Source organism: Plectrocnemia conspersa, unplaced genomic scaffold, assembly GCF_051122295.1.
Source record: "Plectrocnemia conspersa isolate PC_06_02 unplaced genomic scaffold, ASM5112229v1 ptg000012l, whole genome shotgun sequence".
Classification (NCBI taxonomy): domain Eukaryota; kingdom Metazoa; phylum Arthropoda; class Insecta; order Trichoptera; family Polycentropodidae; genus Plectrocnemia; species Plectrocnemia conspersa.
Window position 1 is genome coordinate 29,662,200 of NW_028277176.1, and position 537,300 is coordinate 30,199,499.

Here is a 537,300-nt window from a genome sequence, read left to right on the forward strand (position 1 = left end):
AAATTTCTGACAGAATCTTTGTATATTTTATTTTTTCTTTCACATAAAGTTTTTATAAGAAAAAGATATCAGAGAAGGGGGACACCTTTGAGAATGGCATTCTTTGAGCCCGGATGGGAATTCGACGCCCGAGAGGGTAGAAATAAATGATTAGAGGGGCACTTTCAGCAGAGTAAAGGGTGATTCCCCTTTCGGGCGTAATAAAATTTGTAATAATAATAACACAGCCACCCACGCCGGGATGCGCGGATGACCGCGTCTGGCGAGGATACATGCTGTGAAGAATGTTTACCCATTCTCTGACCGCTGTCAATCACTCTTAACCTCATTAGAGGTCTGACGAGGGGCACGGCGGGCGGCTAAAACGTCACCACTGACACCGACAGCTTCCACGGCCATACGTGCTATGCTCAAAGACATGTTGCGCTATGTGAAGCCAGGATTGGTACAATAGTGGTCAGGAGTGGAACATTTAGCTCCACAAACTAAATGTATAGTTAAATGAAGCCTATGCTATAATATTATTATTTATATAATATAAAATTATTTAATCTGATGAAGTAATATTTACTAGTCGATATGCTTGACCGTTTATGTGCCAAAGTAACTTTGTGTAGTACGTCACCTCAACGCCACATAATATATAGGCTATATGGGATTAAAAAAATTTTTTTTTAGTTTGTCGCAGCGCATAAGTTTTTTTTATCAGATTTAGAAATAGACTGTTTAATTTTAAATATTTTTCAGAACGTATTAAATGTAAAAATTAAAGTCGATGAAACCAATTTCTCGATTATGTCAGTTGCAGCTCGTTCATTTTCATTGTTTATTGACAAGATACTGGTTGAAGAAAGAGCTACTAATTATTCGTTATTTAAGTTTCTCAAATTCATGTTTTTGATTCTCTGCTTTTATATATTAATTTAAAATTTAAAGCTTTTTCAATGTAATTTCTGTGCAATATGAATTTTGTGTGCATCTTTAATTTATTGTATATGTATACAAACATTTAAAATCAATACCTTTTAATAAAATTGTGTAATTCAGCAATTATAAGACGCAATTAAAAATATATAAATTCTAAAATAAGTTTGAAAAGTAAAAAAATGAAATGAGCAAATATTAATAAATAATATTCAAGATAAATTATTTTAGTGAAAGGTTTGGTTACGAAATTAATTAAATTGTGGCAATTACACTTTCTAAAAATTCCATTCATTATCAATTAAGCCGCGTTTTGCACAAAGGAAAAGTGGCAGTTATGAAGAAAAAATATCCATAAAACAAAGTCTACCAACCCCCTTCGCTCTTCTTATCTTTCTCATTTTTTCCGCCCACCTAGTCTGGCGCCCAGGGCGGACTCGTTAAACTTGTCCGACACTGGTCACGATCTGCTCTTTTTATCGCTAATACACGATCCTCTCAAATATTTACTTTGAAAACTAAAACCAGCACGAAAGTTGCAAGATTTTATCATATACAAAAGCGTGGAGTAGCGAACGATGGAAAATGGATATTATTTTTCTAAGCCAGTGTTTTTCAAACCTTTTACTTTAAGATGCTTTCAATCTATACAAATTGTCATTAAACATTTCAACATATTTTTTGTATAAAAAAATAATTTTACTGTTTATTATATTATATTATAAATACATTTACAAACATACGTTTGGATAACACATATATGAGCGAGTTTTCTCTTATATAAATATTCCAATGCACTATAATAAAAATATTAGTAAATAAAAATTAAGAGAAAACATTTTTATATTTTGGATAAAAAAGAAACATGCAGATTACAACGATAAATCTTTACGAAATTCGCACATATTATTATGTCTGGAATTTCCATCACGAGTAACTCACATTTGCAGAGCTAAATAATATAGTACTAGTTTACAATAATATTATTTTTGTATAGAATTAACAAATACAAGATTCTATATTATTGTTGTTGGCAACATTTTATTTTTATTTTTAAGAGGGCAAAATTCAAGTGCTCTCCTGATTAACGATTCATTATCTTCTTATACACCTGTCAGAGTACCTTAATTATCCATGCCAAGCTATTGTGATGTGTTGACACATTTTTCTCTGGTTCAATTACTAAATAAATAAACAAACAAATATAAAAATGGAAAATGTGTCGGACGGCAAAACCCCGGTCGGCCGTGATACCAGCTTGACAGATAAATTGAATAAGTCTATTGAGACTGTCACTGATCGGACCCGTTGTCGGCTCGAAACGATGACATGTCCAGAGCTTCTCAAATGATTTACAGACATTTTTATTATTAGTGTTTTTTTATTTGTTTTCGGGCGCACAGTCGCTCTTTACAACGCTCTACGCCCGCGCACTATTTTATAGTAGGATTGTGAATTATTATCACAGCTATGTTGTGTTTTCAATTCAGTGACAGTACCGACAGTGAGAGATTCGATTCAACATAAAATTTATATGGCTATGTAGGATATTTTTATTATATAGTAAACAGCGGTTTTACAGTTACTGTTTATACATGTATAATACAGTGAATGTGAAATTTTTCAGTGAAATTATATTTTTACAATTTTAGTGACACTGTATTGTTATACGTTCGTTCAAAACATGTTGGTTATAACAGGTGATGTGTATATCATTTTAATTCACACGTCAATAAAACTGTATTGTCCATGTATTGGTTTGGAAAAATAGAAGCACATCTTTTATCTGAAATGAACACAATTTTGATAATTAGTTGACTTGAATAATTCAGATTGTATTATTTATTTTACGCAAATGGACTTTTCACATCTGTCACATTGCAGTTGAGAGCAGTATATAATTTCACAAGCACCTTTCAGTTAAATACCATTTTTGCTAGTACCGATGAAATTATTTTTTATTACCAGTGAAAATATATTTTCAAAAATTTTGTTTTATTAAAAAATAAATTTTATTATATTTTTTAAAAATAATTTATACGTTATGACTAAAAACTTATTCTTAACCCTTTAAACGCCAGTGACTAATTAGTGAGGCATCTGTTTTTTCTTTTCACGCGTCAGTATCTCTTACTAAAAATAAATATCAAATACTTGCTTTACTGATAAATGACGCTAGAACAAAAATCTTTACGAATTAAAAAAATGTCAATTATTTGATTTAAAAAATATTCGACAAATGACTCACCGGTGAGTCACTAGCGTTTAAGTGGTTAACACAGATATTGTGTATATTTCAGTTGAGTTCATTACCCAGTCTGATCCACAAACTTGTTTTAAAATGACGACAATTCGTTATTTTGTTAAAAAATTAAAAAACTTAAAAAAAAATTTGTAATAAAAATTAAAAAAATATTTTTTTTAACATTGTTTGTCATTTATGTGAATTTTTGAGGACACGATAACAGCGGTAGTTTTAATTACATTGACATAAATCTTGTTCTAAAAGTATAATTTCATAATATCAGCTTTAACCACCATCTTCATTTAAAATGGCGGTGATTAAAAAATAATATAAATCGAAACTTAGTAAATTATATATGTTGAAACATAGTTAAATATTTTAGATGAGTATTCAGCCTTATTTGCTATCTTGTTTTATAATGACAATAATTTTAAAAAGTAATGAGGTGAAAAATGTTTAAAAAAGAAAATTTGTATGCTTTATTTTTTTACATTTTTTTGGTATTTTTGTGGGCTTTTGAGGACACAGTGCTGTAGTTTTAAGCATAATAAAATAAAACTTATACATAATAATAATTATATTAAAATAAAAGCTAAAAAAAAAAAAATGTTTTTTGATGTTTCTGTGTTTTTTTTTGTGGACACTGTAACTGCCGTAGTTTCAATCATATTGACATATATTTTAAATATCAGCCTAATATGACATCTTTTTCAAAATTCCACTGATTAAAAAATATATATAAATCGTAATTTAAGTGACGATGGAAAAAATAAAAAAAATACATTTTATGATTAATAATATTAAATTAAATAGTTTTTGAGAACACGATAACTTCAGTAGTTAAAATTATATTTCCATAAAACTTTTATGCTAAGTAGTTAGTTTTATTAGCCATCTTGTTTTATATTTGCATCAATTTAAAAAAAACTTTTTGAAAGAAAAAGTAATGAATTCAAAAATGTTTTATTTTTTTTACATTTTTTTGATATTTTTGTGGGTTTTTGAGGATACTTTGCTGTAGTTTTAAACATACTAAAATAAAACTTATATACAATAATAACCATATTAAAATAAAACTTAAATAATTTTTTTTTTAATTTGTTGGTTTTTAAGGACACGATAACTACCGTAGTTTGAATCATATTTAAATAAAACTTATTCTAAAAATATGTCATATTTATATCTTGGATAAGTTTATTAACTCACTCAACTCACAATGTCTCAAAATGGCGGCTATTTTAAAATATTAAAAAATTAGCAACTCCGTTACAAAAAATATTAAAGTGAATTCAAAAGCGTTTTATAATATAAATTTTTGTCAGTAGTTTGGAAAGTTACGAAATTTGAAGAAACGATAACTGCCATAGTTTTAATTATATCGACGTTAAATAATTATTAAAATAGATCTTCTTAATATTTTAATATATGATACAATTTAAAATAATAAAAAAAAAAAATGATATACAGAACTCTTTTATAACCTAGTTCTTGCAGGACAGCTTATTTTGTTAGCACCAATATCATCATTCTGATTGATCGCTATAAATGCTAGGGTATTCTACACATTTACACATTAGAAAATAGCAGACCCTCGAGTGAATAGTCATATTAAAACCCCCAAGTGCCAAACGTAAACAATGACCACCAGAGACTTTCAAACCATAAACAATAATCACACTAACCAAAACTTCTAAAACGTACAATTTACACAATATATTGTAATCTTAGAAACGCGCGTCGAAACATTTACATTGTTTTACTCAACATAAATTTAAGACAATCAGATATTATTTATGTAGAATTCATGTTTAAATAAAATAATTTTTAATTACTATTTATTAGGAGAGCAGCAATTCAATTTTTTCCTCCAAAAGGAGACAAACATTTATGATAATTAAATGGGTGGTGTTTATGATATTTTTAGAAGCATATTTTTAAAAGCATTAAATAAAATTATACGGATTTTTTCCATAAGTCTATTTATAATATTAAAAACATACGTGTATATATTCATATATGTGATTTTGTTGATCAAATGTTTTCTCCACTGAACTGACAATGAATACATAAAAAAACAAGTATAAATTATTTTGGTCGCAAAGGGGGAATCTACGCAATAAACGCGAATTTTACGGTCAAAACTTATTTACACAGCCTCCCACAGCGGCTCTCAAACTTCAGCCGAGATTTACACGCAGTTCGAAAAGTGACGTTGAAACGTTACTTATGCCGAAAAATGTACACGGTCGTAAATTAAGCTCGTAAATGGCAATAATGCGCAAAATTGCGGTTTTCAAATTTATTGCCACCGCCCAAAATCTCTCCGAGTGCTGGCATTGTTTCAGCGGGCAAAACATTCTGCCGCCTGGCACATTCCCCAACTTTGTACATACACATTACTTATTTGTATGATTTAAATCACGGGCTGTTTTGACTTTTAAACACATAAACACTTAATTAAAAGCAAACTTGCTCTTATTCGGGAGCAACTGCTTTGGGATTTGCAGTGTATTCATCAAACCATGATATCTCAACGGACATTTCCGGATGATGTAATAAAAAAATGCATATACAAAATTTTCATTATAGTTTGTATTAACTAGATTTTAATGATTGTAACGATAGTGATACAGAAAATTAATTATCATAATTTGAAGATGTTGATAACGAAAACAGATCTGATTTTTAAATATAAAAGTCACAGATGTGCGTATCTAAAAATAATTGTGTTATAAAAATAAAATGTGTTTTTAACCCATTCCACGCCATGTTATGATGAGCTTGTAAAACGCATGTATTTGACGAAACCAGAGGAAAATAATTCTAGAAAATAGTCCTTTTAAACATAGATGAGATAATTACAAGATCTACTTTTTAAAAAGTGTAATGCTTCCTCTACACTCTCTGGAAGTTACCGAACCAAAGGTCTACCGAATATGGTCGAGGTCGCCGAGACATTAGAGCGGGCAGACCCGAGCTCGACCGAAGTAGCCCCGAATTAACACATTATATTTTCCGTCCTTGCCCAACCATGGCCTACTTCCAGAGAGTGTGGAGGAAGCATAATGTCTAATTAAAACTAATGTAGTTATTGTGGGAAAAACCGTGTCATTCCATATAATAAAAATATAATCTGCGATAACAAAATTAACTCTCTAGTGTAATTTGTATTAGAAAAACAGTGTTATTATTCTTAATTTTTTAAAGGGCATTTATAATTTTAAATAGTTTCCACTATAATATTGATACTTTGCGCTATAAATGTAATGCACTATAAAAAGGACCATTTAAAGAATAAATATATTAAATATATTTTATAAAATACATGTAAATCAAAAAATATAATGTGACCTAAAACGAAAAATATGTGCATTAAAATAAATAAACTGTGCATTACCGTTGGTGTAGTTTTCTAATGAAAGTTCTAAAACTAATTTTGGTTGTTGAACTTTCGTTAGATTCATTCGTTTAGGTTGGTTTTAGATTTAAACAGCAAATAGACGAATTAAATGCTGATTATTTTGCTTTAATTATTAATTATTTTAATAAAAATATATTTATTTAATACTCATTTTTTAATATTTTAATGCACAAATCTTTCGTTTTAGTGCATTTTTTATTAAACATAGAAATATTTATTTAATGCTTATTTTGTATTATTGTAATGCACAAACAAATCGTTTTAAAAAACAAAGAACATTTTTCGTTACATCTCAAAGACGATGAAATAGTCGCCGCGCTACGGGACAAGAGACCGAAATTGAGTTTCGCGTGGAAAAGGTTAATTAAAAATGTGTATATTCATGAATATATTAATATTAATTACAATATTATTGTAAAATTTCTTTTTACAAAAAAATATTTCTTATGCTACCTATCGAATCAATATTATAATTTCACAAATTTACTATATAAACGTATAAATTTGCCTTATTTAATAATAAAACTATTCTATATAAACGGTAGGCACTTATATTAATTTGCAGTCCTAAATTTACCCAAGTAACGCAGAGTCCTTGTAGTTAGTATAATATAAAACCCCATTAGCCAGTTGTTGAATATCGTTCTGGGCGATACTTTGTCGAAATTAATACCAACTTCAAAATTGAGAAGCGTGTGCTATAGTATACATATATATATGTAAATGTGTCGTGTGTGTAATGGTAATGTGGCGTGTCGAATTACGGAAACATTGATTCGAATTTGTCATCGAAACAAAGGGAATCGAGGGCATATCGATCAGTTGTCGTCTTTAATAAGCGCTCGCTCGGTCGTCCGAATTAATAATGACCAAGCGCAGGGTCCAAAATCGAAATTAAAACAAGCGCCCTTTTGCCAGAATTAAACTTTATTAATTAACTCCCTCTCAACGGACTCTCCTCTTTTTGAGGGTGTTCGTTTCTTTGCTGAAAAAGCTTTTCACCGCGACCTACATACATGTTTTGTGGTCAACGTACTGGAGTTTCTCTTAAATTAGTGAATATGTATGTTGTATTGTAATAATATTTTTTTTTTAAAATAAACTTGAGAATTTCTCAAGAATAATGCCAAATTAAGAATTATTATTTCTCGAGACATTTGATTATAACCGAGAATTTTCATTGTACCTTTTTTGATTGAACACTAAATTTATACGAATATTTTAAAATGTTTTATAAAAGCTGCATTTCTTATACTGTTGCATAAGAAAGGATGAGTCCGTGCCAGATGTTAGAAAATATAAATCAATAGAAGTGGGAAGCATTTGAATCGCAAAAAAAATATTCTAAGCGGCCATGTCTTGAACTACATTATTAATCACATAAGAATAAGCCGCTTAGCGTGGGAATCAGCAGATTGAAAAATGCATGGGAGCTTTTCACAGAATAACACCATAAAATTTGAATGTCAGCGAGCCTTAATTTGTTTTTTTTTATAAATTTGATATTATTATATAATAGTATGTTACATTAAATGTGTATTACCAATTAAATTATATTTTCAGTGCAATCATATTCAAATACTTTTTCACCGGTAGATATATATTTTTACTAGCTAAAATATAACTGAACTGCTTTAAAATGTCATTTGCTCTTCACAAAACGTCCAGTTTTTGGCCAAACCCAACTTGAAGCTCTATAACTAGCTATAGCTTTGTAGCTGTACGTTCATCTTCAAGTGGTGGTATCAGTGGCGTAGCTAGGGTATGTGCCGCCCGGGACAATCCTTAAAATTGCCGCCCCCCCCCATACATTTTTTTGCAGGGTCATAAAATCACCATTTCTTAAAATAATAAATTGATTATTGTTAAGCTCTTGGTATTCGTATATTTACATAAATTTTAGTTTATTCAGGGTTAAGAACCACACTAGACGATTCCATCGCGAATATCCCGCCCCCAAGCAAGTGCCGCCCGGGGCGGCCCGCCCCCTCCGCCCCCCCATAGCTACGCCACTGGGTGGTATTTAACTAACAATAATTGAAAACGCTACTTGTTAAATCCTATACGTCACCAGCGAATATGGTTATATAAAAATATGACACATTACCAAAAGATTCAATTGCTTAAAATACTTGAACTGGGCTAGTTAATAAAATTATATTTATACTAGTAAAAATATAACTTCACTGGAAAATACACATTCACTGCAACAGTTTCGAAATGTACAATTACTGTTTAAACCCAAATCAAACCCAATTTGTCCTTAAAGTTTTTTAACATTCATTAGGACTTTTATGGACATTTTAAAGCATATTATTTCACTAGTGCCTATCAATTAAATTATACTTTCGCTAGTAAATATATATATCTGCAGGTGAAAATATATTCGAATATGATTTTACTAAAACAGTGAAATTAAATTAAATGTCATATATTCATAAACTTTGCTCTACTATATTTGTTGATTAAGAAATTATTAAGAGTCATACGTAAATTATCGATCTTTCTGTTTAATTAAATTCACAATTTCTAGCCCTGTTTATGATAGCAAACAATATTAATTTGAACGGGTGTATAGCGCCCCGATGGCGAACTTATCTGCGAGGGTTGAAATGCAACTGAAAGTGATCGTTCGGAGTGAGCTTGAGCGTAGTAGCCCTCTACGTTGTAGAGGGTCCAAAACCGCAGAGAAAGGCATAATCGACTTACGCTGACCGAGACCCTTTTATCGCGGATACTAAAGTGGCAATAGAATAAAAAATAAGGTAGGTATATTACATACAGTATAAATTCTATTACACACTATAAATGTTAAATTGCCTATTATAAAATAGGCGATTAACTTAGTAGTTTTGAGACTATTCAATTATGAAAGGGGGAATAGGAAGTCGTATTTAAAAAGTTTCTTACAAACTACATAACTCAAGTTGAGTTGTTTTTCAATTAAGGTAATTAATTTTAAAGTTAAAGGGAAATAATTGAAATATAATCCGCATGAAAGGAAGCGCGCAAAATACATAATATTATAAAGCAATGGTTTCCAGACATTTTGTCCTGTGCCATATTAATATTAATAAACTATATTTATGAACGTAATTAATATAATATAATATATTACATTTTTTACTTTTCTAAATAAGAAAATGCATTAAACTTTTCCACGCAGCGCTTAATTAGATTACATTACAAATAAAATCTATTTTTTTACTGTTTAAAAATGACAAAGTTATGATCTATATCTCTTTTGATTGTATTATAAACAGTATGATACAAATCCGGTGTATATAATAGCGCATTAAAAACATATGAATATAGACTCACACACGCACACGTATTCATAAATGTGCAGGTTATAACGTCTTATTAATATTATAATTATGTGTTTTTAAATCATACGAATACAATTGATGGTATATGTCTAAATTATTTCCTGCGCCTGATACTTTTATATATTTAAAAAATAATACATTGCACTATAAATACTTCAGCGTGCGGTCTACATTTAAATATGTTAACAATTGCAATTCAAACCAAAACCTAACCTAAACATATAATTCAAATTTTAAAAAAAAGCATCCAGCACGTGCGGTCTATTTTGATAAGGGTTTGATTTAACAGGAAATTATTTTAAAAGATATGTGCATTAAAATAAATACTTTGTTCCATAAAATGAATGCATTATAATAATAGAAAATAAGCATTAAATAAATATTTCTTTGTTCAATAAAAAATATTAGATTGAACAACTTTTTATTTGTAATGTGCACTAAAATTAATGATTTGTGCATTCAAATATTAAAAAAATCATATATCATGATGGTGTTGCTGACCAAATATTTTTTAAATATATATTTTTTTTATCCAGGACGATCTGGAAGTTAACACATGTTCTATTTAGGTATATATTTTAAAGTGGTTCTATACTGCTGAGAATTACAGATCTATTTGTTTACATACATTACAATAAATAAGCAATCTTTTTTAATCCATGAACTTTTCGGTCGTAAATTTATCTATACACATTACGTATTCATACTTCTACTACCGTAATTGTCCATTTGTTTTGATTGTATGTTACATTGACTACCTGAATACACGTTTGACTTTTTTGTCCAAGCAGCCGGACTAATCCACGTCGGACGCTGGAAGTCACGCAAGGAAAACATTTACAATAACAATTTGATATTTTTTGCTGCCCCGAAACTCGGCTCACACACAGATAGCTCGAGGAGATACGCTTCTGGTTTCCAACTTTCGCTGGGCTTGGAATTTTTGCTAAAGCATGCCGCGTTCTCGGAAAAGTTTGAGCGAAAAAATGTGTTTTTATGAACTGGCACGAGTGCTTCTCGGCGTTTGAAAGTTGAGTGTTTCTCGTGTCTGTTTGACGTGTCAAGGGGCGGTTCTCCCTCGTTCGCCTGTCACTGATAACAGATATCGGATGTGTGGGTATGGGAAAAAGGGCAAGACAAGCTCGAGGCGTACAACGTGTTGCTTCGTGGTACTCCTCAGGTTGTTTAGTGTTTCTCGTCAAAAGGCGGTTTCTGAGGGCGTTGCTGTGATATTATTTTGATCGGACGATTGCTCGGTGGGAGTGCAGGATCACCCCTCCATCACCGACTCAAAGGTTGCACGTTCACTTGTGCTGGTACCTAAAGCAGTGCCAGGATGTCGTCAACCATTGAATGACAATTTTATTATAAAATTTAGATTTCCTTGAGGCATTTATCCATTACCTTACTGACTCATATATATCAGTTTTAGTTGACGGTTTAAACTCGTTTGAAAACCTCAAGGTATGTTAACACATTACGGTCCGTTCACGCGTTTTTGTGTAATAGCGAAACTTTGCGGTCAGTTCATAATAATTAATATAAATTAGCTAATATTCATTTATAAGTTTCGTATTATATTTTTTGCTAAATATCCATACTACAGGCGGCCCTCGACTTTCGAACGTTCGACTTTCGCATAATTCGCTATTTCGCACATTTAAAAAAAAAACATATTTTTTTAATTTAATTTTTTTTTTTAAAAATGTTCTGATAGCGGTGAATCTTTTGATTCAATCGGACGTTTGTATGATACAAACAGGTCTACGATATGTTCAATTTTGCAAAATAAAAATATAATTAAAGAATACGTTCAAAATTGTGGAAAATAAAGGTATATTTCCACAATCTTTTATGATATGTTTCCAAAAAAATATGGATGAAATGGAAAATCTTTGTCATCGTATATCGGTGACCAACATCAAAAAGATGTCCCTCTTAGAATTTCAATTATTCAAGCAAAAGCTCTTAGTTTGCACAAAGATTGGAAGGATAGATTAAAAAAATATTTTAACACGGTTTTTCAAGCAAGTAACTGTTGGTTTTACAATTTTAAAATGAGGTATTCTTTTCATAATATTAAATTTACTGGAGAATCGGCTGATGCGGATAAAGATGCTGCAAAAGAATTTATTTCATAATTATCCAAAATTATTAAAGATGTAGAATATTCCTCTAGCCAAATATTTAATGTAAATGAGACAGGTTTATTTTGGAAAACTCTTTAACAATGAAAAATATGAATGAAGCCTTCACGCACCTTGACAATTTTTTAAATATTATGGAAGATTGTGATCCCAATGGAGAACGCATATCTCAAGTGCGTGGGGCGATCAATAAAAACATGGCATGTTATAAAATACTACATGAAGGAAATAAAAAGAATAGTGGAAAACAGTTAACTTTCGATAACTTTTCAAAGGAATCACCCGCAAACCGAAACGTGTCTTTTAAACGCTTAAACATCTTATATTTACTTGATAAATAAATATTTTAAAATACACACAATTTCAATTTTTTTTACTTCCCTTGACTTTCGTACATTCAACATTCGCACACATTTTCAGAAACCAATTATGTGCGAAAGTCGAGGGCCGCCTGTAAATATTTCTCTACAGTTTTTGTATGTTTGTACACGGGCGTACGCTTGGCAATGCTCTTGTTCTAGCATACCATTTAATATATTTTTAAAATGTTTTTATTAATAAAACCGATTTAGAGATTAGTTAAACCCTTCCGGGCAGTGGCGTAGCTATGGGGGGACGGAGAGGGTATGCCGCCCCGGGCGGCACTTGCTTGGGGGCGCTATATTCGCGATGGGATCGTCTAGTGTGGTTCTTAACCCTGAATTCACTTAAACATATATAAATCCGCGAATAACAAGAGCTTAATAATAACCAATTTATTATTTTAGGAAATGCTGATTTTATGACCCTGCAAAAAAAGTATGGGGGGGGGGGCAATTTTAAGGATCGCCCTGGGCGGCACATACCCTAGCTACGCCACTGCTTCCGGGCAACGATATTTGGTGCTTCCAAGAAGTCCGTTAAAATTACAGCAGTGATAAGCGGGGTATCGAAACGGTGAAATGATTAAAATTCAAGATAATACATGATAAAATTCAAGATATGTAATTTTCGTAAATTTGAACTCCAGGTCAGTATATAATAATTGGCAAAAAATACCCGGAACCAAACCGGGTACCCGGTTCTTTACCGAAATAACAGAGAACCGGGTAATAATTTTGGGCGGGTATTTGGATCCCCTACTTTTAGTGCACTTTCGAGGAGATATTTGAGCACAGATCGTATCTTGAGTTTTAGTAAGATTTTGGGACTGTTGATGGTTTCTGTTTATTGAGTGTCCGCTCGGATACGCAATATAGTTTGTTGACGACGATATAAAAAAAATCTTTTCTATGAAAATTACGGCACAAATTAATATGTTTTATCGACGCGGGTAGTAACGACAAAAACTACTAAACTATGTTTTTTGTGATTTTCAAATGAACACACATTTTGCTTGAAAACAGATTGAAAATGTAGGAACTGCAAGTGAAGCTGTTAACAGAGTTAACTCTTTCTTATGAAATAGTTCTATCAATATAAAAAAAATAATAAAATGCCTTTACCTATTATTGAACAAGACTTTAGAAATGTAATTAAGTTATTTTATGGTGTAAATCCTCCGTTGAAACATGACAGGGTTTAGTGCAATGCTTTACAATGAGGTAAACACAATCAACAACTATTAAGTAATTATTGAGACATCAGAATGGAATCAAATCTGTGAATCTATTTTATTATAACAACTTATATCTGTTAGACACAATAGAAATTGAAAAACACTAAGGTAGATATGAGATTCGAGCTCAGGTCTTTTATATATTAGTCACTGACTGGCTGTGAATTTTTTTTAATTGATTTTCAAAGATTTGCTTAAAAATATCACTATATAATGAAACTAATTTCGTGTTTGCATATAATAAAAAAAAAATGTATCTAATCCGAACTTGCTGAGTAATTTTAACAACTTATTACAGTCATATATTATATCACTAGAGAATAAGTATAAAAATAAGTTACAATGATTGAGCGATTTTTGAATAATATAAAAACTGTGTTCAAATCGTTCCGATTAAATAGCGATTTATGTCAATTATGTGTTGACATCTCGATATTTATTTCAATATAATATCGTAGAACATAAATTATGTAAGTTTGGAAAGAATCTACAGGGAGTATTTTATGTAAATTCCAAAAGCTGATTTATTAACAATTGATAAATTGTGATCTTTGTTGAATTTTAATTAATTCCACCGCTAATTCTCATATCGCCGGTTTCGTCCCCCTTTCATTTTTGTGTATGAACTTCCCTACGGTAATGTTTCGGAGCAGGATTTGTAGTACATACTGGCACAGTAGCCCGGGGTGAAGAACCACTGTCAGGGGTTTGCAACTTTTCGCAAAAAATAATTTTATGTTAATGGTAAAAATATTTGAATTTTACATTAAATACAAGAAATACATTTTTTATATTTTTTAACATTTGATATATATATAGCTTTATATTGCATTGCATATTATATAAAATTCCAATTGTTTGACCATATCCTCAAGCGATTCTAGAACACGGACGACATTCGCATCGGAAAACTTTCACTGTGCCTTTGCGTCAATATTTTATCCTGCATACATTGTACAAGTACAAAGAGCTTTAATGTAAAACGAATTCAAATCCAGATGAAAGTTCTACCATTGCCAAAACATAATGAGCTAATTGGCACCACCCAAGAGAGTGTTTCTACTGAAAAAAATGCAGTCGACTAAAAATAGTAACCTTGACACACATCGAGAAAGATTTATAATGCGATTTTTAAGATTTATGTGTGCTTCATATAGTGTGATAAATTTAACCACAAAACATTCAAGTTTTCGCAATGAATCATTGTTATGAGAAAGTAAAATATATCATTTTTGAGATGATATTATACACAAACTATATACATAACTACTGCCAGTAATCGTTGTTATCTTATTAACCTTTGATATATCCAGATAACATATTTTTTTAGCGAGTGTACGGAAAATATAATATTTGCATTATGCTAAAGCGTATTTACTCAAGTAGTCGCTCTTTATGAAGCGTGAATATAACGATGTATATTATGTCTACGTGTATCTATAAAAAATATTTATTATTTAATGTGTATTAGGATATCTGTCTATTGACATTTGACAGAGCTCAAAGGCTCAAGTGAGTAAATATGTAGCTAGTTGTAGCAGGCAAACATTTGTATTATTTATTTACAAAAGTCCTTTGATTGATATATTTGTAGTTTATTATTAATCACAGAAATATGAGACATAAAAATGGTCGGAATGGATCGTCAAAGAAAGCTGTTACATTATAAATTCCAAATAACTCAAAGCAATATGTTAGTTCATTTGAATAACAATGATTAAAACTGGGTTTAGAGCACCACTATAAAATGCCGAAAATAAACTACAGTGAAGCTATAAAAACCTTTATACTGTTATTATAATAGTTTGTAAATCGCAAACATATGTAATGTTGCGGACAATAGAATTCACACCTCGTGAGCCCTGCTCCTGATCGTTTAATCGCTCTCGCGTGGGATAAAAAATCATTTTATTTAGAAGCTGATTTGGGAAATATATTAAAGAAGAAGTGCTTCCATAGCTTATTAACATATTAAAACCTCCACAGATACTGATATTTTATCAATATCAATAGTCCTAAAAAAACTGACAAATACTTATTTATTTTAATGCATACATATAATAAATATACATTAATTACAATAAATTATAAGTATCAAATAGGAAGTATGGTAACATATATTGACTCCAAGGCAAGAACATGTTAATTGACATAAACGTAATTTTTAACTGTATTTTTCTGATGTGTAATATGATAAAAATATATAGTTTTCTAGTGAAAATGATTATTGGATTCCATATAAAAGTACAGTTATGATATTGACTTTCTGATTATTTAGCTTTAATCCATTTTTAAGAAATTTGTGTGTTCATTAGAAAGATCACACGAAACTTGGACGCAATATCGATAAAAATATCGTTTAACATGTTCTTATTTTGAGGTTTGAGGATAATAGATTTTGATGCTAGGAATTGAACAACTTTAAGATGAAAGCTCGCAAAGTAATCCACACGAGGTAAACTTTTCAATGTTCTTTTTGTGGTTTCTGCATAAAAATCATTATATGTTTATGCTTTTCAACTTGAGAATTTTATTCTTTCCCTCTTTTAAAGACATTTGATTTGGATTGTAATATAAAAATTAAATTAAAATCATATTGAATAATATAATAAAATGAACATATAATATAAAAACAGTAAGAAAATTTCTTCAAAAAATATACAAATTCTTGACCAATTCTTTAAAATTTGTTATGAACATTTAAAAAATATACTGAATATAAAAAATCTACTATGTATATATATACATTCATTCTATATGAGCTGAAGTAGCTCATTATTTTTGTATATAATAGCTCGATTTAAATTAATTATCCCAATATTCACCCGTGAGATAATGAAAATCGAAGAAAACTTTATCTGTAATGATCGATTAGAATTAAAATTATATAATAATCAATAATTCTGATCTTCCAGACACGATTAAGATTGAAAATCATTTTTTTTTGTAATGGGAGTTTTATCAGGGTTTTAATGAAAAAAAACCAGCTTTGGATAAACTGTGCTAGATTTATGGTTCAGACTCTATAATTGACTCGGTCCATATATGATTTGGTCCATAAGTATCTGAAAAAGTTAATTAAGGTGTCAATTAAGCGACGAAAAGAACACTAAATAGAACACATCCACAAAAGATTATACTAAAGGAGTTAAAAATTATAAGCTGCTAAAATATACAGTTGAATCAGGTAACACAATTCAAAGTGGAAAAATGCCATTTCCGTCTAATGAAAGAGGTTTAATTTTTCACCACTTATAATAAAGATTTTATTGGAATTACTCGAATTTATCTGAAAATTGTCCGTTAGTTTCGGAATTCAAGACTTATTGACAAATACTTTAAAGTCAGAATTTATGGAAATGTTAATACCAATATGCGGCTGATTTCAAGTTTCAACTTGAATATTTTTCTGCATAATGAATCATTCTTTGATGAAAATTAAAAATATGTTTTTTTTTTATTGGTATAATAGAACATATTTAGTTAAAGCTGAAGCTGTGTTTAGTGTATGATGAAACCATTGCTTATCAACCGAGCTTTCAAGCCACATTAAAGGTTGTGAATATAAACAATATTTTGACACATTGGAGAGCTCTTGGACGACTACATAAAAGTTTATTAAATGGTTTGGTAGCTGTTTTATCATATAAGTAGAAAGTTACACAATGAAAAAATCTACTGTATTGTATTAAATCATGTTTTCATAATATTTTGACGAAAACGAAGATGGGTCTATCACAATATAATACCTAAATACATATTTGCCTCATAGAAAGATTACTTTACTAAATAAAAACACGAGTGAATCGCCATTTCAGAACACACAAGAATTTGAAGAGCGACTAAGTTCACAATAGCTACGATAACTTTTTAAAACCATTAGCTTTAATTACCGTAACAAAAACTACTAATGTACTTAAAAACACGCGGCAAACAATACTTATTAATTCACGCAATAAGTAGCATCGACATTCAGAATTCGGCCACAATACTTTCGCATATAAAGGATTACACGGAAAACATACTTTTGCTTTATTAGTTTAAATAAACCACATTCATCAAAGCTTTGTTCTATAAATCGTAATATGGCACTCATATCACATCAACTAATCGCAATAAACCAGAGACCAGAGAGACTTTTACATATTTCAGTATAATTTATATTTGTGCAATGAATCTGTACATATGTATATGTACAGATTGAAACAGATCTTCCGACGTCTAACCGGCTAAATAAGACACACCACTCAAATTTGTAATGTTTCTATAGAACGTGCTTGTTCTTTACTTCCGTTCAATCCATCTACACATTTTAACATTTTATTATATGGCCTAAAATATTCATTAAATTGAAGTATATCGAATTAAATATGAGATCTGAATAACAATGATATATTGAGTAATTATTTTACGATGAAGAATTAATTAAATATAATTTAATAAACATAGAGTGTAGTCCCAAAATCGAATAATCAATTTTACTGCTACAAATATCAACGAATTAATTCAATAAATATAAATATTGACCTCAATAGATTTCAAAATTCAAAAAAAATTATATGCTATATAAATAAATTCATAAAATTAAATATCTCTTGGTTACAGATTTTATAACAAGTCGTTGTTATGGTATTCCAAATAAGAAAAATAACGAATATTTTTTACAAATTTCTTATAATAATTATAGTGATTTTGAAGTAACTTACCGTGGAAAGTGTTCAACCCCTGGTGCTAACCGATATTCGAATTTGTTTCGTTTGACGACCCCTGGATTGCGCGAGTGTGCGCCACTCATACCGTCGAATCCAGAAGTGCATTTCGGCAGCAGGCGACCGCCAGTACTCGTTCGGCCGTCGACGGGTGAACGTCGCCGATTTTCGCTCTGTTTCGCGTCCGCGACACGACGCGAAGCCTTTGCGCCATCTTCGCAGCCTCCGGACAGTTAACGTACGAAAACTTTCGTTCCAAAACAGTATAAAAACAAACTTTCCAGTGTTTTGTGCAGTGTTTTCACAGCGGAGGCAAACGTCAGACAGGTAAACGTCAAAACATTGCAATTATTTGGCCGTAACTCCGGTAAATTTGACCATCTCTCGGCGAAAAAATAATATTTAAATTTCCGATCCATATACTTACCGTATATTTTGTAAGATTTGAACGAGCGCCATCGAGCGTATTGCGGCATGACGTTTATTCGAACGAGGGATGGTCGAATTTTGACGTCTTATAACTTTTTCTCATACTAAAATATTCGCATATCGCTTGAAAATTAAAACTAACAGATTTATATTTAGTAACTAGTGAAGTTAGATTTTATCATAATATTATATATTTGAGCTTGAAACATATTTATAATATGTTTTATTTAGTACTGTATTTATAGTGAAACCTATACTGGTTATACTAACGTTTTATTGTTTATATATGTATATTATATACATAAAAAACGCTGCGTAGCTAGAATAAGCGTGAATTTTTATTTATGTATCAAGAATAAGTTTTTTAGCAAAAGTAAGGCTTACACCGTTTCTGAACAGTAGCTATTTTCTCTCATATATCTTGTTTCGTGTTAATACACAACTACCCTTTCTTTATATTTGTTGCGCAACATTCGAACAAACTGTCCCCTTTCGCCTCTTGGCGCTAATTATCGAGTCTTGCGCAATTTGTACAGCGCTGATTTATGCGAAATAAATAACGCGCGATTCGCAATGTAAATTCGCGAAAGCTAATAAATTAAGCTCCGCGAACGAGCGTAGCTTTTTTCCCCGTGAAATTAAGCAATTACCGTAGCGCGACGATTCGACGTCTCCACTTTTTTTAGCTCCTTCCTTCCGCTCCTCCCCTTGTTAGCGCTTCCGTCTGACGCGTTTAATTGTCGCCTAATTCCGGACGGTGTATAAATATTTTAATTCGGTCAAATATTTGCGCGGTTATAATATAGCAGTCTTGCGTATTTGTCCGCGGTTTTCCATACTCGTACGATAATTTTTCATCCTTTCCGTTTCCCTTTATCTTTTTGAGCGTGCGGTAATCCCGGCAAGAAATGGAACATGAAAAAAATCTAGACGGAGCCATATGGGGCCGAATACATACGCAGGCTGCTCAAAAAGTTCGCAAACTTTTAAAATAACGCAATTTTACTAAAAGTTTTATTTACGAGTATATCTGCATGTTTGCAATTTTCGAGATGTTTCTTTTTCACATTAATTATTGCGTCAAAATCATTACAATGTCTATACTAGATAGTATATATAAACATAGATTGGAAATGACATAGAAAACAGTATATTTATAAAAGAGGATTATATGTGTTTCAAGAGGAAAAAGCAGAAATTATTTGTTTTAAGTATATATTTATATATAAATAAAAGTTCGCTAACTTTTCGAGCTAACCACATATATGTATTTTTATAACGTTTATTATAAAATTATACAATTCTCTATCCCCCGATTTATGTAATAGTCGGAATTCGCATGAAAAGCTCTCGTATGAATTTTCAAATAGTCTGCGCCCACAGTTGGAATTCTTATTCTTAGAGTATCGTCACTTGTCACTAGCTGATAGGCGATTTACATTGTAAAGTATAGTTTGTTTTAATATTGGATTATTTTCAATTATTATATTTGCACAACTTGTGTTATAGATCAGAACTATAATGGATATTCGGTGAGTACTACCAGAAAAATCTGAGTTCGAAATTCATATGAATCCTGGTGTTTTTCAATTTCTGGAAGATCAATATTAGTGTCAATATATAAATATAATTCAGGCCGATCATTACAGATTAGGTTTTCTTAAATTTACATATTTTCACGTGTTGGTGAATAAATAAAATAAAATCGAGCTAGAATCTGCATGGTGATATCAGTTGATTGTAGTGTAGACTGTAATAATAGATTATAATTAATGATTTCAGTCTAGTAGTTGTTGATTGTGTTGACCCTGTCGCAGTGTACGAGGCTTAAGCCTGTCGTGTTGCAAGATTTACAATAAATAATAAAAATTGAGTGATTGTTTTCCACACACAATAAAAATGTCAAATTAAAGCATTGATTTTTAATGAATATATAAAAAATTATAGTGTGTCTAATTCAAGTTATGTACTCTATATTTATCGGATCATATTTCATTTTATTATAGGCAGATGTATAACAGTATATAGCAAAAAATATCGAAATGTATACATAATTGTAATATTTCATGACATAATAAATTGAATTTACGACGTATCGTATCCAAATACGTATGTTCATTCAAGATTTTTTTTATATGCAAATCAGTCATTGAAACGTATAAGGCGAGCGATATTTGCATATCAAACATTCCCGGATGGTCAATAGGCACATGGTTCAGATTATTATTGTCAATCAAATTTATTTATTTATTCAATGAAAAATTACGGTTACATAAAACATTAATATTTGTAGTTTTAATTATTTTTTTTATTAAAATTAAAAAATACATAAATAAAATTATAAAATTAAAATTACAAGTAAGATTCATAGTTATTATTTTGGTAATTTTTATTTAGTAATTTATTATGCAGTGGAGCATTTAAAAGTATGTTGTATAAGTTATGAATATATTTTTAACAATGATTTGCATTTATAAACTTTTTTTTAAGAACAAACACAAAAAACAGCTCCAAAATAAATTGATAAATTACAGCTTAGTCTTGTTTATTAGTTAATATTATGTCATCGTCTTCGTCGCAGTGGGTACGCTCGCTACCGAGCGTTTCCACTGCGACGGCGACAGCGCCGACACGATTTTATTGCTTTTGACGTGATTTTTTGTCTTCTGAGAAGTGATACTTGTTTTTGCGCTCTCATATTGACAAAAATTCGGTTTGAATATACTTTGACATACATTCTTTTATCAGAAGTGGTTTGAATATACGTTGATAAGCACTCTTATAGCTATGGAGCAATATGCGAGATGTAACGTATGTCTGTATTTCTTCTTCCGCTCATTTTCCCCATGAGAGGCGAGTTTTAAAACTATAATTAGTTTTATAAATTTCATTAGGTTAGGTTTTGGTTTGAACAGAAAATGAACGTTTCGCAACTGTCAAATTAAGTTTCATAGTCATTTTATAGCAGGATGTAATTTCACTAGCACCTATTAGTTGAATTATATTTTCGCTAATAAAAAAATACATATCTACTAATGAAAATGTATTTGGACTTCACTAGTGAAAATATAACTGTAACATTTACACGTCACATGTAAATAAATAATGATTAGTTATTACTTCATATGGAAAAATTGAAATCATATAATTTTACTAGTGCCTGTCATATAAATTATATTTTCACTGGTAAAAATATATATCTGCCGGAGAAAATATATTCCGATATGATTTCACTGAAACTACATATTTTAACAAATATTTTCGGGATAGATTCGAGACTATTTTTATTAGATTTTATTTGAGGGATAACTCAATAATTTCTGGTTTAGAATCAAGAACGTCATTTTTTCTCTTTTTGGGGGGAAAGTTCGCCAGCTAGTGGTCGTTTTTTAATATTTTGATTTCATTAAGATTCATAGTATTTCATTAAATAAGATGCATTTTTCTGTCGAAAATGTTTTTGCTCATATAAAGACAATAAATTATGATATTTTATTTCTCGCTCTATAATAACAGTCTCTTTTTATTATCTAAATGGTCACTTAAATTTAATGAATAAACGATTAAAAAATAAATATTAAATCTACGCATGTATTATGCAAATACCCGCTGCGAATTTCATAAAAGAAATACCAGATTTTCCATATATGCAACATAATTACCCGCGATAAATATCGTCTCGAAATCGACCGAGCTAATTTCAATTTCGCCGACAAATCATCAATGAGTCTGTGTGTACAAAAAAAGCAGTACGTGTCTGAATCGAAACTGGTTTTCGCATCGTTTGTGCACATCTCGTTATCTCCGTGCATTGGTACGTCGGGTACACTGGGTACATAGATCACACAATCGATGGACGAAATTGCACACGGTCGTCGTCATCATGATTTATGCTTTGTTATCATTCATTCCCGGCTGTCATTGTGCAGATCACAACATTGTCCCACTTGCTGAGGATGATGGATGTTCCCCGTGTTTGGATCCCGCAAGAATGCGTCTCGTCGTAACCCTTTCGCGAACAATTTGAAGACTTTGAAAAATCGACGTAGTGGAGAGAAGACAAAAAGGGGAGTCGGACGAAAGAAAAGGGAAGAACCGAGACAGCTTCGATCAATTATGTAGCCTTTAATTAATTTTTGCACGGTTTTTGCGACAAAATTCCCCTCTCCTGTTTGAAGACTTTTTTGTTTGTGTGCTAATGCCAATGACTCGTTTGACGCTTCGGGACGGCGTGAAAAGTCAACTTTATCGAAGGTGTCGATCGGAATGTTATAAGCTTCTTATGTGTGTATAGTATATGTACTTACATAAATATTAAATTATATACATATGTAGAATAATAATAATCCAATCGAACATCTCGTGAAAGTTCACTGCATTGATTGTAACGGTTATAGTCAATACAATTTAATGCACCATAAATACAATTTAAAACATTTAACGATTTACTAAAGTGATTAAAAAATAAATCTCAAAGTCTAATTGTCTGCGTAGAGCTAAATTAATGTTTTAAACTAATAAATTTTAACTTAATTTTATTAAAATGTCAACGTGAATATGACAGAAGAAGGATTTATAATTTTTTGCATATATTGTCTATTTTTAAAAAACTATTTTGTACTAATGAAAATTTAATGCGGTGGCTGACAAACGATTTTTTTATATATCATACAAGTAATTTTCAGTATATCGTACGTAACCTTTGCAGTCAGTTGCAGACCCCGGATCAAATCGCATTAGTTCTTAGCTCCACCTCCAAATTATTTCCTTTATTGAAAGCTGGTTTTAAAGACCAATGCTGGGCGACTGTCCAATAATTACAAAGAATAGTTCAAACAATGCTTATTCGATTAAAGACAAATAATTTGACAAATTTCCGTGCTTATCATGAAAATTAACGGTAATTGATGGATTTCGAAAGTCTTCGTGATTATTGTTCAATTTTTTGGTTTTGTAAGCTAAACCATTTTTATTAATAAAAATAAACTGCTGATTTGCTAGGCTGCGCAGTGAAATTTTTGTTCGGATCAAACAGTTCGTGGGCTACTGGATATTCTTTCACCTAATTTTTTTGATTAAAAAGCAAATCATCTATTAAAAAAAAGTTAATATAATAAATCATTAATTAGTACTTAATTTTCTATATATGTCGTATTACCTTTAAAAAAATTGCCGTGCATTTTTTTCTAGCAATACTAAGCGTCGGTTTCGACAACCTCGTTTATGTATTGTCTGGCGATGACTGTGTTAACAATAAATTTACAGAAATTTTCGGGTATTACAAACTATTTTCTGGCTGCTAGATATCATCGTTTCTAATTTGTTTGACTAAATTAATAAGTAAACAATATTTTTTAGGTAAACCAACTAAATAAAATAGGCATCGACATTAATTTTTTTGCTAGAATTTGTGCTAGACCATTTTCTTTATTTTTAATAAAATTGTCACTATAAATTAGGTTGTTTAAATAAAATTATAAATTAGGAATCAGAGCTCGTAGCGAAAATTTTATAGATTTTTTTGAAAATTGCCTGTTGTACATTAGGCAGTGTTGGTATATAGTATATATATATACATTTAGTACAATACTTATTTTTTAATAAAACCGTACGTATTTTTTCTGATAGGTGTTTTTGTTTATATTTACTGTTGCATTCCGTTCTACTCCCTCCCCTCCCCCTTCCCCTCTTATCTGGCGTCTATTCTTTCGCGACTCAAGTACACCACTGACTGAAAATAGATTGCATATTTTTAAGAGTAACTCTATTTTGCGAAACACAAGTTGAAGCACAGATATTTATTATTTATTTATTTTATTAATTTATTTAGCTTAATAGCTAATCTTTACATCTAACAAATTTAGTAAACATATATAAAAATATATAAAAAATACGTAACAGAAAGAAAAAATAAAAATATACAATAATAAAGACTTAATATTATAATTTATTTCTATATGTACAAAGGTGTTTTTTTATTCCATTTATGAAACCCGTTATATTTTTGCTGTTTCGGATTTCTCTTGGAAGACTATTATATAAATCAAAACCTCCGTACATAATTCCCCTAGCCGTACTCGTTTTCTTATACTTAATTATCTTTAAATTTTCTCTATTTCTAGTATTATATTTATGTACATCTTTATTTCTTATTAAATATTTATTAAAATATTTTGGTAACATATTATTTTCTAACTTATATATAAATACTAAAACATTCATACTCAATATTTCTTGAACATTCAACCATTCTAATCTATCAATCATACTTTTACAATTAGTTAATCTATTTTTATTTAAGATTACTCTCATTGCCCTATTTTGTAATTTTTGCAACATTTGTTTATCTAATTTATTTAACATATTTAATAGTGTTGCACAATAATTAAAATGGGGCAATATTATACTATTGTAAATTATTTTTTTTTGTATTTATACTTAATATATTTCTTAATCTAGATAATAAACCTATTTTTCTACCAATTTTTTTTAATATGTAATTACAATGTTCTTTAAAATTTAATTTTGTATCAACAATTACTCCTAAATATTTTATATTATCCACTATTTCTATACTAGAGTTATTTATTACTATTTTGGTACTATTATCTAACACATTTTTATAATTAATAAACATACATTTAGTTTTATTCTCATTTAATTTAAGTACATTATTCTTTAACCATATTTCTAATATACTTAATTCATTATTTAAATTATTTACAATTTCTTTAATGTTATCACCTATGCAATACATTAATGTGTCATCCGCAAATAGATGAATTTTACATTTTTTCACGTTATTAACTATATCATTAATATACAAAACAAATAACAATGGTCCCAATTTAGACCCTTGTGGTACTCCATAAGACACTAATTTCTCTTCAGAATATACATTATTAATTTTAACTTTTTGTTTTCTTTTATGTAAGTAATTATTAAATCATCTTAAAACTATATCACTTATACCTATACTCTCCAATTTCTTTAACATTATTTTTCTGTCTATTGTTTCGAAGGCTCTCTTGAAATCCAAGAAAACTGCTCCAATGATTTTGTTTGTATCCTTAGCCAACAGCCAATCATTTATCACTACTTGTAATGCAGTTTCAGTGGAATGCTTTTCTCTGAATCCCGATTGTTGTTCACATATTATGTTTTGAGAAGTAATAAATTCCTTTAATTGTTTGATTACTACTTCTTCTATTATTTTTTCTATACACGGTAGCATGTTGATTGGTCTCATTTCTTCAACTTTTTTACTATAAATAAATACTTGAATTTAAATAATGTAAAATGCGGAACTTTTATACTTTTTAGATATTTTTGTTGAAACACAATTTTTCTGAAAAGTATTTTTATTTATTTGATGGGTTTCATAGCGTTCTTCCTCCCTCTCATCAGGCGTCTCTCTACTCTGACTCAAAAGGTTAAACCTATTTTGATTGCAAATTATCGGAGAACATTTTAAATAATTTGCGAAAAAGTGGAATAAAAACAGTTTTAATCTTATGTTGAATGTAGCTAAATGTTACTCTTCACTATTTTCTCTTTTACTGTACAAACTCTGAATGGCACAACAATAGTCTACTGTCATTGCTTTACGTACTTTAAAAACTTTACGCACACTTCTATATGACAGTCGAATGGGATGCAAATCGCTCAAAAGGATCGCCGCTTACTATCCACATAATCTCAGTACCGACTGTTACTGCTCTAAACGTACATTTATTGTTATTATCACTGCGAATACATAAATACATAATACCATAGTATAAACACAACTTTCCGTCCTACCCAATATTATAGTGAGCGAAGTAGTTAGAAAATCCCATTATAAGTTATTCAAAACCAGTGATTACATGATATATGAAGCGTGAGCTACATCAGGCGCAAATTTGCACTACATTATACACTATACATACATATTTATTATACGTCCGTTCGCAATTTGCCACGCATATTAATAACAATTACTTAGCGCCCGTATATAAATTAAATTAGCCAAACTCGTTTCGTGGCCTAGGCGTACCCCGAAGGCCTTGCTGGGATTTTCTACGGGGAGAACGAGTGGTGACCCGACCTAGATATGCACTAACTCTTCCGAATGTTGAGTGTTTGTTTTATGCATATATGCAAATTTAATATGATAATCGACGGTGTTGCCAGCGTTTGACAGATTCGCGAATTCGGAAATTCGCGCGGGTGGCCGGCGCTTAAAAATATATTTATTCGATACGTTATGACGCGTCGTTAAGTAAACGTTTTATATGGGGGGATATGCGTTTTATTGATTGTGATGATTTTTTTTATTGAGGTTTATATTTTCTATATAGCCGTACGACGATGAGTTGAAATGCAAATAATGAACGAGAGTGGGATCAAATATTTACTCTCCCTCTTTTGCAAATATTCGTTATCAACAACTCGCATGAAATAGTATAACTCATTTTAGCGCAAACATTTATTTGTAGGTTTGAATTTCATGTAAATCTAGTATATATTTAATTCCATAAATTTCATTAGAGCTCATAACAATCCCAAGTCAACTACGCGCCGCGGGCGAAGAGAGCCACAGAGGGACGTTGAGGAATCCGTTCCTGGACGAGCCAAAGGCCGTTAGCCGCGGGGGGTTTACAGGGGATCTGCTCGAGTACAGGGACTTTGAGGAATGCGTATTTTTTGACGACTGCGAGGAGAGCCATAGAGGGACGTCGATAAATCCGCCCTCAGCCGCAGTTTAGACTAGAGTTCTCAATGATTCATAGTTTTCAATTATATGAAATATTCGAATATATTTGTAATTTTTTCTCATTTTTTACCGATATTAATTTATTTAAACAACGAGTGTAAAAAATCAATTAATTGCCTGTAAAATATTATTAAAATATAAAATATTTATTTTAATAATTCGGCGTAAATTTAATAATTATAAATAAATTAAATACGATAGAACTATTGAACAGGTTAAAATAAAGCTTTGCGTCTTAAAATAACAAAAAACGTAACACGAATTTTTCAAAAATTTGCGATGCACACCTGTTTTTGAGATAAGCGTTAAACAATAATAAAACATGGGCCTTTCAAATAGTTTGTTTTATACAACTTTTTCTGTCATAGTAGATAAACATAATATTCACAAAAGGTATTTTTATTATTATTGCGAAGAAGCTTCTCATTATCTCGCATTTCGAAATAAAATAAAGGCGCATAAATTACTATGGATTTTATTCGAAACAGTCTAAACAAATATTTTATAAATATCCGATCAATTATTCGAATATTAATATAGTTAAAAATCTGACTAATAATTAAAAAAATTGTTACCGAGCGTTTCCACTGCGATGGCGCCGACAAGATTTTATTGCCTTTGACGTGAATTTTTGCCTTCTGAGAAGTGATAATTGTTTTTGCGCTCTCCTATTGACCAAAATTCGGTCTGAATATACGTTCATCAGCTCTCTTATAGATAGATATGATATTTTTAAAACATACAGACGAACTATGGAGCAATATGTTAGATGCGATGTCTGTCTGTACTTATTCTCCCGCTTATTTTCCCATGAGAAATGAGTTGGTTTAGTTTGTATTTTGGACTTGACCTGATAAAAGTTCTGAAAATATAATTAATTTTAAATCTTTCATTAGGTTAGGTTTAGGTTTGAACAGCAAATGAACGTTTCGCAACTGTCAAATTGAGTTTCATAGACATTTTAGTGCAGCATATTAGCGCCTATCAGTAAAATTATATTTTCGTTAGTAAAAATATATCTATCTACTTGTGAAAATGTATTTGAAATTTTCTAGTGATAATATAACTTCACCAAAAATACACATTCACTGTAACATTTATACATCGGATGTAAATAAATAATGAAAAGTATGTAATTGTGTAAATAATGTAAATGTAAAATCATATAATTTTATTAGAACCTGCCAGATAATATATATTTTCACTGGTAAAAATATATATGTATATATTGGGGAAAATAGATTCCGATATAATTTTACTGAAATTACATATTTTAAAAATTATTTTTGGGACATATTTGAGACGGTTTTTTTTACATTTTATTTTAGTAATAACCAAATGAAACTGAATGTATTATTTATTTTGCTGCGTTAAACTAGTTGTTGAATTAACGATAATACAATCTATAAAAACATTAAATTTATGTGATTGATTTTTCGGTATTTTTTTAATTTTTCATTAAAATATATTCCTTTCTGAAAATTCAGATCGAATAACTAACTTGACAACTACTAATTTACATACGTTAAATATTTTCTCACATGTCTAATATTTTTTAAACGTTCAAAAAGCAATAAAGTCAACAATAATTTGCAAAAAAATTTAATATTTTTTTTAGAATAATAATGTTTATTGTGAAAGTACTACCGAGAAACTGGATACTTTTGAAGGCAATGTTCCGCTCCTTTTATTTCTTGTATGTATAAAAAAGGCTTTAGGAACTTTTACCTATAGCTGTAGTTTAGTTCAGATTCATAATTTGAGGACAATTTTTACTTTTTTTATGAATATATTTTTGCTCTGATTTTTTTGAATCAAGCCCCGGGAATATGTACTCTCCCCTCCCCACCCCTCTCGGCAGGCCTGCCTACACATAATGTTTGTTAGTGGTAATCCACGTAACGGGTAGAATCAACATTTTAGAATCTGCTATAATAATAAAAAAATATTTCGACTTTATTTTTCCTTGAATAGAGATCAAAGTGTCTTTTTGTGTTTTTGTACATAAAATGACATTTTATTATTTTTGCCTGACAAATAATAAATTATTTATTAAATTAATTCAACCCTCATTTGCTGTTATAATCCGAGATTTTAAGGTACGATTCAATTTATTTATAAATATTTTATTGATACAATAAATAAATAAATAAAATTTAAGATTATACATCTATTAAAATATCACGGTTGGTTCTTGGTGGTGTTTCCGTTACAGCTTTAATTGTAAACAAAATTATTACTCAAGATCACACAGCTTACAAACAGACGCTTAATTTTAACGCTCGAGTTTCACGGGAGTATAGGCGGGATTAAGAATTAAACTTTTTAACGGGTACACAACGTACATACGTATAACGGTAGCAAATTCAGCCGCCGCTCGACGTTGAAAATAGCTTTTAATAGCTAGATTAAGCAGTATGCTGAGAAGATATAGGCTATTCGCATCCCTCGGAAGCTAGTGAAGTAGGCAGATAAGTCTACTTAAAGGATTAAGGTCTAAATTGAATTTTTAATCAACGCCAATGGGCCAGGGACTGACACACTCGACCGGTTTTTCTCTACAGTTCTATGGTGATGAATTGTGAACGTTCTTTATTTGTAGTTGTAAAAAAAGTTATACATACATAGACTGCTTAAAAAGTTCCAGAACCTTAAATATTGTATTTAATTATATGAATATTTACAAATATGTAGTATTTTTTTTTCATTTATGAATTTAGTTTTTTGTATGTATTTTTCATGAGATTGATTAAAATTTGTTTTTAATTATTCTGGATTGCGGTACTATGACCGGATTTTTTTTAGTAGATTTTTAGTTATGCCCCTATTAATTTAATAGTTTGATTAGTGAGTCTAAACTCCAACATTCTGGTTCAAATTTGATGAAATGTTTATTTAACGTATGTTTATTTAAAGATATCTTCGCCTCACTTGGCTTTTAAAAATCTTTCCTAAAACTAAAATAAAATGCTTTAAAACACCAGGAAAAATCACTTAATGCTTAAAAAAATGGGATAGTAAATAAGTTGTGAGTTCAAAAAATATACGATAAAAGTTCAGGATCTTTTTCGACAGCTCGTGCATTCTAAAAAAGAATAAAGTTTGTCAAGTGGCGCTGGCAAAATGAAGACGCAGAAGGGAAATGGAACAAGAAAAAAATTCCAGCGGGGTCAAGAGGATAACCCGCACCTTCGTTTTGTATTTCTGTTGGGGTTTAAAAAAGGTACGAGTGCGGTATGAATATAAAAGCTTTGTGAATGGACGTGTAGACATTTTAAATATCGCGACGCGGTTGTTAACATGGAGGTCGGTGCAGTTTGTCGTTGAAAAAGAGTTGGGGTTGGCGAAGAATGCGGTTGTGATCGATGAAAAAATGCCGGTGATGCTGTCCGATCTAATGATCAAACTGTTATGCGAATATAAATCTGTAGAGATCTAGTCAAGATATAGGATTAATGGCTTCCTCGGCTGAACGGTAGCCGCTGATAAATATTTAACCCTTGATGATGGAAGTTTTTCTTATACATATAAACACATGTGTATAGTATTTTAATTACATTATAATTTGATTGCCTTTGCATTGATTGATTAAGTATGTTTCGTATTAACTATATTCCAAAATAACTTAATTTACGTCTCATAACTTTAAAACTCCAAATCTCTGCGAAATTGAAAATGTTAAAAAACATTTTCAAGCGAGATTCGATTTTGGAAAAATTAAAAATATCACAAAAATATTTTTTTTAAGAAAGTCTAATCAAAAATAAAAATTCACAGAGCGTATTTAGAAATAGATAAATACTTAATCTTGACAAAAATTAATGTCTTGTTTTGGCTCTACGTATTTGGCTGAATCCACATTTTCCGATATGATCATTATAAAATCTGAATTGCTTAATTCTTTGAGTGATGAACATCTGGACCAATGTTTCTCTCTCTCAACGTATAATTCCTACTTTGAAAATATTGCCAAATCTGGGCTGTGTTAACGATCTCATTAATAATATTTTAAATTACGATTTCTCTCTACTGAAATGCTTGATAAACATTCTATACTTGTTATTAAATATTATTATTGCCCTTCTGATGATTTTTTTTTAAAAATAATTAGATCACAACTACAAAAAATTTTAGCTGCCCTGTTCTATTAACGTTTCTCGACTACGTATGATTTTATATATTTTTTTTTATATATAAGAATAGCGCAAATATCTTAAATAGGAGAGAGTAACGCATAAAATAACATACTAAGTTATTCAGGCGAAAGAAATCGACCAGTCAATCGCATTTGATTGACTGGTTAAACATCTCTGAATTAAATTAAATTAAGGCATTACATATCCACACAAATTGATTAAATGAAACCAGCAGATACCTAATTTAATTTAACAATAAAGTGCTTTTGCTTAAATTGAATAAAAAATGTTTTTTTTTTGGGAGGTATTATTATTTAATTTGGATTTATCACAAATGATTGAGAAACCAATAGATTATCATATTTTTTCATCAAAATCTATTAAAAAATATCGAAACTTAATTTAATACTAAACGAAATATTTGTATGAGTAAAATATCCATATTAATATTTTTATTTATATTAATTATAGTGTATATAAAAATGTACATATAGTTTTTTTGTACAAGCTACAAAAAATAGCAACTTGGGATTTGGTGAGGGTACTGTTAGTCAGATAAATTTTGTACTGGCGATATTAACATTGAAATTGAGCTTAATTATTCTGGCATTGACAGCAGATTTCAATTTTTCTCTTGCAACTATTTCACGATATCTGAATGCCATAGGAAAGTTGCAAAAGAATAGACGAAATGAAAAAAAGGATGTTTCAAAATTCATTCTTCATTAGCTCTCAAAAAATAGGGAATTATTCTTGAATAAGAAATGGATTCTATATGATAACCTAAAATTACATGTATTTATCGATCGTCTCCTAAGTCAGACAAGACACCTGAATTATATTGTAGGGATATTTAAGCCATGCATAAAAAATTAAACATAAAACATAAGTTTTCGATAAACAGACTTGGAGCGATATTGTTCCATGATAAAGCAGTACCTCATACTTCACTAATTACTATTGCAAAATTAAATTAATTAAGATTTATAATATTACCACGACCATTCTCCTATAGATTAACACATTTTTGAACATATAGATTATTTTTTTATAAATACGAAATTCAAATATAAAAGTTTTTTACGATTTTATAATCTCTAAAAATTTAGGCTTTTCCGTGTCTGATCCGTTCGTTTTGAGTACGGACAGCGGATAGACTAATCTGTGTCTTTTCTCACCACACACGATCGGATTTGTCCGCCAGGCATCCGCGATGGCCAAATCCGTCTGATGAATCCGCGCCTTTTGACTAGCTATTGATCAGTGGTATTTTAAATAAATTATTTGACACAATTTAACTGACCTATTTAGTAAAATTATATTCATACTATTGAAAATGTAAATTAGTTATGTAACAGTTGCAAAACGTCCACTTGCTGTTCAAACCCAAACCCAAACTTAATATTTATTGTACCATATAGGTAAAAAATTTGGCTTAAAAATATATTTTTTTATAAAAAAAATATTTTCAACCCATGAATAAGCGAGTTTTTTATACGGGAAAATATGCTAGCGATTAATTGTTGGCGGTGAATTGCGGATGATAAATTTTCATCTGTAAGGTCTAAGCCACAGCAGCTGATTCAAATTATTGTTTATAAAATGTTACTGATTTCCAGAATTTTAGAATAGTGGTTAATACTTGTAGGTAGGGATTCCAATCCCGGGCCAAAATTTTGATCCCGGGATTTCGGTATTGCAATTAGTCGATCCCGGGATCCCGGGACCAGTCCCGGGATAATTTTCATGTTATTTTATCGATAAAAATAATTTAAAATGAATAATACAATATATTTTTACATCTGTTTTTTATAACGTACAATGTATAAAGTACGTATAATTTTAGTCTTGGACTTAAAATAGAAAATAATATAATAAAAATAAAAAAGGAAAGGTCTTATATATTTATTTGAGAAGAAAAAAATGAACTTTTGACAATGTATGTACATAGGTATGTACATTCATAGACACAACTAATTGAAAACATTATTTTGAATAAAACTCAGGAAGTAACATCAAAGCATCAAGTGTTTTATCATTTAGCCTTGATCTGATTTTGGTTCCTAAGCAGCCTGCTGCTGAAAAAGCACGTTCAGACTCACAGCTTCAAAGATTCACAGATGACACGTGCAACTCGCGCAAGTTTTTACACGAAATATAACGATGTTGTCGATAATAATTAGATTGTGCTTGATAAATCAACCAATCCGAAAAATTCGGGATCATGTTTTATAATCCCGGGACTCATCGGGTATTGAAATTCGTTCGGGATCCCGGGATCCCGAATCCCGGGATCCCGGGATTGGAATCCCTACTTGTAGGTATTCATTATGTCTGATTGACTTACCAAGTTGGTACAAATTTACTCCTTTTTAATGCATTGGGCTTATGCATGTAAAATTTATGAATAATAAAATTGTAGTTAAACTATATATAATAGTTAAAATATATAGCGTTTTTATGTATCTCACTAAAAAGCAGCAGCTTCATATGAAACAAATACATAATATTTATAAATGTTTATTAAAATATATTAAAATAAAATATATTTATATCTAAATATTTTTTTTAAATATTTAATATCATAACATACAATATTATTATTTTAAAGTAAGTTGAACGAATTGTAAACTGTATTTTTTTATTGAGTTACTACATATTAATTTTTTTTAAGATACATTTTTATTTTATTTAATTTTTAATATATTTTCCTCAACTCAATTATGCACAATTTCTGTATTTTAAAAAGACTTCATAAGTTTAATTATCATTTAGTATTAAAAAAACATTTGTACCACGAAATATTTTTATATTTAGTCGACTAAAATTTCATGTTTAATGTTACATAAAAGTGGTTCAAATGAAAGAACAACATTGTAGAAAATTGTTTTTTTTAGCCCTCTTCGTTTTACGTTCGTGAATTCAACATTTTAAAACTCGACATAAAGATAATACTAACTGAGTATGTTTATCAAGTCTCAATGTAAACGTTTTAATTTAATATTGCACGTTAACGTCCATACTTTTACTGCCTTTTAACTTTTTGTAGTTAAATTTGCGCTCTCGCCTCGAAATTGACACTTCATTCACTCCTTAACGATCATTTAACGGCCGTGTAGTCTAAGACGATGTAGAAGTATATAATATTTTTATGAATGAACGTTGGCATTTCAGACACGTATAAATAGAAATACTATTATGAACAGATTACCGTATAATTTATTGCCGTTTGATGACCACTGTCTGTTGAAATACAAGTTTTTTCGTAATTTTACGTTAGTTTAAAACCCGCAGCGATCGCCTCATTCGATTATGAATTATTACCTTGTTTTGTGCATGTTAAATTTATTCTTCCAAGAAATATATTTTGTGTCCAGTTAATATATATACTAAGTAATATTACACCAAAGAGTCAATCTCAAACTTTCATCTTCTCTTTGTGAAATCGTAATCTCCTGTGCAATTCTACAGCGCTGTTGCTAATCGGAAATATAACGGTTCTTCTCTGTGCATGATTAGATACAGCAATCCACCCATACACTCTCTAACAATATTTCATAGAAACGTACACTCTAATATGAATATCATGGTTTAAGAAAAGAAAATTACTTTTGAACCGTTACTGTGTGATGTGTATCGATAGGTATGCTCTTTGTATTTGTTCATATTATTTACGATCAGTAAACATGATTGAGAACAATGTATGCGGGTTTTTTATAACTCTAGTATTTACAATTTACTCTATTTAAAGTAACGCGTATCCGTTATATTTATTATGTTGTATTCTTAATGTGCCATCATTATCATACTAATATTTATATGAACTAATACTAATTATATTTTTAGATAATTTAAAACACCTTAATTATTAATTAATTAATATAATAAACATTTAAGTCAGTCGCGAGTAAAATAATAAATTGTCATATTTTATTTTAATAAATACATAACACTTACCTAATATAATCAGCTCAATAGATCAGTGGTATAAGTCGGTGATTAATACCTAAAAGACATGGGTACGAATCACATATGGACCCTAATATGTCTGGGAGATTGGAATAATGATTATTATATAATTATAATTCTGATCGATTAACACGGATTAGGTTTTACTAGATTTTACTTTTCTTCCGGATGAATATCGTAGGTCGTGTAGAGTCACATATATTAATTATAAGGTGTAATAAACCTTTATAATTAATACAATATATGATTTTTTTTATTTTCGGTTCATCTAAAAAGCTGGTTTATATAAATTTCACTAATGTTTTTTACAACATTAATTTTGAAAAATATAATTTAATTTGCTAATCCAAACTGATAATACTGACAATGCGAGATAAGGGGTGACTCATAGATTGAAATAATATAATGAAGGGTTGAGGGGGGGGGGTGAAAGTTTTATAATTTTATTGGCTAATCTAAATTGATATTTTTGACTATGAGATATAAAAGGTGACTTATATATTGAATTATTACGCTTTATTTAAAGCAAATATGTATGTGTAATAATAATTAAATAAAAATGCATTTAATTGTAAATAAATATATACATACTTTTTATTTTATAAAATAAATCATATTCAAGTAAGTAATACTTTTGCTTATTTTTTGATTAATTTACTTTCAAGAATAATACTATTTAAATTAAAAAATAATATTCATAGAAATACATGTTAGTATTATATTTAACCATATTATTATAATTGTAATAATTACATATATACAAGTATCAGATTATTAATAAAAAAATTGAGACTAGGTTCATTTATTTTAATTAAACTATATTTTTCAGGGGTATTAATTGTAAAATACTTATTTTATATTCATTAGAGATGGCAATATTTATATTTAGTTATGATTAGTAATATGTTGTAAATTCATAAGTAAAAATATACATGTTAAAAATTAATATATGTATTTAGATACTTATTATTTTCTTATTTAACAAACATTGATATAGTATATAATAAATAATATTAAATTCTAAATTGTCGACGTTAAAAAAAGTATATTTACTTATTATTTGAAAGTTTCTTTATCAATATTTATGAGTAAAAAAATGATGGCGGAATTTGGGTTACATCCCTATAATTTACCCCTCAAGTCACGTATGTACAATCGATATGATATTCATCACTCCTTTTTATATTTTGCTAATTTTATTTTATTTACATATGATTTATATGTGAATATTATTAAAACTCTTATTATCACTATGAAAGGGTACAGATGAATAAAATATGTTTTTATTAAAGCTATACTGTTTAATTATGTATATAAAAGTGTTAAAAATTAAAACTTACAGAAAATATTATATTTTTACAGTAAAATATATAAAAATTCTGTCCGAGAAAGTTAATCGTGCTAAAAGAATATTTTTGAGCTTTTAATGGAGTCAACTTACAATAAAAATCATTTTGAAACAAGGTGTCGGATTAGATTGGTTAAAAAATGGCATAAATAATAAAAATAAAACTGGTTAAAATATGGCATAAATTATTTTTTTACTGGAATTACGATTTTTTGTAATATCCGTTATTTTTAAAAATATGGCAGATTAGAATGGCAAACGAACTTAGCCGAAATATTTACTTATGGGTATTCTTAAGAAAAATATACTGTCGATATGATTAAAACTGTGGCAGCTATTGCATCTCGTTGTCTCATGGTGGGGGTAATTCAGTCGACTTGGCCAGCTTCGAGCGCTTCCGAACATTGTCGGCAAACGGACCGAAGTTAAAGGAACCGAAGTTGGAGCTGTTCTTTCGAGCGCGAGCGGTGAGATACTTCCCCTTTCGCTCTCTCGCGTGTTAAGTATCGACAGTGAGAGGGATTATGATATGGTCTTTCGCAAACTGAGATAGAACGAGTGACTCGGTTCAATTTCAGACTCAACAGACTCTTACTGACATCTTTGAATATTTCAGGGCACCAAAAGGGATTAATTCTATTTTTGATAGTATATTTTTCTAACAGATATCGTTATTATATTTTTTTTCGTATAAAATTAAATAATTAAAAATAATTAGTGGTACTTGATTTTGTTAAAAAAAATCGTTTCGAATATCCTCATGTATTTTCCTAGATCGGTTTATATAAATGTTACACCATAACGAATTCTTATTTAGAATCGATGGCGACAAATTCTAGGATAGTCACAGATGTGGTGTTCGTATTCTGAAGTATCATTTTTATGCCTTATGACATTTTGCAAAAGCCGACAAAGATTTTGCGTAAATTGAATATTTACAACCGAAAAGTTTTCACTGATATTGTATTGGTGAGTGCCCACACAAACTTTTATAATTATCAGTAGCGTAATTTTAATAATATGACAATTTAAAAATTGCGATTATATGGCACATTTTTCGATCGCGCGCAAATATGCGGGCTGTGCGTGACAGAAGCCGCCGTCCGGACGGCATATGAAATTTGCGACAGTGTGGTCGCTTACTCGAAGTCATAGGTCTTGGCCGACTTCAGTTGTAACTTCGGTTCGGACAACTTCCAGAGAGTGTAATGCAGGCATAATATTTTATTAAAGTTACGAATATTTTAAAAATACAGATTGAATAATGAATACATTATCATACATATTTGTTTTATTTTATAAAGATGCATTAAAAAAAATAATAATTGAATACTAAGTGTATCAATCTTTAGTACAATTTTAATTATACTTGCTGCCAAAAAGACTCGAAAATATACATATAACTATAATATATCATTTAAGACAATTTTTGTATTGCTTTAAAAGAAAAAAATATTACTTAGCATTGATAAATCTACAGCTGCACAATAATAACTCTGAAATATTAGTAATTTCTGCAATTTCGGCAATTATTATTTTTTTCCATTATTTTGTTTGTTAAATTATGTTAAAAATATAATGTTTGTTAAAAAATATTATCTGCCATTGAAAAAAGTCCACAGCTGCACAATAATCATTTTGAAATATGAGTAATTTCTGGAATTTCGGCAATTATTTTTTTCCCATTATTTTGTTTGTTTTGTGTGTTTATTAATTGTTATGTTAATGGCTGTTAAAAACAACATAGAGATGATTAAATAAATTTTATAAATAAATATTATTATTTAGTCAAGCAGCTCAAGAATGTCTCTTTAGTAGTTATCGTTATTTAAATAGCACAGATTATTTTCATTACCGAACTGAAAATAAAACCCAGTAAAATTGTATTTATTGCGTTATTAAGGTGTTAAATATTTTAGCTGAATTAATGAGCAGAAAATTCCATAGCATAGAGTTTATGAGGAGAGCAATATTAATTAAACGTGCAAATGAGATGAAAATATCGTATAGCTGAACAACAGACTATATTCCAGGAATTATGTACATGTTTTAAAATGTTTTCTTGGGATATGTATATAAAAAAAGACTAACGGGAAATTTGGTAGATTCGAACCCTTTTTTTCCGAAGCTAATCTACGGGAACACGGTACTTTGAATAGCAGCGGCTCCATCGATCGTCAATCGACAAAGACCGGACCGGAAGTGGTTCGCAAACCGCGGCTTTTCCCCCCCTGGTGCGCGTCCGCTAATATATTTCAGATTTCCCCGAAGATCCGTAATCCTGGGCGCCCTTTTGGGTTCGCCGCCTTTGTCAGCGGATTATTTGTTGATTTTTCAGCAAACGGCCTACATAAATTATATATCCGAATGATGAAATGGATTTTTTTATACTAAAAAAAATGTATGCATACGTAAAAAGATCGATTAGGGATACGTAACGTTCGCTTTGATATGCTAAATAATACGCTATTTCGTCGAAAGTTTTCCCATGAATACAAAGTAATACATAGTTTTAATTTTTTTTCTATCAAGTAGTGATATTTTCTGTTTGATTATTTTTTTCTCATGAAGATTACGTTGATGTGAACGACCTGTCAATAATAACATAATACCGGTTTCGATTGATAAGCTCAGATCTATTATGTGGGCTTATCTGGTATTCTTTGAAATGGCAGCTGGTCTCGTATAATATAATACAAAGATCGTTTTGCAGTTTAGTCACAATATTTGCGTAAGAGTTGTTTGCATTTCATGCCACATGCACAGGACCGTACAAAAACTTTTTTATGTTAAATAAATAACATTATCAAAAAAATGTATAATTATAAAAAAAACCCAAATCATTGCACATTAGTTAATTAATAGTAATAAGTTTATATATATATATATTTAAAATCTTCTGAAGCCACCAAATAAATTAATTTGATGGTTTTTATGCATTGCTTTTAGGCGCACACTTTGAAGGTGAATTAATGAATGGTTTCCAAATTAATACTTATATTTATTAGACTTTCATATAACAGCGCAAAAATATTACGTGTGTTTACCTTTAATAAACAACACACGGTACTTTATCTATAAAGTGTATAAATTAGCGGTAAATCTTAATCTATAAAAAATAATTTGAACAGCAATTTTACTTTTTGTATGTTTAACTTGCCGGATTAGCAAATAAAATAGTTAAGTCAAAATTAAAAATCAGTTAAGCATTTAACAGTTAACATTTCAGTTAAGCAAAAATAAATTTAGCATACCATAATTGTTTTTCGTATTACAAAGAAAATGCGTTGAATATTAACACTTTGTATAGAAAGTCTAATAATATTTTTTATTGATATCGTAATTTGTTCTTCAACTAAATTTTTTTAAATATTTTTAATTTTCATGATTTTACATAGACATAGTAAATTAATTAAAAAATATTGTTTTGTTAAATATGTTATTTCAGTGAAATCATATCAGAATACATTTTCACCAGTAAATTTATATTTTTTCCAGTGAAAATATAATTTATCTGGCAGTTGCTAGTAAAATAATATGATTTTAAATTTGCCTTACGTAGTAATATATACATTTACATATTTATTTATATGCTATGTATAAACATTACAGTAAATGTGTATTTTTCAGTAAAAAGTTATTTTCATTAGTTAAGTTCAAATACAGTTTCACTAGTAGCTATATATTTCTAATAGCGAAAATATAATTTAACTTATGGGCGCTAGTGAAATTATGTGCTACTTTATAATACATATGAAACTGAATTTGATAGTTGCGAAACGTCCATCTTCTGTTCAAACCCATACCTTTAGTATTAGAACTTCATTAGGTCAAGTCCAAAGTATTTCTCTCAGGGGCAAATAAGCGGGAAAAAAGCACAATACAGATGTCGCATCTCGCATATTGCCTTATAAGTCGTCTGCACTTGTTTTAAAAATATGCTAGCTATCCTTACCGATATTATTACGAGCTTTTAATATGAGGGTATTGGTTAAAGTATATTCAAATCGAATTTTTGTCAATAAGAGGGCGCAATTATCACTTCTCAGAAGTCAAAAATTCATGTCAAAAGCAATAAAAGCGTGTCAGCGCCGTCGCAGTGAGAACACTCGGTAACGATCGCTCAGATCTTAAATACGGCTTTAATAAATTGAATCACTTAAAAGGGCGTCCTTTGATGATTATTTTTTTAAACAAATTATTATTTTAAAACAAGTTTACGAATTATTTACAAATTATTTTTTACTGATTATTAAATATTATTGTACTAGTCTTACTTTTCAGTAAACCAAGTATTTTATATTTATTAAAAAAAAAAGATACAGACGCGTGAAGAAAAATAACTGGTGACTCACTAAAATGTCGCAGACGTTTAAAAGGTTAATCTGAATATTATTGTATTTTACGTCATTTTTTCTATGCATACCTCTTGCAACTCACTGTTGTAAAAGCTAGAAAAGGACATACGATTGAAAATTATTGGAAAAGGAAACTAATGCTGTCATTTGACTCACAGTCGTACCTCCAATACAACTATCATAATAGTTGTGTGTATATTTTTACCCGTGGGCGCTTTTTGCATTCTATTTATTTTAACGGATTAAAGCTTTCAACAGCCAATTAACGCGTCTGAATCCGGCCCTGTTGTCGCCACTCGGGCGTGTTTATCGTCGCGTCGGACGAATGCATGTTTGCAAATATTGAGCCACGTCCGACCTTTGAAAACTAGGTATCGCAACGTACGTGATCTTGTCTCGTTGACCCGACAACTTTTGACCCTCGTCATCCCCCGTTCATTAACGGCTACCCCAGTTAAATTGGAACGAGTCGGTTAAGTAAGACCCGAGTCACTCGAGCCGGCTCGGTCATTCGATCACGTGTACGGATTTTTATTGTTCGTTAATTGGCCCCGGTTACTGTTTCGAAACCTGTCCGTCCTGTGGGAGAGAGAGACCCACCGCCAAGTGTTTCGATGAAACTCTACACCCAACGACCAACTAACCGTTTGGTTTCGACGTAAACTTTTCTAAAATGCACATAATTTTAATCGTTTCGACACCAGACTTGGTGTACCTTACACCGTGGGACGACATTCTTTACATGCGCATCTTCTTTCCTGCAGCTTCTTCTGTATTAGAGTAGAAAATTTAATAATACATGTAACTATTTTATGCAAATGTTTAATAGCTAAATAGCAAAAAACTAAATTAAATAATTAATTTCCCACTGAAAAAATTTTTTTTTAAATAAAATTACTTAGTCCGAAATTGAATTTATTTAAATAACAATTATACACAAATTAAGGCACTGCAGTAGTATTTTTATTGAAAGTATATAGAGTTTAGATGTTTGTTATTAAAACATGCGAGTGAACGGTGGACGATGCACCGGCGGCCGTTGTATTCCCGTCGGGATCCATCAAAATGTGCTGTCCTTTGCCGTCGTCGCGTCTGTGTTACTACTTTGACTAACAAATAGCTACTCATAGAACGATCTTGACTACTTGTAAATTACAAATAATCATTGATTATTTTTAGTTTGCTAAAATCTTTCGTCGTACGAAAGTTTTACTTCATGTTTTGACTAAACTAATAAAAAATGGTTATGCCTGCACTACACTTTCTGGAGTTGTCCGAACCAAAATTACAACTGAAGTCAGCCGAGACCTACGACTTCGAGTAAGCGACCACACAGTCGCAAATTTCATATGCCGTCCGGACGGCGGCTTCTGTCACGCACAGCTGGCATATTTGCGAGCGATCGAAAAATGTGCCAAATAATTGAAATTTTTAGATTGTCATATTATTCAAATTACGCTACTGATAATTATACACGTTTGTGTGGACACTCACCAATACAATATCAGTGAAAACTTTTCGGTCGTAAATATTCAATTTACGCAAAATATTTGTCGGCTTTTGCAAAATGCCATAAGGCATAAAAATGATACTTCAGAATACGAACACCACATCTGTGACTATCCTAGAATTTGTCGCCATCGATTCTTAATTAGAATTCGTTATGGTGTGACATTTATATAAACCGATCTAGAAAAATACATAAGGATATTCGAAACGATTTTTTTAACAAAATCAAGTACCACTAATTATTTTTTAATTATTTAATTTTATATGAAAAAAGTATAATAACCATATCTGTTAGAAGAATATACTATCAAAAATATAATTAATCCCTTATGGTGCCCTAAAATATTCAAAGATGTCAGTAAGAGTCTGTTGAAGTACTCGATAGGCATTGGTATTATAACTTGACCACGTGACCACGATGCAGCGCTTGACATGCGTGTTGACCATAGGACGCCTACGCTAGTTACTCGTTCTATCTCAGTTTGCGAAACACCATATCATTATCTCTCTCACTTCAATTAACACGAAAGAGAGCGAAAGGGGAAGTATCTCACCGCTCGCGCTAGAAAGAGCAGCTCCGACTTTGGATCCTTTGACTCCGGTCCTTTTGCCGACAATGTTCGGAAGCGCTCTAGCAGTTTACCTCCCGTTCTCGGTAACCTCGGACAACTTCCGAGAGATTTTAGAGCGGACAGAAGCGAACTCGACCGAAGTAACCCACTATATTCTCCGACCTTGGTCAACCTTGGCCAAATTCCAGAGAGTGTAGTGCAGGTATTACACTAGTATTTTTTGGGAATTAATGTCAAGTAAAACGTACGTTGTCAAAACTGCCAGTGGTTTTATGATAGCCAATGTTTTTATGTGCTGAAATATTTATGTTGTCTTTGATATAGTTACGGTAATATTTTAAAGCTTCGTATATCACAATAAAAATTACGTTACAAGGTGGAAATAATTGATCTAGAAATTCATTGTTACTTCAATAAATAGATTTTCCGATTTATATTTAATGCTGATTAAAGTTTTTTTTTTGATAGTAAACGAATGTATCTAGATAATTAAACTAAATGTTATTTTAATCAAAATAATGTATTACATATGTATGTAAATTAGCTTATATAATATAATAAAAATGAACTATCATATTATGGAAAAATAAAATATAAAACGTCACTTTGTGCGTGAGCGATATATTTCCAAAGAAAATCTGTTTTTAACGGGATTCGAATCCTAACTGTTATGCTAAAAATTTAACCGTGGGGTCGGGTCATGCGACATTATAAACCCATAAATTCGTTTTATCGCCATGAATGTTGTCCCTACATAAAAACCCATCGCGCACGCGCAAATGTAGTGTCGTCGCGAATAAATTTTGTCGTCATTGTTGTCAGTCCAGAATTTATATTTTCCATAGAAAGTTTCCTGAAATTTTCTTCCATAAACACCGTCTAACGGCGCGCATCTTGTTAACACGCTCCGCGAAGTTATTCTTAACTAGCGGCACACGTGCCGAAATCACTAATATTTTTAACTTTGGTTCACGCACGTAGGTATGCATACAGATTCTATGAAATTTAACACCTCTAACTTCTGTGTTATCATAATAAATAAATAGAAACCTACGCGCGAACATATCATAATAAAACGTACTCTTTAAAAAAAATACCGGTTGAATTATGTAAGTGAGATCCATTGATATTTAGGCAAGTTAATAAATCAATTAAATAACTTGTTAATCATTACCGACAATCACCGCTTGCTTGGATATTTGAACGATTAAACTTAACTAGACTTTTAGATTGGAATGTATTTTTTTTGTGTTTTAATGTGTTTCGATTATCAAATTTTAGAATGACGTATAGTCTAGGACTCATTTATTCAATAGATAATTAGCTATTTTAAACTACTTCTTTAGCTAAATTAAATGCTGGATGACCATGTGCAGCACTATATGAATTGTGTTTCATTAAATTAGTTTATAACTATATTTATCTAATCAGACCACCCGCGCTGGTGCTCAGATTAAAAAGGAAAAATGTTAAAAGCGAAGACAGGTCAGTCGACTGACACTGTATGTGTTGTGCAATTCGATATCAGCTAATGTCATGTCGGTTTTGAGAGCTTTCCGATATCGCAAACTTCCTCTCTCTCCCTGGGTGTCTTCCGTATTAAGACATCAAGTCTGAAATTAAATCGGCGACTTTACGACCGCAGTATAACTGGTCAAAATGGAGTCGGCGCATTAAACTTTTACCCGAGTGCTACACTACTACTTTATCGCGATGTCCAAGAGGCGAATTTCCATTGTTCGAAACGCCGATTCGCGAGTCTGTCCGTGTGGGTGTCCCGGAGAAGAGATATTATATGTTACCGTCAATGTCTGTAATACTGGTGTTCTTTACAATCTCAGTTAAATAATTAACCACTCCCAATATGATTGAATCAATCACAGACTTGATTTGGTCAGTCAGTCTAATTTTCATATCGTAATTTTCACGGTTGTTATTTGGGTTCCAACTTCCTACTCCTCGTGGTTCTCATCATGAGGTGAGTAGCTGGTCCAGATTAAATGGTTGAATGAGAGTGGCTGATTTTTTCGGTCGAGTTGGACTGTTTATTCCAAGCTGGAAGCGAAGTGGTAGTTCTGAATGAAGCGTTGTAAGTAAATTTCTTTCAAAAGTGTATAAAAGTGATTTAGTATATCAATGTTTTTACATACATACCATTGAGTCAATAAGGGAAGCTCAATGTCCCTTCCGGTTCTCGATTATCTTGACCAATATTAATAGTTTTGGGGCGTAATCAGACTCTTTGTTACTAACTTTTTGGGATATTTGAAAAATTTTGCGACTTTTTACACCAGTTAGATGCCATAAAAAATATATTAAAAATTTATTGTACAAAAAAGTCTGAGAGTCTATACTGTGGTCGTCTATGATTGCATCATTCTAAGTAGGTACCGTGATCGTTGTTGACAGACTGATCACACCTATTTAAATCAATCCATTTAGTTTAAGCTACTTAAAGATAGCATCGTATGGGCAACCGTCCGATAATACCAATAATACTCGATCTAAGGACAAGAGATCTGCCGATTTTTAATGGTTATTATTAAACTAAAATACTGCATTGTAAAATTTTTCACAATCTAATTCACCATTATCAGTAAAAAAATGCTACGTGTAATCCGGCTTCAGTATAATGTAGATACTTTGAAACTGTAAAGGCATACTTGCTTCATTCTAATATTTTTTTAAATTTTATTACGAATATTTGAACAATTATTTGAATATTCATATAGTTGAAAATTAGGCGAAAAATTTGATAAACCCTTTGAGCGGTATTGCCGTACATGTACGGCGGTCGAACTTCTACTGTTTTGAGGTACCCCAGATAGTTAAATATTTACATATATAAATGAAGAAGTAATAAATAAAAAACATTGTATAATATTTTTTATAATTTTATTTAACGTAAATGATTTTTATAAATAATAACACCAATAAATTAGTACCAGAGTGCGAAATAAATGAATATAATAAAAAATATTTTATATTAATTTCATAAAAAATATAGAGAGCCTCTGAATTGATAAAAAAATTTATAAATAATATGTAAAATACATAAATGAAATTTAATAATAGAAAAGTATTTAAATAAATTATTAAACATACTAATACAAAAAAATGATAAATGAAATCAAAGCAATTAAACGTTAGGAATTACTGATTTTTTTTTCTATAATTTACTATAAATGCAATATAAAATAATAATAAATAAATAACAATAAAAATAATTATAATTATAATATAAAACCCTTTTTGAAGCAAACGCTATTTACAATCCACATACGTTGAGTGATTATTAAAAAATATGATTATTATTATTATTTAAAAAAAATAGTATTTGCCCTAATTATAAAAAAAAGTTGTGATTTTCAATGAGTTATCAATAAATATAGCTATAATATAATATTAAAAGTACAAAAGATTAAGTTGAAAATGATTTTAAACCAATGTGACTCGTAATACAAATATTTTATTAAGAGATACTGTTTTATTATTATTCTAATGTTTTAAAATAATATGTGTGTATAAAAAATATATTGAAATTACCAAAGGAGATAAAAATATATAAATCGATTCCATAAATAAGTATTGAAGCATCATAGTTATTTTCCTGGAAAATATATAAATATAAGTAATTATTTATAAATATTTCAAGGAAGCTTTACGATCAAGAGGCATAAAATTGGAACTATGTATATTATTAAATACGGCTCTTCTTGAATTTTATTTCGATGGAAATATCGTAAAAATAAGAAGTAAACATGGCAGACAACCCATGATTTTATTCCTAGAAATATATACTTAAATGAACGGCTTCACTGCTGTTGTTAATACTGCTATGAATATTTTAATATTTAATATATCAAGCTTATACTATAAAAAATATTATTTAATACATGCATATATTTTACTTTTATAAAATAGTATTTCTTATGTAAAAATAAGTATTGGATTCCTTGAAATTATGTTTAACCCAAATATCATATGACTATTAACCGATTTCAATAAAACTTTGAGTGGTTTTCATTTCATCTTAATTCTGAAAAGCATTTTCTTAATTTTAAAATTAAAAAATATTATTGCTATTATTTTTAATTCATTTTAAATATGTTCGCTTCGATGGTCGAAAATTTACATTGCATCTGAATTTTTCTTTAAAAATCGCTATAGAAAAGCTCGGAATTCCATAGTATAGCTGGATTATACCAATCGCCGGTAACAGATATACCTCTCCACGTTGTAGTTGTAAGAGACGTCTGCGAGGGAATAAATCAAACTTCAATACCATAACAGAAGTCGTCGCCGGGTTTATTTTCGTATCGTTATGTATTCCGCGCGAATTCGACGCCGTGGACCGTAATTGATACGGCGAACGGGAAAAATATATATGCATTCGAATATTTATAAAGAGCAGACGCTTTATACCTAAGCCTAAAACCACCCAAAATCGTGGAGGTTTTATGCGCGAAAACATCCAACCATAAAGATATGGATAGTTTGTTCCTCAAATCTGTCGCTGATTTTATGTGCCGGCGAAAATTATTTATGGCGTCCTTTTTCAATGAAGCTTTTTTTCGAATATCGCATAGGAAGGTCTCGAAAAATTCTCGATTGATATATGGCCGCTTTATACGTCGTGCTCTGTGATGTTGAAAATGATTTATAAAAAATGCTCGCGCTGCTGCCGAGAAAATAAAATCGCCAAACACATAAAAGAGGACTTTCACATCGAAACACCACTGACAAATATGCAATTTGTACGTTTGCATTAGTCGACTCCTGCGCTCGCCTGTAGTTGATTTTTGTCATTCCGCAAGTGTCTTGTCATCCGGAAATGTTGAATTTCTGACGCGGAGAAATAGAAGTTTGCCTGGATAGTCTCATTTCTTTGGTAGAATATGCAAGACTGATTTCAAGAATCGTGCTATTTTTTTTATAGTGAAAAAGAATTTTAGTAAATTTGTAAGTTCAATTTTTTAAGCGGTAATATATTTTAAACTAGCAGATATTTAGTTAAAATTTACTAAGACGAATATTAATTATTTACAATTAAACTTACAAATATACCAAGAGTGTTAAGAATGCTTTTATAAATTAAACATGCGTTGTTTGTCAACAGCAAAGGAATTCGACCCATCGATTTTTTTTGCAGTAGAAAAACCCAAATTTAATTTAAAAATGTCGCATTATTCACGCAAACATTTTTTTATGATTGAAACACCACTTTCAATACGAACCACACTATCGATTCGAGTTAAACCGATAAGTTACGAACGAAGAACGTGCCACCCTACAAGTAAAGTATTCTGTATGTTGAGCGGATATATTCTTAGTCAATTTTTCAAACACTCTAAAAATATTATACAATATATATTTACATCTAAAATATTTAACTATATTTTTACGACTGATTAAAATAAGCTTGTACACATTTAACTCATTTAAAGCGCAACATTAAAAAAGTAAAACAAGTATTTTATACAAATTGCTTCAAAAATATGCTTTAATTAAATGATCGTAATAGTAACATTTTTCTGTTAAAGTCAATTTTATCCTACAAGTATGTATTATAATATTTTTTTTAGACTATATCAAAAATTATATATTCAATGTTTATAGAAAAATGCGCAATCTTTATTTTTAAATTAAACATAAGATTTAGAGACAATTAATTTGATTATTTAATTTGTAGTACATATGATTTTGCGTTAAATATACATATACGTATAAAAACAGTGGTTCTCGATTTTTCTTTTATAAATAATTAATTAAATCGTATGAATTAATTTACTTCAACATATTTATGGATATAAAAGATGTATATTTTTATGAAAAAAAATATTTCTGCTATAAATATGTCTGCTAAAAATATGCTATATTCATTAGTCAATTTAAAATGCGAAGTTTAAAAACATAAAGTTATCATTTCATTTGTTCATCGCTCTTTATAAACCGTTATTATAAATAAATTAATTTCGTTTCATCTGTTTTTCAGTAAAAAAATATTTAACGAATTGTTTATACGTAATTTTTAAACTGTGTTGTTTTGTGTTGTGATTAGTGATGTTTTTGGCGAAAATACAATCAAGTATGTATATAATTATAGTAAAGTTGTTTTAAAACACGATCCTTAAATTTAAAAATAAAATTGTTTGTCCCTAATCCCAATTTAAAGTTTTTAAATAAAAAAAAGATCGCGATCCCTTAGTAAATTCTAAGAAATATTCTAGATAATGTTATGCAATTAAGGCGAACATTTTTGCCATGCCAAACTACTTCCATGATAATAATTAGGTATAAATCAGGTTGAAATTAGTGTTTTTGAACGATACGGTGATGCTAGCGATCGTGCCTTTCTATATCTTACAAAGTTATTAACAGTTTTGTTTTCACTTCGAAGTCACTTAGAAGATTAGGTTAAACTGTAGGGTATTATGATTTTTAGCTGGACCAGGTTTGTCGTGTAGAAAGCGGCTGTTTCTTTGGTCTTCTTTCTGTCTGTTTTGGTCGCTATTTTGCGTGGCTCTGCTTGGTGTGAAGATTTTATCCGTAAGTGTTAATTTTCTCTATGCGTTTTTCGAGATAGGTGCTTTTGCTGATGCGACGATTTGGGGGTGAAGATATATTTATTAAAATAACGTTTTTGCGTAACCTTTGTTTAAAGCAGCGGTCGCTAACCTTTCGGACCTCACAGACCACTAAACTCAAAATTTTGTATCATGATAAATATGAAATTGTAACTGTGTTTGCACTCAAGACATTTAAAAAAAATAATTGATATCATTAATGATACAATGACCCTATTTTGATTATAAATCATTACAAATATATTCTAAAACATTTTATATTGTAGTGTTATTTTCGTTTATAATCGAATTTGTGCAACGATTTGAATCTATGTGTCAGGGATGTTTTTTTAATGATACTACAACATTAAAGACGACTAGGATCTAGTCGTCTGTAATGTTGGTTAAAATCTTGATTCAGGATTTATGCGAAGAGAGAAGCGGCTGCTTTCTCGATCTCATCTGTTGATGATCAGCGGCTTTCATAAGTTTGAGTCTATACGAACCCTCATGTGTCCAAATTGAATAGTTTAAGTTATTAATGTGTTGTCGAAAGCACGTCTCTTGTTGATTTAAGCACTGCGTATTTAATTTAATACACATTTTGCTTTTAAACTTTTTGCTCCTACTATCAATTATGTTGAGCTAGGAGTGTATATATTATAGATTAGCTTGTTCTCTTATTTTACTTTTATGCGATGGAGTTTAAAAATGTTTCAAACGACCGTTAAATATTTTAAACAAGTGTAAGATATGGCACTATTTGTTGTATTATTATGTAACACTTGCAGACTATTGTGATGCTTTTAGTATATTCCGCCTATTGTCACGTACGATCCGCACTGATCAGCGAAAAAAATATAATTCGATTTATTCCGCTTTTAACGCGTCAGAAAATCTGTTTTTATAATCGATGCGTCTATTTGAATAGATTGTTTTTAAAACTGCCATGCTTTAGATTTGCTGATGTTTAATGATGGACTTGGTGGATCCCATAATTTTATCAATAAAAGAGATTTTGGAATCTTAAATTATTTTGTAGCTGAAAGAATAATTTCACTTATTAATTGCATCTCTAACACTAGATATAGGTCTATACTTTCAATGAATATATTAGAGACCAGTCGCAGTGTTGTTAGCTCCTGCTAAATTATTTGAAATAATTATTCAAAAATATCTCTATAATCACTTTCGGCAAGTTTTGTTAGACCAACAGCACTGGTTTCGTCCTGCCCGTTCCACTGCTACTAACCTTCTGTCGTTCAAAAGGCGACAACTTCTCTCGATGCGGGATTTCAAGTAGATGTCGTGTATACAGATTTAGAGAAAGCCTTTGACAAAATTTGTTATAGGTTATTATTAAAAAAATTGTCGAATTGCTCGGATAATTTAACTCGGTTATTTAAGCAATCGTAGACAGTTTGTAACCTATGGTGGACGATTGTCAAAAGAATATTTTACCCCTTCGGGGGTTCCTCAAGGATCCAATCTGGGACCTCTGTTTTTTGTGTTATTTATTAATGACATAAATACAGCAATTAAAATTTCAAGTTTTCTTCTGTACATAGATGATTTAAAATGATATAAATGCATTCGATCTGTTGTGGACTCCTTCTCTCTACAAAGTGATTTAGACTCTCTATGGAGATGGGCTTCCGTTAACCGTCTGCCCTTTAGTGTCGGAAAGTGCCATACTGTGTCATTTTTTCGATCCCATTCGCCATCAGCTTATTTCTACCATCTCGGTGGTAACATTTTGACTAGAGAAACTTCCACTAAAGATCTCAGAATCACTTTCGAGAGCAAATGGAGGTTCTCTCTACACATACACGACGTCCGTGATAAATCTTCCAAGATGCTCGGCTTTGTTATGAGTAATGCCTTTCACTTTGACGATCCGTCAGTTATTACACTTTAGTTCGTAGCATTCTTGAATCGGGATTTATAATTTGGAATCCCCGAATAGCCAAATATTCCCTTTTAGTGGAAAAAATTCAAAAAAGGTATTTAAGATACCTTTACAAAAGGACATTTGGCTATTATCCGTACATATATCCCAGCGCCTTTCTTTTAGGAGCGTTGAGATACGATTCGCTGAGCTCTCGCAGAAAGTTGTATGTCGCTAAGCATTTTTTCAAATTACTAAAAGGTGCTGTCGACAATCCAGCTATTCTCGAGGAATTCCAGTTTTGGGTTCCAGAACATTTTCGAGAATCACGATCGCGTCCTTTTTTGATGTCCGTTAGGGCTAGGATGTCCGCACTTGCCGACTCGCCAATAGTTGTGGCCATCCGGCTCCTTAATACGCTGGCATTACATATTGACCTGTTTAATGCTAGCTACAAGGAGCTGATCTAGTTTGTATAATTTAATTTTGATATTTTATTATTTTTAAGTATTGTTCTATTTATGTATATATATGTTTTTTTGTTTTGTAAATTTAAAATTTGTTTTCGACCATCGTGGCGCATTGGGGTAACCTTTTAGGCCACGATGGTCTTAATTTAATCTAAAATAAATAAGACAAAAATTAAGAAAAATATATCGTGCGGTCTATCGGTGGTCCAGGGACCACTGGTTTAAAGCGTTTGCGTAACAGTCACAATTTTAAAATCACGGAAGACTGACTATCAGCACTTATCAATATGATATAGCATTCCTTTGTACTTATAAAGAAACCGAACGGCCTTTGTTTATGGTACGGTTGAAACATGCATTTCCCTAATGCGTTAAAATCTCCGATCGTCACGTACGTCAGCGCAGTAAACCTGTAATAAACGCTGTGAAAATTATCGTATTTTCTATTTAATAATATGATCTCTTATATAGTGTTAAACATATTGACATAACAAATGTTTGATATTTTATCTATAATACTGTACATTTCGTTTTGTGTGTTTTTATGACGTGTGCCCTTTTCAAAGATGTTTCACATAAAATAATGACACAATTCCGTATATTTGCGATCCCGCTCTTCCGCAAACACATTTTTTCGTTATTTACGACTTTATCACGTCGGGGCCTCGTCCATTGTCTCGGTTTATGCGCTCGATCGAAACCCTTTCACTCGCCGATGCGTAATCACACTTTTTCACACCGCCGAGCTTTACGACCTCGTCGACCGGATCGACATCGACATAGCCAGGTTTTTCGCACGGGCGAGGTCGAATGGCAATGCATCCCCATTGTTGCGGCCGTAAACCGTTTCCACGACGAACGCCTGCTATTGATATACGGTTATAAGCGAATAACCATAAAACCATAGAAAATTGAGCTCGCGCCCGCGCCGGCGTTTTTATTGCCATTATGCACATTGCTAAAGTCGTTATTGCTAAATATATATGTATGATATAAACTTGGAGAGAGATGGATTGCAGAAAACTTTTACTAGTGTGTATGATACTTCCTCTTCGGTTCTATTGCGCGATAATAGTAGGTGTAACATTCGTTCATCTGGACTATTGTAATATTTATATCAGCAACTCCTCACTAATATGGCTAACAATTATATATTATATAATATATATGCATGTACTGATTGTGAGAAATCATTACCATCATTAAAAAAAGTTTTTTTATCTTGCGTGACAACCCAAAATTTATCGAGTATAAAATTAGCTACTTGTTGAATATATGTAACGTTGAAAAATTAACTCTTAGAGAAACAAAAAAATAATTAGGTAGGGTCGCTTATATTTATTTCAGAATAAATTATCCTTTATAACGTTTCAAGAGAGGGCCTACCCTATAGCACCAACAACACGCGCTAAAACTGCTCATTTATATAAGAGTAAAAAAGTAATTGTTACTCGTGAGTTATCGCTTTCTTCTAGGCGAGTACTTAAAAACAAATACAGCCGAGCGTTAAATTACAATATTAATTGTTTATTAAAAACCTTCCTGCGTTGTTTTTTCCCACGTTTTAACACACCCCACACACTACATTGTTGAGCTTTTAGCTTTGCGAAAAGCACTCAAACGAGCCCCCGGTAATATAATTCCAGGAGGTCCACTCTCACGTTGAAATATTCTCAATTAATGTGGCCCGAAAGCCGCCGGGGGTCCGTGAAACTTTTGGGGCCGAAAAGAGGTTCTTAACACTCGGATAGTTTAGATTTCACGGCATTGTTCCCGCGAAAGCTCTCGCAAGTTTGTAATGCCTGATACACATTTTAATCTGCGGTAATGTCTATGTATACACATGTGTTGTTCGAAAATGTAAGTGGTTTGATTAGCAATAATCTACTCTAGTAACCCATTTTGGATCTCTTCTTAAAGTTTGATCACGAGCGTTTATGTAATGTACTGATATAATTCAAGTATCCGTTGTTCTCTTAACCTTTACCGGAGAAAAACTTTTTTCAATTTATTTAATCGCAAAAATAAAGCTTCTTACATATTTTTTATGTATAATTTATTTAGGGTATATCCTGTACCCGTTCCATATGTTTGGATTACTACTTAAAAACTACACAAGAATGCGATGAGAAAATAAATAATGTTTCGCTCTATCCCTGTAAATAGTATGTAAACTATATTTGCGTTAACACAGTCAGTTCGAGTGCTATGAATTTCATCATTATTCATAATTGAGAAAGTTGTATCTTATTGTGCAAAATATAATTATATTCAATATTATTATATTTTTTTTACTCCATTATCATTCATATTTCATATTGAAAGTCTTAGCACACCTTGAGTATCCCGATGTTTCAAATCTAAAATGTTATTTTTACAGACATATTTTATATACCTTAAAAAACATTTAAATAAATTACATGGAACTTATAGATTAAGTTCCTGAAGGAAGTATATTCTTAATGAAAATGTTTTGGATACCATTGAAAAAGGTGAAAGTTCTCGATTTGGGTAATGCGGTAATTCGGGGCGGAAACAGACTATTTGTTATTGTCTAATAAATATACGAAATCGTTGGTATAACGCTGAATAGAGAAACTTTTTTGTAAGAAAGTTTAAAATGGATGGTCACAACACAATCTTTGTAAAAAGTTCAAAACGATTTTTTCAAAAACGTTTTATGATATTTTTTAAATTAATTTTAAATGTACCATTGTGCTACTTATGAGGCAAAATACATTTATATTAATAACATTTATTTTTTAAATTTTATTTTTAGAACAGATACTAGTGATTTTCGTCACTATTTTTCTATTTTTTTAGACATGATCCAATATGTTACAATATGTATTTTCAATTCAAATTATAAGATATATTTTTACTAATATTATATTTTAATACGTTTTAAATTCTAAATATATTTACACTGATAGATATACATTTATACTAGCGAAATATAATTTAACTAATAGGCACTAGTAAAATTATATGCTGTTCTAAAATGTATTTTAAACCCAATTTGACAGTTGTGAAACGTCCATATGTTGTTCAAACCAATGAAAGTTCTAAATCTTATTATAGTTTTTAAAGTAAATGTGTTTTATTTTGAGTGAAGCTATATGTATATTCACTAGTGCAGGGTTTCCCAAACTTTTTCAGCGACGGAACACCTGGCAAATCCGAAAATTTTGGTGGAACACTTAGCTAAAATGTTTGCCTTCTCTTGACATCATAAACCTCAATTAAGTTTAACCGTCGCTCGTCTTTCATTATGAAGTAGAATATGTTAATTTTTTTATAATTACTCCAAATTTTTGTGAAATATCTATTTAGGCTCCGCGGAACACCTATTTTGGATCCGCGGAACACCAGTGTTCCGCGGAACATAGTTTGGGAAACCATGCACTAGTGTAAACAATTTAAATGAAAGCATATCTGAATACATTTTCACCGGTAGATATATATTTCTACTAGTTTATATATAATTTTACTGGTGAAATAAATAGGTTTGGATGTTGGTTTGGGTGTCACCCTTAAACTAAGTGGCGTTTACAACTGTCAGTTAAAGTCTATTATTGTCGTCAATTTTTAAACGTTTCACGCTTGTCAAATGACATTTTTAGAGCAACATATAATTTTACTAGCACATATCAGATAAATTATATTTTTACTAGTGGAAATTTATAATTTTGAAATTTACTGGTGAAAATGTGTACCGATATGATTTCACTGATGTGTCAGTGAAAATATATTTTATATCTTTAGCGAAGTATGAAATCTCAAGTAAAATTATCTTATTTTTTGGAACTGTCAAAGTATCTTTACCCTCCAAATACCTTTCGAGTTTCTATCAAGAGAGATTTTTTATTCATTCTCTTTAGTTCAGTACTTATTTTTACACTTTTTTTTACTGGTATTTATTTTTAGGAGTAACTTTACATTTCAAAAAAATCATGTGCAGACAAAAGTGTAATCTTAATACTAAGTTTATCAAAAGGTATTGAGAATAATTAACTTAATTAATACAGTTTGAAAGACGATTGCTTACAGTTAATTTATACTGCTATTCGCTTAAAACGGGTATCTATAATACGTTTGACGGCACTCCGCCACGACATCTTGCAGATTGTCACAGTTTCGCTGATCTAATATTTATTGTTTAAAAAATATAAAATAATTTTAAATGTTCTTTTGAAACACAACGTAGTATAAAGTTTGATACATTGTCATGCCGACGCTTACTATAATACAACACCAAGATCAGATTATCCTCGAATAAATGGCCGCACCCAAAAGGAGCGCGTAAAAGTAGATGCGCCCAAGATAAACCCTTAATATTCCGGCGTGTTGTAACATGATCCTTGTGTCATACGCGCTGAACGGTAATTAACAACCCCGACGATGGGACACATGACTTTGGCCGTCACCCAAGAGCCGGTCATTCGTATCGTTTTATTTCATATCAAAGCCCCCGGTAGTATTCCCTAATCAAACATCGGCCGCCGGGTAACCATAGGAACGCGGGGACCTAAGATTTCATACAAAAGGGGCTGATCCCCTTTATTACGTGATTGAATTTATGTGTTCATTGCCGAATTTACGAACGCGGGAGGTATTCGTTCTCTTTCCGAAGCGAGAGAAGCGAGATGAGATCTGTTGTAGAAGTCGGCGGCCATTAAAAACTAGTTATGTATGTAGATATACAGAGGTGCGACCTTCCGTGGAACGACCTCACGGATTCGGTGTTAGAAAGCTACTTACGATCTGGATTCCTCCGTTGTTGCCGATCATGTGTACGAAAGTACACAAGTTTAACAAAGTTCCGGGCTTTGTCAGTGTATTTTACGTGTTAATGTGTTTCGGTGCTTCCAACAGCAGGATGTTGAGAATTCTTAGTATCAATCAATACTCGAGAAGATGAGTAGGCATCTCTGGATGTGTAAGGATTTTAAAACACTTGGCCCACACGCACGAATATAATAGAAATAGCTTTTGTGAGGCAGTGCTCATGTTCATATGAAAGAAGATGATTGTATGTGATATTTTAGATTTATGGGTGTATTTAGTTGAATGAAAGTAACATAATATATTTTCGACGTTGTAATCGGAAAAGTAATGTTGATATTGTGTGTATGATAATATTTTCTGAGATGAATTTTAGTATTTGTGAAGAAATATAATGAGATTGCTAAGATTTATGTTATTTGAAAGTTGATAGATATGTTAAAACATCAACGGAGGTACAATTTATTGTGTATGTTACAGTGAATGTGTATTAAGTAAAATCATAATTTTCACTGGTAGTTATATATTTATACTAGTGAAAAATATCATTTATCTGACAGGTGCTGCTCGATAATGTATATGTAAAAAAATGTACGTTAGTGGTGTTTTTCAACTGAGGTTGTGACTTGTTTCAAAAATAGTTATAGGGCGACTGATATTGCACAGTGAAATTATAAATTAATTGTTTGATACATTTTAACCGGCCTAGTTAGTGTAATTATTATTATACTATTGAAAATATAACTTTACTCTAACAATTGCGGAACGTCCTTTTGTTGTTGAGATCCAAACCTAATATTTTATTTATTGAAATAAAATTGTAGTAATAATAAAAAATATATATATTGCTAATTCAGTAATATGTAAAATACCATTTTTCAAAACTCGCTTCGTAATACATATTTTTTAATTTCTTCTCATGATTCACTATGTTATAAAATAAGGTTTTTATTAAGAAAGGATTAAAAAACGTTGGCAAAAGTAGCATATTTTAAGGTCGGAGTGGCGGAAGCCGTAAGGGGACCCAGAAAATTTATCGCCTGCAATTCACCGCCAGCAATTTACTGCGGTTCAATTGCCCGCATAAACAATTTATAGCGTACAAATGATCGCAAGCATATTTTATCACTAAGCAATAAATATATTTTATATAGATTTATTGGTCATTTAAATTGAAAATAAAGTGCTATTTTTAATAATATTGACCACTTAAATGGCCTATTTATTAAAATTATATTCTAACTATTAAAAATATAATTTCACTGTAATAGTTGCTAAACGTCCATTTGCTGTTCAAATTTAAACCTCACCTAATGAAAGTTCTAAAACTAACTATAGTTTTTCAACTTTTATTACATTTATACGCTTAGGTTAGGTTTGGGTTTGAAATGTAAGTGAACGTTTCGCAACTGTTAAATTGAGTTTTATACACATTTTAAAGCTGCATATAATTTCAATTGCGCCTCAGTTAAAATATGTTTCAACTAGTAGAAATGTGTATCTACCGGTGAAAATGTATTCGTATATGATTTCACTGAATTGTTTAATAAAATTATATTTATGTAAAATACACATTCACTTTAAAATTTTAGAACTTTCATTAGACGTTTCGCAACTGCCTAATTGAGTTTCATATACATTCTAGAGCAACATATAGTTGCAATAGCGCCTATAAATGAACTTATTTTTTCGCAAAACTTTTATAAAAATGTATTCGGTTATGATTTCACTGAAACAGTTAGTGAAATTATATTTATATTACTATTTATATATAACTTAATATGTTACAACATATTTACTGAATTACTAAGTTAATTAAAAACTGTTTGCCAAAATCCAGTTTATCGAATTTTGCTACTTTATCGAGAATTGCTGGATAATACGTTATCATTGAATAAAGAACCGAATACATTTTTGATGGGTTTTGGGTTATTTGCTTCGATAACATTTTTTCCATACATACATTTTTTATTATGTATTACGTCGATATTTAGATTGTAATCCTTAAAGGTTATAAGCTGCTAAAATATTGTGATATTTTTTATAAAAGTATACAGCTTAGGATTATTTTACCATTAAATTGAGAAAAATATTTATTTGGCTGTGAAATGCAAATATTCTGATATTTTTACAAGTGTATGTACTACTAGTAAGTACTCAAAATTTTGCAAGATATGCAAATGTTATACAAAAAAATATTTTGAAATTTAATTCTGCGTCACGCAGTCGTTTATAAATTAAGTTTTTTAAGTTTGTACCCCTGAGAAATGAGGGAAGGCTCTTTCAATCCACGATCATCTTGACCAGAACTGGACTCTTTGTTGTTTTCTAATACAAATATTAGTTGACAAGTGGATGTATATTTATGTAATAGTAGATTCGTGGGTAAAATTTATCTACGTTGCATTCTATTAAATGTATAATTTAAGGATATACGTTTTTAACTGTTATTGTCCGCTCAGATACGCAATATTGTTTGTTTACGCCGACGAAAAAAATTCGTTTCTTAGAGAATCCAAGAAACACATCAATTAGTTTTATGAGGCCCATTTAGCGAGTCTTTTGCGACTAGTTTGTCATATTTGATATATTATAATCAGATGTGTTTTATTCTATTTTGATTTAATTGATTGTATCAATCATACTTCTACAACTAGTAGATATATTTTTATTGCACTATTTTGAATTTTAGTAACATCGTTTTATCTAATTGATTAAGCATTTATATTATTTTTGCACAATAATTGAAGTGGGGCAAGATTTTTTTTATCTACAATTACTAAATATTTTATATTATCAACTATTTCTATAATATAGTTATCTATAACTATTTTTATATTATTATCTAACATATCTTTATAATTTATAAAGATATGTTAGATAAGTATATTATTATAAGTGAGCCAAAGCATCGAAAATTTTATAGTTTTTTTATATGAAAATAACTTTTTTTCAATTAAATTATTAAAGTTATGTTACATTAAACCGTGCGTTTTTGTTGGTACTACTTAATTTTTTGGCTGACGAATGATTAAGGATAGCAATCAGACACAGTTGTTTATAGAAGTATGGTTATAATATTAACATAGCTATTAAATGTTGTGAATGTGATCGGCGCGTGAGGTGCCGCCAGCCGTTGTTTTCCCGTAGTGATCAACCAAAGAAATACGTCGCTTTCGTCGCCGTCATTTCAGTGTTGCCTAGCTTATGGACAAATAAATCGGCTTTCAGAGTTTTTAAATGAATAACTATATGTTTCTTTAGGAACATATTTATAAATAATTTTCGCTCTCTTAAGTAGTTAGTAAATAACTGCATCAATGCCTAATTTGCACATTTATTTTATTGCAAAGCATATTATTTTTAATTGGAAAGTAATTATATAATAATATATTTTAACTACGAAACATATCGATGACTTAAAAGTGTAAATATGGGTGAAATAGACTTACCAATGTCATCTTGTACCTTTAATCGAAAAAAAATGCTATCTCTAAAATCTGTAATTAAACACAAACTTGAGATATTGATTTATTTTCAAGTTGTCTATTTAGATTTTTGTTTCTCCTGTAAAGTAGTCAAATATGGAGTCATCGATATGTTGAATTCCTTTGTCGTAGATATTGCATTTATAACCCATTAGCTGAATAAAGTGTAGAGATCCATTAGCGCAGCTTAACTGGTAATATAAATTAAAATTTCTCTTTATGCTTGTCCTGAATTTTTTTTTTGACCAATATTTAAGAAAATTTTTAAGTAATAATAAAAATATCATGTTAGCTTATTTGGATTTTAAGTGCGCCACTTTATTTATAGTTATCGGATATATAAAAAAAATACAGATTGCTGGAAAGGTTTTTGGGTAATCTGAGTGTCTAAAATGTCTAACGATCCAATTTCATTCGTAAAAAATCTAGGTAAACACGTGAATATCCCCAACGTGTATACTTTATCTACTTTATGTGTAGCTATGGATGTTTTTTTCTTACGAAAACTTTACGCACGCCCCTCCCGAAGATGGATGAAGTGTTCCGGGAAGATCCACGCCCGCCCAAGTCCAATAAATAAAATCGTCGATGAGCTCGCGTGTTTTAAGTAGATTAGAAAGCCACCTTCGATCCGAAAACCTTTTTTCCACCACCGACAGGGTAGAGGATCCGTTCACGTTCAATGCGAGATGACACACTTTCCTACGTTATTGCTTTCGGGAAACATCCCAAAAACGCATTCCGCCGCGTCAGCCCGAATGCGACGTCGGTTATCTGTTTTTACAAATGAAACAGTCGGCTGTCAGTAACCCAAGATGGAGACAAAGCGTCAAATTCCTGACCACCCACCCCACGCCGGGAGATAAAAGTGACACGTTTATGCCATAACATATTTATGCTATGTGTATAAAATTCGATTTTTTGTTCTCTGCGTCAATATTGACAACGTTAACGTTCACGTCGTGTAATAAATGATACGGAAATTATCGACGTGCTCTTTCCACTGTCAATTTACGTCATTTGGATGATATTTTTCATATATAATAATACGAATAAATGGCTATGTACGTAAATAAATTTCATTCGTGCGAAATGGATTTCCGGTTCAATCCCCAATAGGGTCCGATTTGTGTAACTTTTTTTATGTTTTTTAATTTGCATCATTGTAATGTATTTAAATGTGATAAAATCGGAATTTATCTGTAGTTTAATACAGTAGTTTTTGCTTTCAAGTTGTTTTAACTTCACATTACATGGCAAAAATCAAGAATAAAAAAACTATAAATAACTCTTTGATGATCTTATACCATTGTGGTATTTTCAAATTTTTGGCATACCTGGAATGCATTTATAACGCGAGAAAAGAATCTATGTGAAATTTTGTCTTTGTTTGCCGGCATGCCAAACATACACAAAGTAAATAGCTGCGCGAAACCTTCTTAATATTAGAATTTTAATAATTTATTACAAAGCTATGCTTTGTAAACAATGTACTGTGTGATGTTTTGTAATAATAAATAATGTCAAAGTGACACCTGAATGTCAAATGAATCATAAAGGAATAACGTACATGACTACAAATTAGCAATCTGAAAACCATACGTTACGTTACCTTCAAATTAGATACCACAAAATGTGTTTTTTAAATAAGAATAATGAACGAATGGTTGATAATTATTAATTTTACTGATACTTGGTTAGTCTCATACTTTGCTTGTCTACATAATATTATTAAATAAAACATTTTGATATCTTTAACTAATCAAGTCAGACCTATATAACCAGTGATTAATTCCTAAAAAATCTGGATTCGAATCTTAAATGAATCCTGTTGATTTTTAATTTATATTGTGTCATTAAAAATCAGAATTATTAATTATTATATAAATTATAATTCCGATCTAAATCACTAATTAATAAGTAGTTGTTGACTGCGTTTACTTCGTTGTAACGCACTGAGCTCACGCCTGTCATATTATAATGGAATATTTTTTAAATATTATACGACGCCGTATTTATTAATTAAAATGATTTTAGATTGCAGTTTTTAATTTATTAAATAAAACAACGTCTAAAATATTTTTCCCGTTGTAGCGTATTGGGCTAACGTTTGTCATTCTGCTATTTATAGTCATTTTAATGCCATGTTTTATGAATGAATATATTTTCCATAAAATACAGCATTCAAAGTCTCTTTAAAAAGACTGAAATTTTCAGTGTGCTGAACCAAAATAGTTTGAATTAAACTGTTTAACTGGTCTGTTTTTATCCTGCTTCTAAGGATTGTATCGGTCGATTCGGCGTAGCTCCGCTTAATATTTCGTTTCCATGTCGAAAACGAAGTGATAGTTTTGTGGTCAAGTATGTATTTTAGCTGATATAATTTTGAGCAATGGGAGACCTCGGTCCTTCAGGACGAAAACATACTATTTTTGTCTAATATATATTTTATTATACGCTTTTACATGAATTCAGGAATACTGGGATATTTGGCACCGATCCTTGTTTTTGTTAAAGTAAGGTCCAACAGTTTGATAATATTATTGAGACCAATAATGAACTTTGCCGACGAAGCCCTTAGTAAATTTGAGTATTAAAAACTAATTTTGACGAATCAATTATGAGTGATACCGAAAAAACACTATTTTAAATAATTCTTTATATCGCATTGCGCAATGTTTAATTAAAATATATATTTATTATGATTATTATCATCATCAATCTTTGAGACTCAGACAATATTAAATACATTTAATATATGTCAACAAGGTAAAAAATCTAGAACACAAATAAATATGTTTTATTAGACCCTTTTAGCAAGTATTTTGCGATTGATTTCGTCGCAACGATTATGGGTGATCCCTAGAAATTTTCGTAGTTGTTTAGATGAACGCATTATAAATGATAAACTAAAACACAAAGCGAAAAATTATTGATGATTTTTCTTTTGCTCGTAAACCGAGATTCTAACTTCTAATATTTAAATAGGAATTTTATAGTTTTTCTTTAAAAACAGCATATTCTTATAGTAGTAAATTAATTGCAGTGAAAAAATTATACATTTAGGGTACTACTGTTTTTAAAAAAAGTAGTTTAATGTATATTTGAGAGCATATTTTAAATAAAATAGTTTCCACAGTCATAACTATATAATAATCCAACACATGACTTAACACCATTAAAATAAATACAACTTTATATTTTAACTAAAAATAATATTTGGTACATTGTTATTACAAATGATTTAATGTAATTGAATTATTTATTTGCTTTATGATTATTAGAGCATAAACTTCGATATAATTCAATCGGCATATGTATGTTATTTGGATCAGGAGAAATCGCGAGCTACGAAAAAGGGGAAATGTTATTGATTTGAGTAATTTTTTTACTGATTTTTTTGTTGGTTAATTTACCATCAATGTGCATGCTAATGAAGGAATATGTTCCTTCATAAGTATTTTGAATTACGTTGAAATATTTTATTTATTACTGGGAACTAAACTGCTAATTACATTCCATACAAAGATTGAATATTATGATTTTTAAACTTAGAAACAAGTATTCAAATAACGTTTAACAATTATAAATAATTAAAAATTCCGAAATAGCATAGTCCACAAGGTTCTGGACTTATATTACAGAGGCGGTGGGTTCGAGTTTTGCAGTAGACTCGAATTTTTATTTATTGAAATATATGTCATCGATTCCCAGATTTTCAGTCTAGTGTTTCAATAAATTACTTACAGGTATTTTTGTGTGCTGACTGATTTACCCTGTTGTAATGCATTGGGGTCACGCATGTCATGTTACAACTAAAAATAAACAAATAAATTAAATCAGGTTGATAAATTATTTATTTCTTGTAAGTCGTATATTGAGATATTAAAGTGCTTTTTCTATGCTTTAAGCAAAATCTTTGCTATTAAATTGCCTATTGATGTTACTCACAATGTGCTAAATGCCTCTAGAAACTGTCCTCACGGCTTCAACAATCATACACGACTTTATTAGTTCGCCATCGGTAAATAAATAAGCTACTTGTGAACTGTCTTTAATTACAGCCTTATTTTATTTCCGTATAAAAATACGTTTTTATTAAAAAAAAACAGTTTTTAACCTTTCTGCAAGTTGTGAATATCGTGTCGAGTGATTAGTTTGTTATTGAAGACGTATATAGTATTTTTTTAATACAGTCTTAATTTTATCGCATAATAAATTTAATTCGATAAGAAAATAATTTACACTTATACATACTCTGCTTCTGGCTTTGACATCGAATATACGAATATTTATTATAATAAAATATCGCAAAAAAACGCTGTCGAATTATAACTGCGCAACGTCCACTGTGCAATGCGAAGCAATAGGAGCACCACATACGGTCTTATCTCGCAACTCCTCAACTCGATGGCTAGCCGTTCCGTTATAGCGCATATATTGATTTTTTTAAGGATTTAAAATGTATTATTAGCTCATGGGACGGATTAAAATAGGCAGCGGCCCGGATTAAAACTTATAACTTCTATAGTAAAATACGCTCTAGTGCGCGATGCTAGTGAGATATGTTTTGAATGCGAGAGTTAATAACGAGCAACCGAACAACGGTTTATGTGTCATGGAAGGAAAAGGCACCCCTTCAAATATTTATCCAACATCTGTGCGTTGCTAATTATTTCAATCCGAGATTATCCGAGGATTACTCTTAATATAAATATAGCAGAGATTCTCAACGCGTGAATTTGCTTTATTGCCGATGACCTAGAAATACCAAATGCATCTTCGTTTTAATTAAACGAATAGTCTCGATGACTAATAGGAAATTCCACTTGAAGAATTTAATTTTTTAATTGATTAATTGTAGAGATGACGTGTGTTGAACGTGCTAATAATAAAAGCAATATATAGTCTGGCATTTAAAAGTAACCCGAAAGAAATTATCTTATTTTTGCCACCGACTTTCTTCCTTGATTGTTTTTCTTGAGTTTCTTAATATTCCCTTCGTCTGTAATTCGTTAACATCGCTTAAGTTACAATTGGGGATGATTGAGGGAAGTTTTGGGGGAAACTGTGCGATGGGGAAGTTAAATGATAATGATTGTACGATTAAGTGTATGATTGATTGATGAAGTATCTCGACAAATATTTTTATTGAGACTCAACAAAACTATCATTAATCTTCAATATTAGTTCACTGATCGAGAGAATTTATAAGTTGTTTTAGTTGAATTTATAAGGCAACATTTTAAAGCAATACTCACGTGTATCGTTTTGCACGTGTAGATATATTTATTACCGACCAGGGGCGAATTGGCTATCCGATACCGGCCTAGACTATTTTTAAAGTTCCTGTACGTACAATATTAATTTTATAAAGATCAATGGTTCATTGCTTAATGTAATGTTAGTATTGTTACGTAATACGTGAATATATTTATTTATAGTGCTTCTGCGACAATTAGATTAGTGTTTATAGAATATGTATCAGAATGGATACATGACAAATACGTTCAAACATTACGTTCTTTACTTTCCTAGCTGTCGATTATATTCACCAAAGTTAATTTCCAATCTGAGACGCGATCTGTAATCTCCTCGTAATATTATTCGTTTAATCACGTCCCGTAAACTAAGAGGCTGTTTGTCTCGAATCCGAAATCAATTACGTTAAACGGGTTCCGGAATTATTTCAATCAACTTAAACGCCGCCTAGGAAAAACCATAAAGCACTCCCCTTCGTTTATTTTGCGTGCGCCATTATTTCCACGGACCAAATCTGGGGATTTATCGGACGCCATTGCATCCGCGAATATTTTATTGCCAGCACTTAAATTCGCATTAGGTATATTTTGCCGCTTTACGACTCTCGCTAAAAATTAACTCCGCAAATAATATTTCGATTCCGGCATCACAACTCAGACAGGTACTTGGGGAGTTGGTTCTTCTCGGGAACTAAATTTCCGAAAGCTGTGTATGATTTGCGATCCGGTGCCCCGAGGCGATTCTCCGATCAAAGTTTGGCCTTTCGTGCTCGATCGTCTGTGCATAGCGTGTATAATGGAGCATTTGAAGAGTACGTGTTGGAGAATTATCATGTTAGTGCTTGTTGTAGTACAATAGGAATTTTGTACGCGTATTGATTTCGCGGAATCGGAGACGGGAAGTTTTAACTACAAGACGGAGGCTCTGCCTAAATAATAGATAGAGGTGTGCAATTTTAACCACGTGACAACGAAACGCGGTTAACTTTAACCTGCGCGTTGAAATTGAAAACGGCAATAATGTATCACGCTCGACGCCTTTGTGAAATGTAATAAACAACGATATGTTTTAACATGTATGTATGTATATATGAGAAGTATGTTATGGTATAGATAAATTCATATTATGGACTTGTATACATATGGGGCATTTAAACATGTCTTATAATATATTTTAGATGTGAAACTTAGGTCTCTGTATAAACTCTTTGTGTAAGATACTGTCATTTTATTAATACGTTTAAGTTTCAATTTCATTTCAATATAAGTTAGCCAAACTTTAATAACGAAAGCTCTCGCTGGATGGATAGAAAAGAAACTATTGAAATATTATATGACGAGTTAAAATGTAATAGTATTTTTAGTTTATGTTTAAATTTAAATAAATATATATTTTTTAATATTATTGAACATTTAGAAAACATTGTTGAATTTCTTATAAATAATAATTGCCAATGAATTTTCAGATTACATATGAATAGTACGCATTTTTTTAGTTATTTACTATCAACAATAATTCACAATTTTCAATATTTTATGTGAAAATTAAAAAATCTGGTTATCTCTAATTTTATTTTTTTAATAATTTGAGAGTAGAGTACGCTCGGGATAAGGATGCCGGTTTGTTATTGTGTGCGTGTACTTGTATATGAGAGGGAGAAGCGATGTAGCGTGTACTTCGTTGTCTCGCTTTCTCTTTTAAGGACAGTCGCTGATTCGTCAACGCTGGTATTCGTCATTAAAGTGCAGTGTGGCACAGAAGTTCGATCTTCTCTAGTGATTTATTTTAAATAATTTTGTGTTGATATTGGTTTAACCCAGATATGCCCACTGTCCCATGCGTAGGTCACTAAACTTGTGCCACTGTTTTTTATTTATAAATGAAATTTTAAGAGAACAAAATTTCTTGGGCATATCTGGGTTAATTGATATCAAGGCTTCAAATATGCACTGTAAGTTATTCGTTCTCTTACCCGTGGATTAAAATATTTTAATTATTTTTCCATTAATCCGTACATTGTTGGTTTTTTTACACTATTCTCTGTAAGGCTTAAAAAACTTATTATTCTTATTGTTGCGCCAAGGATAATTTTTTAATTTATTCAATGGATTCTAATGATTTAATAGAGTCGTCGAGCCATTAAACAATCTGCGAATAATTTCTTTCCCCATTTTATATCTTTTTGCTTTTGAAGAATAGCTAAAGACTTCATTATTTTTTTGACTAGTGAAAGATTTTGAATTTTGCAAATATTTAATTAATGACATCAATGTCTGGTTTCTTCGATTATATAATATATTTTTAATTGTCCGTTGAAATTTCCAACTTAGCTCAGATGTATGTATGTTAAATAAGCATATATTATCTTTTAAAATAAAAAAATTAAATATTCTGAGCGAAATTGTTTTGAGCCACACAGTTCACGTACACAATAACAAACCGGAATCCTTATCCCGAGCGTACTCTACATAATAATCTTACCTTAAAATTTAAATTCAATAAAATGACTTTTGATTTTTAAACTATTTATATAATTGCAAAAATTTAAAAATTAAATAAATCATATTCATATATACACATAAAAAATGTATAATATTTTTTTTAAGACTTTTTAATAAATAATTACAGTTATTACAAATATCATTATTAAACGTAAGCCTTTTCTAAAAAATTGTGATTAAATATTATTGTAAACTAGTAAAGAATGAAGGATAGGTTATACCTCTAAATTAAAAACTATTTAGAACTTAAAAATAGTAATAAATGCTAATTTAATTATATTACGTCCTCATTAAAATGTCGTTTAAATTCTAGATAGTAAAAATATTATTAGTAAGTCTATGATTTTATAGTTAAATATTATTTTTAATTTTTTTTTCTAAAATTGACAAACATAATAAACTATTTAGATTAAAATATGTTATTATATAATATTATAATTTTACATATTTAAAAAAGCCTATTAATAAATAGTCAATATGAATTTTCTCTATTACAGTTTTATATAATTCTTTTAAAAGAAATAAATATATTTTTTTACAAATATATTTTTAGGGAGGGGGGGGGGGTAGCCCTAGGAATGGTTGACGATTACGGCGTGACGTTTTTCGCGATTAAGGTGAAGGTGGCTGTAGATAATGCTCTGGGATCTTGTGGCTGCGTGCGGGGAGTGTCAGGTGTGATATTCAAATCTGTCGGTGAGGGGCTCTCTGGTTGTCTGCGTCGCTGGCTCTGCTGTTTCTGTACCTCCATCTCTTGTGGTGCCGTGGACCGTGTCTTGTCTCGTGCCTCAGCCGTCTCGTATCTCAGACCGTCTGCCTTTTCCTCGTCGGAGTCCGGGCTTATATCATTTAGCTGGCCAATCGCGATTGTGCATCGATCTCCTAACCAATCGCTGCAGTGGCTTCTTAGAATTCGAGAAATCGGATGTATGTTCAAAAGTGAATATTTTGCTTGGTGAAATACTACTGGCCAGACTTTCGAATTCTTCGGAAAAGGTTTGCATTGTGGTGATTGATTGCGTCTTTACCGTTTTTTCACAAAAAAATTCTCTTAACGACACGTGTTGTGTGTGGTCAAAAGAAATCCCTCTTGTGCCATGATGTTTGTCTCATTGTTAATAAATGAACGTTTTTGGTCACGGTCATTAACAGTGAGACAATCACCCTTTTAAATGTGTCTATATGTGTGGTCGCCACATATTTTAAATGAAAACAGTAAGAAGATAAAATATATGTATCAAATTTTGACACAATACTATGAAAATTGTCTTTAATGAATCCATTCAAGGTTGCTCTCTGCTTATGTCCTGATTTAGCGAAAGTAATAATTATTAACTAAATAAAAGTATTTCTATGAAAATTCATTTGACATATAAAACTGTTTTATAGTCCAGCATCTCCGGCAATTCTTCCGTAAAATAGGCGCGATCCAAAATTTGTGCTCAAAACCATAGATTTCGATAACGTAAATATTGTAAATTTTATAGTAATGTAACAAATAAAAAGAGAACTAACAACAAATTCAATTTTTACGACTTAATCTTCAGATACAAACGTATGTTATCTAAACAAAACTTAAGAGACGAACCGTTTGAGAAGTTTAACGATCTGTACCTAGGTGATTACTACTGTGACAACTGTAAATCCCTAGAGAAACTGGAACGCCAAATACTCGCCATTTGATCTGAGACTGTAATATATGTAAATCACCCGAGTCGAGTACATTAACTAACTTACTTAAATTTTATACGTATTTATAATTATTTTATTGTCGAATGATAGATAATAATCAAATATTACATCGTATTAATATTTATTAAAAAAATAGTTAGTAATGTTTTTTGATCCGTTTATTTATATTACACGAGAAGGTGTCATTTTGAACCTATGGCGATCCCTCACACGTACACGATTGTTTACCAAATTTATTTATCAAACGCAAAACGAGCGGACTGATGCATCAAAGGACGCCATCCGCGTATTAAATGGTACCCCATTCGTTTCGCCCCACCCCGTTTATTCAACTCACCTCACCAGACTCGCCCAGGGTTGCCAGATATGAAAGGCTACAAAATGAAATAAAAAAACGCGATACACTTTCTTGAAACGATGATGACTCTGCGAAATTTATTCGTACCCTAATTGTCCGATTCCCTTTCGGCGAATGAAAACGTCGCCGCAAAAATTTCGCCCACTGGCAACACTCTGGGATTTTTCGCCCACTAATTGGTTTATTTGCGGTCGGATCCCCCCTTTTATTATTTTTTTGCCCCGGCTCGCGCCCCTCAAAGAGCGACCCCCTCTCATCGGCGACAATATATCACATTTCTTTTCTTACCTGCTGCCAAATTATGGCATCGTATACCTTCTTCTCTTTTTTTCTCACACGCAATAAAAGCCGAGATTCACAAACGCGCGTATGATGTGTACATTTGGAGGCTGATCAGAAAGTTACTGAAAATAATATATAATATATATATATTACATTTCGGTTAAAGTTTAAGTGCAATGTGGCTCTCAAGAAAAATTTGAAAGAATGTTGAGTTGAAGTACCAGGAGAAAAAATCCCTGGGAGTCGATAAGCCAGAGAATAATTTAAATATAAGTCCGATAACTTTTGGAACATACCATATATCTATGCTTCAGATTAAACATAATGCGATACACATGCGGGTAATGGGACGTGAGCGCGTAAATGCATTACGCGCCTAATATGTTTGCATTCCTCTGCGTGCTATTCCATTTTCGGTTTGTTCGCAAATATTATATTATATATTTTTTTTAGCCTCCAGGTACATATACAAGCGCGTTACTAGATAACGACGTTATGTAGATTCTTTATAATGCGGAAATATGCGATTTTTAATGCGCTTCTCGGCGTTTTTTCATACATCTGCATGGAGGTTGAAAAAAGTTGGACGAATTTGTGTCAGTGGCGTTTGACGATAACGAAATTAGGGTTGTAAATTGGAATAGAGTATAAAAGTATTTTTTATTTTGTCTTTCAATTTTTTAGGGAAGTTGATATAAGTGGCAATAAAATTTAGTCATAAATTTTTACTTTTTTTATATTATGGTATCTCAAAATTATGTATATTTAAAGAAAATTAGAAATCAACAATTTTTTTGTGACAAAGATAAGATAATAATTGCTATTTTTAAGTATTTTATTAATCAAAAAATATTAGTAACGAAGACTCTTCAATAAAATTGGTAGAGTACGCTCGGGATAAGGATGCCGGTTTTTTATTGTGTGCGTGTACATGTATATGAGAGGGAGAAGCGATGTAGCGTGTACTTCGTTGTCTCGCTTTCTCTTTTAAGGACAGTCGCTGATTCGTCAACGCTGGTATTCGTCATTAAAGTGCAGTGTGGCACAGAAGTTCGATCTTCTCTAGTGATTTATTTTAAATAATTTTGTGTTGATATTGGTTTAAAACCCAGATATGCCCACTGTACCATGAGTAGGTCACTAAACTCGTGCCACTGTTTTTTTATTTATAAATGAAATTTTAAGAGAACAAAATTTCTTGGGCATATCTGGGTTAATTGATATCAAGGCTTCAAATATACACTGTAAGTTATTCGTTCTCTTACCCGTGGATTAAAATATTTTAATTATTTTTCCAGTAATCCGTACGTTGTTGCTTTTTTACACTATTCTCTGTAAGGCTTAAAAAAGTTATTATTCTTATCGTTGCGCCAATGATAATTTTTTAATTTATTCAATGGATGATTTAATAGAGTCGTCGAGCCATTAAACAATCTGCGAATAATTTCTTTCCCCATTTTATATCTTTTTGCTTTTGAAGAATAGCTAAAGACTTCATTATTTTTTTGACTAGTGAAAGATTTTGAATTTTGAAAATATTTAATTAATGACATCAATGTCTGGTTTCTTCGTTTATATAATATATTTTTAATTGTCCGTTGAAATTTCCAACTTAGCTCAGATGTATGTATGTTAAATAAACATATATTTTCTTTTAAAATAAAAAAATTAAATATTCTGAGCGAAATTGTTTTGAGCCACACAGTTCACGCACACAATAACAAACCGGAATCCTTACCCCGAGCGTACTCTACGGTAGCAAAAAATATGTTTGTCTAGCAGTTTTTATTATTAAAAAAAAATCATTCATAATTTATTAGTAAAACCTCAGCTTCAATATCATTTAATATATTTTACGAATTTGATAAAATAATATATTTTTACAGTTATATTAGCAAACAACAACCATCACTTCCATATTTTTTTAAATAGTTTGAGATTCAGATTTCTGTATAATATATTTTTAATTACTATGTTTAGCTTCCATTATCTTATTCGAATTTATGTTCATGTATAATTATAATTATAAAATAATTTTAAACTATGTGGTAGCGCTCTACTCTTGCCAAAGAATTTCGGTAGCGTTTTCAAAGTACATAGAGCTCCTACAAAGTAACGCAACGCGAGCGAATAAGTAAAAAAACCGAGTGAGATGTTTTTGACCCTTAGCTGGAACAATCTCTGGAATCTGGGCCCTACTTTGCATAGTTTTATCCCGGCTTTCGAGAGCGCCTCGGGAGAGTCGGAGCCAAACGACCCCTTAGCTCTTTTCGCAACCCTGATAATAATGATCAATATAATCTGTCAAAAGCACATGTGTTCGAGTAGAGGGCGCTCGTCTTGTGCAACGGCGCATTTAGGGCCAACACCTGGCGGTGTTATTTACATTAAGGCAAAGGGGCTAATTTGAATCTATCAAATCGTAAATCAGACCCGAAATCGCTCGCCGTCGCAACCTTACGAACAAATTGATTTTTAACGACGATAACCATAAGTAATTCGAAATTTGTTTTTTTTTTCAGGTTAGTGACTATGAAAAATATGAAAAATTCAACCGATGAACTTCTTAAGTAAGGTAGGATTTAGAATATTTTTATTTTCTATGTTTAAGAATAATGACATAATAGCATACCCATTTAAAAATCAACATATTAATAGTAGTTAGTTGATATTTAAAATCAATATATTATTAGTCATTCTATAATTTGTATAACAAAGCTTTTATTTAAGTTTGTTTAATTCCTATATTTATTATATTATTTAGGCTTAGCAAACTAACTGATATTTTATGCGTACTTGTATTATATTGTTTATTATAGTACGAAAATAGTTTAAATAGGATTCAACTAACCTAATTTAACGTCAAGTCTTTACAATTTATTGCCCAGCACCACCGAGGCCATAAATACGTTTTATTTTTTAATTAAAAACATCATAATGTCATTGTAAATACCCGTGCGATGTTTCAGATTTTGTAACAGGTGCCCTCGAGGGCTCTAAATCTGCCGTTTCGCCCACGAACGACCGTCGCAAATATTCTTTCGTTATTATTATTTATATTGCGGTCGTATCTCCCAAAAATGTATTGTATAATACACAAACGGGGCATTGTTACATCGGAGTTTATCAAAGGGTTGACGCGAAGCGAAGACGTCCTCGAAAAAGTTTCTGTTGAAAACTCTGAGTAATTTATTTCGTTGTGTGGGCGTATGTGTTTATTGCCATAATCGACAATGGGAACGACAATTTCGTGTATGGTTACATTGTAATAGTACTACACACAATGTGGGAGAATGCAACTGGCCATTTATCTGTGAGTGGCATCGTCTACTCTCGGACAGTTTCGAAAATGTTAATTTTGCGCTGTTTTCGATGTGTGGTTTTGATGTAGGTTTGGCTTGACTCGAGCTTATACAATGTGTTTTATTTAAATAGTAACTTCGTAGTAAGTATATTTAGTTTATTGTTCCAGTATTTCATTGGCAATATTTCTAATTTAAATAGGGTGTTATTCCATATCAGGGGTCGGCAAATTGTTTGTAAAGAGCTAGGAAAGAAATTTAATTGATTTTTACTGTTGTTCATTGTAGTTTCAAGTTTTATTCGCTGATTAAAGTCATTCAGTATTTTCGTTGAGAAAAAATTCAATGAGCTCCTTGAGTTCAAAAAATCTCAATAAAACATTACCATGACTGAGCCATCGAATTGCTGTATGGTACAGAAAGTTTTTATTTATGATAAAAAAAAGTCACTGAACTGGCGACGGTTAAATTCACCGCTGACTGGTTCAATAACACATGATAGATTGAGATATTTCCCTCAAAACATCTGCGGGTGAATCATCAGAGGCTTTGAACGCCTTACGTTTCTAAGAGCGTCATATTTTTCCCCGTTTTGCGCATATTCAGATTGAATTGTATATTTTTAACGTTATCTCAACTTCATTAAAAATATTTTCGTCTCTAGTTGTTCCATGCAGACATTTCATAACTTGTCATATCATACAAAGCATTGCCTCCTTAATCTACATATACATAAATCCTTATTTTTTGTGAATTATTTTATTAAATACATTAAAGAGGCATGAAAAATATTATTTTTGTATTTTAAAATAATGTAGTGTATTTTAAAATAAAATGGTATAGTCTATGATGTACAAAAGATCCCGTTGAAAAAAATCGAAAATGGCTTTAAAAAACAAGCGATAAAGTTATTGTAATGTGCACTAGGTCTGAGGAGGTTAACCTTTTGTATGCCACGGACGGCGTACGAAGCTCTATCGAGACACGACCGTATTGCATACAAAGCTCTCGCAAAAACTCACTTTGAAATAATATTACAAAACTTTAAGTATATAGAGCAATCTATGTAGAAACGTTTAAAATTATTACCATCGAATGGCTAAATTATGTGCTAACTTTTCAACGTCCCCAGGACTGTCATAAGCAACTTGTGCCTTTGTAATTTTTATTAAAAATGGCTGGCATTTCAGTTGTATATAACGCTAAGGCACATACATAGTTAAATAAACAGCAGTATGTAACGCCAGTGGTTTCTAAAATATATGCTGCGGCACCGCTATTACAAGATTTTAATTTCAAGTATATAATTTCTATTTTCACTGCAATATTGTGCAAACCAGTTACTCATTTAGTAACTAACTGTTTGTATATGCCTTTAAAATGGTAACTTTCTCTTACTATCTTTACCTAACCCTTAATAAATTATGCATAATATTCGTTATTATGTGTTGCAAGTGCACTTGTTATAATTTGACTAGACATGAATTTAAAAAAAACGTCAAGAGTCAAACATTTTTGGAAACTGTTAGATAAAGTCGAACAAAGTCTTTTGAAGTTTTTAAATTGGCTGTTGATGTTACTCACAATGTGCTCAATACTTTTAAAAACTGTTCCACCGAAATAAGGCTGCAACAATCATACACGATTTTAATAATTCCCCACCGGTAAATGGCTTATTTTATTAGTTAATAAATTAACTGATGCATATTATTTTCGCAAAAAAATGCGTTGTGATGAAAAATTCTGGTTTAAACTTTTGCACTTTTCTGGTCGTTCTGAATACCGTGTTGAATGCTTAGTCTGGTAATAAATACGTAATTGTATTATTTTAGTACTGTAAGCATAAAACATAATGTTTTATCATCTAATTCGATAAAAAATATTTTTATAAACACAACATTCAAAGTTCATTAGCATATTATTTTCTGGTTTTGTCAATGACAATACGAATATCCACAGATAATAAAATAATAACGAAATTGCGTAATGTCACAGTGGAATGCGAAGCAATAGGAGCACCACATACGGTCATATCTCTCAACTCCCAAACTCTAGATATTTTTTTTGAAATTTTCAAGAGTTTGACAGTGTAAATTTATAGGTCGCGAACCGGATTAAAATAGGCAGCGAGCCGGATTCGGCCCGCGGGCCAGCGTTTGTTTGGGTGCTTTCGGCTCTCTAAATTTTCAATACAGTATAGTATTTAAAGATATCATATATAATATCCATAATTTGCCATTAGCCCTTTTTATACATTAAATATGTAATAGCTTCCACGCTTTACATGTCTATAGACCATTGTCACAACAATTAATCGAGATGCGTTTATTTATTTTATATTTTTTTAAATATTTTTCTTATAAACATAATATAAAATAATGTTATTTTTAAAAGTATTTTTTTAATGAAATAAAATCATGTAGTAAAATATTAACCATAATGCTGAAATATGCATATATTTATAACTTATTATTAATCAAATTATTTTATCAATAAAAAATAGCTTCAATATAATGTAATTTATTTTACATAGGTATATAGTAATTTTAATTTGTTAGAATATTATCTTTTTACAGTCATTCATTAATATATTTTTGTAGTTTTGTTTGACAATGAATGAATGCATTATTTACAAAAATCTTCATTTTTAGAAGTTGTAGGGTCGTTAAAGGCTTTTCTGAGATCACTTAAATTACTGACTGGTGTTCCGAAAAATTAAGTCTAAATGTTTAAAAATGTAGTAATCTTAATAATATAGACTCTCCTCTATATTATAGAGGATAAGCAATATTTAGTGAATCATGAAGCTTCTCGCATTATTACTGAGCAATATCTTTCCAAGTATGTTTACCAACATCGGTTGTTTTAATTTCTCTATGATATATTCTTTGCTGTCTAACCATTGTCTTGATATTTTCTTGTTATCGTAAAGAATTTATTTATTATATGCGTTTATTCACTTTGAAAATGGCTTCTTATTGTTTATTAGAACTAATAAAGAACGGACTTCAAAACGTTTCTGTTTTTGTCTTTTGTGACACTCAAATAATAAATGCAAATATTCTATTAAATTAAAAAGACATAAGCTGCATAATTTACGTCATAATTTTATTACCATACTCCATTTTATTCCCAATGCAATAAAACGAAGCAATAGCGGTTATTTTTATTTATTTTCCCCAGACTTAAAAGCTCTTAAAAAGCTCCGCCGTGCAACGAGCGAATTAGTTTTCAAAAAGTAGAATTGAAAAATGAGATAGCGTCCGGAGAATTTGTCGTCGAACTTTGTCGATGATTGAAAAAACTTTTCATCCCCCATCCGTCCCCTATCGTGCCTGAGTTTAAGAAGAGCAGTAGCGGCGACCCTAAGGTCAAAAATTGCCGAGACTCCGTGACAAATGGCCTGCGGGATTAATCGGAGGGGGCGACGACAGAGTGACCCCGAGAATACGAAATGTCATTATTTGCGCTACGCCCCATTTAGTCGGCACTGACATTCAGATTTAACCCTTTGTGTCCGGCATGGCGGGGCACCGGATGAGCCGGAGGGAGGTTATAATTTTAACCCTTTGCGCGCGCCACCAATCAAACGCCATTGTTTGATCGCCGGTCGACCACCTGCCGCCGTTAATCGAATTTCAAATCAGGAAACCGTGTGGCCCGTTGCTCAGATTTGATAATCCAGCGTGTTGATTTTATAAATCACATCGACCGGTTTGTGCTTTTCGAAAGTACGTACACACGTTCGATATATTGTGTGTGTGTCTCTTCATACACGCATACATGCGTTTGCTTTTACAATTTTCGAAAGTACACGCGAATGAGAGAGGCGCACCACGTCTAAAAAGAAACCAGGTTCTGAAAAAATATTCCTATTTTTAAAACATGTTGAATAATTGTAGAAATACGTAGGTATGAATAAATACTATTTTAAACTAGTTCATAAATATTAGTATTTGTATTAATAAACCCTTTCTAAGTAAACTCCCGGGTGGTTCTTTATAAGCAAGACCATTGTGTTCACTTTCCGATAACAACAAAAGAATATGTGTGACTTGTATGCTTTTGTTGGCATGTGGCAATCCCTTTTTTGTCCTTGCTTTGTATCACATTTTTTCAAAGAACTTTCAATTGCTTTAATCAGCCAATATGTTAGTTGATTAAATGAGGATAAATTATCACATAATGTTGTATTTTATTATTAAATTTAATATTTATAAACTTACTCATTTAATACAGTTTTACTAAGACAAGTATTTATTATTTTTTATATATAATTATATAATATTTTTATCTAAATACTTGTTAGGACAAATATAGTTGAACTCGCCACCATTTGGTTTAAAGATTAAACATTTACGATTGTAGTTAACTTTATAAACTGCAGTTTTATTCTGACTGCTTTAAACTAGTTGATATGGTAGATTATTGGCCAAATTTCTACGTAAAAATTGTATGATAGAATTCAAATGTCGTCTTTTACGATTTCAATATTTTTTTATACATATGTATATGATAATATCTATAAGCTAAAGTAGCTTAGGATCTGATTTTTTATATATGTACGTCGTGGAATTAATAAATTAATTATCACGATATTTATTCGTGAGATAAGGAAAATGTAGGAAAACCTGAGCAATCGAAATTATTATTATTTAATAATCACTAATTCTAATCTTCCAGACACGATAGAAATTTCGACGATTCTGCTCTCTATGTTACAAACATAAAATTATTTATCACTTTTCCATAAATAATCATGTTTTCAACTCATTTTTACTGTGACATAATATTTAATTTTAACATTTAACATCAAGAATGGTATAATTTTGTCAGTCATAAAAAGTGCTTTAAAAAAAATAAGTAAGCACAATTAAAATTTTTATACAGTCGAATGTTTAGTTTAGCTACTTCTGCTTTAGCTGCTTCTCCCATATAATGCACCAGCTCACACCACATTACACGCGAAGGACTTTTGCATAGTCACAATATATTTTCACACTTAACAGATTACTTCTTTCTTATGAGGCTTTAAAACCACTTGATAAACTACAACACATATTGGTGAATCATAGTTATTTTAAAGTATAAGGATTAAGTGGATTTATATAACAGTAAAAGTGTTTTTTTCCCCAGTAAAATTTTATTTTCATTACTATAAATATAATTTAATTTACTCGATAGACGCTAGTCAAATTATATTTTGCTCCACGATGTCTATGTTTTTTTTTTAAATTGATAGTTTATTAGTTAAACCAGTCTTATGTTTATAAAAAAAACTGTTACTTATTAATCTAGATATTATAAATCTCGATTCTGAATATAATAAAATTATAGTATGTTCTCAATAAAATTAATATTTTAAATAATTATTCTATCTATCTAGTTAATACATAAAAACAAAGAATGACTCACTTCCGCCCTTATTTTCTTAATTATTTCGTAAAGTGTACCGTGTATTTTCACAAGCAAAACGTCTACGACCTTTGGACGACCTTTTCGTTTCCACTTTACATTTTTAATTAACTCGTGAAAAACGGTATTTTCTCGCCCGGCTATTCTCCATAATATAACATATTGTGTCAAGGCTTAATGTAAAATATATATTTTTCAACATTTAAGCTTGGGAATAAATATATCTATCTTTAAGTATACAAGATAACGACAGACAAGGCAAACACGAGTTATTTGAATTATTTTACGAGTTATTTATTCATGAAGATGAAACATCAGGTTAGGGTAGAAAACGTCACGATTGTACGGTCCGATGCTTATTTACCTGGAATTCTTCTTATGTCCTTGTTTATCGGCGTTTAGGGTTTCTACTGATAGATCTCTAAGATCCGATCGCAGGTGAGGCTCACTTTTTACGAGCCATAAACAAATAGCCGCAATTTGTATACAGAATCGCCTCGGGCGAAGTACTGGGTGTTAACTATTGCCGTTTTTTATCATAGAACAAGCCGGATGAAGCAATTCTTGACCGATTACAATTTTTTTATATGCATGCTTTTTACTGTGGAATAAATCAACGTAAATGAAATTAATAAAAAATATACGATCGGACCTATGAACTTATGGGGCTTTGAAAGGTTTTAATTCGAAAAATATATATTTTTACTATTAACGATCCCATAAACATTTAATATATGTGACGTCCATTTTCATGGCATATAATATATGTATTATATATCTATATTACATTTTTAATATGGCCTTATTAACAGAATGGAATTCTAGTTAACAAAAAAAAACACAAAAGCTTCACCCTGTTCCTTTCATCGGCCTAAAAAATTCAGGTTTTTTTAGAATGCCCCTAATATTTTTTATTCCCTCGCCTTATCGTGTAAATCAAGACCCCAAAATTTTGGGTCATATATACATTTGTTAGAGACAGTTCTAAAAATTAATTTAATACCAAAAAAAAACTGGCAAAAATGTCTAATGATATCAGATTGACAAATTGCTATTGCAACGTTCAAGCCTTTGTATATTAATTACTGCCATAAAAATTCTTGTAAAAATCGTTCAATGAATTTATATCACGCGATATATGAAAATACACTACTGTAAAATAAAATTGCGAAACGAATTAATTATCTAGATTTAGATAACATTTTTGTGGATTGTAGAAAAGAGATTCTTACTGCGATAGAGTTAGTTCGAATTATGGCAAATTTGTATTTTTTTTAAAAAACACGATTCTTCGAATCGATTGCGATGTAGTTTTAAACGTATAGTTGAGTTATTACACAGATTGTGTAATCGTATTTCAAATGCAAAGTGCCGCAAAACAATTACCTGTGGCCTAAGGGTAAATTACTGTCATCGATAAGACGGAGGTATTCGATCGCAAATTAATCTGAGCATTTAACCGCAATTATACCCAACGATTTAGTTCCGATAGAAATGATTATATAAAATGTTTTTGTGCTATTATTCTCAACTCAACACAAAAAAAAATCTCGTTCCTTTTTTATCTACCTTCGAGTCGATTGTGACTATGCATTAATATCTGTGTATAAATTAACTCACCCGTGTCTATTATTTTTTTTCAACCCTAACATTGTTTATTTAGTAAATGAGCAGATGACCAGTATAAAAATGAGTTTCATTACAGATGATTATGCAGTAGCACGCACAATAAAAAAATATTTTATAAATAGATCAATAGCCAATGAAATCTTCATTGTTTTTATTGCAAATGCGCTGTAAATTTATTATTGAATCGTTTGAAGTGAGTTGAAAAGGAACCAGAAATAGTGAATAGTTCAAAGCATTGAACGCTCGTGCACGGTTACTTTCGGAACGTAACCAGTTTATACAAGCAGTAAAACTACTCTACATAATTCAATCGAATACTTAAACTCTCGGACTTTTCTTGGCTCAATTATTTATTTAAATCACATTCGATGCATCAGGATTGTAATAAATTAACTTTAGCTATCAATTTATTATTTTGTATCAAGTTTATTTGTATTATATTATATTAACCTAATTCCTCAGATGCTCTCAGATCACTATGTATTATTTAAACAATACTTGTTTTGAGAATTAAGTAAGTTATATAAATTCATTGCTTAAAACACTATTGAGTTTATAAGCACTTTTACGAGTGTTACAAGTAACAGGTACCTACATGTTTAAGTACAAGTTAACGAGTACCTACTACAACCACAAGTAACAAGTTTATTATAGTAGGTTTAATTATGCACCTTTGTATTAGATTAACTTGAAAATAAAGATAATTTACAACTGATTGTTAGGATTTTAATATGCGGTTGCGCTAAAATAATTTACCAATTAATAATTAAAAATGTATGTTTAGTTTGTTGTTAAAATATCTAATAAAATACATATGTATACGTGTCGATAGTTACCCGTTTGTAAAACATTATGTTAAGTTAACAATACAGGTACGAAAATATTATATATATACTATATAAGTAACGCATAAATTTAGTCATGAATCTTTTTGTTCATATCTACATGTATGTATGTAGGGTTTCTTTTTGAGAATTATTTCTCTAGAAAAATGCCAAATTAAAAATTCTCTTTCTCGATTTTCATAAAGCCTTTTTTGTTGAAAATTAAATTTGTACTAATATTTTTAAATGTTTTACCAAATTGTGTTTTACAAAAAAGGGTGGGTCAGTGCCAGATGTTTGAAAATATGTATGCTTCATTGAAACTTTTAATAGAGGAATTATGTAAAAAATATTTTTTTTAAATATAATTGCATGTGTACGTTATTGTGGTAATACTGCGTTATATGATCAACGTAGGAAACGGCTGATTTCTCGAGTTTCTGAGAGTTGTCTCGGTCGATACTTAGCGTAGCTCCGCTTGATGCGAGTCTGAAGCGAAGTGATGTTTCTATATAAAGTTCGTGCTTAAGACTAGATATTTATTTGAAGTTAGGAAAAGTACATGTATATTTAAAAAAAACGTTTTATGGAGCTAAGTATCTATTTTAGTGCACATACCTCTTAAAATAATTTCCTTTTAAATTGTACCCATAAAATGACAAAATGTATTCTAGTATATGTGCTTTTTCATCTCAAGTGATAAATTGTGCATCAAAATATATTTTTTCACGAGTTTATTTAGCAATGCGGTTTTCGTTTACGTCGTTTAATGGTCACTATCTTTAAGCAATGATTGTCTATTGGTACTAAAATTTAGATAACCTTTTAAAAATTATGTGAGTTAAGCTATTCGTTGCTTTAACGAGTATTTCATTTATTCTGGAGTGCCTCAAGGATTTAATTTGCGCTCTCTGCTCTTTAATAATGCCATATGTACATACGCTGATTTAGAGCTCAGAATATTTATTATATTCTAACGATCTAATGCGTGCACTACACTCTCTGGAAGTTTGCCAAGGTTGGCCAATGACGGAGAATATAGTGGGTTACTTCAGGATTACATCAGGATTACTTCGGTCGAGTTCGGTTCTGTCCGCTCTAAAATCTCTCGGAAGTTGTCCGAGGATACCGAGAACGGGAGGTAAAGTGGGGGTAATTCAGTCGACTTGGCCAGTTTCGAGCGCTTCCGAACATTGTCGGCAGAAGGACCGGAGTCAAAGGATCTAAAGTCGGAACTGCTCTTTCGAGCGCGAGCTTTCGCTCTCTCGCGTGTTAGTGACGAGAGTGAGAGAGATAATGATATGGTGTTTCGCAAACTGAGATAGAATGAGTAACTTGCTTCAATTTCAGTATGCGCGTAGGCGTCCTATGGTTAACACGCATGTCGAGCGCTGCATCGTGCTCACTTGGTCAAGATATAATACCATATGCTTATCGGAGACTTCAACAGACTCTTACTGGCATCTTTGAATATTTTAGGGCACCATAAAGGATTAATTATATTTTTGATAGTATATTGTTCTAACATATATCGTTATTATATTTTTTTCATATAAAATTAAATGGTACTTAATTTTATTAAAAAAATTCGTTTCGAATATCCTAATTTATTTTCTTAGATTGGTTAATATAAATGTCACACCATAACGAATTCTTATTTAGAATCGATAGCGACAAATTCCAGGATAGTCACTGATGTGATCTTCGTATTCTGAAGTATCATTTTTATGCCTTATGTCATTTTGCAAAAGCCGACAAAGATTTTGCGTAAATTGAATATTTACGACCGAAAAGTTTTCACTGATATTGTATTGGTGAGTGCCCACACAAACTTTTATAATTATTAGCAGCGTAATTTTAATAATATGACAATTTGAAAATTGCGATCATTTGGCACATTTTTCGATCGCGCGCAAATATGCCGGCTGTACGTGACAGAAGCCGCCGTCCGGAAAGCATGGGAAATTTGCGACAGTGTGGTCGCTTACTCGAAGTCGTAGGTCTCAGCCGACTTCAGTTGTAACTTCGGTTCGGACAACTTCCAGAGAGTGTAGTACAGGCATAGGAGTGTTGTTGAATATTTAAACAAATGCGAATTTGGCGTCCTTACAAAAATACCTACAATTACTGTGAAGATTGTCATTCAAACACTTAATACCTTTTAGCTAGGTTTCTGAATAATTAGTAGTTTTTAACTATTCATAGATGAAGTATTCGTATATTTGAATATATTTGTATTTTTTCGATTTATACTGTTATTTTTTTTAAATTAACGCAAAAAAAATAACAAATTGCCTGTAAAATATTATTAAATTAAAAAATAATCTTTGCTTCATAGTAATTATTTTAACTGTAGTATATCAAAAGCCATCTTACTTCTTAACGAACATGTCAGACATAATGATGTTTTCGGTGATCGATATAAGGAGCTGGAACAGTTCTCATTGTGAATAAGTGTATTATAGTTCATAGATATACATGTATGCAAGCCTTTTATTCCTTACACTTGAATTACACGATCTCTTTGCACTAATAGTCGAATAGATCCGACCTTATATTCAATGACGGCCTATGAATTCCTTCAGGTCCGCACCGCTAGAGATATCGTCACGTGTTGCACGCGCGAATATGTTATTCATGCAATTGTACATTATTGGTCGTTATGGCGACCGCAATCCCGTTATACTCTTTTCGGTCGATTATATCACATTATCGGGTGGTCGTCGATCTTTCGTTGTGCGTGAGCTCATAAATCATAACATGTACATATGCATATCTCAGGTGTAATGCGCTCTACACGAGTAAACAGGACCCTGTTGAGCCGCCGGGAGTCGAACCTGCGACCTTCCGTGTCTCTCTCTCTCGCCCACACACTGCGTTCGATCCGTACCGGTTGCCGCAGAAGAAGAAACATTGTGTGATATTCGAGACGAGGTACCACATCGGTGGCTTGCGAGCCGAGATAGAAATCGGGGTCGTTATTTAAATAAAAAAATACAGATTGAAATCTGAGAAAGGCCTGTAATTTGCAGCGGGCGATGGACATAATGACTAAAGTTTTGCGATTTATTTGCGATTTTGGAGCTCTTTGAATGTGCCGCAGGTGGTTGAGGATAATATTTTTACCTCTCGTTTGATATTATATTTTTTATTTATTTGCTTCGGGATCATTTGAATAAAGAAAACCTTAGCTAATATAAAAATACTTTATGATTAATTGATGCATGAAAATAAAAATGAAATCAGTAGAAAGATATGTTTTTTTTTTAATTCTTTGAAATTCGAGTTTTCTGTCAATTTTTAATATTGCTATTATTATTGCGCTTAAAACATATCTAGAAAACCTACAAGTTAAATATTAAAAATTACTTGATCGTTTCGATTAAATTAATAGATTTGCTAAAAGCTTATAAAAATAATACGCTATCTAATTTTTCTTGTCCGCGTTATACAAAAGATCGTATATTTGACCAAAAGTCCATTAAGCGAATGGTAAGTGCCAAACACAAAGGAATATCTCTGACACATGTACCGAATCTTTGGACACACATTGCATAGAATTGCATCATTGTAGTTTTAATCATATTAACACAAAGCTTATTCTAAAAATAGTTCTTTTAAATTTTTCGGCTGATTTGGTTAGTCAAGCTGAGCCGATTTATTGTTTTAAAAATAAAATTTCATATAAAATATTTTTAGAAAAACTGTAAAAATATTTTTTAGAAAATTGTGTATAAAAAAAATATTCCGTTTAAGCTTGTTAGGCAACATAATCTTGCTTTAAAATAGCGCCAATTAAAAAAATAAGAAATCATAATTATGTATAAAAAAATTAGAAAAAAATATTTTTTTGTATAATATATAATTATAACTCCTTTTAATTAAATCTTAGAGTAAATAGTTAAAAGGTTAAAGACGTTCTATGATTGAATTTTTTTTACACACATACACCTAGTATATACAGAAATCTAGCGGATTTTTTTTACTTTTTATGTCGCAATTAGTAATACTATTTTTGACTTTGATCACATACTTAAAATATAACCTTTATATTTTAGACAAATATAATTATGTCATTAAAAACACAAATATGGGCCTCTTAATTATTAGTACTTTTACACGATTTTTTGTGTAAATATTAAGTTGTTTGATATATTTATAAAGCCTAGATATGCAAAGAATTTTATTATAAAAAATATATACCTTTGTTGATATAGACAAGTTAAAAAGTTTAACGAAAAAGTAACAATTTAACGTTTATGAGCTTTATCGTAAAAGTTTTTTTATTTAAAAAATTAATCCTTTGAAACTACAGTTAAGTTGAAATATTTTTAACTCTAAATTAAACTCGTTATTACTACTTGGGTGACTATCGATTTTCATTACAAACGAATTTTATTACATTTTTTATTTGCAATACATTCCACAATGTCTCGTATTTTTTTTTAATTTTATCTAAATATGAATTCTTATTGTATTTTATAGGTATTATACATAACCAACGACTTAAAAAATAAACACCGAGTAAAAAACAACTTTAATGCTTGCGCTCAATACAATAAATTCCAAGCTCGAATCGAATCACCTTCTGCGCTCAACTTTATGTAATGTATTCTGGCAAAATTATTATAAGCCTCTTTTTTGAATTTTTTCTTGATATACAAAAGAATATAAAGTTTGATGCGTTCATAAAATTTTATTAAGCCCAGCAAGCTTAATAATCGGACATAAAATAAAAACTCGCGCTTTTCGAAAGTACACGGTATACTTTTTACTTAAATTTTAATTAGTCTTATAATTGCTCGATCCAATTTATTCTTGCAATCGAACCAAACATAGAAGTGTAACAGATGCATCCGCACAAGCAGTCGGGCTTAATTAAATTATTTCATAACAGTCTTTTCGTCGCCGATTTCGTCACTAAAAAAAGTCTTTATCAACGTGTCGGGATGTTAATGATATTGTCGATCGACCATATTGAACCCGACGTGTGGGCCGAATGTTTCATGACTCAATTCATTTATTGTCCATCACGATTTTATCTATAATCTGGTCTATTGTAACACGGTCCTTTTGTACAACCCATATTTTGGACCTTGTTGAAGCATCACTTAATGGCGGAGGGCTCTGAGATGCGCCTACGTATCGATTTCTTTTCCTTATTTTTTCTCGTATAATACCTCTCCCTCTTCCTCACAATTTAGAACTAAAAGGTTCGATGTAAACTTAAACTATCGACCCGTTATGTAAATACGGCCGAGCTCAATCGACAGCTCTCAAAAGTATGCATGTGTGTTTTGGATAACTTAATCCCCTTTGCTTTATCTTGGCACTAAAAACGGACCTCTGGTTAAGTAAATGCATCTGGTTTGAATCCGAATATATACACAAACATATATACACGTATATGCGAGTGTAATGGTTACCTACGAAATAAATAACATTGGCGTTTCCTTCAGAAGCTTCAGGGGAAAGGATATTCATTTCATGCTACAGTGGAATTGTAAAAACCCGCACTCTACAACAACCTTTGAGATAAGTAGTAGAAATCAAATGCTTGGATAAATTCTAACGTAGACCTCTTCTGCCACGACATAATATACAGGGTGTTGAGAAATCATCAATGTTTTTCATGTATCACCAAGATATGAAGTTAATCACAATTGAATTTAGAAACGGTTTATATTTTTTTTATATCTGTCTACATACATATACATATATTTAAATAATTGATTATAGATTTAATGTTCATATATTAACATAACATAATAAATTCAGCAGATTTGAAACAGTTTGTTTTCATAAAATACAACAATATTGCACCACTTTTTAATTATAAATAAATTATATTTATAATGAGTATTAAATATGAAAAACTCATGGTTAATGTAGTTTATTTTTTAATACTCTTTGTCTAAATATAAAATACATTTAGTTGTCCGAACGACACCTAGAATAGACTACATTTGAACATTTAATTTTTTTAAGCAGTAATGTTTTGTATATAATTGAATACAAATTAACTTATTGCTTCTACTATTTGTGTAAATATATATGTGAAATTATTCTATGCATTTCCTATAAATTTTAATACATATGAGGCTGTTTTTTATGATATATAAAATAAGCCTATTATTAAATTACTAAATGATTATTAAGTTACTCGCTACCTCACAACTTTTTATTTATTACCATTTTATTTGTGAATTTTATGCATTTTAAGAAATCTGAAATCGTACATTTTTTAATATCATTATAATAATTATTGATTTTGATAATTATTTGAGAATATGCAGATTTATTTTGTTATTGTATGTTTTTAACTATCAGACAATATTTATTCGTGATATGGTTGAAAATTAATTAAATAATAATGTGTTAAATAATAACAGAAAAAAATGTTTAAATTTTATTTAATTTAAAATCATATGCTGTACGAAACACGATGCCTGACATTGATTTGTGCATGTTTCAATAATAATTACTAAAAATCTGCAACACAGTAATGGTTTGGCTTAACCGTTATTAAAAACATTAAAACAAATTTAGTTTAACTAAACACGTTTTATAACATCCATGAATTGCAGAGCCTTACAGACTTTTGAAAGCATTAAATTACCATCAATTACCACGAAAAATGTAACCCTTTTTTAACGCTTTAAAAACCGACTAAATAAAATACTCAATCTCGCATCAAATTAACTTTGCTTTATAATTATTAATTTGCTACCTTTGAATTTAATCTTATTATTAAGACGATTGCTTCTCAATTTGCCTTTTTTCCCATTTGTCAAATCGTCCCTATTCACTCATTTAGCTGTAAATTTAAATGAACATGTTTTGGCAAAATGTGACATGTTTTTCAAGCTACCAAAATAATTATAAATATATATTTGCCATCTGAAGCTTTAGTTATATTATTTCTTAATGCGTAAATTAACTAACCGCAAAATTTCCTTATCACGTAAAAACGAGTGAACGGACTGTAATGTATTATTAGCATTTATAATTTATCATATGCGTTATTTATTTACAAAACCCGTAGAAATAGATTATTAAAGTCTTCTGGACATGTTGATAAATAGATCAGTGCCTTTTAGTGCTGAAATTTTAATTGATTAGCTCTCATTTTATAAACTTAGTAAGTGAAGAAGTTAGCCAATTTTAAATAAACACAATTAGCCGCGCAGTGGTTTTTAATTATTTTTTCTATAAATTTTTCTCCTACGCTTGATTGGTAAAATCTAATATTTAATTTTGCTACTTTGACAAGAATCTGTTGAAATTAAGAAAGAATCAGAAACATTTTTAATAGTTATTTTTTCACTTTGTGAGAAAAATCTTATGTTTTGAAAATTTCCATAGAGCATTTTTTCGTTCAAATTAAATTTATATGAATATTTTTAAACGCTTGTGCAACCGCTGCATTGTGTTTATACCGCTGCATAAAAAGGGTGGGTCCGTGCCAGATGTTTTAAAATATGCATGCTTTCTTGCAAGCTTTTAATAGAGCTTGGCAGTATTTGTATGACAATTATTTATAATTATCTCATCTAAGAACTACGTTAACCATTTGGAGTCCTTTTTCCACACGTGTTGGATATCTGTTGTTTTACTGGCAGTTCTTATGTCCATATCGTCTGGACAGATATGAAATAATCATTCCGCGTGGCAATCGGCAGATTGCAAAAATGTATGGGGGCTTTCCACAAAGTTGCGCATTAAATTTGCGTGTCAACGAACTTTGATCTTGTTAGAAATATGCATCATATAAAGTAGCAACAATTGTTTTTGTTGTGGCACTAAATTTCTTCGAAACTCGACGCTTTGTAATCAATCAAGTAGATCTATTTTGATCCATTATAACAAATCATTATCCTATTGAAGTTTTTCGTTCATAAATAATATAATATAATTCTCAAACAAAAATTAAGAAGTGAAAATGAGGATAATTGCAGTTTTAACATAGAATTTTTAAACGCTTGACTTTTTATAACAATTGTACAATTTTCAAGAAGTGTGAATTAAATTTATATTAATATATTAATATTATGAATTAAATATTTGATTCATGATGTAATTATTTATAAAAATATATTAATATTATGAATTAAATATTTGCAAAATCCAGAATCTAAAAATAATGTCTTTTTTAGTTTTTCTTCCATAGTAAAAATGTGTGAGATGTGTTAAACAATCTTTGGCGATTTAATGACTCTAGGGATTGTATTGACCTTTTCAAGTACATATAATCATGTAGTTCAATGAAGAAATCTAACATTTATCATTAATTCAACAATACGGGAAATAAATTATGTAGAATAATGTAAAATAAATAAATAAATAATATTTGAATCGACTGGAAAGAGAACAAACAACTTACAGTACTTGTTTGATGTCTTTTTGTCGATTAAGTCAACTTCGACACAAAATGAAAAAAACTTTTCCACGGCCAAAAAGAAATGATGTACAATTCCATTTTAGATGGTATGTGCTTTTTAAAAAATGTTCCTACTTATAATGTTGAATAAATGATAAATGTTTTACATCTTCAGCGTTTTCACTATAAACATTTCTTAACTCTTGATGAACAGCCAAGTCACGTTAGCTGCTAATCAACACTTTAGTTATGTAATCAATTGATTAAGGATATTGTTAATGTTAATTTTTCATATTTTATGATATGTTTATATTCCTTTAAAGTATTTTAATTCTACAGATGAACCTATATGTTGTAGATATTAAATAAAAATATGTTTTTATTGGGTAATATTCTTATTAATTTTTCATACAAAATTCATATTCCATACAAAGATTATAATTATTGTCTTGTATAAAATGTGCATGTATATGTGTACGTTTATTCATGTAACACTCAAACAGATTTATCCCCGCTCATAAAGTTAAAATTAAAACGCTATTAATCTCGACTAGATTTTCCCATTTAGAGGGCGCCGGATTTACTTTTTCGAGCCCTGATAATTTCGCTTCGGCATCGGACTGGAAATGTGCGACCCTTTCGTAAAATATTCCCTCTGCGTTCTATTTAACTCCAAGACCATAATCTCTTCCCTTTCGATATTTGCGCGAAAGTACGAACCTACCTATCTACGCGTAAATCGTAAACTCTCGCCATGTGTATATAATCTCATTGAATCATTTACAAATTAGCTCGTTCGCAATTAACATGTGCTAATTGAGATTTGGGCGTAAGTATTTTCAGCGACATATTAAACGATTTATATTTTATTTCGCTAATTACTGTTGTGTGCGTATTTAAAAGCATGAACGCAGAATTGTATATACCACGAAATTCTTGAACTGCTATTATAGATGATTTATCCTGCAAATGGGTTCATTACGAATGTAATTTACGAAAACGATTGTAAAAATGGTAAATTTATGCGTTGGTGTGTTCGTAGTTTCGTATTGTGACAAAATTGTGACTATTCACATGTAAATGTGATTACTACTTACGAATATGTATAGAATTTATTTTTTATGATAAGTGTCTACGCTTATAATATAATTTACACATATTATTGCAATAAAAAAATCTTGTTATGTTTTTTTTATACAATACTAATCTTTATATAAACATTTTAATATTATTTTGTATTGAGGTCAAAACTTACTTTCTATGGTTGAAAGGCGTCTTGTTTTAACATAAGCTGTTAACTTACTACTCACTACTTCACTAGAAGCAATTGCTTTCACTCCGATCGTCATATTTAATCTAGCCAAGCAATCATCTTGAATCGCCAAGAATTTAAGTAATTTATTAATTAAATTTGCATGGCCTGTATTAATTTATATACATTTGTGATTTGAACCTAAAAATAAATGTGTGTATCAAGTATTAGTAGCGCATCAATTCTACCCCTAATCAATAAAAACTTTTTCTATTTCCTCGATTATGTATAATCCGGAGCGCTGCAAATTAAAAATTACTTTTCACTCCCGAGAGTTTATCATATAAAGTGGAGAAGTCTCTTCCACTTCAATCGTCTAATTTGGTCAAACCAATCACATTGAATCGCCAAGAATTTAACACGATTTTCAAAACGTTTTAAAGTAGTATATCGCATACATTTGTACGACCCCGAACTAATTTGTTTACTATTATATTAAAATAAACTCAAACCTAGATCTGCTGAATGTCTTGAAGACTATACTTTTATACCATTTAAATCAGCACTATCCAACTAGCGGTCCGCGAACCAAATCATGTTTTCAAACTGTCACCTCATTTTTGTTAGTTTATCCAGGCATTTTTAAGCTCTCGTCAGCATCCGTAAACGAACAAAAATATCTGAAAAGACCTTTTTTAATAACAACAGCGAAAGACTTTTTGGCCCTTAAAATGACCCGCGGACTAAGAACAGTTGGACAGCGCTTATTTAAATAATTCAGCATCTCCTTATAGTCTTATGTCAGTATTATTCACTTTAATTTACTACATATGTGATAATGTTTGAGTAGTGAGTTAAATAATACACATTTATTAATTTGTTGATATACACCTAGAAGTGAGTTAATTTTACGTATTTTTTCCATAATTATTTCTGTTGTTATTTATTGCTTAATATTTTATATTGCATTTTTAGTAAATTAAAGAAAAAAAATCAACGATTAAATTTATTTTACAACTTTTTGTATTAGTGTTTTTTAATAATTTATTTAATCACTTTTTATTTTACATATTTTTAATATAATATTCGGATTTTGTGGATTTTTTATATTAATTTAGAGGCTCTCAACATTTTTTATATAATATTTTTTCTTAGACTTATTTATTTCACATACTGAAATTGAACCGAGTTACTCATTCTATCTCAGTTTGCGAAAAACCATATCATTATCTCTTTCACTCTCGTATCTCACCGCTCGCGCTCGAAAGAGCAGCTCCGACTTCGGTTCCTTTGACTTCGGTCCGTTTGCCGATAATGTTCGGAAGCGCTCGACGCTGACCAATTCGACTGAATTATCCCCACTTTACCTCCTGTTCTCGGTAACCTCGGACAACTTTAGAGCGGGCAGAACCGAACTCGACCGAAGTAACCCACTATATACTCCGTACTTCCAGAGAGTGTAGTGCAAGCATTAGATTCACTTATTTCGTACTCTTTATTATACCGATATTATTTTCTATAAAACTCATTTACATTAAATCAATTTTTTTTTATAAATATAATGTAATATATTTTTTATTTTATCAGTTATATATGAAAAATATAGAACTATCTGGGGTACCGCAAAACAGTAAAAAATCGATCGCCGTACATGTACGGCGATGCCGCTCAAAGGGTTAAAGAAGATGTATACAACTTAAATAATGTATTAAAGTAATAGAAATGTTTAAAAAATAGTGTACTTAAACTAAATGTATGTTTAATAATATCTATAGAAATAGTTAATAATATAAAATATTCAGAAAAAGTTTTTTTTATGTTCTATTTATATTTATAATATATTTAATATGTATGTTTTTAGTGTATACACAACTACTTACCTATATTAGCTAAATAATTTATTAAATAAATAATAATGATATTGTTTATATTGTAGGGGTGAAACAATGGCATTAAAATTATCAAAGCGATAATAGTTTGATTTGCAAAATATTATTGATTTTAAAAATCCAGGATTACACAATAGTGTTTTTTTTAATCATTTAAAAAACTCAGCTTTAATGACCTCGCATAGAAGATATAAAATAGGTCGCCCTATGTCGTTCCACGCCTTCAAAATGTAAATTTTCACAAAGGGTTGGACTTAGTTGTGGAGTTAAATCTTAAAGCAATTGGCTCTTAATGTTACTGATCTCCCATTAGCCTTAGTGTTATTAAAGGACTATTATTATAACATATGACACATCACCGATCACTCGATATACTCGCCAAATATTCATCATCAATCGTCCATACTCGCTCGACGAAGAATACAACTTCTCTTTGCAAACGTTTACATTATGAGTCGATTTTTTAAACGTGTTAATCCTAATCAGAAGCTTTAAACTTGTTGGCGTAATTGGTGTAGAGTTTACGTGCTTATAAATAATTTCCATCTACACGTATACTTTGTTCATTCTCGAAGTAGATGATATGAACTAATATAAGTTCACATAAGTACGTATTGCTTTTAATTCAGTTTTATCTAAATCACAAATCTAGCGGCACACGACAATGCCCTATTTTCATACACCTCCCAATTTCGGTCCTTCGGCTTTCTTAATCCCGCGAAATACTACCCCCGGGCGTTTCGTTCGTCCCAAGATCGTTCGCTTCGATAGTCCTAATCCCGTGAATTTTTATCCTCGCTCCTTCTCCTTCTCGGCTCAAATTGACGTCATTCCCATACGCGGCGAGGAAGCCGTTCGTCGGGTACATTCACCGTATTTAAATTATCTAATTGCGTCGACCTTTCACCTGAAGATCCCCGTCGAACCTCTACGGTAGACACATGTACGCGCATTCCGAGCACACACATGGCCGTCAGCGTATCTTCCCACATGGCTTCGAAACTTCTTACCAGTTTATCTCCGTGAGTATAGGCTACATGTCCAGAAAGACTTCATTAATTCCCGACCAAGGTCGGTACATTTTTTTACACGGAAACCAGCTGCTCTTAATCCCCCTCGAGCTTTTATCTCTCGCACGCTGAGAGCATCCGAGTGCCGGGATTAATCCACACGAGGAGCGATTCAAACTCTGCGATTCATAAGCAAACATTTGCACAAAAGTTTGGGGCACTGCGGTACATTGTGTTTGATTCGAAAAGTTTGCCGTTTCCAAAGCTTTACAGCGGTACAGTCCGTTTTTGTCCCGAAACTAAATTATATTCAAGCGTCGTTAGGCTTGACCTTACTGATGTCCCAATCTTTATACATCATACATACGTAATTAAATTATTATATATATTTTATCATCAACTAATAAATTATGTAAATAGATTCATCAATTTATTGAATATAATAGAAAACGTTTGACTGACAAAGGTTAAAACGCTCATTGGTGCGATGTAACAGTGAATGAACGAACGACGATGGACCACTTATGAGCTGCAAAGGAAATGGTCTCGAGTACCTTATAATCAGTTTAGTTCATCTTATAACTTTTTATTATTATCTTGTTAAGTATTTCTGGCACTACTGCCGCGCTAGTGCTTTCTTAACGATGTAAACTGACACACACATTTATTCGTTGAATAGCAATTTTGTTCTCGTGTTTCTCTTACTCATGCATTTTGTATTTATGACTAATATAGTATATATTTTGAGCTTAGTTATATACATATGTATATCAAACTCAGTTTTTATCTTGAATTCATTAGTTTTGACACATTTTTTCTCCTAAACCTATATAATAATTAATAAAATATTTTATATCATCACGGCAAGTGTATTGAACAGCTGGATGACTCGTGCAATAAGAGCGTTCTCAAGCGCTGTCGTCCTGGCCGCAACGTTCAATAAAATGGGACGCGATCGCGACTCTTTAGGGCACTCAGCACTTCAGAATAAAGGAATAGTAGAGAACCCTTCAAAATATTTTTAATCATTTATGTCAATTACTCACATTGATGCATGGCTGACAATCAATAATCTGAGTTTAAGCATCTGCATCACATAGGGATAATTTAAAATGCGAGTGATTGAGTTTGAAAAATTACTCCAATTTAAGATAAAAACCATTATAAAAATTCCGTCGGTCAAAAACCGTATTTAAAAAAAGTATTTTATTTCAAAATTATTTTATTATTTAATTAATTATTTTGGAATTAATGGTTGAATAATTACTTTTTAAAACTCTTTTTATATATAAAAAGTAATTTTGATAAGAAAAACAAAATTATTTTTTTGTAAATATCGAAATTTCTGTCGGTTGATATATCGACCATTGACCACTTAGGGTCATATTTTAAGAATATTATTTAATAAATGAACAAATAGTGGCACAAAAATAGCATTTATTGTTTGAAATATATTACATACAAACATATAAAAATAATTCCTTGAGATTGTTGTAATGTTCGAATTTGATTTTTAATTTTATCGTTTTTTGACCAATAGCGACAACTTAATTTCATATGGTCGATATATCAACCAAAGAGCTTCCTCGACGACGTATTTTGATGCTACAGATGATTTTATTATGGATAGGTATTGAATTATAGACCGTAATGTCGTCGGTCGATATATCGACCGATTTCGGTCTTAAAGGGTTTTAAAGAACATTTTTGCTCTCATGGATTTTTTTCAATGCAGTTACAAATTTTTAAATTTTATACATACCATTGTAAAAAATGTATTTTAATTTATATTTTGAAACGTTTTTTTAATATTAATATTATCAGCTTCTGGGATTTAAATATTTTTTTTTTTAGCTAAACTTTGTAAATATTTAGTTCAAGGACATTCCTGAATTAGTATATAAATTGTGTTGTATCCGTGCAGTACTTTAAGCTCAAATTGCAAGAGCTTATTCATTTTATTCATTTATTTTCAGTTAAAAATCCAGCCTTATGATTGTTTATAAATTGTTGTGTCGTATAAGTCTTCAAGTCGTCTCAAAGATCGAGTTAAACTCTTGGCGATTTAAGCTGTCTGTTTGACGACTGAAGTAGAAGAAAATCTGAACTTTCGTATATTTTCAATTCGGAAATGAAGTAAAAAGTTTATGTTTTCACTAGCACGAGAGACGAATGGTATAAGTCGCTGACTATTGACTTGAAAGATCTGGGTTCAAATCCCATATGTACTTTAGTGTTTTTATATAATTATAATTACAGATTATGTATATTTAAATTTTCCTAATTTCACGGATGAATATTGTGGTAAATAATTTAATCGAGGTCGTACATATTAGGTATTGAAAATTTTCTAAAAATGAGCTACTTTTCCTCATTGAGAATATCTTTAGCGGAAGTTGAAGTGGAGTATCTGTTATTATAATAAATTATAGTTAGATCATGCATAGTAATAATGGTTTATAATTAATATAATTACATGTTGCTGATATTAACACTTATTCCAGTCCAGTGTTATAGTGGTTGATTGTGTTTACCATGTGAAAATATCTGTCATGTTTCAATGGAAGATTAGTAGACTTATCGGCTTCCAATTATACTACAGTAGATTAGAAACATCGTCTTTTTAAGGAATAAATCGCGCGGTGCTTTTAAAACAGTTAATTGCTACGATTAAATTGATCCGTCTATTCGGATACGCAATATCGTTTGTCTACGACAATAAAAAAAGCATGTTAAGTATTAAAATAGAATGATACAATAAATGCGATAAGTACTGTTTACCATTGAATGATTTGACTAATAAACAGAAATGGCATTATTTTACATCACGGTAATCTGAACTAAATGTGATTTTAAACATATCGAAATACAGATTGACCATTAATAGAAAGTTTTAAAACATCCATAATATTCTATATTATTATTTAAAAACATCTTTGAATCGACTTCTTATAATAGTTATTATTATAATTACTTACATGTTTTTTAGTTTATTAAGTTAGGTCAGTACATATTTAGTTTTATTGTCTTGGTGTATAGGATTTCTATAATAATTGTAAGGTTTCCGTATGACTCTCGTAATTCATAAAATATGTATAATGCTCATGCAAAATGTTTGACATTAACATCAAGTTGTGCATTTAAAAGTAGCCGGAAATTAAAAATAATTAAAAAATCATGGCATATGCGAGTAAAAGGCAATTTTTATTAGACGTTCATAAGAAAATGATGTTTTTTTAACATTCTACACGGCTTTTATGTGCTTTATGGCGCTATAAACCACGATAGGACACAAAACTGTTTTAATTTTTCAAAAATCGAGTTGTAGTCTAAATTTATGACTGCAATTAAAACCGCATATGAATTCTCTCGGCGTGATTCTGAGCATAAAATATTTTCTCATACGCGATATTATTTAGATATAAATAAACGCTTCTCGGAACGGAATCTTCTTCAGACGCTCCGGGAAACGTCTCTACATAAACATACGTACATTGGCAAAAAATAATACAAAGTAATAAAACTCTTTGCGATTTTCCGAGCAATAATTACGGGAGAAACGAAGGGCGCAAAAGCGCTCTCTTTTGACTCATTAATTGTTAATTGCCCGGAGGGGAATGAAAAAAAAAACGTTGATTGGCGAACCGCAATTACAGCCTGTCAAATTAGTGGGACCGGTTAAGTTATAAAAGTTAATGGGCCGCGAAAACTCTGTGGCCTCTTAAAGAAACCGAGTTCATATATGAGCCGGGAAAACGGATCGTTTAATCTTACGGCGCGTTAAAAAAGGCCGGTTTCATTACGCGAAAAATGGAAGAATTGTGCGTGGCAATAAATAATGTTACACTTATATTTCATATTAAGTATCATTACTTTGGCGTTGTGTGTTAGACATAATTATTTTTTGGTAAACAACTTCGGTTAATAGGTTACAGCGTTCGAAAAGAAATACTGTATTAAATAAATATTAAGCAATATTTATTAAGATGTTTATGAATTATATATTATGAATGAGAGTGACAAGGGCTCAGTAAAAACATGAACATAATTTATGAATAGCAACACACTTTCAATAAATTGTGACTTAATGCTTTTAAAAATATTTGGGGGTGACACAAAAAGTCAAAATAATTTAAATAATTTAAAAATTACTTCCTTTTAACGTTTGTATAATAGCTACATTAAACATATTTTTTTTAATATAGTAATCGATTCAAACTGCCATATAATTTAATTATACATTGGCTAACTATATTTTCCTCCTTTCTTCGACAGGCAAAATTTTTATCAATCTTTTTTTTTTGTAAATTACTATATATTTATATTTTGAAGATGTGAAATTCTTATACTGAATTTCATGTTTATCAACATTATTGGAGCAGAGTATCATATATACATATGTATCTACTTAAAAGAGGAGTTGGCCAAATGATGCTTTAAATGAAATATAAATTATATTTATAAGGGTATTTTTTATTTATTAAAAAATATTTTTCATAATGAAACTGCCCCTTAAATGTACAACAATATTAACTAATATATATATATATGTACGTTGTTTCAAATATCACAATTCAATAATTTACGATTGAGCAAAAAACATTGCGTTAAAACGGAGATTAAAAACGGAAATTCCCTCGTTCATTTTTGATTTACACAAAACCAATTTTCACCTTTCTCCATATTATGCGACATAAAGTATAATTTCATTATAAACAGGGGTATTATTTTTATCGGCCAATTGAAACCCTCAAATCTGAAAAGCTTAGGGTGAAAATTGAACCAGAGGCTCTAACTTTTTCGCTAAAAAATATATTGTACGGGTGGCGGAAGATAAAATTACTGATTTTATATATTATTAATGAATAAAAACTCATTTTATATACTGAATAATAATATGTATTCCATGCTTCACAGTATGTACAAAAAAATGCCAAGAGCGCCAAGGACACTCGAGTGTCCTTGACGCTCGCAAATTGTCTTGTTTTTCGCGTAGTAGCTTATTCGTATAAACTTTTGTAGATTGTATAAGGGAAAATAAGCATGGGAAAGCTACATCATGTGTTCCTTTTTTTGTATAGGATTTTTTTTAATCTGTCCATGTGTCCTTGAACATAATAATAATAATGAAAAATTTCGTAGGAAATAAAAAATAAAATAAGTAAAATTTATTTCTGAAATCATCTTTTAATATTTAAAAAAATATACTAATTTTGTTATTAGGTGCAGTTTATATGGTTAATTTTAGTTAATTGTCTTTGTGGATTATTAACAACGTTATGCTTATTTACTAAGTTTCATCACTTATTTTGTTACAAATAAGTTTAAAATTGATTTTCAATATCTTAAAAGAGTACACTAATTTTAAAATAAAGTGCAGATTAAACTAGTAAGTTTTAAGAATAATTAAGACAGGTTTTTGTATTTTATTAAATAATAAAAAAAATGCTTTTTTACTAAGCCAAAAAAATTGTATAAGTGAGTAATCATTTATTAAAAAATATTGTAAGAAAAGTACAGCTATATAATATCAAGAGTTCATTATTAATATTATTTTCCCCTAAAGTAAATATTCTATAGCTTATTATGATAATTATAATGTTAAATCTGTTAATTCTATAGCCGATTTAGCAATTAAAGGGTTAAACTTGTGTCTTTCCACTAGTAAGGAAAATATTAACATTATCGTTTTCATAACTTGAGATTTTATATTTAATAATTGAGTAAAACACTTAAATATCACTCAAATCTAAAATGCATTTTATTATTGATGACTTTTTGTATTTACAGTGGTTAAATCTATAAAATAAAAAATATTTGTGTTTAAGAAAGATTTGGAGAAACGGGTCTGCTTGAAACAGTTCTTGACCATTTTCTGGTCATAGATATTTAAAATAAGTTAGAGATTTATGAATGTTTATAAAAATATCGACATATGGTGATGGGATGTAGTTAATAAAAAAGGACTCGAATTTATTAGACACATATCGATTTAAGTCATATTTAGCTAAATACACTACAGTAATTTAGAGTATAACGTGTTTTTTTTATGAAATTGAAATAACGAATGGCAATGTGTTTTAGAAAAAATAATACTTAATGGTAAACTTTAATAAACAGAAAGCTGTATAATAAAGTTCATTTCAAGGCCATTTCAAGTTCAAACTCTATTGTAATATTTACGGCTACCATTAAAAGAAGCATAGCACAAAAGGTTAAAAAAACACAAAAAGGCATAACATGAATAGTTTAAGCACAATAGATCATTATTTATGATTATTAAAGGTTATATTTTCCGTGCAATGATTAAATATTTATTCACTCATTGTTTCTGTAAGATTAAAATATATTGACTACATGCATATACATATTTGCTACAAATATTTAATAACCATTTTTATGTACAATATATAATTGTAGTATAATATAGTAAAATCAGTTGATTCTCAAAACATTTTCTTTGAAAATATATTCAATATATTTTTGATTATAAATTTAAAGCCGTGACACAAGCGTATATGTATATATCGAAACAGGTCTGCCGAAAGGAAAGGGGCAAATACCCGGGTCCCATTCTCTTTGAGGAGCCCAACTCTGAAAAAAGAATATATTTATTAGAAACGGTCCTCAAATAATGAATCTGAACTAAACTACAGTTGTTTGAGATTACCTATATACTGATTTATTTCAGGTATAAGTTTCCTTAGCTCTTTTTATATATGTATATATTATACAATAAATAAAAGGAGAGGAAGCCTTCAAAAGCACCCAGTTTCTAGGTAGTACTTTCACAATAAACATTATTATTCACAGGGTCAGATTGTAGTGTTTCGCTGCTTCGTTTGTGTTAAATTTTTTCGCAAATGAATGTTGACTTTATTGCTTTTTGAACGTTTAGACATGAGAGAATATATTCAACGCAATGGGAACTGTCGGTAACGAGCATTCCCACTGTGACGGCGACGGCACGATTTTATTGCTTTTGACGTGGATTTTTTACTTCTGAGAAGGGATAATTGCTTTTTGCGCTCACCTATTGGGCAAAATTCGGTTTATATATTCCTTATTTAATTTTTAATATTATTATAAAAGTTGTAATGTGAACGCCATATTGCTGAACGTTGCCACTGCGACAGTGACTGCACGATTTTATTGCTTTTGACGTAGATATTTGACTTCTGAGAAAGGATAGTTTTTTGCGCTCTCCTATTAGGTGAAATTCAATTTATATGTTTTTCATTTAATATGTAGTGTGATAGCCAGATTACCGAACGTTCCCAATGTGACGGCACGATTTTATTGCTTTTGATGTAGATTTTTGACTTCTGAAAAGGGGTTATTGTTTTTTGCGCTCTCCTATTAGGCAAAATTCGGTTTAAATGTACTTTATTCGATTCTCACTCGTAATATTGTTATAAAAAGTCTTATGCCTGAACTACACTCTCTGGAACTTGGCTAAGGTTGGCCAAGGACGGAGAATATAGTGGGTTACTTCGGTCGAGTTCGGTTCTGCCCGCTCTAAAATCTTTCGGAAGTTGTCCGAGGTTACCGAGAACGGGAAGTAAAGTGGGGGTAATTCAGTCGACTTGGCCAGCTTCGAGCGCTTCCGAACAGTGTCGGCAAACAAACCGAAGTCAAAAGAACTGAAGTCGGAGCTGTTCTTTCGAGCGCGAGCGGTGAGATACTTCTCCTTTCGCTCTCTCGCGTGCTAAGTTACGACAGTGAGAGAGATATTGATATTGTTTTTCGCAAACTGAGATAGAACGAGTAACTCGGTTCAATTTCAGTATGCGCGTAGGCGTCCTATGGTCAACACGCATGTCGAGCGCTGCATCGTGGTCAAGTTATAATACCACATGCTTATCAGAGACTTCAAAAGACTCTTACTGACATCTTTGAATATTTAAGGGCACCAAAAGGGATAGTGGTACTTGATTTTGTTAAAAAAAATCGTTTCGAATATCCTTATGTATTTTCCTAGATCGGTTTATATAAATGTCATACCATAACGAATTTTTATTTAGAATAAATGGCGAAAAATTCTGGGATAGTCACAGATGTAATGTTCATATTCTTAAGTATAATTTTTATGCCTTATGACATTTTGCAAAAGCCGACAAAGATTTTGCGTAAATTAAATATTTACGACCGAAAAGTTTTCACTGATATTGTATTGGTGAGTGCCCACGCAAACTTTTATAATTATTAGTAGCGTAATTTTAATAATATGACTATTTAAAAATTGCGATTATTTGGCAAATTTTTCGATCGCGCGCAAATATGCCGGCTGTACGTGACAGAAGCCGCCATCCGGACGTCATATGAAATTTGCGAGAGTGTGATCGCTCACTCGAAGTCGTAGGTTTCGGCTGACTTCAGTTGTAACTTCGTTTCGGACAACTTCCAGAGAGTTTAGTACAGGCATTAATAATCGAGTGTTTTCATCGCGATGAAACGATTTTATTGCTAGAAATTCGCTATATGGCAACACTGAGCAGCAAAAAAACACGACTAATTAGAAGTAAATATTTTTAATAATTTTTAATGCCTAATTAAAATATTTCGCATAAAATATGATTTTAGAAAATATGTCATAACAGTGGCTAATTTTATATTTATTTGTGGCATAGAAAGGTTTAACTCGTACCTATTATTATTTATTCAAGAAATTATATTATGATGATGAATTAAAAAATTATATTTTTGTCTCGAGGCCTGGAATCATTGTTTTTACAGGTCCTTGATTCGCTCTCGGCGGCCCTGTTTGTAAATAGTATTTTTATCTTTGTGATAAAAATCTTGTTCTTGTGTAACATATAATTACAATATGTAATTACTTCCGATCCATTACTTCAGTTTAAGTTTTCTTATCCTTTCATAATCTCTCTGATTATTATCAAGGTGATTAATCATAAGTCGCGCTAGGTCACTATGTTATGTACATTTACACAGTATATGTATGCGATTAGTACTACAGGACTATAAAAATGCAAATCGTTAAATAAAATACTAATTGACTGTTTTTGATTAATAATATTTTGGGGCGATAAAAATTGGCGAACGTCGTTGTTTCGTTTCTATTCCCTGCAAAAGACAGCTTAATTAATTTTCCGATCCGATTCGCGCCGCAATCGTAAATAACGCCAACGCGTTAAACACAGGGCCGCATTCAAGTCGATTTAGTTATTTATTTTATTGCAAATTTTTCGCAAATGCCTGTTTAATATTTCGACCGCAGACCGCACCATGGTGCATCGCGGCATGGTGCATGCAGTACAGTGTCGCAATGCGTTGCGGAAATTCGATTTTGTCCAACAATTTGTAGGCTCGCTTCACGCACATACAACACACACGGGCGGCCATCAAAAGGGAGTCACTTTTTCGCTCTCCCTTTTCACCGGAAGCGATTTCGCCGCGTTTCCGTCCGCCATTTGCATATCTGCTAATTTAGTGACAATTATGCAAATAAATCGGCTTATCTCGCACGAGATCTGCAACCGGCGAAAAATTGCCGGCGACGCCCGCCGGGTGCTAATTTCTACTGGAAAAAAAACACGAGCGTCCCTGTTATAATATTTTTCTACCCTGGCATTGTACTGTGTGCATCGAGAAAATTTATACACATTTTTATAAATTAAATATAGATATATTTCATATAGATTTGTCTGACGAATCGTATTGGTATTATGGATTCTGTGTCGAGACATCCTGAGATTTTTCGCTGTCTCTAGTCCCGGGAATTTCAAAACATAAACCCAAAAATCAAAGCATTTAATGTTTTAAATAAAATCTGCAAAGTCGAAAACACACAAATAAAGATAAAGATTTGAACAAGCGGACAGTTTTAGATTACTCTCAGGAAATGTTTTCAACGCTGAAAGCTAAAATACAAGATAGATAAACATGCGCCTCATTGGTTTAATTTATTTGTTATAAAACCCCAATTATATTATTAATAAAAACTATTTTCCAGTTGGTTTCCAAAAAATTATGTATAAAATATAATAATAAGCAGATGTGTTTGCAAAACATTTTACTAATCTTAAAATCTCACTGATTTTTGAAATGGAAGTTCACGCTAAAAAAATATCAATCACTATGATCTAATTACTGGAAACCCTATTATGTTTTTTACAATATCTTACAACGATATACTTTTCATTCCGATGGAATTTGTCTAAAATAATTCTCAAGTTGATACACAATATAATCTATTAGTTTTCCAACAATATTATATAGTCTTGAGTGAATTGATACTGAAACCATTACTTGATCCATTAATTTTCTTTTCGGCAGAAATATTGAGCAAGACACGGCTGAGCAAGCTCACGGAATTTTTGATGAAAAAATAACAGCATTACTGCATTTTTTGATGTTAAAATATCAAGAAGAGACAATGATACTAAATTAGCTCAAAATTTTAACCTTCACAAGGGAAATTTAACACGCATAGAATTTCTAAGCGAATTATCTATTACATTTATAGATATTTTTAAAATCTTAAATAAAGAGCTAGCTAAATTTTTCATTAGATATATTTACAAGTATAATTAGCATCAAACTGCTTTGCACATATTTGCATGTATAAAATAAATCCATTTAAATAAAAACTTGTTCCTGGTTAAGAATTGCATTATTAAATAGTCTTCGGATTATAATATTAATAAAACATTTTAATTTTATATTTGGAGCACTCTGTATTGTGATTTATAATCATAGTAAATTTGCTTTATATGCGTATATATCAGTATATAAAGTTTTTGACAACGTTTCGCAAATTTGTCTGCAAAGAAAAAAAATATACGCTGGTAAATAATTACGGTGCGCAGGGCTGCAACTACCGCCGGAGGAGGAGGGTGTTTTTTGGGGAATACGACACAATTTAAATTTTACGCTTCCGGTCCCGAAACGTGTATATCCGGCGCTGAACGAACCCTTAAAATATTCATGAAATCGTGAAATATTAACAACAATATAAATGCAACACGCAATTTTCAATTTAGAACTGGGGCGACAATGTAATGTGACGTCTTATTCCCAAAGCGGGGGGGAACATTATTGAATAATAATGGATTTTAATTTTGTACCAATTTAAAATGTTCTTCGAAATATATGTATATATCTTATTCTGTTTATAATATATTGTATCTTACTTTCGACTTACATATTTTAAAGTATAAGCATTGGTATAGGAAATATATTTTTATCTAGGTTTTGATTGTTGTTCATTTAACCCTTAACCATTGATTTATATATTTTTTAACGCGCAATATAGAGACATTGGCAGTGGCCGAAAATAGAATACCAACTTTTAACTATGTGAAATGGTTAAAAGTTTGAAATTCTAGTTCGACCCATATGTTAGATGGGTGTTAGTTTTTTGTCCTCTTTCACAGGCAAAACTTTCGAATTCCCATACATATATTTTCTTATTTATAATTCGCACACTGTTTCCTAATAAAAAAATCGACTTATTTTAGGTATTTAAAAAAATCTAATCCCTAAAGAATCTTCTTATTTTTGGCGTTAATGTTTTCCACAAATCTTTAATTCATGATATTCAACTGTTATTTACTTTATTTTATCTTGCTAAAAATGTTTCTGATTTTTTAAAAATACAGTTTAAAATGTTGTTCCTAAAAAAATCATATTTTTCTATTAAATCGTTAGCGCCGGGAAACGCAAATATGCGTTATTCGTTGTTCTAGCTGCTTTTAAATATTATTGACTGTTTTGAAAAAATGTTTTAAATAAAATGATTATACGTTTAAACTATATTACATGCAATAATATTCGTTAAGGTGCACTTATTACATTTAACTATTATCTTTGACTGTTATTCATAATGTTTTATCTTGTTAACGATTGTTTCTGATTTATTGAAAGTACAGTTTGAAATGTATTTTGCCGAAAAATACAAAATAAAAGATCGTCATATTAATTATATTAATATTTTGCTAATAACTCGTTAGCGCCGGGAAACGCATATATGCGTTATGTTGTTCTGAATTGCCTCTAAATGCGACTATTATAATATATTTATAATTGAATGACTGTGTTTTAAAAAAATATTTTTAATAAAATAGTTCTAACGTTTAAAAACAATCATATATTGCATGGAATTTAAAAACATAAAAACTATGTTTCGCGTATTACTGCGTTAATGTGTCATTAATCCAGAAGCGCTTTATGTATTATCTAAATTCATGTAGAATCAATATCGGGCATCGGGTTTCGTACATTTTTAAATATTATTATTATATTTATTTTTTGTTTTTCATTAGCATTTACATTCACAAGTAATAATCTAAGAAACTTTGTTTGTATTGCTATCTTATTAAAATCAGAAATATTGCTAAGAAACAGATTTTTTTTATTTATTTAAATTAAATTAAGACCATATTGTTTCACGATACATATAGTATTATTACAAAAAATATAATATAAGTAAGATTAAAAATAATATACAAAAATAATGCATAGAAAGAAAAAAAAATATATAATATAATTAAATGATACGAACCGGACCAGCTACTTGTAGCTGACATTCAGTAGATCAATGTGTAATATCAGCGTATTAACCGTTTATGTGCCAAAGTAAAAAATATATGTCAAGTGTTAAATACTTGTCAAGGGCTTTTATAACCTAAAAGAAGCTTCTGGTTGCTATTTCCGGTCATTTAAAAACCATTCAGGGCATTTAAAATTTGAATTGCTAGGTTTGTCATAACAAACAATTCTTGAATTATTTTTTTAATATAATATTATTTTGTAGCGAAAGTAAGAGTTTTTGTGAGAGCCCCGTGTGTGGCTCTAAGCAGTATGGTCGCGAAGCGTCAGAGTCCCGTATGTGGCCCGTGGCATAGAATGGTTTAGGAATCGGATCTTGATTCTCGAAGACGTTCTGGAACAAAAACTGGAATTCTTCAAGAATAGTATGATTGTTGACAGCACTCTTTAATGGTTTAAAGAAATGCTTATATATATACAACTTTCTGAGAGAACTTAGTGAATCGTATCCCAACACTCCTACAAAAAGGCTCTGGTATATATTAACGGGTAATAACCAAATATATTCTTATAAAAATAGCTCGAGAATCTTTTATAAACAAATCGAGCATCTTGGAAGATTTATTGTAGACGTCGTTTATGTGTAGAGAAACCCTTTACTTGCTCTTGTGAGGGGCCTATTTACTTATTTTATTATAACCAAAACTAGGTGGCATTATGGTAACACTGACGTCATGGTGGCGGACTGCAGCGGGATTTGACGACCGGTGGCCTTGGCGGTCGATCACTAAATCGTCATTTATATCGTCCATTTAACATGTAATCCATATCATTTATTCAATAAACTCATACTGCTCCGGCCCAATTTCAATCTCAAAAGTAATTTCGAGATCCTTAATGGAAGTTTATCTAGCCACTTTTCGAAACTAAAAGCAATACGGTTGACCTAAGCCTATTTCCATAGAGAATCTAAATCGTTCTGTGTAGTGAAGGAGTATAACTACTTTGGCATTCGTTGCGTGCACCACTGCCGTTACCAGTCCAACCCTATGGGCGGGCACACAGCTGGATGAGCAGGACCCAACTCGCGTAGTACTGCATATTTTATGGAGTTTCATTAGTATTTCTCCCGAACGTGGGATCGGTCTTTAGTGCTCTCGTTGGCTGACCTGCATTGCTTTGCAATTGCGTGCATTTGCGCATCATCCTTGTAACAGCACCACCCCCCTTTTATAGAGGGGTGTATATGCTGCCAAGGGGCTGAGCCCTTTGGCCTTGCTTGCGTTACTCTGCTATGCTTTGTGCATTACATTCTAGTTTGTTTAGAATTTAACAATACATTCACCCACAAAAAATGATATAACGCGATCGGATTTTTGTAACGGAACGTTTAATGATTTACAGTTTATATACGAGCCATAAATCTATCGATTTCGAATAATTTAAATATTTACAGCCTGTTAATAAACATTTTCAAGTATATGTGCAATAAAACCGCTCGCACGGCGCACTCAAAACTAGCCTTTTTATTATTAAATCAAAATTGTAATTTAGCGCTCATTCTAGTTTATGACTGCGTTTATAGCACGGCTATTCAATTAGTTAGTTGCTTTTACGATTAGTTATATTGTATATTAAATTATTAGCTTTACGATTTTGTTAGATAGATGCTATTGAGTACGTAAAAGTTTCAATCGATCGTTTCGGTCGCTTTCGGAATATATTGGTTACATTTCGACGCAAATCGACGTTGATCGAACCGACACTATATCTTTTGTGAGAAGACTACGCTTGCCCCATTGCTTTCGTAATGCCCCCATAGAAAACCCGCGAGCGTCCCAAGGAGTGAAGTCATCCATTCCACTAACCCTGTTAGCGGCGGCGCACGTTTGACAATCCGGTGATGTAGTACAGCGCGGCCCGTATTTACTGGTGCTTCTGTCCTCTCCGGACTGGCTTTGTCCGTAATCCTTAATTATGATTCCGGACACGCACGGCGTGGCCGGTTGATCCCCTTTTTGTGTCGCAGGACACCCATGAATTAATGTATAGAATTTTGCATTTCAAATAAATCGAGAGAAGAAATCCTCGTCGGTCTGTTTTGGGGCACGTACGGACCCCACATTCGAATCATTGAGCATTACATCCGTCCAGTGAGGACGATCGATTCGCAATTTCTGGATGCACTGTATCTATATATATACTAGAAGGACGTGCTTAGAGCGGGATATGGCAGATTCGCGATAATGCCTGACCTGCGGTTACAACCGAGGTGGTCTGACCGGTACCCTACAGTGTCACTAAATAACTCAAAGGATGGCGCGGCATCTCAGCGAGAGCACTGTATGACTGTGTGTAAAAAATCAAATCGGTAATAGAAAAACTTAATCTCTTACCAAAACATAAATAAACATTCTACAACAGTTAGAAAAACATATCATTGATAGACTTTCAATACCGGTATTACCGAAAAAATCGCAATCAATACCGGTAGTGACAATATTATTATTATTTAAATTAATTAGTAATAAAAAAACGAAAAAAAATTCGAGTATCGCTCGCTATTTTTAATATTATTTTTTTTTATAATAAGCTTGTTTATTATTATTATAAATAATAATAAACAAGCTGGTCATTATATTGATTTAAATTGCTGACATTTATGAGCAATTGTCAATCTGACTATTAAACAATAAAAAGCGTTTAAACAAACCTTCCTTACATTCAGGTACTTCTAAAAATACTTGATACGCTGATCATTTATTGTGTTAAATATGAGTACCAATAAAAATCTGTGTACAAAATATATTTTTGTCCCATTTATTTCTTCACTTTCATTCAATCGAAAAAAATGCGGGTGCTAAATATTTATTCTGTTTCAACAATAAGTCTAGGAAAACATAATTTTTGACAAAATATCGTTTTTCATTGACCGCTTTTGAATGCCTTATAAGTTTTTATACCGGGCTCCAATTTATTTCATTAAAATATATCCCTATTTATTTCTAAGAATTTGTAGAAAATTGTAGATCTGTTTGTTAAATAGTTTTTTTCTGAAAATGGTTGATTATTGTGATATTTATGTGATTAAGATGTGATTTGTTTATTTATTTTAATTTTAATTATTTCACATTTAATATCTAATTTAGGATATCTAAGTATAGCCCGTCCAAGATGTTAGCGCTCATCATCCTTGTGTTGGAAACAAGGGTGCGTGTACGCATGCATGCATACATACATAGTTTTCCGCGAATTTGCTTACACCGATAGGAGAACGTTACAAATACTAAATCAGGGCTGTTTTAAGGGTAGGGTGACCATACGTTGGAAATTGAATTAAAAATTATAATGTATTATATTTTTATTATAAATTATTGTCATGTTGTGGTATTTTGTAATCAATAAAACAATTCCTGTAATATTCTATTGGTATTTAAAAAAATATTATATTGAACAGATATTCAACCTGGAGAGTGATACCAAAACTGCTCTCATGTTTTTGAGTTAAATATGTATATAAATAAAAAAAGAAGTAAGAAAGTGATATTTTACACTTTCCTCAACAAATTAAATTAAAAAAGTAAAAATTAATTGCACTAGTAATTTCACATGGTCACCCTATTATATTCTCTCACCAATACTATGACGATGAGCGTTCATATCTTGGACGGACTGTACTATGTATTATCGAATGATTCATGTCTACCTAGTAAACTTTAATGGGATACTTAATATATTTTTGTACAATAATTTTATGTTAATTATTTAATTGAAGTCTTAAGTGAGAGACATCCTACATGTTGTTTTTTCCTTCTTAAAGTGCCTAGTCGCTGGGAGAAAGGAAAAATAAGGTATTATATATATATTATAAGAATTGCTCATTGTCTAAATAGACAGATTGCCTTTTTATAATAAAAATGTATCTTATCCATTAAGAAGAAAAATTATCAATTGTGATCTTATTGCTCGCGTTCTGTGTGGCAACTATTTATTTATTTTTTCCTCAGAAAAAAGATAGAAATCAATACATTTTTTGGCTTGGGCCCCTTACAATACCAAATTGAATAAAGGAGGTTTTACGATGCGGCTCGAGTCTTAACCGCCGTAACAAAAAGAACATCCAGCCATCATGCAGACAGTGGTCGTCAATCACTCGATCGAAACGACAATAGCGCATCATCCGAGCGTAATTCGAAACTGGTATTAAGTCCACAAAAAAGCAAACACCGGGAGAAAAACACACATTTTTGCTTTCATTGTTCCTTATTGACTTATCAGGGCCGCCATTGGCGCGAAAGAAAGCTCACGCAGCCGTGAGTCCATTTATTGTATCTGAAGGTCCAATAACGTGAAAAGGACGTGCATTACGCCCCGATTAACGAACGGTGTTCAATGGCCAAAAACAATGAGCGCCGAAGAAATGATTTATGCCCCGCGAATTGTTTTTCTCTCCCCGTCTGTCCATTATGCGAGATAACGGCGACAATGCCACGCACTTAAAATTCCTCCAGTCCATAAATCATGCCGGGGGTTCTCTTTATTGCATTTCGTGTTTTGAGACGAAAATTTTCATTTTTGCGGCCTGTCCGAGCTTCTTAGCGAAGCGAAGGGGAGGTGAAGGAAAACAGAGACGGTTGTTGTGGCACTACTGAATAATAATAACCAGGGGCGATAACATTTATAGGGCATTGGAATATAGTGAGATTAGCGTGAGACTTCTTAGTATCGTGTCCTGGAAAAACAATGATTCAGGCCACATGACAAATCTTGAATAAATAATAATAATCTATGCTATAAATAAATATAAAAATTAGCCACCGTTGCGACATATTTTCTACAAAATTTATATTTTCTACTAAAAAATATCTACATGATAATTAGTCGTGTTTTCTTTGCTGCTCAGTGTTGCCATATAGTGAATTTCCAGTCAAGGTCAAAAGCAATAAAATCGTGCCATCACAGTGAAAACTCTCGATTATCAAGCATTTATATTAAGACTTTTTAAAACAATATTACGAGTGGGAATCGTATAAAGCACATCTAAACCAAATTTTGCACAATAGGAGAGCGCAAAAAACAATTATCTCTTCTCAGAAGTCAAAAATTCACGTCAAAAGCAATAAAATCGTGCCGTCGCCGTCGCAATGGGAACGCTCGTTACCGAGCGTTCCCACTGCGACGGCGCCAACACGATTTTATTGCTATTGACGTGAATTTTTGCCTTCTGAGAAGTGATAATTGTTTTTTGCACTCTCCTATTGACCAAAATTCGGTTTGAAAATTCTTTGATCAACCCTTTATGTGCCCTATTTTACCCTATTTTAAATACATATCGATAAATGATATTATCATGTACATAATTAAATATTTTTTTCATTAAAAAAATTAAAGTTAATATTCCAATTATTATCAATTGGAATAATATGTCTGAAATCATATTGTAATTTTATTTATATTAATATTAACATATCCGTTAAAATACATTTACAAAGGAGTTTAAAAAGCATATACTCTTCTAAGTGCTTTGCTAAGGTGCGTCTAGATCAGTGCTCTTCAACCTTTTTACATCCGCGGCCTGGCGAAAATAGGAAAAATATTTCGCGGGCCGGCGTCAACCCAAAATAAAAATCAATGTAAATAAAATTCTATCAAAAGATAGAATTTTATTTAAATACTATAAAATTACATTTTTTGTATTAGTGCGACATCTACTGCTGCTTTTTTGCAAATAAATTTGATATACATTATTGCAGCGTTGTTTCTGAAAGACGAAGCGCTGAACTAACACCCAAGGGGACCAAAGAGACCGAAGTTGGAGCTGCTCTTTCGAGCGTGAGCAGTGAGATACTTCCCCTTTCGCTCTCTTGCGTGTTAAGTGACGAGAGTGAGAGAGATAATGATATGGTGTTTCGCAAACTGAGATAGAACGAGTAACTCGGTTCAATTTCAGTATGCGCGTAGGCGTCCTATGGTTAACACGCATGTCGAGCGCTGCATCGTGCTCACGTGGTCAAGTTATAATACCACATGGTTATCGGGGACTTCAACAGACTCTTACTGACATCTTTGAATATGTTAGGGCAGCAAAAGGGATTAATTATATTTTTGATAGTATATTCTTCTAACAAATATTGTTATTATATTTTTTTCATATAAAATTAAATAATTAAAAAATAATTAGTGGTACTTGATTTTGTTAAAAAAAATCGTTTCGAATATCTTTATTTATTTTCCTAGATCGGTTTATATAAATGTCACACCATAACGATTTACTATTTAGAATCGATGGCGACAAATTCTAGGATAGTCACAGATGTGGTGTTCGTATTCTGAAGTATCATTTTTATGTTTTATGGCATTTTGCAAAAGCCGACAAAGATTTTGCGTAAATTGAATATTTACGACCGAAAAGTTTTCACTGATATTGTATTAGTGAGTACCCATACAAACTTTTATAATTATCAGTAGCGTTATTTTTTATAATATGACAATTAAAAATTGCGATTATTTGGCACATTTTTCGATCGCGCGCAAATATGACGGCTATGCGTGACAGAAGCCGCCGTCCGGAAAGCATGTGAAACTTGCGACTCAGCCGTTTCAGTTGTATCTTCGGTTCGGACAACTTCCAGAGAGTGTAGTGCAGGCGTAACATTCGGTTTCTGGCGATTCCCCGAATCAGGTGAATCGCCAGAAACTTTGAATTAATTTCTTGTCCGCGGACCACCAGGTTGAAGAACACTGGTCTATATTATTATTTAAAAATTCTAGCACTTCACCATATGGAGTCTTTTTAATGTGTATTCTTGATTGACCGATTTAAAAAATTCTTACAAAAATCAGTCTTTATAAACGCCCTTACTGAAAAGATCGATTCATATTTTCCTTCTTATAAACGAAACACGTTTCATAAATTGTTTTCGCTCCTTGTGTGTGGGCTATCGTGCCATTCATAGTTCATTATGTAGCGATTCGCCAATGTTTTTCTACACCACGCGCGGCCATAAAATTTGTTATTATGCCATCTGTGAACCCGCAGGAGCCGAGGAAAAAAGTATTACGAATATGGGGCCACAGCTCGGGCTGGGAAGTTTCAGCTTTGCGGCTTTTTTGCCCCTTCGTCGCTCCAGGGCCGGCCGATATTATTATTCGCCCCCTTTCTTAAAGAAGAAAAAAACTATAGCGAATTCGCACGATATCCGGAAGTAGCAATTTTGGCTGATGGAAGGGTTAACGAGGAAAAGTAAACGAAGGTGCATTGGTATTTTAAATGTATGGTTTTATCCTAGAAACTATTTTAATTGTATGGGATCGGGGTGAACGGCCAGTCTAGTGATAAGGGTTAGTCGTTTAATTCCTATGGGAGTGTTGCAAAGTTGCTACTACTTACTACCGAGCCGAAACATGGGTTTGTTAGTATTACTTTAAATGTCCATGCTTAGAATATGCCACTTCTTTTACATATGATCTTATATGGCTTGAAAGGTTTCATCTTCGCAATCCATTTATGTATAATTTATGTAAAACGATTTTGTATTGTAAATACGGGCAAATTTGGTTGATATTCTTGTCTGATTTCGCCAGAAGAACTTAATGTGAATTTTATTTTTATTTATATATGTACATATTTACAACAAATATTATATTGATAGTTGAATATATTTATTACCAATAGAAAATATAATTTATTCTGAATAAATCAAAAGTAATAATATATCTCGATTTCTCTTTAAGTTTTCATGTCACACAACAACTAATATGTTAATAATTTAAAGCTCAAAATTTTGCTCACTATTGATATTTGTAGAAGCATAAAAAAATAATAAATAAAATGTCTAGATTGGGATGGAACAACAGAACTACCATAAATATATGATGTACATATGTATACAAATTAAATTAGAATTTGAGATGAAAAACTCTTTTGTGTTATACTATATTGCTAATAAAAGTAATAGTTTCTAAAAACATAGGAAGCTATTCCATAGACCTTATTTCACATAATATATTTTTTCATTAACATATTTATAAAAATAAATCTTCATTTGCAATATGATGTTATTCATAATCAACTTTTTGTATCATTAAAAAAGAGGCGAAGTTTATTATGGAGTTTTACAATTATTTTAAACTCTTTATTTTATATTATATTAAATATTATTTTATTTATATGTTTATTATTAATAATCAAACTTCATTTTCAACATACTTTTCTCAATACTTTACAACTAGGTAAACACAATCAACAGTCTGTAAATTAGTGGCATATATTTTTGAATAATTAAAAACTATTATTATAGCTTGACCGTTAATGTGCAAAAGTAATACGTTACTTCAATGGCTCCGATTTTTAAAATTAAAAATAGGTGTCAATTGTCAAGTGCCTTTATAAGCTAAAATAAGTATTTGGGTGCAGTCATTTGAGGCATTTAAGTGCTATAATTTTAACAAAAAGTAGTATCCGTATTAGTTTTTTGTTTGTTAAAGTAAGGTCCAACGGTTTTTAGTGCACTTGTTTGAAAATTGTTTTTTTAATGAACGTATACTTGTGTTTGTTTTGCCGATGAAAAACGTAGCAATTGCAGCATAAAAAAAACTTTTCTTGTAAAAAAATGCGTTGTCAGGACCATTTATAGTCGTTGTGTCGTAAATTAGTGGTTAAAGATAAGCTTAAAAGTTCGAGAAACTGAAATCTTTAGTTTTATGATCATTTAAGTGAATCTTTAATCATTAATTTACGAAGCAATGCTTATATTTTTTACAATTTTTTTTTTCGTATCGAAATTGATACGTTATTTTTGTTTTAAGAATCTGAGTTTTTCGTCGGCAAAACAAATAGCGCAGATGTTCATTAAAAAACAGTAGTGTATTATGAACAATTTTCAAACAAATGCACTAAAACCGTTAGACCTTACTTTAGAAAATATTATTGCCAAAATCAAAATTTTATTTTTTACATTTTTTTGTCATTATAAGTATATTTTGATATGTATTTTTTTGTTAATGTGTATTTGGTATATTATTATTTATTTTATTCAATATTTTTCTAGTATTATTTTTTTTTAATTTATTAATTTCTCACAAAATAGCTTGTTTGAATTTTTAACATATACATAATCCTTTTGTTATGCTCGATTATATATTTTAGCAATGACGTAAGAATTTTTATAGAATCATTGTAAAAAAAAAACTAAAATGTTACTGTGAATGAAATATTAGCAAAATTAAAATAAAACGGTCAGTTAAAAATGAGCAAAAAATTTGCTTTTTATTAACAGTTAATCAAATTACAGCTATTAAGTCATCATAATGACAATATCAAAAAAATTTTATTTCGTACATTTTTGTATTAAAAAGATATTTAAATTCACTAATGCATATTATCGTACTCTCTTAAAATACCAACATTTTAATGTGCTTTAAATCGGAAAGAAAATTTTAGCGTCATATCGCAAGTCCGTTTTCCACAAACGCATTGATATGCCGTTGTTTTTATGTACGTATGTTTGTATTTAAATTTGTTTTATTATTGTAGAAATGAATTATGGTTGTAACTAGTTACCAAATATTCGTTTATTTCAACTATTCGTAATCAAATAGTTGTAGATAATATATTTGCTTATTTAATATATATTCTTCAAATTATGAAGATTATGGTAACATGAAAAGAGTTAGGACTATTTATTATGTTTTATTTTAAAAGTTAGGCGTTAATGTTTTAAACTTTAAATCAAACTTTAAATCAGCCAAGTTTTATTTTAATGGTGTCGTTAGCCATAATGCGACATGTTAATCACCTATCAATCCAAAAAACGGATTACTAAAACAAAAAAGGAGAAGGCGCAGAATCTTGGGATATTGAGCTAATAAAAACAAGTTTTATTTAAATAATTCGTTAATTAATTAAAAGCTCAAAATAAAAACCACAATAAATTACTTGTTACATATTTGAAATTAAATATTATTGGTATTGATTTATAGATAAACAATTCAATACCAACGATTGAGAAAGTACACAGCTACACAATATCAACTTAGAAATATGAGTATTTTCTGGAATTTCGGCATCACAATGTTTTTTTCTTCAGTATGTTGTTTGTTGGTTGTTATTGCAATAACTGTTATAAATAACATCAAAATGTTGGCACAATTAGGCTGTAGTTTGGCAAAAGGAAAAATATTTAAATATTCAAATACTTAAGAAAAAATACACTACTGTGTTTTTAGTTTAAGTCCGACTAATTAAAAATGTACCATGACCAGTAAAAAGCCGTAGTGCATTATAAAAGAGCTGATGACTCTATGAAATATTATATTATTTACTTTATATATTTCCGAAACGTTCGCTTCATAGAGGTCAAGCCGACGTAGTAGTGATTGTTAAAAATAACACTTTTTCCCAGATAGAAAGCAATTTAGCGTCTGACAGTTCTGTTTTCCAAAGCGGATTGCTCGTCAAAATCGACAACACAACCAAAGGCTTTACGTAACCGACTCGTGAGCCTTGGATTAACACCGAACTGCTCATTTAGACAGAAAAGTATGATTTTCACGTCGGAGCTAACCGATTCAGGGACGCCGAAAGATTTATTATTATTTTTTAACGCTTTGCTCTCCCAAGTAAGAACACGCTGTGCGATCGTTAAGTTCCTAGATTAATATTTAACAAAATAAATTCAACGAATGCAAAAAGGGTTGATCGTTCTAAATATTTGGGTTGACGCTGCAGTTAAAATTGGGGTGTGCACCCGGATATAAAGTCGCCAAATTGCTTAGAAGCCGGTTTCAGAAAATGAGAGAAGTTTTATGCAACTGCGAATTGCCCATAAAAACACGATGGCGAGTTGCAAAGTGTGTTTTTATATGGTGTCGAAGCGTGTGTATTAAATTCGCCAGATACGTTGAAGATTGTTTCTTTATTGAAAAGTTACACAGTCATTTTAGTACATCGTGAATCATGAGAGGAAATTGTGAAGTATGTAATACAAAGAGAGTTGTTATTTAGAGAGCTTATATATTTTTTTAATTATGTAATTCAATTTTATTCTTCAAAGTTGCTAGAGGCTTTTATAATATGACTCTGATTATTAAATTTTCAATTTAAATAAAAATAAGCCTTGATGTTTATAAAGGTGATAATGTGTAGAGAAATTTTCGGGTGAGGCAAAATTTATAATCTTAATTTGTTTAATTTTGCAACTGTATTTAAAGTCAGTTTCGCGGTTGATTTTCTATGCATGACTTAAACATTTCTACAATATGATTCCGATGTAATAATCTCGCTCGGTCTTAAAATTGTTCGATAAATAATTCTCTCAGAATACCACCATACTGTATCATCATAATTTAGAAACTTTTTTGATATTTAACCATTGTCCTGATCACTTTTGGCTATCGTAGAGCAAGGCCCGCTGCCTATTTTAATACGCCCGAGCTGGAAATAGATTTTATATAATATTATTATATGGTAAAACAGAACAGCGAGAAATAACTGTATGTGGTGTTCCTATTGCTTTACCTTTCACTGTGTCGTTATAATTTTAAAGCATCTTGCCAGTACCCGTGAAACGCTTCTTGCAATATTTTGTTCCCATTTTATTACCCGTGAATATTCGTCTCGTCATTGTCAATACCAGAAAGAAAAAGTGGAGTGAAGTGTAAATATTTTCTTAGCAAATTATGTGACAAAAGTATTATTTTTATTGTACGATAACACTGTGTCTATACTAAAGTAATTTCCAAACTAAGCACTAGAAAATTAATTAGTCAAAAATAGATTTTTATTGTCACAACGCATTTTTTACCAAAAATAAAAAAAAAATACAGTTTGTGAGTAGCTCATATAATAACTAATAAAATAAAGCTGTTTGTCAATGGTGAATTAATAATGTCGCGTATGTTTGTTGTAGTCTCATACAGTCGATAGATGTGTTGAGCACATTGTGAGTAACATCAATAGCCAATTCAATAGCAAATATAAGGTGTCCACTATGGCCGAAATTCGCAGAATTCTTTTGTTAAACGAAATAAAATGTTAGAAAGGCCCACCCTTTATTGTGGATTAACGCTTAGCTCAAAGACAGGTATGCGTCGCAAATTTTTGTGAAGTTCGTGCTTCGTTTTTGTATTTTTTGTAGCTTAAAACACAAAGATTTTATTTTAATCAGTTCAATAATTCGATCTCGATTAATTTATTTTTAGTTATTTAATTTATATGCAAATCTACAAAAAACGATTTTTATGTGTAAATAAAATTTGTTCTAAACATTTAAAGCTACTATATATACAATAAATTAGAGAAAATCTTTCATTAATTTTGCTAAGTTAATTTAAGAACAGCTGATCTTAATTCTATTGATTTTGAAAAGCTGAAATAACATACCTGATAAAAGAGTATGTAAAATATGAAATTAAGCATTTTTCTTTTGACGTCCTCACTGACCAGTAATTCGCACAGAATTGTGTTATTCATATTTTATTTCAAAAAAACGAATATAAAATAAATTAACGATTATTTAAAATAAATATTATTTATTATATTTTATTTTTAAAATAATAATTTAGTTTTCCACTAATTGGTTAAATACATTAATATCGGTAAAAACTGAGAAAAAAATTACGCGTAAATATTTGAATATACGAATAGTTGAAAATTATAAATAGTCGAGAACCTTACATTTAAGTATGCTGCGAGTGTCGAAACAGTTGTCTGTGGCTAAACAGTAGTATTTGCTTAAATCCTTGTTTATCAACAGGAGATGAGGATCTTTCAAGGTCGTTTTTCAGTTCTCTGACAAACAGCACCTCCGCCAAATCCATAAATGATATTTCTTATGGCCTGCGCCGCATTATGTTTTAGTTTTAAATCGTACATAAAAATTACATACATTTTTTGACGACATTATAATTCAATAACATAACAAATCTTTATGGAAATAGGGAAAACAAAAAAATAAAAAAAAACACAACGCTTCTCAATTTTATTTACAATTTATTCACGCACGGCCCATTTTCAACCGAGTAAAAATGGTCAGATGATATAAAATATCCTAATATAATAACAGTATTTTTTTTAATCGACTCATTGCCCTCTGTGCCATTTTTATGTAGATTGTTTATTACTTTAGAATGACTAATTGCGAGTGTATACTTCAACCAAAAAACGTCTAATTAAATTCTATGTATATATTATACTTATGTATATAAACTTAGTGTAGCTATAAAATTGAGTACTTGCTTTACAATTTAAATATTCTGAGAAGGTTTACAATTTATTCAATCAGCACTAACTAACATTCAGTGCATTAACCGATTAAATTAACCAATAATTCTCTCTCGCAGGCGAGTAGGCACTAGAGCTGTAAAATAGTCCCATTGGCATCGGAAAAACGTCTGGCGCAAATCCTTTGAAAATTTCCGATCGTGTCCTATTCCGTTCGCAATTTGCCGAGTGTGATCGTTTAATGGTCGTCCATCTGCGGGGCGTGAGCTCGAACAAAACACGAAGCGTGAAATACAAATAAAAAATACTACATAAAAGACTTCTCAGCGCTCTAATCCTCGCGCCGCATTCACAGTTAACGCTTTTGACTGGGAGCCCTTTTTACTACAGTGTATCTACACATAGGAAACGCTCAATTGGTATTATGAGGACCTTTTTTTCCTCGTTCAATGTAATAAATACCGTATACGTATAATACAAATTTAATAGGATTATGACGATCCTGATTTATTTGTGCGGCACAATGCGTGACCCCGAGTGTGGTTTTAATCCTGACGCGTTGCTAAAGTTGTTATGATATTATTATATAGATATTAATTCGGAACGAGGATTTCGTACAGAATTTACTACTAATTGCCGCGCTGCGTGGGGTATAATGAGAAATTGTTGTGTATCGGTCCTTAGAAAAATATATATCGCGCGTGTGTGTAATGGTTTATTTCGTGCGAGAACGTCTAGAGTCGTACGCAGAAATAATATATCAAGCTATCGTATCGTGTCGGTGACTTATGCTTTTTTTATACAATAATCGCGGCGAAGAACACAGAGTCAATAATAAATCGTTTATTATTTCATACACCACAATAAAATAATAATAATAAATAAAAACATACAATATTCTATCGAAATGTCAATTTATTTTTAGTATTAGCTAGTCCTGAAATCAACGCCGTTTTTTCTTAATAAAACAAAATATAATTTTCTTCTGAAGATATAACATTTTCCCACTTCTCTGTCATTTTTTTAATTCCATTAGCTTTGATGCAAAATATTCCGGTAAAACTGAAAGAAAGACAATTTTTTGATGAAAACAGTCTGGCCATTCTATCACATTCCCAACAATTAATATTATGTTTATATAAACTTTTCACCAATTGGCGTCCACAATTATCTGTTCTACACTACTCAATCACTAATAATAAATGAGTTCCGGTAATGATAACTGAACTAATTTAAAGTGCTTAGATTGAGGAGCCTGCTGCTCGATGTTGACGTGCTGTTTTTTTATGGACAAGTGATTAATTTGTCGCAATCGAATAACTTGGTAAAAAATCTGCAATCGTATATTTTGTAACCCATTTTCTTAATATTACAATAATATGTCTACACGTGCATCAATACATATAATATATAATAAAATACATAGTTATCAACGGCCAAAAAACGACTGAATGTTGAAAACTTTCATTTAAAAAAAACGAAATTCATTTCGGGATTACATTTATTATTTTTATTGCTTTATTTTAAATGACATGCAATTTATAAAAAAAAAGTATTATTAAGCCGGCATATCTTAAGATCTGAATTATTATTTGTATATTAAGAATTTATTTTTTGTAGTACGTCCGTTTTTTCTATTGAATATCGTTCTAATAGTCGTAATGACGGCAAGCCATTTATGCCTGCACTAGACTTTCTGGAAGTTGCCCGAACCAAAGTTACAATTGAAGTCGGCCGAGACCTACGACGAGTAAGCGACTACACTGCCACAAATTTCAAATGCCGTCCGGACGGCGGCTGTGAATGACGTCCGGACAGCGTGGCGGCTTCTGTCACGTACAGCTGGCATATTTGCGTGCGATCGAAAAATGTGCCAAATAATCGTCATTTTATTAAGTTTGTGTGGGCAATCACCAATACAATATCAGTGAAAACTTTTCGGTCGTAAATATTCAATTTACGCAAAATCTTTGTCGGCTTTTTCAAAATTCCATAAGGCATAAAAATGATACTACATAATACGAACACCACATCTGTGACTATCATTTGTCGCCATTGATTCTAAATAAGAATTCGTTATGGTGTGACATTTATATAAACCGGTCTAGGAAAATACATATTCGAAACGATTTTTTTTAACAAAATCAAGTACCAATAATTATTTTTTAATTATTTCATTTTATATGAAAAAAAAATATAATAACGATATCTGCTAGAAGAATGTACTAGCAAAAATTTAATTAATCTCTTTTGGTGCCTTAAGGTATTCAAAGATGTTGAAGTCCCTGATAAGCATGTGGTATTATAACTTGAACACGTGACCACGATGCAGCGCTCGACATGCGTGTTAACCATAGGACGCATACGTGCATACTGAAATTGAACCGAGTTACTCGTTCTAACTCAGTTTACGGAACACCATATCATTATCTCTCTCAATCTCGTCACTTAACACGCGAGAGACTAAAAGGGGAATTACCTCACCGCTCGCGCTCTAAAGAGCAGCTCCGACTTCGGTTCCTTTGACTTCGGTCCGTTTGCCGACAATGTTTGGAAACACTCGAAGCTAGCCAAGTCGACTGAATTACCCCCACCTTACCTCGGACAACTTCCGAGACACTTTAGAGCGGGCAGAATGAACTGTACCGAAGTAACCCACTATATTCTCCATCCTTGGCCAACCTTAGCCAATTTCCAGAGAGTGTAGTGCAGTCATTAGAGCGAAGTTCCAAAATGTGTATATTAAATTTAAGCTTGGAGTCCAGTCGTAAGCTTAAGTAGCTTAGTTGTTTTTTATTCTACGTTAACATTGGAGAGGCGATGGTAAAGTTTGTCTACGTTTCATGAATATTATTGATTCTGTTTTATTTTAGTTAAGAAAAAACTTTCATATAACACACTAAAAAAATTATTAAAATTAGTAATTGTTGTATTTTATTATTAATATTTTACTTAGTATTGTATCTCTTAAAAAATCAACGGAAAAGTTTCTCAATATTCGCTACTCTCAAATATTCAAATAGAAAATATTCGTTTGTAGAATCAAAAAATGCATTGCTCTAAGCAGTTTTTAGATAATTTCTCTAAAAAATTCAAAATGTTTGTTTTATTTTTTTGTTAAAAATTAGATTTATACGAATATTTTTAAATGGTTTTTAACTACTTTAATTTTTAAAACGAATAGTGATTTAAATCCGCTAAATTTACAGTTGCATTCAGAGCAGGTAGTGAAAAAAGGTACAGGGATATTCGATTAAATATTATTTGACAATATATGTTTTATGACCGATTTTAGGTTAACATTTGAACGATTAGAAAACATTAGCTATTCAATAATAAAAATAAAATTGAAGACCAATAACTTAAAAGTGATTATATTATTAGGAATTTGTTCGCCAGCTAAATGAGGCAAGAGTCAATGTTTGCATTTTAATGCTTTATGTGCTATAATCATATAATAAGATGTTGTTAAACCGATGAAAATATGAAAGTGATTATTAATTGAATATGCATTAAATATTATAGTCAGAATTACAATATTTTTTTTATATAATAATTTGAAATGATTTATAAAATTACCTGATTAAACACTATACTTATATAAATATATTTATAAACAGACATAAAATGTATTTAAATATGTATAGTGTTTAATTAGGTAATGTATTTATTTATGGTTTACGAATACACATTTATATTAATTTTTACTTGAAATTGTGAACCATTTGGTATTATAATTTTAATAAATATTTGTATCTGAAAAGCCGGCAGATGTTTTACCAAATAATTACTCAAAAACAATATGTACATAGTACTACTAAATGAGTGATAAAAAGTTCCGATTAATCCAATGAAGAATTACTAAAACAATATTGTGTTATGCGAATATATATTATTTCGATTAGGCATGTATAGTTTTCGATTAAAGTGAAAATTATCAATTATTAACGTCGATGAAGGTCGAGAGTGTGTGCAAACAAGAAACAATGTTCTATTAACAATCTAAAAGATCAACATCAGTTTAAAGTTTCGTTGTTACGGAATTAATTATCTTCAAATATTAATTAATTCCGCAATACTACTGCTATGTTCGCAGTTGTATTATTCTCGTTTAACGACTGCATCCATTCAATTTGTGCGAATAATTGCACTAGTACTTAGCACCGGCGTTTGCACTAATCATACGCCGTATTCATAAACTCGGAACTTTAAAGCTTTCTAATTAATGTGCCAAAATCAGCTTTGGATCATGCACAATGCGGGGGAGCTTTCTGTGAACGCGGCCTTGTTTATTTCCACAAATCGGCCGTTCTCAAATAATATAACACAACACTTTTTATAATTAACCGAGCCGGTAATTTGTTTTTAGTGTTTAGAAAAGGCGGCTTTAAATTTGTGACGTGTCATGTTCGGTGTGGGTTCAAATCCCGCCTCGGCAATATTTTCATGTTGCATGTTTTAGTGTCGTTATTTAATTTTATATATACAGACCCCGACAAGCCGAGACATTTATCATATTTTATATCAAATTCTTGCTTTGTAACACAATCCCGGCCTTTCAATGCGCATTCCTTTGCGATAAAACGCATGTTAATTATGGACATTAACGCCCATCAAAAATCCTAATTAGGTCCTGAGGACGCTCATTAGGGCGTATGTTTGGATTAAACGTCTCAATTTATTATTTAAAACTTACCTATGAGTCATAGAAGGGCGATGATAATATGCATATTTTAAACGAGTAAGAACCCTTCAGTCACAGTTAAAATTACAAATCACCCCCTTGGTGTATAATACGTATATAAAATTCATGAGATCAAGAGCATTTCTATATCTCAATTTAATCAAGTTTTATATTATTTTAACTATGATAACTTTTAATTATAATTAGATGTCATTTGCATCGAATATGATTCAATATTATTATAAGTATATGCTGATGTACATCAAAATATCAAAGGTACAAGAAAATAATATTTAAAAAAGGAGTAAAAGTATATTGCGGCATATTAATTATCTGTTCCGTATTATTACGTCACGTAGTCTTTAAAAACTCTTGGGGTTTTGGTGACTGCTTAGCTTATAACCTTTTCTCTGTGTTTTAAGAGTCGTAGCTCCATTTTGTGAAAGTTTCACGTAATCCTCGTTTATTCCAAGTCGAAAGAGAAGTGGTGGTTTTATACCAAGTTGAGAATAAAATAAATATATATTTAATATTGTACATATGTTTACAATTAGATTTTATTTTAAGAAAATCGGTTAATGCGAGCTTTGTGGTAAATACCTATGGTTATATTAGAGTTATGCATCGCACTGCTTAGTATTTGCCACCGACCATTTAGCTTTGATCATGTACTATTTAAAGTGATTTTTAATTAATTAATATTAACCGACATTTTATTTCAATTGTATTTTATATTCATTGCGTTTCTTTTTACTGATATTAACCTTTTAACTTTTGATGAAAATAAATAAATTGATTAAATATATACGACTAAAAGTTTTGTTACTATTTATCAATGTTTAATGTAAGATTTTTACATCATTTTTATTTTATAGTATTCCATGTTAATATGAATATTGTGATAAATTTAATTATAAAATAATAATATTATATGTTATTATTTTTTATAGCTGATCTTTAAATAAATTAGTTTCATCCTTTCTCATCACATGGAAATGTTTTTTTTTCTAAAAGAAGTGCATTGTTAAGAATACCGATTTTTTGACTCAATAATCTATTGCTCAAAATGTTTTTTTTGCTGATAATAAAATATTTTAATGACAATTTGAATAAACAATATATAAAATAAGTGTTCTATAAAACGAATTAAACTGTTGGACAGATTAGATGTCAAAACAACGATTTTTAATACCATACATAAATGCACGAAAAATGTATTTTATTGAACAAATTATTTATTTTAATGCACATATTTCACAAAATATTACCCTGTTAAATCGCACCTAAATATTTTACAATAATAAGGATAAAAAAAAAATTCCTATACACATATTTTTATCCTTAAACTGTTTTCTAAATAAATATTTACCAATAAATAGATTCTGATCACTAATAACTCACCATATTAACATAAAAATATAGCAATATTGTTTTTTATATAACATTATTCAAAATATTAAAAAGTCCGACCGGTAAAAGCCGCAATAATTAGGTAGATTTATGTAAAAAAGTGTTTTATTTTATTATTAATAAAATTTTAACAAGGCTTAATTTTTTATTTTTTAAAAGCCGCCATTGCCTAATTAACTTAAACAAGATTTAAGCATTACCTAATATCACAATAATATTACTTAATATAATATTATATAATAATAAGTCAGTTCAAGAGCTATCCTTTTCATAATTATTCATAATTGAGAAAGAGGTGGTTTGCGTTTACACCCCTACTATTGTCTCTAAAGCACACGATATGGATATACGTTCGATATACTTATCAATACTCCGATTCATTGATAAATATAAAAAATATAGTAATGATTTTAATTTCTATAAATTTGTTCAAAATGTAAACAGGAGTAATGATAGGTGTATCGAACATTATCGTGTGCTTTAAAGCTAATAGTAGGGGCGTAAACCCAAACTCTTTCTCAATTATGAATAATGATGAAATGGATAGTTCTCAAACTGACTGTGTTAACGCAAATATGGTATAGACTGGTCTATCGTGTTGGTTTCATATCGATATGATTTAAACTTTGACAGTTTTCGTGCATTTAAAAAACGTTTAATCCCTCATAAATGAAAAAATTTAAGTCCGATGTGTAAATGTGTATTTTTTGGTAAAGCTATATTTTTACTAATAAATAACAAATACATTTTCAGGAATAATTATTTCTACTATAAATTTTAACTGATGGGCGCTAATATGATGCTCTAAAATATCTATGAAACTCAATTTGATAGTTGCGAAACATCCATTTGCTGTTCAAACCCAAACCTAACCTAATGAGTGTTCTAAAATTAATTATAGTTTTAAAACTTTTATAAGGTCTAGTCCAAAATACAAACTAAGCCAACACAACTCTCAGGGTAAATAACCGGAAGAATAAGTACAGACAGACAACACATCTCACATTTTGCTCCATAGTTTGTCTGCATTTCGATTTTACACTATGTTTTAAAAATATATTAGCTATCCTTACTGATATTACTATGTACTTTTAATATAAGAGGACTGATCAAAGTGTATTCAAACCGAATTTTGGTCAATAGGAGAGCGCAAAAACAATTATCACTTTTCAGAAGGCAAAAATTCACGTCAAAAGCAATAAAATCGTGTCGGCGTCGTCGCAGTGGGAACGCTCGGTAACGAGCGTTCCCACTGCGACGGCGACGGCACGATTTTATTGCTTTTGACGTGGATTTTTGACTTCTGAGAAGGGATAATTGTTTTTTGCGCTCTCCTATTGGTCAAAATTTGGTTTATATGTTCCTCGTTTAATTTTTATTATTATAGAAGTTGTAGTGTGAACGTCATATTACCGAACGTTCCTACTGCGACGGCACGATTTTATTGCTTTTGGTGTTGATTTTTGACTTTTCAGAAGGGATGATTGTTTTTTTGCGCTCTCCTTTTGGTCAAAATTCGGCTTAGATGTACTTCATAAAATTAATATTGTTCTAGAAAGTCTTAATATAAATGCTTAATAATCGAGCGTTTTCACCGCAATGACACGATTTTATTGCTTATGATCTGGACTGGAAATTCACTATATGGCAACACTGAGCAGCAATGAAAACACGACTTATTATCACGTAAATGTTATAAGTAGATATTTTTAATGTCTAATTAAAATATTTCGCTGCTAATTTTTATATTTATTTGTAGCATATGTAGTATTATTATTTATTCTAAAAATGAAATTACGATGTTTTTTGTCATGAGGCCCGGAATTATGGTTTTCTTAGAGCCCGGGTTTGCTCTCAGCGACCCAGCATAGTATATGTTACAATGAATTTATACTTCCACTGACATTTCAGTGAAATCATATTTAAATACATTTTCATCGGTAAATATAATTTTAGTGAAACATCCATTTGCGTAGCTTCACATTTTTTTTTATTATTTTTTTCGAACCAATGCATGAACAATAAAATTTTATTGTTGTGCTTTAAAATTAAAATTATATATAGAACACCACCACCCCGATGAATTTCCTTTCAAAAATAGTTGTAGGACAACACATCACATAACCTAACCTAAGCAAATTAATCAAACACAACTTTCATGTGACCTAATGAAAGTTTTAAAATTAACTATTGTTTTTGAACTTTCATTAAAGTTAGGTTTTGTTAAATCGTTTAGGTTAAACTTGTGTTTGAACAACAAATGTACGTTTCCCAACGTGAATTAATACAGTTTCGCTGATTGACCAGTGAAATTATAAATCAATTGTTTTGATACATTTTACTGACCAGTTAGTGAAATTATAGTTTTACTAGAAAAAATATAATTTCACTGAAAAATGCAGATTCTTCTCAATATACAATATATAAAACGTTGATTTATTCACATAACCCTATTGGTAGTATTTGATTTTAGATAAAAATGTTTAAATCTAAAATACTTAATTTACATATTGAACGTTTATTATTAATATAAAATAAAGCTTTATATATATTACACTTATTTTAGGCAATTTAAAAAAAATCAAGAAATGTTTTGAAAGCTTTTTGATAAATTGTTTAATAAAGAACTAAATATTTAATTTTTTTTACCTAATTCACATTTCTACAGTGAAAGCAAAATAAGTAAGATATTTTATTAATCTGCTGGTAAAAAATATTTTCATATTGGTTACTTCTAAAAAAATTTGCGCTTCACGTCCATATTTTTTTTATATGACATGCTATATTAGTACAACCGTATCACATGATAATTCGTTACTACTAAATTGTCACTAAATAATAGAACGTGTGTATGTTGACATGCATCTAAAATAACATATTTTAAATATTTTTTTATTTCATCATACTTATCGCAAAAAGTATATCATTTTGCGACTTTCAATTACCCTCAATATTCTTCTGCAAAAATGGTCCAATCTGTTTAGAATTCGTTACATAAGCTTCTCGCATATGACGAGAGGCAATAAGACAAACTTGAATAAGGATCGTATCTGCGGCCAGAATTTGAATGCGTGCACATGAACCGGCCCTAAAAAGGCATCCTTGGAAGTACTAAATTTTCATAAAGCGCGGCTGTATATATTTTATCGAGGTCGTCGCCCAGCGCGCATCGAGGGTAGGAAATAAAGAAGATGATGATGATGATAACGGGACGAGAATATAAATTTTTCACCCATAAATTCCTTTATCGTTTCGCTGTGTGCAATGCCTCGACGCGTGGAAATTTGCCAATGCCCAAAAGGGACGCATCGAAAGGAAGCGCATGCGAAAGAGCGTATCGTATGATTAATGGCGAGTCGAAATTGCACACTTCGGTTTAGTTCTGTACGTATCCGAAACGAGTGGATTTATTGGCCTCGATGGAGGTGTACCGGGATAAAAGTTGATCGTTTCGGAGGTGAAACGTTGTAAAGTGGCGGTTGTTGCTTCGAAATGAAATTGTCGATAATGCGGCGTTTAAAGAAATACGCTCGCACGATATAGTGAAAAGATTAAAATGATATAGGATAGGACATGGAGCAGAATGTGGCGGATATGAGAAAGGGTGAAAGGATCTCTCGATTGGTATGAATGAGCCCACTGATGCGAATCGCTGCGCGATAAAAGCCTTGGGAGAGCATACTGGAATCCTATTTTTTTTTCTTTCACTTCGATTCGTGATAAACATACCTACGTATACATAGAGACGTTAAAAATATAAATAATATTCAATGAATATTGACATATATTGCTTTTTAACATAACAATTTAAGAATCGCATGCAGAATATTATAAATACCACATATTTAAGTTATGTATTGATGGATTAAAAAGTTATTCATTTTTTTATTATTAAATTATGTATCAAAATAAAAATGTGGTACACTATGATAAAAAAGTATATTTTTTGTAAACTATAATATACAATAACCTATCTAAAAATATAGGATAAGTCGATTCATTGTATGTAAACTTACTTTACATAAATTTTATTTGTGTATTAATTAATTTTAAATCACAAGTCAAATTAATTATTTTTTAATCATTACTCCAAATATTGAGATCGAGTTAAATTCACAGTAAAATCTGCTGTTTTTCTCGGACTTTGTACGTTCGCCGAGGTCGATTTGGCGTAACTTCGCTTAGTGCAACTTTGACTGAACTCCCGTTATTCCAAGTAGAAAGTGAAGTGGTAGTTTTGTAGCCGAATTTCGGCGTTCTGTCTTTTATATACCCTCGAAAATACAAACGTCCTTTCAAATCCTTGATCCTCTAACTATTATCAATAAATCTGGGAGGAACTAGACTCTTTCTTATTGTCTAATACATATCTTATCGCACGCTTTGGATAGTGTAATAGCCGACTATATATTCATAATCGGTTCAATTGGCGATAAATTTCACGGCTTATATTCAATGCTTTATAACTGGTAATGGACCGTTAATATACGTCCGCTCCGTGTTTGTTTGTTATTTATATGTGGTATTTTGGTTTGATGCAATACTCATTCTTAATTACATTTTTATCATTGATAGCGTATCTTATTTTAACTAATTTAAAATTAGCTTTTGTAATTTACACTATACTTAATTTAATGAACCATTAAAATGTCTACAAAATATTTGCTTAGTATATTTTTTTAAATAATATTTAACGCAGGTTTTTTTTTGCTAGCATATGTAAATACTTTCCCATGTAATTTTTTATTATGTTTGACGTAAAAAGTGTTAAGCGTGTTTATACGTAGAATCCTGTGCTGACTGTTTATTGAGTTTTTTTAAAAATATACCTACTCATGACGCGACTTGAAAATACTCCATAGTAATATCACCAGGAGACACGGCTATGAGCAATCTTGTTTTAAAATGGCGGCTGTTAAAAAAATAAAAAATCGCAACTTAGAGAAAATAGTACATAATTTAAAAAAAATAATTCTTTGAATCTTATTTTGATCTGCCTTATTTTTGTCTCAAAATAACAGTTATTCAAAACTTAAAAAATTTTTTTTTTAATTTAAAGCTACAATAACTGCCGTAGTTTTACTCATATCAACATGAAACTTGTTCTAAAGATTGCTCTTGTAACTTGCCTAAGTTTGTTTGTGAATCTAATCCGCTATCTTGTTTCAAAATAGCGGCTATTCAGAATTAAAAAATCATTAATATAAAAAAATATTAATGAAGTAAAAACGTTTAAAAATAGAATATAAAATAAATTTTTGATCTGCCGTATTTTTTATATTAAAAATCATCAATATAAAAAAAATATTAATGAAGTAAAAACATTTAAAAATAGAATATAAAATATATTATAAAATATATTCTAAAAATAGGTAGTTATTTTAATTTAATTTTGATCTACTGTATTATTCTCAAAATAGCAATTATTCAAAATACAAAAAATGTAACTTTGTTAAAAAATATTCAAAATAAAAATTTAATTTTTTTTTAAATTTAAGTGTGTATTTTTTGGTAAAGTTACATTTTTACTAGTAAAGTCCAAATACATTTTCACTAGTAGATATATATTTTTGTACTAGAGAAAATATAATTTATCTGATGGGCGCTAATATGCTGCTCTAAAATGTCTATAAAGCTCAATTTGCTAGTTGCGAAACGTCCATTTGCTGTTTAAACCCAAACCTAACTTAATGAAGTTCAAAATACAAATTAAGCCAACTTATTTTCCTGGGTAAATAAGTGGAAGAATAAGTACAGACACATCGCATCTCACATATTGCTCCATAGTTTGTCTGCATTTCGATATTACACTATGTTTTAAAAATATTATAGCTATCATGCACTTCTAATATAAGAGGGCTGATCAAAGTGTATTCAAACCGAATTTTTATCAATAGGGGAGCGCAAAAAACAATTATCACTTCTCAGAAGGCAAAAATTCACGTCAAAAGCAATAAAATCGTGTCGGCGCCGTCGCAGTGGGAACGCTCGTTACCGAGCGTTCCCACTGCGACGGTGACGGCATAATTTTATTGCTTTTTACGTGAATTTTTGCCTTCTGAGAAGAGATATTGTTTTTTGCGCTCTCCTATTGGGCAAAATTTGGTTTAGCTGTGCTTTATTCGATTCTCACTCGTAATATTGTTATAAAAAGTCTTAATATAGTCGCTTGACCTGAACTGGAAATTCACTATATGGCAACACTGAGCAGTAAAGAAAATACGACTAATTATCAAGAAAATATTATAAGTATTTTTAATGTCTAATTAAAATATTACGCATAAAATATGATTTCAGAAAATATGTCACAGCGGTGGCTATTTTTATATTTATTTGTAGCATGGTTAACTCGTACCTATAATATTTTTTTAAGACGATGTTAAATATATAAAATGCCATTTTTATTATGAGGCCCAAAATCATTGTTTTCTCAGGGCCTGGGTTCACTCTCAGCGGCCCTGATGACATGTATTGAATTAAGCTATTAATTTCAGTATAGTGTCATACTAAATATTTAGTAGTTATTGATTGTGTTTACATGGTTGCAATGCATTGCAACCATGTAAACACAATCTTATTATTATGTTTTAGCGGAAAATTTACAATTATTAAATAAATAATTTATAAAAATCAGTATGTAGAATTATGGTAAATAATTGTATAACTTTATAATGGACTCGTACCTATTCCTATTTATTGAAGAAATTATATTACGATGTTAAAAAATACATAAAATGACATTTTTGTCATGAGGCCCGGAATCATTGTTTTCACATGGTCCGGTTTCGCTCTCGGCGGCCCTGTATGCTATAAGCATCATTTTGAGCTTATTATTTTTTTAGTTATGTAAAAGATAATTTTAAATGTTTGTAAAATATATGTATATAATAAATATGGTAATAATAAGAGCAATTATAAAAATAAACAATGAAAAAAAGCTAATGATAATTACAGATTGATTCGTACAAATAATCTTCCCACTTAATTTTAGTTACATTTTGCCAGATTAAATGCATCCGTAGCAGAAAAACTATACAATCACAAAAATAATCGTATAACGATTATCAATATCAAGAATAATATACAGTCTGATAAAATACATTTCTGAGTTAGAATGAATTTCTTTGGCTTTGAATGAAAGTCGTGCTATTAACTTGCTGTTTTCTTAAGAGAAAGGGATTCTAGTTTTAATGTTAATAAATGTATTTTACACCTCTAATTATTGCCAGATATAAATAACTGAATACTATTTGAATTTGAATATATAATTTAATAAAGATTGTTTTAATATTAAATTTGAAAAAAAACAAATGCATAGATTTAACGGACTACAAATTGATAGTGAGGTTTGCTAACTGAAATCAACGTGTAATTTTATTTCTGTGGCAAAAAAGTATTGTGTTATATTTTTGACGTACTCAAAAGATTAATTCATATTTTTCTTCAAGTCGTTTATATTTTTAAGACTTATCTACTCGATTTTCTGTATAAATATCGTTTTTTTCTTTCTTTTCAGATCGTAATAGTGAGTGATGTCAGACGACATGGACTGTCGTTGAGTAGCAGCAGTGATTCTGTCTAGATACCCTTGACAGCGTGAAAGTGTTACTTCCGGAAGGGTGGTCCTCCTAAAATGGGGGTCCACGTCCGGCTACTGACCCTGCTGCTCCTGTTGAGCCTCTCCTTGGAGCCGGTCAGGTCGAACAGCCAACAGGACAAGTGCCCCAGGGCGTGCTCTTGCACCGGCCTGACGGCGGATTGCTCCCACAAGGGTCTTCAGAAGGTCCCTTCGTACCTGCCGTCCGACGTGGATAGAATGTAAGTTCCTTTGCTCATTTTAAATCATTTCAACACTGCTCGTGGAATGATGGATCGATCCGTAAATCATGCGGTGTTAATTAATCGACGATGATTTATCGGCGCCGTGTTATGTGCGCTAAACGGCGGAACAACTAGTCGGTCGTGTTTTATCACGCTCTTTTTTAATGTGTAATTTATATGCTTTGAAGTTGTGGGTCAAGTTATTAGATTTAATATAAATAACTCATTATTTAAATTAACATTCGTGTCGGAAACCTAAAGATTTCGCTTTGAGCTTGCTTACAGAATCAAATTTTTTCATTTAAAATTAAGCTATTAATAAAAATACAGGTCTGAAATAAACGTGTTTCCAGTATTATTTTTTTGCACAAATAAACTCGATTTACATGTAAAATTTGTCATACGTATATGGCACATGATAATTATTGTTGCTCTGATATCGACAAAAAAAAGTAAAAGATTTTTTCTACCTGCCAAGTCAACACATAAAAGTGATGATTTTGAACAAAATTAAAATTGATTTAATGTATCATTTTAATACTATTTAAAATTCCGAATCATTGCACTGAAAAAACTTATTTCCATTATCAAATTTAGTGTTTTTTGTGGTTTATTAACTCCACTTATGTTTGTTATATAATCACATAAAATACGCATATGTAAATACAATATTTTTACAGCTACGGTTTCAAAGGAAATTTATTGATTTTAAGACAGATTTAAATTTATAGAATATAACTAAAATCCTGTTTCAATAATACTATGCCTATTTTCAGCAACTTTGCTGTTTGATCGACAATTTTCAATAATGGGAATCAGCCAGAATAAAACAGAGTTAAATATATTCATGAAACGTAGACAAACTTTGCCACCGCCTCTCCAAAGTGAAACAGGGCAGTAGCGTAAAATGGAAATTTACCGTTAAATACCTGAGCTTTAATCTTAAATTTAACAATACATTTTAGAAATTTGCTTTAAACTTCTTAAGGGCTTGCTGTCATTGGGGCTCTTTGACCGATATTTAATAAAAAACGCGTACTACAAAAAATAAAATATACAAATAATTATTCAGAGATGTTTTAACATATGAGTCACACAAACAATACTATTTTTTCTAAATTTTGAGTCATCTCAATATTAAAAAAATATATATAATAATAGCACCTTTTATATTATATATTTTTTATTTGTTTATATACATAATTCCATATCTGTAAAAATCAACTCATTTTACGGTAGGAATTTAATACATATAAAGAATGGAATAGCGTAGCCTGCAACGTCTCAGAGTAGTAACTCTAAGGTTGCGGGCTCGAGCCCCGGCAGCGGAACTCGAATTTTCATTGATAAAAATGCACTATTATTAAAAAAATTTTTGAATAAGTGTATCTTTACGATCAAATAGACTTTTCATAAATGGCGCAAATTATTTATTTATTATTTGTAAATTTCCGTTGCAATAAATATAAGTAAGTAGTGACTATACTGAAATTAGTGACATTTATATCATGTACGACCCAACTCGATTTTATTTTTAATTATTCATCACGATATTCATTTGTGAGATTAGGTAAATCTAGGAAAACTTAACCTATGATAATCGTTTTGAAATAAAATTCTATGATAATCAATAAATAGTTTAGATCTCCCAGATACGATTGAAATGGAAAATTATTAGAAAATAAATTAAAAGAGGATTCAAATCCAGGTCTTTCGGGTATTAGTCACTGATAAAATTTGTCTGTGTAACATCATTTCTAGAGTGCATATAATCAGTTAAGTAAACTATAGTTTTCTACGTATACATATCCTGGGGGCCCGGTCAATTTACCGTAAGACTCGTTTTTTTGTAAAAAAAAATAATTAAAAATTTTTTTTTAATGCAAATTAAGTTTTTGAACACTTTTTGCATACGACATTTTACAGTAGGATTTCATTTTGCAAAGTTATGACACTTTTAATTTTTACATTGGCCGCTATTTTGTAAAAAGAAATTATACATTTTTTTCATACAAAACGTATAGGGGTGCTCAGTAGTTCTATACGATACTAAAAATTTAATTTTTAATCTTTAAAACCAAGCAGTTTGAGCGTTAACGCTTCTGAAAGTCTCAAAATGGCTCGTATGTGGTCCGATCGAACTGATACATCGCTTGTTTTGAAGCAAAAAACTATTTTTTTTATATTTTATTTAGATAAAGTTTAGGCTTTTAAACGTTTCATATTTAGCGATCTTTTCGTTTAAATTTAAACCTAGTGAGTTATGAGTGTTAAAGTTTTTATACTTGTCGCAATTTTTCAAAAAATTGACACATTGGATTTTGTTAGCGAACATATACGGGGTGCTCAAGTATTCTATACTGTCACCAAAATTCAACTTTAAATATTTATAAATAAGCTCACACTGACCTTAACTATATTGCAAGTCTTATAAGCGTATGTATGGTGGGTCGATCGACATACGTATACATATAATGCATTTAAATGTTAACTATACTAAAACATAAAGTAATAACAATAGTTTTAAAATTCATTCTTCATGGGCCTAGATTCATACGAAAATTTCCCACATTAATTTTACACAAATAAAGCGGGTTTTTGCAATTAAATTTTCCTAATATTAGCATAAATCAAGCGTAATGTATGTATCTAATCATAGTTGTAAATATATTTGTTTAGATACCATTGACTGGTAATGGAAAAAAATATGAAAAATTAAGAAAGATTGAGATTATTCCTAAACAATCATCTCCGGCGCTTAGTAATTGATTAATTTGCCTGTCTGTAGCTGATAACCGACGGTTAGGTACCCCTGATCCCGCAACAATACAGTGTTTTCCCAATTAATAGTACGCAATAAAATAAGGATCCCGCCCCCGCGCAACACGAAATTTCTTCACTGAAATCGTCGAACGCACAGTTAATTAGTTCTGGGTTAATACAACCCGACCCTTGTCATATCAATCACTAACCAATTATACTTTTCGCCGCTATTTACAAAGTTGTCCCTACGCCCACGGCTCGCCTTTGAATCGTGCGCGAGCTCACTCACCGTACATAGGTATCTATCGTTGTTATTTAATCTTCTTTTCATTGAAAAGCGAAGAGGCGTTTTCCCGGTTCCGAAATCAAAGATCGACTAATCGAAACTTTGTTATTTCTCTTTTTTATCTCCGGACACTACAATAGAGATAGCGGTCGGTGTTAATTAGTAATAAACCGTGATCGTGAATGGAACCTTTTAGATTCGAATTATCGCTTTGGGATTTTTATAGCGCCCTTTCCGAGATAATTGATGAGCGTTGGGTAAGTAGTGTTTCGGTTCTAGTATTAATATTTGGTCGATCGATCAATCTTGGTATTATTTTAGTGAGATGTGTATCGTTTAAGATGTTTCAAATGCGCAGTCATTATTCATATTCAAAGTGAAGGCTCTTAAAGAATTCAGATGTACATACACATTAAATCGAACCGTGACATACAAATTGCAAAAGTGTCGATAATTTGTGTTTAAAATATAAAAATATTTGTAGAAAATGTAATATGCAAAATATTATTTTGCTGATCTAAAAAAATATATTTGTATAAGCTTAAGTTCATCTATAGGTTATATTACGTAGATACTGCATTTCAGATAAATGTAGGTAATCTAATTACAATTATTAATACAGCTTAAGTCTCCGTTTATCTTTTTAAAAGACGTGGGTTCAAATCCCCCATGAACGTGCGATATTTTTTAGTCCACATCACGTCTAGACATCAAAACCAGTCACTATTATTACTACAATGACGGTCGATCTTCATAGATTAGGTTTTCTTTATAGTGTTTGTTTTCAGTTTCTTGGCTTAAATCCATTAACCTGGATATCAAATTATATTGTATTGTAATACTATTTTTTTTTAAATAAAACAGTGAGTAAAAAATATTTTCTACATTTTTTTCCTTTCATGTATCATTTCAATTAAAGGATTTGGATGAGACTTAATTCTTTCGCCATAATTTTTTTTTATATTTAAAAGTGGTTCATTTGGTCCCTGTGTAGATTTAAATTGCAGATAAACCAAGAATCTCTAATCACCATTCGTAGTGAGATTTTTTTCTGGGTTTATAGTGATTTGGCATAAGTTCTGTCTTTCTTTTAATATGTAGTCCCAGACGGTAGATTCATATGAAATCAGGATCAAATAAATTATTTATAAAGGAGCAGTTTGTTTATTATATTTAATTTATTTTTTTCTATTTAATAAAACGTATAACTGCGAACGAATTGCTTTGATTTTATATTGTCTATGTTGATTTTCCAATCGATAGTATCATATATTTTAATCTTAGGATGTCTGTGTGTGGTATATGCATTTTTTTATTATTTTTGCTGTTATAAACTTTTCTCAGATATTTTAATCTGTGTTTACTGTGACAATCAATTTGTCAAACTTTTTTTAAATGGTAGATAGTTTACTTTATCTTATGGATAAATATCAACAAAAATTTAATTTATTATTATTAGCAAAGAAAACTATATTGATTTTCATTCCTTAGTACGCTTACTTATTTTTACGTAACTTTCTTAATTGCATTGAATCGATTCCTGGGTTAGAATCACATATAAACCCTAGTTTTGTCTGTGAGATTTAAATTAGTGATTATTATAACGGTGATAGCTTTTCCCAGATTTTCCTGATCTTACAAATGAATATCGTGATGGTTAGCTAAAATAAAACATAGTGACATATATTGATTTAAAGCTGTAGTAATATTTTATAGGTAATATAATTACTACTTGTATGTGTTGATTGTAAGGTTTAAAATAAATAAATTTATTTGATAAATATAATCTAGTACCAAAAACAGTATTACATTTAACATGTAACTAACTTTATCACATATTTTTTTATAAAGCGATTAAAAATACATTTTTAATGTATGAGCCGTTCTTTTTGAAAAGTATGTAAGTACATTTATTTATACTTTATGATATTTAAGGGTTTACGTTTAAATCAACCTAAAAATATTGGCTAACATTATTCAATTCGAATAATGGTTTTAAAATTTATTATGCAGTAATAATTATTACAAATGTGAATAAAAACAAACAATTATTTAGCTACAAATGGACTTATACCACTTACAATAATAACAAATTGTGAAAAATATAAACAATAGCAATTTTAAATTATTATTTAAATTAAAGCCTTTTCTGAAATGTATTATTTAACGTAAACATAATAATTTAATTCCAGTTATATTATAATGAATTTATAAATGAACAAGCATAAAAAGTAAATTAATTTGTTAAGATAAATAACAGTATCAAAATTATTTATATTTTTACCTTGTTTCTTCTTCACTAGCATAGTGAATTAAGGTGAATAGGATGTATGTAAGACAGTAAACTTAGATATTTATATATTTCTCTCTTGTTATAAGTTTTGAAGTTGTGTACAGTGGTAACAGTAATTTTGCTTAAAATTTTGGGCTTTCGTTGTTTTCTAAATAAATCAAGAACCTTAATTTTCGCATTTTCTTCCATAGAGATTTTTTAGAATTTTTCCAGCATATTTTCATTCAGCTTATGCATAATTTATCTGTAATTTCCTAGTAGAATAACTCATCAATTATGATTTATTCCACTTATATAAATATGGTATATTATGCACTATTATCTGTGAGATTATAAATATAAAAAAAGTATATTATTATCTGACTCATTTTTTGGACTTATACCACTTTAAAAAAAACGGCTCATATAGTATTTTTTTAAATGAACTCATGTTTTGTAATCCGCAAGTAATAGCATTAAACTAAGCTAGTTTTTATTACATTGTGGAAATCCTGTTTCTCAACGTCTGTGAATTTCTTTAATATATCATACATATAAATAAAGTTATGACCTTTTCGCTTAGACCAGATTACTCTGATCTATCTAACTTTCAAAGTAATATAATTTGTGTTGACTTTATTATTCTTTTTATAAAATATAAAGTTATTCATACCAAATACATTAAGCTCTCGTGGCCTTGCCTGCATCTCGTATAATCCAGTCGTTTTCAAAGATAGGATTGAAATAAATATTTCTGCCTTCGTAGTTGACGTAAAATGAAAAGCGACTGCTTCTTCGATCTAGTCTCGGTTGATGCTCGGCGTAACGCCGCTTGGTGCGAACTAGGTATTATCTGATAGAAGTTACAGATGGTCTGAAGTCTGATGTACGTTATTTATGCACTCGATTTTGGGGGGTTGAAACAATTTTTTATTGTATGTCACCTTTCTTATAAGAAAGCGTCATGGGTAACGATCTTAGTTCGAATTTTAGAGATTCGACATTTGTAATCCCGGTAGCAAAGTCCATTCGAGTAGGTATTTAAATAATGTGTTGGCGTAACGAATACACTTGTTTGGTACGTCGTATTACGCTCATAGCTGGTCTTTTCTCATGTTCAGCTGAGAATGCTGCTATTTTACGTATTTAGAAATGTTGAAAACTTAAACAATGAACGCAAGTTGAAGGCTCTCTTAAATTTCTAAAGTAAAATATATTAAAATTTTGAAATGCATTGCTTATTAGTCCTAATCAGCGTGAATCTTTTATCTAAAAAAATTCACGCTGTGCAATCTAACCTTAATTTTGTTCTAATTAAGACGTCAGTTTCTAAAAATTCTGTGCTGCTAAATTCTTCCAGTATTAAAACACGGGTCTGAACTAATTGCAATATAAATTTTATAGTTTCCACTATAAATATAAAAATTTGAGTTATAAAAACAGGTTTCACGTGCAGCGTGCGGTTCATCAACGTTATTTCATATTTTTCCAATAGTAATGTAGAGGAATTTGCTTAAATTTTTTTATAAAAATCTTGAATATTTTTATAAAAATATATTTAATGATCTAAATATTAAAAATCGACCACAGACTAGCCAATTTTTGCTCCCCTCCCCCCTAGAAAAAGCTGAAAAATGACACCACACGCTACGCGGTCAGTTTATTTTAAGTCTCACATTTATAATGCAAAGTATTAAATTTATAAGTGGAAAGTATTCAAGTGTAAAGTAATCAAATTTATAGTGCAATTATATATTTCCCTTAAAATATAGAAATTACAAGTTTGTTATTATATAGTCCTATATATAATCAATGTTATGACTATTTCGTTTAGATCAAATAGTATAGATCTGCCTGTTGCAAAATTTTATGATTTGATTTTATGGTGCCAAGCGTGAAAAAAGTTACTTTAATCCATAATCTCCAACAGCTGCGATTTGTCATGTCCAGGGTAAACCAAATAAGACAAATGCGCCACGAAATGTATATATAACCCTGTATTGCAGAATTATTTTTTTGTAAGACTTTATTTACATAAATAGTCTAGGTATTTATGTTAAAATAATGTGCATTATTTATTACTTTAAAATGTCAGATTTTAAAGACTTATTGTGTTTCATTTTAATGATGTTTCTAGTCCAATTAACACTTCTTTGCAATATGTTACCGTGTTAACATATTTAATGTATGATATACTTTTCCTTTTGATCCATATTGTACAACTTATGTTTTATTACGTTAATAATTTGAAAAATATGTAAAAATCACAAGCCTTTCTTTCTTTGCCAGCATTCAACTTATAAATTATGACGATTAATTCCGTAGCCTTGGAGGCAAAATATTCCATTTTCGCACGAGTGAACAACGCTGAGTCGTTTTAATTACATTCATTTACTTAAGAAGGACACTGTACGAAGCTCCTAATATTATTTATAATATTTCACTGTTTCGCATCACAATATTTAATTACTTAAATTCCGACTTCAGCCTCCGTGGGAGTTTTAATTTCCTATAAAATCTCCGAACCAATCCTTTACCAACAATATATATACTCATTATTGCGCAATCCAAGAACGGTTTCCGAGAAACCTAGCTTTAGAAGCGATTACAAATCCCACATCGGTACCTACACGTGTAATCATTACTTATCAAATGTATGTATAATACATGTATGTGTGTGTATCGAACGAGCCATCCCTGCCGCACTAATCTCGAATAGCTCCTTCGATATTCCTCAGTCTTTGGGGATTGTACCCTTTCCCAAAGTCCCACCGCTGGCGTTACACCCCATAAATTACCCGAAATGAGATAAGAATTCACTTCCATTAGGACATCAATGGAATCGCCGTCGTTATGTGTATTGTTGTACAATAATACAAATCGTCGCACAGGTACGATTTTTGACATTCTCCGCCAGCGATCGATAACCTTTGTTCGCCAGGAGGGCTTGAAAACTTGGCGACACTGTTATGACATTCGCTGTGTTGATGGCATTCCTAAGTCTGTCTTTGAAAATACATTACCCTAGTATCTGCACCGCAATAGTTTCTGAGAGTCGTTTTGACAAATGACCACTGCAAAATCTGGATGTAGGATTATTGAGATGCGCTCAACGGAAAAGTGCTTCTCAAACTTTTACATATATATCGTACAATTTTGATCGTGGTCGTATATTTTTACATAGCAAAGCAATATCAGGTATACTAGCTTACTTCAAAGTTTATTTTAGAATATCAGTAATAATGAAAATTCTGATTCGCATAGGTACATATAATTTCGCAAAAGAGTAGATAGCTTATCACTTATTTCAGATATATAATTGATTTCATGATGATGAACATTTATTTCCTCTCAAGATCAGTCCCGTGATCCAGAATCAGTAAAATCCCGGAATCGCAATTTTTCTCGCGACTCATTTCAATACGTTTTGGTTTGTCAATCTCATTTTTTCTTACACATTTTTTTAATAATATACGATATATTGAAAATTATACCGTTCCTGTATTTTTACTAAAAATACTATTATACAAAATATTCGAGTAGTCCCAAAACCATCTGACAGTTGTAAAAGCAAAGTCATATAATTCTGTTGTATATAATATAGCATTTAAATAATCTCAGGTGTCGGTGTTTAATATATGTACATCAAATAATTATTATTTACTCCATCAAATAACCTTTGATTACATTTTATATAATTATAGGTAGTAATTGTGTTTCTAATGTATTTTTTGTAAAAGAATCTTCCACTTATTCAGCATCACTTAACGTTTCCGTCCACGACTAGCCACTTTAAAATTATATTGTTCCTCTCTTAGAAATCTGTCAGGAGTAGAATATTGACCTTATGTAACTTTTCTATACCATGTCTTCTTTATTGTTTTTGTCGAAGCAGTGTTTTCTAATACTATTTATGATATATTTTAACTTGTTGAACTACATTAATACATCGGTTTATATTTCTAATTCTGAGATGTGGCATTGAGAATATTAAGATCGAAGTCAAAAAATGCATTCGATATAAAGATAGGTATTAAAATCTTTTAGTATATTTATATAAAATTGAGTTGATAGAGTGCAATATTTTGCTCTTATTTTACAACCCTTTAAATATAAATTCTGTGCTACTTTAGGAATAATATATTAAGACTTTTTATAACAATATTACGAGTGAGAATTGAATAAAGCACATTTAAACCAAATTTGCCCAATAGAAGAGCGCAAAAAACAATTATTCCTTCTCAGAAGTCAAAAAGCAATAAAATCGCAACGGCGCCGACACGATTTTATTGCTTTTGACGTGAATTTTTGTCTTCTGAGAAGTGATAATTGTTTTTGCGCTCTCCTATTGACCAAAATTCGGTTTGAATATACTTTGATCAGCCCTCTTATATTAGAAGTCCATAATAATAATTTATATTCTGGACGTCTCTTTGTTCTTTTCGACTCTGAGTTTTAAAAAATCGTATTTCCTCTTTCTGTGTCCATCTCGAAAATTGCTTTTAGGATTTGTCGATGCGTATTATGTCCAATCAACTCCTTCAACTCGTGGTTTATCGTCGGGCCGTATATTTTACGCAGTGCCCTTCGTTCTCGGTGCTTCTTTATTACCCTATGTCAGTGTCAATGTCTCACCTGTATACGTCACGACCGGTTTTACAATCGATGTATATATTTCACTTTTATTTCTCCTACTAGCTTTCGTAGCGTGCTACCAGTTATATCGTATCCTTCAACACTTGATCATAGACGATGTCTTTTAATTGAATTATATTATCTTCTAACATATAAATAGTGGTTATATTGCGACAAGAAAATCATTCACCCCTCAAGTCAATTCATGTTACATTGCGCGATTATCCTTATGACTTATTCACTGTCATGAGAAAAACAAGATGAATTAGGATTTGACGTGAAATGGCAAATCGATAGTCATCAATGGAATTCTGAGAAAGTTTGCCTTTGAATGCTTTCTATATATAGATTATCAATGAATAGTTTAGCAATTTAATATACATGTTTGATAAGTCGCCACAGATGGGATACATACGCTGTCTCGATTATGTTATTCTTCTGTTATGCAAACAACTAACTTTTGCAGCATCCCTCGCAAAGGCTATCAACGCGACTAGCTTTGCGGGGCGGTATATAACAATACGTTTTTTTATACCCCCGCCGGGACATGGCTGATCATCCCTCCGAGGACAGGACACATAGTGGACGCGCTGTGAGAGTGTTTTCGTGTTTCTTTCTCTACCGTCCGCCAATAAATACCCATTTGGCCAAACACTTTCACTTTGTTTTGGTTAAGACCTAATCAGCGGCCGCGGGACGTGTAACAATTTATTTGCGGGACGCCCGCAAACCTGCACTTAACCATTAACCCCTGGCAGCCGAGTCATCAATTTTCATATGTAATTTCTCAAAAGAAAAACCGATTGCGTGTCGCCTCGGGGTCGAATCCACAATGGACGGGGATGAAAAATCGGCGGCCTCTCTCACAATGAGCACGCGCTCGGCGTGACAGTAAAGTTATAGGATGATATTTATATGTATCCGTTTTATGCGAGCTAAGTGCTCGCGGAAAAAATATGTGGAGCGATATTCTCGACGCAGACAATAAAACATTCCGGCCGAAACGACTTTATACCGGACGAGTTTGCGCACTTCTTTTTAATCAATCGAAAAGCATTCGTTTCTTAGTTAATTGTTGGCGAGAATGTCGATATAAATATTTTTTTATTTAAATATAGTATTTTAATACATAATAAATCAATTATACAATATATTTAATTAAAGGGCTCCAATATTTTTTGTGACTAAAATATAGAACGCCATATAAAATATACGATTTGCTATTAATGCGAATATTAATAACAAAATATAAATTTGGCATAACATTACTTCACTTTTAATTTGACTAGAATACAAGGCATTCCTGGTAAACATAATTGTATTGACTACTTTTTATGTGTGCTCTGATTCAATTTACAGAGCTTTAAAAACTATTTTTATGTTACAACAGTTGAAATACGGCCGTATTTTGTATGTATATAATGATTATATATTATTATATAGATAGAGTTTAACTCTTGACGCTTCAAAGTGACCACTTGACTAGACCAGATCTAACGATCGAAGTGGAAAAGACGGCTTAAGCTTTGTTCACATACACACAAATTTGGGTGCTGTCTTATGTATTAAATTTCGGCATCATTTTAATTGATACGTTCATGGGAAATATAAGAAAATCACAAATTATAAGTTTATATATAATAATAACATATTACAATATTTTAGCAGCTTAAGATGTGCTTGTGTCTGGAGTTTAAACAATGTAAATTCAATTCCTACTACTATATTTCTAGTCTTTTTTGCGTTATCTGTGTCGTTCTCAATAGCTCCCATTTTATAATTAATTTCACGTGTTAATAAATAAATCGCTAGTCTATTGTCTGATATTATTTTTAACCAGGCGCTTAAACGCCGTTTCTTCACCTGATTTCTTCACGCGTTTATTTCTAAGTTTAGGTTTTATAAGCTATTTTTAAATTACAGCAGTTAAAAAACTGCCGTATTATTTGGGTAACATGATATAGATTAAGTTAAACTATTGACGCTTCAAGTTGACCACTTGGCTAGATCAGATCTGACGATCGACGTGGAAAAGATTGCTTTTATATGTACTTGTCCGTGTCGATTCGCTTAAATACACACGAGTTTGGGGTCTCTCTTGTGTATTCCAATTAAGGCGTCGTTTTGACTTATACGTACACATAAAACACCAATGAATGGATTTAAAACAAAACTTAAACATATGTTTTTATCTAATAATACCTTTAAAATACTTTGCGTCTGGAGTTGCATAAATCTAGCAACAATGGATTTTTTTTTATTTTTTTCCTCAACTGTTTTTAGTCATTTTTTGATGTTATTTATGTCATTTACAATAGTAGATAGATATATTGTCCGAAATTATTTTTAACCAGAAGCTAAAATGCCGTTTTTTTTTGCATATGTATAGGATTTTGTATGTAATTTAATTTAAAACGTAGATTTGGATTATTTAAATTAATTATTGCTAACTATTTTGTATATTCATAGTATTAACCAATTAATTACTTATATATAAAAACCACTAATTTCACATTTGTCGGTGTCTCTCACTAACGTGAGGTACCGCAGCTAGTGAGTGTACAAATACCGAACCCTTAGTTTTTTACGTGTATCGACAATATTAAACAATGCAATTAGCAGAGTAACAATTTTTACGTATAGTGTTACACTTAATCTTAGTTTTTACGTCTTAAAATAATTGATATAACTTTTTGGTATAATTTAAAGTTGGATAAATAGCTACATTATTTGCTGTAAATATATATACTATACATACATTAGTGCATGTTTTTTAAAAATGCAGCAATATATAATATATTATAAACACGCGTCATAATTAGAGTTTCTGAATATCTGTTTTTTTAACTATTACAATATCAAATAGTAAACCGTGAAATATTGTAATATGTTATGAAAAGTCGAAAAAAATAGTTTGATTTGAATAATAAAAAGTTTAATTTTTTTAATGATAGGCGCAAAATTAAACATTATTTGTATTGATTTATAATAGAAATAAATAAATCAATACCATCCATTAAGAAAGTCCACAGCTGCAAAAAATTAACTCGAAAATATTAGTAATTTATGAAATTTCGGCAATTGCACAATGTTTTTATTATTATTTTGTTATTTAGTGATTGTTTATTTTGATAATTGCTGTTATAAATAACATAAAGATAAGGGCTGTATATAATGCAGCGGTACATCAGAAAGGAAAAATTACTATTTATCTTGTAATACACAACTGCTTTTAAAACTCTAATATTTTAAGAATATATGGACAAATATTCGAATGACAAATATTTAAAAACGGACGAATATATTGTGTCTTTAGTCACAATCGTTAATTACAATATCGGGCTACTTTTAAGTGTATCTAAAAATTATAAATATTTTAAAATGATGAAAAAACTTGGACATTTATTGATCGGTTGAACAGAAAATTTTATTCGATGGTCTGTTTTTATGTTATTTTTAAATTAAATCGTAATATATCTACATATTGATGAACGATACTTTCTGCTACTAGACTTATATCATAGAAATATCATAGTTCCTTAACAATTTTTATTACATATGTTAATACAATAAACGCATACTTCTTTCAATAGTATGTATAAAATAAAAAATAAATTAGTTTTTGTATAGTCACTAAAGCATTTTAATAACTGTAAAATGACCATACATTAGTCCATTACTGCTTAATTTTATAAAATATTACAATTATTCGAACGGTTCATAAATATATTGTCTATATATTCAATGGGTAATAAATATAAAAAAATTGCGATTTTTTAAAGTATTTTTTATTAATCTTTTAAATGTTTGTAAATATTAATAAATACAAAATTGAATTAACCTAATTACCTTATGTTTTGATAAAAACAAGATACTGGTTATATATTTTTATAAATTATATTCTGATAAAAATACAATACTGGTTATTTAATATAAAACACGATATTTAAAAATTCTTTGATCAAGCAAATAAGTAGTACTTCTAATTACGCGCTCATTAATTCGCGCTTCGCGTAACTCACAACTAAATATGTTTGTTTATTGCTCTTTTATTAGACAAATTCATGCTTTATGAGTATTTTTAATGTTTATCGTATGATAATGATACAAGTAATTAATACAGTATTTTATTAATACGCGTATTGTAAATTAAATATATGTTTATTTGTGCAATGACTCATTTAAAATAGTACATATTACGTTGGATTCTGTATTCATTACACGTAAGTGTAGAAACACGTCTTCAAATAGCACTTGTAATTACAGCCTTCAATTCTAGTGCAATAATATTCGCATCACGAAAAGTACACAAACTAATCAATTAGAGAATTGGCAGAGTTTATTTATCGGCGTTTGGCCGAACATCGTCCAGATGCGGCCCTGGATAAACAAACATTGAAACGGCGCAAATCCGTCGAAGGTTTCCAATTTATCAAAAACGCCAATGCACGATAAAATCTTGGGCAATAATAATTAATAACAAAACGAAATCTGAAAGGTTTTCTCGTTATTTTTTTTCTCTTTTACAAAAAAAATAATACAAAGGTGATTAATTAGCGCTCGGCTAAAGAACGCCCGCAAAGACGTTAAACAAATATTTTATTTAAATAATGTGACATCAACAGTCCGCGTACTTTATAGACGACGCTAGGATAATTTATACAAAGTCGGCGATCGTTACGCGGCGATAAGTCAGATTACGGTTTGATAATGTCATCGCACACAACAAATAGCTTTTGTGTTTTGCATTCAACATTTTTCAATTTCCCACAAAACGGCGGTCAATGTGGTTTTTTTTTCGACGCAGCGTATTTTTTTATTAATAATAAATCATGCGGCGAAAGGTTCGAGCTTTCGACGTGTGCTTTTCCCCAGAAAGCTTTTAATGACATCAATAATTAACGAAATACCGCGACTATTTTATCAAATAATATATTGTAGCTATCAAATGTCAGGATAGTTATTAAATTAATTAAATTTATGTGCGCAAAGATCCGCTTATAATATTCCTTATGTAAGCGAAACATTATATCTACAGAACCATAATCATATTTTATATATGTATATGACATTGGTAAATAAGTAAATGCTTTATGCGGTAGGGTAAATAAACATATACAATGTTGTAATAAAATATCCAGTATCTTGGTCGTCGGCCAATTACTCATTTACAAGGTTTATATGCTTATTGTCAGTAACACGATTCTTGTTTTATTGACCAAATATAAATATTAAAGCTTTTATTAAAATGTAAACGTATCGTAAGTTAAAAATATATAATACACCCATTTTTGATGTATACATATTTTTTTTAGTATTATATATATCCAGTTTATTTGCATCATTTGCTATAAATCTGTGTTTATTTTATATTATCAGTAATGATAAAAATACTATTTCGCTTACGAATTCTCTCTCTTTTTAATTGCCGAATTTTTTGCCATGAAAACTTTTTTTAATAAATTTCACCTCAAGGGATTTATCTGATCTGATATAAATTATTTTTTATTAAGCTATCCATGCAATATATATTAATAACATTGCAATAATTTAATAAACGTTGATATTCAACTGTACTTGCTTGATCACATATTTGTTTGAAAATCGAGAATGATTCATCGACATTCTTACTACGCAACAAAAACAGATTTTTATTGCTTTTGACGTCAAATTTTTACTACTGAGAAGTAATAATAGCGCTCTCATATTAGAAAACACGACTTTATTTCTTCATTTTTTTTAAATCTAATAGACCGTAAATGTCACACAGATACTATAAATATTGTATTTTAATTAGTGTTGCTTATCAAAAATTATTTTTCATGAATTTCTCAAAAAAGGCTAAGCCATGTTGCCTTTAAAAAAAATTGTACCAATATTTTTAACGTTTTACAACTAATGCATAAGAAAGGGTGGATCCGTGCCAGATGTTTGAAAATGTGCATGCTTTCTTTAAAGCTGTTATTGGAGGTCAGAAATATTTTAATGCTAAAAAATTGTCTACGATTCTTTCAACTACTCTAACCGGTATAATCTTTGCTTTAGTTTTGCTTTAGCCATTCCGTGTGGGAATCGGCAGATTCCAAAAATGTATGATAGAGAGGTACGACAATAAATTTTCCTGTTGGCCAACTTGAATCTCGGTTTTTAGTTTTTAATAATTCGCACAGAATTGTGCTTTGCATATTTTAAAATATGTATTAATTATTATCTGTAAAACTGTGAAAAAATTACGAATATATTCGAATACTTCATCCATTTTTTATTAAATATTCGAATAGTTGTAAACTACGAATAATCGAGGCGTAGTGGTGTCTAGTATAATATGTTGTATCCCCACCACGTACTATGGAGGGGGGCGCCAACACGATTTTATTGCTTTTGACGTGAATTTTTTACTTCTGAGAAAAGATAATTGTTTTTGCACTCTCCTATTGACCAAAATTCGGTTTAAATACTATTTTTTAAAAAATCGTTTTGATCAAATTGGTAGCAGCAATAATGCAGTCATGAAATTAAATAAATAATATACGATTTTATTATAATATATACGTTATAAAAATCTAAAAATAACATTGTAATTTATAATTAAAATCTGACAATTTTATACTGTTACGCTTTATTACATTGAGCTTTTATTAAAATCAACTGTTCGAGGACCGGATTTTTTTTGGAACTGGTATTGCATATATGAAGTATTTTTTTTATAAACGGTATGTAGTATTATTGTCAATTTTGAAACTAAACGCCTCGCTTATCGTAGAAGCACATCGTGGGCGTTTTCACACATTTCAAACATTAATAAATTTCCCGATTATCATACTTTAATGTATTCATAGAACGTACATTGTAGTACCTACAAAGTGGCACTGAATAAATTAATAAAACACGGACCGGACGAGGCCCTTCATCAAATTGGGCCCTTATTAAGAACACTCAGAACGAATTCGTATATATCCGGCGTCGCTTTAAGAATAGGACGAGTAAATATACGAACATATCCCGATGCGTTCGTCTCGAGCGTATTAATATTTTGACTGAGATTTGAGTCATATCCGAAAGCGCCGCTAGCAATTATTCTGCTTGAATTATTAATATCAAACTTGTTTGCTAAAATATATTGTATGTGTGTATATCTATCTACATACAAAATATATATTGTACGAAGTTAAATGTAAACAAGATAAATAATGTTTTATGTAATATGTAAAAGTTGTAAAGCTAAACGACTTTTAATATACATATTTACATGTGTATAAAAGAGTTTGAGTATTTTATTTGCAAATGTTTAATTATCAACGTATTATATATTCTGATTTGCGGATGTAATCGCGAAATACAGATAGAGCAATATTTGGATATTTGTTAAATTGTATAACCGAAAAGAACTATGATAATAGTGTATTGTCCCGAATCGCGGAATCTATTGGACCAATAAAATCGAATTTTATTTATTTAAGTTTTCGATATGCAATTCAAATATTTACTACAACATAATATTTGTTGTATCCTAGTGCATTTAGATACAATTCATTGCATTCTCAGCGTAGCACCTACTCAATGAAGTCCTTTTAAAGTTTCTAAAGGAAGTATCGACAAACCGTCAATGATCGGTAAATTTTGTCGGCAGACCTTAGAGTGCCCTACAGAGTCGCGATCGCATTCTTTATTTTTACCCGTTAAGGCCTTGATGTCAGGGCTTGAAAACGCTCCTCTCCACAAGCCATCCAGCTCCTTGAGGAGCTTTTTAAACTGTTCATTTCATTATATGCTATAAATGTGTTTGTATAAAGGCCATCATGACGCATTAAGATAACCTTTCTTTTTTATAAAAAAATCTGTCATTTATGATTGCGGACACGAAAATTCTAAATACTATTTTTTCCCTTAAGAAAAAAATTTATATACCTAATTAAAGTATATAACATACTTCAACTTTATAAGATTAAATATAATATGTATAGCTAATTGAGCACACAATAAAATTGCGGATGCAAAAATTTCGGTCAACTAATTGCGAATATGAAAATTCCGCAAACTAAATTTGTCTAAAAAGAACAAATATTTATATTTATTAATGCACCAATTTTATAAATACATACATATTTTTTTCTTACTGCACAAATATGGATATGTTTTATAAATGTGTCTACTTTCTCAGTTTTTTAATATTTTTCATTAAATTTATTATATAGTTACCGGTGTTTGAATTATAGCCAGAATGAAAATTAAGCTAACGAAAACTGCGGATGCAAAAATTACGGACAGTGAACAATAATTATTTGGGATACGAAATTTTTTTTTAATTTAAATAAGAACAAATATTTATAGTGAATTAATTCATTAATTTAATAATATACATATTTTATTCAACTTTAAATAAAATTTCTATCTGTACTATTTTTTTCTTATTTCACAATTGTAAAAATGTTTTATAAATGTGTCTACTTTCTCAGTTTTTTTTATATTTTTTATTAAATTATTATATATTTTACGGTGAAATGAAAATTAAATAATGCAAAAATTCCAGACAGCGATCAATGATAATTGCGGTCACAAATGTTTCTATATAAATATAAATATTTATAGTTATTTAATGCACAAATTTTAAACTAACATACATATTTTATTTAACTTTAAATGAAAAAAGTGTGTGTACAGTTTTTTTTATTACACAAATGTGGAGGTATTTCCAATTTATCTAACTACCTAGTTTTTTAATATATTTTCTTATTAAATTCAATTAACAGGTAATCCACGCGATTAATAGGTAGTCCTGACGATTAATAGGTAGTTCAGATTAATTATGTTATATTTTTTATTATTGCACAAATGTTCAATTTTATTCAAAAATTGTTAAATTTTTCTTATTTTTTTAATATCTTTTTATTTGGTTCATTATATATTTTAACAGTGACCAGATTATTGCGTAAACAAAAATTTCGAAGACAAAAACCACGAACCCAAAAATTCCGTACAGCGAAAATTGCGAACAGCAAAAATTCCGTATATATGCAAAAAAAATTACATAAAGAACAAATTTTAATATATATATATATATATATATATATATATATGTGTATAAACAGGTGTTTTCAACTCAGTTATGTATCAAAATGAAAGACTATATGTCTCTGTTTCTGCTGTTTCTGACAATCAAAATACCTGATACTTTAGCTAACATTAAATATTTTTTATATTATATTTCTGTGCTTTTTATTTATTTTTATCTTATCGTTAATATATATGTTTCAGATTTTTAAAATATTTATATTTTTAATAAACAAATTATTCTCATAATGTGCGGAATTTAAATTAATAAGTTTAACGTATAGAATTTTCATGTACGCAATCATCTTTATTTTCGCTACCCGGAATTTTCAAGTTCGCAGTAATTATGTTCGCAATTTTCCAGTTCCATAATAATCACTAAAATATGTTAACACCTATACACACAATTCCTCTTTTTGTGCTCATATGTATATAAACTATATATTTGTTAATAATTTATTCCAGATGATAGGTATTTTTTTGTAAATATAAATTAAATAACAATATAAATATTTCTATGTACATATTTACTTGCACTAAAAATATATGTTATATTAAAATATTTTCTAATTTTTCAGATATTTATTTATTTATTTATTTAATACTGTTTAAAAAACACTGACTTGTTCATAAGAAAGCAGCAGATTTGTCAATAATTAATCAAATCAATTCACAAATATTGACTGCGTTTTACTAGTAATAAATGTAGTAGTATCGAAAAAAATTTATTGTTAGCCATCTTGTTCATTATTATATAGTATTAGTCGGTGAGTTTTGTGTTTTTTCACTTTTTCGTGTCTAGAAAATCAAAATTAGTAATTATTATATAATTATAATTCCGATTGATCATTATTACAGATTAAGTTTTCTTAGATTTTCCCAATCTTACAGATGAATTATTCAAATACCAGCGATAGACGAGTGGTATAATTCACTGAATATTGACCTGAAAGACCTGGACTCAAATCTCATATGGACCTTGGTGTTTTTAAACTTCTATTGTATTTGGGATATAGAAGTTGGAATATCTGATCATTATATAATTATAATTCTGATCGATCATGTTTACCTAATCTCACGGATAAATATCGTGATGATGAAATTAAAATCAAGCTAGGTCGTGTGTAACGCATTGGGCTTACGCCTGTCATCTTGCAAATGTATATTTATAATAACAACAACAAAAAATCGATTTTTCATATGTCGTTTGTTAATCGTAAAACTTGGTTGAATTTATTTACTAACCTTTTGATTGCCGAGTTTTTTTATGTTTTTTGTTATATAATATCATAATAAAAAATATATAAAAAATTGATTTACCTCTGAAGCAAATGCCTTATATAAAAAGTATCTGATTTATAATTAAACGATTACGTTAGATCCAAAAAGTCCATATATCGAATTTTGGCAATCAATGGGTTAATTTGTAAATATAACATACTATCTGATTTTATTATGATATATAATACTGATATTGAATTATGTATATCATAAGTAATAAATATATAAAAAACAATTTGATGATGATGTTTCTAAATCTCAGATAAAAATTCATTTGTGTCCTAATCTGTGGAATAAAAAATTGCTTTTACCGATATATAATTGCGAGGCGTATTGTTATTTGTCTCCATTGTGTTTTTTCTACCACTCTCTCTAACGATTGCTTTTTTTAGCATTCCTCGCGTTAACGACTATGCAAGCGCCACGAAAAAATGTTGCTGACCCCTGCATCGCTTGTAATCTTTTGTTCGGCACACACGGGAGCTGTAAAACACCGGTGGCATTCCTCGTTGCGGAAAATACCTGAAACCTCCTCGTGCACTCCCGGAATTGTTTCAACGCCCTTGTGTTGTTTGCGAATATTTCGAATGCCGTCTGAAATTTATTTTATATTTTTATCTGTCGTGTGTCGTTTAAAATTCGCATTGTTCGCTGATGATTTATTAAATACATGCATTATAATCGGCAGCAATATGCTACCCTTACGTGTTGGACGCTGCGAGATAATGAACTGTCTTAAAATGCATTAAATTACACCCCCGTGTGATACATTGTTAGTTAGGGTGGACAATTGACAAGGGATTTGGGTGTGACGTTCGAGAGGATAATGTCTTCTTTTACGTACAAACTGGAAGCAATTAGATAATTCACGTATCATAAATGACCTAAGATACATATATTTATACATTCAATTGTAATATGACTGATACAACTCATTATTTTTAAGTAACTCTGTTATAATTTATATATTATTTTCAACGCAGAGCCTTTTTTTATATTTAGTATATATAGCTTTTATTTTTTCGTTTAATTTATATTATTTATACTGAATGATTTTTAGATAATCTTGAATATTTCTTGATTGTATTCCTCGTCTAGACTACTTTGCGGCGTACTTATCGGAAAAGTACTCTGAGCTCAAAGATTGGATTCTCGGCATTCTGTCCTTTATTCGTCAACGCCACCTCCAACCCTTGTTATGTTTGAGAGAGTTTGAACAGGAATCGTGTTTATATAGAAACTTGAATTAGTTCCATGCCTACCGATAGTGCTTTTACACAAACACGCCTATTTTTATCCCTAGAAAAAAACAAAAAATAATTAATCATCTCACAAATGGCGCTCTTTGGGAAAGGTGGCGAGTTCAATAAGGGGAAAATCGCACGGGGGCGTCGGAAATCTGAATTAGCCGAAAAGAAACTTAATCATTTAAACAAAAAATAATTTTATTGATTTATGAACGAGGGGTGAGAGTACGAAGTGCTTCCAAAGGGCGCGAAATATCCCTTGCCACTTATACGCTAATTTCGCTCAGAGTTTCATTATTTTTATTAAAGAGAATAAAACCGCGGCGGTGAGATATAAATTGTACAATTTATGTGATTTGATATCGGCAGCTCGAGGACGGTTCATTAAGATGCAAATTCGATGATTTATATTCAACGACTGACAAATGGAAGAAAAACTCGAATGAAACCAGATCGAATATGAGTTGTATTTTTAAGATTCTTTTCCCCGAGAGATCAATCTACGGAATTAATGCAAAAAATGAAGTATTATTCGAGATTGTATATCTTTTATTTTTGTGTCACAAAGACTTTAATGATTTATTCAAAGTATTTCAATGTTTCAATATTATATGAAACATTAAAGTCAACGGCTTCATAAAGAAGTAGCTAATATTTTTTTAATGATGATTTAGGTCGTTCGCGTAATGTTTTTTTTATTTATTATCAACAAAAGGACCTATTCAATGTCGGATTTATTTCAGTAATGGCTTCGAAGGCAATATTCCCTTTCATTCTATTTTTACGATGGTACTAAATAAATTCCTTACATTTTTCCCTTCATTTGTAGATTTATATCTAGGTATAGTATTTATTCATAATATAATTCATGCATACATTACACTTTGATTGTATTATATTAACACTTAACGGCTCATAGACACGACATATTTTTTTGTTTATTTAAATGTACAGGAAATTAAGCTATTTCTAAATATTATGATTTAATAATTCAATTAAAATGTAGATCGTTTTAAAGACTAAAATTAGGATAGTATAATTATATACATGATTTTTCCCACAAAAACTTCATTCAAAATTTGTTCATTTTTCGCTTAATTATTTGATTTAAAATAACACTTACTTTACTTTAAATCTTTAAGCAATATAAAAAATGTAATGATAGTAATGATAATGTGTCGTAAAATAGAAAAGGCGAATAAAAAAAGAGTTAGCTCATGGCGACTCAAAGATGATGGCTTAAGTGGACCAAATCTAACACTTGAAGCGTAAAGACAGCTTTGATGTTGTCGCCCTGAATGCTTAGCGCCATATTGTGTCTGTGGAAATTTGGCCCGTTCTCTAAAAGTAGCTGGATTGTGTCGCGATCCATGTTATATATTGTCGGTTTAAATATAAAAATATAAAAAAAATCCCGTTTTAGTTATTTTTTGTTTCCTTGGCTAATCGTATGTATTTAGGGCGGTAATTTAAATCTTTGAGTATTTACTTTACGAATATTTGCGTATGTTTCGCTTTTTAAATCTTATACTTTGTAAGCGTAATTCTAATGAGTTACAACAGAGCAATTCAATCAATAACCACGAGTACGTATAAATAAACCAGACTGAAATCAAATTCTGGGAATCGGTAACATATATTATATTAATTTTAGTTCACACTTTGCATCTGGGTCTAGATTATTAATCCAACACCTCATATTACATTATTACACTTAACAATATAGATTTAATACAAATATAATTTTTGTCCGCTTCTGCGGAACTTCTGCGGTTAGTGATAGTCTCAAAAAATTGCATTGTGTCGATATTTAGCATTTTATCATGTGTCAGACTAACAATATTTTTTTGTTTTAAAGGCGTGAATTGCTCCTAATATGATAATTTAGCGTCATATCGTAACTCTATTATCCTTAAAATTGATTTCTGGTTGTAAGATCAAACGTACATATAAAAAATATATCTTTAGAAACAATGTTTTGACAGTTAATTATGGCTAAACAATACACGTATTCATTTAATTTTATCCTTTTAATAGTTAGTAATAGTATCAACAAGACACATTTTTCGATATATTACATTTTAAAACGTGTTAGAGCAACAATAAATAGCAATTTTAAAAGCATAATTGTGCCGAATAGGATAATTGAGCGTCATATCGCTTGTCCATTATCCTCTAAATTAATTTCTAGCTCTAACGCATCTTTATAAAAAATATTTTGACGCTTCATTGTGACGCGTAGTACAATTTATTATGATAGTCACAAGGTGAATAAAGCTTTCTTATTTCTCATGTATGTAAAATATTTTAAATTATTTTTAATTTAATTTATATGATTGAATATTGTAGATAAATTTATTTAAAGTTAACTTTTGGATCTGTATTTAAATTAGATTTTTTTATGAATAAAAGTGTTATTCAAATGCATGGCTTTAGATTTGTAGTGATGTATATAGTGTAGTATTTTTAATTATTTTGATTATTATTTACACTATTCACAAATTGCGAGTTCCCTGGAAAATTAGGTATTGTTATTCTAAGAATCATTTCAGAAGAACTTTTTCAAGTTGAGATTTAAGAACTAATTCGAATAAATGCTATGATTATGTTAATTGAATTATTATGTTTTTCAATAAAGTAAAAAATCATGTAATATATTAAATCGCTACTAAAATATTTTTCTCAATAGCTTCTATAAAAAATAGTAGTAATAGTCAATTGGCTTTATATTGATTTGTAAACCATATTTTATTTTAAAATGTTTGATTTAAATAATATAAATTTTAGCAGTTTTTCATTGTAAATTTGGACATTTTTTTGGAATTTTTAGGTTGCAGTTCTTGTTTCCGCAATAATCACGATTTTTTTAGCAATACTCTCCGAACAGTATTTTTAATTCGTCTCTTGTACAATAAAACTCTGGCCGTTTGTTCAGTAAAGAATGCTTCAAATAAATTCTAACATATTCAATTGAATAAAAAATCATCTTTGGAATATTCGCTATCTGCTATTCTCGCTGTGCGGAATTTTTGGGTCCGCAGTTTTTGTTTTGGCAATATTAACCGAACCGTATTTTTTCAATTCTTCTCTTGTAAAATTTTGCCGGTTTTTCATTGAAAATGCTTTTAAGTAAATTTGGACATGTTCAATAGATAAAAAATATCTATGTTTAGAATTTTAGCTATGCGGAATTTTTGGATCGCTTTTCTTGTTTCCGCAATCATCACTAAATCGTATTTTTTAATTTTTTTTAAGAAAACTTTTATATTTCTAGCGGTTTTTCTTTAAAGAATGCTTTTTAGTAAATTCGAGCATGTTCATGGGTTAAAAAAACATCTATATTCGCAATTTTCGGGTTCGTGATTTTTTCGCAATACTCTCCGAACGGTATTTTTAATTCATCTCTTGTAAAACTCTGGTCGTTTGTTCAGTAAAGAGTGCTTCAAATAAATTGGAACGTATTCATAGATTAAAAAATCATTTTCAGAATTTTCGATCTGCTATTCTCGCTGCACGGAATTTTCAAGTCTGCAGTTTTTATTTTGACAATAATCCCTGAACCATATTTTTTCAATTTCTTTCTTGTAAGATTTTGGCGATTTTTTATTAAAGAAAGCTTTTAAGTAAATTTGGACATATTGAATAGATAAAAATATCTATCTTTAGAATTTTAGTTGTGCGGAATTTTTGGGTCCGTGGTATTTTTGTTTCCGCAATAATCACCGAACCGTCTTTTTTTTAATACCTAATATTAAAAATACCTTTAATATAATTCAGATATATTCAATAGATGAAAAGGTAATAATTTGCGGGTCTTAACTTATATTTTAATAACATTTCAGCGAGTGATTAACTATTTTGATTTTAGTATTTAAAACTGTTTTTTAAATGATTTTTGAACCCAGTACTAAAACACAATTGACCATTGTACTTCTTCACCCTAATGGGAAAAGTTCTAGATTTTTATCTATTGTTATAATTTGTATTAAATGTGTAATATCAACACCATTTAACCCTTGTGCTACGTGCTAAATCCATTTCTCAATCGACCCAACGTCAAAACAGACACTATCTGCGAAACGTCGATGTTAATGGCGCGATGCGTCTTCAAAGTACAAGAAAGTAATTAATTCCCGTCACTTTTGACAAGTGTGTGTTTGTTTTTGTGTCCGTTTCGGACGGGCCAATGATACTTAATTAGCAGCGATGATTGATGGACTGGTTAGTGGCTAATCGCAAGATAAGTATCGAGGAAGTTTGCGAATGAATGGAAGTAAAAAAAAATGGAATCCGACAAAAACTAACCTTCGACGCCGCTATGCAAATAATCCAGATCGTGAGATAGGAAAAAATCCGATTGTCCGCTGCAAGGTATGTGGTAATGCAGAACAATGCTTTCGGAAATGCAAAGGATGCGGCCTTTGTGGATAGCATGCAAATTTTTAGCTTTTTTGCGGTCGACGAAAAAGTTTATATTATGCAACGACAATACTGCGTTTGTCTGTTAGAATCTCATGTAAAAAATAATATTATATTTAAAAAAATTAGACATATACATATACAGTTCGTCTCTCTTACTCGTCGGAGTCAAATTACAGAAAGATTAATAAGGATTTTGAAGTTTCGTGAAGTTTATTTTGGAAAACGCTGAATAAATGAAGCATTTGAAAGGATTTTCGGCTTATCGAAGTTCAAAGGTTCGAATGGCGCACTTAGATAGACATTTTATTATATTCCTTGTTCTAAGGATTGTTTGAATTGTGCTTTGGGTGTTGTGTGGCATTATTTGATTAAGGGACATCTGTTTTATTAACTTTACTTTTTTAAGAAAGATATTCATTGACACGATGTGTTTTGCTGAATTATTATCATCTGATTTATATGCTTCGCTCGTGATATTTCTATATATTATATTATACAATTTATCATGTTTCAGAAATGAACCGCGCTTTATTGAGTTGTAATAATAAAAAAATCAATTTAAGCATTGTAGTTAAAGCTCGTGTTAGAGAATCGCTCGTGTAATTTATTTATCAAAAAAAATGTTTATGATACGGCGTAGAATTTCTGTCACAAAATCGATACAGCCGCATTATGCAAGGAATAACTCACGCGCTTTACATTTTTCCACCAAAAATATGTTTAACAAGCATCAACAAAGAAGATATAATTTCGCGTCATGAAATTTTAATGGAGTTTTGTCCAAAAATTCCCACCACGTACACGTTTTTGCAGCAGGCGGCGGGTTAAACATTCAAGATTCAAAACAGCTACGTGTCTTTTGTGCGAATTTTGGCAAGGGTCTTATTACGTCGGATCGGAACGTAAAAAAAACTAACTAACGAAAAAAGAAAAGAAATTCTCTTAGACCTAATCCAATACGGTCGAAACGTGTAAACGACACGAGCGATATTTCCGATTAATTTTGCCGCATCGTGTACTAGTACTATGATATTATCCTATGGGGTCATCTATCATTGTCTGTCGCCGACAGACCGTTGGAAATTTTCAATATGAAATTTTTCAATATGGACGATGAAAGGACACATCGTTTGGGTCTTCGGTCATGTTTCGAGCCAATTTTGGGCACAAAAGACATTGAATCGTTTCCCAAAAATGACAATTTGAGATATTAATAATAATTTTCATATTCAGAGGTATGACGATTATGTATTTTTTATTACGCGCGTATTGACGTTTATGTCTTTTCTATACACGTTGTAATATATTTCGTCCCTCGCGTATATTACGATGTACCGATATAATAATAAAATGATACATTATACGCGAAGCTAATATTGTTTCGATACTGAAATTGAATTATGTATTTTATTAAAATTGGTATGCTACACGGAATATTGGCTTGTTGTATTATAGGAGCAGATGTTCTAAGACGACGTTCATTTTGGAACGTTATTGTATTTATATTGTGTAGTAATAAATAAATTAATAAAATGTGTAATGTACTTACATAAATAAACATATAATGTAGCGATTTTTAACAAGTACTACTAATACATATTTTTCTCATCTTAATTAGATAACAAAAAATAATGAAATACTCAGATAGACAAATCCAGCGTTTTTAACATTAAAAATGCGATTAATATTTAATTTATGAGTATGAGACACATTCTAATTCCAATAAAATGCAGATCTCATAGTCATCTTTGCTGTTTATTTATTTTAGGAATTTATTTAGCTAATAAAATAATATATAATATTACATAAACATAAAAAAATACTTAAATCGTATAATTTATTTCGTTTCTTTAGACCATTGAGGTAACCTGCTACATTTTTATTTTTGACAGATTGTCCTAGAAATATTCTCCATACAATATTCCCCTGTATTCTTATATCTACCAATTTTTAAATTATCTCTTTTTCTAGTATTAAATCTATGTAGAACTTTATTTTGTATTAAATACTTACAAAGATACTCTGCTAACATTTTGTTTTCTAGTTTATAAATAAATACTAAAAAATTCATTTTAAATATTTTTTGTAACACATTGAATACCGGGCATTATTCCTAAAAATAGAGCCGTGCGGCGGGGATTATTTACGAAAATTAAGATATAAACTTATTTTTTTTAAAACATCATAACTTTTTAATTAGTCAACGTTTTAACGTCAAATTTTAAAAACAGATTCATGATGATCGTTTTTTGTATTCGCAATGATAAAATCAGTAAACATCAATCTGTGGATCGCGTACCAATAAAATAAAATATAATTTTTTGTTTAGAATAACCAATATATATATATATATATATATATATATATATATATATATATATATATATATATATATATATATATATATATATATATATATATTAAATAAAACCAATTAAGATGATAATAAAATGATGATTAAATACTGTTGTTTCTAATACAAAACTAAAAATATCTAATTTTGTGACGATCAATTCCAAATTTTTAACACTTGACGGTCAAGTTACGCGGCGATATTTGCACGACACCCAACCGTCCAATTTTGAACAAACGTAACGTTTGCCTTTGGATAAAAGCAATATTTTATTACTTATGTATTATTATTTTATATTTCTGTTATAAGTTATGTATTATTATTTTACATTGTATATTTAGTATATTTAAAAAATATCAGTGATTCTAAACATTTAATTGCGTTAATATTATATATTTACCACTTTTAGTATTTTTATCACATGGTACGCAATGTGTTAAAATAATGAAAAACGCACACTTACTGTATACTTTGCATCCAATAAAGATGCACACCACCACCAATGTGCTTGGATAGTTACACAAATTAATTAAAGTCCTAATTTTCGCAAATAATCCCCGCCGCACGGCTCCATTTTTAGGAATAATACCCGGTATTCAATGTGTTGGCAATTGAAAACATGTTTTTTTTTTTTTTATAAAAGTTTATTTCTTAAATAGACATAGGTATAATAACATACAGATATATTAAATGCACAATACTGGTTCATAACCATTTACATTGTTTACAATTGTTGAAAACATGTTGAGAACAGCTTATTTACTTTGAACAGATCGGAATCATTTCAGGTTTAAATATTATAATATTATAAAACATCACATTAGGGATTGATGAATCTGCGTTTAAATACCCACGATACATCAAATACCGATTTATTAGAAACTTAAAATGTACATACATATATAACAGAAAATAATAATAAATAAAAAAATATTATATTTTATATTATAAAATTTTGAATTTGATTAACTGTAATTTATTTCATAGAAAATAGTATCCAAAAAATTGAGGAGTACGAAATAAATAAACATAACAAAAATATATTGTAAACCTAACAAAATATAATAATGCAAAAAAGTTGTAAAATAAGTTAGCGCAATTAAACTTTGAGAATCACTGATTATTTTGTTATAATGCTTCGGGTTAATAATATGTACTTAGATATTAGGTCTGGCTCAACATTTCGTTTTTTTTAATGCGGTTACCTTTGAATATTTTGTTTTTTTTTGTAATTTTCTAGATAAGAATTTCAAGAAACATATCTCTAAAAAATTACCATCTTTACCTGAATCAAACCGATATGTGGGGTTTTTTGGTGACTTTTTTATAACGCTGCGCTTAGCCTAACGGAAACGTTACATTTGTTCGAAATTGGACGGTTGGGTGTCTTACGAATATCGCCGCGTAAATCGACCGTTAAGTGTTAAAAATTAATTAAATACATTTATATATTATTGATACGTGATTTTCAATTTGGTGTTGACTGATATAACTATTTCTAATAAATAATATGTGAGATAATTTCATAGAAAAAAATTGTATATTTATATGTAAACATACATCTTGAAACTAATTTTTTTTACCCGAGTTTTGAGCCTCTGGAATTTAGGATTTTTACTTTTTTGAACTATTTTTAGTTAATGTGATATTAGTAACATCTGTAAGTAAATCCCTAAATAAATACGTTACAGTAAATACGCAGTTTACGTGGGTTTTTTCCGTATGAAGTTAAAATGACGAAACGCACAAATTTGTGCACACGGTACGCAATGTGCGCAACTAAACCTAATTTTATTTAAAACTACTCTCATTGCCATATTTTGTAATTTTTGCAACATTGTTTTGCATATATAATATTGTTGCACTATAATTGAAGTAAGGCAACATAATACTATTGTAGATTATTTATTTTGTATTTATACTTAACATATTTCTCATCCTTGATAAAATACCGATTTTTCTACTATTTTTTTTTGATCCTGTAATTACGTTAATTCGTTATTAAACGTATCTACAACTTGTTTATCATTATCACCTATGCAATAAATTAAAGTGTAGTCTACAATCAATTGTATTTTACATTTTTCTGTATTATTTATTATATCATTAATATTTATTAAAATAAACAATTGTGTCCCCTGTGGTACACATTATTTTTTTTTTAAATAAGCATAACTTATTTTAACTTTTTCCTTCTCCTTTTTAAATATTTAACACACTATTTTACTTAAACCTATAATCTATAATGTATTTAACTCTATACTTCTGTCTATAGCGTTAAAAGCTCTCTTGAAATCCAGGAAAACTGCTCCACTGATTTTGTTCATATCCTTGACCAACATTTATCGCAGTCTCTATGCAATGTTTTTTTCTTAATCCGATTGTTGTTCACAGAAAATATTTTGTGCAATAATAAAATTGTTTAATTACTACTTCTTCCATTATCTTTTCCATAGTAACGTGTTAATTGGTCTCATTTCTTATATCACAGCGCCTTTCTTTTAGGAGCGTTGAGATACGATTCGCTGAGTTCTCGCATAAAGTTGTATGTCGCTAAGCATTTCTTCAAATGACTGAAAGCTTCTGTCGACAATCTAGCTATTCTCGAGGAATTCCAGTTTTGGGTTCCAGAACGTCTTCGAGAATCACGATCGCATCCTCTTTTGGTAGCCGTTGGAGCTAGGGCGTCCGCACTTGCCGACTCGCCTATGGTTGTGGCCATCCGGCTCATTATTACGCTGTATCCTCATTAATAATATGAGGAGCTGTTCTAGTTCGTATAATTTAATTTTGATATTTTATTATTTTTTTGTGTATTATTTTAATTATGTACATATATATTGTTTTTCGTGACCAAAACAAAGAAATATTCATTCAATGCACCGGAGAATCCTTGCGTGCTATTTATTGGGGAATTCTTTAGTTCTAGTCGTAACGAGAGTCTTTGTGTGCGATCGCACTATTGAATTTTTTTATCATTATTGATCACTTTTGGTCAGAGTAATTACGCGAGTTTCAAGAATAATAAAGATCCTATCTGTGTGGTCCGCCGCATATTCAACAAAAATATGTGATACTAATGAGACAGTCACGCAACTTTATCATATTGAATTGAACTATTTCAATTATTTTTAACACCCAAATTACATGAAATATTAACGAGGCAATATTGTAACTCATATTTTATAGTAATTCCCGTATTCTATCCGCTTTACTTAAGTTAATTTGTTTGGCGCCCCTTATTAACCCTTTTAGGGCGCGTCATTCATATGTAGTAAATCTTCAATGATGAAAAGGGCAATTTAACGCCGCGTTGATAATCGCCCATTAAGATTTAGGTTGATTAGTTAACCCTTTAATTGTACCTATTTGAAGAACACTTTCATCAATATTGATACTCTATTTTCGTAGTGGAAAAGCGCAATTCGTACGAAATGGCCGTAAGCTAATAAATAAAATGAAATCCGCATCTGAGAAAAATAGAATTAGGTCCGTGTTTTTCGCTATTGTTTTTATTTTTGCCCTCGATACGAATCGTCACAATTAAATAAAGGACGTCGATAAGGCTTAGCCGGCCGGAGTGGCCATTAGTATATATCATTACGGTCGATTTGTCGAGCCGAGATTCCCGGCCAGGGGTTGCCCATCGATCATGCGTGGGGCTCGCGTGCCGGCGGGGGTCCGCGACGCTCTTCCTCTAATTGAAAACGGCCTCTGTGTGGAAAATGCGCGGACGGCAATTAGCCGCCGGTCTCACGCGATTCCACCGAGTCGGAAAAAAGGTGGAAAAAAATAAATAAACAACCGATGACAATGACACGAACGACCGGAACGAATTGTCGTCCATTAAACTCCGTCGATATCCGACGCTCGACCGCCCGCTGTGTTGCTATTTTTACCTTTCGTTTTTTTTTTGGTGTATTTAAATTATTTCCCCTCGTTTTTTTTACGGCGGTAATTACTATCGAAATGGTAAAATTACAAAGTAATTAAAGCGGCTCCGAAAACACTCACTGTTATCACCGCACGCAAAGGGTTAACAGCCGCGCGCGGTCGTTCGCAATCTAATCGAAGTGTCCACGTTTTTAGAATTTTTTTAGAGAGGTAACTCCACATAAAATTTAAGTGTAAGTCTTTATAAATCGAGTAAAAACTTGGTCATTGCATTTCGTGTAAAAGCTTCTTAACTCAACTGCATATTCCGAAAGAAAACTTGCAAGAACCTCGCTTTATTATCTAATTACAATAAATATTCTGTTTCTGATCATTTAAATGTATAAAAAATTTATTTTATATTTAAGAGGTTTACATTAGTCACATTTAAGTATGGTTTTTCCTTACATAACGCACCCTTGCACTAACCATTCAGCTTTTCAACGAGCTTACCAAAAATTTTGGTGATGTGGGATGGTGCTCATGTATTAGATGTGTAATATGTTTTTTTAATATTATTATTATTTATATAATGGTCATAATGCCGCATTGGGAAAACCTGTCAAGTCATGATGCTCAAATTTGTAATAAAAAATAAAATAGGCATTGTGACAATATTAGACTGAAACTGTCTGTGAATTAGTGACATCATAAAAAATAAATAATATATTATTATTCAGCTTGAAGTTTCGCATTTCTTTATGGCAAACATATTTTTATAATGTCATTATAAAAAAAATATTTTTAAATTGGCCCAATTATATATTTATTGTTATATCTGTAGAATATTTTTTTAATAAATTACAGTTGTGAGAAATTATCGATTTTCATAATTGTACACTTATTTATTCGCGAGATTATGTTACAAAAGTATTTAAGTTTTCTTATTAACCACATTTATATTTGATTCAAGTACCACAATATATTATATTGAGTGAATAAATTTACTTGATTACATTTTTTTAACGAAAAAATCTTATTTTTAAATACAATTCTGATATAAATCTTTAATTAATGTGTATATTATGAAAATAAATACGTCTCGCATTTAAGAAAGTATGCTTTAATATTTAATATTTATTTAATAGTACCTAATTAAAATTTTATTTACATTTTAAATGCTATTCACTTTATGTTTATTGAGTTTATATAATTACATTTGTCAAAATTACTTCAAAATCAGTCAATGAATTTCATGCTCCATTTATATATTATTACTTATAGTACATATACGACGATAGTTTGACTTCGCCGTTGTCTCAAGCGTTCATCTAAATATTCTAATATAACTCGAGCACAATCCGTACAACGATCTCGATTCTATCTAGCCGAAACGTTTCCCCACCAATGACTCAATCTCGACCCTCGCTCGTTTCAGTGGAAACGCGTCTTTTACAGTTCATGTAACTACCTTTGTTGGATTTGTTTCTCCCTTATTGCACCGTCACCGCCCCTCGGCTCCACCCCCCACAGAAGATCGAATCTCCAAGAGTCATTTCCGAGATTCGCCTAGCGATTGAAAACTCCTGTCTAATTTGTGAACAAGGTACCGCAGATTGCACCTGTCTGTCGGCTCGTTCCGGAGCATAGCTCTGTTAACGAGCTATGATGACTTGACAAAAAAATACAAGGTCCATGTTTTGACCTCCGATTGTTCTGTTTCCAATTTGCTTATTTTATTCCGACATTGAATGCATGTTTACAAAATGCTTTTGTTTTATGCATCTGAACAATACAGTTTTTATAAAAAGTAATTTACTGCCAAGGATTTGTCGATTTTTATATAGCATCTGACAATTCATTTGACAAACCAAAAGTTGCCATATGCATTACTCAACCATTTAGATGTATAAGGTTTTTTGATATATAGTTATATTCTAAAAATATAATTGATAGCATACTATATTCAATTCTAATTCCAATAACTGCCATAAACAAGCTAAAAGTTGACAAACAAGCAGTCGTATACATAGGAAAAAATAACATTTTTTATTTGCCGAAATTCCAGAATATTACGCATATTTTCAAGTTGATATTAATATGCAGCTTTGGACTAATTTTTAAAATTATGCAAGAAATTTAATTTAATTTAAAATTTTAAAATTTTGACAGCAGGAATAATTACATAATATTTCATACTGATTTTAAGTTTGAAACACTTAATTTTCTGTTATTTTTAACAGCCATGAGCGTAACAACTAATAGCCGATATAAAAAAAAAACACTTTATATTTGCCGAAATTCCAAAAGTTACCCATATTTTCGAATTGATGTTATGCAACTGTGAACATTCTCTAAGATTGATAATATATTTTTATTTATTTTTAAATCAATACGAATAATTTTTAATTTAAGTCTGTACCAAGTAATTTGGTATGTTAAAATATTTTTAAGTATATTAAGTCGTAGTCTTTGCCAGCAGGAATAATTAAAATTAAATTTAAAGTTTGAAACACTTTATGCCCTATTATTAAGCCATGGACATAACAACCATTTGTCTACAAACAAAATAAGTTAATTAAAAACACTTTGTAATTGCTGAAATTACAGAAATTACCCATATTTTCAAGTTGATATTGTACAGATGTGGCTTTCATATAGAATCTTTCAAATTAAAACGAATAGTGTTAAAAATAAATTTAATTTTTACGTTATTTTTTTTTTTAACATACCGTGCTGTTTTTGTAGCAAACCATTTTTGAAAAAAGCCCACTTCAACAGCAATTTAATAAGTTATTTTGCCAGTACATATACTTTATACTAATTTATAGTTTTTTATTATTTTTTTAAATAAATATATATATTTATGTATCTAGTCTTAATACATTTTTTATGAACATAGAAATTATTGTTTCTTTATATTTCATATTTTTATATTCTATTTTTGAAAAGTCGAAAATAACTAATATTTGGAGTATATTTTTGATAAACAAGTCCTTTCAAGAAAATGTATTATTAGACCAGTGGCCGCATTAATGTTCAACTTTTATTAAAACCAGTGGTATATCTTCGGGATGACTCGGGATGAACGAAACTATTATAGTCCCTTCCTGAATGTCATAGAGAATACGAACAAAAATACTAGTCTATACGCAAGGCAATTCCAGATGTCGTGATTTTTCCCGTGTTTTTGTTTGTCACCTCACATTTGCTCGATTGTTACTTTCTACTTTGTAAATATTAGAAAGTAACCCATTATTATGGCCAAGACTGTATATAGTTTCTTTATACTGTGCTATTTTGCCTAAATTTATAACGCTCCATCTAGCACACGAATGGAGACACAGCTCAAAACGTAAGTCATTTTTTTTTCGCAAAATTAGGATTAAACTTTTTTTTTTGAGGTTAACTTAAAATTTAAGCGAGTTAAAAGTTGAAACTTTGTAAATTATTATTTTTTCGATAGTACTTTAACCAGGCTTCCATATTAAAAAAAAAATTGCAATGTTGCAAAAATCACCATTCGGTTTTTCTGGTCACACCTTTAAATATTTATAGTTAATAATATTTTATAGCGTTATTTTTCAGGCTTTTTTTTCTGCGAACGCCAAATTTTGTTATATTGAAACGAAAATTGCAAAATTTTTAAATTAAGTTTTGTTGCCAATTGTTTAATCTTGCAGAATTCGATAATAATATAAATTGAGTTTAAAGTGCAATTTTATATATTTCTATGAATCGTTTCTTCACTTTGATACAAAAAGAGACAAGCAAACTATTGATTAACAGCCAGATCATAGCTTACTTTCGTACGAATCTGGCTAACTTCTTTTCAAAATAGCTTATATAATTGTATGCAAATATTTATTTTCAAATGGTGATTGTCTATTGATCTAAAAAAATATTATCTTGATATTAATTAGTCTGATTTGATGTAGGACACCAAATATAAGTATTCAAAGTTAAATTCAACCACAAATTTTATTTTTTTTAAATTATTTATGGTAAAAAAATCTAAGCAAAAATACTAATTTAACGTTCTGGTATAAATAGTGATTTCAGTCACACAAACTATTCAATTTATCGTCCAATCGAGTCCAACCATTTTTTGCCAAAACATAGATGACACATATCGATACACCTGAGCGCAATCGAAGCCTTCAGAAAAAATCTCTATCGTGAACAAAATGAACATTAAAAAGCTTTTAGCGAGAACGCTGCGAAAGTCATACGGCGTGACTTTCATAAAACACAACTCGTAAAATAAAAGGGCGATAATAAAAGTTTCCACGCCGAAAATTCTGACGTTACGCGTATAGGTTTCAATAGGAGAATCGGTGCAGAGGTGACACATACAGGTAGTAGATACACACATATATACAGGTATATTCCTCCTATATATTTTATTATATAAAACATTTATTGAAATGTTACGTGACATAAATTTAGTGTGTCGTTTTCGAATACGCCGAATTTATTTGCGCGAAGGGGTCGTTCGTGCATTATCCTGCGTGAATTGTTTTTTAAACGATTGTTTATGTATTCCATGTATTTTTATATAAATATACTGGTTTCCATAAAATTTTTCATTTAAATTACCATTTTGAGCAGTTAATAGGAATTATTATAGATGCGTTCGTTGAATGCGATATTCACAATAGTTGCGTTATGAACAAGTACTTCATTCAACAATCGATAAAATTTTAAAATCACTGTATAATTTACACCAACGCTTCATTCATTATTTGTAAATGTGTAATATAATAAAATACTAAATAAAGAAGGCGCATTTAAAAGTCGCCCGATATTGTAATTAACGCAAATTTTAATTTGCAATTCAAATTGAAGCCAGCGCGACGCTCTACATCTAAATTGTTTTGCAATTTCAGTGTTAATAAATATGATTTATGTATAGAGCGTTATCAATGGCAACAGGTGGCGCATTTTAGAGTAGCCCGAATATATATATGGTGTCCTCCAGCCGGCCTCCACTGATTTATGATGGCAACTGATTGTTATCAATAAATTGAAAATTTCCAAAACAGTTTTAAAAGTATAAGTTAAACTTTCAGAGGCTTTAACTTTTTCAGAAACGCTCCCTTAAATTCATACTGATATAATAATTTTTTTTATTTATTTAAACATTTTTTCTTTGAAAACAATCAAAAGATTATAAGAAAAGCCTCATAGATTAATTTCCGTAAAAAAGTTATTAGTCTGCTTCTTTTTCATGTGTTTAAGCAGATTTGTTTTTTTCTTAAGGCTGTTTTATTAATTATTATTGTACCTTAGTTTAATAATAATCGATGAAACGATCAACATTATATAATATTATCATTTTATTACAGCTGTTATTAATCTAATTGTATTAAAATTATTGTATCAGCTAATTGAAACTAATATATTTTTAATTCAATATATCGCAGTGTCGTTTAGAAGTGCTCAGATTTTCGTCTTAATTTTATTTATAATACAATGGATTCTCAAGGTTTTTTTATCTTTCATATCTTTTAATTGCTCCCTTTGTAAACCGACAAGCTTTTTATTCCTTCTATTAACCCATCTTTTTTTACTGCATTTATAAGAGAAACCGTAGCCATGTATTTATAATAATATCATATGGTATTAATATTATTCCAAAAATAACATATTCAAATTTTTTTAATTTCCATGAATATGTGACCCTAATTTGAGATTCTTGTATTATGAATAATATTCGCAAATATACATATATATATAAACAAGAAAATCAATAACCGATATTATACAAACATTACATTGTAAAATTTATTTACCTTAAGCATATTATCCTCCTTCAAAGTAAAAATCCTTACATCACAAAATGTAAAGCACAACGATGACATTGTATCTGTGTAATTAAATTTTGGATGTAAATTACATTTCTCATATTATAAACGTATATTATACTAGCTTTATTACTCGGCTTCGCCCGGAATAGATTCTTAATATTTATAAATTATAATTAATTGTATTCATCATGTTATTATAAATTGATTACAATACTTGGCTATGAATAACAATTCTAGTCTCATGTCTTCACGTATTGCAGTACATGTAATCAAACATCAGCACGTCACTGATCAACTCAATTTTAACTTTTAACTTTGTCCGCAATAGATTTACTTATTCTGTTTTATTTCATTGTACATATTGCATTGTCGTATTGTAGTACCACGTAATCGGTCGTCAGTACGTCGCTGTTCATGTACAAATGAGGAGTTCAAAAAGAGGAGTTCTTGTGACAGACAGACCCATGTATTTTCTGTTTTATAAAATATATAATACATTGAGAATATTAAAAATAAACTCAACAAATAAATGTTTTGAGTTGAGCGTTTTTAAATCCAACTTAATTCACAGGTCTAAAACAGTATCAAATTATATTTTAATATACAGTATTACTCTTTATTTTTTTAAATCTAAAATAGTTTATTACATGAGATTTAGATTTATTTTATTAGTGTATGACTTATTGTTTGTATCGTACACTAAAGACAGATTTTTTTAGTGATTGAAATATGAGGGAAAATGCCACTTTGTTGTATTCGCCTTAATATTCTTGATGCCTCATATACGATATATTGTTTTATAGTGCAAATAAACCCCTATTTGAACTTTTTCTAATATGTCTTTTATGAGTAATATATGTTTTTTATTGTACATCTATATAATTAAATAAAAAACTTGGTTATATTTATTTTAATATTAATAATGATTCTGTAATAATCAAATCATGAAAATTGGTTTGCGAATATAAAATCGACTAATTTAAAAATCGGCGTTTTCACCAAAAAACGCTAAAAAATTTCCATCAAAAAAATACGTGTTTGGCCAATTTTATGCTACGTAGAGCAATTTAATTTACTATTTCTAATAGAATAAATTTTTGGCAAAAAATATTGAAAATTTTTTATTTGGCTAATTTAATAAAAGAAACGTAAGGGGTTTCGCATAAAAACTTAGTTATTAGAATTCATAATGTCATCTATATCTACAATATCAAATTACTCAGTAAGCTAGTACATTATTGCAGTGCAAAATCTAAGCGTTGCTTGCTTGTAATTATTGTCTCCTTTTTGGATTGGTGGCGTAAAAATGCTAAATATTAGTAGTAATAATTCGTAGTGAAAAGCCATTTTAATCAGAGAAAAAAATAAGAAAATCTTGACATTCGATTGAACTTGACGTGCTTTTTTTGGTTTTGGCTCTTCGAGACGCTTCTATCGATACACTTGGAACTTTGCTTCAATGTCATAACCATGCTCTAAAGCTTAAAAATATAGAAACGATTTTGAAATCTTGATACGGCAATTATCCAGCTTTTTTTTACAAAGATGTTATTGCTGAAAATTTATCTGATTTGAAACTTTTTTTTCTGCTACTCATTGAATATCTAAAACGTTAATTAAATATTATTTTAATGAACCGAATAAGCTACCATTTTCTTTGTTAATCTACGTAATTGCAATTAAACAATTACTAAGTATAATTTTCTTAATTTTTTAGTTGTTATTTATTTACCGCAACTCATACGAGTTTTTTTAGAATTCGTGTGATACCACTGTACATATTATCTAAAAACTAAAAAATACTTTGCAAATCGTCGTCGGCTCAAACAGTCTTCCGAGAAAATCTCGATTCGTCTCGAAACAAATTAAGTTAACTCTCTCGGCGGCGGAAGGAAACATCATAGCTATAACTCAAAAGCTCGTCCTGAGAAATTTTCGTGCTTTCATTTTTATCATATTACACGAGGACCGTATAACGTCTCAAAATACACACCGGACTCCCCCCAGCACCGCCTTACTTAACCCAAATTTCCAAATTACGCAAATAAAACCAAGCGCCCAACTTTTCCCCGCTTCTTTTACGACTCCTTTCAAATCCCAATTCTTTCCCACCACCGTCCCCAAAAACCTTCTCTTCATCTCTTCATCATATATCTTTAATTCGGCGTGATTGTATTTAATCGCGGGATTAAATCCGCGAAATGCACACACACGCAATGCGTATATAGAGAGTACCGTAATTTCATTACAGTCTCCCTATCCGAAATTGACTCTTTTTAGAAAAAAACTCGAGATATTCTTTCATCCGGGGATACTTGTGCGTATTTGGCCAGATTGCCTTTCGCCTGGACCTGGGAGCGTAGCGTTTGAAGTGCCCTCCGTTCAGGGGTCGTCAACCGGACCGTGACTATGGCGGGATCAAGTGGACTCGGAGTGATATAATGCGTACATAGGATAAGGACAGTATCAGCAACACGAACTCTATGTGTCGGGTTGCCTGACAAAAAATAAATTATATTATGTTTATATGTATTGAATATCCGCTGCCTTTTTGGCGCAGTACACAAATCTGTCACTATATTATATACACAAATCACAAATGTGGTTGTAAACATTGCATATGTATTAGAAACTGCAGAATTCCCAAAGGTAATTAATTACATACAGCAAACTATTGAGCTCGAGCAAATTATATATTTTCCTTCGGCTGTTTTATCTTTCAGTAAGCATGTTTATTTTTTCTCCGTATTTTCTAAATAAACGAGAAAGTCAAGAGAGGAAGAGAGCAAGGTCTAGAAAATTTAGTTAGTACTTGATTTAATTATTTTGAGACATCATCGCTACACGTGTTTGCGATTAAGTAGCTTTTCTTCTCGAGAAAAATAAAAATAACACTGTAAGTTGAATGAAACAACAGTTAAAAAGTTCTTTATATCCCTTATGAAATATGAAAGATATCTCTTTATTCAGGAGAAATTTCTGATACAAAAAACTGATATTTGATAAGTATTCATAAAAAAATAATATGTGACGTATATCAGTACCTTATAAATCGTAACCTTTTAGCATAAATGCGTATTTAAACAAAATCCTACTCCTTTAGCTAATATATTATAGGAATTTTCTGTGTAGCCTTTCTATTATAGTGGATTCCAAGTTATCGATTTATTGTATTATATATATTATTGAAATATCTTGTATTTCATTCTACAAACTAAGGATTTTTATTATAAAAATTGTCTATATCTTGAATTTAGTTTCCCTCCATGAAATTCCCCACATGGAATTAATGAAATTCAGTATAAAATTAAATTATACCGAATCTCAGTATAATAATTCAGTATTTACTTTTGAGAGAAATGAAATAATAGTCAAAAGCATAATTGAAACATTTATAAGGCGGTCGCAAAAAATCAGTGCCGATCCAGACCGCGCACCTATTGGCCGCTACTATTTTTTCTTGTATTCTAATCTTTAAATACTACATAGTGAAGAAATAAAGAATTAATAATATTTGTTTTTATATTGTGCATCAAATAAATTTGACTGCATTTTTATTATTTTATATGCGATAAATTTATATGATCAATAATCTGTACATAGTGACTCGCATATCTATAAAAATAAAATACAACACGAACTCGCACTATTACTCCCTTATATACCTAATAAATACGACCCCAATTTTCCACAGCGGACATATAAAATTTTATTCAACACCCGCAAACTATATCGCATTGGCCATTTTTTCCGAGAGTTATCACATCACACACGCATCGCTCACTTCACATTCGCGTTAATATTTTATCGCAGTTTTGATTACCCCATTTGTACTAGTACCTAGTGGCATTGTTGTTAGTTAGTCGCGTGTACTGCACGCATCGACCCGGTATCGACGGCGACCGGTTTTGTAAATAATTAACGATTTCGCGTCTGTCTGGATAATGCGCCAATTACATCCGAAATGTCGATAGCTTCGCCCTTTGACGTTAAAAATCGAATCAATTATTTACGGCCGTGTTGTGTAGGTACATACCGGATATGGGTTGTACGTTAGTGTACGGTTTCAGGTTTTAATCACGGCCGGAAAAAGTCTGCATGCGATGTGTGTTTCGGGGGTGGATTTCGGTTTCCGGCGAAGGCTAGGGAGTTAGTCGCAATTAAGGGATGGATATTTTTGGATAACGTGGAATTTTTAACTTTTAAATGTCGGGCAGCACGTTCGATTCGCCGAAATGGATCAGTGTGCTACTGGTTAGCGCGTCGCTCATGTTTTCGTAGTTGCCGGCGACTCGCTAATTGCGGTGACCGAGAGTGTAAATCATACGAGTGTTTATTCATATATATAATCATTTAATATTAATGATTAAAATGCACTAAAGACATTGTTTACCAACTGAATATGGCTTTGAGATGACACGCTATGACGTGTGTACATCTCATAATATTGTTTGAGTGTAGACTTAAAGATTGTTCTCTGGATTGCGGTCAGTCCTATTTTATTTATATACAAATATTAGCAGCGTAAAACCACTAGATGTTATTCATATTTTTTTTTTTACATAGTATCGCTTTATCACTGATGCGCGTAACCGTCCTCTATCTTTTCCTTTATACGTTTAACGATATCCTTTTACCTCTATAGAGATCATGGCTTACAATTCAGATATTTCAGTATTGAGGAAAAGAAAAATATGATCGCCGATGATTTATTTACTAAAAACCATGAAACGTCAGTTGCCATATTTAATTCCATTGTCATTTTATCCGTCAAATACATATGATTTTTTCAATATTTACTTAACTATTGATCCAATTACAATGAAATAGGATCAATAGTTAATGAAGAAATGTAATATTGAAAATTAATACAATAGCTATATTTCAATATCAGCAATTTGAAATATTTTGGATCTTATGTCTTATAATAAATAAAAATTAAATTAAATCTAAGTATTGTACAATTATATAAATAACTAAATATAAAAATAATTAAGAGTAAATTAATATCTATAGACTCTAAAAATAGTTTCTTATAAATAATTTAATGTGAATTTTATTTTTAATTAATTTGCTCTTAATTATTTTTATATTTAGTTATTTAGATAATTGTACTTAGATTTAATTTAATTTTTATTTATTATAATATATATTTACATTTTTTTTTCTTTACAGTATCTAAAAACGTTTGCTCTATCATATATTTATTTATTTATAAATTTGCGAAAATTATTTATTTACTTCTGTTTATATACATATTAATTATTTAAACACCTATTTTTTAATTACTTAAATGAAATGTAATATTTTATATTTAAAATTAATGCAACGTATTAAAATATTATATAGGATAAAAAAGAGCCAACCATGCGCAGAATATACAACAATATTTTTTGTTCTAAAGAATTCGACAGTTAAGACAAAAAATTAAGGCGATGATAAAAATAATTAATCGGTAGGCGATGAACTTACTGGTAAAGAAACTGCGGCGATTAAACTTATTTAATCGCTCCATTTTAAATTTCATTGAAATTATATCAATAGTTACGGAAATATAAAAAAAAATGTTATTCATATATATGACGAATAAAATAACAATAAAAAAATTAAATACGTTAACTTACGTTTCATGGTTTTTAATAAATCATAAGCGATCGATAATTGTAGAATCGGTGAATTTTCCATTCGACAAATTTACCGATCGGTGAACTTAAAAAATAATCAAATCATTCAATTTGTCTCATAATATCATTGATTAAATTCAACTATTTCATAGTGGAATACAACTACGGTTTTTTTATTTTATATATCCCCAAAGGTTTTTATTTACAAACGTTATAATATTAAAAAAGAATAACAAGTTATTTATTAAAACAATCTTCCTTACCTTTAGGTACTTTTAAAAATACTTTATACGTTGATCCTTTATTGTGTTTTTTTTTATATTAATAAAATCAATAAGACGACTGTGTGCAAAAAATCTTTTTGTCTTATTTATTTTTTCAATATATTGTCGATTTTATTGCTTTTGACGTGACGCGTTTTTGCCCTCTCCTATTGACCAAAATTCGGTTTGAATATACTTTGATCTGCCCTCTTATATTAGAAATACATAGTAATATCGGTAAGGAAGGCTATCATATTTTTAAAACATAGTGTAATATCGAAATGCAGACAAACTATAGAGGAATATGTGAGATTTAATGTCTGTCTGTACTCATTCTTCTGCTTATTTTCCCCTGAGAGACGAGTTGGCTTATTTGTATTTTAGACTTGACCTAAAAAAAGTTCCAAAACTATAATTAGTTTTAGAAATTCATTAGGTTAGGTTTGGGTTTGAACAGAAAATGGACGTTTGCAGCTGTTAAATTGAACTTCATAAACATTTTAGAGCAGCATATCAGTTTAATTATATTTTTGCAAGTAGAAATATATATCGACTGGTGAAAATATATTTAGACTTTACTAGTAAAAATATAACTTTACTAAAACATACACATTAACTGTAACATTTATACATCGGATGTAAATAAATAATGATAAGTATGTAAATATATATGTATATATTACTACATATTATATATAAAAGTTGAAATCATATAATTGTACTAAAACCTGCCAGATAATTTATATTTTCACTCGTAAAAATATATATCTACTAGTAAAAATGTATTTCGATACATATTTTAAAATATATTTTCGGGATAGATTCGAGATTGTTTTTCTAGATTTTCTTTTAGGAATAACCACATGAAACTAAGTGTATTATTTATTTATTTTGCTACATTAAATCCAGTTGTCAAATTGCCGATAATACAATCTATAAATACATTAAATTTATATAATTCAGCTGGTGCTGCTGTTTATTTTTCATTATTTCTCTGCTTCTTCCTTAGGTAGTCGATCTGAATTTTCCGATCGAATACCTAAATTTACTGCTACTAATTTACATACGTTGAATATTTCCACTCATGTCTAATATTTTTTAAACGTTCAAAAACCAATAAAGTCAACAATAATTTGCAAACAAAAAACACAAACGGAGCCACGTCAAAAAACTACAATCTGTCCCTTTGAAGAAGAATATTTACTGTGAAAGTACTACCTAGAATGTGGGTGCTTTTGAAGGCAATGTTCCGCTCCTTTTATTTTTTGCAAAATATGTATAAAGAGGGCTTAAGGAATTCATACCTGAAATACATCTATATATAGGTACATCTTAAACAACTGTAGTTTAGTTCATATTCATTATATTCTTGTGTCTGGCCCCGGAAATTTGTCTCCTCTCTCCCCCCCCCCTCTCGGCAGCCTTGAGCACCACTAGCCAATTTATTCCAATAAAATATATTCCTATATTACTCATAATTTTTTGTCAGTTGCAATTATCCAAAATAACCTTATGAGAAAAAATTGCGTACAAAATTGTAAATATGTTCAAAATGCGACATATTTTTTTCTAAAATCAGATTATTGCTATTTAGTGTTTAGGATGTGATTTATTTTTATATTTTTATTTTAATTATTCCACATTTAATATTTATTTTACTTATTTATTTTTACGTATGCTAAAAGCTATAAGTTAAAAGTAGAATACTAATATTATTTTAATATGTTATCTTATGTCGAGAACACTACTTTGGTTAATTATTTACAATAAGCATAATTTTATTATTCGCTTCTGCTTTCAAGCAATATGGGCATCGTCATTTTTGTAGTTCTAAGCCGTGGAGGTATGTTTTCAATAAATAAAATATACGGATTTGAAAAAAAAAATAGAATGTATTTTTTACCAGTATATTTTTTTCTAAGATCAGTAATATTCAAGGTCGATTTTTGCCACAATACCGGTAATGCAAACACTAATCACGACAAAGCACGCTTTCACGCAGCAATTATCACACAATAATAACATTAAAATTTCTCCCATATCCCCCCTATTTATCAGATATCCCTCATCTCTTTAGGTCCATTTAGTCTAAGAGATAGACGATCACTAAAACTAGTAATGCTTTGTGAGGCCAATGGACTTTTGTATGCTAGAATATTTTGCGATTTAAAATCGAAGTTCAAATTTAAAATTTTACATCCCCCAGTTTTAGAATTCTCTGTTCTACATTTACAAAGGCATTCCCTGTTGGCCAGAAATTATCAATTATATCGGAATTTTCAAAAAGCACTGAGTGAATTTTTCATACTAAATAATTGGCAACAATCAAATCGTTCTGCTAATGTATTATTCTGTTTTGTAGATCTGTAATCTCCAAAACCCAATAAGCTTAATACAAACTACCGTCAAACAATTGTTAATTTATTAATTTATTACATGTAGTATATCATTCACGACCTAGCGGTTTCATCGTCTGATCCGTAAAGTTTACAAAACGTACCTCGAGTTTGTTTTATCTGATCCCTTTCCCTTTTGGGCGTCGGTAAAATGTTTCCAACCCCCTCGGAAACGCGTAATCAGATATTCGTCTCCGACCTGTCTAACGTAAGCCCTATAACGTGTTTCTTTTTATATCTGCATGATAATCGAAACACGCTATTACATTAGATTCGTATGTAATTAGTATTATACAATCAATAAGAATGCTCGACGCCCACTACACCCCTACTGGAAATGGCTCATCAATCGGATGTTGTGAATCACCCGCATGCTGTTCTTTAACAATCGAACAATGTAACACATCCATTGTTGTGCACGTGAAGGGTCACCGATCTCGATCGCATTGTTTCACTCGATTAAGTTTTATAATTCGAGAGAATGGAGAGACACGACGTAATCCCGATTGATAATGCCCCCCTTGATTATGTAGGTATACCCTTGCCAGCGAAAGGACCTCTAATAAATATTAATACCTCGCCCATTGTGGCTCTCTCGATTGGGTCGATTGTTTTTTGAGCACGCTTGATAAATAATATTAGGTTGCATGGACAATAGCATCAAGGTTGTTAAGAAAAGTGTACCATATGAACGTTATAATCATGTCCTAAGGCTTTTATAACACTTGAGTTATAATATTAATGCTGTGCTTATGTAAGATGTGAAAGGAATAGTATTTTTATGAGCTTTAAATATTCTATATTTTACGTAGTCGGCCTAAATTTAGATAGTGGGGCTTATCTTCTCTTCAAACATCTTTCTCTCAAATGTTATTCATTCTGCTTTATATACTTTTTGTCAATGTGTCATTTATTAGCTTTGGATATTGTTCTATTTATCTTGATTATTTTTTCTGTTGGAACTGATGATGATGCGCCGCTGGTCCTATGTATTAAAAATCTTTCATCGATATGGGCTTTAGTTAAACTTATTCGGAAAGTCTAATACATTTTTTTTTGCTTTTTCAAGATTGTTGGCTACAATTTCATTTCTCGATCCTCTGAATAATGCCGATGATTCAGGGCAGGATCAGACTTTTTTTTCTAATATAGATCTTATCATAATTGTGCTTAAATTTAAAGCTTGTGTTTTTTTATTAAAGTAAGGCCTAACGGTTTTAGTGTACTTATTTAAAATACTAATAAATACCATTATTGGACGTCTGCACTGATACGTATAGTTTGGATTTAGCATTTGAGAACCACTGGATGAAGCAAAAAAAAAAATTTCTTTGCTATTAAATTGCCTATTGATGTTACCCACAATGTGCTTAACATATCCTTTGACTTTTAATGAATGGACATTGTTTTTTTATTAGCAATTATTAATAAAAAAAAAATGCCAATACTGGTAATACCGGTATTGACTGTTTTTTCTCTCGATAATACTATTATTGAAAATCCCAATATTATTTCAATTCCTATTTTTAACTAATGTTTTGACAATTACATATTTATATTAGGTTCTGATAAAGTGCTATTTAAAAAAAAAACATATTTATAAGGAAATTTAATAGCATATTAAACTTTTTACTTCGGTGAGTTATAACACAGCTAATGGGGGTCAAAATCAATATATGGCTTAGTTAGATGTGTACAAAAATACACTTCAATTCGTTTTTTTTATGTAGTACAAACATTCATTCAATATTAAATAATTATAACTATTAAAGTAAATTAAAATCAGAGCATAATATTAAATATATATAAAACAGCTTAATATTTGTAGCATATAATCAAAAGCAATTCTTGTAAAATATAGCATATGGCTATGTAATTGTTTACACTTGATAAATTTAAGTATAACAAAATAAGTTAGAAAAACTGACTACAACGGTTACATGATTTCAATTCCATATAATTATTTTTTTTAAATATACTTTTTATTAACACACAATAAAAAACAACGATATTTTATTGGATACAATTAATGGTACAAATAAAACAATGTGCAATTCTTATATTTTTGGTAACGATATAGAAAAGAAAAGCATCAAAAATATTATTTTAAATCTCGTACAATTAAAATATAATGAAACACTAAGGGTGAAGCAAAATGTAGCGATGGCTTACCAAATATATTACAAAACAATTTATAAATAATAAATATGTTAAAAATAATTTATTGAAGCAACTTGACTATAAGACAAGATCATTTGTGTATGTTTAGAAAATATCTTGTTTACATACCGAATAGTAAAAAAAGTGTGTGGGAATTTTTACTTCACTAAGCAGGCATTCCGAAAGATGAAATCTGGAGACAAAAAATGCGTGTTTTTTGTTGTTCTTGTGGTTATAGACCAGGTATACACAGAATAATCGCCATCTATCTATGCGTAGTACCTGCCTGTTTAGGTTTCGTGCTTCATTAGGACGTGTGTTTCTGGTCCAGTTGGCAAAGTAGAAATTTCCGAGAAAAGTTTTGTTACCTGTTGGCGTACTTTCGAAGACGGCGTGTTGTTTATGGGGGAGGAGGCGTCGAAATGGGTGCGGTTAATCGCTGTGGGTTGTTATATGATGGCGGTGCCGAAATGGGGTCGTTACTACCCAAACTAGAGTGGGTTGTATTTGCTGATTAAATAAATATAGTGAAAGTATTTTCTTTTCTTTAAATTTTACTATATTTTAGTCAAAATTTAATAAACGCGTGGGGTTCTATCATTATTATACATTACACGGAGCGCACCGGAACGCCGTTACGGAAGCTGTTTCTTAAAATGAGCCAATATGGTTAGGCTTTCCGGAGCTTCTGTGCCTATGTCATGCATGAGTGTATGTGATATTATATTATAAAACTACAAGTATATAACATTAATATATACATTAAAATCTAATTTCAATTAGAAAACTTTTAGATCATTCAAATATACTGCATTGCAATTTTGGGATAATTCGATCTATATAATATATTGAAATAAATTATTTTTCCTTTGACGAAATACTAGTGGTCTTAAACTTAGAAACGCTAGATGTTATCTAATGAATTTTGAGGTTGTTTCAATGCCACCTTTATATGTCAATATATTTTTTCTTAACCTTTAGAAGTCCAAAGGCATTTATGTCACTCCCAATATATTTTCTATTTTATGAAGCCATTTTAAATGACCTAATGCTAAAATTTCTAGTGTTTTATTTCATTAGTTACTCAGAAATACATTTCATTTAAAAAATTCAGTAATACCTAACCATTTTAATTAAAAAATTTAAATTACTAAAATTTGTCGTAAAATCTGTTAATCTATCGATGGATTTTGGAAACAATTTTTTGACTAATCTGTACCAGCCGCTCAAAACCTAGACGTGTAAATTATTATCCATGTTTCTCATGGTTTTTATATTTAGGTACACTGTATTTAGACAATATATTATGAGAGCATTAAATTCCGAATCGTAAATATTTTATTTTAAAAATAGTCCTTCAGATGTACGATAGATTTTTGCAATACATTATTCATGCTGAAGGTCCGAACTTCAGTTTCCGACCGTTTTTTAAAAAAAAAAAAATTAAAGATATTTTCGGATTTTATGTAGTTCATTAATTATGAAAAATAATATCAATTAAATGGCTGCCTCTAGATCTTTTAAAGCAGCTGATTATTTTTATGTATTTTTTTCGTACATTTCGGGCGGTATCTCAGCTATAACTTAATGAATGTTGGGTTTTAGGTGCTCCAATGGCGTTAAATCGCATGTTACTACCGGCCAGTTGCCCCCCCCCCCCCCTTGAATTTGACTAGAAAAATGCGTGTCAATTAATGAAATACTATGAATCTTAATCAAATCGAAATATTAAAAAAAACGACCACTGATTGGCCAACTTTTGCCCTCCCCCCCCCCGCTTCCCTGAAAAATCTAAAATAAGTGCCTGATTCCAAACCAAAAATTCTCGGGTTATCCCTAAAAATATCTATCCCGTAAATATTTTTTAAATACGTCATTTCAGTGAAATTACATCGTAATACATTTTCACTGGTGGATATATATTTTTATCCGCCATGTGCTAGTAAAATTATATGATATGTAGTAGTATACACATTTACTCACTTACGATGTATAAATAATTAATATATTTAGTGTTTAATATATCAAAGTAATAAAAATACGACAAGAAATTCCGTGCGATTAAAAATAAGTTGAGAACTATTGGAATGCGTGAATTACAATGGTGAACAATTAACTAAATACTATTTACAAAAATAGAGCTAAACATTCGTTCTTTTGTCATTATATTCTTAGGGTTTTATTTTTCAGGTAGTGGTCCCAACATCTGGAATAGATACAGGATATACTCTAAATAAATGATACTTTTTGTGATTAAATAAATTAGACCGCAGTGGATCTAATAAGAAAAAAGTTTTCGTTAGGTAAAGGTTAAGATTGTATGTAAAATATATTAATGGCTACTATATTGCACTAGCAAGAGAATTGCATACAGTTTTTAAAAATCTCATAAAATCATAATATAAAATCTTGTCAACAATGTTTCACCATTATTTAATTATAATTTAAATATAAATATTAAATTAATTTTTTTCAGAGCTTTTCTTATCGTCCAGTGAAAACTTAGACCGAAATAACTGTATTTAGTACCGAGGTTTCTCAACTTTATTACTCGCTTTATCTTCACCTTATCGACCCCTCGTTTTTTAAAGTTATTACTTTCGTAGGTTACGTTGCTAAAGCCATATTAAAAAAAAATGTGAAACATCGTACATGATTCAACAATCACAAATGTCGCCATTGCGTATATCATACATTAAGCTTTTTTGGCTACGCATTTGCAAACCCTTGAAAAAACGCACTCGCGTCGCAAATACAATAATGGTTGTAAAACACTGCTCGTGTCGAATGCATTTTCATGTTTTTACGACGACTAAAGAGCATAATTACATTCGAATGGCACATAATCGGATACACCGTTGATTGCCTCCCATTTTTTCCAATAGCACCACTTTTTTCCACACTGAGCTTTCGTGCCGCTCGTTCGCGATAATCATTGGCGCAACGTTGTTTTTTTATTTCTATTTTCTGTTTTTTTTTTATATCCCGCTATCAATGCGTAATAACGGACCCTGCTAGATGTCGTAATAAAATAATCAATATGATGAAAGTAGCGATATTAAAACTGGCAATGATTTAGAACAGTTGTCTTCAACCTTCTACGGCTTTTTAGCTTCGCGTTTTAATAAATGCGCATATTTTTATTTGTTTCAATAAAAAGCATATTTAACCATTTAGCTACCAAGCGATTATTATTAAAATGAAGATGTATTATATAATAAAATATTTAATTTAACCCTACAACATAATAAAAATATATCTGATTCATCCTTCAATAATGGCATCAGATCCAACATTTCTTACTAAAATTTCAAATGCTGACACATCAGATTTCAACAACCAAAACGTTAATTATATAGTCCCTCTCTCTAGAACGGCTATCAAAGCTAATCAATGTATATTTTATGTTTTCTTGTAATACGTCCTAATATTTATTTATATATGCAATCAATAAATAAAATACAAAGAAAATATTTGAAGGTCTGTAATGCTGATCATTTTTAGTCATTTAGAGTACGCTCGGCATGTATATGAGAGGGAGAAGCGATGTAGCGCGTACTTCATTGTCTCGCTTTCTCTTTTAAGGACAGTCGCTGATTCGTCAACGCTGGTATTCGTCATTAAAGTGCAGTGTGGCCCAGAAGTTCGATCTTCTCTAGTGATTTATTTTAAATAATTTTGTGTTGATATTGCTTTAACCCAGATATACCCAGTGTCCCATGGGTAGGTCACTAAACTCGTGCCACTATTTTTTATTTATAAATGAAATTTTAAGAGAACAAAATTTCTTGGGCATATCTTGGTTAATTGATATCAAGGCTTCAAATATACACTGTAAGTTATTCGTTCTCTTACCCGTGGATTAAAATAGTTTAATTATTTTTCCATTAATCCGTACGTTGTTGGTTTTTTTACACTATTCTCTGTAAGGCTTAAAAAGTTATTATTCTTATCGTTGCGCCAATGATAATTTTTTAATTTATTCAATGGATTCTAATGATTTAATAGAGTCGTCGAGCTTATAATAATAATTTCTTTCCCCATTTTGTATCTTTTTTCTTTTGAAGAATAGCTAAAGACTTAATTATTTTTTTGACTAGTGAAAGATGTTGAATTTTGGAAATATTTAATTAATGACATCAATGTCTGGTTTCTTCGATTATATAATATATTTTTAATTGTCCGTTGAAATTTCCAACTTAGCTCAGATGTATGTATGTTAAATAAGCATATATTATCTTTTAAAATAAAAAAATTAAATATTCTGAGCGAAATTGTTTTGAGCCACATAGTTCACGCACACAATAACAAACCGGAATCCTTATCCCGAGCATTCTCTACTCTTTAACCGAAGAATTATAAAAAGCCTAGAGCAGTGGCTCTCATTTTTTTCCTCGTGTGGAGGATCCGCCACATTTTGCCCTTTAACATGCTATGTGTCGCCCTACAACTATTATTTTTAACGAAATTTTCTGGTGGCTTACAGGATTCATCAAGTGGCGTTTACAACCGTCAGTTGAAGACCACTACTTTCATCGCTAGTTTAGAACAGCATATAATTTCAGTTTGCTAGATATACAGAATTTATTATCAGCGCTAAAAAATCTAGGACTATACGAAGAACCCAGTTCGATTCTCAAAGTGAGCTAGTTCAGAATGTTTCGCTTTTGCGAACGAATCTGCACAAAGTTGTCTAGCGAATCGAGTGAACACTTGATACAACGTACAACACAAGCTCGTTAATTATACGGCCCAAGTTTCGGCGAATATGAACTTTGCATTGTAGTCAGCTTTCAAGATGGCGGGTCCCCTTTCAGACTGCATCCGTTTGATTTCATACCGAGGTGGGCTAAGTGAAATATACTGCAAGACGCGCTTTCGAACCCGAGCATCGGTTTGGGGGTGAGATTGGTGATATTTCTTAATAAAAATCATAGAGCTCCCCCTTGTTTATCGGATGTGGATGCTCTGTAAGGCGAATACTGGCATATAAAGATTAAGCGACTTCATTTTTGTGCAGTAATAGCTTTTTAAATCGACTCGATTTAAACTTGCGACTTTGGGAAACGCTGTATTTTACTTTGATTAAAATTTGTTATTTTATAATATATTTAAGTTGAATGAGATTTCCAGAAACGGTTCATTTATCAACAAAACAATAAATAAACCTAAATCAAAAAAGTTAATCGTGAAACATTGACGTCGCGTGCCATTTCAGTTCGTTTTGCACTAATCGCGCGCCATTTTTCTCCATTTATCCAACGTCAAAAAGATTATTTTTCTCGTCGTTTAAAAGGTCAAAATGAGAAATTTTGTTTTTTAGCTTTTTCAACCCTTTCCGTACAATTTTTCAGCGGTTTCCGCGTCTCGCATATCCGCCCCCGCGATCGCGTGTTTTTCGCGTGCTTTCGCCTATTAATTCACCCCTAGCTTCTTAGTAGCAAAGGCAGAGCCAACCTAGAGGCGGTTCAAAGTGTGCAGTAGCAAAATCTTTCCAAAAAAATAAAAGTCACCATAAAACTTGACCTTGCTCAAGGACAGTATGAGCTTTGTATACCTTTCGTTCAACAATATATAATGGAAGGATTACCACATTATTACCTTTTCTCGGACACTGTTCAAATTTAAGATATGACAGTTCCTATCCCTCGATTTACATAAAGGACACGGTTTCAATTTTACAAGGTCAATTAATTTGCATATGTAGTTTGATGTACACGATGTATACTCCATTATATACACATACCTTATGTTGATGTTTTAGTGTTATAGTGTATTACCAGCGGAAATATATTTTCACTGGCATTTCAGTGAAAGTTTACTAATAAATATATATTTATATTTCTACTAGTAAAAATATTATTTCACTGACAGTAAAATTATATGCTATTTGGGTGCTTTCTTTAAAAAAGAATCGTGTTTGTGTCAATTAATTTTAATCAAATATTAAAATAGTGCCTTTTTTGATAAAACTATTTTTTACATTTTTCCGAATCAATACATAGTGCTAAAATTTTAAAACCCGAATTAACCAAACACAATATGACCTAATTACAGCACTAAGACTAACTATAGTTTTTTTTATGTTTCATTTGGTTAAGTTGAGTTCGGTTATTTCATTTAAGTTAGGTTTTGTTTTGTACAGAAAATGAAAGTTTCGAAACTTTCAAGTCGAGTTTCAACGATAGTGATCCGAGCGTACTTGTAACAATAGAGTTTCACCGATATTGCCCAGTTAAATTTAATACCTTTTCACTGACATAGTTAGTGAAATTATATTTTTAGTAATAAAAATATAATTTTAAATATCGCCGTACATGTACGGCAATACCACTCAAAGAGTTAATAATCACTAATTCCGATTTCCCAGCTACAAAATAAATTTTAAATAGAGATCTATATTGCATTTTAACCCTGATCTTTCAGGTATTAGTCACCGACTTATACCACTGGTAAATCATGCTGGTTTCAGCGTCTTCGTAACTAAGTTGCATTGCAAGGCGCCTCACCTATATTCTCAAGAAATCAAATTCAATGATCCTTAAATAAAAAAATAATATATGTTAGGAAAGAATAATATTTGTAAAATCAACATTGAAATACAATTTTTTAAATCCTTTATCTTCAAAAACTTTTGATTGTGTCGTCGTCTGTCAATGCGGCAAAACTGATAGATCTTATAGGTGGCTTAGTTTTCCATAATTAAAAACTCGCCAAAGGCTTGTGCAATCCTTTTGTTCGTCTCGGACAAATTACCGCCAAAGTCTGTCGGTGAAGTCAAAGCGATCAATCAAACGAAATTAACCCGACTTAAACCTAAGCGAATCTTTGAGGAAGAGAGAGAGAGAGAGAGAGATTTAGGATATGTGCGGAGTCTGGGATAAGATCATCCGGTTCCCGGTCTTCACGCTCAAGATGATTTACGTACGTTTGACTCGAGGGTTTCGATTTAATATAACCAAAGCAATTTCCTGTGAGGGAACAGTATCGGGCATCGCTAAAAAGTTTCCATTACGTTTGGAAGAGTTTTCGTATGTGTGTCGCTCTTAGCCCCTAGCCTTTCCGGAACGAAAACTTTTTTCACTTTCCATATTTTTTTCATGTGTGTGTAATACACCCTTGACATGCGTCATAAGCATAACTCACATGTGTTATTTTATTTTTTAAGCAAATATTTATGGTAAAAATTAAATGTACCAATGAAAAATTGCTAAAAATATAAATTATGTCCAGACACATAAAATACTAATTCAAGCACTATTTTACAGTGTTTCTAAAACTTTCTTACACATAGAAAAGAATGCAATATAATATTTATTATATATTATTATATAATATCATCGATACTTTTTATTTGCCATATTTTCATTTAGCTTAGGTTAAAGCAGTAATTGTTGATAAGTTAAACTTTATCATAAATGGTTTATTGTAGTATCAGTTATGTTAGAAGTAGTTTATAAATATGTTCCTAATTATGTAATATTAAACATTTATTTTTAATTTGTATTTACCTAATATTAATATTTTATTTTTCTTGTTGCAGGTAAGAACATCATATTTATACAATATCAGCATGTCAGTAAAATTATGTTTAGTAAGGTAAGCTTTGCTAAAAATATGCAATTATTCGTTTACCGCAAATATAAGATTAAATCTGTTTAATTTTATTAAATTTTAATCTTTTTTTGCCAAAATGTTTCTCTAAAATTTATTCTTTATCAAATTCATTATTAAATTTTTACAATTTTTATTTACAAGTTATAGTAATCAATAAAAAATAACATTTCAATAATAAAGTATACTGTTAGTTCATTCTCAGTATGTGAATATAAATACATAAAATATGAAATGCTGAGAATAATTTCAATAATTCTGTTAATGTTGCTTACTTTTATTATTATTATCAAATTATTTTTAATGGCATTTATAGTTATTCATAAAAAATACTGATTCTCAAAAATTTATTGCTCTGATTTATTTTACAATTTTTTTGTATAAGTATGTTTTAATAATTTATTTCAACTATTTTCTATTATAAAATTGATTTTACATATTTTTTGTGTATTATTCAGCTTTTATAGAATTTTATCATTAATCAGAAGCTCTCAATATTTTTTAAGAATTAAATTTTTTGTATATAAATCAATACAAAAAAATATTCATTATAAATAAAATACAGATTTTTTTAAAAAGAGCATAATTATCTAGCATGGTAACCCATTGCGTCACAATTGTCGAAAATATAAAAAATTAAATTGAAAATAATCCATACAAAAGCTAAAATAAAACAATAGTAATCGGACCAGCTCCTCATAGGTAACATTGAACAGATCAGTTAAATGCCATTCTTGTACATGACTCCAACATTTTATTTTAAATTATGATGAAAATGCGTTGTATATGCACTTGAATAATTTTTGTGTTAACTTGCCAAATAATCTTATTTGTATTCCAAAATATACACAAAAATACCTTAAGTTTATTTTAAATCATTATCTATGATCATAAACAACTAAAAATCATCACTTTTTATTACATGATCACTTAAAATATAAACTATTTAAAAGATATGACAAAAATCATGAAAAATTGAGTACAAACGTCCCTCGCTTTGTTAAGCCTAAGTTAAATTTTAGGAAAGGATTATAAAGGTCGGAAAGACTAGGTTACTAGTCTTAAGACTAATAACCTAGGGGTTGTGGGTTTGATCCACGGCAACAGACCCGAATTTTTATTTATAAAAATGCGATATTAATCAAATAAAAATAGTCCTTAGCTTCAAATCAACATTTATTGATTATAAATTATATTAAACCTAATAATTATGTAGATGTTAATCAGTGCTTACTTGTAGGTATTTATTATGTCTGATTGACTTACATAGTTAATACAGATTAACCCTGTTGTAACGCATTTGGCTTACGCATGTTAGGTTACAGTGAAATATTGATAATAAAAAATCTAAAGTTATTCATATATAAATATCTCTGATTTTTTTATGGATTTGCTAAATTAAATTAAATCCTGTTTCAATATTGCTGGGAAAGGAGTTACAGAAAACGCAAATTACTTTTTTAGTTAAATTGAATTTCCACTTTCTTTTTTATATATTTTTAGTGGAAATTTTCACTGACAATAAAGATCTAGAAAATACGACATGCTACTTTTTTTGCTGAAATGTTATTGGCTATCAGTATCCTCTCTCCACGAGGAATATAGATCGTTCTGCAAAGCTATAAATCATTTGAATGTTATTTTATAGATAGCTACCATAACTTACAAACTGATAGGTATCTCTCAAAAAAGACTCAAATGGCTTTTAAAAATCAATAAAGATGGTAATAAAATATTTTTGTGGCAATTCGTATTGTACATTGTAATTGTTTCAATCAAACCTTTGTTGCGTTTTACCATTGTATACATTTTATGAATATCTCTTATGTATGCTTAACATAATAAATATTCTTACATAATAAATATGAAAATGTCACGCAACTAGATATTTCTTTGTAATGTTGCTCACTTAAACCTGTCTATTCTGAGAACTGTCTATAAATAAGTGTCAAAATAAAGCGAAGTGCTAAATGAACCTGTTGATAGCAGCTAATTGCTTCTCTTCGCGAACACTTAGTGACCTTTAATTATGTCGTTAATTAAAAAAATAAATGGCATCACCCAAGATGATTATTTTTCCAATTCTATCTTAATTTGTATTTAAGTCAATAAACCGCAAATTAATTCGGTGCATGGTACAAGATTTTCAATTGGTAAATTTCTTCAGCTTTCGCGCTTCCTATATTTTAAACTGAAATTTGCGCCGAGTGACTCCTGTCTCGGGAAACTCCAGAACACATAAACTTTCCTTTATTTCCTCCCAGAAACTCGCGGAAAATTTGGCGGCATTTATAATCGCACGAGTCGTCTTTAATTGAACTAGAACGCACACATACACTCTTACTTTTGAACGCCTTTTAACTTGTATATGTGAAGATTTACATAATAATAATAATTCAAAGCCATAATTCTTAGTCCTCGCCGCGTACTCGTATATTATACATACGAGTCTTATTTTTTCAGTTAATACCGTCTTAGTGTCCCAAAGGTTTCATACTTAATCCTATTAAGAAATTCTTGTCATATTAAAATTGTACACCTACGCCACATATGTGTTTGTATGACAATATATATTTCTTATAAAGTTCCATTGTAAATTTATTAGAATGTATCTAAAGAAGACCTACTTTATATTCCTATTTTTTGTGACGTTAATAATTTGTGTACATATTTAAATTCATATACCTTTGTCTGAAGCTAGAACGTAAAACATTGATAGAGAATTTTCAATCACGTTAAAAGGTTGCTCATTTTTTATATTGATTTATACATCGCATAACTTTCGATAGTATATTAACTATTTTGGCAAACTACATTGAAATACTAAATTAATATTTTTTTTATTGTGACGGTTTTAATAGTAGCTGAATAAAAAAATGTGAATTTACAGTCTTGAATCAATTCTGGTTGGTGTCTCTCTTTTCTAGAGTCGAATATTTGAGTCTTAGTTCAATTTTTTTTAGAGCCTTTTATAAGGCTTATTTAGATTAATCATTGTGCGGTTAATCTCTGCTTAATGATGTAGATCCTCTATCATGAATCACGAGTATGTCTTCCGAGTGTCACTTTATAAGCGAAACCATTGAGTTCGCTCTATAATTACTATGAAAATGAAAGAAATCTTATTGTACATATTTCAAATTTATCAACACCGTATTTGAGTTCAAGTTAGTTTAAGACTTGAACTCAAATACCAATCACATAAATCTGAATTATTTAGAATCGTATTTGTATGCAAGTCATCTATCACATATGTATGAGAAATATTGGATTCGTCGAAAATGTAATACCATCAAATCACGTTTCAATTATTTTTACGGATATTATATATGGTGCATATGCTCGGGAGTATATTTATGTTTGCACGCCTTAAAATGTTTAATTCAGAAAAAACTTTCATATACATTTGTGTAATTGTATGAATCGCTTATATTTAATTCAGATATCCCATAGAAAGTCTGTTACGCTTATCCTGGCGCTAATAATTAAACGCTTTGCAAAGTTTCGCGCTCAGATAATTTACACCGCCTATCGCAAATTTACACGTAGGTACGTTCAAACACGAGAAAACTTATTAAGTTGCTTCAGTTAATCTTTTAAGCGTATTCCAACAATGTAACGCGTATATTTCTGCAATTATTAAAAAAAAATATTCTCTCGGAAGCAATTTTTCAATTATGTTTTCGGATTCCTGTTCCTGGTATGGTTTATGAGAGGATAAAAAAAATGGATGTGGCATGTCCAGCCTGTATTATAAAGGAATTAGTGCTATTACACGACAATGTTTTCTTTTATTACAGCAGCTTTTTGGCTAATTACGACTTTCCGACCGTAACGACTGAAATCGTTATTATTTTAATAATTTTCGGCGGAGCTTTTCCAGCTTGAATATTCATTTTTGGTTTACGGTATGCGCAACGAGTGCTAATTGTGTAGTTATACCGTGCGAGGTTTACTGGCGTGTTTTTCAGACCACTATGTAAATTAATGAATAAATATTGAATTATTGAAACGCGTATACTTTGCCTTAAAAATATTTTTGTTATAAAATAATTTAATTAATAAAGTTAAAATTAAAAAAAAAACATTTTGCTGGACGTCTTATTGACTGCGAGGAACTCGGATTATATCACAGGTCCTCAGTTGTGGGACAAGCTCTCTGTTATGGTGTTTAGTCTTTGTTCTTGGGGCTGCTGATCACCCTCGAATGCGAAGACTCTGTGTGTGTCCGGGGCGCTCAAGCGCCTTGATGCTGGGACTGCGTCTCTAGGTGTGAGGAATTTATGCAACTCTCACGCTCTTCGCCAGCTCTTCACTCCGTGTATTTACGTATCAGTGTTGATGAAGGAAGGGAGAATCAAGCGCTTCCTGAATTTCTACAAAGCACTTGAACACACGACTGACTTTTTATCAATCTGGCTGCACTCTATTATGTGACACACTTATTTAAACTCCCAAAAAAATAAAATAAATTACATTTTTATTTAATTTTAAAGTAACAAAAAATAAGACATATTTTCATTCAAGTTAAGTTGAGATAAAAAATTGTATACTTGAGTAACAAAAAAATTAAAAATTAAATGTTTATCGGTGGGGTCTAATATGACTGAAATTTGCAGAATTTGTTCATTTAACGAAACAATATATTCGAAAAGGCCACCCTTTATTATCGTTCAGCGCTTATCTCAAAAACAGGTGTGCGTCGTTCATTTGTTGTTTCATGACGCAAAGATTTTATTTCAATCAGTTCAATAATTTGATGGCAGTTAATTTATTTCCAGTTATTTAATTTATATGCAAATTTGCACATAACAAATTCCTTCCAAACATTATTAGCTATTGCTTATATAATAAATATGATAAAATTTTGTCATCAATTTTTCTAATTTAATTCAATCGCGATCTGATCAAAAAGTGTGAAAAATAATAAATTAAGCATTTGCCGCTTTCACATATCAGTTATTCGCACAGCATATATTATAAAAGTAATTAATGCTTAATTAAAATGTTTATTATTAAGCAATAATTATTTTTTAATTAAATAATATTTTACTGGCAATTAATTTTTTTTTTTCAAAAATTAGTAAATAAATAAATTAATATTATTTAATATAATAAAAAAAAAAATTTATTTAATATACGAATAGTAAAAAAATACGAATAATTTAGAACCTTAACTAAGACAACTGCTTGAGCCTCGAATCCTTTGTTATATCCTGCGTCTGGCGGAGATATTTAATATAAATAAATAAACTGTACCAAAACTTCTCACATTAGTATGACCTATTTTCTAAAAAGCAGTTTTTATCTGGTTCCGAGACGCGATTTATCCTGCATATTTAATCACTACAAATAAACACATTTTTGTACAAACTTTTCCGCTATAAATATTTTTTTATTATATAGTATTATTACAGTTTACATTCAATATACATATGCACCACCTAGCTCGATTTTATTTAATAATTCATTACGATATTCATCCCTAATATTACGAAAATCTAATCTGTAATGATCGATCGGATTTCACTAATTAATCTTATAAAATATCTTCCAGACACGATATAAATTTAAAAGCAGTATAGTGCATTTGCGATTTGAACCCAGGTCTTTTAGGTACTAGCAGCCGACTCACACCACTGATTTATCGCGCTCGTAAATAATTCATTAAAAAATGAAAAATTATTATTATTTTAGCTACTTTTAAATGTGTATTTTACACAGTAATGTTCAAATCATCATGTATTGCAATATTATTCGCAAATACAAAATAGAATCGACCCTTCCGACATTGCAGGGTCATTACTTACTACCCTTAGTTTACACACAACTGATCTATAATAGCTATTTCGTTCACTAGAGCACGAAACGATTTGTATGGGGTTTTTTATGTTTGTTTTTTTTTTTACATTTTGAAGCGCATTTTTATCTTTATCGTATGTTGATTATTTTAATAAATTAAAATATTTAGCTATTTTTAATATTTTTTGTATTTAATAATCGAATAGCTAATTGTATAATATTATATAAAAAATAATAATAAATATATCTTTAATCCATTAATGAAACCAGCTTAATTTGTATTTCTGAGAATTGTTCTAGGAATAATATTATATAAATTCACACTTACGTTAAATATTTTATCATCTTTCCTTTAACTGTATTAATTTTATTATATCTATCTACTCTTAAATTATCGCTATTTCTATTGTTAAATATATGTTCATCTCTAATAATTTTTAAAATATTGTTATCTAACATATGTATATATACAAAAATATTATTTTTTTATATTTCTTAAATTTTTCAAACATCCATCTACAACTAATAAATATATTATTATTTAATATAATACTATTATCATTGTTCTATTTTGTAATTTAGTATCATCGTCTTATCTGATTCATTAAACATATACATTATTAATTAATCAACATTTTGCAACATTTTGCAGTTTGCAATACCTCAAGTTTAAGATCGATTATATACTATTTTACTAATGGCATTATTGGGTTAATTTTGGTAGTTAGTTATTCAGAAATTTAGTTTCTTATTTAAATAATATGAAGAAATATTTTTATTAAGGATAGAATATTCAAATTTGACTTGGGTATATCAATACTTATTACTTAATATTATATTTATATGTAATATAATTAAAAGTAGTATTGAAAAAATAATAAGTTGGCACTGTTTGATATAATAATGAAAGGCAAAATATAACCATTTTTAAAGTAACTAAAATTCAAACTTTGTTTAGTTATAGTTGTAGAATTTATATATTGTGGTTTAGTAACTTTATAATCAACTATAGATATTCATTGAAACACAAAACCGTGGGAACATATTTGAGTTTTTCAGAAGTAAAAATTGATTGCTATTCAGTCCCAGGACCTCCATGTACGATAATTATTCATGCTTGCTTTTAAATAAGCTTAATTAAAAGCTTGAAATTGCAATCGAGAATTAAAAGATTTCCAGCGCAAGATGAGATATTACATCCATAGCGATTCGCGGTTTGAATTATAGCCGGATATGTTTACGACTGAACCGTCACGATTCACTTATGTAGTACGTGGTATTGGCGCGCCGTTAAAATAACGTTAATGTGCCGTGAAGCGATCCCATTGTGAAATTAATTTCATTCTTGGAAACACTAAACGAAAAAAAAATCAATCATTCGAGGTACATACATATATAGAGCGCCCGAGGGCGAGAAGTAACAGTAGGGAGTGTAACCACAGGAGGGTGATTTTGAAGAGGGACTTAAATTATTGAAAGAATGATCTGTAGGAATTCGGCGCTAGGAATGACGTGTACTTCGTTCCGTTCGCGGGGGGTTCGATGTAAATGCAGCAAATTACGCATTGTGCGCCAGGGCAGTGTGTTTCTTTTTTTCTATGCTACATTTGAGCCGACACAAAAAAATTGATGATTGCGAAATGGGACGTGAGTTATAAAGTGGGTGCTTTAAATGCAGAGGATGTTGTACAATAAATGCAATAATGTAAAACTTAAATATTAAAGCAAGTAAAATAGCGTTAAGATGGTTTGATAATTATTTTTAAAATGGAAAGCAAAAAGTCGCCGTCAATGTGTGATCTATGGCATTTTTTTCTCCTATGAGTTAATAGCTCGTTTTAGAGTACCACATGGAGCTAATTTAGGTCCTCTGTTTTTTGTTGAATAAAATGAAATATTTATTATATGCCGAAAAAAAACATTTTTTTTTAAATTGCTTATTGATGTTACTCACAATGTGCTCAGCATATCTAGCAACTGTTCTTTTTCAAATTTTAATATAGCTGCAACAATCATACACGACTTTAATATTTAGACTTCTGTTACAGCCTCGTTTTCCTTTTTTATTTTAGTTATGAATATCGTGTCTAGTAGGATTTGTAATACCGGTATTCGGTCAAAAATCGACTTTCGGTACTACCAGTATTAAAATATGATACACCTGTAATAACAAAATATTTTTTTTTCAAATCCGTACATTTTATTTATTGCTAACGATATATCTACGGCTTAAAAAAGGTTATGCTTGTTGTTAGGGATTTACCTTAATATTATTATCAGCATAGGATATCGAATTAGAATGATATTATGCAGTATTTACTTATTTTTATTCTATAATATTCACATAAACATTTTTAATCTAAATTTAATTAAGGGACGATCTAAATGAGCAATATATAAAATAATTGTTCTATAAAATTAATTATTTGTGCATTACTGTTAAACAGAACAGTGAATACTTGAATAATGCTCTGTAATGATTCCTTTTCTAAAGAAAAAATCCGAAGATTTACCTTGCATTAATGCACAAATCATTTGTTTTATGGAACAAAGTATTTATTTAAATTAAAAAATATATATTTTTTAATGTCTGAATCAAATTACAAATACAGGCGGCCCTCGACTTTTGCACATAATTGGTTCCTGAAAATGTGTGCGAATGTTGAATGTACGAAAGTCGAGGGAAGTAAAAAAATTGAAATTGTGTGTATTTTAAAATATTTATTTATCAAGTAAATATAAGATGTTTAAGAGGCATTTAAGAGACACATTTAAGTGGGGTTTGTGGGTGTTTCCTTTGAAAGTTATCAAGAGTTAACTGTTTTCCACTATTCTTTTTCTTTTCTTCATAGAGTATTTTATAACATGCTATGTTTTTATTGATCGCCCCACGTACTTGAGATATGCGCTCTCCACTGGGATCGCAATCTTCCATAATATTTAAAAATTTGTCAAGATGTGTGAATGCTTCATTCATATTTTTCATTGTTAAAGAGTTTTCCAAAATAAACCTGTCTCATCTACATTAAATATTTGGCTAGAGGAATATTTTACATCTTCAATAATTTTGGATAATTAGGAAATAAATTCTTTTGCAGCATCTTTATCCGCATCAGCCGATTCTCCAGTAAATTTAGTATTATGAAAAGAATACCTCATTTTAAAATTGTAAAACCAACCGTTACTTGCTTGAAAAACCGTGTTAAAATCTTTTTTTAATCTATCCTTCCAATCTTTGTGCAAACTAAGAGCTTTTGCTTGAATAATTGAAATATTCAGAGGGACATCTTTTTGATGTTGGTCATCGATCTACGATGACAAAGATTTTCTATTTCATCCATGTTTTTTTTTTTCTGTGTTTTTTTGGAAACATTGTGGAAATATATCTTTATTTTCCACAATTTTTAACGTATTCTTTAATTATATTTTTATTTTACAAAATTGAACATATCGTAGACCTGTTTGTATCATACGAACGTCCGATTGAAGCAAAAGATTCGCCGCTATCAGAACGTTTTTTTTTTTAAATTAAATTTAAAAAAAATGTTTTTTTTTTTTAGCGAATTGTGCGAAAGTCGAGGGACGCCTGTATATCGATGGCAATGACGAAAGTTATTATGAACTCGATCCTCAGTTTTTGGTCAAACGTTATATAACTGAATTTAGATTTATTGAGAAAAATATTGATACAATATCTATACTACTTTGATCAACTGTTGAAAGTTAATCATCTACTATCTATATCAGTTATTAAAGTTTATCTACAACTTTTGAATTCAATTAATATTATTTTTTTAATAATCCATTTTATTCTTATCTACGTCACCATATTTTCATATAACGATGATACTAGTAAAAAAAACAATTTTCAGTACCCCTCTCCTAAGAAAATTAAACATTGACGTTGATCGACTTTGGTGTAGTAGGTGCATTGCATCGAACCCCTGCGAAACTGCGAATTATATTCCGAGGGGGTGAATATGCGATGAGACTTTCGCAAAAACGGGGGCACTTCAATTATTATTTTAAACGCCCCCGCCTAGTGTAAGTTACAAAAGGCGTTTATTTATTTTTATGGCATTTTTTATCTAATCCAGCTACATACATGTCTTATTACACGTGGTGCATGTCAATGTTTAGGGGATGAAATTGCGTTTTACCACTATATGCGTTTTATGCGATTGAAAAAATCTCATAAGACGCATTACGTCATTCCCCCTGTTTGCCGTGTTTATCTAAATAATTTCATTTATGTGTTGAACCTTGACTGAATAACATCAAATATGCAGTTCAACCTCTCCGAGCGATCGCTTTGCCAAGGTAAACGAGTATATTAAAAAAAGTCTTTGGAACAATTTTGCAGCATTGATTTCATGCTCCCAAAGCGACCGAGTTAATCAAGTATCATAAACTTTTCAATACACCAAACGAGCTGTTTATTTTTCGTAACGTGTCAATATTTAAGTAAACGGATATCCGAAGAACGTTTTTAACCCTTTAAACTGCAAAGTTTATTTTCTAGAAAAATAAATTACCAACATATGAATATTTTAAATTGCTTTTCGCACGAGACCGCCGCTAATATATTCCGCCAGTTCTGAACTTTCCAGGGATTTCCCAGCTTAATGAGTTTCTTTGAATTCTCAATTGCCTGACCGTTAAAAACCTCGACGAATTTGCGTAGTTCATTATTTATTACTCCGTGAATAAATCGCAAGAACCGATCAACTTTGTAAATTGCGAATTTTAGACAAAATGCAGCGAAAGGTAACTCAATTTGTAATAAAAGTTTTTGCGCAATCTCACTCTATTGTAAGAACTAACTACGCAAACTTCAATGACAATTTTAGCAATGAAAAGCTCGTAAACACCTTGTCGCTTTATTGAAAGTTGTTCCACGCGGTTAAGACGAGTTTTGTTACGATACACCTTAAGTGCACGTATAATGCGTTTCAGGTTATCTTTTAAATTAATCATAATTCCATCGCTTATAATTATATACGCTTTTACCGAGACTTATATTAACAGTTACATGTAAAAATTCTATAACTGTATTTTGACATATATGGTATGTTAAATTTACTAAAGTATGTATAAACGTGAGCTCATTCGTTTCTTGGTCTTATTTTAATTTTTGCTCCAAAATACGCACTATTTTCTGTATATCAAATCATTCGAATATCCCGGTATGTTTTGATTTATTAAATATTTTAATTAAAACACTTTCATTAATTATAAACATGTCAACGAAGAGGCTGTCCGTCTCCTCAACGTTGAAAACAGAACAAGAAGACTCAAGAGAGTGAAGCCACATGAACTTGTTCGGTGATAAGTTTTTGTGACCCAAAGAAAAGTTTGACATGGATCAATGTGTTTCACAATATAATATAATTTATAAAAATAATATTATTTATTAGCTGCGATGGCAGTTAGATTGTAACAGGAATAAAAAAAATATCATTTTAATTTGGGAGCAATAAATCTAAGACAACATACTCTTATCATCGACAAAATGTCGTCTTTTCTGAATGCCTCCTATATTATTATAATAGGAGGCAGACAGAGCACCACTCGTCAATTTATTCCAATAAAATATATTACTCATTATTTTTTTCAGTTACGATTATCCGAAAGAACCTTACAAAAAGGAGTGCGTATAAAATTGTAAATCTGTTTGTTCAAAATGTGTCATTTTTTCTAAAGCAGTATATGATTGATAATTATGACATTTGTGTGATTGAGGTGTTATTTATTTATAGCATTTTATTTTAATTATTGCACATTTAATATTTTTTTAGAATATCTCAATTATATTTATTTTCGAAAAACTTATCTCTCGTATACCTATTTATGTTAAAAGTAGCATTAATTAAACTTATGTGAATATTGTAGAATAAAAAATATGTAAATACTGCATAATTATTGATTTGGACTTTTTAAATAAATTTTGTTATACGTGTCTTAAAAATTCGTACTTTCAATAATATAAGGTAATCAAAAGCAATTTTATTTAGTTGTTACAACAATAAAAAAGCTTTATTTAGTTTAATCTAGTTTAAAAAAAAAACAGCCGTCAACACATTTTAATTATTACAGCCTATTTTTAGTTAGTAATAAAAAATTAATAACATTGCTTTATTTTCCAATGAAAATTTTTTTTTTAAAAAACATACTTTTTGCGCAAATTTTTCAAACACATTTTTTATTTAAATATAATTATTGAGATTTACGTATTACTAATATTGAACGCATATGCTTAGTGAAGCATCTTCCGTAGAAAAGTTGGGTAAAAATATGTCTGAATGGAAATAAAAAAATGTACATATAGTAAAAAAATTGTGTATGAAATACCTGCTTTTGTTTTCACTTCGCCAGCCATCCGTATCATAAAAGAGGCCGACAGGCCCTGGCGGCGCGATCATTTCTCTGTTACATAGCAGAATTACTGGATACTGCTAGGTATCGCTAGACTTGCCTGAGGTAAATCAAATATATCACACGTCGCGCATGTCGAGTACGATAAATTAAATTTTGAAAATTTGCAAATTCAACAAATAAGATTTACGGATTTCAAAAAAAAATTTCAATACCGGTTTTGCAATCCCTAAATCGGAGGAAAAAATCTCTTTGCAGAAAGTCGTAAGATATTTGACCCGTGCCTCCTCCACAATTTTGTGTACTTGAAATAACTCTTTCTTTTATAATAATAATTATATATTTTATAATAAAAATTATAAGATTTTAGGAGACGCTTGAAGGCAATAATAACTGTAAACACTATTAATCATGTTTATTTTTAAAATATATATCTCTATTTCGATGTATTTTAATGCATGGAAAAAGGAGGGGCCGCAGCAACAATTAGCACTGGGACCCGATTTTTCTCTTAGTGGTCCTGAACAAGGACGTAATTTATGGGGGGCAGTTGGGGCATTTACCTCCTCCCTCCCTTTTGAATTTGGCTAAAATAATGCATAACATTTAATAAAATACTACGAATTTTAATAAAAGCAAAATTAAAAAAATCCCACTGATTGGCCAGCTTTTGCGCACCCCCCCCCCCTGAAAAAAATGAAAAGACGTCCTTAATTCTAAACCAGGTTATTCTTTAAAGAAAATAAAATCGTACCAATAGATCATTGCTCCGCATCCAAAGAGTTAAACAATCTTTTTTACATTCAGGTACTTCTTAAAATACTTGATACGCTGATCCTTTATTGTGATATCTATGAGTACAAATCTTTTTATTTCTTCACTTTTGTTAAATCATGGAATGAAAGAAATTGTTTTTTGCGCCCTTTTAAACTAGATTTATTTTTCATATTTTTTTTAATTAGGGTTTATACTACAAATATCCTGAAAAATCACACTAAGACTTATTTTTGCGGTAGATCATATTTTCGGGGAAACACGGTATTATCAAATACATTTATACGCTCGCCGTCTAGCTTTTACGCATTCGCGCGCGTGAATCGTTTATTAGTTGCAACAAGCCTATATTATATATAAAAATCATATATCGTAGCAATGCTGCATTAACAATGTTTATATCATATTTATTTATAAAATAGTTAAATATTATCATATAATTCCCAGAAAAAAATTATGTAGATATATCAAATATTATCAATATACATGTATATGTCCCAATTTATCTGTTCAATTTGTTTTGTGTCAATTTGTAACAGATCCTTCTCATATATGTAAATGGCGCACATTTGTCTCGCGGAAAACTCCGCCGAAAACTCAGTAATTTATACTTTTCTCAAAGGATGTCGCATGAAAAGGACGCCGCCATTGTTCTTATTCGTTTCGGTCGAAAAATTATCGAAGCCGCTTCTCCTTTATGTTTTTATGTGTATGTATGCTACTACTTGCGGTTTCATTGTGTACTTTGTGTATTTGCATACGATAGAAAAGTTCATGGACTGACCTTTCAATTCGAAAAAAACAACGGAGATAACCTAGTTTGACACAAAGCAAAAATATACATTATAAAGAAATGTTTCATTACTGTATTTTCTTTGATGTATAAGGCACTAAGAAACAGTCGTTGACTTCATGACTGAGAATCTTGGTGTGGATGATAACTTATTTTTATTTTTCAGAAGATGAAAATGTGTTCGACTGATTTAGTCACGTGCTCACGAGCGATGACTCGCTCACAGCTTTAATATACCTTAGGGAATGTCGAGAAAAGTTGCTTAATCAAATAAACTTGTGTGAAATGGACGCTATGATAGATTCGATTAAATGATGACATTCTAAGAATTAATTGGTAGTTGGATATTAGTTAGGATTGCATTTGCCTTAAGAAAGGTTTATGGTTTTTTGAGACACAAAGGCAATTTGTAGATGTACGATTGAAAAACATACTCCTTAAAAAAATATTCCAAACACATTTATAACTCTTTTTTTCTCTTTTAATTTAATTTACAATTTCTCGTAATTTTGTATTGTATCTGAAAGACAAAGTAAACTGTTGTGTATATTCTACTTTTAAACAGATCTTGACAGAAAAAAAAGTGTATAGGTCACAAAGTTTGATATTTTTTTAAGTATTTGACCATCACTTTATTATATTTTGTATCGTTTTTATTTTTAAAATGTGCATATTTGGCAATTCTAAACAATTTTTTATTTTATTTTATTGGTACGCGATCCACAATTTTATGTTTACTGATTTTACCATGGTGAACATATTATTTAAAAAATCAGAATCATTACAAAACTGTGTTTTAAGTTGGACGTTAACACGTTAACTAATTAAAAAGTTATTATTGTTTAAAATGTTCAGGTTCTAATTTTCGCGATTAGGCGGTGCCCCATTTTTAAGAATGATGGTATGCAATGTGTTAAAAACCGCAAAAATTCGCAATCAATTTTACATGTATCATGAAGAGAAAAACCTGAGCTTCATATTGTATTTAAAAGCAATACTAAAAAGCTTTGGGAAATGTAACTAATGTACTAAAAATTAGAAAAAAATCATAAAAAATAGTATCTAATCAAAACGATATGTAGTATTTATTATGACAGTAATAACAACAAAGAGCTGTGTAAATTAGAAACAGTTACCTGCTTTATTACAATCAATGGTTTGCATTTTTAACTGTATGCAAATAAAATAATAATAACTGTCCAATGTACGAGTATGAAACAGACGCTGAGAAACGATGCGTGCACTCGAAGGGATGATTTACTTCCGACCGATCGTGAGGGCGCTAGGGTTATGGAGGGGGTGTAAAAATTGTTTGTAATAACGACTGTTTATAATAAATATATAAAAGGCGTTGATCGCGCCGATCAACACATCTCAGTTACCTAGTTACACGATATTTCAAAAAACAATGGAATGGATAAAAATATTAGTTTTTTTGTTTTTTCCATGCGCGTTGTTTAATTCGTTCCGTGTCTATCAAAATCTGAATCATAACAGCAAAATTCAGTGGAATCTATCGATTCTGAAGACATTTCACCGGCTTCTACCACATCTGTCGTGCCCGTGCTGTCGATCCACCAGAAAGGCTTTCGCATAAGCTTAAAAATCATCAGCCGATAGAAATAAATATGTGAGAAGAAAATGTCGTGTTTGTTCTGAATGTGTAAAAAGGAAAGGTACAGCATACATTTGCAGAAGTTGTGAAATTTGTCTTCATATTGACGAATATGTTTATACGTATCACTCAAAAAATATATATTGAAATAAATATCAAAAAAAAGTGTTAATAATAAAAATAAGAATATAGTGTTTTTATAAGAATATAGTGTGTTTATAAGTGTAATTATGAAATTTTAAAATGATATAGTGTGTTTATAAGTGTATTATGAAAATAAACGTGTTCGTGACAGTTGTACGCAGAAATCGGACGACGAAAAATTTGGTGAGTGCAAATTATATTATATTATAAATGGATGTCTTTTATAAATCGTTTTGACAAAAATTTATAGAAGTATTTAAACATACAAATTATTAAATTATTAGAAACTGGTTTGTAACCATCGCAACCATTTTCAATTTACACTAAATATTATGAATAAAAAAACATGCATGATTTTATTCCTCAGAGATTCTTTTAAGCGCAATAATATTTTTTTTTTTAAATATTTTACTCAATAACAACAATAAATTAATATGGCGCTAATTTATTCAAATTATGTATTCCTTCACGCGTTTTACTTCTTCCTCATTGGTTTTCATGGAGGAACCTTCCACTTTACTATGAAAATCTTCTCCAAAATTTTGTTGCATTGAGATCACGATCTTTTTTCAAATTTTAGGATGCAAAAAATCTTTTGCATACTAAAATTGTTGCTTCTTTGGTATCTAAATAATATTTAAAACGCAAGTCCTTTGCGTTCTCTGTAATTTCTCAGTCGCATTCTTCTCTTAGCACACTTCTGTTTAAAACCATTAAACGGTAAGACTCGTTACTGTATAAACTAACTAACATAACACGCTTTTCAATTTTAATTTACACTGTTATTCATAGATATGATTGTGAATTGATTAAAAACAGAAATTTTAAAATAATTTCTTATGAAAATTAGCTTAAACTCTTTTTTTAACAAAATGGACTTGACCCACTTTCAAAATCAACGGCTCTTATATTTAATACTTATAATGTCTGTGCATAATTGCACTACTTTTATTATACTACTTACTTGGGCCTTTAATCAACATTCTATTTATTTAATAAAGCGAAAAAAATGAAACATTTTCATAAATATGAAAATTATATATACTTAAATATATTTAAATTTCTCCGCGGACCACCAAAATTCTTTGGCGGACCTTCAGTGGTCCACAGACCACCGGTTGGCGGATGTTGCTTTATACCACGTAGCGAAAATATTTTAATTAATACGGTATTACTTATTTGCTGGAATTATAATTTATAATATTGCGATAAATATGTGGCCCACAAGCAGTTGAATAATTAATATTAAAATGTACATGGTTTACTATAAAAATTTAGGACTGTGAACTTAAAGTCCTAGTTCATTAGTTTCATGAGTCTTACCCCTTTAGAACTTTTGCTTTTATTCAGTTGAGGCTTTAGAAAACTACACAGCTAAGCCCGACCTCCTACTTGTGTTGTCGCGAGAGCCAGCCGCTGTTAACAGCACCTGAAAATAAAATCATAAAACATTACAATTACAATATTTTTTAGTATTATAAAAAGAAACAAACGAACGTCCTCTGGTTTTTTTCATAACAAAAAAATCTAAATATCTTTTAGCTTTTCATAGACCTCATCAAAACGCACAAATGACCTAAGATTTTCGTTGAACTAATGCGCTGTGTGAGTTTGTGTGGCCAACGAGAGGATTGGAATATTATGTGCTCAGATGTCAACGATTGTTCTCCTCAAAAAGTTTGTCTTTCTTAAAGAAAAGTTTCCGAAATGACCTTTTTTAGCAAATACCGTAGCAAATTCTCCCTTGTCCTCGAACAAAAATTTTCAAGATGGTCTTTAAACAAGAATTTCCGAAATGACCTTATTTTGTCCTATTAATATTTGTCCTTCTTTGTCATCCGACCGAGATGGCCTTTTTATTTTTATTGTCCTCCTTTTATGCTTTCAAAATCTGGTCACCTTACCAGTTTTCACATATGTGTGCTCAAATTATAGGTATATATGTATATAACAAATCATTTACATATGTCATGAAATAAAATAGTCATGTATTTTTTTCATCATACGCAATGACGCGCTTCACGCACATTATGGCGCGTTCACATTCACATAACACACACACGCCGCATTCGTGTAAACATCGAGGTGCATAAAACCCCCGGCTTATGAGGCGTTTGACTGAGCTTCCCACCAATATGGCGCGTTCGGCAAACAAATGTTTTGTACAGATTAACGCTAGAATGGCTTGTTCAAATATCACAAGCGAGCAAATTGTGTCCGGGGGACAGAGGGATACAGAGAGAGACGCTTCAATCCGAGCCTTTCTTCTCGCGGTGATGTGAAATAAAAAGGTGAGCGGTTTAATATGCGAGCGGCAAAATTGACAATCTCGCGCGCGCGGATTTAATATATTCGCGCGCGCACCGCTAATATTAGAAGGTGAAATTGAGGGGGAAGCGGTAAATAGTAACGCGGAAGCCCCGCGGTTACCGCGAGAAACTCACTAGCGGCACGCGCGTGATGGGCTGTCAAACGCTGACCGGTCTAAATGAGCAATTTTCCGACCATGAGCTTTAATAATTGCTTTTCAAAGCTGATGTTGTGCACATTGTTCACGGGTGGTCTCGGTTTATGCAAAATGCCGAAGCGAATTGATTTAAACCCATAGGAAAAAGCATTGTAAATTTAATAATATAAATATTTTTACTCATCTAGATTATATTTTTTTTATTCATTGGCATCATTCCTCAGTTTTGATCTTGATGCAGTTTCACAAAAAATATAAATTTCGATAATTTTTTTTGTAAATGAATATATGTTTGCAAGCCAAGCGTCACTCTCTATTTTTTTTAAATATTAATTATGCTATACCTATCTACATATATTATATAATAAAGTCTACAGGCAATAACAACATTTTAAATATTTTTTACGGGAATATCGTAATATTTTAAAATAAAAGATAATATTATTCATAAATAGTGTGTTTGTACTAGTTAGTATATTATACTATTTTAGGTCGATATTATTTTTAGGTGAAATCATATGTATGTGAATACATTTTCATTAGTAGATATATATTTTTACTAGGGAAAATATATTAAAAGTAAATATATTTGACAATCACACATTCATCTATGTTAAAAAATTCGCTGTGTGGAATTTGAGTTTGCGCAATAATTCATTCACCATGGCATATATACTTTTAGATTGATTTTACCGTTGTTTCCATAATTACCGGTTTTACAAAAATGTTTACTTTTTTCTATAAATATTTTTACCAACTTTAATTTTTTATATTCCTATAAAGCAAAATGATATACGAGTAAAAATATTAGGATATAATAACTATTTATGTAATAAATGATACGAACGCTTCTTAAGACAACATATTCCTCGCTTTATAAATAGAAATGTTGTATTGTTATCATATTTCTCCATAAAAAATTATATCCCTTAGATGAAAAATAAATAAACTGTTACATTAAACTCGCTTTGAAGCAATATCCATTACTTAAACTAATATTATTGATAAATTTGATACGCCTGTTTTGTCGGCATTCTATAAGCAGATAATTATACAAAAATAACATTTTATAGCAAATTGTCACATTAATTAATTAAATTGTAACATATTTCATGTATCATAACTAGCACGATAGAACAATGACTAATATCTAAAACATATTGGTTTGAATCCCATATAGACCCTATTTTTTTTTAATTGGAATTGGTGATTATTATATAATTATAATTTCAATCAATAATCACAGATTATATCTCACTGATAAATATAAAGATGAATAATTCAAATAAAAATACGCTCTTCGCGGTTAGTGATATCCAATGTTTCTCGGTCGGTCAAACAATATATTCGAAGTGTCTTATTAGAAATCCCTGCCCCTTTTCTTACAACCTGCTCTGAATGCGGCTGTAAATTTAGCAAAGTAAAACTTTGTTTTAAAAATTGCAGCGGTTGTAAAGCATACTCGTATTAATTTAATTTACGAAAAAAATTTCATAAAATATTTTGAGAAACCTTCAATTTAATAAATAAAAAATATATCTTTTTTATTACTTTTTTTCGAAAAACATTTTTTTATGAATAGTACCAGTGAAATATATTGATTGTAAGCTGTAATAATAATTTTTAATTATTAAAATGATGTAATTGATTTCAGACTTTGATTCGAATTTAGTAGTTGTTGATTGTGTTCAACGAAAGATTCACAAAAATCAAACGTCTCTCTGCTGTTGCAGTGTTTTTATTTATAAAGACAGCTATATTTGTTTCGTAATTATTCATCTTCTAAATAATTAAGAACTGTTTAAAATTCGACACACCGCATACTTTAAACACACAAATCGTCGCAAATTTATTCCGACGCAACAAACGAGCTCTGTTATCTTAAGCAATTTTTCTTCCTTGCGAGACGGGGCGAATGGAGAGCAAATGGGCCGAACATTCGAAAAATTAACATCATCATCCCGGACATCGTGGAATCCGAGAGGGATATACTTACTTGCACGAGTGTGTTCCTCTCGTCCTCGTCGTTAATCATCCTTCCGACTTCTTCGCGCATAATGAGCGCACTTTGATCCTCTTAAAGGAGAATCCTCGTCCGTTTTTATTTAAGTATTCCGAAGAGGAGACGAAGAAAAAGAAGTCGGCGGCCGCAATTCTCTCGCGGCACAATTCATTAATCCTTGGTTCTCCGCTCATCTGTATAAATGGCTCCTCGTTAAACATGCACGCTCCGGTGCCGCCGGTGCTCCACCCCATCCGCGAATTAATTCACCTGGGCTTTAATTAAAAATCTTCGCTTTTCCGATGTCGTGTCGTGTGTGTGCGTTGTATTACCGTTTTGACCGGAGACGCCTTAATTGAGGTAATGCTGGCAGGGGTGGCGAAATTGTAACGTTCTAGTGCAGTGGTCGACAAAATATTTCAGTCACTATATACATATATTGTACAGCAATATTACTTTTTTATTATATAAATAAATAAATATTGACATGTATGTTTATTGTGAAAGTACTACCTAGAAAATAGGTGCTTTTGAAGGCAATGTTCCGCTCTTTTTATTTCTTGTTTGTATAAAAAATGGCTAAAGGAACTTATACTCAGTACGTACATCTCAAACAACTAGTTTATTACAGATTCGTTATTTGAGGTCAGTTTTTACTTTTTTTATAAATATATTCTAGCTATGATTTTTTTCTAGAGTCGGGCCCTGGGAATTTGTCCTATCTCTCCTCCTCTCTCGGCAGCTCCGATTACCAGGGAAATTATATTTTTATTGATGTTGCAAAAAAATCATATCCGAATACATTTTCACCGGTAAATATTGTATATATTTCTACCAGCGAAAATATAATTTAACTGATAGGGGCCGAACATTTTATATTTAAACATTTAAAGAGTTGGGATCTATAGAATTAAATTATATTTTGATCTATATAATTTAATAAATTATATTTAGATCTTTAGAATTAAATTATATTTTAATCATTAAAATAAAAATATATATTCTCACTTTTTTTTGCTTTATTAAAACACTACATTCATTTCTGGATTATCCAATATATTAAGCAATCATGGCATGGAAATAAATATTATCTATTGTAAAAAAATGACGCGTTCTCCCGTGTTACCCTTTTTCTTACAACATATTTTTATCATTTACATTTCATTAAATTTATCTCGATCGTAGTCCTTACTAATTTAATCAGCATACTAATATTATCACACCAAATTAGATCGCGTAACAAAAAGGTTCCGCGCCCCAGCTCTAGATGATTACACAGCTAATTAATACTCCGAAACGAGATTGATGCGAGCGATAAAACAAAACATCAAACATCTCATTGTATAGTAAAGTAGGTACAGAGATGCGACGAAAACAAAAAGACGAAAATAAACAAACAAAATAATGTATTTTCGAGGAGGAAAGGCCCAATTACGGGCGCCCGAAGAAAAATTGTACGCAAACATCGCGATGCTGCAAAAAAAACAAATTTCTCTCAGCCGTTATCCTAAAATTACCATCTTTTGGTGATATACGTAAACACGCGGTAATCGTTTGCAAAAAAATCTCCGGTGGTGTGGATTGCAACGGCGTCTTAATGATCCATTGAAATCGATACGCACACGTAACACTTGACGTTAATTTATGATTCAATTAAAATTCAGGTTTTGTACTACCTGGGGTATTAAATATACTGTTATGATTTTGATCGGTAGCCTCGGATCAATCTTTGAATGTGAGCTTTTGAGTGACAGAGTTTGAAATCTGATACGAAGCGTTGGTTACTCGAGTATTTCGATGCGGATAAAAATTTCTATTATGTTTAAAAGAGTCTGTCAAGAGAAATTATTAATCATAAGGATGCGTTTGAGATTTTTCGTCCTGTAAAGAACGTATAGATTTTTTAGTTCATCCTTTCTTGATGAAGATATATTGAACGTTTTTTAGTAGCCGTATTTTTATGTGGAATAAAATTTCCATTTCATTAAAAAGTAACTTCTAGTGAAGCCATGATTTTTTTTAAGTTCTTAATGCCTTGGAGATGAGATTGTGAGTAATACAAAAAATAATTGCATTTAAAATAAGGATGCGTCATCAAATATCTACCATAATCTGTTGACAACATATATTTTGATTAAATATGTTCAATACATACAAATAAATGAAGTAAGTTGCCCTAGGAATTTCATATGATTAAATCCTTGATATTAATCATGTCGGATCAGAAAATTACGTTACTTATTTATTATCAAAGTGGAGCAATGCTAATTTATTTTATTAATTTATTTAGCTAATAATTGAAAATTAAAATTTTCGAAGCAAAAATACAATTTCCTGTATATCCTATTACTAATACCGAATGTTAAAATTAATCGATGTGGCCGTCAAGTTATTCGATTAGTGTTGTATCCTTATTATGATTGTGCAAAGAGGCTTGAACGAATGGTAGATAAGGCAAATTTTGAGACAATCGCGTTAGTTTTTAGCTCCACCTCCAAATCCAACTCTTTGCGTAGTGAGTTAATTTATACATATTAGTTTATTTGTTAGTTTACATCTGGGAGTAAATTAATTTTATGTATTTTCCAAAATTATTTTTGTTGGTATTTATTTATTATTATTTTATATTGCATATATAGTAAATTATAGGGAGAAAATAGTGATTCCGAACATTTTATCGCTTTGATTTATTTACATACTTTCTGATATTAGTATGTTTTAATAATTTATTTTATTACTTTCCTATTATTAAATTTTGTTATTTATTTTACATATTTAATTTTTATGTTTCTTTACTTATTTATTATTTCTTCAGCTTTTTTTTTTCTTTACTTATTTATTATTTTTTAGCTGGGGTACCTCAAAGCAGTGAAAGATTGACTACCGTACATGTACGGCGATACTCCTCAAAGGGTTAAAATAGTTTTAGATATAAATGCACCTCAAACATTGCTCATTCGATGCGAAGCCATTAGCGTTTTTTAATAAGTCTTAAAGTTTATAAATAAAATGTTATTTGTGATCATTTATGGCTTTCGAAAGTATGCGTAACTATTGTGTAATTCATGGGTGTACTCAAACGTCGATTTCTAATTTTTATTGCAAAGCCAAACCATTGTCATTTCGCAGATTTATAATGACATTGTTGAAGCTACCACTTTGACGTGTGTTTTTTATATGAATAATTCTGTGTCAGCTCAATGCCTAAAAATCTGTTAATTTTCTAGTTCGTATTGGATATTTTTTTCCTAATTTTAGAAATTATTAGCTGGCTTATTTTTTTAGTTGCCACGATTTATTACGTATGAATCAATTAGTTTATTAAATTCAGTAGTTTATATAGTATGTTGAATTATATTACATATACCATGTATATTACTACTTAGGTAATAGGTAATGATTAATATCATTGACAATTGTTCAAGTATCAAATTAGAATCAAATATAATTTTAAAACCCTTTGAATCTACTATCTTCAAGCGATAACTTCAACCCCACTTTTCAGTGTAACACAGAAAGGTGATACACTTAATATTTGCATTATATTCATTACATACATACATATTCTTGTTGCGTCTGTCCTTAATATCCTCAATCTTTGAATTCAACAAAATAAAGGCCATTATCGAATAAGAAACATTAACTTTTAAAATGCATAGACTTGCTTTAAATTCATTCTTGATTTTTTTTGTTAGTGAAACTTACAACTCTTTATTTAATTAATTTATTAATCTTTACTGCTATTTTAAGAAATCATACCTCAGAAAAAAATGATGATAAAATCACAATCAATGTTGGGCATTTTCCGTACATTTCAAAATATAATTATTAGATTACATAATTTTAATAATTTAAAGAGCAAACTTTCAACCTATGTATATGTTACAGTGAATGTGTATTTTACAGTGAAAGTATATTTTTACTAGTGTTAATATAATTTTATTAACAGTTTCAGTGTGATCATACACGAATACATTTCATTTCTACTGACAAGCACTAGTAATTTTATGCCACTCTAAACTGTTATTTGACTGGCGTGAAACGTGTAGTAACAGCGACGTAAGTGGTGGTTTGGTACTTTTCTGTTATTTATTTAAACATTTTATTTATTTATATACAATTATAAATTACATTTTTTGAGTAGATTCGTTGCAAAGATTTATTCATGGGAAGCTTACTGTTCTGACAAACGCTCATTCGCAACTAGCCTGTTTAAATTTTAAAACGTATTTATTAAAAAAATTGTTATTTATTGTTTTATTTATATATATTTATATATATACGTCATTGTTCTGAGCAACTGTATTTTATTTCAAAATTTAAGCAAGTTGCGAACGAGCGGTGCGATACGAGCGGCAGCGAGTGAGCGTTGGTCAGAACAGTAAACACCCCATAAATAACTCTGCAACGAATATACTTAATAAATGTGATTTGTAATTGTGTATATATATATTGGCATTTAACTGACAATTGTGAGCGCCACCAGAAAATTTCGTTTCAATAAAATAGCTGTAGGGCGACACATCACCTATTGATACGAATGTGTGTGCATATGTGAATAAATACAGTTTTACTGATTTTTTCCAGTGAAATTTTAATTATATTAGTGAAAATACATATCCATTTGCTGTTCAAACCCAAACTAAACAATAGATGATGTGTCACCTTAAAACTATTTTATTGAAACGAAATTCGCTGGTATTGTACAGGACTTAAAAGGTGGCGTTCACAACTGTCAGTTGAAGACCACCACTTACGTCGCTTTTTCTCCACATTTTACCCCTGTCAAACAGCAGTTTAAAGCAGCATTTCACTAGCCTTTTAAATATATCATATAATATTATTAATAGTATAAATATATATATAACGATTAAAATGATTTTACTGAAATTCCAGTGAAAATATAATTTTACTGGTAATACACATACATTGTAAAGTATAAAAAGCATAAGTCAAAAACTTTGCAATTTTGGAGCAATCTTAATTAAAAAAAATAACAAAGCTCTCGCCCTAAAGAGCCACTAGAATTTTGGATACAAAAATACATAGAATAATATATTCAACCTACATTTTTTTTATTTAAAACTACTTTTGACACGTATAGATACATTTAGGTCGTAATATAATACGACAAGCGCTCCATGTCATATTCAACGCATCGCTGAAAGGTTGCCAGATATCGCTTTTACGTTTGAAAAAATATATATCTTTTACATATGTCCCACGTCGGAAAATATTTTCCTCCACACAAAAAATAGTCAAAGAACACGAAGCGTCGCACTGTATATTATTTGGATTATCTGTTTGACACATTTCATCGACATACGGCGATCCCTCCCCCATTTTTTTGGATAAACATTTTTTTCATTACTAATATAATAATAAAAAAGACAACTTTACGACGCTCTGTGCATTGTTCGGCTATGAATTCGGCCTTTATACAATACGTGCTCAGGTGGTGTTCGGTATGCGGTATGCGGTATGAGAGTTTTTCTATTTTCGCGGCTCAAAACTAACGTTCCGGCTAAGAGCGGTCGGTCCGTTCGGGCAATTTAACGATGATGGGAGGTAAACGCGAAGAGGGTGGAAGCGAAATTAAATTAACTACCCCAGACGTGCTTCGCCTTCTTTGTGGATTATGTACATCCGAGCAAAACCCTGGTGCGAAATGCATACGAGAGCGCTGGTTATTGGACTATACGAACCGATTTAAAATCTTTTTCTCCAATTATTATTGAGATTATTAGTGTCCGGTTCAATAAATTCATGTATTGGGTGCATTTCTTCTTAATCATGTTCTTCATGACAGAGTTAAGCAACTCTACTATATTTAGTGTGCATCTGGAATAAAAAATCCATCTTGCAATGTTGCCAAAAAATTATAAAACTTTCTTTCTGCATGTAGGTAGTAGAGATACGTTCATGTATGTTAATATCTCTAATTATGAAAGCATTTATGCGCATGGCCTTTCAATGGATTTGGAGCATCCTTCTTAACACCTATATTTTCAAGTTTCAGCTCATGTATAAAAACACCAAAAACACAAAAGTTAGAATGAGACGTAATTCTGTGATCTTTTCAAATTTTTTATAAATGTATCTAAAATCATATGATTATATTTTATTCATCAATACTATATTTTAAATTGTTATTATTTAATAAACATATCTACTGATATGTTTAATAAGCATGCTTTATTTGTAAACTTATAAAAAATATTGTAAACCACTTGCATGTCGGTAGATCGCGTTGATTTGTATAGAGACCAGTAGATCGCCACTCCTTTTAACATCAGCTTTGCCTCATCACTAATTTTTGAAAATTATCAATCTTGAACTACGTTTGCTGGATACTTAGATTACTTGAAATCGATTAAATGTGTCATATTTTATAACATAGCCAAACACAATATATTTTAAATTGTGAAAGGGAAGTTGATATATTTTTGCTAGATGACCCAACATTTTAAACTACCGGTGATTTTTATAAAATCTTCAAAAGTTTGGTCGCCCCTACTTTACGCCTTAAATTTAAACTAGTAACCCTATATAGCACGCAGTTAAACAGATCATAAAAACAAGCTCATCACAGCAGATTTATTTTAATTTACTCGAATAGCCGAACGAAAAATGCAGCGTCGGTGTAGTTGAGCTGAGCTCAGCATCTTTTGTGTCGCCCCGTACTTATTATACGTATACGTATTTATAAGCCCTCTGCGTACTATGTTTAGCAGCAGTTCTTAAGCAAATTAAAGGCCATATCGATGTAATACAGCAGCGGCGGGCTCCGTAGACGGCGCAGACCGCAAATGGAAGCTGCGGTGCTAATTAAAATTTGCCAGGGGTGAGGCGCACCCCGCCAGCTCGCTCGCTCGCTAGCAATGGGTTTTTAATTTCGGTTAATGTTCAACGGGTAAACTCGTTAAAACTCGTCTCGTCGTCTTATGTTTAACTATTTAAACTTTTTAAATTACGGCCATTATCTCCTCGGCGCATCTACATCTGTCCCGATTGTGAGGGCGCGTCCGCTTTTTATTTCCGAACGATGTGACATTCCCGAGGAGAAACGCCGAATCCCTCTTTGTGTATTCTGGAGGTGTTCGGTTCGCCCCCGCAAATACCAGCGGTTCTCTAACTTTCACCCCTTTTGGTTGCAATTAGCAGATACCGCTTAATTCGATACTTTCGGTTTCTTCTTGGGGATTTTTTTTTTTAATGGACAACTTGTAAAAATCTGGAAGAAACTATTATTCAAGCACCGTTCGAGCGTGATTTTATAATTAACTATTAATTCCTCTCTATAGCTTTTAACGTCGTTCATTATTCGCGTAGCACAAGCATAAAATGCGGCTGCCGATGGAGAAAATTAAATTAACCGCTTAAATGCCGGCATCTCACGGCAAAGTTACAGATTTGAAACGTAATTATGACGCATAATGCATTCAAATTATTGAATTATTCAAGCGATATTGAATAATCAAATATGGTTATCGTGAATATAAAAATATTGAAGTACTTAATAAGAACTGTCTTAATGCAATCTACGTATTGATGATTTTTTACTTGTATTTATTCATTGTATGATACATATATTTTAATTATTTTTTTTAAATGTCACAATATGCATAGAAAGACAATAAATGATTTTTAAAAGTTACTTTTCTTTTTAACAAACATATTATTACCTTTTTGATCCGAGTACTTTATAAGTTATTAACTTTATTAATCAATTTCTCCCGATTTTTATACTTAAGTATATACAATATTTTTAGTATATTGTAGTAACACATAATCGGTCGTTAGCACGTCGCTGTTCAATTTTTTTAGCGCTTTTATTAGCACGTATTGCAGTAGCATATAATCGCTTCAAATTAATATATGAAATAATAACACTTTTGACCAAAAAATGATGTGCAAATATCACATCGCTGCTCTTCACCGTTTGGGAGGAGTTCTTGTGACAGACAGGCGCGTTTATTTTTGTTTTATGGTATAGATAACTGTATAGTTAAGTCAGTAAAAGTAAAATTAGAAAATGATAAAAATATAAGTTTAATAAAATACGGTTTGTATTCTTGTTTAGAATCACAATTTAAAAAACATAATGTGTAAACTAAAGTTTTACGTCTATAACGATATATTATATCTATATACTGTTTCAAAGGATCTAGTAATTCAGTAATATTTTTTCAATGGTCTTGTTTGCATCCTAATTGTATACGCACCCGATTTTATATTACTTTAAATGCGAGAAAATGTTTCCTACGCCCTACACAATTATTAGTGTACCACCATTTCCAACTTCATATTTACCTAGTAATCAATCATTTCAAATGATATAAAAATGACATTTATGTACCCACATTCATGTTTATGCTTAAAAATAGAATGTTTAAGGGGAGGCGTTCGCGAACAACGTTTTATTATTTTTTTATTGAATTGTCTTTATCTCGAATGATATATACTTCGAGCGAAGCAGACAACATAACAAAACGTAAGCATTATTTATGGAATGCAATTTTAAACTCTCACCTGGGGCGTCTCTAAAAATCCCCTTACTTTTTGCACGCCTCCGTCTAGACATCCGCAAAACACTCGAGCCCCGTCATAAATATGCCATTCGGAAGCCCGCGTTAGTTCTTCCCTTTTTTCTTCGTCCTCTCGTAGCAATTTCTCTATCAAATTCATCACAATCCTTCATTTTTGACTACGGATCATAATAGACAGTCGATCTGTTCCTGTCGAATTCGCGTCGTCGCATCGGTGAGCTTTCGTCGCTCCTTACGATCCCTTTTCTCTTACGAGAGACGTCGTATACCTATCCCATATCATAATTTCGTATTCCATCAATCATCGGCGAACGTCGCACATAAAATGTTAACGCGAAAAATTTCCTCCAGGAGAAAAATAAAGTTATATACATAAATAATAAGCCGGCCCTGCGGACGCGCCTCCCTTTTCATTCCGTCGTCAATTTTTTATGTCTTCTTCGGTTTTTTTCTGTGTAATCGCCGTCTTATTGGAAACTTTTTTATGTAAATTTCGCATCAAGTTCGCGGATATCGAATTTACATACGCCCCCCGTGGGAAAAGAGGGATTATAACGACAGGAACCCGCATCCGCGACCTCCAATGATGATCTTCCGGGAGAAAATACATAATATATACATAGCATCCAAAAAGTCACAGTTCGGCGGAACACTTTCAGTTTTGTAGGCATTTTACTGGTAGAACGTGTGCTTTTTGGGTTATGTATAAAAACGTTGGAAATCTCTATACCTTTACTTTTTTAAATAAATATACACATAATACTTTTTCATGGCAGGTAATATTTTTTATCGTATACAAAATACATGTAAATAAAACAGAAAGATACATATCATTTTTTGCTTTTACCATAGATATAAAAAGTTTTTTTTATTATAAAACAATAGTAAATATATGATATTCTATATGAACTGAGATTATACTTAATATGTACGACCCATCTCGATTTTAATTGACTGTTGTGATATTCATCCGTAAGATTAAGAAAAATCTAAGGAAACCCAATCTCCCAGACACGATAGGTTCATGCCAGATTTGAACCCGTGTCTTTCGGGTATTGGTGACTGACGATCACTGTTCTATATTACAGAAAAATATTCTTAGAAAATACTTTCTGGTAATCCTGTAGAGGTGTAGTTGTTCACGTATGCGCGTACTCTCTCTGCTTCAGAGTATATTTAATCCATGAACCGATCCCGGTTGATAATTCACACGTGCACTGAATTCCCTGAAAATCGTTCGACAGTGTGGAATCGTTCAATCGTGAATTCGGTGCTATCAGAAGCGTCGAAGCGTTATATTTTATGTTGCGTTTGGTGTCAAAACATGTCAGTTATCGTTTACGCAACGCATTTAATCGACATCATTATGCATTAAGGCACACGAGAGAATTTTAGTATTTTTGCCAATGACTATAACACAATATATAATGGGTTTTTTAAGATAACTAAAGACGTCACTCTTTTTAGTTGACAGCTTTACACGTTAAGGCATGTAAAAAAGCACTCAATGATCAAATTACTTATTATACCAAATATAAAGGCAGCTCTAATTTTTTGATGCGCTGTGAATATACTATCCATGTTTTTCCTATCCAAAAATCGAATAACTTAAATTTTGAATAATTAAATGACTCACTGATGAGTCACCCCTTATCTCACGCATAAAATTTTTGGACTTTTCGTCCAAATATCTGCCACTAAGGCGTTTGAAAATGTATAAAGGGACTGCTAAAATATTAAACATGTGATATAAATTAAACTGGTTAAAATCTATAATATATACAATAACTTCGAATGGAATTAGAATATCTCATAACCTTACCACAAGCATCTAAGCTGTGTCTATTGTTGGTTTTTGATCATTTTTTATATAAAAAAAATGTATAAAATAAATATAAAGCATTAAGCATAAAAATAATATATTATATAATCAAAATTAGCGTTTAATTTTACATATAACTTGAATACATCTTTATAGCGAAAATTTGTAGTGTTATTTGTAAAAACTACGCTATTTTATTTATTTGTGTAAGATATTTACATATTTATTATTATAAAAGCAAATTTATTCTCATTTTATTCGCATATGATAATGAAAATGGAGACTGAAAGGCTCACAGCTATTAAGTTGATGGCGTTGTTAAGATCGTCCCTGATAATACTGATAATGGTCGTGTAGATTTCAACGCTTAATTATATACGTAAAATTATCATAAATATATTTTAGATATATTAAAGTATCGAAATAAATTTATTAGGATCACTTATTGTTATCATAAACCGCAAGTGAAGGGCAATGATGTATCACGATTACTTCTCACACGCCAACTATTGATATCAATTTTGACTTGTTCCGGATCGACGTGCATCTAATCGAAAAAAGGGTCTGACCCATCCTGACGGGTACTTTAAATGATTAATGCTTGTGGGGATTTCTTCCCTATACAGATGCACATGTATGTAAATCGGGAATGATTTATGCTTCGTCTGAATTACTGCACTATCCATTCGGAGATGTAATAAATTAACCCGCAAATTTTCACCTTGTAAATCACCGCGGAATTGCGAGAGTCGCGAACCCTTGAACGAAATTTTATTAAAATAAAATAAACACGTATATCAACATTAGGGAACCGCTGGTTCGCCCTTCCAGGAAGCGCAAAGTGTCTTCTAACAAGAACAAATGACTCCTCAGAGACTGCGTTACCTTTTATTGACGCTTCGGTTCGCGCTCTCACTCGAGTCAAATATCCTACGGTCGATATTGTGTGCATTCTGTCAGGGGTCGTCAACGCGTTTTAGACTTGCTAGTCATATAGATATTAACAGTTTCCTAAAGACAATATATCATTTGTTAAGCCGTCAAACAAATAGTGAAAAGCGTGCGATAGATAACATCCAGAATTTGCGAAACTTTCAAAACTGCATTTTAATAACTAAATTGACTCTTAAAATATTGTTTATATTGTTTATAATAAGGCAATGTTTTTAACCACAAATATACAGAAGTAGTAGTAGGCAATTTAATTTTTATCCTGATAAAAGTTTAAAAAATCCCAATAGATATAACAACATATCCATCGCTCGCAATAATGCTTAGTGTTCCGCAACCTTTTCTCACACAAGGTAATATATATGTTACAATGAATGTATATTTTTCATTGGTATAAATATAATTTCACTACCTGTTTCAGTGAAATCACAACCGAATACATTTTATATCTTTTTTCTAGCAATAACATGATTTAACTGATATGCGCTAGTGAATTTACATGCTGTTCTAAAATGCATATGAAACTCAATTTGACAGTTGCGAAACGTCCATTTGCTGTTCAAACCCAAACTTAACTTACAGGAAATAACCAAATCCAATTTGACCTAATGAAATCTTTAAAACTAATTATTGTTTTAGAACTTTCAAAAGGTCAAGTCCAAAGTTCTTGAGTATTGTTTAAAATACTGACAATTTATCAATCTTTGTTCTCATCCAGGTACTTACAGTTGGTAGACGCATTGTCGTTTATATACATACTTTAATCTATTTTTTTCTGTAAATATATTTTCGTTTATATAAATAAATTAAAATTATCTAAATTTTTTGCAGAAGTTTATATTAATAGAAATAATGATTAATTGAGAGCTAAGCTCTACATTTTATCTATTATTTTGTGAACGGTAAATTTTCAAGGTGTTCTTACGTTGAATGACCGTCCTATAATTACAAAGGATAATTCAAACAATGCTTATTCGATGCGAGCTTGTTATTATTATTTTACTTTTTTTTATTCTATCATTGTGTTCTGACAGGCTTGTACCCAATGCGTTACAACTGGGAAAACCAATCAGACATTATGAATACCTACAAGTTAAAATATTAAAACCATTAGAGTGTCGGTGACACTTATATAATTTTTTATGTGGTAAAGAAGAAGATAATAAAAGAAATAAAATTTTTAGTCTGCTGTCGTGGTTCGAACCCGCGGCCTCTGGGTTACTAGTCAAGACCGTACGGACTACGCTATTCCGTCATTTTTAAACAAGTTGAAAAGCTTTTATAGCAATTATTGACTTTCAAAAGTTTTAATTGCTAGATGTTGTAAAATTCCATTTTCACTAATGTTTAGTTAAGCCAGACCTTTGTTGTTTGTATTTTTTTATATGCCATTAACAAACCCCACGCATTACTTTCAAGAAATATTTGCGTTTATATTATTCAATTCTTGAGTGTTCTGAAATATTGATTTCACTAATGTTTTGTTAAGCCAAACCTTTGATGCTTGCAAATTTTAGAATGGCATATTTAAAAACGATACATTATATTTAAAAAATGTCTGCGTTGCAATTTTTAGTGTTCTGAAATGTTCATTTCACTTAAGTTTTGTTAAGCCAAATGTTTGTCAATATTTAAATTCAATTATTCTAACCCACGTATTACTTTAAAAAGGTGTCTGCGTTGTTATTGTATTATAGAGTACGCTCGGGATAAGGATGCCGGTTTGGTATTGTGTGCGTGTACATGTATATGAGAGGGAGAAGCGATGTAGCGTGTACTTCGTTGTCTCGCTTTCTCTTTTAAGGACAGTCGCTGATTCGTCAACGCTGGTATTCGTCATTAAAGTGCAGTGTGGCACAAAAGTTCGATCTTCTCTAGTGATTTATTTTATATAATTTTGTGTTGATATTGTTTTAACCCAGATATGCCCACTGTCCCATGGGTAGGTCACTAAACTCGTGCCACTGTTTTTAATTTATAAATTAAATCTTAAGAGAATAAAATTTCTTGGGCATATCTGGGTTATTTGATATCAAGGCTTCAAATATACACTGTAAGTTATTCGTTCTCTTACCCGTGGATTAAAATAGTTTAATTATTTTTCCATTAATCCGTACGTTGTTGGTTTTTTACACTATTCTTTGTAAGGCTTAAAAAGTTATTATTCTTATTGTTGGGCCAATGATAATATTTTAATTTATTCAATGAATTCTAATGATTTAATAGAGTCGTCAAGCCATTAAACATATCTCTCACCATTTTATATATTTTTGATTTTGAAGAATAGCTAAAGACTTCATTATTTTTTGGCTAGTGAAAGATTTTGAATTTTGCAAATATTTAATTAATGACATCAATGTCTGGTTTCTTCGATTATATAATACATTTTTAATTGTCCGTTGAAATTTCCAACTTAGCTCAGATGTATGTATGTATGTATGTTAAATAAATATATATTTTCTTTTAAAATAAAAAAATTAAATATTCTGAGCGAAATTGTTTTGAGCCACAGAGTTCACGCATACAATAACAAACCGGAATCCTTATCCCGAGCGTACTCTACAATTCTTGCGTTTTTATGTTTTCTTTGCGGTTTTTTTAACCAAAATTGTTGCTATTTTTTATTAAACCACGTATATGCATACAGAAATGAAAAAAGTTATACACCTATGTTATAGTATTTTTATTTTAATGTGAAAGATGAGTTTATAGCTTCCCGATAAAAAAGTTTTTAACTCACCTTAATTTTTCACAATCAGAAATGCCAATTTTAATATAGCTATGGAAAAGTTAAGTGCCACTCAAATGGATTTTTTTTAATGACATACCGATGGGTTTTTTTATGTGACATAATCTAATAACGATCCATTTATATTTGATTAGTTAAGTTTCCATAAACTATACGAATAAATAATTATAGGTGAGAGGTAAAATTTAAAAGTTTATATTATAGCGAACATAAATATTATTTTTTAATTATTAAATATGTTTTGATATGTGCTTATGTGATATAAACGAGACTTAATATAAATAATAGATTTCACGCCACATTTTTATTATAATGATTTTTAGATAAGTAATTTCATTTCTAAGAATTTACGGCGAGCCTCTCGAGACGGCATAAAAGTCTGTCGGAAAATATGTCGTAAAAAGCGCAGGATTGGCACTCGGCTTAATAGAGGTTTTTCTTATGACTTTGACATCGGTACTCGCGAGTTTTACGGTAATGCTTTATGATATGAATTTCATATCGCAATGTCCTTCGCGCATTTATTATCAATTTAAAATAACGATAAAATCGCCCGATGGTCAAATTTGAGGTTAGGGCTGTTTGTGTGCTTATGTACCCGAACATAATCGGGATTTTTATTGTGTAAGTTTGTATATAAACAAGTCTCGAGGATAAACACTTTGAAAGTTTCGCTGGCACGTGCGGTACATAAATATCAAATAAAGTCAAACTACCCCAAACTTGTCGACTGCACTTCCGAAAGTTATATTATGACACGAAAATAAAATTATTGACATGATTATATTTGCCGACCTCGTTGGCTGGATTGAAGACTACTCAATGTTTATCAACAAAAATATTTAACTTATGTGCTATGAAAAATGATTTAATATGACAAAGCATCATCATTACAAATGTTATGTCTTGATATATTTATCTAAATTTATTTTATAATTTTCATGATGGCTAATTGTATAATATAATATTTTTACATTCAATCAAAATCTGCTCTGAAACTTTTTACGTATCAAACTTGCAGTCCTATTGACTGAAATAAATAAAATAATGAGTATCTGTGATTGAGACATTAAAAATATTTATATGTACATATATGTTTAAGTATACTTAATATATTTATATAAAATATAATGTTTGTAGTGTGTGTTTGTAAAGCCCGGATTTCAAAGAATGGTAAAATATGAATGCGGTGTGATTGTAAGGGCATTCATTCTTTATATTGTGAGATCATATTGAACAATCAGACCATCAATTCTGACAAATATTGCTCACAATTGGATCAAATGAGAGCAACAATCGAAGAAAAGCGTATTTCGTTCCGTTTCTACACACACAAAACATGTTTATTAATATAAATAATATAAACAACTTGATAATGTTTATTTTATATATTGGAATGTAACGTTGTGTACTTATACGATGGATGTAGAGTCGTTCGTGTTTCAGGGGATACGTCCTAGTTTTTGGGACGTCCTCAGTGATTAATGTTTTCAAGTACGTTTGTTTTAGAAATGTCACACAACAATGTCGATAAAACACTTGCGAAAAAGTATTCTATGTATACATATGTGTGTATATATTCTATTTAAATACGTATTGCGTGTTTAATCATGCAAATAAAGTGCTAGTCACTCGCCTCGTGACGACCATAATTACAGCGTCGGTCAGTTAACAGGTTAACTCATTTGCCGTATATTAACTAATAAAGTGTAAATATAGCATTCAAATGCTATGACGCGGTTGCATAGAAATTGTGTAAACCTAACTCTAAATTAACCGCAAACGAAAATTTACGATGTGCTACAGTAGAATAGTAATAGGAAAATGAACATTGCTTAAAAAGTTATTTAATTAACAGGGTGGTCTATATTTATTACCATTTAAACATATTTTTATATAATTAAGTATCTATGCCTTTCTATGGCATATTTTAAAATAACGCTTTTTATTCCCAAATATTTTAAGAAGTTAAAGAAAAATATCTCATGCGCATAATTAGAAATAAATCAAATCTGTTTTAAGAGGATTAGGGATAAATAGGGACCATAAGAACCAATTATAAAAATCTTTCGGTAACGTTTCCAGAACTATAAACTGTAAATCTAGTCTAATTTTTTGTGTATTTTTCTAAAACAGACACTTTTCTAGCCAAGTTTTAATAATAAATAATAGTATATTGCAAAAAATTTAGGGATTTAATTAAAAATGTCGTGTTGAAAATATATTACTTTATCTAAAAAAAATTTTTTTTAATATGGCTGTAAATCAACAATTTTTTTTTTAAAAAACGTATTTTGTAACTGAAATCAATACTTACCTAGCTTTTGGAGATGGGAGGGCTCGCGTATCAGGCCTTTTCTTTCTCTCTTTTGACAATAACGGAAAATTAACATGTTGAATCAAATACGCATTAAAATATTAAGCACGCAATTATTGCACGTAAAAATATACGGTGTTTTAGCGACCCGGCTGAAAGTAATATTAGACAATTGACCAAAATTGTACTTTTTTTTTAAAACAAATAACGCTAGAATGAGATATTTTGTGTATCAAAAGTATTGTTTATTAGTATAGATCATATAAACCTGGGTGTATTTCTATTTTTATGTTTTATCTTATCTGGTATATTAGAATAAGTAAAAATAATATTATCATACAATAATTTTGATTGATCATCACAGATTAAGTTTCTCTAAATGTTCCTAATCTCACGGATGAATTATTTAAAAAAAATAGTACATAATAGCGTATATTTAATGTATATAGTATTAATAGTTTATAATTATAAATATATGTCATTGATTTCAGTCTGACGTTTCACTATTTACTTATAGGTGTCGATTGTATTGACCCCGTTTTAACGTATTGGGCCAACGTTGGTTATGTTACAACAAAAATGTGTGTTCTTCAGATAGCCAATTAATACCCAAACAACAAAAATTAAACAATAATCGCTATTTGATAGCAGATAGTGAAATCTAAAATTCCATAGTTGTTGATTTTAAGCTGCACGAGGCGCAAGTATTTATCAAGCGGTCATTTGAGCTATAAAATTATTCTCCAAACCATTGAGTTAAATGAGAAGATGATCAACAATCTCCTTTCCTTTCCCTGTTCCATATTAACTGAAACGCTGCCATAGAAAATCACTAATTTTGCCCCCATATATAAAAAATGCAGAAAATTTAAAAAAACAGACTTGAATGTTTACTAGAAATATTTTTTTTTAATATATAATTTCAGTAAAATTATATATTTAAAAAATTGTATTGCTTTTGACGTGTATTTTTAAGTTCTGAGAAGGGACAGCTGTTTTTTGCGCTCTTCTATTGGTCAGAATTTGGTTTATATGTTCCTCATTAAATTTGTAGTATTATTATAAAAGTCGTAATGTAAACGCTAGATTATCAAGCGTTCTCACTGCGACGGCGACGTCACGATTTTATTGCTTTTGACTTATTAGAAGGAATAATTATTTTTTGCGCTCTCCTATTGGTCAAAATTCGATTTAGATATGTTTCATATGATTCTCACATATTATAAATCGTAATATTGTTATAAAACGTTTTAATATGAATGCCAGATAATCGAGCGTTTCCACCGCGACGGCACGATTTTATTACTTTTGACGTGAATACCGCCAAATTAGTTTATAGCGAGCAAAAATTGTATTTTACATTTAATAAACAAATAGGAGTTTCAAGTTTTTCTTAATAAACTTATTTAAATTAAAATTTATTTTTGATGACAATTTTAAATAAGGTAAATGTGTAAAGAAATTTTATATTTTTTGTTACAAATTATTTCATCAATATCAGGTGTAAATTGCTTTGGTAATTTTGTCTTCAGTTCTAATTTTAATTGCTTACTTTTTTGTTTATTATGTGGATTTGTACAAACAAGTAGTAAAAATCATTTCATCTTGTATTTAAAAAATCATGTAATTTTTGCATGGGGACCAAAATTTTCTAGCTTCGCCATTAGTTCTAAGGGCTTGGAATAGTTACCAATTTGAAAGTTTTTTGATGCCAATCAATTGGCATCTTTCTCACTGTACCGTATATAAAAAAGATAATTTCTTAATCTGTCCATTCACGCGATGATATATTGTGTTCCGAACAATCATAATAAACAAGAAAAAAATACTTGAATAGGCAGCAAAGTATTTACGCGTCCACGTGAGTCCATCCATCATAAACGAAGCATTACAAAGTTATTAAGATGGTCGTTAACGAGGTCCGCGTTTCGATATTTTGACCCACGTTTCGGCTCTCCTCTATTCATCAGGTGAACGCCAGATTTGATTAATATCTTTATAATTTGACGTCGCTCGGTCAGGATAGTAATCTTTCGGGGCCCGGGGCCTCCACCGGGGACCTCTAATATCATCATTGAGTGTAATTATGTAAATATTGAAGTTGCCAGAGATGGTCAACATTTTTAAATATAAAACGACAATGATACTGTTTTGTCTTTCGACATTTTATATCCGGATAGGGCCGTTTCGTATCATGGCCTCCATTTACATAATATATCTATTTTTGAAGTGTTGGGGTAAGCAAACGGCCAAATAACTAACTTTGTTTCGCTTCACGTCGCTCACACTTTGGTCGATATAAAAACCATTTAGTAACTTTTCCGGTGCCAAAGTGGACCGCCTTTATGGATCGAAGTTACTACGGCGGACACTTTTATTTGTTATTTATTACTTTCTTGATAAGTAAAACGACGCTTATTTATATGTACTGTGTATAAAAGATTCGAGTGAAATACAAGGGCGACAAGTTTTAAAACGCAACAAATATATACAAATGAAATTTTGTTTTGAGTTTTAAATATATTAAATTGTGTATTAGGTAATTTAAAATTAAAGAGTGCTAACGAAAATTGCGCACACGAACGTTATATATTTATATATTTATGTATTTTAAACCATTTTATATAATCCTCCTTTTAAATAAATTCGTTGCAGATAGTTATTCATGGGGTGTTCACTGTTCTTACCAACGCTCGCTTGCACATAACCTATCTAACGCTATTTTTTTATTGGCTCGCCGTTACGTTGGTCGTCAAACACGCTAGTCGGTGAAATATTAACTACCTCACTTCGGAGAGTTCACACACTCACTATTTAAATCATACATTATGTAGTGAAAGTATACACAAAATATAGCATTGCAAGCTTTAACTAAAACTTATAGTTAGTACACACTTTGTCAAGTAATTGAATTTTAAAATTCAATTATCTCGCTATAAAAAACTGCTTTATCACGTTTTTTCGATCAACCCTTAAATATGTATATATTTAATACTCCCCCAACTCTTTTTTTAATATTCAATACAAACTTCTTAATAAAGTTGGACGCTAAAGTATATTAGAGAGAGCGTAAATTTATCTGTTTAGATAGTTTTATCCCGAGTTATATTTCTTATAAAATGGCCTATATTTTTAAGGGGATGGGATTGATTAGTTTGCATCAAGGCAGCAGCACACGCTCTGTAAACACACATACATACATACGAACGTGACAAACAAACACACCACATGTCAGAACACGATAACACAGGTTCGTACGTATTTTCTATGGAAATTTTCCCTTTCGCATACAAAATGCATGAGGGGAAGTAACGTCTGTGGGGCCCCTGGGCAGGGAGCAGTCAATTTTTATGACGATATCGAAAAATTTAAATATTTCGACAACCTTTTGCTTCGAAATTGAATATCTTTTATGGCTCATACACAGTGCGTAATTCAAAATGATGGAATTTTAACGGATACTATTTCTTAGAAATTAAATGTTTTTGGGGTGCTTTATTTAATTTATTGATAGTACAAATGATGATTAAATAAAAACAAACGTAATATATTAGTTGCATGTAAAGCTGTGTGATTAGGCTGTTAATCACGAGTTAAAATATTTTTAAGTACAGCTTTGCTTAGCTCTTTTTTTTGGTAACGAGATTTTCGAGCTTTGCATAGCTATATTAAAACTCAATTTCTCTGCCTAATTAATACAAAATATTGATATTGTGTACAAGATTATTATTCAATACATATATGAGTAGATATTGCTATACCGGTATTACCGATACCAGTAATACCGGTATTGAAAAAAAAATCGACCATCGGTAGTACCGAATTTTTTTTTATATGTTGATATTAAATTAAATAATGAATTAAATATAACAAAAATATGGTTAAAAAAGAATGTACTTAAACTAAATGCATGTTAATAATTTATAATCTCTATTATATAAATAGTTGATAATATAAAATATTTAAGAGTAATTGTAGATAGAAAATTAAATTCTAAGTTGCATTTTAACTACATAGTAATAAAAATAGTTGAAAAATATTAATTTAAAATTATTCAGGATAAAAAATGTATTATTTACAAACACAAAGAAAATAATTTGCCAGATAAATTATATTTTCACCGGTAAAAATATATATCTACTAGTGATAATGAATTCCGTATGATGTCATTAAAATGACATATTTAAAAAAAAATTTTCGGGATAGATTCAAAACTATTTTTTTTTAGATTTTTATCTTGAGGGATAACCCAAAAATATCAGTTTTTAATATTTCTATTTATTAAGGATTAAATTGAATTTCATTCATTTTTCTGGGCAAATTCACTCGGAGCAAATTAATTAATTAAATGTATTATCGTGTTTACATATTCTATATTATTTACATGAACATTTATAGCTAAATTTAATTTATGTTACTCTGTACATGAGTAGAATTATATTTTGAGATATTCTAAAATATTAATTAAATGTGCAATAATTAAAATTATATTATATAAATAAATCACATCTCAATTACATAAATCTGTTTTTAAAAAAAAATATGTCGCATAGACAACACAATAAAAGATCAGCGTATAAAATATTTTTAGAAGTGCCTGAATGTAAAGAAGATTGTTTAAAACATGAAATTTGCATAAACAAACATAAATGTTGGCAAATTAAGTACAAATTTGACTTGCTTGTTTATTATATTTTGAAAAAAAATATGAATATGACAATAGTCACTACATCTTCATTCAATATCTTAAGATAAAGTGTTCCTACTCTTGAGTCATTAGATTTTTTCACAAAATTCGCAATCATGTAACAACTTTCAATAATAGTTTACAACATAAACTATATAATATGTACATTCTTTTTTCGGTCTTTTTTTTTATTTATTTATTTACGTATTTTCGCATGAGTAATAAATAACTCATTCTGCGGTTATAATTTAATACATTAAAATTAAAAATTTAGTACCTATACATTTAGAAAAATATAATAAATACACATAAAATATTTATTATTTAATTTTAAAAGAACAAATAGGTAAAATAAGAAGCATGTTAAAGGAGCAGAAAAATAACAATTATATAGTGATATAACTTAATTTTATTTTAATAAAGTTCTATGAATTTAATTCATAAAATATGTTTTGATTTTGATATGATTTTGGTAAATCGGTAAAAGTTTTAAATGCAGTGTATTTTAAATAATTTGTGTTAAACTTCACAGAAAGTGTTTGAATTAATAAGAAAAAAATATGTCAATACTAGTATTATTGCAATCCCTATAAATGAGACAAACATAGCTTGTATTATAGATGATTTTAAAAATATATATAATAATTTTATATGTATCTAATATTAATCTTTATTTTTTTTTTGTTTCAGGTAAGTTCACCAGAATTTTACAATATCAATTTGTCCGTAAGACTTCTTTTAAAGCGGTGAATTGGGTAAAAACGTTTTTCATAATTTTATCGTAGCGTAGAAAAATCAACTAATAACATATTTTGACCTAAATACGATCTCTTTCCTCTGAAACCCTATCCTTGTTATTAATAATGGAAACAAACGAGTAAACGGGCAGTTGAGTCGCGACCTACTAACGATTCATGCGCGCGAACTCAGAATTACAATTAATACAATATCTGCGTATAATCTTGAACGCACGAATGCGGACATAGCATCCGAAGAATAACAAAATAAGTTTTCAATTAAATTCATTAATATCTTTGGCGACAAAACGCGTGACGGTTTGACAAGCGTCAGAAAGTTTGTGTCGTTCATTAGGCTGTCATTGTCGGTTGTCTGTCGCGTTGTCGTCGAATTGAATAAATTGTTTCAGCGACAACATTTATGGATGTATAACACGACGATAACCTGTTGGATATAATCAATGCGAGACGTGGTGCCATTTCCAAATTCCGCTTCGGTTCGAATCCATTATATCCGATTATTACTTTGCCAAGTTACAACTTGGGCATTTGCATATATACGTACTACGACCTTTCGACACTGTGTTCAGAAAGTCACTTCCACTCGACGAGGAAATTTATTGCCTGCAATGAAACTATCCGCGGTCCGTCACGAACGTTCGCTCGTAAAATTTATACAAGGAAATTACTCTTACGCCTTATACTTTTTATTGCGCTCGCGGACCATTGTTTCGGTGCCGCTGGATGTGCTCGTCTGAATAGAGCCGATTTTTCCCTCCGCTGCATAGCGTTGCCCCCGGGGCGACAATCTATAAACATGTTCATTTTCATTTTTTTGTTTTCTATATAGCCAATTTTCACTTACCACTGCGTCATATATAATGCATAGTTTTCTCCGTCGGAAAACCATTTTCTTCTAATACTTTAAAGAAAAATATAGTATACACTTCTAACTTAAAGTTACATAATATCATAATTACATTGTTAAAGCTTATATTATATATTCATCCTTGAAAGTATTTTATGCAAATTATATTATACTTTCAATTTCAACACCATAAAATTCTATAGTATGTGTTAGTGTGTATTTATCTATTTTCAATAAAGCAATTTATAAACGATGTTTATTCTAATATCAAAAATTTATTGCTCAACAAGGTCAAAATAACTATTACTAATATTAATGATGATGCTTAAAATATGTAAATTTAGACAACTAACTTTGATCGATAGTATTTTAAAAAATGATAGATAAGATAATTTTAACTTTTAAGCAGAAAAAAGGATACACATATTTATTAAGTTAAATCCAATATTTTCTTATTATAGCAATTTTAATAGAATCGTAGAAAAAATGACATTTTATGTAAATCCTAATATAATAAACACAAAGCGTTCATCGTTTTAAGCTATTTTTTCCAGAAAGGTTTTAAGCTATATTTATCACATAATCACATACACTTAGTAATTTATAAAATAAACATTTCACAAATTAATTCAAACCTAACCCAATGCTATTTAAATATTAGCTTTCGATTTAATATTGCGACATACAATTATCAACAAATCAATTTTTTTTTCATTATAATATACACGTATATTTAAACTCTCGATTATTCCAAATCGAAAGCAAAGTGGTGGTTCTGTATGAAATAAAGGGAGTGATTTAATACGGCATTGTTCTGCTTTATATACCCTCGAAAATTGGGGGAAGCTCAAAAATTTTTCCAGTCTTCGTTCATTTGACCAATAACGATGATTCGGGACAAAACCAGACTTTTTGTTGCTGTCAAATAAAAATCTGAGTAACGGTGATTTGCACTTGTTCAGCAGATATATTTAAACAATATGTACAGACATTTTAGTGCATTTATTCAAGCAAAATGCTTTGGAAACTTTGCTTAAAATAAAAAATAAAAAAAAAAATATTGCTATCATAAGCTTTTAGCATGTCTTTCACAACTTATTCTCCGCAACGATTATGGGCAATCCAGATAAGCAAAAATTATTATTTATTGTAAATAAATATGCTATATTGCATAAAGTAGCAAAAACTCATGTGCAGTGAACTCTGCCGTCATGAAATTTGCACAGTTTATTATGTTTAAATGTCAACACGACTATCTTAAGCGCTGTTACTATTGTAAATTTTTCAAATGTATATCTTACAACTTTATTTATTATAGTTTTATTAATGAACAATGTTAATACCTCATAATTTTTACAACCTTTTATTTAAAAAAATAAATTTAGATTAATAACCAAGCGAAAAATATAAAAATATTATAAATTAGTATATGGTTAAATTAATAGCTGGAATTGAAAACTGTTATATTTTAATATGTATCATATTTTCTGTTAGTATATATTTCTTCGCCTATATAGCGATATGCTATTATGAAACTAATTACAGTAATAACTCTTTAAAAAAATACTGAGCAATTTTTATAGTCGCAAAATAAATTCGTAAGCTCTTAAAATAATGGCCGCTCTAATGTATATAGTTGGAAAGTAATCACTGTGATTACTTATTATCTTACTAGTCATAAATATAAACTGAACTGGCTTGCGTCGTTGTTTATTCAACGGGTGATTCTATAAGCACTTAATGTATACATTCATATATTTTATATACGAATGCTTTTCGAATAGAACGGAATATATTCTGTCAGGAAATCACTGCTATTAACATATTTTTCCAAACAATAAGTAATCCACCCCTAGAATTGGGATTCCGCACAGAGACTTCCTGCACCCCCGCTTTCGGACATATTCGCCGCATAATTCAGAGGAATATGTCGTTTCCGGAAAATCTAATATATAGTTTTCCGCTCGGCCGGGCCGCCATTACGAATTTTCGTCTCGGACTCCGTATTAGCGCGATGTCGCCCCCTGCAAAACCTCGCACACCCAGGTATACCCTCTCTGTAGATAACAATCATCATCGGCCGGCTAATAATAATCCCCGACGAATGATAATAATTGTGTATTCGTCGGACGCGGTCCGCTTCATTAGGCGATGAATGGTTTCGTTACCGTCTCTCTCGCGACCGACGACGCACTGTGCGGCCAAGCGTCTATATCGTGTCCATAATTCAACATCACTAAAACGGATTCCTCTTCAAGTAATGTATTCAAGCGTTGTCAAAAACTCGCATACTTTTTTAATAAGTACTTCTTTGATCTAAATCATCTACCCCAAAGTTTGATGTTTTTACTAGTTTGATCCGTAATAAAATAATATTTGGAACATGGTTATACATATTTATTGAACCGCTATCACCTTGCATGTGTCATTACAGCACCTTTTATCTTGAAATTCTATCAAGGTGATAAAATCATGAAACAACATTAATTCTCCATTTTAGAACGGAATAACGATATAAAAACGAAAAAAAACTACCTTTCTTAGAAACCACTGTCTACTGTGAGATACATTTTCTTTTAAATCAATCCTCCCTTATGATTTCATTACAGTCATTGTTTCTTAAAAAAACGTTTAATTACTGCTATCTCGTAATTACGTTATATATAATTCTCTCTTAATTCACATCAGTGTCAATGATTGTGCAGGAGCAGATCTTTATAGTCATTTTAAGTCAAACAGATATTTATCTGAGAAAATGCAATTATTTTGTTTCGTTCCTTGAAACGCGAAAAAAAATATTTTATTTTTTAATCGTAATTACTTATCTTACAAAACTTATATGTATAATATACTTGTATCATTTTAACACTAGCCCATAGTTAATTTTTTTCACACATATAAACGTTTTAAATGCTCCACTCGTGACAATGCGACATAAAATTGCTAATGAGAAAATTGTTATATAATATTGACATAGCAAATACAAAGTGAAAATATTTTTATTTGGACGCACTGTGCGACGCTTCGATGCGACGAGACCAAGGGAAAAATGGAAAAGTCTGGCGAGCACAATAAACCAGACCGATGGCAACAGAGGCAACTCTGGCTAACTCAATTTTGCGCTCCGAGTCTTCTTCTGAGTGTATAGTGTTCGCGGAGCACGCAACGCGAAGACGTGAGTCAATAAAACAGACCGACTTTTTAAATGGCGCATAAGCAAATAATTTATTGCACAAACGCGAATTTCATTGAATAAAGCATACGCGAGAATTGACGCACGGTGTGTCAATGTAGTATTAATTATATACAACTATTAGTATGATGAACTATAAAATCGATAAAGCTGGATCGTATTAAATATAGAATATGCAATTAGAGCATTGAAAGAAGGCTAAATTTAAAAACAGTAACTGAGATTTTGGGTTCAAAGCTTTGAATCTATAGTCTATTTATTTTCAAGAGTCAGTGCGCAAGAACATTGTTTAACGCGTAATCAAAATGTGCTCTTAAATTTCTGCCTTGTGCTTGGTCGTTCTCAATAAAACGATTGATCTTACGGCGAACGACCAATCACAGGGCAGAAATTTAAAAGCATGTTATGATTACGCGTTAAACAATGTTCTTGCGCACTGACTCTTGAAAATAAATAGACTATAAATGAGTGTTGCTTCATTATAGATAAAGAAATCTTGGAATTTACATTAGAAGTCATTTGTAGTTGTGTAAATTTTATACTGAATAAACTTAGAGAAAAATAAGATGAGTAATATAGAGTAAATTGTATTACAGTAGTGTTGATATTTCAGGCTCAGTTTATTTTTTTTTCATTTATATATACTTCCAAATTATCCCAATACACGCAAATAAAAATATCACAAAAAAATATTATTCACTGTAAAATTAAATCATACATAGCACACGTACTACTCATGAATAATCGCATTTAGATGAAAACGTTTAGGGGGTCTCTAAAATCCCCCGCCAGTTCGTGCGTAAATTTTTCAAGCACATGAAAGGTTAACGACGTACACTTTAACCATATGATTGCAATTCAATTTAAGTGTATTCCACCAAAGGTATTACGTACAATGCGAATCAAGCGTAAAAAATCCTCTTAAATAATATAATATATGTATATATATATAAACATATGTAACAGTGAATGTGTATTTTTCAATGAAATTATATTTTTACTGGTAAAAATATAATTTTTCTAGCTAGGCCATTATAAAACAATTTATTTATAATTTCACCGACCAATAATACATTCGGTACATTTTGGCCTTATGAAGTAATGTGGTAAATTTGACAGTTTATAAATATTCATTTGCAGTTGAAACACAAACCTAACCTAAATTATATAATATTGATATAATGATTAATTAGTTTAAGTTAGATAAGCAATGGGAAATTTACTTTCAATGACTGTTTAAAGCAGCATATAATTTTAATCAGCTGAATTATATTTTCTGTAGTATAAATATACATATCTACTAGTTAAAATGTATTCAGATACGATTTCACTAAAACGTCAGTGACAATGTAATTTTACTGGTAATACACATTAACTTTAAAATATTTTTAAATGACACTGTGCGCCAATTTTTCGTAGATGTACATTGTGCGTGCCGAGAAAAGTCAACGCATGACGTGACTTTATACCTGTAGCTCCCAACATTTTTACTTTGTTATGGTATAAATTTGTAATTATTGAACCAGATACATAAATTATTTATTTACATTATTAATACGAATATATTTATATGTAGGAGCACTTATAAAATAATTTAATTCCAAAACAATCATGCTTCAACCCAACATTAGCATTCGTGAATCAAGTAACAATATTCCACTCATACTAATCTAATAAAGCACCCCAAATACTCATAGAAGCGAATTAGCGTTTCATTAGAATTCCATTGATCGTGGATTACTCCATTCTGTGCTGTAATAATAGTATTAATGGTCCTTGTGCATTTTAATTTATTAATTCAATAAAAATAATATGGGGTTAATGTGTTTACATATGTATATATAAGATCAAATATAAACGTATATTTGAGCCAAAATGGCGGATTTTATTATACAATTACGACAATGGTACTATATATGTAAATTATACAACAGCCGTATTCTCAAATCTGTTATGCTGAGAATATAATTGGATTCAATTTATTGCTGTCTTTGCTTTTTATTAAAAAAAAAATGTATGAATCTGACAAAGTCTATAGATATTAAATAATTAGAAACTAGAAATAATATGTGTGCCAATGAAAGGGTTTAACAAGACACATATTTATAATATACTCATATATCAGGTTGTTCCATAAGTTTTTTAAGGTGCGGTTTAAATAAGTTGTATTAATTTTATTAAATTTATAATATTATCTTATCTTTTTCTACAATTTTTCTCTACATGTTAATTATTTTTTGCCTCAAAACTGCATATCGTGTTGCTTTATTTAGTAATTAATGAATTTAATGTTTATTAATTTATTTCTTAGAACATTGATTTTTATTTAAGCTCTTCAAATATTGTATATCTACTTAAAGTGAAAAATAAATTTACCTAATCTGTCATTTAAAAGTTTTGTAGCATATCTGCAAGTTAATACATACTTTAATAATTTTAATAGAATAAATATTTTTTAGAATGAAAGTAATTTGCCATAAATCGAATCTTTACATTTTTTTTAAGATAAATAATTTTACCGATCATAAATATATACACGAGTCTTTTCTTACCGAATTAATGTGTCACGTACTCTTCAATTCGTATCGAAGATCGAATTGAACTCTTGGGGATTCGGACTGGTCCTGATCAAACGTCCAAAGTAAAAGTTTCTGCATTTCGCAGTCTTCTAAGGTTCGATTCAGTCGATTCGATATAGCTCTGCTTATTCCAAATTCGCCCAAATTCTCTTTATTCCAATTCAGAAGCAAATTAAAAATTAAGTTGTAGTCAAAAACTGTCTAAAATTCCTTACAGAAGTAAATATATGTTCTAGCTTGTATGCTATTAAATAATACATATCAGAATCAAACAGACAGATTTTACTACACCATATATTAATTTAATTTTATATATCTTTTAAAATTAGGATAAGATACAATACCCTTTCCTGTCCTGACTAATACCTACACTGCGGGGCGGAACCAGACTCTTTGTTTTTGTTCAACATAAATCTTAACCCTTTGGTTTGTGTAACTGGTAAAAGTTTGTGCTTTGAAACTATTAATAAATATCATTTAATTGATCCGTCTGCTTAAATACGCAATATCGAAAGCAAATGGTAGCTCTGAATTAACTGGCACGATTCAATATGGTGATTTTCTAACTTATATACTCTTTAGAATGACTCGATTGGGCTATGATAATTTTATTGTATGTATATACTGTTGATTTTTTTATTGTTTTTTAATGTATATGTTCATTATATATTTTTTGTTTATTGAAATAATACTATGTATTTTTATCGTGGTGACGCAATAAGGTTACCAGTTAGGTCACGATAGTCTTAATTTAATTTAAATAAATAAATAAAATAATAATTCAACGTTACTTTTAGTCCGCAATACTCTAACCAATGCCTATAACCAATTATTTGGGGCGGAACCAGACTTTTTGTTATTATTTAATACAAACCTTGACCCTTTGCTTTTTGTAACGGGTAAAAAGTTGTGCTTTTAAACTGTTAATCAATACTATTCAATAGATCAGTCCATACCAATAGCGAATTGGTAGTTTTAGATGGACTGTCTCAAATATGCAATTCAGTATGGCACTGTTCTAACTTATAAACCCTTTATAATGATTTTATTAAACTGTATAATAGTTTTATTTTATATACACTTCAGAAATAGAAATAAATGTAGCGCCCCTTTCAGTCTTATTTCTCTGACTTATATATATATAATGCGGGGCGGAACCAGACTCTTTGTTTTTGTTTAAAACAGATCTTAACTTTTTGGTTTTTGAAACAGCTAAAAATTTGCGCTTTAAAACTGTTTATATAGCTCCGTCCGCTTGAATACGCAATATCAAAAGCGAATTGGTAGTAAATTGTTTTTTTAATAAATAATAATTATTATTAGTGTGTATTTAAAATTCAGAGAATATTTTCAATCGAGATTTTTAGGTTTGAATAGGGTTTTTAAATCAATATAAATGTATATTCATTAAGGTTTATTCAAAAATAAAAAAGTATTTTATTTTTTAATATAAATTGATAATACATAAATACTCAAAAATACATAAAAATAAAAGTAATGAATAAATTAATTTTATAATAAATAATTTTTAAATAAAAAGAAGCTAACTGAAATAACCTTCTTCTTTCTCTGTCCAAAGATCAAATTGCGCACATATAAAAACCACATATTTAAGGAGACAATTTATTTATGTTAGACCAATGAAAAATATGTAATGATTAGCAAATTAAAATTAAAAATTCATTCTTGGAATAATATAAAAAGACATTTTTACCACATATTGTTACCAGAATATAGGTATTTTTAGTGATTCAATACCGATATTTTAATAATGAATAGTCTGGATTACTGTTATTGAAAACCATAATATGTACAATTATATTAAAAAGTCAATACTACTCGAGAAGATTGTACTATGTCTTATAGAAATAAGATAACAACTCTTTTATACAGAAAAGCTCAATTCAAGATTCTAGGCATATGCCGTTTGACAGTTACCCAATAAAAGTGATGCCTTCATTTTTTTGCTTGACATGCTGTATAAATATATCAGTATTCCACCTACGTACCAATGCAATAATCGTAACCTTAATATACTATTCCGGGCATAAATATTGTTCCAGCAATTCAATATCCTGAATAACATAATTGTAACGCAAACAGCTCGTAAGTTTCACGGGGGGATGAAGGCCCAACCAACTCTTTCGTGGATTCGAAGGGTTCACTGTATACGTACGTATACATTATGAACGTCCATCGACTCCCAAGTGGTTATCGACCATAGCAATCCTTTGTAGCAGGAGGGACTCCTTAAATTCCACCGCCTAATACCTCTCTGTGCCCTTTGTGCCTTGTGTTGCTAGCAAACACCGGCACAAACAAAATCGAAGATTATTTTCGTTGAAATAATTTTGAACGTTTACGGCGAATCCCGGACGGTACGTGTTTCGGCATCGAATCCCTAAATAATATGCATATAAATTTGGAAATACGTCTGTGCGTATTGTGTTTGCTGAGGGGCGTTCAATAAGTAGTTTGAATTATTAAAAATTTTGTATATATTTGCAACAAAAAACACAAAATATATCGAATGAAAGATTTAATTTGCTCAATGGCTATATTGATAAAACAAATCTAGTAATGTACACCACCTCTAATGAAGCATGAGCATATCTTTATAAGCAAAATCATTATCGTCGCTTCGATACTAAAAAAAATCTGATCTGTGTTCTAAAATAGACAATTTTTTTAATGTTTTTGTTAAGCAAAGAACCTTTGTTCAATTGCAGCTTTTTACTTGTAAATTTTGTTGGGTCCCTGGAAAGATTTATGTTTTATAATATTATTTCCTCTTCTTAAGAAACATGACTATTTGTTTCCAGTTATATTTATTCTCATTTAGATTGAAATATATTTCCAAATGCTCACCACTTATTAAACGCTCCTCGCAGTACATAAAGCCATTAGAATTCCGTAGGTATCGAAGCCTTGTTTCGGCGTGTCCCGAAATTAATTGGCGTAAATAGTAAGCGCCCGTCGATTTCGCATCTTCCATTAACGTCGACCCCGAAACGTAAATTAAGCCAAAACCCTCGAGTTTATCGAATTTCTGATGATGTTTTGTGCTTCAATTTCGTTGTCTCTCTCGAAAAAATCTCGCTGCCAAACAAAAGTGTTGTGTTTCCAAAACAGAAATTAAAAGATGAGCTCGAAACGGGAAGATCAAAGATGTAACTGAGACGGTCCCTTTGTAAATTATTTGAGTAAAATATTATTATGACGATGAAATAATTGGAATTTCTCAGAATCTATAATTAACGTAAAAATGAGCTTCAAACGATGTAGGAATCAGCTTTTTATAATATGTTTATAACCTTATATTGTTGCATAATTTAATACATAACATTCCAAAAAAATATATTCGCGCGTAGGTATTTAATAAACTCTCTAATATTGTTATGATCATACTACATTAAAAGTTAAATAAACTTCTCTTCTTAAATATACATATTTGTTAATAAATAATATTTTAGACTGTAATATATTTGCTTATATTATGTATTAAGTTTAAATCATTGTACAAATTAATTAAGCGCTACTATTTAATTCACTTAAATTTGTTTGGCGCTTTTAAATGTTAAACTCAACTCGACCTTTGATAAATTTAAACCTCAAGTATTTAATCTGCTTTCCAATTTATTTTAGGATCAGGAAATAGCGCAGTTGATCTAAAATAAATAATCTAATAATCCATGACATACAAATCAATGCAATAAAATTATATTTATATGTATAATAGATACGAGATGGATCATGACGTAGCGCTGCGTCATTCAATTCAAGGTTCATTCTTGGCGATTCGAAGGTGACATTCTGATTGGACCAAATCTAACGATCGATGATGTCGGCTCAAAGTACTGGGTAGTCTGTGTAAATTTACCGTGAGCTCCACTGGTCGCGAGTTCAGGGCTGAACTTTCTTGTATTTCCAAGTTGTAATTGCCGTGATTTTCTTACAGTGCGTGTGTAAAATTGTTTTGAAATTGTCTAATAATGAATATATACATACACGATATTGTGTCATATAGTCTCCAAGGCGTATCAAAAAATATTTTAACTACTTATGATTAGATGACTTGATGGGAACAATTGCTTTTCTTGGTCTGATTTGGCATGCCTTTGCTCTTTTTATTCCAAGTCAGGAGCGAAGTGGTAGTTCTATGATTAAGCGATTAATCAGTACTTTAGAAGAGTCGTATATGTCGCTAAATAATATATTTAGTGTGTCTAAATTTAAAATCGGAATTAGTAAATATTATATAATTCCAATCGATCATCACAGTTTACGGCTTACCTAGATTTTCCTAATCCGTCAAAAATAATAAAAATAATAATTCACCAATGCGAGAGCGTGAGCAAAATAAATTAGTGTTTTAAACAATTGTTAGGTTCGTTTTAATTTATTTTTGGAAGAATCGGCTTTTACTAAATAATTCAATTATTTCTTTGTATATGTAAAGTAAAGTTATACTTTTGTACCACATCATCTTATAAAAAATATATTACTTTACATACTGACTTCCCATATATGTATCCCATCAATAAACATGGTGTAGGTGCCAACGATGAAACACTCCTAATTCTTGTTTGAAAGTTTCTTATAATTTATTTAATTGATTTTTTGTCCATGTACAAAAATAGTAAAAAAATATAAAGGTGTATTATGTCATCCTCTACTGGAAATATATAGTGTGTTCAATGGCAGTTTTACCTTCGATTTTTATACATTTTCAGTCCCACGCAAACATCATAATCAAGACGCGTTCAAGAGATGACACTAAACATAAATTGTTACGATCGCAATACACCTTTATATATTACCAAACATTCGAAGAGCGAAAGCGAACCACCACATGCTAAATAAATATCCATAATAAAAAACCTATGTATTACGAATTTAGTAGACCCTTTGACCCTATAATATAGTCAGTATATTATAATATGAAGATCATAAATCACTTGGGAAATAACCGAGATATAATTGCAATATGTAATATGATACATATCTCAACAGATTTGCGAATCAATATTTGGTATGCGAGTCTTCAATTGAAACTCATGCGAACGATTATAATTATGATTAATATTATACAGCGTATTTGTGTGGGTTGTTTCGCTAATTTAGAATGTAAACAATGGGTCGTTGAAATTGTTATCTTGTTGGTTTTTAATCGACTTAACCGCAAAGTAAATTATTAATTTCTAATCTCGTAATCGAATCGTGCGGCTGATCAATAAGTTGTTTATGTTTCTCGGAATTGGATTAAAAATAAATTTTAATCTTATCCATGATAAAGTTTCAAATGAAAAATATTATTTTATAAGGTGAATTTTTGCACGATTTCATTTAAGCGTTACCAATATCGAAAATCTCTCGAGAACTTGCCATACGCGCGAATGCACCTTTTATACATCGGGGTGAACTTTCAACTCGAACTTTATTGGCTTCTATGATTATCACTCTATATTTATAAAATATATGAAAATATAATTTATTTTTTTGAGGTTAAAAAAATATGTATTAATTGCGAGTATTACAAAATTTGACTACTCACACGTGTACATACTTATCAAAACTGTACAGTGTTATTATAATTAAAGTGTTTTCATGAAGTAAGTGAATTTTTAATTAAAGGTAAATATTAATGACGTGACTTTGCATGTTACTTATGCGGCAAATTTACCTCTTTTTTATTATTATGCAAATATATTGTAATTTGAATTATGTTTTTTAAACGCAAAGGTGAAACTATGCATGTTTAGCTTTTATATTATGTCACATTTTAATACAAATATGAAATATGAAGCGTTTAAAATTGCGCACACGTAAATAGCGTTATGGAAAAAAATTATACATTTTTCATTAAAATCAAATCTGTCTATTTGTGTGTTCCTCTGAAAAATATGCAAATAAATATTTTTTTATTTTATGCAAATTGCATATATTTTATTTGTTTATATATTGATAAAAACATATATTGATAAAAACAGATATTGAACAATAAAAATACAATTATTTTATAATAAATATTATAAAAATATCCATATTATAATATATTATGTATCCATCAATTACTACATTGATTTCGGTTCGATTTTATAAAATAGAAAAATTACAATTTTTATACTAAAATCGCACAAAAAAATCAGTATTTTTTTAATGTAGTCTACTATTTTATTTGGATACAATATTCCATATATGTTACGGTTTAACATCACTTGCTTGGGTTTAATTTTATTACAATTTTTCACTTGAAAGATTCAATGATCTAATTTATATATTTTTTTAGCTAACCAAATTAAAGATTTTTTCTACTTTAAAAATTGCTATTTTTATTATTGTTAAATATTTGGAATTGTCATACAAATTATCAGTATATTTTTTTTAATATAATTTCCCTGTCAAATGCTGATAAAATGCAATTATTTTGGCTCGTTCCTTGAAATTTTTTATGCCTGTTATGTTGTGATCTTATTTACATGAATTTTTGTGCAGTGTTTTTCCCGTATTATTGCTCCATAAAATTTAGATTTCAACACAGATTTTGTACTACTAAAAACTTGGTTCTAGAAAAAATTTCGCTTGAAATTTTTCGACTTATATTTATTTTATTAATATTGAATCATTTCCTAACTTAGCAAAGTAAATAAATATTAATATTTTTTTAATAAATGCATTGCCTACTTGAAAATATTTTAAATTCAATGCTATTATTTTTATTTTTTAATATATATGTATATAAATCATACAAATTTTAAAAATATTACTTTATAAAACAAGATTAGCTTTTTTATAACGCAATTTCTTAACAACTGTGCATTTATGAGTTTATTAAAGTGTTTGTTTATATTGCTTTTCGAAGAACATGTTGGACTTCTGTGATTGCCTATCTGGACTTAGTCCAAATGAAAAGTAGCTATTTTTCTCGATTTTCTAAAGGCTAAACATTAGATTGTTTCAATGTCGGACATATGTGGCGATGACGATAAGGATATAAATGATTAAGGAAACTAATTATTTTTGTATTGTTTAATAATTAAATAGTTAGTTGATTTTATTTGATCGTTAATAATGCTAAGATGTTTTTACCAAATTGTAAGAATATAATCTATAAACGGAGACCTTTTATATTAAAAACCAAAAATATATCTGATTCGAAATCAACATACAAATCGAGGTTTTTATCAGAGATGAAAATTTTATCATTTCTCAGTAATTTACGTGTAAATCTTATAATTACGCAATATTGTGTTTGTCTAAGCCCAATTAAATAATATTTCATTTATCTAAAAAAAATCATTTTTATCTTGTGTACCTTAAAAAGTAGGGTATTAAAAGGTTAGATTTGTTGGTCCCAAAAACGTTGACCATATCAAAGATGGCTTCTCACGCAGAACAGACAGGTTGGCGCCAGTTTTTATTGACACGAAAACGTCCGACCCCTTCGGGCAAAGGTGAGCCGATAAAACGCGAAAGGGTTCGAAATTGCGACCCCCACCGCCCCAGGGATAGTTTAAATTTTTATACCCCCATTCGCGACTTTACTGCCGCCATTCGCTGGAATGCGTCTTGTATGACGAACGTAAAGTGCCCTCGGTACGTACTTTTGTATATTAGATATATATGGAGTTTGGCCGTTCATTCAATTTATCTTAGACGATTTTTCCAGAATTAACTCAAACACACAGGGCTGTTACTTTTTGAAACGTCCCTGCCTTCACCGCATCTCCGAGGGTGAACGGTGAGGAGTTGAGGCGAACTTTAAACAAAACGAAACGCTCTCGAAATTATTGCTATGTATATTCATCATCCGAGTGCCTCTCCAGAGATATAGAGGGAGAAAGAGAAAACCGCGATTACTCAAAGGCGAATGTTTCGCCGCCGCCGTCTCCGGGATAATCTGTGTGTCTTTCAACGGGAAAATTCGATTAAAACTGAATATTTAATTTGTTTCGGCTGAACGGAGAAAAGCTTCGCGAGCTTTTGCGCAATATACGTTTTGTGTCTTTAAGCAGCATATATAATCCATGTAATCAAAAACTCAACGTATTGTCTCCGTCGGATGGTAACTGTGTTAGCGTTGACCTTATTCCATCAGTCATTTTTTTTTTTGGCATATAGATGCGATGGTTTTCAAGAGAACAAGTTTTGAGGCACTTGTTAAAATTAGGGAAAGCAGTTTTACTTTTTCTGGAAGAACAGAAAGTCCACTCAAAAGTAGGAACAGTTGAACAAAAAGGATTGTATCTATTGGTTGGCTTACCAGGCAGAACTTGTCCACTGTACGAATAAGATAAATCATTATAATAAAGTTTAGCCACCATTATTGTAATTGGAACATTAATGGAATTTTAAAAGCTTTCTTGCTCAATTAGAGGCAAACGTTCTTGCAAACTTCTTAATATTTAAGGAAGTTCTTGACTAAGTAGAAACTAAAAATCTACAATTTTTTTTTTGATACATTGCAGAACTTATTTAAAATTCAATTCTATATTAACTAAATGAAAACTAGTTGAAGATGCTGACTTAAACTTAGAAAAAAAACTGGTGTCCCTTGAGAATAGAATATCCTTGTACCGTAAAACAATCTATGAAAGCTAAAATTATGTTTGCAATGACATATACATATCTATGTGAATCTTTGAACATGTGACAATGAAACTGAGACTAATTAACTTAACCTCAATATTCAAAAAGTGTTTTGCTATATTTGCAAAATCCAGTAAATATTTTAACAGCAGTGTAATTATATTATTCTTCTTTTTAGCGTAAAATACAATACATCTAATATAATAGATTCGTATTTTCCGATAACTAATCAAATTATTCTATTAATTAAAACGAGATTAAAGATTAGAACGTATTAACCGCTTTTTATAGTGTATCGGTTGTTGTTATGCGCCTTATCTCGGAATGCGCACAAAAGATTTATTCATTATCCCCATCGCATGACTCGAATGACTCAAGATGATTCTAAGATTAGGTTTTGAGGGTTGGAAAAATTGACTTTAGACATGCGAAGCTCCCCTGTTGCGTTTTACACCGAACCTAATCACCGTAAACCTCGGGAGCGCATCACGGAAAGAACAAAATTTAATTTGGCCCTCTCGACGGGCCACGTATAATAATGGTTGTTCGAAAAATTTGATTGTTTCCCCGTGTTGACATTTTCTCCTAGCAAAGGACGAACGAGGAGTGCGGAGCACGTCCCGGAGTGCGCGTTATATACTTGTATAAAATACGTATCAGTCTCCGAGGGATACATATCGCATACATCAATGGAGTGATGTAGAAAGGGGCTCGCTTCGCCTAAAAGGCGTCCTCGATATTAGGATAAAAGTGTACACGTCCCCGAAAAAAGGACGCTTTGGTGGCTGAAGGGTAGGAAATATCAAAAAGGAAGGGGAAAAAAGAAAGACACAACATCGAATTGGCCACGCTCGAATAAAACTGGAAAGCGCAATTACCCCGGAATATCCGTCTATGAGAATAATATCGAAGGGCTTAAGTTTTGTGTCTGCTTTTCATCGGGGATTATGCGGAAGATGTAAATTGCCGATGGAGAGGATGAAAGATGCAGCGCTCGCTGGCTTATGAGTTGTTTTGCCAAAAGGAAAATGTCTCGATGACGTAAACGTAATCTACACGTCTCGGAAGAAGGGTCAATGTTTGTGAATAGCTAAGCAGTTGAGCCAAGCTCTCAAAATTAACGACGTATTGTATAAATAATATGATACTCATCTCATCACTTACACCCAGATCAATATTATGATAAATGAATAGACTAAACATATCGTTAGATATCAGACTTACTAAGTCAATTTAACGAGGTCACCAAGATATTAATAGATTTTAATCTATTCAAAGGAATTTATTTTATAAAGTTTTAATCCACTATCATTTTTGCTACAAATTTGTTTCAAATAATCTTGTTTTTGGCATGTATTTATTTTAATTATAATTCGGAATAACGTAGTCTGTATGGTCTAGACTCGTAATCCAGAAGCCGATGGTTCGAGACAGTGCAGCAGACTCAAATTTCTGTTTATAAAAATGCATTATTATTAAAAAACCGTCCCCAGACTCAAATTGATTTTTATTAATTATAAATTATAATACAAATATCGATTGCTTCAATCATTAAAAATAAACATTTTTGTAACCTCATAATTTGGCAAAAATAACTTTAGAATCAATTAACAGTCTAAGATTGAAAGTTGTCGATTATTCTCCATATAACTTGGATCATTTATGTAGATATTTACTGAAAGTTTTTCTAAGAAAACTTGCCTGAACGATGGAGGAAGGTCATATTTATCGATAGAATGATTTTCATTCATAAAAACTGTTATTTTATTTTTGTATGGAATATTTATATAATATAACTACATAACTAAAATTATGTTAAGACTATTACTATCACTATAAGTTTGATTCATAAAACGAAACAAACTTACACTTAGGATATACATATTTTTTCTGAAGGATTCAACGAAGTTTAGATAGGCTTTTGAAAGCTTCGTTTTATTCTCCTAAAGTAAGCCGTTTCAAAGACGTGACGCTTTTCCTATGCCTCTAAAAGGGGGCGTAAGGAGTTGGTGATATTTTCCATAAACAGCGACAAGTGCTTTAGCAGTAGAGAAAACATAAAATCCGCGAAACAACTTTTATTATTTTTATTATTTTCAAAACATATTTAATTTATTTTTAACGCAACATTAGATCAATTGAACAAACCAACTGACACGTTCATAACGAAGGTATCAATTTTAATTACTTTCGACTGATCCCAAATCGCATCAAATGATTAACAACCATCGAATCGGAAACTCGCTTCGATTATACAATGTATGTTTTCCGTACGCCATATTTTATATTAGCTACCGGTTAATTAAATGACGGCAGCGGAAAAAGAGAACAATTTTTAACTACTCCGCTGCGAGTGATATAATTTTTGCCGCTTTGTCAATTTGCCAATTCGTTTGTGGCTCGTAAAGGGACGGCTGTAAATTAATTACGACGACAATTGGTCAGCGCGCGCGTGTTTATTGACTTTCATTCGATGCGTGCCGTAATTTATAGCGTGGTTTAATAAAAACGCGAAATTGGTCTAGGCGCAATAAAGTATGCGTCCCTTGTCGGCACGTAACGTGATCAAAGGGGGGTGAACACTATCGCTGGCGCGACGTATAACGCAAGGATTATCTACCTTTGGAGTGAAACGCTTACAGCACAATACAAACATGAATGATAATTTACTACTACGTGCTATAGTGCTTATCAAAGTCTATGCGAATAATTGAAATTTTAGCATTGCATACGATTTAGATATTACTATTGTTTATATTTGCTACACCTGCACGTGACAAGTGCAGGTGTATCAAATTTAATTGTTACTAAAAATCAATCCCATTTTTTTTATTATCCCCTAAATGCAAGATTTATGCGTATCGTAAATCGTTCGGGGGTCATGTAATTAAAAATGTGTGCTACTCCTTTTTAATGTTTTTCTAAAACACTATCCATTGTAATTATGTAATGTATTCTCGTGAATTTCATGAGAAAAATTCTATATCTAGAATTATCATTTTCATAGCGCCTTTTTTATTGAAATGTTGTACTACTCAGCATTATTTTATACCGCTGCATAAAAGTGTGGGTCTTGCGTGGGTATGCTTTCTTGATCGGAAGTATGTATTGTAATACCAGTAGTAACGATACGAGTAATAACGGTATTTATACAAAAAATACTTTCAGTAATACCGGTATTACAAAATAAAATACCGGTAGTACCAAAATTTTTTTTTTTGAAATCCGTACATTTTATTTGTTTAAAATAAATAACTCCATGGCTTATAACTACGAAAACGGTGCACAATTGTTTGAAAACAAAAGCGTAGAATTAAATGATACCCATTGTAAGGGATTAATTTAAGTAGTATTAGCGCGACATGATATCAAAGTGGAACAATATTATCCCTTTTAGCCTCCGAATGCCAAAATAATGGCCCACCCTACCTATGTAAAAAAATCTCACCGGCTGATATTTCGGATTTTTTAACATGGTCGATATTTTTGTATTTATTTTTGTATTTATATGTATTACTTTATCTCGGGCAAGTCAAACGGTACTTAGAAGTCATGTAACAGAGAATGCCGCGTCGCCGCTGCCTATCGTCCTCTTTTTATGATAGGGATGGCTGACGAAGTGAAAACAAAACCAGACATTGCTTACGCGAAATTCTTTCTACTATTTCTTCATTTGTGTCTATTTATGGAATATGTTTCACTTAACATAAATGTTAAATTTTAGCAATAAGTAAGTCTCAATAATTATATTTAAATAAAAAATTTGCTCAAAATGCAAAAAAATAAGTTGTGTTTGGAAAATAATGCAATGTTATTTTTTCATGTTACCGTCTAATGATAGGTTGTACTAGACGATATAATTAAAATGTATTAAGGGATGGCTTTTAATTTATAAAAAGATGTCCATATTGCTTTAAACCAAAAGCGTAGAATAAAATGATTTATTTATTTATTTATTTATTAAAATTATAACCATCGTGACCTGACAGGCAAACCTAATGCGTCACGATAGTCAAAAGTACTAATACATAATAATACATACAAATATAAACAAGACAAAACAACAGACACAAATCACCTCAACAGGTGTGCATTGTCCCATACGAATTGAACCAAAACTCCATAAGTACAAGAGAAAATGTCAATATTACTATGGACAGAATTGAGCAGATAAATGGCCTTGGCCAGAGAAGAGTTGGCAAGTGCTCCAGTTCTACACTTAACAGGCAAGAATAGTGGACGCGACCGAGAACTATATCCACCTTCAGGAGCCCACATTTGAAGCTGCTCGAGCACTGAAGGATTGTCTACGATGCCCTTGAGCAATTTCCAGAAGTGTTTAATTACATAAACACTTCTGCGAGTCGACAAAGAAACGTATCCCAGGGCTCCCAAAATAAAAGCACTAGGAAACAAGAACGGATAATACCCGTATTCCTTCAAGTATAAATATCGAAGAAATTTACGTTGTACTTTTTCCAGCTTCAATTCATTACATTGACTCATTACGCCTGGGATCCAAATGATGGAGCTAGTTTCTAGTATGCTGCGGACTAGAGTATCATAAAGAGTGCGCAATACTAAAGTATTCCTAAAGTAACGCGCATTTCTCAAGATAAAACCGAGCATTTTTAAGGATTTGCTATGAGTCTCTGCAATGTGCTGGCTAAATTTCCAACGTTCTTCGAAAGTCACTCCTAAATCCTTAGTTGAAGAAAACCTTTCCAGAAAATATCCACCTAGATGGTATGAATATTTTGCCGGCGTTAACGACCTTGAAAATGAAATTGTGTGACATTTCTTTACACTGAAAGGCAATTGGTTATAGCAAGCCCATTTCCATATAGAGTTGCGATGATTAATGTCGGAGATTTTATTGAGGTAGGATAATATTATCCCATTTACTCCAAGAGGGTCAAAATCGGTCCACCCTACCTATGCTAAGAATCTCACTGGTCGATATTACGGCACAACTTTTAAAAATTTAATATTTTATTATATTTGCAAATGCGGAAGTTGTTAACATAAAATGAATACTTTTGCTTTTTCTTAGGCAAATATAACGGCAACTATTAGAGAATGACCGCGCCTCTATTTTTTTATAATAAGGATGGCTGGAGAAGTGAAAACAAAAGCAAGTATTGCATACACGATATTCTTTCTAGTATTTCTACATTTTTATTTTCATTCAGGCATATTTGTACCCAAATAGTCCATAGAATATATGCTTTATTGCTGCTAAATATTAGCAAAAAGTTAGTCTCAATACTTATATTGAAATAAAAAATGCGCGAAATGTAAACTTTTTAATTGGAAAATAATGCAACTTTTTTTTTCTGTTACCAACTAAATATAAGTTGCACTAAACGATATAATTAAAATGTATCGACGGGTGTTTTTTAAATTTAACTTGATTTTATATTTATTTAAGTGAATAAATATGAAAAATGTATTTTTATTGTTATAACAACTAAATATTATTGCTTTTTATTACCACACGCAAGCGAGCGAAAGGAAATGTATCTCACTGTACGCAGCTGCTCCTCAGGTTCTTTTGAATAAACATAACTGACAAAATCAAGCCATTATTTAAGTTGCTCGTATTTCGAAACACTCGTAAATTAATTTACTTATAATCCAAAAATACTCTGTATATATATACATATATATAAATGAACTAACCCATAATTTTGCCATAAGACAACGTTAAATTTATAATTCCCCATGTCTTGATTTGTTTTATTTGACAATCTAATGACGTTAAACAGCCCTTAAATAGTGGCCTAAGGAAATAAAATATTACTCCACGCAAATTAAATAATAAAATATTATTTTTCTTTGCATATTTAAATATTCTTGAATTTTCATTTTCCCTTCTTCTAAAAAATAATATTGTTACATTCTTTTTTATAAGAAGGTTCGTAATAAAAATTCAACTGAAGGATTCGTGATAATCAATTAGTCTGTCCCTTTTTTACGTAGAATAAACACGCTTTTTTAATAAAATATATTTATTACAATGAACATTTTTTCCAGTTGCTATTTCAAAGAAAATTGTAGCATTATGGCTTAACTTTATATTTTGTTTCTTCTTCAATGGCTCAAGTACAAATAAATTAAAAATGATTTATATTTTATATTTATTATGAATTGACCACATTTTTTGATACGTTCAAGTGAAAATTTTTGCATAGATTTTTTATTGATATGTATCTGAATTTAGTTGAATTTAATATATTAATAAATATGGCAGAACTATTTTTATGTGTAATAGTTTTATATTAATATTTAAAAAATATTATTGATATATGTTATTTTTTTATTTTTTTATCAGATTTTACTAATGCGTCATAGTGGCCATTATTTGCTTAAACAGTAAAAAAAACAATTATGGCGCACACTTAAAATAGATTAGCATTATTCCTTTGAAATGATGGCTCGTACAAAATGAGCGTTCTCGTGCGCTGACAGGAATAAGGGACGCGATCGCGACTCTCTATAGCAATTTAAAACTTGCAACCGAAAGTCATCGAACATTTACACCACCCTTTAGTAATTTTAAAAAATGTTTCATTGAATAGACGCAGAATTAAAGAATGGAATGAATTGTATCCCAACGCTCCTAGCAAAAAGTCTAAGAACGTTGGAATACAAAATATGTTTGTTCGATACCAAAAAGGCATAATATTTTTTGAAACAAGTAATGAAAAAATCATTAGTAAAATGCCACATTAAAACATTTATATTAACACATACGCAAAAAGCGATTATGTCACTTTTATATAAATACTTGAAAATATAGTGTAACTAGTAAAAACTTAATTTATACATAAAACTGAATAAGAACACTGGAAACTGACCGAAACAAATACATGCTCATTTTATATTTGCATGATAACGAATAATGGAATGTTGTCACGTTTGTGTAATTAGTAATTTTTGAGTTAATATTCGTAAAGCAAAGTCAAAGTGACAAAAAAAGTAGTAAAACAAAATGCAAACAATATGCCAAATAAATAAATATTGCCTCATAATATCTGCCTTTTTACCGATTAACGGTATTGTGTAATATTAGTCAATTTTTTATAGTAAAATTGACTTAATATTACTAGCAGTATTTCAGTAATAATAATGTAACATATTTTCTACTTAATACGAACATATTTCAAGCTTTGCCATTGTTACCAAATTAAAAGCATCACATTTAACTCTTTTAAAAAGTGTTAAATTATAATTTGTAATAAATTAGTGTATTCCATAAATATCGTTTGCCGGCACACCAAATATTAAAAACAAAAATAAAGGCGCCTTAATAAAATCCTAAAATGACTAAAAGCAAAAAAATATTAATACTTATTTAATATTAAAAAATAATAATTTTATTGTATTTTGTATATTTTTCTGTGTTTTCAATACTTTATATATATGTAAATTAAATAATTATTAATATGTAAAGCTAAGTTTAAATTTATATTTTTATTTTCTATTTATATCATTATTAAAGCTTGGATTGCATATTCTTTTATGTTTCTACTGCTGCTAAAACTACCACACAATGAACTAAGGATTAAATAAATAATTAGTTCTGATTCCTAATCATTATATTAAAAATCGTACACCGATATTACGATATTGAACTGTAAAAAAATCTAAATTCCGGTATTAATTATTTACGTTTCGCCGGTATTACGTAAAAAAAACAAACAGAAACCTCATATTTAAAAGCAATTTCGTAATACTTTTCAACAAAAATCTTTTAATTGGATTTATTAATATTAAGTATAAAACTCACAAGAATATTTACAAATTCATTTCAATAACAATTTAAGCATTTCTTGACCCTTTTAAAAAGTAAATGTCGTAAAAAGTTTTGATTCAGATTGACGGTCCTTTTCTTATTTTGGACACATTATATTGCCATTTTGCTTGTCTAGACATTTTCTATTATGTGTATTATGTGTATTATCAATCTGCGAGCTTCAAAAAAATATATTTTATTCTGTAAATTTAATAATAGTTTATAAAACTTGGCGTGAGAGTAAAAGTAATGAAGTATGAAATATTGGAATGTATTTGCTAGAGATAATTTATTTCATGTAAAATATTTTTTCGATTTCAGCGTTATTATCAATTTCAGCGGAAACATTATAAATTCATATAAACTATACATGCAGCAAATAATTACTAAAATTTTTAAATATCATATAAATAGCCAAATAGATTGTTATGTCTCAGACTATCGACCTGAAAGACCTCGGCTCAAATTCCAAATGGAACTTAGTGTTTTTAAATTTCTATCGTGTCTGTAAGATCTGAATTAGTGATTGTTATGTAATTTAAAATTAAGATCGATCATAACAGATTAGATTTACCTATTTTTCTAATTTAGATTCTCGGCAAAACGACTGTTTTAATTATTTTTTATAGCACAAGTATAAAAATTGTTTTATTCTAAGATTTTTTAAATTTAATTCGTTAAATTTAATTCGAATATCTTATGAATTTTCGATCAATTTTTAGAATATTCATATAATTAAAAATCGGGCGAATAATTCGAATATTCTATTGAAAATCCTTGTTCGAATGTTCGCATGCTCATATAGTCAAGGCAAAGCATATACAACAATTTATCAATAACTATCACTACAACGAATTTATTTTTAATTAATTATGAATTAATTTTAGATAAATATTTTTAATATATTTTTAAGCTTTACTCAAACTCATAATTTATTTATTATAAATAATTTTATTCATTTTGTTAATAGAAAAATCTTTCATTGTACGTATTTCAGTAGCACGTAATCAGCACGTCGTTGTTCAGTTTCAACAGCGATTTCATTGGCAGGTATTGCAGTAGTTTGTAATAATATTTTATAAATCAAAGTTTAAAGTTGGAATTAGCACAAATGTTACGTCGCTACTGTTTACAGTTTGGGAGGAGTTCTATGACAAACTATTATATATATTTTTTGGTACATGTACATACAGTATAAATATCTATTGAAGACACTTATCCCGTTCAAATAAATAATTAGACAATAGTTTTGGTTAGTATAGGTAATATTAGCAATTGAACTCCTACCATCCAAGGGTGCAAAAATGATATTTATCTCAATCACATAATATTTCCCCGCCGGTACTCGCATAAACAAACACTCGCGTCGAAAATTGTAATCTATTTTCGATACATCTCCAGCGCTTTTCCGCGTTTTCTTTTCATTTTTCCTCCGAGCCGGCGGCGAAGATGACTCCATTAATTTTTAAAGACTCGTTTCGGGTGCTCGTACCCTTCGAAGGGGCTGGGGGCGGCGCTCTCCCCCATTTGTCAATATGTATACACGACGCCGGTAATAAAGGGCCGTCCCCGGACGACGCTCGGCGTCTTTTCGGGGACGGAACACACCCGGAGAGTCCCCGGACGGAGAATAATACGCCATTTGGCCTGCGGATAACACGGAAAAGAGTCGGTAATTCGACCTACTACTACCCGCAAAGGGATGGAAGGATCATCTCGGTTTGGAGACCCACAATTTTGATTTATTTCACCAGTGGTGGCAGTAGATGCGCAATATTTCTGAAGCGATGACAAGAAGCGTATATTGAAATCGATTAGAAGGGCGGTCGGAATCAGCTGAGTGCTGTCCGTATAATTTACAAGTGCTATAAACTGTACCTTTATAAACATGAATAAGTTATTTAAGCACAATATAAGTGTGTATGTTTAAATCAGTGGCGTGGAATAACTTTTAAAACAGAGGATTAGGTATGGAAAAAAATCGCACTGCAACGGCGCCGACACGATTTTATTGCTTTTGACGTGAATTTTTGCCTTCTGAGAAGTGATAATTATTTTTGCGCTCTGCTATTGACCAAAATTCGGTTTGAATATACTTTGATCAGCCCTCCTTTATTAGAAGTCCATAGTAATATCGATAAGGATAGCTATCATATTTTTAAAACATAGTGTAATATCGAAATGCAGACAAAGTGTGGAGCAATATGTAAGATGTGATGACTGTTTATAATTATTCTTCCGCTTATATTCCCCTGAGAGATGAGTTGACTTAGTTTGTATTTTAGGCTTGACCTAATGAAAGTTTTAAAACTATACTTAGTTTTAGAACTTTCATTAGGTTAGGTTTGGGTTTCAACAGCAAATGGACGTTTCGCAACCGTCAAATTGAGCTTCATAGACATTTTAGAGCAGCATATTAGCGCCTTTCAGTTAAATTATATTTTTTCTAGTAAAAATATATATCTACTAGTGAAAATGTATTTGTACATCACTAGTAAAAATATAACTTCACTGAAAAATACACATTTTCTGTAACATTTATACATCGGATGTAAATATTACTACTTATAGAATAGTTGTACTAGCACCTGCCAAATAATTTATAATTTCACTAGTTTAAATATATGTTTACTGGTGAAGATGTATTCCGATATGATTTTACTAAAATGACATATTTTAAAAAATATTTTTGCTGAAAAAGCTGAAATGACGTCCTTGTTGAATGGCAATTCTAGATTTTCTAAAGATTTTCAATTTGTATATTAAAGATTATGGCGTATTTTGGCTTTATGAAAAATGCTGATACGCAAAAACCAATGCTATATTTTGATTTACATGAAGTAGCCATTTTAATGAATTATAATAATCTGTCTTGAAGTGGCGAGTATATATTTTTTATTTTCCTGCTAACAAAATTATCCGGAGAATGCCTACATTTCTTGATAACGTCTTGTTTGTCTTCAAAACTTAAACTTCCGAATAAATTGTCGAGCAATCAATCGAGAATGCAACATTCCAAGGACTCGTTATTTGTTTCTGCGCGCTCCGCTATGATTTGTTTTGAAGGAATTATTGCGTCGTCGTCCCCTATATTTATATTCGAGAAGTTCTGTGTAAATACCAGGCGCGTACGGTAAGATACATTCCCTTTCGCTCTCTCGCGTGTTAAGTGACGAGAGTGAGTGAGAGATGCATTACATGCGTTCCGCACGCTTACGAGCGAAAGGCAATGTATCTCACCGTACGCGCCTGTTTAACAAAAAAATATTTCATATTTTTATTTGAAAGACATAGATCAAAATATTCTTACTAAAATTCCGTAAATGCTTGAAGTGACGAGTAAATTAAAAAATGTTTTGTCTTCGACTTCGCTTTGTAATTAATTGTAATTGTTATTGTTGATTTTTTAAATATTAATTAAAAAAAATAAGGAACTAGCCTTGTCCATCTACTCTTAGAAGGCACACTACTAGTTTATATGCACATGTTAAAAAGGGGCGTGTATAAAAAAGCAGCTACTCTTTATATGTATGTACAATACAATACAATATAAACACGGTGGTTTGAAGTCATAAATGAAGGTGAAAAATGGATAATTTACTTTACCACAAATATAATTATAATATTGTATAATTATCATAAAAAATATTGTTTTAACATATTGTTTGCTGTTGAAGGCAGAAAACATTAAAATTAAAATTAATACTATAACTAAAAATAACATTTTCACTTCTTAGTCAATTTACATAATAATATAAATGCAATCGAATTACTCTTTTGAAACGGGATACGTACAACTCGTTCGAAATTCATAAAAATGATATATCACCACGCATGATTCAACACCCCCCCATTCATCCCCTAGCGACAGTTTCAAATTGTCAAATGCGTCAACTACTATTAAAATTGACGTTATTCACTCGCATACGTAAATAACGTTACGACGGGGCCTAATCTTATATGCATATATTAATGTTTTTCCATATAAGTGAGTAGGTGTTACAATATTTGATATCTACGCTCACATTCATAATACAAAATACGATGTACAACGCTGTCATCTTTCGTGTCTTAGAAATTCGCGTAAAGTGCTTTTCGCCACTGTTTAATTTCTGCCGTTACGTGTAAATTGGGTTAAGAGCGTAATTTTATTACGGCATTAAATATAATTATATCCATATCGCGGTGTACGACCATACGTATATTACGTGGATGAATTTACTTGTGTAGATGTATCACGTGTAATGCTTTTTAAATTGCGTAACGTTCGTGCTTTCGACGTACGCGACATTAGTTATTAATTGCAAGTGTCGTCTATGTTTCCCGATGAGCTTTATATAATTGCTTATGGATGTGAATCGATGACATGTGTAATGTGTTTCTGTATCGATATATGGATATTGAATCTAAATTGTTTTTTCAATATTTTGATGTCATATATTCTAACTATGGTATTATTATAACAGTAAATATATTTAAAATTTACTTTATAAAATAACATATATTTTTATCGTTACAAATACGCTTTTTTTTAATAAATGACGATAAATTACTTGTTCAGTTCATGTTTAATTTTAAGAAGATGCGATTTTAAGAATTAAATGAATCAATGTCGGTCGTCGTGCTTTGTACATTTTGCTATATTATTATTAAAAAGAAATTAAAAAATCCTCCTGCAACGGCCGTAAATTTCAATTACACTTTTTGGAACTGAGTGGTTAATTTAACTTCGATGCTATAATAACCAGATTCGTGAATAACGCTTATAAAATTCATCGAGAATTTTTTTAAGTTTGCTAAATTTATTTATAATTTTGTATAAATAATTGCCTTTTTTACTTTATTTATATTGTAGACCTCCATATACTTAGTACACCCTATATAATAAAATACAATATCAGTTTATAAATTTGTAGGCTTTCATAATAAATAATTACTTATATTATATTATTTGCATAGTAGATCTATATTTAATATACACTATATATCATAATTATTATTTTCACACGTATTTTTTTATAAAATATAATATTATACATATGTTTTTAAACCAGTTATAAAATATTTTTACCCAATCATCAGTTTGACTATAGTTGGCAAAATATATCAATAAAGGTATTAAAAATATTGCTCAGCTTTGTTCTTAAATATAACAAAGTGTAGCACGATATTTTGTGACTGCTTACACACAGTATCTTCTTAATGATCCAGTCCTATCTGAAAATGCCCACTTCCAAATTAAAATCGGAGAAATAAACACAATAATGTACCAAATTTATTTCGGGTGTGCCTCAGAGTAGCGTTCTTGGACCGATACTGTATTTGTTATACATGATAGATTTTCCTCAGACGTACATTTGTTGACGAAAAGTGCTATCAACTAGCTTATAATAAAATAACATAATAGGGTAAAGATAAGACTATAATTTTACTTAATTAAACATACTATAAATTTATGTTAATTATCTAATAAAAGCCTCTAGTGAGAGACTCCTTACATTTTATTTTTATTTTTTCTTTCTTAAATTCCTGTTGCTGGAAGTAAGGAGAAATATGGATATATATGTATATATTATAAATTATTGTCCAATTAGTATTATGTATTCTCCATTTTTAATTATTAAATAAGATACAAAAAAAATAGTAATATTCAAAAGTTAAAATAATACAAATAGCATTACAATATTGCCTCATATTAGTTGCTGAAAAACTTATTATTTAATTAAAAAAATTAATCTTTCCTAAATTTAATATAAACTCTAATTTTTGAAAATAATTTCGCAAAACTCGTTTCGCAGTCCAATCTAAACGCGCGAATTGAATTTTGGCCCCCTTTGGTCTCAACAAGTGTCGGAGATTTATGGCTATTTTTACAAGTCGCTCTTTCGCTTAACAAGGCTCTCTGGCAATTAATCCTTTATTTTATAATTTATGGACTGCTCCTTCGATGTAATTATATTAATGAATTTTTGACATTCGTGACTAGAACGCGATTACGTGACTCCGAGTTTATTTCGTATTAATTAATCACCCGATTCATTGGCCGAATTTGTCATCGATACTTATATTTGCCATTGATTTCATTTCGTATAATGTATCATGAGATAAGTATTATTTATATCATATCGTTCTTTATTATGATGTTATCGTTAATTGATTTTTTTTCCGAGAGGCGTCCATCAATCAAAAGCGCTGGGTGCGTGTTCGGAAAGCGCATTTTTTTCTCATCTCTCAAAAAAATAATGTAACAATATTTCATATCCTAGCCAGGATTTTCAGGTCGTGAATCAAAATAATTGCAGTGTGCTGGAAGCGTTCCAGAACGGCGTGGTGCCCGTTGAACCCTACGCCTTCTTTAGACGTATGCGTCCCGGAACAGTTATTTTATATTGCAAAGATCCGAAAGGATATTATTAATGTTATTGTAAACGATTCGGACGGGCGTGAATCAAATTTTCAGTGGTGGCCAACTGTTTTGAATTTTACTTAATCTGTAAATATATACCGTCTAAATATAAATATCAAATTTGACTCAAACGTTCGGGACCTGAAAATGACAGGAAAAATATTAACCTTCCTTATTATTAATCGAAGGGGGAAAAATCTCAAAGACCCACAGGGAATTCATAATCGTCTAAAAATAAATTATTATGTTATACATATCTTGTTTTTACTTTTACAAATTATTAAGATCGGAATGGCGAGAGTTCTCGGGTTGCTAGTTTATATATTACAGACTACGCCACACAATGACAGTTTAAAACAGCATTTAATTTCAGTAGTGCCTGTCAGGTCTACCAGTGATAATGTATTTTGATATTATTTCACTTAAATTCCAGTGAAAATATATTTTCCCTGTAACATTGTAGATCAATATTTGCGTCATTTTTTTACATGCTTCAATTTAGAGCAGTATATAATTTTACTAGCACCTATCGAATAAACTATATTTTCACTAGTATAAATATATATCTACTAGTGAAAATGTATTCTGATATAATTTCACTGGTAATACACATTCACTAAAAAAATAAATTTAAATGTGTCATATTCATATAAAATTATAAAGTGAATAAATGTATTAGGTTCAAAGAATTACCATAAAACAGTAGTTGGCGACAGTTTTTACATCTAGGTTAATTGTATTACATGCAAGACTCGAAACGGAAAGCTCGTTATTTTCAGAGAAATTCCAACTAGCATAAAAAGTGCTCTGATATTGTTTTCTAAAGAGTCCTTGACTTATTCTTCTCTTATTATAATAAACTAATGCATCTGTTTTTGGTTTAATTTATTTTTTATATTACATATTATTTTGGTGTGTCTTTTGGAAATTGAGTAGTTAACTACATTGTTGAGATTACAGCACTATTTCTTAATCAAGTTAATAAAATAATAGCAATAATAATTAATCCGATACGTTTAAGTGCGCAGTCATTTTCCAATTGTAAATGTTTAACGTTAAACCGTTTACACAGCCGTCTCGTTAAAACAATACGCAATGCGCTATTAATTAACAAAATTAATAATTGAATCGGGCCTTTAAACAAACCTTCTCGTTCCAGTGTTTGCTCTTGTGTTATTTCTCATTCTCTCTACAATTTTATGTTAAAATTCCCTTCGGAACGCAATTTTAGCGCCCTTCGTAATCCATCGCCGATGGCAATCTGTTTTTGGCGAATAATAATGATAAATATATTTTATTGCATTATTTTATGTACAAAGTGTATGTTGTGTATTTATACATTTACACAGCGCTTCTCAAACAACGGCTTCGTAATTAACGTAAAGACAGTGACTCGTCAAACCTGCGTACCTGCTGCGTCATATGCGTACGATTAATCTTATTTTAATTTTAAAAGTGAGCTATTGTGACGTAGAGAGGATCCCGATATATATGATATATGTATGTAAATTAATATAATACAACGTATCATGGTAAGCGTGTATAAAAATAGATTCATTACTTACTAGAATTACCTAATTAATTAAGCAATATATTATACTGGCGAAAACAAGGAGAATAAAAGCTTTAGCGTACTTTACAGAATTAGCATCTTACATAATTGACATTAACCTTAAGATAAAATCCTTAATTATAAAAAGTATCCTTTATAAAAGTATCTTAATTTTGTATGCAAAAACAAAATTAAGAAAGGTATTTGAGAGAAACTCAACTTTCTTTTTTAGTGATATTTTTATATACTACACTAAAGCTTTTATAAAATAATATCTCGATCTCGCTTTATGTGTGTATTTCTGTATAAAACATACGAAATGCAGAAACATTTTTATACCCAATGATATCAATGAGTCCTGTAAATTCAGAATTTGTCCTCGATCTACGAAAGCGACACAATCGTAACACGAATCGCCATTGTGAAACCTTTTTTGGGATCGCAAACGTTCTCGTTTTGCACCACCGCATCATCATTGTTGTTTTAATCTCGAAAATGTGTTCATCGCCGCGATTTAACAATTCAATCACGAGGGCGTGCGAAAAAGTGAGCAAAAAATAATACATTGGTTCTCAACATTTTATTATAAGGTATTTCTTATCGTAATTATCAAGATGACGCTTTGGGAGAATGCAATGTTTACCTAGCTCTTCCTAAGTACTCAAAATGAATCGAACCCGACTCCTTTAACTTTTCCAATTAAGCACCGGTGACTTATCGGCGAAAACTTCAACACTTTGCGGTCTTATTTTACTTGCTAAAAGTTCGTGGTGTCGTGTTTTAAACAGCACCGGTGATTAATTCACCGGGCTCCTATTAAGTGCCCTTTGCAGAAAGATAAAAATAACTCTTATTATAACTTTTATTGCACAATGATAAAAAACGATTTATATACTAATATATACTTACAATTACAGTGAATTGCCAGTAAATTATATTTTCACCAGTAAAATCATATCCGAATACATTTGATAGGGCGCTAGTGAACTTATTTGCTGATCTAAAATGTCTATGAAACTCAATTTTACAGTTCATTTTCTGTTCAAACGCAAACTAACCTAACCTGACTATTGTTCTTAAGCTTTTATTTCGGTAATTCGTTTAATTTATTTTAATTATTATAGTATTTAATTGTTTTACAGAGCAGTGAAATTGTAAATCAATTGTCTGATACATTTGCACTGGCTGAGTTAGTGAAATTATATTTATACTAATTAAAATATAACATCACTGATAATCAGGTCCATAGGAAGGAATTGGCAAAGGGACATTTTCTAAGGGCGCAAAGATCTAAGGTTTTACAAAGTCAGTTTTAGCAGATTAAAAATAATCAAAAATATTTAAGATCGTACTGTGGGGGTCTATTTATATATTTATTTATTCATTTATTATGGCCAAAACTTTTCCATAGTGAATGAAAAATTTTTTTGGCGCACCTCAACGAGAAACAACGGCCGGTGGTGCTTCATCTACCATTCACTCGCGTATATTTAAATATAAAACATGTAAACTCGATATATTTTTAATAAAAATAGTATTGTAGCGGCTCAATCTGTATGTAATTGCCACTGGTCACCATCTTGATACTTCAAATTTAACCTTTTTTCGGTTGTGAGTACCATTTTAGATGTATTTTTTATTATAAACAGTTAAATTAGTATCGCGAAAAAATCGTTTGTATTTTTATTGTTTTAAAAATAACTTATAAACCAATAAATAATTTTCATAATTATCTTAATTCTGTAATTATGTTTTTGTCATTTAGCTATTAAAAAGAATATATAATGGAGCGCCATATTTAATATTTGCCAAGGGTGCCAAAATCATTAGTACGGTTTTGCTGACAATACACATTCATTTCGGACTTGTTTTTTATGATGATATCGATTTTTTTGTAAAACCGATAATATTCATTAGCAACAACTTTGCTCTGATAAAATACTGAAAAATTATATTTTATTTTATTTTTTTATTAAATATAACACTTTTAAAATTGATCGTATAATATACGCAATAATGAATATTCAATACATATTTATAAGTTAGATTAAACTCGGGTTGGGATTTAGGTAAAATTTTAGAAAACATCGATTTTTAAATTTTATAAATAAAGTGTAAATGGCGATAAGATAATATTTTTTACAATCATACCTCAAAAACAACAAATTATCACGGTCCTATGTACTTACACGTGCCAGTATATCCCTCACGGCGAACGACCAATCACAGGGCATTATTTAAAAACACGTGATTATAACGCTGAATTTTGCAAATAAATATACTGTAAATAAAAATTGTTTTGTTATAATAATTCAATCATTATATTTATATTAAATATTGAATCTTTGCAACAAAAATAGAGATTTTATGCTTCTAGAGCCAAAATTTATAATTCTATTGTATATATTAGCTAATGATAAAAATGCATATAAAAATGATTTTTGAGTATTTGGGTAAAACAATAATTAAAAAAAATATTCTTTCTAAAACTATATCGGCTATAATATAAATATAATTATCTTATCTACAGTTTATTTTAATTAATTTAGTTTTAAACTTTGAGCAAAGGCTCATCTCGGTTTTGCGTTTGCAAACACTGCATTTTTTTCACTTTTAATCACATTAAAAACCGCATATTTTCTCCGTCTTTCAGCTTTAATCTTAATTTCGCGCGGGGCCTCCGAGAGTGGCCCCGCGGCGCTCCCTCGGGATTAAGCGAGTAGCTGGAAACGAATCCCACTTGTCGCACTCCCACGGGGATTAGCCGACGAAAGATTTTCCAAAATGTATACACACGACCGAGTGAATTAACGGTCGCGGTCAGGCCCTAATCCCTTTATCTGATTACGTCGAAATCGGACCCCCGACATTTTCCCCCTGCTGACAGAGATTTTCCTTGTTTTTTTACAAAAAAAAACCTCACGCCAAATACGCAGAAAGTAAAGTATAAAGAGGCTTTGCGATCGAATAAAATATCTATGTTTGACTTGAAACTCGAATACCCTTTAAATGTTTTAGGAGAATCCTATATAAATTTAGTTATATCTCTACCTTACTCCGTCCTATTTTTAGTGTTTCAGACATATCCTTTCGCCTTTCTTGACATACAAAAAGTGGGTTGAACAGATGCAAAATATATTTGATCTCTTCGATTATATTTTTATTTGACTACATTTTTTCATATCATCGAATACAACTGAATATAATTACATAATGATATATACGGATTATTTAAAGTCTCTTGCTTACACGACAGAGTAGGTAACTTAATAATTTACATTATTAAAAATCTAGCTAGATGGAAGCAATGTTTAGGCGCTCTCTAGCGATAATCAAAATCAGGTTAATTCAATCAAAATTGCCTCTACGAGTTCATCGTTTATGAGAGATATATTTAAAAGGGCAAACACTTCGTTGTTCAATATAATTTTTGACAAATTACTTTATATGTCCTCCAATTAATATATAAATGCTATAAAACAACTTGAGTAGAATAAAATTTGTCTATGTTAAATATTGCTACGTTTATTTCTCGACAACTTTGTAAGTAGTCAATCATTGTCTCATTTTTTTAAACCTGCAGCATTGATACTTCACATACCTACCTCTTTTTAAAACATACGAAATTATTCCTCGACCAATTACACGGCCCTGTTGGTTATTGTTTGCGCCCAGGGCAATTTTTCTGGGCGAAAACCGGTCGTCGTAACGCAATCGCGAATCGTTCCTTAACGGTGGATCTCCTCTCGGTGAATGTGTGTATATAAATTGTGTACATAATAGGTGGACGCGTTTATGTGCGATGCTTACTTTTAATATGTATGCGTGTGTGTAAATAAATTTCTTCAATATCTTCTTCTGATTCGTGGAACGTGTCCTCGTTTGTTGGTAGATTCTCGGGAATGCTATCGTAAATTTTATCAATGTTTAATAAAACCGATTTTGTGTGTTTATAATAGTATTTGATTAACGTTTCTCGGGAAAGGAATTCGACCGTAATGATTAATGATCAAAACGTGTACTGCTAATTTAACGATTATTTGAATAACCTTGATGTAAAGCTTAAAATACCAAAGCAAGTTATATATATTTTAGAGAAATCAAGTGACTGACTGACAAATCACGTTAAAAGTGTAAATTGATAACAGATTTAGTCTTTATTATCTTTAGATATTTTTTAGTGTGACTTTTATATGATTACTCTTAATATTTTCATGATGTGAGATTTACATAGCATATGTATCAGAATGCACGAAGCAAAGTGGCATTATTAAGTCATTTTTAATTAAATGATTAGTTATAATAATTCCTATCAACACAATATTATTATATTAATATTAGTAAGCAGTAACTATAACTAAGCATATTTAAAAACAGATTTTAATTTACAATAAGTTTGTCAGAAAAATGCACAATAATTATATGCATATTAAAAAAATGTGCAAAACAGTCTTCAAGCTTGATAAAATATATTAATGTTTATCAGGGATTTAATTACTTTAGCACTTTGTCGACTCGATTAAATAAGAAAGTGACCAAATTTTCGCGTTAGCCAAAAATATTTTTATTTATACAACCGGGTTATAAAATCAGCATTCGTTAAACTGTTGTTTATTGTTTTCACATATTCAACATTGCTCTTAGTTATTCGTAAATATGTATTTTTAGCGCATTTAGCTTAAGAACTACATACATGAACCATCGCGATAATGCCGCCCCCAAGCAAGTGCCGCCCGGGGCGGTCCGCCCCCCTACTCTGTTCCTAGCAACGCCACTGCAATCAGTATATATTATGTTTGAGTACCACAAAAATAGAATTAGAATTTAGAATGAAGTATAAATTGAGTATTAAGCAATTTTTGACTGAGGTCATCGCACATTGACACACTAATCCAACTTGTTTTGAAAAATTGTGTTTTTTAAAGTCGCGCTGCGAATGATATGGAATATTATTTATTTATAAAAATCACATTTTATTTTTTAACAAGCACAATGCTAGTTTAATATTTAAATAAAATCATAGTTTTCACAACATATATTATATATTTAACTTTTTCTGGATTACTGTCTGAATGACTTTTGCAGCTAGTAAGAGCTGTTTGATAACAATGTATTGTACAAAATAGAAATATGAATGTATAAAAGTAGTAGAGCCTCGGAGTTATGAAAATAGATTAGTTCTGGTATTTGATTAAATTTAACGAGTCTTTATGAATGAGCGAGCGAATGATATTTTCAGGTAGCCATTTGTGGGCGACCATTTGATAATTACAAAGGATATGTATAACAATGTTATTTGATGCAATGCCATTAGGGTTGTTTCTAGAAGTGTATCTCGCTTATGGTAATTAATAATAATATTATAGTATTGTGAGTCAAAATGATTATTAAGTGATTGTTAATGTGATTAAAAATTAAATTCTTTACACTGGTCCTTCGAGGAAGCTTAGAGAATGGAAGCAAAGTCTAATTGTGATAGTGCTTAGCTCCATCTCTTATCCTTTCCTTTGTGAAAGTTATGTGACCGTCTGATAATTAGAAAGGATAGTTGAATCAAAGCTTATTCGTGATTTTTTAGACGTGTCTCATTTATTTAATTCTTGTGTGTTTTAAAATTATGCTATTGTTGAATTGATAGTAATACAATTTTATACATAATTTAATACATTTTATGCATATTTAACTTTTAATCAATACCTATTATACTATATCTCACTACTTTTAAAAGCTCCACCAATCATTAAAGGCTTATTTATCCCCTTTATACACCTACAGACTACATGTGTACATTATATATAAATTCAAATTTTATCTCAATCTCTGTGCAATCAACAAATTCCACGCATTCTCCGACTAGCGTACTATAATTATCTCCTTCGTTCCGTAAACGTACTTTTTCGTGTACGTGTAATGCATAAATATTAGAAAATGACTTTATTCAAACATAAAAGAATTGAGCTATACCGAGTTGTATTATGAAAATATACACAGTTAAATATAATTTTAATTTAACCACTACTACTCGGCTAATGGCATAAATTTCACGGTTGTGGTTTATTTTGACCGAAATGATAACATTCCGAGGTGGGTTCACCGCGAAAGCTACTTGGCGGCTACCGACCGTTTTGAGTATATAGTAAAGATATGTACAATACATGCATGTAGCTCTGTATTTAAAATTATTCTAATTATACTTTGATTCATAATTTTTACGTTATAAAATAATACGTACGTATGTTTAATTATAAGTGCGAGAGAACCTTTTGAATACAGTTAAACCCTAAAAGCTCCCGTGAACTTGACGCATATTTTAATCGGAAAATTAATACGTTGTTATAGTCTATAAAGGTATATTGTATTATATGAAAGGTTTTATGCTTACTGTGTAATATTTTAAGCTTATATTTAACGGACGGGTTAATTAAAAGATACATTTATAATTATTCGAATCGTGCTATGCAAAATAACATTCGTAAATTATATAGTCAATTATAATTTTGGAGCTTTCTCAGAAATTTGTTTGAAGAAGAAAATGGTTATTAATTACACAGTACGCCACAGTTTTTGCTAGAAAGATAAGATAACTCGATTTATATGTAAAATTATACGCTGATCATTAGGTTTTTTATTTATTTTTTTGTAATATTAAATTTATTTAGAATAAAAATTTTAGTCATCAATAATAATAAATCATAATATATGTAAATTTAGGTATACAATCGCTATACAAATATTGCCTTATTATTTTAACGATTTTTTTTATTATAATTATATAGAAAATATTATATAATGCCGTAAAAACTTTTTATAAACATCTATATATAGAAGTTTTAAAGATTCGTGCAAGAGACTATGATCAATTAAATCAGTGTTTTGAATCTAAGATATACTTTAACATATTAATTTTTGCTTTAAAACAAATATTACTAAGTTTGATTTTTTATTTATTGTTTTACATACTTAAATCAATTTTAGGAAAAATGTCATATGATCACTTTTGCTTTTAAGCGACGTAAAAGTTTACAATGATTTCATTAGTATACATTACAGTACATTTTCTTAGTCATAATATTTTGTGTATATATAATAAATAAGATTATTGAATCTTTGTAACGAAAATTATAATCAACATATTGCACATAATATAATATCACACATAGCCATAATAAAATGATAAAAAATACATATGCTAGTAAAAACTATATACACTAATAATGTAAAAAAATCTATATTATATATTTTATTTCTAACTATATTTTTTGTAGTGATTTATATATTATACATAAAATTAAACTTTTTATAATATTATTAAATTTAATAAATATTATACTCTACGCTGATTTAATTTAAGTTAATTATTTTATTCTGGTATATGTGTTAATAAAATATCTACTTAAGATATTTTAAACAAGCGTATAATTATTAACGTATAAATTTATTAAATTCACAAAAAAATATTATTTGCAGAAAAATAGTTTCTATAGTAATTTAATATATTTTTTACTATTTTAATAAAATTTTTAAGCTTGAATTTTATTATAAGAATTAGCTTAGAATAGAGACGCAGATTATTGAAAACAATCAAACAGTATTTATCGTGTCGTTTTCATAAATTAAACCACTCTTTACTCACAATTAGACCTCCTCCCTCTAATAGAACGAATTAATCGGTAGGTCTAAACGTTCGAAAAGCTTTTAGCCAAATTTACAAACTTGAGAATCTGAATAGTATGCTATTAAATCATAAAAAGTTCGGCATTTAAACGTAAACATTAAAATGGAACATCACCCTGAGAAAAGGTTTTTTAGCATATCAAGTCACAAAGTACCCATCATAAATCAAAATGTATCTATTGTAAATTTTTGATAAGGGATAAACGTGGGATTCGATTAAAAACTATCTTAAAAGCCACCCGTATGGTGTAATTGGTAATATAAACAAAATCCTCTGAACTAATATAAATACAGAAACAATGGCAAAGTGTATTCAAACCAAAAAATGGCTAGCTTTACTACTAATTATGGCAATAGTTTAAAAAAATATCAATCCTAGAATGAAATCTCCGTATTTCAGTATTATAACAGTGAGTTCAGACCCCACAAACATTTCATTAATGTTAAAATATGTATGTATAAATACTAATATAATATTTTTTACGAGTGTTTATCTTCATTGGAGGTGAATGTGCGTTTTTTATTGTATTTGTTAGTAGTTTAAAGAAACCTTTTTGTCTGTTACATTGTGCAAATATCAAACAAAGTGTCAAAGTTGCACGGTTGAGTATCACCGCGTATATTGACCGTAAAGTGTTAAAAATTATTTAGAAACATTTTTATTTTCTTGGTACGCGATTCACAATTTTGTGATAACTGATTTAATTATTACGAATATAACTGGAAACGATTTTTTTTTTACCCGAGTTTTGAGCCTCTGGAATTTTGAGTATCGATTTTTTTTAATTTTTAATATAATATTAGTAACATCTTTGGCTTGAACACTAAATTAATACGCTACGATAAAGATGCAGTTTAACGTGTGATTTTGTTATATGAAGTTTAAATGACAAAAAGCACAAATTTGTGCATACGGACGCAATGCAGTTTCTGAAACGCACAGATTTGTGCACACGGTATTCAATGTGTTAATGCTGACGTCAGATCTGGCAATTGTTCAATGTAGCAAAAGTCGATATATCGGATTTAGACAACCATTAAAAAATAAAACTAACAACATTTCTTTAAAAAAAAATTGTTTGTGGCAAAATCTAATCATACAATGTTAATAAAATTGTTAATGTTAATAGTTCCAGTGGTATGGTCGGTATCTAATTTTTCAAATATCTGAGTTCGAATCTCATATAAGCTCTATTGTTTTTTAATTATTTTGTAATTAATTTCGGTAGATCATCATAAATCAGGATTACAGTTCTATTTATTTTACTTCACAATATAAATAAAAAATATATTTTGCTGATTTTTCCAAAAATATGTTAAAATCTCTAGGTGTATATGAAACATGCCAACATCACAAATCATCTCCATTCATCCAAATTCACAACATCAAATTGTCGCACGTACGCGTGACGCTCGCGCTTTTTTTTCCACGACCGCAACGCAACGGCAATACATAACGGCCGTTAATATCTCAGAGTCAGGGCTTGTAAAGCTATCAAATTAGCGGGCTGGCGCGTGTTAAGCGCCATTAGCGCCACGTGTGACATGCACCGACTAATGTCGATTTGATCTCGGCGCCGTGGCTGAATAGTAAACTTGCGAATTATTTAAATAATCACCGAAAGACGTGACGCTTCGTCGTTTGATGGGATTTCAGGGTGGATTAGCAGTTGTAGTACGAGCAGGATTAGAGCAGAACTCTACTAGGAGTAGGGACAAATACATAATTCTATTTGCAATTCGAATTCGAAACTGTTTGCACGGCAGTGCTAATCCGGCGCCGTTTTAATAACGTTTCTATCTGCAAGTTTGTCAGGGGTCTCGTGTAATTGGTCGGAGTGTTTGCTGCAAGGGATTGATGTGAAACTTTTCAATTTAATATGTAGACGTTTCAAGTGCTAAATTTAGACACTTCCCCATTAATGCGGATCGTTATTTATTTATTTAACTATTCTGACGCTCAATAGAGTGGAGCGCGTTAGTGAGATACCTGTTGCATTTTTTCTGAAGAAGAACTGGATAATTATCTGCGTTCATTGCACCGACAGTCGTTTTTCAATTATGATAACATTGCATGAACCTCCTTATGAAAAAAATATGTGTATTTTTTATCATAATAGGCAGGTTTTTAATAGAAATGCTGCGGTTGTTGTTGGCTCTCTCCGTGTATGTAGATCTAGGGGCTGCGGTTGTTGTTGGCTCTCTCCGTGTATGTAGATCTAGGGGCTGCAGTATTAGGAGGTACCGTTTCTGGTAGCGTTTTTTATTTAGGTTTAACCAGTCAAGGAGTAAGCCCTGGCGTCTTCTTTCTTCTGTGGAGTAGGGCGATCAGCCAAGGGCAAAGCCCCGTTGGTGGCGGTCTGATCTTCTATTGAGACTCGTTTAAGCCTTTTTCTAGACCGTGGCTCGAATCCTATTATCTTGCATTGGGCGAAGGAAAAGAAGTTTATATAAAAAAACTTTCCCACTGACAAATTTTTCTGATTTCTTACCTCGTTTTGAAAAACCTGTTTGGCGTTATAAATGATCGCCACAGATTTTTTTTCGTTTTTAAGGAAAATATACATTTATTTATGTTTACATATATTTTTGTACTTATATAAATTTCTTACCACCAACAAAATATCATTCTCGATATTTTTCATTTCTCAAAGAATTCTTATTTTCACTTCTCGAATTTCGTAATTTTGCTTATTAAATAAAGATGTGTGATTAATTGAAAGACAAGAATGGATCGATCTACTTCAATTTAATACAGAACGTCGAGCTACGAAAGAATGTCGAACTCTTGTATTTACACCCGAATCGTAGAGAAATTTTTCAGTATAAGCTGCTGCTCATTTACATTTTTCAAAATAAGATTAAAGTTTACCGATAGGCAACTTTGTGGAAAGCCCCCACACATTTTTAAAATCTGCTGATTCCCACGCAGAGTATTTTCTTCTTATCTGATTGTTAATGTTGCTCTTAGATTACCAAAGCAAAGATAAAGCCAATTAGAATATTGGTAACAATTTTTGTGCTATTCAAATACTTCTGATCCCTATTGAAAGGCTCCATAACATCTGCCACTGACCCACCCATTTTTATACAGCGTTATAAAACATTTAGAAATATTCGTACAAATTTATTGTTTAACAAAAAAGACTATAAAATCACGTTTTCTTTAGAAATTCTCGAGAACAAACACTATGACTAATATTAGATTGAGTAAGAAGTTAAAGTAATTTTAATTATTTTACGTACATTTATTTGCTTTGTAAAAAAAATCCGTCAAAATTATTATTTGTGCGCTACAGCAGTAAAATTTTATTATTATTTTATAAGCAAGTAAATTACTCCAATCTGAATATTTTAATGCCGTATATGACCATTAGTTATTCTAAAAAATTTAATTATTTAATAAAAAATCATCAAAAAACCAACCAACTTTAAAAACACGGTTGTATAATATTTATGTATTACAATAACGTAGGTAATCAATTTTTCCCCTGATGGATCGTTGCATTATCTACGGTACAATTGTGTCGTAAATTGTTTTTTTTTAATTAACACTTTTTTATTGCCGAAATTCTAGAAATTACTCATATTTTCAAGGTAATATTGTATAGCTGTGTGCTTTTTCGGTAATTTGTATTGAATTTTATCTTTCATATTTTAAATTTAAATCTGTTTAAAGTAATTGATTCAGGTTATATTTAGTTGTGCACTAGATTATAATCTTTTTGGCAGAAGAAGTAATTTTTTTAATTAAGTACTTTTTATTGTGTTATTTTTATATAACATAAAATTATTTTTTACTCATTATTCAAACTATATTTTTAAATTCTATATAACTTACGAATAATATTATCATATTTTATCGTTTACGAAATTTAATAAATTAACTTTTGCTACTTTAAAAATTATAAAAAAATATTTTTTTTTTAAATATTTTATTTGGTTTTTAATTCAGAGGCAAATAACAATTTTTCTGAAGAAATACTTGTTTTATTATATTAGGTAATCCCGGAATTAATGTCGTTTTTTTATTAAAACTCAAACTTATTTTTTTTTTCAATTATTTAATATTTTTTTAATACAAAGTAATTTCTAGTGTTATCTACGACTCTTTGCCATCTTGTTACTAGATCTAAAATTCCTTTCTCATAAAAGGCTTTTGGTTTAGATTCGAAGAACTCCGAAAGACCCGATTTCAGTTTTTGTCGAATTGTCGAATTTTTTGTTCCCTAATTGCGTTTCTAAATAGCGAAATAAGTGAAAGTTGCTCGGTACCAAGTCCAGAGAATAGGGTGGATGCAATAAAACATCCCAGCTAAGGTCTTGGATTTTTTTACGGGTAATATCGGCAACATGCGGCTGGGCGTTATCATGTTGAAGAATGACATTACTTTTATTCACAAGAGCAGGTCTAATTTTTTGTAACGTCGTATTTAATTTGTCCATCTGTTCACAATAGAGGGCTGCAGTAACAGTTTGCCCTTGTTTTAAAACATCATAATAAATTACACCTTTCGAATCCCACCACACACACAATAATGCTTTCCGAGGATGTAGTCCTGGTTTTGGTGTTGGAATTGGGGTTTGACCTCGATTTAACCATTGTTTCTATTTTTTTATATCATGATAAAGAACCCATTTTTCGTCTCTGGTGATAAGGTCATGGAGAAACGGGGTAAAATGTTGCTTTTCTTGCAGTATTTTGCATGTGTTGAGGCGTTGAGCTTTGTTGCGTCGGTGATCGCGTGAGGAACCGAGATACCTTATTTTTTAACTTTTCGCAGTTTATCAAGATAACGATGGGTGTTCGACCGTGATGTGCCGACTTTCTTCGATAATTCATCAATGGTCATAATCGGATTTGCTTCGATTTCCGCCTTTAGAGCTGGACTATCCACTAGACTGGGCCGTCCACTTCGAAGCTCGTCCTTCAAATCGAGATTGCCCGTTGGAAATTTTTTGAACCCACTTTGGCACTTTCTTTTGTCCAGTATATCATCGTAAATGTCATAAATGCATTCTGTTGCTTCTGTCGCAGTTTTTTTTTAATGAAACGAAAACAGCATACAGCTTCTTAAATGTGTTTCCGAAGGACACGTCTCTGCCATTGTTTGTAAATGGGATAGAAAAGATTTTTTTTGTTTAAAAGATAGGCAAAGGATCACAGAGAAGAAAAAAATTACAACGCACGTCTTCACTGCTCATCGGACCCAAAAATACTAAGCCAAAGTTGCCTATTAAAAAAACGACATTAATTCCGGGATTACCTAATATAATATTTCGATAGTTATTTCAAAATCCTCGGCAAGCATTGAGTTAAAACTAAAAGAAACTGGGAGCATTAGCATTTTTGCTCAGATTTCGAATAAACAAAATAGTCGCTTCTGATTATCAGACATTATTATAATAATTATAAAATTCGTTATTAAAGCAATTTTATCATTGATTTATATATTACTGTAATAAACAACATTGTAATAATGTTTATATTTATTTTACATTATGTCTATGATAAACATATATGCTCGTATGTATGAGAACCCGTTATGAAGATAACACTGAATTAGAATTCTCCGCACATTTGTTCAAGTGCAAACGGATATGTAGTTTTAGCACAGCCATTGTCAATAGTTAAATCGTAAAAGCGTTTTGGTTTGAATAGCGATACGTGTTAAAGAATTAGCATAATAATTTCCGTACACGATCACAAAATATTAATGTTCTTACTCTGTATCGCAAGTATATATTTTACCTGTTTGATTTGGCCAGATGTAATACACCCATTAGACCCGGTTAAAAATAGTGGTACAAATAAGATGGTACCGTCTTCGGTAATGGTACCCGGATGAACGCTGAGATAATAAATACGAGCGTAAAAATAAAAACTGAACCGTAAATCACGTTCTTAACGAAGTCGGTAACTCTGTTTCGTATTATTATTTGCGGTGTAATTTCATTGTGAAAGTCTTGTCCGATGTTCATCGTTATCGTCAAAGTTGATTGCCAACTTAATACTATAATATATAGGTACTTCAATCAATTGTATGGTATCTGGTTGTGATATTCATTTTAATTGAGCCGTCATTTCGCTGAAAGAATAACTATATTTAAATGTTGTTGGTTATTAAATTTTATCCATTTATATGTATAATAGTTTATAATATTTTAAAACAGCAATGATATGTAGGAGTTTCAAACCGGTATATTGGAATTTTAGAGGTTTTTTAAATGGTATAATATATTTTTTTCTTAATTGAAAACTGTTTATTTCGTCATTATATTGCGATTCGTTTTTCTGCTATATAGAACTTATCGTTCGTGTCTGCGATAATCGACATGGTTTAGTTTCATTAGTAGACTGGTCTAATAGAACTGCTTCAATTTTTAACGACTTTTTTGATAAATGTACTTTCAAAGCGACAAGGTTAAGTAAGTTCAAGATGACCCGCAAAAATGTAAAATAAAATCTCTAGAACTTTTTCAACAGTCATGTTCGTATATTTTGTTAAAGCGAAAGTTATCCTCGGAAAGCCAATGTTATTATAGCGTTAACAATCGCTAATAAAGCCGTTTGCACCTTTGAGGCAAACACGACGGACTTACAAAGCATTTCATATACAATTTTAAACCGTGGTGTTCGGTTCGTTTTCCGCGTCAAAAGCTACCGCCCTTTGATCGATCCATTAATACGTAAATTGAGTTTTATTAGTGTTCCGCATAAATACATACATATTCATACGTATATAATGTACTTTATTATACTAGTTTTTAATGTGTATATTGCTTTTTTTCATTCACAGAGACCTCCAGGGCAACAACATCAGCATAATCACGGACGGCGACTTTCGAGGCCTAACCAACGTCAAAACCCTGTAAGTATAAAAATAAATTTTCTTTAATATTTCAAAAATACAACCTAACCTATTTATTATACATATTTATTCAATTGTTAATAAAATCAGTATTCTCAAATATACACCTTTCTAAAAAGGTGTATATTTGAGAATACCGATTATTTTGATCAATCGTTGCGTTTTAAATTGAAATCGAAATTCTTCTATCTATAGATTATATTTTAAAAACAGAAATTATTTATGGAATATACACAAAAACAAATGAAGCTTGATATTTGATCATCGTTACTCAATGTTTTACATATCCTGATCATTTGCCTTTTAATTACGATAATAGCTAATTACTCTTCTTTCGATGTTATGTCTTTAAGAATCGTTCTTAAAAAATTGCACAAGTGATTACTAATACAAGAAGCAACACAAACTACGTTTTAAAATCATCATTAAATATAATATCTAAATTGTTGCTCATAATAATGAAACGATATTCAACGGTTGACTACAATCCGAATATTAAAATATATACACGGTAGAAATTTGGCATCAATCGAGGCATAGAACTTAAAATAATAATAAAGCGATCAAATAGTTTTCACATGTAATCACGTGAAAAATCTTCAGTGATACGCGTGCACTCCAAAAAGTAACTCAGGATACTCTGCCTGGGCAGTGAGAGATGTTCCAGATGTAGGTCAAGTGCAAAAAGTGTACATCGCCACAATGTTTGATATGGAATCTTTTTTTAAATATGCTTTTTAACCGCCTAAATCGATGGATCAGTATATTCCTTGATTTTAACTATTCCAATATCTAAAAAAAACTGATCTTTATTTTATATGTATGAATGAATGGGGTATAATTAATTGTTTATAAATTAAAGTTTTATTTTTTATAGTTAAAGCACTCATTCTATTAAATATCGGTCTAAGGGTCGCAATGGCGGCAAGCCCTTTAGAGCAAAGTTTCAAAATATGCTCATTAAATTAAGCTGTAAGCCCAGATAGTTAACGCTTGTTTCTCATTATTTTGGAAAAGTGGTGGCAGAGATGAAAATAATTACTTTTATATTAATTCGGTTGATATTAATCTTCCACCTCTCAAAATATTTATAATTTATTCGCAATTTGTTTAAGGCCGTAAGCACTTGTTAAAATTGTATTTTTTTTATTTTTATGGTATCGTACGTATATAAGATAAAGAGAAATGGTCCTAAAAAACATCCTGAGAAACTCCAGTAGAATTTTACGCGGTATCGAATATTCATTATTCATTCTACTTCTCAGGTATGAGCCTATTTAGTGTAGCATATAGTCAGTTCTTATTATGTTTATAACAGACATGGCCATAACAACTAATAGTTGACAAAAAATAATGAAAAAAAAAACATTATTATTGCCGAAATTCCAGAATTTATACTTATTATTGAGTTATTATTGCACAACTGTGGACCTTCTTAATGGTTGTTGTTGATTTTTATATGTTTAGTTTTATGCTGTTTAGTAATTATAGTTGTTTTTAAAAATAATTATGTGTTTATGAATATCAGGCGCGTACGGTGAGAAACATTCCTTTTCGCTCGCTCGCATCTTGAGTGACGAGAGTAAGTGAGAGATGAGGGCACTCGGACCTACTTTAAAGCAATATGATAATCGTTGTTTTTGTAGTTCTAAGACATAAAAATATTATTTTCAGCAAATAAAATATACGGATTTGAGAAAATTTTCTCGGTAATATAGGTATTGCCGAAGGTCTATTTTTCCCCCAATACCGGTATTATCAGTATCGGTACTACCGGTATTGTAATCTCTATTTCCATCAATCATTAAAAAATTAAACATAATCTCACGTCTTAAAACACAAAAATCACACTATAAAAAAATTAATGATCTAGCGCTATTTGATTAACATTCGATTTTATCTTACAGCATTATTTTTCTAATGATCTTAACAGAATATTTTGCGTCAAAGCCTAATAGCTTTTATAAACGATAGATCGAAAGCTTGCCTGAACGATGGAGAAAAATCGCATCTATCGACGAAAAATACATTGCAAAACGTACTCTTTTCTAATTTAATTCCTATCTAGTATAAATTAACTTAATAGCCTGAATAATTGATTTATATTTTATTTTTACTATATTTTATTTATTTTTTACAGAAAAATTATTATTTAAAATTACTACATTAATTTAGTAAAATGATATGAACTTAGGCATACTAGCGATGTGTTAAAGCTCGTTCCGCGTAGCTCCAACTGCTGGTACGCTCTAATGGACCACTTAAGCAAAATTAATTGACTTATTTAACTATTCAATTAAGATAACTCCAATTTACATGCTACTCACAGCTTGAATTTTATCGTTTCAGCCAACTAAACGACAATCAGATCCACACCATCGAGAGAGACGCCTTTCAAGACCTGGTCTCCCTTGAGCGATTGTAAGTATAGTAGATTGCCTTATTATTCAACTTGCTATTGGCACACGTTTTAGTTTTATACATAAACGTTCAGAACTACAACGCTTGAATTTTAAAAGGATATTTTAACTCATTACTATGATAATAGTAGCTCTGAAAACGCTGTCGTTCTGAAGGTTGCTACCAATTTCGACCATTTTCACATCCTCTCAGGGAAAAGCGCGCGGAATTTAGTCGTGTAATTATGCCTAAAGTAGTAAGACTGTGTTGCCATTAATCATAATGTTTTCCAGACGATTAAATTTAAACCGGTTGACGCATATCCCGGACGGGACATTTTCCGCGCTGGCAAGTCTCATCCGACTGTGAGTATACACGAAACCCCATGATCCGGTTACGGTGTCGCCATCACAGATGTATAACAAAACATTTCCCGATAATATGTTGTGAACCATCCGATCTCTCGCATTAACCGCCATTGGCTTCGTTATCATTTCACTCTCATTGGTGATGGGCTTCCCTTACTTACCCACCCATATTCTAATATAATAGTATCCATAGCATATAGACGTTTCTAAAGCTAAAATTAATAGTAGGGTAGTTGATTGAAAAATGTCACGCATATCTTATATTTAAGCACGTTGGCTGGTGAGGCTTCGATATCATCTTTCATTTTAGCATATTAAATTTTCATGGTCATTTTGGGTGCGGTTAGTTTGTGATATTCCTAACATAAAACAAATCAAAATATGCTTTCCTATATTTAATTACTAATACACTAATACAGCACATATATTAACGCATTGCTCTTGTGCAGAAAATCGAAAAATTTCTCGCTACTCGTTCTATCTGTAGGACATTCAACAAAAATGAGATGTTTCAGTGTAAAATCATGAAATTACTATATCGGATACAAATACGCGTTTCTCACCAAGTTATATTTAAATTAGTACAGTGGCACCACGATTACGAACTTTTTTCATATCTCATTTTGGCTTCTACATACGAACCTAGATTCGAGACACGAACCGCGATGCACTGCGCTTGCGCGCGCGCTGAAACTATTTATCATAGCGGCGCTTGTTGCTACTACGCCGCGTTTATCTTAAATTTTACGCAAAAAAAATTATTTGTTTTTTGTGTATTTATGTAATCAATAAGATATTGGATTTCGAGATACGATCCACAGTCGGAAATGAATTAAGTTCGTAAGTCGAGGTACCATTATTAGTATATTATATTTTTTATCGGATGTTTAGAGATGGTCTCTGAAGTATCGTTGATTAATATTTACATTGAAAGATTGAGTTGGATAATAGCAAGCGTGTAAAAAAATATAAAAACTGATCGTCATTAAAAATGTTAACAGGAACTATATTGTTTCGCTTCGCTAATAATTGTCTATAACAACAATAATTCTATATATATAGTATCGGTATAATGTTAATTAATTTAGGTTAGGTTGGGTTTAAACAGCAAATGAATTTTTTACAACTCAAATTGATTTAAAAGCAGCATATAATTTCCTCAGTCCCTGCCCAAATTTTAATTATCCGGGGCGGAACTAGACTTTTTGTTAGTGTATAATACATACGTTTTGAAACTCATTGGTGTGCATCTGTGTTATAGTAGATTTGCAAACGCTAAAAATTGTCAACGTCGTTATTATATAAAATGTATAATCCGTGCTTCAGCACACATTTGGCTGAGATACGCATTAACAAATTTGTTTAATATTTATTTCTATTATAAAACATTTTTCTTTGCGATATTTTTAACATAGTTTCATTTCTTAATCCAACGTCCCTTATAGTTCTTAGTCGCTGCCCAAATTTTAATTATCCGGGGCGGAACGAGACTTTTTGTTATTGTATAATACATTTTTAAACTCATCCCTGTTATAGTAGATTCGTTAGAAACGCTAAAAATTGTTTACGTTGTCATTATATAAAATGTGTAATCCGTACTTCAGTACTCGTTTGGCTGAGATACGCATCAACTATTAATGGATACTGTTTAGATACGCAATATTGTTTTGTTTACGCGAACGAAAAAAACTTCCACGGGACACGAATAAATAAAAAAAATACCCTTTTACTAGTTTTTAAAAGGGACGGTCATAATTTTCTTTTATTAAAATTTGTAATTTTTATATCCATTATATAAGACAATGCTGGGAAAGGTGCTAGTAAAATTTCTCGCTACGTTTTCTAATATTCTTGGCAGAAATAAGTTGTTCTCATTAAAAATCATTAGTTATTTTATAAATTCTTTAAATATAAATTCTTAAGAAGAGAGTAAATCGATGTTTTATATTTTTTCGTTCTCGGTATACATTTTTTATGATACTGTCGGGACCATCCGTGATCGTTGCGATAAAATTGCTCACAAGATATTACCAAAAGCTAGTAAAACTTATTGTTTTTTTAGACTTTTTTTTCGTCAGCGTTATATTTTATAACGCTACAAGCAATCGCGTGCTGAGCGTACATTTGATAATCCAAAAGGTCGGTGCCGAATACAAACGACCTGAAATTTTAAACCCAATTTCTTTAAAAATTACTTCATTGTCAATTTTACCGATTTTTTATTCATCATACGCAGATAGTCTAAATACATGTTTATTAAACAATACCCACTCTGAACCACGTATAGAAAAATTTAAACCATATAATTGTACTAGCACCTGCCAAATAAATTATATTTTTACACGTTAAAATATATACATATCTACTGGTAAAAATGTATTCCGATATAATTTTACTGAAATGACATAATAAAAAATATATTTTCGGGACTGTTTTTTTTATATATATACCAGTGAAAATGTATTTGGATATAATTCGCTGAACCGCCAGTAAAAATAAAACTTTAATTGTGATACAATATGTAACATATACAACATCAAGTCTTATAAATTTATTTGCTTCGAAAAAATATAGAATTTTAGTTGTGTTCGTAACATATTAACTACTTTTGTTTTTATTTTTTTACTACATATTTAAACAATTTAAAGCATATCATAATAATATTTTGGTTGCTTTTAAAATGGACATCCATAAAGTGTGGTTTACGTCAGAGATACATAAATTAAGGGTAGATAACAGCAAATTTATAGCAAGCGGTTAAACACAAAAGTTCCACCCAATATTTTTGCTGAATTGCAATTATTCCAAAACACAATAGCAGTCCACCCAACACTGTACTACAATCACTTCATAAATAATACTTAAGATATTTCCACTGTTGCACCTCACGCCTAACAAGCATTCGTTCAAATTGATTATCCAAACAAATTCCTATTGCATTCATTGTACAATTTAAGGCAATAAATCACGTAATCCAATTGGTGATATTTTTTTAATCCAAAGGATGTGTTGATGTAAGAATGGGGTGTGCAGTAGTCGAAATTGCAGGAAATAGTTTAATGAAGCGACACAAATTGTATTAGTACAATACATTGTGCGTGGCAGGGGTTCCCCGTCGGGGGTTCGCGGGCCCCTTCGCTCCGCTTTTTGATCCCTACACGTGCTCGGACTTCCTTCGGCTAATCTCTGGCAAATTTTATATCCCAGCGAAATCCCACTACACCGTCTGAATCCAATGTGTAGCTCGGATCGGGTGAAGGAATTTAATCCGCGCTTTCTTGAGGACATTGAAGTGCTCCTTCGGCTCGTTTGTTGCCCAACAGAGCGATTTAGAAATCGCGCAAGAATGTTAAATTGCGTGTAAACATCGCTTTAGGTGCTTTTCCAATGCTGGTAATTGAGTTTGACGTGCGATTTTGAAACCATAGATATCGATCATGAGCTTTATTACCATACAATGTTAAAAATGTAGATAATTTCAAAACTGGACTATTTAAATTGTACAAAAAATATTACCAATTTTCATTCTGCATATATGGATCATAAAAAATAATAGATATTAATACTATACCTAATTTATATTAAAGGAAAACTCATAAAACTAGATTTTCTAATTATCATTTCTTAAGTTCATGTATCCCACTAATAGCTATGAATATAACACTCTAGTGATATTAAATTTATAAAAATAAAAATTCACTTATACTGTTATAAAAATTGTAACACGTTCATATAACTCATTACATAGCTAAGAAATAAGCTACTAGTTGTTGAAAGATTGCTGTTAATTTATTAAATTTTATGAATCTGGGTGAAATTACTCAAAATTGCTAGTGCTATTACGCTGTTGTTGAATTTACTCCTCTAGAAACGCAATTAAGATATTAAATATATATTTGTATGTTATTAAATAAATGATCCTGATAGGCAAATTTAAAAAAGAATGTGTTATTCTTAAAAATATCATTGGCCTGTTCTCACATTGCCTTCACCATGATAATAAATAAGACGCTTATTGTGACAAAACTTCACTTACGAGTTAGTTGATTCTTTTATGAATAGTGTTTTTAATCTACAGGGGTCGGAAAATTTATTTTTAAATAGACCAATAAGTAACTCTTTTATTGCAACAAATTTTAAGCCAAAAAATATCAGACATCTACATTATTATATATGTGCTGCGATCAAATATCTAAATAAACGGGCTTTATTGTAAAATTAACTAATTAACATATTTTGAATTATGATCGCATTTTTTTTGCGTTTCGTGAAAATTTCTGATGTTTCAATCATATTCCATAAAAAATATGTCGGAATAATTGGCAGAGCAGCGTAAATTTTTGGGTGTTTCATTAATAAATTCTTCTTTAATATTTTAGTTTAATTAAATGTTGGATAACTTACTTATAAATTATACTTTTAATTTAGAGAACTTTGAAGTAAATTATAATCACATTAGGAAGTAGAGAAATCAATTTTACTTTATGTTTTACAATTTTTTTTTATGATTATATTTAACAGAGCAACGATTTTTTTTTATTAGTCGCCTTAGTCGAGAAATTTACAAGATTAATTTTTATTAGTTTTATGTCGATATAATTATATAATAACTACGTTAATTAACGTGTCTTTAAATTTCGTTATATATTTTATATTTAAGACAAAAAAATGTATAAATAAATAATTTATTTGTTAAATTATTAGTATTATACATATATACCTGGAAGAAAGTTAATTTTACGTATTTTTCCAAAAATATTTCTGTTTTTATTTATTCATTATTATTTTACATTGAATTTATAGTAAATTATAGAAAATAATCAAGTTTTATTATTTTGGAATTTTACTACCTTTTTTTTATTAGTGTGTTTTAATAATATATTTAAACACTTTTCTAATATTAATTTTTTTTTATTTATTTTATATATTTTTATACTTTAATCAGCTTTTGTGATTTTTTATATTAATTCAAAGGCTCTCAATATTTTTTATAAAATTAAATAATATATTTTTTGTTATGTTTTATTTCGTACTCTTATCTATTGGTATTATTTTCTTTAAAAATCATTTACATGAAATCAAATTTAATTTAAGATTATATTATTTTTTATTTTTTATTCTTAAAGTTTTATATATAAATATTGTACATAACTATCTGGGTACACCGTAAATGTACGGCGATACCGCCCAAAGGGTTAATTTTTAATTTCATATATACATATATAAAACATATTTTGATTTATCTGTAGGATTTTTAGCGGAGCTATGATTTTTGTATTTATTATTATTATTTTTTTAAAACAACATTTTATTTCTATTAACATACTTTTTTGATTTATTAATTTATTTATTTTTTTATTAAGATTTTTTTATTAGTCGCCATTTGAAACAAAGATATTTTTGTTTATAGTTTTTTCTTTTGCATACAGTTTTTACCTATTAAATAGTACATTGTTGTGCTCTCATTACTCCTATACTGTACTTGGTATATTAGTTAATAAATAACTAATAAATCTATCTTTATTATAAAAAAAGATAAAATATAAAAAAAACAGCTTAAAAAAACACACACACACAACATAACCCAGGAATATTATGATTTTTAATTAAAGTTGTATAAACTTATACCAAAATTAAATTTAGAATGACATTTCTCTTATTGTACTGTAATATTTTTTTTTATTTTTGCCAAATCACTCAGCTTTTATGACGTTAGTTTAAGTGGACATTTTAATATCCAACATAATTATCTAATTAAAATCACTTTTGAAGTGTTCTATAATATTATCCTGAACGCTTCAAACTTCCTCTACAATCCTAAATTTATCAACGACATGTTTAGTTGATAATAAGTTAAAAGCTGATATTTCGCGTGCGACACAACTTAGTTCTCTCTCACCACTCGTGCAATTAGCCCGAGTGCGCCACTCGACGGAAAACGGTTGGCGACCGCTGCTGCACGCCACGGGGCTTTTATAATAAGTATTAGGGCGACCGTAGCAGTAGTAGTAGTAGTAGTAGACGCTTCAATAATTCAATTGTAGACCTTTCTATCGCATACCGCTGGGCCAGGGGAAAGACACCATATTCTAATTTCAACGCCATAAGTATGTTCGGTGCTTAATGGCTGCGATCAATTTGTGCGAAAGTGTGCGGGCTTAATGAACACTACTTCGAATACGCATTGAAATTAAACGATTTTTCACGAAGCACCAGTTTCTTACCCCTGCTTAAATCCCGCGAAATTTAAATGAAAATATTTCTAGTAACAGTGATTTCAACAGCAGTATAAATTCTTTAATTCAATAACAGGAGTGTCTCGTTTTTTCAATAGCTGTTCATACAGCGTAAGATTATAATAAGCATACTTAGATACGCATTAAAAATTAAAATCTTTTTCTCGAAGCAAGAGTTATTACATATGCAAGGGTGAGTTTCATACCCCTGCTTAGCAAAAACCCTCGAGGCTTAAATGAAGTAAAAAATAACTCAATCAATCTTTATAATGTAAAAAAATGCAATCGTAAAAGGAAAGTTTTACCTTCGAAAAGCTTTTCAAAACAAATTTGTTTTAGAGTAACAGTGTCTGCTAATTTAATAATTAAGATGGATGTCTACTATTCGGTAAGCAATTATTTGCTATTTCCAATATGGTAGAAAGGTTCTCCCTTTTTTATTGATCCATAGAAGATGCAAATCAATTGGGCCTTCTGAATTATTCATTAACTCACATTCCACAGAACGACAAATTTATTAGTATAAAAAACGATTTCTCAATGAAGCTTAAATAAACTGAAATGATCTTTAATTAATTCTTCTTAGTATATATGTATGTATGTACGTAATCGTAAAATAATCAAAATTATTAAATCCAATTGAAACCCGCATATATAATACATACGTATGTGTATTAAATAAATTTTATCAATCACAAGTTCCAATGAAAGTATAAATAATATATGAAGAATCCTGTAATTTTTTTATTTTATTTCATACTAGATTTTGTACAATTTAAAAGTCTAATATACGATTACATATTATATTAGATGTGTAATGAAATTTACATTTGAAGCTTAATATGTATTATTTTTAATTGGAAAATGATTTTAAATATAGGTAATAATCAATTTATAATTAAACTTTACCTGACACAATTAGATATATTAAACAAATGTACTAGAACATAAAATGATTTATATTACACATGCCAATAAATCAAAGAAGAATTAATTTTAGTTGTATCTTAGTTAGATCTTTTCTTTGTAGCATATAATGATAGATAATTAATTCTTACTTCAATAAAATCGGAGTTTATGTTTTTTTATTTTTATTAATTTTGTATGCAAAGATGAGAATCTTTGATTTGCAGTATTTTTTGGTTAACAGCGGGAGATAGGACATTTTTTTTTATACTGCGATGTTAAGATTTTGTTCATCTACGCCCATTTGATTTTGTAAATATTTACTATTCAGATATTTAAAGCATGAACCTACTTTACCATTTTAAATAGCAAATCTATGTCACATTTATATTATAAGAAGGTTTTGAATTGTTGTCGAAATTATGACCGTTTTAGAATCAGATTTTTTATTAAATTTATATATTAAAAAAATTCATGAACAATCTATTTTTCGTTAAAAATGTTTGAACCAGCAGCTTATTTTATACGAATTTTTAATTAGCTGTTCTCGCTAACGCGACTTGCATATAAAGGGAAAAAATGCTCCTTTTTTAATAAAATATTTTATATATATGTTTACCACTGCTTTTTACGGCTACATGTGACGCGTAGCTATTTTTTGTGTCAAAATTATATTGACTTTTTTATATGTAAATTTATGCGGTGATTTAAAATCTTTCATTAGATACGAAATCTGTTATATTGCGAATATTTCGCATTTGCACTCATATTCTCGGATTTCCCCCTCTTTTTTGTTAATATAATATTTTTATTTATTGCTTTCTAATCAGTAAATGTACAATTTATGCAAACAGCTGTATCCCAAATCTGTTCTGAATTATATTACAAATACTCGTTTTCTACCATTAAAATTTGTTATGCCAAAAAAACAAGGCATTTAAAGTTTTAATATTCATAAACATCCTAAATAGCCGTTTTCTTGTTGAATACGCAAAAATATAAATTAATAATTTGATTGCGAGTGTATTATCAACACTTTTTGCTTCTTCTTTAATAATAAAAAATCTAGCAAAAACTTGAAAAAATACAACATAAATGCAACATGTTATTACAGGATTACATAAAATATTAGTAGTCAAAAATAAATGTCAAAAAGCAATGGGGTACTAACGTCCCCCGCTTCGCTTTGACTGTGTTAAGAATCAACGTCGGTCGTCATGTTTCGTACATGTTAGAATATTATTATTGGATATAATCAAGTTAATTTCTGTATATTAAAATACTACTACTACAGTCTTTATACTTAAATATACAAATAAAAATTATATAACAATATTTTTTAATTACCCTAGTAAAAACACAATGAAAAAGTAACTCTATTAATAGACAAATCAGAATAATTATAAAAAAACAATCAGATATATATATATATATATATATATATATATATATATATATATATATATATATATATATCTGATTATATTTATATATATTATATATATATATATATATATATATATATATATATATATATATATATATATATATATAATATTACCAATAATAATATATGTTACAGTGAAATTATATTTTCGCTTGTATAAATATAGTTCCCCTAGCTATTATATCAAATAATTAATTAGGTTAGGTTAGGTTTGAGTTTGAACAGCAATAACTAATTGAGTTTCATAGAAATTTTAGAGCAGCATATATTTTCACTAGTGAAAATATATGCTGCTCTAAAAACCAGTGAAAATGTATTCGGATATGATTTCACTGAAACGCCAGTGAAAATATAACTTAACCGACATATTCACTCTAACATATACATTAAATATTATCGATAGAGGTATTTTATGTTATTAACGTTATTAAAAAGTGTTACTAAAAATATGAATTATAAATAATATAACGTATTGATTGTTACATTCTAAAAATGAGAACTTAAAGCAAATTTACAACGAAATAATTTGGAATGTCTAGTAAATAGGATTTTTTTTATTTATCAAATAATAATATTCTAAAATGTACGAAACACGATGCCCAACATTATCTCTTATTTTATCATGATATTAATCTAAATTTCTAAAGAGCCTAAAGTTTTTGAGCCATGATGTGAATTTAAAATTAAACTCTTGAACTGAAAATATTAACTTTGTTTATTTATTACCTTGAAAAATATTAAAAAATTATGAATAATCGAATAAATTTCTGTTTTGTAATATTTTTACAATGTAATATTTTTCATTACATTGTGAAAAACAGCATTGTGGTAATAAAAACTATGCTATAAACATTTTTGTCTAGGATTTTTTAATAGCCCCATATTTTTTTATTTGAAAATTGAAAATTTCAAAATCTTTTAGCAACTCAAAATTAACAAAATCTGAAATCGGTGTATAATTTTTTATCTTATATTTGTGACAAAAATGTTCTATTATTCTTGAATATCTATTAGTTACGCCCGAAAGAGCAACTTTATTATATTATAAAGCTTTTAAAAACACGCCAACTCCTCGTCGCATAAAATAAGCAAATTCCATTCAGCACTACTTCGTATTCAATAAGTTACATTTTCAAAAACTTGCTTTACATATAAATTGTATTTATTTCGAATACCGCAAAACTTTCCTATGTATGACTAAGTTGGACACATTTTATGCGAAGCTCGAACACCGCCGCGAAAACTTTATTCGTTCCCCGGCGAGCACAAAGACTTTCTTCTTGCCTTTCTATCCAATCACAATGATATCTTATTCATATCGCCTAATTAATCCGAGAGTCTTAGCTCGTAATCTTGAATTATTAAACATCTCCTCTATAACGCCGTAAAACGCTATCTTTGCGTTTATACATGTATCGATTTTAAAATGTAAACTTTCCTCTCCAATCTTTCCGCCCACATTCCCTCTCGGATCCTGTCGTTGCATGCAAATTTCGGCAAAGTTTGTGTGTGTCGTGTGTTCGGGACGATATTAATGTCCCTTTTGCGAGTCGCGAACCTCGCGTTGTAAACTCCTGTCATGAATAGTTAATAAAGAAACGGGGAGAGTATAGTGGTGCAGCGGCGGTAAGAATTCAGGGCCCCCTCTTTTGATAATTGCGTAGCTCAATGAAAAGAGCATTCTCGTTTGACTAAGTACTCCTTTTGTGTACGAATTACCGGACTGTCTTCACTCCTCTTTGCCCCTTTGTTGTTTACGGTGGAGAGAGGAGATTTGCCATAGAGGAGCGACAGGTCTTTCCGATGATTCATGACGGGTCATTACGGTTCACTCGCATTATATCGACGTGTGCATTCTTTCAAACAATGTAGCGGGGTAATTTTAAACGCTCGTAAATGCAATTAGCGACTTTATAAAACATGCGAAATTCTCAGCCAGAACTGGTTCAAAGTTAAAGAGACCGCTTTTTATGGTTTCCGAAGCAGCACTTACTTTTTTAACCTACCATAATTTCAGGAATGAAAATTTGACCAAACCTTTGAGAACTGTAACAACATGCTTCCAAAAGTTCATTTTTTTCTGTCTCAATAAATCGAATTGATTGATCTATAAATCATATAATGGCATAATTTTTACTTTTTCTATTTTAAAACATAATTTAAACAATTAAGTATATGAAAGAACTTTCTGTGAGCACCTTCACTATCGTGAGGTACCGCAGCTATCGAGAGTGTGTTAAGCGTCCGGACGTTCAACATTATGGTTTAAAAAAAATATTTTTGATTCGTTCTGATTTTTTTCGAATATATTTAATATTTAATTGCTAAAAACTATTATAGTATAATGTATGTCTTTAAATTTTATATGTTTTATTGTTTTGAAATATGAGAATATATTAATTTAAAAATTACTATTCCAATTTATTTAATATGTAATATAATGAGTATTAAATTTAATTACTCTTGTTAAACAAACAACTAACATAAAAATGTTATCAAAAGACATTAAAGAACATTTTTTAATTTACTGGTATTATTTTATCATGCAGCGCAGTCTAAATATAATATATAATACGATTCTTTTGTAAATGTCATTATTTAGTATATTTAAAAATTAAGTTATAATCAATAAATAAATAGACTTTCTTTCTCAAATCTTCAAACCCACTCTGCCATGCATTTTAAGATGCAGGAAATTTTGCGAGAGTGCTATATTATTCAATCGATTTTGGGTTATACTGATTAATATTTCATATAGTGAAAGGACGTCAAAGATTATCAAATATTACAGAGGCGATAACTATTTCATCGTTACAGGAGTTCAATCATAAATCGCGATAGGGTTAGTAATAATTTATTACGCTGTACGGGCGTATAATGTTAATTAAAATCTCACGTGAAGTTCTAACTAAGCTTTCTTTAAAACATGAACGTTATGTAAAGTTTACCCTGGAAGAAGCGTGTTTATGTGGATAACTTTTCACGTGTTTTCGTGTGTGCGTGTGTGATTTATTTGTTTGCAGAATCTCTGAAATGTTACGTTGTAATTCAATTTATCTCGCAGTTTAACATTTATCTTTACTTTCCTTATACTTGATGTAATTAATTTTAAAATGCTTCATTCATAATTATTTATAATTTATTATTGAATGTATCAAACTCTCACCCATCGATATTGAAACGATACTTATGCGGGTTAATCCAAAAAACATTTAAAACCCATAAGAATCCAATTGAAGACCAATCTATCGACATCCTGCAAATCAAACACATCACAACTCGTTAGTTTCGTATAGCTTTTTATCTTCTCTCCTTCAAATCCCAGTCCCTAAATTGAGACCCCCAACCCTCGGATCTGCAACAGTCGCTCGTCGGAATTAAGCCTGATCGAAAAGTTTCCGTCGCTTTGTTTCGATTGCGGATACAGCACACAGAAGACAACCCCCGGGATTGTTTCTTTCAAATCCTTTCCAATATTTGTCACCGGCTCCGCCATCACTTTACCTGTCAAATTGGCTTCCCTTCGATCGTTTCACCTGAGAACCCACCCCCTAAAAACCCCATGAAAAGAGATTCTACGATTTTATATCGCGACTCTTTCATTATCATTAACCAATCAGTTAAATTATATTTTATCGATATTTAATTTGTTATACGTTAAAGCAGTTACCTTCCACGACTTATAGAATACTTAACTATTTAGACTTTACTGAACTCTTATTTACTCATAAAACAATATTTTACAATAAAGTCAAATATGTCAATATAACCTAATATAAAGTAAGTTTACATGAAAAAAAAATTTCTTGTATAAAACTGCAAAGAAGTGCGAAAAACCTTGATATTCGATCAAACCTGACGTACTTTTTTGGTTTTAATTTTTTTTTAGTGCTTCTATTGAGACTCCTTTTTTTAATGTTTTAACTAAACACAAGATTCGAAACTTGTCATGATGCATTAAGTTAGTTCTAAGTCGTTTTTATGATGCTTTGGTCGTGCCGGATTGGCAATAAGAAGTAGATAAATTATAAAATGTTAAGCTGTCTTGCGTCGCATCGCAATTAAAATAAGTCTTAGGGTCGCTCCGTCTCGGTGTTCTCAATGCTGCTCCACATTCGCCAATTATATCCCCCACTACAAAATGGTGTTTTTATTTTAGTATTGAAAAATGTATTATACGAGATATCAAATGCTCCTAAGCATTTTTTTTTATATTTAAGTGCTGAGCCGTTCATCTTTCTTATCACATTCGACGTATCTGTGGCCTGCTAAAAACGTTTATATCGTTTATAAAACAATTATAAATACTAATTATTTATTTCTTAATTTTCAAAAGCGTGACAAAACGCGTCGAAATACAAACTACGCGTACAAAACAAAAAAATATGAAATGAAAACGAATAGCGCGCAATTATAAAAATAAGGACTATATTTGTATATAAGCTATATATAATTTCATTAATATAAATATGATTTCATAAACTGTTTTAGTGAAATCATATCGGAATTATTTTTTACCGGTAGATTTGTATAAATTTTTACTAATTTATGTGCTAGGCGCTAGTGAAATTATATGCTGCTCTAAAATTTCCACGAAACTAAATTTGACAGTTGCGAAACGTCCATCTGATGTATTAAACAAACACAAATTGCCCTAATGAATGTTCAAAAACTATAGTTAGTTTTAGGTTTGGGTTTGAACGGTCAATGAATGTTTTGCAACTGTTATAATGAATATGTATTTTTACTTAACATAAATGAATTAACCAAACCCAACTTGACCTAATGACAGTTGAAAAATTATAGCTAGTTTCAGAATTTTAATTAGGTCAAGTGCGTTTGGGTTAAGTTTGCGTTTGAACAGCAAAAGTACGTTTTGCAACTGTTGTAGTGAATGTATATTTTTCACTAGTATAAATATGATTTTATTAAGTAGCCAGTTTAAACGTATCAATCAATTGATTTATAATTTCACAATGAATCTGTATTGTTATACGTACGTTTGAAACATTTTGGCCTTAACATGTAATGTGATTGGCTTTAACAAATGACAGCTTACAGCAGCATATAATTTCACTAGTACCTTTCAGTGAAAATATATTTTCACAAATAGAAATATAAACATATATATGAATTGACTGAAAAGCCAGTGAAATTATAATTTCACTGGTAATACACATTCACTGTAACATATTACTCACAATGAAATTTTCGTGCAAAAATAGCAATCTCCAATGGCATTAAAAATAACAAAAAAGGTTGTCCATCATTCCACAAACAACTAAAAATGTATAATATTTAAAAATGTATCATCCTACCATCAAACATAATATTATATATAGTTAACATACATAGTTTAGAAACGTGTTTTTATAGACATGTTATAGATTATGCTAGATCAACATAGCGTAGTCGATTATTAGTGTGGGAATGTGTGTAATTATGTTTTTTTTAACAATGTTTAAAAAATGACCTGTAAGGCGAATGTCGTGACTCAAGTCAATTAGCTTTGGATATAGATTTTTTTATTGACATGCGCGTGTTAATAAGAGTAATGGCGATGCTATATATATAGCCCGCCGTGTTGTGATTTCGATGTGCGATAGTTTAAGTTCGATGTCTGCATTTGGAATGGAATAAAATGAAAATAGATTTATTGTTCATACGGGCGTGTTTATAAAATACAACATTATTTTTTCAAATATATATATATTCTTTTTATAATTTAATTATTACTAATCATAAAAAAGCCTTGGGTAAAACTAATTTACAATATAATTTGTACCATTTTTTTTACAAAATTATGATATTTTTACCTGCCTAGAATGCGTTTATATAATATTCCAAGAACGGAGGATTTCTTTTACAATTTTGAATTATTTATAAGTGGAAACGCTCGTTAACGAGCGTTCCCACTGCAATTTGTATTGCTTTTGACGTGGATTGTTGACTTCTGAGAAGTGATAATTGATTTTTGCGCTCTCCAATTGATCAAAATTCGGTTTAGATGTTTTTCATTCGAAACTCAACTGCACTATTTTATTACATTTAACATATATTTTTGACTACTGAGAAAGGATAATTGTTTTTTGCGTTCTCACAGTGGTCAAAATTTGCTTTAGATATACTTCATTCGCTCATCACTTATTATAAGACTTAATATTGTTTAAAAAAAAGTCCTCATATTAATGCTAGATAACCGATCGTTTTCACTACGACAGCGACGGCACGATTTTCTTGCTTTAGACGTGAATTCTTAGCAGGGAATCTCTTGAATATGGCCAGAAAAATTTAATGAAATACTATGAATCTTAATGAAATGGAAATATTTAGAAAACGACCACTTACTGGCCAATTTTTGCCCTCCCCTGAATGTCCCTGATCTGAAAGTTATATGTAACTTGTCTTAAAAATATATTTGCCATAAATATGGAATTAAATTTTATAACAAAAATATGTCAAAAATAAAAGGACAAGAATTTGTCATTTCTATGGAAAATTAATGATGCCTAAAAGCTTTTTTCAGTATATGTGTAAAATTTTAATGCGTATTTACTTCAACAAGAATAAAATAAAAATAAGCGCATTATTGAAAGCTCTCTCAATTTAAAATTCATTCTGGTATTAAAAATTAAAAACATGGAGTATTGATATGTACCAGTTTTCTAAAATACAGCCATTTATCTGATTAATGATTATTTGTTGTATTTATTGTATTACTTTCCTACTGTTTTATTACAGAAAAAAGAGAAAAATATTCAGTGATTTTTATCATTATTATTACTGAATAAATAGTAAATCTTAATCAAAGACATGCTCTACCCTTCCAATAAAAATTACTTTAAACTAAAATGAAATGAAATGATTGGCTCAATATAATAAACTTTAATCTACTTTATTAGTTTGATGCTTTAATTTTAGCATTTAAATAGTACTTTGATTTTTCATACTCCCCTACGTGTATCACATCTATTTTTATTATAGAAAATCTATTAGATTATTTGATTAAAAATCGGAAATCGGTCCATCGGGAATTGTCCGGTTTCTCGCTGACCATATTATTTCCTCTCAAAGAGCATAAAACTAAGGAATATTGGCACCCGAGGCAGTTAATTTATTGGACTCCCTTCTCTTTTTGATGCTCAAATTTCGCAGCAAATAATATTTATTTTTATTTATAATACAATTTATAAATAATAAAGCAAAGCACCGAAAAAAAATTATAGTCATTTCCTTAAAAAATATACTTTTTTATTTAAAACAAAACATGAACATTTCATATTTTATGTGCTGTATAAAATTTAAAATATTTTACAAAATAATTTATTTTTTTAACTTTTTTAATTTTAATTTTGATAAATCGCCTCGGATTACATTATTCTATATTTCCATATTTTTACTATTGAATAATGATGTTTATTTTGCATGAACATGTATAGTTTTTCACAACTATGCTTTCAACAAATAATATTTAATTATATTTATGAATTTTTAAAATAGAAAAAAATAATTTTTCGATATAAAATTTCTACAGAAAATTATTTTCGTTATTGAAGTAATATATGAATGTATATTACATACATTATATGTTACGTGTGACGCGTAGCTGTATTAATTATTTAGGTAATATAATTTTTTCTTTACCTATATTTAATTATTTTATTTATATATGTATGTATTATACATAAAGATTACGCTAATTAAAAATATATTATTAGATTTTTTAACAATATATCAAATTTTTAAATATAAAAATTGTAAATACTAAAAAAAATAAGGTCGTTCTAGTTACATTGATTTTAAGCTGTGATAATAATTTATGATTACTCGAATAGATGTCGCTGATTGATTTCAGTCTGCTGTCTCACTACTTATTTAATAGTTGTTGATTGTGTTTACCTCCTCGTAACGCTGCAATTTATGCCACGTATCTTGTACAACTAATAGCATCTCGACCATTATCTGTGGTCCCGATATTCGATAAAAAAATGCAATTTATATTAAGCAAACAATGAAAGCTCTAAAAAAATAATAATTAAATCGATCACTTTAGTACGAGATTGATTATTGAAAACTATGTGTAATTTTTAATTTCAATCGATTTTTTGTGTCAAACACCATATAATGGCGTTGGAAAGCACTGCAAAAAATAAATTAAAATACGCCACCAATGTCTACTGTCTAATATTATTCTAGTAAAAACACTAATCTGAACAATTCTAGAATTTTATTATTAATAGTCAAAAAGAAATATATTTTTGTTGTATCATCTTAAAAATACAGAAATTTAGATTAAAGAAGTACTACGATAAATGTTTATCTACATTGTCTAAGGCTTTTCAGATTAACTAGATAGCACCAAAAGTCTTCAAACAGGTTTCTCACCCTTAAAACTTGACTCAATAATCAACTCTTCCTTCTTGAAATTTAATATTATTCTTAAATCTTCGCTTAACTTTAAACGAATTTAAACCGGTAATCCAAACCTACTTAAATCTTGTTGTCTTCAAAGTTCGCCCCCCAGCTTTCTTCGCCTTCTTATGAAAAATATATCTACTAAATTATCTCTCCATATCGACGTATTATATTTCTGTACGGTTCGAAATATACGCAAAAATTTATCCCCTCACCGCTTTGTAAACGTCTGCGACAGGCGAATTTTTAAAGAAGAAGCCCGCAAGTACATCGATCAAGGGCCGATTTATGCGTTGTCAAACGCAAGTTTGGGAAGCGCTGCCTGCATCCACCGGGGTCGTCTAATATTTCAATATGATGGCCATTTTTAGACTTCTCCCCATTGCAGTAAGGCGCCTTATCGTCTTTGCCTTCCTCGAATTTATGCCGTCGTTCCGAGAAAACAACTTTCCGCCCCCAGCTGCGAAAATTTCGGACGTAACTTTGCAAACGGTCAGAGGAAGCGTGAATTTGTTGACATTTACTGAAAACTAATTATATTTCATTTTTTTCCATAAAAATCAAATGACAAAATGTAATTTATTATTATTATTTAGTTACCATAAATTTTATCTTTAATTTTTTTACAATATTAGTCGTCCTTCAAGATTTTTAAATCCTATGTACTTTTAACCCACTTAAAGCTGGGTTTTGAGATCTACATTATAAACATTTTTAAGTTAACCTATTTTCTATTGTAAATTTTTCACATATTGAGATAAAATAACTATACCAAAAATACTTATTAAAATAAAAGATTTTCTACATCACTACGATAACAAAAATATTTTTTCAATACATTTCTTTAAAAAACTTAACTAATTTTTTTTTTATTTTCTATCATAAGGACCTATAATTATAATAAAACAATTTTGCACTTAGAAAGTGCATATGTGTATTTAGCTGCGCATCGAAATATTATTTTAATAATACACATATTTTTTAATATAAAATTTTCTGCTCAGTAAGAATATATTTTGAAGAAAAAAATGATAATTTTCCAATGCGCAGCCAAATATATTACTTTTAACTATGTAATACAATATATTTTTTTTAAATAAGAGCTTATTATATTGACATAAACACAGTAGAAATTATTTTTACAAAAAAAGTTAAATCTTGAAACTGCAACATTAAATCCAAATTAATCAAATAATTTATACTGCTTAATTCGCTACGTATATTGGCACAAGGTTAACGCATTTTTCTTTCCTCTATTAAACTGATTATTGGATTATAAAATAACAGCTCGTCAAATTAAAGATCTCTGTGCCTAACTAACCGTTAAAAAGCTGGCTCGATAATGAGCAATTCGATTTATTCGATATAAAATAAAATAAAAAACGATACTCGCCATTTTAGATTGGGTTTTTTTCCGAATTGAGTGGATTCGCGTCCTAAACAAACATAATTTACGACTTTCAGGTGTAAATGTTTTTTTCTATAAATATATGTATATATGTATGTATTATATAATGTACACTAAAATGTATACATTTTATTTAAGTTGTGGTATTTTGTATGGCTTATTAAATTCTTATTGTAAATCATGTAAATTGTTTAATAATTCATGGGAGTATTTTAAAAACAATGATTCCGGGCCTCATGACAAAAATGGCATTTTATATATCTTTTAACATCGTAATAAATAATAATAATACGTACGAGTTAACCCTTTCTACGCTACAAATAAATATTAAAATTAGCCACTGTTGAGACATATTTCCTGAAATCATATTTTATACGAAATATTTTAATTACGCATTAAAAATATCTACTCATAATATTTACTAATAATTAGTCGTGTTTTCTTTGCTGCTCAGTGTTGCCATATAGTGAATTTTCAGTCCAAGTCAAAAACAAAAAAATCGTGCCATCGCAGTGAAAGTGCTCGATTATCAAGCATTCATATTAAGACTTTTTATAACAATATTACGAGTGAGAATCGAATAAAGTACATCTAAACTGAATTTTGACCAATAGGAGAGCGCAAAAAACAATTATCCTTACTCAGAAGTCAAAAATTCACGTCAAAAGCAATAAAATGGTGCCGTCGCCGTTGCTTTTGACATGAATTTTTGCCTTCTGAGAAGTGATAATTGTTTTTGCGCTCTCCTATTGCCCAAAATTTGGTTTGAATATACTTTGATCAGCCCTCTTATATTAGAAGTCCATAGTAATAAGTTTTAATAATAATAATAATTATTCTTCCGCTTATTTTCTCCTAAAATAGAAACTGACTTAGTTTGTATTTTGGACTTGACCTAATAAAAATTCTAAAATTATAATTAGCTATAGAACTTTTATTAGGTTAGGTTTGGGTTTGGGTTTGAACAGCAATTGTTATGTATTTGGCTTTAGCGAGAACAACTAACGTAAGATAATTTGTGTAGAGAAGAGATTGCTATAGAATTTATTTTCATATTGCCACCATTACGTTTTTCATTTTACATTTTTTACTCACAATGTGCCCCTATTATTTTTCGTATACACAACGCGTAACGCGACGATCGCCGTTACAAATCGCAACAGAGAGCGCGGATTACAAAAGCTCAAACAAAACGCGAGTGTGTACAGAAATAACAAACGAATTTTGTTATTGTGCGAATTTCGCCACTTTTCGACAAAGTGCCACCACCCACCCCACCACTCCTTCGCCCAAGTCTTTGATGCGTGGAATAACAAAGGACGCTTTGATTTCTTTCCACGGCGAAGAAAAAATCCACAGCCAGAAGATTGCGGCGTATAGATGGAAAAGCGATTCGCTTCTTTCTCTCTCTCGGTCGATTGTGTTTTGCGAGAAAATATGTTCCAGTCGATGGGCTAGCTGCGGGGGGCTGTTGGTTTTTACCGGTCGATCTCGCCCCCCAGTTTCCCTTTGCCTTTTGATTGTGTCGCCTTAACTGCCCGGACTAATTGATACCCGTTTTTTGTCCTTTTCTTCTTATTTTTCTCTCGCTTTCGTCCGTCGCCTTGGCGGCGTAGAAAAACTTATCCGTGACGAAAACAACTTTATGTGATTAAAAATAATTGTATCAACCCGTGTGAAAAACAAGCTTTGATTACATTGCTATGTCATGTTCGTACTATCAAAGTATACGATGTTTGTGTGATTTTCTCGAAAAATATCTCATTTTGGAATCAAGATTTTAAACAAATTCAATAACCGAAAGAAAATGAGTTAAAAGACTGACAATAATTGCCTTCTATCGGATATGTTTCTATCCACATATACTTATCCAATTTTTGTTTAATGCCTCTCCAGGAAATCGTTTCACTTTTGTGGGTCGTCAGGGACGCCATTTGGGTAGAAAGATGCATGTCATCTAATGAAATACTATGAATCTTAATGAAAACGACTTATTAAAAAAAAGGACCACTGACTGGCCAATTTCCCCCCCCCCCTCTCCCAACCCTGGAAAATGGAAAATAAAACCAGAAATTATCGGATTATCCCTCAAAAAAATCTAAAGAAAACATTCTCGAATCTATTTCGAAAATATTTTTTAAAATATAATTTCAGTAAAATCATATCGGAATACATTTTCAACGGTAGATATTTATTTTTACTAGTGAAAATATAATTTATTTGACAGGTGCTAGTGAAATCATAAGATTTCAACTTTTCCATACGTATGTATATACATGCTATGTATAAATGTTACAATAAATTAGTATTTTTCAGTCCAAATACATTTTCACCAGTAGATACATAATATATTTCTATTAGCGAAAATATAATTAAACTTAAAGGCGCCATCCGCTGGCATTGCACGTTAACCTGTTTAATGTCAGCTACGAGGAGCTGGTCCGTCTAAAACTGAATTATGAATGATTGACGTACTGTAATCCTGACGCTTATATACGCAATATCTTCGTTGTTAAGAGATATAAATAACTCCTTTTAACCCTTGCGTTTCTTAGACCCATATAAACTGAATGGAATTTTATGCGATATTCCATTTAAAAAAATCATAAAACTTTTCTGAAAATCTACAATTTTTAACCAATATAGTCTTGGTTAAAAATAGCGAACATCAAATAAAGCATAACTGTGCTGAAAAAATCTTTTACAATAGATATTGCAGAAAATATAACAATTTTTGTGACCAATATATATTCCGTAGTTTTAATTAGATTTCGTTAAAACTGTGGGGGCTGATTTTTTGGCCACAAACTAAACGGCACTCTAACTTTTTTTATTCATATTATATTTGTCATATGCATGAACATAGCGGTTTTTGTGTCCACGATAACTGCCGTAATTTTAATAAAATTTCTATAAAACTCACCTTGCAAGTATTTCAGATAAGTTCGTTAACCAGTCTGATCCGCCATAATGTTTGCAAATAGCATTTTAATAAAGTTAAATCTGCTAAAAATAAATTAAAAATGTTTACAATAAATATACACATTTTACACAGAATTCTAACTATTTATTGCGGTTTTAGCCGGATAGATTTTTTTCATGTTGCAGCTGAACTTCGAAATTGCTTATTTAAAATATATTACTTAATACACTGCTCTATCCTGGCGAACCGTATAAATTTCATGACGGTGTCTTTATAAGCCCATAATGTTCTTTAATTAGTACATACATACATACAAAAATAATTGTTTTTGAACCTAAATATTTTTTTCATTCCCTTTAACTCTTATAGTCCATTATAATATAATTAAACTTATAGTTTGCATGTTAATTTTAATATCTTATAGACAAAAAAATAAATATACTGCTGAAAACATATCGAAAAAACTGATAATATGGTCCTCAAAAATAATGCTTATAAACCTACACATAACTTAAAGATCATAAAGGACCGATATCTCCTGTGCTATATGACAGGCGTTAGCCCAATGCGTTACAATGGGGTAAAGAAAGTCTTCGACTTCTTAGTAAATAGTGATACACCAAACTGAAATCGATGTCTGTAAATCAGTGACATCTGTTTTATTAATTATAAAATGTTATTTCCGCTTACCGTCAATATTTGTATGGCACTATGCACTACATGAGATTAGGAAAATCTAAGAAAACCAACTCTATGATGAACGATCGAAATTATAATTGTATAAAAATCGCTTATTCCAATCTCACAAACACGATATAAATTGAAAACCATATGGGATTCGAACCACTGGTCTATTCCCCATTAGCTTTTTACATCTGATGAGAATTAAGACTGTCAATTCTTTGCACAAGAGCCGAAATAATTCATCGTCTTAATTATTTAAATTGATACTGCGTTTTAAATGTGTATTGCTGCAATTAACATATAATATATAATGAAACAATAGACATAAAAAAAAATACATTGCCATAAAATCACCAGCAGGAATTCTTTATAAGGTTACATTTGAAAAATATGTAGCATGAAATTCTAGATTAGTTAAAACGATTAGTGAATTTCATAACTTGAATCCATTATTATTTACCACTTAATTGCAAAGCTCTGATAATCTTAATCTGAATATATTTTACATTGTTCCAAACAAATCGCGATTACTTTTCAATCGGAAAGCGTCGTTTCTCTCGGATCTGCTTTACATAATCGGAGTTTTTATAGTCATGACGAAACTTTATCTCTTAGCCCAAATTTTCCGCAAACTTGGCCTTGATGTTATATAATTTTGTACATATAATAAGTTCTCTATATCAAACGTCTATTTCTATCTTTCTTAATTTCCACGTCTTTTACATCATCCGGCATTGAATAATTAGCGTAGAGTCGACAGTGGTTCGGTAGCGAGACTGAAGTAATTGGAAAGACGTTCAATTTCTTTCTGTATGCAATAGTGGCAGTGGAAAGTTGTTGGAAACAGTTTAAAGCTCTACAAAGGACTAATTGCTTTAGACTTAGTGGGTCTTTGTTACTTTATTAAGCCGCCTGTTCCCCTTTTGTTCCCGTACGATTGTAAGGGAGAGACTCCAGCTTACATACCTCTTGTACTTGCATGTTATTCCCTGGTGAAACTAATTCAGTATCCGGGCTTTTGTGGCTCAGTCAATACCCGCGAATTTCTACAATGCGAAACCACTCTAACATTTTTATTCGTTAACATGTATCAAATTAAATTTTCTTTTGTATGTAATATTACTTTTATGGTATACGAGCATCTTAACTCAATAGCTTTTATATGTGTATGGATATAGAATGTAATGTATGTGTCTCATAGAGTATCTATGTCGGAATGTTTTTTTGGATTTGGAATAGTTTGATTGATTTTACAGAGACCTTGCTCATAACCAGCTGAGCGTCGTCGGGAGGAAGACCATCAGAGGTCTGTCGTCGTTGAAGAACTTGCAGTTGGATAATAACAAGTTAACGTGCATCGACGATCAGTTGCTAAGGACCTTCAAAGATCTTGAGATACTGTGAGTATTTAACTGCTTTATTTTTGTAATATATATTTTTTAAACATTGCATTTGTGCTGAATAGATCTATAGATATTTTGGATTACAACTCTATTAAACCAAAATCATGAATGATATTAGTTGTAAGCATCTATAGAAACTAATGATACACCTTTACAAATATTTGTAAGCCTTTTAAAATATAAAATAGTGTTTTATTAATTTACATTATTACATTAACGTTTAGAACTCTCAACAATAACAACTTTACAACACTACACCTCGACGGACTCGGCTCGTTGAGTGGATCTAAGCTTCGCACCCTTCGTTTGGGCGACAATCCGTTCCATTGCGGATGTGGCACTGCAAAGTTAGTAGCCGGCCTGCGTAGCTCTCAGCGTCTCGCCGGTGCTGGAGCCAGATGTAGGACGCCTGCAGCCTTAGCCGGAGCTCCGTTGCACCGTTTGCCTGCCCACCATCTCAACTGTGACGGTAAGTGTCCAATCCCATTGCTAAACAGTGCCATAACTAATGTAATTATGCAATTTATCCTTTATTCTAGGCTCAGTTCCCCTCGCTCAAGAGTGCAATGTTGAAGTGCAATGCCCAGCGCCGTGCCACTGTACAGACGGTTCCATTGATTGCAGAGAGCGGGCACTTGAAAAAGTACCGTTCGCACTTCCTGACTATTCGACCGAACTGTAAGTATTAATTGAGTCATCAATGAAAAGAATCGAATAATAGCTAACTATTGTTTCCAGCCGCTTAGAGCAGAATCTGTTAACAGAGATACCGGCGAAAGCGTTCACTTCATACAAAAAATTGAAGAGAATCGATCTGAGCAACAATAAAATCACTAAAATCGCTGCTGATGCTTTCACGGGATTGAGGAGTCTCACTTCATTGTATAATAATAATAAATATTGATTACTTACATTGCAATTTAGTATAGATGTCATAAGAGATTATTATTTTTAGGGTCTTGTACGGCAATAAGATAAAAGATTTACCATCTGGAATCTTTCATGGATTATCTTCCTTACAACTTTTGTAAGTAATAATATTGTAAATAACATTGTTAATAAATAAAAATGTAAATTATTATATTATATTTCAGACTGTTAAACTCCAATGAAATATCTTGCATAAGAAGAGATACATTCAAAGATCTTCATAGTTTAAATTTACTGTAAGTTTTAATATACTATATTAATAAATCTCAATTATTTAACAACTTACTTGATTAGATATTTTTTATAAACTGAATACTTTACTTATTTTTGATCATGAACAATTATAATAGAATTTTTTAAATTTTTTTAAATACTGTATAAAAAAATAAATAAGAAAAGCATTAATCTCTAATTCTAATTCCTGTCACACTATCTAAATAAGATCAGGATCATTCTCTCACACTGGTTTCATTGCAAAGTTTTGGTTCTTAGAAATTCTTCAACAGCATAATAAGACTTCCAACCTTAATAGTTAGTTTGTGGTACAGTATAATATATAAACTAAACTGAATAACTTCTGCGTCCATTATCTTTTTAATCGAATAAAATGAACATGCCACAACTGGCATTGTCTTTTGAATTGAGAAGTTCACTGCATTGATGAGGTTTTGAAGACATTTTTTGTAGTTATTTAGACTTAGTCTTTCCAACATCGAGCCCGACATTGTAGTTCTGGTTTCAAGGAAATACTACATCTCATTAAGTAAAAATTATTTGCAGAAAACGTATTTTAATAAGAACTATTTTGACCAAAATTTTACCAAGAAATGTTTTGTATGAACTTATTGCATAAATTTGTAGCTTTTTTATTCTTCTTACTACTATTTTCATTCATTACATGTTTTTTATTCTACATGCTAATAAAAATGTTCATTTCTATAAATGCGCAAGACCATCAATTTAAATAACCAGCAATACATTTTTACCAATATTTATTAAAATTAAATTATTGAGCCAGAATGTCGTAAAATATTTAAGGTTGATTTGGGGTCCACAAAAAAAATGTTGTTCAAGAGGGGGTCCACAGCAGGAATGTCATTGAAAGGCAGAGGTGGCATTTGCCCCCCCCCCCTTAAATTTGGCCAGAAAAATACATTGTATATAATGAAATACTACAAATTTTAATGAAATCAAAATATTAAAAAAAAAACGACCACTGACTGGCCATCTTTTGCCTCTCTCCCTCTGGAAAAATCTGAAATTATATCCCTGCTTCTAAACCAGAAATTCTCGGGTTTCAACAATAAAACGATAAATTTTAGTGGGAACGCTCGTTACCGAGCGTTTCCACTGCGACGGCGCCGACACGTTTTTATTGCTTTTGACATGAATTTTTTACTTATGAGAAGGGATGATTGTTTTTTGCGCTCTTCTATTGGTCAAAATTCGGTTTAGATATACTTCTTCATTTGATTCTCACTTATTTTAAGTCGCAATATTGTTATAAAAATTCATAGTCAAAGTAATATGAACGCTAAATAACCGAATGTTTCCACTGTGACGGCGATGGAATGATTTTATTGCTTTTGACGTAGTTTGTAAACAGTGATCCCCTTGAACTTGGCCAGAAAAGAGCATGTCATTTAATAAAATAAATACTATGAATCTTAATGAAACCTAAACATTAAAAAAACGACCACTGACTCCGCTGAAAAAAACTGAAATGACGCCCCTGATCAACGAACTACGTTTAAGAACCACTGCTCCATACTATACATTTTGATATCTATACTCTATACTAGGTATATCGTATTTATTAAAAAGATGCATTGATAAAAAAAATTATAGCAGATCATTCAGTACTTCTTTACTAGCAAAACAAAATTACATTACAATTAAAATATAAACTAAACAAGGATTTATTTCAGATCTCTCTATGACAACAACATTCAGACTTTAGCAAATGGAACATTTGATGCCATGAGTAGTATTCAAACCCTGTGAGTTATCGTAATGTTATCATAAAAATATTTAAGCATACATTTGTTGACTTATAAATGTTCTTTAGCCACCTTGCACGTAATCCGTTTGTATGCGACTGCCGACTCCGTTGGATCTCCGAATATCTACAAAAGCATCCTATAGAGACATCAGGAGCTAGATGTGATGGACCCAAACGTATGCATAGAAGAAGATTAGAGGCTTTAAGAGACGATGTCTTAAAATGTAAAGGTAAATAACATAAGTGAAATACTGAAATGTAAACGATTAACTTATAAATTAATATTAATTTATAGGCATGGAAGAATTAACAATGGGTGATGGATGTCCAGCTGAAGCGCCATGTCCTAACCCTTGTTCGTGCAGAGGATCTATTGTGAATTGTGCTTCTCTCGGAGCTTCAGAGATTCCACGAGATATACCCATTTATACAACTCAGTTGTGAGTATCAAATTTTATTCGCTTTAGTCAGCTTAATCCTACAGTTGATTAATAGCAAACTATTCATTAATGTTTTATGTTTTAAGGTTATTGAACGACAATCGCTTAGGCAGTATTAAATCAGACGGTTTGATGGGCCGTCTTCCGGCTCTTACTCGTTTAGATCTGAGGCGGGCCGGTATCAAAACAATAGAAGAAAACACCTTCGAAGGAGCCTCTAAATTGCAAGAGTTGCTCTTAGACGACAATGCCATTGCTTCTGTTTCGAATAAAATGTTCTTGGGTTTACATAATCTGCGTGTATTGTACGTATTTTATAATTGAAAACTGTACTATTTTGCCACAAAAATTACAAGCTGGTTTCAGCTGTGATTCAGCAATTTTTATGACAAAAATCTTATTGTACAGTGTAATTATGATATTAACATATTCTAAAATTATTTTTTTTATAAATTTTACCTCATAGATCACTCAATGAAAACGAAATCACATGTGTGATGCCTGGATCGTTCGATCATCTGACATCGCTGCACACTCTGTTAGTGTTACATTATATATTACCATCACTACGCATTTTATAACCTTTATTATTAATTATTTGTAGATCTTTGGACGGTAATCCTTTCAACTGCAATTGCCATCTCTCATGGATGGGACCTTGGTTGCGCAGTAACGACTTCGGAAGCGGCGCAACTTGCAAAGAACCTCAAAGATTGAAAGGTTCTCTATTGAGAGATCTTCCACATCACGACTTCAAATGCACGAGTGAATCAGACGAAGGTTGTTTGGTCGGCGGTTATTGCCCGTCTTCGTGCAAATGCACCGGAACTGTCGTGAGATGTTCACGATCATCGCTAACGTCGATACCTTCAAATATACCATCTGAAACAACCGAACTGTAAGCTTAATAAAAAATATAAATGTATTGAATGTGAATACTAAATTATTATATATATACATATATAATTTTTAGATATCTAGAATCAAACAACATAACTATGATAGATTCAGAGCAGTTGAAGCATCTCAGATATTTGACGCGTCTAGATTTGAGCAACAATCGTATCGCCGTTTTGGCGAATAATACGTTTGCTGGACTCAAGCGATTATCGACGCTGATCGTCGGTTACAATAAACTGAGATGTGTGCAAAAAGAGGCTCTCAAAGATTTAACATCTTTAAGAGTTCTCTCACTTCACGGTAATCAGCTATCGATGTTGCCTAATGGATTGTTTGAAGATCTGCAATCGATAACTCACATGTGAGTAAAAATAATATTTAATTATGTATGTAAATCAAGAGAAATTAAATCATAGGTCAGCTATAATCTGTAGCCAACATAGTATTTCGGGATTTAAAAACGTTCTATAAAAAAAATCAATCCGCTAAACAGACAAATAGAATGTCAATCTTTGCGAATAAAATTCTAGTATAAATTATATTGTACACGCAGTTGTTAAAATAAGCATTTAATTTTACAGAGCACTGGGTTCAAATCCATTGTATTGCGACTGTTCGTTGCGTTGGCTAGCCGATTGGGTCAAAGTTGACTACGTCGAACCAGGAATAGCTCGTTGCGCTGAACCGTTTTACATGAAAGATAAATTACTATTGAGCACTCCATCTTCAGCTTTTCAATGCAAAGGTATATACAAACACATTTATCTCCCTCCTTACATTTTTGATTTGATTTGACTATATACTTTTATTATTTACAGGAACGGTACCGAATGAAATATTGAGCAAATGCAATGCGTGTTACACTCATCCCTGTTCCAACGGCGGGGCTTGCTCACCGGCATCAGATGGGGGTTTCACTTGCACTTGTCATCCTGGTTATCACGGTGATAAGTGCCAACATATGATCGACGCTTGCTATGGCAGTCCGTGCGCAAATAACGCCACTTGTAAAGTGTTAGAAGAAGGAAGATTCAGGTCGGTTGTAGCAATTTCTAATACGAAAACTCACATAAACCAATGATTAGTATTACCATATTTACTAATCCAATGTGTTTGACTAAATAACTTACAATAACACGTTATTCTAGTTGTCAATGTCAACAAGGCTTTACCGGAATGAGATGTGAAACAAACATCGACGATTGTGTGGGTCACAAGTGCCAGAACAACGCAACATGCGTCGATCAACTCAATTCTTACAAATGCCAATGTCAACCAGGATATATGGGTAAAATATTATTAATTTAACCAGTTTTTATCAATACATTTTTATAACTTTACTCATTATTTTAGGTGAAAAATGCGAGACCAAAATACCGTTTTGTTCCGCTGAATTCAATCCGTGCGGAACTGGAGGTCGGTGTGTCGATCATTTCACCCATTATACGTGTGATTGTTTACCTGGATATACAGGAGTAAATTGCACGACTAATGTTGATGATTGTGCGAATAATATGTGCCAGGTATTTAAAAATAATATTATTATACATACATATGCTAACTAATCTTGATTTAATTTTTTATTTATTATTTTAGAATGGAGCTATTTGCACTGACGGTCTTAACGATTATACTTGTACGTGTACCGAAGGATTTTCTGGTAAATTCTGTGAAGTCGGCCCTCGTGCTGGACCCCTCTATCCTCAAACATCTCCATGTGCTCATCACGAATGTGTGCATGGTGTATGCTATACGCCCCAATCAAATTCTGAAGGGTCATCAAACGATTATTTATGCAAATGTGCTCCAGGATATTCAGGTTAGTTTCTTCATTTTATTTCTATTTAATATTATTATTTTTGGAATCCAAAATATTCATCACCGACAATCAAAAAAAAAGTAAAAAGAAGATAAATAAATTAAAAGAGAATTATAATAAAAAAATAATCGGTCTATGAATATCCAAAAAAACAAACAATTCATCTCCTCAATCGAATACAAAACTCTTGCAATCTCGTTCGATTTTCTGTACCATTTTTAATTATTAACTAATATTTCCATTCCTGCTAACAACAAAATATCTTGTCTAGTTTCACAACAATGGTTTTGCTTATAAGGGAGCACACGACAATATACACTTGCTTCATTAGAGAGATTGTACATAAACAGAGATTAAGAATACGGCAATTTGTCGAAATAACCCTCTATTCCCAATCATCCAAACTTAATAGAAAAAACATATACTTGCTCATATCTCAACTCCTATTTAATTAATATTTCTACTGAGGCGAATTTAGGGAAGAGAATTGTTAATGAATTGTGAACTTTTGCTTTTAATTATTTATTTATTTTTATTCTGTGATAAATCTTCCAAGATGCTCGGCTTTGTTATGAGGAATGCCTTTCACTTTGACGATCCGTCAGTTATTCGCATCCTCTATGACATCTTAGTTCGTAGCATTCTTGAATCGGGATCTATAATTTGGAATCCCCGAATAGCCAAATATTCCCTTTTAGTGGAAAAAATTCAAAAAAGGTATTTAAGATACCTTTACAAAAGGACATTTGGTTATTATCCGTACTTATATCCCAGCGCCTTTCTTTTAGGAGCGTTGGGATATGATTCGCTGAGTTCTCGCAGAAAGCTGTATGTCGCTAAGCATTTTTTTAAATTACTAAAAGGTGCTGTCGACAATCCAGCTATTCTCGAGGAATTCCAGTTTTGGGTTCCGGAACATTTTCGAGAATCACGATCGAGACCTCTTTTGATGGCCGTTAGGGCTAGGACATCCGCACTAGCCGACTCGCTTATAGCTGTGGCCATCCGGCTCCTTAATACACTGGCATTACATATTGACTTATTTAATGTTAGCTACGAGGATCTGATCCAGTTTATATCATTTAATTTTAATATTTTATAATTTTTTGTTATGTTTAAGTATTGTTATATTTATGTATATATACGTTTTTTTATGTTTTATAAATTTAAAATTTGTTTTCGACCATCGTGGCACATTGGGGTAACCTGTTAGGCCACGATGGTCTTAATTTAATCTAAAAAATAAAAAAATAAAATTACTACTTGTATATATACATATGTATATTTATTATTATTCCTTATTTATTTTTTGTATTTATCCTATACGTATATTTACTATCTAATAAATATTGTTTAAATGCCAAAATTCATTTCGATTAGAACACCTGCCGCAGTCATGAATTTTCAGAAACTGCTTCTCTCGCCCTTAACCTAGTCACATAGAAACAAGAGTGAAAATTCATGACCATGGCAGATGCATCATGCCGAAATATTGTATTATTTATATCGCGAGTATATATATTTAAATAATATAAATACTCGCGACCTTTCAAGGAAATAAATTAATAAATAAATATTTTCATGTTGTAGGAAAATTATGCGAATACCTCACATCATTAACTTTTGTGCACAACAACTCGTACGTTGAAATGGAACCTTTGAGAACCAGACCAGAAGCCAATATCACCATGATATTTAGTTCTTCACAGCAAGATGGAGTACTCATGTATTTCGGAGCTCAAGATCACCTCGCTGTTGAGTTATTCAACAGTAGAATACGTGTGAGCTACGATGTTGGTAATCATCCGGTTTCAACAATGTATAGGTAATGATTCTAACTTCAAAATGCATATATTAATCAATGGATGTAATAAAACAAAACTTATGTATATATATATATATATATAGCTTTGAAATGGTGTCCGATGGAAACTATCACAAAGTCGAACTATTGGCTATTAAGAAGAACTTCACTCTCCGAGTTGATAGCGGACCAGCCAGATCAATAGTGAACGAAGGTCCTAAAGAATACCTACGCTTAACTAAACCGCTTTATTTAGGCGGATTACCCGACGATGTCGGAAAGGAAGCTTTCAGCAAATGGCATCTGCGGAATTTGACCAGTTTCAGAGGTATTATCAATTAGAAAACTTATTTTAAATTCGATACTAAATATTTTATATTTACAGGTTGTTTTAAAGAAGTGTGGATTAATCACAAACCTGTAGATTTTACAAATGCAGCGAGACAAGTCCGAGTGACACCCGGTTGCGCCCTACTTGAAGAAATGGAAGTGGAATCGGCTCCGCTATTACCAGCAATGCTCGGTGATCCACACAATACTGAGGTGTGTGGTTTATTTTTATATTTTTATTTTTATTGTGGTTTAATTATTAATCTTTCTCTTCAGGATCCGTGCATTCCCAATCCTTGTAAACGCGGAGGTAAATGTGTGCAAGAAGGTGACTCCAGGAGCGATTATACATGCAGATGCAAACCTGGTACACGAGGACCACAATGCGAACTATTGGCGTCTATCGGTAAAAAGCAAAAATAACAATATAGAATATGTCGTTAATTGTATTTCATTAAAATGTATTTATTGGCTTATTTTACAGCCGGTTCTACGATTTTAGGTCAAACAAAAATATCAAACTTCAATAAGCAAAAGCAGCACTCTGAATTGTCCACAGGATTATCTCAAAGTAAGTTGATCTCGTACAGAAGTACAGTAGAACACATTTTAGTTACCGAATTACTAATTAATATTTCATTGTTACACTCCCATTACATATATCTTCTTAGGGTATGTAAAAGTAATGAAAGTTCTAAGACTATAGTTAGTTTTTGAGCTTTCATTATGTTAGGTTTGGGTTTGAATAGCAAATGAACGTTTCACAACTGTCAAATTGAGTTTCATAGACATTTTAGAGCAGTATAATTTCACTAGCGACTATAGTAATTTTCTTGGGAAATATTCTGATTTTTGACAAGAGAATTCACAAAATTTAAATTTCCGAGTAAACTCGGGCATGACCGGGAAGGGGTTAAATTATATTTCCGCTAATAGAAATATATATCTACTGGTGAAAATGTATTTGGACTTCACTAGTGAAAATGTTACTTCACTGAAAATATACATTCACTGTAACATTTATACATTGCATGCAAATAAAAAATGATAAATACGTAAATGTACATATATACATATTAATACGTATGGAAAAGTTGAAATCACATAATTTTACTAGCACCTGCCAGATAAATTACAATATATTTCACTGGTAAAAAAGATATATCAACCGGTGAAAATGTATTCTGTCAGTGGTCGTTTTTTTATATTTCGATTTCATTAAGATCATAGTATTTTATTAAATGACGCATTTTTCTGGCTAAATCCAAGGGGGGCAAATACCCTCACCCACCTGCACCCCTGTGCCAGAGATTGTGAATAAATATAATTATCTATTAATTTATTTTATTAATTTATTTATCTAATATAGCTAATTGTTTATACACTAAACAAATTGAATCAAAACATACATATAAAGCATAACATAAACATAAACAGAACATTAAAAAATCTTTAATATTATAATTTATTTGTTAATGGACGAAGGCGTTTCTTTATTCCAATGAGGAACCCCGCGACATTTTTATTTTTGCAGATTGTCCTAGGAATATTATTTTACAAATTCACACCTCTGCAAAATATTCCCCTGGCCGTACTCGTTTTCTTATACTGAACTATCCTTAAATTGTCTCTATTTCTAGTATTACATCTATATATATATCTTTATTTATTTTTAAATATTTATAAAATATTTTCTTATTTACAAATAGATACTAAAACATTGATCTTCAATATTTCTTGAATACCCAATCAAACTTTTACAACTAGTAAATTTTATTTTTATTTAAAACTACTCTCATTGCCTTATTTTATAATTTTTACAACATTGTTTTATCTAATTTATTAAGCATATATAATATTATAGCACAATAATTGAAGTGGGTCAATATTGTTTAATTTGCACAGCTGGATCCCGCTCTCCGAGTAATGGAGCATCAGTTGTTGGAACATCTTGCCGAAAAGAAGCCTCCAGAGAGTTCTACATTGAAGGAACTTGCAAAAGTCGCCGTGCACTCAGAACTGCCAGATGCAAGCCATCAGCAGCCTGTGGTGCACACGCTTGTTGCGTTCCTCGCAATACTAAACGAAGAAAAGTAAAGATAGTCTTTTTGAATATTACATATGCTTTTATAACGTTTCTAATACCGTTTCGATGGGTTTTTTTTCAGGTACGTTTAGTGTGCAGCGATGGAACACGTTATACAAAAGACATCGACGTCGTGCGAAAGTGTGCATGTTCTAGAAAATGCGCTCGCGGCAACCACGGCTCTAACTGACTGCACACAGCGACCGACGACGATCAAATTACCGACCGATCAAACACCAACTTGCTGCAAATCATCGCAGTGCCGGAGGACTTACCTTTAGTTAAGCTTAGTAATAATTACAATACGCCTAAGTCTAGTGATTATAGTGATAATGTGAATAACGACAAATTTAGCTTTAACGGCGATTATGCCATCGATCATCCTGACAATTTGAAGTATAACAAAACAGTAGTGTTTAAAGACGAATACTCGAGTTACAACGACGAACGGTCGTTTAACAATAACGCTGAAAAAGTTGTCATCGTACCGGGTGTGATAGACATCGAAGACGTGGTGGATTACGATCCAGATCTAAACAATAACAGTTCGTTCAACGACGATAGAGTTACTAGTTTATTATATAATAATAAAAGAATGATTGATTCGTTTGCCATAAATAATACAAAACATGAGGGTAATTCTAATAATGTAACATCAAATAAAGATTTGAAGAATCAAATCATTGGGGACGTTTTAGATTCAAACGATTATAGTATGCTAGATCAGATCTTCAAAATGATCAAAAGTGACTATGAAAGATCGTTCAATAATAATGTCGATTTCAATAAAAACGATTTCGTTGAGCTTATAAGTCAGACTAATAAACGGGATAATGAATTCAAACTACTATTCAAACTATATATAAAACACTTGTTCAAATTGTTCGAAAACAGTTCCAATAGTTTCACAAATAAAAATAGTTTTGATAATCATTTACTTGAGATAGTTAATCTTAAACTTAGCAATTTTGATAAAATATACGCTCTTATTACCAGTATTGTTTATAACGAATTATCTAGTAATCAAACTAATTTTGTAGCCACTGGAAGTGATGAAAAAATATTAAATGACGTAGATCCTGATACAATGGATTATGACAATGAGCGTTTGATGTCAGGTGACGATAGTAGGATTAACATACGGACCGGCGACGTAATGTTTAAGGACGATCCGAATTCTGATAAAGGAATAAAAACTTTTGAAACGCCGGCCGGAAGGGTGAAGATCTTATTCGAAGTTTCCGATAAAGATAAGGGCAAAACTATAGAAAAACCGGCTCCAAAAATAACAGCAATAACGGAACCTAGAAATAATTTCTATCAGGAGTCTGAGAAAAATAAAGTTTCCGCCGTGATGACGCCGGACGGAAAAATAGCATTGCTCGTCAAATCCAAAGATAAAGAGGCAAACGAGGAGCTATTCAAAAAGAAGCACAAGAATAATGCAGGTGAAATTAAAACCACAATTTTAAAGCCGGTGATGAAAGTCAAAGGTGAAAGTGAGCGGACTATTTTGCATCCTGTCGGATCTAAAATATGGACAACGAAAGGAATTATTCAGTCGTCTTTGGATGAATACTCTAAAGCAAAAATTGACGATGTTCCATATGAGGATGATGATTACTATGATAATGAAGATGAATTTGATCCAGAGTTATTGAAATCGACCACGGAGAGCATTGCAATTGAAACGTCTACGACTTCTAAACCTACTGAGTTTATTATAATTCCAAATATCATAGAAAATGAAAGAAACAATGATGTTGTGAAACAATTCGAAAAGGATACTAACATGGTGCCGAGTTTATATAACGAAACAGGTTTAGAAAGAAATATATCTGCAAATCAACCTATAAGGCCGGATTTTAAGAAACTCAATAATACAAATAAAAATACTTACGAATTACCCTTCGAAGATAATAATAATAAAAATATAATATCTAATAATTATGCGAAAAGCTATTTAAAAAATACTTACATGAACATTTTGGATATCTTCGGACCTGATTCGAAAGACGTGATGCAATTATTGAACGACGTCAAAAAAGATGATAAGTCGTCGAAAAAAAATAATAAGCAACACGACGAGAGTGAAAAAATTCCTCACAGCAAAAATCAAGATATAAATAACGAACAAGCCGCCAAAATGAACATACCTATCATCAGTAGGAACGAGGGTGATAAAATACCAAATGAGACTGACAACGAAGATGATAACTATGCCGAAAGAAAGCCAGACGATTGGAAGACTATCTTTATCGGTGGTGAATCTGACGATACTTGGGGTATCGACGATAGAGATCAAACCGAAGAATCAAACGTGAGGATCATACCAGTAGTCGACACAAGACACGGAGTTTTTACGGGAAAAGAACATGATAAATCCATCAAGAATAATCTCAATAAACCGAGTTTCGACGCGAAAACTAAGAGTTTCGAAACAAACTCTTCGCATCACGTCTCTTGCCTGTTTCCTTTATGTTTTATCTCAATATTCGGTTTTATGGTGTATACTGCCATGTCGTGGTTCAAATCTTACATCCATTTCGAGAGCGTTTTATTGACATACCTGTAATGGTAAAACAATTATCATAAAATAAAATGTATGAGATTATTAGCGATAAGAAATGATAATATTTTTAATACAGATTTCAAAGCAAACATTCCGCAGAGACAACAACGGTGCATATTTTTATAACAATGTCATATTCAGACTAAATAATGGGTATTTTTCAGCTCAGTCTCAGCAGTTATGATGATTAAAAATTAAGATAAAAGCATAAGATTGTTTATACAGCGTCTTGAACCAAAGTCTTATATTGTAAACTTGTATATAGATATAGAATTATTTAACTGAACATAACGATTATATAACACCTATAATTGTTTCCGTATTGATTGTCGTCAAATCGAACAAATACAATAATGTATATTTTGTTGCATAAGAACGGATGTATTTATATGAAATATAGATAAGTGTTAATAAATATAACATAATATTTTGAATAATATTATGCATTGTGGCATTACACGATCTTCTCGTTCTTACGATACTTACGATAAATGGATTCTTTGGTGGTTCAATAAACCAAAATGCATAGTATTACAGAAAATGTGTAAACTTAATGTAATTTATATAAAACTATATTTATAGGATTAATAATATTAAATTTAATAAATGATATTTATTATAACATAAGGTCGGTAAAGTCATAGTTGGTCGCTGAAAATATTTATGAAATATCTATTTATATACACCTATATATAAAAGATATATAACATAGTGTTTTAATTATTGTATAGTGATTATTATATGTGCATTTGCGCCTTTTAATTTTTTTATTGTACATTTCATGATTGTTTTTAATTTATTTTTCACATAATGTGTAATTGAAACATCAACACAAAGAATAAACATAAAATATTTCTTGTATTTCATTCAACGAATAAGCTTGATTGCCTAATGATATTTTTTTATGATTTTTTAATCTGCAGAACTGATTAATTTAATACATATTATATTAATATTTTTAAAGATATTATAAAATTTTGCTATCGATTATCGATTTTGTTATAATTTTAAGATTTAGAATCTCTGAGCCTAATTAAGAATCTGTGAAAAGATTGCTAATATATTATATTAAATTAACTAAATAAAACATATTTTTTGTCTAATAAAATTTTAAAGCGTCGCATTGTATTATAAATAACATATAATATATTGTCTAATCAAAAGCATATGATTTTATTAAAATAATATTTTATATTTTTTTTTACGTATTGCTATTTATTATTATATTTCTTCATTTTCAAATGCGGGTATATGAAAAATATTATGTTAATTTACTTTTATTTTAATTCATATTATATTTATAATGTATTAGAAACTGTACCTAAATTGTTTTACATTTTTGTAGCAATGTTATATTTATAAATGCAAGAAAAATAATATATTTATATTATAAATGGGACACATTACAATGTCATGTGTGTTTATAAAAAAATATAAATCTTGTATTATAAAATTGTTTTATTTATTTATATGTATGGGACATGAACTATAAAAAGTAGATTTATAAATGTAATTTTTTTATTGCCAAAGGGTAAAGATAGAAATCAAAAAACATCCCAATCAAAAAAAAATCTAAATCATTGAAGACATTAATAATATATGAATTTCAAAATATTGAATATATGTATATATATAATTTAAAAACAGAAACGCAAGTTACAAAACAATAATAGTGTGTAATAAGAACAATCCAATAAATTACATTATAGCTATTTCCTAATAAAGCAGTAATTTGTAGTCAGTATTAGTGTCCAGTACGCCTTTACCTTGATCCCTTTTTAATGTGCCTGTATTGGGCCACTTTTAGAATGCAGACCTAACAAAAAATCGTCCTTAAGCTTTCCTTTACTGTGATGTACACCTAGTGTACATGTCATATATTATGTGAATTCCTTTATAAATATGTCGATCAAAATGTTAATATTTAAAAAAAATTTAAAGATAAAATAAATATTTGCATTCATACAGAATAATTTGAATCTCCAATCCATTTACTAGTTTTTTCCACCTTAATTACAATAATTGCTAAGTTTTAACTTTGACTATTTTTATAAAGCTTATTTCGTATTTTCCCAATTTTAAATCACTAATTTTGTTAATGTACGCCATAGATTCTCAAACTTAATTAACTCATCGTTCACTTCTTAAAGTCAATATTGCATTTAATATAATACTAAATTGTAAGCGTAGCAATACCCATATATTGTTTTATTTTCTCTTAAATATTAATGTAGCTTGTGCAATTTAAAAATTTCAAATAGCAAGTTTGGATATAAAACAACTTAGAACTTATATTATAAAATTATTTAACATTATAAAACTGCACACTTTACACAAAATTTTCACCAATATTATCAACGAAAGAGAATATTTTTTTGTTATTTATACAGTACTACTTACAAAATTGAAAATTCTATTCATAATTAATATAATAAATGCTACTTATAAAAATAAGAATCACAATTTATAAAAATAGTATTTGCAATTTAAAAAAATCAAAATAAGTAACTAAGTAAGTAATTACCCTAACGGCTCGGTCCAAACCCATGGGTACCTATATAAAATGATTACAGCGGCCACTTTCAAAAGATCTGTAGAGGCCTATTTATATTTAGATTTATTTAAATTTCATTATGGCCAAAACTTGGCGGCACTCTGGTAACACTGCCGTGACGGATACTCTCAACTGGCAACCTCCAGCGCGTTCGCTCCTCTTCTGCTTTGCCTCACCTCTCCCGTTGCCAAAGATTTTACTTTATTATAAATTTAAAATGCCTAAAACATTTTTGCATTATTTTTTAAACAAAATATTTTTACCCAATTCTTCGTCGCCCTCAATGGCTCCTTTATCGCCCACCAAATTCCCCGGAGCCAGATCCGTCCACCGCCCACTAGTGGGCGATATTGCCCAATTTGAGAACCTATGATGTACATCGAGTGAACATCACCGGAGCGCTTTTTTTCACCGTAAGAGCGACAAATTTATGAAGACGCCCTTGCCAATTATTTAAAACTAAAATCTTAATACTAAAAATTTAAATTGTGTGTAAAAATTATTAAAATCTCATGTTCAAAATTCCTCGTTTTATACTTATTATACTTCTTCGTCCTTGTGACCAAAAAGTATAATTGTGTAGTGATGGTAATTGCAAGCTGCAGAGTTTTATTGCGGCGAAAGCATTACATGGTTAATATGTGATAAGACGTCGACCCAACGGTACCCTTCCCCTAGCAATTGTATTATAACAAATTTGCACTAAGATGTGAAATTATTCACATCGATATTTTTATAAAATGTATGGTGATGTTAATGAGACGCCAACTAACTTCATTCATAATTTTCAGATTAATTATAACTCCATTTTTGAACTTCAGTGTTATTTTTAGTTACTTAACTCTCCATTTGCGGTGCGGCGCTGCAATCGCCGCCCTCGGCCGTCGCCCGCCCTTCGCGCAGCTTTTCCGCTCAATAATGTAAATATTGCTGAAAACATCTCTCCTTCCATTATTTCATTAGTAAACAATACAAATTCATAATTTAGAGACATACACTGCTAAGTTTCAGTCGCACCATTTCAACATAAACACAGAATCTATTTATATAATCCATACAACACGTTTAACCTCCTTTCGAAAATACTGTCAGTTTTCATGTTTTCATTAGATAATATTTTATTTTCCATATAACTTACAAAAATCTATGCAAATGTTTCAGCTGAAAATGGTAACTAACATAAAAGCCGCTGTTCCTCTTCTGGATTCTGAACAATACCATCCAAATGACAAGAATGGTAGCGATAAAGCTCTAGTATGTAGAAGTCCTCAAAGTCGCACTCACGGTATGCTAATTTATTTTATTTAACATTTTTTTATAACACATTCTCTAACATATTAGCACAATTCAGGTTATACAGATATGAACAAAGCTTCCAGCGAAGATCAATTGAAAGCCGGTCTACGTGGAAGAAAGACGTTCGCATTCTGGACGTTGATCGTCCTCTTATTAGTCTTAGCTGCCGGAAACATATTACTCACAGTCACAATATTATCAGTCTTACATCTTGGACAAGGTAGTACCATTAACAAAATCAACTCAATTTACTTTATTCAACAAATCAATTTGCAGGAATGGAAGGTATTGAATTGGTACCGGAAGCGTCCGTTATACGACTCTCCGGAGACGTTGACTTTGAACATATCTATCAAAGAGCTGGAAGACTACACGGATTTCGTGATATTCCTGTTACGATCGAAGGACACAAAGGTGGCAGCGTACGAATAGCGTTAGGAAGTCGCGGTCTTCGTTCATCTCCACATCAAGTGCTATCCGTTTCTCCCAACGGTGTTAGTATTGATGGAGTGATGGCATTCAACGTTTTACATCCGGATCCGTCTAAAAAGCCAGTCTTTTCTACTTCAGCGCCAGCTTATAACATGCCACATCCTAGTAAAAATCTCGTCGTAAAGGTAAATAGTTAATAATGTTCATAAATCCTAAAATTAACATCTTATTATACTATATTGATGATTAGATGGTGTCAACAAATCGCATAGCTTCGCCTGTAGATCAAAATCTGACTATTCGGTCGGACACGGTGGCCAATTTGCACGGCACAGAAGGAACGCACATGGACAGTAAAGAAATGATATGGTCGGCCGATCAAGATATTTATTTGAAGTCTATAAACGGTTCTATAATACTAAGCGGAAAAGAAGGTGTGTTTATAGATGTTAAAAACATACCGATAGCAAAATCGCATGACGAAAACGGTATACCGTACTTGGACGCCAAAGGACAGTTTAAAGTGTGCGTTTGTATGCCGCAGGGGAAACTGTTTAGACTTCCGATTACTTCGGGACAAGTAAACCGAGTTAGTTGCAGTCATATCAATATAACACCAAAATATAACCCTTGCAATTAAATTAATTAGAAATTGTTATAACATATCAATGTAGCATTGTTATTGTGATGTTTTATTGAACTAATAATAATCAATTGTAACTTAAGTCATAACTATACAAATAGTTTAAATATAGATTAACATTTATTATGTATTTGATTACAAAAATCATTCATATAAATACAATTTTTGACTTGAACAAATAAATTCCATGCTCTTCCTGTCGATAATAAATAATTTGTAATATAATAATAAAATGTAACTTTAAAGTAAATATGAATGCTACTGACTGCTTTTTCTGATTAAAGGTTGCTATTTACACTATTTAATATAATTTATAATAGTACAAATAGTATATTATGTTAAGGGAAAAATAGATTGCAATTATATCAAAATTTTAGTTAGAAAATATAATAAACATAAAATGTGTCAATGACATTTGCAAAATTTCACTATCAAAGTATCAAATCAAAAAAGTATGGGCGGTGTCCAAATAATAAGGGGGGGGGATAAAAAAAAATCATGTGATTTTTTATAAAAATTTAATTAGTTTTTTGCTTTTATATAAAGTAATGCCGGCTTGTGCATTTAAAACCGTTTTATAATAATTTATTCTAATAGGTAAAATAAAAAATGACATAAATCGAATGTTTTTTATTTAATTTTTTTATGCCGACATTTCGTACGCTTTCGACCAAACGTTATATGTACAAATCTAATTTAAATGGTGAAATCGATATTAATATCGTCATTGTTTATTTTTTATTATTAAAAAAAATATTTTTATATATAAAAACAAATTACGGAAATGCCTTTCACATTTTCGACGTATAGATACGAATTGAATGCTCGTAGCGTTTAATTGTACTTGTAACAAAAAAAAACAAATGTACCTAATACTAATAAATCAATACCCAAATAATAAGAAAAGTGAAAAATGGCGACGGCGCATATAAAAAATGAGCAAATTTAACAATTCGCGTACGTCATCCTTTGGTAAGCCAAGCGGTGACGTCGTCGAAATTAAAATAAACCAAATTTTTACATTATTGATTTTGTAGCGATACTCAAAAAACACTGTTGCCAGATCTATCAAATGAAAAAACTACTAAGCCAGGGGTTGAGAACAATGCGCTCTGCGCAGATATTATTATTTTAATTATTTATGATTGTTTTGAAAGTTTAAAAATCACATCGTTATCCATGTTGTAGTAGTTCAAATATATACTTTTGTTTAATTTGTTTAACAATCGTGTGAAGAATGCACTTTCTATAAAAAAATATAAGTATATAATACTTTGTATTCAAGAAAACGTAATTTTACTCAAACTCGGTAGACAAAAAAATTAAAAAAAAAAATACTGCGCGGCTTAGTTTACTGGCACATTTATTTTAGGCAAATGTGTTCCTTTATTTTCTTCAAAGAAATAACCACTTGTCAAATAAATATTATTTCCCATCGATTAATAAATACGTTTTGCATAATATTACTATTTTTATTATAAAAGTAGAAAAATATATTTTCATTTAATTTATTATAACCGACAAATACTGTTATTTTTCTGTATATTATTAATCTTTAACTATTATATTATAATTTTACCGTTGTAGCATGATAGACGCTAGCAATCAATATCAAACTGAATCTAGAAGTCTAAAATCGATGACGTTCCTTTAATTATTTATAAAATATTTCATAAGACAGTTTTAAATTACTAGATGTAACCGTGAACCTACGGCTCTAGATATCGACCACCACGCGTTCTGACACTTAATAGTAATGAATTTGTCAGTAATAATGCTTTAAGGTGTAGTCTAGCAGCACTCAACAATATCACTCTTGTTATGATTAAGAATGTTTAGTTTAATCCTAGTTATTTTAATTCTTTGAATTAGATTATCTAAATAAGATTTTGAAGAAACTAAAATCTAACGTGATTACTTAGCCATTTTGCTAATATATAGATTTAGATTACATTTTAATTTTTCATTCTCGCAATAAAATAAAATTGTTCTTAAAAAATATTTAGATAAGAGTGTGTACCATGATTCCACACGGAATCAAAAAAGTACGCGGAGTAATCCGACTCCTAGAAATATTAACCAAATATTTCTCCGCGAAAACGCATTCAACCACATATATATATATATATATATATATATATATATATATATATATATATATATATATATATATATATATATATATATATATATATATATATATATATACGATATAAATATATACGATATAAATCGGATGAAGCATATCTAAACCGGATTTTGACCTTCCGAGAAGTGATAATTGTTTTTGCGCCCTCGTATTGATCAAAATTTGGTTTGAATACACTTTGACCAATACTCTTAAATCAGAGTCTAGTAATATCAGTAAGGACAGCTATTATATTTTTAAAACATAGTGTAATGCTGAAGTGCAGATAAACTATGGAGAAATATGCGAGATATAACGTCTGTCTGTACTTTTTCCGCTCAAGTTGGGTTTGGTTAATTCGTGTAGATTAGGTTTGGGTTTGAACAGCAAATGTACGTTTCGCAACTGTCAAAATGAGTTTCATAGACATATTATTAGAACAGCATATAATTTCACTAGCGGATATTAGTTAAATGGTCGCTAGTAAAAATATATATGTACTGGTGAAAATGTATTTGAACCTATATGTAATTTTACTAGCACCTGCCAGATAAATTATATTTACATTGGCAAAAATATATATCTACCGGTGAAAATGTATTCTATGATTTCACTAAAATGACATATCTCAAAAAATATTTTCAGGATATATTTGAGATTGTTTTTTTTTAGATTTTATTTAAGAGATAACCCGATAATTTCTGAGACGGCATTTTAGCTCTTTTTATTTTGGTGGAAATAAATTCATTAAATGACGTCCCTGCTATTTTCCTGTATTCTTAATCTTATAATAAACAGATTTATAATTGAAGAAATACGGGTACTATCCGTTTCTGTTTCCCAGTGCTAAAATATGTTTCGTTGTCAACTCGCAAAAAAGTGTTTATATAATTAAACACTTTTGGAAATTGCTCAAACGCGTAGTAGACAACCCTTCGGTGCTCGAACATCTCCAAATGTGGGCTCTGGAGGGTGGTCATACTTCTCGGTCGCATCTACTGTTCTTGCCTGTAAAGTCTAAGACTGGAGCACTTGCCAACTCTTCTCTGGCAAAGGCCGTCCGACTGATCAATATGATACATCGATATTTTCTTGTAAACATACGGGGAGTTGGTTCAATTCGTATGAAACATTTCACACCTGTTGAAGTGATTTGTGCTTCTCCTTTTATCATGTTTTCATGTTTTTAGTTATATTTATGTATATACATATGTATGTGTGTGTGTGTATGATGTGCAAATATGTATTTGTATGTATGTATACGTATGTATGTGTATGTATGTGTATACATATATAGATATTTTTTAAATTGTAGTATATTTTATGCTTTTGACCATCGTGACGCATTAGGTTAACCATGATGGTCTTAATTTTAATAAATAAAAAAACTAAACATTACGTTGATGTTTCTCTCGTATGATCAGCATTATCGTTATTAGTCATAACTACAACACAAAATATAACATTATCAACTAGTTTTTATAATGTTATATTTTGTGTAATTAATTAAAAGTAATTAAAAAATAAAGTAATAAAATATGACTTCTGTCGCGCATTAAATGGTTCGCGCTCGCTGAATTTCTTCGACAACTTTATAAGCGCGTCGAGCGCACCGTGTAACGCCAAAATTACGGCCGTACAATTTTATCGAAACTGTTGCCGCACTTCCTTCTTCGGTTTTTTGTTTATTTTTTTCTAACTGTACGATACAGGGGCGTAATTGTAAGCGAACGGAAATTTTTATATGGAAATTTAATTTCTCGGAACAGAATGACGAATTTACAATTCAGACACTCATATCCATCTTTATTTAACAAATTTCTTTGTGGTGCGTTTATATTAATCGTTAACAAAATAATCAATACTCTACGTATTAGATTAGTATTTTTTACGAAGTTCGAAATGTTTGCACAAAATGAGTAAGCGCTAACGTCGCAGACAGGAGACGATGTAAATTTCGAAATAAAAAAAGTTCGCTCGTATCGCCGACAGCGGCCCTGTAATGACCTCCCCTCCTTCGGTGCGAATGGAACGATCCAAATTTTTCAAAAAATATATAAACAGAGGCGCACAATCGCGGGCCGCGGCCTCTTTTAAATGTCAAAAGTTCAACGTTCGTTCGATTATGAGTCTTATTTGTTGCGTTCCAATTTTAGCGCGACACTTACTTTGGTTAGTTCGATTCCGTTAAATTCGATTCGTTTCCGTTTGTTTGCTGCGTTGTTGTTTAATTAAACACATAAATTTATTTAATATATATTCATCTGTACAGTTTGATTCAATATTTAAACTATAAAACGCCTTATTATAATTTTCAGAACTTCATAAATATGCCTATGATTTTTTATTTTTTGTGAAAATGTATGTGTTGGCACGCAACTCAAAAATTGATATATTGCACCAATAGATTGTTATTTTCGTTTAATAAATAATGGGACGTATAGAGTGAATTTATACATAACATTTATTATATAACTGTGCAATGCATTTTTTGATGTTGCTGTATACTGTGATTTTTTTTAATTTTACAACACTTTTTTTTTTAAAAACTTAAAATTTAGAAATGTAGAACTTACATTCTACTATTTCAATTGAATAAAATATCTTTATTTATTTGTCTGTACAGCAAAAACGAAAATGGTACAAAATTGTACAGCTTTCTATGTACACATAGACTTAAAATAAATATGAGCATGTCCTTGTGACAAATTCATCACAATGATTAGGAATGAAAAAAAATTAGGATATTTTACTAACATACTGCTATTTCCCTGAAAGAAAGTGTAAAATGTTTATTTTGTTGAATTAAATTAGCTATAAAAAATATTCAGAAATACTTCATCAAAATCGGCGAATTTAAATAGCTATTTCTAATTTAATTGCTTGTGAATAAAATATCCTGCATTTTGCTGTATAAATAATTTAAATCTGGCATTTCTTTATAGAAAATTGCATTTAACATTTTGTATAATGATCGCGATCGAGATAAAAAAAATTAAGTATTAGTCCAAAAAAATATTTTGCTCCTCCAAACAGTCACTTTTTTGGCATGTAATTCTCTCGTGAATCACATGAAGATTTTCCTTGCCCCATATACGTTAATTTTTCTTATAAAGATACTTTGATAGGTTGAAATGTGCTTTATCAGAAAAAAAAACAAATCTTTGAAAAAATATTTGAATTATATACGGGTGTAGGTGAAAGTTCAGATGCAAAATTCACCAAAGGAAGCCACAAAAAACCCAAAAGTCTTCAGTTACACTTTTACTTACAGCAACAATATTCTCGGCTGAACTGGCGTCACAATGATGCACAGATCTTACCCTATCTCCATCGCTTCCATTATTCCTAATTTTTTTCACTACGTTGCGAATTTTTCGCTCAATAGGACGATAAAGTTAAATTTCCCGTAAATTTCGATACACATTTTTGTATAACAATTGAACAATTTTAACGCGTTTAGCTGTGGATAAGCGATCCATTTCGTAAATGTGTTGTTGCGAACTCACATTTTACACTTTGAACTCGCGTGATTATTGACAGCTGACTGATTTATAGTGCTGCCAACATAGGATCAACCTGTATAAAAAAGAATAATTATTTTCTACCCTGGTTGTTATATTCAGGGCTGAAGTAGGGGTAGGGGGTATACCTCTTATAACCTATGCTATATTTGTAAAAATAGCATATACCCTCCGGTTATATCAAAATATTGTATCATCAGAAAAAAAAAGTGCATTTTGGTAAATAATATTGTAAACACATTGTAGATATCTCTGTTGCCTTTCGAATTTTACGACTACAGTACTGGTTATATTATGTTTTCACCTAGAATACGTTAATATGTTAAATCTCACCATGGAAAAAAAGTATTTTTTCGTAAACGAAAACTGCGAAATCTGCCGGACACTGGTGCACACCGTGGCGCATTGCCATACTTATGTGGCAGTTGTCAGTCGATATTTGAAGTCTCATCATAGTTATCGCTAAATAAATGTTCGTAAGGAGTTGGATGGTACTGATTTAAAAGTTTTTAATGAGTACTGTATAGTAATGTGAAATTCAAAGTTTTAAAAACACAGGTAGTCGATTGCGCGTTTGACGTTTGACATTATGCGGCGCTATGTTTAGATCCGGAGCCGAGCTACGATTTTCGCTTAGCAAAAGTCGCTTTCGTCGAAAGCGAGCATTTTTTAATGGTCGATAAAAAAATGCCGCTCGGCCAAAAAGTAAAAAAAACAAAAGAAAAATGATTCGCGGCGCATAAAGAAAAAAACGGGCCGCGACCCTCGCTTCGACGCGAATGGCTCGCTCGAGAAAACTGTCGCCGTTTTATTTAACAAATTTGATCCTTAGTGCGTAGCGCCGTTGAACACATAATCGCATACGAGAATCAAACTCGAAATTCGAATTTACGCTCTCGGATCAATTTACGAATGTCGGCGAGTCGGCAGCGCCGCTCTAGTCGCGTCCCCGCGAAATACGCCATCGCCCCCCGGGGGCTGAGCCCCCGAAGCGTCGTGTTGTGATTTTGGTGCGCGCACAGATTCCGCGTTCGCTACTCTCGCCCAGTGACTCACCGGCCGGGGGCGCAGCCCTAACCTAACCTAACCTAACCTAACCCAACTCTCGACCGACGCGGGTGAGTGACAGATAAATAAAACGACAACAATACACAATATATTGGGCAATCCGATACATGTCAATACTAATATTTGAAATCGTCAATATCAACACCTGAACCATCAACCATTACTTCAATCTTTACACATTTTTACATAGATTCATTGCACTTACAAAATGTTACACCGTTCCATCAAATCACGAAACGTCAAAAAATACAACGTTTGTTTGATTGATATAACCTACAAATTTTAACCAAAATATCTTTATTTTTACAGCACACTAGTAAAAATGGCCAAAACTACACCTAAAATGCAACAGTTTTGCCTAAAATGGAAATATCACAACGCTAACATTCAAACGACGTTCTCGGCGTTGAGGGAAAGAGGTATGTGCCGCTTTTATATTATATTATATGTATGTACATGGATTCAAGTTCAAGGTCGTTTATAGTAGGTAGTTAGCCAACTCTAACCAACTAAAATTATATTTATTACCCGTCGTTGGCGTTGAAATGCTCCAAAATAAAAATCCCACTGATTACAACTCCGTTTTATTTTATTGCGTTGTTGTGCGGAACGAACAGTAGAATTTTGAAAAAAAGATTTAACTGAAACCTTGAAAATGAGATTGCAGATCAAAGATATCAGCTAGATATTATTCATATTTAAAAAATGGTTGAAATAACAACACTTTTGTGGTTCAACTTAAACATTAATAAATGTATACAAAATGGACGATCGCTTCTTTTAAAATACCTAGTCTAGTTAAAATTGCCAGTAAATATAATCCTAATTATTGATATTTCAGTGAATTCAATAAACTTTATTTTTACTTTTGAGCGTAAATTACCAGCTGACAAGATCGGATGATTTTTTTCTACCTAAAATTCGTTGAATTCTCTCATGTTTAAATCCGGTGATCTGGAGAACTATGGAAAGAATCTTTAATCTAATTAATACTTAACTGTCGGATCAGATAGTCCCTACCCGTTAAATTCGCTGATGGTAATCCACGGAACGGGTAAAATCTAACTTTTTTTGTTATTTTCATCTCTAACAACTCGCCTTGTAGTATCTACCTAGTTGTTCCAAAAGTCTTAAAATGAGTTAAAAAGTTAAACGTGTAATACTTTCTTTATCTACAATTTTTTATATCTGAATCGAAAAATAATGTATTTTTCAAACAATAAATTCTTTAATGTTGTTTTTATATTCGTTTTTGTAAAATATTTTTTTCCACCTAAAAACTGAATAACTGAAGAGTATGAATGCCACACCTCATTCATCTTCAGTGATCCATGCTGGCAATATAGTGCTAGGATCTCTAACCAACTGTTTGGAAATGTCTGTGTCAAGTTCTTGGTTATCGTGTACTTCAGTTTCTTCATCCAGTGAAATAGTTTTAGTTATATTCATACCATTTAAGCAAGTAGGATTAGTTTCTTTATTGCTGAATTTGTTTACAGCACATTTGCTGTTCACTGCATTGTTAACACAGCTACTTAAAACCTGTCTCATTAATTTTTTTTTTTTTTATAGAGTTGCGTTCACTTGATTTTTTACATATAAAGAATCATGACGTCCTTTAGTATCAACAATATCCAATATTTTCATATCAATTTTCTTTTCATCGTAGAACTGCACATTAATTGCGTGAAAGTTTATATTTCCGCAGGTTGCGGCATTCATTTTCAAATAGCAAACAGCTTCACATCCTATCGAAACACCAAGCTGCCGAACCATTTCACCTGCAATTTTTTGAAATTCTTTATTCTTAACACCTAATGCGACACTTTTGCCCGAAAAAACACACGTACAGCCGGCATATTTACTCGCGATCGAGAAAAGTGCCAAATAATCGCAATTTTCAAATTGTCATATTACTAAACCTACGCTACTGATAATTTTAAAAATTGGTATGGACACTCACCAAATACAATATCAATGAGAACTTTTCAGTCTTAAATGAAAATCTTTATTGGCTTTTTCAAAGTACCATAAGGCATAAAATAAAACTTCAGAATATGAACACCAAATGTGTGCCTATCCTATAATTTGTCAGCATTGATTTTAAATGAGAATTTGTTGTAGTGTGACATTTATATAAACCAACTTAGGATAATATTATACATAAGGATATTCGAAAAGATTTTTTTTAACAAAATCTCGAACCCCCATATATTTTTTAATTATTTAATTTTGTATGAAAGGAATTATAATAACGACATCTGTTAGAAGAATATTCTATCTAAAATATAATTAATCTCTTTTGGTGCCCTAAAATATTCAAAGATGTCAGTAAGAGTCTTAAAGATCGAGTTTCATAAAAGCGTATTAATACGCGTCCGGCTGTACGATCGAGTACAGCCGGACAGCGTCAAAAAGAGCATTTTTCTAGACAAATTCAAGGGGAAACAACTCTCCCCCCCCCCCCAATGACATCCCTGATTAAAATCCATGTCAAAAGCAATAAAATCGTGCCGTTGCAGTGGAACCGCTTGATTATCTATCATTCATATTAGGACTTTTTTTAACAATATTACGACTTACAATATTTGAGAATCGAATGAAGCATATCTAAACCGAATTTTGACCAATAAGAGAGCGCAAAAAACAGTTATCCCTTCTCAGATGTCAAAAATCCACGTCAAAAGCATTAAAATCACGCCATCGCTGTCGCGGTGGGAATGGTCGGTAATCTGGCATTCACACTACTACTTTTATAATAATATTACAATTTAAATAAACTGTATTTTGACCAATAGGAGAGCGCAAAAAACAATCATCCCTCCTCAGAAGTCAAAAATCCAGAATTTTTGACTTCTGAAAAGTGATAATTGTTTTTGTGCACTCCTATTGACCAAAATTCGGTTTGAATATACTTTGACCTGTTATATCAGAAGTTCATATTAATATCGGTAAGAATTGTTATCATATTTTTAAAACAGTGTAATATCAAAGTGCAGACAAATTATGGAACAATTTGCGAGATGCAATGACTGTCTAATTCTTCTTCTGCTTATTTTCCCCTGAGAGAAATATGTTAGACTTGACCTAAATAAAGTTCTAAACCTATAACTAGTTTTAAAATTTTCATTAGGTGAGGTTTGAGTTTGAACAGAAAATGGACGTATCGCAATTGTAAAATAGAGTCTCATAGACATTTTAGAGCAACATATAATTTCACTAGTGCCTATCAATTAAATTATATTTTCACTAGTAGAAATATATATCTACTGGTGAAAATGAATTTGGACTTCTCTATTGAAAATATAACTTCTCTGAAAAATACACATTTACTGTAACATTTGTACATCACATGTAAATGTATATATTACTACGTATGAAAAAATTTAAATCATAAAATTTTACTAGCACCTGCCAGATAAATATTATATTTTCACTGATAAAAATATATATATCTACCGGTGAAAATGTATTAGCATCTTATTGTCTCGTATTTTAAACAAAATAAAGGCGCATCGAGACCATGGATTTTGGAGCGCAATTAGTCACTCGGATATATTGATAGAGAAAACGACTGCCTGTGTTACTCAATTATACAAATTGTTTCATTCTAAGATTTTTTTAAATTTCATTTGAGATAGTATAAACGAATATTTGGTCAATTATTCGAATATTCATATAGTTGAAAATCAGGCGAATAATTAAAATATTAGATAAGAGAGCCCCAATCACTTACATGACATTTCTGCTTGTCAAATCTAATTTGTTAAAGTGCAATATGTGCACGTCGTTGCCCTTCTAACAATGATTACATTCAACTTATTCTTTAAATAGTTATTAGTCTCTATATTAATTCAAAACAATGATATATCTGTTCTAATTATATTTTTATTTATTTATCTTTTTCAGCAAGCTTCTGCGATGTCACGTTATGGTGTGGCGGAGCAGCTATGCGAGCTCACCGAGCTGTTCTGGCAGCGTGCTCTGGCTTGTTTTGCGAACTATTAGCTAACCATGATCTGTCGCTCGGAGAACCTGCCATTGTCCTCACCGACACCATGCATGCTTATCACTTGCGTCACATTCTCACGTTTATGTACTCTGGCGAAGTCAGTGTGCATCACGTAAGTTATGAAGATATGTTAGACTCTGTCGGTATGAGAGATATGTAAACAATACTCCTTATTACATAATATTTCAGGCTGAATTGGCGAGTCTACTGAAAACGGCTGAAGAATTGCAAATCAAAGGTTTAGCCGATGTATCGTGGAAAGATCCAAACATCAAATCGCAGTGTTCCAGCGGTGTTGTGACCGAAATCAGTTCATCTCCTCCGAGTCCGAACAGTTCTCACATAGTTTCTAAGTCGGATGACGAAGGCACCTGCAAGATTATGTCTAAAACTGGATCTGTCTCTTTCGTCTCAACTAATGCCATCAACGGTAATTATTATATATAATTTTAATAAATATTAATTCATTGAATATGTATATTTATTTTTAAATAAATTTAGGATCTTCCGTGCTTGTGCCAGTCATAAATTCGGAACCGTCCCGAAGACGCCGAGGTCGTCCTCCGTTAGAACCAAAATTAAATCACTGCGAAAAGTAATTATATTGCAAATTATAAATAATTTAACGCTAAATTACAACTACTATATGAAATGTAACTTTGCAGCGAAATAGTGATACCAGATCCACCAAAAAGGCCAAAAATGTCTGCCATGCCAAATATTTTAAGAAAATCTAAACTAGAACCGAAAACCGACAGGTCAGTAACTAAATATTTTTTTCTCTAATAATATTTTTGTTAAAGTACATGTTGATTTCAATTGTATTACTGTTTTTAGTCCCGTTATTGACATGACGAGTGATTGGAGTGTCTCAACGGACAAACCCAATGATGATGAAGCCTTATCAGACTGCTCTGATAACTCATTAGACGGCCCCGATATATCTCAGTTTCTCGATACACAGATGGAAGAAGAACCTTCAGATGTGACTGTAACATTGCCCGGAAAGCAGATCATGTTAGCAAACGATCATGGTAATAATTTGAAAGAATAAATAATTTAGTCATCAGATTGTATGTATTTTACATATTTATTTCTTGCAGGCTCTAATGATGGTGAATCAGAGCGACAGCAGACAAAAGAAAATCCATTATTCACCGACGTTGTTAAGTTGTCGGATTATTTGATGAGCGGTCGACGTACACAGTTCTGGACTGAAGATTATGTTAAAAGAGTAAACACCGTTTTATTTACTGATGAATTTATATCATTGTAAATGTGAAACTTATATTAATTACTTTTCAGGTTATGGAAGCTGTTTTTTGCAGAGAGTTAGAGATGAAGCAGGCTGCGGAAATTTTAGGAGTGTCGTACGGTACACTTTACGGACGATACCGTGACACGTTCGGCTGTATAAATAGGCCCTATCGGTACGTAGCAAATCAACTTCTTGCAATATTAAATTACATGCAGATTATGTGCACAAAAAGTTAAAAATTATTTGTTTCAATAGATGGTTTATTTTATAAATCCGTTATCACGTTATTACTAATGGTAATTGCGGATCCAATTCTCTTGAGGACCGTCGTGTTTCTGTACGAAATTTCAAGATTGTTTTTAATACAGACATTAGCAATAAAATTGTGCCATCGCAGTGGAAACGCTCGGTTATCTAGCGTTCATATTAGGACGTTTTTAAACAAAAAGTGAGAATCTAATGAAGCATATCTAAACCGAATTTTGACCAATAGGAGAGCGCAAAAAACAATTATCACTTCTCAGAAGTCAAAAATCCACGTCAAAAGCAATAAAATCGTGTCGGTGCCATTGCAGTGGGAGCGCTTGCTACCGAGCGTTCAAGCGACGGCACCGACACGGTTTTATTGCTTTTGACATGAATTTTTGACTACTGAAAAGTGATACTTATTTTTGCGCCCTCCTATTGACCAGAATTCGGTTTGAATATACTTTGACCAACACTCTTATATCAGAAGTCATTTAAATATATGTACTTTGATAAACACTGAAACAATATGCAAGATGCGATGTCTGTGTACTTCTTCTTCCGCTTATTTTCCCCTAGATGAATTGGTTTAGTTTGTATTTTAGACTATAATTAGTTTTAGAACTTTTATTAGGTCAAGTTTGGGTTTGAACAGTTTCACAACTGTCAAATTGAGTTTCATAGACATTTTAAAACAGCATATATAATCACTAGCGCAATTTAATTATATTTTCCTAGTAAAAATATATATCTACTGGTGAAAATATATTTGGATTTCACTGAAAAATACACATTCACTATAACATTTATATTTACATTGTATATAAATAAATAATGATAACTATCATTTTTACTCCAATCTAATTCGATATCAGCGTCTTCTAAATCTTATTCTTATTCATCCTCATCACTCATGAGCATCATAACACATGGATGATTTTTTTCATGAACAAAGAATTCTGAATCACTATTACTATAATTTTATATACATATATTTCATCATGTCTTAAAAAAATTGATATAAAACACTAAACATAAATTTATTAATTTGCCATGAAAACCATCATATAATATATAAAAGACGCCAATTGGCGTCTGCGGTACTTAACGTTCCGTACGCTCAGGACGCTAATTGGTGTGACCAGTAGGTAAGTGTAGTATTTCATTAAATGACATGCAATTTTTCTGGGCAAATGCCGTCCTTATTGCTAACAGCTGTAAAATTAAATAGAAACAAAAGTATAAAACTGTTTAGAAACATCAGAACCAAGTTTTCTTTTGTCTAAAATCCATTAAAACCTCATGTGAGCATGAGTTGTCTGTGATGATAAGCTGTGTGATCTGGCTCACTTGTTCACTCTTAGAATCAATGTAAAAATAATTACAGGAGCTGTATGAAATTTTATTTAATTTTCATTTATCATTATCCTAAATTGTCTAAAAAATTCAATATCCCTGGCACTGCCACTAAATTATTAAATATATTTTTTTATTATATCATATGCATATTTTAAATATATGGCGACCGCTTGCCAAAAGAGATAACGACGTTTCTTGGAACCAAATTAAAATTGCTTCCCATGAAAGATAAAAAGAGTGGTTTGTCAATAGAAATTTTCCACAATCCCGAAATATATAATTATTACTTCTAACGTATTGTATCTTTTTGTTTAGTGCACGTGAATTTTGGGCAGAAAACTCGGACGTTCTTGCAAAACTACAAAAGCAAGAGATATCATTCCTGAAAGCTGCGGAATTGCTCAACATCACTCCGCAAATGTTATTCACTTATGTAAATTCCGTATCAGAGCCAGTGATCAATCAAAAAGAGGCTTCTGATATATTCACAGACGCCATCACGAGAGCAAATGCTAAAACAGACACTAAAACAACGGATGAAGATAAGAATACTGATATTGGAAAAAATCCTGAATCGTTCAATAGATTATCGGATATTTTACGTAAATATCATCAAGTTCAAGAAGTGGGTGACGACGATGACGACGTGGATAAAAAAGACGATGAGAAAATTCCAGTGGTCGATATAACGTCATCGGGAGAGGCGGAAGAAAAATCCGATAAGAGGGAAGAAGAAAAGGAGATTATTAAGGAACCAAAAGTGATCAACCTGGTTAGTGAACCGAGTTCCTCGAACTCGAACCAAAACAGTACAAAAAAAATGCCATTGATACGAGTAGCCAATCTCAAGTTTCTCAAAGGTGATGCGCCCGGTCCGCTCAACATAAGCGATCTGGGAGACAAGCCTGCCATAATTGTGAAAGGCGTAACACCAATTAACTATCCCGATCTAAAGATGATCACGTCGAAGCGGAAAGTGACTTTCGAAGAGATAGAATGCTCTCTGAAGCATTCCAAGAAGATCTCTTTGAAACAATACGACAAGAAGAATCCCGTCCCGCAGCCTCAGGAACCTATCACGTGATTGTTGAGTGGTGATTTGAATCGAAGACTATTGAATGATTGAAACCATTTATGATTCTTTATTCGTCTAATATATTTTTTTAAAAAAGAGTAACGCTAGAGTACATTAGCTAGTTATATAAACCTGCATGTTTTTTGCTGTTCAGTGTATCGATCCTAAAAGTGGTGATTTTTATTATCATATATGTGTATATTGGCATTAAATATTATTTAATTTAAAACTCGTATATTCTAAAGTTACATGTTTACACTTTTGCTGTTGGATTATTTGGACGGCCTTGTCGTATGTCACGTTTAAAGCAAGCGAAACCGTTTTATACATTTTTTACTATCTAGTATTTATTTTACCTTTGTAACTTTTAAATTGACCACTTTAAATAAGAGTGTTGTGAGGAGATTGAATCTCCTGGAGAATTATCTAAATGTGATGCAACAGGGCCGGACGTTTAATTTTACTGTGCAAATAAGAGTTTTTTAGATAACATCGATTTTATTTTTTGTTCAAAGTACCTAAAAATGTTTTGTTTTCATTGATCATTAATTTTATATAATGAACTGTGGAGCGCAGTATATTTTCGAATAATTTAAAACTGAGTTTTAGACTCTATATGAAATGATATCTAAACCCTATAAGATTAAAACTAATGACACTGAAACCAGTGTCATCTAAAAAAATGTTTTTTTTTGTTAATTTAAACCAAACTTTAACGATCAATTAGTAGTATTGCTTTGATTTAAATGTTACAGCAAAATATGCTGCTAAAACACTATGGTTGAAATTCAAAAGTGTATGGAATTTTTTTTTTATTTTATGTTTTGAATCATTTCAAATATTTTTATAATATTGTTTTGAAATCATTAAAGAATGATTTCAAAACAATATTATTTTCTTGTCTTATTTATTTTTTAACATAGGATGAAAAATTAGTTACAATGATATTCACTGTGACAATATTACGTTTTATAAAAAAATATATGATCATTTAATTCCTATCTTAATTTTGCTAATTGCTGATCTATTTTTTTTACGAATTTTTGTAATGTACAAGACATAAATTATTTGTATATACATATAGTCTATTAGGCGGGAAGCCCACGGATTCGGGTTACATAATCGTTTATTTATTATCTTCGGCCACCATAGACTGACTGTCTTGATGTTTTATTTTCAATCATCTATTAACATGCCACAATCTTTCGTTCAAATCAGCTCTTACATATATCTATATTTTTTATTTTATTTTATATTATAATTTCGCATATATAGTAGTGCCACGAAAATTATACCTAGTTCCTGAAAGTGTAAAATGTATTTTGTACATTATAATGTTAATTGTTTTATATACTATATATATACATATTTTTTTCAGTATTTTTGTATAGAGTTAAACGATATTTGTCTCAAACGCATAGTTTGAATTGATTATAAGAATATTTAGATGCAAATTATAGTTTTTATTTATTGTATATTACGATGCGAAACATTGTCGTGTGTTTATTTTATATAATCTCAAGTCGATAGAATCGAAATCAGTGAAAATATTATAATCAGCATTTTTATATTCATTTACTTTATTAATATGGCGACATGTAACCGAAAAATTGAACCAGTATTATGTTCATGAAAGCCAAAGAGTCGTTGATATTTGTAAATTGTTTGCTATTTGTCGAACGCTGATTGAATTAAATTTACATGAAATTCAGTTTATGGTACATAGTGTGTTGTAGCTTTTTATATCATAGGTTTATCCTATTGCTATTGAAACCTTATAAGAGAAAGTCGAACATTAAATTAAAATTGTGATTTTCTTATAGATATTGACATATGAAGTGGCGCATTTAAAGGTTGCCCTTATAACTTTTTATAAGCTTTCTTTGTACATAATCTTATGATTCATTTTTTCTTAATGTTTTTAATCAATTTAAAATATCACTTTATAAGTTAGATTAAGTTATTTTTATTAGAATCTTAATACATCCGTATGTCATTAAATAGTTTATATAATCGGAGACGTTCAACAATCTTTTTTTTTTGTACAATTGTTTTATAAGACGGATTCTAAATCGTATTTGTAAAATGTCTTTAATAAGTTTTGTTTGTCGATGCATGTAAGTGTAATACGTGCCCTATTTCTTTTTTATGTAAATTAAAAATGTAAATACGATGTTTATTCATCAAAGGACTGCAAATAAATTATAAGTAAATTTACCATAATGTTTCAATTCAACCGATTGGATAATTTAGCGAGCCCTTATAAGGGCTCTTGTTATTAATTTAGACTAGACTCGGTTTTTAATTTTGTTTGTCTGCATTTGACCTGTTTCCTGAGTTACGGTCAGGAATTAGCTTAAAATTTGGATTCCTGCGCCACATCCAAGAGCCAGTGTCTTCCGTTTCATCCGGCGGGATCGGCACTACAACGTCGACGAAGAAGTTCTTCATTTCGCTAAGTCCTCCTTTACGAGCGAGACGCAGTAACATTTTCAAACCAGAATTTTTTATTATATTTTGCATTAGTTTTTGTTTTTTAGCATCGCTGGCACTGGACTCTTGGTTACTGTTCTCCGGCTCTTGTCGCTTGCTCATCCTTGATTTTTCACTTGAAAGTAACAATATAAAATAATATTTACAATGGTAAAGATTATAAATAATGCTCAAAGATTTATTGTTACATAAAATTATATTTTAATTTACAGTTCAATTATATTCATTGCTAGTTAACAGGGTTGTCAGATATCCTAATTACTTTTCATTGTTATTAATAGAGAGCTTATAATTTTTTTAAATAATTTAATTCAAATTGTAATTATAATTTATTATATGAATAAAATATTTTGAAATGTACGAAACACAATGTCTTACATTGTATTAGGATGACAAAGACTATTTTATTTATTTCGGCGAACAGGACGTGTTTCGCCCGCTGTGAAATTCTGTAATTGGACTGTCAGGAATGCATAATATGTAGAAGTTTAATAGCGTCGATGTAGATATCCATGGACTTTTCTCCATATAATTATTTATTAATTTATGGAATAAAATAATAATAACTACAGCTTATATGTTCACGCTGACACTGATATTTATCTATGACTTGAGCATTATTTATTTTTGAAACAACTGTATTTTAATTAGCATTAGTAACTTTCAATCCAGAAATGTTGACTATTTTAATCACTATACTATTACTCTCTTGCCAAAATATCTATGTGGAACGAGTTCAAATCTTCAGCTTCAAGGTAACTGCTTAGCTAAACCAGATCGGACTATAAAATTAAAAGTATGTGATCTTCTCTGGCTTATAAAGATTTCTGCATCGACTTGGCGATAGCTAGAATGCGAATTCGGGCTGAACTTTTGTGTATTCCAAGTCAAGAGCGAAGAGGTAGTGCAAAAGATAAATGATGAGTTCTGATATGAGATCAAAGTGAATTAATTTTATAAGGCAGTGCTTATAATCGATCAGGGAAAGGGAGGAGATCAAAGTCCTCGCTCGACCACGATCGCTTAACCAATCTCGTGGGGTGATTTGGGTTGAAACTAGATTCTTTCTTTTTATTCATTTAAAATTGAATGAGTTCTGCAACAATGGAATTTGAAGCTGATGTTATATGGTGTACTAAACGACAAATATTTTTTATGAATTTTAAGTAAATTTATACAAATACATTGCGTTGTGACAACTATATGTGATCCCGACGAGAAATATAATATATTTAAAACCATATAAAATCTATTTTATTAAAATAAATTCCTACTACCGTGTTTCTCATGAAATAAGACCTGGTTTTATTGTTTTAATTGTCCAAAATACGCACTAGGACTTATTTTTACAAAACAATCTAAATAACAGGTGACTCATTAAGTGAGTCACTGGCGTTTAAAGGGTTAAAATACTCTGATAACATATTATTTTCTTGAAAATCCAACCATTCCAATCTTTCCATCACACTTCTACAACTAGTAAATCTATTTTTATTTAAAACTTCTCTCATTGCCCTATTTTGTAATTTTTGTAACATCGTTTTATCTAATTTATTAAGTTTATATAATATTGTTACACAATAACTAAAGTGGAGCAATATAATACTATTGTAGATTATTTTCTTTGTTTTAACTTAACATATTTCTCATCCTAGATAATATACCTATTTATCTATTATTTTTTTTAATATGTAATTACATTATTCCCTAAAATTTAATTTTTTATCTACAATTACTAAATATTTTAAATTATCAACTATAATTATTTTTACATTATTATCTAACATATATTTATAATTAATAAGAATTCATTTAGTACATTATTTTTTAATCATCTTTCTTTTATACTTAATTCGTTATTAAAGCTATATACAACTTCTTTAATGTTGTCACCTATGCAATAAATTAAACTGTCATCTGCAAACAGATGTATTTTACATTTTTATGTTATTATTTATATCATTAATATATATTATAAACAATAATGATTCTAATTTATACCCCTGTGTTACACCGGGTGAAAGACTATGCAGTCTGAGAGCCAAGATTCGAGATAATTAGCTAAGATGATCTGGCGAAACATTTGTATAAATCGAAAATATAGTAATTATTCGATTTTTTGTACGGCCGACATAAATCATTATAAAATAAATTAGAATGGATCCTTTTAATAAACAAATTTATAATATATCACTAGTACTAAAACACCAGAATGCATTTTATTAGAACAATTGATATCTGACATCCCTAATTTTCATAATGAACTGTTACAATAACATTTAATTGTTTAACGATCGATCATCAGAAGTGATAACCAACCAAAGTTTGCCTAGTTACAGATAGAAAACGTTAAGAGAGACACAATGAAGGGCAAACCCGTAGGACCCAAGTCAAGCAAACAGGTATTTATTACACAGAAAGTTTTACATGATTTAGTTTGTTTCTGAAACATCTCATTTACACAGACGGAAAAAAATTTGCCGTCGCTATTGAAGGGCGACAGGAAGATAAAAAAACGCCGCAAAGAGTCTTACTCCATATACATCTACAAAGTACTGAAACAAGTAAAGCCCGATTTAGCCATTTCAAGTGGTGCCATGTCCATCATGAACAGCTTCGTCAGGGATACGATGGAACGCCTGGTGACCGAAGCTGCTGCCCTTGCCAGGAAGGCCAACAGGCATACCTTAAGCGGCAGAGACATCCAGACTGCTACCAAACTAGTGCTACCTGGAGAGCTGGCGAATCATGCAGTCAGTGAAGGAGCCAAGGCGGTCAGATTGTACGTCACCTCTAAACAAATTCAACCGGAACCGACTTAAACTTTTATATTTACTTACTTATTCCTATGTGTGTATATATTTTCATCGTTTACTAATATATTAAATTAAATTATAATACTAAAATTATTATTTTATATACTTATTTATTATTATTTTATAAAAGTGTAATAAACATATAACGTGGCAACTGTTTTGTCAAAAATCGTTTATGTAGTATTAAAAAACTTTTTCAAAACACTTTATTAATTCAAAATAATTATTTATGTTTGTTTCATAATTTAAACTGACGATAAAGTCGCAAAATTTTAAATAAAATTCGACTATAATTAGTTAAATAGTATGTCAACAGATGTCTATAGTGCAAAATAAAAATTATTTAATAATTACACTGCATTCTGCACTTTTTCTGCTAGATTAATAAAATAACTACTACCAAAAAAATACATTAAGTCACATTCTAATTTTCCCACTTGTTAATATAGAAATAATATTCGATATTCGATATTTCGAGAGCGAGCCCCGGCCCGGGAGGAAAATAATTATTGCGGGCCCCATTACAAAAAAGGCATTTTATATATTTTTTAACATCGTAAAGTAATTTCTTGAGTAAATATTAATAAGTAGGAGTAAATATTATTCTCGAGAAATTTGTACAATTTCCCACTTTTCAAGAAATGGAAAACATTAAGAAATAAGAACACTACCTAGTTAACACATTCAAGGGTACTAAAAAAATGTAGACAACGGGAAAAAATAATATTAAAAATGTATATTTTTCATAAAACAGGAATAGGTTATTGCATATTAGCTAATTTCAATAAGTATAAATATGTGTTTGTTCGTTCGACTATTATTTTCTTAAGATTTTGAAAATCTTAAGAAAAAACATGTATCAATGTTTTTTTATTTCAATATATTTTTTATTAATTAATTTAAAACACACAATTTAAATTCATTAGCCGTGCCGTTAATTTTTAAGAGTGATTTAAATACGATATCAAACACAAATAATATCAGAACTATTAATTTATTTAAATTAAATTAAGACCATCGTAACAGCTTACCCCAATGCATCACGATGGTCAAAAACAATACATTGTATTATTTAAATACACAATAAATATATATTTAAAATAATACATAGAAAGAAGCAAACTAAAATAATCATGAAATATTACAATTATTTATTTTATTTTATTAATTTATTTAGCTTAATAGCTAATCTTTACATCTAACAAATTTAGTAAACATATATAAAAATATATAAAAAATACATAACAGAAAGAAAAAATATACAATAATAAAGACTTAATATTATAATATTTTATTTCTATATGTACGAAGGTGTTTTTTTATTCCATTTATAAAACCCGTTATATTTTTGCTGTTTCGGATTTCTCTTGGAAGACTATTATATAAATTAAAACCTCCGTACATAATTCCCCTAGCCGTACTCGTTTTCTTATACTTAATTATTTTTAAATTTTCTCTATTTCTAGTATTATATTTATGTACATCTTTATTTCTTATTAAATACTTATTAAAATAGTGTGGTAACATATTATTTTCTAACTTATATATAAATACTAAAACATTCATACTCAATATTTCTTGAACATTCAACCATTCTAATCTATCAATCATACTTTTACAATTAGTTAATCTATTTTTATTTAAGATTACTCTCATTGCCCTATTTTGTAATTTTTGCAACATTTGTTTATCTAATTTATTCAACATATTTAAAAGTGTTGCACAATAATTAAAATGGGGCAATATTATACTATTGTAAATTAATTTTTTTGTATTTATACTTAATATATTTCTTAATCTAGATAATAAACCTATTTTTCTACTAATTTTTTTTAATATGTAATTACAATGTTCTTTAAAGTTTAATTTTGTATCAACAATTACTCCTAAATATTTTATATTATCCACTATTTCTATATTAGAGTTATTTATTATTATTTTGGTACTATCATCTAACACATTTTTATAATTAATAAACATACATTTAGTTTTATTCTCATTTAATTTAAGTACATTATTCTTTAACCATATCTCTAACACACCTAATTCATCATTCAAATTACTCACAACTTCTTCAATGTTATCACCCATGCAATAGATCAATGTGTCATCCGCAAATAGATGAACTTTACATTTTCTTACGTTATTAACTATATCATTTATATATAAAACAAACAACAATGGTCCCAATTTAGACCCTTGTGGTACTCCATAATACACTAACCTCTCTTCAGAACATACATTATTTATCTTAACTTTTTGTTTTCTTTTATATAAGTAATTATTAAACCATCTCAAAACTATATCACTTATACCTATACTCTCCAATTTCTTCAACATTATTTCTCTGTCTATTGTTTCGAAGGCTCTCTTGAAATCCAAGAAAACTGCTCCAATGATTTTGTTTGTATCCTTAGCCAACAGCCAATCATTTATCACTACTTGTAATGCAGTTTCAGTGGAATGCTTTTCTCTGAATCCCGATTGTTGTTCACATATTATGTTTTGAGAAGTAATAAATTCCTTTAATTGTTTGATTACTACTTCTTTTATTATTTTTTCTATACACGGTAGCATGTTGATTGGTCTCATTTCTTCAACTTTTTTACTATTTTTTATTTTAGGTATAGGTACAATAGTAGCAATCTTTAAATTTTCAGGCATTTCTCCTAATGAGAGTGCTTTATTTATTAAATAATTTAATTTAGTTCCTATTATTTCCCATGTTTCTTTAATTATATTTATATCTAGTTCATCAGTACTAGTTCCTTTTTTAAATTTACATATTATGTTATGAATTTCATCTAATGATACTGATTTAAATTTACTAAATTTTACAATTAATGTTTTATTATTATATTGTACTAAATTACTAATCCTTGGTATTGAATTTACAATTTCTTCTATGCTCTCAATGTAATATGTATTCATCTTTTCTGCCATTATATAAGGATCTTGATATATATTTCCATTAATTTCCATTTTTATTATGTCGTTTTTCTGAGTTGGATTAATTAATTGTTTTATTGATTTCCACATCTTATTTGGATCATTTTGTATTTCATCTATCAATTTTTCATACCATTTCTTTTTAGCCATTCTTAATACTTTGACTGCCATATTTCTACATTGTGTGTATGTTTTCCATTTTTCATTAAAGACTTTATATTCTATTTGTTCTGTTTTTAATATTTGAAAAATTTTGTATGACTCATCTCTTTTCTTTATAGCATTTTTAACATCATCATTAAACCACGGTTTTGGGTTGTAACGATATTCCTTTTTAAAATTATATTGACTTTTTGTTTTACAATCTACTATATTCTTATAAATTTTGTTCCATATCCTATTAACATCCATATTATCTACATTCCAGTCACATTTTTGTAATTCTAATCTTAATTTATTAAAATTAATTTTTTTAATTATATCAATTTTTTTTGTTTTTTTAAACTTAAGTTCATTATGTTTTTCTATATAAATATATACAATTGAATGGTCAGTTATTCTTGGAGTTGATTTTACTTCACAATAAATTTTTTTGTTGTTGGTAAATACTAAATCTATTAATGTGCTCGATCTATTATTAGTCCTTGTATTTTCTTTGACACATTGTCTTAAACCAAATATATTTGATATTTTTTCTAATTTTGCTGTGTAAAAATCTTCACATTTGTTCCAATTAAAATTCCAATCTCCAATTAAAACAGTATCCAAAATTTGATCAAAACTCCATTCTGCAATATTATTTATAAATTCTATGAATATATTCGGATTACTATTTGGAGATCTGTATGCTATACATAATATTATGGGAATTTTTTCAATAAAAATCTTAACTGTGATAGACCAGTATGTCTTATCTTGATTATTTTTAAATATAGTATTGAATTTTATATCATTTCTAATATACAGTATAACACCTCCTGTATGTCTGGAATTAGAATCACATCTAATTATATTATAATTGCCAATATTTAGTTCAAATTCTTCAATGTCATTTGTGATATGGGTTTCAGTTAACCCTAAAAATATTGGATATTCCTTTTCAGTAATTAATTCTATTTCCTCTTTATGTTTTAAATAACCTTGTGCATTGATTAATATCCCAGTTACTGATTCTTGTTTCCCATATGAACTTGATTTTTTTAATTGCTATAATAGTATAGCAATTAAAAAAAATAGATTATATTGTATTTTATTATAGTAATTTTGCTCGTATCTTTTATAAATTGAACAATTTCTATCCATGGAGTTGTGTTCCACATTCAAATTAAGATTTAGTAATTTATTTGCTCTACAGCAATTCACACAGTTTTCTTTTTTGTTGCATTGATTTATTAAATGTTCTTCCGAACCACATTTTATACAATTTTTTTTATTTTTACATTCACTGGCTTTGTGATTATAACCATAACAGTTATAACAACGGTATATGAATATGTCTTCATATACTTTACACCTATCCCATTCAATATTTAATTTGCCTACATCCATTATATTTTTAAATGTCGTAACATCTACTTCAATAATAGCATCATACTTATTAAATTTGTTTTTTTTAATATGTTTTACTTCTAAATAACATTTGTTTTCTTCTACACATGTGTTTTGTTTCATTATACACTTTTTTAGTTGATCATATTTTAATTCTTCAGAAATTCCAATTATTTTTATTTTTGGTTTCTTTAAATTTCCTACTTTTATATTATATTTATCTCCTAGTTTTTTTACTGCATCTGTCGTAATTTTCGATGCATCTTCTTTACTATCACATGTAATTATTATACCTCCTTTGCTTATTGGTCTTATATTTTGTATTCCAACTTCTAATTCTGTTGGTTTAATTAAATTTTTGCAATCCTTTTTTGTCTGCTCTATATTTTGCAAATTTTTAGGTATAATTATCGCAATATCTTTTCCTTTTTTTACGATTTCCGAATAATGTTTCTTTTGCATTTTATTTTTAATAATGTTGTTATTTAAATTTAGTTTATCCTTTATATTATAAACATCTTTTCTAACTTCATTTAATAACTCAAATATTGAGTTATTATTTTCATTTTTATTATTTACATCGTCCCTATTAGTTTTTAACACATCTAATAAATGTTTATACATAATATCAAATGTATTAGTTATAATGGTTTTTTTTTCTTTTGATAGTATATTACCATTTGATAATAATACATTTAATTTTGTTTTTAATTCATCCATTTCTTTTATTCTGTTTTCTGGCGTAATTACGCCCGCTATATTCACGCCGCTATCGGCCATTTTTTTTATGTAACAATACTAATTATTTCTATCTTATACTATTTATATATTATATTAATCAATCTATTTATACTATTTATTAAATTGTGCTACTTACGCGCAAATATCTGCCGGTTTTCACCTCCAAAGGGGTTGGTTACCACAATCTTGGCTAATTGCACGGCAGACACATGCACATACGATGAACACAAACATAAAATGATTATATGATACGAACCGGACCAGCTCCTCGTAGCTGCCACTAAACAGATCAATGTGCAATGCCAGTGTGGACGTCTTAGTCCCAATGGCATCAAAAGAGGACGCGATCGTAATTCTCGAAGACGTTCTGGTACCCAAAATTGGAATTCCTCGAGAGTAGCTGAATTGTCGACAGCGCCCTACAGTAGTTTAAAGAAATGCTTAGCGACATACTCAGCGAATCGTGCCGTAAAATGAAACGATTTAAAATTAAAATATATATAGTATAATATTTTTTAATGGTTTAATTTGCATGGAGTAAATTTTTTCGTCGGCGTACTTCTTAAACTTTATCATTTATTTTCAAATAATTCAACGAAATAATGTATTATTTATAGTTACAGCTTAGCTTAATTTATTTTAAATTAACTTTTCAAAATAATATAACTTCATATTAAAAAAATATATATTCTATATAATTCATAGCTCAATAATTTCTTACTATAATTCATTTTAGAACTTTTATTAGATTAGGTTTGGGTTTGAACAAAAAATGGACGTTTCGCAACTGTCAAATAGAGTTTCATAGACATTTTAGTGCAGCATATAATATCAGTAGCGCCTGTCAGTTAATTTATATGTTCACTGATTGAAATATATATCTACTGGTGAAAATGCATTTGGAATGTGAATAAATAATGATAAGTACGCAAATGTATATATTACTACCTATGGAAAAGTTAAAATCATATAATTATACCAACACCTGCTAGATAAATTATATTTTTACTGGTAAAAATATATATCTACTAGTGAAAATGTATTCCGATATGATTTTACTGAAATGACATATTTTATAAAGAATTTTTGATTTAGAATCAGGAACGTTATTGTATCTTTTTCCATGGGGGGAGGGGGCAAATGTTGGCTAGTCAGTGGTCCTTTTTATAATATATCGATTTTATTAAGATTCATAATATTTAATTAAATGTCATGGATTTTTTTGGCTAAATTCAGTGGGAGTCAACTGGTCGCCAAGATCGTGCGATTTAATGTCGTTGGAGCACCTAAAACCCAACATCCACCAAGGTATATTATAAAAGTATATATTTGTAAGAATATTGGTCAAAGTGTATTCAAACATGCATGGCATTTAATAAAAAAATACTACGAATCCTCGTAAAATCGAAATATTACAAAAACTCCTCCCCTCTCCTGGAAAAAGTTGAAACATTCGTTCTTTTGTCATTGCATTCTTGCATGTTTTTTAGGTAGTGGTCTTAATATCTGGAACGGATACAGTGTATACTTTAAATAAATGATACATAAATAATAGGTAAGAAGCTTAATTTTTGTGATTAAATAAATTGGACTGCAGTAGAATCAATAAGAAAAAAAATACAGATTGAGCCGCTGAAGTAGTATTTTATTGAGAATTAATAAAGTTGCATGTTAGAATATACAAAATGTAAGCGGTGCGTGAGTCACGCAACGGCGTGCGTACCCGCCAGGGTTGCTACGAGAAGAGTCGTCCGTTACGCTAGTGTTACGAAAATGCTGCCAAGTTTTGGCCATTAAAACTTGAATAAAAAAGATACAAATAGGCTCACTACAACCTTTTTACTTTTAGTGTACTTCTTAGTAATTTTCAAAATTTTCTCACCTTTATTAAACATAATCATAAAAATGATTCGTAAAATTTATTAATGATAAATAAAATTTATTTGTATTTTCATTTAGTATGTACCCAATTAATATACAATGAAACTATTTTAATAATATAAATGAAATCGTATTACAAACCGATATGAAAATTTGGCGGCCCTTAAAAGGGCCTTGTTTGTATTGAAGATGTAATCGAGATTTACTTGGAGCTGGTGTATTTAGTGACGGCCTTAGTGCCTTCACTGACGGCATGCTTAGCCAATTCTCCCGGGAGCAAGAGCCTGACGGCAGTCTGGATCTCCCTGCTGGTGATGGTGGAGCGCTTGTTGTAGTGAGCCAAGCGAGAAGATTCGGTTGCGATGCGTTCAAACAGATCGTTGACGAAGCTGTTCATGATGCTCATCGCTTTCGAGGAAATGCCAGTGTCGGGGTGGACTTGCTTCAACACTTTATAGATGTAGATGGCATAGCTTTCCTTCCTCTTCTTCCTTTTGTTCTTCTTCTTGTCGGTTTTAGTGATGTTCTTCTGGGCCTTGCCAGACTTCTTCGCTGCCTTTCCGCTGGTTTTGGGCGCCATGATGACGATATTCTGACGCTTGAGTCTGAATGTCCCGCAAAATGCTGTTCTCAGCTTTTATAGTCTGGTTTCGACAGCTGCGTGCAAACAGGGGGAACTGCAGCTGCTATGTTATATCGAGGGGAATTAATTAAGCGCCCCTTTTGATACTATAAATACACATACACAACGAGCAGTTTGTACAGTTGCTGCTCAGTGTGCAGTCGCTATCGTCTATTTCATATTTTCAACATGTCTGGTCGCGGAAAAGGAGGCAAGGTTAAGGGAAAGGCAAAGTCCCGCTCTAGTCGCGCTGGACTACAGTTCCCCGTAGGCCGTATCCATCGTCTTTTGAGGAAAGGCAATTATGCCGAGAGGGTTGGCGCTGGAGCTCCAGTATATTTGGCTGCAGTCATGGAATATCTGGCTGCCGAAGTCCTCGAGTTGGCCGGTAACGCCGCTCGCGACAACAAGAAGACCAGAATCATTCCCAGACATCTACAACTGGCTATCCGTAATGACGAAGAATTGAACAAACTTCTCTCCGGAGTCACCATCGCTCAAGGAGGCGTCTTGCCTAACATCCAAGCCGTTCTCTTACCTAAGAAGACTGAAAAAAAAGCATAATTTGAAATCCATCTCATTAATAAAAGGCCCTTTTAAGGGCCAACAAAAAATTATCCGGTTAAATTAATTCAATGCTACCAAACATTAATCCTATGCTATGGCAATTAACTAAGAAATATTGTAGATTTGTAGAATAAGGCGATTATTAATTAACGATACTAAGCAATCAATAAATTATAACATAATATTTACTTTAAATAAGTATCAATATTTTGTATATCTCAGTATACTGTTTTATAAATTATATAAAAGTTTTATACAAGGCGTACAGTGTGCACAAATTTGTGCGTTTCGTCATTTTAACTTCATACGGAAAAAACCCACGTAAACTGCGTATTTACTGAAACGTATTTATTTAGGGATTTACCTACAGATTTTACTAATATCATATTAACTAAAAATAGTTAAAAAAAAGTAGAAATCCGAAATTCCAGAGGCTCAAAACTCGGGTAAAAAAAATTAGTTTTAAGATGCATGTTTACATATATATATACAATTTTTTTCTATCAAATTATCTCGCATATTATTTATTAGAAATAATGAAATCAGTCAACACCAGATTGCGAATCACGTATCAATAATATATATTTAATTAATTGTTAACACTTAACGGTCGATTTACGCGGCGATATTTGCAAGACACCCAACCGTCCAATTTCGAACAAATGTAACGTTTCCGTTAGGCTAAACGCACACTGTTATAAAAAAAAGTCACCGAAAAACCCCACCTTATCGCTTTGATTCAGGTAAAGATGGTAATTTTTTTTAGAGATATGTTTCTTGAAATTCTTATCTACAAAATTACAAAAAACACAAAATATTCAAAGGAAACCGCATTTAAAAAAACGAAATGTTGAGCCAGACCTAATATCTAAGTACATATTATCAACACGAAGCACTATAACAAAATAATCAGTGATTCTCAACGTTTAATTGCGCTAATTTATTTTACAACTTTTTTGCATTATTATATTTTGTTAGGTTTACAATATATTTTTGTTATGTTTATTTATTTCGTACTCCTTCATTTTTTGATACTATTTTCTAAGAAATAAATTACAGTAAATCAAATTCTAAATTTTATAATATAAAATATAATGTTTTTTTATTTATTATTATTTTCTGTTATATATGTATGTAAATTTTAAGTTTCTAATAAATCGGTAGTTGAGATATCGTGGGAATTTAAACGCAGATTCATCAATCCCTAATGTGATGTTTTATAATATTATAATATTTAGACCTGAAATGATCCCAATCTGTTCAAAGTAAATAAGCTGTTCTCAACATGTTTTCAATTGCCAACACATTGAATACTGGGCATTATTCCTAAAAATAGAGCCGTACGGCGGGGATTATTTGCGAAAATTAGGACTTTAATTAATTTGTGTAACTATCCAAGCACATTGGTGGTTCGAGTGTGTATCTTTATTGGATGCGAAGTATACAGTAGGTGTGCGTTTTTCATTATTTTAACACATTGCGTACCGTGTGCTAAAAATACAAAAAGTGGTAAATATATAATATTAACGCAATAAAATGTTTAGAATCACTGATATATTTTTATTATACTAAATATACAATACAAAATAATAATACATAAATTATAACATAAATATAAAATAATAACACACAAATAATAAAAGATTGCATTTAGCCAAAGGCAAACGTTACGATTGTTCGAAATTGGACGGTTGGGTGTCGTGCAAATATCGCCGCGTAACTTGACCGTCAAGTGTTAAAAATTTGGAATTGTTCGTATAGGTCAGGACTCGGCAACCTATGACCCGCGGGTCACCAAGTGACCCGTTTGATGATTTGAAGTGACCCATTTCAGTTCTGCAAATATCATTTTTTTAACGTGTTACGATGTCAAGACTAGTTGTTAGGACCAAAAATATTCACTTGCCCGAATAGTCTTTTTAATAGTCACATTTTAATTATTTTGACCCGCAGGCAAAAAAGGTTGCCGAGGCCTGGTATAGGTCACAAAATTATATATTTTTAGTTTTTATTATAAACAACAGTATTTTATCATCATTTTATTATCATCTTTATTGTTTTTATTTAAAAATATATATATATATATTTGGTTATTCTAAACAAAAAATTAAATTGTATTTTATTGGTACGCGATCCACAGATTGACGTTTACTGATTTTATCATTGCGAATACGAAAAACGATCATCATGAACCTGTTTTTAAAATTTGACGTTAAAACGTTGACTAATTAAAAAGTTTTAAAAAAAATAAGTTTATATCCTAATTTTCGCAAATAATCCCCGCCGCACGGCTCCATTTTTAGGAATAATGCCCGGTATTTAATGTGTCAAAAATAAACTGATCTGTCACAATTAGTTACATATAAATTGTCGTAAAAAGTTTTATAACAACTTAATGTTCATCACTAAACATTGTTTGCTAGATTATATATAAATCATGCATCTATACTTGATTTGCTCACCTCTACTTGGAAATTCGTCATTGTTTTCTGTTTGTCTGATTCTCCACAACATTTAGTGCTTCCGACCCGGGTAACCGTTTTCCCGCGTCTTTTAAAAATAACCTTATACACTGTTATTTTTGACGGGTATCCGGTTATTTTAATTTGAATATAATTCTTGATTTCTTCATATGAAATATATATCTCACAATTTTTAAGATGCAAAATTCTCCGGCCATTCTTCTATTTTGCAAAACCCATTTAGAGATTAAGTGGGTAGCGAAGCGGTGTATCGAAAAGGGACAGGAAATCACGTAACAGTCCGAAAGTATTGTTTCACAATATATTTAAGTTTTATGACACCTTTCGTTTCGGCATCCTCAAACATTAGCCGTTTAAAAAAATGAAATGCGAGTATTTGCAAAATATACACACTACATACGCAAGGGACGGACGGCATTTAAGTCTATTGTTATTATTTACCGTCAGTGATTTATGATCGTTTGTTATCCATCGGTTGATAACGCTAGCAAGAGATTTTTTTTATTCAGGAAATCCCTATTTAACAACCCGATAGTATTGTTTCACAGTGTAAGTTTTATGACATATTTCAGCTCGGCATCCTTGAAAGCATCATTCATTTGCCATTTAACAAAAAAATGGGAGTATTTGTTTAAATACACATGGCATACTCGTTATTATTTACCGTTAATGATTTATGATCGCTCTCTAGCAAGGGATGTAAACAGATTATTTTAATACTCCCATGTAATTTTGATATCAATTACACAGAATAAATTATTTGATTAGGTAATTAATATTTATTATAGATTTAGATGTAGCAAAAATATTTATTCTTCACTTTTGGAAATATGAAAAGAGCAAATTCTCTTTGTACAATTAAGTGATCCATAAATAGAAAATTATAATGCTTTCAAGCTGACAATCGGCACTTTCTTTTAATCCATTGACTCATAGTAAAAACACATTTTTGCTGTCCACAATATATTGGATTGGATGAACCCTTTCACGTGTTTTTACGATAAGCAAATTCACATATATTAAAATTTTCCCATGCTCACAGACAAAAGCAAAACAAGAGTGATTCTGAAATATTTCTTTGCCATCTTACTTGGTTTCATCACAAAATTGAACCTTGTATTAAACTTTAAAATTTATATATTATAACTAATATTAAATCTTTCTTAGATACAACAATTAGTTTAATATGCGGTGTAATATAAGTTACAAAATTGCTTATCCGTTATTCTACAAATATTTTAAAACTTATTTTAATTTGACGGTTTTAATTAAGAACCCCCTTTCCCCTCTTCTAGCATATATTTTATTGAATCTCCGCTCTTTGTTCCTAGATGCAATTCTAAATTTATCTGAACTATGTTAATAAAATTCATTTAAATCAAGAATCTAAAACTAATATAATATAATTCTATTATAGTAAAGTTTTGCTTAAAAATTACACACCCAAACATCTTTAATCGTTTAACTTTTTAATCTATTATTTAAAGAAAAATATTTAATAGGATTTAGTTTAAATCATATTTATAAATTTTCAGTGTCTACAGCCATTATAAAAGTTATTTAAATATATTATTGTTTTACTGATTAAATATTACGTGTCAATACAATATACATATATGCTCATACATGCATACGTTGTTGATAAAATTACACATAAATATGTATTTGATTAGATAATTAATATTTATTATATATTAAATTTAATAATAATTTTTGTTACAATACAAGTCTCATGAAATACCTTTGATATTTTTAAAATGTTTATTTTAGAAAAAAATAACAGCAATGACATTACCTGTTCAATAAATTTGACTATGGAATTAAAAAAATTAAGTCTTGTGAATCTAACGCAATGTACGTAGTAAAATATAAATGTATGTTTTTTGCTTTTTTGTATTATACATTGTGGGTACATGAATATTTCGATTAAATTAATTCAGTTATACATCGGTATTAATTTTATATTCAAACAATTCTATTTTTCAATAAAATATTATAACTCAGTATTACAATAGTTGACAAAAACCGGGTTCAAAAATATATGAGAAGTGGGTCATGTATATGTACGTTTAACTGAGTTTAGTATGTACAAAATCCACTTATATTCACACTCGAATTCGTAGTAAATATATAATAAAAGTGCTATTTATATAATTAATTACATTTAAACTCATAGCAGGCAGCTAAAACAAAAGCAGATATAAATGATGGTGGGCTTAGGAATTACCATACAATTCGGATGAAAAACATAAGTAGAAATCTAATATAACCGATAGATTATTTGTTGGCCCTTAAAAGGGCCTTTTGTCAATGAATAGCAGGATGTGAAGTTAAGCCTTCTTTTCGGTCTTCTTGGGTAAGAGAACGGCTTGGATGTTGGGCAGGACTCCTCCTTGAGCGATGGTGACTCCGGAGAGTAGTTTGTTCAACTCCTCGTCGTTACGGATGGCCAGTTGAAGATGTCTGGGGATGATTCTAGTCTTCTTGTTGTCGCGAGCGGCGTTACCGGCCAACTCGAGGACTTCAGCGGCTAGATATTCCATGACGGCGGCCAAATAGACGGGAGCTCCGGCGCCGACCCTCTCGGCGTAGTTTCCCTTCCTCAGGAGACGATGGATACGTCCGACGGGGAATTGGAGTCCAGCGCGGCTGGAACGGGACTTCGCCTTTCCCTTGACCTTGCCTCCTTTACCGCGACCCGACATGTTGAGCTGTGAAGTAGACTGAAGCGACCGCGGAGCAACGAGCGTCTGTGAAAATTTATTTTTTGGGCTGTATATTTATTACTGTTACGGTGCGCGTCGCTTACCCCCACCGCTGCGCCGAGGCGGTCGCCCCCTCCTGCGCTAGCACGTTCGATAGTGAAGTATACCCGACGAAAACCTTCGAAATTTTATTCGTTCAGACGCAGCGTCACAGCGGAGTCCAACCATGGCACCGAAAACCAGCGGAAAGGCGGCAAAGAAGTCTGGCAAGGCCCAGAAAAACATCACTAAAACCGATAAGAGGAAGCACAAGAAGAAGAGGAAGGAAAGCTACGCAATCTACATTTACAAGGTGCTGAAGCAGGTACACCCTGACACCGGCATCTCTTCGAAGGCGATGAGCATAATGAACAGCTTCGTCAACGATCTGTTCGAACGCATCGCAGCCGAATCTTCTCGCTTGGCCCACTACAACAAGCGGTCCACCATCACCAGCAGGGAGATTCAGACTGCCGTCAGGCTATTGCTCCCCGGAGAACTTGCTAAGCACGCCGTCAGTGAAGGCACTAAAGCCGTAACTAAGTACACCAGCTCCAAATAAACATCTGTCGCCAACTTTCAACAAGGCCCTTTTAAGGGCCACCAAATATTCTTTTCGGTTTACATTTTTTCATGCTGATCAAATTCACCAGTTTAATAATAAAAAACTATTAGTAGGTAGTATGATGTAATTACATATTTTTCATAAGGAAATTTTTGTATCTATTCGTTTCACCATCCAAGTATAAATTATTTATTTTATAAGGGATCATAAACTTTTAAACCAAACCCCTATTTTTTTTTTTATGTTACGAACGCTAACCATACAAATTTTAAAAGTAAAAACGATACATGTAATGAAATAATGGTGAAATACTAATGAATGCGGACGGAAACTACGATCTATAGGTTACTTTTTTCCCTTTCGTTATTGAATTTTGCGTTATTTTTTATCGATTACAGATAGAACATTACATATTTATAATTTACCACGTGTAATTCATCATGCTATTTTTTTCGAGCACGCAGGGTTCACGTGATCGCTTAGGACGGCTGAATTAGAACAAACGATTTTTTCAAATAAATAACACTTGGCCGGTTGGTTTGGAAACTCATACAAACTAATAATAAACTTTTTTTCGTATATTTTAACTTAGTCTTATGCGGTTTTAGGAAATTATGAAACGTACCATATATTTTAAACCCTGTGAAAGCTTTAAATTTGACGTTAAAAACAAGCAACAAGTAACTAACGAATACAAAATACGACAAAAATAAATTGTTTTCTACTAAAAATTCGGTGATGTGACTAATAGTATTTCATGTGAAACCCGTGTACTTTTTTGCTTTCTATCTAGTATTGTTGTCTGTAGCATGCTCTAAGATCGTAGCAGTGAAATAACTCTTTACCGAATATAGATTTGTTGGCCCTGAAAAGGGCCGTTTTTTGATATGCAAGTAGTCGATCGTTTATCCTCCGAAACCGTACAAGGTGCGTCCTTGCCTCTTCAAAGCGTAGACGACATCCATAGCGGTGACAGTCTTCCTCTTGGCGTGCTCGGTGTAGGTGACGGCGTCCCTGATGACATTTTCTAGGAAAACCTTCAGCACGCCTCTGGTTTCTTCGTAGATCAGACCGGAGATACGTTTGACGCCTCCCCTGCGAGCCAGACGACGGATGGCAGGCTTGGTGATACCTTGGATGTTATCCCTCAACACCTTCCTGTGACGCTTAGCTCCTCCTTTTCCCAATCCCTTTCCTCCCTTTCCGCGACCAGTCATTCTATCGGTATGAAAGTAGAACTACTCAACACGGACCACAGCGAGCTTGTGAGCCAAAAATCTTGATGCACCGCCTTATATAGACACGCTATACACGTGGAGGAGGTAATCGCATGCTAGACGCATGGTGGGGGTAATCGATTCGTGTGGTTCTGCAAATGTATATGAAAATGTGTTTTATAATATAAAGCTGAATGTAGCTTATATTCGATTTAAAACAAGATAATTTAGATATGTAAATTATTAAAGACTAAATATTAGTATCTACTTCACGTCTGAGTATGCACACGAATTTTGTCATCGCAAGCGCGCATGCGCGCATAATCAACACCCCCCTCCACACCCACGCACACACACACACACACACACACACACGCACACACACACACAATAGAGCGTCATGCACATCATTGCCTTAAAACATTTTTTATGTACATATTTTATTATTGTGTAAAATAGGCAGGGATAATTTATGTATTACTGCATTTTTTAATTATTCAGTTACTGCATTTTGTAATTCAGTTAATAATTGGGCACATATTACATACACAATAAAAAATGGCTCGTATTTTTCGGGTCCTTTTGATCAGTACTCTTATAGAAAACGATTGAATACTATGTTATCGTTTGTTACATTGATAACAGTTGCTTATTCACATTGTGGGGACCACATATTTACGGTCACATTTAGATATGGAATCGAAGAATAAAATAGCTTCCCATATCTAATCAACCCCTCGCCGACGCGCGGATGTACCAATCAAGCGCTTTTTTTAAATAGGGGAGCTTTCGGAAACAGCGATATAAAAATTAACAACCGCTATTTTAAGTCGTCTTAATTAAAATATTCTTCAGACAAGGCGATGAAACAGTTTCCCATGTCTAATTGACCCCTCGCCCACACACGGATCTGCTAATCAAGTGCGACCAAAATTAGGGGAATCTGCAAACAGAGCAATAATATTTTACGTCTTCCTGGATTAAAAAATAAACAAACTAGTCTGAAACCGACAATCCCACCCAAAAAGGGAAACGACATCTTACTTTTAATATGTCACGAATTATTTTATAATAAAATCCAGGATGACGAATATTGCACCTTGCAAGGGAGACGATCGTGAGAAAAATTACACTTGCGTGAGGACCAAAAACCGTGGGAAACAGGACGATATTGCGCAATAATATCGGAAATCCACATCCGCTGGACATTTTAAAATATAAACCTTGACATTTTCCACTCGCCTGCTCTCGATGACAGTTTGGCGTTGACATTATCGTTGGCCCTAACCGCGCTGTGCTCGGTTAGGGCCAACATTATCATTATCATTATTAATTAATTAGTTATTTTACATTAACAACATACATTCGACAGGGAGATAGAGCACAAATGCAGGGACTCCCAAAAAAACAAATACTTTGACTTTGACATACAAAAACACATCACTCTTACCATCGGCACGGGAGCAAGCAGCCTCACTGAAGTCCACCCTACGCCAGCGAAGACGCCTGCCTGGAACTTCATCCTGTCGCAGAACCCCTGGACGTCCGCAAAGAGCATCCACCACAGCAAGAACCGAGCTAAGATCAACCCTTTTGGAACGCGAGCCGAACAGCTGATATTTTGGCTATCTAGCATTATTCGTGAACTTTTCTTTAGAATTACGGCCAATAATTTAAATAAATCGATGTTACGTAATTTGTACGATTTAGTAGGTAATAAAAATTTACAACATCATTATCATTCTATGTGTTATTATTTGTAATTGGTTTTTAATACTCGGACATACAATATCAACAGCTACAATCATTATTAGAAAATGATTGATTATTCTATATGGGTAATTGCATAATTTATTTTTGTAGCATCTTGTTACTTAGTTATCCGCATAAATGTATTTTATCGCGAGAGTAAATTGTGATTTAGTTTATTTGCTACTTGCGATCGGGCTTCTGAGTTAATTCCGAGTTTAGAATCGCAATTTCTTTTAATATTATAAACTTTTTTCTTTTAATATCAACACTGCAGTACGATCGTGGTAGATAAGACAATTTGCTTCATTATTTAAATGCTTAAAAAAGTATTTTGTTTACCATTTTTAGTTAAAAACGCGCTTTCGACTTTTTTTCTCTTATTCAATTTACGTGTAATAATTAATATTATTTAATTATAATTATTCATAATAATTTATTATTTTTTATTACATAACAACAGACACATCACATTAAATTGAGAAACATATATAAAAAGCAATTATTTTTAGAAGATAAAAGTTTTTCAAACTTTGATATTACTAACAAACCAACTAATAAACAAAGAAATATATAAAAAAAATATTGGTATTGTTTCGCCACTTAAATAAATAAACTTAAAAATGTTTCGCTACGTGGCCAAATACACTATAAATCTTTAAATTAGATGTTTAAAAAAATGATTTAAGGTATTTTGACTAAATCTAATTTAATTGTCAAGATTTGTGATTAAAAAATATGTACATATATTAGTGTTTTACATTTTTAATTAATAAAATAAATTGTGTATTTTCCTCTTGAACCCAGGGGAATTCCCGCACTTCAATTGTTTCTAATCTTGGTGGTTTTTAATGGCAAAAGATTCTAAATTGTAATCGTCAATAGCGAGCTATCACAATGACAGCGCGCCGCAAATAAGGGAAATTATATTAAATAAACGGTATAAAACTTCTAATCAGTGAATTTTCTTTACACAGTGTTAGTTGAAGTTGATGCAAAACAATATAAATGAAACTTAAATTGTTAATGTACAGAAAGTAATTTTTTGTGTGAAAAATCAACTATTTGCGATAAGTTAAATTTAACTCCGAGAACTTAAGGCTATTTACCTTTCATGGGTTCTGTGTATGTATTAAAACATAACCTAAATTCCCATGTATGCAAAAAAAGGGGCTGGAAATCCCTATTTAACAGTGAAAGTATTGTTTCCCCGTGTGAATTTTATGATACATTTCGTTTCGGCATCCTCAAACATTTTCCGTCAACAAAATAATAGAATGCTAGTATTTGTAAAAAATACACACGGTATACTCGAGGGACGGTCGAACACAAAAAAACGACACTCAAGTCTATTGTTATTATTTATCGTCAGTGATTTATGATCGTTAAGAGACTTGCCCCATCGATTGTTGTTTTGCACCGCTAGCACAGATGTTTTTAAAACTTGTAATGCAATTACACAGATAAATGATTAGGTAATTAAGATTTATTGTCGTTTTAGAAGTAAGAAAAAATATTTATTTTTCACTTTTGCAAATATGAAAAGAGAAAATTCTTCATGTATAATTAGGTGATTCATTAATAGAAGAATATAAAATTTTATGATGCTTTCGAATTGACAATGGTCGGCACTTAAAAGTTTCTGTTAATCCATTGACTCATAGTAGAAACACATTTTTGCTGTCAACAATTTATTCTTACAAATGAACCGTTTCACGTGTTTTTACAATAAGCAAATTCATATGTTAAAATTGTTCTACGTTCACGGACCAAAGGCAAAACAAGAGTGGTTCTAAAATATTTCTTTGCCATTTTTTTTCCATCTTACAATTTACATAAGGAGTGTCCTCTCTAAAGGACGATTGGTCACATTATTACATGAGGTTTGCCGCTAATACTTGGACCTGCGCATACCACTAGTTGGAATGAGAAACTGGGATCCAAACATGTAACGATGTATCGACATTATTTCGCGGGCAGCAGTAGCAAAGTTGAACGGTCGTAAAGTGTTAAAAATATAGAAATTATTGTAGAGGTCACAAAGTTTGATATTTGTTGTTTTAAAAATAAGTTTAAGTATTTCATTATAATATGTATATTTGGTGATTCTAAACATAAATTTATTTTTTGTTTTATTGGTACGCGATCCACAGTTTGACGTTTACTGATTTTACTATTGTGAAAATAAAAACGACCTAATGTATTTTAAATTTAAAATTGTATTTTAAATTTGAGGTTAAAACGTTGACTAATTAAAAAATTATCATGGTTTAAAAAAATAAGTTTAGATTTTAATTTTCGCAAATGATTCCGGCTGCGTTCTTAGGAATAATGCCCGGTAAGCAATGTATTAAGACCGTTTATTTACTTTTTATGATATAAATAACGAACAAAACCGTTGAGAAATTTAAATTTCATTTAGTGATGCTCATGAAAAAAATATGACGCTATCCCCACTCCACGCACAAAAGGGCGGGAATAGTTGCCTATAAATATGGGTCACACAACGTGCGCGCTTCATTCGATTTCTCACCGCCGCACGCGCAGGAACTCGTCGTTAGAATGGCTCGTACCAAGCAGACCGCCCGCAAGTCCACGGGAGGCAAGGCCCCGAGGAAGCAGCTGGCCACGAAGGCCGCTCGCAAATCGGCCCCTGCCACCGGAGGAGTGAAGAAACCCCATCGTTACAGGCCAGGAACTGTGGCTCTTCGTGAGATCCGTCGTTACCAAAAATCTACCGAGCTTTTGATCCGCAAGCTGCCTTTCCAACGCTTAGTCCGTGAGATCGCTCAGGACTTCAAGACCGACTTGCGTTTCCAGAGCTCCGCCGTCATGGCTCTTCAGGAAGCTAGCGAGGCTTACCTCGTCGGTCTCTTCGAAGACACCAACTTGTGCGCCATCCACGCCAAGAGGGTTACCATCATGCCGAAGGACATCCAATTGGCGAGGAGAATCCGCGGAGAACGCGCATAATTTGACATAACCCGCACAAATTTGACAAAAGGCCCTTTTCAGGGCCACCAATATATTTAATCGGCTTTGAAATTACTCTTGCTTTTATTTTATATATTTATTTATCTAGTTATTATTTTTTGCCTCGTGCAGGATGCTAGAATTAATTCTGTCGGGTGGCCTTTTTATTTTTGAATTGCATGGAAGACGGCCGCTTTCAAGCCCCGGAACAATTGTTATTTTTTGATAAATTGCTTCGGTCGTTTTGCCTGCCTAGAATGTCTAGGTAAAATTTAAATGGTAGATGTACTTTTGCATAAAACAATACTAAAATCAATTTTCAGCCTGTATATCATGCTCAAAGTGGTTTGCCCACAGAACGACCGTTCCGTACAAATGCGCATTTAAAAAGTAAAGCCGCTTGCAGCGCCAATTTAACTTCGACGTCGAAAGCCTCAACTATTACTCTACAGGACCATACTCGTATACAAAACATTATTTTAAATAAGAGTTTTGTCATTAATTATTTTAAAATAAAAATAAACAAATGTAACTTAGATAATATAATTATATATTGATTTATTCACTATTTAGTATTTCAATTTAAGAACATCAATTAGGATTATTTAATTTATTCATATTCGCTATATTAAATATTTAGCTTCGCAAGTTCTATTAGTATTGACAGAAAGAACTGCAAAGAAAAGTGACACAAAAACACTATCTTAATAAATTACAATATACCGTCGACGTACTAACAAGTCATAATTGCAAAAACTCATTACTGAATTTTACCAAATTTAAAAAAGCCTTTGGAAAATATATTGAATATATTTTCCAAATATTGTCAATATGGTATTAAAATCTTTCTTATCTTTTAAGATCTAGGTACATGACTCGAAGGAAAACCATTTTGAAAAATATTTAAATATATTTAGAACGTAAAACTTGCTGTGATGTATTATTTTGTAAGAACGATACTTTTTTTAGTTGTTCATTAATATCATTTGAAGGTATACATTTTTGCTAGTGTAAAATAACTCTAATGAAAAATGTTTCGAACAAATTGTGCTTCAAGCATTAACGGCCTATCAATGGAAGTCTTCCATTTATCTTTGGGAATCTGAAATTAAAACAATGATATTTAAAAAAAAATACGCAGTTCACAACATTTTAAACGGTAATTATATTGAGTGACTGATGGGTCATAAAGTAATAGATGGCGGCAACTTTAGCGCAAATTAATAAAGGCGAACGGAAATACCCCGGGTCGTAAAACCACCAAGGGACAAAAACACAATGCGAAACATACCTAGATTCAATAGAGCGAAGAGCCGAGGGTTTATACCTGCCTCGAAAGCATGTTCCCTTATCGATACCGTAACCGTCTTTCACCGCTTCGGAAACTTCAGTTGTAATCTATAACTCTCGGGATTCGGTATTATTGTTTGTCTTAATCGTTGCTTCTCAAATCGATAATAAAAATACAGATTCGTCCACATAGATTTCTGCTAGACTTAATAAATCGCGTAAGTACGAATAACATAAAACGAAATCGATTTATGTTATTATTTTAGATTCTCAACCGCTGATATAAAATAAGATTTTATATCCTGTTTTTTACATTTTTCATTCGTCATTTATGTGAAAAGATCTTGTTAATAACTAAGTTCGATTCGCCATTTTCTTTCAAAATGTTGGCTATGCAAAACAAAAAGAAATTCTTAAATTTATTTCAATTCTTTTTAGAGAAAAAAGGTTTTAATTTTTTTTGTTATTGTATTATAGTTATGTATATAACGATATTTGAGAACGCAGTGACTGCTATAGTTTTAATTACAACTTCACCAAAATTAAGTTCTTTATTTAGCCAGTCTAATCCGCCGCTTATTTCAATATAGGAGCTATTCAAACTCGGTTTACAAAAATTCTAGAAAAAAAGACTAAATAAGTGAAACATGCGTATTAACCTATTAACTCTTAAAATATATTTATATACACAATTTTAAATACATAAATCGAGTCTTGCGAATTTGTGTATATGTACTTTTATTTTTGTTATAATTTTAATACGCTTTTTCAGTAGTTATTGTGTTTATAAAAACCGTTATATTCCATACATGACATTTTATTTCAATTTCTATTATGTAGCAGTCAGTGGTAGCCAAACTTTTGATCACCACGGTCGATCTGTTTTTTAAATTATTGTCGGCGGTCTACTAACGTGTGTGTTCAGTGATCATAAGAAAAATAGTAATTCAAAGCCAAAAAGTTTAAATTTAAAATAAACATAGATAATACCAATACCTATTCAATATCAAGTTTTTTTAGTAATATAATAAATCAATGATAATTTTATTCTGACGGGCTATGAATAGTTACGCGGTCGACGCTTTGGCTACCCCTGATATATAGGTTTACCATATTTATGAATTTTTAAAGCGGGACAGCAATAAAAAAAGGTCATCACGGAAATTTTGTGAAATCGGGACGTATTGTAGGCATAAAGATTTTTTGATTTCTATACCTTTTCAATTAGGGGCCATTTTGAAATATGGGATTCAAATCATACGAATAAATTGCATCATGATTCCCTCTGCATATGTAGTTTTCAAAATATCTATTTAATGAAATGAGAAACGTTTTCTTCAGTAGCCTAACTTAGGCAAGTAAAATGTACAGCAGAAATTTAATTAACCGATGCAATAAAATGGTGGCCCTTAAAAGGGCCTTTTGTCAATGAATAGCAGGATGTGAAGTTAAGCCTTCTTTTCGGTTTTCTTGGGTAAGAGAACGGCTTGGATGTTGGGCAGGACTCCTCCTTGAGCGATGGTGACTCCGGAGAGTAGTTTGTTCAACTCCTCGTCGTTACGGATGGCCAGTTGAAGATGTCTGGGGATGATTCTAGTCTTCTTGTTGTCGCGAGCGGCGTTACCGGCCAACTCGAGGACTTCAGCGGCTAGATATTCCATGACGGCGGCCAAATAGACGGGAGCTCCGGCGCCGACCCTCTCGGCGTAGTTTCCCTTCCTCAGGAGACGATGGATACGTCCGACGGGGAATTGGAGTCCAGCGCGGCTGGAACGTGACTTCGCCTTTCCCTTGACCTTGCCTCCTTTACCGCGACCAGACATGTTGAGCTTTGGAGTAGACTGGAACGACTGCGAAGCGACGAACGTCTGTAAACATATTTTTTTTGGGCTGTATATTTATACTAAATGAGCGCGCGTCGCGTTCCCCCACCATCACACCCAAGCGAACGTTTCCCCCACTGCTCCGCGTTCATCCGATAGTAAACTAGTCCCAATTTTTCCAAAAATTTGTCAATCGTTCCGACTTTACGTCTCAGCGAAGTCGCGTCATGGCGCCCAAAATCAGCGGAAAGGCAGCGAAGAAGTCCGGCAAGGCTCAGAAGAACATCACCAAAACCGACAAGAAGAAGAACAAAAGGAAGAAGAGGAAGGAAAGTTATGCCATCTACATCTACAAAGTGCTGAAGCAGGTCCACCCCGACACTGGCATTTCTTCGAAAGCGATGAGCATAATGAACAGCTTCGTCAACGATCTGTTCGAACGCATCGCGGCCGAATCGTCTCGCTTGGCTCACTACAACAAGCGTTCCACCATTACCAGCAGGGAGATCCAGACTGCCGTCAGGCTCTTACTCCCGGGAGAATTGGCTAAACACGCAGTCAGTGAAGGCACCAAGGCTGTCACCAAATACACCAGCTCGAAGTAAATTGACTGCTAACCTCCTCTTTGACAAAACGGCCCTTTTAAGGGCCACCAATTTTTTCAATCGGTTAATGAAACGATTTAAATGCATTTTGTTACAGCTATAATCATATTTGCATGTTTACGTAAAAAATTGAGAGATTATTATCACAAGTTTAGTCGTACTGTTGATTTATCGATTTAATTTTACAGTAATTCAATAACATACCATTCTCGGCAATTTAGTGTTTTTTAAAATATTTCAAAGAACCGTTTTAAATTATATTTCCTGGTATTAGTTTGTTGATCTCGTCATGCGTTTGCACACAATAATAATTCAATTTGACGCAGGCGGCTTAGTAAAATATTTAACTAATAAAATTTATTAATTGTTTCACTTGTATCGATACATATATTGCAATTATTATACTAGGTAGTAGTTTTCAATCTGTGGGACGCAAAAGATTAATATTAAAATAATAAATAGAATTACCATGCCTTGAATCTATGTACACAGCAATTTTTTTTGCTGGATTACATTTGAAATTTGCTATTCATATTCATAAAAGCCGTCGCAAAAAAGTCAATAATCCTCAACTTAAAATTGTCCCTTTTTATAGAATAGCTAACTAATTTTTAATTGTTTAATATAATATTGGGAATGCTTTTTAGTCCGGAATGATCCATGTCCGAATTAACTATTTAAAATCAAATTTCCTACGAATTATATATACAACACTTTCTTATCAGGTCACTGGTTTAGGTCAATAAATAACTAAAAGTATAACAAATACTGTCGTTTTTACCTACAATTTTTTTTAACCATTAAAATAAATATTTACATTTTATAAATTAGTAATGATTATTGTACTATATAGCTTCATTTATCAGTAAACCATGTATTTTATATTTATTTTCCGAATAAGATAGCGACGCGTGAAGATAAAAAACAGGTGACTTACTAATTAGTCGCTGATGTTTAAAGGGTTAAATAGATATTGTCAATATCAGGGATAGTCAAGTAAGTAGTTGTCTAGGAGCGGTAAATAATCTTACAGTAAGCAAGTTTTGAAAATAGCAAAATATTTTTATCATACGTATTTAGTTTACAATATATGATGTCTCATTGAAAAAAATGTCGAAAAATACATTTTCAACGGTAATAAAATTGAGTTTTAAAATAGGTCATAAAATAATAAAACTTTATCGCAAAATTTTCCTACAAACGTTTACCGAAGGCGTCAACTTTGGCGCAAATTGATAAAGGCGAGCGGAAATGGCCCAGGTCATAAAACCACTTAAGGGACAAATTTTAACAAAAAATACTGTAAGCCATCGGTGGCGGAGAACACAATGGCGATAATTTCAATACTTTTCAATTCACAAGAGTAAAGAGCCGAGGGTTTATACGTAGGTAGTTAGAAAGCAGGTACTTTTTTTTCAATACTGTAAACCAGTGGTCTTTAACCTGGTAGTCCGCGGACCGGTACCGGTCCGCAAGAAATTATATACAAAAAATTGTAATTTAATAGCATTAGAATAAATAAATAATATTCTCTCCAACATTGGTTTTCATTTTGAGTTGACGCCGGTCCGCGATATATTTTTGCCGGGCCGCAGATGTAAAAAGGTTGATGAGCACTGTTGTAAACCATCTTTCACCACTTTGGATACTTAGTTGTAACTAAAAAGTATTGATGTCTTTTCTTGCATTAAATTATATTATAATAGGCAAGTAGACATGTTCAAATAAAAAAAATGTATGTATGTATATGTATCAATAAAGGAGTTTTAAAAAAAAATTTGATTGTATTTACATTTTAATTTTTTCACAAAAATCAATGCAAGAAAGCGATTATTGGCTGTAGCCGAATTAAATATTTTACAATGAAAATATAAGTTTTATTATGAAAATATAATTGTACATGATATAGAATTTAATTTTTTAATACCAGAGAATTCTTTAGATTGCAATTCTCAAGCAGATTCTTCACGAAAACTAATTTTACAGCTTGAATTTACGGAAAGTAATTCAGACGATAAATATAATTTATCTGATATAAATGAAAAAAAGAGACGATTTTAATGATTTTTATTAAATAGCTTTTTTTATCATAACCAGCCGTGCGAATATGGATACATAAAAAATAATTATTTAGAAATAGATAGCAGTGATGAATAATTGAGAACCCAAGTTATAATGTAGTATTTACATGACAGGACAAAAAACGTAATCTAAAATCATATCTTCATATGGAAGATTGCTTCGAGAAATAACACAAATATAACCAGACATCAAGTATGATAATATTTAAGTAATTATAATGTACATACATAAATATATTTAGTGTTTCATTTATAAATATAATAAAAAAAACAAAAAATTCCGTGCAATTAAAAATATGTTGAGAACCATTGGTGTTAACAATAGGGACATAAACTAAATACTATTTACAAGGATGGAGCGAAACATTCTTTCCTTTGTCATTGCATTCTTGAATGTTTTTTTTCAGGTTGTGGTCCAAACATCTGGTTTCAGGAACTTTCCGTTGCGTCGGTGTGCACAAATTTGTGCGTTTCGTCATTTTAACTTCATACGTAAAAAACCCACGTAAACTGCGTATTTACTGTAACGTATTTACTTAGGGATTTACCTACAGATGTTACTAATATCATATTAACTAAAACTAGTTCAAAAAACTAGAAATTCTAAATTCCAGAGGCTCAAAACTCGGGTAAAATAAATTCGTTTCAAGATGTATGTTTACATATGTATATACAATTTTTTTCTATGGAATTATCTCACATATTATTTATTTGAAATAGTGAAACCACTCGACACCAAATTGCGAATCACGTATCAATATATAAATATATTTAATTAATTTTTAACACTTAACGGTCGATTTACGCGGCGATATTCGCAAGACACCCAACCGTCCGATTTCGAACAAATGTAACGTTTCCGTTAGGCTAAACGCACGCTGTTATAAAAATGTTACCGAAAAACCCCACCTTATCGGTTTGATTCAGGTAAAGATGGTAATTTTTTTAGAGATATGTTTCTTGAAATTCTTATCTACAAAATTACAAAAAACCCAAAATATTCAAAGGTAACCGCATAAAAAAACGAAATGTTGAGCCGAACCTAATATCTAAGTACATATTATTAACCCGAAGCATTATAACAAAATGATCAGTGATACTCAACTTTTAATTGCGTTAATTTATTTTACAACTTTTTGCATTATTATATTTTGGTTTAGGTTTACAATATATTTTTGTAATGCTTATTTATTTCGTACTCCTTCATTTATTGTTACTATTTTCTAAGAAATAAATTACAGTAAATCAACTTCAAAATTTTATAATATAAAATATAATGTTTTTTATTTATCATTATTTTCTGTTATATATATGTATGTAGAGGTATCGTGGGCATTTAAATGCAGATTCACCAATCCCAAATGTGATATTTTATAATATTATAATATTTAGACCTGAAATGATCCCGATCTGTTCAAAGTAAATAAACTGTTCTCAACATGTTTTCAATTACCAACACATTGAATACCAGGCATTGTTCCTAGAAATAGAGCCGTGCGGCGGGGATTATTGGCGAAAATAAGGACTTTAATTAATTTGTGTAATTATCCAAGCACATTGGTGTTCGAGTCTTTATTGGATGCGAAGTATACAGTAAATGTGCGTTTTTCATTATTTTAACACATTGCGTACCGTGTGGTAAAAATACAAAAAGTGGTAAATATATAATATTAACGCAATAAAATGTTTAGAATCACTGATAATTTTTAATTATATTAAACATACTATATAAAATAATAATACATAAATTATAACAGAAATATAAAATAATAATACATAAACAATAAAATATTGCATTTAGCCATAGGCAAACGTTACGTTTGTTTGAAATTGGACAGTTGGGTGTAGTGCAAATATCGCTGCGTAATTTGACCGTCAAGTGTTAAAAATTTGGAATTGATTGTATAGGTCACAAAATTAGATATTTTCGGTTTTTATTTTAAACAACAGTATTTTATCATCATTTTATTATTATCTTTATTGTATTTATTCAAAAATATATATATTTGGTTATTCTAAACTAAAAATTATATTTTATTTTATTGGTACGCGATCCACAGTTTGAAGTTTACTGATTTTATCATTGCGAATATAAAAAAACGATCATCATGAATCTGTTTCTGAAATTTGACGTTAAAACGTTGACTAATTAAAGAGTTACGATGTTTTAAAAAAAATAAGTTTGTATCCTAATTTTCGCAAATAATCCCCGCCGCACGGCTCCATTTTTAGGAATAATGCCCAGTATTCAATGTGTTAAATAAATTAAAAATATATGTACATATGTACATAATAAGTACATAATAATCTTAATTTTTGCAACTAAATAAATTGGACCGCAATGGATTCGATAGAAAAAAGATTTACTCCGGTCAAGATTAAGATTAGTAGGAAATTTTGTTGCTATTTACATGAAAAGAAATAAATAAATTTAATATTTTAAGATAATTTTATAGAAATTTTTAAATTCAGAGTTGGAAAAATTTCCAACGACTCCACAGCCCTGGAAATTTACTTAATTTTCGCCATAAGTTATTATCACTAACAGTGAAACTATATTAACAAATCAGTACAATAAATTTAATAACGAAATAGATTTAAAAATTACAGATTTGTTTGCTTATAAATTAAATATAATACATACAACGAATTGCACAATAGCACTTTGTCATCTACCTATTCGAACGTTCACTTTGGGTAAATGAGCACAAATATTTTTTGGAGTATAAAAAATAGAAAGATAGAGTAACGTGACGCAGGATTTTAATTACTATAAAATAAAGATTTATTAAGCAAAATTTTCTGTCAAATTTCCGCCATTAATGACAATTTCCGGTTTAAAATAAACAGTGTAGGTGTACACAACAATATTGTCAATTTAATAATTCCTTTATTTACAATAATGTACAATCAGTTAACTACATATTTACAAAAAATGGAACTTTTGGGCGATTTAGGCGAATAGAAGACAACACTATTTTGTTAACGGTTTTATTGATCACGGGTAGGTGGAGGGGGAACTTTAGTGCGCAGGTATAAATATAGGCGAAAAAAAATTTTTGACTCAGAGTTCCGCTGTTGCTTGCGTCGCACGGTTCTACTTTTGACTCGCCAATATGACTGGTCGCGGAAAGGGAGGAAAGGGATTGGGAAAAGGAGGAGCTAAGCGTCATAGGAAGGTGTTGAGGGATAACATCCAGGGTATCACCAAGCCCGCCATCCGTCGTCTCGCTCGCAGAGGAGGCGTCAAACGTATCTCCGGTCTGATCTACGAAGAAACCAGAGGCGTGTTGAAGGTTTTCCTAGAAAACGTCATCAGGGACGCCGTCACCTACACCGAACACGCCAAGAGGAAGACTGTCACCGCTATGGATGTTGTCTACGCTTTGAAGAGACAAGGTCGCACTCTATACGGATTTGGAGGCTAAACTTCTAATTACGGACTTGGCAAAAAACGGCCCTTTTAAGGGCCACAAATTTATATTTTCGGTTATGAATGATTTCGTGTACATTAAAAATTTGTCCAACGCCCCCTTGGAAGTTATAAATAAGCTATTGGTTTTCCAACTGAATTGCGGGATAAATTTAATTTGCAATTCTTTATTATAAGAAGATACGTAATAAATAGGATTTTACTATGTCTTGATTTGACAAAATTTCCTACATTTTTTAGCTCCCAGCGTCCCATCTTTCAACTACCTTGCACATCAAAAAATGAATGCAATATTTCGTGACTTAAACTCTAACCAGCATTCTGTATTTTAATCGCATCGACACCCCAAGTGATTTCTACAAATTTTATGGTTGGAGAAAAGTCCTATTGGTAACTAAAAAACTTACTAGAGCTCTCGCTCCAGGCGCGTGAATCGTAATATGTATATATCGTCTTATCTCGTTGCCCTATACAGAAATATCTTTTTTATGCACGCACAGGCAGCAACATTCCATCATTATAGGGTCTAGTATGTCTGCATTGAAGTCACGAAAGAGATTAATTAACTAAAAGAAATTTGGCCTTGAATGTATTATGTTTCTTCCCCACTCCATTCGTAATTTAATGGCAAAATTGCAAGAAAGTGAAAAAATATATAAAAACAACTATTCTCTACTTATAAAATAAGTAGAGAATATTTGGAGCAGTGGACTTTGTTTTGTAAAGAATTAGAAATATTTGAATGGGCGAGTCTAACCAAAATGCATAGGTAGGAAGAAATTCAAAGTGCAATGGATGTATTGATTGAAAAGAGAATTATTAATTGTAATCAAGATATAGAAGTATTTAATGAGTATTCACTTATTTATAATTATATTACACAGCAAAAAGTGACAATGAAACACTGGGAAGGTTTTAACAGAAAGTCGTTGGGTGGAATTATATTTAAAAACTCACGTCAATAATTTGAATCCTACGAATATTCGTGTAATTATTGAATATATCTGCCTGACAATAATGCACCCGTTGAAAGTCTCTTTTCTTGTGAATAAGTTATGGACGAGTGAAGAAACACAGCTCCAATTCGCAGTTCTTAAATTGATGTTAATTATAAAATTTAATTTTAAGAAATCCTGTCAAGAATTTTATACTTATTTTAAATCATAATCAAATGTTCATAAAAACAAATTTGTTCTTCAGAAAAATATCAGACAATATTTTTTTTTTTTAATGTTTGTTTATATTTTTTTTATTAAATAAAAACTATAATAACTTGTAACATTAAGGTAAGTGAAACAATTTTGAAAAGTATTTACAGATTTTATTTTAAATAAATAACATACGTGTTTTTTCTTATTACACCTTTATCTGTGTGTAACTTGTCTGTTGATTATGATTTGGGTTGGGCTGGGTTAGTGGAAATGAGTGGGGAAGTGATTAGTAATTGGCGGGTTAGGATACCTTGTAGGCGTTTGTGTTTATGGGGGATGATGTTTTGGTCTAGGTCCGCTAAGTGCTAGATGGTGTTCCTATGAGTGGATATAGGGCTCCGTAGGCGGCTGAAGCTTTTCTCGCCATGTTTGCGATGTGGGGCTCCCAGTTCAATTTTTTGTCTAAGGTGAGGCCGAGGTATTTGACTTCGGTTGATTAAGGAATTGGAGTGTTTTTAATTTTAAGTGTGGGTGGGTTTGAAAATCTTTTTTTTTTTGTAAATATTAGTCCTTGGCTTTTATCTGGATTGATTCTAAAGCGACATTTGGCGTACCATGATTCTAATTTGTCTACTAAAAGCGCAGTGTCGTCCGCGTAAACTGCAAGTATGGTGTGAAGGTTGGACGGCTTGGGGACGTTTGACGTGAAGATATTGAACAATAGCGGCGAGATTATGGAGCCTTGGGGTAGTCCTGCTTTGATTTGTCGTGATGTCGAGAGGCAGCCCTTGAAGCGCACTTGAAATGTGCGGTGAAGTATTTGTGAGGGTTTCTGGGTGCCGGCCATTTTGGGCAGCCTTTGTAGCTGGCCGGATGAGTTGATGAACTTGGAAGCTGATTTTGCGTCATTTGTGCAATTGAAAGTGGGGTGGTCGTATTCCATTGCGCAATTCAGCGCTGCGTGGCCGAACCGTTGGCAACGGTGGCATTGAGCGGCTTTGGTCGGCTGGTTTAGGCTCTCCACTGTTATTTTCAGGTGAAGGAGGGAATCCAGTTGAAACAGGGGTTTTTGCTGGTCCGATTTGGTTAATTTCACTAATACCATTGGGTATTGAATTTTAGTAGTTCTTGAGGACATGCGGATGACCTCAGCGATTGCGAAGCCCTGTTCGGTGAGGGCTTCTTTTATTTCCTCAGGGGAAAGAGAGGTGGGGATTCCTCGGAGGACAACTTTTAGGGGTTTGTCCTCTGGGAGAGAATATGTGTAGAAAGGGATTTTGGCTAGTTTAAGAGCCGTGGTCGCCTTTCTGTAATCGTCTGGTGTGGAGACGGCGATATTAATGCCGTTGTTAGATTGTTTAGTCGTGAAGTGGGTGATAGATTTTTTCATAGTTTCCACTACTTTTTTGTAGGGCGTGGGGGATGAGATTATGATTGGTGGGATTGGAGACCGGGTGGTGTGATTTGTGGGTGGATAGCGTGTAATCTGTGGTTGACTTAGCTGTTTGGGTGGCGTTGCTGCTGTCACAGGAGTTGCGGCATGCGGCGTTGATGTTGAGGCGGGCTGTCTTGGCGTTACGGCGGTCGGTCTTGGTGTTTCGGCGGGCGGTCTTGGCGTTTCGGCGGGCGGTCTTGGCGTTTCGGCGGGTGGTTTTGGCGTTTCGGCGGGCGGTTGTGATTCCTCAAGATCCATTTCTTCGGATGAAGTTGAGGATTCTCCTTCTTGAGTCAGGTCGGTCTTTTTTGTTTTTTCCGTTTTCTTGGTCCTCTTGCTTTGATGGCGGCGGCAAGTTGGGTGGAAAGTTCTTTAATTTTGCGATCCTGTCTTTCAATTGTTTTTTCCAGGCGGTTGATGAGCGTCTGGAAGTCCTTGAGGCTGTCGAGTTTTGTCGGAGTGGGTGTCATGATCGTCTTTGAAGTAGACTGTCTGACGAGCTCGTGCGCGTGCGGCGGTGCGAGGCAGAAGAGTGTTGGTGGGATTGGAGACCGGGTGGTGTTTTTTGTGGGTGGATAGCGTGTGTTATGTGGTTGACTTAGTTTGGCGGCGGGTGGCGTTGCTGCTGTCACCGGAGGAGTTGTGGCATGCGTCAAAGTCAAAGTATTTGTTTTTTTGGGAGTCCCTGCATTTGTGCTCTATCTCCCTGTCGAATGTATGTTGTTAATGTAAAATAAATAATTAATTAATAATGATGGCCCTAGCCGCGCACAGCGCGGTTAGGGCCAACGAGAATGTCAACGCCAAACTGTCATCGAGAGCAGGCGAGTGGAAAATGTCAAGGTTTATATTTTAAAATGTCCAGCGGATGTGGATTTCCGTAAGGGTCCTCCGATCTACAGAGGTTGTTAATTGTGTTGTTGGGGTTTTGTCGCAGTGATTTAAAAAAGTTTGCCGACAGTTTCTTCATATGCTCCAGGATTTGTTCTATGTCCGTGTCCTTGTGGATGTCGGAGTTTCTCACAAACCAGGGCGCGTCGGTGGCCTGTCTGAGGACTCTGTTCTGGACTATCTGGAGCCTTTTCAAGTAGCAGCTCCGAGCGTATCTCCAGACCGGAGCAGCGTAAGTCATCACGGGCCGGATGATCATTTTGTATATCAGGAGCTTGTTCTTCAGTGAGAGCCTCGACCTCCTACCTACCAGAGGTTGGAGGGCGGAGACCCCCGCCAAAGTTTTGCTCCTGATGTTTTCTATATGCGGTTTCCAGCGCAGTCGTTTGTCTAACGTGAGCCCGAGATACATGGTCTCGTCGGTCCAGGGAATGTGTCACATTGCCCGGTGTCTTTTTGGACGCGTTTTTGGAGAATAGAACCGCAGCACTCTTCTTTGGGTTCACGGTGATCATCCATTTCCTGAACCATGCTTCCAGTTCGTCGATGTAGTTCTGGAGCCTCTCCACTATGAGCTGTGGGCTTCGAGATTGAAATAGGATAGCTGTATCGTCCGCGTACAGCGCTATTCTAGCCCTCCTGTCGAACGGTTTCGCTAAGTCCGATGTGTATAAAGTATACAGGAGTGGTCCTAGTATGGAGCCTTGGGGGACTCCTGCAGCTATTGGCCGTATCACTGATATTGTATTTTCGTTTTTGACACTGAATTTCCTGTCCCGCAGGTAATTGTCAGTTTTCTACAGAAGTTGGTTCTTAAGTTCTTCCATTTCATACGTACAGTTTTTTCTGTTGAACAAAGTCAAAGTATTTATGGTTTTGTGATCTGCGCATGGCACGTCGTTCACAATCGGTATTGTGTGTATCTGAAAAGAAAAAAGTAGGATTAATCCGGCCTTTCAGCCTTCATGTCAATTACTTAAGTGAGAATGTGATCATGTCAATTACTTAAGTGAGAATGTGTCATGTCAATTACATAAGTGAGAATGTGTTCTGTTGAACAAAAACAATGTAATTATTTATATTAATTTTTAAATTATTTTTGTTTTTGATATTTATTAACTTGAGAATATTTTCGTGCCCTGGCATTTTATTTTCGCATGGGACGCAGTACTATATCTAACATTATAAGTGTAACATGTGAGGCGATATGGAATTCCTTGAAATATGAAAATATGTCATTGCCTACAACTAACAAGTGGTATGAAATATTATAAGCATTTTATGCACAATAGAATTTTCCCACTTACATAGGAGAAATTGATGTAAAGTATAGACGAGTAATTTGCCTGACCACAATGGATCTTTGTACTACAACTACAAGCAATATTTTTCTATCTTGTGTAAGCATTATTTGATGCGGATGAAAAGTTTATTTTTGTAGACATAGAGACAGAGAGTCGACAATGTGATTCTGGAAATTTCAGATCTTCGTCTTTATTTCGTTCATTAGAAACAGGCCAACCCAACATCCCAAAAGACAAAGAAATTCCCGGCATCATAGGAGATGGAGGTTCTCCTCTATTAAACCACTTGATGAGACCTTTTGTTCAACGAAATCTTGACAATGACAAGAGAATTTTTTATTACTGTATTTCAAAAGCACTTCGGAGTGTAGAATGTTGTTTTGGAATTATGACACAAAAATGGGGAATTATGATGAAACCAAAGTAATTTGCATTTTACACAACTTTGTAATGACACACGCACAGGTCTCATTAGAACATATTAATAATGAAAGTAACAATACATTAACTGTCATTTCTGAGCACCCGCAACGAGCACAGCACAGGTTTACATTGAACGCATTACAAACTAAAGAAAAGTTATTTAATTATTTTATTGTAGATGGTGCCGTGCAATAGAAAAATAAATATAGTTTACCTGAAAATATACACTAGAACTAGAGAATGCAAGTTAAAACTTCGGTGTGGCCCAGGCCTAATACCAATTATGTTGATTTTGTTATATGGTTAGCTATTTATCTTATACTATAAAATTTTATAAAAGCTTATCATCTTTATTTACTTTCTGTGCAACCTCTTTCCAACGTGATTTTATGACTAGTATATTTTTGTAGAACTTCTTAGATTGCTTTCACACAGTGTCTCTTTTATAAACCGCTTCTATTAAAAGTTCCTCCATCTTGAAAAACCACTGGGTGACACGACAAAATTGACCAGCACGTCCGTTCACCAGGAGACTCACTAGGTGACTAACAGTCGCGTAGCGTGGTGCGAAGCATTCAGTGTGGCCACTACAATAGTGTAGTGTGCGTCGGTTCACTAGGATATATCACCTAGCTTGTAGAGTAGTTCTAAGCACCAAACAAGGTACCTTAAACCTGATTTACACGGTACCAGTGACCCGCCAGTCAACTTTCAACTGACATGCCAGCAACTGGCACCATGTAAATCAGCCCTTAGCCTAATCGAAGGCATTGACATTGCTCCTTGGTGGAAACTTTGCTGGTGATGTATGATTATAACAGAATGTTAGTTTATCAAGCAGAAAATTTCAGAGCATTGAAAGGGAAAGATAAAGAGTCATTTGGAAATAAATACATTAAGAGATTTTTGGAAAAACTGTAACATGGAATACAATAAACATATTGGAGACTCGTGGACTGAAATAAAAGAGTCACAAATGATGAGTGAAATTATAAATTCTGAAGAAACTCCGTAAACTATATTAGATTAAATAGTTGAATAATGAATGAATTAAACTTGGACGGCAACAACGAAGTTGTTAATGAGTTGATTGAATCTCACTCAATACCTCTGTCAAATCAATACTACTTAATTGAGCAACAAGAGTTAAATGAAATACACAATGAAATCGAAAAAGAAGAAGCTGATAAAATCGTAAAGACTGACAATCAAAAATGAGAATGAAGCCTTCATGCATCTCGACAAATTTTTGACTATCATGGAAGAATGTGATCCAAATGGAGAACGTATATCTTAAGTACGTAGGGCGATTGAGAAAGACACAGCATGTTATATGTATATCAAGAAAATAAAAAATGGGTGGTATATAACTAACTATTGATAAGTTTATAAAGAAAACACATAAAATTATGTCTCGTTAACTTAATTATGTATATTCATAAATAAATATTTTAAAATACAACTTTTGATGTTTTATTTACTCAGTAGAGGGATGTAAAAAAACATAGCACATCTCAGCGTCCCAGTAGAATCTACTGGGACGCTGAGATGTGCTAGTTTAGGGCTGCCATAATTGTTGGACTACCAACCGGGACACCCCCCCAACCAAAAAAAAATTTTATCGACAATCATACCTTTATTATAAAAAAGTGCACAATCTCTTAAAAAATTTAATCAAAAAAAAATTTTGAAGACAAAAAACAATTAAAGAAGAGATTGATTGAAGTATTCCAAGAGCGAAACGTTGGGATTATTGACTTACATGTTAAAAAAAATATATTCAAATTTGCCCCTGAATCTTTTATAAAGTTTTTTAATATGCATAAATTTTAAATCCGGGTCAAACGATTCATTGACAGGGACACTGGGACACAAACCTTAAAACCGGGACATGTCCCGGTGTACCGGGACTTATGGCAGCCCTATGCTAGTTGCATGACGAAATGCAAAAATTCCAGAAAATTTTGTGAAATCAGATTGGTATGAAACCGGAATAATCCACATAAAACTGGGACCGATGGTATAAAATAGGAACGTATGGTATATTATTGCTAGATTACATACTCAAAATATTACAAAAAAATAATACAATATCAAAAATAGGATTGCGAACTTAAAATATAATAATTACTAAAGTAATATGCACATTATATGTTTTCACATTAAACTTTTTTAATACTAGTTACCACATAAAGTTCTAAAGGAAAATAAAATAATTAAAATAGATCTGAAAACTGATTTTCTAATTTTTCATATACAAATTCAAATTTATCGTTCATATTTTTTATATTACTCCATATTTGTCTATATTAAAATCAAAAGGACAAAATCACAATTAAAGTTATGTATATATATAAGTTATTCCCAATGAAGGCTTACCATAATTATGAAACTAAACCAAGCAGCTAAAAAAAATGTCATCTTACCCATACAATTTTTAAAAAAATTATAGAAGTGAACAAATTGAAGATAGGTTTATAATAAAATAATATATAATTAACTGAAAAAATACATTATTGAATCATTTATTAATTTGAAAATTTAATATATTGTTGAATGGATTTTTTCCATTTTCTATAAAATATACTTATACAAAATACTACTTCAAGCTATATGATTTTATTGAAACATTTTCATTTAAAGTCATAGTTGTATATATCTTAACTATCTTGTTGTAATTATATTTAAATATAGTATTATTCTTTATTATAAATGTATAATAATTGATTTTTATGTATAATGCAAAATAAGTAAAATGTAACGCGTATACGGAAAGCGCTGTCTTATCACAGTTGGGTTTAAATATTTTTCAACGCTAAACGACTTGACCGATTTTAAAATTGTTTTGTTTTAATTAAAAAGGACTAATATAAGAATGGATTATTTTTTTTAAATATACAAGGAGTCACTCCATTATTTGTAAAAGCGTTTTTGAAATTGGTATTACGAGGAGGAGTAGAAGTACTCGTATGTGTAATAGCAGATTGCCGGTAAACTAAGTTTTAGTTGTCCGTTTTTTTTATTTAAAATATAAGATGAAAAGCTCTGAAATGTATTTTAATCAAAATTAGTAATTATAGTTAGTGAATTTAAGTAAAATTGAAAAGAAAGAGTCAAATTCTAAGCAGAAAAGCGAACGGAATATGGCAAAAGTTGTCGGGCGTTAAAGTGATTTCGATGCGCTACGTTCGATTTCATATTCCTATTGTCGATCTGACGTATGGTCATTCGTTTCCCTACGAGTACACAATGGCAGATACCGCAGTAGAAACCCCAGCTCCGGCGACTCCCGCCAAGAAGACCAAGGCTGCAGGAGGAGCCAAAGCCGCGGCAGGAGCCAAAGCTGCAGCAGGAGCCAAGAAAGCCGTCAAGAAACCAACGCACCCTTCGACTTCAGAGATGGTCAACAAGGCCATTGCCGATTTGAAGGGAAAGAAGGGCTCATCGTTGGCAGCCATCAAGAAGTACATCGCCGCCAACTACAAGGTTGATTCTGATCGAGTAGCTATATTCGTCAGGAAGTACCTGAAGACAGCCGTCGAAAATGGATCTTTAGTCCGCACTAAAGGCTCCTTCAAGCTGGAGACCAAGAACAAGCCGTCCGCTGCTGCAAATAAGGCAAAGTCATTGAGAGCGAAGAAGACAGGCGTTAGAACCGGACGCGTCGAAAAGAAGAAACCGGCAGCCAAGAAAGCTGCCACTCCTAAAAAGGCGGCGACGACGGCCAAAAAACCCAAAGCAGCAGCTACTCCGAAGAAAGCTGCCGCTGCTAAGCCTAAAAAGACTCCGACCAAGGCAAAGAAGACTACCAAACCGCCCACTAAGAAACCAAAAACGCCCAAACCCAAGAAGGCTTCCACTGGCGCACCTAGAGGCAGACCTGCAGGCAAGAAAGCCGCCGCCAAGAAGTAAATTTTCATAATACTTTCACATTCAAAGGCCCTTTTCAGGGCCACCAATATTTATATCGGTTACTTTATATCCGTGCCTAATTTTATTTTTATTACCATAATGACGTGAATTTGAACAGATGAACTATGTCGACATAAAAAATAATTATTAATATTAAACATTAATTTCAAAAGATGTGGTTATTATCAGTAAATTACATTTAAAAAATAGAGTCTGATATATACTTTCTTACCTCATCTCGGCCATTTTGTAAAAGTCCCGGTTTTACCGAGATGACTTTTTATCTGTTTCGGATTAGTTTCATAATGGTAAGTCTAATTACTAAGTCAGATTCATAGTTCTTAGAAGGGCTGTGCAGTGGTTGGAAATTTTCCCGACTCCGACACCAACTTTTTCGCGAGGTGTCCGACTCCGAATTTAAAGATTTCGATAAGTATCTTATATTTTTTATTAGTAGTTTTATTTTGTAGGTTGTAATACTGAACTAATATTTGAACTTAGTAATTTGAAAGTTTTAAATTGAACTACGTTTAATGTTTATTTATTTGTATTTAAAAACATGTACGGGGCATTAACAGCTATATTAAAATTATGTAATATAAATCTGTATCGAACGTTGACACAGTCAAAGAAGCAGATTCGTGTGAATTGCAAAAATAGTAGCTTCAGGAATTACTGGTAAACGTGCCCAATTCTAGAGTAACTTTTTAGTTGTCTGTTATTAATTCAATAGCAAGCAGAAGTATATTCACTGTTGCTAACATTTTTTAACAACAATTGAGTTTGATGAAATATGAAAAACAGTTTTTCGACTTTTTTTTTATTATTTAATAAACAAAATAGTGTAAAAATATTTCTATCAATAAAATTATTAATCTGCGTATTAAAATATTGAAATTGAAACGGGTATATTTTAGCTTTTTCTAGGGGGTGGGGGAACAAAAGTTAGACAGTCAGTGATCGTTTTTTTTAATATCTCGATTTCATTAAACTACATGCATCGGCAAATGCCCCTCTCCCCCCAAATGAAGTCCCTGGGGTTAAGTAAAAGGTTTATTTTTTAATATTTTTCAATTAAAATTTAATTTAATTACTGAAAATTTGTCAATTTTTTTAAATTTCTGCTCATAACTCATACGTTTTTTCACTGATAAACTCTCAATGGACGAAATATACTTAATATGAAGTCAATGAAGGCGACAATATTCAGTCAACACAATTGAGTATGGCGTGCTCGGATTTTTATAGTTATTTAAAAAACTTTTGTTAAAAATAAGTAGCTTCGAAAAATATGTTTCAATGCATGATTTGTATTAGCAGTATATTATAAAAATAATTTTAACGTTGAAATACATACAAAATTGCATATCCAGATTTCACAAGCTTTTAGAAATGACTACCTTTATTTAGCTTCCTTAGCATCTCGAATTGAACAAAAGATTCTAAGATATTTTTTAGTTGTCCCGGTTTAGAGCTTTATAATTATGTAATTAAGTCTACCTTAAAACCTTTTATACTTTTGAATGGCGGATAAAACCGTTAAAAGAAATTTAAAATGCATTTAGTGATGCACATAAAAAAATGACGCTATCCCCACTCCACACACAAAATGGCGGGAAAAATAGGCTATAAATATGAGTCACATTCGCTGCGTACCTCATTCGACTTCTCATCGCCGCACGCGCAGGAACTCGTCGTAAGAATGGCTCGTACCAAGCAAACTGCCCGTAAGTCCACAGGAGGCAAGGCCCCGAGGAAGCAGCTGGCCACGAAGGCCGCTCGCAAATCGGCGCCTGCCACCGGAGGAGTGAAGAAGCCCCATCGTTACAGGCCAGGAACTGTGGCTCTTCGTGAGATCCGTCGTTACCAGAAGTCCACCGAGCTCCTGATCCGCAAGCTGCCTTTCCAACGCTTAGTCCGTGAAATCGCTCAGGACTTCAAGACCGACTTGCGTTTCCAGAGCTCCGCCGTCATGGCCCTCCAGGAAGCCAGCGAGGCTTACCTCGTCGGTCTCTTCGAAGACACTAACTTGTGCGCCATCCACGCCAAGAGGGTCACCATCATGCCCAAGGACATCCAATTGGCGAGAAGAATCCGAGGAGAACGCGCTTAATTTGATTTAACCGACCCAAATTTGACAAAACGGCCCTTTTCAGGGCCACCACCAAGTTCAATCGGCCTAGAATTAATCTTGCTTTATTTAGTACAATATTTCAGGAGTAGTTATTTTAAACTGGGAGAGTAAAAAATACGTATGGTAAGCCTATTGCTAGTAAGTACATGCTTCACTGCCCGTAGCATTTTTCTCGATAAATTAATGTATAAGCAAACGGCCGTTGCGTACAAATACACAAAAATAACAGCCGTTTGCAACGCCAATTTGACTTTGACGTCGAAAGCTTGTACTATTAGACTTACCCGACAGGACAAATATATTATTTAAAATTAAAATAAACAAATGTATCTTACACAATATTGAATTTCAAATACATACAAAATATATTATAGTAGATTTATTCACATGCGCTCGTTTCCGATGCACCGTCGTATTTCGTTTGAGAACATCAAACATTAGGTTTAATTAATTTAAATAAAATATAATTTAAAATTTAATTATTTCTGCTATTATAGATTCAACTGCAAAAACTCATTACTGAGATATACCATTTTGGAAAAGATTTTGTTAAATAGCTATGTGTTTTTTCAAAAGTAAGCTGCTGGTATGTAGTATATAAAAACAACAATTACATTTTTTAGGTGTCAATTTTATAAAAACTGTAGTTAGTGACTCTTGTCAATATAGATACTATTATATATCGTGTTATCGTTTTTTTTTAATAAATTCACCAATTTCACTAGAAATATTCAATACGTTTTTTCCATATTTTTTAATTCACGATTCAATAATTCGATTCATCGCGAATAAAATCGAATTCGACCGTAGTTTGTATAAAACTAAAAATATTATCTATTGTAACTTAATAGTCCGTTATTCCAAATAATAACACAGGCCAGTGAATGAATTGAATTGTTGTCCAGATGTATTTTTATGGCTAGGTGCAGTTGAGTTCTCAAAAGAACGAAACCTTTTTGAGGGCTAAATTTTATTGCTGTTGTAAAATATGTTTCACATCTAATAAAGATCGAAAAGATAATATTATCTTGAAAGAATAAAAATTAGTCGATTTTTGAGAATATTCGATTTTATCTTTATGTATTTTTACTTTTTCTGTAATACAATCTACTTTAATATATGTATGTATATCATCATATAGATTATTTTCTTTAATCATTGAACGAGGTGAATTACACGTTAGGAATATCTTGTAGCTAAAAGAAATTCATATAAGTTGTAGATATTATTTTTTATGGAAATTGAATACCCATATTATTAAATTATGCGCACATTTGTTATTTAAAAATAAAATAGAAGTTGTTTTTAAATTGTTCATGTCATTGGATATTAGAAGCAGTTTCTAAAATTTATCAACGATGCTCAATAATTACAAATGCAATAATGATGTTCGATTATAATTTATGATTTTTGACAAATATTTAAGATTTATTGGCAAATTATATTATTTTTCTAAATATAGTTAAAGTGCAAATAATACATTAATTCAGTTATTGAATATTCCAAGTTTATCATCAGCTTAGTGAAATTATATTTTTTATGTAGAACGTTTAGATCAATGTATTTTTTTGAGATTTTAATGAACCTGATATAAATTATGTGCACATTTCTTATTCAACAATTTTTTTTATAATATAAATATGTTTTCGAATATTATAAGTATGGCAAAGCAAAAGGTTCACCGTCTAAGTTTATAAAAATATTTTTGCTTATGAAATTTGTTTTGTTTATGATACAAGATTTATTTAGCAACTTGCAATGGAGCTCGCGCATGCGCGAAAGATAATATCCTGCGTAAGAAATAGTCGAGAAACGTCAGATTGACGCAGCGAAGGGAGGTGTTCGAGGGTTCGTCCCCTCTCTCTTTAGTGATAGCAAAATATTCAAAATATAATTGCAAATGCAAAGAATAAATTTGTAATAGTTTGTTCATTTGGTAAAAATATATTATAATTGAATTTAAATAAGATTTTTTTTTTCAATTTCTCGATATTTTTCTTAACAACTCCCCCTCCCATTTCCTTTCCAAATACTGGCTTCACCACTGTCGTCAGATACTAATTTTGCATTATTGTGTCGCAACGCAGTCATGTTTAAATAATTATAAAAAAATATTTACAACTTTTATATTTAATGAAAAAATAATATATTTTTGCAAATTAAAGTACAATATTTGGCCACTCCCAAGAATCTGACGTTAAAACCATATTGTCGCAAATCTCTAAAGCTAAACGTTAAGTAAATGCACATTCTAATTTTATAACAATTTTATCATCGGTCGTGGAATTAAAGTTCTCGGCCATATCAAAAAAAATAGTCAGCAAAATAAAGTAGCAATTCAATAATGAAGAGATAAATATTTGATAGGTGCAGTTTCAATAATTGCGATATCCAATTTATTTACTTGTTTTAATCACTCATATTATAATTATCGTTTCGATTTTTCCCATTTTAACATTGATTTTTTCATAATAATATGCGTGTTCTTCCAACTTTTATTTACATATTTTAAATATATTTCTAAATCTACACTGGGTGTACATTATTAAAGTGAGCAAAAAAAAAGAAATTATTTATCCCACATTTGTAGAACTAGACTCTACAAAAAATTGAAGCAGATACCATATATGCAATAAAAACAATAAAATTTTACTAAGCGATAATATTTAAAATAGATCTAAACAATTGGGCAAATCAAATAAATTTCTTTCCCAGAAATCGGTATTGACGCGAGGACGGTAAAATATCAATAAATATATAGATTAAGAAGAAAATTTAATAATGATAAAAAATATGTATTAAAAAATGCTCGATAACAAAAAAATAACTTGATTATGATTGTGTAAAATAACATTATAAAAATAAAAATAATGTAATCAAACTTTAGCTTCTTCGCGGGTCCAGCCAGCAAGATGGACAACTTAGACCGGCAACTAAAACGAGGCATGTATATGTGCTCTATTTGTGCATGGAAACGACTGAGAATGAAGTTGTTACATATTTAAAAGCAAAACTCCCTTCGTGTGATGTGTCAGCCTCAAAAATTGTAACAAAAGGCGCAACTTATGCGTCTTTCAAGATTGCAATGCCTAATGTAAAATTTAAAGAAGTTCTGCGCCTAGAGTTTTTCTTTCTTCAGCCCAGGTAAGTGTCCAGCTCTCTGAACCGTATGTCAGAACTGTTCTGATCCCCATTTTGTAGAGCAATATTTTTGTACGACGAGATAGTGTCCGCGATTTGATTTGTTTTATTAGGCTGAAATAGCATTTATTGGCTGACACTACCGTCTCTTGTTCTCCTTGCTGACATCGTTTGTAGCTAGCTGTTACAGGGTTCCAAGGTATATGAAGTCACTGACACACACAAAAGTGTACTTGTTCATTTCGAGATTTTAGGATACTGGCTTCTCAAACTAGGGATAACCTAAATATATTCTGTTTTTGTTTCATTGATCTTCAATTTTCCTGGCTGATGATTCTATAGTGTTAAAGGCTTCTATTAGTGTCTATTTTGATCTCGTCACTATATCTATGTCATCAGTGCAGGCGAAGATTTGTATCGATTTATTATACACACTGCCGGTTATATCCAGTTTGGCATCTCGGAGTACTTTTCTAGGGCAATGTTGAACAGATTGCATAGCCCTGTTGTAGGCTGTTGAGCTTCGCAAAAGTTTTGATAGATCATTTTGTACTCTCACTTGGCATTTGCCATTTCTCATTGTGAATTTCACCAATGAGATTAGTTTTTTTGCTACACCCTACTGTGTATTCTTTAGATCAGTACTCTTCAACCTTTTTACACCCGCGGTCCGGCGAAAATCGGAAAAATATTTCGCGGACCGGCGTCAACCCAAAATAAAAACCAATGTCAGATAGAATATTATTTATTTAATCTAATGCTATAAATTTTACAATTTTTTATTAGTGTGACATTTGCTGCTGCTTTTTTGCAAGCAAAAAACAGAGACAAAGCGCTGAACTAACATCCAATCGATTCTTCTGTTTGGTTTTTATTACTGACATAGATTATTTATTTCACATTAGATTATTTCACGTATAAAAAATCGCGACGAAAAAAACTACAAATTCTTAAATACCCACAATCGCAAAAATAGTGTCATGTCAAATATAATATTAGATTACTTTAATTTGAATTATATTTTTGAGCTCATGTAATGAGTTATTAAAATATTTGGGGGGGGGGGGGGGCGCAAATTTAGTTTTTGCCTGGGGCGACAAATAACCTAGGGCCAGCCCTGTCTGTGTTAAATTGTCATGTGTTCAACTGTCATATAACTGACCACACGTTATCATTTTTTATACACGGAGGATTATTCTGATGATGACTGAGATTGCATATTTAGTTTATCTACGTGTAATCTTTATATTATTATATATAGTTTTAGGATATATACCACTACAATATTTAACAAAAATATCACACACTTAGAAAATAAAATATAATATATTATATATGAGAAATCGTCGCATAAGCGCATTGAGCGTATAAGTAATACAGACTGCCCTGGGCACATTAAAGCAACAAGGGGAACTATCAGCTTAAAGAAAATCTTGAAACCATTTCTATCGTTTTAATTTAAAAGCATATGACTATTTATTATCATTCAAATTATTAAAAAAATTAAAACACGAGTGAAGTTATTAATAGCGGTCTATTTAAGGTCCCTCTAACCTTTCCTAATATTATAAAAATAAAGTAATTTTCTGGAGTTTTATTTGGTGTAAATATAATATAATTGAAATTATCCTTTAATTAGAAAATGTGTATATATGCCGCGTAGCCTGATTTTTTTATTTCCTCTCCGTTAGAAGTGGCTGCTGACCAATTTTATATTTAAATAGTAAATCGGAGTAAATATTTGCGCATGCGCGCAAAGCGAGTTTTCGCGTGCGAGACAGCGGCTGTGTCAAATATCGAACAGCGAGTGTTGCCAGCGCGGACGGGCGACGTCGGTGTGGCAACATCCTGCCGCTGTTTAGGTCGCTCGGAGGCCTCCGTGTCCCGCCGCGTAATCGACTCTGATCGGGCGCTCCGGCCCGCTTCGGCCGCATGTCCATCCAGAACCTGAACAAGTTCGACCCGTTTGCGGACGCGTTCAAGGGCGGCGAGGATGACGTGCAGGACGGGCTCGTGCACATCCGCATCCAGCAGCGCAACGGGCGCAAGACGCTCACCACGGTGCAGGGACTGTCCGCCGAGTACGATCTCAAGAAGATCGTGAAGGTGTGCAAGAAGGAGTTCGCGTGCAACGGCACCGTCGTGGAGCACCCCGAGTACGGCGAGGTGCTCCAGCTGCAGGGCGACCAGCGCGAGAACATCTGCCAGTGGCTCACGAAGGCGGGGCTCGCCAAGTCGGAGCAGCTCAAGGTCCACGGCTTCTAGGTAATTCGCCATCCGCCATCCGCCATCTTGATGACAGCGCGATATTGCATCATCTTTTGATTCTAACGTGCGTTTTTGTGACCATGACGTGTGTTTTTAAATTGTTGAAAAAGTAAATCGGAATGTGATCCGTCGTAACGCTCGGTTCTGAGACTATCTTTTCTGGCCATACCCAAAATTTTAAATTGTATGAAATTGAAGCGAACGGTAGATTTATGCTGATTATTTTTGTTTCGCAGATGCTCCGTCGAGTGCCTAAAGTGAGTCCGTCAAACACTTGTGATACGACATGACTGCGTCGAAACGATTTCCTTCTCAGACTAACTAACCCCTCCCCACTGTTGTACGTCATCATCGATCAATTTTTATTTTTTTAACGGCGGTCTCCCCTTCATTTGAAAATCAAACATATGACGATTTATATAGCAAAATATTATTATATAAATATAGTATTACAACGCGTTAATTTATTATGAATATCGAATTGTATGTGCGTCGACTGTTTCGGCCCAATTGATTTATTTTTGATTTTTTTTACGTCGTAGTCTAATTTTTCCTTTTTGCATATCGAGCGGGAACAGTCGACGTGCGATAAATATTATTTTTCACTCACAAATTGTAAGAATATATTAACTTGTTTTCCGTAGACTAAACGGTATGTTTGTATTTAATAAATGTATCTCAATAAATTGTTTTTTAATAACGCACTTGTATCATTGTGACGCACTCGAAATGTCCTAAATTCAACAATTCGGTCTTATATTGTTATTGCTGTCGTTGAGATTATGATTGAATAAAATTAATAAATCATGTATGTATTTTTTTAATTATTCGTGTGTTAAGAAATATTTTGTTAAATCAAACTATCACTGTTTTTCTATCATATTTTACTGCCCTTAAAATTAATACATTTCACAAAATTGCGACTATCAAATTCACAATAATTTGTAGTCAATTGTCACAGATTGAGGAATTGTGAACATACTATAATTTTAACTGACGTTATTGCTTTTTCAATTGTGGATTACAGAATGGTGTATGTGGCAAACTAAAGCAATTGTGTAATATCAACTTTGACATGAGATATATAAGTAAATTAAAAAAAATGTGTTGTGTAATTAGGAAGTATTTATTTAACATTTCAATTTTCCCCAATGAAATGGATTAATGGCATTTTAATTCATTTCAATGGAGAAAATTAATTTGACGAGAGTTAAACTCGCAAGTCAAGGCACCACTGTATTACTATTACAATATTTTAGTGGTGAAGATCTATATTTATATATTCTATGAATAATATTTATGGTTAATTTAAGCAAATATATTCTAAATCTGATCAACTATTTATTGACAGTGATTTATTGTTACTGAATTTTTCAATAATTAGTTTGTCCAATATATAGGCAATGACAGATTTGGAGCCAAAGATACCGGAATAATATTAGAATTCAACCGGTTTGTCTATTTTGCTTTTTGTCAACTATGCTAAGGTGACCAGACGTTCTCAAAATCTTTGTCATTCTGAAACGAAAATTTTCAAAAAGAACTCAAAAAAATTTTTTTTTCGGAATTGTCTTTTTCAAGTTATTGCAGCAAATTGTCATCATACAAATATTCCGAGGTGGTTTATAAACAGAAATTTCCATGTCCTTTTTTATTTTCAAAATCTGGTAACTAACTACTGATTTTTTACAATTTTATTTCAATTTTTCATATCGTTAAAATCATGACAGTGCAAATTGTTTTTGTGTGTAATTTATAACATACAATTGTCTAATACTAATATTTTTGAGATTAGCCACTTCAATGCCATAAGAGCACCGATGTACACATTTTAAATAATCATGGGTTGATTTTTAGAAACTTTTTATATGTCGTAAAGGAAACAATTGATATTTGATAGAAAAAATTGAAATATACTCGTAATTGCCGTTCAAATATTGCCACATGAAATCATAACACTTGTATTAAAATTTTAAGCAGGGCTGTGAAGTAGTAATCATTGAGAGACTTGGAAGCAATTATTTTTTTAAAATATACAATTTAAATCACTAATGGAAAAGATTGCTTTTAGATTTAGTACTATTAAAGATTTAAGATTAGATTTAGTCAACCAACAACAAACTTTTTCCCCTATGAGTATAATTATTGAATTTGTTATTTTTATTTATTTTAATGTGTCGTTTTTTTTTTATTTTTATTTAATATGGATAATTTATTTTACTTAACATATATTATGTATATTTCTTTATTAAATTTATTTTTACATATATCATTGTCAATAAAGGTGAATTAGGTGTTTTTGATTAATGATTTTTTAAAATACTGATAAAATTGACATTATTTTCATTGCTATTGATTAAATGCTCTCAAAAAATTATTTTATTAAAATTGTTAAAAATCCGAGTCAGACCATAACATAAAGTCGAAGTCGGTAAAATTTTAAACGACGCCACTGTCCTGATTTTAAGTGAAATTTTGTTGCATTTTGACCATAATAAATTATAAATTTAGACCAAAATGTTCAAATTAGCATATTTCTGTCCTTAACTGAAATACAGAGTAGAGAAGACTTTTGAAAGATATTCTCGATTGTTATTGAGAAATCAATACACACTTTCGCTCAGATTTGTACACTTACTGGATGGATCTGATTTTGTGTTAGGTTGATTTCATTTATTGGCTTCAAAGACAATTTTTTCATGATTTGCTTCCGTGTTTCTCGTTATATGTAAAAACTTGTTTTAGGTTGTGTTAATTATCTTAAGTGAGTTATTTTTCATAATTATTATTTTATCCTTTATCGTAAAGGACGAATGGTAATATAGATATTTATTTATTGTGACGGTAGTTATGCACTACAACAATGTAAACACAATCAACACCTATGAGTAAGTAGTGGGGTACTGAAATCAATATGAAAATCAGACATCTATTTTATTAATTATAAATTATTATTACAACTTATAATCGATTATTGTTCCCATGCGCGATCTAAATCGATTCTATTTTAACTATTCAATACGAAATTCATCCATGAGATTATGAAAATCTAGGAAAAACTAATCTGACGATCGATCAGAACTGATAATCATATGATAATCACTAATTCTGATCTCCCAGACACGGTTTATTTTATTTTTACTTACTGAAGTAGATATTGAAGACGAGAATGAGTTGATTGTATTTCCTGAATGAACTTGATGATCCTCAGGTTTTTGCCGGACCTTCTACCAGTTATGATGTTAATTAAATTTAATTGGAATTTGTGCCTAATCTTCATTCATTCGATTATAGTAATCCTGGAATTTCATTCAGTGTTGGTGAGACAAATCGTCATTATTGTTATATACATGGGATATGCCAAGTGGTGTGACTTATTTAGCCAGTTGAACACTGAAGGGCTGTTTTACAGTTTCGTGGTACAAATACATAAATTATACCATTATAAAATGTAAGTTACAGTAGTATTGTGCGACAGTATCGAATGAGGAAGAGTGTTGGCGTATTCATAAGGGATTTCGGCAAGCGTTCGGTATCAATGTAGAGTAGTAGTCCTTGAAGTTCTAAAATGGCGAGCCTCTGGTTTCTGGTTCCTTGTGGGTTGCTTTAGTGTGGAGTCTTGATGTCTCCGATTGAGTGAGTGTGACCAAGTGGAAAATTTATTAAATGCAAATCTTTTGTTGCAACATCACAGGTGTGCATTCACAATCAAGAATTACTAGGTAAATAGTGAGACGCCAGACAAAAATCAAAGTCTATTTTATTAAATATAAACTATTAATGCGACTTACAATCTATGCACTGTCAAGTTCGATTTTATTTTAATTATTTATAGCGATATTTATCTATGAGATTAGGAAAATCTACTCTGTGGAGATCAGAATTTATGATTATAAAATAATCATTAATTCTGATCCTCCAGACACGTTAGAAAATCTAAAACGCTAGGGTCTGCTTGGGATTAATAGTCTTCCAGGCGTTAGCAGGGCTGTGGAGTTAGTCACAAAGTCGTGGCATTTTAGGCAATCGGGTCGTAAAAATCAATCAACTGTGACTCCTTTTTTTCTTTAATAAATATTTTTTAAAATAATGTAATATATTGTTTTTATTTTATTAAAAATAATTATAGATTTTATAAAATATAATAGTAGGCAAATTTGTATTTTATGAATTCTTATCTCAAAAATCAGCAAATTTCTTGAGAAAATGATCATACTCTTTTTTTTTTTTTATGTATTTTTAAATGTTTTACAACAGCTGCATAGGAAAGGGTGGGTCCGTGCCGTTATTTTTATTGCTAGCAATTTTATATGTTTTATTAAAATTGTTAAAAGTCAGTGTTTGTAAATTTTGCAACGATTTCACGGTCCTTGGTGTTAATAAGTCACCGACTTATACACTGGTCTATCGAATAAATCTTTAATTTTTCCTTAGATGGACGTGAGAGATGACTAATTTAGACCAATGGTCATTAAATCGTTAAATCCCTATAATGAAATGTCTTATTTTACCGGTGGCCATATGTGAGCGACCATATGATAATGACAAATGGATTTGGTACACGAGACAATGCCTCTTAAAATTATTGGGTGTTCCGAAATGACGATTTCACTTATGTTTTGTTTTGCAATACACCTTTATTGTTTAGGAATATTATAGGAACTCTCACTCAATTCTCATAGTAGCTTTTTTGATGATGAGGAATTCGCTTAATGCTATACAGTAAACCCCCCCAATAACACGGTAATTTGAGGACGTGCTATTTGGGTGTTTGTAATTAGGGAACTAGAAAATACTTTTTAATACGTTTTAATTTCATCATACAAATCGTTGCAGTTTATATCAGCAGTATCTATCTGTAAGATTTAATTCTAAACTTTTCAATACATGATTTTTTTTAATTAAACGAAAAACTCTACACTACACCTAATATTCTTGTTAATTCTGTACTCTCGTTTTTAGCTTTATTAAATCCATTGACACAATATTCAGTTAAAAAACCTGCACACAATTTCAACATTGATTTTAAATATATTATACAATAATAATAAACGAACATGCAATACGATACGTAAACTGCGTAATATCGGAATTCCGGCGAAGCAACCTAGCAGAATCACCACAAGGTTGCTCAATAATCACAATTCACTATCGAATTCCAATCGAAGACCCGAGGAGTAAATCTCAAGCGAACAAGCACACTCACGTCAGTGACTGACGAATTTTTGGTCAGTCAGTCTGTCGGTTTATGTGCATTTATTCAATGCGCTTTTTTCCATCTATCCTTCCTTGAAATCCATCCAACTAACGCATTTTTTTGCAAACATTTCAAGGGGACAAAAATCTTTTGTCCCTTGAAATGTTTGAGGTGACATTTTTAGCTCCCAAAATGTCAAAACTGATCCTTTTTTAAATTTTATTTTAAAATCATGAATTGGTTCGCGGGCAGTTAGTTGGACAGCGTTGTTCTATGGAATAACATTTAAATGCCTGCTGTTTTTCCTGCTTTAAAAACAATTTCAGAATATTTTTGTTTTTTTGTAGATCTTAATAATGTATTAGAATATAAATGGAAACTATTTCAAATTCCGATGAATTAAGTTGAATGAGCATTTTTAAGTTTGATTTATGTATCCATTTCGATCTGTATATATTTTATTTTAATTATCCATTGTAGCAAGGCGTGAGCCCAATGCGTTACAGCGGGGCAAACAAGCAATATCTACAATATGTGAAACCAGACTAACACTTGTTGAATTAAAATCGAAGAACAAATATTTTTTCAATATTTAGTACGCGGTGGCTCGTGACAAATAATAGGGGTCCCGCCAGCGGGGTTTATTACGCTATTTGTCTATTTTTATCACTTTTTCTAAATAAATAATTGATAAACAAAGCTATAATCGTAACTGACAGCACTCTCATTTTTTTGTAATGATGTACCACTGGATTTAAAATAATTTTAAAAAGTATAAAATGCAATGAAACAAAAGAAAATAAATATAAACTTTAATTTATTTTTAAAAAAATGTTTAAACAATCCTTACAGATAGATGTGACGGTTCTTCAAACGATAATAAAAAAAAGACAAAACCATGATAAATAATATAAAAATTACATGCAGCGATTAAAGAATAAAATACTAGCAATATTTTCCATGTATCGTACGAAGATCCAAGAACCGACACATTTACCGTGCAGTGTAAATATTGCCGTAATTATATACACCGATGATGACATTTCCGATTATTGCATGTATGTATGTATTATCGTATATGTGTAAAATATACAAATGATGCGCACTTCTCCTGGTGAATAGCGTATTCTTCGAACGAAAACTAGCGCAGACGTCGTCTGGATGGTACCGCGATTAAATATACAAATACTATATAGTGCCACGGTGCACCGGTTGGCAACATCGAGAAATTATAATAAGACTATCACAGTTACACTTGATTTTTTTTATTTATTTATTTTATATTAAAAAAGAACTTTTCGCCGCGCGCGCGTTTGTAGTCAATTTTAATAAAATACATTATCGATAACATATACTATCTAGTTTAGTTGACTGGGGCGAGGAAAGCATGTATATAAAAAACGTTCAAAATAACAATTAATTATTATCATCGTATTCGAAGCTTCCTCTCGAAATATTTAATTTAGTGCATAAAATTGTCTTATAAAATTGGTACTAGGCGACGAATGCTGCAAACCGTCACGAAACGATAGGTAGCTGTCAGTTATGAGGTCATCATATCGGAGACAGACGACACTATCGAGTTGGGGTCGCGTACCGATTCGTTGATTTCCTTTTTGAACGACGACAGATTGTTGGTGAACCTGAAATTAAATATTTTTTTAAGCAACATATTAATTATTTATTTGATTGCCATTGTTTGGTAAATCGGCTTTTGCTACTTAGGCGAGAATAGCTAGATCCGAAGTCAGCATTGAAGAATGAATCGGATACATTTGAATGTGATGTATTAAAAATCATTGATGTTTAGATAGTAATCACAAAAGGCTCGGCAACCAAAGTGTTAAATATAATCTAACATTCTATTTTAACTACACTGCATAATACGATTTTTGCTTTAAACACGAGAGCGAAATTTTTCATTAGTGTTGTATCTTTATGTAACAATAGATCAACTCAAACATACTTGTCTTTGTTTTTGGAAAGCACATTCCTCTCCACCCCTTCCATTAAATTCGTAAAGCACCTATCCATGGCTTGCTGCTGTTCTCGGGGCTGCGCTGCCACCACGCTGGCTCGCAAACGTCTGAAATACTCTTCATTCAACAAAATCAAACCAAGCAAAGGTCTAGACATGGACCATTGATTGCGACACTCTTCGAACATGATCACATTCAAGATCTAAAAAATCACAAACAACACATACAGCTCAAATCCTTAAATCAGTACAATCACAATCTATAGATATTTACGGTAATTAGCAACTGTTGTAAAATTTCTGGCCGCCTCTGTATCACTTCTATTAGTAACGGATTCTGCTCGGGACCGATTTGAGGTCTTCCTAATTGATTTTTTTGGAAAACGATAGCTGCAATCGTTTAAAAGTACATTATTATCAAACTATAGTGTTTAATTATTGTGTATTATTAACGATACTCACTCTTCTGTGTTAACTGTTTAAATAAATACGTTACTATATGATCTAGTGTTGTGCTACACACCGTACACACCATTGTTTCTAAAAATATAAATAGACAATACATATTAATTGATTCATAATTTATTATTTCTTCATACACTATAAAATACACTCACCGACAGACGTGAGTCCATCTGATATGGTAGCTAAAATGTACATGAAAGCGGAAGGCTCTAGAGAGGCTAAGAACGCCATGTGATCTAACGTGAGGCGCTCGAGGAGTACATAATACGTCTGCGAGAGTTTTGTATAATCCTAAAATAAAAATTGTATTATCAATAATGTAAAATCAGATTATGGGATAATAATAAAATTACCAGTAAATCAGCTTGAGGAATACTGAGCAACAGTTTGACAAACATATTTAGAACATTATCCAGTGAGTCGTCACCATATAATCTAAAAAGACCATGTTTAACATTAATGTAAAAAAATATAGCTCTGGATTTTTTAGTCACACAATTATTCAATTTAGAATCTGTATAATTTTAATTAAAAATAAAATCTGTCATTAACAGCTGTTGACTCCAATATGCGTCATTTAATATTGGAGAAAGATAATATAGAGAATTTCAAATATGATATATTCTGATGGTGTTTTATTTCAAATATAACAGAAAATAAATTTAAAATAAAAAAATTATATTACTATTTATTTTTAGAAAATTAATTAGTTTTCTATTCATATTAATTTGCTAGAATATAAAAATACTACAAAAAAAATTAACTTTTTAATTATTAAATTACAATTACCTGAATACACCGAAATTTACATAGTTTCCGCATAGAGCTGCTTTCAACATTGAGAAGCATATTGAGATGCCTTTTAGCTTCATGGGGTACATTAAATCCTTGGTGACTTCTAAATTTAGGATCCTACTGCCTGAAATTATTATTAAGCATAAAGTTATAGAAGAAAAATCAGATATAATATTAAAATATAAATGTCAAGAAAGTGCACGGCATAATTTTAATCTGCGAGCATTTTATATATTGCTATGTTAAAGCTGTTGGTGGTTTTTAGCGCATATAAGAATTTTAATAGTGTTTTGTTAAAATGTAATGTAACCATTTTACTCTTTTATTTATTTATTTTATATTTATAAATTCGATTTATTTATTACCTATTCCGATAATCAATAATATTTAGATATTATCATAAAAATAATACTTGTATTAAGTGGGGAAAAAAAAACTTAAAAATTGCTAATATTAGGTTCGATCAAATATTTATTTATCTTGGCGAAACATATATTTATCAATTAAATTTGGATATCATACGTTTTTAGTGAGAAAAATACGTATAATAGATGTATATTACATGCACAATCTAAATCCCTTTAATGTCATTATCCACATAAAAAAAATTTACAATAAAATGTTGAAAACCACTAATTTTTTTTATCAATAAAGCAACATTTACTCTAATATATATGTGAATAAAATAATTATAATTTGGTAAAAATAAGACGTAAATACAATAATCATAATTCGATAAAAATAATACATGAATAAAATAATCACTAGTTGATAAAAGTGAGACGTGAATAAAAAACTTACAATGAAATGTTGAGAGCCACTAAATTACTTTATCAATAAAGCAACATTTATTCTTAATATATACGTGAATAAAATAATTTGATAAAAGTGAGACATAAATAAAAAAAGCTTATAATAAAATGTTGAGAACCACTGAATTTTCTTCAGCAATAAATAGAAAACATAATTTTAAAAAATTACATAAAATAAATGATTAAAAAAAACGTAAAAATTAACTCACTAATTAAAAGGTTAATTAACATCGAATTTAAATGATTATTTTTTATTGGTATTTGCCTTTCACTGAACTTACAGTTTTAATATATATTTTCACACATTTTGTCAAGAAAAAAGTTTTACGAAGACATAAATTTCACCTTTAATAGTTAACCAATGAATGTTATTTCTCAAAACAGATACCTTTGTGGGGCGGATGGCACAGTATGTGCTCCTTATCAAACGTTACTAATATTTTAGTTTTATCGCACATAAATGTTTCAAGACCTCGTAGTGTTAAAAATAATAAATGGTCAAAAATTGAGCCGGTCGCATTTACGCTTGACACACTGTATTTGTGATATTCATAAACTCTAAAAAAAGACCATTTGCGACCTTAGAATTTTACGGAAATCATCTGTGAAAAATATTGTTTATAAAACATAAACGAATCTAATATTTATTGTAGTGAAGTATATTCTAGATATGATTTTCTGTACAACTTGTGGGTCACAAATAACATTTTTTGAATACTATTATAGCTTTATAAACATACCATAAGTGCATATTATGTTGCTGGCTTCCTTGAATAATAATATGCCATTCGGAGAAGAAACATCAAATTGCAGTCTCTGACTCCGATTTTGCACTAGCTCAGCTGCCAGCTTTAAAACCGGAGTGGACACAGCCGGCTGCGAATACCACACTTCTAACCCTCGAACCAATATTTTAAAATACGTAGGGTAACTAAAAACAACAACCATTAAATAACCAATAATATAATAATATATATTAAAAAAACTCACATCCAATCGAATAGCATCATGAACGTGGTCCGATTGTTTAGTACGAGGACCAGCCCGCGCAAGTCTCTGGCAAGACCTATGAGTATCTTTTTGGCTTCTTCCGAATTGTAGATGCTAGTATCGGAGGGATTCAACAGACTGGATATGCTCTCGAATGCAGCTGAAACATGATTCCATATAGAGTATGCAATGCAGATGACACGGCTTTTACTAAAATTATTTTTATACCTGTCAACGGCATCATGAACGTGTGAAATCTTTCCTCGTCTTCTCCTAAATCGACTGTCAAGAATCGACCTAAGGCCGTGTACAGCATGCTTCGACATCTCATTCCAGCTACACTAGCTCCGCATCCCAACAGTGGAAAGTGCTCAGCCTAAAGATTGCGTAAATATATTAAAAAAAAATTTTTTTCATCTAAATATATTTAAACGGCATACAGTTCTGTGAGTCAGCATGAATTGTACTTCATCCAATTTCACCAATTTTCTCGCCGACGAATACCCGACACTAAGATCGCTCAGCAACGACAGCGTCTTATTAGTAATGGCTTCGGATCCAGCCCAGTATTTTAAATTGGTGATTCTAATGATAAAAAAAACTCGAGATATGGTTAAAGAAAATAAGATTTATCAAGCGTTGGACTTACATTTTTCTAATGAAGAAACTAAGCAACATTGACTCAGTGGTGATACCGAGCGTCTTGCTGAGACGCGGATAGAGCTCGTTGTTCTTCTCCAAATGATCCATGGGACCCATGAAGTTCTTTTGAAAGTGCTCTAAGAACGACATCATGGCCAGCTCTAGTTTTTCGCCGCCGCCTTGTTGCTGAAAATAAGAACGATACAATAAGACCTGCTTCACAAAACAACACTTCGATAAATAAAATTTATTACAGCTGCCAAACGAGTGTCGGTGAGGTTCATCAGCTGCAGCACTCTGCAGACGAGCTCACTGTCCATCGATTCATTATCACAGGAAACGTTATATGGTATCCGTCCGCCTATTAAAGCTCCAATTATGTACACTAACCAAGTTATTTGACCTGAAATTTAATTTCGTTTTGAGATCAATGTCTTTTCATGGGCGTTTTGAATGTAGCGTTCTACCTTGATAAATCAGAGTTTCTGTATTGTGACAGTTCGGGGGTAATTCTTGATAACCGGCTGCGGCGGCGTCCAACAGCGCCACCACTAAGGCACAACTCTTACCGTAATCGCAGCGAGCTATCGCCGATATATAATCTAGCTGCTGACTAACCATGCTTATATCATCGAGGGGATCTTCCAAGCCATCCCTGAAAACCACAGAAAACTTTTAGCCAATTTGACGATTCCCATGTTGCAAAACTGGCTATAATGCATTTTAAATCAGTTATTAACTATTTGGTTGACGAGCTATAATAAAAAAATATATGTTCAGAAAAATTGTTATTTTCCCCAAAAGTATCAAAACGTATTTCTTTCTACCGTGACGTCGGATCTAGAAATTCTAGCCAAAGTAATAAAAATAAAAAGTGTGAATAAATGTACAAGAAATTGTAGTGTTTTTTTTAACACAATATTATTTTTATTATTTAATATGACTACTAAAAAAAATATTTTTACCATAAAGATTTTATAGCTCAATTTATATATAGCTTTTGTATCTGGCTTTGCCTGCATTTTGTTTTTATTTATAATGGATTCCTCAATACTTCAACATAGATAATGTATTGGGTGCTTTGCTAGTGTCATTACAACATAAAATTAGCCACGAGAAAAAACATTCATCGTATTATATTAAGTGACTGTCCATACTACTTAAATATTGACAATAAAAATCCCTTGAAATTTAAATGTGACATTTAGAATCATTGTCTTAATTACATACATACGTGTTAAATGGTTTAAACGACACTCTTATGCAATTTTGGTGGATTCAAATTATTAAACAGCATAATAGGACTATCAACCATAAATGTTAATTTGTTGTTGAAATTAGTCACTAGGACTTGCTAAAAGCTTATAATACTAATTGATCTATTTGTGTCCTTCAGACTATCTAAAAGTGAATAATTTTTCTTGTCAGCAAATAATTGCATGACATTCATCAACAGTTTTAAAGCACTAGCATAAAAACCATCGACTATCTGAACAATAGCGAGGGTTGGTACTCAAATATCTGTTTGCCGATTTAACTGAGTTTCGAGTCATCACTATGCAGATCCAGTTTAAAAATATATATATTTCACAATAACAAATAACCTAGTTCCAACATGATTTATTACATTGGCCCAAAGATCGAGAACTGGAAGGGAAGTTGGACTTTCCTCTAGCAATTCTGAAATCACTTTTATCAGGAATCAGCTCATTCAGAACTGCCATTTCACTTCCGACTTAGAAAAAATGCGTCCATCCGATATGGTCAAGCTAAGCAATCAACTGTATTCCAAGAGTTCAACTCGATCTTAGAGACGATTTTCAATAATATGTGACGCAGTATTATCATAAGAATAGACACATGTTTATTCATGCAAGTCCTGCACACTGTGCTATCCATAATTAGGGTGACCATATTTACCAGGACTCCCCAAAAAGAAAAATCCCTCCCCCTACATAAAAAAAAGTATTAAATGTCCAAAATTACTACAAATTTTCTTTTGAAGAACCATTAGTATCATAAAGAAAATATAATTTTTTTCAGAACGTACAATTTTTGTTTACAATGAATGAAACATGAAGATAAAAAAATAATAATGTTTGGAACGAATTTTATATACATAAAGATCGGATCTGTATCGGCGTTTGTTTTGTGTGGATTTGCATATAAATATAATAACTAGAAATAAATTATTCGCGAATTATTGAACTGCTTGAAATAACACCTTTGCGTCTTGAAACAACAAATTCAAAAACGTACTTCATAAAAATTTGCGATGCACACCTGTTTTAGAGAAGCGTTAAACGATAATAAAGGGTGGGCCTTTCCAACATTTTGTTTCGTTCAACGAACGAATTCTGCGTATTTCGGTCATAGTAAACACAACCGATAAACATTCTATTCACAAATGTTTTTCGAAGGCGTAAGAGCATTTTTTGTTTGTTAAGAAGAAGCGTCTGATTGGCTCGCATTTTGAAACAAAATAAAGGCACAAAAAGATCATGAATTTTGGAGTGGCACTAGTCACTCGGGTATATTGAGAGAAAACGACTACGAGTATACAAATCGTTTCATTCTAAGATTTTTAAAATCTCATTCAAGATAGTATAAGCGAATATTCGATCATTATTCGAATATACATATTTAAATTATATTTCATAAAAAGAATTAAGACGATATATTGAAAATCCCATTACTGAATCAAATATTAGCAACAAAATGTTCTACAAAAAATAATTTAGATCTAGATCTAGTTTTAGATGATTTTCTGTAAAATTTTTACATTGGCATATTTTTCAGAAAACTTGTTTGATTTTTTTTGCTCTAATATAAAAATCGTAACCTTATTAGAAAAAAACCCAAATAAATAGTTACCTGATAATGGCTGCAACGGAATCCAATCTGGACGTTATATAAGTGTTAACAATCTCCGGAGCGTAAGTCTTCAAGACGTGCGGTTCCGATATCTTCACAAACGGAATAGAAGAAGCCATGCTCTGCCACATCGAGAGCAGATAGTGAACTGAGTTCGGAGCGAACTGCCAAAGTTGCAAACTTTGAATGGTGAATTTGGCGATGAGTTGTATGGTCTGCGGGTAGATGTCGACGGTTATGAACTCCGTCAACTGATAGTTGGACTTTAAGCGCGCCAGGATTCTGCAAAACTCGTGATAGTTGTTCGGATCCGACAAGCCCTGAAAATACTTTATTTTGCTAATAGTAGACAATTTTTTTTGATTTTATTCATTGGATCAATAGGTTACCTGAGGGTTTTCCAAGATATTCTTGACGCCGTTCAACAGATTGGTCAACACTTGGATGCGTTCAGAGTTATTGAATAATGTTCGTCGCACGGAGGCTATTTGGACTAAACAACCTAGGGCCAGCGCAGAAAGAGGCGGCGGTAAAGCGTGATAGAGCTCGAAGAACAATTTAGGAGTATTTGCATCCAGAAAAGCTAACCGCCAACTCGACGGAATCTGTAAAATGTACACCTACTTTATTTTAAGTGTAAAATGTGTGAGCCACTGATCGGATTTATGGCAAGGTTAACAAATTTAATATACATTTTTATTAGACTCACCTCGACTGTGTATAGTTCTTCGGATTCTTCATTGCTCGTACCCATGAAGTCGAACGTCAAGCAATGTAGGGCGAGCCTCAGTAGCTGCTGGAGAAGACCTTGCTGTCTATCGTCTGTAAGATCTAAATTTTCACCTCTAGCAGAACCCAGTAATGAACAAGCTAATTGGAATAGTTCAAAAAGATGGCAATCCCTGAACGACATAGCCATTTTTCTATGTTTCCCAAAGTATAATATCTCTTCGGCATCAGGAACTTGATTCATTTCGGACGTCAACTGTGATAGTAACTGCACACCGATTGTACAATGCTCGACGGGACCCTAAAATTAAAATATATATAAAATATGTATTATTTCATCCGTGATTAACTTCATGTGTTCCACGAGGATTTAGGTGTTTTTTCCATATGTAAATAAATTATAAAATTAAAATATTAATAGCTCACCTGTAAAAATTTTGTTATGTCTACCATGAAGTTATTAAAAACATACTCGTCTTCTATCATCTCAAACCAGCCTGATTTTGTGATTTTAGCGAAAAGCGTTATCAACGCTTGTACAACGAATTGAGTTAATTTAGGTCTCGTGGCCAGATAGTTCAGCACGTAATTTCTCATATCCAACTTCTGTTGCGTAGATAGCAGTCTATTAGACCTGAAATAATTGCGTCTATTTTGATATAAACATCATCTAGTTTCTTAAACGAGGGGATATCCAGAAAGTTATACTTTGAAACTAGTCTAGCTAAAGTAGTTGCTGCCAGCAGCTGAGCGTAGCTGCAGTCGGTTCTGTCCAAAAGGGCCTGACATCTTCCCAGGGCGTCGTTGGACTCCTGCAGAATTAAAAATTAATGCGATGATGTGAATTTGATATGGGTTTTAATTGATCGATAGACCAACCTGGAAGACAACAAGCGCCTTTTCGGCTTCTTGTCTAACGGTGGCATCTTGCGCTTCATACAGCTGTTTACAGAGATGTTCTATTTGTCGAATTTCCTTAAAGCAAAAAATATGAACATTCAATGGAATTACTTAAAACACATTCTTAATTAGTATTCAATTATATTCACGTATTAACCACTTACTACCCGTGGACATTTTTAAAAGATGTGTTAAGATCTAGCGGTTGACAAATTATTTTAACGAAATCAACCTACAAACGCGAATTAGGGCTTCATCTAGTGGTGTATTTATGCACAGGTGGGAGGCGCTTGCTAATATTGACGTCTTACAGTCAACCTTCTTAAATGTCGAAATGTTTTTGAAATGTTACCATATAATTGTTAAATCATGATATTTTAAAATTAAAATCGTATCAACATCTGAGGTATTTTTAAACATACATAATGTGTATATTGATCAGCCATGATCAGAATTTTTGATGTTTAAAATTTTTGTTTATGTAATAATAACCGAACCCCTTTATTTGATTCTCACTTATCGTAAGTCGTAATATTGTTATAAAAAGTCTTAATATGAACGCTACATATCAGCAACAGCATGATTTTATTGCTTTTGACGTGGATTCTAAACAAAGACACCCTCGAATTTGGCCAGAAAAATGCATGCCTTTAAATGAATCTTAATGAAATAGAAATATTAAAAAAAATGACTGCTGACTGGCCACCTTTTGCCCTCCCCCTCCCCTGGAAAAATCTGAAATGACGTCCTGCATTTTTGGGCAAAAACTAATAATAATACTCTTATCTTTAATAGATGGGCTAGAAATACCTGATTTTGATTTTGAGCGCTTTACAACTTTAACCCTTTCACCGCAGACGGCTTCTATAGAAGTCATGAAGAAAATCGCCAGTAGTACACATTGGGCATCTAAAGGTGCCATAAATCTTTGAGCCTTCTAATTTGGTTATTTAGTATAATTTAAGGCTGTAATCAATTGAATTGATTGAACCATAATTTTAAAAAAATATGGCCTGAATAGGTGCCCCTCACATATTAACAAATTTCTAAATGGCGCGCAAAAATATCAGCTGTGGTGAAAGGGTTAATAATAATAAATTGAGAAATATTGTTATAGTCTTATCCTAGGTTTATAAAATTATTATAATGTATATAATTTTTGCATTTCCAAACAAATATTTTCATATTCTAGGAATTTACAAACCGTTTACATTTTATTTTATATGAACTAATGTACATTAAAAAATATAAATTAACATTAAGATACATGATTAGACATTCAAATAAAAAATAAATAATATAGAAACAAGTCAATTTAAATTTGATCAATTGATGTTTTTATGAAAGTGCGCAACCATTGAGGAGCTTGTTTTGTTGTAGCCTAGCATAAAATAAAATAGCAATAATGTTATAATTTTATATAAAAAACCTCATTTTATATTCAAAATTTGATAATAAATAAGACATTTAGGCTCAATTATTTTAGGCGATTCTATAAGTTAATATATCGGCTCAACGGTTTTAAAAAATTAAGCGGTAACGTTAAAAAAATTTCCATACAATATCCGTGCCTGGCTGTTTTAAACGTATTAAAAAATGTGTTTATTATACATAAATTTAACCCACTACTTCATAAAATAAAATGAACATGTAACTTTATATCTAATTTTTTTTCAAATCATAAAAGTTAGAATATGTGTCGAACATTCGATGTAAATTATAAAAAACGTTCTGCTATATAAAATACAGGGATTTACTTGCGAACTCAATATATAATTCTATGATAAATCGATGGCAGCGCCACAGTGGCAAGAATTAGAAACACCAATAATTCTTTGAAAAATATTTAATTTTAATATATCTACAAATGTTTTTAAGCAAACATCAAGAGATGTCGTTAATTTAAGATTTAAATATTCCGTTTAAGCAATTTTCTACCCTAACATATATGAAACAACTATGATATAAGGTTCGAAAGATGATCACGGCTGCACACGCGCCTGATTTGTACTTACATATTGCAAAAACTTGTATAAGTATTTTCTAGTCCCCCAACTACATGTACCCAAATAGCATGTCCCCAATTTACCGTGTTATTGGGGGATCTACTGTATTACCATTATTTAATATCGTGTTCTTCAAATATATTTTTATTATGTAAATTAAATACTAGTTATTGTAATAAATTAGATAATAGTTATGAAGAGCTATACTTTATATTTTAATGTAATGAATGTTTTATTAATAATATTTGTGCTTAGTTTAAGTGAAGACATTCTAAATTTGGAACAACTGTTTATTTACTACCCTATTTTTCATAGACATGATATTACGAGACAAAAATCAGCAAGTCAAATGAATAGACAACGAAAGAGTTGAGCGAATTTATTTATTTATGTTGTTTTATATTAACAATACGGATTTTTAGAGCATTTTCAAGGAATAAAAATAATATGCCAATATAAAAATCTACTAGTGAAAACGTATTTGGATTTCACTAGTAAAAATGTAAATTTACTATATTATTGATACATTGCATGTAAATAAGTAAAGATAAGTACGTGAATGTATATATTACTATGTATGAAAGAGTTGAAATCATATAATTTTACTAGCACCTGCCAGATAAATTATATTTCACTGGTGAAAATATGTATCTATATAATTTCACTGAAATGACATATTTAAAAAAATATTTTTAGGGTAGATTTTTCTTGAGGGATAACTAGAATCAGGGATGTTATTTCAGCTTTTTTAAGGGGGGAGGGCAAAAGTAGGCCAATCATTGGTCGTTTTTTTAATATTTCGATTTCATTAAATAAAATGCATTTTTTTGGGTAAATTTGAGGGGGGGGGGGTGGGGGAAGCAACTGGCCGCCAAGATCAGAAATTTAACGGTATAAGAGTACCTAAAAACCAACATCCGCCAAGTTATAGCCCAGATACTGCCCGAAGTATACAAAATGGTCATTGAAAATTACATTGAAAGGATTAGCTGCTGTAAAAGGTCCAGAGGCATCCATTTAATTGATATTATTTTTTATAACTAAGGAAATACATATGTTCGATTAAAATAAGATGGGGAATTGAAGTTACAAACTAATGATTTTTGATTATCGTAATGATTATTAAATTTAATTATCTATCTCGATATTGAGGTATTACATAATAAAAAAAGTTACGATACAGAAGCTGGATCATTCTTTATTCATGATATATTTCAGCATGAGTAATGTATCGCAAAAATCTATCGTACAACTGAAGTACTACTCTTGATTAAAATAAAACATTTAATTGAATTCAATTAAAAACAGTAATTTAATTTATTTAGAGAAGAAAATAAGTATGTAAATGTAAAAACAAAGCTTTTTAGATTGAGAACCATAGATAACAATTTACAATTCAACAAATTGTTTTCTAAATCCATGGATGGATTAACAGATTTTTGTTAACTAATGAAATAAAGTAATGAAATTTTTATCATCAAGTCATTAAAAATGGCTATACGTATTCTTAAATATACATATATATGTGTATATTGATTATATATGAGCAAACTTTTTGTTGTATAAAATTTTCGCTATGCGGAATAATTACTGGAAAAATTATGTAGGAATCATTAATCCTTTGAGTAGTGAGTTAATTTATACACATTTGTTAAATTATTAGTATACACCTGAGGGTGAGTTAATTTTACGTATTTGTCCATAATTACTTCTGTTATTTATTTATTATTCGGCTTTTGTGATTTTTTTTCATTTCAATTCAGATGTTTTTAATATTTTTTTATAAATCTAATATAACATATTTTTTGTTATGTTAATTTATTGCTATTATACAAATATAATGTTTTTTATTTATTATTTCTTTAGCTATATATAATATATCTGGGGTACCTCAACACAGTGAAAGATCGACACTGTACATGTACGACGATACCGCTCAAAGAATTAAGTTTATAAATATAATGAATTTTGTAACTAGCAGCAATGGGCTTAAAATTGAAACATGGATTAATTTAATAATATTGTAATTGATTAGTGAACCATTAGAATAGAGATTCATCCGTGAGGAAAATAGTGACAATGGAGATAAGATAATTTTTTCAATTTTAGAGATATAAGATTCTCAGGGCACATGTTTCAGAACGGTGGGAGCAAAGTGGCATTATTTAGTAATTTTCACACAAAAGTCAAGTTAGAAAATTTTCGTTTAAGGTTATCAGTATTGCAAATATACAATTTAGGGTTTGATCATAAACAACGGCGCGTATCATACGAGAATACCTTCGTCTGTGAGAAAACACGCAGCTGGGCGGGCAATTTGACAAACGGACAATAAGGTTAGGTTATCGTTTAGCCGTTCGAACGATGTTTGTGAACAGAGCTCGCAGTTCAATGTTTAAATTGTGACGTTAAACACGGGGACGAGATTAGGGGGCGAGATTGGGGGGGGCGAAGGCCTGCGACGCGGACTATCATTCGAAGACGCAGCGGCGTCTCCGAATGAATAAAAAAAGGGCTAATGAAGGACAGATTACCCGCTCCTCGGCCATCGCTGCGGCGGAGGGGGCGGGGGGCGCAGGGCGCGCGCCCTCGATGTCTCCTCTGTGACAGCAACAACACGCGATTTTTTAACCGGTGCTAGGGCGCTCCTTTTCGCGGCCATGAACCGCACATAAACATGACCCACATTCGATCGACGAACATATTTCCAAAATGGATAAGCTAATGAAATTCAATTTAAACTTATGTAAATATAACTCAACGTTACACATTACAATTAATTCTTCTTATAATGAAAAAGGAATAAATTTAAATTGTCAGCTAAATAAAAGAGAACTTGATTTTATTATAAATTATTTTCGTTGCAACCTGATATTTTAATTATGCAGCCCACTTTACTACTACTACTTTGAAATAATCATAGTGTATATGACTTACCTTGCTTTATGCCGTTTTAAAACTTTTTTAAAACTTTTAAAAGGATTTATTTTCAAGCAACCAGAAACGTCATTTGACAGGAAGGGGGAGGGGGCAATTATCCCCTGAGTTTGACCAGAAAAATGCATGTCATTTAATCCTAATGAAATCGAAATATTAAAAAAAAACGACCGCTGACTGGCAAATTTTCCAAACTCCCCGTGAAAAAAGCTGAAACAACGTTCCTGATTGTAAACCGAAAATTCTCGGATTGTCTTTCAAAAATAAAATTTATCCAGAAAATATTTTTTTTAAATATGTCATTTCTGTGAAACATTTTTACCAGTAAAAATATAATATATCTGGCACACAGGGCTGGCCCAAATGGGGGGTTTTCAAGGCGCCAATTACTCCAAAAAGGGGCGCTATTCCAAAAAGACCTTTTGTTTTAAGCTCTCTTAGCAATTTCTTCTCATTAAAAAAAAACGGATATGGTCTTAAAAATTACATTTTTGTATCTCCCGTAGGAATATCTTTTCCTCAAACGTAAATTCCGAGATTCTTTAACCTCCTCGTATAAACATTTCTGTGATGACCTATTTTTAAAGTTTTTCAAGAATTTGTGCTCAAATAATAATTTCCCAATTTTTTTAGAACCATGAGCGCTGAATATTCTTAGGCCGACCCTGCTAGCAGATGCTAATGAAATTATATGATTTCAACTTTTTCATCAGTATTAGTTAATATATACTTATTATTTATTTACATGCGATGTACTAATAATACATTTTCACCAGTAGATATAATTTCACTGATAGGCGTTAGTAATATTATATGGTATTCTAAAATGTCTATAAAACTCAATTTGACAGTTGCGAAACGTTTATTTTCTATTCAAACCTAAACCAAACTTATTATAGTTTTAGAACTTTCATTGGGATAAGTTCAAAATATAAACTATAGCAACTTATCTCTCAGGGGAATATAAGCAGAAGAAGTACAGACAGACGTCGCATCTCGCATATTGTTCCATAGTTTGTCTGCACTTGGATATTACACTATGTTTTAAAAATATGATAGCTATCCTTATCGATATTACTACGGACTTCTGATATGAGAGTATTGGTCAAAGTATATTTCAAAGCAAAATTTGGTTAATCGGTCGGTAACGAGCGTTCCTACTGCAACGACGACGGCACGACTTAATTGCTTTTGACGTGGATTTTAGAGTTCTGCGAAGGGATAATTGTTTTTTTTTCTGCTCACCTATTGATCAAAATTTGGTTTAGATATTTTCAGTAGGCAAAAATTCACGTCAAAAGCAATAAAATCGTGTCATTTTTTTATAAAATCTTAATATTAACGCTAGATAATCGAGCGTTTCCATTGCGACAGTGCAGTAATAATTTTATTGCTTTTGACTTGAAATCGAAACAGGGTTTTCTTTGAATTTGGCATTTAATGATATACTATTAATCTTAATGAAATGGAAATATTAAAGAGACGACCATTGACTGGCCAACTTTTGTTATCTGTCTGGGAAAAACTGAAACGACGTACCTACAAGCAGCTGACATTTTCGAGACGCCATTGCAAGTTTTCATCGATTATAAGACGCATTCTGAATTAAGAGACTCCACAACAGGAAAAGATATACGTTTTATAATAAATGGATTACATTAATTATAATTTCTTAATATACTATAATTTCATATATATAATTTATGTGTAGAATCGACAAATAAAATCGCTATTTTAAAAATAATAAAAATATTTTATATTTTCAATTATATAAATATTTTTTGAAAATTATAATGTAATTACCCTTTCTGATTAAGAGTCTTGATAGTTAGCGACTTTTCTATTTATGTGTTTGATAATAACTAATTACAATATTGCAGTTTTTAGGGAAGTGAAATTTAGTTTTTGAAACGGTCCGGTTTTTAGAAAGTTACTATATACTGCCAACCTAAATTGTGAGTGTTAAGTTAAATAAAAAACTGACCTTCTAAAAAATAAAGAGCTTTGAAAAATATCAGAAATGATTTTTTGTAGGTTAAATTTTTTTATACCATATACTATTTTTTTTCTAAAGTTAGACTTGATAGTAGTAGTACACTTTGATTACTGATTTGCCATGTTGTTTGAAAATTGCCGTTGTTCTTTTAATAATTAATAACATTTTTATTAACAAAAAAAAACACACACACACACAAACATAAATCTACCTGATTCTTGCGGTCAGTGTTAAAAATATTTGTTTCATTTAAAAAATGAAACATCCGCGAGATAAGAAAATATAAGGAAAATCTATTCTATGGCGACTGAGCGGGTGGTGATTAAAATATTGCTTACAATTATTTATTCTGGTCTACAAGAAATCAGCATTAATTTTCAACCTAACTAAAATTATTTAACTTTTAATTTTAATCAGCAGGTGCATGTTTAATAATTTTTTTTCTAAAACTGATGTTTTATTTAAAGAAAAAGGCTTGCGCGTAAAGCCGCGTAGCGCAATTATTTAGGATTTGAATTTTTTGAAATTTTATTGAAATGCCATTGATAAATATTAAAGTTTTAGAATGCAAATAAAAAATTGCTTTTGGAGCAATCGAAGCAAGTGAAGTTCGCGATTTCATGACGTTTTCAACCTTGAGTTCCGCGAAGGTGCAACAAATACTCCAGCGCCGGTTGACGACTTCTGCGATTGTGAATGAAAATATTTTTTGTTGTTGAAATGTTTGCGTGAAAGTTTAACTCGCAACACTTTTTTATTGATTTAACGTACTGTTTTATCTGAATAATAACTTTTAGAAATGAATAATATAAAAATAATTAAATGTAAAATATGACACATGTTCACACTATGACGGTGAAGGCTTTATTTTATTGCTTTTGACGTGAGTGCAATGACTAAAGCAGTGGTTTTCAAACTATTTTGATTGCGTACATCTAAGACAGAAAAAAATATTGCGTACCACTGAATATATACATAAATATTTGCTGTTAACTCTTCTATGAGTGTTCGAATGCATAGCAGCTGTCAAATTCTTGTTTATTTAATGTTTACGTTCGTGTAATTATCACTTGGCGTACCCCCAAGCAGGTTTGGTGTTAGGGCAAGGCGAGCGAGGCAACTGCATTGGGCTCCGAGCTTTAACCCCTTCCCGGTCATGCCCGAGTTAGCTCGGAAATTCATTGCCGTCATCTTGTCTCCAAAAGTTCTTGAGTCATCATCTTGCCGATTTTGCAAACACAAAATGTCGGAAATTTGTTTGTGAAAAATGTGATTAAAATAATTATATTATTTTTAGCGTATTGTTTTGCGATATGAAATTTTCAACTTTTATGTCTTTTTTTGAGTTCCGGGTTGCGTAAAAAATAAAATATGTACTGAAAAAAAAACAATTGTTTTAAAGCATGTTTTCTTTAGAAAGTCACCGAACACCGATTAAACGTTAATTAATTTAATAAACACTATTTAATATACAGCGTTGAATACTTCTGCAGCAAAAATATATATTAACAAACAAACGCGCAGGATAAAATGAGCGCAATAGCTAGCAATTTGAATCAGTCGCTGGTGTGAATCGCGTATCTGACACATCGAAAAAGACAAACTGAGAAAGAGGGAGAGAGGTGGTGATAATAATGCGTGGCTTATGTATATTTGATCAGTATTTTAACATAGACGCGGTCAGTATTTATATTAAATGGTCAGTTTTATTATAAATAAGGAATGGTTAGATAAATAATTTAAAGGTTAATATTTATATTGAATTCAGTATTTTTATTAAGTAGACATTTTAATATAGATAATGAGTGGTTGGAGTAAATATTAAATGGTCGGTATTTATATTTAATGGGTATTTTTATTTCGACAGTTGGTTGGTGTCAAAAACTTATTTGGCTAGCCTAATTGAACGTTATGCCAACATGACAACAACTCAATAGGTAACAATATTTTACTGAAAAAAAAATTACGAAAAGATAAAGTATTTCAGTCAATTAATATGTTACAGAATATATTTGAATTTTTTAACAAAAGTTTTATTTTAATAGTAAATAACGATAACGATAAGCACAATTATATTAATACGGTTATTATTAAAATTTAACCCGAATACAAGCCGTTTAATATTTATACTGAGCAAAAATATTGGCCAATTAATTGTTTAGCTACTAAACAACAATATTCCGTTGATCCTGAAAATAAACTAAATGTCGTCGTTGAGTCATCATGCTAGAAAAGTAAATAAATTAAGGTATTTGTTACTACGTTAGTGGTCTAAAATACTTTCTTACATATTTAATATATTTTTAAAGAAAATATTATTTTTTTAAGGCACATTTCCACCTCTTTGAGTATGTTAATTAGTAAAATTGACATTAAAAATAGATTTACTAGAGATCATTACATGCCCAAAAGGACTGTTACATGACTGCTTGATGCGCACTGTGGTCATGCAGCGTCATTGCGCCTTACTTTTTTGAAAACGATGGTGGTTGGATCTGTAACTGTCAACGGTGAGCACTATAGGCGCATAATAAGCAATTATTTTTGGCACGAAATCGAAGATATTTATGCGGAAGACACGTGATTTCAAAAAGACGTTGCAACGTTGGATGTTTTGCGTAAAAAGTTCTTAGGTCACATTATTTCACGTTTTGGTGACGTCAACTGGTCGCTTACGCTAAGAGTCGTGTCTATGCCGACAAACCCGAAATGTCGGAGTATCTTAAAACCAGCATCCGTCAAGTTATAGCCCAGACAAGTCGTCGAAAATTACGCCGAAAGGATCATTCGAATAATGAAAAGATTTTTTTAATGATTTGTCAATTTCACCAAACCTATAAAAATAAAATTGGAATATATTTAATAAGACGTAAAGGCAAATGGGGATTGATTATTAGATCGCGATTCACAAATGTTAAAAAATGTTGCCGACTCCTGTTTTCGCGTACGAGTCTAGATGTCGCGAGTGGAGTTGTTAATTAAAAGTATATATAGCCATTAGTTGTAAAGTCGATTAACTGGATATAATTTTTGAATCGAATGATGAAAATTTGCGTATAAATGAATCGAAACGATTTTACAAATAATATAAAATAGTGTTTAGACCAAATTACGGAGGGCATCATTAAAAAGGAGAGCGCGTTCCGATCGAAGCTTCGCACGCGTAGCGCGTCTTGCGTCTCTCTCTGGCGCATTGCGGGCGTAGGCGTTCGTTTCGCGTGCAGTGTTGCGAGCGTTTTGCGTCTCGTGTGGCGTACGTGAGCTGGGCGCCGGGCAGCCTGTGCCCCCGGCGCTTCGCCTCGTCGAGAATCCTCCCTTCGCAGCCGAAAAGTGAGTCGATCGCGCGGAGCGATTGTGCTTTATCGCAAAATTCACGTCCGATTTTTTAATTATCGCTACTGTCACGGCAGGGGTCGACGCCATAGACTCGTATTCGACACAAATCTCACGTTTCGACTCTCGCGAGGCGATTTTCCGATTTGCCGATTTGCCGATTTTGCCCCCCTCTGACGCCCTGATCGCGTCCAGGTGGTCGTTTCGAAGGTTAACGTGCATTTGCTTTAGGTTATCGTGGGGAGTGTTAGATTCGACTGTTTCGCCTTCAATGGCGGACGCACGTAGCGAACGACGCGAGTCAGCTGTCAGCTGGGCTTGTTTTGGTTCAGTCGGCTGTCAAACGTTCAATCAGCGCAATGTCCTTCTTGCACCTGCCTACGTGGAGGGTTGGTTTGCATACGTAATATGCATCGATTGTGTCAACACAACATAACACAACACAAACATTAATCCTATTCCTATTCAAACTAGATTCTTAACGTTTTCACTAGAAAATATTGATAATACGTGCGTCGAGTTTCAATAGCTAGTGGTAAAAATAAATCAATACTATTATGGTATTGATTTATTTTTTAAATGATAATAAAGGTATTTTCACTGCTTAAGCTTTCATTATATTTAACTCTGGCTCAAAGTCGCATATTCATGGTTCATGTTACACAAAATAAAAAATAATGTTTTTAAAAAAATGTTTCATACCGCTGTTATCATATATTTTTATAAATTAACGATAATTCACAATTCTTTCGGTGTTTGTTAACAGTAGTCGTATCAACCCTAAATCGATAATGGCTACGATAATTCGTTCTGAGAATGTTGACATTGAATATCTACGTAAAAGTGGGTAGTTGGGGGAGGGGGGTTGTTAGTGAGGATATTAGGGCTGCCACAAAAGTAAGTCACAGACATTTTAAAGTTAGGAATGGTGTTAATTTGTTTTAATCACGTTTTAATTTTTAACTCATTTAACCCACACCTTAAAAACGCAAAGACTTATGGAACCAGGCGTATATGGTGAGTTACTTTCCCTTTTGCTCGCTCGTGTGTTAAGCGACGAAAGTGAGTTCACTCACTCTAGTCACTTAACACGTGAGCGAGTGAATGGAAAGTATCTCACCGTACGCACCTGTATGGAACAGCCTGATATTGCCAAGAAAAATCAAACCCTTTGCTATTCCCAAATAAACTTTTCTTTGTTTTTGTAAAAATTTCTATCAAATGGTATGACAAATGGCTAGTGGTAGTAATGTTTACTCGTAGAAGAATAAAAGCTTTCAGCTACTACAAATTAGCTTAATTAAAATTTATAATAATCTTCTAGATTGACTAATTCAAAGAATTGAAACTACTAGAGCTAAACTAAATATTTTTCTTTGCCGCAAAATAAATATAATATAAACTTAACCATGGTTAGGCAATGTAATATTTTACTGTCTGACGGTAAAGATCAAGATTAGTAATTATATTAAAAAAATATTGAAATGTTTTTTTTTCCTTATAATAGAAACCGAAGTGGCGTTTTGTGATCGTAAAATTTCTTCATGACATCTATAAATTATATTATAAATTTAATTTGACTTGCATTATTTGTTTTAATCCAAAGAGGACTGAAGTTCAAAATACTGTTAAATTTCTTTGTAAATATTATTTGAATTAAAATTACACAAATTTTAGATGTAAATTGAATATGTTTTAATTTAAATTTCATGCAATCCGCAGATGGAAAACCATTCGTAAAGTAATTTCAAGAGATTCACTAATACAAGTCAAAACTTTTATCATTTTTTTTATTAATATTATTAATCCAAAATTTTACTTACGAAATTATCGTAATTAAAAAAATCTATAATACGATTCATAATCATTACTCATAAGTACCCAATAAATAGACCTGCAAATCCAACAAAATTGTCCATAAGTATTGCATCAAGTGCTCAATGATTTTTTTTACATATTCGTAATTTGTAAAACTGTCGTTATAGACCGTTGACTCGAATATGCGTCATGTGTAATTTTATTACTAAAATGTTATATAGTAATGTATAACATAAAATATTTTTACATATACATGTTGCACCGAATCGGTGAAATCTCTTATTGCGCGAAATAGGCAAAAAAAAATTCTGAATTCATGAAAAGTGCAAGCCCGTTGCTTCATTCATGAATTAGGAAAATTATCTGCATTAAACCAGTGAGATAGTAGCGCTTCGGTAGTGTTTTTGGAACTAAGCCAAATGTCGCGAAACATCACGTTTATTGAAGGGTTCAAACCAACGCTCTCTTGCTCCCGATCATTCGCACCTAACCTGTCCAATATACCTGTTAATTAAATTTGTATGTCGTCATATTTATAGTTTTTTTTTTGGCATTCTAAATAAAGATGAATATCATTATAGTGGTTAATTTATTTTTATATTATCAATTGACATTTGGTGTAGTTACGAAAAACACCACTGGAGAGCTACTATCTACTTTGGTAAATGCACGAGATAAGCAAAACAATTTCTGCCTAATTCACAGATTCTGCAAATAATTTGCCTAATTCACGAATGAAGCAGTAGTCATACACTTTTCATGAATTTGGCAAATTTTTGCTTGTTTCTCGCAATAATCGATTTCACCGATTCTTTATTTTTTTATATATTTTTTAAATAAAATAGTTTTTAACAGATTATTTAACCTTAGTTGATAATTTTAAAATAAATATTTATAAAATGACTTAAAAGTTGGTTCAAACTAGTTTTGCGAATTGTATTTTAATTTGTTGTATACAAATGTTTCGTATCTCTGAATGACAACATAACCTATGTCAAAGTGGGCGTGTATGGACTTTTTAATAGTCTAACGTTTATGTTTCGCTCGTTAAACTGTGATAAATAATATAGATTTGATAAATAAAATATAAAATAAAACACCACAAGAATCGTTTTTATTTAATTTTATTTAAAAAAATCTAAATTTAGTATAAATTTAATTGGGGTGGGTAGGAGAGAAACAAATAAAAAAATGTGATGTTTGTCAATTATAAAAATACAACAAAACTAATTAAGTAGTTAAATAATAATATTTGGTAAAACAAAAAAAAATATCGTTTTTTTAGTGAAAAAAATATATATATACAAAAAAAAATTTCATTGTTATTTATGGAATTTTGTCACAATTTAGGTAATTTTTCGATGCCTCTTTTGTAAAATTCTTGTAGTTTTGATTTAAAAAAAAAAATCTTGTAGTTTTGATTTTAAGACAAAATCTGTTAATTTGGAATTTTCTTTTCGAAACGAAATGATAATTCAACGGTGCTCTATCAGTAGAATAAAGCGGATATGGTAAATTCTAGATTCAGTTCCTTTATTTTATCCTGTGCAATTTTCGCTGTGTGGTCTCTCATTGTCGTGTAATAAGATGCGCCGTTGATTTATTAATTAGAACTGATCGTTTTTTTAGTAATTCCACCTTTAATCTCCCCAATAGAGTACAATATAGTTAGGCTGTGATTAGGGTTCTCAATTATTCGAATAGTGAATAAAAAATGGATGAAGTATTCTAATATTCGAATATAATGGTAATTTTTTAACGGTTTTAACCGTTTTTTTTTATTTAACCAATTAAAAAAATCAATTAATTACTTGTAAAATATTATTTAATTAAAAATAATTATTTTAATTAATCATTAATTACTCTCATAATCGTTAATTTTTTTAAATTGAATAAAATATGCCGTGTGAATTATACTTTTTGATCAGGGACGTCATTTCAGTTTTTTCAAATCACCAGAATTGAGATCAGAAAAATTGATGGAACATTTTAAATACAATATATGATTTTATCGAAATTTTTGTACATACAATAGCTAATAATGTTTAGAACGAATTTGATATACATTAAGATTGGATCCGTATCGACGTTTTGTGCAGACTGCATATCAATTAGATAATTAACGATAAAATTACTGCAATCGATTTATTGAATTGACTGAAATAAAATCCTTGCGTCATTAAACAACAAATACAAAAACATAATACGAACTTCCCAAAAATTTGCGACGCACACCTGTTTTTGAGACAAACATTAAGCGATAATAATGGGCGGACCTTTCCAAAATTTTGTTTCGTTCAACGAACGAATTCTGCTAATTTCAGTCATAGTAGATACAACCGTTAAATACTATTCACATGTGTTTTTCGAAGGCGTTTGTTAAGAAGCATCTCATTGTCTCGCACTTTGAAACAATATAAATGACCATGAATTTTGGAGCAGCATTAGTTACTCGAGAGTTTTTAAATATTTATATAGCTGAAAATCAGACGAATAATCTAATATTCGAATGAAAACTCTACCTGTAATGTTTTGACAAGGTTTTAATAATTTATAATGAACGAAATATTTCTCCAGACAAAATTTTTTTTAAAATTTTTTATAGTCAAGGTGTTGAAACTAACGTTTGGCCTAGAGAAAGGTAATTGTTTTTTTTATGTGTGCTATTATAGCATACGTCGGCTTTGAATTAACGTGTGATAATTTGTTCTTCGTTGTAAAGCAGGTATGAAACCGATGAACCTTTATTTATAATAAAGGATCCATTTCTTGTCTCCAGTAACAGATTGTCTCAAAAATAGATCGGTTTCATACCCGCTTAGCAACGAAAAACGAATCGTCACACCTTGATCCAAAGCCGACAGCGATAGACTTTGCAGAACCCAAACTCCTTGCCTATGTTTTTTGTTGAGCTTTTTCAAATTATCTTTTACCGTCAACCAGGAACAGCCAATCTCTTCTGATAATTTCTTGATGGTTTTGCGCAGGTCTGATTCTACCAGTGAATAAATAGACTTAAAAATTACATTTCTTTTCGCTTTACTTAATAATTCGTAAATCACAATAATAATTAAACTTCAATAAGCTCGATTATGTTATATTTTTATAAAAATTGTTAAGGCTTATAAACACAAATTTTCAAATTTATATCACGTAAATATTGTAACGCAAAAAAATTAAGCCTATTGCCAAATCCCGCTTGAATTGGAATGCATAATAGTTCCATAATGGAGAGATGTGGCTCTTCTAAAAAGGCCTTTTATGTGGCTGATCTTCAGCTTCAAACATTCATACGCTGTTTATAAGAAGAAATTCAATCTATCTGGCACGCCCCTGGTGCTAAAACGGTTTCATTTCTCACGCTATGTACATATGGTTATTTTTTCGCGATTTTATTTATACTGATTTATTGTGACATATTGTGTACTACATATTATTCTTATAAAATGTTAAATGATGCAAAAGAAACAAAAATTGTAAATTTTTCTTGTGAATACAAACATGAGTCATCTTACAAAGACATTACAATCGATCAGTTAGCACTCATAAATTGTCAATATATCGAAATATCAGATTGATTATTATTTAATTATAATTGAAAGCTCAGAAATGTGTCTTATTAAATCAACTTCACGTTTTATTTTTTTTAGAAAAATATCAAAATGCCTCGTGATAGTCCCGACAATGTCGATGTCGCCGCTACTGCTGGAACGTCGAGCAACAGTACAGTTAAGATCCAAACGTTCTATCCGACATGGGACGAATTCAAGGATTTCAACAAATTCGTTCAATACATGGAATCTCAAGGTATGTTAGTGCTTTTTATACAAGTTTATTCAATAATTCTAATCACATTTGTCTTTTTTAGGCGCTCACAAAGCTGGCATCGCAAAAGTGATCCCACCGAAAGAATGGGTGCCGCGCAAATCCGGTTACAAACTGGACGATTTGAAGATCACCATTCCGTCACCGATATGTCAAGTCGTCACTGGAAAACAAGGTCTCTTCCAGCAGATCAACATACAAAAGAAACCCATCAGCGTAGAGAACTTTGCTAAAATGGCCAACTCTGCGAAATATTGCGCTCCTAAACATTCCGATTGGGACGATCTGGAGAGAAAGTATTGGAAGAACATCACATATGTGGCGCCGATTTACGGAGCCGATGTAAACGGCAGTATCACCGATACGGACGTCAACGAATGGAACATTAACAGATTGGGAACGATTTTGGATTACGTCAATCAAGATTATGGCATTGAAATCGACGGAGTTAACACGGCTTATCTGTATTTCGGGATGTGGAAGACGACTTTCGCGTGGCACACCGAAGATATGGATTTGTATTCGATCAACTATCTGCATTTTGGCGATCCAAAGACTTGGTATGCAATTCCTCCGGAACACGGAAAGAGATTCGAGAGATTAGCTTCCGGTTTCTTCTCTTCTTCCGCCCAAACTTGTCAAGCGTTTCTGCGTCACAAAATGACACTGATAAGTCCGCAGATATTGAAAATGTACTCGATACCGTACAATAAGATTACTCAAACGTCCGGTGAAATCATCATCACGTTTCCGTTCGGTTATCACGCTGGATTCAATCATGGGTTTAATTGTGCCGAATCTACCAATTTTGCAGCTCCGAGGTGGGTGGAATACGGCAAGAGAGCAATTCAATGCACTTGCAGCAACGACATGGTTAAAATATCGATGGACACGTTCGTGAAAAGGTTTCAGCCGGATCGATATGAGCTGTGGCTCAAGGGACAAGATATAGGCTGTCATCCCGAACAGCCGGAAAGAATGGCAGCCGCTCCGCATCCGACCGGCCAAGATATTCTTTGCAATAAAAACAATCCCGAATTGCCCAAATCGTTCGTGGAAGCCGAGCAGAAAAACAAAGAGAAGAAACGTCATCCGGCTCATTTGAAGAGAAACATGTCTCGCTCTATGGCGGGTGCCATAGAAGTGTCTATACTCGGAGACGATGATATGGACGAAGATCTATCGATGCAAGAGGGAGACTTGGACATGTTGACAAATTGTCCTCCCGTCGATAACGTATTGGACTTGCACAAATTCGGCCCCGACGAGAGTCAAATGGAAGCTTTGGAGGATATATGGTTAAAAGGCGGCGAAATGGACCCCAGTGAGATAATCGCGCCTGAAGATGGTCACTTGGACGATTCTGATTACGACGAAAAGAAGGATAATCTGAGCATCGGTATGAAAAAGAGAAGGAGAAACAGAACGCCCAAGAAGAAAGAGGAAAGCGCTAAAGTCAAGATGAAAACGAAAAAGTTATCGCAAGATCAGATCAAACAGATCGACGAGGTGTTGAGCCAATGGGCGGATTTGCCGGAAAAACCTGACGAGCTTTCGTTCATTGAGTCTAAATCGGAGGGGGATAAAAAATCCGTGGTAGTTAAAAAAGAAAATGCAATTAAACAAGAAGTACCTGATATTAAGAGTAAAAAGAGCGATAAAGAAGTCAAAAAGTGTAAGTTGAAGAGATGCGCTAAAAATCCAAACGGACCTTCGAACGGCAAAGGTTTGAAAAGAAATTGTGGAAAATTGCCAGCGCTCGATTTGCCTAAAGACGATTTTGTACCCCATTTGACTAGAGACGATTTAGAAGAAGACGACTTGTTCGAAGATAATCTTTCGATGAATACTCCGGTTTCGGTCACAAATCTGATACCCATGAATGCGATCAAATACCCGAAGACTTTGCTGCCGGTCCTGGTTAAAGAAGAAATAAAAGTAGCTCCCGTTAAACCGATCACTAATAAAACGCCGACAGATTATCAAAAAGAATATTGCAAGTTTATGAGTAACTACAAAAAACCAATCGATTCGCCGAGTTCTCCCGAAGAGCAGCCAGCGCCGACGATTTCTCCGAATAAGAAATGCAGGAAAACTACGAAACCAAAGAAAATAACCCAAACGTTAGACAATCACGGCAATAAAGTGCTAGTACAAATGGTCGACAGTGTCAATCCGATCAGATTCATACACAACGGAGACACGAGATATTCTCCAGTCCCCGCTGTTAATTATGACTCTGTTTCTGTTAACGAGCCGATTCATAAACTTCAGCCGAATCAGTTGTCGATGCCGATCAAGAACGAATACGGATCGCCATCGAACAGAAATCATTACTCCGAGAGATCCAACGTAGAACCAGATTATAATTATCCACGTTATCAGTACGATCAATGGGGGAGGCTGTCCGGGAGCAACATGCATTATCCGGCCGAAGCCTACAAAGGTTACTCGGATTGCTACCGATCATCGACAGGCGTACGGTGGGGAGAGCAGCCGAGCTACGTAGACAATCAAATGCAGATCGTCGGAGAGGCTCATCAGGTACACTCGTCGGAGAGGGAAATAAAGATTGAAAAACAGCTCAACGAACCCCGATGCTCTACGTACGATCGTCATTAACAGTAATTTATTCATATTTACTATGTTTAATGAACTACATTGTAAGTTTCTGATTTTTAGAAATTTTATATAACAGTATTAATTTTATTCAAATCAAACGGGAGTCGAGCGCGTTTAAAAGCATTCCTTAAGTTTGTATTTTTTTATTCACAAAACTGTTTGATCGACTCGTCCTCTTAAGAAATGTGTAGTCAATACGTATTTTGGCTTAAAATTAGACATATATTTTGTATCCATGCGAGAATTTTTTACAGAATTAGAATTTTTTACAGACAAATTAGTGATAATAAAAAACTGTATCATTGGTGACGTATTTGCCCAAGTTAGTTTTTAATTTATGAAGAAAGTTAATTTACGTTATGTTTAATTAATTCTAACGTAAATCAACTTTTAGTATTTATTTTTTATAGGGCAAAATTGGCATATATTGCAGAAAATTAACATCACTTCTTACCAAATCATAATCATCAAACAAGAAAATAACAGTTTACTAAATCATATTAAGGGTTTTTAAACTCGACACTAAAAAACAAGGTACCAAATATTCTTCCAATACATGTTCCGAAGGATTTACGAGTTTGCTATCTAGTAATGCAATATCGATTATTAGGTTGTATTAAATAATTTATTTAGTTTCGATCAATTTTTGCATAAACAAACAGTGAAGAAATATTGAACGCGAATTATGTATATATCGTAATGTTAGTCTCACTAAGATTGTGTGCGTATTTGTTTTATTTTTTAATGTACGTTTTCTAGAGAATTTACAGTTGGCAACTTTAAATATTGTATAGTATTAAGATATATACGTCAATATTTGTACAAAAATAACATTTTGTAAATTGCGTCCTTGAGGAGGATCGCCTAGAATTCTCATAGTCAATAAAATCAATTAGCAAAATTATTGTATTTTTACTTTATTAGTATGTTATAAATTTTATATAACATCAATTAAAACAAAATTAAATTTAATATAATAAATAATTATAATTAATTTTTTTTGACTGAATTTATTTAATGGTTTCTGCGGTGTTCGAGCACTTCAATTTTTTTATTAATCTTAAATCGCATATAAAATATAATTACTGTAAAAATTAAAAAATATATGAAAATATTGAAATAAAAGTTTTTTTTTTTTATTTGTTACGCCCGATTAAAATATAGTTATTTAAGTTTTCATAATAATTTATTAAAAGTCATACGTACATACAACGCTCGTATTGATTATAGTAATACATAAAACAAAAATCTCATACGCTTGCAGATCAAAAAATAATACACATAAAAAGCAAAATATGTATATCAATAACAAACATTAATGCATATATATAAATATATATATATATATACAAATAAAAGTAATACAACGTGTGAGTATAAATAAGCATTTTTATTATTACCATTATATCTAAATAACTAGTCACTATGTTAAATTTATATAAATGCTTCAACTCATCAACGCATTTAATTAATACGCTATATTATATCCTTTACTATTATAATAATTGCCATAATCTATAGATCATATTTTTCACTGCACGTTTAATCAGTTCAAAACGAATGGAAGAACTCTGCCGTTTAATCCAATTGGCTTCTTTACGAAAGCTCTGTCGTCGACGTCGGTCGATCTTTATTTCGGATCCTCGAGCAGAGGCTTCTTGGCTAATTGTCAGTTGGACGTATGCTGAGAAGTTCCGCGGCGTCGGCGGTGTCCACTGCCGCTACCGCCGCTGCGCACCCATCTTTCGTAACTCCTCTCCTGCTTCAACCACTGTTGATATCTATACCACCATTCTTCCCACTTGATATAATCGGAGAGGGTCAATCCTGTAAATAGGTTGATAGATTAAAAAACGAAACAAATTTATTAAATATATAATTTATAAATACCTCTCAAATATCCTCGTTTTTTGTAGTAATCGTATCTTACTCGAACGTCGTCCCAAGATGGCAATCCTCCGGGAGCTACAGCTAACAGCTCATCAGGATAATGGCCCTCTGGAGCAGGAGAGTGCCTGAAAAAATATTTTTCTCTTTACCACTTCATTGAGGGATTTATAAAAAATGGAAGATCCGACTAAAAGTTAAATCAATTCATGATAAAGCAATGACTGACGTAAATCTGTGCGGCGGTGAACCATCGAATGGGTCGCCGGATTGCTCATTTCCAAGTGTACCCATCTCTTCAATCCTGACGGTTAACGCGCCTCCGTCGCTAGCTGCTCCTCGAGTGATTCTCATGTTCTGCATTGCGTTACTTCTATCGGCGGACCATTGTGCCATTTTACCGAAGCGTTCCGATAATGTTAATCTGAAATAATATATATTTTTATTAATAAAAAAATTACCAAACAATCCATTCCTATTTGGTCTTCAGCCAAAATCTATTGGAAGATGTTGAAAACTATTTTTAATGTTCAATACTATTTAATTTTAAACACGAAGCTATCTTAAAACATCAATAGGAGTAAAACATATACTGTTCCTATATAAATATAGTTTTCCAGCATTTAAAAGTTTTAAAACAATATTTATTAGGAAAAAGTAGATATTTGGTTCGGTTACTGATTCGAACCTATTTTCTGTGTGATGCTGATGTTGATAGCTGTCATCGTCTGTAGTCGAATCGTCATCAGAGTTTGAATCACCGGCTAGAGCAGCGGCGATAACTTCAGGACTTATATCGGCACCGCCATCTCGGTGCCTGTCTTCGCCCGATACTTTCTTTTTGGGGCGGTCATCTTCTTTTTTGATTTTTGTTTTAAGCTGTAGATCACAATTTAGATGTTTTATTATTTTGTCATAAATATATTTAAATTTTATTTTTAACCTTCATTGGAATTCGTTCTTTGTGAGTCGGAGGCGGAGACGGCGGAGTCGAAGGTTGCGGTTTATCCGGCTTCTTACTCTTGTTAGGAGCTAATTGTGTCCTTTGCCATTCTAATACTTTCTCGTCGCGAGATCTTTTCTTCGCTAAAGCCGCATCGGATACAACATCTCTGGAACTATTAGACGTTGGCTTTGCCGACGATGATACAGGAGCTCCTGTGAATATAAACATTTTTAATTCATAAACTAGATTTAAAATAATTTAAAAATAGAAGAATCACCACTGGACGAAGCAGTGCGTCGAAGACTAAGAGTAGACGGTCCCGCGTTAGCGTTTCCAGAATTTAAAGGCTTCAATAGACGTCGTTGAGGCTGCGCTGGCGGCGGCGCGTTAGGCGGAGGCCTGCTGGAACTGCTGGGCGGCGGTACTGGCCTCGAAGAAGATCGAGGAACAGAAAAAGATCTTGATCTAATTTTAAAAATCATTTTAAATAAAAGTCGTATAAAATACTGCAATAATAATTATGAACCATATACCTAGAACGATACTTAGCACCGTGCTTCTTGACGGAACATACTGAGCACGAATCATCTGAGCAACTGCTTAAAGACGAAGCAGATGGCGATCTTCCACCCTAGATTTTTTAATGAATTATTTTTAAGAATTGACATCAAATTGAGCATTACGTGTTTTGCCGACTTTGATCTTACCCGTACCCTTCTGGGCGGCGGTGATGGAGGTCTCGTTCTAGGTACCATTCTCATGTTTCTCTCTCGCTCGCGTTCCCGCTCCCTTTCTCTTTCCCGCTCTCTCTCCCTTTCCCTTTCGCGTTCGCGTTCCCTGTCTCTCGAAGACGATACGACCGAAGTAGAATTCTCCTGTCTTATTCGCTGAGTGGAAGATACGACAGCACCTAATAACAAGAGACAATTTTATAAACGATATATAGACATTTTTAAATGCGAATGCGTTATTAGTAGAGACCATTGTCTCTACGGTCTCTTTCGCGGCTTAAGCGATGATGCGGAGTTGTAGTAGAAACTAGCGGTGGAGGTGATCGTCTCGCGCGCGGAGATCTAGATCGACTACGACGAGCTGGAGGACTAGCAGATCCTCCGCTCGTACCGCCTCCTTCCATATACAACTGTTTATAACCTGTATGTCTCCATCTGTTGAAATTAAATAATAATAATTGGTAAAGCGAAAAAAATGACCGCGTTAAATTGCTATAATCTCAAAGTAAACCAACCTATTAGGATCTTTTTCTTCCACTTCGATCAGCTTTCGATCCCAGCTACCCGGCGACGAAGCTCTCGCTCTCTTCATCACATTATCGATTTCCTTTCTGCGGCCAACCGCCAGTGACGGATCTAATAATACATTTATTATAAAAAAATTCAATCGTATTGACTCGCAACAGCTACGAAGTATGGTTGAAAGGAATACGTGTCTTTAATACTATATTATGTGTTTTTAAAACGTAGGCGCAGTGGGATCATTGAAAAATTGCATTGAATACTACTTTACTTTAAAAAAAAATATATTTTCCTATAAAAGGATTTTTCATTTAAAAAAATTGTAAAGCATATATTATTATATCAGGTAAAGCTAAAAAAAATGTCGTTTTTTTTTATAGTGAAAAATAAATTATTCACAAAAAAAAATATACAATATTTATTTCGAAAGATAATTTCCATTGTTATTTATGATATTTTGAGCAATTTTTCGATGCTTCTTTTGTAAAATTCTTGCGATTTTTATTTAAAAAATGAATCTAGATGATTTCATTATCTATTGAAGTGAATTTTCATTTCGAAGCGAATGTTCCATAGACCGAAATAAATGATAATCTAACGGTGCTGTCAGTAGAATAAAAGTTCTAGATCCAGTTGTTTAATTTTATCCTGTGTAATTTTCGCTGCATATGGTCTCGCATTGTCGAGTTGTAAGATTTTATTTTTAATAATTCCGCATTTAATCTCTAATTGAGAACAATGAAATTTGGCTGTGAGTCTAACCAGGTTTTAATATATACATATATATATTCCACCAGACAAAAAAAAAATTTAAGATCAAAGTTTGGACTAGTCATTGTTTTTTAAATGTGTTTTGTTATAAAGCAGTGATGAGCAACCTGAGGCCAGTTGAGACTATTTAAAAGTATAAATAGCAATAGACCTCCAAAGAAAAACAGCAAAATTACTGGAATAACATAATGTGTTCATCGCTGTTCGGAGGTACATTCCTGAATAGTTATGCATTACTTTCAGTACAAAAATGAGCAGTTAAGCATTATTTTCACAGAGCTCATCTTGCAGTTGGTATGCCTTATATTTATTTATGGTTCTCTGAAACTCATATAGTTTAATCCTTGAAATATGGACATACAACTATTTTTTGTATGTATAAAAGACAATGCTGTTTGTTTGATATGTTCAGAAAAAATATGTTTTTAAAGAATAAAATATCAAGCGACATTACGAAACTAAACATTCTTCAAAATTGAAAGAAATACAAAGGCAATTGTGGAGAGAAAAATTATATGAATTGCAAAAAAGTCTGAAGCGACAACGAAATATTTTTAAAATTGCCTCATCACTGCTTGATACGACAGTTTGTGCAAGTTATATTGTTGGTCAAATTTTAGTAAAATGGAAACCATTTTCGGATGGAGAATTAAATTTAAAGAAGCGTATCTGGTAATTGAAATGGATATCTTTAGATTTGGATGAAAGTTGTGATATTAGCGAAACAGCACAACTTGCTGTTTTTTGAGAGGAATGGTTTTCAATTTTAATTTAATCGAAGAACTAGCATTCTTGGTTCCATTAAAAAGAAATATTTATAAAGAATTGTCAAGTGTTTTGTGCCGATTTAATATCTCAACATGTGGGAATATCAACAAACAGACCGAGAGCCATGTCTAGTATTGGAGTATCAGGACTTGAAAACAAGGATGTGATGTAGGCTACAGAAAGAAAATCATAGTTTCTCATCGCATTTTACATCAAGAAAAATTGTGTGCAAAAATATTAAAAATGTCAAATGTTCACACCGATGAACAAAATTGTCAATTTATATAAATATTGATGGCTAAATCATCGTCAATTTAAAGAATTTTTAATAGATATGTAAAACAAATATGGTGATGTTATTTCAAATACCAAAGTTGTAGTAAAATGTTGAAATGCAAATTGTTTTGAAGAAATACAAAAGCTTCGACAAGAATTTGATTCTTGGTTCAAAATGTTATGAGAAAATAAAATTTTAAGTGTTTTACAAAGGCTGTATTTGTTATACCGCTGCATAGGAATGAGCGGGTTTGTGCCAGACGTTTTTGAGTATTTAAAAAAAACACTTCTTCACCCTACAATCCAATAAAAATGCATTCGATTCTTTGTTTAAACCCTTCCCGGTTATGCCCGAGTTTACTTGGAAATTTTTATTTTGTGAATTCTCATTTGAAATATCAGCAAATTTCTCGAGAAATTGTCTTTTTTGTGTTAAAAATTAAATTTGTAGGAATATTTTAAAATGTTTTACAATGGCTGCATTTTTTTTATACTTTTGCATAGAAAGGGTGGGTCAATGCCAGACATTTTCGAAGCATTTAAAAAAAAGTACTGTGACCGGGATGTGGTTAATTTAGAAGTCGAATTCAGCAATTTTCGTCCAACTAGTTATCAGAGACGTAATTTACTGCCCCCCTTAAATTTAGCAAAATTTGGAAAGTTATTTCGACTAATAGATTAAGGACGTCATTTGAAGGGAAGGGGGTAGGTGGCGGGATTTGCCCGCTCTTCGAATTTAGCCAGAAAAATCCATGTCACTCAATGAAATACTATGAATTTTAATAAAATCGAAATATTAAAAATAAAACACCACTGACTGGCAAATTTTTGCTCCCCCCCCCTTCATGGAAAAAGCTGATATGGCGTCCTTGATTCTAAACTAGAAATTCTTGGGTTTCTCTCAAAGAAAATATAAAAAAAACAGTCTCGATGTATTCTGAAAATATGTATGTTATTTCTGAAATCGCATCGGAATACATTTTCACCAGCAGATATATATTTTTATCTGGCATGTGCTATGCTAGTAAAAAAACGACCACTGACTGGGCAACATTCGCCCCCCCCTGGAAGAAGCTGAAATGATGTCTCTGAATGCAAAAACGAATTAAAAAATAAATTTTAAAACGTCGATTTTCTTTATTTTAACAAACATTATTTTCTATCAAGAAACTTACAATTGATAACCAACCATGCTAGGCAAACGGTGAGTTTATTTTGAAGTACTTACCTCTGCGATGAATTGTTTTCCAAAATGAACATTATTAAACACGAGTGTAGGAATCGCCTTGGTGACGAGAGGCTCAAAAACTGCATACGAGTTGGAATATATTCTTGATAAAAAACAATGCCAATGATCTCATTACTATTTTAATGTTTAAATTTTCCTTTGGTTAAACAGCAGTTGTACAAATTATATAATTTTGTTGTATTATATATAAGATAGTTTTATTTGTAAATGTGTCATATTTTTAATTAGTGTATAAAATTAAAAGCATTTAATGTTTTGTTCAATATTACATTTTTTTATTTTAAATAAATTTTTTGGGAGAGTCGTGGTACTGCTGCGATTAAAGGTTGCTAACCACTGCTATAAAGGATCCATTTTTCGTCTCAGAAATAGATCAGTTTTATACCTACTCAGCAGCTTGAAACAAATTGTCATACGATACTGCGCGGAGCCCAAACCCCTTGCCTATGTTTTTTGCTGAACATTTTCAAATGATCTTTTACTATCGACCGGGGACAGCCGATCTCTCTCATTCTGAAAATTCCTCGATGGTTTTGCGCAGATCTGATTCTATCAGTGAGTTCAACACATCCTCATAAATATTTTGCATTCTTCCTAATTTCGGTTTATCTTTAATCCCTTGTCAAATAAAAACAAGTAAATGAAACATTTGTTTTCACTTTACCTCAGATAAAGTTAGTCGTAGCCGAGGCTGAAGAACGTTAACAATAATATACCTGTGATTCGAGTGTGAGTCGGATTCCTATCCATTCTGAGTCGACCCGACGCTATTTGCTCGGCCCGGGACAGACCCGCCGAGGCGCTGCTGCTTCCCGTTTTCCGAGACATCTAAGGAAAACAACGTAAACGTAAATGTCGGATCTGCGCATAACGGAACACATAGTATTACATATATTAGACGTTTACGATTAAGTATGATATTATATATGCAACAATAAACTCACCTTCTACCCTCTCTTGAAAAATGTACCTCGAAGAAAGCTATACGGTACAACATAAATAGCCACAATCATCTCGGCAAAGCGACAAACATAAACATAGTAGGATATTGTAAATTTAACTTAAGTTCTCGCTGATGATATATGGCTATTTAAAAGGAGCAGCTGCGGTCCTTAATTCTATGCTATTTTGGTCGCGTTCGCTGACGTCTCCTGGTCACGTTCACCAATTTTGCACTAACGCGCGTTCGACGCTTTGGTTACCGCGACGCGGGGCCGAATATGTAAGACGGCGATCGGCGATCGGTGATCGGCTACCGGCGGAGAATTGACGCGAACGAATCGAATCGAATCGGACCGAACCGAACGACGTGCTGCTCGCTACCTTGGACGTTGAACTTTAACCATTGTCATATTTATCCCGGACACTTGTAAAGTTTCGCATCGACGGCCGTCCGGAAGCTTCGTTCGGAGAAACGGCCATTTCAAAGTCACAAACGGACGACGGATCGTTCAGTTCACCTATATTGAGCGTTCACTATTGAAAAGCGATACAACAGATTCGGCCATAGCTTGTTTTTTCTATTAACTCTTCATATTTGATCGTTTGCTTTATAAATAGACACATTTTGTTCATACATGTATTATATATGTGTATCTGTATCTGTATCAGCTTTTTTTAAACAACTATATATATATATTTGTGGTTTGAATTTGGCCACAAAAATGCAGATTTGTTTATAGTTTATACTCATTACCAGAACTAGAAAGAAACAATCATACACATATATACACATATACACTTAAAACGATCAAAAGCGAAGCAGTCAACGGGAAGAGAAATTCACTTTAGGTACAAAATAAAAAATGCGACCCGAAGCGACTACGAGGAGTCGCTTTGAGTCTTGAAAGAGTAATAAGAGCGGTTCGTCGAGAAGAAACAGTCGAGGCGCGGCCGCCAGTACAAACCGTGCGGGCGGGATCGGGGGCGGAGCGCGAGGCGGTTGCGGTTGCGGCGGGTGCGGCAGGGGCGGAGGCGCCCGGGGCCACTCGCGGACACGACCGCGGCGGACTGACGGCCACAGACGCGATCGATCGCAAAGCACCGGCCATGAACGACGCTTTTTTTTAATTTCATTTTATTTAATATAACAAAACCTTTTATTCAATTAAAACTTATTCCTAAAAATAAACTAACATTTTCTCCTATTTTTATTTCATATATTATATTATGTAGTCTTCTTGTTCGGTTCTCAACGTCGCACAGTATACGATTTGACTAATCTAGGTGGACAAAAGTCTAAAATTATAATGTTCAGATATTGCTTTTTTTTAATATTACTATACCCTTGAATGTTCCCTACAACCGGTAAAGTACTCCAAAACAGTTTTTGAGTCGCGATCCCTTCAATAAAAATGGACAAAGTTACCGTTTTGGATCTAGGTAGCCGCGATTAGCCGCTTAGTGCAGCTGTGAACATTGACGTTTGTGCTTGGCTTACTGTGTTTTGTGTGATTTAAGTACTTTTTAGTGATGAATTGTTCAACTAAAGGTAATTATCAAACTATCATTGCATTTTAATCCACCAAAATATTCGTGAATACTTAGGAATACTGTCTTAAAATATACCATTTTCAAAACAACAAAAAAAACACAAAAATTAACTTTGGATGGTCTTAAAGTATGTAGTCAAGTTGAGTCAAGGCATGATAAAGCTCTAAACGTATTCTCTCATCATTATAGTTTTTTAAAAACATAATTATTTTGTGCGATTATGTGCGATTCTAAAGATTTTTAATTTGTTTCATTATAAGTGCCCAAATTTCACGAAAGTTATTATTTGACTTTTGGCGTTCTATCCCTTCCAAAGGCAGATTAAACAAAGTTATTATGTTTGAAAAGTCAAGATTTGTTGATTTGCTCCTTACACAAGATCAGGAGAAGCCCTTATGGACCTTTCTGAAAAAAGAATGTGAGAAGATTCGTGTGAAATGGCTTCGTACGATTAGACTTATTTTTAAGTGTCTATGAAAAATGGTTAAATTAAGAAGTAGTGTTTTATATGTTCCACGAATAGTCACCGAAACCAAGTTTCAGTATTGGTAAACCGAAAAAGCGTTTTGAAGATAGTTGTACAAAAACGAAAAAGCGCAAAATTCAATTGGAAATTTATAACGATGCACAGATATTTTTTGCTGCACAATTAAGTGTGCGAGCTAGTGGAAAATGAGACGTTTCTAATTTAATGGAGGAAGTATCTACAGTTTAACCAAAACGAGCTACTGGTTATAAAAAAGCTCGGAGATGAATTAGCGTGAAAAAATAACAACGGTCTTACACCCCGGAAGAAGCGTTGGCTTTATTTATTGCAAGCAATTTCACTGTGCAAATGTATGCTGAAGAAGAAGAAGGATGAAATAAAGGGTAAATTCAAAGAAATCAGTCTCATAGTAGACAAAGTTAAACCAGATTTTGGTACGAGCAACGATGGGAACACCGCAAGGGCGTTTTTCACGATTTTAAAGCAACGGCTCGTATCACCAGTATCAAAGAAAATTTAATTTATCTACTATTCTTACAGTCATAGCGTCTGGCTATAAAATGGACCCGGAAAAATATTGTTTGGAAACACGAGACTTATATGTCATCCTATACCAGTGGTATAACATGCCAGCTACATTGCATAAGATCCTGATACACGGAGCAGAAATAATAGAACAAATGTCTGAAGAGGCTTCAAAGGGCAAAAACAAAGAAATTAGGAAGGTCAAATTAGGTCACACATTAAAAACTTCTCGTGTTCGCACAAATTATGATTTATTTAAATATTTAATAATGTCGTTTGATCCTTACATTTATTTGTTACGGAAACTGCCTAAGAAAAGCAGCATAAAACATTTTGCTCACATAAAAACTTTGTTAAAATCCAAATAAATTTAGTAGGATTAACAAAATTGTGTTTTATTTGCTGCCACATCTCTAAATTGTAATTTGAGACCATTTAAAATCCTATACGTTTGATTCTGAGTTTTGTCCAGCTAGATTGGTCAAATCGTACACTGTGCGTCGATGGGCTGTTGCTGTTTTTGTAATGCCTCTCTTACACAGATCAGCGTCAACTATGCACCTAAGTAGATTGTTTTGGAATCTTTAAATCGCAGTATATAAGTAGCTTGTTTTCTACAGACATTTGAATTTAATGCTTCTTCATCCCATCTACAGTACCTGGCCATATATTAAACTCAAGCGAAATACGCAAGTGTTTTATATAAAGGCAGCTCAATTATGTTTGAGCTCAATTTTTATTATCTACAATTTTGTTGTTTATTTTTACTGGCATTACTGTGAAGTTATTTGCATACTTGCAGTCCCACTATATATGGTATGTTAGTTGTTGTCGTTATTTCTGGCGTGAGCGATTGTGTTCGAATATAACCCAAAAATTCGAATTAGCGGCTAATCTTTGAAACGTGGTTTTAATCAACAATTTGCATGTTTTCGTATTATATACACATAGCTGTGAATTAGTAGCCGATTTTAAATTATATAAATATATTTATTTTATATAAAGCTGGGCAAATATCAGGACTTTTAATATTTCTTCTTTTAACTTAATATGCGATTGCAAAGGCAGTTGGTGTCTTGAGAAGTTCTGTGAAGAATATCAAGAAAAAAATAGACTGGAGTCACTTTAGATCCAACAAGAATGGGTTCTTGCAGAAAGCGCCACATTAAAACCCCTATACGAAGATTTGCGATATTTGTGTTGAAAACCGAAAATTGACAGATCGTTTATTGCCTAAAAACATAACCGACTAAGGGATAACAACTTCACAGCGAGCTATGAGGCGTCGATTGGTAGAATTAAGGTTGGTCACGAGTTAGTCGGCTCGAAAATCAAAACTTACTCCGATGATGATTAAGAAGCGTCTTGCATGGGCTTATAAATATAAAAATGTCACTGTTGAGGCATAGAAAAAAATAATGTACTGTTTTGATGCCAGCTAAGTTTGTTACATAAAATTATCCCCTTTAAAGTGTATTTTTTTATTTGAAGGTGAGCTTCTCAGATAAGTGCGTGTTTCAAGTTTTGATAGAAAAAATAAAATTTGAGCAATGAAGGCCAGGCGCAAAACACATCCCAGAATGTATTGTGTATATTGTTATGGGGACTGATTTAGATTTGTTATGGCCAAAACTGGTCGGCATTTGGCGTGACAATTATTCTCTCTACTGCCAAACTTGAGGCGATTTGGTCGTGCGCCGCCGTGCGCGCGCCCCGTACTTGTAAAATAAAACAACCTCAAATAATTCAACAAAATATACTACTGCAGCGGCTCAATCTGTATATAATTGCCACCCGCCACCATCACCGTCCCTAAACTGTAAAGGTCTTTCCAAACAGAGAGCGAAGCGAAGGCGTGGCGAAAGCGAACCGAAGCGTGAGTAATGCGAAGACGTCACACTAGACGCGCGAAAGCGTGACGATATTTTATTTTTGTCTGTTTTATTATTAAAAAATAAGAAAAAGGGCAAAGAATTTGGGTACACGACATAAATAAAACCCGGGAAGACTATGGAGAGTATCATAGGCTCCATAATTGAATCTTATGAAGACCGATTTTACACTTATTTTCGTATGTCTAACGAATAGTTTGTAAACAATCACAACTGGCACGCTTCGCCTTCGCTTCACCGCGAAAACGCCACGGAGGCGTTTTTATTTTGTAATATATCGAGTCCTTCGAGTTTCGTCATACAGAAAGCGAACGCGAAGCGTTCCGAGGCATTTTCACAGGCTTTTTGCGGCGTTTTCGCGGCGAAGCGAAGGCGTGACGATATTTTATTTTTGACTGTTTTATTATTAAAAAATAAGAAAAAGGGCAAAGAATTTGGGTACACGACATAAATAAAATCCGGGAAGACTATGGAAAGTATTATAGGCTGCATAATTGAATCTTATGAATGAGACTCGAAGGACTCGGTGTATTACAAAATAAAAACGCCTCGCCACGCCTTCCCCACGCCTTCGCTTTGCTCTCTGTTTGGATAGGCCTTTAAAGCACCCATCTTCAATTATGATTTGGTTAGTAATTTCTGCGAAAGGAACAAGCCGTCTTTACATAGTCAAGAAGAGGATTCAAAAAATAATTAAAAAGTGTATAGAAAGCATGTCTGGGCGAATTCGGGCACTTATTAAGGCAAAAGGAGGACATAGCAAATATTATAAACATAGCCCCGAACTACCCCGTGGATGGATTTTTAAATAAAATTTTTTTATAATTTCTCACCACTAAAGCAGTTTTTTTCGATAACTAATGTTATTAAAAATAAGAAGATAAGCAAAAAACAACCTTCTGTAATAAAAATGATAAGATATAGGCCAATTAAGGAAAAAATTGAAAATTTTGCTTGGGTCTAATAATATGGCGTAATGTGTGTCATTTAGTTTAGTTTTGAATTTCGGAGATAGAGGTATTTAGTTTTTCAATGTTTTTCTATTTTTTTAGTTAGTTTTGTTTAGTTAAAACATATTTTAAACGAAAAGGGGTAAAATGGAACATTTTCGGTCGATTGCCTTTTTGAAAGGTGCGTTGTTTTCGCGACTGGCAGCATCGAGACCGCTGACAGCTGGGTCCGGGGGCGGATGCTGAAGTCGGAGGCTGCATGGCGGGGGCCGACGCGTCGGGGCGACGCTCGCTCGTAGGAGGAGTAGCGGACGCCGCGACGCCGGGCGCCGGCGGAGCCGCGACCACCGCGGGGGCGGAGTCGCTGCGCGAACTGTTCGAAGCTTGTCGCGGAGGAGAGCTCGTGAGGGTGCGCCGTCTGCTCACTCCGCAAACCGTCAACGCCAGAGACACCGCCGGCCGAAAGTCGACTCCGTTGCATTTCGCAGCAGGTTGGTGTATTTTTTCTCTGTCTTTTGTTTTTTTATTGAGAGAGTTGCGCAATGTTGTCTTTGATTCAAGGATATGGGAGGAGGGAAGTCGTCGAGTATCTCTTGGCGATGGGAGCTCTGATCGACGCAAGAGACGACGGCGGATTGCAGCCCTTGCACAACGCTTGCTCTTTCGGTCACGCGGACGTCGCTAGGTTGCTCCTAGCGGCTGGAGCTCCTCCCTCGGCTAGAGACAATTGGAGCTATACGCCTTTACACGAAGCGGCCGCCAAAGGGAAACTAGACGTTTGTATAGGTATCAGCTCAAAATATAATTCACACTATTATTTTTAAACTGAAAACTATCCAAGCGGGGTGCCATGGGTGCTATTACCCCCCCCCCCCTTTTAATTTTATATAAAAATATATTTTATGTAGTTCCTTTTATTTTATTTTTTTACTTCTTCATTTAAACTTTCAAAAATATATCTATGCATAATTTTTGGCCCAGTGCTTTTTGAAAAAAAAACTAGGAAAATCCATTTTCTCCACCAATTTTCCATAGTCGGAGCACATGATAGAAGATTAAATACAAGTCATTTTGATAAATATTCATGTTTAGTTTATTCCCCAATCATGAAAGGGGTCTTTTGGAAGTATTGTTCGTTATTTGCTCCCACAGTTGTAGGTGAAGGACGATGCAATGTTGAAACCGGAACTTTGGTTACAAAAGTTTTGAAAGCGTTTTTAAAACTTCGGAACAAGGATATTGGAAAGACACCATCGAAAAATATATTATATAATTTCAGTTCAAACTGCAAACAAAAGTGGAAGAAAATCGTAAAAGACTTATTCCTATTATTCATAATATTATAATGATGGTGGAACGAGATGATGGAATTTTAACAGATACATGTAATGAGAGTATAACCAATAGAGAGAAAATTTTTGGAAGATTTTAAAATTAATGTTTCGATAAAATTCTTGAAAATCATCTCATATTTGCATTTTCAAATGCAACATAGTATATATCTAAGACAATCCAAAATAGTATTATTGGTTGTTCCAATCTACCTTATCGGCCAACAGCAATTAATTTCAAAGAAATTCGCCACCATTCTCTAATCCGTCCCACCGAAAAGGGGCAGACCACAAAATCCACTATGGAGAGACCGTGAATATAAATATTGGGACCCTGGCAACTAGGAATCACTTCCACTCAGACAGTTCGTCAGAGCACTTCCCCTTAGTCTAGAATCTAGAGCGTCTTACTTTGGAGACGCTTGCAGCCCACAGACGCACCTACGGACAACCCGTCTCAACTGTTACGCAACCAACAATTTATCTTTGTCTTAATCAAATAAAGACCCCAAGACTTTAACCTGGACATAATATTGTGTTTTTGTCTATCTATAATTAAATTAAATAAATCATTTCCTTCTATTAAAATTTCACATTCTTATAATTTATTAACACTTATTACTGAAAAAGGTTATACACCAAAATAGTTTTCTCTTTAAAAAAAATTACACTACTATGCATATTTACTAATATTTATATTGCAATATGAATTTAAAATCACATTTTTAATGGATCTTTTTTATGTATTATGTTAAATTTGGCCAATTTCAAAATGGTAAAACAATTTTCTTATTATTTTTTGCATGTTTTCTAACATGGACTACAATTGTTATAAGTGATTCGTATAATCGACAGTTTTTAGTTTCTATTATTATTTTATAATAATATTTTTCATTTCAGTTCTTTTACAACACGGAGCCGATCCTAATATTCGCAATACTGAAGGCAAAACTCCTCTCGATATAGCAGATCCGATCACTCGACCAGTTTTAACCGGTATGTGTTTTATCTGAGATCTTTTAAATAGATCTGGTATCATTAATCCTCATATTTTTTATTTAAGGTGATTATCGCAAAGAAGAAGTTTTGGAAGCGGCTCGCGCTGGTTGCGAAGAACGGTTAAGCGCACTTTTGACTCCACTGGCGGTTAATTGCCATGCTGCCGATGGTAGACGGAGTACACCTTTGCATCTAGCAGCCGGATATAATAGGGCTCGTGCTTGTAGATTGCTATTACAACGAGGAGCAGACGTACAAGCTAAAGATAAAGGGTGAATTTACAACCATTTAGTTCTCAAAGACTTTGTTTTTTAGAACTAATATATATGAGTATTTTTCAAAACATTTTAAATTACTATTTAATTTCAGCGGATTAGTTCCATTGCATAACGCTTGTTCCTACGGTCATTTCGAAGTCACCGAAATGTTGATAAAACACGGAGCTAACGTAAACGCCAACGATCTTTGGGCTTTCACTCCGCTTCACGAAGCAGCCAGTAAATCTAGAGTCGAGGTTCGTATTTACTTTCAAATACGGCAGTTACAAATTTTCTTTTGTATGTCGATGCAGACTTTTTATCTAGCTATTTAAAAGGGAATTACCTTAAGAGATTTAGCATTTAAATAAATACTGTGTTACATCAAACTAATTGTTTATGCATTACAATGGTAAAAAATGAGCATTAAATAAATGGATTAATTGAGCAACATTTTATTTGTAGTGTGCGTTAAAATATATAAACTGCGCATTAGCGTTTCGTTAGTGTAGCAAATGACCAAAGTTAGGCAGCATTGGGCGTGGTTGAAACGCTAATGCGCAGTTAATATATTTTAATGCACACTACAAATAAAATGTTGCTTAATCAATCATATACATTTTTTAATGTTCATTTCTTATTATTGTAAATTATAAGCAATTAGTTTTATGTAACAAAGTATTTATAAATTGCTCATTTAAATTGTCCTCATATAATAATCTAATGTATATTTTAATATGTTTAGGTTTGCTCTCTACTGTTGAGCGAAGGCGCTGATCCGACTCAATTGAATTGTCACGGAAAATCAGCCATTGACGTCGCTCCAACTAGGGAGTTACAAGAAAGACTCGTAGTGGAATATCGAGGACATTGTTTGCTAGAAGCGTGTCGTATGGCTGATTCAGCTCGAGTTAAAAAATTACTCTCGAGTCATTCGGCTTGCTTACTACTATCGTCAGGTGCTCCTCCGCCAAATCAGGTAAATTATCATTATTATATTATATTTCATAGCAATTGGTGTTTGAAAATATATATTTTGCTAGCAATCGACCGAGTTAAGACCCGGATCACCGGCTGGAAGCGGTTCGATACCTCCAGTTTCAACACCAGCTGTTCCTCCTACTTCTTTGTCATCAGCCAGTGCCGTGAATTTCGTTCATCCGTTCACCGGCGATACTCCCTTGCATTGTGCAGCTTCTAGTGTATATCCTAAAAGAAAACAGGTAAATTGTATTTGAATACAGCGTTATTGATCAGTATCTTTTATTAATTCATTTTATCTTTTAGATTGTCGAGATGTTGATTCGTAAAGGTGCTCATTTGAACGAAAAGAACAAAGACTTCCTCACTCCTTTGCACGTTTCCGCCGATCATTCCCATCTCGACGTAATGGATGTCCTTTTACGAAATGGTAATCTATTTCATGTTATAATGACGTATGTAAATATAATATGTGGAATAACTGAGTGTTATTTTTTTATTAGGTGCTAAAGTAAACGCTTTAGATGGATTGGGCCAGACGGCTTTACATAGATGTGCTCGAAGAGACGCTGCTGCAGCTTGCCGATTGTTATTGGCTCATCGTGCAGATCCTCAGTTGATCAGTCTCCAAGGATACACTGCATTACAATTAGCCGGAGAAACGACTACTCCAATTCTGCAAGGTAATCTTGAATTAGTTTTATTTTTTAAATAATTATTTTATTTTATAACCCATTTATAATTTGTAGAAGCAAGAGGCGAAGATGGAATTGGCGCTTGCGCAGAATCTGAACGGAGATTATTGGAAGCGGCAAGGGCCGGAGACGTCGAAACTGCCAGGCGATTGTTGAGAGCTCGCCCTCATTTAGTCAATTGTCGGGATTTGGATGGCCGACACAGTACTCCGCTTCATTTTGCAGCCGGTTACAATCGGGTGCGAGTTGTTGAGTTGCTTTTACAGCATGGAGCTGACGTACATGCTAAGGATAAAGGGTTAGTATATGAAAAAATTGTATTTTTATATATACATATATAAATATATATATGTAAAAAAATAAAAAAATAATATAAAAATAAAAAAATAAAATAAAAATAAAGTAAAAATAAAAAAAATAAAATAAAAAAATAAAATAAAAATAAAAAAATAATTTGTCAAACAAACGTTAAATAAACACATTGAGGAGTTATCATACTTAAAATACACAAAACATTTTGTTTTGCTCAACGAACGAATTCTATGAATTTCGGTTATAGTAGATACGCCAATAAGCATTCTATTCAAAACTATTTTTCGAAGAAGCATAAAGGACCATGGATTTTGGTATATAGTAAACATGTATTGAATAACTAACTTTACATGCCAATAAAACAAACAGAATTGATAGATTCCAATAATGTGTATCGTACAGTAATATTTAATAACAATATCACAATCGAAGGGACTGAAGTCTTAAAACAAAATGATTGTGAGTGTATACGAAATAAAACAAGCGTTTTCTATTTACAAGTATTGTGCGGGCGAAATTGCATTTTATTGTAACAATGAGTAAAGTAGAAGTTTTTTAGCCGCAGGTAGCTAAAGAGGACACAAAAAATGTCGTTCTTCTGTTCATCAGTGAACGTGCTGAAACGGGACAAATCAAACAAACAAAAGCATGAAAAAAACTGTCACCCAACTGATAATTTGTTATATTTTTTTCGAGAATTTCCATAAACATCCTTAAGCAACGTGTTCAAGACAACTTTTCATACCGTTTTTGGCTAGAACATCCATATTTGCCAATTTGCCTATGGCGGTAGTCATCCAGCTTCTTAACCCATACGTCACGGTGCCTCGAAATGAAAAATGACATCCGATGGGGTCGCTCAACTCCCCCAAACATTTCAAGTCAAAATATTGATGAATTCTTCATCAAATTTATTTAAAAATGGATAATTATAAGTATAAAATTTGTTATTCATGATAAGGTTCATCATCTGGTCAATATTTAGGATTTTTTAATTAATCATTACGACGCAAAAAGTGACGACGTAAACGCCGAGATTTCGCTGCAGACTAGCTTTGCAGGTATACGAGTGACTGCCGCGCGCTCGGTACATAAAACTACGGAGTAACCCAAAAAAATAAACAAATATTTCATTTATTTATTATTTTAATTTTTGAAATAAAAAATTGTTGCAACATTTATGTTGTTAATATACAAAAAAGTCAATATATAAATACTATTTTGAAATTAAAATAGAAATTTGAAAATATAAAACACATTTATTTTATAAACACAAAAAAATTCAAGTGTAACACTAAAACTATGTTTATTTTATACATATATATTAACATTTGATATTAATTTCAAATTTGTAAAAACTTTTTTCAAGTACACCTTTCTTTCGGATTGTGATATTTTGTGCAAATGATTATCTACAAAAGTGAGAAATGACATTTTTGCTAATACGAGTTTACTGATATATAATTCAATTGAAATCAAATATTCACGCACCATTGTAATTTTCTCCACCGTAATGGGAAATCTTCCAGGCAAACTGTATTCTTATCCATAAGTTTTTATGTGTATCGTGCTAATAATTTAAAAATAATAACTCGAAAAAATTCCCATTTTCTAAAAAAATGTGTCATTTCTGAGATTCGGTACTTCCAGTGAGCCAGTAATATCTGACGGGAGATAATATTTACTCAAAAAAAATATGTTATGATTTCCTTATAACAGGATAGAAAAAAATACAATATAATCTTACTAATCTGACAATCTTTAAATTCTCAGTAATCCAATATTATCTAATGGTTAATGGTAAGATACATTTTTAGCGTCTTGTACTTTTTATATATGTACATCGTATTTTTTATTTTCTGTAATTTGACTTTATTTCTAAATAAACCCTTTTACATTGGCATGCGTGTCCTTGCCAACAGTTAGAGGGCGAAATATTTCCCTGATTGCGGCTATAAAAATTGAAGGAATTGGCTAGCGAATCATTCGAATCGATTAAATTTGGTGGACGTTATGCATACATATGTAAACGAGTATGTAGCCACAGTTACTTCGGCAAATTGTAATAAATATTATATGAATACATATAAGAAATAACCTGCAGGTGCTCGGAAAAATAAACTATAAATTGTGATTATGTACACGTGAGTACAATAAAATGCATTTATTAAAAAATATCTTCTCTGGTCAAACGATAATCAAATCTGAGCACCGAAAATCTATCTCTAGACATAGCCGCTGAATAAAAATATTGTTTGAACAGTTCGTTTGTTGTCCATAATTCTTTGAACTGTATTTTACCCCCATTCAATCCTCCAGAAGATAATAGGATGCCTATAAATGCTTCAACTTCGATACGATTTACGGGAGAAATGTCTTTTTTGAAATGTATTATTGATATCGTTATCGTATTCGCTACCACTCTCGTCAGAATCTTGCAAAATTCTTAGCAACTCTTCGTCAGTTACAAGCCGATCAGCCATTTTACAATTTCAAAAGTAACGTGAGAAATAAAATAACAATAACGATCGAATATGGCGATTCAATTCGAACTATATGTTTTTTTGGGTAACGGTGTAGTTTGCGATAAAGCGTTGAAGGAACCGCGTGGAGGGGGCGCCGCGCGAAATTCTTAGAAGGCGAATTTCTCTAAAAACTGACTCAAGTATACAAATCACACGGCGACAGTAGCGATTAGAGTTGATTTTATTTTTTTCTCGCGATTGGAGATAATAAAGTACAATGATTATTTTTAATATTTATTCTTTAAACTATTTTTGACAAATACAAAAAGTTTGCGACAAATAGGATTTATATTAAATAAGTTATTTGAGAAAAACCAAAAAGTTGGGGGAGTCAATAGACCCCACAGGCACGGATGGGTTAATACGCTGACATTGTACATTGAACTGCTTTTTTTATATATATATATATATATATATTTTTTTTTTTAATATTTTTATTTATGGTCGTAATTTTTTTTAAATAATCAAATAAATAAATGTAATACTGCTGCCAATTTACAGGAATATAAAGCGGTGTTTTTAATTTTTTATTTAACCCATCCTCAGCTTATGTACATAAGAAACAGGATTAATAATATATTGTTAAATTACAGTGGATTGGTTCCTTTGCATAACGCTTGTTCTTATGGACATTATGAAGTCACCGAGCTCTTGGTCCGAGCCGGAGCTAGCGTCAACGTTGCCGATTTGTGGAAGTTTACGCCGCTTCACGAAGCCGCCGCTAAAGGAAAAGCCGATATAGTCAGATTGTTGTTGAAGGTATTTGTTGAATCATTATTTAAAAAGTTAACGAATTTGTTTTGATTGTGCATATTTTTTCATAGCACGGTGCTGATCCTTCGAGGCGCAATAGAGATGGATTGACGGCACTTCAATTGGCTCGCGACGGTGACGCTGAAACTGCCGATTTGTTACGCGGCGACGCTGCTCTCTTGGACGCGGCCAAAAGAGGAGATTTGAATCGAGTGCAACGTCTATTGACTCCTGGAAACATCAACTGTAGGGATGCTCACGGCCGCAATTCAACGCCACTACACCTAGCAGGTATTTATCGATAAAACGATAATGTGAAAACTTGATAATCAACATTGTTTTTTTTTACAGCCGGATACAACAATCTAGAAGTAGCCGAATTGCTCGTTGAACGAGGAGCCGAAGTCGATGCCAGAGACAAGGGCGGATTGATTCCACTGCACAATGCATCTTCGTATGGCCACGCCGACGTAGCGGCCCTCCTCATCCGCAGCGGCACATCTGTGAACGCGACCGACAAGTGGGGATTCGCTCCCCTGCACGAAGCAGCTCAAAAAGGACGCACGCAACTTTGCGCACTACTCGTTAGTATATATTTTCAAATCTCTCAAATATGAACATATTGAACAATTGTGCATTATCATAGTTGGCACACGGAGCTGATCCATTTTTAAAGAATCAAGAAGGACAAACAGCTTTAGAATTGAGTACCGCTGATGATGTACGGAGTCTACTGCAAGACGCTATGCTTGGAGCTGCTCCTGTTCCTCCGAGCTTACCTTCCATTCCGCCTTCGTCCACATTGACAGTCTTACCGCCGACTCCTCAACTAGAGACCGTGCAGATGCCTAGCGGGAACACTATAACGCTTTCTTTACCCGTAAATAAGCTATTTATATTATTATTTATAAATAATAAAACTAATTATGTATTTATGTATGATAGATTTCCGATTTAACATATGGCGTTGGGCAGCTATCGAATTGCTACTCGCTAGGATCTCGTTCAGAATGTGGTCAAGCGGCCGGTGCCGTTTCACCGTTCAATGAAACGGACACATTGCATTCGTTTTTAGTCAGGTTATTATCCATCCATTTGCAAAATAATACATATATATCATAATGTAATTTTTAATTGTTTTATTGTATATTTTAGTTTGGGTTTGGATCATTTGACGGAATTGTTACAACGCGAGCAGATCACTCTGGATATCTTGGGAGAGATGTCTCACGAAGATTTGAAGCAAGCGGGTGTGTCGGCGTATGGTCATAGGCATAGGCTCATTAAAGGCGTTCAGCAAAGATTATCTACTCCTGGTTAGTTATATATAATGCTACATACATTTTAACCAACGGCATTTCAGTGGTCATTTTTTTATAATTCGATTTCATTAAAATTCATAGTATTTCATTAAATGACATGCATTTTTTTGACCAAATTCAAGGGGGTTCCTCTTAAGTCCACGTCAAAAGCAATAATGTCGCAGTGGAAATGCTCGGTTATCTAGCGTTCATATAATACTTGACCGATGGATCATTTTCTTGCCATGGGAGTGCAAAAACGGGGTGTTTCTTTGCGCAACACATATATAACAAAAAATTGATAACTTTTGAGTTAAAAGAAATTAAAAAACAAACTTATCGAATGTTCTGAATTGTATTGGTAGAGTACGCTCGGGATAAGGATTCCGGTTTGTTATTGTGTGCGTGAACTGTGTGGCTCAAAACAATTTCGCTCAGAATATTTAATTTTTTTATTTTAAAAGAAAATATATGTTTATTTAACATACATACATCTGAGCTAAGTTGGAAATTTCAACGGACAATTAAAAATATATTATATAATCGAAGAAACCAGACATTGATGTCTTTAATTAAATATTTGCAAAATTCAAAATCTTTCACTAGTCAAAAAAATAATGAATTCTTTAGCTATTCTTCAAAAGCAAAAAGATATAAAATGGGGAAAGAAATTATTCGCAGATTGTTTAATGGCTCGACGACTCAATTAAATCATTAGAATCCATTGAATAAATTAAAAAATTATCATTGGCGCAACGATAAGAATAATAACTTTTTTAAGCCTTACAGAGAATAGTGTTAAAAAACCCACATTGTACGGATTAATAGAAAAATAATTAAAATATTTTAATCCACGGGTAAGAGAACGAATAACTTACAGTGTATATTTGAAGCCTTGATATCAATTAACCCAGATATGCCCAAGAAATTTTGTTCTCTTAAAATTTCATTTATAAATAAAAAACAGTGGCACGAGTTTAGTGACCTACCCATGGGACAGTGGGCATATCTGGGTTAAACCAATATCAACACAAAATTATTTAAAATAAATCACTAAAAAAGATCGAACTTCTGTGCCACACTGCACTTTAATGACGAATACCAGCGTTGACGAATCAGCGACTGTCCTTAAAAGAGAAAGCGAGACAACGAAGTACACGCTACATCGCTTCTCCCTCTCATATACATGTACACGCACACAATAACAAACCGGCATCCTTATCCCGAGCGTACTCTACATATTTAAAATTATTTTATTAATGGTTTTCAATCTGTGGGTCGCATAAGATCAAAATTAACTGTTTGAATGCTGTAAGGATGCGGGTGCCCGTTTTTAGTTTTATATATTTTTTTTTAAATTATGAAATAATTTTTTTCTATACATTTTGTGTATTTACTTGTATAAATTGAATTTTAAGTTTGTTCCTATAATAAATATTGGTTCACACAAAAAATAAAAATTTTCAGAAATATTTTTTTAATATATATCGACTGATTGATCAGGGAGGGCATTTCCCCAAATGCCGTCCCTGATCTATTATCAGTCGAATATAATAATTTTTTAATTGATTTTTATTTGTATTTGAGATGAGTGTTGAGCTCTGCATATGATTTTACAAAAAAATAATATGTTATTTATTGTAAATGATTGTAGATTTATATGCTGGAACTATGGTTGCGGAATTAAATAGAGAAGATCCTGAGTACGTCGTTGTCGAAGCTGAAATGCAAGCTTCTGTTAGGAGTCATAGAGATTTCGGACACGCCGGTGGAATATTTTCGCATTACAACGTTATTAGGGTAAGTTTGTATTATTTGTTGTTTTTTTGTTTGAGATGTAAAATAAAGTTAGTTAAATAAAGAGCTTGATAACTATAAATTATAAATTTGTAAAATTCTCTATATCAGCTTATTGTTATTGATTGACGCATTAGTGCGTCAGCGGCTCTTAACGATATTTTTTACAAATGACGCATAATAAATCATCGATCTGTTAAGTGTTAATACCCATATTGAAAATACTGGTATTATTGCAATCCTTAGTTGTAATGCTTTAAGAATCTTATATTAAGGAAGAGGCTCGTTTATTAGGGTTTTCTCTCTTTAGACGTGATGAAATATTGCCTAAAGATCAACCGCATTAATTAGACTGTCGACGTATTTAGACTCGAGCCTTAAACATTTCTACAATAAAGAATTTGCATTAAGATTTAAAAGTACAACTGCGAGATGACTCGATGTTTTTTAAGGTCATTACTATTTATCTATTATTAAATTTTTCATATGTGAAAGAGTGATGAATCATTCAAATTCAATCTCTTAAGCTTCTTTAGCAGTGTTTTGTTATGAATCTTCTTTAGCTTTAGTAACATGATCAATTTCTGATGCCGTAAGAAAATTTTATTAAATAAGAACCGACAATTTTTTTCCATACGCCTATGACTTTCCGATATAATGTTAGAATATACTTATATATTATTTTAGATACAAAAAGTTCAAAATAGACGGTTGTGGGAGCGTTATCGCCATCGTCGGAAAGAAATCGCCGAAGAAGCTGGTTTAGGACCTGCCGTCGGAACGGCATCTCCTGGTGGATCGACTTTTGCCGGTGAAAGAATGCTTTTCCACGGATCTCCTTTCATAAATGCAATAGTGCAAAAGGGTTTTGATGAAAGACATGCGTATATAGGTAAGCATAACTAGTGTATTGTGTGCTTGTATAGAATAAAATGTATTAATCAAAATGTTTTCAAGGTGGAATGTTTGGCGCTGGTATATATTTTGCGGAACATTCGTCTAAGAGCAATCAGTACGTGTACGGAATGGGCGGAGGCACCGGATGTCCCGCACATAAAGACCGGAGTTGCTACTCCTGTCATAGGTATTGTTTTGTTATTATTGAACATTATAGTGATGGAGATGTTATGATGAAAATGTTATTTGTAGGCAATTATTATTGTGTCGTGTGTGTCTCGGAAGATCTTTTGTCTTATTGAGTGCCATGAAAATGGCTCATGCTCCTCCTGGCCACCATTCCGTAGCCGGACGTCCGAGTCAAGGCGGTCTTTGCTTTCCAGAATACGTCGTTTACAGAGGAGAGCAGGTAATATAAATACTGTTTAGAAATATTTAGAACTAAAATAGCAGATTTGTAGTAAATAAAAGTGAAAAATGTTGTTATAATGTTACTTATTTAAAAGTATATTTGTTTTATAGGCGTACCCTGAATATCTAATCACCTATCAAATCGTAAAACCTGAAGAAGGTTCGGTCGCAGAGCAGGCAGCATGAGTTCTGCTTTACAAAGGAGTCGATTCATCAAATTGCGTACAAATTCCGTACATAATATCAATCGTACTCAGGCTTCTCTTTTGTAAGGTCAAGAAGTAAAAATATTTTTGTATCATCTGCGAGACGGTTCAAAAGCACAGTTTGTTAAAGCGCACATTTTTTTCAAAGCGCGAGGATTGTACCACTTTTTTCGATCTCAGTCGGGTTTATAAGGGAAAATCTCATTATTATGTATTCTTTTTCCATTGAATGTTTAAGGATGTCGTGCAATATTTTAAATTGTTTTACTGTTTAATTGAAAAAAAAAAATGTTTCCACAAAAACGTTCCGTTTGCATTTCAAAAGATCAAATATATATGAAATTATAAAAGACTAATTTTTTTATCAAAGAATGTGATTATGATTTTATTAAAAATTATTTATGATAAAATTTTGACTGAACATTTATGTAGATAATATTATATTTAATCGAAATTTACAGTGAATATGTTGAAAGTAATATGATTATTTCAACGCACACATTATATGAACTATGTATTTATTTAATTAACTATATTAATGCGCTTCAAAACTTTACTTCTATTTATATAAGCTTTCAGTTATTGCAATTTTTTTTATATAGACAAATGCATTTGAGAATCATAATATTATTATATTAATAATTTAATAGTGATTTGTCGCAAATTCTATTTTTTATGTACTTATTATTGAAGTGGTGTTTGTGTTTATCTTTAATGGTATGTAGATTTTTTTTGTAAATAATATGTGATTTCTCTACGAATAGATGAAGTCGTTGCTATTAACAATATTTTTCTTGGAATTCGGGACATCATATTTAAATAAAATGATTATTTAATTATTGAGTTGTTTTTATTTCACGAACCCCTTTTTTGAAAGTTCATGACATAAATCATGACGAATATTAAAAACGCTATTAGACAGCACACATGTAAATGTTTGTCATCAAAGTGTCTATGATGTAGAGTTGTGTGTACTAATTAAATAACTAGAGAGCCTGTAAAACTCATCAAATCGTGATTTGAGCCAGATTTTTTTATGGGGACGCTTTTCAGAAGCAATAAATCTGTTTGTACAATATGTTTTAAATTTTGTGTTTTATTGACTAGCTGACATTTTACACGAGTTTGTCTCGTTATTATGTAACTGATTAAAATAAATTGTTAGATTTTGTCTCTGTGATGAAAATATTATTTATTTATAGAACTTTAATATTAATATCGATTAATATTTTCTATAATGGTATTAGGGATATTTTAAATTAGAGTAATAAAAACATACAAAAATAAGTAATATTAATTCATATAAAATATAATCGTAAAGATATTAAATTCTAGCTAAGAGTAAAGAAGATACTTAACCTCTTAATAGGCAGTTTCTTATGTGATTGAAATTAAATGTACCTGTTATAACAACAAAAAAATTTATTGTAAAGTAAAATCAACTCCAAGAATAACTGACCATTCTATTGTATATATTTATATAGAAAAACATAATGAACTTAAGGTTAAAAAAACAAAAAAAAATTGATATAATTAAAAAAAAAAAATTTAATAAATTAAGATTAGAATTACAAAAATGTGACTGGAATGTAGAAAATATGGATGTTAACATGATATGGAACAAAATTTATAAGAATATAGTAGATTGTAAAATAAAAAGTCAATATAATTTTAAAAAGGAATATCGTTACAACCCAAAACCGTGGTTTAATGATGATGTTAAAAATGCTATAAAGAAAAGAGAGAGTCATACAAAATTTTTCAAATATTAAAAACAGAACACATAGAATATAAAGTCTTTAATGAAAAATGGAAAACATACACACAATGTAGAAATATGGCAGTCAAAGTATTAAGAATGGCTAAAAAGAAATGGTATGAAAAATTGATAGATGAAATACAAAATGATCCAAATAAGATGTGGAAATCAATAAAACAATTAATTAATCCAACTCAGCAAAACGACATAATAAAAATGGAAATTAATGGAAATATATATCAAGATCCTTATATAATAGCAGAAAAAATGAATACATATTACATTGAGAGCATAGAAGAAATTGTGAATTCAATACCAAGGATTAGTAATTTAGTACAATATAATAATAAAGCAATAATTGTAAAATTTAGTAAATTTAAATCAGTATCATTAGATGAAATTGATAACATAATATGTAAATTTAAAAAAGGAACTAGTACTGACGAACTAGATATAAATATAATTAAAGAAACATGGGAAATAATAGGAACTAAATTAAATTATTTAATAAATAAAGCACTCTCCTTAGGAGAAATGCCTGAAAATTTAAAGATTGCTACTATTGTACCTATACCTAAAATAAAAAATAGTAAAAAAGTTGAAGAAATGAGACCAATCAACATGCTACCATGTATAGAAAAAATAATAGAAGAAGTAGTAATCAAACAATTAAAGGAATTTATTACTTCTCAAAACATAATATGTGAACAACAATCGGGATTCAGAGAAAAGCATTCGACTGAAACTGCATTACAAGTAGTGATAAATTATTGGCTGTTGGCTAAGGATACAAACAAAATCATTGGAGCAGTTTTCTTGGATTTCAAGAGAGCCTTCAAAACAATAGACAGAAAAATAATGTTAAAGAAATTGGAGAGTATAGGTATAAGTGATATAGTTTTAAGATGGTTTAATAATTACTTATATAAAAGAAAACAAAAAGTTAAAATAAATAATGTATATTCTGAAGAGAAATTAGTGTCTTATGGAGTACCACAAGGGTCTAAATTGGGACCATTGTTATTTGTTTTGTATATTAATGATATAGTTAATAACGTGAAAAAAATGTAAAATTCATCTATTTGCGGATGACACATTAATGTATTGCATAGGTGATAACATTAAAGAAATTGTAAATAATTTAAATAATGAATTAAGTATATTAGAAATATGGTTAAAGAATAATGTACTTAAATTAAATGAGAATAAAACTAAATGTATGTTTATTAATTATAAAAATGTGTTAGATAATAGTACCAAAATAGTAATAAATAACTCTAGTATAGAAATAGTGGATAATATAAAATATTTAGGAGTAATTGTTGATACAAAATTAAATTTTAAAGAACATTGTAATTACATATTAAAAAAAATTAGTAGAAAAATAGGTTTATTATCTAGATTAAGAAATATATTAAGTATAAATACAAAAAAAATAATTTACAATAGTATAATATTGCCCCATTTTAATTATTGTGCAACACTATTAAATATGTTAAATAAATTAGATAAACAAATGTTGCAAAAATTACAAAATAGGGCAATGAGAGTAATCTTAAATAAAAATAGATTAACTAATTGTAAAAGTATGATTGATAGATTAGAATGGTTGAATGTTCAATAAATATTGAGTATGAATGTTTTAGTATTTATATATAAGTTAGAAAATAATATGTTACCAAAATATTTTAATAAGTATTTATTAAGAAATAAAAATGTACATAAATATAATACTAGAAATAAAGAAAATTTAAAGATAATTAAGTATAAGAAAACGAGTACGGCTAGGGGAATTATGTACAGAGGTTTTGATTTATATAATAGTCTTCCAAGAGAAATCCGAAACAGCAAAAATATAACGGGTTTCATAAATGGAATAAAAAAACACCTTCGTACATATAGAAATAAATTATAATATTAAGACTTTATTATTGTATATTTTTATTTTTTCTTTCTGTTATGTATTTTTTATATATTTTTATATATGTTTACTAAATTTGTTAGATGTAAAGATTAGCTATTAAGCTAAATAAATTAATAAAATAAATAAATAATAAATAAAATAAACAACGCAGAGCGGATGACGAAAATTCGTCAAAAAACACTAGATCTTGAAATAATATACTCCTAATATATATATAAGGTATGACAAAATTAGTCCTTTTTACGTCACGCCCGTTTTGTATGAAATAAATTAAAAGCATGAGAAGCTTTCAAGGTTTTTTGTTTCAGTACCCTCAACATTTCAGTGTTTATTTTCGGTGTCTTTATATTGACTCATATTAACGGTTTTTTATACAAAATTTTAAACGCCTAATAAAATAAATACCTAAAAGTTCATTGCACTTAATTATGCGAAACATATCTTGCAAAGATCTCTGCGTGAACATTTTGAGAACTCATACATTGAAGGCGAATTGACACATGTCTTCCAGCAAAAACTAAGTTGCTCCCCCCCCCCTCCCCAACAAATTATTAACACATTACATCTAAAACATGAGCTCATAATGTATTTTTTAAATTATAGTCTTAGGGTTTGGCTACGGATTCACGCCCTAGGGGTGTGAATCCGTAGCCAATAAGACTCAAGGTGCAATATAGTAAAAGTCATATTACAATATTTACATACATATGTGCGACGGACGACTAATGGCGAGATTTTTCTCCAAGTGGTGGTGAAGCTGGCGCAGGGATGATGTCCGTGGAAGATCATCAGAGTTCTTGTATAGGGTGACCATTTTTTCTGGAGTACAATCCGGGACATCTGTCGGGGGGGGGGGTTAATTTTATAAAAATAGTTTTAAAAATTATCCTTAATGAAAAAAATATTAATAAAATAAAAAATATTAATAATAACATATACATAATTTAATTGGTTTTATAAGCATTTTGTGACAGAATGAATTTTTTAAGGACTTCATCACAGTTTTCTATTTACTGCTTGAAGTCCTTGCAAGTATTGTATTCGAAATTACACTTTATTATAACCATTGCCTTCAAAGTATCAATATTCAATAGCGATTTATCTGCTGTCCACATATTAATAATTGAAAAAACTTTATTTTATTCATTTTGTGTTCATATTATTTCATTGACTTTTAAAAATATTGTCTATTGTACTTTTTTGAAAGCAAATTTTTAAATAGATTTTTTAATATTAGTTTTTAACTTTTTCATTACTTTTGTGTTTATATTATTTCATTGATTTTTATATTACCTTTTTTGCTTTTTCAAAATTAAATGTTTAAAACCATATATTGTATTGCATTCTAGGCGTAGTGTCTACTCAATAAAGTAATTTTTGAAGTTGCTAAGGGGGTGGTGTCGACATTCAGCTGCGAACTCAGAGAATCGCGATCGCGTCCCTTATTCTAGCCCGTCACGGTCAGACGTCAGCGCTCGAGAACGCTCCTCTTGCACGAGCCATCCAGTTTCTCAACGAATTTAATACAAATACTTCTAGTTTATAGCCAGATAATTTATTTTTGTGATGTAGTTTCATTCGACTTATTGAATTTGGCTGCCACTGATTAATATTACTTATTTATGAGAATTGATTTGATATATATTAAATATTATTTTTTACAAAGCATGTCATGAAAAATTTGTATTACAATCATAATGTTATCTTTATCATGTTGAATTGTAAAACAGGTGATTCCCATCGTGGCTTTGTTTATTTGTGGGAAAATTGGATACGACAGTTCTACAAAGGGGATACGTGTCGTTTTTAAACTTACACAAGAAAACATCAAAAGAAAGCCGTCACTCGGCGAGGGTGTAAAAGTTTGTTTTGGAAGCTGGCACTGACAAATTCGATGTTAATTAGTCGACGGATGCGCCACAAATTCATCATCCGTGTTTTATCACGTGATCCTCGACGAGGAAAAAGTTATTCGGAATTGATTAGTCGAAGCAAAGAAAAGATGCATCGCCTTTGTTATTTATTATTTCACCACAGAGCAAATGCGAGGCGACGACAAGTTTATGGCAGTCATTATTTGTTTTACTGGGGGTTGACTAATGAACGTCTTTTTGTAAAAACAAACATCGATTTATATAAGATCATGGAATAAAACTATTGAAAATATACATATTAGTTTTCCCACTAAAAACGTTTCACTTTTCCGATTATATCGATGTACAAATTTATGCCTATTCTAAGGTAATAAAAATACTGTCAATATCAGTTTGGTTTTATCAAAAACTCTCATAAAATAATTAGTTGTAAAAATACTGTTTGACTAAAGTTTTAATAAAAGCCAAGGATTCAAGAGTTGGAATATTTTCGTTGAAGATATTGAGTTAATATGTAGTCAGGCCTGCCGATAGGGGGGGGGGGGAGAGGAGATTCCCAGAGTAAATTTATTTATAAACAGTATTCAATTTACTACACATAGTGCTGTAACTAGCTTTTCATGTACTTTGAAAGTTATATTTTTAGGATACATATTTATATTTGGGAGTAATAATATAGTAAATATTCTACAAAAATGTTGTTTTAAATTTTAATCTAAGCGTTGACATTGAGCGAAATATCGATGCTATGTGTCGTTACATATATTATTCCTTCTTTACATTGAAGCAACACTACTTTAGCAAAAACGATAAATTTTCACTTCCTTTCTTGGATATACTAAAAGGGAGCCGCCGTCATCGCATTTGCTTTGATATCGTAATGTGTGAAACGGGAAATATTCTCCTTCCTTGTTTTGGTCAGATGTGGTAAATCTTGACATTGATTATTTAAAATTGAATTAGTTTGATTGATAAAGTTGATTATAAATACTAAATTTAAATTTAGAAAAAAGCTACATATTTATGAAGTTAGATCTGCCGATGATTTACACATCCCTTAAGCATTTTCTGTGAAGTTTGACACAAATTATTTTTATCAATGAAATTATAATTTATGTGTAATGTGCTAGTAAAATTACACGATTTCAACTTTTTCATATGTAGTAATATATACATTTTCACACTAATCTCTTTTTATTTACACGGGATGTAAGAATGTTACTGTGAATGTGTATTTTTCAGTGAAGTTATATTTTCATTAGTGAATTTCAAATATATTTTCATCAGTAGATATATATTTCTACTAGCGAAAATTTAACTATATAATAAGAAGCTGCTCTAAAATGTATGGAACTCAATTTGACAGTTGCGAAACGTACATTTTCTGTTCAAGCCCAAACTTAAGCTAATGAAAGTTCTAAAACAAATTATAGTTTTAGAACTATATAGTCCCCACTGCGACGGCACCGACATGATTTTATTGCTTTTGACGTGAATTTTTGACTTCTGAGAAGTGATAATTGTTTTTTTGCGCTCTCCTATTGGTCAAAATTCAGTTTAGATATGCTTCATTCGATTCTTACTGAGAGCTTCCACTGTGACAGCACGATTTTATTGCTTTTGACGTTAATTCTAAACAGGAATGTAATTTGGGGAGGGGGGAGGTAGAAGTATTTGCACCCCTCCTTGAATTTGCCCAGAAAAATGCATGTCGTTTATTGAAATATGACGAATCTTAATGAAATGGATATATTAAAAAAACGACTAGGGACTTTGTCAATTTTAGCCCCCCCCCCCCCCCCTCCTAGAAAAATCTGAATTGACGTCCCTGGTGCCGATCCGGATTAAAAGTACCTTGTAATAAATAGCATTGCCATATCTCCAGCGGTTATTAATCCTTTTAGCGGTATCTCCGTACATGTACGGTTGTCAATCTTTTACTGTTTTGAGGTACCCCAGAAAGTTATATATTTACATATATAACTCAAAAAAATATAAATAAAAAACATTACATTAATATAATATTTTTTTTTAAATTTTAATTAATGTAAAAGATTTTTATATAAAATAAAACTAATAATATAAATAGTACGAAATAAATTAACATAACAAAAAATATTTTATATTAATTTAAAAAAAAATATTAAGAGTCTCTGAATATAAAGAATTCTACAAAAGCCGAATAATATATAAAACATATGTAAAATAAATAAACAAAATTTAATAGTAGAAAAGTGATAAAATACATTATTAAAACATACTAATACAAATTAGTAAAATAAATCAAAGCAACAAAACTTTGGGAATCACTGATTTTTTCCTATAATTTACTTTAAATGCAATATAAAATAATAATAAATAAATAATAACATAATTATGGAAAAATACGTAATATTAACTCACTCTCAACTCTATACTAATAAATGTGTATAAATAACTCACTACTCAAAAGGCTAATTACGACCGCTACGTAATAAAATTGTTATAACTAGGGATTCCAATACCGGGATCCCGGATCCCGGGATCCCGAACGATTTTCAATACCCGATGAGTCCCGGGATTATAAAACATAATCCCGAATTTTTTGGATTGATTGATTTATCAAGCACAATCGAATTATTATTTTAAAAATAGTTATATTTCGTGTACAAACTTGCGCCAGTTGCACGTGTCATCTGTGAATCTTTGAGGCTGTGAGTCTGAAGTGCTTTTTCAGCAGCAGGTTGCTTAGGAACCAAAATCAGATCAAGGCTAAATGATGAAACGCTTGATGCTTTGATGTTACTTCGTGAGTTGTATTCAAAATAATGTTTTCCATTAATTGTGTTTATGAATGTACATATGTACATACATTGTCAAAAGTTAAATTTTTATCTTCTCAAATAAATATATAAGACCTTCCCTTTTTTATTTTTATTATATTATTTTCTATTTTTAGCCCAAGACTAAAATTATATGTACTTTATACATTGTACGCTATAAAAAACAGATGTAAAAATATATCGTATTATTCATTTTAAATTATTTTTATCGATAAAATAACAGGAAAATTATCCCGGGACTGGTCCCGGGATCGACTAATTGCAATACCGAAATCCCGGGATTAAAATTTTGGCCCGGGATTGGAATCCCTAGTTATAACAAATGGTTACAAACAATAACAATCTGTTTCCACCCCCAAATTGCCGCATTGGCCCAAACGTAAAGCACCTTCCCTATTTCAAATCATATATAAGCGCATAAGTACATAGCGTACATCGGATAAAGCATTAACTGAGACCGCATAAGTCACGTCAACCCTGGTTCAGTCCGAAGAGTTCAACTCAATCTTCGGGACACAGACAACACTACAAGAATATCCCGTATCTATAATGACTATAAAAGTTGTACATGATTTTTAATATCAATAACTTTGTCTACCAGGAGGTCCGCATATTTTTTTGCTGTCACAAACCAATTCATATGTAAATTTTGTATTAATTAAGACATTTCTTTAGTTCTATTAAAGCATGTTAATTATTGTATATTTTATTAGCGATTTTATTATAAATTACGCCTTATATTATTTTCTGGTATATATATTTTTAATTAGTCTACATTTTTAAAATCCTTAAAAAACCTTTCAGATCCACAAAGAGGTTTTTGTCAACTTTTCTTTTATAAATATTTAACCTAATATTCTAGACCAGGCATGGCGAACATAGGGCACGCGTGCCCGAGGTGGCACGTTTGAGAATTTGGATTGCACGCGAACGATTTCCAAGTTCAAAAATATTTTTTAATTTGAAATTTAAAAATTAAAATCTTGATTAAATAACCCGTGAATTATTAATTTATTTCATTTTATTAATTATCAAATGTTTTCTAAGATAAACGACAATCGTTTTAAAAAAATAATTATTTATTTTTTCTATCTTTTATTCCTTGGGCACGCACTCACTCGAGGAATAATATTTTTTTTTTTTTGGAGGATTTTTGGCACGCGAACCCAAAAAGGTTCGCCATGCCTGTTCTAGACTAAGATAGTTATTTTAAGAAATTGAAAATGTTGTAGATTAAGGTAATAACTTAAGTTAGGTACTTAATATTAAAACAAAATATTACACCCAAAAATTATGTAAATTTATTAACATATAAAGAAATTCTTAAAAAAAATTTAAAATGCCTTTACCTTAATTATTAAAATTATAATTTAAATTGGGATAATTTCTTTATTTCATTTATTCAGTTAATATGATGCAATTTATATAAATGGTGAATAAAACTTGCATATATATTAGCTAATTTAAATTAGAGCTTAATTAGTTGAAATAAAATTTAATTAAAATATATAATTGGTCTAGTTGGACTCGACTGAAGAGCACACAAGCTTAAACAACCAATGCCAGATTACCTCCGCATTGGCTCCACCCAAAATCTAAAGACGTTCCTCTCGATTGGATGCTGTTTCCAAAGCATCATAGAATCGTCAACACAGTGTCATCATCAGTCGCGAATCTTCCACCGGAGAGTTCGATCTGGTCTTCCAGGATGAACGACTCTAAAAACTTTGAAGCGTCTCATTGGCAACCGCCGCATTTCCATGACAACAGAAACAATTGTATATACGAAAATTTGAATTACCAACAAATAGACGATGACAGAAACACCGAAGCGTCTTATCAGACCATTTTCTCAATCTATAACAAGTCTTCGGTTATCAAGAATTTTGAAGATTTATCTGCTTGTAGGCAGTTGAACGAAGGTGTTGATTTTGAGAACGTCTATGGGTGCTATTCGAGAAATGTTCCGCCTTATGGTGAAATGCAGGTTGGTGCTTCTGAAGAGTATTGTCGCGGTTTTTGTGAGGCGAGGAAGGATGTTGATGGGATTTGTGACGTTGGAGGGAACGAAGGCAGTTGGTGTTTTCAGCATGAAGCCATTGATGATGCAATCGTTGCAGAAGAGACAGACCAAGGAAGTCCTACAAAACTGTGTATCGATAATGGTATGATGCAAATTTATTTTATTTATTTATGTAGCCACCTTATTGTTAATTAGTTGAAATAATTACCCTTTCCCAATTATTAGATCTAATTATTTTTGATTTTATTGTTTATGTTTCATATATTTTAATACTTTATGTACATATATAGTCGTGGCTAATGATTTAAAGAACGTTCAGATTTATTATGGAAGATTAGGGTAATAATTTTTTCAGTTCCACGTAGTTAAATATAATAAATTTATTGCCACGAAGATTATGCAAAATTAAACACTGTTAATTTTTACTCTGTGGGGTCTTATTTTAGCTTTTCTTTAAGATTCGTTTTCCACCACTTAATAAATCATCCATATATATTAGTATTACCAATTATTATGATATATTACATTAATGCTGGATTTTTCGTTCAAAAAGGGAAATAATTTTGCTGTATATTTTATTATTAATTACTGTTATGAGGTATATTGGAGATTATTGGAGTTTTTATCAGGTATAGTTTTTTTAGGGAATTTGCTTTTTTAATAATAAATGCTCAGTAATGATGTCAAAATTTATAAATGGCTAGTTTACTAATACTAAAAAAGGGTTCTATAATAAAAATTGAAACAATTTGTTCTATAATAATATATGTATCATACACATGTACATACATGTTTATTATTATTATTTTTACGTATTCTTCACTGCTGTGGAAGAGATTTAGTTGACGTTTAGCCAAGTTTAACTTTTGGAGGTAGCTAGGGTGCACTTTATTTATTTTCTCGTTTCGAAAGAATTCGTTTCTTATGTTAAAAACTTATAACGTAACTAGTATACAGCTAATCTGCTCCGAATACGTTTATATTTTTTTTAATTAACGTGTGATTTTGTGTCACGGTTTATGTTATTGACAGAATTCTGCAAGGAACTTAGGTTTGGGAAATGTGTGCTTGCCGGCGTTTCGACCTCCGATGTTTGGGTCATCATCTTGAGCGTGATCTTGTCTTTATATCTGCTAAATTGCCGACGCATATGTGTTATAACTATCGTAATTTTAATTAGATTTCCATGAAAATGTTCCATAAAATTGCTTTTGTAAATATCTCGACTAAGTTCTTTAGCCTCCATATTGTTGGCAGCTAGCTTACTTCGTTAAACAAATACTAAAAAAAATCAGGGACGTCATTACAACTTTTTCACAGAGCGCAATAGTATTGGCCAGTCAATGGTAGATTTTTAAAATATTTCTTTGTCATTAGGAATTCATAATATTTCATTAAATGACTTGCATTTTTCTGGCCAAATTTAAATCAACGTAAAAAGATAAAAAATTGTGCCGTCGCTGTCGTAGCACAAGACTTTTTATAACAATATTACGACTAAGTGAAAATTGAATGAAGCGTATCTAAACCGAATTTTGACAATAGGATAGCGCAAAAAACAATTATCCCTTCTCAGAAGTCAAAAATCCATATCAAAAGCAATAAATCGCGTCGGCGACGTCGCAGAGGACACAATTTTATTGCTTTTGATGTGAATTTTTGACTTCTGAGAAGTGATAATTGTTTTAGAACCCTCCTATTGAACAAAATTCGATTTGAATATACTTTGACCAATACTGTTATGATAAAAGTCCGTAGTAATATCGGTTTTTAAAACATGTAATATCCAAGTGTAGACAAACTATGGAGCAATATGCAAGATTTACGTCTTCTTCTGCTTAATTTTCCCTGAGAGATGAGCTGGCTTTATTTGTATTTTATTTTAAAATTTTAATTAGTTCTAGAACTTTCATTAGGTTAGGTTAGGTTTGAACAGCAAATGTACTTTTCGCAACTGTCAGTTTAAGTTTTATGGATATTTTAGAGCAGCATATAATTAAATCAAATCAAATTTTCGATAATAGAAATATATATCTACTGGTGAAAATTTATTTGGATAGTGAAATACATATTCACTGTAACATTTATACATTGCCTGTAAATAAATAATGATAAGTATATAAATGGAAAAGTTGCAATTTAGTACATGCCACATAAATTATATTTCACTGGTAAAAATATATATCTACCGGTGAAAATGTACTCCGATATAATTTCACTGAAATGACATTTTTTAGGGTTTAGGTCGCTTATTTTAATATTTCGATTTTATTAATTGAGATGCAAATGTAAATATTTGGAATATAAATATTATGAGGTAGACTGGAGACTGTTTTTTTTTATATTTTCTTTAATGGATAACCCGATTATTCCTGGGTTGGAATCTTAAAATAGATAAGTTTATCTCATCTTTGTGTTACTTTTTTCTTATTAAAATTTTAGTTTTAACCCTTAAAAGTGGTGCGTATAACGATACATTTTTTCGTTTAACAAAATTGAACAAAGCAAAAAAATATAAAAATTAATATTTTTTCTTATTCAAATGACGGATTCGGTAGTTATTGCGCAAACAAAAATTGCGCACAGTAAAAATTGTGATCATAGATTAGGAGTATACACACATATCTATTTATATTTAAGAATGCGTCATTATATATAAAAAAAATATCGGTATAAATAACAAATATTAATATGTTTAAAAAATCGTGTTTTAAAAATATTTTACAATTATATTACTAATTTATATTGGTATGATGCATTTATATTTCCTATATTTACACAAATATAAAGCAGTTGGAATTAAAAGTAAAATATATTTGCCAATCAAACAATTACCTATGTTCAGAATTTTCGTGTGCGCAAATTTTATTTGTGAAATAATGTAGTAACGAAAATGATGCATCATACGTAGCCCTAAAAACATAAAATATCATTCATAAAAACATACTTGTGTAACTCATTTTTTATGGCGAAAGTATATTTTAAGAAATGTTTCGTGTTGATAGGAGAAATACGGCAGTTGATACAATTTTTTTGAAGTGCCTACAAAATTTACTTTATGGGAAAATGCCAGATTTGAGATCACTGTCTTATATTATATTACATTTGTAACAAACTGGGTGAAATTATGTAATTGCAAATATTCGCTAAATCTTTTATTATAAAACCTAGGTATTTTCATCGTGTTGTCGAGCTATTGTGTTTCATGGATTAAAACAGATCTATTTACACTATAGTTTATATAAAAACCGGTTTTTGAATTACAGTATTTTCAGAAACCGGCTTTTTAAAATAACAAAAATACAAAAAATAAATAAAAAGCATATTTATTTACATTTTAAGTTTTTTTATGCTATTTAATATTTGTTATATCATATTATTATAATATATAGTAAAATAAACTGAGACTTATACAACTTTAAATAAAATAAATGACATTGCTCTTAAATATTAAGATCTAGATATAAAATAGAAAAAAGCTGAAATAGAAAAAAACTTTCTCAATGGTTAGTGAATTAGGTTTTTATTGCTTTCACGACATTTATTTATTTAAGGTTGAATCAAATGTAGAATGTCCAGTCTTTAGTGTCTTTGGATCATATATTATTTGTTCAGGTTTTCAAGAATCCTTGAGTTGATAGGACTCACTAACAGTTTCTCCGATATTTTCATACTAATAATTTCTTTAATAAAATGTTTTATTGGTTCTACAAATATACGAAAGGATTTGACGTGCTTGTAATAATACAAATTATGGATATTGAGGTTAAGACTTTAGTTTTGTACCCGAAGCAAATTCGAGGCAAAAATTTTATTTTTCTTAAATTTAAAAACCGACAAATCCTAATGGTATCATATAAGAAATTACTTTTTTAACAAAGAAACATAATATGCTGCGAAATAATTTATAATGGTATTACCTTTCTCGATAGATTAGGTATTTTAATATTCTGTAAAACTCGATTTTTCATTACAGATTTTTTCCAAATCAATTTGGAAATGTTCAATTAATGTACAGATTTTATTCTGAAGTTAGTGTTCTAACGACTAAATAAGGTGATAAACTAAAGTGAATATTGCGGATGTTGTATAAATTCTAATTATTAATTAATCGGTTTTTAAATACCAAAGAACCTTTATTTTCCATGTAATTGATATTAAATTTTTATTAACTGAATAACGGTAATAAACAGTAAACTGAGAGGTAAAAATCAAATTCAACGAGTAAAAAGCAAAAGAACACCGAGCAGTATAAACCGAATCGAGTTTTACGATTTGCAACAGTTATAAACATCCCTTCACACGCTGTAGCGATTTACGTTGCTAATTAAACATACAAACGAGAACTTGGCGCCATGTTTAATCGTCTTTTTACGACTTGCGCAGTGAATAACAAACGTAAACTTTAATTAAAAATATTATAACATGTTATAAATAAGCGTTACTTTTCAATTCACCCTTCCGTGTAAACGCGCCCTCAACCCGAAAACGTCCGCAATGGGGTCTATAATGTGGCACGCCATATATCATGACTTTGTTTGTTGAATCAACGTATTAGGGATTTGTAATGGCGTTTTGAAGTTATTAATTACCACACCAGGAGTTTCCAACCGGTAAAACTCGAAACTGGTAAATCGCAACATACTTGAAGTGGTATAAGCAGGGACGACCTTAGCTTATTAGCGACCCAGGCAAAAACTAACTTGGTTCACCATCAATTACATTTCTCGATTAATAAACATGTCAAGATTTATATTAATTGAAATTAACTATAGTGTTTATCTCGTGTTATAATTATTCAATACATTTACATAGTTTGGACATAAAAAGTAGTAGGTCAGTTCAAAAAAACGCGCTGTAAACAACTGTATAGTAACCACAGAACAAAGAATATTACGGTAGTTAATCAAAGTGTGCATAGTAGAGCGATGAGGTGCAATGAGTAAAATATATGATTATCATTAGTCTATCATCGAATCGCTCTACTATTAGAGAAGCTAATAAAGTTTTCTTTAACCCTTTAATATGATATCATTAAAAACAGTGTAATACTTTTTTAATAAATATAAAATTATTATTTTTTACATTTAAAAAGTTAATAAAACGTTTTTAGGTTTGGTTCGTAATTTTCGGATTAGAATTTAAATAATTTTTATTAAAAGGTCAGTATATAAGGAGCCAGAATAAATATTAAATGGTCAGATTTTTTATTACTTGGTCAGAATTTATATTAAATAGTAATAATTATCATGACAGATGGTGAGAATCATTTTTTTGTTGGCAATAGTGCTATTGAATGGTGTTGTTATTGCTGTAACGCTGAAGATTGGTACAATTGGGCAATTTGTCATTCGCATATTGGCAGTTCAATATCATTATCAAGGTTTTTTAGGGGTAATTTGTTTGGTTGGGCTCGCAACATTGTCAGATGTCACTGCAACAAACCAAGCGTACTCTCTGCCGCCGGTCTGTCGTTATTCCCGCTTCGTTCATCGCGTTCCATTAAAAATGAAACATATTTGTTTCAGATTCGTTGAGAGTTATTCATGGGGTGATCACTGTCCCGACCAACTCTCGCTTGCACCTAACATGTCCAACAGATTAGGTGTGAGTGAGTAATTTTATATGATATTTCTAAAATAAATATTTTCTAATTTACATGATCATCTTATATTTTAATTCTGATTGAACTATAGTTTTATTCTAATCATTTGATATTTATTCTGATTTATTTTTTGCTAAAAAATAGCTTCAAATTCTATAATATTATTTGTCATAGAAAAGAGCAATTCGCTAGTAAAAAAAATGTTTTTTAAGGATTCAAATATGGTTTTTAACTGCATTGTTATTAAAAAAGTTCTGATTGATTTTTTAGATTCAAACGACTACTTAGCAGCTGCTTTCTTGGAGTTTATCACATTGAATACCGTGTGAATAAGTTTGTGCATTTTGTTTGTCATTATAGCTTTCTAAAATGAAAAAATACGTTAACCTGCGTATTTAATATAACGTATTTATTTAATCCTTTATCTAAAAATGTCACTAATATCATATTAATTAAAAAGGGCTCAAAAAATCATATGTTTCTAGGTAATGAACATATTTCAAGTTCCTTTTTTATTACTTCCATCCCATCATCATTTGTCGGCCTTCCTACGCACATTCATTAAACCCTTATTTAGTTTTGTCGCTAATATTTGGCACTGAAATGGTCTTGACCTGCTCCCAACTTTTTGGAATATAATTTTTTATTTTATTGGTACGCGATTCATACTTTGACGTTTACTGATTTTACTATTGCGAATTAAAAAAACATTAAAAATTGCATTTCGAATGAATCCAATAGAATGTTATAATTATTAAAAAAAGGCTTTTGCCCTAATTATATCGCAAATAAGTCGCGGTATTCAATGTGTTGAATTGTCTCTGTCGCTCAGACATTTTTCGCTTGGTGCGATTTTAGCTGAAATTTCGTTTATTCCAACTCGGAAGCGAAGTACTAGTTGTGTAGCAAGTTTTGACTGAATTATATTATTGGTGAAAGTGATTCTTTATGGCCATGTTAGGGTTTATAAAACCTGGAGGACTTGGGGAAGTCCAGCGACTCTCTCCGAGTCCTTGATCGTCTGATCAGCACAGGAAATATATATATTTTTTGTATTATTAATGGTTGTTGATCAGTGGGGTAGTGCTTAAAAATAAGTACCCCCCTCTTAGATGAGATTTTAGTTTATGTGAATCCGGAGACGATTATCCTATATATTTTATTTGTTGCGTTGTGTAGCTAAGTTGTGCAAAACGCTGTTTAAAATTTAGTGACTTTTATTAATCAATATGTGTTTGCATATATTTTAGTGTTTTATTTATTGTATTAATTTAAACCCGTTCTCAGCGGTCTTTTTTTGTTTTTGTTTTTGTGCACTGACTCTCGAGAAAAAATAGAGTAAGTAGTATTAATTATTTTCCTTGCGATATACATATATAAAAAAACATGGCCTATATTTTACATTATTCATAACGCAACTATTGTCGAACGGAAATACTAGTATAATAATTACTAAAGAGACTGTTCACACATGCAGCATCACACACATGATCCTATTCACGATCATTCTGGACGATTTATTGGTTAATTTGTTTCCGTTGGATGATGGGCGCTTTTTCGCGACTCATTTGCGGGCCTTGTTCCATTTTTATTTTAAAACGAAGCATTGGAAATGGCGGCACTTCTAAAGACTTGCTCTTAATGATTGCATGAGAAATAGGAACACTAATCGTCTGTGGGAATAATGTTTATATATTTTAGTTTACTTTTATATATGTATTTACATCGCAATTAAAAGGAAAAGCGCCTCATTTGCATTCATATTCACTTTTTTTGAGTCATGACATACGTCTTCTACAATATATGCGTTGTCCTGTGATTCTTCACTGAACAGTAAGTCTTAGGACATTGTAATTTTGATGTACTCAAGCTTACGTTCTTTATCTATACTATTTGATGGATTTTCTACGTGATGTGTAGCATTCGTCCATATACCTAAATCTTGAAAGCTTCCGAGTATTCTTCATTATTTTTGGTTATCGTACAGCTGTAAAATAACGTAGCACCAGAGTTTATATTTAGTCTACAGTTGAACAAATGTATCTACATCTTAATGAAGGATTTTTGAATCCGTTTCATACTTCCATAACATGCGTTAGTCTAATAGTTAGACCAATGTGTAAACACGCATTGGTCTCACAAAAAATATTACGTTTTCCCAAAAGTGGTAATATCTTTTGCATTAATGTCCAGCACTATCCATTTCGACAATAAAACAAATTTCAAAAAGAGTGGACATTGGCATTTTTTCATATATTCTGATCTCCCACAAGAGATATTGAAAAATATTAGGATCCATATGAGATTTGAACCCAGAATTATTAGAATTTTTGAGAAAGCTCGATATCGACCCTACTAATGCATAGTACTATAAATTATTTTTCAGATGTTAAGAGCAATCGTAAAGAAAGGACTGCTTTCACAAAGGCCCAAGTGAAAAACTTGGAAATTGAATTCGCTCGCTCAAACTACTTGACTAGATTACGCAGATACGAGATTGCCGTTGCACTACATTTGACCGAAAGACAAGTAAGTCTCTCTTCTTTATATTGTGATACATTTAAGCAAACTAATTTATATAAATTATTTACTTGAAAGGTCAAAGTGTGGTTTCAAAATCGTAGAATGAAATGGAAGAGGACCAAAGGTGTACTGAGACAACCAAAGAAGAAGTCCAAATCAAAGAATTTAAATGTCAATGTTAATTAATTGATGATTAGGTATATGTATTAGAAATAAAAATATGTTCTTAGATCAGAAATATTTATTAAAAGATTTACATAAATGGAATACAAATTAAATAGTTATAATCCTACTTCCTTTTCTTGATGTTCTTATTTATAACAGTCTTTGTTTTCTTAACTGTTTTTACTAAGCTTGAATCTAATAATTCTGAAATTTGATTAGTCATTTTCTCCTTACTGATGACTGATTTAGATAAAGGCAGCTTTCCCCTCTTCTTTTGTATGCCTCCAGTTTCTTTCCTCATGTGCAGCTTCTCGTCAACATTTTTGTTTATTTTATGTTCTTTTTTCGCTTGTCTGTCTTTCGCTTTACTTTGCATGATATTCGTAACTATTTTATTTGACTTCTTTGTGTTTTTTGGTGCTAAGACTCCAATCTGAAATATGAATATATTTGTAGTTTAAATTTTTTTATTATTATTTATTAATGGTCGTGAAGTAACTTACATGCTCATTCTTAACTGCTTTTCTAGCCTTCGGAGGTTTTAACAATAGAGAGAAAGGCTTCTTCATGCTCTTTTCTTTATTGCTCTTCTTACTTTTAACTTCGATCGACTCATCTAACTCTTCATCGGTTGATTCAGCTAATTCATCAGAAGAACTTGCTGAACTATCAGTTGTGGCACTGTATATAAATAAAGTATATAAATCTAACGTTACCGAAATATTATAATAAAAAAATCGCAACTTACATTTTAATAAAGTTCTTATTAGGATTTGAGGGATCGTAATCTTTCAATTCTTCTGGAATATCGGATGGTGTAAAGTCAAAGTCAATCCCTAAGCTTTGCAATTTACTTTTCATTTTATATATCCTTAAATCGTTCATAGTTTTAATATATATTCAAAAGTAGAGGTGTAAATATTATATATGTATTATTATTACAAATAAAAATCTTACTTATTAATATGCTTTTTACTTTCTTCAATCCAACTTTCATCAGAAATTGGTTTATTGAAGTTCTGAAATATTTTTTTATATATGTACATTATTATATAATTTTATTAATATTTAATTATTTGTTATACTTACGCGGACAGCCCTGTTTCGATTTTTAATGCCAGGACAAACTTTGTTCTCGATCCAATTTTTGCCTTTAAATATATTGCCCATTTCTCTATCGGCCGGTATTAATTCAGCTAAAATATTTATTAATAAATTATAACTGAGATTTGATTTAAATAATCGTTAAAATTATGCACCTTTTAACAATCGCTTATCCATCAGGTAATTGTTCATCGTTTCAGAGACAATTTCAGCTACTTCTCTGTCTTCGAATTCGACGAAGGCGTATCCTTTGGACCTTCCGTTTTTGGCCGATCTCGCAACTCTAACGTTAGAGACTTTGCCGAATTGACTGAAGAATCCACGCATTTCATTCTGTTCAAAGTAAAATATTTTAAATGTCTTGCTAATATAAAGTGTGTCGATGAAAATTTACCTCATAGAATCCGTGCGGGATGTGTCCAATGTAAACAACACCTCTGTCTTGTTTGAGTTGTGATTTTTTACTAAGTTTTTTCCCTTTTTCCAATGGTTCTTCTTCGAGGGGAGGTTCAATGCTTTTATTCTGAAAGTAGTTTCAAAAAATTTAGTTCGAGAGGCTTCGAGACGCGTCTAGAAAAATAATGATTGTATGTATCAGTTTAGGTCCATCTTGAAATTTAAACTTTCATGAAGAGGAACAGAGGCGGAGCTAAATAATAACACGATTAGATCTAAGTAGCCTTCTCTCTCTAAATGTGATTGGCGATGTGACTCACATATTGTTACATATTAGCTCGAATTAAACGTCTGCTGTAAAGAGATGGCTTATGTTTTTCTGGTATGCGAAAACTATTGATGGCGGATTAACTTCTTAATGGTTAAATTATAACGGAACAATACTACTCTAACTTGTTGCAACAACTTTGTGAAAAATTAGATAAATGAAATAATATCAATATATTAGTTCAGAAGAAATTTATAGATGGTCGAAATTAATACATGTATCATTTTAAAGATTTTCGAAATTACGATATAGATAAAACATTTATAAGGGTTGTTGATCCTTGTGATAAATTGAACATTAACACCGGACCAGATAAAAAGCAAAATTTAATTATCAATTATTAAATAGCAAATAAAAAATACTGAGCGAGAGGCGAGTGGGATTTAGAATCATATGCATATAACTGACATTAACGATTTTACTAAATCAAAAGCGAGGAAAATATGATTAGTTTAAATGTTTAGTAAAACTGAGTGTTTAACATAGCTTGATATGTTTATTTATTATTACTGTACTGGCAAAGAATATATTTGTAGTTTTCACAGATAAAATGTCAATCACATGCGCGATACTTAAGGTTAAACATAACCTAAAACATGATACAAGCTTACCTTCAAAAGTCTCTTTATCCCCGACACTGTCTTTTTGAATTTCTTAGTGGCCTCGGGTTCCAAAGCGATTACCTCTTCCATCTTCAGATATTTGTGGTGAAATCGACGTAAAAGCTTTTAGCGTACGAACCAAAGTCGCACGTGGACGTCAACACGCACCGCCAACTTCACGTCGGTCTGTATTTTGGCGTCTCGCTCCCACACGTAGATGGACAATGCGCATGCGCGGCGCAGCTCCGACGCAACCTACCCCACTCCAGCTGTAGCGTTTGTTTTGACTCTTTCAGATGTCATAAGTGTGGGCTGGGCTGTAGGGTGAATATGTGTCCCCAAATTAGAGATTCGCATATTATCAAAATAAATTTAGCTTATGTTATTGTATATTTTCACACAGGGCCGGCCCTAGATTATTTAGCGCCCCAGGCAAAAACAAAATTTGCGCCCCCCCCCCCCACCCTAATAATACTTTAATCCTTTCAACGCCAAGCGCATGATATCATGCGCAACTAAATCTACTGTCTAACGCCAAGCGCATGATATGATGCGCTCGTTAAAACCTTCGTTTTTTAAAGAAACGGAAAGCTAAAAGTTGGCAATATATGTTTTAAAAATCAGTTTGAGTTCCTAGTAAACGATTTCAGTGATTTTATTTATAGAATTTGCGATGAAACAGTGGTATATATAATTATAAAGTCACGACTTAATTTTAGTCGTTTGTATTTCGCGCGCGGTTTCGATCGTGCTTCTTTAGACCACTTTTAGGGTTAGCACAAACGCATCGCGGAAATTCATTTTTTTATACTTTAATTTATGAATCGAAATTAAATTATCTCATCAATATTTCAATGATAATTGTGATTTGTAAATACTTGTGAATATATTTATACGTTATTTCGACTGTTTTAATATTGTCAACTGTTTTTGTGATTGGTTTTTATTGTTTGTAATAATTAAATAATAATAATTACTATTAAATACTTATTAATAAATATAAATAAGATATAATTAATAAAATATCAATATTAACTCTTAGTAAATATTAAATAATAATAATAATAATAACAAAAACGATTCCTTGTCGTAGAATCATTTTATTTTACTTGTTCTATTATTTTATAATTTATTTGTAATGTGTTTATTTATTTACATTAAATTAATACCATCGTGACCTAACAGGTTACCCCAATGCGTCACGATGGTCGAAAAGTTTATTATTTATTGTATATATATGTGTGTGTGTGTGTGTGTGTGTGTGTGTGTGTGTGTGTGTAATATATATTACATATTCCGCCTGGAGTGTAGATATGTTGCACTCTTGCCGGTCCCAAGCCCGGATAAAGGAGGAGGGTTTCTATCATGGAGCAAACCAACCAACGTGGATAAATCCAAATAGTTATGAAAAAATCACAAAGAAATAATAAATCCGCCCCGATTCATAATGACCTAGACGATCGAAATCTAGATAAACGATTGGACTTCAATTTTGGAAGCTGGAATGTGCAATATTACAACCAGGAAAAATGCAAACAATATCGGAAGACATACTAAAACTCAAGATATATCTAGAAGCCCTACAAGAAATTAGGTGGAAATGCCAAAACCGATCACCGGTTGTAGTGCCGTGGAAGAAGAAGAAGAATATGTATATATTATAAATTATACATCTTATTATATATAGTTAAATGTAACATCGTATCTTGCTATCAAGTTTTATTATTTATTATTTTTATATATAAAGAAATATGACAACCTTCAATAACAACCAATTGCAAACACCATTGATCAAAAACAAACGGCTTGGTTATTAGGGTTATTTTTGTGTACAATATATGTGATTTTGTATGCATCAAAGAAATCTTGTCGATTTGTAAATTTTTATAACAGGATGTAGGTCAGACAAAGAAAAAATGCGTTGCAGATTTATATATTAAAATTGTCTCAGTGTGAGCATGACCCTGCTTGTCGTTCGCTTGTATAGTGCCGCGCGCGTTCATGTGTGTGTAGGTGTGTGTACGCGAGCCAACTCGCGGACCGACGAATAGATTTAGTTTTGTTCACTCCATATTTCCAACAATACGACTAAAAATGTTTGTTTATTGATATAATTAGAATGTTTAAACCATGTTAATCATACATATATAATTTTGAAATATAAAAATTTAGTATTTTGGCTGTAATGATGTGTTAAACAGAGTAAGTAGCCAAAAAATTATATCGCTAAAAACGCATGGCGTACAGCGAGTAATTAACAATTTACCGGTCGGCGGTCTAAGGGTTAATAACTGATTACATGAGCGCAAAAATATAATTCAAATTAAAGTAATTTAATATTACATATATTTGACACCATACTCTTTTTTGCGATTGTGGATATTTAAGAATTTGTAGTTTTATTTTCGTCGCGATTTTTTACGCGTAAAATAATCTAAAGAGTACACAGTAGTGTATACAAAAAATATCAGATTATATTCTTTAACAATATTGTTTGATAATTTTAAGTGAATATTGCGCCTTTATTTGGTATCACGGCGCCCCCCAAGATCTAGCGCCCCAGGCGATCGCCTGTACTGCCTGCCCCTTGGGCCGGCCCTGTTTTCACATACAGATCGAATTATTTTGCATTAGACGTCGACTTCGTATTCGGGTATCGACAAACAGGTAATTTAATAAAAAATATGGAATTTGCACCCAGAAAGAGTTTTTTCAGTTATTAATAATATGTGGACAGCAGATTCAAAATTATTATAAATAAATAAAAAAATATTATCAGTAAATAATTGTTTTTTTGCACTCTGCTATTGGGCAAAATTCGGTTTGGATGTGCTTACACTTACAAAAAAGTCTAAATATGAACGCTAGATTCTGGTCTAACAAAAGCAATACTATCTAACGCAAGGGAGAAGTTGCAACATATAAATGAACGAACAATCATATTACAGTATTTGCATGAACTGCAGCGGTGTAGTGGGGCTGGAGGCGCTCCGGCACTTTTTTTAGAGGCAGGAGCGCGCTTCTATACATTTTATAAATCTCCAAATTTTTAAAACATACCGGATATTTCACAACAAAATCATAACTGAAAAAATCGTTTCTATCTGCGCCTGTGTAACACAAAAGAATCAAAGTAACAATAGGCAGTCCAATTCTATAGGTTGTTTGTCTTTCTTCTGTGACATATAAACACTTTTGCAGCCGATTGCCTTTTCTTTTGAATTTTGACCGAATCTATCGACCGCATTCAGGGGAGTGCAACCTCGGTTGACATAAGATCGCGAGCTTCGGTAAAATATAAATAACATCTGTCAAATAAATTAGAATAATTTATTAAACTTTATTTGCGAAAACAAATGCGAGGACTGATAAGTTATCAATGATTCTTTAATAGCACTTTAGTCTGTAGCAATCATGAAACAGGATAATAAAAATACATATATTACATTAGGAAAATTCTATATATATATATATAATACATTACTGTAATGTGGAAATAAGTTTTTTTATTCTCATAAAAACATTAAAAAAAATAAAACTATTTTGAAATATCATATATAAGTTCAGCGCTCTGGCATTTATATTTTTATCACTACACCACTGATGGACGGACAAAAAAAAATCGTCACAATGTTGACTAGGCGTGGCCTAGCAAATAGGTATATTATTCCCATATAGTAAATTCTTATATTATGTAAAATATCGACGTTCAGATATAACTAAACATTCGTTTTTTTGTCATTGCATTTTTGGGTGTTTTTATTTTCAGGTAGTAAGTAGCCTAATTTTTGTGATTAAATAAGAAAAAGAATTTTCCGGTAAAGTTTAAAGAACATTTTTAGGATAAAGTTTTAATACTTTATGACCCATCAGTCAATTTTATTACCCTTAAAAATGTATCATTTTAATTAAAGACATCTTATGATGTAAACTAAATTCGCTCATTTAAAACTTGTTTTGTGATCATTTGTCGCTCCTAGTCAACTGCCTACTTGCCTATACCCACAGGACGTACCTGGTTATATCTTCTTTATTTGGAGTCTCATTAATAGCTAATAAATCATTGTATAGTCATTCAAATTGTTTTGAAAAACTTTCATATAAGTTACGTTACCACAATTATTTCTATGCTCTCCATTTTTTATTTTAAGTTCTTTAAATGCCTACCTTGATAACTTTTTCCAGTTTTCAAAGATCATTCCTATCCCAAATGCAACCAGTTAATAATATTTAAATTTTATATAAAGTTCTCTCCATAAAAATATAAAATGGTTAATTTATTATTGATAAAATTCAATGCTAATAAATTTACATCAAGCTTTCTATTGATGATTGTAAAATAATTTAAAAAATACAAAAACATGGTAAGTATAATTGTCAATCTCTTCAAAGAATAAACTTTGTACTTATTTACAATATTGGATTGTGTACATAGTCGTTTATTAGAAATAAAACACAAAATATTAAAAGATTAGGATATGTTTATTAGATACCGTAATATTTTTTTACAATTGATCCTTATAACTCATTCACATATAAGGCATAATTAATAATCCATTAACAATATTGCTAATTCACTATCTTTGGGTAGAAATTCATACAAAAAAAAAACATTGTCTCCAAAAATGGCAGGATAAGTAAAATAATTACAGTTAAAAAAATAATCGCAAGGATCATCGAATTTCACAAATAATCACCATGCACTCGTCCCTCTTCCACAATAGGACTGTCCACTAAAATAACATTACAAAAATATTCAATTGTATATGTATGTTCACTATAATCAATATTAAATATAAAGTTTGATTGTTCCTAATCCATTCCTAAAAACGGCGGGCGTCCGATCGAGTCGACCGGGGGGCACCGTAAAGTTCTAATAAAAATATGAGTTGCCTAATAAAAATAAACAAACGTCTTAAATAAAAGGAAAACTAGGTACGTTCGCAAGTTCAAAGACTAATCGTTAACGTTAAATTTGCACCATGCTCTCTCAACAATTTCTTTAATCAAAGAATAAACCCTATCTTTAGTCTTAACATTTCAATATATCTTTTTGTCAATATCGTAAAAATATATGGATATATAATATATGGAATAGCGTATACTATTTTCAAGCGTTCATTTACAGCTTTGTCGTAGATCACTTCGTTCTCGTAAACGAATCGAACGAGATTATTCTTATTATTATAAATATATACACATCTGAGGTTCAGGCACACTGTAATCACTAATCAGTATATAAAGTTAACGAATTATAATAGAGTACATAAGATGAGGTCGTGTTAAGGCTCAGTCGGTGAAACTGCGGTCGCCGGAACGACGATCACGGCGGGCAAAGGAAGTACAGACGGGGGTCCCGCGGCGGGGGACGCAGCCCTCGAGCTGACGACGGTCTGCGGGATCACAGTGAGAGACTTTGGAATTTTGGGCATGATAATCGCCTGTGAAGTCAAGGGCGTCGGAGACGGAGAGCCGACGTTCGGTATCGACTCCGCGGTCACCGACAGCGAAGAGTTGAGCTGCGAGATTATCAAAGGCAACGCGTTCATCGCGCTCGCTTCCAAAGACAGCGGCGTGTTGCAATTGGTCGTCACAGTTTTGGCGTCGGACATCGGCGGAATCGGAGCTATGGTTACGTTTTTCAACGAGACGCTCTTCAATATGTCGACGTCGGGGAGAGCGAGCTTAACGGTATCGTTGTTGTTGTCTATCTTCGGCGTCGAAGGTCGAGGACTGAGTTCTTTAGTTTTTTGCACTGTTAGTTTATCAGTATCAGTCGGTGTCGGAGATGCGGGTTTCGCTGCGGCTTCGATCGGTGCGTCTCCGGTCGGAGAACCGGCTGCTTGCTGGTTCTTCGTGAGCTTGGCCGATTTCTCTTGCTGCAGCTTCTCTCTTCGCATGATACACATTCTGTTGTAATCTTCTATGGTTATGTGATAAGGTTTACCACCGGACGTGACTTTGACGAGGCTAGGCAGTCTTCTTCCGTCTGCAGTCTTATGGAGCACGTCGTGCACGTTGCGAGCTTTGCTTTCGTCCGTGATCGGTATCAGTGTAGGTCTCCACTGTTTGTTTAAGTTCTTGGACTTCTTCGATTCCTTAGGTGCGATGGGGGTGAATTTGAGCACTTTTCCTTGACTGCTCGAAGGTATGGGACTGATGTTATTTAAAGCGGCGGGCGCGATAGCGAGCGACGCAGAACTGACGGGCGTAGAAGACGCCTTCACGTTCTGCAAATTTTTAAAAATATTCTCCATTGATTTATTTTGAAGCGGCGTTAAATTGATCGCTATCAGTTCCGGAGGCAACGAAGAAGCTTTAGATTTTGCGGCGGCTTCGGTCTTGGGCGTTGCGACTTTGTCCTGCGCTGGCATCGAAGACGGCACCGGCGGCACTCTGACTTCGGCGGGCGACTTGCCTGCTTCCGGCCTCGGAGTAGGCGGTCTGGGAGCGATGGGCGTTTGTATCGGAGTCAGCTGATTCCCTAACTTTTCCAATTGCGCCAAACAAACCGGCAACTTGGAAGGCTTCGAAGCGGCGGCTTGTTCAACTACCGCGCTAGTTGAGCTTTTTCCGCCCTTTCGTTCGCCGTCGCCTTTAGAAGTCTTATTAGATTTTGCGGTGCAAGAGTTTTGGTTGTTGCTTTTGAGTAAGCTTTTGCCGGCTGTGATATTTAAACTAGGTTTACGAAAATCGACGTCCGTTTTCTTAGTCAGTTCTACCTCAGTATGCGGTAACGAACTACTTAAATTCGTACCGTTGTGCGGAAAACTTACGACTAAACTACCGTTGGGCGTTATAGTCGTCGGTATTTCTCCGTTGGTCGGAATATTATCGAAAGATCTAAGCCTATTTTGTACTGATTCACTATAAGTGAGCGCATTGTAGTTGGCGTGCTGGGACAAGACTAAATCGCCGTTTCGGTAATATTTTTCTAAAAGTACAAGATGCTTCAAGAAACTAGACTGGTTCCCGTAGGGTTTTTGCAGTTCTTGCCATAATTTCTTGGTATAATTATCGTACTGAATCGTACTGTTGCATTTTTCCCAACCTTCGGGAGTGACACCCTTGACGTTGCCGAATTCGATCGAACACTGCAAGTTCATCTCCTCCTCGCCGGGGAAGAGCTCTCTGACGGATATCGACGGGTTCGTTCCCAATCTGTGCACCGGATTCGAAAACTGGCTTTCGGTTCGGTTCGAATGAGACCTCTTAATTTTCGAATCCTTGGACAGTTCGAACAGATTACTCGTGACTTTAGAAAAGCTCTCCGTTGTGACCCATTTGTTTTTTAGAGAGTTGAAGTCCGAGCTTTTGGTATTCTTGGCCGGAATGGTTTCTATTGTGCACTCGTCGTTTAAAGCGATGTTCCGCAATAGACCGTGCCCGACGGAGTCGCGATGTCTTTCGTCGTTGATCGCAGAATTCATCGGCTCTATTGTGAACTCCTCTCTGTTCGGTATCTTGGAACTTAAAGTCTCTTCGAAGTCGGGCTTATGAGTGATAATCTGTCCGAGCTTTTGTATCCTTCTCTCGTTTCTGTTTAATTTCTTTTGGGAGTGAGACGATTTGTTGACGGCGGCGGTGGCGTTGTGTACTTTCAGAATATTCTTCGATTTTTGGTTCGAATCCGTATGCTTCTGAAGAATCGTAGTCGAAGGGACGTTGCATTTTTGCAGCAAGCACTGCAACTCGGATTGTTTGTCTAGAGACATGTCGAAGTCGAGCAAGGAGTCTGAAATATCAGCATAGTCCAGCGGGTCTTTCTTCGACCCCGCCGCTGCTATTTTATTTGACGACATAATACTCTCGCCGTCTTGCCTTGCAGTCTTCGAGTTTGGTATAGAATTATCGCCACCGTGAGATTTTTTCCAGCTCTCGCTCGTCTTGACTTTGTCTCCCAAGCTGTTCTCGTCGGGTAGCTTATTCGATTCGGGCGCTTTCTTGTTCTTTCCGCTCTTTCCTCGTTTCTTTTCTTTGGTAGTTCCGTTTTGATCTCTATTTAGCTGCGGTGCAATTGTATGTTCGTCGCTGTAGTCCGTGTCGGACTCTTCGGGCACGTCGACATCGTGGGCTTGTAGAAGTCTGTAACGAACAATCCCAGAAATGAGGATTTACGAACTTAATAAATAGAAGCGACGAAATAAATAATTAACATACCTTCGCCGGTGACTCTTCAAAAATTTAGTTTTATTAACTTGATTAGCGACGGGCGGTCTAAGAAGCAGAGTGCAAAAATATCGACACAATTTACAAACGACCGGCTTCTCGTGAAAGACGACCGGTATTCCTTGCTCGTGCATCAACGGATTGATTAGTTTGTACTCCTATAACAAAAACGCGTCAAAATCTATTCGAAATGGCGACATCATCCGACACGAGGAAGGTTCGTCGCTCACCTGATTTACATAGTGTATGTGATTTCGAGAGAGTCTTCTTTTGCAAAGTCCGCACACCATGAGTTGAGAGACCGTTTGATAGTGATTTTCGCACAAGGGTATGGTATGCAGCCCAGGATAGTCCAACTCCAGCTGAATCTGTTAAAAATCGAAGCTTTCAATGCGGAGCGTATCGGAGGAAAAATATAAAATTTGTATCAGACTCCCAACGTACGACTTTCGAGAGGCTCTTTTTCATTTTGACTAGCCACTTTCTTCGGAAAGTGTGAGGCGCGGGTTTGCCGCAGCCCTGGGCGTAGCACGTGTCTCCGTCCCCGGCGCTGGGCGTCGCGGTCGCGGGGACGGCGAGGGGTCCGGCTCGTTTTCTGTACGACGGACAGTTCGCTCGGCGGTCCACGTGCCTGTAGCAAGCGTCGCAGAGGCAACTGTCTACGGTTAGCTTTTCTTCGTCTGCAAAATTAAGAGATCGATCGTACAATTTAGGCTAGATTTGGCAAGTATTTTTCGTACAAACTGCACTGACTGTCTAAAATTTTCTTTTGCCGGTCGGACGATTTCACTTGGGCGATGTGGCAAGGCGTATCGAACAGGCCGAATTTGAGACCGCAATAGAAACATTGATCTTGGCACACTCTTCCAGGGTGTATGCTGAAAGATGATGCCTTTTCTGGTATTACTAAATTAGCCGTGGCTTCTTTGGAGACGGCCGGTTCCGTTGTAGGATCTCCGATAGGATCGTTGGTCCCTGACTCTGTTGATAAAAATATTCTTATTAGCCGAAAATTCGAGAAGTCGTCGTAGTTGATTATTCAATAGCACCAATTAATGTGTTAATTGTGAAATTTTATCATTTGTGAATATGCATTTATGTTTCTTTCATATCAATTATGTAACAATAGCGAAAGTAGCACATAACAAAGAGTAAATTTTGGGTGATATTTAACAGGAAATTATTTTAAGATATGTGCATTTAAATAAAACTTTGTTCCATAAAACAAATTGTTTGCGAATTTATGTAAGGTAAATTCACAGATTTTTTTCTTCAGAAAAGGAATTATTGTTTAGTTATTTATTGTATGGAATCAATATTTTTTTGCAGTAGGTATTACTTAACCCGTCGGTTTAGTGTAAAATAAATCTAATATCTCTCAATAAAAATTAAAAAAAATTAAAAAAAGAAATAAGCAACAAGTATCTGCCTGTGGAATTTTTAGTATACATTTTGAAAATTCAAAGGATATTAAGAGAGTTAGTTAAAATAGTTTTGTTTCAGAAGTGATTTTATACTTGAGTACATATGAATAACTGTGTTGAGTGAAATTGTTTATATAATAAACGTTTGTACTTTTTTAAAGCAGGCGGCGTAACTCAAGTCTAGAAACAAGTGTGTAAACCAAATCTTAAAAATAATTAGTTGAATACTGGGCATTATTCCTAAAAATGCATCCATGCGATTTGCGAAAATTAGAACCTGAACTTATTTTTTTTGAACCATCATAACTTTTTACTTAGTTAACGTTAAATTTAAAATACAATTTCGTTATGATTGTTTTTTATACTTACAATGGTAAAAGCAGTAACGTCAGACTATGGATTGTGTACCAATAAAATAAAAAATAAATTTATTTAAAATCACCAAATTACAATTTCAAAAACAAAAACGATACAGATTATGATAAAACGATGGCGAAATACTTTTACTCATTATAAAACGGACAAATATCAAACTTGTGACCTCTATATTTTTTTTATTTTTAACACTTAATGATCGATTTACGCAGCGATATTCGCACGACTGTTTAACTTTGATACAGTAGACAGCGAAAAATGTCTATATATATCGTTACATGTTTTGATCCTGTTTCTCAGGAATCATATCGATAACAATGACCTAGATCAGTGACTCCCAACCAGTGGTGTGCGTAAGTTAAAGTATTGGCGGCAAATCTCAGATTAGTGATTATTGAATACGTTTGAAGGCTGTAAGTAATTTAAAAGGGAGTCTAATCTAGTCACAAAAGTTATGGAAAGACGGAAACTAGAATTTATAGGTATATCATTTGAGACACAATAAGACAAATTATAAACAATGGTGATACTTTTTTCGAAATTTGTCTTTCAATGCTGTCATTGTTGACATATAAGGGCGATGCACTTGTTTAAAATTACTAACCAAGTAGACGCTGTGTGTGTAGCCCATATTGGGGTTTTAGGTCTAGTGTTGTACTGTTTCAGGCAAGCCTTTAGACTACTTGTTTTCTTACTACTTTTTTTTAATATTATATTGTGTTATTGTTTTTTAACCATTTTGTGATAATACATTATCTGAATTGAAAATTTTTTGTATCGACTTTAAAATTGTAATTATTTTGTTTTGTGATTTTTACTGTGATTGCTACAAAATGGATGAAAAAGAAGAAACATTGTTAGAATAAACTTTTGAAGAGCATCTTTTCCAGCCTTCTAGTGAAGATGAAAAAGACATCAATGATAACAGTGATTGTGAAGAAGATTTAGGGGCAGAAGTTCACATAAACGTAAGACTGCATGTCATGCGTTTATCAGTTTTCAAAGATTCTTCAGAATAAGGTATCCACGATGCGACATTGGATTGGTCAGAATATGACCCTCCAGGAAGTTTGGACAATTTTGAAGGTGTGCCAGTTAATTGGCGATGATTCGTTCCAGACAATATCAGAGGAGACGAACAATCTCATTTGTCCCGAAATTTAAAAAATAGCTAGCTTTAATATTAATTATGGCCATAGTTTGAAAAAATAGAAAGCCTAGAATTAAAACTCAGTATTTAGAAAAGCATCGAGTCCGTAAACATAAATATAAAATTTCATTAGTGTTAAAATACATATATATATATATATATATATAAATAATAATAATAGAATAAGTTTTTACTATTGAAGGTGAATGCGTTTTTCATGAAAGAAATCTGTTTGTCTGTTACATTGTGCAAATATCAAGCAAAATGGCAAAATTCACTGCGTACATTGACCGTAAAGTGTTAAAAAATATTTAAATAATTTTTATTTTATTGGTACGAGATTCACAGTTTTATGGAAATAGATTTCATTATTGCGAATATATAATACGTGAGATATCTTCATAGAAAAAAATCCGTTTTTGAACGAAATTATTTTACTCAAGTTTTGAGTTTCTGGAATTTCAGTAACTATTTTAGTTAATATAATATTAGTAACATCTTTGGCTAGTGCTAAATAAATGTGTTGCGGTTAATATGCAGTTTAACATTTGTTTTTGTTATATGAAGTTGAAATGACGAAACGCACAAATTTGTGCACATGGTATTCAACGTGTTAATAATTATTAATAAATATTTTTCTCTGAAAACTGCTTATTTGCTAGGAACAGTTCGATAAATTAGATTGTAAGGCGATAATTTTTGCATATTCTTTAATCCCTTCCTTACCTATCATGCCTGAGTTATGAGTTTTTGTTAAAAAGTTAAGATGTAATTTAAGTGCAAAAAGTTTTTGAGTCATTTAAAAAAAACTAATGTTACCAAGAAGTGGTTAAAGAAATTGTTTTAGATAGGGTCATTAGATTTTTAATCCTTTCAGTGCTATGGACATAAGCAGAAAGAAAGTAATATTAATTTTGAAGCAATATGGTCCACAGCCGACAATGTTACGAAACAAAATACAATCAAAGAAAAGATTATATTTTCATAAATTACAGCGAATAATAGCAGCAAAAGGATTAAATAACTGATTTTTAATTGTTACGCCGCCGTTTAAAATCAGTATAATAGTATGAAAAAGCGAGTTAGCAATAGAAAAAATAGAAACAGTATAGATCCACACACCATTGTTAAATCGATTACTGTAATGAGTTTTTCGATGCCCACCAGACGTCATGTGATTATCCGACGATCCTGTGCTACTGCCCGAAGAGCCGCCGAACTGAAAAACAAATCATTCGATTAGTTATCGTTGATTTTTATGAAATATTAAAATTTTACGAATGCACACTGACGTCTTTGTGAATGGTGTAGTAGTGATCGTCCGCTTTGTTGTCTCCGACGACGTCTGCGAACTTTCCGTTTCGGCTCTTGCTCTTCTGGAAGGTCATCTTCAGGGGGCTCCGGCTACGCTTCTTGTCGGGGCTTGCGCGGTTCAGCTTGATGACGGTTTTCAGCGTTCCCGTGTAGCCGTCGGACGAGTACTTGGGCAGGGCGCTCTTGTTTGATTTGATGAGCTCTTTTTGTCGCTGTTTGTCGATCTTGGCTCGATTCGCAGCCTCCAAGCTGTACAATCCTAACGAGTTTAATACTTTTTCCTTCTCTTTTTGATTCTCGAGGGTTTCGGGTGCGATATCTTTTACGATGACGGGAGCCATAGCTGTTGCGGCAGCTACGACGACAATTTCGGCGGGTATCAGCGTTTCGACGATTGGCTCGATTGCAGTTTCTGGGACTGCAACTTCGACGGGCTCAATAGAGAGAGCGGCTTTGTCTATTGATTTTCTTATGTCTAAGGCTACTTCTTTACCGAGCGATTTATCGATCATGGTGACGGAGTCGTCGTCTTTCGTGGTGGAACGCTTTCGAGGCGTGGCGCTCGTTCTTTTTATGAGAGTGACGCTGCTCGGGAGGTCGATCTCGAACGATTTGCGGGCTTCTTCTTTTTCGACGATCGATACGATTACGTCTTCCGTTTTTTTTTCTACGACGATCTCTATCTTCTTCGGAATGAGCACGACGTCTTCGGTGACCATGACGGTCCGGCTGTTCAGCTTGGATATCTCCTCTTGGCGCTTGCGGTCTTGCTCTTCGAGGCATTTGAGCCGATCGATGAGCTTGTCGAAGTCTTGGTGGGTGTACGCTTTCGGGACGAACGGCGGAGTCGCCGCTTTATCTTTGGGCGGCTCTTCGGAGATCTCCGGTTCGATCTCGGCCGTTGGAGGAGGAGGAGCTTCCGGTTGGATTTCAGGAATTGTCGCAGTTTCTTTTTCTTCGCTCGCGGGAGGTTCGACGATCTCCGTCGGAACGGGTTCCGGCGGCGGCGGTTCGATCTCGGTCGCGGGTTCCGCGGGTGGCGGTGGCGGTACCTCTGCGTCCGGTTCTTCTTGCTCTTTGGCTTTAGCCGTGCTCTTTCTCTGGCGCGCCGATCGCCTTATCGATTTAGTTTTGTCGGAGACGGCGGCGTCGTTGAAAGCTTTGGACATGTTGTCTAGGATGAGTGATTTTTCGGCGAGCTTTTCGGCGCGCGGTGCAGTCGGAGCGGTCTCGACGGTTTCGGTAGTTTCACTCTCCGGTTCTTCAGGCGCCGTTTCCGGCGCGGGTGCAACTTCTTCGATAACGGCGGGTGCGGGTTCCGGTTCGGTGGCCTCGATCGGATCCGGTTCGACTGTCGTCGTTGCCGCTGGGACGACGGGCTCAGGTTGCGGTTCTTCTTCTTTGGGCGTGACTGGTATTTTGGTTTCGGCGGCGTCGGAGGCTAGTCTCCGGCGTTTTCTGCCCTCTTGTTCTACGACTTCGGTGAGTAGCGAGTGTTTGGAGGTGCGCTGCTTGCCGCTTCTGAGCGTTTTGAGCGGGTCGCCTACGGGGGCCTCGAACACGGTGCTCGCCAATTGCATGTCTGAAGAGGTGCGGGGTTTTCTGGTGCCCCGGGGGCTCGAGGATCTGGAGTCGGGCGCCGGCAGGTCCGGCTCTTTCTTGACTTCGACGTTCTCGAGGGGCGGTGGAGGGGTGGGTTCCCGCGCGGGGGCCGGCTCGGGCTCCTCCGGGGGTTCCGTTTTAACTTCCATTTTCTTAGGCGGCGATTTTTTGGCGACCAGCCTGCGCTTAGCGGGCGGCTTGGCGACGGCGGTTTTGGCGCGCCGCTTGGCCCCGACGGGGACTGCGCCCTCGTCGGGATCGACCTTCCGCTTGGCGCGGGTCTTGGCCGCGTCGAGGCGCGCGCCCTTCCGCGCCGCCACTTTGGAGGGGCGCCCGCGGCGCTTGGGCACCGGAGCCTTCTTGGGCTGTCCCTTCGCCGGCTTGGCCTCGGGGGGCGGAGCGCCCTCGCCGGCCGGCGTCTTGGCTCTCTTCTCGCGCGCGGCCATGCTACCTGAGGGCGGCGGCGCGCATGGGGGCTCCTGAAACGGACGGAGGGGACATGTCAGTTTCGATCGGCGACGCTCGGCGGCCTCCGCCGCTCACTCGGCGCCAAGATGGCGGCGCGAGCGGTGGTGCGCGCCGGCGGTTTTCTGCGTCCGTTCGTCTGTCAGGTGTGCCGCTGACTTCGCTCGCTCCATCTCGCTTTTGTTCTAATCTAACTCTCACTCTCTCTCTCTCGCTTCAGATAATACCAAAGAGGAATTCGCGCTTCGGGACGTTAATCGACACGGTGGGTCCGCCGGCCGGTTACGAGGCGTTCGCGAATCCGCCCGAGTGGCGCTATGTGGAAAGACTGGCGTTCGCGAGCACGGTGCCGCAGCCCAAGCCGAAGGCGGAGTACCCTTCGAGATGGAAGCCGCGGAACGAAAACGCGGACGCGAGCGTCTACGACGTGCTCAGGACCAAAAACGCCATGCTTCCCGTGTACTTGCGAAAGAAGCTCATAAACGACCCCCGATTGACCGTGGTGCGGAGGGTGCGCGGCGACGTGGGGGCGCTCAGAGACGACCTCGTCGCGTACATACAGCGGACGACGGGAGATCGCATCACGGCGAGGGCCCACGAGGTCTACACCCAGGTGGAAATCAACGGCGATTATTACTATCGATGCAAAGAGTTCTTATTGTCAAAGGGATTTTAACAAAATTGTAAATTAACAAAATAAATAATAGTTAACGATACTAACGGCGTTGTTATTTCGAATCGAGGGTGGAGTGGGGGGGTCGAGAGAGTCGAGAGAAAGAGAGGGCGAAAGAGAGAGGGAGAGAGCGACGGTTCGGCTACCGGCGGACGGATGGCGCTGGCGTCGCGGCTCGGTACCTGCGTGTCGGGCGGCAGGTCGCTTCGGGTCTGCGTCGGTCGCGCGAGTGCGCTCGGTTCGGGCGGCGGCCGCTAGGGGCGCGGCTCGGAGCTGGCGCGGTCGGTCGCTCGCGCTGCTGTCGAGTCGAGTTCCGCGCTCGCACAGCGCTCGCCGCCGATCTTCCCCCCCGCCTTCCCCGAGCCCCGCGCCTCCGACCCCCCCCACCGCGGCCGGAGAGAGGCGCGCGCGCCGCGGAAAGCCGCAGCTTTCGGCGCGTAGGCGCGCGCGCAGCTCCCCGCGGAAAAACGCGCGCGCGCAAACGCACCCCGCCGGAGGGTGGAAAAATCATTTTTCAGCGTTTCTCGAAAAATATTCGATCCGAGCAGCTCGCTCGGCCTCTACGATTTTATCGCAAAATATCAGAGACGTGGAGTCCAATTTTCATTTTTGCCACCATATAATTAATAGGGTTCGGTGATCACTGTTCAATGCACACACGAAAATTGGTCATAAATTGATTGCTCACACGGTCTAAGGGAAGATAAGATATTTTTTAAATAATTTCATCTGGTTTCACAAGAAAAATCACCGAGTTAAATAATAATGTGGCAATTAAGTATTTTTAATTTAAAAATCGAAAGCATATGGATAATTTCGATTATGAAAACTGCTGATTTTTTAAACAAAATATTATATATCAATGAACGGCGATATATATATAAGCATAATTATATTATATAATAGCTGATCGCTTAAAAAATAAATAAAAGCAAATTAATGCAATGTATTTAATTATTATATAGGAAAAATATTTGTAATGTTGAAATACGTGAGTAAATAAATAATTTTCCCAAGTTTATAAATAAATAAATAAACAACAGAGCAAACGATTCAAGATACCGTAAAGAAAAAAAAATGTCAAGATATGTTGAATAAATTTAAAATAAAATTCATATTAAATTAATCTATAGACATATAACACCAACTTATTTATCGCTATTTTAATTATGAATTAATTTAATCCTACATATTGAGATTTTAGAATATATTCAATATTAATAATGTTTTCCAAGTAATTTAATTTTAAAATTAAAAACCCAAAGCGAAATTAAATTAAAAATTAAGAAAACAAATTAATAAATACATTATTTTTTAATAATTTTATTATTTCCTCAATAATATACATATATTCTAAGAATAAGCATGTACACGACAAAATGAAAATAATACACATTCAATTGAAGGCCAAAAGTATTTGTAAACATAAACAAATTGATTCAAATTATTTTCGAAGAAAAAACAATAAGCATTAACAACATACTTAGCAAATTATTTTAAATCAAAATACTAAATAATCAAAAAATAGGAAAATAAAAATTATTCATATGCTTTCGATTTTTGAATCAAAAATACCTAATTGCTATTGCTAAAAATTATTTAAAAAAATGGTGTATGAATATTTACAAATATCTTATTTCGATAAATTCATTTTTTTCCATTTTAAAGAAATAATAGGATTTAAAAAATCATTTAGCAAAAAAAGGCCACGTCTAACAAACTCACATTTACTGACTTTTATAATGATATATTTAAGAAAGTAAGTACGAAAAATAAATTGAATATAAAAATATACATAATATACATTGAAATATAAATAGTATAACACTGAAGTAAATAAAAAATAACAAATTTAATAATTACATTCGCAAAGGCAAATTTATTTTGTCAGATTGACTAAATCTAATCTAAAATATTTAATAATATTAAATCTAAATTTAACCTTTTCCATCCGTGCTTTAAACTGAATTAGTATATAGATAAAAAAAATAATTGCTTCTTAAGTCAGCGTTTATGGAAGCTCTTAAATCTGATTTCATTATTTTAAGCGCGGAAAATAAACGCTCTTCAGCGCACTCAACGTGTTACAGAAAATTATGTAAAGGAGTCGGAGTCAGTCGATTTTTAACGACTCCGACTCCACAGCCCTGCAAAATATACAAAAATATTGCGAAGGTTGCGCGAAGAACAGAATACAGAAAAATAAATATTTTTTAGTAATATATGTTGGGTGTTATTAATATAATAATGATATGAATATGCATATATATTACAATCAGGACCAGATCGTGGATTTTTGCGCTTATTGCAAAACAGCTTTGCACCTAAAAAGAAAGAGAACTAAAAACAATATTTTAATACAAAATAGAACATAAAAAGGAAAAAAGAGAACTAGCAATAATTTGTATATTTGTAATTAAAATTACAAAAGTTTTTAACTATTGGTAAAATGAATTCGTCTGGGTTTTATTTTTAGCGAAATTCTTCCGCAAAACATCAATATTGAGAGATTGGGGAATTTTATTTTCTATTGAAATTATTGCCAAAAGATAGTCCTTATTAATAAGTTTTAATTTTGAAAAAGTTCTCTCTCACTTGGCAACTGAAACGGGAAAAGTCATTAGTATTTGAAAATAATTCTTCGAGGTTAGAGTTGTAAATCCATTTTAGAATCGATCAGTGTATTAATTTGTTCAATTTTGCGAGATAACAATTTTAATTTCCTCTACATCTATGTATATTTTTTTTAAAATCTTAATACTGTTTCTAATCATTTAAATTTTCCTATATTTATTCGTCCTTCATTTCAGTATATTACTTGGTTTTATATAAAAGCTCGAAAGGTTCTAAAGTATTTTTTAATAATTCGAAACGTTCTTTAATCGAAACAATTTGTGTTGAGAGCAACAACATCAAAAAACATAATATTCGAAAAGTTAGACGATTATGAAAGTAATTAATGATTAATTTAAATAATTATCTTTTAATTAAATAATATTTTACAGCTAATTAAAAAATTGAAAAACACGGATTTTTCGGGTATTAATCATTGACTATACCATCGGTCTATCTTGCTAGTTAATTCAACATAATTATAAAACATTTATTTATGAAACTTTCTCGAATATTATTTGTGAAATTCAGAATTTTAGGGCTACTCAAACAAACAAATATATACCTGCGCCAGAGTTAAGCATTGACACAGTGCTTTGTGGTTAAATAAACGACCCTCGCAAAAAATCGGTGAAATGCAATTTTTATGGCATTTCTTCGTAAATTATCTGTTTTTACAAGATCTAATCATCTGCAGACCATCTTTTATCTAAGTAACACATTCGATTCTAAACTTTCGTGGAAATCGTATAGAGATAAACTAATTCAAATAAGTTAAAATGTTACAAATGTACCATATATGTATAAACAATCAATGATTGCAGCATAATACTAGTGAAATAATATGTGATATTCATAAGCAAAGTTATTGGTAATATACGTAAATATAATCAGTCATATGTAAGTTTTAAAATCAATTTAGTACCATGTCTCAAATTATATGTCGGTAGTCTATGTGTGTTTATTTTATATATGTACATAACTACTATATTTGGATAAAGTCGACACTGCATTGCAGTTTTTATCTCCTCAATGACATATTCATGAAGAGTATATAAATGTAACAGAAACCTGCTCTGTGATATGTTTCAAAGGCTATGGAAATAGTATTTTATGTACATATTATATATCCACGTATTTTACAATATTGTTAAGGTAATTAAAAATGAAGCAAGTCATTTTTTTTAGTGCAAATTAAATTTTTAATATTTTCTTTATAAAGCAAGAGGAAGCTTACTTTGGGTTTTGGAGAAATGATATTGTTTCATGATGGTGATACATAAATAGAAGATTATAAAATTTTATGATGCTTTCAAGAGTTAACAATGGTCGGCACTTTATAATGTTTCTGTTAATCTTTTGACTCATTTTTGCTGTCAACAATATATTGGGACGGGTGAGCCGTTTCACGTGTTTTTACGATAAGCAAATTCATATATGAAAATTGTCACACGCTCACGGACAAAAGGCGAAACAAGAGTGGTTCTAAAATATTTCTTTGCTTTTATGACAAAATTTAATCTTGACTGTGGACTGTAAAATTGATATATTAAAACTAAAAATAAATGTTTCTTAGGTACAAAATTACATTAGTTTCATCTGAAGTGTAACTTAAGTTATCAGATTGTTTATCCGTTATTCTACGAGTATTTTAAAATTAATAAATTTATCAACCATATTACTTTTGTAACAAACAATAAATTTATCCGCCGTTGTAATTTATTTTTAAGTACTAATTTTAATCTAAGCCAACTTATCTCTCAGAGAAAAATAAGCGAAAGAAATACAGACAGTTATCGCATCTCGCATATTGCTCCATAGCTTGTCTGCACTTGGATATTACACTATATTTTAAAAATATGATAGCTATCCTTACAGATAGTACTACAGACTTCTGTTATAAGAGTATTGTTCGAAATATATTTAAATCGAATTTTGAGCAATAGGAGGGCGCAAAAACTATTATTACTTCTCAGAAGTCGAAAATTCACGTCAAAAGTAATAAAATCGTGTCGGTGCCGTCGCAGTGGGAACGTTCGGTAACGAGCGTATTTCATTTACATTTTATATATGCAAAAAATAATAGGGTATTGAGACATTTAAACCTATGGTTCTTTACAATGGTAAAATAAAATACTTACAAACTAGACAAATAATGTATAGACTTTATTTAGTGTTTGATATATTACTTGTAAATATATTATTTTAAATTACACTCTGCACTTTTTTAACTTAAATGAATAATTCAATTTATGTATAAAAGATAGATAGAGTGAAATTTTCTAATTTTTTAGATATGTATTTTTTTTGTCATAGTTGTTTTTATTATTTTTTACAGCTACTTGTGATGCATAGCTGTAGAAATGTCTTAACTGAGAATACACTTTATAATATTTTATATATGTACAGTTATACGCTGATATCTAATCTATTTTTTTGTTTTACGTGTAGTTTTTTTACTGACGACTTTAATAGTTGAAAACTTATAGTACCGCACTTTAGCTTTTTAAACGATAGAATCTTATAATACATGTTTAAAAATATATAATAATAATACTTTTAAAATCAGCTAATAGTTTTACATATACATTTTTGTGACAACAAAACATATGATTTTGCTAAAAAAAATACCAGACAATTTTATTGTGGAAATTTTGCTTACCAAATTTTTATTTATTCTACTTAAAATTCATAGTTATAATTGGTTGTACAATGTATTCTCAAAGTATAGTAAAATCAATTAAAAAATTATTATTATACTAAAGAAAACATAATAATATCGAAGAAAGACGAGACTAAAATATGCGTATAATTTTAACATATTAGTCAATTTATTTCTCTTTTTAGATAAAATTTCATTTGAAAGTGATATAATTTGATTATAAGGATACGAAGCTTCGTTTGTTAGTCTGTATTCCTGGATAGATATAAACAGGACGCAGGTAAATTATAGATTAACCAGTATACAATTAAATCGTTCAGTTAAGAGTTAGAAGGCAAAAAGCGATTAAGGTCCTCGTTCTAAATGTGTACATAGGGTAAGTATTAAATGTTAACTATTTTAGAATATTAATAGAAAAAATAAATCATAAAGTTACAAAAGCAGCTCTTAAACTTTTTTTCCACAAAGATTAAATAAATTGTTTTATATATAAAGGAGAAAAAGCTGCATATTTAGTTGTTTCCCGTTCATTTTTTAAAAATATATATTTTTATATTATTTATGATATATATCTAATAATATGTATTACATATTTAATTTTTATTTGACTTTTGGCCTATAGATTATAATTAGACATTTCTAGAGAAGAAAATATTATGATTCTACAAAAAATGTTTACAATAGTTTCTTTCAAAACATTTTCTTAGTGATGCTAATATTATTAGTTTTATTTTAGTACGTCAATATTTTTCAATAGTTATGAATATATTATTAAATGATAACATTTATAGTTTCGCAATCCAGCCGTTTAAATTGACTATACAAAAAAATCTATATTCTATAAAAAAAAACTAATAAAGAGTTCATAGGCCCATGAATTTAAATTAGCTTGCAATTTTATATATAAATTGAGGTATTTATTCTTTGTAGCAAAAAATTGTAACTTAGCTGTACATATACAATATATACAATATATACAATAGCAGATGTACGAAATGCACTCTAATCCATAAAAAGGGTGATACATCATAACCAGTTAGAAACTGCTGAGTTATTCGATATGATTATTCATAAGTCGGCAGGCTTTAGTGGACTAGCAACACGGTTTTAGTCCGCGCCATTCACAGAGGCAATGAAAAAGTGCTTTAAAAATTTAACAAGCTTATTAGATTTTTCTCGTCAGAATGTGAGCTATGTACTCATCGCTTCGATGAGAATTTCATTCATTTTACAGAATCATAGTGATCCAATTTGCTCCTATGGTATTTCTTCTCTTAATCTATGACATACATGTGAAAACCGAGAGCTTAGAAAATTAATTATGCACTGATGACCTGAAGGTATTGTTTACTGTAAGAGTATTCGCTTTCTTTACTCTTAAGTTAGTTGATCGTTACATATTCTGTTTTTTTCCAGTCCATTCAGAAAAATTGACGGAACATTTTAAATACATAATTTTACCGAATTTTATGTACGTATATATAATAGCTAATAATGTTTGGAACTGTAATAATATTAACATAAAGATTGGATTCGTATCGGCGTTTGCTTAAAAATTAAATAATTTGAAATAAATTAACCGCGATCGAAATATTGAACTGAATAAAATAAAATCTTTACGTCTTGAAACAACAAATACAAAAACGTAACACAAATTCATAAAAATTTGCGACGCACACCTGTTTTTGAGATAAATATTAAACAATAACACTTTTAAATTCTATTAATTTCGGTCATAATATATACCACCAATAAATATTTTATTTACATATGTTTTTCAATGGCGTAAAAGATTTTTTTTTGTTGAAAAGAAGCGTCTCTTTGTCTCACATTTCGAAACAAAATATTTTGCTTTATATAAAAACCATCATACGCCAATGTATTGTGGAAATTATGATATTTTGCAAAAAAAAACATTATTAAAATGTAACATTGCTATTTATTTAAATGAAAACATTAAAATTTACTGAAAATTTATTAACATATATTTTTATAAATTATGATTAGGTTAAAATCAGCTTGTTATTTTACATTTACATCATGTTATCTTATCTTTATGGCAAATTATTGCTATATAGTATATTCCCTGATGTAATGAACTCATTCTGAAGTGTAATATTATAGTTGAAGCTTAAACAGAATATTAGCAATTCGCCTATTTAGCTAATCGTTAGAAAATAATAGAAAATTTATATTAACTGTCGAATAATTGGAAACATGTAGGGTATTATATATATATACATATATGTTTATTTAATTAATGTACATTGTATATATATATATATATATATACATTTCATGTTTATGATATGTATAAAATACATCTAAATTACGTATTTTAATAGCAACCCCTAAATTTAAAATAGGTTAATTGATTCGACGAACGATGCGTTAGATTTTGAATCGAATAGAAGGGTTACTAATTGTCTATTTAGGTACAAGGATCACTCGATTGTGTGACGATTGTCGATCGGAGGTTATCTCCATACGAAGCAAAGCGAGATTTTATTGTAAATTCGCGGTCAGATAACGAGCCGAGACGCGATAAGAGACAATAACAAAATTGCGTGCTAGTTTTCCTTCTGTGTGTTATTAAAATTATTTTAAAATTATAAATTAAATTACTTTCTTAGGTTTGAAAAGCCTTTGAACAATTTATTTATAAAATTAAAACACATTTTTTCTGCTTTACAGATTGATGAAGTTGATTGAGTCATAAAAGTTAAAATAAACCGGATATCATATCTCGGTTTTAATGGAATATGGCGAGTAAAAAATAAGGCAATTGAAAAAACTTATCTTTGATACACTTTCTGCCCCAAAGATAAGGTAACTAGATTTTATGATTGACTATAATAGACTAAAATGAGTAATAGATTTATTATTAAATTAATGTATTTTTGTTGCAAAATGTTTCGTTATCGTTACAATTTTTTTTTTTTTATAGTCGTTTATATAAGTAAGTGCAATACGTATATATATTATATATGTCAATCTGTGAGCTATGGCATTTAGGAGTACCACAGGATCCAATCTAGATCCTCTGCTCTTTTTGCTCTTTATTATCAACATACATGCGCCAATTAATAACTTGGAATATTTATTATATGCTGATGATTTTAAAGTGTTTCAGAGTATTCACACAAATTTTGATTCACTCTCTTTACAGGAGCGCCATTTAGGGGAGGCAGGGGGGGCAATTGCCCCCCTTAAATTTGGCCAGGAAAATGTTATCCTTCAAATAAAATCTAAAAAAGCAGTCTCGAAAATATTTTGTAAAATATGTAATTTCAGTAAAATCATATCGGAATACATTTTCACTGGTAAATATATATTTTTACATGTGAAAATATAATTTATCTGGTAGTGCCAGTAAAATTATATGCTATCAACTTTTCCATACGTAGTAATATATACATTTATGTATAATCACAGCAATATATATTTACATGCGATGTATAAATGTTATAGTGAATGTGTATTTTTAAGTGAAGTTATATTTTCACTAGTGAAATCCAAATACATTATTAGCGAAAATATAATTTAACTGATACGCGCCAGTGAAATTACATGCTGTTCTAAAATGTTAATTAAACGCAATTTGCCAGTTCCGAAACGTTCATTTGCTATTCAAACCCAAACCTTTTTATTATTTTATTAATTTATTTAGCTTAATAGCTAATTTTAAAACCAAACAAATTTAAACTAACATACATATAATATATAACATAAACAGAAAGTGAAAAAAATACTTAATATTATAATTTATTAATGCACGAAGGTGTTTTTTTATATAGTTTTATTTTTTCTTAGGAATACTATTATACAAACTCACACTTCCTTACATAATTCCCCTGATCATACTCGTTTTCTTATACCTAAATATTTTTTTACTCGTTTCTTATACATATCTTAATGAAAGTTCTAAAACTAATTAAAGTTTTAGAACTTTCATTAGATCAAGTTCAAAATACAAACTAAGCCAACTCATCTCACAGGGGAAAAGAAGCGGAAGATGAAGTACTAACAGACGTTGCAATTCGCATATACCTCCATAATTTATCTGCACTTTGATATTACACTATGTTTTAAAAATATGACAGCTATCCTTACCGATATTACTACGGATTTCTAATATAAGAGTGTTAGTCAAAATGTATTCAAACTGAATTATGGTCAATAGGAAAGCGTAAAAGCAATTATCAGTTCTCAGAAGTCAAAAATTCACGTCAAAAGCAATAAAATCGTGTCGGCGTGTTTAATATGAAAAAGAGTACGGGTCTTTTAATGTTAGATATATATTATTAAAGGCTTTCAACAGAGTATGGCATGACGGTTTGATTTATAAATTGTACAAAAACAAAACCCCTGACTATCTGCTACGCTTAATACGCTATACCTGAAAAGTAGAAGCTATGTTGTTTCATTAAATAATGAGTACTCGCGTAAAATTCCAGCTGGAGTACCTCAGGGAAATTTTCTCGGGCCATTCATCTTTATCTTGTATACGAACGATATCCCAAAAAGAAAAAAAATTGCGTTGCACGGTCTTAAACCAATCGCAAACAAATTACAAAAAAAATTTGATTTTTAAATAAATATTTTGAGAGGTGGAAAATCAAAATCAACAGAATTAAAACCACCACCTCTCTTAAATGAAGAGGGCAATAACATCAAATGGAAAACAAGCGTTAAACACCTGGACTCCAAGCTTAATGAACATATTTTGGAACTAAGCTGTAAAATGCCTTGCCGTCATTGCGACCCTATATTTATTAGAAAAAGCGCGCTAACTATAAAAAATAAAATTGTAATATATAAACAATTAATTAGACCCATTTTTGCATATGCCTGTCAAGTGTTGAGTAAAACCAGTAATACTATTTTTTTTATAAATTACAAGTCATTTGAAACAAAGCTATGAAAATATTATAAAATACACATTTTAATAGTAATCTTAAAAAAATGCATATTCAATTTCAGATACCAACAATTAAAGAACATTTCATAAAAAGGCCAAAGCACATAGTGATTTAAAGACTAACGACAACATATCAATAATTCCAGTTTTTCAATGAAATATACTCATTTATGTATTTCAATTTTTTCTGTCGCTTAAATTGTAAAAGGTTTTTTATTTTTTCACCCTAAATATAACCACAAACGTTTTGTTCTGTTTTATTATTTTTTTATTCAATTTAGCTAATATCTAATTGTAAATATGAAATATGAAAATGGTTATAAACCAGTAACATTTATATTATATGTAATAAGTATATCCGTAAAATATTTATAATATTGAGGTTAACATTTAAACTTAATGAATTCGAATTCTTTCAGTAAGTTGTCCTTAAGGTCTGAAGGATGAAAAGGATCACAATCTATAACCAACAAGACTTACAGTGGCAAAATCTTTTCCAAAAGCATTGCTTGTTGAGAAGAAACATCGGTTCAATTAGAAGGAAAGTTAAGAAATACATACTTCTCGTTTATCAAGTAAAAATATATTAATAAAATTTGCTCGTATTATGAAACACTTGTAAAGCTAAAGTTATTCGCAATCGGAGGTTTATAAATACATTTTTTTAAATGTCGTATGACGCACAAAGCTCCTGTAAGTTCTAGAATATATATGTAAACAAAGGATTGGTTCGTAAAAATTATATAGAATTAAGACATTGATGAATCATTTAGTATGTATTAATATTGAAATGATACATTTTGTATCAACAAGTTATTGAAAAATATTTTTTTAGTATTATATAAATATATATTATATTTAATAGCAATTAAAAGTAAATTATTATTATACATATGAACAAAAATGAACACAGCAAAATGTGACTTATACTTTATATTTTGCAGTCTTCATGTTTGATTTATTAATTATTAATAAAATTCTTAGAATAATAGAAATATATGATTCAATGATTTATCTGAATACTGAAATAATATTTTAAATAAATAAATAGTCATTACAAAGACACAAGGACATACTAAATAAATGTTACAATATAGATTTTACAATGACTTATTAACTAGTCATGGGGATTCTACTTTTATTATAATATGCTGGCGGGAGGGGGGAGAGAGAGGAAACAAATTCCAATGATAAATAATAAATGATAAATAATAGCAAGAATATATTTATAAAAAAAGTATAAATCGACCTCAAATAATGACACTGAACTAAACTACAGTTGTTTGAGATGTACTATGTACTCGTGTATTTCAGGTATAAGTTCTTTCAGCCCTTTTTATACATATAAGAAATAAAAGGAACATTGCCTTCAAAAGCAACCCCTTTCTAGGTAGTACTTTTACAATAAACATTATTATTTAAAGGGACAGATTGTAGTTTTTGACGCGGCTCCATTTGTATTAAAATTTGTTTGTAAATTATTGTTGACTTTATTGCTTTTTGATCGTTTAAAAAATAAGAGACACCAGAGGTAGTATTCAACGAATGTAAATTAGTAGCAGTAAATTTAGGTATTCGATCTGAAAAATCAGATCAAATTCCTAAGGAAGAAGCAAAGAAATAACGAAAAATTAACAACAGCATCAGCTGAATTATACAAATTCAATATTTTTGTAGATTGTATTATCGGTAATTTAACAACTAGATTTAATGCAGCAAAATAATACATTCAGTTTCATGTGCTTATTCCTAAAAGAAAATCTAGAAAAAACAGTTTCGAATCTATCCTGAAAATATTTTTAAAATATGTCATTTCAATAAAATCATATCAGAATATATTTTCACCAGTAGATATATATTTTTACCAGTTAAAATATAAATTATCTGGCAGGTGCTAGTAAAATTATATGATTTAAACTTTTGTATATGTAGTAATATATGTATTTACATACATATCATTATTTATTTACATCCGATGTATAAATGTTACAGTGAATATGTATTTTTTGGTAAAGTTATATTTTTACTAGTAAAGTTCAAATAAATTTTCACCAAGATATATATTTTTACAAGCGAAAATATAATTTAACTGATATGCGCTATAATATGCTGCTTTAAAATGTTTATGAATCTCGATTTGACAGTTGCGAAACGTCAATTTTCTGTTCAAACCCAAATCTAATGAAAGTTCTAAAACTAATTATAGTTTTAGAGCTTTTATTAGATCAAGTCCAAAATACAAACTAAGCCAACTCATCTCTCAGAAGAAAATAAGCGGAAGAATAAACATCGCATCTCACATATAGATCCATAGTGTCTACATTCCTATATTAAAAAAATATGATAGCTATCCTTACCGATATTACTATGGACTTCAAATTTAAGAGGGCTAATTAAAGTATTATATATTTAAACCAAATTTTGGTTAGTAAGAGAGTGCAAAAACAATTATCCCTTCTCAAAAGGCAAAAATTCACGGCAAAAGCAATAAAATTGTGTCGGCGCCGTCGCAGTGGGAACGCTCGGTAACGAGCTTTCCTACTGCGACGGCGACAGTGGCTAATTTTTATATTTATTTTTAGCATAGAAAGGGTTAACTCGTAACTATTATTATTTTTTTCAAGAAATTATGTTACGATGTTAAAAAACAGTTTTGTCAAGAGGTCCGGAATCATTGTTTTTCCAGGGCCTGAGTTCGCTCTTGGCTGCCCTGATAATATGAGATAAGTTTATCGATATTTAAATGCAAAAATATTTAAGATTCTTATTATTTTAAAACACTTTAAGGAGCAGGATTAAAAATATTGTATTTGATACTATTTTATATCACAATAAATAAGGGAAAGAAATACATTCACATTCATCCCAATAATTTTAAATTTATATCACGTCTGGGAGATTATTATTATATTAGAGTCGGTTGGCCAAACATGTTACTCCAATGCGTCACGATGCTAAAAAAAATTAACAATACATTGTAATATTACAATAAAAACAAAGATAAATATCTATTTTTAAAAAAAAGGTAACTTGCTGTTCAAACCCAAACTTAACATAAACAAAGAAACCAAATCCAATTAGACCTAATGAAAGTTATAAAACTAACTATAGTTTTTGAACTTATTTTATTTATAATTTATTTTACATATTGTAGTATTTGCTTGAACGATATTACGTAACAATTCGATCATTCGTTTGTGATCAAATACAGTTTTACTGATAATGAGTTAGTAATATTATGTTTATACTATTAAAAATATAACGTCATTGGTTTTAAACGAACGCATATGTATAAACATAAATATTTGGTAATCGCATGTTTTATAATCGATTGTGACTTATCTATTTTAAGTCTTTATAAATATTATAATAATGCATATAAAATAACGTCACATAAATATAAAAAAAAACAATGAAATGTTATAAAATATACTTAATTTTTAATATTTTTAAGCAATTTTTTCTTAAAATAATATAAATTATATCTATGTATTTAATAACAACATATATAAGACTACTCATTATTTATTCACAAATTCTTAATAAGTTTCTATGGTTTGCTCCAAATCTGAAAGTATGTTTTTATCAATTTTATTTTTTATGATAAAGCCCATTGAGAATCAGAAGTCAAAAATTATTTCATGTAGCTTTATCATCTTATTGGAGTAAGAGTAAGATGCCAATTAAGAGATATAGATTATAATTTCATGATGACGAATGATATTATGTAATGCATGACGATTGATTTACGAAAATAAAATGAAAGCATTATCAATTTATCTTATCTCTTGACACACGTGTAACTTGAAAAAAACTTTCATTCTGAATACATTGTTCAAGAGGTCAAACTAGCAGTGATTTTTTGAAGGTCTTGCCTAATGATAGATACCATTAAAATCGATTTGGCGAACCGGCCTTGTCGGTGTATCGAAAGGCAAGATTGTGAAACGGTTCCAAAGTTCAGTAAACACAGAGTCAGTAGAACTCAAAAAATGTTATTTCTGACTAAAATATAAAACCCCTTTTACATTTTTAAACACCTATTTTAGAAGGGATTCTTTTGTGGTTTTACAAAGTTTTTTGGAAAAGATAACAGTAACGGCGATGAAAGAAGGAACTGATGTTACCTGAGATATTATTATCGATAATATAAAAACTTAAAGAAGTAATAAGAATATATACAATCAATTTTTATATGGTTACTTAAAGAAGAGAGCAATGCATATTTATAAGCATTATACATTAATATACAATATTCATACAATTAATTTAATCTGCAATGCAAAATATGTAAATATACATGTATTTTAATAATAGCTTTTAATATTTTTTATAAAAGTTTTAGACATCATTAAAAATATATGTAAAAAATGAATATATATTAATAATAAAATAAAATAAGGATTGTGTTAAAAAATGGGTAAAAAATAAATATTAAAACAATAAATAAATATTATATTAATTTGATCTTAAATATTAATCTATTATAGAATCAGCAAAAAATAATATTTATTAGTTTGAGTATAAATATTGTGAGATTTTTTTTATACTGAATATTGAGACTTTTTTTACATTACTTTAATAATTGAAATATATCGAATTAATATAAATATTTATCCCTTAACTAAATCATTGAAAAGTATGTTTAAAAATCGGAAGATAATTATTGATATCAATACCTAGAAATTTTCGAAATTTAATTGAAGGAACTATAGTTTTTTATTGAGTTTGTTTAGTGATCTAGATTTTAACATAATTGGTATTTATTTAATATAATGTTTGTTTTCGATGGAAAATAATTAATTATGGGTTTTATTTGGTATCAAAGTTTAGATACATATTTCATTCGTAATTGTTTAAAAATAAAATGCAAGTGCAATTTTATATTTAGATAATATTAAAAAAAACGTTAGGTTTAATAAAAGTATTTTTAACTTTTCTATTTTTATCAGGAATCCAATTAATGTTTCTTCGAAAGCTTTTAAAGCTACCTATATAATGTATGCAAAAAAATATTTTGTCACAAATTCTAGAATAAATTATATTTCAATATAAAAAATTTTAGAGATATTAATTTTAATATACAAATAAATTAAAGTTAATAAATACTGTAAGCAAATTTTTTCGCAAATTACAATGCTGTTTATTTACCGTTTACTTTCTATAGATCCACTGTTTCAAGTATCAATTTGATATATAGATTTGGAAATTATATAAAATTAATTATTGATATCTATGTATATAATCTTTTAGTTTATATATAAAAAAAATACAGCATATAATTTTATTCTCACTGCATTTCAATATCATTTTTTAATATATAAAATAAATAATTTGATATATTGAAACATTCCCAATATATTAAGCAGGGCTATAAATGTGATTTTCCAGTAATTAATTGTGTAAGTAAGCAACCATATGAAAATTGTATAACGTGTCGTGATCTTGGCTGTTTCGTGTGTCTGTAATTGTTGCTTACCCAGATGAATCGAACCAAATCGTGACCGGAATCGACAACCATTTTTTAACAAACGGTTAAATTTATATTCCAAACAACATCGTCTAAATTAATTTATTATACGCAGAGGTTTTTTAGGACAACCACGACAGGCCGCGTTTAGTAAAAGCTTCGATTGAAAAATAATAATAATTTTCATAGAATTTAAAATATGGTACACGACCCCTTAATTATTTTTTTAACTGACTTTCAAGCTTTGAAATCATTAGGTTATTTCAGATATGTTTAGATACATATAATAATTATATTATTATCGAAAGAGAAACGAATCACGTACATATATATACAAATATTTATTCCCAATATCTTTTCATTATATTAATATTATTCTACTTATTTTTATAAGTAAAATATATTATTATTTATTTTTATTTCAGAGGGTTAAGATATCAATAATAAGTTCACTATTTATAAGTGAAAAATAAAGCTCTGAACTAAACGTCAATTTAAATAAAAAAATAAGAATGAGTTGTAAAGGTAAACAAAACGATTCTACATGTGTTTATGTTTGATTCATATAAATTAACAATTTTATTTTATTATATTAGTAATTGTGTCATTTTATAAAATAAAACTTAGTAACTAACTTTAATTTATAATTGTGAAATAGATATAAATATAATTGTTTATGGCTTTAATTTGTGTATTTTATGTGTATAAATAATAGTTTTTTAATATATACCTTATATTACACACAATAAATCCATTTTATAAATCAATTATTTCTTAATTGCCTGAAGAGCATAATTCAAGTGTCGATACACGTCTAATTATTATTGTAAAATCTATAAAAAACCTTTAACCTCCACTGTTTCACACTAATAATTTTTTAAGCAGATGTGATAAATATAGACATTTTAACGCTTATTTAAATATGATAATTATGTAATAGGTATACATTTAATTAGTACATAAACAATTTAATGTTTATTGTAATTTCCTCTAATATGCTAAAATTAAAAGAAATATAATTCAAGTGAAAAAAAATTTAAGTATTACGTATTATTTGCAATTTTTTTATATTTAATATGCAATATATGGTCTTTATTTTTTATTAATAAAATAAAGAAGTAAATCAGAAAATTCGTGATCATGTCAGGGGTATTACTGTAGAAATATATTGTAATTTCCAATTGCCATGAATCCTGGCATTTAAATATATGTATATATATTTTTTATATTTTTACGGAGGATGAAATTAAAAAAGGGTAGAAAATTTTTGCGTTGCTTTTTTTGTACACGACGTTTCACTAAAAATATATTTTGTTGGTGAATATTATTTTCCTCAAGTAATTAGTTTTCTGAAATATGAACTAAAGCTCAAATCTAATTAGAACAATGTGATAGTGTTATATGTTGAAGTCCACAGAATAATTTATTAAATCTTATGTTAGCCCACTAGTTTCCAAAATATTTATTATATTCTATATATAGGCCTCCCTTCCCTGCTAATTTGATAATAGTGCTTAAAAGATCACTGTTTGCTACACTGGTTGTATTTCACTTGTAGTATTGTAAGAATTAGAAAAATAAATTCTACAGAGATTTGGGGTATCCATGAACGTTAATTTTATAGTAATAAACTATTTTTATTATGATATTGATTGAAAACAGGCACTAATCTTAAAAAAGTTATGATTTTTTGTTTTCTATGTGACTGGAATCATTCGTTTATCTTTCCCCTTCAATAAATTAGCACTACCTTCAATTTAAAATCCTCAGCTAAGTTTTCACAAAAAAGCACTATTCTTTTATTTATTTTTTAAATAATCATTAAAGATTTGCTAAGAAAAATAAATTGCATCTTCAATAAGTTTGAAGTAAATTTAAAATCATGAATAAAAGTTTTTTTTTAATTTGTCGAACCCACAAATTCAGTAATATAATCTTCATTTATTTATGTAAACTATGAACCTTAGCTTAAATGACTAACAAAATTTCTCCATTTCATCTTTGAACTAATCCACTATTTTGATCATCTTCCTAAATCCTATTCTTGTTTTTTTTTAATATGAATGAACAAATTAAGTCATTAATATGACTGAAGCAAAAAATAACCGCTTTCAGATAAATAAATATAAAAATATACTTTTAAATATGTATTAAATAGTGATTTGTTAAAAATCAGGACTTACTGTATATAGTACAAAACTAACAGTTGTTTCTCAAGTCTTTGTGTGTATTAACCCTTTGGGTAGTATCGCCGTACATGTACGGCGGTTGAATTTTTACTGTTTTGAGGTACCCCATTTAGTTATATATTTAAATATATAACTGAAGAAATAATAAATAAAAAACATTATATAATATATTACTTTATGTAAATGATTTTTATAAATAATAATACCAATAAATTATAGAGTACGAAATAAATGAACATAGCAAAAAATATTTTATATTAATTTAATAAAAAATGTTGAAAGCCTCTGAATTGACAAAAAAAATACATGTAAGCCGAATATAATGTAAGAAAATATTTAAAATAAATAAACGAAATTTTATAATAGAAAAGTATTAAGCACTTTTCTATTATAAATTATTAAAACATACTAATATAAACAAGTAGTAAGATTAATCAAAGCAATTGAACGATAAAAAAAATAATAAGAAATACGATAAAAAAAGTACGTAATATTAACTCACTCATAGCTGTATATATTATATTATATATACTAACAAATCAAAAATGTGTGTAAATTAACTCGCTACTCAAAAAGTTACAACAACGCTGGTAGGCAACTTTCCATCTCTTTTTTTCTTTTGAAAAATGAATTTTCTTATTTTAATTTTATTTATAACAGCAATGGCTAAAACAACTGACAAACAAAAATAACAAAGAAAAATTTACGTTTTAATTGCGAAAATTTCAGAAATTACTCATATTTCCGAGCTTATTTTGTGCAGCTGTGGACTTTTTCAATGGTATTTGAATTTTTTCTCTCAAATCAATACGAATACTGTCTTTCTAAATTTATTTTGGATTTTTTTTAATAAGCACACAAATATAATTTATATTTGAGTTTATTAAGCAATAATTAATAGTCAATAATGATGTAGTATTTATTTAAATAATGCTTTGTTTCTAACCAAATATTTTTATTGCTCGATTGTATAAAAAACAACAATATTCGAGTATTTTATAAGTCTATAAGATTATAATAAAATCAAATTAATTGTGTAATGAGAATAATTATATAAAATTGTCACTACGCTGGAATATAATACATATATCATATTTGAGCGGAGGATTTATAATTATAGCAATGATATAGATACATGTATGTAATATTTAAAGCTATTAATCAATATAAACTGACCTTTGTTCAAATTCATATATGAATCGATTGATATACGTTTAAATTTGAGTTAAAAAACTTTTTTCATACATTTGTATTAATGTACTAAAAATAGGCCAAATAGGATAATGCGATTAATATTAGAATAGAAGCGATGTCGTAACACAGTCATAAATTGTGTTGATGCTTTGTTATAGTGCACGAGTCAATAGGACTTTGAATACAACAATATGATAGCAGATATAATATTCAAGGTGACATTGGGAAATGTATAGTTAGCAAACTTCAGATTAATTTTGTTTGTTTGTGATTCAATTACTGCGTGATTATTCAAATTTCTCTCTACAATAATTAATGTTTTTACATTATTGTACATAGCAACGTTACATATAACATTTTTGGCCTCCTCATAATATATATAAAATGTCGTTCGAGGTTTCCAGCACACGCTGACTTTCTCTGCAAATAGAGAAAGTCAGCGGTTTAACCTGCGCTCATGGCATCTGCGAACACGTGAAAATCAACATATGTTCCATGTGAATATCTTACAAAACGTTGGCTGCTTTATAACAATCGGGGTAGATTGTATGAACAAGCTAACAATGGGGTTTTTGATTTTTTTGGGATTGTGGTTTGTGTGACTGTTTTACCTTGCCTTGGCAAAAATAAAATATTTTGATAGAGGTGATATTTTTTTCAAAATTAGTAATCAAATATGTATGGATGTAGAAGTAATATATAAAGTGAACTATTCAATCATAAGATGACTAGTTTTAACTACCTACGATATTTATTTGATGTGTTGTTTATGATCAAGGTACGCACGTACGTTGTTTACTTGAACTTTTTATGGTATATTGATGATTTTAAATTATTCATTATATTAGTGTTCACTGATTGTACATCTGTGTAAGCTAATTAATATTTGTTTTGAAGATAGGCTCTGGTAAATAACTTAAATGTCATGTTGTAACATTTTAGAGAAAGCTAATTAAATTAGGTTGTTGCATAGAAAGTAGCTTTTCAAGATTTTACTCAGTCAAAAGCGGATTTGGAAAACTTTTGTAGTAAATAACCATATTTTTTGTTTATTTTACGAGAATTGGTCTGTTATTTATTTGTTGTATTTGCAGTCAGACTTATGCAATATGATGTAAAAAATAAGATTTACTTATCCTTTTTGTACGAGTTTAAATTGAAAAAGGTTTTTATTTATAAAATTATAAATATGTGTTCTATGGACTTTGTATATTTATTTTATTATCATACTTGTTATAAAAATAAATATTTAAAATGTTGAATATTCACAAGAAAAACTGAGTCATTTTGTTATTTTTTTTCTTATGAATGTCATAAAAAGGATAATGAAAGTGTCCTTTAACGATGAACGAAGTTATGGACGATAAAACGTAATATTAAACCCAGTTGCTTCATTTTTTTATTTATTAAATTGTAACTTACAGCGAATAGCGTTGTATTATATATTAATTCTCTAATTTTATTATTGAGAACCAGTTGTACTGAACAATAAGTTTGATTGTTAAAAATCGAGTTGTAGGATTTTTAACAATAATATTGTTGTACTTGATAAAGAATCACACTTAATTGTTATAAAAAAATCAGAAATTATCTGTACGTATTGCTATTATTTTCATCGTTTGTAACAATATATTAAAAAATGACTTACTTATTCGTAAAGTAATAAAGAATAAAAAAAGGTTTAAGTAATGAATATAGGTTCATACTTAATACATATAAATTTTTATGTTAGCAGAAAAAGTATTAATACTATTAATAAAATAATAGAGCATTAAATGTTTAATTTTAATTTTTTCTGCTTCCGAAAATACTCATTTAGTTGCTGTTAATGTAGGCTAAAATAGTATTTATATTCATATTATTTCAGATGAGATAATAAAATTAACTAAGTTCAAAACTGCATAAAATTTAGTTGGTTATATAATATAAGTAATTCCTAAAATTCCATGCGATTGCTAATTGTCGACTTTTAGCTGTTATAAACATAATATGATAATTATTAAAAATAAAATAAAAGGGCACAGTTGGCTGTAGATACTCTAGCGGTACATTAACAGAGGAAGAAGGGACTACCTGCGTTGTTGAAAACACATAATTTGAAAATAACAATATTCAAAAAGTAAAAAAATCAATACATTCCATTACAAATTTCTAATAAGGAATAGTTAAAAAAATCTCTTCTTACCAGCAAATATATTATTTTATCTACAATAAATTGCATGAAATTAAGATGAATATGACTAAAGGTAGAATTTTGATTACTTTGGGCTATTCCAAATTTCTTTTATATTTATTTTTTATTACAAATCATGACTTGACAGGTTTCCCCAATGCGTCATGTTGGCTATTAGACAGTTATAGTGCACACTTTAAATATATGAGCACTATTTCACATTTTACTGCTCTTCATAGCTATCACCGAAATATAATTGTGTTTGGCAAGCTCGTAAAGAAGCTGGATGGCTCGTGCGGAGGAGCGTTCTAAAGCGCCAACGTGTATAGAATAAGGGACGCGATCGCGACTCTCTAGGGCACTCTTATAACTAATTATTCTAACTAATATTTCGCTGGCCACCGTATATAAAATATGTTTTCTAACAAAATTAAAATATAAAAAATCTATAATTATTTATTATATTTTATTAATATTTTTTTATATTAAATTACTGTTTGAAAAATTCGATTGACTTATAAAAGTATTCAGTTAGAATTAATTTTTAAGTTGATATGTTTAATCGAGTTGCTGACAAACCAAAATGCGTAACAAAAAGTTTATTATATTTGTAGCAAAGAATTAGTGTAGGGTAATGTATGTTTATTTTTATAGAAAATGTAAGATCTATATTAGTAATGTTTGATTTGTAATATCTATTTTTTTTTCATTTTTTGGTGAAATTACTATTTGTTTCTAAATTTCCTAATTCTTTTTCAAATAAAATATCTCCCTTATAAGTAAAAGTTAATGAATCAGTCTGATTAAATTTATTCATTTAATGGGAAAAGTTTTTCGTCTAATAAATTTAAAAAAAACTTTATCAGAGGTTTTTACAGCTATCTTGCTAAATTTTTATTTTAAGCACTCTAAGCATTTCTACTGATAATGGATTAATTATATTATTTCATCCTTGCGACTTTAACATATAACATCAAATCTCTAGGGATTTTATTAAAAATATTTACATTCATATTCTGGTAAAAAAATGTCTGTTAAGTTGATAATTGATTAAAGATCAAGAGATATTTTCATGCATTAGCAATATATTTTATACATTTTACATTCAACTAATTCGATTATCATAATTTGTTAATATGTAGGTAATACATATATTTGGATTTTGTTATTAACTACAGCATATTTATGTACATATGTATGTGCTCTATAAATAATATACAATTTGTTATTAATATATTATATATAATCCAGTTTCTTATTGTATGTACATAGATATATTTTATACAAAAAGCCAGACTTTTTTGTTCCAAATATTATATTATTTTATTATGTACATACATTGTTTTCATGAAAAGATGAATTCGTAGGATACATTCTATGAAACTGATTAAACATTGAATTGAAACATAATTCAAATTCCAGGATCCAGTACGATTTTTTGTTCCTTTGCTTTGAACTTATTTATTCCAAAGTAAATTTATAATAAGTAATAAACACACTTAATCTATAAATAAATATTGCTTATTTTATTATATTGAGATAGCAAAGATACCAACCCTTAATTAAATATAGCAAAAATGTTTTTTAGATACGTAACTCAAAGAGAAACATTGAAAAGCTTAAACAGTTAGTTTGAGATTAACAAGTTGATTAAAAAAAATATATCTCACTCAGTAGCGAGTTAATGAAGAAAATAGGGGTGTATTATTAAACGTAACACAGATTTTCTCACATTTTAATTACATTTTCTACAAAACTTTAGTTGAAAAGTTTACTTAACTTTCATAAAATAGATTTGTTTCATTTAACGTTTAATGAAACACAATTTTGAGGATAGTTTTCTTGGCAAAGCTGTTCAATTTAATTGCTTTCAATAATGAATTAAAATAAGTATCGAACGTGAAAAACATCAAAATTATTTTGTAGTTAACGGTAAACTATTTCTTACTACACTAAATCAGAAATAGAGTAGAAAGACCATTTCATTTAAAAGTATTAGAAACGAATCAATCTTAGACAATCGATTATTTTTTCATTGTAGATTGGCAAACCAATATGCTAAATATTTTAACGACTTAATTTTTTTTCGAGAGCTTCAAAGAATTAAAAGCTGCTACTATTATAAACTAAGCAAATGACACTATTTTTGCTAATTTTTTTTTTTGTAGATGTTCTAATGAACCAGCTGTAAATATAATCTGTAAAAAAATAATATTTTTTTTGCAATATTGATTCGTCACCTAAATATTATTTGATTGTAACTTTGCCACAATAATTAAAACTTTTGTAGATTTGTATATTTAATGAGCATAAAAAAATACAAAAGCTGAAAAAATTTTCATTACTGAAAATAATCAACGAGCTAAGAATAAATTAGCTTTTCTGCACTTTTAATATTTTTTTTATGGTTATCAATGATAATATTCATGAAAATTGTACTACATAATAACGATTATTTGTACCAAATATTTGTCACGAAATTATCGGGAATTTGTGAAATTACTAACTAACATCTATGCCGAATTTTGTAATGGCAGAAAACCATAAATAAAACAATTCATAAAAATCAAAGAAAAAGCTATTAGTGAATTAATTTTATTTAGATTTTATTACCTATAAAAATAATTAATATCTAAACTTACATTCAGAGCTACTAATGAAAAATACGTTTATTATTTTTTCAAGCTACATTAATGCTAGTTGCAAGTTTTTAAACTTAGCTGTGAGTTTAATGATATATTTAGTGAGTTCGCCAAGAAAGGATTAAAAATTCGCATTCATGAAACATTCATGAAAGCGAAAATCAAATGAAAGTTTTTCAAGATTACGAAATTACAAATAAAAAATATTTTTAATTTTTCAAAAACTCCGTGGAAAAAACATTCATCAAAAATTGTTAAAGATATTTAAAAATCAAACTTAAAGCCTTATTTTAAAACATTAAAACGATGGCTTTCATTTATTCTTCATTGATACATTGTCATATATGATAGCTGAGCAAAATAAAGTAGTATTAAAAAACTTCATAATTAAAGCGTTCCAAGCAATGTACCGTTTTTTATTTACTATAATACTCATTTTTACTCGATTATATCGATATTTACTAGTACAATATTACAATAAAAAAACAAACATTATTACTAATTATGTATGAATGCAGATTAACAAATTATAAATAATCTTGTTTCTGATTAACTGTTTTGCTTTTAATTCTAAAATATTTTAGGCTACATTCGATAAGGGACTTAAATATTATTCAACGACCCAAAATCACCTTCAGTCAAAATGTTTATATAACTGTCGTAGTTTCAAACATATAGCCATGAAAATTTTCTTAAAAACATAATTTTTGTATATCATAAATAATTATAATTTTGTCAATATAGATTAAAATAAAAAAAAGTTAAAAATAATTGTTTATTATAAAAAAAAGTTAAAAAAAATCTTTTATATTAGAAATTTAAATAAAATAAAAATATGTTCTTTTTTCATTTTTTCATTAACTTATATGAATATCAAATCAGATTTCCCTAAAACTTTTTTTTAATAAATATATCGGCTAAGTTTGTTAGACAGTCTGATCCATTGTATAGTTTCAAAATAGTGGCTACTAAAATAAAAGGTTGCTCCGTTAAAAAAAAGAATAAGATCAAAAAAGTTCTATAATACATTGAGACCTTTGAACGGTATAATTTTTCGAATTAATTTATCTATATCTTCAAGGTGGAATTTTACGACCTTGCTATTTATAATTATTACGATTTTCAACTAAACCACACAGAAACAATATCACAGATGACAAATAGTCACTGCAAATCTCAGTAAAATAAGCGTACTAATGTTTTCTCATAGAAGAAAAAAGCTATCGCTATCGACAAATTAAGTAAAATGTATAATAATACAAAATACTAAGGTCTCACCTAAGATTGCAAACTTTTGTGAAAATCTTGTATAAATTATTAAAATAACCATAAAAAAACTAAACTTAAATAAATATTAAAAATACAATACTTATTTATAAATCTATAATAAGACCTGATACTTTGTGTGTGTTACATAATTAATATTCGCAAGTATACAGTAAAAATATTTCACTAAGAATCGTGTCAAGGGCTCCATGGTTTGTCCGCATCTCGATTAAACATCGAGATTTAAAATCAGATTAGGTCATTACAAAAACTTTTAAGTGTGCAAGTTACATTTGCAATTAAACTGACGGATGTTTAATTTGTAACTCAAATAATTATGTTGTGTCACAAGTTTTAAAGTTAGTTTTTAAAAGCGCAACTTGAAACTTATTTATTTTAAAAACGAACTTGCGTTTGTAAAAACTTTGTGCACAAGTTTTAAATGTAAATTCTAGGAACTAAATTACATTATTTAGTAAATAAAGCACTCTCCGAAAAATAAATACCTGATAATTTAAAGATTGCTACTATTATACCTATTCCTAAAATAAAAAGCTTAAAGAAATAAGACCAACTAACATGTTGCCTTGTAATGAAAAAGTAATGGAAGAAGTAGTAATCAAGCAATTAAAGGAATTAATTATTTCTCAAAACGTTCTATGTGAACAACAATTGAGTTTCAGAGAAAAACATCCCACTGAGACTACATTACAAATAGTTATAAATGATTGGTTGTTAGCCAAGGATACAAACAAAATCATTGGAGCAGTTTTTTTAATTTCAAGAGAGTTGATGAAATTAGAGAATGTCGGTATCAGTGAAATAGTTTTAAGATGATTTAATAATTATCTAAAAAAAGATAGCAAATATTTAAAATAAATTATGCTTGTACCACAGGGGTCTAAATTGGGACCATTGCTGTTTATGTTTTATATTAATTATATAATTAATAATTAGTAATATAAAAAAAATAAAAATACATCTGTTTGCGGACGACACTTTAATATATTGCATAGGTGGTAATGTTAAAGAACTGGTAGTTAATTTAAATAAAGAATTAAGTATAATAGAAATATGGTTAAAAATAATGTATATTAAATGTATGATTTTTAATTACAAAGATATGTTAGATAATAATTTGAAAATAGTTATAAATAACACTTAGTTATTAATAAAAAATATTTAAGAGTAATTGTAGATTAACAATAAATTTAAAAACCATTGTTTTTACATTATAACAAATAGGTATTTTATCTAGAATAAGAAATATGTTAACTATTAATACAAAAAAATCTACAATACTATTATATTGTCCCGTTGCTGCAAAAAATACGGAATAGGGCAATAAGAGTAGTTATAATTAAGATCTATATTAGTAGATAATTAATAGTCTGCATCATCAACTTCAATTATAAATTAAGTATAATAGAGAAATGTTTAAAAAATAATGATAAAATAAGAATAGAGCTAAATGTATGTATTTTAATTATAAAAATATCTTAGATGATATTATAAAATATTTAGTAGTAATTGTAGATAAACAAATACATTGAAGGAACATTGTAATATGCATATTAATCCAGGATGAAAAAAACACAAAAAATACAATAAAAACACTACAATAGTATTATATTTTAATTATTATGTAGCACCATTTTATTTATTGTGTAACAATATTAGACATGCTTAATAAAAAGATAAAATGAATTACAAAATAGGGCAATGAGAGTAGTTCTACATTAAAATAGTTTTACTAGCTTTAGAAGTATGAATGATTGGAATGGTTAAATTTTCAAGAAATTAGTTATCCTTGTATTTTTGTTAACACACTGTCGTAAAGCAAATATATATATAATTAAAGAAAACATATAAATAATTTTCGTCTCCAATTAAAACGGTATCTAATATTGTATCCGAGCTGTATTCTGTAATATTGTTTATGAATTACTTGAAAGAGTATGGATCACTATTTGGAGATCTATTATATATGCTAAGCATAATAATATGGGAATTTTTTATACGAAAATATTTACCATGATGGACCAGTATGTCTTATACTTAATGATCATAAATCGAAATTATCCTAACTAAAATAGAATGTTTTTATTTTTTCACTAGTCACTAATGTTATCTTCACTGTGTTGCAATTAAGTACCTTGATTGTAAATATTAAAAAATATTAACCAGTAACAAATAATTTATATAGAAGTATTTTTGTAAATTTAAATATAATTTTTTTTTGGTTTTATATCGTTCATTTTTATATATTTAAATAATCTAATTTAAATTAATAAATCTGTTTTTAAAACTATTTTTTTTTGTTTCAATTTTACATTTGGTAAACTAGAGAGTTTTGTAGAAAGTTCGTTTTTCGCGCTTTTGTTAGTTATATGATGAAACAACATGGCCGCTAACGCGATCAACAACGAGCGCAGCAAGTTGGCAACGTTGGAATATTTTACTGATATGACGCGAGCAACAAATTCTAAGAATTTTCATTTCATTGCGTCGCATTAACAATCTCAACAAACATACAACCCTCATAGCAAATCTAAACATCTAACATATATTTAAAATTATCATTAAATCCTTAAGGGGTTTGTTGCGCAAATAATATGTAAAAAATACATAGACAACGTGCAGCTGCTCAAGGGAGTTATCATAACGAACAAGCTGCGAGCTAAATAAAGTTCGTATAATTTGCTGATGCAAAAGAACGTCTGAAATGGGGCGTAATTATTATATTTAATTATGGCCAACGGTGTACTAGTTGACCTTGAGTGCATCGCGCATTTTAATTTCACTTCATTGGCCATAACCGATCGCAGGGGCGACCATCCCCAATCGGAGTCGTTTGAAATTATGACCTAAAAAGCGTTATCGGTGACTCGGTGGGAATGGCGGCCGGGGCAAAGTCCGCGGCGTGACGCTAGACTTGTGCGGGGTTTGGCGTCCATTTCCGGCGATTGACTCGGCACGTAGGCGCTACCGATCCGAATGATTTTTCTCGTCACTGCTTTAACTTAAAATAAAGTCTAAGAATATGATACAGAATATCATGAGGGTTGGTGTTTACAACAGGGGCTCTCAACTTTTTCCGGCCAATAATAATATTTGTTTATCAAATATGTACGAATATATAGAAACAATAAAAAGAAACAAATGAATAAATAAAATAGCAAGAAGCATTTTTATTATTAAATTAAAAATATATATATTATTATTATGTATGTATTGTACAATATATTTTGTATTAAATGTGTATCAGAAGAGCATTTAGTAAAACAATGCGATACAAATATAATTGTGCAAATATTTCCAGAGCAAATAAAAACTTAAATTTAAATATTGAAATTATCATAACAAAATACAATACAATATAAAGCAACTAAATAAATTAATTTCACATAGGAAACACGTATCAATAAGTGTAATCTATTTACAGAGACCTAATTTTTAGGTGGGGTAGGTGGGGACATTTTCCCAGAAAAATGCATATCACTATAAAAAATATTAAAAAAAATTAGACCACTGACTGGCCAACTTTTGCCTCCCCTCCCTAGAAAAATCTGAGATGATGTCCCTGATTCTAAACTAGAAATTCACTCAAATAAAAATATACAGAAAACAGTCTCGAATCTATGGCGAAATTATTATCCGATTAAGCTTTTTGAAGATAAACTGCGCTAGTAAATTTTCTCTAGTAAGTGACAGTGAAAATATATTTACACTGGAAATACACATTCACTGTAACATATAGAATATACTAATATACAGTTTGTTAATTGATGTAGTTCCGCTAAATTAGCAATAATATTTTTATTTATTACATCATTACAAATATGCAGTACAATGTTACATATAATTTAACTATCGATTATGAAATAAACGATTGAATTTTTTGTTTACCTAAGCAATAATTTCACAGAAAAACATTAAAAGAGAGCCACAGAACTGACCATCTATATTAAAATACTGAAAAAAAGGATTAAAATACTGACCCGATGAATATCACAAGCTTTTTAAAATCCTTTCTCATATTTTCATTGATTATTTTTTAAACTTTATAAACTCGTCTTTTGCCTATCTATACTTTTTGACCGCGTGGAAGAAAGCTGACGTAATAGTTATTCGTGAACAAGGTTCGGACTCAACGTTTGCATTTAGTTATCGACCTATAAATATATTGACAGTCGCGAGTACAATATACGAAATAATACAAAACAAACTACTTAATCATGGTAATAATAATAATACATCGAATAAAATCTTTTTCAGAGAATTTAATAGGGTATTGTCCATAGGATCAGAATTACTGAACATTAGCAAAGCTTTTATTAATATGTAAATAAATTTACACAGTAACTTTAGTTGAACTAATAAATGGTTAATAAATTGTAGAATGTTTTGACTTAAACCTGAAAATTATATGTGAAACACTTAACACTTATCTGTTTTCGATTTTCAACGTTCAATTGAAGATCCTTGCTACTTGACTTATCAACTAAACCATAACGACGTTACAAGTATATTTGTGATAGACTTCATATTAAAATTATTAAAATATGCTTTAATAAATGCCTCGCAGTAATGTTTTCTCTTTAGAATATAAAAGCTATCGCTGTTTACTAATTAGTTAAAATTAAAATGTAGAATAACCTCTAGATTGGTAAAATACGACAAAATACATATATCCCAGAGTAGATCTTAAAATTTCGTGGAAATCTCATATAGATCAACTAATTCTAAGAATTAAAGCTACTATACCTGAACTTAATAACCTTTTTTAGCATAATAGTTAATTAAATATAAAATAAACACTAATTTATAAATGTATAAAAAGACTTTATCTATTGCTTTTTTGGTTTATATATATATTATACATAATTAGGACTTCCTAATTACCAAATAATATAATAAATCCAGAAAATTATTGTGTTTAGAAACTTAAAAAATGTTCCATGGTTTAGGAATATGTAAAAAACTACAAACAAATATGTTTATGGGGTATATTTAATAATATTTACTAATATATATAAATGATGAACATATATTTTATTTAAGAGAGCGATAATTTAAGAAAAGCTTGTTATAATAAATTGAGTACAACTAAGGTAATATAGTAGGGAGGTGTAGCTGTATATACCAGTATTCGTGTGTTAATCTGTAGCAATAAACTTTTAGCGGGCTTAAATTATAATTATGTACTGTTGTTTTTATATGAATCGTCTCTTATCGTTATATTTTAGTTATAAAGTTATAATGCCATATAGCTAATTAATAATTATTACAATATACACTAAAAGAATACTTTTATAATTTAAAGGAGTAAAAAATATATATTTATAAAGGGTACATAGTTAAGTATATAATACTTTTATTTTTTACCTCGTTTATACAAATGTGATACTATCTATGAGCAGAATATATTTATAAAAAAGTAAAATTCGACCTCAAACAATAAATATGAACTAAACTACAGTTGTTTAAGATGTATGGATCGATTTATTTCAGGTATAAGTTCTTTCATCCCTTTTATGCATACAATAAATAAAAGGATCGGAACATAGCCTTCAAAAGCATCCACTTTCTATGCAGAAGTACGCTCGGGATAAGGATTCCGGTTTGTTATTGTGTGCGTGAACTGTGGCGCAAAACAATTTCGCTAAGAATATTTAATTTTTTTATTTTAATAGAAAATATATGTTTATTTAACGTACATACATCTGAGCTAAGTTGGAAATTTCAACGGACAATTAAAAATATATTATATAATCGAAGAAACCAGACATAGATGTCATTAATTAAATATTTCCAAAATTCAAAATCTTTCACTAGTCAAAAAAATAATTAAGTCTTTAGCTATTCTTCAAAAGCAAAAAGATACAAAATGGGGAAAGAAATTATTCGCAGATTGTTTATTGGCTCGACGACTTTATTAAATCATTAGAATCCATTGAATAAATTGAAAAATTATCATTGGCGCAACGATAAGAATAAAAACTTTTTTAAGCCTTACAGAGAATAGTGTTAAAAACCCACAACGTACGGATTAATGGAAAAATAATTAAAATATTTTAATCCACGGGTAAGAAAACGAATAACTTACAGTGTATATTTGAAGCCTTGATATCAATTAACCCAGATATGCCCATGAAATTTTGTTCTCTTAAAATTTAATTTATAAATAAAAAACAGTGGCACGAGTTTAGTGACCTACCCATGGGACAGTGGGCATATCTGGGTTAAACCAATATCAACAAAAAATTATTTAAAATAAATCACTAGAGAAGATCGAACTTCTGTGCCACACTGCACTTTAATGACGAATACCAGCGTTGACGAATCAGCGACTGTCCTTAAAAGAGAAAGCGAGACAACGAAGTACACGCTACATCGCTTCTCCCTCTCATATACATGTACACGCACACAATAACAAACCGGCATCCTTATCCCGAGCGTACTCTAGTACTTTCACAATAAAAGTTATTATTCAAAGGGTTGACGCGGCTCCGTTTATGTTAAGATTTGTTTGCAAATTATTGTTGACTTTATTGCTTTTTGAACATTTAAAAATAATTAGTCATGAGAGGAAATATTCAATGAATGTAAATAAGTAGCAGTAGATTTAGATAATGCATTAAATGATAATAGAACATGCATTAAATGATAATAGAACAAATTATAATTATTTATTAATAAGTATATCCGATCCCCAGACACGATGGAAATAATAAAAAAAACACAGGGGTTGATATGAGATTCAAACACAAGGCTTTCAGGTTTACTGTTACTTGAAAATTGGTAATCAAAACATACAATATGTAGCAAAAATATGGAAATAACGGTAATCAGCATAAATCAATAACTGTAAATTCATGCATGAAATGATATACCGAGCGATTTCTTCTTGTATGAATTCTTACATCCGATGGTTAGACATGTTGCCATTTTTACGGTATATTAAAATATAGAGATAAAAATATTTTTATAAAAACTAACTATAATTAGGCATATTACGACCTTAAAAATATAAACTCTTACCTAATCTACTGGTTAAACTATTAATTAATTAATTTACGCTTACAGAAATAATAATATCAGTAACATTGCTCAAAATACAGTTCATTCAATATTTGGCAGAATTTAATGAACGAAAAAATAGTGAAAAAATTTACATATAGAAGAATTGCACTATCAGCTATTTATGTATATGTATATAAATATTACAAAATACAGGGACGTTATTCATTAAAATGGCTCTACAAATTTTGCCAACGGATTCGCAGATTACTTTAAATATGTATTTGTCTCAGTCTTAGCAATATAAAACAAGCGGTAAAATATGGGTTCAGTATATTAAAATTAAATTTATACATATAACTCTAAAATACACATTACCCTATTTATTGAAAATAAGATAAGACAAGATTATATTATCAGCACTATCTAAATATATTTTCAAGTAATATATATAATTGTTTACCACGGTTTTGCTACAATTTTCTAAAATTTACGTTTGCTATTAAAATTTCAAGAAAGCTTTTAATAAAGACTATTCAATCTTAAGTAACAAATTGGTTAATCTAGAGTTTTTCGTTGATTTAGTGACAATTTGTTGTTTATGATTCGCAATACTCAAAAGTATACTATATATATACTCGCAATACTCTATATATCTAAAATATAATTTTGATTCATTGTGGAGATGTGTTTCAGTATATAGTTAATTATGTTATAACACTTTTTAAAAAGGTGGATCCTAAAAAAATCGCAGGAATTCTTTACAAAATAAACTACAAACTATCTTGGCATTTAAACTAATGAGAGCTTATGATGCAGAATTTAAAGAACCTCAACAATTTAGTGACACTAAACTATCCTAATTATTATAATACATACATACAAATGAATTCTAAAGATATTTCTAAGCAATATTTAGAATTTAGGTGTATGGTATAAAATATAATATTTTACAAGGTACTAAGGCGATTCACGCATTGTCCTTCTTACCCCGCTAAACTTTGCCAAAGACAATCACAATTTTTTCCTCTGCTAAAATATGAGATAATTTGACAATGTCTCAAATTTGACCCTAAAAACAGGTAGAATTGTCGATCCAACATTGATACGTTGGAAGCTCATAAAAAAGTACAGTTTGTAAAAGTACATAAATAAAATAAGTCTGACTTTATCTGTAACAAATGATTTGAAGCTATTTAAAGCTATTAACAAAGACACACTATTGAAAGCTTTATAAATAATTTTATTAAAAAAAAAACAGATTTTTCTAATTTAAAATAGATTGCAACAGACATGTTTATGAAGTTAAAATGAAGGAAATAAGACTACATGAATATAAAATAAATACACGTTAATTAGCGATCCAGAATCTTAAATGTTGATTAGAAAAGACGAAAACGATTTTAGCAATTGGAAAAATATATAAAAATATTTTTTGTAAGACATGAATAAACTGAAAAAGAGATACGATGATATAAAAAATTGTTCAAAGAATATTTATATATATTAAGAATAAAGAAGCAAGTTGTTTAAAGAATATTTTTTAATAAATGTACACTATCGATGTTCTTATTGAGACTAAAATATTAAAATGTTTAATAAGGAGTTTTTATAAGCTCCGAACCTATCCAGAAAGATTTTTTCTAAAACATTATTTCATACAGCTCAAAAGTTTCGGTTCATGTTTTTTTATATGTTATTATTTTAGTATAAATATTTTCATTAGCTTGTTTAATGGCATATTCTATATAATTTATAATCTTAAAGAACTTAAAAATCATTGTATTTATAAGTGTATAATTTGATATGCTCTTTAGCATGCTGTTACATTACGTTAAAGTATTTCTATAAATAAATTCATAGCCACAAATAGTACTAACTAAGCTCTAGACTGTGTAGAATTACTAGTATAATTCATAAAATTGGTTGTTCACACATATTGCCATTCAATATATAAAAATGCTGAGCTAAAAACAACTAAAACATTGGTTACTTTATTACTATATTGTGAGATCCTAATTAAAAATTAAAAGTCTCATAAAAATTTACATTAAACTTTTATTTACATCATGTTAATGAAAAGAAAAAACGCTAGTTAGCATTTCAGTCTTTTCCAGATTAGTATTGGCTATATTTTTTCTGGTTTTAAGCAGTGATATATCAAAGCATTTATTTTTGAACAATTTTGCTACTGTCAGTTAGATTCAGTTTTATAAGTTTAAGCTTTCGTTCTACTTTATTGTAGTATTTTATAAATTATTTTCTTTGCATGGCATATAGTAATAATCTAAAATAATAAGTTATTTATATAGAAACACAATATACACAAATTTAAGTTTCGATTTTTGCAATTCATATAAATACTGTTGTATAAAATGAGTATTATATCAAAATATTACCGTGTTATTACTGTGTTTCAACTATTTCTGTTTTAGGAACGATTAAGGCAAGTAAAACAGTATTTTTTTTAAGAAATAGTATGGTAAAATATTTATTGTAATTGACGAGAAAATATTTTAATAGTACAAACAAATATAAAGAGCATGTATGTAAGATATAAGGTTTAATTTGTTAATTAAATGGCATATATATATAAAATATATTTATGCTAGAAAGCAATGCTGGTAGTTAATATACTATATATATATATATATTTTTGTCCAGAAGGTTTTAAATTATCCATACGGAAGCAATCCATTCCAAACATTAGCAAAAATAATCAAATATTTGCTTAACCCCTTAAAGTATTATTCATTCAAGCAATTCTAAAGAGATAAATTATTCCGAGCAAGTAAATAATAATGGACAAGGTTACAGTAAACGTTTTTCAATTTTATGTCGATGCTGAAAATAATATATATATATACGAGATATAAACGTACAATTTTCATCGACATAGATTGTTTTATTTGTGTATACGACATACGCATTTTTAGCTATTGTTCTATAACAAATCATTATGTTGTTTTTATGAGACGCTTATTTTATTATCTGTCATCTGAAACCATGAGTAACCTTCTTTCAAAGTTACTTTGACTCTTATTAAAAATTTACCATCGTAACAATTTGTAATTAGATTAGTCAAAGCACATAAAATATGTTCGGGCTTTCTCTTAAATATTTATTTAGGTAAACTCGCGATAATAGATCTGTATGATACAAAAAGTAAATATAAGTAGCGACATTTAATGTAGTGTAAATTTCTTTGGCCCACAAAAATTTATTAAACTAAATTATTAATAAGTTTTATTTACAATTATGTTTACTCCCTATATTATGCAAGATTTTAAATATAGATCTATTTACAATCAGTAATATAATAATAATATTTTTTCCCACCAATTTTTTTTTTGGGATTTATTTTATATAAGATTGTTGCTATATGCTTAGAAAAAAAAATGTGAATAAGGTATATTCAACATAAATACTATTTTTATTGAAATAAAATGTCCTAATATTGGATTTCAAAGCTTACAGCAAACTATCAGTACAACTTAATAACAAATAATTTCAATATTCATAGTTTTATCGAAACCACTTGAAATAAACGCTCTGCTTATTCTAATAAGCAGGATCAAAACGTATATTTCCACATATAACGAAATTTAATATTAATTTAAATATGGACGTAGCCATGCAATATAAAAATAAGAAAATGACAACTTTTAAATTAGCCCTTTGAGAAGTATCGCCTTTTTTCATTGTTTTGAGGTGTGCCAGATAGTTCAATATTTACATATATATCTGAAAAAATAATAAATAAAAGGAAATCAATATAGCTAAGCTCACGGGATCGAAGAAAAACTTTCGTTATATTGAATGTAAGGAAGAAGATATATTTTTATATTCTAAAATAAATATTAAATATGTAATAATTAAAATAAAATATTAGAAATAAATCATATCTCAATGAACAAACAGATTAGCAATTTTCTACTCAGTCCTTTATCATAAGGTTCATTTGGATTATCGTAAATGACAAAAAATAATGAGTAATATATTTTATCAAAGAGGATATTGTCCAAGATTTGGTTCCCGTATTTTCGAAAATATTTTTTATTATTATTAATGAAAATGTTTTATTAAAATAATTCGTAATTAAAATATTTAATATATTGAAACAATAGTTTTCGGAATATTCGAATACTTTGGTTTTGCTAATCAATAAACATAATAATCGGGTTATTCGGTTAATTAATTAAAAACAGTCAATACCGGTATTGACTGTTTTCTTTTGGTAATACCGGTATTAATTCATTATCTACATACTGACAAGAAAAAGCTAATCCGGGATATTTTATTTGTTTAGAATCGAAGGACTTTTTCAATACCACCGTGAACGGCGTGAATTAAAATCATGTTGCTAGTCCACTAACGTCTGCTGACAGGATTAAGGATATATTTATTAATAATCATATCGAATAACTCAGCAATTGCCAAAGGAACGGCGACTGATCTAAATATTTGTATATACATAGTATCGCACTTTTCTGCTGTGACAGTTATAACTTTGTGAATACTCAAATTTATATGTAAAATTACAAGCTAATTTAAAATGTAATGTAAAATTTTACGCTACTTCTAGACACATTATTATTTTTTTTAACAGAATTTATACTTTTTTCTTTAGTATTGGCGATGCATACTAAATTTCTCATGGCAAAATTCAGCCAAATACTTAGGATTAACTCTGGACTCCAAATTAACATGGAAATCCCATATAAATAACATAACTTCGAGAGTCAAAACAACTCGTGCTCGACTATATCCATCATTAAACAGAAAGAGCAAACTAAATGTAAAAAACAAACTGCTCCTGTACAAATCGATCATCCGACCAGTTATTTCATATGCCTCCCCCGTCTGGGGAGGTATACTTAGTCGTAATTATTCGAAATCACTACAAACGCAACAAAATATTGCGCTAAGAATGGCGACAAATGCCCAATGGTTTGTCCGAAACTCAAATATACATAAAGATTTAAAAATAGACACTTTACGCGATTATTTCGATAAACTTAAAGTAAATTACCATGACAGAAATAAAAATCATTCTAACGGATTAGTTAAAAACCTCAATAAGGTAACATGAATATTTGTAAAAAAAAGTGCTAGCTAACGTAATAAGAAACAAAGTTTTTTTTTTTTTACTTTTTTTTTTTTGCCCTAAAAATAAATAAATAAAAGTGAGAACCAATTAATAGATACCCAGGTAAATGGCTTTGGCCAGGAACTGGAAAAAAATAAATATTAGACACTGTACTAAATTTCTATCCCTGCTCAAACGTCACAATAAATAGTCTTTGACGAAAATATATCTGGTTAAAATACTTCTGCCTAAAGTATGTGATGAAATTGCTCTGTAAAATATTTAATTACTACAATAGAATATAAACATTATAGCTAAGTATAAATGTAGAGAGAAAATAAATAATTTATTGTCGCCATGACCGGCTATTAGTGGAAATCGAAGCTTTACTGATCATTTATAAAAAAGTTACTGATTATTTTATGTTAAAGTTTTTATTTATTCTAAAAAAAATATTTGTTGTCTTAAATGGCAAAGAATCTTTGACTACTTTTTTCTACACTAAACAGTGAATAACCATTCACATTTGCCTACAAATATTATTAAAATATATAGAATAATAATATAAATAAGCTGTAGTGTTTATACAGTTATGTGATATAAATTACTTCTGTCGTTACTTGACAGTTGTCGTGTTTTGTAAAAAAGGACACCTCCAGGAAAACCCGAACGCCCGTTAACTCTAGTTTATTGGCTCGCGTCGTTATAGTGTTCAAGTGAAATGACGTTCATCTTTATAAATAAAATTTATCCGCTACAACGGTGTTTCCCGGATGTGACGTCAAATGAAATAAAAAACATCCGAGCGGACGGCTTATCGCTTCGCATCCTGTTTGGTTTAAACAAGACGAATCTTTATCAGCTCGCGACGCCAAAAGGGTTGACCACTGGTTTATTATTTCGAATGTATTACAATCTGTTTTTGCTTCTGAATTTATACAAGTACTACAGCGCTTTGATAAACGTATCTATTTACACGCCTCAAATGTCTGAATCATTATCATCTACGTATATACAGCGTTCTATATAGAAATAATAGCAACATTGTAAGTCATTGTCTTCTCGGTCGCTGAACTTTGATATTTTTTAGTGTTCCGCTATTTTTTTTATTTCTATGTAGCAGGAAAATGTATAAAATGACATTTTTAGAGCGCATGGAATAAAATTGTTTGTAATAATAATAATAAATAATATAAGTTAAATTAAAACCAGAGTTTCTGTATAACTTCATTGTAATGCTCAAATTAAAATTTATTTATATTTGAACAGGATTGTAGCTAGGGATTGCAAGTATACCGAAATTTTCAATACCGGTATTACTGTGAGACAAAACAGTCAATACAATTATTATTAAAATTTTAATAATTTGGTAATAAAATAAATGAAAAAATAATCCGAGTAAAGCTCGCTTGTTTCACCATGATTAGTGATCAGTAAAACACATTACTGATAAAATATATATAATATTTTAATTATAGAATTAGCATGAATGATTATGTTTTGTAGAAAAGTTGCATAATGTGTTTAGTATATTCAAATGCTGTTTAATCGGCAAATCTGATAGACGTCCATTCATTTAAAGTCGAACTGAATGCTTTATTACTAAGTTTATGCTGTGATATATGCTTACGAGTTTTGCGAAAAAATGCAATGATTATATTTTTTTTGGGGAAATATATAATAATTAACAAGTAGGTAAAATTTTGACTTAAATTGCAAACGTTTAAGACCAATTATCCGTCTGTATATTTGTGCATATTTCGCGTTTCAAACAATAAGAAGCTTTTAAACTATCTTCCTTACATTCAGGTACTTCTAAAAATATTTGTACGCTAATTCTTGTGTGTTGTCTACGAGTACTAATAAAAATCATTAGGACAACTGTGTACAAAAACAGTTTTGATCGTTCTCTTCTGAAGTATTTATACCATGGATTAGATCACCATAAATTTATTTCAATAAATATATTCCTATATTACTCATTATTTATCAGAAAGTACCTTTTGAAAAAGAAGTGCGTAGAAAACTATTTGCTTAAAATGCGACATATTTTATTCTAAAAAACAGATTTATGTCATTGATGATTGTAATATTTATATAATTGAAATGTGATTTATTTATGTATTATTATTTTAATTATTGGATGCTTAATATTTATTTTAGAAGTTAAAAGTAACATATATTAAATTTAAGATATTGATGTTTATGTAAATATTATAGAATAATAATGCGTAAATACTGAATAATAATATTCTACTCTGATATCCTACGCCGATAACACTACTTAGATTAATTCCCTATAATAAGTATTATTTTATTCTCCGCTTCTGCTTGCAAGCAATATATGCGTTGTCGTTTCCGTAGTTTTAAGCCATAAATAAATAAATTTTAATAAATAAAGTGCACAGATTTGAAAAAATATAATAAAAATGAATATAATACCGGTATTTGGACTACCGGTAATACCGGTATTTGGGTCACATTATATCTGGAAAGCTCATGGACGTTGAGGAATTAAAGCATTTGCTCCCCTTTAAATTTGGGCATAAAGCTTTCATATCGGTATCAGGAAATCATATCGAAGCACATTTTCACCAAAACATAATTTTACTAGTGAAAATATAATTTATCTGGTAGGTGCTAGTAAAATTATATGACTAACTTTTCCATATGTAGTAATACATATATTTATATACCTATCATTATTTATTTACATTCCATGTTATAGTGAATGTGTATTTTTCAGTTAAGTTATATTTGAACTAGTGAAGTCCAAATACATTTTCATCAATAGATATATATTTTAACTAGCTAACTAGAAAATATAATTTAATTGATAGGCGATAGTGAAATTATATTGATATTTAGGGATAATTTTGATCATTGTAAATAATTCTGTAATTACAGAAAGTGATAATATAAAATTCTTAGGTCTACTTTTAGATAAAAAAATATTTTTTTATTACAATATTGATTATAAATATAATAAAAATTTATTTTCAATGTAAATTTTTTTATTCGGGTCTTAATTAAATTAAATTCACTTTAGGTTATACAAAATAGTACTATAAAAAAATTGTTGTATTTTTCTTTCGATGCTCACACGAAAGACATATATGAAAACCAAAATATGAACTAATAATGGTAAGCAAAAAAGTGCTAGAGGGAAAATATATTATAAATACTAAATTTAAATTTAGAAAACCATGAAAATACTTTGAAATACTTTAAGGTTATTCTAATCAGAAATTGCTGCATGTATGTCATTTATAAAATATAAAAAAGAGCAGAGTTCGCAAATTTGATCCTTGCGGTACTCCAAAGCGAGCGAAATACTGACGGCGGCCACTTAAATAACTCGAGTAAAATTAATATTAAGTAGTTTACCATCCAAAGAATATTCATCTGAAACGTTGTTGAATATTTTTTTTAAAAGTCGATGTGCAATCACAGCAATAGCTTAAAATGACCGACGCATTTGCGACAGTAAAGAAAAATCAAAAATAAAAATAGTTTTGATTTTTGAGATGAATCATCAGCACATCTTTGATGTTCTGTATTTCAGATCGTTTATTAAAAATATAATATATTGTAATCGCAAAATACTATAAAATAAATAAATAAATTTATTATGAAAAAATATGATTATTGATGTTCGATATTGATAAAGCCTTTGAAATGGATTATTTTACGTGTTATTGAAATACAAAGCATAGGTTATTAAAAAGTTCATTTTTTATCGTAAAAAATAGAATAAATTTTAATTATAAAATTAAATAAATCCTGAAGAAAATTACAATAAAATAAAATTAATAGTACTGATTTTATTATGAAAGTACAGAATTATTGATGCTCGATATTGATAAAGTCTTTGATATGGAATAAAAAGATGGTTTACTTCATGTATTTTTAAATATTCAGCATAGTTCAATGATATATGTTTTCGCTAAATAATAAAATAGAAAACTGCATTTTGGTAGAGTGGATATGCAGCATAAAAATTATCACACATATTCTTTGAATACTTTTAAAAATATGTACTGGACTTGATGATATAATAAAAATACTTAGTCGAGTATTGACAAAGTTAAAAACACAAACGATCTAAATATCTATTTAAAATTATTAAATTATAAAAAGCAAATAATAAAATTCCCAACAAGGTTTCTGGTATAACATTAAGATATGAAAGTTTATGAAAGTTTCATATCTTAATATTGGTTTATGAAAGTTTCATAGCTAATGGTTATCAGCTTGTCGCTATTTATACAGATTTTAGTAAGGCTTTCGATATTATTTAACATAATATATTGATAAGCGTACATAAAATATCAGGATTAATTGTAATCATATGACAGGTAATAAATTATTCGGCAAGTAAAATACGCTAGGGTTGTTTCGCAAAAAATACTATTAGGTCCGTGTTTTTATTATTTAAGAAAACATTGTTACTTTTTTTGTTGATTTAGAAATATTGTGTTACGCCGATAAATAAATAATAATAATAAATAAATATTATTATTATTTGTATATTAATAATTAAATATTTTACTTACACTTATTACGAATTAAATAATGAAAATGTAACGTTAACAACTTAGAATAATACAAAAGTTAATTGTTTGAAGTATATTCTAATTTAAAAAAAATGGTCATTAGTATGTATGATATATCTGATGTTGATATTAATTAACCAAATAATATATAATACAGGATAAGAAATTTCTATGAAGAAAGTAAATACATCAAGATTGCTTTGATTTATTATCACAAATACATATTTGTATTACCGTCGGAAACACTAGATATATTATCAAATTCTTATAAATAGATTACTCAGTTTGTGAAATATTTATTCAGAAATCTCTAAGACTTGTTTAATATATTATTTCCTTTCAGGCTGAGTGATCGGGCTTCAGGGAGACATTCTACGGAGATTGCATTGCAGGAAGTGAGTGTTGATTGATTGGTTGGATGCAGAAAGGAACATTGGAGCAGAATGCCTGAATTTTAAGAAAAATATTAAACATTGTATAGTTATATAATTTATTAATTATTTAAGAAATTGAAAGTAAAAAGTAAAAATAAATTATGCATGTTTTAAGGAGAGAGTAATATGGCACAAAATATCGCAAGGGTTAAGATCACTATTATTTATAATATACACTACAATTATATTAGGAAATTAAAAAATATTTTTCCGCAGTAAATCAAATGTTTTTGAGATAAATTATACTTTTAGAAAATGTATAACGATCGGTGATAATAAAACGATGATCAACAATAATCTTTTAAAAGTGATTGAAAATATAATATATACTACTTACAATAAATTCGTTGGTGTTGATAATATATGCCTTTCAATAAATAGAGAAATGTGTATTTCTATGTATCTAAGAATACAGATGCAAGAATTATGTATATACTTGGATATTAAACCCATATTTTATCCGCGAGTTCGTATTTTTTATATTGATAAGATTAAGACAAATACAGATTCAAAGTAATCTGTACATCCGTTGGCAATATATGTAGAGCTATTATAAGGATTGACACCCATGTATAATATTTATATACATATACATATGTAAATAGCTGATGAAAATTTACCCTATTTTTTCGTTCATTAAGTTCTGCCAAATATTGAATGATTAGTACAATTATTTTAAGCAGTGTTACTGATATTATTATTTGTGTAAGCGTAAGTAATGCTATTCATAATAAAATATAAATGACGTATATTATATATTTTAGTATATAAATATAAAATATAAATTTAGTATAGTATATAAATATAAAGTATAAATGACGTATATTATATATTTTAGTATATACTTAATAGTTTAGCCCGTAGATTCGGTAAATGTTTATATTTTTAATTTAATGTTTGCAGTTTTATTGTGTTAAAAATATAAGTCATTATCGTACACATTTACAATATACCTAATTAATAAAAATATTTTTTATCAGAATATTTTATTATACCGTAAAAATGGCAACAGGTCTAACCATCGGATGTAAGAATTTCTACAAAAAGAAATCGCCCGGTATATTATTTCATGCATGAGTTTACAGTTATTGATTTATGCCGATTGCTGTTATTTCTATATTTTTGTTACATATTGCTTGTTTTGATTACCAATTTTTAAGTAACCATAAATTAAACCTGAAAGACTTTTTGAGTCTCATATGAATCCTTATTTTTTTTAATCTATTATCATATAATAAATTTTCTAGCTTTTATTTATCGCTAACAAATATAGCAATTATTAATTAAAATCGAGCTAGGTTATGCATATATGGGATTAAAATTATCTAATAAAGAACTAAATTTAGCTCATAGTTCGCCGAGAGCGAACCCGCAGTTTTTATAATAATATTAAAACTTACAAGAAGTAAAAATTATAACCTAAACCATATTTTGAGCAATAAAAGAGCGCAAAAACAATTCTCTGACTCAAAAAAAATTCACGTCAAAAGCAATAAAATTGTGCCGTTGTCGTCGTAATGTGAGCGCTTAGTAATCTATCGCTCACAATACTTTTTATAATAATATTACAAATTAAATGAGGCACATCTAAATTAAATTTTGCCCAATAGAAGAGCGCAAAAAATAATTGTCCCTTCTCAGAATTCGAAAATCTACGTCAAAAGAAATATAATCGTGACGTATATATGTAGATAAATTAGATAACACAGTAATCAAAGAACTTTTAAAAAATAGCATCCATTTTTACTGGGTGTTTGTCATTTTGATAATTCCTCACCATTAGGAAAACCGCAATGATTCACAGATTAAGAAACCAGGGGAAAGAATCTACAATTCGGATCAATTATTACCGTATTAATTTATTGGCGTCATTAAGTAAAATATTGGAAAAAATATATTATTGCAGAATATTTGAGGAATAAAATCATGAACGAATAAATATATTTTTATATTCTTAATATTACGTGCAAATTGAAAATGGTTGCAATAGTTAAAAACCAGTTTTTTTATATTTAAATAATATGCATATTTAAATGCTTCTTTAAATTTTTGTATGAACGATTTATAAATAATATTCATTTATAATATAATATAATTTGCACTCACCAAATTTTTCAGCGTCCATTTTCTGCGTACAACTGTCACAAATACATTTATTTTCATACACTTAAAAACTACACTATATCCTTATTTATATTTATTTTAATTATTTACACTTTTTTTCACCTATTTAAATTTTTTCACATTTATTTTTAAAATTACACTGAAAAAGTACACTATATCATTATTTATATTTACACTTTCTTATCTATTTTAACATATTTTTTAATGATTCGTATAAAAACATTCTTCAATATGAAGAGGAACTTCACAAATTCTGCACATGAATGCTGTATCATTCCTTATTCCATGTGCAGAAAAACACAGGAAATTTTCTTCTCACATATTTCTCCGCACTTTTTATTTTTATTGGATGATGATTTGTCAGCTTATCCGAAAGCTTTTTTGGTTGATCGACAGCACATGCACCTCAAACTAGTGAAATGTCCTTATAATCGATTGATTACCACTGAATTCTGCATCCATCCTTTAACCCTACTCAAAAGAAAATATTTGAATTTAATTTTGCTGTTACGATTCAAATTTTGATAGACACTGAACAAATTAAACAATGCGCATTGAAAAATTACCATAACAACCTTCTATATTTATTCCTTTGTTTTTCAAAATATTACGTAACTAGGTGATCGGAGCAATCAACACATTTAATATATTTATTTTCATTATACATTGAGGCTTAAATATTGTAAGGCCGGTCGTTCTGTTTTTTCCCCGTGTTTATCATCTATGAAAGGTAAATATCATTCTAAAATCTCTTTTCTTATTGGTTTTCCAAATTTGGATAAACGTTTTACCTTTTCTGGCATGTTTCATTTGCAGGAGCATAAATTTTATATTTTTGAGGGATTCTGGCAATAAATATTTTTCTAGTAAAAAGCTATTATAAAAATTGTCAATATAAACACGGTGCCACTTGTCCAGATATGGGTTAGTACATTCATCACCGTGCTTACAAATCTTCCTGCATTTCCGGTCTATGATTTTAAATTACAAATATAATCGGTATCCGACTCGCAAACCATTCTATTAAATATTCCATATTTGGTTATTCTCAGGACCGTCGAGAGCGAACCAGGGCCCAGGAAAAACAATGAATCCGGGCGTCATGAAAAAATGGCATCTTATATATTTTTAACAAGGTAAAACCATTTCTTAAGTAAATAATAATTGGTACGAGTTAGCCCTTTCTATTCTACAAATAATTATAAAAATTAGTCACCATTGCGACATATTTTCTGAAATCATATTTTATGGGAAATATTTAAATTAGACATTAAAATATCTACTCATAATATTTACTTGATAATTATAAGTTTGTATTTTTTTATTTATTCCTAAAGATTCTAAATGTGATTAGAAAGTCCTAATTATGTATAATATATACAATATATAAACAAAAAAAGCATTAGGAAAAGTCTCGTTATACATTTACAAATTAGTACTTATTTTAATTTTTAACTTTTATGACAAAAAGGTTATGAAGGTCAGGTATAGTAGCTTTATTTCTTAGAATTAGTTGATCTATATGGGATTTCCAGGAAATTTTAGGATATACTGTATTTTGAGGTTATTCTACATTTTAATTTTAACTAATTTGTAGACATTGAAAGCTTTTTTATGTTTGAGAGAAAACATTACTGCGAGGCATTTATTAAAGCATATTTTAATAATTTTAATATGAATTTATTAAAGCATTTTTTAATATTTTTTTTATGAATGACGAAGTCTATCTATCGCTCGATGGGGATTTTCGTCGGCTACAAATATACTTGTAATGTCGTTATGGTTTAGTTAGGAAGTCACTCGTAAATATTGTAAATAGCAAGGATCTACAATTGAACGATGAAAAACAAAACAGAAAAGGGCTTAGTGTTTCACATATAATTTTCAGGTTTAAGTCAAAATATTCTACCATTTAATATCAAGTTGATTAGTTTAACTAAAGTTACTGTATAAATATATTTATATATTATTTAAAGCTTTGCTAATGTCCAGTAATACCAATCCTATGGACAATACACTAATTAATTATCTGAGAAACTGATTATTGGACAAATATTTATTATTATAATATGATCAAGTAGTTAATTTGTATTATTTTATCGTATATTTTACTAGCGACTTGCAGTTTATTTACAGGCCGATAACAAAATAAAAGCGTAGGGTCTGAACTTGGTTCATGAATAACTATTACGTCAGCTTGCTTCCACGCGGTCAAAAAGTACATAATAGATACGAGTTTATAATGTTTAAAAAGTAGTTGATAACAATATGAGAAAGGATTTAAAAAGCTTGTATTTATCTGGACAGTATTATCATCTACTTTTGATCAATATTTTGATATAGATGGTCAGCTCTGTGGCTATTTTAATATTTTTCTTTGAAAAACATAAAAAAATGAACATGAAATATACCATTATTTATTTCCAAATAGATAATTGAATTACATGTTATAATTTCCATATATAGTAGTACATTAATGTTTGTAAAAATGTAATAAATAAAATTTGGTGAAACTACGACAATAAATACATTTTAGATAATTTATATTTATTCAATGATAACTTTAACATGTTCATGTTTTTATACTATCTTTATAATATTGTTTTGTACATAATTTTAATTTGATTCTTGTGAGTTATGTAAGCTATCTTGTTTTTTATTTTTTTGTAAATTTAGATATTCGATCTGAATTTTCAGTTCGAATATCTAAATTTACTGCTACTAATTTCGTTGAATATTATCTCTTCGTTCAAAAAGCAATAAAGTCAACAATAATTTGCAAACAAATTTTAACACAAATGGAGCCACGTCAAAAACTACAATCTGTCCCATTGAATAATAATGTTTATTGTGAAAGTACTTTTGAAGGCAATGTTCCGCTTCTTTTATTTATTGTATAGTATGTATAAAAAGGGGCTAAAGGAACTTATACCTGATAAACATCAGAAAATAGGTAAATCTAATACAACTGTAGCTTAGTTCAGATTCATTATTTGAGGTCGGTTTTTACTTTTTTTATGAATATATTCCTGTTATGAGTTGCGCCCGTCAAGGAGAACTGCCTTGGGAATTTGTCCTCCCCCCTCTCGACAGGCCTGTGAGTACCAATAAAAATCAATAAGATGACTGTGCACAAAAACCTATTTATTCATTCATTACACTGTCGAAAAAAAAGTATTTTTAAAAATTTCGGAAAGCAAATCTTCTATATTTTGGACCAATAAGTCTAGGGAAACAAACTTTCATCGATCGCTTCTGGATGCCTCCTAAATTTTTATACTAAGAGTTAGAACATCACTCGCTAATTTATTCCAATAAAATATATTACTACTAAAATAGTATGATTTCGAATACTTTGGCTGATACTAGTAAAATCAACACAAGCCTATAATTTTATGTCATATTTTTGTTACCATTTTTATATATGGGACGACATCAACTTACCAAAGCTTGACTTGATAAATCGGAAAAGATTTATTTAAAATTGATTGAACATATTGCGGAAATCCGTCAGTACTCTTATCCAAGGTTTTATTTCCGTACTGAGCGGATGTGTAGTATATGGCTTTGTACGTTTATGAAATGTTTGTAAACACATTATGTATAAAGGCCATTATGACGGTCAGATTTCTGATAAATAAATAAAAACTTTGCCGCGTGCATATGAAAGGTTGTTTGTTATAGCAACATTTTTGGAAGGCTTGGAAGGCTTTCGTGGGTATTTTTTTTAATAAGAAGAAAAATTGCACTGAACTGCTCAATGTTGAGCTTGTAAAATTATTCTACCCCAGACTAGAGCGTTAAACCACCCTAATGTCGATCATTCGGTGGAGTCGCGCGGCGGGCTTTATCTGTTGCGCGCGGGCCTTTTCCTGCGAGGAAATTCGGGCCGCTGTCGGGTGCAGTCGGATGCACTCGCGGGGCGCAGCTTGCGCGTAACGGCCGCCGCAGCGCCACCGTCGCCGCCGTTTATTTATTGCTCTCGCGGCCTTGGGCGAGCCCCGCGCACGTTTCACGCCGCGTAGCCGCCGGTCCGGCACCGATGCCGAGCGTGCGCGGTCGCTTTATGATAACGGCTCGCTATCACTTCCTCTCGCAGAGTCGAATGTCGTTTCAGCCTAACATCGAATATCGAATCTACCCTTAATTTCTTCTTAGGATATATTATACAAACTAAACATATATTACATCCTTATGAACGAATCAAAGTTGCGCTCGTTTGTATACGAGCAACGCCCGGCGCGGCGCATAGCCTTCTCGGAGCTGTCGAGTTGGCAACGTCGCGTTTGTAAATTGCGGGGTCTTTACGCGTGGCTAATGTACGATATCGTTATGATATCTGAACGGTGGCGATGTTTTCAGATTTTTAAATAATGATGCTTAGAAAAGCTGCTGTTTAGACGCCAGTCGCTTAAAAAACAAACATTCGATGACGTTTCATTTTTTAAATATTTGGCCCAAATAGTTTGCTTTGCGTTCAGAAACAAATTAACTTTTTAAATAAAGTTTACAATATAGTACACAAAAAATATTGGGATTTATTTTATTTTAACTTATAATTTTATCATGTTTATGCTAAGATAATTTCAAGTGCATTTTAGTAACATCAAATAAGGGGTAGGGCTACCGAATTAAATATGGTAGTAAATCAGCAGAAACTGCTTGTAAACTTAACAATTATTTTGGTTTATTGTTTATAAATGTACGGTGCAATACAAACGCATGGTGATATATATTCAAAACTATGAAATGTCATGGGACTCGACTAAGCCATTAAAATTATAGCTTTAATACACCTGCACCAACAGGGACATCATTTGGGAGGAGGGGGCAAGTGGGACATTTGCTTCCCTTGCATTCAACCAGAAAAATGCATGTCATTTAATAAAATACACAATGAATCTTAACGAAATCGAAATATTAAATAAAACGATCGTTGACTGGCGAACTTTTGTCCCCCCACTGGAAAAAGCTGAAATGACATCCCTGATTCTGAACCAGAAGTTATCGGTCTTGAATCTTGAATATTATGTTCAGAATTTTCACTGTGTGAAATATTTCATGTGCGCAATTTTTGTTTGCGCAATAATCCGGTCACCCTCCACTCCGTATAGGTATTAGGTATAGGATAAAATATACTAACTAACCATATAGATTCTTAGCTGAAGACTTTTAAGTCAATTATAACTGTATGATCCGCAAATTTAATGCTCTTTGTTGGTTTATCATTCACCAGTTTCCCCAGATCACTCATCTAGTCAGAGATGTAATTTAGGGGAATTTTCCCCTTTTGAAAAATGTGTCATTTAATGAAATACTATGAATATTAATAAAATCGAAATATTAAAAAATTACCACTGAATGAACAATTTCCCTCACCCTTAAAAAATAAATCTCGCCCCTGATTCAAAACCAAAAATTCTCGAATTATCCCTTAAAAAATATAAAGAAAACAGTCTCGAATTTATCCTGAATATATTTCAGGATAAATTCGAGAATAATTTCAAATTTTAAATATTTGCATTCAATTTCAACTTAGAAACTATGGAAAATAAAAGTATTATTTTAGCAATTCTGAAACATTTTGTATTTATCTATAATAAAATATATAGCCACAATTTCTTTTAATATAGTTAGCTACTTCATTTTTATTTTTATAAAATATTTTTAAAGGAGCAATAAATCAATAAAAAAATATCAAATTAATTTTCATATTCTCTTTTATTTGCTTTATTGTTATAAAAATACTTTGTTATAAAATGTATTGTATATTTATGACCTTTAAGTTTTTGTTTAAGGGTTGTTTTATATGCGAATGTATACTGAATACGTAAAATGTAGACTTTTGAGTTGTTTGAAAATATTTTTTTTTAATTAAACGTTATTCTATTTAACGTCAGCTATGAGTAGCTGGTACTTTTCATATCATTTAATTTGAATACTCAATGATTTTTTCTCTTTCTTACTATGAATTATTTTTTTGTGTATTGTTTATTTTATTTATCATCATGACGCATTGGAGTATCATGATGATAAGAATTTAATTTAAATAAATCTCTTTGTTGACTTTCTCAATTTAATTTACTATTATTTTAAAGTTTATAAACTACCCCTGATTTTTATGAATTGTAACATTTAAATGCCCTTCAATGCGTTTTATATTATTCTTATTACCCCTAATGACAATGTTTCAACTAGCGTTTCTTAAACAATAAAAATGATATAACTGCAATTATAAACCAGTACAAAGACAGTTTAAATTGTGAAACGTAGCCCATTTGCAGTTAGCGGAGAACTGATGCGAATTACTAAATTAGCCTTGCTCTAATTACGCAAATATTGAGTTCGCGGAGTGAGATAATTAAATAGCAACTTCCTACCCTTTTAAAGTAATTTAATAATGTATGAGAAAATGTTATGGATTTAATTTGATTTCGTCAGTTTGCGGCGTCGTCCTTTTGACTAAGTTAATTTTGAGCATATAAAAATCAAACTGCTTTATTTAAAATTTCAACAAAAATGCAACATAGATTTCTCATTTAGTGTATATTTTTTTTATCTTATATAATACATTCTTTTTTAATATTTTTTATTGTATTTCTATAATATATATTAGTGTGATCTTCATTAGGATTAAAATATCTTGTAGGTATAATTTAAATAAATAATGAAATATAAAACTATATTCATCAGTGTGATTAGATAATTCTAGGAAAATCTAAATTATGATGATCGGTTAGATTAATGATTATATCATAATCATTAATTGCGATTTTTGTACATGGTAGAAATAGGATATAAAAAACACAAAGGTTCATATAGGATTGGTCTTTCGTGCCGGTAATTCAGACATTTGAGTATTTTTTTAAATTTCGGCAGTTAATGATTTTTTATTATTTTATTATACAACTGCTTTTTTATCAGCTTTTAATAGTGTAACAATGAAAATTATAGAATGCACAAAAATATTAAAAAACAAAAAATAGACATCGATTGTTTTTGGCAAATCAGTGGACATATATTATTTTTATACAACACATTGCTTATTATTTAGATAAGTTAAAAGTAAATAATGTTTTAAGGTTTATAACCACTTCATTTACTTTCACTGTTGTGTTTTATGCATTCTAATAAGTCATTATATCCTTGAAAAGACAGAATATATTGTGAACGGCACACATAATGGTAAAATGTGCTGCGTTTTAAAATATAATTGACTGTTACCAAAACACAATGAATGGGGACATTTTGTCTGATTTCTGAGCACTTTGCTTAAAAGTTCCATTGTTGTCGGATTTATGCAAACCCAGACATATAAACATATCATGTAAAAATCTAAATTCCAGTTTCACCCCAAATTGGAATGTCAGAAATGAGAAAGAATGTTGATCTACTTCAATTTTCCCAATTTATAACTATATATAAAGCGCAATGCTGTTATAGCAAAATCGCTTCTTCTGAAATTGTCACTATCATTTCGCTTATGGCAGTCCTGAACTCGTTTAAAAATGTGTGTACGAAGAGTGTGTGTGTCTCAGTTGGTGTTGTGGTTGTCTGTGTTTTGTGAGGGCAAACTATAGGGCTTTCTGTCATGTGGTTCTTTCAACTTTAGTATTATTATTTTCAACTAAAGACATTGTATTAAATTCAGCCATATCCACTTCGATCGTCAGACCTAATCTAGCTAAGCAGTCTCCTTGAAGCCACAAGAGCTTACCTTGATTTTTGACGTTAAAGACGTAAAAACAAAGTAACGATAATCGATATAAAAATAAGTTAGATGAGTATGATAGTAAAAACCATGTTTTTCCCATGAAAATATTTTTCTACTAAAAGTGCTTTATTGTATAAACTTATTTTTGAACATAGACATACATTTTATAAGGAAAGTACTTATATAAAACTGAAGCCATGAAATGAAATAATTCATTTTTAAAGATGCGCTATGTATGGGTTTATATACGTAAGTCTAAATAAAGGAGGTTCTTTTGCTTGAACCGATTTGGGGGTGGAATTTTGATTTCTTTCTTATAAAAACATTTTTTACGTAACCGTTGATGTTTGAATAAAATAAGATTTGCCAACACTTCGCATTTCACCGGGTATCGGCAATTGTCAATACAATGGCCTTCTTTTGTGTAGTCTCAGAATCTCTGATCATCACGCCCGTCAATATAAAAAATGCACTTGGCAGCAAGTCGTAAATCCTAATACGACTTTAGTTTATTGCGCTTTTAACGCGCTTTGCGAAAAGTTTTTTCTATATGGTTCGTTGGTTCCTACAATAGGGTTTGTGTTTTAAATATTTAACACAAAACTGATTATAATTTTTTAACAATAAATAATTGTTAATGAAAGTTATTAACAGTTATGTATTTAAAAAAAACTATAATTGTTTTATCAGCTTTGTATATAAATATTATATTTCAACTTAAAATATATGTATATAACACAGGTAATATAATATAATCATTGCATAATTTTTGCTTTTCACATTTTTTTTTCTTGTAGTCATTTCTGTGATTAAACTAAACTAAATGTAAATGATATACATATTTGACTCTCGTTGACATGTTATTCATTTTCTCGTGTATACATTTGAATTAGTAAACACAACTTAGTTTAACGGATATTATAACTTATGTTATTGATTTTGAAAGTATAAAATTATATTTTTCATTGGAATATCACAATGCAGCCAATGTAATGCAAGTAATGTTTTATTTAAATTTATTTAACATCTCAAAGCATTGACTGGTAATATATATATATATTTGATATATATATTATTTTATGACTTATACCATAAACTCAATTCAATGAAGCATTATTCATTATTTAGTACTGCTACAAAAGTCATAATAAAATTTAAAACACAGGCTTGTTAATCAGATGCGAGTGAAAAATATTAGAAAGGCGGATATGGAACCACTTTGGCATTGAAAGCACTTTCTAATTTAAATAACGCAAATACACTTGAAATTATGTTATGAAAAATATTGTACTATTCTTTTACATTTATTTTATTATTTTTACTATTAAAAGGGGAAGTGTATTAAATCCTTTATGGTTTAGTTTAAAAACGTTAGGACAATGAAACCCTACCTTAACTGTAATTTTTAAGTAATCCAAAATAAATTTAAATTTAAAATTGTATTGTTAAATAAGCATATTTTGTTAAGGAAATGAAGTAGGTTATGTGAATAATAAAGACCTGTTTTTTTAGATTAACTTTCTTTTTTATGTACATATTTAATTCTACGCCGTGTTCTCTTTGTAGTATTTTTACTCAAAAAAGTAATTGGTCTATATTGTGGCAGTTAAAGTATCATAATCCGAAAGGTCAAATTGACATGGATGGTATTATTAGGTTTTAACAGCGCTTTTCTATGTGTTTCTGATCGTT

At 30.9% G+C, this 537,300-nt stretch overlaps 24 protein-coding genes and 1 long non-coding RNA gene across 53 annotated transcripts; 16 read left to right on the forward strand and 9 right to left on the reverse strand.

Moving 5' to 3' along the window:
- Positions 1–18,500: 18,500 nt before the first annotated feature.
- sli (slit guidance ligand) lies at positions 18,501–315,847 on the forward strand. Of its 5 annotated transcripts, none has more exons than XM_088200774.1 (30): positions 18,501–18,699; positions 133,784–134,085; positions 277,382–277,453; positions 279,803–279,874; positions 280,147–280,218; positions 303,497–303,640; positions 303,868–304,112; positions 304,183–304,321; positions 304,382–304,525; positions 304,599–304,670; positions 304,738–304,809; positions 306,502–306,573; positions 306,642–306,805; positions 306,871–307,015; positions 307,102–307,320; positions 307,482–307,553; positions 307,620–307,913; positions 307,989–308,276; positions 308,497–308,660; positions 308,734–308,950; positions 309,064–309,203; positions 309,269–309,438; positions 309,512–309,734; positions 311,325–311,559; positions 311,643–311,866; positions 311,924–312,081; positions 312,145–312,274; positions 312,353–312,439; positions 313,774–313,961; positions 314,037–315,847. In XM_088200774.1, the coding sequence occupies exons 2-30, from the start codon at positions 133,901–133,903 to the stop codon at positions 314,142–314,144; spliced, it is 4,515 nt and encodes a 1,504-aa protein (XP_088056900.1). In that variant the 5' UTR covers positions 18,501–18,699; positions 133,784–133,900; the 3' UTR covers positions 314,145–315,847. The 5 variants fall into 5 exon arrangements, with proteins under 5 accessions (XP_088056900.1, XP_088056904.1, XP_088056902.1 ...); XM_088200778.1 differs by having other exon boundaries at positions 312,371–312,439; XM_088200776.1 differs by having other exon boundaries at positions 306,642–306,799.
- Positions 315,848–319,937: 4,090 nt separating this feature from the next.
- Positions 319,938–322,070, forward strand: Scgbeta (sarcoglycan beta). Of its 3 annotated transcripts, XM_088200791.1 has the most exons (6): positions 319,978–320,000; positions 320,069–320,167; positions 320,242–320,365; positions 320,432–320,596; positions 320,653–320,993; positions 321,059–322,070. In XM_088200791.1, the coding sequence occupies exons 3-6, from the start codon at positions 320,248–320,250 to the stop codon at positions 321,446–321,448; spliced, it is 1,014 nt and encodes a 337-aa protein (XP_088056917.1). In that variant the 5' UTR covers positions 319,978–320,000; positions 320,069–320,167; positions 320,242–320,247; the 3' UTR covers positions 321,449–322,070. The 3 variants fall into 3 exon arrangements, with proteins under 3 accessions (XP_088056915.1, XP_088056918.1, XP_088056917.1); XM_088200789.1 differs by lacking the exon at positions 320,069–320,167 and having other exon boundaries at positions 319,938–320,000; XM_088200792.1 differs by lacking the exon at positions 320,069–320,167 and having other exon boundaries at positions 319,939–320,000; positions 320,441–320,596.
- Positions 322,071–328,017: 5,947 nt separating this feature from the next.
- LOC148228918 (uncharacterized) lies at positions 328,018–338,338 on the forward strand. Of its 2 annotated transcripts, none has more exons than XM_088200783.1 (10): positions 328,018–328,221; positions 328,481–328,590; positions 332,081–332,295; positions 332,373–332,613; positions 332,685–332,778; positions 332,849–332,941; positions 333,021–333,217; positions 333,287–333,417; positions 333,489–333,613; positions 335,362–338,338. In XM_088200783.1, exons 2-10 carry the CDS (start codon positions 328,494–328,496, stop codon positions 336,128–336,130), a joined length of 1,962 nt encoding a protein of 653 aa, XP_088056909.1. In that variant the 5' UTR covers positions 328,018–328,221; positions 328,481–328,493; the 3' UTR covers positions 336,131–338,338. The 2 variants fall into 2 exon arrangements, with proteins under 2 accessions (XP_088056909.1, XP_088056910.1); XM_088200784.1 differs by having other exon boundaries at positions 328,148–328,292; positions 328,479–328,590.
- Positions 338,339–340,977: 2,639 nt separating this feature from the next.
- On the forward strand, positions 340,978–341,436 carry LOC148228919 (late histone H2B.L4-like). The gene is made up of 2 exons (XM_088200254.1): positions 340,978–341,016; positions 341,080–341,436. The coding sequence occupies exons 1-2, from the start codon at positions 340,978–340,980 to the stop codon at positions 341,434–341,436; spliced, it is 396 nt and encodes a 131-aa protein (XP_088056380.1).
- A 7,315-nt stretch (positions 341,437–348,751) lies between these two features.
- Positions 348,752–349,129, reverse strand: LOC148228920 (histone H2B-like). The gene has a single exon (XM_088200805.1). The coding sequence runs from the start codon at positions 349,127–349,129 to the stop codon at positions 348,752–348,754; it is 378 nt and encodes a 125-aa protein (XP_088056931.1).
- A 231-nt stretch (positions 349,130–349,360) lies between these two features.
- On the forward strand, positions 349,361–349,735 carry LOC148228921 (histone H2A-like). The gene has a single exon (XM_088200810.1). It carries the CDS (start codon positions 349,361–349,363, stop codon positions 349,733–349,735), a length of 375 nt encoding a protein of 124 aa, XP_088056936.1.
- A 4,233-nt stretch (positions 349,736–353,968) lies between these two features.
- LOC148228922 (histone H2A-like) lies at positions 353,969–355,431 on the reverse strand. The gene has a single exon (XM_088200807.1). The coding sequence runs from the start codon at positions 354,924–354,926 to the stop codon at positions 354,552–354,554; it is 375 nt and encodes a 124-aa protein (XP_088056933.1). The 5' UTR covers positions 354,927–355,431; the 3' UTR covers positions 353,969–354,551.
- Positions 355,153–355,638, forward strand: LOC148228923 (histone H2B-like). Its single transcript, XM_088200808.1, has one exon. The coding sequence runs from the start codon at positions 355,153–355,155 to the stop codon at positions 355,525–355,527; it is 375 nt and encodes a 124-aa protein (XP_088056934.1). The 3' UTR covers positions 355,528–355,638.
- Positions 355,639–356,385: 747 nt separating this feature from the next.
- LOC148228924 (histone H4) lies at positions 356,386–356,784 on the reverse strand. Its single transcript, XM_088200814.1, has one exon. It carries the CDS (start codon positions 356,745–356,747, stop codon positions 356,436–356,438), a length of 312 nt encoding a protein of 103 aa, XP_088056940.1. The 5' UTR covers positions 356,748–356,784; the 3' UTR covers positions 356,386–356,435.
- Positions 356,785–361,036: 4,252 nt separating this feature from the next.
- LOC148228925 (histone H3) lies at positions 361,037–361,520 on the forward strand. The gene has a single exon (XM_088200803.1). It carries the CDS (start codon positions 361,059–361,061, stop codon positions 361,467–361,469), a length of 411 nt encoding a protein of 136 aa, XP_088056929.1. The 5' UTR covers positions 361,037–361,058; the 3' UTR covers positions 361,470–361,520.
- Positions 361,521–364,159: 2,639 nt separating this feature from the next.
- Positions 364,160–364,625, reverse strand: LOC148228926 (histone H2A-like). Its single transcript, XM_088200809.1, has one exon. The coding sequence runs from the start codon at positions 364,580–364,582 to the stop codon at positions 364,208–364,210; it is 375 nt and encodes a 124-aa protein (XP_088056935.1). The 5' UTR covers positions 364,583–364,625; the 3' UTR covers positions 364,160–364,207.
- A 160-nt stretch (positions 364,626–364,785) lies between these two features.
- On the forward strand, positions 364,786–365,271 carry LOC148228927 (histone H2B-like). Its single transcript, XM_088200804.1, has one exon. The coding sequence runs from the start codon at positions 364,810–364,812 to the stop codon at positions 365,185–365,187; it is 378 nt and encodes a 125-aa protein (XP_088056930.1). The 5' UTR covers positions 364,786–364,809; the 3' UTR covers positions 365,188–365,271.
- Positions 365,272–370,140: 4,869 nt separating this feature from the next.
- On the forward strand, positions 370,141–371,413 carry LOC148228928 (histone H4). The gene has a single exon (XM_088200813.1). It carries the CDS (start codon positions 370,385–370,387, stop codon positions 370,694–370,696), a length of 312 nt encoding a protein of 103 aa, XP_088056939.1. The 5' UTR covers positions 370,141–370,384; the 3' UTR covers positions 370,697–371,413.
- A 2,711-nt stretch (positions 371,414–374,124) lies between these two features.
- LOC148228929 (uncharacterized) lies at positions 374,125–376,452 on the reverse strand. Of its 2 annotated transcripts, XR_015811747.1 has the most exons (4): positions 376,264–376,452; positions 376,120–376,176; positions 375,986–376,050; positions 374,125–375,101 (listed from the first exon to the last, which is right to left on the reverse strand). It is a non-coding gene; the product is annotated as an uncharacterized LOC148228929 (long non-coding RNA). The 2 variants fall into 2 exon arrangements; XR_015811746.1 differs by lacking the exons at positions 375,986–376,050; positions 376,120–376,176.
- Positions 376,453–379,132: 2,680 nt separating this feature from the next.
- On the forward strand, positions 379,133–379,989 carry LOC148228930 (histone H1-like). The gene has a single exon (XM_088200815.1). The coding sequence runs from the start codon at positions 379,155–379,157 to the stop codon at positions 379,815–379,817; it is 663 nt and encodes a 220-aa protein (XP_088056941.1). The 5' UTR covers positions 379,133–379,154; the 3' UTR covers positions 379,818–379,989.
- Positions 379,990–380,280: 291 nt separating this feature from the next.
- Positions 380,281–381,930, forward strand: LOC148228931 (histone H3-like). Its single transcript, XM_088200816.1, has one exon. The coding sequence runs from the start codon at positions 381,427–381,429 to the stop codon at positions 381,928–381,930; it is 504 nt and encodes a 167-aa protein (XP_088056942.1). The 5' UTR covers positions 380,281–381,426.
- A 4,999-nt stretch (positions 381,931–386,929) lies between these two features.
- Positions 386,930–388,169, forward strand: eIF1 (eukaryotic translation initiation factor eIF1). Its single transcript, XM_088200035.1, has 2 exons — positions 386,930–387,357; positions 387,597–388,169. Exon 1 carries the CDS (start codon positions 387,025–387,027, stop codon positions 387,355–387,357), a length of 333 nt encoding a protein of 110 aa, XP_088056161.1. The 5' UTR covers positions 386,930–387,024; the 3' UTR covers positions 387,597–388,169.
- A 5,188-nt stretch (positions 388,170–393,357) lies between these two features.
- Ranbp16 (Ran-binding protein 16) lies at positions 393,358–407,410 on the reverse strand. Of its 8 annotated transcripts, none has more exons than XM_088198974.1 (21): positions 407,283–407,410; positions 402,722–402,817; positions 402,551–402,654; positions 402,269–402,476; positions 401,823–402,143; positions 401,503–401,718; positions 401,114–401,433; positions 398,707–398,894; positions 398,494–398,642; positions 398,247–398,425; positions 398,038–398,182; positions 397,826–397,973; positions 397,598–397,757; positions 397,348–397,538; positions 395,790–395,919; positions 395,354–395,435; positions 395,153–395,291; positions 394,998–395,075; positions 394,810–394,925; positions 394,524–394,738; positions 393,358–394,200 (listed from the first exon to the last, which is right to left on the reverse strand). In XM_088198974.1, exons 1-21 carry the CDS (start codon positions 407,295–407,297, stop codon positions 394,101–394,103), a joined length of 3,300 nt encoding a protein of 1,099 aa, XP_088055100.1. In that variant the 5' UTR covers positions 407,298–407,410; the 3' UTR covers positions 393,358–394,100. The 8 variants fall into 8 exon arrangements, with proteins under 8 accessions (XP_088055100.1, XP_088055098.1, XP_088055097.1 ...); XM_088198972.1 differs by having other exon boundaries at positions 401,114–401,442; XM_088198971.1 differs by having other exon boundaries at positions 401,503–401,733.
- A 5,493-nt stretch (positions 407,411–412,903) lies between these two features.
- LOC148228934 (uncharacterized) lies at positions 412,904–422,180 on the forward strand. Of its 2 annotated transcripts, none has more exons than XM_088200037.1 (3): positions 412,904–413,011; positions 418,483–418,639; positions 418,701–422,180. In XM_088200037.1, exons 2-3 carry the CDS (start codon positions 418,495–418,497, stop codon positions 421,277–421,279), a joined length of 2,724 nt encoding a protein of 907 aa, XP_088056163.1. In that variant the 5' UTR covers positions 412,904–413,011; positions 418,483–418,494; the 3' UTR covers positions 421,280–422,180. The 2 variants fall into 2 exon arrangements, with proteins under 2 accessions (XP_088056163.1, XP_088056162.1); XM_088200036.1 differs by lacking the exon at positions 412,904–413,011 and adding an exon at positions 413,251–413,403.
- Positions 422,181–422,650: 470 nt separating this feature from the next.
- Positions 422,651–430,484, reverse strand: LOC148228935 (uncharacterized). 10 transcript variants are annotated; one of them, XM_088200043.1, is made up of 13 exons: positions 430,337–430,484; positions 429,374–429,410; positions 429,146–429,257; positions 425,359–425,479; positions 425,094–425,278; positions 424,820–425,022; positions 424,646–424,743; positions 424,390–424,577; positions 424,110–424,324; positions 423,855–424,045; positions 423,396–423,590; positions 423,170–423,294; positions 422,651–423,106 (listed from the first exon to the last, which is right to left on the reverse strand). In XM_088200043.1, the coding sequence occupies exons 3-13, from the start codon at positions 429,255–429,257 to the stop codon at positions 422,949–422,951; spliced, it is 1,791 nt and encodes a 596-aa protein (XP_088056169.1). In that variant the 5' UTR covers positions 429,374–429,410; positions 430,337–430,484; the 3' UTR covers positions 422,651–422,948. The 10 variants fall into 10 exon arrangements, with proteins under 10 accessions (XP_088056169.1, XP_088056168.1, XP_088056166.1 ...); XM_088200042.1 differs by having other exon boundaries at positions 429,374–429,889; XM_088200040.1 differs by having other exon boundaries at positions 429,374–430,130.
- A 4,486-nt stretch (positions 430,485–434,970) lies between these two features.
- Positions 434,971–448,080, forward strand: Tnks (tankyrase). The gene is made up of 21 exons (XM_088200817.1): positions 434,971–435,267; positions 435,338–435,562; positions 437,008–437,103; positions 437,171–437,378; positions 437,476–437,620; positions 438,109–438,342; positions 438,407–438,586; positions 438,651–438,774; positions 438,848–439,027; positions 439,094–439,337; positions 442,470–442,635; positions 442,701–442,920; positions 442,981–443,213; positions 443,276–443,509; positions 443,575–443,708; positions 443,785–443,945; positions 445,585–445,730; positions 446,415–446,619; positions 446,685–446,811; positions 446,877–447,033; positions 447,147–448,080. Exons 1-21 carry the CDS (start codon positions 435,036–435,038, stop codon positions 447,219–447,221), a joined length of 3,726 nt encoding a protein of 1,241 aa, XP_088056943.1. The 5' UTR covers positions 434,971–435,035; the 3' UTR covers positions 447,222–448,080.
- Positions 448,081–457,141: 9,061 nt separating this feature from the next.
- LOC148228937 (uncharacterized) lies at positions 457,142–466,061 on the forward strand. 2 transcript variants are annotated; one of them, XM_088200820.1, is made up of 3 exons: positions 457,142–457,785; positions 465,635–465,777; positions 465,847–466,061. In XM_088200820.1, the coding sequence occupies exons 1-3, from the start codon at positions 457,239–457,241 to the stop codon at positions 465,955–465,957; spliced, it is 801 nt and encodes a 266-aa protein (XP_088056946.1). In that variant the 5' UTR covers positions 457,142–457,238; the 3' UTR covers positions 465,958–466,061. The 2 variants fall into 2 exon arrangements, 1 of the variants encoding a protein (XP_088056946.1); XR_015811748.1 differs by lacking the exons at positions 457,142–457,785; positions 465,847–466,061 and adding exons at positions 463,402–463,439; positions 463,519–463,581 and having other exon boundaries at positions 465,635–465,773.
- On the reverse strand, positions 465,998–468,556 carry LOC148228938 (uncharacterized). Of its 2 annotated transcripts, none has more exons than XM_088200818.1 (8): positions 468,376–468,556; positions 467,435–467,563; positions 467,196–467,373; positions 467,026–467,132; positions 466,894–466,955; positions 466,685–466,807; positions 466,440–466,617; positions 465,998–466,369 (listed from the first exon to the last, which is right to left on the reverse strand). In XM_088200818.1, exons 1-8 carry the CDS (start codon positions 468,454–468,456, stop codon positions 466,061–466,063), a joined length of 1,167 nt encoding a protein of 388 aa, XP_088056944.1. In that variant the 5' UTR covers positions 468,457–468,556; the 3' UTR covers positions 465,998–466,060. The 2 variants fall into 2 exon arrangements, with proteins under 2 accessions (XP_088056944.1, XP_088056945.1); XM_088200819.1 differs by having other exon boundaries at positions 467,435–467,649; positions 468,280–468,556.
- A 4,273-nt stretch (positions 468,557–472,829) lies between these two features.
- On the reverse strand, positions 472,830–483,863 carry LOC148228939 (uncharacterized). Of its 2 annotated transcripts, none has more exons than XM_088200407.1 (8): positions 483,721–483,863; positions 480,777–482,879; positions 480,649–480,703; positions 477,289–477,516; positions 476,980–477,215; positions 476,766–476,903; positions 476,527–476,693; positions 472,830–476,451 (listed from the first exon to the last, which is right to left on the reverse strand). In XM_088200407.1, the coding sequence occupies exons 2-8, from the start codon at positions 482,844–482,846 to the stop codon at positions 473,649–473,651; spliced, it is 5,697 nt and encodes a 1,898-aa protein (XP_088056533.1). In that variant the 5' UTR covers positions 482,847–482,879; positions 483,721–483,863; the 3' UTR covers positions 472,830–473,648. The 2 variants fall into 2 exon arrangements, with proteins under 2 accessions (XP_088056533.1, XP_088056532.1); XM_088200406.1 differs by having other exon boundaries at positions 480,607–480,703.
- On the forward strand, positions 482,942–483,581 carry mRpL49 (mitochondrial ribosomal protein L49). Its single transcript, XM_088200408.1, has 2 exons — positions 482,942–483,011; positions 483,086–483,581. The coding sequence occupies exons 1-2, from the start codon at positions 482,955–482,957 to the stop codon at positions 483,539–483,541; spliced, it is 513 nt and encodes a 170-aa protein (XP_088056534.1). The 5' UTR covers positions 482,942–482,954; the 3' UTR covers positions 483,542–483,581.
- Positions 483,864–537,300: the final 53,437 nt, after the last annotated feature.

Excerpts from the sequence above, each read along its gene's own strand:
- sli (XM_088200774.1), top strand. The coding sequence starts at position 133,901 with ATGGGGGTCCACGTCCGGCTACTGACCCTGCTGCTCCTGTTGAGCCTC. Across the intron at positions 307,914-307,988 it reads CCATCTGAAACAACCGAACT|ATATCTAGAATCAAACAACA; the intron begins GTAAGCTTAATA and ends TATAATTTTTAG. Across the intron at positions 308,951-309,063 it reads TTAGAAGAAGGAAGATTCAG|TTGTCAATGTCAACAAGGCT; the intron begins GTCGGTTGTAGC and ends ACGTTATTCTAG.
- Scgbeta (XM_088200789.1), top strand. The coding sequence starts at position 320,248 with ATGGTAACTAACATAAAAGCCGCTGTTCCTCTTCTGGATTCTGAACAA. Across the intron at positions 320,597-320,652 it reads AGTCTTACATCTTGGACAAG|GAATGGAAGGTATTGAATTG; the intron begins GTAGTACCATTA and ends ATCAATTTGCAG. Across the intron at positions 320,994-321,058 it reads GTAAAAATCTCGTCGTAAAG|ATGGTGTCAACAAATCGCAT; the intron begins GTAAATAGTTAA and ends ATTGATGATTAG.
- LOC148228918 (XM_088200783.1), top strand. The coding sequence starts at position 328,494 with ATGGCCAAAACTACACCTAAAATGCAACAGTTTTGCCTAAAATGGAAA. Across the intron at positions 332,614-332,684 it reads CTCAACTAATGCCATCAACG|GATCTTCCGTGCTTGTGCCA; the intron begins GTAATTATTATA and ends AAATAAATTTAG. Across the intron at positions 332,779-332,848 it reads AAATTAAATCACTGCGAAAA|CGAAATAGTGATACCAGATC; the intron begins GTAATTATATTG and ends GTAACTTTGCAG.
- LOC148228919 (XM_088200254.1), top strand. The coding sequence starts at position 340,978 with ATGAAGGGCAAACCCGTAGGACCCAAGTCAAGCAAACAG. Across the intron at positions 341,017-341,079 it reads GACCCAAGTCAAGCAAACAG|ACGGAAAAAAATTTGCCGTC; the intron begins GTATTTATTACA and ends TCATTTACACAG.
- LOC148228920 (XM_088200805.1), bottom strand. The coding sequence starts at position 349,129 with ATGGCGCCCAAAACCAGCGGAAAGGCAGCGAAGAAGTCTGGCAAGGCC.
- LOC148228921 (XM_088200810.1), top strand. The coding sequence starts at position 349,361 with ATGTCTGGTCGCGGAAAAGGAGGCAAGGTTAAGGGAAAGGCAAAGTCC.
- LOC148228922 (XM_088200807.1), bottom strand. The coding sequence starts at position 354,926 with ATGTCGGGTCGCGGTAAAGGAGGCAAGGTCAAGGGAAAGGCGAAGTCC.
- LOC148228923 (XM_088200808.1), top strand. The coding sequence starts at position 355,153 with ATGGCACCGAAAACCAGCGGAAAGGCGGCAAAGAAGTCTGGCAAGGCC.
- LOC148228924 (XM_088200814.1), bottom strand. The coding sequence starts at position 356,747 with ATGACTGGTCGCGGAAAGGGAGGAAAGGGATTGGGAAAAGGAGGAGCT.
- LOC148228925 (XM_088200803.1), top strand. The coding sequence starts at position 361,059 with ATGGCTCGTACCAAGCAGACCGCCCGCAAGTCCACGGGAGGCAAGGCC.
- LOC148228926 (XM_088200809.1), bottom strand. The coding sequence starts at position 364,582 with ATGTCTGGTCGCGGTAAAGGAGGCAAGGTCAAGGGAAAGGCGAAGTCA.
- LOC148228927 (XM_088200804.1), top strand. The coding sequence starts at position 364,810 with ATGGCGCCCAAAATCAGCGGAAAGGCAGCGAAGAAGTCCGGCAAGGCT.
- LOC148228928 (XM_088200813.1), top strand. The coding sequence starts at position 370,385 with ATGACTGGTCGCGGAAAGGGAGGAAAGGGATTGGGAAAAGGAGGAGCT.
- LOC148228930 (XM_088200815.1), top strand. The coding sequence starts at position 379,155 with ATGGCAGATACCGCAGTAGAAACCCCAGCTCCGGCGACTCCCGCCAAG.
- LOC148228931 (XM_088200816.1), top strand. The coding sequence starts at position 381,427 with ATGGCGGGAAAAATAGGCTATAAATATGAGTCACATTCGCTGCGTACC.
- eIF1 (XM_088200035.1), top strand. The coding sequence starts at position 387,025 with ATGTCCATCCAGAACCTGAACAAGTTCGACCCGTTTGCGGACGCGTTC.
- Ranbp16 (XM_088198966.1), bottom strand. Across the intron at positions 398,426-398,493 it reads CCGACACTCGTTTGGCAGCT|CAACAAGGCGGCGGCGAAAA; the intron begins GTAATAAATTTT and ends TCTTATTTTCAG. Across the intron at positions 395,436-395,789 it reads GTAAATTTCGGTGTATTCAG|ATTATATGGTGACGACTCAC; the intron begins GTAATTGTAATT and ends TGGTCTTTTTAG.
- LOC148228934 (XM_088200036.1), top strand. The coding sequence starts at position 413,374 with ATGTCCTTCTTGCACCTGCCTACGTGGAGG. Across the intron at positions 413,404-418,482 it reads TGCACCTGCCTACGTGGAGG|AAAAATATCAAAATGCCTCG; the intron begins GTTGGTTTGCAT and ends TATTTTTTTTAG. Across the intron at positions 418,640-418,700 it reads TCAATACATGGAATCTCAAG|GCGCTCACAAAGCTGGCATC; the intron begins GTATGTTAGTGC and ends TGTCTTTTTTAG.
- LOC148228935 (XM_088200038.1), bottom strand. The coding sequence starts at position 430,480 with ATGGCCGGTGCTTTGCGATCGATCGCGTCTGTGGCCGTCAGTCCGCCG. Across the intron at positions 429,258-430,336 it reads CCCCCGATCCCGCCCGCACG|ATGTCTCGGAAAACGGGAAG; the intron begins GTTTGTACTGGC and ends TGTTTTCCTTAG. Across the intron at positions 424,744-424,819 it reads CGCCGCCCAGAAGGGTACGG|GGTGGAAGATCGCCATCTGC; the intron begins GTAAGATCAAAG and ends TAAAAAATCTAG.
- Tnks (XM_088200817.1), top strand. The coding sequence starts at position 435,036 with ATGGCGGGGGCCGACGCGTCGGGGCGACGCTCGCTCGTAGGAGGAGTA. Across the intron at positions 438,775-438,847 it reads GGATGTCCTTTTACGAAATG|GTGCTAAAGTAAACGCTTTA; the intron begins GTAATCTATTTC and ends TTTTTTTATTAG. Across the intron at positions 439,028-439,093 it reads GACTACTCCAATTCTGCAAG|AAGCAAGAGGCGAAGATGGA; the intron begins GTAATCTTGAAT and ends TATAATTTGTAG.
- LOC148228937 (XM_088200820.1), top strand. The coding sequence starts at position 457,239 with ATGCTGTTTCCAAAGCATCATAGAATCGTCAACACAGTGTCATCATCA. Across the intron at positions 457,786-465,634 it reads AAAACTGTGTATCGATAATG|ATGTTAAGAGCAATCGTAAA; the intron begins GTATGATGCAAA and ends ATTATTTTTCAG. Across the intron at positions 465,778-465,846 it reads TACATTTGACCGAAAGACAA|GTCAAAGTGTGGTTTCAAAA; the intron begins GTAAGTCTCTCT and ends TTTACTTGAAAG.
- LOC148228938 (XM_088200818.1), bottom strand. The coding sequence starts at position 468,456 with ATGGAAGAGGTAATCGCTTTGGAACCCGAGGCCACTAAGAAATTCAAA. Across the intron at positions 467,564-468,375 it reads GGATAAAGAGACTTTTGAAG|AATAAAAGCATTGAACCTCC; the intron begins GTAAGCTTGTAT and ends AACTACTTTCAG. Across the intron at positions 466,808-466,893 it reads AGTAAAAAGCATATTAATAA|GATATATAAAATGAAAAGTA; the intron begins GTAAGATTTTTA and ends GAACGATTTAAG.
- LOC148228939 (XM_088200406.1), bottom strand. The coding sequence starts at position 482,846 with ATGGCCGCGCGCGAGAAGAGAGCCAAGACGCCGGCCGGCGAGGGCGCT. Across the intron at positions 477,517-480,606 it reads CAGTAATCGATTTAACAATG|AGTCAGGGACCAACGATCCT; the intron begins GTGTGTGGATCT and ends TTTTATCAACAG. Across the intron at positions 476,904-476,979 it reads AAAAGAGCCTCTCGAAAGTC|ATTCAGCTGGAGTTGGACTA; the intron begins GTACGTTGGGAG and ends GATTTTTAACAG.
- mRpL49 (XM_088200408.1), top strand. The coding sequence starts at position 482,955 with ATGGCGGCGCGAGCGGTGGTGCGCGCCGGCGGTTTTCTGCGTCCGTTC. Across the intron at positions 483,012-483,085 it reads TGCGTCCGTTCGTCTGTCAG|ATAATACCAAAGAGGAATTC; the intron begins GTGTGCCGCTGA and ends CTCTCGCTTCAG.